Source organism: Pelobates fuscus, chromosome 5, assembly GCF_036172605.1.
Source record: "Pelobates fuscus isolate aPelFus1 chromosome 5, aPelFus1.pri, whole genome shotgun sequence".
NCBI lineage: Eukaryota > Metazoa > Chordata > Amphibia > Anura > Pelobatidae > Pelobates > Pelobates fuscus.
In genome coordinates this window covers 79333710-79910425 of record NC_086321.1, presented here as the reverse complement: position 1 = coordinate 79910425, position 576716 = coordinate 79333710, and the positions used below count along the sequence as shown (strand labels likewise).

Below are 576716 nucleotides of genomic sequence, written 5' to 3'. Positions count from 1 at the left end.
CACTTTTTTGATACTGTTGTCAATTTGAAGAAGCCTGTATTTTGCTCCTTCATTACGGTCATTTAGCAACATAGTATCAAGGTGCATTATCTGGCTATATGCACCTCAGGCTGACTTTCTAGGTCACTCTATTCCTAATTTATAGCAGTTTGGTGTATTATATATTTTTTATATACGGGATTTTTAATATCTTTCAATAAAACTTTATTATTTTTTGTTCACTCTATATAATACACGGTAGTGGGTGTATATAGTATTATTGCTCCAGAAGGGGTACTAGTGTTGAGGGGATTGGTTTCCCGCATTTCTGGGACCCTCGCTCCTCACCCTTTTTGCTTATTTGTTAATGCGATATATGTCAAAACTGTTGTGGCTACTAAAGCTTATTTTTTTTAATGCACAATAAAAATAAAGAATTTAAAACAAAAAAATAAAAATAAAGACATTGATCAAATCAGAAACAAAAAAAAATACAAAATATGGGGAAAAAGGCGTTTTAAAAAAAGGATAAAAGATGTGAAAAGAAGAACTCTAACTAACTCTGCCACACACTCAATGTATGATAAACATGTTGTTATTGCAACTTCCCTTCTCAACAGCACACCTAATATTATATAATGTTCAGCTGCTTCTGTAGTTGTCATTTGAATGTGACTTTGAAAGCGTATGTGCCCCAGTTGTTTTGAATGCAGGTGGCAGATCTTTGAGTTTTGTTTAAATGATTGCTACCTCGTTACATTTGTTCTATTTGCTGGCTTATCCATTAGGTACTGCTAGTTATTTATCAATTTGTCATACCTACTGTGTGTGAGAAAATAATTTATATTTACTTTGAAACTTATAGTTCGGACTGTGTGTGAAATACTGCAAGATAAGGGATACTGTGTACTATCTAAACCTTTTCATTCCCCCAATATTTCTAAAGAAGATAAATGGATAAATGAAAAATGTTATGCTTGACTGACAGCAAACTATTCACACATTTGCTGCTTAACATAACTATACGAGGTTGATATACACCCTGTGTTTAAAATAAATGTAATCCTAATATGTTTTTCAAACAAAATTTGCCTGGTGGTCTCTGGGTTTCAGTGTCTGATAGTGTTAATTTCTGCTCAGCTGAATCATTAGACTAACAGCCTTGTCCATTGCAAGGACATCACATACGTGGTTTGCACATAAACATCTTTGTTTTCTCCTAGAAGACACTGATCCTACTCCCTCCTATTCTAAGAGGTTTCCAGATAGTAATGTCCCCTAGATAAGTTGTGGATCAATGATTTTTAAATGCCTGCACCATGTTGTTTGCACAAGCTATTAATGCTATAAGTTAATAGTTGTCAATATTTGATTGATAATTAATCATACTCCAAATTATTGAATGTTACTATAAAACCTTTGTTCTGTTTAATAAATTCCCTTGTATGTCTATCAGCAAACCCCTTCAGCCAATTACCTGAATCCAGCGCCGATGTCCCTCGGGTCCTGGGTCAGGCTCCGCCCATGCTCCTGGCCATGCTCGCATTAGGATTTCCCCACAGGAGAGCATTATTCAATGCTTTCATATGGGGAAAATCTGATGCTGGAGGTCCTCATGCACAGCGTCAGATAACGGACCGATGAGGGCAGACCTGGTAGACAGCCAATGAGGGCAGACCTAGAGCTGCAATGTAAACATTGCAGTTTCTCTGGAACTGCAATGCTTTACATTGCAGCACTAGGTGCAATAGGGACACTGCACCCAGACCACTACAGTGTCCCCTTAAAGTTGTAGAGCTTACATAGTAAAAAGTGCCTGAAGACCACATGAAACAAAACTTTCTTTATTTCTATGCAATATTCCACTTGTAGAAAAATAAAATATGAGTAACTGTTGAACATCACAGGTTTATAAATTCTCCCACATGAAACATTTCAAGTATTTACTAGTGTTGTAGACTTTTCCCTTTTTCTTTGCTTCCTGAATTTTTTTTCTTCTACCTATGCTGACTGTTAACTGAATGAACATAGTGGCAATTTAATCCTGTAGATGTCCAGCCTTGTGGAAACTGCTGGAACAGACTTTTTGATTTTCTGTGTGCACAGAGAAACCCCCACAACCCTAGATAATTAGCAAACATATTAAAAAGTGCTGCTAGCTATGTTCGATCTAGAACATATACTGTATATTCAAAATAGAACAATTACTATGTATTACCTGTAAATGCAAAAATATGCATAATGTGCCTAAACACAAAAATACATCCCTTCCAATGTTGCAAGAATTGTGTCAAAACACAGTTCGCATTACTGACTTTAACAAGAGTGCAAAACAACAATTAAAGGGGCCCTATAGACACCAAAACAATTTTAGCTTGATGAAGCAATGTTGGTGTATATATCATAACCCTGCAGTCTAACTGCTTAATTCTCTGTCATTTAGAACTTAAATCACTTTGTTTATATAGCCTTAGTCACACCTTCCTACTTGTAACTTGCACAGCCCTCCTAAACACTTCCTATAAAGAGGGAACTAATGCTTAAACGTTATCTCTTTTATTGCACAGTTTGCTTAATGTTGAATTTCTTATCTCCTGCACTGCTATTAGTATTGTAGACACTGCAGAAGACTCCCGTGAGTGATAACATTTACAGAGCAGGAGATACAAATTTCTAAAGCAAGTTAACATCTGATTGAAAATAAAAAATCCATGCTAATTGTATGAGTCACAGACAGGGAAGGTGTGTTTAAGGTTGCATAAGCAGAAACAAAAGTGATTTAACTCCTAAATGGCAAATAATTGAGCAGTGAGACTCAGGAGTTATGATCTATACACTAAAACTGCTTAATTAAGTTAAAGAGACATTATAGTCACCAGAACAACTACAGCTTAATGTAATTGTTCAGGTGTGTATAGTATGTCCCTGTAGTCTTTTTGCTGTAAACACTGCCTTCTCAGAGAAAATGCAGTGTTTGTATTGCTCCCTAGGGACACCTCCTGTGGCCACTCCTCAAATGGCCACTGGAGGTGCTTTTTGGGGCAGTGACACTGACATTCAGTGACAGATTGAACTTTCCCCATAGTGATGCACTGATTCAATACATCTCTTTGAGGAGATGCCTATTGTCCAAGCCGGCATTTGACCCTGCCCTTGTCCTACGTCCTTGACAATCTTTTCCAACAGGGAAAGCATTGGATTGGATGAGATCATTAATTCTGATAATGTCAGCAAAGGAGGTGGATCGCCGGCAGTCTGGAAATAAGGTAATTGTATTACCTGTTAAGGAGGGCAAGGGAGGGGGGAGGGATAAGCCATCTAAACAGGTAAGGAATATGTGTTTGTGTTCCTGACACTGTAGTGTTCCTTTAAAGTTGTTTTAGTGCCGATAGTATCCCTTTAAATACCTATGAACATACATACGTGTTCACTTCTCTGCATCATAACTAAGGGAACAAATTGTTTAACCCCTGCCCAACCATGGGCATACCAGGCACATCCAACAAAAAATGGTCATTAACGACCTCGGACGTACATGGTACGTGCGTGGCAAAAATGACCCTTGTGCTCACCTGGACCGGTGATTTGTGGCGATCCCAGTCAGTGGGGGGAAAGCCTGAGACCCCAACAGTCCCCTGCAGTAGCTCCTGCCACAGTGGCCCTCCTGTGTCACATGGCCGCAATAGGAGTCTATGGAGTTCCCAGCAGGGGGACTGTCTGAGCTGTCAGGCTGTCCCCCAGGCAGCTAAAAGTAATAGAAAAAATAAAAATAAAAATAATCAAATTAATATATTATACATATATTATATATGTATAATATATTATAAAATAATGAAAGCATTTTATAATATATTATACATATATAATGCATATATATGATTTCATTATAAGTGTACTTTGAGATATATACAAATATATCTCAAAATACACTTACAATGTAATCATATATATGTATTGTATATGTATAATATATTCAAAAAGGTTTTAATTATTTTATAATATATAATACATATATAGGAAATAAAAGTGTGTGTGTGTGTATATATATATCTATATACACACACACACACGTATTATATACACACGTATTATATACAATAAGATGAGTTATGGTAATGGTGGTGTGCCGGAACTGACGTTCGGGTAGGCCTGTAAAAGAGGGCCAACCATGATGAATGGCTTAATAAAGGTAGCGGTGGGTGGGCTGAACCAGGAAGTCTTAGCCCAGAGGAAGGGGAGGTCTGTGTATTTATAGGCCAGGTAACTCCTCCCACAACTACAGGCTTCACCTAACGGCTAATTCTACATATTTATTTAACTATTAACTAAATAATTATTTGATTTGATTAATTGTAATTTGAGGGACCTGCCTGACAACCCAGGCAGACAGTCCAGAGAATTTAATTGGCAATCCCTATATTTAACTCTGTAACTTTCCAAAACCTTTACGTGGCGGGAATTGTTATAATTTGGAGACTTTGCTAAACAAAAATATGAGTGTTTTCAAAAGTAAAACATATCACAACTATTATATCACCAGTAAAAGGACATTTTTTGTTTTAAAAAAATGCAAAAAACAAATAAAAATGCTAACTTTGGCCAGTGTTTGTGACTAAATGGCTACTACACAAAGAATAAGGAATTTAATTAAGAAAATCACTATTGCATACTACAGTGGCGTACACATGACCCATGGGGTCCCGGTGCGAAAATTGATCCGTGGGCCCCCCCGTGTTTACTCTGCGCTGGCCGGGGCCACAACACATGGCGGCGGGCACCTGGTCACAGGGGTCGCAGGGGTGCGACCCCTGCGACTGCAGTATGTACGCCAGTGCATGCAGATACACACACACTTAAAGGAACAACACCAGACACCCAGATCACATCAGCTTAATGAAGTGGTCTGGGTGCCAGGTCCCTCTAGTTTTAACCCTGCAGCTGAAAATATAGCAGTTTCAGAGAAACTGCTATGTTTCACTGAGGGTTAATCCGGCCTTTAGTGGCTGTCTCACTGACAGCCGCTAGAGGCGCTTATGCGATTCTCACTGTGAAAATCACAGTGAGAAGACACTGGATGTCCATAGGAAAGCATTGAGTAATGCTTTCCTATGGGCGGTTTGAATGCGTGCGTGGCTCTTGACGCGCATGCACATTCGGAGCTAGGAGGCGGATCGGGGCGGAGGGATCCCCAGCGCCGAGGGAGTAAGGTGCTGGAGAAAGGTAAGTGCAAGAATTAATTAGACACAAAATCCATGCCAAATCATGTAGATAAGAATGAAGTGCAACAAAGAAAAGTTTGGTGGGTTTTAGAGCTACCTACCCCCACCACATATACCTTTCACTATTCGGTGGATTTATTATTTATTCTTTTACCAGAGACCACAGATTTGTTTAGTTTTTTATTGTAGGACCTGACTATTACTACCAGTGTAAAGGGTCCCCACACTGGCTAAAATACTTTTTATACGTTTCTTTGTTGCACTTCATTCTTATCTACATGATTTGGTATGGATTTCGTGTCTAATTAATTCTTGCACAAACTCCTCATGTATATTACAAATAGTGAGGTTCCACTCGTATGTGATACGATATTGATATGCACATGTCATATAACTAGATTTTAATATCTGTTTATATTCTGAATAAATAATCACTCTTATTTATACATGGTAAATCATATTTTTTTAGGAATGTTTGGTTTAACTTATTAACAATTGAAGATTATGCTAGCTTTAGTGTATTTATAATCTTAATTTTAGTAATGACAGGAGGCAAGTATTTTGCATTAAACTCTCTTTACTTACTCACACAGCAGTAAAGAAAAGTGAAACATTAACCAATCAAAATGCAATAGGAAGCATAGTATTCACAGTGATAAGGCTCCTCCTCCTTTTTCGAAAGCGACATCATGAATAAAGTTCCACAGAGTCCAAAGTCCAGTAACATGCACCAATGGGCGACTTTCCAATAACGAAATTTGAACAGGTGAAGTTACAAAGGTGTCCATCCTGAGAATGAGCTGTAAAGCCACGGATTTACACTGAAAGAGAATGTGAAATAGGTTAGGTACCGGTCTGGAAACTGGTTAAATTAATAGCAACAGCCCACGATTAGTTACAGGAATATCATATTATCGACTATAACGACTGATTAGCACACTCAGCACAAGTAAACCAAACCAAGTCTACTGACTATAAATATCCAGAGTGAGTATATACAAACAGAAACTGAAGCAATATAGAGACAGAGGTGACATCGGAGGTATATATACTTACTTGAGTCTTATCTCCCAAGGGAGGGATGGGCGGGAAAATATTCGCCTCCTGTCATTACTAAAATTAAGATTTAAGTACACTAAAGCTAGCATAATCTTCAATTTTACCACATGACAGGAGGCTTCCTATTTTGCATTTTTAACGCTGATGCAGGAGAGAGCTCGGGCGGATAGTGATGTCCCGAACGGTTCGCTGGCGAATAGTTCCTGGCGAACATAGCATGTTTGCGTTCGCCACGGACGGCGAACATATGCGATGTTCGGTTCGCCCCCTATTCATCATCATTGAGTAAACTTTGACCCTGTACCTCACAGTCAGCAGACCCATTCCAGCCAATCAGCAGCAGACCCTCCCTCCCAGACCCTCCCACCTCCTAGACAGCATACAATTTAGATTCATTCTGAAGCTGCATTCTTTTTTTTTTTTTTTTTTTTTTTTTTTTAGACAGAAGTGTGTTATATTTGAGCATGCTAGGCTGAACGTGCGTATATCATGGCTAGTTGCACTGAGGGTATGAGTATATAGCAGTACATTGTTGTGAAAGATGGCTGTCATGTTTAGGGTGTAGCTTGCATGTTATCAACTGTGTATTTATATCAGCAGCTCCACCACTAGTTAAATCAAGTGTGAGTCGCCCCATGAGATGAGACTAGTGAATAACATAATACATAAACGGTTAAGGTAAAGGCATGTAAGGAACTACGACAATAAACTCTTTAGGAGGTGAAATAATGACATGTTTAAACGCTTGCTACTTTACAATTAGTTAATGTGCAGAGAGCAGTTCATGTGATCAAAGGCATGGTGTGGAGGATCGGCTATAGTGGGACATGCTTGGCAGGCTGCTGTTTACTGCTTGTGCTCATCCGATCCCTTCTGGGCACCAGGTGCAGACCCTGTGAGTCCCTGATACCTGGAACAACAAAGGCAAGTCTCTGGCTGAGTGCCGGTTTCGCGGCTTGAGGTGGTGGAAGCTTGTTTTGTCGGGTGGTCGGATCTGTCCCAGTGGTGCTTGACGTCCGGTGCGGGATTGTGGTGGCGAGTGCTTGACGTGGGGCAGGCTCTGCATTTCTGTTTGTGCCTCCGGTCCCGTCTTCGACGCCTTTTGCGTTGGTGGATTTTAATGGGGGCTGCTTCGCTTATCTGTGGTGGAGCTTGTTGGGGCTGTGGTTGAGCTTGTTGGGGCTTCCTGCTTGTTATTTGCTTCCAAAATTGATTAAAGAGTCTGTCCAGCTTAGACTCAATATCCTGCCATGCTTTGCTGGTACCAGGAGGACACGCGGCTGCTGCCATATTGGGAGAGTCGCAGATGAGTATGTCAGCCTGGGCGGCTGTGCTCTGTGCATCCATTAGCTCCAGACAGCCTCTCAGGGGTGGACCGGGATAACCCCCACTGGTCCGAGGGGGGGGGTAACGGAGCTCCTGCCGGGAAGTAGCTGCTCCTGGGCATCCCAGGATCGGGAGATCGGCCGCATCTCCCACCCAGTGAGCACCAGGCCACACTTGCCACGCGAAGGTAACTAAGACTCTGTCGAGTTGCTGACCGCTATTAAGCATGTCGGGTCGGTCAGGTAGGAGCAACATTGCTGTTTCATCCCCTTCTGGGGTGAAATTCGCTTGTTGATAGCTGCTTAAAGTGAGATATTGAGGGAGCTCACACGAAGTGCTTCTTTCCTCCCTGACAGCTAGGCCCCGCCCCCCGGAAGCTGCCTTCTTAGTGAGAGGAAGGACAGTGTAGCTGCTGCTGATTTAATAGGGAAATCGATAGCTAGGCTAGTGTATTCAGTGTCCACTACAGTCCTGAAGGACTCATCTGATCTCTGCTGTAAGGACAGCCCTAAAAGCCCTTTTTAGGGATAGAACATCAGTCTTCTTTTTTTTTTTCCTGTGTAATCTAATTGCAGTTGCCTGCCTGCCAGCGTGTGTGTCAGGCTCACAGCGTATACTGTTCCCACTTGCCCAGTGCCACCACTCATATCTGGTGTCACATTAGCTTGCATTTAAAAAAAAAAAAAAATTTTTTGACTGTAATATAATAGCAGTCAGTTTCCTTCACACGTGTGCGTTTCAAGGCCTGCCAGGGCACAGCGTCACACCAGTGCAACACATATCTGGTGTAACAGTAGTGTACATTTAAAGAAAAAATACAGGGGGCTTGTTGTCACCTTTCGGGGACCCTTGGTGTTGTACGTGGCTGGGTGCAGGAAGAGACCTTCAATGACATCAGTGAGGACAAGGAACGGGACATGGCTAGCTTGGTATCCAACCTTGTGCAAATGGGGAGCTTGCGGTTGTGCAAATGGACTGTTTGCAGTTGTTTGCGGTGCGTTAAACGGGGAGTTTGGTCTGTCACTGTAAAGCGGGCGTAACCCTTACACTACCTGATTGATACAACATCATACCTGATGTTTTAAAGCACGTTATTCCAAACAATTTAGGAATGTTAGGTTATTTATGCCCTTTATGGATTAAAACCAGACTCTGCATCAACTATGTAATTTTCCATGGGAGTTTTGCCATGGACCCCCCTCCGGCATGCCACAGTCCAGGTGTTAGTACCCTTGAAACAACTTTTCCATCACTATTGTGGCCAGAAAGAGTCCCTGTGGGTTTTAAAATTCGCCTGCCTATTGAAGTCTATGGCGGTTCGCCCGGTTCACCCGTTCGCGAACATTTGCGGAAGTTCGCGTTCGCCGTTCGTGAACGGAAAATGTTATGTTTGCGACATCACTACGTGCGGAAACAAAACGTCTGAATGGTAGATTCTCGCGACCAGTCCGCGGAATGTAGGATATCTGCCAGTGAAGCTCCCGCCGAAAAAGCCTAAGTAGCTGCCGCCCTGCGAATGGAGTGGGCTCCAAAGACCTCTTCCACCCCTGTCAGTGATAGAATCCATCTTATCCACCTGGCGAGGGTAGTAACCGAGACTGGCACGTGTGATCTAACGTAAGACACTAAGAGCTGTCCCGAAGAGGAGACCCTGAGTGGAGATAGGACCTCCACATACCGATGTAGGGTAACAACCACGCAGAGCTGTGGATCAGAAGGGAAGAACGGGTAGAAGACCGACGTAGAGTCCGATTTTGTCCGACGTGAGACTCAAAAGGTAACTCCGATACCCGGCGGAACGAGACTAGGCAGAGCAGGAGCGTCAGTTTGGCTGAGAGCTGTCGGAGGGAGAGTCTGCCATTGTCCGGCCAGTCCCTCAAGAATCGTAGGACCACTTCGATGTCCCATAAGCTGGGGTATTTGGGTTTTGGGGGCCTCTGTAATCAAATGCCCCTCAGAAGTCTGCAGACCAGGGGGTCTTTCCCTACGGGGATCCCCATGACCGGGACGTGGGCCGCCGAAATCGTGGAGCGCACAACGTTTAGAGAGCGGTAATAACGAGCCGCGGAAAAAAGAAAGGAAAGAAAATTCAAGATGGCCGTTACAGGTGCAGTAAAGGGATAGATATTCCGTTCACTGCACCAAGAGGACCAGTAATTCCAAGCTGATAGGTAACATCGCCTGGTTCCTGGAGCCCATGAATCCCATATGAGATCTCTAGCTGCCTGCGATAACTCGCTGGTTTGCCAGGCACCCCTGAAAGAGTCCAAGCCACCAAGGTGAGATGGTCTTCCAGGATGAGAGGATGAGTTATCTCTGAGAGGAGTTGGGATCGTGCACCTCCCAAGCGGTTGATGTAGCGGACTGCAGAGACGTTGTCCATCCAGAGGAGGATGCAACAGTTCGACCTGTCTCTTGCCAGGCTGTGGATCGCGAACGACACCGCCAGGAGTTCCAGACAATTTATGTGAAGGTTGAGGTCTTGGGAACTCCAGGAGCCACCTGTCGACCTGCCTTTGCAAGTGGCACCCCAGGCCCAGAGGCTGGCGGCCGATTCCAGGACTGTGTCGGGTGTGCTCCCGAAGATGGCCCGGCCGTTCCATGCCTCCATGCTGTCCAACCACCATCTGAGTTCCTGTTTGACCTCCTCCGTTACCGGGATGGTTTGGTCGTAGGAAGGGTTTTGGCGAACAAAGGAAGACTTCAGGCGTTGCCTCGCCCCGGGAAGATTGCCTGGATGGAAGCGGATAATAGGCATACTATCCGCGCCAAGCTATGGAGTGGAATGGAGTGTCAGCAAATAACCCTGCGTAGTTCTTTTCTGATGGCCGTGATCTTTGAAGCTGGCAGTGGCAGAGTGCTGGACGTGGAGTCTATCTCGAAGCCCAAGAATTGTATGGTGGGTTGGAGATACCGCCGACTTCTGGTAGTTGACAACAAATCCTAGGGACATCAGGAATCGTATGGTATATCGTGTGTGTTGAGTCAGTCTGGACTTGTCTGAGCAAAACAGAAGCAGGTCGTCCAGGTAGATAATGCATCGAATGCCTTGTGTTCGTAGATGTGCAACTACTGGCTTCAGCAGCTTGGTGAAGCACCATGGGGCTGAGCTGAGGCCGAATGGAAGGCATGTGAACTGGTAGGCCGTGCCACTGAAACCTGAGGAATTGTCGGCAGGAGACGTGGACAGGTACTGACAAGTATGCATCCTTGAGGTCCAATCTTGTGAACCAGTCCCCGTCTTGAAGGAGGTCTCTTAGAAGGTGGATGCCTTCCATTTTGAAATGCCTGTACATTACGTATGCGTTGAGCCTCCTCAGATTTATGACGGGTCGGAAATCTCCTGATTTATTTTTCACCAGAAAAATATTGCTGAAGAAACCCCCTTTGTTTGGAGCGGATTCGATCGCTCCTTTCGTCAGGAGTTCTTGTAGTTCGCCGTCGATGAGTTGGCGAACCTCCGCAGAGCACTGTATAGGGTGCGGGGGGGTAGTCTGGCATGGGAGGCCCACAAAATCGATGATGTAGCCTTGCACCGTCTGGCGGATCCATGCGTTCGTGGAGATGGTGGTCCAGTTTTGAAAATATAGAGCGATACAACCTGCAGTACGTGGGGAAAATGGTACAGGAGTCAAAGGTCTGCTTACCTGTGGGGAAGCGTGCTCTGCCACGACCACATGGTCCTCTGCCTCGGTCGGCTCCTCTGGTATAGAAGAAGGGTTGTCTGAAGCCCACTTCCGGGTAGAAGGGCTGAGGTCTGTGGGAACAGGGGCCTGATGGCCAGAAGCGGCTGGCTGCACGGCCCCTATGGCGGCCAGCCCGTCCAGCCCCTGAAGACCCGTTTCATCGAAGACTGAGCTTTATTAAGGGATGTGAATATATTAACATGTTTGTTCAGTTCTTTCAGGAAAGCTTCCCCAAACAATTTGCCCTGTGCCAGCGGTCCTAACTCCTTGGTGCCCAATTCCACCAGCTTACCGTCAATGCGGAGCAATGCTGCTTTACGCCTCTCAGAGGAGAGGGCTACGCTGGTGTTACCAACGAAACAGAAGCACCTTTGTGCCCATTCCCTTATGTCATGCTGGTATCAAACTGGTCAGCCCGTGTAAAAGCTTTGTCCGCCAAATACAGGATGCGGGCAAATGGGCCAATGGAGTCCAGCAATTTGTCCTGGACTCCGTGGAATCCTTTTTCAACACCTCTTAGGGGGTCACGGCCACCCCGAGACATGAAGGTGGTCATGACCTGGTCAAATTCGGGAGTCTGAGCTACGTGGTCAGGGAGCAAAGGGTGAGGGCATTCGAAGTGTAGGCGGTTGCGCACCGTTTTGTCCAGCGGTTTGCGGAGCCACAGGTGCATAAATTTGGAGAGGTGTTCGGGGGGGGTCCAGTCCGCCGAGCGCGGATATCTGATATTTCGAGGGTCGAAGAGGCGTTGCCCAGTGGGGTCCAGGATGGTTTCCCCCTCTTCTTGGGCAGACGCGAGGTCATCTGGCAGTTAAATGTCATCCAGGAATGTGCCTCGTAAGAAACCGGTATGGGATCCGGCGTCGGAGCCCCACTCATCATCATGCGAATCGAAATCCGCGGCCTGCCACTCGTCCAGCACAGCCATGGAGTGCGAGTGTTCTTCCCCCTCATCCAAGGAGTAGCAGTGTTGTGGGGCGGGGGTAGGTGGGGTCAGCTTACGGCGTTTGGTTGGAGCCTTGCTTTTGCCCGGGATAACGTTCCTCTTTTCGCACTTCCAGTGGCGTTTGCTAGGTCGTGGGTCAGCCTGTGCCTGCGATTCTGAAGCTTCAGAATCATAGTCATGGTGTGGGGCTTTAGTGGATGACATGGTTAGATCGGCTGATGCCGTCAATACCAGGAAAGCGCTTTCTCCATAGATGCGGAGATGGTTTCAGTAATCATTGCCTGAAAATCTGCAGGGTTCTGGGGAGTTTCCATAGTGTTTTAGGAGCAGGACAGGTATAGATCAGAATATTGTTTGGCACAGGGTATACATTGGGCTAGGGGTCAGTCTGTGGTGTGGATCACAGTAAGTGATGGCACCAGTGGTACCTGTAGAACCCCAGCAGGATATAAGTATATATAAAATAAGAATGTAGGCACCCCAGCAGGGTGGGTATGTAAAATCCAAGTATGTGGTATAAGAATACCAGGTTCCCCAGCAGGGTAGATTGTGTTTTGCACTGGGCCTCACCCAGGTATGTATATGTATAGGAAGATGGCACAAAATCCACCTGAATAGAAAATTACAGGGTTTCACCTGATTATATACATATATAGGTGGCACAAAATCCACCTGAAAGCAGCAGTATTTAATGGACCTCACCCAGATATATATATATATATATATATATATATATATATATATATATATATAAAGGTGGCACAAAATCCACCTGGTATAAGTAAGAGTATAGTGGTCCACCACTGTATGGGACTGACAGCCGTTATAGTAGGTTAGATTGGCAAGAAACTAACCTGCTGACCCCTGCCTGGATGGTGAGCCTTGTATTTTGCGGTCGGCAGCCGGAATGATGGAGATCGCTGGTTTCCTAAGATGGCGGCCGTAAATCTCGCGAGACGCGAGATCCAATATGGCTGCCGGAGAGACGGGAAAGGGGTTTCCCGCCGTGCCGGCTGGTGATTGTGGCTAAGAGGTCGCGAGGAGAGCGGTTAGGGCGGAGGGTGAGCGTTACCCTCAAAATAAAACCAACGAGCCGATCTCGGGGAGAGGGAGATTGGAAAGTGCCGTGAAACAAAGGGGATAGATTTGAAGTAAAATCGGATAGATAATAATAAAATAAAATAAAGTAAATATAAATATAAATAAATATAGATCTGAAGGAAAAATACCAGCACACAAATAAAAGTCCCTGAGGGCAGGGAGGGAAAGCAGCAGGGAAGAATCCCTGAGAGGAGAAAGCACAAATGTAAAAAGGGGGACAGAAAGTCCTAGGAGACAGATAGGGAAAACCCTAGTAAATAAACATCCATAGATAAGGAGAAATCATATAAAGTAACACAAATCAATACAATTAAGGGAAGAGCCAAAAACTCTGACGTGTCTGCTGATGGAGCAGTAATGAAAGAGGGGGAGTAGCCTTATCACTGTGAATACTATGCTTCCTATTGCATTTTGATTGGTTAATGTTTCACTTTTCTTTACTGCTGTGTGAGTTATTAAAGAGAGTTGAATACAAAATAGGAAGTCTCCTGTCCTGTAGTAAAATTGGTAATTGAGTTGTTGGTTTTTATATGAAACCCTCTTCTTTTGTGTATCCTTTAACTTTTGATACATAGTTTTTAAGTTATCGCTGGATTGCAGATTGAGCATGGTGTTGTATTTTAGTTGGAGCGCTCACATAATAGTTTTAACAAATAGTGGCTATTACAAAAGACTGGACATACCCCATTTTGAATACCCTGGGTTGTCTACATTTGAAAATGATATGCCATTATGAGGTTAATTCACATTCCTGGGCTACCATATTGTCTCAAAAGGCAACATAGTCCCAGCAAACCAATCTGGCAAACTAAATTCAGCATGCCCTATATTGAGCCTGTATCTTTCTAAAACAACATAAAACCTGTACATGGGGGGTATTGTTATACTCGGGAGAGTTTGATGAACACAAATATGAGTGTTTTAAAAAGTAAAACTTATCACGACGATGTTATCACCAGTAAAAGTGCAGTTTTTGTTCTAAAAAAAATGCAAAAAACAAATAAAAACGCCAGTTTTGGCCAGTGTGTGTGACTAAGTGGCTACTACAAAAGAATGGAAATACCCCATTTTGAACACACTAGGTTATCTACATTTGAAAAGCTTATGCCATGATGAGGTTAATTCACATTCCTGGGCTACCATATGGTCTCATAAGGCAACATAGACCCAGCAAACCAATCTGGCAAACTGAATTGGGCAAGCCCTATAGTGACCCTGTAACTTTCCAAAACACAATAAAACCTGTACATGGGGGGTATTGTTTATACAGGAGACTTCGCTGAACACATATATGAGTGTGTAAAACAGTAAAACCTATCACAACGATGAAATCAGCAGTAAAAGTGCAGTTTTTGTGTAAAAAGAAAATGCAAAAAATAAATATGAACGCTAATTTTGGCAAGTGTTTGTGGTTAAGTGGCTATTACAAAAGACTGGACATGCCCAATTTTTAATACCCTGGGTTGTCTACTTTTTCAAATGGTATGTCATGGTGTAGCTAATTTTCATTTCTGGGCAGCCATACCATCTCAAAGGCAACATAGCCAGTATGGCAAATAGCAATTTGCAAAAACAGAAATTGGCAAATTTTATGTTTGACCCTGTAATTTTCCAAATCACAATAAAACCTCTACTTGAGGGGTACTGATGTACTCGTGAGATATTACTCTACACAAATATGAGTGTTTTAGAGCAGTAAAGTGCATTATACTGATAATATCATACTACTAAAAAAGACTGGACATGCCCCATTTGAATACTGTGGGTTGTCTTCTTTTACAAATGGTATGCCATGATGGGGTTAATTTTCATTCCTGGGCTGCTATACGCTCTCAAAGGCACCATAGGCCCAGCAAACCAATCTGGCAAATTTCAATGTCCAAACATGGAAAAGAGGAAAGCCCTACATTTGACCCCTGTAATTTTGCAAAAAAACATAAAACCTGTACATTGGGCATAATGTTGTACTCAGGAGATGTTGCTGAACACATATCGGGGTGTTCCCTGTCAGTAACACATAACAGGAACTGAGAATCCATGCCTAAAATGCAATGTGCATGGAAAGTGTTAAAATACCACCATTTGAAATACCCTAGGGTGTCTACTTTTCAAAAATATATGGTTTGATGGAAGTAAATTACATTGGCCAGCTGCAAATATGTCCCAAATAAGGTCTTTTAGCCCCCAGAGAACCCGACACACCTATACATGGGCGGTACCACTGTACTCAGCAGATGTTGCTGAACACATATTAGGGTGTTCTTTGGAAGTAACCCTTACAGTTCTCAGTACATGTATTCTAAAATTGCTATGTGTGACAAAAAGATCACCAATTATTTGGCATAGATTGGTGGTAAAATGGTTGCATGAAAAGAGTCAATATAAGATAAGTTTAATACATTAGGTTGTCTTCTTTTAAAATATATATACATGTGAAGGGCTATTCCTGACAGATATCAGTGTTAAAATGTAACTTTCTTTCATTTTGAACAAAAATTGTTTGGATATAGCAAAGTGCTGCTTGTACTTATTGCCCTATAACTTGCAAAAAGTTAGAAAAGTGTTTTTTTTATTTTTTTCATCATATTTAATAGTTTTTACAGTAATTATATGATATGATGAGATTCTTTAGAAAGACCATTTAATGATGAGAAAAAATGTATATAATATGTGTGGGTACAGTAAATGAGTAAGAGGAAAATTACACTTAAACACAAACACCGCATAAATGTACAAACAACCCTGGTTCTTAACGGTACAAAAATTGAAAAATGGTCTGGTCACTAAGGGGTTAAAATGTGAGTAGTTCTATAGGCTTGTTTACAAAGCCTTACTCAGACTATAGTTTATGGCTGTATCAAAATTAAGGTTGTAAAAAATATCCTAAAAATTCCATAAACATCTTCCCCCCAAAATCCAAACAATACCCATGAGTAGAAACATCATCCTCCCAGATCCATAAATACTAACGTCCAGGCCTAGTTGGCGTACAGAACATTATGCCCCTGCCTGACAAACATTTAATTTCTCATAATATTTGTGGTGATCAAAGTATTTCACTCTGTTAGTTTTATTTTGGGATTTCCCTCCCCCCTCAAAAAATGGGGGGGATACTTTAGAAAGCTGCATTCCTGACACTACGATCTCTCTGCCTTCCCCCTCCCTCATGCCCCCTCCTGCCCGGTAAATGAAGGGTTAAAACACTTTATTTACTTAACTTATCCCAGCACCGATGTCCCTCATCGCTGGGTGGAAGCTCCGTCCCCTCCTATGTTCCACGGCAAGCAGGTCTAATGCGCATGCAAGGCAAATGCCACATGCGCATTAGTCATCCCCTCAAGAAAGCATTGAATCAATGCTTTCCCATAGGGAAAGTCTGACGCTGGAGCTGGAACTGCAATGTTTAACATTGCAGCACTAGGTGCAAAAGGGACACCGCATCCAGACCACTTCAATGAGCTAAAGTGGTCTGGGTGCCTACAGTATCCCTTTAAATAATCTCTTTTGTTTTAATTCTAGCACATTTTAGAAATATCCTAATGAATCATATATTTATACAGTGCGGCTGCATGTAACTTTTCTCTCATAGATCTTGAGGAAGGTTTGTAATAGCGGAATTACTGTGCTGAACGAGAATAGGATTACTATCAAATAATAGCAATGTTCCATTGAAAGAATGATAACCGAATAATGAAAACTACTGCTAAAGTTCCAGAAGGAGAATATAAAATTATGTATATACACAGGTTTAATCACTGACTGAATATAAAATTGTATAATTGTTTTTGCTAACAGGAACTTAACTAAATTTAAAATGAAAAATAAAATAAAATGTTTTAATGTTTAACTATATTCATTGTCAGAGATATTTGTATTTAGCTTCTGAATCAATTTACTTGTTTTCCAGTACTTTCTATAAATACTATGACTGATTTTAAATAGTTTTTTTATGTTTGGAATACTATCTATTACACAGATATAATCGCTTTTGATTTAGGGAAGTGAATTGAAAAAATGCAAACGATGGGAAATCAATGCAAGTCATAGATCTCTGTGTGTCTTTGTTTATTCAAACACAGGAATGTCTTTTTCCACTTTGCTAATTAATTCATGATTATATCAGGGAAAGTATTGGATGTGTTTTAACATTTGCTTGGAATACAAGCTCGAGATGAGAGTAGGACAGTTCTGGGAAACAGAAATTCTATATATTTATATTGTACATTGCCTTCAGTTGGATTGTGTTTTTAATACTTTTTATGCAAGTTTTATAACTACTGTGTTTGTGTCAGCTTTTAGCAACTGTCATTAATAAATGAGTCTAGACACCTGGTAGCTGTCAGGAGGAATAATTGCCCTAGTCAATGTTCTTTGATCTTTTTGTGTATAAGTCGGTGTTTGCCTGGTATGATAGTGGTAAGTACTAGTATGAAAGAAAAAAAAATCTATGTATGTGTTTTTTTTTTAAATCAATAAATTAATTAATTCTGTCAAAGCTCATAATAGTTCAGCTAATCGAGTACCTTTAATGTCTAATTCTCTCTCAAGAAATGTAACTGGTAGCTCCATTCTTAAGTGTACTAGTCATTGTCAGGGCTACTGCAAGGACACATTTTTACAGATGCATCTGTGTGACACCACTTCCTCAGCCTTAGTTGTCAACCATTCCCCATCACAGTCTTTGTGCCTCTTCTGATATCTCTTTGTTAAGGTCTTACTTTAATTTCCAGGCCTATGTTCTATTGGATTCTTTCCCCCCTCTTCCAACAGTCTTTTCAATAGGGATAAAGAGTTGAAGAGAGATCGTTGTAGATTAATGTACTTATGTGAAAAAAGTTATTGACTGTAAGTAGTATGGTTTCAACTGAGTGGTAAGCACAATAGTTCAATAACAATTCTCAGCTTAGAGTAATACTTAGAAACATAGAAACATAGAATGTGACGGCAGATAAGAACCATTCGGCCCATCTAGTCTGCCCAGTTTTCTAAATACTTTCATTAGTCCCTGGCCTTATCTTATAGTTAGGATAGCCTTATGCCTATCCCACGCATGCTTAAACTCCTTTACTGTGTTAACCTCTACCACTTCAGCTGGAAGGCTATTCCATGCATCCACTACCCTCTCAGTAAAGTAATACTTCCTGATATTATTTTTAAACCTTTGTTCCTCTAATTTAAGACTATGTCCTCTTGTTGTGGTAGTTTTTCTTCGTTTAAATATAGTCTCCTCCTTTACTGTGTTGATTCCCTTTATGTATTTAAATGTTTCTATCATATCCCCCCTGTCTCGTCTTTCCTCCAAGCTATACATGTTAAGATCCTTTAACCTTTCCTGGTAAGTTTTATCCTGCAATCCATGAACCAGTTTAGTAGCCCTTCTTTGAACTCTCTCTAAGGTATCAATATCCTTCTGAAGATAGGGTCTCCAGTACTGTGTACAGTACTCCAAGTGAGGTCTCACCAGTGTTCTGTACAATGGCATGAGCACTTCCCTCTTTCTACTGCTAATACCTCTCCCTATACAACCCAGCATTCTGCTAGCATTTCCTGCTGCTCTATTACATTGTCTGCCTCAGCTGCATTGATCTCAATTTTTCCCTCTTCATTTTCCATCTCTCCTCAGAACCACCCGAACTTGCCAAACTTTTCGTAATCTATCAACAACTCTGTTCATTCCATCTTCTGAAATATCCTGATGAAATTGACTCCAACCAGAACTCTCCCTCCTCACTAATGCCCTTAAACACAAGTGGTCATTGCAGACATCTGCCATAACCTTAGTTCATCTTTTTCATAATTACCAAACGTTATTGTTCTAAACCAATACCTATGATTCCTAATCTTCTGCTTATTGAAGTAGACATTTATTAACCAAAATTAAAAAAAAAACTATTTAACACTACTTTAAAGAAATAGACAGGGTTATTCACTAATCTGAGAATTGATGGGAATTTAAAGTAAATTCAAAGATAATAACAGAGGCGGTATGCTATAAACACTTACTTACATAAGTGACATGTGACAATAATACATGCATGCTTGTTTATGCAAAAGGCAAATGCATATGGGAAATGCCAAAACAGACAAATGTAAAAAATGCCAATTTCAATATGCCAATATCTTAAAACAAATATTAGAAAATGTGTACTTCTCGGTACATACCATTGGGTAACATGTATAAAACAAAAACATTTAAACTAATGTGACTTATTAGGAAGGTAAGCCAAGAAATTAAAAATAAGAAACGGCATTAAAAGCATTTAAATCATATATATTCATAGGCATCCTATATAAAATATGAGGAAACCAATAATGCCTGTAAAAAGTGAAAAGTATTACAAAATTCAGTGGGTTCCCCAGTCCCCCACACAATCCTAAAATACCAAAAAACATGATGGCATATAGCCAAACATGTCTGAGTGGAATGCTATATGCTAAAACTCACCCTAATAGAAGTTTAAAATAACGGTATATGAACGAGAAACATAGGTCAGAGCCTACTCTAGACCTGTTGTGACCTGTGTAGAGTATATCATATTGAAGGCAACACTACCCCATCTCTGCACAATCTTCTTACTTTGGATGCAAATATGATCTTTGTTGAAGGTGTTGAAACTCATGTGGGATTCCACATGGAGGAGGAACTATAGGTATCTTTTCACCTTCTTGCTGTTGCCAAAAGTTGCCATGTCCAGAAGTGGAGTATCGCTATGTGACTCAAAGAAATTTCCATTCAACAGTTATTTTTCTATATTGTTGTAATAAATAGTTTTAGCATATGGATATTTTATGCTGTTCCAGAATGATACCCATATTTAGCACTTAGTGCATATCCACTATGAGACCATGTTTTCTGAGGCTCCTGTTCAAATGAGCAATGCCAACTGGCATTTGTTAATACTGAACACCATGTCAGCTATACTTCACTATTGTTTCTCTGTTTCACGTTGTCTCCTTGACCACGAGGAATGTCTCCTTACCGCCACAAACTATATACAGATCAGATCCGGTCTAGAGTAGGCTCTAACCCATGTGAGTGTACCATTCTATGACCACTTTGTGTGTTTACATTTTAAGCATCTCTGAGGAAAATAATGAGCAAGACGAGCCTTACAAAAATGTTGCAAAGAATAACTGTACATTATTCACATATCTTCCCTTCCAATGTCACTTAGTAAACATCTTTGATCCTAACTTTTAACATCAAAAAGAATTTTAGAAATAGGTTTCCTTGTTGATGTGGTTTGATCAATTATTTTTTTCAAAGTACATCTATAATTTATATGTTATGTAACATATCTTCGTTTTTTATTTTCAATTTCTTTTTGTAACACCTAATAAATAGACTGTTACCCTTTGTCGTTTTCTTTCTGTTTCTTTGCAAATTATGGGTATAGGGCTTAATTACTCCTCTTTAAACATTACGTAGTTACATAGTTATTTATCAGGTTAACGAAGATTAATATTTTAAACATCTTTTTTATGCTGTCAATTCAAAATAAATTTCAATTGTGCCCGGGGCCTGTTTTTTCATTAATCAGACATGGCTACAGGTGCATGCTTGATGGGGGTGCCTACTCTGCCTATTAAAAGTACCCTCTCTACCTTCTGCTCAGTTGTCTGCTGTTTAAGGACTCTCTGAGAGATCCTGATCTGTGCATTGCACACCCTGCTAACTGAACACAGAGATCTTCTGGAGGTGGAGGGGAGGACACAATTGGGGCAACTCAGAATGACAGGTACACACATTGCTGTCCACACTGTTACACACACATATTGCTACCCACACTGGCTACACACACACATACACGCACACACACACTACTACTACTACTACACGCAATGCTAAACATGTTGCCACTTATCAGCCAAAAATGACACAAAAAGGAAACAGAGGAGGCAGGGAATAGGATCACCACTTAGATACTATACCCCATATTCCGTATATATCAATTACTTACTCTATTTAATATGGCAACTCTTAGAATGTACTGAAATAGATTGTGTCTACAAGAGCAACCAATTCTAATTAATTATTCTTAGTTGTTATCTTATACTCATATAAGGAGTATTGGGAAGTGCTTGAGAATTCTCTGTGCCCACTAACACTTGGATCAACTTAATGGTCCCCCTTGGAAAACAGTTCTCTCTATGAAAACTAATTTTCATCTTAACCAGCTGCTTTTGGTTTAGACTAGATACACTGTAATGCTCTGATCTACATTTCTATTCACTTCTTCATAGAATGCAATTAATTTAGTTTGACAGTCTTTCATGAAACCATGCTAATTACTACTAATGATATTGTTGTTAGAAATTATTTCCATAATATTTTCCTTGAACCCTTGAATTTAGTTCCCAATCATAGATGTTAAGTTAACAGGTTGTAAAGATAAATATCCAAGCGCTACATCACTCACCTGCTACCCCAGCCTCCCCAAGTAAGCACCACATCAGTTGATCTGACAGCTTTGCCACTGTTTGTTACGCCAGATGCTTTAGCTCTTCCCCTTTATAATGTCATTAGACCATACCCATTTATGACATCATTACTTCATTGCAGACCCCCACTCACATTTTGGGGGAATTGTTGTCAAGAAAACACCTTCAGGCCTATAAATTCTTGAGCTTTCCATCTGTTCAGTGCCTTGTTGTGGTTTCCTTGAATCCCAATAGCACATTCCTTATTTTGAGAGGGAGGAAGGGATTAATCACTTACTCACTTAATCACTTACCTCTTTTCCAGCGCTGGGCTCCCTCCTGGAGACTCTCCTCCCTCTTCTTCCGTCATCGTCTGAATGCGCTTGTGTGGCAAGAGCCGCACGCGCATTTAGCCCAGCCATTCTAAAGTCCGGTAATGAGCTGCAATCCGTTGTTTCTAGGATTTTAGTGGACCAGAGCTTTCATCTCATCCTTTGAAGCATTATTGCATGTAAAAAATAAATAAAGTTTTTCTCTCTGGATATGAGCTTTTCATTTTTAGTATACCTCATCTAACTTTCATTCTGAAGCCCTGTTGGCTTATATTGTATAACTAAAGTTAAACTTTTTAGAGGGTTTGCCAGTACTCTAGCAGTGTTTGATGAGTCGTCTCCTTTGGGGAGAAGTCCGAGTCGCCAATGTTGGCTGAGTACTTGGCGGAGGGTTTATGATTTAACAAGTTGAGGAAAATGTGAAAATGCCTTCAATAGTGTTTTTTCCACAGTAGGCATAATCACAGCATTTATCATGGTCTGCAGATTGAGACTGTGATTCCTCCATTCATTAAAAGGGCAACAAAACCACTGATATACAGACTGCATGTCATAAGGCAGATATGGGCTCACCCCATGCCAGAAACTAAGGTTAGACTCAGTAGAGGCCACAATATAATAGTGAAGATTATATCCACTTTTGGCAGGGTGAGACCTGTGACAAGGGAAAGCCAGATTTAGGAATCACTTAGCAAGGTCTTACCTTGCAGCACATACATTTGTTTATATCCACAGGAACTATGTATACCAGTGTTAACACAGTATAAAGATTTGATGCCCCTTTGGAAACTTTTGGCAATGTGGAATAGGTAGTAGCCTTAAGAAGCACACTCAAGTACATGTAGGGCCCTACCCTATCTATCCCAGCATATTCCCTTCGAAGCACACAGTCGCACCTGCAGCCGTTGCTGTATCGAGCTTGGTAACAGCAAACCATGATCATGACCTGCACAAACTGCTAGATACAAACCAGTGTGTAAGTAGGTAGATCAGGAAGACAGCCCAAACTGAGGATTGGGGAATTAGCCTAAGGCTCCTTGGCACTCAGAGGAGGTGAGGGTTCTGGAGAAAATTGTGCCTCAGCGCCGGAACACGTTTAAACGTGGTAGACCTAGAAGGCATAAATGAGTTAGGACAGCCCAGAGAAGGCAGGGAACAGAGTCCCAATAACTACCCAGGACAAAAAGGAAGCACATTCATAACGATAGTAAGGAATAAGAATATGATGAGTGAAAAACAGCAATGAGAGAAACAGTAAAGGAACATAAAATTATAAATTAGTCACACAATAATCCTTTCAAGGCAGAAGATAGCAATACCCTGACCCGTGTCCTGTGTAGCAATGAAAGAGAAGATGTTTCACGTAGGGTTGAGGGTTATAGGGGGGTTTCCAAAAAAAGAAAAGATATGAGGGATGCTTTGTCCTATGGTCTTAAACAGACAAAATGCACCCCTTACCCTTTTTCTCCAATCCCTTATCTTAAAATAAAATATTTCAACCTTCTCCCGTTGTATATAAAGCATTAGGTAGATGCTGTATGAGCTAAAAAAAAAAAAAAAATACCGTATATACACGAGTATAAGTCGACCCGAATATAAGTCGAGACCCCTAATATTACCCCCGAAACTGGGAGAACTTATTGACTCGAGTATAAAACTAGGGTGGGAAATGCAGCAGCTACTGGTAAATTTCTAAATAAAATTAGATCCCCAAAAATTATATTAATTGAATATTTATTTACAGTGTGTGTATATAATGAATGCAGTGTGTGTGTGTGTATGAATGCAGTGTGTGTATAAATGCAGTGTGTATGTGTATATGAGTTCAGTATGTGTGTGTGTATGAGTGCAGTGTGTGTGTGTGTATGAGTGCAGTGTGTGTGTGTATGAGTGCAGTGTGTGTGTGTGTATGAGTGCAGTGTGTGTGTGTGTATGAGTGCAGTGTGTGTGTATGAGTGCAGTGTGTGTGTATGAGTGCAGTGTGTGTGTATGAGTACAGTGTGTGTGTGTATGAATGCAGTGTGTGTGTGTATGAGTGCAGTGTGTGTGTATGAGTGCAGTGTGTGTGTGTATGAGTGCAGTGTATGTATGAGTGCAGTGTGTGTGTATGAATGCAGTGTGTGTGTGTGTATGAGTGCAGTGTGTGTGTGTATGAGTGCAGTGTGTGTATGAGTGCAGTGTGTGTATGAGTGCAGTGTGTGTGTATGAATGCAGTGTGTGTGTGTATGAGTGCAGTGTGTGTGTATTAGTGCAGTGTGTATGAATGCAGTGTGTGTGTATGAATGCAGTGTGTGTGTATGAATGCAGTGTGTGTGTGTATGATTGCAGTGTGTGTGTATGAGTGCAGTGTGTGTATGTGTATGTGATGCAGAGCCTTGGTGGGCGGTGGGCATTTTTAGTATTTTCTTTATATTACTATTATTATTTTAATATATATTTTTTAATATTATTAATATTTTTATGTTATTTTGTATTATTAAAATGTTGATGTTATTTTTTTTCGTTCCTCCCTCCCTGCTTAATACCTGACCAGGGAGGGGGGGCTCTCATTCCCTGGTGGTCCAGTGGTGTGCACTGTGTAGGAGGGGGCTGTCAGGAAGCGTTTACTTACCTTTCCTGCAGCTCCTGTCAACTCCCTTCTCTCTCCTGCGTTCCGGTCAGCTCCCCTGTCAGCTCCACTGCCGTGCGGAGCGTTGCCATGGTGACCAGAGACTTGCAGTGGAGCTGACAGGGGAGCTGACCGGACCAGAGGAAAGAGAAGGGAGCTGACAGGAGCTGCAGGAAAGGTAAGTTACAGCTCGCTGCCAGCCCCCAACAGGACCGCCGGGCTTGTAATGAGCCCGGCGGTCCTGGTCTGTATTATGGCAATGTAAGTTGCCATAATACAGACACTCACTCGAGTATAAGACGAGTGGGGGGTTTTCAGCACAAAAAATGTGCCGAAAAACTTGTCTTATACTCGAGTATATACGGTAACTAAAAAGTTTCAATGCTCACGTGTCTGGGACCTGCTTAAAAATCTTATATTGCTTTTCATCAAACTAGAATAAAAATAAATAAAAATAAAAAATGCTAAAAAAAACAAGAACATAAAAATGTTGCACTCAAAACGTAAAACCAAAACCATTATGCAAAACAAATCTTATAACTAGAGAGTAAACAGGAAGTAGATTAGTCCTCCAAAAAAAATCATTTTTATTCCATCTTTAGTGGTACCGTGTTTATACCCTGTTTTTTTTTAGCACCATCACATCCTTGAGCACAATCCATGTTGAAATAAGGTCTGATTGTTGTCATGCTGTAAAATTGAGATTAGTCCTCTACCAATTGCATGCTCTTTCATGACAATTCCATTTCTCAATTTCTCGCACTGTCAATAATTCTAATCTATCCATTTATTGCTCTCAGCCCTTTATCTTGCCCTCCCACCTTGAGTGTCATCTGACCATTAATGGTGTATGATTTGTGAATGAGTTCATTTACCCAGTGCTTCATTAATAAGGTAACCAACAGAAAAAAATAACATTGTAAAAATTACATTTCAATTTTTCTGCTTTAAAATACCTAAAAATATCTAAAAAAAAAATAAATGTTTAATAACTTACCTCAAATATACCACAATAAAACTGAAATGAAAATAAACAAATTGTGGGAAAAAAATGGATATAATTTTCTGCTAAAACAAATAATGAGTTGACTGAGGTGAAGGCAATTAATTAGACTTGGAGATTTGTTTCAGATTAAACTGTAATTCAAAATTCTGATTTCAGAGCAGCTGCACAGCAGAAACTTTGGGCAACCAACTCACAAAAGTTAAATATACTTGTTTTAATTTGTGATTTTTGAGTGATCTTCTTGGCACCAGAAAAAAATGATGGAATTGAGGGGAGTAACCTGAACGTGGAGCCGGGCAGACATGTGTCCCTGCAGCTTCTTCACTAGACAGCACATTAAGCTGCATAGCAACAAGTGGAAGCTGTGACCTGACATATTTTGGCACCCAAACGACAGGGGACCATAAGACCTACCTGACAATACAACATATGTGGACCTACATATCGGCTCCACCAAAAATGGATCTTGTGGCCTACAAGCACGGATTGCATGTGGAAGACAGCCACTTTCCTTCTGCCACAATATGCTGTACACTCCTGATGCCCACTGACCCAATGCACACATCACCACTGGCCCTGGCTGTACTCTAAAGCCCAAGCTACAAAGACAAAGGCCCTAGCAAGATGTCGGATGTGCCCCAACTGTCAGTACCTACACTAACACAGTGGGAACGGTCACAATCTGGTGGAGCACTCATTACTGCAAATAGGAGCTGTTCCAACTATTTTGGGACTGACTGGAGCAATGCGACAGATGCCACCTAACCCTGACAGAGATGTGATGAGGGCTGAGGAGTGGAGATGGAGTGGGCAATTCCTGCATCCCTGTACCTCCTACTCATGCCAACTGCTGACCTGTGCCGAAGGCCACACAGAGAAAGCCTCTGCAGCATTGCTCACACTGCCGAAAGACTGACCACCGCAGGCGGTGGTAGTACATCTGGGCCTTCAGTAGCGCCTAAAATAAAGAAGACCCGGTCTTAAAGAGCTCCCAAGTCTGTGGAACACAGGTGCTGGCCTTCCATATGGCCCGGGGCTGGATGGCGGCCCACCTGCACCCGCGATTTACCATCCCCCCTTGGAAACCTCAGGTTCAAGGTGCCTCCATATCCAGTATAGGTATTGGTTGACTGTAGATTTTCCAGTCGGGGGAACCTGCTAGCTAACACCCGTAGCATGTGCTCCCCTACTAGTATCGGACACTATTTGACTCATCCAAGTTGACACTCATTATTATGCTTCTCACTTACCTATGCTTTTATTTTTAGTGTGTTCTTACTCTAATTTGATGCCCACTACATGAGTAACTGTACTGGCAGAGTGTGTCAGGACTTGGTGGTTTATCTGGCATAATTCTAAGCCAGAACTGCCACACCTCTTCTATGCATGTCAGTTGGTTCTAGCCATGCCTTAACAGTTATTCATGGCATAGGATTAACTAGTAATTATAAATGTATCTTAGTCTTTTCTTATCTAGACAAATGACCCTAGCCTTTACTTTGTACAGCTAGTTTTGTTTACGAGTAGCACTCTCATGTACCCAACCAGCATAAAAGTTTAACCAATGACATACATTTAGTCACATGTGCCTGCTTTAGATAATAATCTTTCTGACTTAACCATGATGCTGACTGCAATGAGAATGTATAATAATATACCTTTCAACATGGTTCCACAATGTATAGCATACCGATAACAAATGCTTATTCTGCCAATTTGCTAGACAAAGCAGTTTTACTTGTTTCCTTCACTTTCCCAAAATGTGTGCTGTTCTACCAAATGCCATGATATCATTTATGTTGAATTGTATCCATTAGCTTGTAACAGCTGTTGTGGCATTACAGGCCAGTATGTAACTCCAAGCACTGAAAAAACTAAAGACTGACAAAAAATAAATAAATAATGGAATGGAGAAGATACTATTTTGTTTTTGGTTGGGAACAAATAATCAGCTTAATTACCCATGATGGATAAGAGATCTTCCCAATTATGTGAGCTGTATCTAATATCCAATAAAGAGGTGACAAAAAAGATGATTAATGATTAAGCAAGAGCTGCTAAATGTTGAGTTTATTCACAGATCCGGTGGAGTGATCAATAGAGGGGAAAAAAAGAATGAGAAATAAAACAACTATACTTCAAGCAGGATTCATCTAGACACTTTGATTTTAATTTCTGTGGGAGACAGAGCCCTTGCTGTGTCCATGTTGAAGTGGGAGACAGCCAGGATAGGCTGGTCACATATCAAATCCCAGCAGTGTTGACTCAGCCCTTCATCCTTCTGAGGTAGATCAAATGAGTACCATTAAATTTGGTAGTAGTAACAACCCCTGGATGTTGGGCAAAAGTAACATCCCAGGATTTACCTGAAAACTAGAGTAATCAGAATATACCTTTCCTGGTTAAATACTCTAGTTCATAATTTGTTATTCTAGTGTGAGACTAGCTTTCTGCTGTATCTAGCTATGTAATATACATCCAATTCAACACAAAGGAGGCAATTGTTTTTATTCCATTCTTTTCATGCTGTCTCTTCCACTGCCACTTCAGTTCCATCTACCACAGCCAGTTTAAGCTTTATACCTTTTTGGTGCCCACCCCCCCAAAGCCACTAAGGGAGAGTGCAGCAGAAACACATTTTTGGGTTTTCTGAGACACACTTTAGTGAGTACTTAATGAATAGTTCCAAAGTAGTGTCCCCAACGTCTGGTGTTGGTGGTGAGAAATCCAGTGAAGACAATTCTGTTTCAAACACCACTGCATACATATCACTTTTACTTCTGGCCCAACAGCTACTAAAGTTTGAGTATATTAAGCAAGAAGAATTATTAGAGAAGAGTGTGGCGAGGACAGACACACCCCAGTATTTTCTCTGGCAGCTAGCGTGCATTCACCTCCTGCACTTTGCCTACCATCTCAAAGTGCATCTGTACCTGCTGTCGATTTATCTCCTCCAACTGAGACAATATAGTGTAACTGATTGAAGTGATCTGGATGCACTGTCCCAGTGCCCTTACCCTGCAAAGGTAATTATTGCAATTTTTAACAAACTGCAATAAATACCATTCAGGGTTAACTTCACCTCTAGTGGCTATTCCTGGGGATGTTCAGCGTCACGCAAAACCCTGTAGAAAAACATTGTATAATGCTTTCCAATGGGGAAATCCTAATGCGAGCGCGGCCATTGAGGAGTGACAGTGGACCTGAGCCAATGCAGAGGAACATCAGCGCTGGACCCAGGTAAGGGGCAGAAGGGGGTTTTAACCCCCTCTGCACCCCGAGGGGGAGGTGCGCTTGATGGAGGGGGAAGCTGTAGTGCCAGGAAAACAATTTTGTTTTCCTGGCACTAAAGTTTCCCTTTAATGTCTACTCAATGCGTCTCTTTCCCTAAATGTCTCTTCATTGCAATTCAGAGTTTAGTGAATAAACCTCTGAGGGAATGTAGCTGCATTCATGAGGGGGCAGCAAAATGGATTGTTGCTTAGGGCGGCAAGAACCCTGGACATGAAATGCCTTGAGGTTCAAGAAATCTACTATGTCTTTATAAAATGTGAAAACAATACAGAAAGTCAATAGACAACTACTCCATCTTCAATCCAGATTTCAATTAGTTTGGTTTCAGTTCAATCTCAGCCAAATAATCACTTTGCAATTATCATCATTAAATGTGCTAGTACGAGTTTTGATCTAATAAAAGCAATACTATGTGGCAAGTTTCACAGCCACTTCGATATAATATGACTTTCTGACATTAGTGAAATATTTTAAAGGACATTTAATGTAATGCATTTTTAAATGCTAGAGTTATGCCAAGTTCACAACAGAGCACTGCACATCTTTTACACTCATTGGGTATTTTATATTCATTAGAAACTTTTATTTTTATCTGTTTTCTCCTGTTCCCTCCCCTCTGAACTACACAAGTTCTCTCGTTTTCTGTGTCACTCCAATTCTAATACATTGATATCAACAATGAATGCATAACTTGGAAAAATATGAGAAATGGTTTATTTTCCATAATTAGACAAAGCTTTTTGCATATTATCTGAACAATGAATTCATTTTGCAGTACTCATAACAATGGAAATTCAGAAGAATATAACATCCTACATAGGTACACAATCGAGTGATTGTGAAGTTTAATTCATTTCTTCTCTTTATAAGTACATTTTTTTGGTAATTTAATTGCGGATATTACTGAGATGCACAATTTGTGTTTTTTACCTTTTCAAGGACACCACAAATCAGCAAAATAATATCCACAAATATGAATTTGATACATTGTGATCCTATCAAAAATACTACATTGTCAACATATCAATTTCAGGAAAGGATCATATTTTTTTAAACATCCTTAGAACATTTAAAAGTGTTTAAAAAATGCCAGACATCACATCAGGGAAACTAAATATAGCTTGACGTTTGTTTTTGCCGGGGTTCTTCAAGTTGGTTTAAGTGACATTGATATTCAATGTAGACCCCCTTTTCGTTAATGGCACTAATGCTGATAATAATGCAATATAACAATGCTTGTATACAGAATAACTACATAAGAGGAGTCAAACTGGCAGCAAAGCATCGTTATCCCACCAATTTTTCACTGGGAATATTCTTAATTACTATAGTTTCAAAGGGGTTTAATCATTAAATATTTTATTATTGTGATTTAAGAAGTGACTCACAAATGTACGTGCTGGATGTCACAGTTCTGAATTTGCCTGCATTGGAGATTATACACGTGTCACGTATTCATCCGCACATAAAAATATGTTTAATGGCATTTACTGTCCTGACAGGAAAAGCTGTGCTAAGCAACATTACCGTCATGACAGGAAAAGTTGTGCTGAGCAGCAATCATGCTCATGGAAACCTGGTAATTACTTTTGGGGTCAAAGGCTGGTCATGGCCAATCAAACCCACAGGAGGGTTTTGTGCTGAGCAGCAATCAAGCACATGTAAAGCTGGTAATTGCCTTTGGGGTCAAAAGCCGGGTTACAGCCAATCAGATCCACAGGAGGGGTATTTAAACCCAGATCTCCTCTTGTTCAGTGCCCTGTCGTGGTTTCATGCCTATGGTTTTCCGAGAGTGCGTTTCTGATCTTGATTTTCTGGTATTTGACTTTGGCTTTATTTTGACTTCCCTGATATCTGGTAACCTTGACTTTTGGCATACCCTCATCTTTGTGTCTGATTCTGTGTCCCTGACCTTGGCTAGTGTTTTGACTATTCCTGGAGACGTTAAGTCCGGCCATTCTAAGGTCCGGTTAACTAGTAATCCTGACAATACTGTATTGTATTATAATTTTATTTTTAACTGTTGTCACCTTAAATTGTATTTAAATGCTTAGTAATCCTTTCATACAAGGTTCTCAGGTGTAGTCACGGAACATAATTCATGATATCTGATGTAGCTGCAGTAAGATTTTTAAAGAATGCATTGCAAGTGAAGCACAAAGGACAAAGGGGATCAACAACAAAAAAAACTAATTGGTACTTATTTGAGAGTAGCGAGAAACATCACTTAGAGATTGCTTGGAATTGAAAAGGAAATTGCAACTGTTATGCCAAAATAGCCAGATTATAAAAATTGTCCAAGTCAGCTAGTTTCCAGGATGGTTATATGGGTCTAACATCTGTACTTCCCCTGTGAGTTCTCCATGTTCTTGATTTATGGAATAACTCAAATTGTGCATTTTTTCATGAAATATTTTCTAAAAATACTAACATTGCTTAAATAATGTTCTGCCTTATGCAGGGCTGGTGCAAAGATTTATGAATACACGCCCCCTTTGTGCATTTGCGGTAATAGCAGAGCGTGAGCCAATTTCACCAAGAAAGGAAGGGACACCGTTGACACTGACAGTCTCCCAGGGGATGAGCAGAGCAGCAATGAAAGAAGACTCACTGGCAGATATTTTGGGGGGAGCCTGGCACCTACTGGAGTTAAGGAATTCCCCAAACGTTAAAACCATATAGTGGCTTTCAACATTTGAGTGTTACTCATATGTTTATGTATCATATTAATATTTGTATATATTATAAACATAAAATATATACATATCAATATACGGTAATACATATGTTAATATACTTGTTCTTATTTTTTTGAAACTTGATGTTTTAAAGACACATGGACACAAAAACACAATTTACATTGACACGGACACAAACGCACACGTACCAACACACACTCATCACTGACACACATTAAAGCACACAAATGGACACACTCATGGACACACACTTATCATTGACACGCAGTCTGACACAAAAACACACCCTCATCATTGACACACAGTCTAATACATAAACAAGCACACAATCATTGACAAACAATCTGACACACAAGCACAGTGACGCACACAAACAGACACTGACACATACACTCATCACTGATACACAGTCTGACACACAAACACACACAGTCTCACACACAAACACACTGATATACACAAACATACACTCATCATTGACAAATAGTCTGACACACAAACACACACTCACTGACACACTTATGATACACACAGGCATGAACAAATTTACTGTCACACACACATTCACTCTGACTGACTTACAGTCATTAGGTAGAAACTGCCATGGTACTTTGATGAGTACTGCAGCTTGATACATCATTACAGCCATTCACAGTGCTAATGCTGCTGGATATGACATCATGTATCCCAGCAGCCTTAGCTCTGTGCACTGCGAGGAGCGACGGGCTGCTGGCGCTCCTCGCTCCTCCTACATCTCGCAGCAGCAAGATTTCTAAAAGCCAGCAGTAAGTGCCATCCCCAAGTCATATAGACCCACTGGGAAATCTTTCTGTGTCCTTGTGGGCTCAGAATGACCAGCGGGAGGAAGGAGCTGGGTGTTCCATCTTCCTGCAGGTCACCCGAACTTTGCACCCCCCCGGCCGCTGCGCCCTAAGGCGGCTGCCCGTGCCGCCTTATGGTAGCGCCGGCCCTGGCCTTATGTTCTTAGTGTAATTTATTCTCTCTGTATTTGCATTGTGTTGATATTGACAGAATTATAAAATAAACTATGATTTGAAAATTTAGGGTCAATATATCAAACCTGGAGATAAAAACAGTTCGTTATTTTTGCCAGGGGATTTGAGGCAATACTCTGACAAGCAATAGGGCCCACATGTGGTCCAGGAATGGGGGCTAGAGATACCCCTGCCAAGCAAATCGCATTAAACAGTTTTATGGAACATTTGTGTAGAGGAACTGGAGGAATGATATATGACAAGATGCAAAGTAGAGAAATTAACTATGAAGCTGTTTTATGCCATTTTTTAGATTATACACAAAAGAGCGATAGTGCAAGCGTGTTAATTTAGTGAAAAAATAAGAAATTAAGTGGGAGGTCCAAGGGTCAAAACAATTTATTTTAACTGTGTGTGGCTGAAAATTTCCAGAAACTGGTGCTTTACACTATCCTAATGCAAACCAAAAGAAAAATAGGGGATGCACCAATGATCACACTACGAGATCCAAGAATTATTGCTACAATATAAAAAATGTATTCCATCATGCAGAAAAACAAGGTCTTGTTATTGCTACCTCACTTTACGCGTTTCGTGATGCACAGAACACTTAATCTGAAGTGGAAAACAAGCTATGTGTATGCATATTTAAACCTACACATCAATCAAATGGAGGGATTTACTTGCACAGTTATAGTATAGCACTTAGGGCAATGTAGCTCTAACTTGGTGAGCGAGATTATTGAATAAGTATTATATGTTTAGCAGAATTAAAACATTTTTGCAAAAAGTTTTTTTTCCCAGATATATAGTGTTTTTTTACCATCACTTTTTACAAATTTACAATATTGTATCAGACTGTGAATTTGCATTTAAAGAGAAAACCCGAAACACTTATGGAGTTATTCACTAAAGTGAGAATTCTATGTGAATTGCAAATTCAAGGCCATTCACCTGGAAAGCACAATCTAGTGAGTTTTTGGGGCTTTCTGTTTATTTTTCTATAATAGAGTTTTTTTTTCATAATCTGACAGAGGCTCACCAGTTACTGCATACCACAAGGTGGATGTGTACACTGTAATTTCACTGGTAATGTCATGCACCAAATATGTACATAATCATGATACAAGAAGGAATTTAAAATTAGTTGAAGGAACACTATAGCGGAGAAATCGTTTTTTTGATCCCCGGTCCCCTCTCTCCATGGAGACTAAATGTAATTTCACTGGTCTCGCCGCAGCTGGTCCTACCTGGTCCCGCCTCCATAGTGGAGATCATAAATCTTAATGATCTCAGCCAATCTAATGCAATCAGCATCTCTTCATTGATTCAATGCATCTCTATGGGGAACGTTCAGTGCCTCCATGGAGACACTAAATGCCAATGTAGCACTGACACAGGAAGCACCTCTAGTGGCCGTCTGAGTGACTTCCACTAGAGGTGCAACTAGCCATCAATGTATACACTGCATTTTCTCTGAAAAGACATTGTTTACAGTGCTAAGGCTGCAGGGACATACTATACACACCAGAACCATTACCTTAAGCTGTGGTAGTTCATGTGACTACAGTGATCCTTTAACCCCTTAAGGACACATGACATGTGTGACATGTCATGGTTCCCTTTTATTCCAGAAGTTTGGTCCTTAAGGGGTTAAGGACAAGATAAGATTTCTTGTTTCACACAGCAAAGACATTTAAAAGGACCAGTTAAGCTGTGTTATGTAAAATCTGAATTGCTAAATGTCTTTTAATATAGAAATAACATATACTTTCTGCAGTGTGCGTTTGACCTTTGAGTGCATTGAAATATGCTCTGCGCCATCCCTTACTCTGGTACTAAAAGGTCTGAAAATGCAATGCCTTTTTTTCTGATAACTCTGCTTCTATTTTAAATAGAAGATCACAATGACATTACTAACAGCTTTAAAATACAAACTAGATTTTCTTGTCAGTTGATGGATCACACAAAGATAAGAACTCTTGCAGCTTCTTCCTAATGGTACAATTAGAAAAAAATTCATTCACTACATTTATATGAAATGGACATTTGCTGAATTATTGCATTAAAAAAGACACAAGAATGAAGAACTCACTCAATAAGCAGTCATATATTAAATGAGATGACCAAAAATGATATACATATATATTATTATACATATAAGCCAATTTGAATGATAGCATTCAAATGATGACTTTTGTAGTGTGAAAGTAAAAACTTACCTTTTAGAGATGTCGCAAACATAAAATTTTCCGTTCGCGAACGGCGAACGCGAATTTCCGCAAATGTTCGCGAACGGGCGAACCGGGCGAACCGGGCGAACCGGGCGAACCGCCATAGACTACAATTGGCAGGCGAATTTTAAAACCCCCAGGGACTCTTTCTGGCCACAATAGTGATGGAAAAGTTGTTTCAAGGGGACTAACACCTGGATTGTGGCATGCCGGAGGGGGATCCATGGCAAAACTCCCATGGAAAATTACATAGTTGATGTAGAGTCTGGTTTTAATCCATAAAGGGCATAAATCACCTAACAGTCCTAAATTGTTTGGAATAACATGCTTAAAAACACCAGGTATGATGTTGTATCGATCAGGTAGTGGAAGGGTTACGCCCGCTTCACAGTGACAGACCAAACTCCCCAATTAACGCACCACAAACAACCGCAAACAGTCCATTTGCACAACCGCAAACTCCCCATTTGCACAAGGTTGGATACCAAGCTAGCCATGTCCCGTTCCTTGTCCTCACTGATGTAATTTAAGGTCTCTTCCTCCACCCAGCCACGTACAACACCAAGGGTCCTAGAAATGTGACAACAAGCCCCCTGGTGACAACAAGTCCACCTCCTCAAAGCCACCTTCCTCCTCTTCTTCAGACTCCTCTCTCTGCGTTGCCTCTCTCTGCATTATTATAAGGTGTGATAAGTAGTACTATTCCTATCAGTCCCTGTTACGTCCCCTATCAGGGGACGTGTATATGGCATCGATTTTAGGAACCGGGAGATGGAAAAAGATGATGGTTGGTCCTCCTACTTCAAATTCGGGGCACTGCGCATGTAATCTAATGTGCCACCAGATAGGAGTGGTGTGTTAAGTAGTACTATTCTTATCAGTTTAATCCCTGTTACATCCCCCTCATCAGGCCTTTTTTAGTCGAATGTATCGCCCACTGTCAGTCCCTTCGGGATCCATCCCTCATTCATCTTAATAAAGGTGAGGTAATCTAGACTTTTTTGACCTAAGCGACTTCTCTTCTCAGTGACAATACCTCCTGCTGCACTGAAGGTCCTTTCTGACAGGACACTTGAAGCGGGGCAGGCCAGAAGTTCTATCGCTAATTGGGATACCTCAGGCCACAGGTCAAGCCTGCACACCCAGTAGTCAAGGGGTTCCTCAGAGTGTCGATATCTGCAGTTAAGGCAAGGTAGTCTGCTACCTGACGGTCGAGTCGTTCTCTGAGGGTGGACCCCGAAGGGCTGTGGCGATGCGGACGACTTAAAAAGCTCTGCATGTCCTCCATCAACAACACGTCTGTAAAGCGTCCTGTCCTTGCCGGCGTGGTCGTGGGAGGAGGAGGATTACTTTCACCTCTTCCCCTGTTAGATTTCCGTTGTGCTGTGACATCACCCTTATACACTGTGTAAAGCATACTTTTTAATTTATTTTGGAACTGCTGCATCCTTTCCGACTTGTTGTAATTTGGTAACATTTCAGCCACTTTCTGCTTATACCGGGGGTCTAGTAGCGTGGACACCCAGTACAGGTCGTTCTCCTTCAGCCTTTTTATACGAGGGTCCCTCAACAGGCACGACAGCATGAAAGACCCCATTTGCACAAGGTTGGATGCCGAGCTACTCATGTCCCATTCCTTGTCCTCAGTGATCTCACTGAAGGTATGTTCTTCCCCCCAGCCACGTACAACACCATGGGTACCAGATAGGTGACAACGAGCACCCTGGGATGCCTGTTGTGGTTGGTCTTCCTCCTCCTCCTCAAAGCCACATTCCTCCTCTGACTCCTCTTCCTCACAATCCTCTTCCAGCATTGCCGCAGGTCCAGCAAGCGATGCTGATAAGGCTGTTTCTGGTGGTGATGGTGACCACAACTCTTCCTCTTCCTCTTCATGCTCATCTACGGCCTGATCCAGCACTCTTCGCAGGGCACGCTCCAGGAAGAAACCAAATGGTATGATGTCGCTGATGCTGCCTTCGGTGCGACTGACTAGGTTTGTCACCTCCTCAAAAGGACGCATGAGCCTACAGGCATTGCGCATGAGCGTCCAGTAACGTGGCAAAAAATTCCCAGCTCCGCAGAGGCTGTCCTACCACCCCGGTCATACAAATAGTCGTTAGCATCTTTTTCTTGTTGGAGCAGGCGGTCGAACATTAGGAGTGTTGAATTCCAACGTGTCGGGCTGTCGCAAATCAAGAGCCTCACTGGCATGTTGTTTTGCCGCTGGATATCTGAAAAGTGCGCCATGGCCGTGTAGGAACGCCTGAAATGGCCACCTTCCTGGCCTGCTTCAGGACGTCCTGTAAGCCTGGGTACTTATGCACAAAGCGTTGTACGATCAGATTACACACATGTGCCATGCACGGCACGTGTCAACTTGCCCAAATTCAATGCCGCCAAAAAATTTCTTCCGTTGTCACAAACCACTTTGCCGATCTCCAGTTGGTGCGGAGTTAGCCACTGATCCACCTGTGCGTTCAGGGTGGACAGGAGTGCTGGTCCGGTGTGACTCTCTGCTTTCAGGCAAGTCAACCCCAAGCCGGTGTGACACTGCCGTATCCGGGATGTGAAATACTACCTAGGGAGCTGGGGGGGGTGCCGTTGATGTGGAGCAAGACGCAGCAGCAGAAGAGGACTCAGCCGAGGATGTTATGGAAGAGGATGGAGTAGGAGGAGTAGAGGAGGTGGCAGCAGGCCTGCCTGCAAGTCGTGGCGGTGTCACCAACTCCTCTGGAGAGCCACGCATTCCATGCTTGGCAGCCGTCAGCAGGTTTACCCAATGCGCAGTGTAGGTGATATACCTGCCCTGACCATGCTTTGCAGATCAGGTATCAGTGGTCAGATGGACCCTTGCCCCAACACTGTGTGCAGGACATGCCATTACTTCCTTTTGCACAATCGAGTACAGGTTGGGGATTGCCTTTTGTGCAAAGAAATTTCAGCTGGGTACCTTCCACTGCGGTGTCCCAATAGCTACAAATTTTTGGAACGCCTCAGACTCCACCAGCTTGTATGGTAAAAGCTGGCGGGCTAAGAGTTCAGACAATCTAGCTGTCAGATGCCGGGCAAGGGGGTGACTTTGTGACATTGGCTTCTTACGCTCAAACATGTCCTTGACAGACACCTGACTGTGGGCAGATGAGCAGGAACTGCTCAAGGCGAGAGACAGAGTGGCGGATGGTTAAGAGGGGGTAAGGAGGACAGCAGTGGTTGACGTGGCTGAAGATGCTGGACCAGGAGGAGGATGGCGGCTTTGAGTTTGTGTGCTGCTTGTACTCATGTGTTGATCCCATAGGCGTTTGTGATGTGTGATCATGTACCTTCGCAAAGCAGTTGTACCTAGGTGGGTTTTGGACTTCCCACGATTCAGTTTCTTTTGGCACAGGTTGCAAATGGCATCGCTGTTGTCAGAGGCAGACACACAAAAAAAATGCCACACTGCTGAGCTCTGCAATGACGGCATTCTGGTGGTGGCAACGGCATGCGTTGATTGGCGTGCTGTCTGGCTGACCCCGGGTACCGATGCATGCTGTCTGACTGTGCCACTAGCTCCTTGCGACGACCTCCCCCTGCTTCCAACTCGTCTCCTCCTCCTCTCTGTCTCCCCATCTGAACTTTCCCCCTGTTCTTCTTCTCTTCCAGCGGGCACCCATGTGACATCCACGGACGCATCGTCATCATCAACCGCTTCACTTGTATCTGACAACTCAGCAAAGGAAGCAGCAGCGGGTACAACATCATTATCATCACACCATAGGTCCATGTGTGTAATGCTGCCGACTGAGACATATCCCTGTTATCTACATCCTCTGGCAATAATGGTTGCGCATCACTCATTTCTTCCAACCGATGTGTAAATAACTCCTCTGACAGATCAAGTGAAGCGGCTGTGGTGCTAGTGTTGGTGGTGGCGGCAGGCGGGCGAGTGGTAACTTGAGAGGTGCCCGAAGCTAAGCTGGAGGAGGATGGTGCGTCAAGGTTCCGAGCGGAAGCTGTAGAAGATTGGGTGTCCTGTGTTAGCCAGTCAACTATGTCCTCAGAACTTTTCGAGTTCAGGGTACGTGGCCTCTGAACACTGGTCATTCTAGGGCAAAAGGGAATCACAGCACCACGACTACGAGGGCCCCTGCGGGGTGGCCTGCCTCTGCCTGTCATTTTTTTTTCGATTAGTGGTACTATGTGTGCAAGCTACTGTGACAACAGAAATGAGTGGCACTGTGCACTGGCAGAAGTTGGCAGAGTAGACACTGTAGGCCTGACACACACGCTTGCAGACAACTAACTGCTATTCAATCTATTACAGTTAAAATTGTATTTTTTTTTTTAAATGTACACTACTGTTACACCAGATATGAGTTGCACTCGTGTGACACTGTGCCCTGGCATGCCCTGAAATGCACACGTGTGAAGGAAACTGACTGCTATTATTTCACAGTCAAATTTCTAGTTTTTTTTTTTTTATGTACACTGTTACACCAGATATGAGTTGCACTGGTGTGACACTGTGCCCTGAATTGCACACGTGTGAAGGAAACTGACTGCTATTATATTACAGTCAAAGTTTGTTTTTTTTCAAATGCAAGCTATTGTGACACCAGATATGAGTGGTGGCACTGGGCAAGTGGGCACAGTATATGCTGTGAGCCTGACACACACGCTGGCAGGCAGGCAACTGCAATTAGATTACACAGGGAAAAAAAAGCAGACTGATGTTCTTTTTGGGGTGCTGTCCTTACAGCAGAGATCAGATGAGTCCTTCAGGACTGTAGTGGACACTGAATACACTAGCCTAGCTATCGATTTCCCTATTAAATCAGCAGCAGCTACACTGTCCCTCCTCTCACTAAGAATGCAACTTCTGAATGAATTTAAATGGATGCTGTCCAGGAGGTGGGAGGGTCTGGGAGGGAGGGTCTGCTGCTGATTGGCTGGAATGTGTCTGCTGACTGTGAGGTACAGGGTCAAAGTTTACTCAATGATGACGAATAGGGGGCGGACCGAATATCGCATATGTTCGCCCGCCGAGGCGAATGCGAACAAGCTATGTTCGCCAGGAACTATTCGCCAGCGAACTATTCGGGACATCTCTATTACCTATTATTTAATGATTACAAAATACAAAATATTGATGTTTTAGTTCACATAACAAACTTTCATCAGGATGCACTGTCCTAGAGAATGTAAGAAGAATTTCTGCATTTGCGCACAATGACCAAATACACTAAAATACAGTTCCATCATATAGTTTAAAATAAAGGTACTTAAACCTTTTATAGCAATCTTTTTCAATCTCTGACCAGCTAATGTAATTCTGACAGTGAAATAGTAGAGTCCATTAACTCCTTCCCTTTCCTTGACTGTAAGAATGCTATTACCCAGTGAAACCTCCTGTACTTTTTGAAACCAGGGGGCGAGCTTACATTTTCCATAAACTACACATTAATTATATCATTAACAGTGTCTTCTGGAAGATATTTTTTTTCCTTTACAGGCTGATAATCATAACTATAGTATACATGAGAGTATGGACTAATTTCATTCTGCAAAATGCATGGAAATAAAAATATGTAAACTCGATTTTGGTATTGATTGGGGTTAATAATGTTTTAAGGAAGTATTTCTTCTCATGACATTTATATTAATTTTTAACTTTGAACAAGCTACTGGATTTATCACTGGCACACCCGCACATTAGTATACAGTATATCTCTTGTAGTGTTGTGCAAAGAATACTAATTGCAGGAAAGACTTAATACAGCAAACCAGGGATGGTTTAGGACCCATTTAAATGGTTAAAATAATCCCTTTTCACACAAAGTTTTTTGAGTTATAAATACCTGGTTGGGTGCTATAACAATTGTCCTTTACCTTTTCTTTCAGAAAAGCATTTGATATGTTTAAAAATTACATGGAATCCAGTGCCAGGTGAGTCTGACATTATGCCCTGCACCTGTGGCCCAATCAATGTTCCCTTCCCTTCTGGTCTGGATCGAAATTCTTGCTAAAAGCTCTCCATAGCAAAACTCTGTAGTGCAGGGCCAGCTGATTACTCTTGGCCAATGAGCTGGGTCCTGCACTGACGGTCTTAACTCAGGAGAGCTAATTGAAGCCACTCAAATGAGTTTCCACCTCCAGCTCTCTAACAGGCAGCATGTGACGCCTGGGGGACTCCAACTTATATCAAAACATTAGAAAATTGTTTGATTACTCACATTGGGGCACTCCTAGCACCATAAGCTCTAAAGCACACAATTTTGAATGGCACTCACAATTATCATGACAAATCCAAAATATGTCAGGATATGCATAAACCAATTAAACAAGAGCATGACATGAATTGTAAACAAATTAGTTATTTCCTTTCCTTCTCTTTTCCTTTGTTGTCCTCTGAGAGTTGTCTAACAACCTTGAGAAAAACATAAAAAAAATACAATGTGCAAAGCATGTACAAAGCATCTGAATATCATATGGTATATTGGAATTAATATTGACAGAACACAAGAGAATTCAAAATGTGCTCAAGATATTTTGAGTCCACAAGACCTAGACTGATGCATTGCTGCTGCTGAAGCTGATAATAAGTAGTCTGTCTGCTCTCATCTGCTCCCAGGATGGAAAATGTTCTTACACGAGCATCATGCAAATGAGAACTCCTGCAAAGAAAGAATCTGACATCCCCATTTTTTTTTCTCCAAAAATTTCCATCTGCATTCTACATTTGAACAATAACCTTTTTTTTTTAGTTATTCAGCAGACAGAACAAGGAACACATGATTTAGGCACAGGTGGTCCAGTTGGATAGTTAACTATATCAGCCAACTTTGAAAAGTACAGAGGAGATTAGTTGAACTCTGTAGGTGTCCATATCTATTCCTTCCATAGTACTTGAAGAAACAATCATGTGAATGCTCTCACCTGTTCTCCTTTTGTCCAGAGTCGGATTTTATGCTGGGTTCTGCAGATAACTCCCAAACCCCATGTTAATGGGAAAAATAAGAATGGATGACACACAAACCTCTTTATGTTCCTTTATGGAATCTGTTTAACCTGGTTATTTCTTGGTCTGTGTTTCTGGCAGGACATGAGCCCCTTTTAATCAAAGAGTATTACTAAGGGTACCTGCGATTTAACACTTTCACAGAGAACCCCTGCTGTGCCAGGCTGCAACCAGAAACTCATAATAAAACATTGGGGGCCTTAGCAGATAAGGAACAAGTGCCTTTGAATAAAGAGTCAACGTGAGTAACCTGAATAAACTGGATTTTATAAATTGTTCATGTAGTCAGAAGAGTCTGACTTTGCTGAAAAAGCAAAGACTCACATATATAATTAAAGGGACACTGCACTGCCCAAATACAAAATAAATAAAAATCACTGTTTAGTAGATACACCCTAAAATAAAAACTTGCATGGAATTAATTATACTTTTTTTTCATTTGAGATAATTCTAAAAACTTCTAGCAGAAATTTCTCTTGTATGCAGCCTATACAATCCCTCCCCTTCTAACCCCGTCCAAACTTTCTATGGCTGTCTAATCACAGACTTACCACTGTATCTCAATGAGAAGTCTTTGCAAGGAAGGTGCTCTGGGCAAACTGCAGCCTCTTGAGTTCAGTGTAAATAAGCTAACCAAACCAGGAATTAACAGGACTTGTCGTCTGATTAAAAAGCCAGGGGAGATGTAACCAGCATAATTTATAAAAGTGGAAATTTCTATTGAAATCTGAACTAGTTCCAAAATGGAGTGTCCCTTTAAACTGGAAGTTCCCACTTGGTTTGCTGTAAGATTCCCAATGATATTTGCACTTGTGCATGGTCTGTGTTTTGTTTAAGTCACATTTTATTTCTAAAACTGATATTTTCATGTGTTTATTTTTTTTGGAATGTCTTTTAGCTTCATATAATGTAACTTTTTTGTCTTTTTGTTTTTAAAATATAACAGAGCAGGCTATAAATTCTACATTAAACAGAATGTACACAGAATGTACACTAAAGAAAGGTGAAACATCTCTCTCGTATAGGTAGTGAATAAAATATATTAACAAAGGTGAGAGCACACAAATTATATAAATACCACAATGTAGCAACACTGCGTGGAATCTATAAATAACAGAAAAAAGACCATAGCGTTATACAGTAAACATAATAAAGCGTATAAGTGCTTTTTGGTCCAACTCACATGATTCTGAGCCACTTAAAATAAGCTGGCTCAGACTGGGCGCTTAATTGGAGGACCCAGTGGATACAAGAAGTGGGTCTGGTGATTCTGTGTCCCTTCGTCTCACACCATGTACAAATCCAGGATGCAGGAAATAGGTGAAGGTAAAAAAAACTTTATTGGACAATTAACTATAAATAAAATAAGACCTCACTCAAAATACAAAGTCCACTTATTTTATTTATATTTACTTGTCCAATAAAGTTTTTTACCTTCACCTATTTCCTGCATCCTGGATTGTTGTTTTGTTACCTGTAGTGTCCCTTTAAATTAGATTTTGATGGTTAACCAAGGTGTCTATTTATAAATTGTCTTGGTGGTGGCAGCTTTTAATATTGGAGTTAAGTTTGTGTTAAGTGGGATTTATTTATCATTAGTTTCATTATTGTTAACCCTTTTACCCCTGAGCATGTTTACAGTAGTGTGAGTCCATGACAGCCTTGATGAACATTTGTTGTTATGTTCTATGATCTATTTGATAGTCTTTTGTAGTAGATGGATTTTTAAGCAACTGATTATTAGTAGTTTAATAGTATTAAACACAAGTAAAACACACTGTATGACATAAATATAATATACTTAAAAGTATTTTCTTTGGAACCATTTGCAAAACAGGCATCCGCAGAAATGTTTCCAGGAGAGTGGATAAATGTTTCCAGGAGAGTGGATAAATGTGTTCAGCATTAACCTATTGCTCACCTTTCTCTGTGGTTCAGCAAAATGATATCTTCACTGGTGCAGACCTAAGCATGGTGCTCTCTTGTGTTTCTTGCTTGGCTTAATGAAACAGAACGCTAGAAGTTGACATCATATTAGAGTGATCAGCGTCATTAAGCGCCATGAAAACTGTGGAAAAGAGAAAGTTATAGTTCTGATGCATTTTCTGCCATGGAAATAGAATTAAAATGATAAGGCATAACAATAAAACATTTAACATATACATTTAAAAGGCAATATAGGCAGGTAGCAGGCAAGTTGGACAGGCAAGTGGGGCAGAGAGGCAGTTAGTCAGTCACTAGTATACAAGGTTTGGGGGCTGCAGCCTCACACCATTATTTTTGAATGAAAATAGTAGGAGGTGACTGCAAACAGGTATTGCATTGGGCTTTTGCATAGGTTTGCAAATTAAGGGCTTATGGCCCATGATCTCCGTACTCTCCAAACCAAGCCTGAACAGTTGGGATATTTTGCAGTGGACTACAGTATTTAGGGTTGAACAGGTTGGCAGTCTACGATGAGTATGTCTGATGACATTGGAGGTCATCAGCAAGTGACTGTAGGAGGTGATGAGATAGCACATGCCATTTGTTATTGGGAGAAAAATAGTGATAGGAATATGCAGATCTCTGTGAATGCTCCTTCATGCTGTGCACATTTGTTGGGCAAAAAAAATAATTTGTTCGTTCTTGCCCTTAGGCCACAAATTGCCAGTCCTCCCTTGTCAGCTAGCCATCCCACTACCCCCAGGCAGTTGGATTAATCAAGAGACGAAACATTTAGTTTCTTTCTGCTTTGGAATATTTATCTTTTCTTGCTTAAATACCCTATCTTCTAATGGTCCACTGGCAGGGCCGGACATATAGCTGGCGGCTGGAGGGAGACCCGTGCTGTCTCTGCTCTGCTCTCCTGCCCACGCACACTACCTAATGAGGCCGGGGACGAAATATGATGTTGTATTCCAGCAGTGCGCAGGAAGGGGGGGGAGGCAGAGACAGCACAGCTCCCTATTCGCGCAGCCAGCCACCCCCCTGCATGACCACCCAGCATGCCGCCCACCTGCACAATCCACTGGCCAGTAGCCCACTGGATCCACAGGGAGCAAAAATATGTGAGTCAGTCTGTCAGTGTGAGTGTATGGGTCTGTCATAGTGTGTGTCTGTCTTGGTGAGTCTATGGGTGTGTCTGTCATGGTGTGTGTCAGTCATGGTGTGTGTGTCTGTGTCATGATGTGTGTCTGTGTCATGGTGTGTGTCAGTCATGGTGTGTGTGTGTGTCATGGTGTGTGTGTGTGTGTGTCTGTCATAGTGTGTGTGTCTGTCAAGGTGTGTGTCTGTCATGGTATGTGTGAGTATCATGGTGTGTGTGTGTGTGTGTGTGTGTGTGTCTGTCATGTTTTATGTGTATGTCTGTTTGTGTATTTAGGTTACCAGACCCCTTCCATTGGCAAGGGAATAGTGTTTTTACTCACCTTTTTTTTCCCACGCCGTGCTGGCCTCCCCTCGACTGGCCTCCCCTCAACTGGCCTCCCCTCGACTGGCCCTGCCTCTATGGCTGAAATCATCATCTCAGCCAATCCAATGTTTTGCCATAGGATTGGCTGCAAAATGCTAAACCAATCCGCATCTCCTCATAGAGAGGCATTGAATCAATGTATCTCTATGGGGATCATTCAGTGCCTCCATGCAGAGCATGAAGGCACTGAATGTAGGTGCTGCTCAATGTGCAGCACTGACACAGGCTATATACACCAGAACCACTACATTAAGCTGTGTGTGTGTGTCTTCTAGTGAGCTTGCTTGTTTGCGTGTGTGTGTGTGTGTGTGCCTGCTAGTGAGTGAGCTTGTATGTTTGTGTTCCTGCTAGTGAGTGATCTTGTGTGTGTGTGTGTGTGTTTGTGTGTGCCTGCTAGTGAGTGAGCTTGTGTGTGTGTGCCTGCTTGTGTGTGTGTGCCTGCTAGTGAGTGAGCTTGTGTGTGTACGTGTGTCATTGGTTATAGCTCTACTAATTTGTGCATACCGCTCATGAATTCTGTCAGATTGTTTTGGAACAGTTTGATAAAGCCTGAGGTTCTCCACTGCATATATAACCCGATCCCTCTAAAGCGAGGTTTTAGAAGCATATCATCATATCTGTTCCATTGTAGGTGTGGCATTGTGCCAAAAACTTGTTCGCAGGAAAAAGTAAAGGGTGGCTACAGAATATCTAGACCATGTTTATTGCAAACTTTTCTGTAGGGCTCTTGTGTGTGACAGTGAGCTTGTCTGTAGAATATGTGTAAAGGAGTCATTATCAGACTGGAGCAATTGGGATCGCGTCCACGAGAAATGGGATTATGTAAAAGTTGCACTGCTGAAGGCAACAGTAAATTTCATTAGGCTCGTCAGTAAAAGCAAAAAATTCAAGAAACCACTATGGTACTCCGTAGATGTGGCCAAAATAGTAAAAAACTAAAAGTTAGAATTTAGTAATTATAAAAAAAAACATAGTGAGGAAGATAGACAGATCTATAAGATTAGGCAGAAAGCAAGTTATAAGAGCTTCCAAATCACACACAGAAGAAAAAATAGCACAGTCAGTAAAAAAAGGGGACAAAACATTATTTAGATACATGAATGAGAAAAGGAAAGTAAAACAAGAATTAGTTAGATTATAAACAAAAGAAGGAAGGTATGTAGAAGAGGATAAAGGTCTAGCTGACTGCCTCAGTGAATATTTTTGTTCAGTATTTAAAGATGAAAATGAAGGAAAGGGGCCTCAGTTAGGAAAAAGGACAAATGAGTCATTTGTTACATGTGAGTTTACAGAGGAAGAGGTTCTATTTCAACTGTCAAAGTAAAGACAAATAAGTAAATAGGACCTGATGGAATACACCCAAAGTTATTAAAAGAGCTTAGTGGTGTACTAGCAAAACCATTAACAAAGTTATTTAACCAATCATTGCTAACAGGAGTAGTCCAAGAAGATTGGAAGTTAGCGAATGTTGTGCCCATTCACAAGAAAGGTAGTAGGGAGGAGTCGGGGAACTATAGGCTAATAAGCCTTACTTTAGTAGTGGGGAAAGTAATGGAAACCATGTTAAAGGACCACTATAGTGCCAGGAAAACATACTAATTTTCCTGGCACTATAGTGCCTTGAGGGTGCCCCTACCCTCAGAGCCCCCTCCCGCCGGGCTCTAGGGGGTGGAAGGGGTTAAATTTACCTCTTTTTCCAGCACCGGACGGGGAACTCTCCTCCTCCCCTCCTCCTCCTCTCCTCCTCCTTCTTGTTGTCATCGGCTGAATGCGCATGCGCGCATGAGCCACGCGCGCATTCAGCCAGTCCATAGGAAAGCATTCTCAATGCTTTCCTATGGATGCTGGCGTCTTCTCACTCTGAAAATCACAGTGAGAAGCGCGGAAGCGCCTCTAGCGGCTGTCAATGAGACAGCCACTAGAGGCTGGATTAACCCTATTATAAACATAGCAGTTTCTCTGAAACTGCTATGTTTATAGAAGAAAGGGTTAATCCCAGCTGGACCTGGCACCCAGACCACGTCATTAAACTGAAGTGGTCTGGGTGACTATAGTGGTCCTTTAAAGGATAGGATTGTTGAACATCTAAAATCACATGGATTTCAAGATCAGAGACAACATGGGTTTACTTCACGGAGATCATGTCAAACTAATCTTATTGATTTTTTTGATTGGGTAACTAAAATAATAGATCAAGGCGGTGCAGTAGATATTGCTTACCTAGATTTCAGTGAGGCTTTTGACACTGTTGCACATAGAAGGCTTATCAATAAACTGCAAACTTTAAGTTTGGATTCCAATATTGTTGAATGGGTAAGGCAGTGGCTGAGTGACAGGTAACAGAGGGTTGTAGTCAATGGAGTATATTCGAAGCATGGGCTTGTCACCAGTGGGGTACCTCAGGGATCTGTACTTGCACCCATTCTCTTAAATATTTTTATTAGTGATATTGCAGAAGGTCTTGATGGTAAGGTATGTATTTTTGCTGATGATACTAAGATTTGTAATAGGGTTGATGTTCCAGGAGGGATAAGCCAAATGGCAAATGATTTAGGTAAACTAGAAAAATGGTCAGAGTTGTGGCAACTGACATTTAATGTGGTTAAGTGCAAGATAATGCATCTTGGACGTAAAAACCCAAGGGCAGAGTACAGAATATTTGATAGAGTCCTAACCTCAACATATGAGGAAAGGGATTTAGGGGTAATTATTTCTGATGACTTAAAGATAGGCAGACAATGTAATAGAGCAGCAGGAAATGCTAGCAGAATGCTTGGTTGTGTAGGGAGAGGTATTAGCAGTAGAAAGAGGGAAGTGCTCATGCTATTGTACAGAACACTGTACTGGAGACTGTATCTCCAGAAGGATAGTGATACTTTAGAGAGAATTCAGAGAAGGGCTACTAAACTGGTTCATGAATTGCAATGAACTTAACATGTATATCTTGGTGGAAAGACAAGACAGGGGGCATATGATAAAAACATTTAAATACATAAAGGGAATCAACACAGTAAAGGAGGAGACTATATTTAAAAGAAGAAAAACTACCACAACAAGATGCAATAGTCTGAAATTAGAGGGGCAAAGGATTAAAATAATATTAGGAAGTATTACTTTACTGAGAGGGTAGTGGATGCGTGCAATAGCCTTCCAGCTGAGGTGGTACAGGTTAACACAGTAAAGGAGTTTAAGCATGTGTGGGATAGGCATGAGGCTATCCTAACTATAAGATAAGGCCAGGGACTAATTAAAGTATTTAGAAAATTGGGCAGATTAAATGGGTCAACTGGTTCTTATCTGCCGTCACATTCTATGTTTCTAAGTTTCTACGGGTCAGAGTTTGTCTGTACTACGTTTGTGTGTATACCAATAAGCTTGTCTCTATGTGTCAGTGCGATTGTCTGTCAGTGAGCCTATGTGTCTTCGTCTGTGAGCTTGTGTTTTTATGTCAATGAGCTTTTGTATATCAGTGAGATTGTTTGTCTATGAGGCTGTGTATCAATGAGCTTTTGTGTCAGTGAGATTGTCTGTGTCTGCATGTGAGTATGCTTACTGTATAATTAAATGTTTTACTCTGAAAGGAACAATATGTTATATTAGAAAAATAAATATATATTTATGTTGTATATATTTTTATCTATTATCATCTGGGGTTGCAAGACATAGCCTTACATATTACGTGTGACAATATATGGCGCAATGACTTATGGGGCTGGCATAGATTTTTTTCCAGGGCTGCTTTGCATCCCCAGTCCAACCCTGTCCACTGGGCCCTAAGTGACCTGCCTTGCATTCAAATTTCCATCTTTTATAGACTGCAATATACTTGTAATAGTCTAAAAAGTTATACAGTAAATTCTGCAGTTTTCAGAAGCAGGCTTCACAGACAAATGGAAATGTCACAATAAAATTAAAAACAAAATCATAACTTAGCATATAACCTACCAGTTATTTTGCGGTTAAAATAGATTTATTCCTATATAAACATTTTTACTAAAACATTTTATGTTAAATTTTTTTTTTTTTTTTTTTTTTTGGATATGAAGTTTTTTATTGTTTTCAACAAAAAAGTAAAATGGGGTACAGAAAGGAAAAAGGGTAGGGGATAACACGATCATGAGGTATAACAAGATCATGAAGTCAGACTTTTCCAACCAACAGTTTAGGTTGTAGCGATACAAATAATGTTGCAGACATTTATCAGATTGCGTCAGATGTTTCAATAAATCAAACGGTAACTCCTATCTTGCCTAATCTATCAGAAATCAGAAATACATTGTCTATCCTGTAGTTTGTGTGTGTTGGGGTTTGGGTTAAGCATGGTCGAGCAGTATGTTGTCTCTATGTCTCCTCTGAGAGGTTTGGTTTGTTGAACCATTTAGTCCTTGGGTCATATATTTATTTATTTAGTGTTGATTCATTATTATACTATGGTATATTACGGTAATTCAGAGGGAGTGTTGTTGGGTAAGCACAATGAAGTGCCATGGCATTCCTTCGGAGGGAAGTGTATTGCCCTGTGTCATGTTGTTCCTATGACTATTGAGTTCGGCTCTGATTGGGGGTGAGTTAATATTGTGATATTCTGTCTCAATTATGTGAGTGTTGGAACGTGTCATTTGTTATGTCAGGGGCAGAGTTTTCCCAGGTGTGTGAGCCAGGGTTGCCATAGCTGTTCTATGTATTTAGCCGAACTGTAGGTGTCTGCGGATAGCACTTCATATCTATAGTACTGGAAGATCTTGGTGGATAGCTCTTTGGGCGAGGGGCAGTGGGTAGTTTTCCAGTGTACAGCCATTAGGTTTCGTGCTGCCAGGATGATTATTGCTATTGCTTTTTTTGTCTCTTGTTTCCACGTATTTGGGAAAAGCAATAGTAGACCCTCCCGTGGGGTAAGATGTTGTGTGTTAGGTAGAATTGCATTTAAGATGGTTTGCACTTGTTTCCATAGTTGTTTGATTCCGTTGCAGTCCCACCACAGATGCATCATGGATCCTTTATGCGAACCGCATCTCCAACAATTGGGATTGGCTTCGGGAAATATTTGCTGTATTCTCTGTGGAGTGAGGTACCATCTGTAGATTAATTTTTTATGTGCTTCTACATGGGAGAAACAGGATGTGAGACCCTTAAGAGCATTGAGTGCCCGCCGCCAGTCTTCATCTGAAAGTCCCCTCAAGCCTTCCTTTTCCCATTGAGTTACATACTTGAAGGATCTGGGTGGTAAAGTGCTTAAAAGAGATCTATAACACAGCGACAGGGACTTAGGTTTAGTAGGTGCTGATTTACATCTCTCGATTAGAGAGGTGATATAAACCTCTCGTGGGTGCGTCGTTGGGTTGCGCAAGGTTACTTTGTCTTGGACAATACTTTTCAATTGGAGGTATGGAAAGATAAAAGAGTCTGGTAACTTATATTTCTTCTGTAGTTCTGGGAATGCCAGAATCGAAGTTTGAGTGCATACATCCTTAACATAAGTGATGCCCTGATCCGTCCAGCGAGTTAACGAAAGCCACGGTGAGATTTCTTTTATTGCATCCAACGGAGCATGAGCACTGTATTTCCCTTTTTCGACCTTTGTGGCTAAAACTTTATCCCATATTTTTAATGTTAGTGTCGTGGTTGGATATATTGTCAACTCTTTTTTTCGAAACATCTTCGGTGTCCACATTATGTTTTTTAGGGATGACATTGAAACTTTTTCTTTCTCCATATCCGCCCATTGATACGTAGATTGAGGGGCATGAAGGCGAATTGCAGATTCGAGGATAGCTGCTTCGTAGTAAGTAATTAATTTCGGTAGGCCAAGACCCCCTTCCGCCTGTGTAATCTGGAGTAAGGAGAGAGGTAGTCGAGGTTTCTTGTTATTCCATATAAATCTGTTTAAGGTAGTTTGAAGTGATTTGAAGAAACATGACGGGACCCGTAAATGCAACATTCGAAATATGTATAGGATTTTTGGTAATAGTACCATTTTTATCGTGTGAAGTCTTCCCAGCCAGGAAAGTTTGACTTGTTTCCACTTCTGGAAGTTATAGATACATGTGTGCCGTAGAGGACCATAGTTCAGGGATACTGTTGTTGTTGCATGGAGAGCCAACTTCACTCCCAGGTACGTGATATGCTTCTGTCTCCAATCAAATTGGAATGTATGACGTAATTGTTGAGTATATGGTGTTGGTATATGTATCGGTAAGGCTTGCGTCTTATTAGTGTTTAGTTTATAATATGATATCTGTCCATATTCTTGTAGCAGAGTCATAAGGCGTGGTAGGGATGTCTTAGGATTGCTTAGGGATAATAAAACATCATCTGCAAACATAGTCAATTTATATTCGGTGTTGTCGATGTGGATGCCTCTGATGATTGGGTCCTGTCTGATCTTTTCCGCTATTGGTTCTAGTGCTAATATGTATAAGAGGGGAGATAAGGGACATCCTTGGCGGGTTCCGTTGGTAAGAGCAAATGGTGATGAGATAAATCCCGATTGAGATACTTGGGCAGTGGGATGTTTATATAACGACATGATCCCCTGTATTAGTTCCGGTGGAAAGTTATATTTAGTTAATACCGAGGCCATGTATGTCCAATGAAGTCTATCAAAAGCCTTCTCGGCATCAAGGGCTAATAGAAGGCTTTCTGTTCTCTTCTCTTCTATGTGTGAAAGTATGTTTAGAAGCTTCCTAGTGTTGTCAGATCCCTGTCTACCTTTTATGAATCCTGATTGGTCGTTACTTATCAATTTCGGTAAGATTAGTGTTAGCCTGTTTGCTATCAATTTGGCATAGATTTTTGTATCACAATTCAGGAGAGATATGGGTCTGAAATTTGCGCATTGATTAGGGGACTTTCCCGGCTTTGATATTGTAGATATGTGCGCTTTCAGCATGTCTGTAGGCATGACACCTGTTTGGAAGCATTGATTAAACATGTTGGTCATGTGCGGTGCTAGGATGTCTTTAAATGTATGATAGTATAAGTTAGTGAATCCGTCTGGGCCTGGTGATTTTTGTTTTGGTAATTGGTTGATTATGTCTAAAAGTTCCTGGGTTTGGAATGGTTGTATCAGTGTGTGGCCTTCTGCTGTCGAGATGGTAGGTAAGCGAATATCCTGAAGGAAGGTATCAATATCTGTGAGACTGGGATGGTATGTATCTTTATCGTGAGCTAAGTTATATAGGTTACTGTAATATTTGCCGAATTCCTCCACTATATCTTGTGGATTAGTAAGTTTGCGATTTTCTTTGTTATATACAAACGCTATCTTAGATCTCGGTGTTCGGGCTTTCAATTGAGCTGCTAGAATTTTTCCTGCCCTATTAAACTCCTTAAAAAATTTATGTTGCATTTTTGTCAGTAGGTATGTGGTTTTAGCTAGTTCCATATCCCTAAGTTTTGTTTGTAGGTGGAGGATTTGTTTTGTGGTGGCGTGGGATGGTGATGTTTTATTCGTACGTGTTAAAGCTGTGAGTTCGGTGATTGTGTCCGTGTAGGCTTTCATGCGTTGCCGTTTGTTATGGCTGGCCTGCTTGAGAAGTTGGCCCCGGATGACCGCCTTATGGGCTTGCCACAGTGTACCAACTCCTATGTCTTCTGTATCATTAGTGGCAAAATAGTACTTTAGTTCATCCCTGATTTGGGTAACAAAGGTATGGTCTGTGAGTAGCTTGTCATCAAGACGCCAGGTCCTGTGTCCAGAAGTTGGATATTGTGTTTTAAATGAAATTGTGATTGGGGCATGGTCGGACCAAGTAATGTCGCCTATCTCTGCCTTAGTGACCTGTGATGCTTGTGTCAATGGGATGAGAAATCGATCAATTCTTGAATATGAATCATGTGCCAGGGAGTGATGTGTGTAATCTCTCTCGAGTGGGTGCAGGGTCCTCCATACATCTGTATAGCCGTGGTTAAGGAGGGTATTTTCTATAAGTTTTGTGGTTCGGTGTCTCCGGTGTGTCGTTTTTTGTGTTACTAGGGAGGCTGAAGTGGTATCTTGTATTGGATCTAGAAGAAAGTTGGTATCACCTCCAACTATAATTGAGCCGTATTTATGTGCATTGGCAAGGGTTAGGACATGGTCTAAAAATATATGTTGATTGTCATGCGGACCATAAAGGTTGACTAATGTATATTGTGCGTTGTTAATTATGCATTGTATGATGAGATATCTCCCTTTTTTGTCGCTTACTTTTTTGACTAATTGAAAAGAGACTTCGTTGCTTATAAGGATTGAAACTCCCCTCTTCTTTTTCTGGTAGGTATTATGATATCCTATCGGGAAATTGTTGGACATTAGCTTAGGTGTGTGCAGTTTTTGGAAATGGGTCTCTTGGAGAAACGCCACGTGTGCTTTGTGTTGTTTGGCTTCCTTGAGTACTAGACGTCTTTTCGTAGGGGAGTTGAGGCCTTTGGCGTTCAAAGAGAAGATGTTAAGCGCCATAACAGTGATATACATGAGTATCTATTCTGATAACCCATTGATTAAACTGAAGACTAACAAATTCAATAAAGGCGTTTCGTGGGGTAGCATTTAGGGATGCATCTTTAGTCTGATCTTTAGAGTCTGTATAGGGCGATAGGATCATGATTTGTTGCTTACATGTTGGTGGTAGATTGGGACAACGAACCAGGAAGGGTGGGGAACAAAAACTGGGGTAGAACTATATACAAAGGTATAGTCTCCAAGTTGAGACTGAGTTGTCATATAGACAATTGAGCAGTGAAGCTCGTATGTGGGGGAAGAGTCCTTTGTGGGTCCTCTGAGAGTGACTCACGTTATTTTGGTGTAAGATATAGTTATATCTTCTATTTTCACTGGTTTCCATTTTATGGCGTTTAAAAAACAGTGATTTTTATTTATTCATTATGGTTTTTTTTTTCTTTTTTTTTTTTTCGATACATTTTGGTATAAAATGTTTCCTCTTCTTTTTTTTTTTGTTTGTTTTTATGTATAAAAATTTTTCTTTTTTTTTATTTTTTTTATTATTTATTTTTTTTTTCTTTTTTTTTTATATATTTATAGTAATCTCTTAGTTCGCAAGGCGTGTCGCTCGCCGCATGGTAACGCAACGTAACAAGGCATATTATTGTGAGTGCCTATTTACTTCTTGCGCTATGCAAAGTGACTAGAGGGTTAGACATCTTGCTCAGCTGGATGTTAACGATCCGGGGATATTATTGACCGGGTATAATGTACAGGGGAACCATATCAGTGTGGCCATGTCCTTTCTCGACCATACGTTAAGGGAGAGAGAGGAGTGATGACTCCATGTAGGCAGTACAAAGAGTAGGGACTTGAATTGTTTACCACGGTTTAAGCTTAATTTTACAACCCCTTACAGGAGTTTATATGCCTGATACAGTGGTTAGTGTGGGTGTAACTTGTATAACATAACTAACATAACTAACAATCAAGATAATAAAACGAGGCTCCCCAGCCAAAGCGGGAGAGTAGTGTATAAGATAAGCTGTGTGGTAGATTATCAATTTACACATGTTCATCAAAGTATCTAGCTGTGCCCAGCATTGTAGGTATGCTGTTAATGTTGGGCCGGTTTTATGATGGGGAGAGTTGGAATCGAGGCCTCTATTTAGCTTAATAAAAATATTATGAGGTATGGTATGCAGATATGTTGCATATTTTGGTGTGGTAAGTTCCATGTCTGTGCAGAGGTTGGTGCACTGTGTTAGGATCAGGAGTAGACTAACATACGTCCCCTGGTCTTAAACCCCAAAACATTATAGTGCATATCAAATATTAACATCAAATATTAAACATTGAATAAACCATAGTTAGGATCGAGTTAACTGCACATTTAGTCCATTAGGTACTATGCAGCCCTTACAGGGCCCGTGGGTGGGATTCACTTATCTGTGGACGCTGGCTGCCAGTCATGGGTGATCGACTTCAGCGATGTCGGAGCTCTGTCAGCTAAAGCATCTCCGGTAGTTTTGTCTTCCACCTGGATGTTCCACGAAGCCAAGATTTTCTCTCCGGCCTCCGGGGTAAGCAAGTGGTGTTTAGCTCCGTTGCGTCGGACGATGATTCTAGCCGGAAAGCCCCATTTATATGGCAGGTCAGCGGCTCTTAAGGCTTTTAGTGATTCCTTGAAATGTTCTCCTGGATGCCAGGGTGTGGGCTGAGAGATCGGTAAATATTTGGATCTTGTTGTAGTTGTCCGGTAGTTGTGGTTGATGTCGTGAAGCTTGCATTATCTTCTCCTTGGTAGTGTAGTAATGCAGTCTGGCAATCGTGTCTCTCGGTATAGAGGTCGGGAGGTGTTTAGGCCTAGGGAGCCTGTGAATTCTGTCTAAGAGTGTTGCCTCTTCTGGAAGGTCTGGTATTAGTAGCTGAAACAGCTCTTTAGTATATGAACCCAGATCTTTAGGGTTAATGTTGTCCGGGATGCCTCTGATCCGGATATTGTTCCGGCGATCTCGGTCTTCATGATCTGCCATTTTAGTGATGATCGAATTTACCTTGGCATCTATGGCTTCATAGGCCGCGGACATGGTGTTGTGTGCGGAGATGATCTCCTCAGTTTTATTTTCTAGGTAATCCGTGCGTTCACCCAGTGCTTGTAGGTCTACTCGAATTTCCTTTGCTATTTTAGCAAAATCTGCAGTTAGTGCTGCTTGTAGATCTTTGAGCATTTTCTGAATAGAGGCATCTGTTGCCGGAATAACTTTGGTTGAAATCGAAGTGATATCACTCCTGTCGGAGCTAGAGGCTGGTGATAGAGGCCTTCTGGCGCCATCTTGTGAACGGCGTGGTGGGGACTGCATAGTCGCGATCTGCATAGAGGGTATCTTCGGTTTATTTTTTTTTTGTGCTGCGTTGTGCCATCTTAACGGAGAGCTTCCCCTGTGTAGGTAAGTGTTGTTTTTGGTGAGTATTTCTGTGCTATTCGCTGTATTTTGTGGACTCTTGCACGGAGCTGATCGCTCAGACGTCCGTCTCCATTAGCCGTCAGGCCACGCCCCTTTATGTTACATTTTGAAGGATTGGAGATGTATGAAACTTAGCTCTTCGGAACAAAACAGATAAAAAAAGAGCTTTTAGGAATTATTCCCAAATATCTATACCCAACTTTTAAAAAGATGGATTTTGTAAGTTTAACTTATTTTTATTATATACCTTTAGTGCATGAGTGTAGGTAAGCTTTATTGATAGTGTAGTTATTTATTTTTAGGGTTATTTCAATAATGCCAAAATGCATTTTTCTTTACAGTACTTGATGTTAATTGGCTCATCCTTTAGGGTCTACGGTCAAACAGCATTAATAATCAGTTTTTTCCAAGGTTTTTCTACATTTGCTCAGTTTTGCATTTTTTTTACAGTGACACTTAGTGAACCATGAGTATGGATCAGCTTCCTGCTGACATTTGGAACTAACCAAAATGATTATGTTTTAACTGTCCACATTCCAAAAGTTGTTTTAAATTTCAGAGGTTAGTACCTAAATCCACTTTATTCTAGCTTCCTTAAAATGAAACTATAATCACCTACACAATTTTAGCTTAATGAAGCAGCTTTTGTGTATAGATCATGTCCCTGCAGTCTCACTGCTCAATTCATTGCCATTTAGAAGTAAAATCACTTTGTTTATACAGCCCTAGTCACACCTCCCTGCATGCGACTTGCACAGTCTTCCTAAACACTTCCTGTAAAGAGTCATCTAATATTTACACTTCCTTCATTGAAAATTCTGTGTAATATAGAATGTATTATCTCCTGCTCTGTTAATAGCCTTCTAGACTCTGCAGGAGCCTCCTGTATGTAATTTATTTTTTTTTCAATTTGACAATTTTTATTGTTTTTCAAATATTTTCTCAAAAAAAAAACTCGGGGTACAGAAAAGAAAAGGGGTTGGGGTCAAGTTGGTGACATACCATGCCATGTCAATCATAAGTATTGTACAGTAACATTGTACAGTAATACATTAATACTACAATCATTACATGGGTACAGAAAGGAAAAGTGGTTGGGGTTAGAGTGTTGACATACCATGCCCTGTCAATCAGAAGTGTTGTACCTTAACATTATACATTAATATATTAATACAATATCATCACCATTCCGTGCCCCTTACAATCTCTTGCGGTGTTTTCTGATTGGTGTGGTGACTAGCTGCTATCTAGCTCTGTTCCTGTTGTTATGGTCTGTGCCCTTTTCTTTAAGGGTTCTCGTGGTTGTTGGGGTCGTCATCTACGTTAGTATTGCGCTATGTAGTGAGCGCTCCATGCTTCCCTCCTCCCTCTTCCCTCTTTAACTATCTGTCCCTCCTGTCTTTTAAGACCCACCTCGGTCCTTTGCCTTGTTTTTCCCCCTATACTCTTCCCATCTCTCGCTAGCTGGCCCTACGTGTTTTTTTAATCCGATATGTGTGTTTGCCATTTTTTCGTATTGCCAGTTTAGTGATATTTGCTGCAGGAGAGCTTCCCTGGTTGGAGGTATTGGTGACCTCCACGATCTGGCTATTAATGTCACCGCTGCTATCAGCAAGTGAAACAGCAGAGCCTCCTCAACTCTGGTCATTGCCTGTGGTAACATGAATAATATGCATTGTTGGATGGAAAGTTTCCATTGCCTGCCCATTAGATCCTTAGCTATTTCTTCTACCATTTCCCAGTAGTCCCCAATCTCCTTGCATGACCACCAGATGTGGCTCATTGTACCCTTTTCTGTCCCGCATCTCCAGCATACATTGGGAGTGTTCGGATAAATCCTAGCTAATTGTTCGGGTACCCTATACCATCTATATTGCAGTTTTCTGATAGTTTCTAGATGAGATGTGCATCGTGTGTTGCCTTTATGTATTGCAAACTCCCTTTGCCACTGTTCCTCATCTATGTCTTGCCCCAATTCTGTATGCCATGTCTTTTGGAATGTCATGTATGGGTCTGTCCTGTCGTCTATGAGCGTGTTATAGATCTTGGAGATCGTTTTTTTGGGAGGTTTACTAGAGAGGCATAAATGTTCTATGGATTGGTTAGTGGCTGACCCTTGGTGGTTTATTGGTATCCCTGTGAGTAAGGATTTCAGTTGCAAATATGAGAATAACGCATTGCTGGATATGCCGTATCTAGCTTGGAGGTCTGGGAAGTGCATTAGCTGGTCCCCCTGGTACATGTGGGCAATCGTAGAGCAACCCCTTTCTGACCATTTTTTTGCATCAAACGTCGGGATCCCTATTGCTAAGCATGAGATTGGGGCGTCCCCAGAGAGTATCCCCTCTGTCCCTTCCCTCTTCCTGTTTTCGTCCCAGAATTGCAGTGTTAGTTGGGTGGTTGCTAGTGGGAGTATGTGTCGGGGTCGGAGTTTTTGTGGTAGCCATAATAGTTCCTTGAGGGATGTACATTGTGTCCAGTATGATTCTATCTTTGTCCATTGTGGAGCCTCCCCTCCCGCCGTTGCTACTTTTATCGCTGACAGTTGGACCGCCCTATAATAGTCACGTACATTTGGCATGCCTAATCCCCCTTTTCTGAGTGGTATTTGTAGTGTTCTATTTGCTACCCTGGGTTTTTTGTTCGCCCACACAAATCTGGTTATCAGTCTCTGGAAGGAGGTTAGATACGCGAGTGGCAGTTTTATGGGGAGGGTTCTCAGAAGATATTGGAGTTTTGGGAGCAGCATCATTTATAGCGCTGTAATTCTTCCTACCCATGATATATATTTCCCTTCCCATGATCCCAGTGTGGCTGCTGTTTCCTTCAGAAGCTTGGTGTAATTGAGTTCTAGCAGTTTGTCGGTACTCGGTGGGATGCGTATGCCCAGGTATGTTAAGTGGTCCCCTCGCCAGTCAAATGGAAAGGCGCTTTTGAGTCTAGCTAGTGTTTCCTTTGGCAGCCCCATCCCCATCGCCTGCGTCTTTGTGACATTTAACTTGTAGTAGGAGTGTTTCCCATACTCCGTGATGGTAGCCATGAGGTTGGGAAGTGATATGTGGGGCTGTGTCAGGGTCAGAAGGACGTCATCCGCGAATAGACTCGCCTTGTATTCTTTATCTCCTATTGTTACCCCATGTATGGAGGAATGTTGTCTAATTGCTGCTGCTAGGGGTTCTAGGGCCATGACGTATAGGAGGGGCGACAGCGGGCAGCCTTGTCGGGAGCCGTTTGTGATTTTGAGAGGTTCCGAGACAAAACCTGCATTGATGACCCTCGCTGTTGGTGTGTGGTATAGAGCCTTGACCGCTGAGATGAATCCCTCTGGTACCCCGAACTTCCTAAGGACCTGCTCTAGGAACTCCCATCCCAGTCGGTCGAAGGCTTTTTCTGCGTCTAAAGACACTAGCACTCCTCCCACTCTTAGTTTTTGGATACTGTAAACAATGTTAAGTACTTTTCTTGTATTGTCGCCCCCTTGTCTATTCTTTATAAACCCTACTTGGTCTGTATGGATGATCTTTGTGAGCATTCCACTCAGTCGCCTTGCGTAGATCTTTGCATACAGCTTGGCGTCAGTGTTAAGCAGGGATATTGGGCGGAAGTTTTGATGGCATGTGGGTGGTTTGCCCGGTTTTGGAAGTGTAATGATGTGTGCAAGCAGGGATTCGGCCGGTAAATGTTGTGTTGCTGTAGCCTCGTTAAACGCTTTTGTCAGGTGAGGCGTTAGGATGGGGGCGAACTGCTTGTAGTAGCAGTTTGCGAAACCATCCAGGCCTGGTGCCTTACCCGATGGTAGTAGGTTGATAGCTTCTTCTACTTCCTTTGTAGTTATGCTAGCCGTGAGTATTTGTTGTTGTTGCAGTGTGAATGTTGGCAAGGGTATGGCTTGTAGGTAAGAACTAATCTCTTGAGGGGTGGGCTGATGTGTGGAGAGAGGCGTAGTATTTTGCAAATGTGTTACTTATATCTTTAGGTGCTGTTATTTTGTGTCCCTCTGACGATGTTAAGTAAGCTATTTTCTGTTGTGCTTGCTTCGTTTTGAGGAGGTTAGCTGTTAGTTTGCCTGCTTTATTTCCCTGAGAGTATTGGTTGGCTTTTAGTTTTTGCAGGTGTAGCCCTGTCCTTTCTATGGCTTTTGTGTGTATGGCCTAAGTTATCTCCATAATGCGCTTTTTTAGTTCCTGTGTGGGGGCTTGTTGGTTTTGGGTGTTAAGGTCCTGCAGCTCCCTTTGCCATAGCCTCATCTGTGCTTGCGCCAACCTTTTTAAATGTGATGCTCTTTTTATCAATAGGCCTCTGGCTACTGATTTATGTGCTTGCCACAGTGTGCTTTGGGATGTGTCTCCCGTATCGTTTTCTGTAAAGTAGTGAACGAGCTCTGTTTCTAATGTCTTCCTGAATTTGCTATCTGTAAGAAGCGACGCGTTTAGTCTCCATGGGCTTCTATGTGTGGAGTCGTATAAGTCTGTCAATGTCGCCACTACTGGCGCATGATCTGACCACGTTAATTGAGCTATAGAGCAGTCCCTGACTTGTTCCAGATGTTGGCCTGCAATCCATATGCCATCTATGCGTGAGTAGGCATTGTGTACAGTGGATAAAAATGTATACCCCCTTTCTCCCACATGTAATGCTCGCCACACGTCATAGTAATGGTTGTCTTGGAGCAGTTTTTGTATTGCCCTGCCTTGTCTCTTAAGCGGTTTCAGTCTGGCAGGTGTATGTGGTCCAGTGGTGTCTATCAAAGGGTCTAGTACATGGTTAAAGTCGCCACAAACCACCCCTATGCCTTGGCTTATAGACGACAGTTTTTTGAACACCTTGTGGAGGAAGTTTCTTTGTTCCTTGTTCGGGGCATAAACACTTGCAATGGAGTATACGACCCCATTAAATGTCCCCACCACCATAGCATATCTGCCCTCTGTGTCTACCTCCGAACATATTAGTGTGAACGCCACATACTTACTGATAAGTATTGATGCCCCTTTCGATTTATTTGAGTACGTGGCGTGGAATTGGTGGGGCTAATCTTGTCGGAATAGAGGTGAATGTGCATTGGCTTTGAAGTGGGTTTCTTGTAGGCACACTATGTCGGGTTTTAGTTTTTGCAAATCTTTTCGAAGCAGCCCACGCTTCGCTGGGTGATTAAGCCCTTTAGTATTATGAGAGTATATTTTCATGCGGGGTTGTACAGTCGGATTACGATTTGTGATGTGTTAGTGCTATCTGTTTTTGGGAGGGACACCTTTCCCAGCTTCATCGAACATGGTGTCCGCTCCCTGTGACGTTTGCAATGTATGGGGCTATTCCCATCTGGAGGTAGAGCTATTGGGGGTGTTGAGGTGTGAGGTGGTACCTGCAATGAATGTGTACATAGAAAAACATGGTGGTCTAACAGATGAACATAAACAAATAAAACTAAACATACTGCCATGGTAATGGCTCGGTGCCTAACTTTGGCACTGTGGGGTAGGAAGTATCTTTCTTCCATGCCTGTCCACAACGGTCTTACGGCCTGTATTGGGTGGATCATTGGTATTCGCACCTGTTATCTTAGACATTAAAATTACCTTTAGCATTAACATTAACAGTAGCATTAGGAGTCCCATGGTTGGGGAAATCAATTGTGTTGCCCCCAGGTCCCCGGTTTTACCTTGTTGGTTAGGAGTGTAACCGTAAAAACATGGTGATTCTACCGACCTTGGACCCCTTGGCGGGCACTTTTTCCCTTTAGAGTCCCAGTCTCAGTGTCTCTATGAGGTACCTGCCACAGTCTTAGGTTACGGGCTATGGCCCTATCTGTTTCTGGTGATCTTCTTCCACGTGGGAGGTAGCGTGGTCCGTCCTGTGGCTTGGGGTGGTGTCTTCGGCGGTGGTAGGCCCCAATCTTTCAATGCTTGAATACCCGCTTCAGGAGACGTGATGGCTGTCATCTTGCCTTCGTGCATAACCAGTAGTTTAACTGGGAATCCCCATCTATATGGCTTCTTATGTTGCCTCAGGCTCACTGTGATGCTTGCAAAGGATTTCCGTTTTTTCAGCGTTACTGCCGATATGTCAGCATAGATTGTAATCCCTTGGTAGGGTGATGGTAGGTTCGGGCGTTGTCTGTTTGCCCTCATGATATCTTCCTTTACATGGAAGTAGTGGAGTCTCACTAGGGTGTCTCTGGGCTCTTCAGATGTAAGGAATCTCGGTTTAGGGACTCTGTGGTACCTGTCTAGTAGGAGCATGTCTTGGTGCATGTCTGGGATAAGGAGTTTAAACAGCCCCTGTATGTATGCGTGCAGATCTGCTGTGCTGACCGTTTCTGCAATCCCTCTCAGGCGCAGGTTATTTCGTCTGGATCTATCTTCCATGTCTGCCAGCTTGTTCTCATAGGCCACCATTGTGTCTTGCATTTCGTTCATTTCAGCCCGCATGGCATTATATGCTTCAGCGTGGTCCGCCATCTTGTCTTCCAATGACGACGTGCGTGTGCCCAGATCATGTATTTCAGACTTGATTTCGTTAAGTGATGTGTGGAGGGTAAGTTGTAACTTTTGGTACATATCGTCCAGCATTTTTTGGATCATGCTTTGAGTTGCGGGCCCATCCTCTTTTGATTGTCCCTGCAGTACAGAGGTTTCATCTTGGGCGCCATCTTGGGACTCCTCCGGTCTCGCCGGCAATTTCCCCTGGGCATTCCGAGCGGCAAAAAAATCACTTTTGTCCCTCTTTTCAGTCTGCCTGCGACCCTTGGTCTGTGACATCGTCGTGGGTGCAGTTCCGCTAAATTTAGGCCGTGGTAGCACGGAGCTACACCAACATGCGACCGCTGCGCTTGAGCTCCAGGCCACGCCCCCTCCTGTATGTAATTTAAGTTCAATTTACTAAGCAGGAGATAATACAACTTTTACAATTTGAAGTCACAGCCAGGGGAGGTGCGTACGTGACCACCTGAAAGTTTACTTGCTTTATTATTTATTTACTTGCTTTATCCAATAATTATCTTTATCTATAGTAAAACCCAAAGAAAAATGGGAGTGAGCGCAGGACTTTTCTTTTTGTATTTGCAATTATCTTTATCTATCTATATTGCCAATCACAAAGGGTAAAAGATATATACAATTCAGAAATCACATATAAATATTTTGAATTATCTAGAGTTTGGAATTAATTACGCACAATTTACTTAAATATATAACACAAACATACTTCTTCCTGTTAGTATTGAACATATCGGTAAAATGTTTGCAGTCAGGAAACATTTGTAAACCTCTAATTCAACACATTTTCAAATGCTAATTGGAAGGTCGTCCAATCAATGAGCTGTTATTGACTGTGCTGGATATAAGTGTCCACCCTAGGTTAAGGCACAGAAATGATAGTTACAAATGGAATCAAAATTCTCAAGCAAATCAAAGTAAATATAAGAAGAGCATATACGTATATGGAATATCCTCAAAAATATTTCTAAACACCAGGGTATCATCCATCAACATAATGATATATTGTCTCCAAATGAAGGACATTTTGGTACTATTAATGTTCTGCTTAGTAGTGGACATGCAGTAAATAGTGACGAAAACATAGGTTAGCATCTAACGACATGTTTGTCTGATGTTTGCAACTAGAATTTTAAGAATACGTTTTGGAAAAATTTTTATGGATTCATGGAACAGATGTACAGCTCTTTGGTAGCAATGCATAATGCAGAGTATAAATGTAAAAAAACAACTGTGCACACCAATACCAAAACTTCATCTGAACTGTAATTATAGTAGAGAGAGCATCATGGGTTTGGTATTATTTCAGAATGAAAGTGACTAGAAGTTGGGCATTGCACCACGGCAATGCTATTTAAAGGAGATGGTGGGATGAGACACATGACTGGGCAGTTAACGCAAATGGGTACACGTTATTTAGAAAGGATAGGAAAAACAAGAAGCGTGGTTTGTATGTCAACCATGAGTTAAAGTCAAATCTTAGGCATGTGGAGAGTGACGAGGAAAATGTGGAAGCTTTATGGGTAGATATCTACTTGGGGCAAATGAAGGGAAATCCATTTTTGGTTGGGATATGTTAGAAACCACCTAATGTAAATATTAATGAGGAAGAATAGCTGTTAAAGCAAATTGGGAAAGCTGCAAATCGGGGTAACACGTTAATTATTGGAGATTTAAATTACCCGGACATAAATTGGGATAGAGTGACTAGTACTTCAGCAAGGGGAATCTGGTTTTTGAATGTGTTAAATTACACCTTCATGTCCCAACTGGTACAACCACCAACTAGAAAGGATGCTTGTCTGGATCTCGTTATAACAATCAATGTCGATCTTTTGACCAACATTCAAGTAGGGAAGCATTTGGGAAATAGTGATCAAAATATGGTAATTTTTTAAATAAACTCAAAAAAGCAAAAGCATGTGGGGTAGACTAAAATATATAATTTAAAAAAGCCAATTTCAATAAGATTAGGGCAGCTCTACAACATGTCGACTGGCATAAACTCCCTAATGAAAAAAACACTCAGGATAAATGGAAACTATTCAAACAAATATTAGAAAGATACATTTCTCAGTATGTACCATTGGGTAATAAATATAAAAGAAACAAATTGAAACCAATGTGGCTTAGTAGAGAAGTAAAACAAGAGATTAAAAATAAGAAAACGACATTTAAAGCAGTTAAATCGGACAAATCAGAGGCATCCTATATATGATATAAGGAAGTCAATAATGTTTGCAAAAAGGCAATTAAAGTGGCTAAACTAGAAAATGAGAAATTGATAGCCAAAGAATGCAAAACCAATCCTAAAATTGTTTTCAAGTACATTAATTCTAAAAAAAAACAAAAAATGAAAGTGTAGGTACACTGGAAACAGGGACGGGTCTGTGAAGACCAGCAAAAGGCAGATATTTTAAATAACTATTTTTCTTCAGTATATATTAATGAGGATCCTATGGCAAGAGATATGCAAATGATTGCTGCAAAAAAATTGCAGATAACTTGTGATTGGATAACTCAAGACAAAGTGTTACAGCTGTTAAAGAAAATTAATGTAAAAAAAGCTCCAGGGCCTGACGGTATTCACCCACGAGTACTTAAGGCGCTAAGTGGGGGAAATAAGTGAACCTCTGTATTTAATTTTTCAAAATTCTTTTGTTTCAGGTATTGTACCAGAGGATTGGAGGAAGGCAGATGTTGTTCCTATATTTAAAAAGGGTTCAAAATCCTTGCCTGGAAATTGTAGACCTGTGAGTTTAACTTCTGTGACTGGGAAAATATTTGAAGGGCTATTAAGGGATAAAACAAAAAGGAGCAACGAAAGAGCCGAGAGGAAGGTACACTTTAGAGAACGGGGGATAACCCCATATGTAACATGGCAAAAAAGGGACAGAAAGTGTACCTGCATATAATGAGTTGTTACTCAGATGTGTACAGATTCAGAGAAAAGTACGATAAACTATACAGAATATTATACTGTGAGACAGAGTCTACCACTGGTGGAGTCAGTTGCTCAGCAGATAAACGAAGAAAAACAAATACATTTTATTGATTGATATTAAAACCACAACGTGCTAGTGTACATAAGTGTTAACCAAAAATAGTGCTTGGACTAAAAACAAAATAGGTGTAATAAGTATAGGAAGAAAAACAAGTATCAGCCAGGACCTATATATCTATTGGCGTTCTTGGAACGGTCGTAGAAATATTAACAAGACTGGTAAGCAAACCCCAGGCCGCTTGGTAGATATGAGGGAGATCTCCAAAGCTAATTCGCGGCAGAAAAAAGCAGTGCATTAAATATTGGGGGTTGGGCCAGTCAGATAAGGAAGATTCACGTACTGAAATATAAATGTATAGGTGGCGAGAGAAAGAGAAGAGAGCACAGCTCCCCGTAAGAACGGAGAGATAGTGAAGGTCACAACTGTATTTTTTTTTTTTTTTAATTCTTTATTTTTGAGTGCAGAGTTAAATACATGTTTCAGCAATGTCACATGACATAAGAGAGATTAACAATATATATCACTTCGTGTAAGCATGGTATGCTGCACTTTTTTTTTTTTGGAACAGGAGTAATACGAAAATACAAACAGGCTTATTAACATTCAGAGTAATCATGTTTAGTCCTAGCTGGAAATGCATGTCTGTAATAATATAGGCTTGCTAGACATGTGGAAAGTAAATTAAAATAAATGAATGCACAGGCAAGAGATAAACATGTTGAGTGAAGTCATGCAAGGCAAATTTTGCTCAGTCATATCACATAAGTAGAGCAGGGCCGGATTAAGAGCCCAGTGGGCCTGGTGCTGATAATTATGATGGGCCTAATTACAAAATCTTATTGACCAAAAACACTAAAACAGTCCTACCTCCTAAGCGTCATGTATCTGATGGAGATGATGCTGTAGGGAAACTCATAGGATGCAACTATGAGAAAACACATACCCTTTGCTAATCTCATGCTTTCATCTTTCAAGTAAACACATACCCCCTAACAGCAGTGTCCAGTAAAGCAGGAAGTCTATGGATGCGGTAAAAGGGTGGGCTACTGACACAAATCTCATAACCAGAACGGCCGAAAGGGCGAACATACACAAAAAGGGGGAATGTCTGTGTCCCTATGTCTCCTAGTCCCTTAGTGTTTGTGTCCTCATGTCTCCCAGTGTCCCCATGTCACTAGGGGACATTGGGAGACATTGGGACATTGAGAGACATGGGGACACTGGGAGACATGGGGACACAGATACTAGGGAACACTGGGAGACCTAGGAAATCTGAGACTCTTGGGGACACTGGGTGACAGACACGAGGGGACACGGGGAGACATGGGGCACTGAGACACTGTGATATATAGGGGACACTGGAGACTTGATAAAAACCTGGGTACAGGTCAAAATGTTGCGGTGTCCAATAAACCTGCTTAAAGCTATCACAGTGAGTGCCTGAGATTTTTTTATTTTATACTAGGGGACACAGAGACACTACGGGCACAGAGACACTACAGGCACAGAGACACTATGGGCACTGAGAGACATGGGGCACTGAGACACTGATACATAGGGGACAATGATACATAGGGGACATTGGAGACTTGATAAAGACCTGGGTAAAGGTTGAAACGTTGCAGTGTCCAATAAACCTGCCTAAATCTATCACAGTGAGTGCCTGAGATTTTTTTCTTTTATACTAGGGGACACTGAGACACAAGGAGACATGGGGACACAGAGACATTGGGAGACTAGGGGACTTTGGGAGTCTAGGGAACACTGAGACACTAGGGACACTGGCACACTACAGACACTGAGAGACACCAGGGACACATGGGGATACTGAGATACTAGGGACACTGGCTGGGAGACATGGGGACACTGCCATGTCTCCTATGTCTCAAAGTCGCCCAGTGTCCCCATGTCTCCCTGTGTCTCCATGCCTCTCAGTGTCCCCATGTCGCCCAGTGTCCCCTAGTGTTTGTATCCCCATGCCTCCCAGTGTCTCCCAGTGTCCGCCCTCCCCCCCCCCCCAATTTTTGAGCTTGTGCTGCTATTTTTCGTTTTAGTGTGAGAATACAGTGCAGTACCAGCGCTGGCCAGTAGGTGGCACTGTGAATGGAGAAAGGCAGGAAGCTACAGCTTATCCCTGCCTCTCTCTCATGACTGAAACCGCAGGGGAGCAGCACAGAGGCAGCCTACAGAGCAGGTAAGTGAGGGATGGGGGGTAAAGTAGAAGGAGCAGCAAGGAGCAGGAGGGGTCAGCAAGAAGCAGGAGGGGTCAGCAAGGAGTAGAAAGGGTCTGCAAGAGGCAGGAGGGGTCAGCAAGGAATAGGAAGGGGCAGCAGGAAGGGGTAGGGACGGTCTGCAAGGAGCAGGAGGGGTCACCAAGGAGTAGGAAGGGTCTGCAAGGAGCAAGAGGGGTCAGCAAGGAGTAGGAAGAGACAGCAAGGAGTAGGAAGAGGCAGCAAGGAGCAGGAAGGGGCAGCAAGGAGTAGGAAGAGGCAGCAAGGAGTAGGAAGAGGGAACAGGAAGGTTCTGCAAGGAGCAGGAAGGGTCTGCAAGGAGCAAGAGGGGTCAGCAAGGAGTAGGGAGGTGCAGCATGGAGTAGGAAGAGGCAGCAAGGGGCAGGAGGGGTCAGCAAGGAGTAGTAAGGGTCTGCTAGGAGTAGGAAGGGGCAGCAAGGAGAAAGAAGGGGCAGAAAGGAGTAGGAAGGGTCTGTAAAAAGCAGGATGGGTCTGCAAGGAGCAGGAAGGGTCTGCAAGGAGCAGGAAGGGGCAGCAAGGAGCAGGAAGGGGCAGGAAGAATCAGAAGGGAAACTTTGGACCTTCTCATCTCCCCAGGTAAAAACAAACAATATCAGTGTTAATGTGTTCACTTTTATTTACTGAGTGTCAGGAAACACAGAGTGCCGCTGGGTAGGGGTGCCGCTGATTGGCTAGATGGGTCAGCTAGCACTCTAAGCCAATCAGTAGCTCCCCATTCATAAAAACGTAAAACATTTTTATGAATCGGGAACTAGCGATTGGCTTAGAGTGTCAGCTGACCACTCTAGCCAATCAGCGGCACCCATGCCCAACGTCAATCTGCACTTCCTGACACTCTGTTTCAGAAGTCGAATACCACTGAGTGACCTGGAGATCTGGAGCTGAAGGAAGCCTTTGGGGGTAAACCATTTGAGAGCGGTTTCACCCCTTCAAAGAAAGAGCACCCAGGGGCCTCCTTGCATCACAGCATTTTCATTTAGATAAAGTTGTTATGGTGACCAGAATGTTCCTGTAATTTGATGAAAGGAACACTATAGTGTCAGGAATACAAACATATATTCCTGACACCATAGTTGTGAAAACGCTATTCATTCTTGCTTTATGTGAAAATGACTATGCTCCTTTCCTTTCATGACACTGTCAAAAAGGGGCCAAGCATGGATGTCATTACAATTATGCCCCCCCCCCCCATACCGGAAAAATTCCTGCGGACGTCCATGCTCCATGTTCCCCAGTGTCCCAATGTCTCAGCGTCCCCATGTCTCGGAGCTGCTGTCTGGACTCTCTGTGCAGAGCTGCTCCCCCGCGGATCAGTGAGTAGAGAGAGGCAGTGAGGGAGATGCCGTAACTTCTTATCACTGCCTCTCTCCACACAAACAGCAACCCCTACTGGCCGGCGCTGGTATTGCAGAATAATCTATGTTTATACTGAGACAGACATTTGTATTGCCGGTATTACTGCAATACCGGCACCGGCTAGGCAGCCTCAAATACCTGAGAAATACTTCTGAGAAATACCTGGAAACCCTAAGAAATACATGAGAAATACCTGGCAACCCTAAGAGTAGTGTGTAAAAAAAAAAAAAAAAAAAAAAATTTTTTTTTTTTTTTTTTAAACCAATGGGCCTATTCCATGGGCCTGGGCCTGGAGCTGCAGCTCCATCAGCCCCTATGTTAATCCGACCCTGAAGTAGAGGTGTGAACCGCCCCCAGCAGAAGCATACAAATTCAAGCAGTGAGATATATACTCTGAGCATATGTTCAGCATATAGCTTGTCCCCAAGCTAGTGTTGTCCTACCCAAGCATGCCTGAAGTGCTGTGTAGGTCAGTCCCAGGGCGTCCCTTCACCCGATGCCCTCAATGGGCCAAGCACTGTCCATCAACTGGGAAGGATACCCTGGGCCTGTGAGCACAGACCAAGTTGTCATCGGAAACAGAGCTCCTTGCAGCATTTCCAGCTCTGCAGGAGAACCAACCCTGGCCCGTGTCTGCAGCTGCCTCTGTGTCACCTGGCGGTTCGTTAGACCCCGTTGCTTGCCTTGTCGCCACCCCGGGGCCCCCTTCGCTTTCAGCACTGAGGACTCCTGTTGGCGGCCTGGAGCCAGTTGGCAGCGCAGCTGGTTACTCCTCCTCGCACCTCTCCCCACGACAGTCCTCTTGGTAAGTCGTGGTCCAGGTGGATAAGAGCTCACTGTAGGACTCGGGCGAGATAGCCTCCTCCGCTTCCTCACCAGCGGTGTTGCACCGGGTCTTTGCCCAGCGGGTCTCAGTTTGGCTTCGTCTTGCAGTGGGAGTGGTAGGAGCGATGCTGTAGTCCCAGTCCTCTCCGTGCTTTGGTGGATCCGGTCAGGTAAGGCAAGAGTGTGGTAACCGCAGGCCACCCGGGACCAGAAATTCCGGCACAGTTCATCAAATCTGGCCTCAAAACGCTTCTCCCAGTCTAAGGCCTCTGGGGCCGTTGGTTGTAGCAGAGGCCCCAGCGCGGCAGCCATCTTTGATTTGCAACTTGGTTGCAGAAATAGCAGAAATCAGGCTGTCTACTGTAGGGCAGTGAACACCCCTAGAGGGGACCGGGATAACCCCCACCGGTCCAAAGGGGGGGGGGGAAGCAGGGCTTCGGTAGTTTCACAGTGGGATGCGCAGTCCCGAGCGGGAGATCGGCCGCCTCTCCCAGTCGACAGACCAGCCACCCAAGTAGGCCGCAGGACAAGATGGCAGGATAAGTATGCATAAACTATATTTTCAGGACCTTTGTTGTCCTCTTTAGTCAGGATGTCTGTTGTGCCTAATTCTGAGCCTTTTGCTGGTATAAACATGCAGATTTAGCTGAGTTAAAGTTGGCTCAGGCAGGAGCTCCTGGAAAGCATGTCTTGCCTGCTTGAGAGTCAGGCCCCGCCCCCGCACAACTGTATTTTTAACCACAGTGTAGCTGGAGTCTGTAGTTACTAATGGTCTGGTTTCCGTAATACAGTAGCTAATTTTGCAAATATAATGCCAGCAGTGGTGTTAGCAACTTAGTAACCGGAGCCTGTAAGCACTCAAGGTCTTGTGTTGTGTCATGAGGCAGTTATCTCTGCGTATATTGTAGCAGTGGCAACAGTTAGATTAACAATGTAACAGCTAAAGCCTGTAATCATAAGTGGTCTGATGTTGCGTAGTGGATCGGCTATCTCTAATAAAGCTTACTACTATGCAGAACACTAGCGATTATGCGATGAACAGAACAATATAATATAAAGTAGTGCTAAGACGTAAAGTAAGCTGTCCCCGTGCCTTCAAGGGCACCTAACTATCATCCCACTCAATTAAGATAAATTGACCGTAGAAAGACCGTTATTATAGCAAAAAGATAGTTGGTAAAGGAGCTAGGAATAGCTGTAATAGAGGATAGAGTAACGCTGAACAGAGATACCCTGTTGCTAACACTAGAGCTGTGCAAAGAACTGTGCCTTCGAGGGCACCTCAAACTAATCCCCCTGGTCAAGATACAAATTAAAATAATGAAAATAAGAGGTACATAAATTTGTCAATAACTAATTCTAATGTGCTCTATTGAAATCGATTAGCACACTGAAAGCCTCCAATGTTGAGAGGAAAATTCAAAATAGTTAAAGGTAAGTAGCGTTGTCGCAGATTCAAGTGCTTCGCTCTAAATCATAGGAGAAGTACTAAAGGACACCCTGACGCGCGCGTTTCGCCCGGCCTGGCTCGGTGACCGGGTAAGTAAAAAAAAAATCGGAGGGGGTACAATTACGCACGGCGGCGTTTAGAGCTGCTTAAAAAAGGACGTAATTGTACGCCCTCCGGTCTAAAGGGGTTAAAAGCAGACCGGAACTTCCCTGTGTTAGGTGAAGTATCCAGATAGGTCCCCAAAGACTTCCTCCTGTCTTCAACAAATATATACAAATAGAATAGGGGATAATCTGCTAAATACAGATAAAGTAAAAAAAACATAGCGTTTAACTGTGTGAGAGTAAGTGACAATATGTAAATTACAATTGGCCACTCACAAATTCTCAGATGTAAAACAGCCTTAAGTGAAATCTTTCCTTCAATATCCACTGTATTTTCTCATCCTCACACTCCCATCAGTAGGTTGGAATATGTAACTCAGGAGAAAAAAATTTAATTTACATATTGTCACTTACTCTCACACAGTTAAACGCTATGTTTTTTTTACTTTATCTGTATTTAGCAGATTATCCCCTATTTTATCCAGATGATTTAAATCAGAATTTGCTTCAAAAGGTGGTTTTAACAAATATTCTACAGCTTTGATACTTACAAAAGATTCGCATTTCTTTTAACATTTTTTTTTTTATGAAAAAATTAAAATAACATAATAATAAGGTATGGTAAGCAACCAGGGGTGTAAATATTTTTGGAGTGCATATTTGTATGGGGCTAAATCCTATTGCTTGTTTTAAAGGAAGTTTTTTTTTTTTTTAAATTAACATGTTTATCTATATTAAACAAGCATTTGTGGAATTCACAAGTGAAATATGTCCAAAGAAGTACAGCAAAGAACTGTGTGCTAAAGGCGCTGAAACAGTAATTAACTTGAATAAAGAGACGCTACAACACTCTACGCTGTCAATTGAGTTGGGTCGCAGTTGTGGTGGTATTTAAAATGTGCTGACAAACTGTGTTTTTCAAACCCCTTCTTCATATTTTGGATATGTTCCTGTATCCGTACTTGTAGCACCCTAGTGGTTCTCCCTACGTATCCTAAACCACATTTACAAATAATCAGATAAATAACTCTTTTAGAGTAACATGTAATTAGTTGTTTTATCTGAAAGTTATTATCTTTCATTAAATTTTTGGGGGTTGGAGAAGGAGGTAATGTGTCTTTTATTTGAGCCACTATTTTTGCAGGCACCACATACGTCACACCCATAAAAAACATTTTATTGGTTAAAAACTTTGGTTTTCCCTATTGGTTCTTTTATATGATTTCTTACCAAATTGTCCTTTAAGCTAGGTACTCCCCTGTATGTTAGCATAGGTTTAGCAGGTAAAATGTTATTTAAAAGGGCATCATTCTGTAAAATTTGCCAATATTTTTTTAAAATTCTTATAGCTTTGACAACTAAACTCGCATATAAAAGCGAGAATGTGTTCTTCTGTTGAACTTGTATGAGTCTTATATTGATATTGTAGTAGGGAATTACGATCTTTTAAAGTGACCTCGTGCCTTGCCTGATCTAGTAACTGAGTATTATATCCTTTCCGTTTAAAATCATTAATAATCTTACGTGATTGTATTCCAAAAATCTCATCGTCAGTACAGTTTATTTTAATTCTCATTAATTGTGCTTTGGGAGTATTAGTTAACCAAGGTGAGAAATGGGTTCACGCTGTGATCTTACTACTAAGCGATAGTCGGCCAATTTTTCATGCCCGTGTTCCTTTATAATATGAATTATTTGGAGAGTAGGTCACTTTGTAAAACTGCAGATTAAATTCTAAACAACAATTTAGCACTATCTACTTCAAAGATATATATGGCCGTGTCATTCACTATAGTGTGAATGATTACACATTCAATGTGATTTCAAAGTGGATTTCCAATACTTTTAGACAAAAATACTTGCATTGAAAACAAAACTATGAGAAACTAGTCCCCAAAAGGGGCTAGGGGGTGTGCTATGGAAACCTTAAATATGAGGGTAACTTGCAATATTAAAGGGAAACTCCAGTGCCAGGAAAACAATCTGTTTTCCTGGCACTGCAGGTACCCTCTCCCACCCACCTCCCATCCCAGGTAGCGGTGGTTTCGGGTCGGCGTCACTCCTCCCAGTAATTATGTCAGCCAGTGGGCGTGACTGATCCTGCCGGCTGAGGAAACCTAATGTGCATGCATTAGAGCTCTCCATAGGAAAGCATTTAAAATGTTTTTCAATGCTTTCCTATGGGGAATTGAGCGACGCTGGAGGTCCTCACACAGCATGAGGACGTCCAGCGATGCTCTAGAAAATCTTTGCTATGAAGCAAGAAGTGCCCTCTAGTGGCTGTCTAGTAGACATCCACTAGAGGTGGAGTTAACCCTGCAATGCAATTATTGCAGTTTATAAAAATCTGCAATAATTACAGTTGCAGGGTTAAGAGTAGTGGGAGTTTGCACCCAGACCACTCCAATGGGCAGAAGTGGTCTGGGTGCCTGGAGTGTCCCTTTAAGCAAAACTGAAGAAAACCCTTATTAAACATAGAAACACAGAAAGATCCTTCTGGAAAATATATACATTAAGGAATACTAAATAAAAGTCTTGTTAAAAAGCCAAAACAACTGAAACCCGAATAGAGGCGATGTAGACAATGTTGGTGCCTAAACGTGATACCAGTATAGACTAAATTAATTCCCCAAATCAATAGCTATTCTTGGAAAATAATCATAATAGACAAAAAAATGAAACAAAAATAGCAATGAAATTGTAATTCAAGTTTGCAATTCACAAGGGCATTCAACTAACCTAACTTCAAGGTTAATAAAAGCTATAAAATGGTCTCACTGAGTAATTAACAATTAAATCAGAGGTGGTCATGTGGACGTGGAGCGGACGCAGGACGTAGGCGTGCGTCGAGAGGAGGGGATCGTGATGGCGGTCTGAGGGCTGTGAGGCGCCGACATGCTGACACACCGATAGACCGATAAGCCGTCTGACGCTTCCCTGACTTACCAAGTCTCTTCTAAACCGAAATCTTCTAAGCTGAATTATCAAATTACTGAATCAACTTGCAGATCTGGGGTAAAACCGGAGCCTCTCCAGTCCTAGTGCCGGAACAGGTGTAATATCGCTACCTTTTGAAAATAATACTCTGATGGTTCTGGTGTTCTACTCGCATCCCTTGAAAACTACACAGATATTCTCCGAAATCCTCTGCAGCCGACAAGTCTACAAGTCGGCAACAGATTACCCGCTTATACAAGCTTGGAATAGCTGATGGTTAGACGCATGCTGGAAACTACAACTCCCAACACTGAAGGCTGAAATTCCATCCAAAAGATAAGAAACTTTTCTTTTTTGTTCCCTTTCCTTTCTCATCCCTGTTATTATCTGACTTGGCCAATTTTTGACCTATAGAACTTACAGAATTTACAGAACTGTGATTATTTTATTTATTATTTTAAAGAAAGAAAATCTAAATATATAAAAAAAAAGAAAGAGATAAAAAAAAGGGAAAAGGGAAAGAGAGGAGAAAGAAGAGAAAAAAAGGGAAGGAAGAAAAAAGAGAGAGGAGGAAAAAGAGGGAGAAAAAAAAAGGAGGGAATAAACAGAAGGAAAAGGAAAAAAGAAAAAAGACACTTGTAAATAATAATTAAAAAGAAGAAAGCGAGTAAAGAGAAAGCAGAAGGGGCGTAATATAGAAGGAAGCTGATGGCTCCCAAAAAAACAGTCCAAGATCCCAAACCTGCATCTAATCGAGATAAAGGAGAAGCACTTAGACGTATTTTTTTCTCCCCAATCTAAAGATCCAAAAGGGATTAAACCGCGATTATCATTAACAAATCAAAAGCTATCTACTATGGATATAAATAAAGACAACAAAGAAAAGTAAGATATTACCACTAAAGTTTTGAATGAAAGTCTACAATCTATCCTAGATGAAATAAAGAAAGACATTTAAAAAAACTCCACAGAAATGTGATGTGAAATCTCTAAACTAACTGAAACATTCCAAGTTATGGAAGACCGATTGAGGAATGCCGACTTTCAAATAGTATCATTGAACGAAGAAGTAAATACACTGACATCAAAGATCCACAACCTTGAAAACAAAATAGAAGATCTTGAAGATAGATCTCGTATGAAAAACCTTAGGTTTCGTAATTTTAATGATTCTAATAAGCAAGAAAATTTGCAACATATGCTACACGACTACTTTAAAGCTTTAGGTTAAAAATTGGATGGTAACAACGAGAAAATCAATAGATGTCACAGATTGTACAAACCATCAAATATAGCATCTGAAACTCCAAGAGATATAATCACCTGCTTTCACTCGTTTGAATTCAAAGAGCAAGTATTAAAAGCTAACAGAGAAAAATCTATAAAGGACGGTCCGTATGCAAACATCATAGCACTTCCAGACCTATCCTATAATATCAGAAATAAGAGAAGAATGTTCACACCTGAAATCAATATTTTAAAGCAACATAACATCAGATTCAGATGGAGCTTTCCTACGAAGATGATTATCCAAATAAATGGAAAAATAGAGACTTTCGATCAACCAGACAAGCTAAAGACATGGCTACAGAATAAATCACTAAACTAATTTCTAATAGGGACTTTCAAGGTTTTAGGAGGAGTTAGGTAGATTAAGAGGATGGAGAGAATCGAATTTAAAATTTTATATACCGATGTTTACTGTAAAATAACGTTCTTTTGAATACTTTTTTACAAGATGAATATTCTGAAATAGGCATAAATAGGAAAATTAAGTATGGTTGTGGGTATTTGTCAACACAAAATTAATAAGATTTAAAAGGCGATAATTTCACATGCACAGTTTCTCAATCAATATACTTGTTTACTAATTTTTGTTTACTCATATATATTTAAAGGAAATACAAGATGAAAATTTAGACACGCTTTCTGGCATAATAAAATGCTGAAAACGGTTGTGGATGCTCACTAACCTAAAGTTAGCATGATGTAAAGATGATAACTTCACATGCAAATTTTTTATTATTTACTATGTGTTCACAAATTTTATGTTCATTTAATTTTTTTTTACACTTATTTAAAGAAATAATGCAAGGTTGGTAAGAACACTAAAGTAAAAAGAAAGGAAAAAGGGCAATGTAGGTAGAATGAGGATTAACTTATATACCTATATATAAATATACACGATTTAAATAAAAAAAAATTGAAGTAGATGAATTAAAAAGACATAAATTATTTGTTAAACACTCCATAAGTGTTTTTTTATTTTTATTTTTACTTTATTTTATTTATTTATTTTTTTATTTTTATTTTTTTTACACTTATTTAAAGAAATAATACAAGGTTGGTAAGAACACTAAAGGAAAAAGAAAGGAAAAAGGGCAATGTAGGTAGAATGAGGATTAACTTATATACCTATATATAAATATACACGATTTAAATAAAAAGAAAAAAATTGATGTAGATGAATTAAAAAGACATAAATTATTTGTTAAACACTCCATAAGTGTTTTTTTATTTGTATTTTTACTTCATTTTATTTATTTATTTATTTATTTTTCTCTCATCCTCTGCCCCTCACCTACCATATACAAATACAAACTCCCAACTAAGCCTTCGGATGCTTGACCTTAATCCCCTCTTTCTGTGATGTATTCACAGATATCTCTGAATCTTCTAAGTTGGAAGATCAAGTGAACCCATGGCCATCAGCCTTGGGATCTAAATTGTTAAATGTTGTGGAAACGTCGATGTTTCATCAGAGGTTTTTTATGTTGTGATTTGTGTTGTTATTTGTATTGTTGCATTAATTGGGCTATGTTCAGTCTGAATAATATTATTTTTTTGTGTTTCAAACCAGTTGGTACTATCAAGCTACTATTTATCAAATCCCTGAAAGCTAATGTTGAAAATTATGTCTATAAATGTACAAGGTCTAAACACAAGGTGGAAAAAGCAAATGCTTTACGATTCCTTGGTCTCTAACCAAATACAAATAACCTTCCTCCAAGAAACGCACTGGTTGCGATCTGAGTCGCTAAAATGGGGGGGGCATAAATATAACCATATATATAATGCATCTCTCCTAAATAATAAAAAATCTGGAGTGGCAATTATATTTGATTCTAACCTAAAACCTGAGGTAAAATTAATAGATAGCGACCCCTGTGGCAGATTTATTATAATTATCTGCAAAATAGAAACCATAACTTACACATTGGTTAACATATATCTACCAAATATTAATCCTACCGCCCTGTTTTCAAAAATTATGAATAGATTAGAAAATAAAACTATAGGCACTTTGCTGATAGCAAGTGATTTTAACTGTGTTCTCGATCCAAAAATGACAAAAAAAACACATATTCAGTTAACGTCTGACAGCCAGTTATATAAACAATCTAAAATACTGTCTAACTTATGTGCCATGCATGGTTTATATAATGCCTGGCGGGTAACACATTCAGATTTACGGGACTTTACGCATCTGTCTAAAGTCCATAACTCGTATTCACGAATAGATTTATGTTTAGTAAAAGCCAACACATTGAAAGAAATTAATACAATTCAAATTAAAGATAACACTTGGTCTGACCACAGTTTTGTAATATTAGAAATGGGTAGGGTCTTGCAGAGATCTGTGGACTCCTGGAGAATGGACGACTCTCTCTTCAAATCTAAAATAAATCAAGATTCCATAATTAAACTCTCAAGGTTTTTTTGTCTTGAAAATTCCACTCCTGATATTTTAGACTCCACTTTATGGTCTACATATAAAGCGGTTATTAGAGGCTACCTCATTAAAATAGAAAAACAAACTAAAACTATGAGAAATAGAGACCTAGCAGATTTAAACATTCAGTACTTTAATGTGTCCAAAATGAATAAAGATTTCCCAACCATTCAATTAAGATCAACACTTTTAGAATTACAAAAACAAATTCATTTAAAGATAGAAGAAAAGATTAGAAGAACAATTAACAAATTGAGACTAAATACTTACCATCAAAGTAATAAAGCAAATAAGAACTTAACTAAGAGATTAAAAAAGCAAAACTCAAATAATAGGGTTAATAAATTGGTTGAGGATCAAATTATATATTCTTCCCCGGAAAAAATTGGACAATTATTCAATGAATATTATAGTAAATTATACAATCTGGATACATCTTCAGATAGCCAAGATATAAAAAAATATTTGGATAATACCGATATTCCAAAAATCAACAAACAAGATTTAGCTCAACTCAATTATGAGTTTACGATGAATGAGGTGGAAAGAGAGATCGATAGACTTGAACTAAATAAGACCCCTGGACCGGACGGATTTAGCTATTTCTTCTATAAAGTAATGAAAAAAGAAATGACTGCCCCTTTAACGGCTCTTTTTAATGAAATGGCGAAAAAAGCTAAAACGCCAAAGGAGTTGCTACAAGCCAATATCCTTCCAATACTAAAACCAAATAAAGAACCAACAGACGTTAAGAACTATAGACGTTAAAAACTTTAATTAATACAGATGTGAAAATATACGCAGCAATATTAACATGTAGATTAAAATCATTTGTGGAGAGAGTCGTTCATTCTGATCAGGTCAGTTTTTTGCCAGGTAGATCTTCTGATACCTGCACCAGAAGAATAGTGAACATTTTGGATGGTGCACTCCGTCGGGGGATTCCATTGCTGACCCTGTCATTAGATGCTGAAAAGGCTTTTGACAGGGTCAGTTGGGGCTTCCTCGACGAAGTATTGACTTCCTTTGGATTCATAGGTTGGATTCATGATGCCATTATGGCACTTTACTCCGAACCAATAGCTAGAACTGTAGGAGTAAATATTCAATCAAGCTGGTTTAATCTACATAATGGCACACGGCAGGGATGTATGTTCCCTATCCCCCCTTCTCTATATCTTAACTTTAGAACCCTTAGCAATTAACATTAGGGCTAATTTGAATATCAGGGGTTTTTTAACTAACAACTCAGAAGCAAAAATATCACTTTATGCCGATGATATATTATTAACACTTACTTCTCCAGAATCCTCCTTCCCCCAAGTCTTATCTGCTATAAAAAGTTACTCTAATGTATAATGTGTAATTACAAACTTAACATATCCAAATCAATTGCTGTAACCACTAATGTCGACATCCACAGTTTAAAAGACCTGCGAGATAACCACGATTTTGTATGGTCTAACAATGTTTTTAATTACCTGGGCATGATAATTTCAACTCAAGTTAACGATATTATGGAAATAAATCTATTGAATCTCCTGAAACATACAAATATAAAATTAAAAGAATGGCGCTTGACCGAATCCTCTTGGATCGGCAGGATCAACATAATTAACGCTTACATTATGCCCAAATGGTTGTATTTATTCAGGATGATTCCCCTTCAAATCCCAGATATCTGGTTAATCATGATACAATCCAGTTTTCAGAAATTCATCTGGAAAACGACAAGACCCAGAATAAGTTCTAAAGTTCTTTCTAGGAAACCCCAAAATGGAGGTTTAAATTACCCAAATATCAGAAATTGTTATTATGCTAACATCATTGGTCACATATATAAACTTCAGGTTGAATCGTTTAAAACAGACACATGGTACCAAATTGAATCCGAGGCGGTCGGAAAAGATAGATTAGAAAGGTATTTATGGCTTAAAAACAACAAAAAAACGACAGAATTTCTATGTAGTAAATCATTAATCCTGTCACAAATTATTGGTGCTTGGGAGATAATAAAAAAACAACAACAAATCTCCAATAAAATAATTAAGACATGCCATCTGATTGTTTTGGAAGATAGTATCGAGGATATTTCTTTAAATAACTGGTCCAAATTTCCTTGGACGATTGGGGACATCCTCCAGGATGACCAAATTTTACCTTTTGCTGATATTCAAGCTAAACTCTTTCTCCCTAACAAAGAACTCTTTTCTTATTTAAGAATTAAAAATTTCTTGAATAAGTTCTTACTAAATACGTCACCAAAAATTGATATTCTTATTCAAACCATCTTTAGATATACTAAGGTTAATACAATTCTCTCAAAAGCTACTAACTTGTTATCCATCCTTGATCAACAACCCTTAAAGGACCACTCTATTGCCAGGAAAACATACTCGTTTTCCTGGCACTAGAGTGCCCTGAGGGTGCCCCCACCCTCAGGGACCCCCTCCCGCCCGGCTCTGGAAAGGGGAAAGGGGTTAAATCTTACCTTTTTCCAGCGCTGGGCGGAGAGCTCTCCTCCTCCGATCCGCCTCTTCTCCTCCCCGTCGGCTGAATGCGCACGCGCGGCAAGAGCTGCGCGCGCATTCAGCCGGTCACATAGGAAAGCATTCATAATGCTTTCCTATGGACGCTGGCGTGCTCTCACTGTGAAAATCACAGTGAGAAGCACGCAAGCGCCTCTAGCGGCTGTCAATGAGACAGCCACTAGAGGACATAGGGGGAAGGCTTAACCCATTCATAAACATAGCAGTTTCTCTGAAACTGCTATGTTTATGAAAAAATGGGTTAACCCTAGAAGGACCTGGCACCCAGACCACCTCATTAAGCTGAAGTGGTCTGGGTGCCTAGAGTGGTCCTTTAAAGATACTTGATAAATGGAAAAATATCTTAAATATTGACATAACTGAGAAGGAATGGTGTTCGTCTCTTAAAGATACCCGTAAATATATTCATTGTCAGAACTTAGTTGAATGTCAATATAAGATTATGTATAAATGGTACCTGACTCCATATAAATTAAGTAAGATGTATCCAGGTCAAATTCCTCATTGCTGGCGTTGTGGTTATTTAGAGGGAACACTCGTTCATATATGGTGGCATTGTAGTTCAGCTAAATTTCTTTGGGAGTGGACCTTTGAAATACTTAAATGTTTATTTAATATTACAATTAAAAAAGGCCCGGATACAGCACTGTTACATTTAAATTGGAAACTTTCTTCCACTTCTTCTAAGTGCTCTGTAAACCATTGCTTTTTGGAGGTAAAGATATTAATAGCATGACAATGGAAGTTGCATCTTCCTTTCCAGAGGAGTCAGCTTGTTAATCAAATTTTATTCCAACTCCGAATGGAAAAAGATTTACCGGTCCCCTCCATACATCTTATAAATAAACAAGACCAATACATTAATTGGATTAGAATTTTGGAAAATAAATGAATTATTCCTTTTTATTTTTCTCTCTTTAGATTTCGATAGATAATTACATTATAGTGATATTTTTCTTTCTATGATGCTTAGACTGACCATAGCCCATACTTATTCTGACAGCAGTTCTACAAGAAAGAATGTATCTTTTTATTAAGATATCCTCAGCTGTTTAGTTGGAGAATTATCTTATACTTTAGACTAGAACAGTTGTAATAAATGTAAAATTATATGTTGTTATTGTCACACTTTTGTCTTGTATGTAAACTGCACTATTTTTTCATATGTACGATAAAATGAGAAGACGTTTTCAATAAAAAAAAAGATGAAACAACACAATTAAATAAAAAGACTGCTCTTCTGGCTGAAATACACAAAACGATGAAATAAAAATAAAATAATCCTAAATAAAAAAAAAAGTCGACGATAATAGATATTGTCTTGCATTAACTGTGTAGCAAAGTAGGCAAAACAATGACAATAGTATGAGGGAACTATATTTGACTTAGTATAAACATTGTTGCAATGATAGACCTATAATCATGAAGAACACAATATCTGATTTGTCTATATGCAAAGAGAGGAATCTAACCATCCCTTCACTTTCCCTTTAGCAGCAATCTGTGTGTCATCTATTCTGCCCAATTTTTTAAATACTTTCATTAGTCCCTGGACTTATCTTATAGTTGGGATAGCCTCATGCCTATTCCACGCATGCTTAAACTCTCTCACTGTGTTAACCTCTACCACTTCAACTGAAAGACTATTCCATGCATTTTCCTCTCAGTAAAGTAATACAAGCCTGATATTATTTTTAAACCTTTGCCAATTTAATTTAAGACTATGTCCTCTTGTTGTGTAGTTTTTCATCTTTTAAATATAGTCTCCTCCTTTACTGTGTTGATTCCCTTTCTTAAATGTTTCTATCATATTCCCCCTGTCTCTTCTTTCCTCCAAGCTATACATGATCCTTTAATCTTTCCTGGTTTCCATCTTGTGTATCCCCAGCTCAGTCACCTACAGCCATCCAGCGCAACCCCTCACCACTCCATCACTTGCATCCATCCTGCACATCCTCCCCAGATCCCAGTCATTTATAACCACCATGCTCACCTCTCTATATATCCCAATCTGTTACACCCAACCTGCATCCACCAGCTTCCTGTCACTTACATCGATCTATCATTTCAAGTATGCCCACAGTCACAGACAAGTTACTTATTCCCACCCAATGTATGAATTGTCTTGGACACTAAGAAAGTGAATTCAAACTAATTAAATTCCATTTAATCTATGCCTGAAAGAATCGAACTGTCTGGAAATTCCAGGAATAAGACTCCACAGGTGAATTCCAGATAGATTAACTCGTATGTGCCTAGATTAAAAAGGATTTGATTTGTTTAAACCAGCTGAAAAGAACTTGTTCAAGTCTAATCAGTATTCTGTACAGTGTGGCTTGGTATGCATTTGCAGAAAGAATGCTCAGTTAATCAAAGTACCGTATAAGAAAGCTCATGTAAAGGTTCACAAAACCTAGAAAACACATATGCTGCAAGAGGGGACTGAAAAAGATGTGTTAAAAAGGGAAATCAAGAATATGTTAGCATGATAAGCTTTTAGGCATGAAACACTGTCTTTAACCCCTTAAGGACCAAACTTCTGGAATAAAAAGGAATCATGACACGCATGTCATGTGTCCTTAAGGGGTTAAAGGGACACTATAGTCACCAGAACAACTAGAGCTTATTGAATTTGTTCTGGTGAGTAGAATCATTACCTTTAGGTTTTTTGCTGTAACCACTGTGTTTTCAGAGAAAATGCAGTGTTTACATTACAGCCTAGTGATAACTTCACTGGCCACTCCTCAGATGGCTGTTAGAGATCCTTCCTGGGTCATGGCTGCCTAAAACGCATTCAAGCATTCAGTGTCTCCTCCCTCTGCATGCAGACACTGAACTTTCCTCATAGAGATTCATCTCTTTGAGGAGATGCTGATTGGCCAGGGCTGTATTTGAATCATGCTGGCTCTACCCCTGATCTGCCTCTTTGTCAGTCTCAGCCAATCCTATAGGGATTGGATGAGGCTACCACTTTTGATGATGTCAGTAGACTGCTTGTTTTTTTGTTTTTTGTTGAGGCAAACAGCATGCAGATCTACAGCTTCAGGCTTGAATACAGTAAGATGTTGCTATATTTATGGAGGCATAAGGGGCCCTGGGGGGCTAGATGATGGTTATAACACTGTAGGGTCAGGAATACATGTTTGTGTTCCTGACCCTATAGTGATCCTTTAACCCCTTAAGGACCAAACTTCTGGAATAAAAGGGAATCGTGATATGTCACACATGCCATGTGTCCTTAAGGGGTTAAGCCAAATAAAAATTATAGAAGTATTTTCTTATTAAGCACTTTAGGCACAAGAGTCCTTATATTCAATTACATAACTTTTGTCAGTGGCACTGTGATGAAAGCTTCCATGCCAGATCCTTCTGGAGAGGCAATAAAGATTAGCCTCTTACCCACCGACTATGTGCCTGGTTTGAGTAGCCCCTAAAAAGGACCATTGTCCCTGTGGGTGAGAGGCCTCAAACACTTGTTGTATTACAACAGAATCCCTGTGCCCAGAGACCCTATGTCTGTTTTATATTGTGTTGTAAGGAGTGCCTATATGTTCCTCATATGATTTGGTCCAGCAGGGTGTTGTCCCATTAATCCAGGGACACTTCCAGACTAGTTCAAACTGACTTCTGTGTCACTCTTTTAAATTCCCCATGTGGTTCTCAGCCTTTGCTATTGTCTGTTCCAACCCTTCCTGGTAATTACAGTGCTCCATTCACACTGGTTGTAAGCTTTGTAGTGTGATCAGTTACTATCTCAAATCCATACTGCTATTGTGTACCATCGTAACCCTGTTGTATGTAAATGGGGCTGTGGGGGTATAAATAGATGAGCTGTTCTCAATAAAGGTTGTTGTTGTTGTTTTTAACCCTCACCAAGTGTTGTCTGGTGTTTGGGGAAAGGGCTATGATCACTACACTACTGAAGGCAAAACAATGATCATTGGTCCAGAGTGGAAAAGGCCCTCAGCGATTCCAGTCAAGCATAGGAGACTGGGTCTCTGATAGCGATGAGGAAGCAGACTTGGCGGAGGTACCCAGGCGGAGTATGAGACCTCTGTCACATGAACTTTAATGCACTTTAATGCATTTGGATTTAATACCCAGCACAGTGGGAGGGATGTATTCCGGAGGGTGCAAGTTTTTTTTTTTTTTCCAATTTTACATTTATTGAGGTTCACAGACATAATAGCTTGTCAGGCAGAAAAAAAACAATGTTTTACATTCCAACGTGTACAGTATACAGCAAAACGTATTACAGTTTGTGTTACAATTTACAATTGGATAAACAATAAAGATTGCTGTACCTTCAATTGTTTTCTGTACCTCATGTTATTTTGATACAACATGTATCCTTGATAATGTTAACCAACATTTACTATATACTGGTGAAGATAAACTGGTAGTAGAAATGGAAGGAGGGAGGGAGCAATGTCCACGACGGAATATGGATAGTTATTAGTTGATCATTAGTAGTAATGTGAGTCATCTCCTTGCCTGGGGGTTCCTCCAATTATCATGTAAGAGGCTGAGGCTCATGAGATCTAATTGGTTTGCAGGATTACAACAGTGTCCCAATTATATGCTCAGCGACCACGCTACTCTTGGGCATTTTTTCTCCGTGCCTTATCAGTTGTTACTTATTGTTAGGGTTTTATTACCCTTCCAGGTTACCTGTTTTGTACAAAACCTTGCAGTAACTCCCATGATTTTAGTGCCTTATATTTCACAGTTTTTTGCTTTATAATCATTAACTTGTATTCGCAGGATTAGATGACCTTATTTATTATGTCATATACTGAGGGACAGTTCTGTGTATCCCAGTATTTAGCCAATAAAGATTTAGAGGTTAGTAACATGTGGATTATCACTCTTCCTTTAGCTCTGGGAATTGTATGCACTAATGTGAACAGTGAGTAATTTTCAATAGATTTTGGTATCATTTGTCCAGTAGAGCTTTCAATTAATTCCCCCACCTCTTTCCATGCTTGTTGTACTGCTTCACACCACCATCAAATATGTCTCATATGTCCTCTCTCTTTATCATACCTCCAGCACCTGTCTGTGGTTGAACCTCTAAAATATAGCAGCCAGTATGGGACTAGGTACCCCTATAGTGTATCTTCCAGCTTTTTTCAAGGTGGAACATGTTGACATCCCCCTCACGGCATCCCAGATGAGTATTATCAAAGTGAATTATCTATCTAATCCTAGTTCTATTTCCCATGCTGACATACAAGTTAGGTTTCCATATTCTCCTTGCATTTTGAGTTCTTGATATCCTAGTGATGAAAGTTTCCTATTATGTTGAAAGCCTAAACATATCTTTTTTTTTTTTTTTTTTGACAGTGCTTGGGGTAAATTTTATTTCTCAATTTGTATATTTTGGGACTTCAGGAAGGATTGCATTTGTGTATAATAAAATAGCATTTTCATTATTTTATTGTGCATTTCTACTAGGGATGGAAGCCTTTTTTCTTACCATGTGTAAAGTGGTGGTATATATGTGTAATTCAGACAGACTCCACAGGCTTTATATGCTAAATCTGAGACTATATAAAACATGTACCTCTGATGGCGTTGTTAAACATAATGGTCTGGAGCCCTTCAACTGAGTGTTCTATGCATCCCATGTTTTGAGCATTAATCTGGAACCCAACACTATTTTGCTGACTTTAGTCCTCAGGTTTTCAGTATAACAGATTCAAACTTTGTGCAAAGGTTTTAGTAGTCTCAATGTGGACCCATTGGGGTGCTTTCTGGTCTTGATGGGCTTCCACCACCACCTCCAAAATGCTCACTTGTCTGTATGTTTTCATATCTGGAAACCACAATTCCCCTCTCAGTGCTGACTGACTGCTATAAATTTCTGACAGATACCCTGTTTTTTTCCAGTTCCATGCAAATTTTATTAGTTTTCGTTACAAGTGAGAGAGATATGTTTTAGGTATGTTGAATATGAAGTTAATGAATTGATATTTGAATTTAAATATAATCATCATTTTTATGGTTGACATTTAATCTACCCAGGAAATAAATTTAGAGGCTGGGCTATAGCATCAAGCACTTCTTATTCCATTATTGGGTCAGGCAAAACTTTTGTTGAAATACAATATGTAAAAGAGACACCTATTATAAGTGGAAAAAAGCACTTAGTGGGGGAAATAAATAAGCTGACAAATTACCCCTGTGCACTGGCAGTATGTAGATAAAGGACTCCTCCTGGTCCTCGATATAGAATGCACAAACACCAAAAAAGGTTATCTAGTATACAAAGGAATATAACAGAAAAAAACATAGGGCAACATTGTATGCAAATAGAGTGAACTAAAAGGTGATTATCAAAAATGTAAATTGTATAACGAAACTCTGCACTGTTATTCTTTCCTTTCCTTCCACATGTCCTGATGTTGATACAAAGACTTGTATTACGATATTGATATGCCTACAATCAATTTGGGTTTGTGAATTTCAATCACCTTTTATTTCACTCCATTTGCATACAATATTGCCCTTTGTTTTTCCGTTATATTCCTTTGTATTATAGATAAACTTTCTTGGGGTTTGCACAAAACGTTTGGTTGGTTGGGGGTCAGTATTGGCATTTTTACTTTTTCAAAGTATTTATTAATATCTCTGGTGGAGGGCTGATAGAGGTAGGTTATAAAGTTGCATGTAATATTCTGCAAAAACATTTCCAATGCCTTTGGATTTAACTACTTTCTGTCCTGGATGGGAAATGATATGTGAAATTTTTAGTTTTGCTTCTTTATTTTTCAGTTGCTGATTCAAGATTTCCCCTGCTCTATTTCCTTGTATGTAATATGCGGCTTTTTTCTATTTTCCCACTTTTTGCAATTTAGTTACTTCAATTTTGTTTCTCAAGGTCTTTAATTTGGGATGCTACTTCATCAGAAACTGATACTTGATTCTGTCTAGTATCTAGTTGCTTCTGTCTAGTTCATGTTTGTAGGTCCCTTGTCCATTTTTGTGGATAATGAATTTTGTGTGGTCCCTTCTGTATATAATTCTTTGCTCCCTTAAAATGGAACATTTTCCTTTGCTTTAGTGTGGCAGCCGGAAGATCTGAATGTATACTGATGTTCTTATATACGACAGGTGTGTCCTTTTTCACTCTGATACTTTTCAATATCAATTCCTTGATATGGAAATAGTGTACTCTAATGAGGACGTCTCTGGAAATATTATCTGCCAAGTGCTTGGGTTTTGTCACCATGTGTGCTCTGTCTAAAAGCAGCATGTCAGGTGCTATGTCTGGTGCTACTATACTAAAGAGGCATCTCAGAAAAGCTTGGATTGAAGCTTTATCTACTGTTCCAGGTATTCCATCAAGTCTCAGAGTGTTTCTCCTCGACCTACCTTCTAAATCTATTAGTTTACTTTCATATTGCTTTGAATATTGCACATTTAATTGGAGCGCTAATTGTTGTACCTTGTCTGCAATGTTATTATGGGTCTCTGCATACTACTTAAAACTGAAATCCAGGTGTGCTGTCCTATTTTCCAGATCTTGTATGTCTTTTGACAGATCTGATAAGGAGCTGTCAGGTTTTGGCATGATTTTGCTTGCCATGCTGTGGTGTTCAGTCTGAAAGGTTCAGGATTCGTCTTCACTAATATCAGTGAGGCCTCTTCATCTTTGGTGCAACCTACATCTTGGTCAACCTCCTTTTGACAATGCGGTTCTCTTGTGTCCTGGTATTCAGACTTGTCCAAATGTTTCTTGGTCAGCGTCTCTGCCATATTTGCTACCTGCTGTGATTCTGTGCCGTGCTGATTGAGTGTACCGATGTGGACTCAGGACCTTCAATCCTGAGCTCCTTCACACCACGTCTATTCTGTTCAGCTTCCGGTCACACCTCGGGTGCAAGGTGTTAATGCAATGGGTACAGGATTAATTCTGCATGTTTGGAATTATTGCTGCAGGTGCATGTGTAAAACAGTACACTGTGGAGATAGTAGCACATGGAATGGGGTTAATACAGGAGGTGTGGGCTTTATAATAATAATGTTTATAGAATACTACAAATTCATTCAAAGGTTTTGTGTCATGTGGCGATTCATGAAACAAGTTGGGATTTAGGGGTTGGACATAGAGCATGGTGTAGGGCTTTTAGAGGAATTTAAGTCAGTGGGCACAAGCCCCTAGTTTTTTTGCCACCTTTTTTGTCAAACACTTATATGCCATCAATTTCGTCAGAAACCTTATGAATACCTATGCATATGTAACGGATGTGCATATTTAAATTCCCTATTTTTAGTTTTAAAGTTGAGATGTGTCAATGGAAGAAAAGCAAAACATATGTCAAGGATAGGATTTTCAACATCAGGAAGAGTATGATTTGATACATTTTAACTAGCACTTAGTTGCATCTCCTCTTTCATCCAAGGTAGACTGCCTTTTGCCCCTTTCGCTTAACTCTGAATCTTTGAGGTTTATGACTCTTCTTAGCCTTTGGATGATTTTGAATAAAAGTAGTTGCTGAGGACCAGGGACTGCTCAGGATCACAGTGTAGTTTAAGATTTCATCAACTGTAGGATCTTCAGGTCTTCTGACCCTGAAAGGTATACTATAGTCCATAAGGTTTGTACATTGGCCCCCTGGGAATTATACTCTACTTGAGCTACACTATTTGAAACAAACTGTTACTTTGTTCCACGCTGTTATATTTTATTTTATTCATTATTTATATGTGTTGTCATTGGATCATTTGGCACAATAAGTGATGTTGCTATACAGACGTGTAGATAATTACATTTAAATCTAATTTGCCTATTATTAACCACAAATTAGTGGAATGTCAACTCTTTTTTTTCTAGTATTGCACTGCTTGAAGTTTGTGTTTATTTACTGGTAATGGTGTTTAAACAGTGGCTATTATTTTAGGCTGGCATTTTTAAATATGCTATAACTTATTAGTACCCTCTTTTTTAATGTATTTTTTTTTCATATGTATTGGCACATTTAATATGAGTGGCTGTTTAGTTGTTTACCCATTTTTTATTAGCTAAATACCCCTCATAGAATTATTAATTTTCAGACCACCAGATAACCAACAGTATTTCTTATGCTGATTGTAATCATTATTGACCTTTTCATGGTTTTTTATGTTTAAAGCACACCAATTCACTTATGCATGTCTTTAATTCCTCCAATAGTTCCATAATAGGATCTTCACAGTTTATGGAGGACAGTGGATGGATGGGCAGATATATGGGAAATATTCTTATTTGCATTACAGGGCAATGGTCTTCTTTTTTTTTTTTTTTAAAAATAGAATGTTATCCATCTATGATTTACAGTTGAAGGAGGTTGTTGAGTAAAGTTCTATCATTGGATGATAGTCACATTGATCCTTTCGATACACCATGCTTCATATATATATGACGTGCTAGGGCGCATTGATTAAACTGGCCGTGGGGCAGCAGACAAGGGTAAATCCAGCCCTGCAAACAAGAATAACAGTTGACGGGAATTACGTTCGCAGAATAGTGCAGTGTAGAGTTTATATAGAGTTCTGAAGGCATACATAACAATTTGCAGGTAAAACAGGATGTTGAAGTAGAACTATCACTACTGAGATATGAGCTAAGGACAATGATTGATTAGCGCCTTTATTTTAATAAAATTCTTAGCAGTTAGTTTAAATTTAAGCTTTTATTTATCTATTTAGTTATACATGCTAGCCTTGTCATTAAATTTGTGTAAACCCTTGCATTGCTGTGCACACGGCCACATTTCCATGTACAGTATTACAGCAACAATATACTAGGTTGCACAGCCTTTTTCTGCAGATGCTAGAGTGCTCATAAGCATGCCCTAGAGCATTTAGGGGTGATGAAGTTAGCCTGAACACAATGTGCTACAGAAGTCAGTATGGTTTTTTTTGTTTGTTTTATTTACCAATAGCATTATCTGGGTTGATGAAACAAATGACAGTTCCACTTTAAATTGAAATCTAAAGGATACAGGAAGCTTTTGTAAGGGCTGACAGGTGGGTGGTGAGGTAGGAGAAGGTTAGATTGGGAAGATAAGTCTGGCAGGGCCATTCATTATGGAATGTAAAGGGACAATCAGAGTGATGCACAGTGGGTTACTGTTATAAAGTTAAGTAATGCCGCATTCATGAACTACATATACAGTCATTTGTTTCCAAATGCCACAGAATTTAAAAATACACAGGATGTCAGGAGTGAAAAAGACTGTAAGCTTCAAAAATTGTACATAAGCAGATTTATGGTATAGAATCAAATGTAGTAACATTCACCTTACGGCAGACTGTCCAAGAAGTGTAAGCTCTCAAAAAGGGGAAAAATAAATAAATAAGATTTGTTTATTCTTTATTTTGCACATAAAGAAACACTATAGTGTAAGGGAATACTTAGCTTTAAACAGATGCAGCTTCACCAGTGGTATTCGACAGATTACCCCCTTTCTTATATAGCACAATACAGACAATATTTGGGAATAAAAAGGAAAAATAAACCAAACATAATAAAGTAAAGTATGTTACAACACAGATTGCACTCACAGTGTAATCTGCGCCTTGGGGTGCCTCCCCTGGTATAGGCTGGGGGGCTAACACTTATTTTGGCTTCTCCTACTGCGGATAGGATACATGATAAATCAGACGACCAGGACTTTCTCCAAGCTTCAAGTAGAAAACTACAAAACAATTTAAAAGATTTGTCCAACACATTTCCTCCACTTGTGTGGACTTCCTCAGGGTAGTAATAAACTGCAAATAACAATAAATAACACGATTGAAATGTAAAGCTGCCTAATATTCCCTTACCCCCAGTCCTTTGTTTTTTCTGGAAGCGAGAAGTTCATACAAGACAAAACCTTTTTAACATTCTCAGGGTTATTTACTAAAAATCTAGTTTTACAATCAGAATTTGCAAAACTAATCTGTTACAAATCAGGTGCATTCATAGTTACATAGTTACATAGCTGAAAAGAGACTTGCGTCCATCAAGTTCAGCCTTCCTCACATTTGTTTTTTGCTGTTGATCCAATATAAGGCAAAAAAAAACCAAACAGTTTGAAGCACTTCCAATTTTGCAACAAACTAGGGGAAAAAATCCTTCTTGACCCCAGAATAGCAGTCAGATTAATGCTTAGATCAATAAGCTATGACCCTACATTGAAAAATTATAGCCTTGCAAATTCTGTTTTTGCAAGTATTCATCTAGTTGCTGTTTGAACATCTGTATGGACTCTGATAAAACCACTTCTTCAGGCAGAGAATTTCACATTCTTATTGTTCTTACAGTAAAAAACCTTTCCTTTGCCTTAGACGAAATCTTCTTTCTTCCAGTCTAAACGCATGACCTCGTGTCCTATGTAAAGTCCGGTTTGTGAATAGATTTCCACACAATGGTTTGTATTGGCCCCGAATATATTTGTATAATGTTATCATATCCCCTCTCAGGCGACATTTTTCTAAACTAAAGAGGTTTAAATTTGTTAACCTTTCTTCAAAGCTGATATGTTCCATTCCTTTTATTAATTTTGAAGCCCGCCTCTGCACTTTTTCTAGTGCCATAATATGCTTCTTTAGAACAGGTGCCCAAAATTGCACAGCATATTCAAGATGTGGTCTAACCAGTGATTTATAAAGAGGCAAAATGATATTCTCATCCTGAGAATGAATGCCCTTTTTCGTGCATGACAATACCTTTCGGCCTGCTGATTTACATTGCACATTGTTGCATAGTTTGTTGTCTATAGCAATTCCCAAGTCCTTTTCATGTGTTGTTATCTCTAATTCACTTCCATTAAGGGTATATATTGCTTGTGCATTCTTTACGCCGAAGTGCATAACTTTGCCTTTTTCAATATTTAATTTTAGTTCCCCAGTCTATCTAAATCCCTCTGCAGCAAAATAATATCTTGCTCAGATTGTATTACTTTACAGAGTTTTGTGTCAGCTGGAAACACTGAAACATGACTTTCAATGCTTTTTTTCATTTATAAATATGTTAAATAGAAAGGGTCCCAGAACAGAACCCTGAGGGACACCACTTGCCACCTCTGTCTAGTATGAAAATTTACCATTAATGACAACTCTTTGTACTCTATTTCTAAGCCAATGTTCTACTCAAGAACAATAATTTCCATCTAAACCGATTTCTTTGAGTTTGAACACTAATCTATTGTGTGGAACTGTATCAAATGCCATGGCAAAATCCAAATAGATCACATCCACTGCAACACCCTGATCTATACTTCTACTTACTTCTTCATAGAATGCAATTAAGTTAGTTTGACATGACCTGTGCTTCATAAAACCATGCTGATAACCATGTTATTCTCAAGGAATTCTTGAATATTATCCCTTAATAACCTTTCAAATACTTTTCCAGTCACAGAAGTTAAGCTCACAGGTCTAGAATTTCCAGGCAAGGATTTGAACCCTTTTTGAATATAGGAACCACATCTGCCTTCCATCCTCCGGAACACTTTCTGAAAGAAAAGAATCTTGAGAGTTTAAATTATTTCTACACTTAATTCCTTAAGTACTTGTGGACGAATACTGTCAGGCCCTGGAGCTTTGTTTATAATAACTTTCTTTAGTTGCTGCAGCACCTTGTATTGAGTTAACCAATTACAATTTTTCTGCACGTTTTTAGCAGCAATCATTTGCACATCTATTGCCATGGATTCTTCCTTAATATATACGGAGGAGAAATAGTTATTTAAAATTTCTGCCTTTTCCTGGTCTTCATTAACACCCCCATCCCAGTTTTTAGTGTAACTACACTTTCATTTTTTTCATTTTTTTAGAATTTGTGTACTTAAAAATGCTTTGGGGTTGGTTTTGCTCTCTTTGGCTATCATTTTTTTCAATTTTGAAGTTTAGCGAATCTAATCGCCGTTTTGCATACATTATTGGCTTCCTTATATCTTATATAGGATGCCTCTGATTTGTTTGATTTAAATGCTTTAAATGCCCTTTTCTTATTTTCAATCTCTTGTTTTACTTCTCTACTAAGCCACATTGGTTTCAATTTGTTTATTTTATATGTATTACCCAATGGTACATACTGAGAAATGTACCTTTCTAATATCCTCAGTGTTCTTTTCACTAAAGAGTTTATGCCAGTCAATATATTGTAAAGCTGCCCTTAACTTATAGAAATTGGCCTTTTTAAAATGATATGTTTTAGTATACCCTATGTACTTTTGTTTTTTTGAGTTAATTTCAAAGGACACTATATTGTGATCACTATTTCCCAAGTGCTCACCTACTTGAATGTTAGTCAAAAGATCAACGTTGTTTGTTAGAACCAGGTCCAGACAAGCATCCTTTCTAGTTGGTGCTTGTACAAATTGTGACATGAAGGTGTCATTTAACAAGTTCAAAAACCTAATTCCCTTTGCTGAACTACTAGCCCCTCTGTCCCAATTTATGTCTGGGTAATTAAAATCTCCAATAATTAAAGTGTTACCCAGATTTGCAGCGTTCTCAATTTGCTCAAACAGCTGTTGTTCCTCATCAATATTAACATTAGGTGGTGTATAACATATCACAACCAATAGTTGATTTCCCTTCTTTTCCCCCAAGCAGATATTTACTTATAAAGCTTCCACATTTTCCTCATCACATTCCACTTGCTTAAGATGTGGCTTTAACTCATGGTTGACAGACAAACATACCCCACCACCTTTCCTGTTTTTTTCTGTCCTTCCTAAATAGTGTGTACCCATTTAAGTTAAGTACCCAGTCAAGTGTCTCATCCAACCATGTTTCAGTTATGCCTATTATGTCATATTGCTTAGTGAATGCTATTGCCTCTAGTTCCCCCAATTTGTTATTTAGGCTCCTTGCATTAGTAAGCATACATTTAATATTATCAAGAGTCATTTGTACTTTTTGTAAATTATCAACATCACACACATTCTCTGTTCTGAGCTTGCACATCCCTCCGCCATTCAGACTGTAAAGTCTAGGCATTGTTTTCAAGATTTACTAATATCTAGATATTGTAATATAGCCTCAAACTACCGTATATACTCGAGTATAAGCCGAGTTTTTCAGCACATTTTTTGTGCTGAAAAACCACAACTCGGCTTATACTCGAGTCAGTGTCTGTATTATGGCAATTTGCATTGCCATAATACAGACTGGGGCTGTGGGGGCTGCAGAGAGCATTACTTACCTCTCCTGCAGCTCCTGTCAGCTCTCTCCTCCTCCGCGCCGGTCCGTTCAGCACCTCGGTCAGCTCCCAGTGTAAATCTCGCGAGAGCTGCGGCTATCGCGAGATTTACACTGTGAGCTGACAGAAGAGCTGAACGGACGGCGCGGAGGGAGCTGACAGGAGCTGCAGGAGAGGTAAGTAACGCTCTCTGCAGCCCCCACAGCCCCCCCCCTACTGATCTGCCAATGCTGGACCACCAGGGAAGGAGAGCCCCCCTCCCTGCCATGTATCAAGCAGGGAGGGGGGAAAAAAAATGTTTAATCATAAAATATTAATAAGTAAAAAAATAATAATATTACAAATAAAATAAAATAATAAAAAATAACAATAAAAAATATTAAAATAAAAAATAATAATAATTAAATAAAATAAAATAATAACAAATAATACAATAAAATATTAAAATAATTAAAAATAATAATAATAAAATTGCCCACCCCCCACCAAGGCTCTGCAACACACACACACACACACACACACACACACACTGCACTCATATACACACACTGCACATATACTCATACACACACTGCACACATACACATACACTGCACACACACACTGCATTCATACACTGCACTCATACACACACGCTGGACTCATACACACACGCTGCACTCATTCACACACGCTGCACTCATACACACACACTGTATTCATTATATACACACACTGTAAATAAATATTCAATTAATATAATTTTTTTAGGATCTCATTTTATTTAGAAATTTACCAGTAGCTGCTGCATTTCCCACCCTAGTCTTATACTCGAGTCAATAAGTTTTTCCAGTTTTTTGGGGTAAAATTAGGGGCCTCGGCTTATATTCGGGTCGGCTTATACTCGAGTATATACGGTAGATTGAATATAGTCTGGATTTCAGCCTGTCCAGATGCAACCACATGGTTGAAATCCAGAAAAATCAGAGAGATCTGAAAGACTCATCCTTTGTTTCCTGCAGTTCTTTTGCCATTAATGACCTGCGCATGTGAGTGTCTTCCGTGCTGTCTCATATCAAAACAAAAAATTATGTATGAGCAACTCCAGAATGTATACATATTAACAAAAATGAATATATAATACAATTTAAAATAATTCCAAAAAAAGCCAGGTATTAGCAAAGTGAAAAATGGAAAATCACATGTTAAACACCCTCAACGCCATCGTATGTGTTTTATGCTGCATACAGGACTTATGCATAGCTATAAAAATGCTGTCTGCAGCACAAAATATATATCCACCATTAGCTTCTCTACACATATCATAGCTACAGGGGTGAATCATATATGAGGATCAGCTATCTGTCTCAGCCTACAGTACAGATTTACTTACATGAGACAAATACATCATGCAGAATAGTTAGTGCTGGAATATCCAGCAGAGCGAGCACTGAGACTTTAGCTCACAATCATCTGATTATATATCAGTGATGGTGGCTACAAAAGCCCCAAATTATCAGCTCTAGCAGCAGGTCGAAATACCTCGCTAGGTTTCTCATCACAAGCTATCCCATTTTTCAGCACTAACTAATAGAGGAATGCTTTCATTAATGAGAACCATCAAAAAGACACAAACTTGGCCTTCAATTAAAAAATAATAATAATAATAATTGGTGTTTGTAATATAGTGACACTGGCTCTATCCCAAAGGTTAGAAAATAAGGGGGCTCTGTAAGAATAGAAACCAGAAATCTCCCCCAACACGCAGGTATCTAAAAATTATCTAATTTGATGGTATCACCACATATATGTACGGTGCATTTCATTTACACAGTGCTTCAAAACATGCTAATGCTTTGTTATTGATGAGTCTGCTAAAATACAATAACAGCTGCACTGCCATTAACAAACAGGCAAGACACCGGTTAAATATTCAGGTCTGCCTGTTTATTTAACCTTCTGCAGTTCTTCTTCCCAGCCTATAACATAACAAAACATAAAATAAACAGATGCACTGAGAAACTGTATTTTCTTTTGAAGAAAATTCCAAAAGAACAAAACAGCAACAAAAAAATCCAGTTACATTACAAACCACAACAGAATAATTGAAAACACAACAGTTGTATGCAAATTGTAAAAAAAATATTTGCGTCTGACTTTATTACCAAGATGGCAGCACATGTGCCAAAGATATCAGTGATAGGAATATAAGTGAAGCACTTAATCACTTTGTTCACCTTTGACATGTAACCAAGGGAGTACGAAGAATAAGGTCTGCACACAACAGCCTGGCTGGCAGCCACACTAATCTATAAAAGGACACAAGAGTAAGGAAATGTAGATAACAGGGTGAGCATGATGTAAAAAAGCTTAGTGCGAAAAAACACACAAAGTAACATGTTATAGAAATAAAAATAAACTTTTGCAACAATAACAAAGCATTTACAAATTAACGTAATAATTGTTCGTTATTTATATAAATGAAAAAAAAAATCATAGTTAAAGCCTTGTATACATTTTTCGTTTGCCAAGAATTCTACGCGGCAGCAATGGTTTACTAGTGACTCTGACCAGAGACATCTGGATACATGGTGTCTGGGAAAAAGTCCAGAGAGTAAATTGGCCTACATTGCAGTCTTTATGCTATACTGGATTCACACTTGGTTTTTACAATAAGTGATTTTCTATTACAAAAAGAAATGCTAACATTGGACTTTTGGTGGCTCGAGTGTATTCCTTTTTTTGTTTGTTTGCTTTTCGTATAAAATTGATACCAAATGGCACTATAACATTTAGGTTGCATGATGCTTTAACAAGTAACACAAATACAAATAAATAAATACGTTGTTATTTATTAGAAGATTTTTTTTTTCTTTTCTTTTTTTAAATAGTGTAGTGTGCAGAATTATTTAAAAGATTGCTGTAAGCACTATGGCAGTCTCTGCTTATTTTTCATTATCCATGCTTACCTGATCATGATCTCAGTGGGCATAAGGCACAAATTAGTGAAACCTACAGGGTTATTAAATAAAGTAACAATTGTCGGGAATCGAAGGCAAGTTGAAAGTCAATTTCAAATTCAAGGCCAAAATAACCAATCTGGAGCACAGTTGACTTTTTCATTTATTTATTTTAATTCAGCTTATTTAACACCTTATAACTGAAAATCGCTGTTAATTCTTGGAATATTCTCACTTTAGAGCAGGGGTTCTCAACCTTGTCCTCAGGACCCCCTACCAGTCTAGGGTTTAGGGATTACCTGGGTGTGTCTAAGGTGTTTAGAAAAAGAAAAAGAAAAACACCTTTGAGTCTAAGCTGTTTTTTTTCCCTTTTTCTAAACACCTTAGACACACCCAGGTAATCCCCAAATCCTGGACTGGTAGGGGGTCCTGAGGACTGGGTTGAGAACCCCTGCTTTAGAGAATAGAGAATAGTTCCCTAAGACTAGCTGCGTCAGCAATTAAAGGCATTAATATGATGAATAGGGTGGATATATCCACCCTATATCAATATAAAACCAATATAAACCATTTGCCTGGTTTGTTTGTTTGTTTCAAGCTGTACTATTTAACCTTTTCTTTTCTAGTATTTTTACTAGATAATTTCACATTTAATACCAAAAAGCAAAGCTGCTAAATCTTCTATATTTTGGCTATTTTGGTCCAAAGTTTGAAAATTTAAATTATTTTTTTTTTCAATAGTTCCTGGTTTAGTAAATCACCCTGAAGAACTTTATTAGAGATGTGTTAACCAAACAATGATTTTTAATAATGTTACCACTGACCTACAGCAGATTATAAGTCAATATAGAAAAGTTGGAAGAAAATCCAATACTAACAAATCATATAAAAAAAATTAAGTCGACTATTTTTGGCCAAATAAAATTAATCTCTCTGCAGCTTTAGTCCTGAGATCATATTCTCAATGACTGCAATCCTTTCTATAAAATGTAATTATAAAATGTTCAATGCAGATTTGAAATTTGAAATAAAACAGATGTCATATTTCATTTTCATGTGAATTTCATTGCTCAGCAAAACATTTGCAAATCCTTACCTGGGAGATTAATGGTATGACAGTTTATTACAGAGAGCACTTCATATTCTACAGAAAATGCAATTTTAGTTGCTTTGGTTGTCATGATGCCCTGCGGAATGTATTGTACGTACCTTGAAGTAATTCTTCTTTTTCTTGTAATGATTTTGTCACAAGTGTACTCATTGCCTGAATTATGAGAAACATTTATCAGTGCATCAGAATATGTTTCATACAGTAAGAGACATTTGGGGGGTATGTTTGGCAAATGGCGAGTTATAGTAAGTTGATTCGCTATAAAACTAATTTTAGTTAGTTAACCAGGCTAGCGGTATTCCCGAGCGTGACTCGGGGTTAATTTTCGCTGCCAGAAGCGGTAACCCCGAGTCACGCTCGGGGTAGATAACAGAGCTGGCAGCGGAGTCTCCTTACCTTCTCCTTGCGATCCAGCGATGTCCCCGCGCTGTGATTGCCGGTGAGAGCCCCGGCGGATGCCTCCATCTGACTTCCTGGTTCCGTCTCTGTGAGCCGCAGAGGCTCATGGGGGCGGAACTGGGCGGGTAATTCAAATGTTTCAAGCATAAAAGTGACACACACACATAAAGTTAGGTGATACAGTGAAATCCTGTCAGATTACATTGTATCACCTCGGATTTGACACAGTATCACCTCAGATTTGAAATTTGATCATCCTACACTGCCCTGCCTGCCCTTTTTGCTGTAATTTCTGCCCATAAAATAAATTTTTTACCATGGCATCAAAGCATCACTTTAGCATCTCCAAAGCGGGTTTGGATCAGATGAGTGACAGCGCCAGCGACACAGAGCCCCTCGCAGAATTGAGCGACTGCGATAGCGATTCGTGGCAAGATTCGTCATCCGACTCTGACAGTGACCAGAGAAGTGGCGACAGCGACGATTCTGCACCCGAGCTCAGTGATGTGCGCACTTGGTGCCTTATTGATTGCGGTATGGATGAGGTACCGCCGCCAAGATTTCCGTTTACTGGATCACCTGGGATGAAGGCTAATGCACGCAGATAGATTCACAGCTATGCTATTTTAGCCGAAATTGTGTGATTTGAATAGAAATTGCTACAATTAATAGTTAATGGATAAGCCTATGAGTTGCAAAATTTAAGCCAAAACAGTTGAGTTGGATAAATCTCAAACTCAACTGAACATGAATTTTATTTCAACCTAATCAATTAAAAGGGACACTATAGTCACCAGAACAACTACAGCTTAATGTAGTTTTTCTGGTGAGTATAATAGCTCCCTTTAGGCATTTTCATGTAAACACTGCCTTTTTCATAGAAAAGGCAGTGTTTACATTGCCCCTAGGGACACCTCCAAGTGGCCACTCCTTAGATGGCCACTGGAGGTGCTTCCTGGCTCAGGGCTGCACAGTAAGCAGCCCTGCCGTTCAGCGTCCCCAAGCTCTGCAACTCTGCAAAGAGACGCTGAATTTTACTTATAGAGATGCATTGATTCAATGCATCTCTATGACGAGGTCCTGATTGGCCAAAACAGCACTTGGCCCCACCCCATGCATTTGGCCCCACTCCATGCCGATTTTAGCCAATCCAATGTTTTCCCTATGGGAAAGCAATGGATTGGCTAAATATCTGCCATTTTGATGATGGCAGAGATGGCAGACCCGTGCGGCCCTGGAAATAAGGTGAGTTTTAAACTTTTATAGTGGGGTGTTTAGGGGGGGCAAGCCACCTTAATAGTGGGTTTAGCACTATATGGTCAGGAATACATGTTTGTGTTCCTGACCCTATAGTGATCCTTTATCTAAATTCTGCAAATGTGTTGTAAACTTTAAAACTTACTGTTTAGTGAATTAATTCCAAGACCTTGAAAACCCAGACCCCTAGAGCACTTTGTTTTGCTGAGGTCATTTATGTGTGAAGAGTGTGTCCTTTATTTTACAAAAAGTAGTACAGCAGTGTTACAAATCGCTATTTGTAACTGGCCCTTTAAATGAGAAATTGCCCTGCTTCCCTGGATTGTGGAGAAGCATGTTTGCCAGCCTCCTGCCTCATGACTATGGCCCCTGGAAGATTGTGCCCCTGAAAACTTATTAACATTTATTGGGTGTGTATGGCCCTTTAAGAACCGTCTGGGGACATATTGTGACTTCGCTGAACAATGTCCCTTTAAGACTATGTCCCCAGACCTGTAAAATAACTTGCCCCTGGCTTTCTCCCACTTGGTTCAGTAAATAGGGCTTACTGAACCAAGTACCACACAGGCGGACCACCCAGAAGCTAAAGTGTGCAGGCAATTTACCTCCCAGGCTGTGAGGTTACTGCAGGTTAATTGCCGAGCGCTGGGTGGCCGCCATTCGGCAGCCGAACACGTGGCGGCGGCCATTTTAGTCATTCGAATGCGGTCAGCGGTGTATGCTAAAGATTCTGTGGAACCAAAATCGGCTACACATTTTGCCGAACACCGCTGACCCTTACCTTCTCCCATACTGAACTTGCAGCTCCAGAGACTAAGTCCCGTTCGAAATGGTCGTTTTTTCGGCATGAAATTGACCGGCCGCACAGCCCAAATCTATGGAACTGTTTTGGGCAGGAAATTGTGCTTGCGGTCGGTCATAAAGTACTTCCAGCTAACTTTTGATCCACTGGAGGGATTTGGCTGATTTTTGGAAGTGTTTATGTTTGATGTATGCTGAGTCTGAATATGCAACTTTTATTGAAATTGAATGTATGGTTTTAAAGTTACAGTGTGTGTGTAAAAATTGTATTTTTATTGTATGTAATAATTGGTTTAACTGTTTATCTGAGGGGAGGGAACCTGTGGGCTGTACTATGCTGTTATTGGTTAATTTCATCCTCCCCCTGGGAGTGTCCTGTGTGTACCTTATCCTAATAAAAAGCAGGCTGGGTGTTCCAGTCCTCAGACCTCTTCTGACCCTCAATACGTAGCCTTGTCTCGTTATTGGAGGGAACTGCTATATCACACTGGGGATTGCTATGCGCTGCATATTCCCCTGAGCTCTTAATCACTTAGCTCTTTTAAGAGCTTGTTCCGGATACGCTCTCCAGGAGGAGAGATCTTCCCCACACGTTCCTGAATGCTGAAGGTTCATTCCAGGGTGGACGGAAGACGGCGCGGCTCCAGTTAAGCTACGGCGGTTGTGGAGCCTGCGGTGGTTGTGGTGTCGTCTGCAGTGCTTGGAGTCCTCTGAGAGCGCTAGGAGCATCCATCAACGGAGGGTACTCGGTCGGAGTACACGGAGCTCCGTTACAAGCAGAAATTGGCACTTTTATAAATTAACCTGGTTACATCCCCCTCTGACTGTTAATCAGACAACCGGCCCTGTTACTTCCTGGTTAATTTGCTCAGTGGAACTAAACTCAAATGGCAGCAATAGCTCAGAGCACTTGCCTTGTAAAGACTTATCATTGACCTACATTGGGAAGTCTGTAATTCAACACTAACATAAAGTCTTGGCTGGTTTAGAAGAGGAGGGATAGCAAAATAGCAGACAAGAGACCTGCATATTTTACAAGCTCTTTTCAGGTATACCCCCAATGAGAAAATGCATAATTAAATGAATACATGTTTTCATTGGGAGCATATCTAGTTGAATGTCCGTACATACAAATTAAATATTTAAGAAACCACCTTTTTAACTGAGGACTATTTGGTGTGAGCAGAATGCATGACTGTGACTATAATTTAGCATGGTCATTGGTGGAATTCAGAAGAGCAGCATGGGCTTTGCGCCTTAAAAAGCATTTTAATGGATCTAACAATGACCTGTCACATGTATGTTTAATTACATCATTGGATGTTTAGTGGAAAAGTTGTAGAATGTTTCCCCACAATAGAGATGAATTTTGGAACATGCACTGATTAATTAATTTCTCGTAGTGACCTTCCTCCTGATTCCTGACACTGGCATAAAAATATGAAAAAAAGAGAGAAAAGCATACAGGAACAATCGAGGTTCATTTACTGATAATTTTATTATATTGTGAAAATAAAACATTTTGTAATAAAAATTATGATTACAGACTATTACACTAAAGGTCCCTTTTTGCAGGTTTTTACTTGAGTTTAGCACTTTTAGTCCCTTAACGTCAACCAGGAACTGCTTGCACCATGCCCAACCAGATCCTGACTCCAACTTACCTGCAAATGTACATTTGTGTATGTTTAATAATATCTAATGCACTGCGAAAAGGATGTTTTGCTCTAACTTTCCATTGACTTCTAACAGGGGCATTTGTTAGGTTCCAAAAGTATGAGAAGCTTCAGTCCAAAAAAAAAAAAAACCTTTTAACATGCTCAAACCTATCTTCATCCCCTCAGATGGTGTTGCCTCTTAACAACTACTAATCCCTAATATGCAGACACACAATCATATACACACACAAACAGGTACATTCTAATACTGAATATGTTTACATGCCTCCACCAACACACTGACATCTATGCATCGCCCATTAACAAAGCAGCATACAAATACCCCCTTTGTGGTACTTTTCAAGCAAAGATAACTTACACATCACTTACCATTCATAAAAACTCCCACATATTAGGTCTATAACACACACCAGCCACACATTATTCAGTCTCCACCCTCATCCCCAGGCACACCATTACAAGAGTGGCACCTAGGACCCGCAGAGCAACTCTGTATCACATACAGTTTAACACAACAAAATGCCCCCAAACCATTAACCTCAATTGATGAGGGTGATCTTATTTCAGCTTATGTGGGCATAAGACAAATACGTGAAAACAACAGATGCTGTGCTATTACGTTAAGGGATATCTAGCAAATGTAGGAATATGAATTAGCACAGTTAGGTATGTACAATATGCATGCCCCAGATTTCCCTGTGTGAGGAAAGTAGCATTCAGAGGCTCTATCAATGACCAGGTTCATTCTGGTATTACTGAAGGATCTCACATGGATACACATTTGTGTCACTTAAAGGGACAAAACAACTTTAGCTTAATGAAGCAGTTTTGGTGTATAGATCATGCCCACTGTTCGATTCTGTGCCATACAAAATGTCAGACTTCAAGTGGTAAACAGAACACAAATTAATGGCTGAATGATTGGATACTCCCTCCTTAGCCCGGTACTTTGAGGGATCTCAGTCCTTTAACACCAAATCCAGGTATTCAGCTCTGTAATCTCTCTGTAACAAAATCTATATTTGGACTCAAAATCAGTACCAGGACAGTGGATCAAAAGGACAAAATAAAAGTAAATTAAAGGCATGGATAAAATTAGGCAGCCTTATTGAAATAGAGAGGAAAAGCTGGGCCAAAGGAAATTCATATTTCATGAAGAGGGGCCCGAACATTTGCTTTTGCATATTTCCCCACCAAGATAAGGACCAACAATGTCTGAAGGATTACTCACCTACAGGCCGCATATCACTTTGCTCCAATAGGCTATAAATAGCAAAGACACCAGGTAATATTTTACTGGCAGACAGATAAAATAAATTACAAAGGTAGTATTTCTTTTAGTCAGAAAAAGGTGACCGCTATGGCTAGAAATCAGTAACCTGTGACCTTTTCAGACCATTAATCTCATTATATTCTGGGCTGCTCATATAAAGATTTCAGCTTCTTCTAAAGAGTAAAATCGTGTATCACTCTGCTACCCACCATGCAATCCCACACTCCAGATGACAAGCTTCACCCTGCTAGTAGCAATCACAGCTTCTCTCACGTGGAACAATAAAAGAGAATAGGGGAGCACAAGGGTGTATTTAGTGCACTCACATCAAAGGCTAAATTTTATGCCCTGTTCCCTTGTATAAGACCATACCCACAGCATCAATTAGAGACACATTATCTGACAGAAAATAAAACATTATGAAAATTGATTATCTTTGTTAAAGCCTGTTTTTCACTATATTAATAAATATGTTTTATTTATATTTATAATATTTTTATTTTAATAAAACATTTTTTTAATATAGTTTATTTTTTAAAAGGACACTCTAAGCACCAAAACCACTGCCTGCTAATGGAGTGTGTGACGAAGTGCCCTTCGCCACTTTGTCCTGGAGAGGCCTGCTTGCCTGCCTGCCTCCTCCCCTGCGACTATGGTCCCGGGGAGATTGTACCCTCTTAAATCAGCATTTGGGCATATTGTATTTGATTATGCTGTGTATGGCCCTTTAAGAATCGTCGGTGGGCACATTGTGACTTTGGAGAACAATGCCCCTTTAAGACTATGGCCCCTGGAAGAGATTGCCTGTTAAAGACTGTTTTAGCAGATTGGATTTTAAAAGACTCTTGCTGCCCCTTTAAATTGTATTGGAGCAGTTCTGCAGCTTTAAATTGGCACTTCAGATGCAGCCGAAGTGCCGAATTAGTCGAAGTGGCTGCCATTCGACAAATGAACATCTTTGTTAATTCGAACGAGGTCAGCGGTATGTGTAGCCAAATCCATGGAACTGAAATCGGCTACACATTTCAACGAACACCGCTGACCCTTACCTTCTCCTGCACTGAGTTTTCAGCCACAGAGACGCACGTTCGAATGGGTCATTTTTTTCAGTGGGAAATTGACCGACCGCACAGCCCAAATCTATGGAACTATTTGGGGCGGGAAAATGTGCCTGCGGTCGGTCACAAAGGACTTCCGACTAACTTTTGAACTAATGGAAGGATTTGCATGATTTTTGAGTATGTTCATATTTCAAGTATGCTGATTAATATTATTAACATTTTTTATGAAGATTGGATGTGTGGTTTTAAAGTTATAGTACATGTATGAAAACAGTATTTTTCCTGCTTGTGATAATTATGTTAACCTATTGTGTATCATAATTATATTACAGGCAGAGGGCAGGATTTTGTGCATAATTGCTGGTAATGTTTTCTGTAATGTACATGTGTTAATGGTTGTTCTGGAAAACCCTGTGGGTGGTCCTATGCATGGAAACCTGCATAAAAGAAGGCCCTTTGGTGCCAAGTAAAAGAGAGATCCTGTTTGACCCTCAATACGTAGCCTTGTCTCGTTATTGGAGGGAGATGCTATAATCACACTGGGGATTGCTATGCTCTGCATACTTCCCTGAGCTTGAATCACTTAGCTCTTTTAAGAGCTTGTTCCTGATATGCTCTCCTGGAGGAGAGGTGTTCCCCACACGGTCCTGGAGGACAGAAGCTGATCCAGGGTGGACGGAAGACGGCGAGGCTCCAGTTAAGCTACGAAGGTTGTGGAGTCTGCGGTGTTTGTGGTGTCCAGTGCGGTGCTTGTGGTCCTCAGCGCAAGCTAGGAAGCGTCCCTTAATGGAAGGTTCCGTTACAGAGTGGTTTTGCACAGCATGATCCCACCAAATGCTGCAAATTCTTCTCTTAAAAAAGCATCGATGTCAGTGTTTCTCTGTAAACACTGCAAGTCAATTACTGCAAGTCATGAGCACTATGTGAAGCATTTAATTGGGCCAGACATCATCTGAATGGATGATCTCAGAAGAGGAGGCGACTACCTGGCATTGAATTACTGGTTTGTTAAATGGCAGCTTTTTGTACTATAGACACACAGACCACTTCAGCTGATTCATTGTCCCTATTGCCCTTAGTCCTAAACTGTAAAACATTGCCGTTTTAGAGAAACTGCAAAGCTTACATTGCCCCACTAAGTCAGTGTTTAGTGGCATTCTAACAGACAGCCACTAGAGGCACTCTTGGGATTTTACTGGACTTTAGATTGCCTAACTGACACTGGACATCCTCGCGCTTTTCACTGCAGCATCAGTGAAAACTCCATAGGAAAACACTGATTCAACGCCTTACTATGGGGGGGGGGGGAGCTAAAGTGCTCACAGCACTTGCATGCGTATTAGGCCTCCCTGTCAGATGATGTCATAGGAGGTGGAGTGCTGACCCAGTGCTGAGGGAGATCGACGCTGGAATCAGATAAGTGAATTAACCCTTTATTGTTCAGGGTGGCCACGAGGGAGGGTAGAGGCAGAGAGAACTATAGTATTAGGAATACCGGTTTGTATCCCTAACACTATAGTATCCCTTTTAAAATAAATACATTTATTATTTAACATTAGAATTGTATTTTATATTTGTGTCTATTTGGGAAATAGAAATGCATGTCCTTTAAGACTACTTATTCAATAATCATTTGCTTTAAAAAAAAAATCTCTATGTGAGCAGTGCACACCCTAATATCACACACCATATATTTGGTAGCTATAAGATTGTCCATCACTGAAATGCAATTGAACAACTGTGCGAAAATAAAGTATAGGTACAAGCCAGAAATAATAAAAAATAATGAGAATTAAATGTGCTGACTGTGCCTTTTCAAAAAGCTAATGTTAAAATGTGTGTGTGTGTGCGTGGTGTGTGTGTGTGTGTGTGTGTGTGTGTGTGATTTTATTGTAAAGTATTCTTTTCTGCATTACAAAGGAGGTTCTTTTTAAGTGAAAGGTTGACACAAGGAGTTATTGACTGGAACAATCTGTTACTATTGACCTTCTGTTAAAGGATTAGCATAAGGTGGCCAAATAAATGTAACACAAGCTACATTGCCAAGACATGATGTGCACACTACTAGGCAGAAAGCACTTTGGGAAGCACTTTGAGTTTTGCTCTGTGAAATCCCGTGTAAGCTATGTCTTTGTCACACAGTCATTACCAGAACCAGCTAATAAACCTGTAGCCAATAGAAGAAACTGTCACTGTGAAATCTCTTGATGCAACATGCATTTCTATTTGTCCACCCCCTGCTGTTTCTACGTGAAGACTGTTGGAAGCAAATGCAAGAGAACTGCATTAGACATTAGCCATCATGTAGCAAAATACATCATCTTTCAGCCTGTGGTTTTAACTTGTCCATCATTTTAGTGACCTCCAGAAAAACCACACTTGCATTCTATGTGCTGAATGTAAGCACTGCATTTACATTAAAACCACATGCACTAATTCCCTCTGTACTTTAACCTGATGCACTCCACTGTCAATGCATATAGAAAGCATGATTTATTTAAAAAAAATAAATAAATAAAAAATAGGGCTTTAAGCAATAAATGATATATGTAACAAGGCAAAACATATGCTACTTTGAGGCAAAGTGCTAAATAACTAGCAATCACCATAGAAACCAATAGACTGTCTCACAACATTTAGCCCTACAGTAGAGGCTGTTTTACACTGATACAGCTCATATACTAAGCCTGCTTTATGTTAAAATTGTATTTAAGATAAAAGCAATGTGAATTGGAACATACACAGAGCAGAGAAATGAGACCTCTACTGATAAATTCTGCTGTCATGCAATGGGGGGATGGGAGTGAGTTTTCACACACCTCCCTCCCAGATCCTAAAATGACTCAGACATTCATGTGTGTTGGATGTGCCAGGCCAGTGTACAAAGGATATGTTATACACAGTATCTGCATTGCGCTGCATTAAGCTTCAGTTGAGCCTCACCAAATCATTGCAAGCACACACAGGGAGCTACTTAATACTCTCCAATCATAAGCACTGTCTGCTTAGCAATGAACACTAATGCCACTGCTATTTCCAATAAACACATTGCTAGATAGGTGGTACAGCTGGTCTGCTGGCTGGTGCAATGCTGATTTGGAAATATACAGCAGTGACACAGGGACATTTTCTTTTGTTGAAACTTATCTTTTTTTCATTAAGGCTCAGGTTTATCATAGTCGGAAAATATTTTTTTTAAGTTGATAGTTTTTGTTATTTTTTGGGGGGGGGGGTTTGTTTGTTTAGTTTTTTTGTTTGTTTGTTTTTACATTTAAGCATGCAAGTTTAGACAGTTGTACCCTCAATCCATGTTTAACCCCTTAAGGACCAAACTTCTGGAATAAAAGGGAATCATGACATGTCACACATTTCATGTGTCCTTAAGGGGTTATACATGTTCTTATTTTACATTTAGTCTAGTAAACTTTTAGTTTGTTTTAATTCTTCTAAGCAATAGCATTGACTTTGCATGAACAAAGCATTTTACAATATAGGTCAGTAAAGTCCTCTCTGCATGGCTGTCTATAAGGAAGTTAGTGGGAAAACATTGACAGCCAGCATGCCTAGATTCAGGTTAATTTCACTGAAGACAACCAAGGACAAAATATATTATTATTCATTATCCTCTTTTATCTTCTTCTTTTTATCTTAATTAGAAAGGTTAAATATAGGCACACCCCCCTACAGACATTTCATCTTATACAGCATATATATATAAAACATATATGTATATCTCTGATAAATAAATATATATATATATATATATATATATATATATATATATATATATATATATATATATATATGTGTGTGTGTGTGTAGATATATATATATATATATGTATATATATATATAATATTCTATTCATACTAGTATGTGTGTGTATATATATATATGTGTGTGTGTGTGTGTGTAGATATATATATATATATATATATATATATATAATATTCTATTCATACTAGTATGTGTGTGTATATATATATATATATATATATATATATATATATATATATATATATCATATCATGCATGCCTCTATATTGTAAAGTATATATATATATATATATATTGCATTATATATTTATATATATATTATTCGTCAAGGACTGAGCTCAATGTCACCAGGTATTTAGTAGAGGAGGGCAGACGTTGCTTGGTGCCAGCAGATGGCAGCAGAGAGAGGCAGACGCAGAGCCCTGTGTCTGGGCTCACACATCAGCTGCAGAGGAGAGAGGCTGAGCTCCTGAAGGGCATCAGATGAGAGCAGGAGAGGTGTAGGCAAGGAGCTCGCTGAGCCCAGTCTGCTTCTCTGCATTGTCCCCCCCTAAAAAAAAAAAAAATCCGCTGACCTTCCTGAGCATGGAAAGCAAACTGAACTCATCATCTAACAGCAGGGACGACGGCAATAACGTATTCCAGGGGAAAGCTGAGAAAAGTCTGACTGCCAGCAGTTCCAGTGTGAAGGAGCATGGAAACTCTGTGTGCTTTAAAACGGATGGCGAGGACCCTGTGGTGGGCTTCGAAGATGCAGAGGGGCCCAACAGGCAGTATGGGTTCATGCAGAGGCAGTTCAGCTCCTTGCTGCAGCCAGGAGTCAATAAATTCTCTCTTCGAATGTTTGGCAGCCAAAAGGCAGTGGAGAAGGAACAGGAAAGGGTTAAAACTGCAGGAGTGTGGATCATACATCCTTATAGTGATTTCAGGTAAACAGTTAATCTACTGTAAATCTAGCCTGGGTAATCCCAGCTCAAAACGGTTTTCCTGTGTGTGGCAGATGCTACAAGTAGTGGCCAATCACCCTGTAACTGCATTATTGTCAAGCTGTTGGTTTGATCATGCATTGTGTGTTGTGAGTGTGTGTCAGTGTGTGTGTGTGTGATTGGGGCATGTGGACACTAGTTTTCCAATGGACAGTGATGTAAAGAAGCAGTGAGAAATATGCACAAGTGGGAAAACTTTTTAACCTAGTTTTGTAAGGCATGCACAAAAATGATTTGGAATAATCAATTGATGTATTTGTATCAGTATTTTTCCTGAAGATGTTAATATTCTGTTTGTGTGTGCAGAAGGAATGCAATTTGGTTTGCAAGTATACATTTCTGTTGTTTTGTTTTTTTGTATTATTTTATTAGCAACAGACAATGTCAATTACACACGTGTGTCTCCATAATGGGGTGTCATGTGTTTCTGTAATGTACACATGGGTCCCAACACCATGCCTTTTTTTTTGTCACTTTTAGAAATGACCCATATCTGCAGTGAGAGAGAGAGGGAGAGAGAGAGAGATTTATAGACTGTAATAATGACCTTGAGAGTAGACAGTGCCTTTTAGAAGATTCACACTATAATTCAATGGAAATCATTTCTTCAATTTCAGCAGTACATAGATGAGACATAGAAAAATAATAAACGTAATGATAAAAATATATGTATATAGCTAATAGAGTAAATAGCCATCCATTGCTTTGTAAACGCCTGATTTCAGTGATTTTCATGTGTATTACTGCAGTGACTATCTGAATAAATGCAGGAATGCATAAAGGTCAAATACATGGGTCCAACGTGTATTTCACACTTAGGTATATTTCCCAGTACATGCAGGTGTCTGTATAACAGGGTTACAGCTCTGTGACTAGGAAGAGATCATAGCTCTGCATTCCATTTTTTATCTGCAAATGCACATCACATCACATTTCATTTCTTTTTTTTTTTTTATTCAAAATGGCCTGAACTGAGAGCTGAATTATATATTGCCATCATTGCAATCTAATAGCATTGGCAGGTACAAGGCACCGAAAATGTGATTGACTTTTACTTATTTATTTATTTTGCATGCAGAATGGCAACCCCTCATGTCAATGCATACAGTTGTAGTGTAAAGTGGGGACTGTGCAGCTGTCCATGGTCCTGGAAACAGCAGCTTGTAGATTCAGGCAGCCTGCATACTGGAGCAGTTATTTCAAAGGATGCTGGCATGAGGATAGCTAAATGGATTTACCCTTTCCTTCCCGGAGTCGTCTGCAATGTACCGTTCTCCTTCTCGACTTTCTACCAGTAAACAGTTAACTAAGCAGTGACTTTTTTTTTACCAGCATAAAAATGATATTGTACAATTTGCACATACACACATACAATAAGTACTATAATGTATGGCTATGTTTCAAATGATTCTTTCACTTCGAATACTGCCATTGGTGTTATAAATATTTGTATTTAATAATTTTATATGGGTGTGTATTTGAATGGGTACGTATAAAATATGTATGCTTAAAATTCAATTATGTTACATACTTTTATGGCATATCACTAGACGGCACCTTATGTGCTCTAAATATACTGTAAAATATATTACTTTATATTCTTCATAGCTACATTAAAAATGGTGTCAAGCAATAGTCGCTGATAGAAAGTATTATTAGTGAGCTAGAGCAGTGGTTTATTCACTAAACTGTTGTGACAGGTTCACAACAAAATTGTAATATACAGGCCGAATAGCCAATCTTGAACAAAATCTCCAGGTTAGTTAAATATTCACATCTGCTATTTTAGTTTAAATTCAGTAATTCAATTATCAACTCACAGTTTACAGTATAATCCCACTGATATGTCAAGATGTCCCCACAAAAGATCACATAATAGGGCAAAAGGGTGCATATGCCCTCCCTTTGGGAATAAAGTTGCCACTGAGTAACACAGATTATGCCTTGTCCAATGGAAACATATATGTGGATACCCTTGATGGTAGACAGCTCTGGTCTAAAGACCATGTATTGATAACACCCCAGGAAGTCAGAGTTTATACATGATATTGCACAATTCCATCTAAAAGTTTAACTCCTGTTTCATTGACACAGCTGTACGTAAATGTATCCCTATGTTGTGTTTAAAGACTTCCAAAATGTTTAACCTTCACTCTCTGAATCTGAAGGATCATTTCACCTGTTCTCCAGAATTGAGTTTTTACACTCTCTCTTCTAACATTGATATGATTCACCCAATTAAAGGCTTGAGACACACTTTGCCACTTTCAAGCATGGAACAACACATATTCAAGGAGGGATTGAAGTAAAAATTGCAGATTTTAGAAAAGAAAAAAAAATGTTTCCAAAGTGGCAAAAAGTTGCAATTCAAAAAATAGATTAGTAAAAAGAAAAAAAAACCTTGTTGTGTAACAAACCTATTAAATGTGTTGTGCTTTAAATTTTCATATGGCCCTCTTTCACTACTGGTCTATTCTTTAAGTCATATAATTCTTTAACTTTAAGTATAATAATTAACATTTATCAATCTTATCTGCCTTGAGTTATCTCATTTCACGTCTATCCAATTACATATATTGTTAAATTCTTCCAATATACTTCCATTACTATCTTAATATTATGTTCACATTTCCTGCCTTGTACAGTATATCTGAGCATATTATTAGACTTGTACATGCAGTCTCAAACAAATTTCAAATAGGCTGAATTTTGGGCGATCGTCCTAAATTCCGAACTCCAAAATTCTATATGGAGGAATCACGCAACAAAGAAAATGACAATGTACAAAACTGTTTTCTTTGATTATAATTCAGATTTCCATCCATGTCACACAAAAAAAAAAGATGATTGTTGTAAAGTAAATATGATGGTTGGGGACAGCCATTAAATGTTGTCTTCTTCACAGATCAAGTGACCATTAAAGGGAAAAAAAAAGATGGTCATTAAAAAAAAGTCTTTAACTATATATTATATATTTAATAAATAAAAAATATATAAATATATATTTTTCTTACTGCTCCTTCTCATTTTTATCACTGTGTTACTTCTTGCTTGATCTGTCAACCAAATAGTGAGAACATGTGCCTTTCTTTGTACTGCACAGTAGATACATAACATTTATATTTTGTAGTACACAGGCTGGCCTATTTTTGTGCCCTTTAGATTTGTCTGAAACATTTTCCAGAAATGCTTGCATGGACAAATCCTGCATCGCCTATCCATTTATTTATTTAATAAAGTCGTTTTAGACTAACCATATTTTTTCCACCATGTACAAGTTTGCATATTATCTAGTAATTCATGTCCTAAAGTCAAACATGTCATCCTCATTCTTGGATTACTGGTAAATAATCCCATCCCTCTATTCATCCATTGCATAAATAGTTTAACATAAAACTATTCACACAGCATATAATGAAGCCAATTTTTCTACTAGTATTAATGAAAGTTGCTCCCACACCCTCAAACATTAACACCTACTTTAAGATGCATGAATTTCACTTAAAGGGACAGTATAGGTACTATAGGCGACTTTTGGTCACCTAAATGACTCTGGACGTCCTCTTGCGATGCATGAAGACATTAAGCGTCAACTAAAACCCAATAGGAAAGCATTGATAAGATGCCTTCCTATGGGGTTGTCCTAATGAGATTGCGGCACTTGCCGCGCATGCGCATTAGGTCCCTTGACATCAGCCGACTTTGGAGGAGGAGTGAAGGCAGAGCATTGGCGTGTGAGCAAGGGGAGCATTGCAATCTTTTTATTCTTAGTCTATAGCTTCCCTCTAATTCATGGGTCTGCAGGCCATTGTGCACATGATCTATATTCACTCTTGCCATCTGCTGATTATGCCACCACCCTGCCCCCAGTGTTACAGTTATCTTCATCTGTAGATTACCATCTTTAACACAATATTTTTCACCCTCAAGGCAACACATTTTTTCATCAACCACACATGCAGACAGTGATTGTGCTGATGTTGATTTACCTTTGCTCCAATTTTCATACAATGTTGTATTTAGGTCCCTTTTACTGTTGCCATAATTATCATTTAATTTAATTAATTTCCCTGTCTGCAGATCCTTGTAAACCCTCTCCCTACAAACAAGAAAACAAGAGCACTTATATAACTACACAATATAGCAAACCTCACATGCTAGGTTTTACACTCCTGCCAGTTGTATATTTAGTGCTGAAAAAATATGTAAGCTGTATTGTAATTGGAATTAATATACATGCAGAGCAGTTGGATGTCATTGGAATTATTCAGGATTAAGGACAGTTTTAGAATTCTGTTCTCCTTCAAAGCAATTTGGGGTGAACTGTGTAACTGCAGGAATCTTACGAGAACAACATCTAGATAAATTAACCAAACAAAGCAATAAGAAAGTTTCTGTTTAGTAACAACATTATTAAAAATAGAAGCAAATTTTCTGCATCAAGTTTTTGACTGCCCTGTTTTGATAGTATGGGTTTTAATTAGTCACACTAAGATTCAGATTTTAATTGGCTTTCTCTTACAGATCTGTGATTAGAGTATCTAACTTTAGTCAATCAAAGAGCAGCAGGGAGTCCAACATCACAGTATGTACAAGATAGTCAATCACAATTCTGCAATACAGAAAATAACAGGTTAAAACTTCAGCCCATAAGACTGACATTAGGCTGAAAATCTGATGTTGGGGTAGGAGCCTGGTTCTCTGCATTAAAGTAATGTTATCATGGCCAAACCCAATTATATTTTTATGTCCTCCACACTATCCTAGTCTTTTGTTTGTCCCCCCCCCTATTGTGTTTAATATCACTGTTGGTCCCACTTTTCACTTCTACTTTATTGAAGGTTTCTGGCCCTTTTTTGAATGTGCTGCCATATTCTTGGTATTGACAGTGACCAACTGTCTTTTGCTCTCATTAGCTTATACTGTCCACGCATGACCAGCAGCAGGAATGAAGGCCATACTGTCCTGGTGCAATATTTGGGGAATACAGAGATGGACATGATGGTCAGCTGAGCAGCATGGGAATATTGAGCTAGACAAAGGAAGTGGAGCTTGCCTCAAGTGTAGAAAAAAAAGACAGAAGACAAAGTAGCCCCTACTTTGTCTTTTGTATTTTACATGTAGATGATCGAAAAATCAAAAAATTAAGACTAGATTTGGAGAAAGAGGTAAAAGAAGAATGGTTTTAAGAAGGAGCTCAGTCACTCAAATACACATTCATTTTGCTAATCAAAAAGGAGTTACATCAAGTGGACATTTGAGTCCATATGCGGACTTTCATCCTTATGAATGTCCACATATGGACTAAAACATCGATATGATGTAACCTTTGCTTGATAAATAAAATGTAGGTGTATTTAAGAATCCCACTGAGTGTGTTCCTTTGTGGCAAATTATACTATTGGCTGGAGGTGCACTTTGGCAAAGACGCTGGAAACTTGAGTACAGGGCAATTGATGTTTATATATTTTGGTACAATAATAAATATTATTGTTATTATATTTATTAATATATACGATATACATCAAATAAATCTGACATTGTTGAGTAAGTCCAAAATGAGCCAAATGTTTTTAATTTAATGAGATTTGTTTTCTTTTTTATGTGTGGTGTACTTTTTGGGTTTAATTAAGGATAACGATTTTTAGAATTTATATACATACCGTTGCGAGTAATTTTGTGAGCATCCACTTTTTATATACAAATAATACAGATTTATATTATACATCAGTGTTAAGAAATCTGACCGTGGTACATTCAAGGTAATCCTGATATTATTATTTTTTTAATTATTATATTGGCAAACACAAAGCAACAGAATAAAATGTATGTATAAAGTACAATGTCATTCATACACGGCCCCCAGGGGTTGTTTCTAATATAGTTACCTCTGCACAGCACAGTACTCCCAAAACTATGGATTTTCAAGGTTGATGGACAATGAATGACCTTGCAAAGCCCATTGTGTTTGCCTGTTGCTAATAATTGCATCAGGATAGGTAGAGAAACTAAATCTAATAACATTTAGAGAGAAGGCTTTAAAAGTAACACAGACAATGCATTCAGTGGACCACTATTCTTTACATGCATATTTCAGCATTTGATGGTTTATAAATGTACTATACGTATCCAGTCAAAGGCTAGTATAGTTAGAAGTCCATGAACAGCTGTAGGTCTCTTGATTGCTTAACCCCTTAAGGACACATGTCATGTGTGACATGTCATGATTCCCTTTTATTCCAGAAGTTTGGTCCTTAAGGGGTTAAAGATATTCGTTATGTACCAGGTAGTCCTTATGGTTTAACAGTTAATCTCAGGATTTAATGGCAGTCTCAGGACACCCGTTCCTCAGAGTCACACTGGACTTACTAAGCCACAATGCACATGCAATTGAAAAGGAACAAGCTCTAACCCACTTCACCCAATCCTTAATTAAAACTTACAATTAAGTCTGAAAATGTAACATCAAATTAATTCAAATTGGTCATAAACCTATATTAAGATAGAAATGTTAGAGGTCACTATGGGTAATGTACAGCTTTGTCTTTAAGAAAGCCCCTCAGAGACAAACACAACACACATAGCTATGTTACTTCTGGAGCTGTTGTGCCGCATGTTTACAGGCATTTACCAGCTTCATTTGTGGAAGGTTTTATTTCATGACCGGAATATCAGTGACAGTAAGCAAACACGATTCTACTTGCACTTTGTGTGGCTATCTCCTATATGGTGAATATCCTGCTGAGGACTCACTCAATATCAGACATCGTAATTGACATTCACCACGTGTCACTGCCACGCAATGAGTTACATCAGACCTGTTGTTTATACTTTACTGGTTTTAATAACGTTTTAAACTTTTCTTATTTTACATCAATATATAAAAATCTAATTATGCTTCAAAACGTCATGTTTCAAGTCAGCTGCTGTCAGCATATTGTTAATATTTGTTTCAGAATATAGAGTATGGTGCACCAATGGTGCAATGTTTTTGATATTCACATACACGTACACAACCTGGTTTTAAAGAAACACTCCGAGCACCATAACCACCCTGGCCTGCTGTAGTTTTTATAGTTTTCAGGTGTCATCCCACAGTAAGTCGGCAAATCATTTGAAAATTTAACTGGGTCTCCCTGTGTGCCCATAGCTTCAGCCTGTTCTGAGCCTGGCCTTGCTTCACTATGCAGATTTAACTAGATTTTCTTAACAGAGAAGATAACAAGCACAGGGCTATGCATGTAAACATTGCTAAAATGGTTTGACTACCTGGCTGTAGTGGTTATGGACTGCTTCTTTAAAGGAAGCGACAAATGGGTGGGTAAAAGGTGTGCAGTTTCTAGTTATTTGTCATTACTGACTTAGTCTCTGACTTTTCCCTTCCCACCTCTCCTTTTACCTGCACTTATTTTCTTGTGTAAGACATTCTTCCATTGATTTATGCAACAATTTTTTTCAGATTTCTTAACTTTCAGATAAATCACAAATGTTGAAGAATGTTTCATTCGTGAAATATGGGACCAGGTTCTCACAAATTATTATTATTATTATTATTATTATTATTATTATTATTATTATTATTATTATTATTATTATGTATTCACATCCAGAGTACTGTGTCATCTGCAGATCAATATTAAGTAAAAATTGTATTTATCACAAATTTGTATTAACTAATGAAGGCGGTATCAGTTTAGAATGAAGCTTTAGTTTAGATGAATGATGAACAGTGCATAGCAATATGAAACTGGTATATTCGGGTTTCCGTATTGTTGTGGCCTGTTTTATGTGACATTATTCCACTGCAAATATTGTGTTCTTGAATTATTTTGATCTTTGTAATGTAAAATGAACTATAACAAGCATCGGGAGAACGAGATCTAAGCTTTAGATACTCTGATCTAAGCTTCCCTGCAGCACCTGTAAAGTTGCTACACTACTAGTGAATGAGAATGAATAATGTTAAAGCAAGGCAGTGATATGAATAAATTATAGTATCTTATTTTATTACGATATCATCAGATAACACATACCAAGGTAGATGGAGATCGTGACCCAGAAAGTTCAAAATATCAATCTAACAATAGAATTTTAGACAGCCTGTAAGAACTGTGTGTAGAATTAGGACGATACATGTTAAGGTCTACCCGGATCTTATTGGTTCACATTCTGGAATGGATCTTTTAAAGAGGTTAAACAGTAATTTAGTCCAAAGAAATTTGTATTAATAATTTTTTTTTAAATAATTTATTATCCTCAATACGGAAAAGGCAAATTCATGGTATATGCTGACTATTATACCTGATTGTGTGATAGAAAAAAGATGCCCTGCCTGAGCATACTAATTAGATTACTGCTTCTTTCCTAGGCTCTAACAATTTGCAGAAGTTATTCTTTAATATAGAAATGTTAGCACATATATTACCTTCCCAGAATTTATCATACCCCTATTTGATGCATTTCTGTGGGGAATTATCTACCTCATTGGCATCCCTTGAAGCTTTGTCAAAGTTACCAACTCATATCATTAAAGTTTGGCAACATTTTGGACTGGATACTGTGCATCTTCATTTCTTTATTTAGTATATACTGATTGAGAAATTATCGTCCCTGGGTGATAGACCCTGTATAATATCAGTAGAACATTGGGGGTAGTTATGTTTGTTTCTCTTGATTCAGAAAAAGCCTTTGGCCATGTTAAATGATACTATTTTTTTTGAAACACCTTACACTACTTCAAGACCATTTGGCCTTTTTGCTACAGTCAATATCATCTATGTTATTATGATATCCTCAGTTCACAGATGCCATTGTTGTGTCAGGACAAGTGACTCTGCTGCCTATAACAGATTTTCCCAACCAGTCCTCAAAGCAGACCAACATCAACATTTTTTCTATTACTTTAGAATAGAATTTGGAAATGTCCACATTTTGCACTATTTGTGTACCTTGAAGATTAAGAGCTCCTCTATAACCTTGTAACTAAAAATATGCTCTATACTGTTCTTATAAACAGCAGTGTTAGATATTAACAGCCGAAAATTATCGACAAGTTTCCAACCTTAAAGGGACACTATAGTGTCAGGAGAAAAATACCTTTTCCTGACACTATAGTGCTGGTGTAGTTTTTTTAGACAATGAGCCCCACTCTGATCGCCCTGAAAAGGTCAATTTACTTACCTTTTCTTGAAAAAAAAATGTGCACGTCACAATAAATCAACATAGCAAATACAATGGGGAAAAGTATCAAAGTTGATCCTGATGAAAGTCCCTGTTAGGGACTGAAAGGTCAATCTCTCAGAACGGAATATTATGTTTATTCAATAAAGGACAATTAATATATTCAAAACCATGAGTGCAGGCATAGTATTTATTTTCCTGTATAACGAACTTCCCTTTTGGACTGGTACCCAGCACTTTACTATTTGTTTAGCCTGAGTGCAAGGATTGATGTATATGTATATGCCTAATGCTAAAATTATATAGCTTAAGTAAAATTTAAAAAAATCTAATGATCAGGATCATCATGAATGCATTTTTCCTTCAATAACTGCTAAAATCTTGGCAACATAATGATGATCTGCTGGTTGAACTGCGGAAAAATGTTCATGTCAAATATACTACCTAGTCAGAGAAATGCCAAGACGACTTGGATCCATTATTTGATTTTCCATACATGCAAATCTTTCTAACCATTATTACCCATAGTTGACATTCCTCTCGTGCACTGCATGCTTGAAGTGGTCCCTCTGGTAACGTGGATAAAAACATACAGACTGCTCATCTTCAGCTACTTAGCCGTGTGTCTTCCAAGAAAGATTATGACATGGAATATACTAAATGAATGAGTAATTGGTCTGTCTGTTCCACTATGATAATCTCCTGCATTATCACTGGTTTCCAGATCTGGACGTAGGGCTTTATCAGGGTCTATAACTGGATCCTGCAAGCTGTGTTTCATATTCTATTTGTAGAATAGTTTGTTTTCATAGTATTGTGTGAAGAATCCTTTTAAGATAAAGACATGACGGGACAAATAGTTAAGCCTGAAAAATAAATGTTAATTAGAAAAGCTGTGTATAATTCAGATGGCTTATTTTGCAGTGTTATCATTTTCTATTGCATTTTACTGTAAATGGAAAGATGGTATTTTTCCCAAATGTGTGGCCTACATTTTGAAAAATAATTTGTCTACTCACGTAAACTCATTACAATTCACTATGCAGTGAGTGAAACCTCAATTATCCCAAAGGAATGAATGTTGCTTGTTATTTGTTAATTATAAATAAGTTATAGTATTAAATATAGCAGTTGTGTTTCAGCTAAGGGACAGAAAGAATTCTGGACATGCTTTTATGGGCCTACATGCCACTTTGCTCAAAGCTCACTCTAGATCTTCATTTGTGATTGTTGTGCATATGTGGTCAGTCCACCTCACCTAGAACCATGTATCTTCATCTTCTGTCCATTGAAAGCAAGTAAAAACACAATTTAAATCCTTAAGCATTAAAAAAAAGATATCTTACTGACCTGTTCTACATTTCAGTAATGAATCTCAGAATTAACAAGATACATCTAGTTTTCACACTATATATGTTGCCTCTAGGCAAATGGAAACAAGAGAGGTTTATTTCTTAACTCCAAATTGCTGTGAATTAAAATCTGAATGGCAAAATTAAGGCTAATATAGTACATTCTGTATAACATATATTTTGACATCTAATTGGTATCACATTGCATACTGAATTTTCTTGTGATATTATTCTTCTCAATAATTACTGATTTATTTAACATATAATTGCTAAAATAAGACCCTGCTTTTTACAATCTACTAGTTTGTTTACTGGGTCCTTGGTGGTCTAGTAGCTGAAATAGGAGATATTTAGCAATTGCACTCGTTGTTTATTTCATCCAAGGGCATACCTGAATTATGAAAGTGCAGAGTTAGTACACTATGACATTCAATGTAGTGGCATAGCAAGGAGGGGGTGGGGGGGGCAGTCCGCCCTGAGCTGCACTTTTTGGGGGGCAGCAAGGTGCCTTCTCTCACCTGGCTCTGCTTGCCAGGTCTCCTCCGTGCAGTGCAGAGAGAGAGGGGAAGAGCCAGGCCAGGAGGATAGGAAGTGAGGTCATTTCCTGTGCTCTCCTATCCTGCGGAGTAATGAGGAATAGCAGCCTGGCATAAACACAAGGTATGCTCTTCCCTGCACAGATCCCCTCTCCCCCCTCCCTGCCCTGCACACATCCCCTCTACCCCTTCCTCCCCTGCACATGTTCCCCTGCCTCCCCGATTGCCCCCCTCCCTGTACAGATCCCTTCTCACCTGCCAGATCCCCACTGTCCCCCCTTCCCTGCACACATCCCCTTTCCCCCTCCCCTGCACACATCCCCTCTAGCCCTCCCTCCCTTGCAGTCCGTCATATGATTCAGAAAGAGTAAAGGGTAAGCATTGCTTACTGTATTCCATTGAGACCTCTTGTACTGAATTCAACTTCTTAAACATACACCTTTTTTTGACAAATAAGTGTCACGACAGTGACCCCTTCACACAGCGTGAAACCCACAGGAAGACGTACACCGGACCTTAGAGTGGCCGGACTAGCGTCTGAGAATAGTTAAAGGAATAGCCAGAGGTCAAGGGATTACGGAAGACGGGCACACGATTATCCAAGCCAAGTAACGGGAAACCAGAAAACAGAATAGTTGGAGAGATAGCCAAGGGTCAAATACCAAGAAGGACAAGCAGTAATAAATAGCACTAGGGGACTTTAAACAAGAACCACACTAGGGCGTCTGACAAGTGTCACGATAGCCCATTTATAGTGTGGGTTTTTTTACTTTAACTTTGAAGCCACGCCCCCAAACGGTCCGGGAGCGTGGCCACGTTTGAATTTTGGCGGCACTTTCTTTCTGACGTCGGCACGCATGCGCCGCGTCATAAAGGTGGGCGTGTTCCGAGCAGCCGGCGTCAGAAGGACTGAGCCGCCTCCCGGAAGTATGGGAGGAGGACGCCACGCTGCGCGGGACCGGCGGGGAAAGGTAAGCGCTTGTTACAGTACCCCCCCTCGAGAACCACCCACAGGGCGGGCAGAACCAGATCCACGAGAACGTCGCCTCTCAAATAGACGAACCAGGCGAGGGGCGTGAACATCAGAGGCATCCACCCACGAACGTTCCTCAGGACCGTACCATTTCCAATCAAGGAGATATTGCAATTTACCCCGAGAAATCCGGGAATCCAATATAGACTTAACTTTGTATTCATCATGATCTTCCACGAGTGCGGCAGGAGGAGTAGAGATATTCTGAGTGTAACAATTACATATTAAAGGTTTGAGGAGGGAAACATGAAAAGCGTTAGGAATCTTCATAGTATTCGGCAATCTCAGGCTATAACAGACTGGATTGATACGTTTGAGTATTTGGAACGGACCTATGAAACGGAGAGCGAATTTCATCGAGGGTACCTTTAACTTTATGTTGCGAGTACTCAGCCATACCCTGTCACCTGCTACGAATGTAGGAGCAGCTCTGCATCGTCTATCCGCATTATCCTTTTGAATCTGAGCCTTTTGAGTTAAGATATGTTTAACCCCTAACCAAGTTTCTTTCATATTGTTAAGAGTGCTGTCAACACTAGGCACTCCTGTAGATGAAAAAGAACTCTGCAAAGTTGTAGGATTAAAACCATAATTAATAAAAAAAGGGACTATGTTGAGTGGATTCGTGCATCAGATTATTATGGGCGAATTCAGCCCATGGAAGCAGTTCCACCCAATCGTCTTGGTGCTCAGAAGTGAAACAACGGATGTATTGTTCCAGGCATTGATTCATCCTTTCCGTAACCCCATTAGATTGGGGATGGTAGGAAGAAGAAAGGTTAAGGATAATGCCTAATTGGTCACAAAATGCCCTCCAGAACCGTGAAATGAATTGTGGCCCCCTGTCAGAAGTAGTATCTTGAGGTATGCCATGTAAACGTACTACCTCTTTTATAAATAAAGAGGCCAGTTCAGAAGAAGAAGGCAATTTGATTAGTGGGATGAGATGAGTCATCTTAGAGAATCTGTCGATTATAGTCAATATAACCCTATGATTCTTGGAGGGAGGTAGGTTCACTACAAAATCCATGGCAATAGTCGACCAGGGTTTATCGGGAATGGACAATGGCAAGAGGAGGCCCAAAGGACGACCTTTGGATGATTTTGTGGAGGCCCTACAAGCAAGAACGAACTCGCGAACGTCCTTCTTGTATGAAGGCCACCAAAATTGTTCTTTGAGCAAAGACTCAGTTTTGTGAATGCCCGGATGCCCTGCCAATTTGGAGTTGTGTACAAGGAATAAGACCTTTTTTTCTATAAGCCAAGGGTATGTATAATTTCCCCCTGGGAACAGTTAGTGAGGTATGATCCTGAAACCTTGATAATTCTTCCATTAACCCCGAAGAGATTTTGGCATGGACGGTGTCGATTATGTGATTGGATGGGATTATGGAAGAAAAATTAGTTACTGGAGGCGATTAATGTTCATGTTGACGGGATAAGGCGTTGGCCTTAGTGTTCTTTGACCCTGGTCTGTAAGTTACAATGTAATTGAATCGTGTTAAAAATAAAGACCATCGAATCTGCCTGTCTGACATTCTTTTGGTTTCTCCAAAATACGAAAGGTTTTTGTGATCCGTAAGGATGGTAATAGGAATGGTTGACCCTTCTAACAGATGGCACCACTCCTTGAGAGCTGAGATAATAGCCAATAATTCCCTGTCCCCAATGTCGCATTTCTTTTCTGTCTCAGTTAATTTCTTTTAAAAAAAATCCACAGGGATGCAATGGTTGATCATCAGGTGGACGTTGAGATAGCACCGGTCCAATACCGGTTTCTGATGCATCCACCTCTAATATAAAAGGACGTGAGGGATTGGGATGTCTCAATACCGGCGCTGAAGAAAAAGCCATTTTTAATCTCTCAAAAGCTTCCTTGGCCTCGAGATTCCATTCCATGGAATTCCGTCCTTTTTTGGTCATGGCAGTGATAGGGGCAGTGATAGAGGAGAATCCCTTAATAAATTTTCTATAATAATTGGCAAATCCCAGGAAACGTTGGATGGCTTTGAGTCCAACGGGCAGGGGCCAATTTAGGAAAGCTTCTAGTTTTTTCTTATCCATTTGAAATCCAGACCCTGAAATTATATAGCCCAGGAAATGCACAGTGTCCTTATCAAATATACATTTCTCTAACTTACAGTAAAGCCCGTTTTCTAAGAGTTTAGAAAGAACCAGCCTAACATGAGTATGGTAGTCTTTAATATTCTTGGAGTAGATTAGAATATCGTCTAAGTAGACAATAACAAACATCTGTAAATATTACCTTAAAACATCATTAATGAAGTCTTGAAAGACTGCTGGGGCATTACATAACGCGAAGGGCATGACCCGATACTCGTAGTGACCATAGCGAGTATTAAAAGCAGTCTTCCAGGTGCGGGAGTTTTCCGGCCGGTTGGGACAGGTTGAACGAGAATGACCCTTTTGGCCACAATATAGGCATAGTCCCTCCCTACGACGGTATTGTCTTTCATTCTCAGACAAACACGTAACTCCCAGTTGCATAGGTTCTGGGGGAGCGACTGCTGTTGTCTCGGATGAAGGGTAAGTCAATGCCAGGCGTTCTGGCACCCATCTAGGTCTGTCTCTGGTATTCTGTCTTTGTCGGAGGCGCTCATCAATTTGGGAAAGATAGGTGATCAGTTCCTCCAGCACATTGGGTAAGTCCCTAGTGGCAACTTCCTCTAGAAGTTTATCAGAAAGCCCATTCATGAATACGTCAACAAACGCTTGTTCATTCCATCTAACCTCGGCCGCATGTGTACGGAATTCTAGAGCGTAATCAACAAGAGAACGAGACCCCTGTCTCATACGTAACAAGGTCTTGGCAGCATTAGTCCTCCTCCCTGGGGAATCAAAAGTCCTCCTAAAAGCTGCGACAAATTCTACATAGTTAAGCACTATCGGGTTGTCGATCTCCCATAGAGGATTCACCCAAACTAACGCCCTATCAATTAATAAGGTGATGATGTAACCTATTTTTGCTTTATCCGTAGGGTATGCTCTCGGATGAAGCTCAAAATAGATACTAACTTGGTTCAAAAAACCCCGGCAACCTTTAGGATCACCCCCGTAACGGAAAGAGGAGGTTGCATGATTGGGAGTACCCATAGCAACCATTTCCCTAGGTTGTTCCTGAGGTCTGAGTACTGGGATTTGCTCCTCCGGTTGGAGATAGGCAGTACGTGCTAGCAAAGCTTGTACCGCAATAGCGAACTGGTCCATGCGATGGTCCAGTTCTTCAAACCGGTCATCAGATACCGGCCCAAGAGGGTTAACACCTGCAGGTCCATGGCCCTAGTGTAATGTCACAACAGCCCTGAGCTGCACTTTTTGGGGGGCAGCAAGGTGCCTTCTCTCACCTGGCTCTGCTTGCCAGGTCTCCTCCGTGCAGTGCAGAGAGAGAGGGGAAGAGCCAGGCCAGGAGGATAGGAAGTGAGGTCATTTCCTGTGCTCTCCTATCCTGCGGAGTAATGAGGAATAGCAGCCTGGCATAAACACAAGGTATGCTCTTCCCTGCACAGATCCCCTCTCCCCCCTCCCTGCCCTGCACACATCCCCTCTACCCCTTCCTCCCCTGCACATGTTCCCCTGCCTCCCCGATTGCCCCCCTCCCTGTACAGATCCCTTCTCACCTGCCAGATCCCCACTGTCCCCCCTTCCCTGCACACATCCCCTTTCCCCCTCCCCTGCACACATCCCCTCTAGCCCTCCCTCCCTTGCAGTCCGTCATATGATTCAGAAAGAGTAAAGGGTAAGCATTGCTTACTGTATTCCATTGAGACCTCTTGTACTGAATTCAACTTCTTAAACATACACCTTTTTTTGACAAATAAGTGTCACGACAGTGACCCCTTCACACAGCGTGAAACCCACAGGAAGATGTATACCTGACCTTAGAGTGGCTGGACTAGCCTCTGAGAATAGTTAAAGGAATAGCCAGAGGTCAAGGGATTACGGAAGACGGGCACACGATTATCCAAGCCAAGTAACGGGAAACCAGAAAACAGAATAGTCGGAGAGATAGCCAAGGGTCAAATACCAAGAAGGACAAGCAGAAATAAATAGCACTAGGGGACTTTAAACAAGAACCACACTAGGGCATCTGACAAGTGTCACGATAGCCCATTTATAGTGTGGGTTCTTTGACTTTAACTTTGAAGCCACGTCCCCAAAAGGTCCGGGAGCGTGGCCACATTTGAATTTTGGCGGCACTTTCTTTCTGACGTCGGCGCGCATGCGCCGCGTCATAAAGGTGGGCGTGTTCCGAGCGGCCGGCGTCAGAAGGACTGAGCCGCCTCCCGGAAGTATGGGAGGAGGACGCCGCACTGCGCGGGACCGGCGGGGAAAGGTAAGCGCTTGTTACAATAAGAATCAGACTGTGAAAGTAGAAAAGTATTTACAAATGTATCCATCATTGTATCCTACTTTACACACCTCTGTCACAGTGTTCTCAGCATTGAAAAAAAGAAATTCCCTGAATTTGGAAACCCTGATACCAAGGAAGAGATCTATAGTGCAATGCTATTATACACGTGGAGAGAGATTATTGGCTTTTCTCTTATTGAATACATACTTACAATCGAGGTATGTATGAAGGATTGACAAGGAAGGACATATAATTTTACTGACAGGGAGTATCAAGGATCTTCTGTAGCTAAAACAGAGGACTCTGTAGCTTCAATCGATTCTTTTTTTTTTTTGGAGTGTGTATTTGCAATTAGTTAGATCTTACAATGACAGGATAAAAAAGGAGACATAATAATCTGCTTCTTATGTAGTGTCCCGTCAATGATGTCCTGTGGTATTGTCTGGTGGGTTATCATTGCTAGCTGTAAGCATCTACAATCTATAACCTCTGTGGCCAAGAGTCTAGCTCTCTCTGCAACATAATGTAGGAGAGAGGGACCTGGTCAATAAAAAAAAAAATAAAAAAAAAACAGCATCAGAATTTAACAGTGTTTCAACATATACAATAATAATATACAATAATAATAATAATAATAATAAAGTATTTTACCAGGAAAGGTTATTCAGATTGCTCTGGTTTTCAAGTACATCCTGGGGATGTTACCTTAGCCCCACATCCACAACCATGTAGATAGTCTTTCAGTGGATGGTAAGTGTAATGAGTATACTGGATATTTAAAAAAGACAACAGTATGTTAGATGGTTAGAGCAATGGTATTGTCACTGCCTTAATAGAAATCCTGTTCAAAGCAACTTACCATTCATTAAATATTGTAAAGTGCTATGAAATCTGTTAGCGCTATATTAATGGCAATAATAATAATAATAATTAAATATGATTAACTTGTAGAAATGGCATGTGCAAATCTGATGACCATTGTCCTTTACCTGCAATACTGGAAAAAAATCAAGGTGGCCCTAAAGTGAACATTGCACGTTTAGAATCCGAAATATTACTAATAAGACTACAATAGTTATTGCTATCAGTTAATTTAGAGAGGAAAGGGAGCAGAGGGGGGAATTGCACAGTTTAAGAGAAAATAACTGAACGAGAAAAATATCTCATGCTCAGCTACTTTACCAGCTTTGCGATTTTGTATGCATAAATTAACAATCCCAAAAATAAAAACAGCTGATGTCAGACAGCAATAAACAATACTCTAGATATTAATCTAGATCTTACTATTATTACTTGACTTTACTCATTTTTTTCTTAATATGTTATTAATGTAAGACCTCTTTTCAATTTGCAAGTTGTCCAGATTATACCCCATACACCATTCAGAGACAATGAAAATACTATATGCATATAGCCACTTAACGAAGGGTTTCTTAAGATAGATGTGCACTGTAGATCGTTCCTTCTGCTGATTCTTTCATTCAGTGAATTAATTCATTGTTCCAAAGAGTTGCAGGTTAATTAACTTCTTTGTAATCTGCAACACTACACAGCAAAATGACGTGATAATTATCAAAGGAGAAAGGGGAGAGGTGCCAATGAGCAGCTACGAGAATGACTTAAAATAGAAATATGCTGGCTTTGATATATCAGAACTGACTAATACCCATCAGAGAGGTTCAGGCAGAATTAAAATCCAGTGTATAATATAACAGCATGTGGACACAACATTCTGATGCAACTGTGTGATCCCCAAATGTGATTGTAGCAGTCGTTATATATTGTAAATTATCAACTATTTATGTATTTTAGAACTATGATTGCTTGTAGGTGTTGTAGTGCATGAAAATCTCTTTTTTTACTCAGTGGGTGGGCACCTTACTGTTTTTTGCTGACTGTTTTTCATATTCTCTACTGATCTTATAACCCTCAAGCAACACAGTTAACAGTAATTAATCAATGGTATTTCATAATTAAAATCCGTGTTTATAATAAAAACAAGTGCCTCAGAGGAAGGTTGAAGAACAAAAAGTGTTCTCGAGGGATATTAGGTAGATTTACTAACTGGCGTTAATAACCACACTGCTGATTAATTCAGATACACTTTTTAAGTCCATGTTTAAAGATCTTTGATCTGAGATCTCTGATGCTAGGGAAATAGAAGGTATAAATCTGCCAATAAAAGCTGCAAAAGGTGATACTTCTTCACAGTTTGCAGATATAGGCCTCAATTTTATATTTTTTTTATAAGCTTTCCAAATGATTCAATATGTTTAAATCAACTTTCAAATGATTTAGTTATTAAAAACAAAATCCCATAGATTTTAATGGTAAGTTCTGTAGATAAAGCATTTGAAAGTTTCTACGCAAATTTTAAATCAAGGTGATAATTACTAAAAAAAATATATATTTTTAAAAGGCATGGTCTGTGAGACCTTAGCATTCCATAAGAGAAACCTGGTTGGCTGTTTGAAAATTGTCTTTTCTAATAAAACAAATACAATACAAATTATAATAATAAAAAAACTACATGGGGTCCTTTAGGACTCCCAACAAATATAGGAGAGGTTTGGCAAGTGGCTTCTCCTCTTTTACTGCACCATGTGCTGTGAGGTTGGTTATTTTAAATTTTGTTTTCAACATATAATTGATTTTATTTGACTTTTTTTGAGCCAAAAAAAGATGTTCAATCAAGACTTTTATTTATTTATTTACTATGGAAGAGGGAAAAAAGAAACATTGCATAATTCAAAGGAGAGTCAGAAAAGGTGCGTATTTAGAGAAAAACTGATTAGTAAGCATTATCATGTTTTAAAACTAAAGGTTGAGGGGGAAAAAAACTCCCAAAATCAAAAACTAGAACCTAAACTAGAAACAGATACTATCCACTGCTGACACCTCACCATCTCAGTATATAAATATGTTGGCTTGCTGGAACCCATTAGCTCTGTACCCATTAAAAGAGTTTTATTGGAGGTATGATGGGGATGGATTAATGGACAGATGTATATAGACAGACAAATGGACAGAATGATAGGAAGTTCATAGATGAATAAATAAGTATATTGCAAATGAGCAACATTTCCATTATAAGATATTGAATGACATTCCAAGATAGTACACTTATTTAATGCAGGTATTAATGTACATTATTTTTTAATGTTAAAAATGTCACCAATAAAATCTATATTGCTAAGCTATTACTTATTCATGTTAATGTTCTAAGTTAGGAACCTGATAAGAAGTATTCAATGTTAAAGGGAAGCCTTAACATCAAAACAGAATTTAGACAAACAGCCAAATACTCTGTAGCATTTCCTTAGTTTCCTCCCTGCTCAAGTCTCAAACAAGAGTGCTATTTCAGAGAGATCGTATTCCAGGGGTGCCCAAAAGAGAGATCCCCAGATGTTTTAAAACTACATCTGCCATGATGCTTTCTCTTTCATTAAAGGCATTCTAAAGGCATGCAAAGCATGCATCTACAACTTCCGGGGATCTACCTTTTGGGCATCCCTGTCCTGTACCAATGGCATATTCGTAGAGCAGTTTGGAGCTAACATTATGGCAGGCATCCTCGATACAAGGAATACAGGAACCCCAGATGATCATTTTAGGCATGTTAGGTTCTTTTCATTAAGGTAAAGTGGATACCCTAACCAAGGTCAGCAAGGAGTTCTCATCTGGAATGCCATTAGCTTTAAATATAATTTCCTATAGTGCTAAATTTACCCTTGGCATTGTTCTTCATGTCAATCTCAATTTCTATCGACGTATTTAAAAATTACTAGCTTTAAATACAGCGATGTTAAAGCATGGCATTTCTTTATTGAACACTGCATTGTGGTGGCTTTGTGACTGATTTGCAAATTTAAAGCCAAAGCAGCAAAGATTTTTTTTAAATCTCTAATTGGCTTCTAACCATTCTACAATAAATTCCACAAGCTTCTTAATCTGTTTTATTTTCCTCTCAGAACATTCTCAAATTAGTACCATGGTACTCTATAGTTGAGTTGTGTTGCATTAAGAACTACATTTAGCCCAAAGAAATACATTGGAGAATAACAGCTTTTTTTCTTAATTGTATTATTTGTCATAAATCTTATATGTTTGATATATTTTTTCCCTCATGCAAAAATATAATATGTCAGAAAATAAACCCTTCATACCGCACTATATTAAAAATGGTAAATGTAAGTAACTATGCAATTGTATTTTTTGATTTGCTGAAGACATCATGATCACGTTAAATCTTATAAGTTAGAATGTCAGGTGAGATGAAACGGCATTACACTGTATGAACCTAGATTACATGGATATTTTATATTTAGAAGATAAATCATTTGGAGAATAAGGAGATTAACAATTGTAATGCAAAATGCATGCTATTTAAGGAGGATGAACGTGATGCAAAGTGGAATAAATGATCCTCGTAATTCCACAGGTCAATTGCATTTCTAATATCATGACTGTTAAAAAGATGTATATACAATATTTATAATTTTAAACTGTATCACTTTGTTTAACTTATTGAGTAGATTGTGCATATATAAAACTATTTAGTAGAGAAGCCATAAGTAACATTTAGACTTCGAAATTATACTCTGAAATTTAATTGTTAATGCATGTTTCACATACTTGATGGAGTGTTAACATATGTCTAGAAACAACTGGTTTTCATATTTGTTATCCATATTTTCGCCATATACTGATGATCTGGGGTCAAGATAAGGCTTAGAGAAAACATTTTGTAATCGGTCAATGGGTGTTCGGTTGAATTCCCAAACTCTGAGATGAAATACTCATACTTTTATATATACTTGATTCACGAAACATGTTTTTTTTTAATTTGTAATATTGAATTCGGCCCATAGAGCCAAAAAAATAAATAATGATGGGGCGGGGCCTAACCACTGAGCTGCAGGGTAGAGCTGCTCCTGCTCTTTCAGGCAAATACTGCGTATTAATAGGTATTAACAGCCTCCAAGTGACTTATGTGGGCCACCAACTGAGAGGTGACACCATGGGGTACACACGGACACCAAACAAGCTGCATACTCTGCAGGACTCATCAGAGCGACAGTTACGGCCTACAAGTAACGGCAACAAATTTAAATAAGAGCCCTCGTTCCCCCCACCTATGAATTTGTCGGGGTTATCCTGGTCCCAGGAGGACACCTCCATGCTGTGGGACAGCATCCCTGTCGAAACTGGCTAACCCCCAAATGGCGGCAACCGACACTGGGCCATCTGACACAGCAATAGGGTTGGACACGCTGGCACGGCTGAATGCCATATTCGCAGTCTTCTGGAAGAAAATGAAACTTAGGGAGCCGCAAGCACTTGCATACCCCAACAGAGAATCACTCACTCTTGGCACTGCACACACGCTACCGTCCCAGAGGCACATATCACTGCATAAAGCGAGCCAGAAAATGGTGCCGTAGACAACTTCTACCTACAGCGTGCAAATCGGCACATCTGCACCCAGCAGCAGCTACCAACACAAGAATATGCCGACTAAGCCAAGCCATCCATCACGGCCTGATACGAGGTCTCAGAAGAACCTGCATTCCTTCCTGCAATGTTACCTTGTACCTATAAGGAGCATCCAGCAAACCACTACGGGCAGGACCGACACCAGTAGCTTTATGGCAAACCTCCATGTGAGTGAGCCGCCAGACCTGACAATCAGGCTCTCATGACCAGGCTCTATATTGCCCAAATAGCGTATTGGCTGACCTCGGCACTGAGCTGTGGACACTATTTCAGGCACAGAACTCCCCACAGGACTTCCACTGCTACTGCTAGTTGTAGAGGAAAGACATTTCTTGTCTATCTGTTTCTATCCCCTCTCTAACTACCAACCTGCCTTAAACCCCAGATGCCTTAACCTATACAGGGATGGGCCTACCTGATCACCTTAGCCTTGTATTCTCATACCTCTTAAGCTCAAATATGTTTTATTAATCTCTCTCAGTATGTTTAACTTGGTCAAAATAACATAAAATTGTGCAGATTCTTTTTCTCATGCCATACTATCTCTTCTTGTATACATGCTTGCTTGTATGTCATGGGAATGTGAGTTCACTTATTACACATAATCTCAAAGCGCAACATACTACTCTACTGAGTCAATGGCAGTCATGTTGTTTATTTTTGTGCACTCCAAAAATAAAGAATAATAAAAAAATAAAAAAAAATGATCACTGGTGGTTGATAGCCAGAGGAAAAGGTGATTGAGGAAAAGGAGGAGGAAAAAATCTATATTTATATACTTATAAATATATCAAATATAAATATACATTCTGTTTTACTGCTCCTCCTGTTCTTCCCTCTATTGGTTACTTTCTCTCATTTGACTTTTTAACTTTGAACCAAGTGGTGGCGAAATGCTCCTATCTGTTTACTGCTATATGTGTGTGTGTGTGTGTGTGTGTGTGTGTGTGTGTGTGTGTAAATTCTGAAGAGAAGGGGTGCACACTCAGGACTTAAATAAGCATACTCATGGTTTAATGAAAAAAACATAGAAATTACATCTGCAAATAAATTGACGTTTCGACTCTAAATGAGTCTTTCTCAAAATGTTTTTTTATATATCGTTCAATGCCTTGGTGCTGCAGCCACATAGGAACATATATATAATACTTGAAGTATTATATATAATAACATTTTTGGGCCCTTTGTTACTAAATTTATTTCTGAATCAAGTTTTTGGTACCGAAATTACACTCAGCCAAACAGCCATATTGCTGAAATTCATCTGCCCCTAAAAAATATTCTATTTTCAGGAAATATGGTTAGGTTGAATCAAATCTATTCACTGTACACAAGTCTAGTCAGGATAGCCAACTCAGTCAAAATGTAGAGCCTCAAAATTGGAATGGTAGACTGAGACATTCTCCTTTTTAAACAGTACCTCCACTCAGTAACCTTTTTGTTATTGAGGATTTGAAAATCTCAAGTTGTTTTGCATTTAATAGCTATATGTATTTTTAGAGCTCAGTAAAATCTAAATTCTACTACTCGGTTCTTCTAATAATTATATGAAATAACTAAAATAAACAATAGGAGTAATACAAACAAAAGGGGAAATGGAGGTTGCGCCAAGAAATTGAAAACCAGTGTATAAATGAAGATAACAGAAGTATAAAAACCAAAAGCTAAAAAAACAGAATAGATATATGATCAATAATAATAAACTATCCAGTATAGAGTCCCAATAACAACTTGCCAGAAGATATAGCCTCAGTTCTGTCAGGGGAATTCTTCTATAAAGTGCCAGATCAAGATATTCTAAGAAGCCGTATATAAAAACAGGGAGACAAAAAGGACTAATAGTGCAATATATCCCAGAAGTAGACCGTATCAATAAAATAAGTCTTATATAGTCCTAATCACGTTTTTAGAGCTTAAAGCCAGCTCTCGTATGAATTGCGTAAGGTGGTTTAATCCCCACTTATAGGATATGTGAGGGGATGTTGATAGGCAGATGTTTCCTCAATATGAAGACCATAAAAGGTTAAAAGAAACAACAATAGTGCTCACAGTATAAACAAATTCAGGAGTATAAATTAATGATAGGTTACTCACTTTAGATTGAGTAGGAAAACTGCTCAATTTTTAAAGGCGTGAGTGGTATAATCCCCACCTAGGATTCTTTCATGGAGAAATCCTCTTTAGAACAGTAAAAATAGATGCCAGGTAGAAAATAAAAAAATTAAATAGTAACAAATAAAAAAGTAATATGACACAGTTTTTATTAAATAAACAATAAATAGGTACAATTAAATACTTTAAAGTATATGAAGAATGAACTATATCTTCCTTGTAAATCAATTACATGATCATCAGGATTTTAGTAAAATAAGCACACATATACTTTAATTGTACTTTATGATATCTAAGCCTTAGCATGGTTTAGATTTGGACTGTGCATAGCAGAAAATATCAGGTTGGTCAAATCACATTGTACAGAAAAAAAAAATCAGTAATCTGATCGTCATCTTGTTTGAATACCATCCATGCAGAACATTCAGGGAAGCAATTTGGACAACTCAGAAGGGCGGGAAAAGGGACAATCATTGTACTGCAAAATATGTACTGTAATGTACCTTGACATATGAATTGTCCTTCAGACACTGGTTATAGGTGTTTTTTTTTTTTATTGGGGGGGTAGTAATAATACAAAATAAACAAGAAAGAAAACCTTGCTCCACTTGACTTAACATTCAGTTTTTAGACCTAAATACTATCTTCCCTGCTTTTCAACCTTAACATATCTAAAAAAAAAAAAACACTCTCCCAAGAATATCTTTTTGTAGGCCCAATCTTCAAACTCTCCTCAAAAGTTGTGTTTCCCTCTCATCTAGCCATATATATATATATATTTGACCCAAGATTACTATTTAAATATTGATATATAAATTGGGATGCACATTCATGTATGAATGCTTCTGGGTAAATTAGTGTTTTATTAAAATAATTGCAAAGCATCCAAATTATGTGTAAAATGTAGAAATGTAGATATTTATAAAATGCCAAACTTTATCCAGAACCACATCGGATGTATCATTTCAGGAACAGATTCAGGAATATGAATTTGCCTGCATTTAAAAATAAATAATGTGTCTGACATTTGCAAAGAAAAAGGGCTTGTGCCCGAATCGTTTGCCTGTCTTATGTCCTTCAAATAAATGCTTGGTAGCACATTGGTGCACACTACAACTGGAACGCACACCTCATTCTTTCTATGTTTATTTGATTTACACTGCTGGAACTACAGTGGGGGGAGCTGCAGCTCAGGAGAAACTGTTTGTATTTTCAATGTTTTGGGTATTGCAATTACCTGTGCCTCTACTCCTGCAATTACCTGTGCCTCTACTCATTTTCTCTTAATAATGTGTCTGTCAAGGCAAGTTGCTAGCAATTGTTTTTAGTAAATAAAAAAAATGGGGTGTGGAAAACTTGAATTTACTAATAACAGTGAGAGTGCTAGAAGTATCAACTTCCATTTTCCAATGGACTGCTGCAAGAGCAGAATAATGAAATATGATAATTAGTTAAGTAAGCAATATATAACAGACCAATATGTTTATGTTGTAGATAAGATGTACTAGACTTTTAGAACACTCGTCACTCGTCACATTTTTTAAGATTTTTATTTGTACAAAGTATCATTTGTATGGAAAGAAAAGCAGCCATAGCTGGTGTCTGCATTAATTAGTGAATTCTAGCGAAATTATTGTTCCAGATATATGGTAAGTGTCCTGTTACTGCTATCTGCTAAATGCATTTCCCTTATTTACGTATCGTAGGTTGGGATGGTAGCATTGACATACATTAAACCATGCAGAATAAAGTATAAATTATATATCATCACTAAGATGTCTAATAATAGAATGGTATAATAGACACTTTTAACATAACATGTTTTGGTTGTTCTATCGTTTTCAACAGCGAAACATATCTTAAGAGCTAATTCAGATTTTCTGGGGGGATTTCCCCTTACCTACCTCCCCCCCCCCCCCACCCCCCTAATGGGACTCCCAAGATTATATCGTATACAGAGTATATAGTATATAGACATATACATTAAAAAAACACATTCTATTTCTAGATAAACAGCCATTCTAGAGAGTAAATACTCAAATATATATTGGATTTCCTGATATCTGTCATCCTTGCAATATTGTATTCTCTACCATCAGATGAGTTTAATACTTGCAATATATACTGGATTTTTCTCCACTATATTTACTGCTAACCAATATTGCTCTTTCCAACCTTTGTTTTTCATTTATTACAGTTCCTATATCTTTTCGAGAAATATACACTTAGCTGACAATCCACCATTAGGGTATTAGCAAATGCATGCCGTTAGCACCATGCTCTCATGTTCCATGATTCCTACTATCTTCATTTAAATTTACTTGAATTTCCTTATGTGGAAATTAAATATATTTTTAGAAAATGATTATGTTTTGGGAACTTTTCTTGAATTTACACCAACCATGTTTTCAACAAAACATTGTTGTAAAAGGAAAACACATATGTATGTCTAGTCATTAAAACAGGGATACTTGCAGTAATCTGCAAGATAGTGACATGATTGGAAGCTTGTTAGTAATTGGTTGCTATTAGTATCTCCAAGCTGTTGTTAATAATTGCAGATATTTAGTGACAACGGTTGAATATTATTCTATAGATACTACATTAAGAGAATTTACTGCACCACTCGGCGTTTTGCCCCACCTAGACTCCAACTCCTCCGCATCACAAACAAATGGAGCTCACTAGGCACCTCCGGGGAACTCTTAGTATGATTAGGTAATGTCTATAGTTTTCAAACCATTGAGTTTTATAGTATTTAAAAGCATCTTTTAAATGACATTTATTGATGTTTAAAGCTTGCACATGTCTTGATTAAAACAGAAATAGGTTTGCACAAACCATGTATCTGTTTCATGTGAATTTGCATGAAAAATATTCTGGACACCTTCTGGAAGAATGCATTAATACCCGTTGATGTAGTTTAGACTTCAGTGTGTAAGTAAAAGGTACCGGTAAATCTTGATCTTAAAACCATTTTGTAGCTTTTGTTCATAGAAGTTAGCAAATTATTTTAATTCACACATGTACTGCATAAAATATATATTTTTATATTTTACATCTTAAACTATTAATTAATTATTCTACATATAACAATGTTTTTTTTTATAAATATTATATAAAAAAAATAAATCAAATATGCGTTTCCATAACAATATAGTGCATAACTCTGTTATTAAATGTTCATCTATCATAAAAGTAGGGAGATGAACATTTGATCTTGTGTGTATTAGGCCAGTCCATGAATTTCAGAATTAGTGCTGCAGAGGTGGACCTGAGGAACTATTTTGCTGTGATCCTATAATTTTATTTAAAGAATAAGCCTCTCCTTAACTCTCTAATGGTGATATTGAACTTTCCAGTTCTGGAAAACACAAAAGCTATACTGATGTAACACATGCTGGAGGGAGGATAAAATAAGATGTGTCATTGCTAAGAATTATGACTTTGGCTTTTTTTGTGATGCTACAAGGGACATGAGTCTTAATTGGTGCACTGATTGGGTTGGGCTCTTTGTAAATATCCCATAAGAAGTTCAGGGGGATTACAAGGTCAGTAGATGATGATCATGGATGGGACAACGCTGGAGACCCAAGTAATCCTGACAACAGCATGAGAGCACAAAAGTTATGGCATACCCATGGGGAGTATGGTACCACAATGGAGATAAAATCAAGATGGTGTATTGATGCTCCAAACATAGTACCATGTGTAAAGATCTCTCTTGACTTGTCTGAACTGTAGGAAAGAAGATGTTGTTAGATGTTTGGAGGTGATTGGTCATGCAGAAATAAATAAAACCAAACAGATATTAAATGTAAAAATTCAGACAAACAGTATCCCAGCATAAACAAAAAGATTACTGTATACTGTAGAAAATACAGCATATGTAGATTAACAATTAGTATTATATTACAGTTGTATACATTCAGGCTCAAGTAATTATGATTCTTTTTAAGTTTTTTATTTAGTGTTATAAATCATGTTACAAGTAATAGAATAGAAAGATTAAAAAAAGTACATGTCTATTCATGAAATACACAATAGAAGGGAAAAGGGCGCTATATGTATATCCACCTATATATGCTATATCCACCTACATATGCCTCCAATTTACCCTATTGGAGACAGGTGTAGCAGCAGGAAATGGTAATTGAATGTCCATATTTGGTCATTGCAGGAAATATGGACATTCAATTACCATTTCCTGCTGCTACACCTGTCTCCAATATGGTAAACTGGAGGCATATATAGGTGGGTCAGCATATGGGAGGATATACTGCACTTGAAAAAGACCCTGGAGGGGCGAAACGCGTTGTACTAGCTGCTGTGTCAGCAATTTCTGCTTTTATTATTTTATACCAAATAAATGTTTATTTTAACACTTCACCTTACCTGGTTCCTGAGTTCCTGCTAAGAAAAACTTATTGCAAACATCTAAGAGGAGGATCAGATCCAATGTATCCCTTGGTGGATGAAATACCTTTACAGTCCAGAGCCTAACTTATGTGGCTCTGGAAAGTGTGAGTGAACCTTTTTTATTTTCCACATATTGTGAATAGGTTTCAACAGTATACACTATGTTGTTTTCTGGTATATATTATATATAGGGTCCACAGTTACTGTGTGTTGCTGAAAATAGGACCTATACAAGATTTTAAAGGTAAAATATTCCACTGTTTGTGCGCTTTCACCTTTTTTTCTGTTCACATATCTATTCATGCAATATCAAACATGCACTGTACAAAAATATTATCACACAATATATATGTATAGCAGAAATAGTGAAAATATTAGTGCAAGTTTAGGGCAGGTAACAGAAAAATATTAAAAAAAAAAAAAGGTATACAAATATAATACAGGTAATAGATAAACTATCTGACAGAATGGCTGGAGGAGAGAGGAAGGAGAAAGAATTGAAAGCTAAGTGTTCCCGTGTTGAGATGATTTAGTATTGCAGAGACTTAGAGGACCAGGTCAGTGAGTTGCAGGTCCCAAATGGAATGGAATTTATTTGAAGTGTCATTTATCAAGGCCATTATGTTTTTTTTTTTTTTTTTATAGTAATGTTTTAAGTAGTTCTGTTTATCAGATTAAACAATAGGAATCCAGGATGACAAGATCTATTCCGTACTAGACTTTCTGATTGCTAGAAATTGTAGTACGGCTAAACCATTTTAACCGAGATTGCAAAATTTTTTACACACCCGAAGTTTCGCTATATGTTCATTCAGCAGAATTTTGGTACTGAAAACCTGATTGGGAAATTAATCAAACTAACAAAAAAGGGCAATACAATGGGCCAATTAGTGTAGTGCAAAATACATGCATAATATAGAATATAATAAATACGATATATATATATATATATATATATATATATATATATATATTGCAGTACAATGATAGGAGCATCTTTCCACAATCTTGTTCATAGATAAGTGAGAAAAAGTAACCAGTAGAGTAAAAAAAAAACTATATTTATATATATCACATATGTGTATAAATATATTTGTGGTCAGGGCAATATTTGCCATGATGGTAAAATAACACATGATACTTATATAATATAACAATAGATAGTGACACCAGTCAGTTGTGGTGTGCCGGAAGCGACAAGGCAGTGGGCCTGTAATAAAGAGGGCAAAAAGGAAGTGTACCATACAAGATTTTATTCATACTTTACAACAACAATTATTTGGTCAAGTCACAAAAAGCCTATTGTAACTCATTGACGGGGTTTGGAATGTGTAAGGTGTAGGCAGAAGATTTCCAGCATCCCATTCTTTTGATTATGTGAGCTGGAATATGGTTGGAGGAAGCGGATGATGCTGCCCTATGCGGAAGGAATGGCCTGAGTAATGAATAGCGTTTAGGCCCAGTCTGGTCAAGAGCAAATGGACATAGTGCATGAATTTGGCAGTGGTAAGCATGAAACTGTGTAGCTCTAACAGTCGTTGATGTGGCTGTTTTTTTAAAGGTATTGAAGTATGCATCCAACACCTTGACAGAACACCATTTGTTGGAGGTAGGGAAAGGGGGTATGTCAATAGTGTGCCCCCTTTGGCTGATTTTGGAATGGCAAAGAGACAGTATGTTTGTGTCTGTTGGATTCCCTTTAGCAGTGTTTTTATCTGGTAGGATGAAACAAAACCGGTTTTGTTGGAGTGTCGTAATAACGTGGTGTTGTATGCCCGTTAAATATAATTTGATGGTGTTAAATGATAACTTTAAGTCAAAGTGGCAAAAGGAAGTGAACCCCACCAAGGTCTCCAAAGCAAAAATGTCCAGAACCCAAAACTCCGCCACATACCTGGTAAAAACGTGAAAAGCCCTGTCGTAGGTTTTCCTGGAGCTGACTGAAAGTGCCATATGGGAAAGAGTCCTAGCAGCAAAGTCAATTCAGGAGCATGGCCTGGAAAGGAGGGGTGGGGGTAGCCATACTGGAAGCGGTGGGAAGAGTCTGAAGGAAAGCCTGAAAACAAAAATGAGACAAGTGGTCAGCAGCAACATTCGTGATCCCGGGACGTGAACACAAGTGAGGAAAAAGTGTCTGGTGGCCACCATCCATGTGAGTCTCCGAAGAACCTCATGAAGACTAAGGAGAAGGACCGGCCTTTGTTGACGATGTGGCAAGTGGCATGGTTGTCTGAAAAGCACCTGACGGAGTGACCCATCCAGTCAGTCCCCCAGGCAATAGCAGCGGACACAATGGGGTACAGTTCAAACAAGGCTGATGTAGTAGAGAAACTAGGCAGGGAACTAGCCTCCCTATTGAAGTTAGAATTCGTGGGAGGGAATGAGTGAATTGAGACTGGGGACCGTGGAGGAATGTGGTGCCGACAAGTCAACGATCAATCTGTGTTTAAGTGATTTCTTACCCGTGAAAATTCCAATGGGGTTTGTGACAGATCCATCTGTATAGACTTATATTGCTGGTTCATCTGTTTGCCTTGATTTCGTTGGATTTCCTGTCCGTATGCCCCTGTTCATGTGTTTCCCCAAATACCGATTGAAACTACCGAACGGACGGCCACCCAGGAGAGGAGTGTGCTGCTAGTTATCCTATTGGCCTCAATTAGAACATTGCGGTTAACCGCAGACACCTCTCCATTCCATTCGTATGGGTGGTCGTCGTTCGTATGCCGACCACGAGGCGGCGGCCATTTTGGGACACAAGGAGAATCAGCGGTGTTTGGTGCAAATCCTATGGAACTAAAAACGGATACTTTACCTGCCGAACACCGCTGGAAGCTGCCGCCCGCCTTCTATTTCGTCGAGGCATGCGAACACCGGTCAGTTCGGGAGTTTCTATCATTCGTATGGACTTTACCCAGGTAGCCGTCCCATGGAGTCATTCGTATACCGAAGGACTTATGAAAGACTTTGACTCCATGGCGATTGAACTAGGTACATCGGATCTGAGCGCTATTCGGTAGAAATATGCACTCAGATCCAGGCTATCTACGTTACACGAACCATATGCATTCGGTATTGCTGAATTTATGTATTTTATTGTATTTTTCTTATTATGTTTTAAAATGGCGTTTGTCTCTATCCTGGGAGATAACTAGGTTTCTTCCTAATTATCTCCGAGATAGAGAAGAACGATTTATGGGTAAAATGGGAAGGGCTTATATTGAAGCCACTGCGATTGGCTACTGTCCAATATGTTGTACAGTCTTCCACAAGGTCCCCTAGGGGAGTGTCCACCTTGTGGAGACCCGCATAAATACCGGGCAGGTAGCCCCTATTAAACACATTCCTGTTTGACCTTCAAGACGGAGTTTGGTCTCGTTTGTGGAGGGATTTATTATTGGGACAGTACTTTTCGTTATTTCTAGCTGTGGAAGGATTTCGACTGAATTGCTGATCGGGAGTTGCCGCGTTTGTATGCTCCGTTCGGGAGTTAATCGGCTGGATTAAAACTGCATTTCTGGAGAAAGGGGATTATTCACTAAACGGCGGCTTCATTCCCCTGGCGGTGAGTGTCATAACAGGGTTGGTCCTCCTTGAAGAAAAAGTGTGGGAACCAAAAGGCCCTAACACAAAACCCTGTTCCACCTCATATTTGATCAAATCATCCATCAAGTCCGGGCATGCCATCGCCGTGCGCAAATTACCGCATTCCAGTGCACCGGCGGGCACATGTGGATGATGCCTGTGTGAAACCGTCCGGACAACCTGGTGGTGAGAAATTCAACCAAATGTCGTGAAGGGTGATGGCGGAGCAAATTAGTTAATAACGTGACATTGATGCAAGTGAGGTAAAGTTTGGGAAACAGTTTATTGGGGCACATGGTCCTGCCGTGGTCCTGGAAACAGTGAGCACACATGTGCAGCAAGCGTCTATGACGATCTCTATGACGATCAGGAGCGAGACCAGGTTGACATCCCTGCCCTCCAGGATGTACTTTTTTAGAGCAGCGGGGACCATATGCGAAGGGTTAATGTTACCAGGGGTCTGAGAAGACACAATGCGGTTACCCGGTGAGGCTGATGGGCCCCCACCCACCGGAGCAGTGGGCCCCGCAGGCAACCCAGAGAAACAGACCACTTCCAACTTCTCCTATTGGTCACTGACAAGTCCAATAGAAGACATCAGTGATGTGAGCATGGCACAAATATCCAGCAACTGGGAACCGCTAGTCCCTTCCCCAGCCTCCGAGTTGTCGGTAACCATGTTCAGAAGCCTGAAGAGTTCTGCCTTCCTAGCCATATCCGGGAATGGGGGATCTGCTTAGCTCAGATGAGAGACGCGTGGCAGTCCACGACCTCAGGGAAGCTGGACTTGCCGCCTCCGTTCCCAGGACAGGGGCGCCGGACCTAACCGGGGTGCAAGGAAGGAATAGTTCTATATTCTGTATTAGATAGGTACGTAAGTGCATATGTGGGCCAGATTGGGGACCCAAGCACAAGAAACCTACCCCAATCCTAGAAGTGAGGGGGGGAACACAGTGGGATGCAGCCACGTATGGTAGACCCTCAGGTTGTGTGTACACCTAAAGAAACATGAGACGTTAAACGAACAGAAGAAAAGGACCCAGCCACTCAACAGAACCCAATTACTAAAGTAAAACTGACAAATATGAGGGATTCGCCAGACAAATAACAATCCCCAGACAAAATGTCATGAGATGCCCCTGTGGGTAGAATACCAAAATACTTGAGATGTGGCCCCAACATGACAGATTTACCAGCAAGAAAATTATAAATGCAAACAGACAGGTATAGTTGCAACACCATCAAATGAAAGCCCCACCCCAGCCAGCAGGCGTCACTGGAGCACCCCAACAACAGCCGGCCTGGGAAATTTCAAGCACAACCATACAACCATACACCCAGACCCCGCAAGATCACGGTTCGTGTGTATGTACACAAATGTAGAAATATATATTTTTTTTAAATAGAAAAAATTAAAAGACAGTGTGAGTGCAAACATGCTTACCCACTATGCAGTGCATTGTGGTGACATGCACTATTCGGTGTGTGACTATAACTAAACAACACATGTAAATATACAGGTGTGGCTCATAGGCACAGGGGGTTTAATTCCTAAATTACTAATTAAAGCACCATATACAGCCTGGGATAATGGCAGCATTTCTCCCAATCTCGGTTTATAATGCAGTAGCTTGACTTTTGGGACAATTATCAGTGAAGAAATAATAATAATATATCCGTGGGTTCACTCAGAACATATAACAATCCAGACAGGATAGGCACCATGGAGAAAAATGCGCCAACGGCCCCTACCAGGAGGCGGGCATTCGCAGTTATGAGTTGGACACGTGGACGGCCCCCACCGCGTGCGAGCGACTGCACAAACAGGGGACCTGACCGCGGGAACAGCTGAAGTAAAAGCGGAGGGAAGGGAGCAGGCATTTGTGTGTGTGAGAAACGCGTGCGCCAAGCCCCCACAAGCGAACCAGGACAGAAACATGGAAAAGGCAGGAAATCACACGGGCTCACACCACGATGATGCCACTTGAGTGCGCCCCACTCATGGTAACGAAGAGGAGTCATCCTGGCACCAGTAAGACGAGCCAGAAGGAGGAAGCAGAGGACTAGGATAGGCAGGCAAGCGGTGAGGTATGGGTGTATGCGGAGGAACACCGGAGCCAGGAACCTGGTAAGAGGTAGCGAGAAGCAAGTGGACCGTAACTAGCAAGTAACTCACCAAACCAACAATGGTAGTGTCGGAGAGGATTGGTAGCCCTTAAATAGGAGAACCAAGCCCCTCCCACAACTACAGGCCTAGCCTTAAATATATCATAGATTATTTTTCTGCTTCTACTTTTTAACACTCTGTTGGTGTGAAGGATAATAGGACTTCCCTGACATTGGTTACTTAATCAGTGAATAAAATCAACATTTAGTGGCTATCCCCATCAATTATTGTTTATTCCCTTCGATAATCTGTTGTTGTTTTTTTGCTTTATGGGCACAATACAGGATTACAAATCAAAATGAACATACTCAGAATTGCATAGCTTGTTTGATTTGCTTTTTGGCAAATTGCAATTCGGACAAAAATGGATATTCAAGTCTACTCCATAGTTTATTAGTTGCACTCCTAGTAGTTAGGGTACCCAAAACCATTTTTGGCACATCCACCATATGTCGGAATACATTCCTGTTTCTCCAAAGTGTTCAAATCTGTTTTTTCTCTGTGGTTTGATCATGGTAACCTACTTTTGATAACTGTTTTGTATCCCATTCCTTTTTAATTAACTCATACACAAAAAAATAAAAAATATCACATACATTTCAACTTTTTGAGAGGTGGAAAAATCAGAAATTATCATTTTTGCAGTTCAACCACTGAATACTTTTCTTGCATTATACAAAAAAAATAAACTGATACATACCTAAGGTAAGTGTTATTTTTGCTAATACAGTGCAAGCAGAAACAGTAGGCTGACCACAAAACCTAAAAGTTACAATCTGCAAGCTATTAGACCACTGTAATACAGAGATAAAAATACCATCTTAAAATATGTAATTTGTTACTGTGCCACTTTAATGCACCATTTTTGGAGACAATCGTGCAGCAGATTGTGCAGGTATTGATGTGGGTGCAGGATTTTAATGCAGTTGAGTGAAAAGCTGATACAGCATGGATTGGGGTTAATACAGCAGGTGTGGAGTTTATTATTATAAGTTCATGTTCTACCCTGAATTCAAGGATTTGGCATCATAATGTGAATTAAAGCAACATTAGCATATCTCCCTACTTCGGCATCCTGCGAATCGGGACGCCAGTGGGAGGGAGGTAAGGTTGGCAGGCCAGTAAAGCAATTGTGTCACTAGCTATGCACCCCAAAGTAGCGGACCTGCACAAAAAGGGGGCAGGTCCAACAGAGTTAATGGCAGGTCAGGCTGGCATGAATATACGCCAGGCTAAATGTCCATCATGCAAGTCGTCTAACTGAGGGCAGACCCTGCATTGAGCACAGTTTCAGCTCCCTGCAGGGTCCTAGTGCCCTAATTATAGCAAGAGAGCATCTATTGATGCACTCGTGCTATGAATGTTGGGGAAGGTTCCCTGGTGTCCCTAAAAGTGTGGCACCAGGAAACAAATGCCGGAAGGTAGGAGAGGACTCGAAAATCAGGACTGTCCTGCTAAATTCGAGAATTAGGAAATTGGGAGGCATGTATTAGGGATTACAGTTGGACTTATGGGGTGGTATTCTGCTGTGTTTAGGAGGGGCTTAGATAAATATATAGTAGAAAGGGCCATACAGTTTACCATTGTGCTGTAGCCCCTGGTCTTTGTGCCATCTAGCAAATGTTTGGAGACCTCACTAATGTGTTAGGACTTAAGCAGTGTGGGCCAGCATGCAAACAATAGGTATCCCCACAACATTATGCTCCAAACATAGAAACATAGAATGTGACGGCAGATAAGAACCATTCGGCCCATCTAGTCTGTCCAATTTTCTAAATACTTTCATTAGTCCCAGGCCTTATCTTATAGTTAGGATATCCTTATGCCTAGCCCATGCATGCTTAAACTCCTTTACTGTGTTAACCTCTACCACTTCAGCTGGAAGGCTATTCCATGCATCCACTACTCTTTCAGTAAAGTAATACTTCCTGATATTATGTTTAACCCCTTAAGGACCAAACGTCTGGAATAAAAGGGAATCATGACATGTCACACATGTCATGTGTCCTTAAGGGGTTAAACCTTTGCCCCTCTAATTTAAGACTATGTCCTCTTGTTTCACCTCGCACACGTAGACTCAAGTCCAACTGATTATGTGACTTCTAAAGGCAGAATAGATTTTATAGCAATGGGAATAAATACATATGTAACTAACACATGACTATATCTAATTGTTAAAGGAACACTGTAGGCATGATAAGAACTTCATCTTATTGAAGTTGTTTTAGTGCCACAAATATGTCCCCACTTGGCATGTCTTTCAATTTTATCTAGTTCTCTTGTTTGAGGGCTTCAAAGTGAGGCATCTAGTCTTTCCTCCAAGCCCTTTGAATCAGATAACTGGAAATCATAGTCATACCTTGATGCCTTTATGCATAGGGTTTGGATGAGAATGCTGGTGTTTGTGTGAGGTTTTTTTCAGATTTTCTTTCCATATGGCAAAACCCACCTTACCCTCAATAGTGGTATCCATTTCTCCCTGCTATGCCCAAAAGAAAAGGCATAATTCTGATAAATGTATTTCAGTGATAGTTTGCAGGGCCCCAGATAGTGTGGAGGATTCCTGCAAACTATCTCACTGCAGTAAGCTTCCAGCTACCTCCTTTATGAGTGAGGCCTTGCAGTGGAACCTGGTGTTGAGTCACCTTCTGCACATTATCCCCATTCACCTCCACCACCCAGTCTGTGAGCCTCAAAGCCTCTGCTCCGCCAAATCCTTCTTCTTGATGTTACTGTGATTTGACTTGTAGATTGTGGTGTGAGCCACACATGTGCATAGGGTTTACAATGCTTCTAAATGAGAAGCATTGGATTGGACCAATGTCACCAGACACGTTGATGTGAAAAGTGGTGAAGCTGAAACCTGCAAGGGGACTACAGACAGCGCTGGAAAACAGATAAGTAAATGTTTCATTTTATTAAATTAGATTTTGCAAAACATATGTACAAAAATAAATTATAACAAAGGTTTATTAAAATAAATTAAGTTACAGTAAACATTTGATGTGCCTTTAAAGTTTGTTGTGTAAACCAAATGGTTAAATCCCAGTTAAATCCATACTATTTAAATGTTTTGATACAACAAAATGTGTTAATGTCCAATGTAGGTGAATACTTATACAATGCACAGTAATAACGAGAACATATTACTATACTGAAAAAAAATTCCATGCTTTGTCTCACTGAGAATATGGTAATTGAAGAATTAGGGATGCACATTGTTGGTTCCTATCATCCCGTTAGAGATTAAGAATTCCCAGAGGAAACAAAGATGACTGCACACATTAGCCTTTCAGTGGTATTTGAAATAGTTTATACAAACCAGTAAAGACTTTTTTTTTATAGCCACAGTAATGCTTAGTTTAAATTACTTTTTTTATGTCACTGGGGAACAATATGTCTTTGACTACAACCACAGCTAAAGACACTGTAGTAAATTATAAGATAGGGTCTCCATGAATATAATTTAGCAAAGTGCAGTTAAAATTTTTCTCTCAATGGCACAGATCTCTCTATCTCACTTGCTGAATTCTGTAGTTTCTTGTTAATAGACAGTAAGCAATTCTCAAGTTTAAGTTCTGCAATATAAAGAGACCTTCAACAAAGATATTTTCTCCAGCTTTAATTGTTCATATATAATAAAGAAGGCGAGTAAAGTAGACAGAGAGACCATAACTGCCTCATGCATTTACACAAGACTGAATGTGATATATAGGTTTGGAAACACTGAGTAATTATTTAGGTTTACTTATTATCATTTCTCTATTTCTACAGTGGAATAAAGGACCAAATAATAATGGTTTTCTTTTCTGAATATGGTTACAATTGCTTGTTAGCTAAAGCACACAATAATTAAGCCAATTACACCTAAAGGGATACACTAATCACCGAAGCATCAAAACAACATTAACTTAAAGGAGCACTATAGTGCCAGGAAAACAAATGTGTTTTCCTAGCACTATGTAGTTCTTAGGTCCCCCACTCTCATGGTCCCCTTCAGCCACTTAAAACCCCTTCAGCCACTTACCTTTCTCCAGCGCTGGACTCCCTCAGGTGACCTCTCCTCCCTCTGCCGACGTCAGCGCCAAAAGCACATGCGCGGCAAGAGCTGCGCGCGCATTCAAACTGCCCATAGGAAAGCTCAATGAGAATCGCGAGAATTACTCAATGAGAATCGCGGAAGCGGCCTCTAGTGGCTGTCAGTGAGACAGCCACTAGAGACTGGATTAAGCCTCAGTGTAAACATAGTAGTGTCTCTGAAACTGTTTTCAGCTGCAGGGATAAGAGGGATAACTAGATGGACCTGGCACCCAGACCACTTCATTGAGCTGAAGTGGTCTGGGTGCCTATAGTGGTCTGTGATGGCACGCTGGCACTCCGACTGAGTACCTCCGCCAATCGATGCACCTAGTGCTCGCTGAGGACTCGAAGCACTCTGCTCTGGGGAGTAAGTGATTATAGCATTCCCCAGAGTGTAGTTATCCCTTCCCCCAAACATGAGCCAAGGCTTCAAGATGATCTTTGTCAGGATCGGGACAGGGATCCAACACGCAGAGTACAAAGAGTGGAAAGGTACGTATACCGGGCCTTAGAATGGCCGGACTAACGTACCGAGAGTAAAGAATAGTCAGAGACAAGCCGAGGTCGAGGGAACGAGAAGACAGATAAGCGAGAGACAAGCCGGGTCAAAGGATAACAGAGAAACAGGGTAGTACAACGAGCCGAGTCAAAACCAAAAGAGCAAACTAGAATACCAGAGCACTGAGTGACTAGACAAGCTAGAACCACGACAGGGCAATGAGCTGAAGTAAGGAGTAAGCTTAAATACCCTGGCTCTGGATGGAAATCACGCCTCTGACAAGTACCGATTGGATATCGGACACTTGAGTGACAGATTGCTCGTGTTAGCGTCATGACGTCACGTATTGAGCGTTCTGTTAGAAAAGGACGTGGATTCCTCGCGGCCGGTGTTTAAGTGACTGGATGAACCGCGAGGAACGGAGGAAACAGCTCGCCTGGACGGATACACCATCAAGTCTCTACCTCCCTTAGAGGTAGAGGCCTCAGGTACCCTGACAGTACCCCCCCTCTCAGATACGCCCACCGGGCGGAATGAACCGGGGCGAGATGGGAAGCGAAGGTGAAATGCTCTGCGAAGGCGAGAAGCATGGACGTCCTCCTGAGGTACCCAACTCCTCTCCTCAGGACCATATCCCTTCCAGTTGACCAGATATTGCAATTTTCCCCTTGAAATTCTGGAGTCAATGATGGAGTTGACCTCGTACTCCTCCCGACCCTCCACCTGAACAGGACGAGGCGAGGAGACCTTAGAGGAGAATTTGTTGCAAATGAGGGGTTTCAACAAGGAGACATGAAAAGAGTTAGGAATGCGTAAGGCAGGTGGCAGAGCAAGGCGATACGCAACCGGATTGATACGAGTGAGAACCCTGTAAGGGCCTATGTAACGAGGAGCAAATTTCATGGACGGAACTTTTAGGCGAATATTCTTAGTACTCAACCATACCCTATCCCCAGGAACAAAAACAGGAGCCGCTCTTCTATGTTTGTCAGCGTGTTTCTTGAACAGCGAGGAACTATGTAATAGAATTTGTCGAGTCTGGTCCCATAATTTCTTCAGGTTGGCGACATGATCATCAACCGACGGTATCCCCTGAGAAGATGAAACCGAAGGAAAAATCGAAGGATGAAAGCCATAGTTCATGAAGAAAGGGCTAGAGCGAGTTGAATCGCAAACAAGGTTATTGTGTGCGAACTCCGCCCAAGGAATCAGACCGACCCAATCGTCCTGGTGTTCGGAAACAAAGCAACGCAGATACTGTTCGATCTTTTGATTAGTACGTTCAGCAGCTCCGTTAGACTGAGGGTGATAGGCAGAGGAAAAGTTCAATTTGATGCCCATTTGAGAACAAAAGGATCTCCAGAAACGTGAGACAAATTGAGAACCTCTATCAGAAACAATCTCTGAAGGGATCCCATGTAGACGAAAAACTTCTCTCGCAAAAATCTCCGCCAATTCAGGAGAAGTCGGAAGTTTAGGTAGTGGCACGAAATGGGCCATCTTGGTAAATCTATCCACTACCGTGAGGATAACAGTCTGTCTTTTGGAAGCAGGCAAATCAACGATAAAGTCAATGGACAAACAGGACCAAGGTTTCTCAGGAATGTCCAAGGGGTGTAACAGGCCACATGGGGATGCATGAGATAGTTTAGTCTTGGCACAAGTCTTACAAGCTGCAACGAACTCCTCAATATCCTTACGAAGAGAAGGCCACCAGAAATCCTTGGATATCAGAGAGTACGTCTTGCGAATACCAGGATGACCAGCTATTTTACTTTCATGAAAACATTGTAAGAGCTCCAGTTGAAGTTCAGGGGGAACAAAGTTTCTTCCCTCAGGAGTGTTTCCGGGAGCTAGATGTTGTGATTTCAAGATCTGGTCAAGTAGCGGGGAATGAATTTTGAGACTGGTATTAGCAATAATATTGCATTTGGGTACAATGGAAGACAAAAGTGGTTCAACTGAAGCAGAGGGTTCATATTGGCGAGATAGCGCATCGGCTTTAGAATTCTTTGACCCAGGTCTGTAAGTCAGAACGTAATTGAAATGGGTAAGAAACAACGACCAACGAGCCTGCCTGGAGGATAGACGCTTGGCCTCTCCGATATAGGACAAGTTTTTGTGGTCTGTCAGGATGGTAACAGGATGTAATGTACCTTCCAATAAATGTCTCCATTCTTTCAAAGCCTTGATAACCGCTAGTAATTCTCTGTCACCAATGTCATACCTGCTTTCAGTACCGGTCAATTTTTTAGAGAAAAATCCACATGGATGTAATGGTTTATCAACACCCAGCCTTTGAGATAGAACAGCACCTAAACCAGTCTCTGATGCGTCTACCTCGAGCAAAAATGGCAGAGAAGTGTCAGGGTGAACTAAAATTGGAGCGGAAGCGAAAAGCTCCTTGAGAGTCTTGAACGCAAGGAGAGCTTCAGTAGTCCAATTCTTAGTGTCAGCCCCCTGTTTGGTCATGTTAGTGATGGGTGCAATAATGGAAGAATAGCCCTTAATAAAGCGCCTATAATAATTGGAAAAACCAATAAATCTCTGTATGGCTTTAAGACCTGTGGGTAAAGGCCACTCTAGAATGGATTGGAGCTTATCCGGATCCATCTTAAATCCCTCCCCAGAGATCACATAGCCGAGAAAGGTTACCTGGGTTTGATCAAAGCTACATTTCTCCAACTTGCAGTACAAGCCATGCTGGAGAAGCTTGTGCAAAACCCTCCTGACTTGTTTGTGATGAATCTCAATGTCACTAGAATGAATGAGTATATCATCTAGGTATACAATGACGCACTCTTGCTGAAATTCCCTAAGAACCTCATTAATCAGATCTTGGAATACTGCTGGCGCATTGCATAACCCAAAAGGCATGACAGTATATTCATAGTGGCCATATCGAGTATTGAATGCCGTCATCCACTCATGTCCCTGCTGGATTCTCACCAAGTTATATGCCCCTCTGAGGTCTAACTTGGTGAAAATTGTAGAGCCCTTCAAACGATCGAAGAGTTCGGTGATCAAGGGAATCGGGTAGGCATTTTTAATGGTTATCTTATTCAAGCCTCGATAATCAATACAAGGTCTCAAAGAACCATCTTTCTTTTTAACAAAAAAAAATCCAGCCCCGGCAGGAGAGGAGGACCTCCTGATGAATCCCTTGTCTAAATTTTCGTGAATATATTCCTCTAGGACTGAGTTCTCCTTTATAGATAATGGGTATACATGACCTCTGGGAGGCATGGTACCAGGGAGTAGGTTAATTTTGCAATCAAAGGACCTGTGTGGGGGTAAGGTATCGGCTTTCTTTTTGTCAAATACTGCCTTTAAATCTAGATACTGAGACGGAATTTGTGTCTCTGTAGGATTGTCAGAGGTATTCGATGTATTAGTTAATCCAAGAGGTAAGACCTTCCGCAAGCATTTTTCTTGACAATTCTCTCCCCACGAAACTATCTCCCCTGATTCCCAATTAATAATAGGGTTGTGTCTCCTCAGCCAGGAGTACCCCAGAACTATGGGAATAGACGGAGAAGAAATGAGCATCAAGGATATATCCTCTTTATGCAGGATGCCAACAGTCAAGTTAATCGGTATGGTTTCATGAAAAATAACAGGCTCAAGTAACGGTCTACCATCGATGGCCTCAACAGCCAGAGGTGTCTCTTTTAACTGGGATGGAATAGCATGCTTGGCAGCAAAACCCTGATCTATAAAGCTCTCAGCAGCTCCAGAATCGATTAGTGCCATAGTCTTAACTACTCCCTTCTCCCACTTTAAAGAAACGGGTAACACAAGCCTGAGCTCCTTGTAGTTGTGAATAGAGGACAAAGTAGAAACACCCAAGGCCTGTCCTCTAGAGGAACTTAGGTGCGAGCGTTTCCCGAACGATTGGGACAATTTAGGCGTAAATGACCCCTGACTCCACAATACATACATAAACCCTCCCTTCTCCTGTACTGTCTCTCCCTTTCAGTGAGATGAGTACTGCCTATCTGCATAGGTTCAGGAATACGTAAGTCTTCGAACTCAGAGATTTGAAAGGTAGGTGCTAGTTTAAAGGAGGGTCTACGGGTCCTATCTCGAGTGTTCTGCCTCTCTCTTAAGCGTTCATCAATACGAGATATAAAAGAAATTAAATCCTCCAAATTTTCAGGGAGTTCTCTAGTAGCGACCTCGTCAAGAATTACATCTGATAACCCATTCAGAAACACATCTATATAAGCCTGTTCGTTCCACTTAACTTCTGCCGCCAAGGATCTGAACTCTAGTGCATAATCCACAAGTGTTCGATTGTCCTGTTTAAGGCGCAACATTAATCTAGCTGCATTGACCTTTCTGCCAGGAGGGTCAAAAGTTCTTCTAAACGCAGCTACAAAGGCATTATAATTATAGACGAGTGGATTATCATTCTCCCATAAAGGATTGGCCCATCTCAAAGCTTTTTCAATGAGCAGAGTAATAATAAATCCAACCTTTGCTCTATCTGTAGGATAAGAGCGGGGTTGTAGTTCGAAATGGATGCTAATCTGGTTTAGAAAGCCACGACACTTCTCCGGTGACCCGCCATAACGTACTGGTGGGGTAATACGGGAAGAAGCACCTACAGTGGCTACCTCTAGACCTGAGACTGCAGGAGAGATAGAAGGAGTACGTGTCTCCTCAGGTGGATTACTAGCACGAGACAAAAGTGCCTGTAGTGCCAAAGCCATCTGATCCATCCTATGTTCCATGGCGTCAAACCTGGGATCCGAAGAACCAAGCTGACTGTTTGTACCTGCAGGATCCATTGGCCCTGTCGTAATGTCAGGATCGGGACAGGGATCCAACACGCAGAGTACAAAGAGTGGAAAGGTACGTATACCGGGCCTTAGAATGGCCGGACTAACGTACCGAGAGTAAAGAATAGTCAGAGACAAGCCGAGGTCGAGGGAACGAGAAGACAGATAAGCGAGAGACAAGCCGGGTCAAAGGATAACAGAGAAACAGGGTAGTACAACGAGCCGAGTCAAAACCAAAAGAGCAAACTAGAATACCAGAGCACTGAGTGACTAGACAAGCTAGAACCACGACAGGGCAATGAGCTGAAGTAAGGAGTAAGCTTAAATACCCTGGCTCTGGATGGAAATCACGCCTCTGACAAGTACCGATTGGATATCGGACACTTGAGTGACAGATTGCTCGTGTTAGCGTCATGACGTCACGTATTGAGCGTTCTGTTAGAAAAGGACGTGGATTCCTCGCGGCCGGTGTTTAAGTGACTGGATGAACCGCGAGGAACGGAGGAAACAGCTCGCCTGGACGGATACACCATCAAGTCTCTACCTCCCTTAGAGGTAGAGGCCTCAGGTACCCTGACAATCTTATTTTAATGACCACACACTGGCTTTTATGCAAGTCCCCATGCAAGGGGACATCCCACAGATTAGGACACAGTACAACCAATCCTTTACAGGCAAACCGTAAAACACACCCAGCACAAACATACAATCCCTCCCCTCTGCCTGTGATATAATTACTGAACACAATGGGTTAATGTAATTTATCACAGGCAGGAAAAGTACACTTTATGCAACATATTAATAACTTCCAAAATATACATGCCACAAACATAAAATTACATATTCAAACTCAGCACACTTTAATTATAAACATAAATTCAGCCAATTCCCTCCAGGGGTTAAAAAGTTAGCTGGAGGTCCCTTTATGACCGACCGCAAGCACATTTTCATGCCCTAAAGAGTTCCATAGATTTGGGCTGTGCGGTTGGTCTATTTCAGGCTGAAAAAAGCGTTCGAATCTTCGATTGGGACTTAGTCTCTGCGGCTGCAAAATCGCTGTGGGAGAAGGTAAGGCTCAGCGGTGTTCGCAGAACTGTGTAGCCGATTTCAGTTCCATGGATTTACTAGCACGCACCGCTGACCACGTTCGACTAAATTAAAATGGGCGCCGCCACGTGTTCGGTTTTCGAATGGCGGCTACTTCGACTACTTCGACTGCATCCGAAGTGCCAATTTAAAAGTACAAATTCTTTCTCTGGGAGTTAAAGGGCCAGCAGCAGCACAACAAAAATCCATTGTGCCCAAATCTAGTATTTAAAGGGCCATATCTTTCCGGGACCATAATCACTTGGCAAGAGACTGGCAAGCAGTCCTCTCGAGGCACAAGTGGCGAGGTTAATTCATCACACATCTTCCCTTTGGGGGGAAGACTAAACAGGTACCTGACCTTCTGTCGGTCAGTACCTAGGTTAGTCGGGCAGCTAACCCACAAAGAAAAATCAGCAGAGTACCCGCCCCACAATAAACGGTACTGGCCTGTAGGTCCCAGGTTGTAGCGGGACAGTTCAGCATCCTCGGTCTCCCTGGTGCAGCTAAGCAAACAGCTGGGGCTACTTGGGGGGCAGAGGCCAGTGGTGCTCTGCCCTGATGCCAGCTTTTCCACTGGGATAACCTGCAGGGTCTCAGGCTCTGAACAAGGGACAAGGGTAGGGCAGAGGCCAGCGGTACTCTGCCCAGGTGCCAGCTCTTCCACTGGGAGGGGGTCAGTGGGTATCGCAGGCTCATCCACTGCCCCCAGGACCCGGTCGGAATGTAGCTGGGGAGGGGAGGCTTGCTTACCTCTTCCTTCTGGCATCCCTGCGGGGAAGGTTGGGGATCTGGACCACCCGTCCAGCTTCTCCATAGGACTGGCACAGAGACCGCGGTCCCATCTGCGTCAGTGTGGTTAGGGTTGTTCTAACCCTCACCCGGTATCTCCGGCTGCGGTGGGAGAGGGAGGCCAGCTGCCCCCACTCCCCAGGACGCTGGTTGCTGTAAGGTGGAGGGATCTACCATCACCTCCTCCTGGAACTCAGGCCGCCACTGGGGAGGGAGATCAGTTGTCTCCTCTCCCTGTATAGTATACTGCCGCTGGGGACCTGGGCCGACTGCCCAGCATCCCTGTAGGGCCAGCAGAGAGACCTCGGTCCCATCTCCGCTGCCCATCTGTGTGTGTCCCCAGGACAAGTCTATGAGGTCGCCCACCTCTGGTACCTCCGGCTGCTGTTGGAGAGGGAGGCCGGTTGCCTCCCTTCCCAGGACCCTGCTTGCTGTACGGTGGAGGGATCTACCATCACCTTCTCCCGGAACTCAGGCCACCGCTGGTGAGAAAGACCGGTTGTCTCTTCTCCCTTGACAACACACTGCCGCTGGGGGGTCAGACCGGCTGTCTCGACTCCCAGTGATGATGGTTGCTGCAGGGACGAGGGACCAACAATATCCTCTCCCTAGGATGTTGGTTGCTGCAGGGACGAGGGACTGACAGTCTCCTCTCCCTGGGATGCTGGCTGCCGCTGGGGAGACAGACTGGTTGACCACAGCCCCAATCTCCGCAATCGGAGCTCACATTCCCATGCCGCTCGATTTTCCGCATCCAACTTGCGCAGGGTAGCCAGACTCGTCTCTGTCGAAGGATTTGGGCCATATCTGGTTAACCGCCTCTTGACCTCCTCCCTCTAAGCGTCGCCCTCAAAGCGATAGGTCATGTTTGCTGTGAACAGGGGCACTGTACGAATACTAGCGTTGCCCTCAAATTGTAATTTCAAACGTTACCGGTGCCTCTGCGCTTCTTCTCCTTGCACTAGGACGCCATCCCACCGCTGCCACCAAAAGTGACGGAACGCTGGCACTCCGACTGATTACCTCCACCAATCGATGCGCCTAGTGCTCGCTGCGCATTCCAAGCTCTCCAACCGACACCATCAGCACTGCAGACCCCACTTCCAGCGATACAGCTGCGCCGGGGTCTCGCCGTCTCCACCCACCCTGGATCCACGACCAGGATCCAGCTCCCAGTGGGTAAACCTCTCCTAAATCCAGAGAGCGTAGCAGGAACAAATCAAGCTATTGGGGAGTAAGTGATTATAGCAATCCCCAGAGTGTAGGTATCCCTTCCCCCAAACATGAGCCAAGGCTTCAAGAAAGGTTCAAGATGATCTTATTTTAATGACCACACACTGGCTTTTATGCAAGTCCCCATGCAAGGGGACATCCCACAGGGTGGGACACAGTACAACCAATCCTTTACAGGCAAACCGTAAAACACACCCAGCACAAACATACAATCCCTCCCCTCTGCCTGTGATATAATTACTGAACACAATGGGTTAATGTAATTTATCACAGGCAGGAAACACTTTATGCAACATATTAATAACTTCCAAAATATACATGCCACAAACATAAAAATCACATATTCGAACTCAGCACACTTCAATTATATACAGTCAAAATTCAGCCAATTCCCTGAAGGGGTTAAAAAGTTAGCTGAAGGTCCATTTATGACCGACCGCAAGCACATATTCATGCCCAAAACAGTTCCATAGATTTCAGGCTGAAAAAATGACTAAGCGTTCGAATCTTCGATCGGGACTTAGTCTCTGCGGCTGCAAATCACTGTGGGAGAAGGTAAGGCTCGGCGGTGTTCGCGGAACTGTGTAGCCGATTTCAGTTCCATGGATTTACTAGCACACACCGCTGACCGCGTTCGACTAAATTAAAATGGCCGCCGCCACATGTTCGGTTTTCGAATGGCGGCCACTTCGACTACTTCGGCATTTCGACTGCATCCGAAGTGCCAATTTAAAAGTATAAATCCTTTCTCTGGGAGTTAAAGGGCCAGCAGCAGCACAACAAAAATCCATTGTGCCCAAATCTGGTATTTAAAGGGCCATATCTTTCCGAGACCATAATCACTTGGCAAGAGGCTGGCAAGCAGTCCTCTCCAGGCACAATTGGCAGGGTTAATTTCGCCACATGGTCCTTTAATATAACAGTTTTGGTTTATAGATCATGTCCTTGTAGTCTCACTGCTCAATGCTCTGCCATTAAGGAGTTAAATTACTTTGTTTATGGAGACATAGTCACTAGAGATGTCCCGAACAGTTCGCCGGGAACTGTTCGCCGGCGAACATAGCTTGTGGTGCTTAGACAGTCCCTTTAGAATTTCGAGGAAAATGAAATTCACAATGCTAACGTTACCTAAACATGTATATGTTAACTCTCATTCAGCAGATGTGACCTTTTCAGACACTTAACCCACATTACTTCTTATGTATCTTTTTACCCCCCTTTCTTCAAGCCTCCTTTTTAACCCTCTTACCTTTCTTTTGTCCTCCACATACATACACAGTGACATGCATGCATACGTAAATATGCATTCATAAAGGCACTTACATACAAACATGGACACTCACATACACACATACACATAATCACATACACATAATCGCACACAGTTGCAACATAAATAATTACATGATTATACACAGTCATTCACACGTATATATACCTAGACACACAGTTGCATACATGCACACAGATGCACAAAGTCACATACACATAGTCAAACAAACATACAAAGTCACAAGCACACAGTCAAATGCACATGCACACATACACACACCAGAGTCAGATAGGCAAAGTCATACAGTAGTTAGGTGCACACAGTCAGACACATGCACCGTGTAACATACAGTTATACATTCAAACACACAGAGACACATGCACACAGTTACAAAAATAAATTATTATAACAAAGGTTTATTAAAATAAATAAAATACGTTACAGTAAACATTTGTTGTTCCTTTAAAGTTTGTTGTGTAAATCCATAATATTTTACCACACACAGTCAATGACACATAGTTCCACACATCGTTGCAGGCAGAAAAGTTATAGGCACACACAGTCAGACACCACACATATAATCATGGGCACACATTCACAAACATAGTCATAGTCGCTGTTATAAGGACACACAATCTTACACAATTACGGACACTCACATACTCAAACACAGTCACAGCCACAAACAGTTACTGCCACACACATCTACAGTCACACACACAGTTACAGCCACACACACAGTCACACACAGTTACAGGTACACACACACACACAGTTACAGGCACACATACACACATTTACAGACACACACACACAGCTACTGTCACACACATACATAGTTACAGTCACACAGTCACCAAAACTGCCTCCTGGGTCCTACATTTGGGTGGTTGGGTTGGGGGTGGGGGCAGGGCCAGTGCAAGGATTTTTGGGTACATAGGCGAAGATGCATTTTTCCGCCTCCCCCCAAAAATAGCATCTTCACCTATGTGCCTCTTAACCAGCCCCTCTTCCCTCCCCGTCCATTAGTGGTCCCCTCCCTTCCCTGTCCCTAAGTGTCTCTCTCCCCTCCTCTCTCTTTTCCCTGTCCCTTGGTGTCTCCCTCCCCTCCCTCTCTGTCCCTTGGTGCACTCCCAACCCCGTTAGTGGTAACACGCCCCTTCTTGGTCTGCCTCCTACCTATCTTGTAGCGTTGCCGAGCGGAGCAGATCCCCTACAGGCACTTCAATTTTCTGTACCCGGCCGGACTGACAGGAAGTGCTCTCTCAGTGAGCACCTCCTGTCAGTCTGGCCGGGTACAGGAAACAGAAGCTCCAGTACCGTGCTCCACCCCGCCACGCTACACTCAGTGGTGTATACACACTGACAGTCACACACACTCAATGACAAACACACAGACGTCACTAACAGACACAGACTCACGGATCTGACACACACTCATTCATTGACAGACACACACACACACTGACAGCCACACACTGATTGACCAGGGGTCCAGTGTGGCTCTAATCTCTCTGCTCCCTCATGGGCTGTCTACTGTCTACTGATGCCGGGAGTCAGAATGACGTCATATTCCGTCTCCCGCGGCATCAGCAAACAGCGCGTGAGGGAGCAGAGCAGAGAGATCACCGCTACCTCGCCACCTCTGATTATACCACAGCCACCCTGGTGGGTCCAGAAGGTGGCCTGGCAGGAGGGAGTGCTTCCCTCCTGCTGGTCACTGAAATCTTGCGCCCCCAGAGCCGCCTTATGGGCGCGCTGGCCCTGGGTGGGGGAGAAATGTAGGCTGGAGCACTTTCCCTCATGTCTAGTGTATTTGCTATCAGGGTTAGTTACTAGAGTGAGAATTGTCAGGAATCCACAGTGAATTCAAAGTGAATTTCAAAGTCCACAATAGCCTAACTGGAAGCATAGCTGATTTGGAGAACTTTTCACGTTCAACTATTTTGGCCTTAAATTTGAAATATGCTGTGAATTCGGTTTAAATTCTCAACAATTATTACTTTAGTAAATAACCATGTTTGTCTTTCATTTTACCTCTTTACTAGAATTAACTTCAATATAGTTCTAACATGCTTTTATAAATTATTTTCAGTTATAAATAAAAAGGATGCCAAAAAAAATCCAATGTCTAGAACGCTGTAAACCTAATATCCAAACACACTCAAATGTTTGACAGCTAATGAGCATATTAGGAAGATATATTTCCCTCTTTTTTTTTCAACTTTTTTTGCCTTCAACTAGAAATCAGGTGACGATTTTGTGACCTCTTGCACACATTGTTAGTCATTATGATAAATATGCAGCTGCCTTAAGACACTAGAAATGATCTATCCCTGCGTAATATCACCTGGTGCAATCCATCATTGCATAAGCTCTCTACAAGAAATACATCTCTGCCTATGTTCTATGTTCACCATCTCCTAAAGAAAAGTCCTATCTTGGCTTCTGTTATGATTATTTTTAAGACATTCCCTACTGAGTAGACTTTATACTGTACTAGTGTTTAATTTTATATATGAAATTATCTTTAAATTCATTGGCCTGTCAACGCAAAGAACAACTGAATATATCAACTATTATTGCCTCAAGAGGACTGAATCTTTGCAGAATAAATCAGTTGAGGACTAAAACTATACTAGTCTTCATTATGTGATTTGTATTCGAGTTTTCTTGTGTGCGTTACTAATTTGGAAGATTGATAATTGTTTTATGATCTATTGCACATTTTTTTTCAAAAGGCACAATTTAACTGGGAAATAAAAAAATAACAAATTGATAGCTTGAGGCCTAATTCCGTGATGATTGTTCCTTCCAGAAACATGCTAAGCAGGATAAGATTGAAACACTTTTTCTTCTCTTTTAATATTAAAACATACTTCTACTAAATCATCATTACATTGCACAATGATTTTTACCTGAATCAAATAAGTATTCACATTAAGGTTATAGTAAATTGAAGACCCAGTGATTAGTCCTACATCCCTGCAATGCATTGGACCCATAGCTTCAAACCACAACCTCAGCTCAGTTAACTTGCAGGATTCATGTCATTTTCTTTATTTTTTAGAACCTGTGTTTTAATCAAATACCAAACTGAGTCAGTCAGTATTATCTAATGCAGGGGTTCCCAATTAATTTTTCCAGTGGAACCCTTTGACATAGTATATCAACATCGTGGACCACTCCCTCCCCCTCCCCCCAGGCAGAACACCAATTGGGAAACGCTGATCTAATAAATATTTTGAATTTTCTGATGTATAAATGTAGCAGAGTCAGGTAACTACTTCCTTACTGAAGATATAATTGATTGAACAACTTCACCTTTTCAACTTAGTTATATGCGTTTGTTAAGTTTGAGAAGTGTAATTTGCTGAGTTACATAGTTACATAGGTACATAGTTACATAGCTGAAAAGAGACTTGCGTCCATCAAGTTCAGCCTTCCTCACATTTGTTTTTTGCTGTTGAACCAAAAGAAGGCAAAAAACCCAGTTTGAAGCACAATTTTGCAACAAGCTAGGAAAAAAAATCCTTCTTGACCCCAGAATGGCAGTCAGATTTATCCTTGGATCAAGCAGTTATTACCCTACATTGAAAGATTATATCCTTGAATATTCTGTTTTTGCAAGTATGCATCTAGTAGCTGTTTGAACATCTGTATGAACTCTGATAAAACCACTTCTTCAGGCAGAGAATTCCACACCCTTATTGTTCTTACAGTAAAAAAGTCTAAATGCATGACCTTGTGTCCTATGTAAAGTCCGGTTTGTGAATAGATTTCCACACAATGGTTTGTATTGGCCCCGAATATATTTGTATAATGTTATCATATCCCCTCTCAGGCGACGTTTTTCTAAACTAAATAGGTTTAAATTTGTTAACCTTTCCTATAATTATTATAATTTAGGTCGAGTTAGACAAATGCAATGTATCAAAACCCTTTCAATAAGAATCAGGGATATCTGCTGGTCTACAAATAGGATGGCACCAAGCGTGGATGGAAACATACATTGGCAAGACCATTTGAGATGGATAAAAGTAATACACTGATGCTGAGCTATACTGAAAATGTACTTTTTCACCCTGCCAGGTAGAATTATGTGTGTATTCCTCATTCTCAGTTCCCCTACTAGAGGCCTTGGAGTCTCTTAGCTGTGCCTAAAACTGCACTCTGCTGGACAGAGATCTCACATGTCCCATCTGGATACTGTTGAAGCCATTCTCCCAATCTAGAGGGGGAGGGGGTTACAGCCCCTATCACTCCTATCACAATTGGGACTACTACTGCCTTCACTTTACATATCCTTTATAGCTCCTTTTTCCGTCCTTGGTATTTTATACTTTCTCATGTTCCTTCTACCTGATGTTATGGTCGCTTGGTATTGCCACATCTATCACTCGTGCACAGCGTCATACATACCGTGGTCGCAGGGGTTGCAGCTGCGACCGGGCCCGCCACTCCAGGGGGCCTGGCCGCCCTGTGGACCAGTGTGACCAGGTATCTGCCGCCATCATCTTCTGCGGCCCCGGCCCACGCGGCAAACCGCCGTGGCTGCCCTCCAAGGGGTCCATCAGGTGGCCCATGCTGTCAGGGCCACCTGATGGATGTGGATTGTCTAGGGGCCCGGTCAGTGCTGGGCACTTTAACAGCGTGACCGGGCCCCCTGTGATGACATCACAAGCTGGGAGGAAGTGACTGCACGTCACTCCTTCCAGCTAACACATACAGACCGCGCGGGAGGAAGCAGAGGGAGCCACCACTGGACCCCAGTCACCCTCCTGCACCTAAAAGGTAAGAAACAGGAGGGTGACTTAAACATTTTGTGTGTGTGTGTTTGTATGTATGTGTGTCTGTCTGTCTGTATGTGTGTCTGTATGTGTGTGCCTGTCTGTCTGTATGTATGTATGTGTGCCTGTGTGTGTGTGTCTGCCTGTTTGTATGTATGTCTTTGTATGTATGTGTGTGTGCCTGTCTGTGTATGTATGTGTGTCTGTCTGTCTGTGTGTCTGCCTGTATGTGTGTGCTTGTCTGTTTGTATGTATGTATGTGCGTCTTGTGTGTGTGTGTCTGTCTGTATGAATGTGTGTGTGCCTGCCTGTTTGTATGTATGTCTTTGTATATATGTGTGTGTGTGCCTGTCTGTGTATGTATGTGTCTCTCTTTCTGTCTGTGTGTCTGCCTGTATGTGTGTGCTTGTCTGTTTGTATGTATGTATGTATGTGCATCTTGTGTGTGTGTGTCTGTCTGTATAAATGTGTGTGTGTCTGCCTGTTTGTATGTATGTCTTTGTATGTATGTATGTATGTATGTGTGTGTGTGCCTGTCTGTGTATGTATGTGTGTCTGTCTGTATGTGTGTGTGCTTGTGTGTTTGTATGTATGTATGTGCGTCTTGTGTGTGTCTGTCTGTATGTGTGTATGTCTGTCTTTCTGTCTGTGTGTCTGCCTGTATGTGTGTGCTTGTCTGTTTGTATGTATGTATGTGCATCTTGTGTGTGTGTCTGTCTGTATGTATGTGTGTGTGTCTGCCTGTTTGTATGTATGTCTTTGTATGTATGTATGTATGTATGTATGTGTGTGTGCCTGTCTGTGTATGTATGTGTGTCTGTCTGTATGTGTGTGTGCTTGTGTGTTTGTATGTATGTATGTGCATCTTGTGTGTGTCTGTCTGTATGTGTGTATGTCTGTGTGTGTGTGTGTGTGTGTCTGCCTGTGTGTATGTGTGCCTGTCTGTTTTTTATGTATGTGTCTTTGTATGTATGTGTGTCGTGTGTGTGTGTGTGTCTGTATGTGTCTGCCTGTGTGTATGTGTGCCTGTCTGTTTTTTATGTATGCGTGTCGTGTGTGTGTGTGTCTGTATGTGTCTGCCTGTGTGTATGTGTGCCTGTCTGTTTTTAAGTATGTGTCTTTGTATGTATGTGTGTCTTGTGTGTGTGTGTCTGTATGTGTGTGTGTCTGTGTGTGTGTGTCTGTATGTATGTGTGCCTGTCTGTATGTGTGTGTGTGTCTGTATGTGTGCCTGTCTGTTTGTATGTATGTGTCTGTGTGCCTGTATGTGTCTGTGTGTATATATGTGTGCCTGTCTGTTTGTTTCTATGTATGTGTCTATGTGTGTGTGTGGAGGGAGGGGCATGGGTCATTTTCGCACTGGGGCCCCATGGTTTGTGTGTACGCCACTGCTTCTGCAGTATTTTATTCCTTGTCTTCCAGCACAATATAGGGTGGTTTGGACAGTACTAGCTTGTCTGTCTGGATTTGGAAGTCCCACATATTCTTATACCTGTTCATTCTAAATCACTCTTTGTGGTACTTCCTATCTGGACTGGTCCAACAGTGGCAAGACCCACTCCGCTCAACTGATGCTCTTACATAGGCCAAATGTCCTGAGATTACTTTACGCATTACAAGTACATGTAATAATATCTTTCACAGCACAGAAACGTTGTTGCTGGTGTCCCAGAAGCAGTACACAAGGAAACTAATCTAGGATGGGGCATAGACTATTGTGACATATCTGGGGCTGTTGAGAAGTGCACTTCCATGCAGACTTCCTCCACTACAAATTCATACTGTCTTATTTAATCTGTGGAAAAAAAATATTCCTGCTACTTATTAATTTATACAAGTTTCTTTTTGCCTTCCTATTGACAGCACATAACCAGTTCCTTTCATTTGGCACTTTCCCACCTTTAGTACACTGACTTCCACAATTTCCCCATGTGGGTATGCATATGTAACAGCTCACTATCCTCTGTTGCATTCTGTCTGAGATTGTTCCAAAAGTGTTTATTCTCAAAATGAATAATTTAACATTACTCTTTCTCAAACTGAAAATGTGTTTACAGACTGTGTCTGGTCCTGCTAATTGTAATACTAAGGCTACATAGCCACTTCACTCATTCTCCAAAGTAGGTTACTATATTAATTGCTTAGTTGTTTTTGTTTTCTCATGATACTTAATGGACATTTGTTTGTTTTTACTTTCTTGCCTTTGAACTGTTACAGAACTCTGTAGGATGCTGACATGCTGACTTCATTGTAAGCATGCAGGCATCTGAGCAGAGTGATGTTCCTATACTCACTAGCGAGTGATAACAGTGTCAGATAGGGATTCACTATAGCAACTGCATCATATAGATTGTTGTTGCTGTGGGAGGACCCTTCTACACTCCTTGTCACTTAATTCTTCAACACATGAGTCAGAGCAAAGTCACCTGGCCCCTGTCTGAGCTTTGGCCCTAAGCAGCCACCTATGTTTGCTTTTGGGTAATCCATCTCTTATAGTGGTTATGGAATGTGCAATTATTTTGTTCCTGCACTCTCACCTTTTGATAGTATGTCATATTCTTTGCATATTCCTTAAGGTGTGCAGGGCATCTGGCAGTGCAGATAATGGTTTGCTGATCCAAGAGGTAGAGCAACAGAGCTACACTTTTGTTAATGTATTATGAAAACGGCATACTTTTAAATGGAGAGAGTATGGGGATAGGGTCCCTGCTGCTTAATCATATAATATGCTGTAGTGTTTATGTTGCATACTTTCAGCAATTTCAAATGGACCTAGAGAGACACTTTCATTTCTAAGGGTATGAGTTGGGGGTATGACCAGAGGCGGGACTGTTCTGAGTAGTTTTAAGTGACTTACTAATAACAATTTAGGCTACTAAAACTTAATATAGAACAAGAACAATGTATCATACGCTGACATATTTCTAAACTCATTTATTGTAGTTTAAAGACTCATTATTATTGCTGTGGAGTTATGATATACATTCTGACACACACACTATATATCAACCTCCTAGAAAAGACATTAGGAGAGAAAAGAAGGACAGATGGATTTGGACCTGAAATAAGGACTGTCCCTCATACATAGGGACACTTGGAATGTATATTTAAACGCCCCTCCTTCCCATATTATGACATAATTCACTGTAATTGATCTTTAGAGGTTATTCTCCATATTATTAATTCTTGACAATATTACAACAGTACAAAGCATTACTGCAAAATAGGCATCTAGTTTTGTTATGGCGGTTTTAAACTTAATGGTAGAGATTTATCAAGGCGAGACTGGTGTTATTTCTTTTGCAAAGTGCTACATTTTGAGAGACATACTATTGGTTTCCATAGTGATTCCTCTTTATTATGATCACTGCCCCAGGATAGCACCCGTTTTGCCTTCGTAAATCTCCCTCCACATTGATAATCTCAAGGTCACTTACTGTATGGGTACAATTCTGCTTTATCTAAAATTACAACTCAACACATTCATTCATTACACGATCAGTCTGAATAAAGAAAAAAATCTGCCTTGATTGCTAACATTTAAATTACCCGTGTACGATGTGTTTTATTTTCTCATGAGTCACCGGTATTTTTCACTATTTATTGATGCATTTCCAAGCACAATTCAATTCGCTTGTCACACACTGTGATTTTTTTAATAGTAGAATAACTGTCATTCTGTTCTGCAGTCTGAATGACTCACATTTCTATTGTTTATTCTAGCCTAGATTTCTCACATGGTTAAAATTTTGTCTCAAGTGAGAAAATCCTTAATCCTATGTCAAAGCCTGAAAACCCTCTGCTTCCTAAATCAGTCACGCGGAATGACATATTATGAGATTAAAGGAGGTTTTCACACTCAAGATTATACCTATTTAATAAAATAACAAAACAGGCCTATTTTTTTTCATCATATGAATTAAGCTGTTATACGTCATGATACAATATATATATTAGCACCAGTTTTAACTGGTGTTCAATAATACATACTAAACATTCCATTTTTAAGAATGTTGATATTTTTCAGGAAGGGATGTCTAACTTCATATGTGGACGTCTGTATTTTGTTTTAAATGTGAATAATTATTTTCAATTATACCAGCCTATAAAGGGTACTGTTCAATGTTGTCAGATATTTCCTGATTCTGACTCTCTCAATAAGAGATATGGATAAATATTTAAACCAACACTATAGGATCAGGAATACAAAGCTATATTTCTAACTCTATATTGTCCCTGTCCCTTAACCCCTTAAGGACCAAACTTCTGGAATAAAAGGGAATCATGACATGTCATACATGTCATGTGTCCTTAAGGGGTTAAGAGGTCCCCTCAACTCTGACCATGAAATGGTTAAAAAAGTTTTTTTTTACCTCTTTCCAGCACATAGGCTCCCTCGGTGCTGGCTAAGTCTCCTCCCCCAGGGATGTCATGGCAATGGGGTCACATAATCTGAATAGATCACGCTTGCCAGGCGCAATAATGCTTGCCCATAAGAGAGCATCAAATAAATGCTTTCTTATGGGGAATTTAAAGATGTTAAACACCCTCATGCAAAGCATGAGGAGGTCCAACATCATTGAACGTAGTAAAACTCCATTAGGGACCCATAAGCGCCTTTAGTGGTTGTTTGGAAAACAGAAGTTTGGGAAAAACTGCAATATTGTACATTGCAGGGTTACACAGACAGGAGCAGTGCACCCAGATCCCTTCAATGAGATGAAGTGGTCTGTGTTTCTGTAGTGTCCCTTTAAGTGTCAAGTGTGTAAGCAGCATACAAATTTACATACAAAATACAGGAACAGTTCTAAACATCAGATTTGTTTTAAGGAATAGCAACTAAAGAATGTGCTCTTATAGTCTATTCAAAAAGCAAAACAATGGACTAGTTCTGGAACACTCACTTAGCCTACGTTTACTTTGTATTCTAATATTCAGCTTAATATTAGAATCTATTGGAGATTTGTGAAATTATTTAGGAGCCTAGTCGGGGTCTGGGCATTTCTATACAGATAAAAATCGGTTGGGTATAGGGTAATTATGTTGTATAGATGGGATAAAGAATCTGATGGAGCATTTGGAATGCATGGGACAGTTGTATTAGTGTTTTAAGATGGTGTTTTTAACACTATAGTGTTAGGGATATATGTTTGTGTTCCTGGCCCTATAATCTTTTTTTTTTAATTGTGATTACGATCTGACTATAGATTGTTTGCTTAAAATACAGGTGATAAAGATCTGATGAAGCAATGGGTAACATTTTACCATCTGCATCATTATGTAAAGCTATTGAGCTGATAGGATATGACATCAAACATTGAGCTGATAGGATATGACATCGAACAAAAAAATGGAATTTACTCTTCGCCGTAGCAATTAAAGAGAAAATCAAATCATGTCCATCTGTACAACTATAGCGTAATATTATTAACCATTTAGTTGCCATAAAAATGGTTGCAGTAACTAGGGACATCTCTGTGGACTACTTAAAGAGACACTCCTCAGCCTAAACTAACTATGTAACTATGTAAACAAACACAAATTACATAAAATTCCTGTTTAGTAGATATATTATCAATGAAAATACTTATGCATTTAATTATGCAATTTTTCATTGGGAGTAAATTTCAAAAAAACTTGCAAAAGTTTCAGATCTCTAGTCTGAAACCTTTGCAAGCCCTGCCTTTCTGATCCCGCCATGACTTTCTGTGGCTGCCCAATCATAGACTACACAATGCAGCTCAATGAGAGGGTTTTGCAAGGCAGAAGCACAGGTCAATTGCTGCCTCTTTAATTTAGCTCCACTGAGCTAACCAAAGCAGGAAATAACAGAACCTGTTGTATGATTGAAAACCAGGGAGGGTAAAAATGTTTAATTAGGAACGTTTTGAAAAAAAAATGGGACACACATAAACACTTCAGCAGGTGGAGTTTTAGGGGTCTCGATTGGTTCCTTAAAATGAAATGTCAAGGCCGTTTCCATTGACTTCTGCTATTTGCTTTTGCTTTTGTAGATGACAGTTTGAAATTTGTTTTTGCACATCTGTGTTTCTGTGAATTATCCTTTTTTACATTTCTAGTAGTCTTTAAATAATATATTGCATATCAACTGTACAACTCACTAAACACTATGGATGCTAAATTTTAAATGCAATCAGAATCCGATTTTCTTAGGTTACTCAAATCACTTTATACTGCATGCACAAGAAAATACATTTTTCTTAATTATAATTGCCACTTCATATTTCACTGAAAGCATTTTAATTAGATATTCGGATTACCCAAATGAGAAGACATCCCTTCATCTTAGAAGAGGTTCTCTCTAATCAGGAGCCCCAGGCTCTTCTAAACCCAATCAGTGATTCCCTAAATGTTATATGTTTAATTTCTTTTTAAACATTCCTCTAAAACTGTACTTTTTATTTCGTTTTTTTTTATTAAAAGTAAGCAACTATTTACTATCTGTCTAGAACAGTTTTACTTAGCTAAAATATCAACTAGTTCTACCAAGAATGAGCACCTGCTTGCCAATACATTACTGAATGGAGATTAGTACCGCTGGTCCTCAGCAATTGACATTCGGTGTTCCTTTCAGAACCAATTTTGTCTGTTCTTCTTCTTGGTATGGCTAATACATTAAATGTGGAGGTTGAATGTTTTCCTGTTGCTGTCCACAGTTAGTCATGGACGTGTGACCTGATTGCAATTTGACACTCTTTAGTTTTGGATTGGCAGCTATGAGTTTATACGGAATGCAGTTACCCCTCTGTCAACAGCTTTTAGCACACTACTGCATTCGTAGTTGCATTTTTTATTGAATTTTTTATGGGGTCATTCAATTCACCTTACGCATCTAATAATGACAGCATGGTCCACGGTATTACAGGTTGCATAGACCTTTTGTAGACTTATTATGTCACTCCACCATTTTATCAGGGCTGTATCGGGGGAATATAATAATTTGAAGCAAGAAAATACACGTCATTGCAGGAGGTTTTGAAAAGGGAAATGAAAAAAACAACAACAAGTAATAAAGTAGGATCTCAATTCCTTTAATGCACATATTTTATCTGCTCATGAAATTGCAATATATGAAGAGAAGAAAGAATAGAATGTTCTTAGCAAACTCACTTCAAATAATAACGATCAATTCACTTGGTTTAAAATGTGTCATATATAGGCACACTCAATAACATACTGTGGCGGCCACCCAGGTAGGAACAAGGGTTTCGCCACCATAGATCTTCTTTTCCCCCTAGTGTGAGTGCTGCTGTAGTAATCCCAAGCAGAGTTTCCCAATAGCAATAATCCAAAGAAGGTATAGCTTTCCCCCACAGACATTAGTTGAGACTGAATGCTGGGGGTGAATTGGTTTATTGGAAGTCACGAATGGCCTTTTATGCAACAGCCCCTGCAGAGGGTTTTCAAAGCAGCATTACCGGTAATTCCTCCCATGGTTTTCTCTGTACCTGAAAAAGAACTACTTTAAAAACAAACATCCAAATTACATCATCTCTCAGGTACAGAACATATACAATTATTACACCCTAAAACACACACAACACAATCAGGTACTCACTCAAGTCCTATATTTCCTGATAACCTGGATCTGAGCGCCCAACATATCAAAATAGCACGCAGATTCCACGAACGCAGCTGAAGCGCCACCAGGGTAAAGTTCTGACTGACCACACACGAGGCTCCTGCCCAGAATAATTCCATGAAATTGGTATGAGCCATCAATCTCTTTAGGAAGTACGAAAACATACAAAACACTGAACTTAAAGGTCCATTCGTACACTGGTTTTGTGCCCCTCGTTCAGGAGTAAGCTCCCACCGAACTGTGTTCGGTTCGTATGTATATAACCAAACACAGGTGGAAGGTGGAAGTTCAGCAGTGTTTGTGCAGTCGAGTGTCTGATTTTAGTTCCATGCACTCGACAACCAATCACCACCGCCTGTGTTCGCTGCTCAAGATGGCCACTGCCACGTGTTCGTACATATGAATGACAACCACCCAGCCGACCACTTAGAACGTTGCAGTTACAATTGTTAACGAGGGATTGACAGGGGTTATAGAGGTTAACAAGCAGCACACACAGCATACGGGTGGTCTGGTAGTTCGTGGGTTGGTTCGGTGTTTAGATTAAATAAACCTAGACTTTTGGAGAATGGGAGAAAAAAGTTTTAAGAATCCAGGGACAGGATGGTCTGTCAAACATACATACTTTCACAATTTCACTTTATAAGGTCAACAATTACATCTTTACAAAACAAACGAAAAAAAACAAAAACAAAATCTGTATAATTTCATATATAATCTGCAAGATGGCTGACAAAAAGAGGATGCTTTTAAAGTTTGTAAATTATTGGTATCCGTTTTTTCGAATCACATGTCACTAAACAAAAAGATACACTAAACACTTGCAACTGAAGATGCATTTAATTTGTCATATTAATTTGCTGCATTCACCAAGAAACAATGTATGTAAATGTTTAAGATTCTTCACTTCTCAGTTTTTGATTGAATGTGAAGATGACTCATTATAATGCATTCATGTAAAATACCGTTGCTGCCTTTGTGATCATGGAAATGTAATGAGGAGGCACATGGTGAAATTTCTTAACTATTTATTTTACATTTTCCTTCTTTTCCCTTTTTTTTTTTTTTGCAGGTTTTACTGGGACCTGATAATGCTCATCATGATGGTTGGAAACCTTGTCATCATACCAGTCGGAATAACTTTCTTCACAGAACAAACAACAACGCCATGGATTATCTTTAATGTCGCATCTGACACAGTATTTTTATTTGACTTATTCATGAATTTTAGAACTGGTATTGTCATTGAAGACAATTCTGAGATAATACTAGATCCAAAAGTCATAAAAATGAATTATTTGAAGAGCTGGTTTGTAGTTGATTTTATCTCCTCAATTCCAGTGGATTATATCTTTCTCATTGTAGAGAAAGGAATGGATTCAGAAGTCTACAAGACCGCTCGAGCACTCCGCATCGTGAGATTTACAAAAATACTCAGTTTACTGCGCCTCCTAAGACTTTCCAGATTAATTAGATACATTCATCAGTGGGAAGAGGTAAGATTACTACTTTATTTTATATCTTATTTAGACACTGGGTTTATTTTTAAAGCACAAATGTGTGACACAACTCTAAATGTGGAACCATCAAAAAACCAATGATGTGATCAGTAGAAGGTTATTCTACTTTTACAACTCTACTTTTTAGATATAACTCCCATGGAACTGGCTTCTTTAGATACATGTTATGTAATTGTTCAAGAAAACATACTTTATATTTATCTATTTAAATTGAGTATAGGTATAAAAAAATAAGAGATTACCCATATTATTCAGTGTTGTACCTGTGAGCTACTAACTAGAAAAGGCTTTAAAATAAAACAGTTAATAACAAAATATAAAAATAATATAGGCTGTGCAGTTAAGATGTTAGACTCAATAGTTCATGGTTTATTAAATGCCAATCCATCATTAATGACATATAGCATTGTAAGTGTGAAATCGGTAATGCACATAGTTTTTGTATATTTTATATCTGGCTGAAGTGTAATCCTTTCTTAATTTAAGTAGAATAGTTGGGTACAATAGTGAACCTTTTTTTTTTGCATTTAGGATATTGCTGTTCTTTAAACATTTGAAAAAAACATCTTCTAGAATACTGTTATTGTTATACGCTCTAATACACATAATAATTTATAAAGAGTATAATCCTTCCTATAAGAAATGCAACTGCAAACGGCAAACTGAGGTTCAACTGATGGGAGGCAGACACATTGTAATCTGATCTATATTTATCAAAACGGTGCTAAAGTTAAACATCCTTACCACCAATTTTCTTTGAATGAAAGATAATTAGTTTTGGACAATAGCACTCTTTGATGAATTTAAAACCGTCTGTATCTTGACAACTTGCCTCATTACAAAAACATCTCCTTAAGGGTAAACGGATATGGGACTATCTGATAACAGTAGAATGCTTACAGTAATACAATTGTCATTCCACTGAAAGCAAGCAAAAGAAATGGATAACCTGAGTCAGAACACACAGGCATTTCTAGTGACATAAAGAAGGTTTCATTATAGTTAAAACACACACACATATATATTATGATTCTACTAATCATACCTACACAGTTAACAAAAAGGTAAAAAGTATTTTAAACTAGATTAGATGAGGTAAAATGAGGCATTGCATAATCAAAAATCAAATTCTTCTTGAAAATTAATTTTGGTTTAATATCTGTGAACATATGTGTGTGGGTATCCATGATACCTCATCACTTCCTCTACTTCTAGTGTAAGGAAGATGTCAGTCCTAGGAAAAAAGGTTCAGGGGGGGGAAGGGTCAGGAAAATATGAAAACAAAACAAGCAAAAACGTTCTTGACTTAGAAACGAGTTATCAGGACCTGGATCTTGGCATTAATGCAACATGTTCTTGTGTAGATATCTCTGAGATATATGTATAGTATATAACGATTACCGTATATACTCGAGTATAAGCCGAGTTTTTCAGCACATTTTTTGTGCTGAAAAACCCCAACTCGGCTTATACTCGAGTCAATTGTCTGTATTATGGCAATTTGCATTGCCATAATACAGACTGGGGCTGTGGGGGCTGCAGAGAGCGTTACTTACCTTTCCTGCAGCTCCTGTCAGCTCTCTCCTCCTCTGCGCCGTCCGTTCAGCTCTTCTGTAAGCTCACAGTGTAAGTCTCGCGAGAGCCGCGGCTCTCGCGAGATTTACACTGGGAGCTGACCGAGGTGCTGAACGGACCGGCGGAGGAGGAGAGAGCTGACAGGAGCTGCAGGAAAGGTAAGTAACATCTCTCTGCAGCCCCCACAGCCCCCTCCTACACAGTGCCCATCCACTAGACCACCAGGGAAGGAGAGCCCCCCTCCCTGGCCAGCTAGCAAGCAGGGAGGGGGGATGAAAAAATTTATATATAGCAATAATAATAAAAAAAATACAAATAATAAAATAAAAATAATAATTAAATAAAAAATTATAATAAAATAAAAAAATAATAATAATAAAAAAATGTAATGAAACAAAAAAAATATTAAAATAATAATTAAAAAATAAAAATGCCCACCCCCCACCAAGGCTCTGTATCACACTCTGCATTACACACACACACATACACACACTGCATTCATACACACACACACTGCACTCATACACACACACACTGCACTCATACACACACACTGCACTCATACACACACACACTGCATTCATACACACACACTGCACTCATACACACACACTGCACTCATACACACACACTGCACTCATACACACAGCATTCTCATACACACACACTGCACTCATACACACTGCATTCATACACACACACTGCATTCATGCACACACACTGCACTCATACACACACACACTGCATTCATACACACACACTGCACTCATACACACACACTGCACTCATACACACAGCATTCTCATACACACACTGCACTCATACACACAGCATTCATACACACACACAGCATTCATACACACACACAGCATTCATACACACACACTGCACTCATACACACACTGCACTCATACACACACTGCACTCATACACAGCATTCTCATACACACACACTGCACTCATACACACAGCATTCTCATACACACACACTGCATTCATATACACACACTGCATTCATATACACACACTGCATTCATATACACACTGCACTCATACACACACTGCATTCTCATACACACACACTGCATTCTCATACACACACTGCATTCATTATATACACACACTGTAAATAAATATTCAATTAATATAATTTTTTAAGGATCTAATTTTATTTAGAAATTTACCAGCAGCTGCTGCATTTCCCACCCTAGTCTTATACTCGAGTCAATAAGTTTTCCCAGTTTTTTGGGGTAAAATTAGGGGCCTCGGCTTATATTCGGGTCGGCTTATACTCGAGTATATATGGTATCAATCGCCTTTTGGCCATTTGCTGCTAACTAGTACCATTTTATATACAGTTTTGAAAAAAGAAACACAATTTCTACACAAATCTCCCATTTATTGAACATGTTTATTGTTTAATTTTTATTATTTTGTTTCTAGTTCTTTGTTTTATTGAGAGGTAAATGCACAAACTGTACATGCCAACCAGATTTCTAATGTTTTCAAGAATATTTATATGTGTGTTGTAGATGCAGTGTGTGTAGAAATTTTTATGTTTTCAAGAAATAAATATGTGGGGGCACTGCTTCTTCTGTTTTAATTCTGAAAGGAATAATTCCTGTGGCCTGGAAGAGGGGATATTATACCCCCTGGTGGTCTAGCGACTTTGTGCATCCAGCACACGCTATCTTCTGTTTCCGGCAGCTTCTTTCTCCAACTCTTGTGAGCTGGTATGCCACGCGGAACATTGCCATAGTAACCTGCCGCAATGCTTTGGTGGTTGGAGCCTCGCAGGACTTGGAAAGAGGAGCTGCTGGAAACAGAGGATAGTGTGTGCTAGGCCTCAGCCACTCCCTCTTCAATATACAAGCTACTGGCATCCCCCCTCCCCTGCTAGTGTGCTCCACTGGTTATCAGCAATAACAGTATCATCGTAAACAACACCAATTATTGCCTAAATGCCAAATATTGGCCAACTTATCATTTCAACTGATAATCATTCGATCCCTAATGTATAGTTCACAATTCAAACATAATGGTATTTTCACATTTTGTTCTTAGCAAGTATACAATGCAGTATTTAATGAATTGCAAAAATCATTTATTTTCCTGTACACATAACAATATGAAGGTGACAATCTGAGTAACTTTATATACACTATTTAGAACTGATCCTTTGTTACATCTCAATAAATGTAAGTGAGATACAGTGCCTGATGTTTGCTTCAGAGTTTGTAATGATACAAGAAGCTACAGTGCAGCATTATCCAAAGGATTTGTTGTAAGCTAGTTTGTACAGTACATACAAATGAATGTGATCTGAATATCAATTACCTGCAGTGTGTCCACTGAGGCTTGAGGCAAATGGAGTATGATTTGGTTTTTATTAATAGAACTGTGCATTTTGATTTAATTCATTTACTTTAAGGAATTGTATGATTTTAGAACTTTAATAAAAATTAAAATAAATACTATATACACAGAGAACATCATAACATATAGCACCAGGAGGGGAATATGGTAGGTGCATTTTTTGGTAAATAAAGTTCTAATGTAAATGCATGGATGCAATTGTCATTAAAAGGAACATGTTGGGGGGCAGAGCCAGCTCTCGGCATGAACGGTCGCACACTCACTGCTCTCCGACGACCGCAGCCCAAAACGGCCCAAAATCGACCGCAAAAGATACTCCACCAGACAACAGAGAGCCTGCTAAAACTCCACCATAGATGGGGAGAAAAACTAAAAAAAACGCGCCTGGATCGTCTGTGGTTCACGGCCGATATAGGCGACTTACTGAGGAGGCCTCATGGTGCGGCGGCACCTAACATGGTGGCCGACTATGAAGATTATTCTGAGAGCTCGGATGACACATCCCTTCACTGCCCTGAGACGCTGGGCTAAAAGGGACCTCCCAAACCTAAGCAACAGCCGATGGGTTCTCCAGTTACCACGAAGATACTTACCTCTCTTTTGACCGACCTACGCCAGTCGCTCTCCACGGAGATCTCCCAGGTAAGGGAGGATGTTAAGGGGTTCACTGATCGCCTCTCAGCAGTGGCGCAATCCACTCAGGCACAGACAGCACAAATAACAGAGCAACAGAATCAGGTCAAAGACCTCTCCTCAGCTCACATTACACTTACCCACCAACTAGCAGCTATGGAAGACAAAAGGAGGTGGAAGCATATTAAAATCAGAGGCCTTTCAGACGCAATATCCCCGGCCGAGCTTCCCCATCTTTTAAGACGGCTCTTCACAGCCTTCCTGTCCCCCAAACAAGCTAAAGGGGTGCAGCTGGATGGCATGTTCCGCCTGCCCAAGCCACCACAACTCACAAGCTCAGCAACAAGTGACCTTCTGGGCAAATTTCAAAATGGGCAAGACAAAGCTGCTTTAATTGGTACCATCAAAGGGAAGAATCCATACCGCTTTGAAGACATGGACTTAACGTTTTACTCTGATCTCTCGTGCACAACCTTGCAATGGCGTAAATCTCTCCGACCACTTACAGCGGCATTGACGGCTAAGGGAGTGAAGTATCGCTGGAGACCATCACACATACTCCTCATCCAACACCAAAACAAGGAATATAAAACGACGGACGTCGCGGAGATGGACACTGTCTTGACAGATATGGGAATCCTACCCTCTTCGACCACTACTGCTTGGGATCCAGCCAAGATTATCCCATTTGTTCCAGCATCCAGGGGAACACCTGGAGTGAAGATCACCTGAACCGGGACTTTTGTGTTGTTTATATATTGCTTTCTGTTCTTTTGTTCCCCCTCTTATCTACGCTACCGTAACATAAATGGTGATTACAGGGCATAGGCCCCTATGGTTGTATAACCCAGAGCTTCCTGCACACACATAGCAGGATTGCTATACGGCGGCTATTTACCGCCGAACCGGGCAGATCCCAGACTAGTTACATAGTTACATAGTTAGATAGCTGAAAAGAGACTTGCGTCCATCAAGTTCAGCCTTCCTCACACCTGTTTTTTGCTGTTGATCCAAAAGGGAAAAAAAACAAAAAAAACAAAAAAAAAACCCAGTTTGAAGCACAATTTTGCAACAAGCTAGGACAAAAAATTCTTGACCCCAGAATGGCAGTCAGATTTATCCTTGAATCAAGCAGTTATTACCCTACATTGAAATATTATATCCTTGAATATTCTGTCTTTGCAAGTATGCATCTAGTAGCTGTTTGAACATCTGTATGGACTCTGATAAAACCACTTCTTCAGGCAGAGAATTCCACATCCTGATTGTTCTTACAGTAAAAATACCTTTCCTTTGCCTTAGACGAAATCTTCTTTCTTCCAGTCTAAACGCATGGCCTCGTGTCCTATGTAAAGTCCGGTTTGTGAATAGATTTCCACACAATGGTTTGTATTGGCCCCGAATATATTTGTATAATGTTATCATATCCCCTCTCAGGCGACGTTTTTCTAAACTAAATAGGTTTAAATTTGTTAACCTTTCTTCATAGCTGATATGTTCCATTCCTTTTATTAATTTTATAGCTCGCCTCTGCACTTTTTCTAGTGCCATGATATCCTTCTTTAGAACAGGTGCCCAAAATTGCACAGCATATTCAATATGTGGTCTTACCAGTGATTTATAGAGAGGCAAAAGGATATTCTCGTCCCGAGAATGAATGCCCTTTTTCATGCATGACAATACCTTACTGGCCTTGGCCACTGCTGATTGACATTGCACATTGTTGCATAGTTTGTTGTCTATAACAATTCCCAAGTCCTTTTCGTGTGTTGTTATCCCTAATTCGCTTCCATTAAGGGTATACGTTGCTTGTGTATTCTTTACGCCGAAGTGCATAACTTTGCATTTTTCAACATTAAATTTCATCTGCCATTTGAGTGCCCAGTCCTCCAGTCTATCTAAATCCTTCTGCAGCAAAGTAATATCTTGCTCACATTGTATTATTTTACAAAGTTTTGTGTCATCTGCAAACACTGAAACATGACTTTCAATGCTGTCTTCAAGATCATTTATAAAAATGTTAAATAGAAGGGGTCCCAGAACAGACCCCTGAGGGACACCACTTGCCACCTCTGTCCAGCTTGAAAATTTACCATTAACGACAACTCTTTGTATTCTGTTTTTAAGCCAATGTTCTACCCAAGAACAAGCATTTTCATCGAGACCGATTTCCTTGAGTTTGAACACTAATCTTTTGTGTGGAACTGTATCAAATGCCTTGGCAAAATCCAAATAGATCACATCCACTGCAACACCCTGATCTATACTTCTACTTACTTCTTCGTAGAACGCAATCAAGTTAGTTTGACATGACCTGTGCTTCATAAAACCGTGCTGATTTTTGCTGATAACCATATTCTTCTCAAGGAATTCTTGAATATTATCCCTTAATAACCTTTCAAATATTTTACCAGCCACAGAAGTTAAGCTCACAGGTCTATAATTTCCAGGCAAGGATTTTGAACCCTTTTTGAATATAGGAACCACATCTGCCTTCCTCCAATCCTCCGGAACACTTCCTGAAAGAAAAGAATCTTGAAAGATTAAAAACAGAGGTTCACTTATTTCTACACTTAGTTCCTTAAGTACACGTGGATGGATACCGTCAGGCCCTGGAGCTTTGTTTATATTAACTTTCTTTAGTTGCTGCAGCACATTGTCTTGAGTTAACCAATTACAATTATTCTGCAAGTTTTTAGTAGCAATCATTTGCACATCTATTGCCATGGGTTCTTCTTTAATATATACGGAGGAGAAATAGTTATTTAGAATTCCTGCCTTTTCTTGGTCTTCTTTAGTTGGCTCCTTTAACTACCAAACCTCCCCCCCCCCCAGCTCCACCCCAACTACTTCACAACGTGGTCACTAACTAGGAGCTGCACAAATACCTCATCAGGTTACGCGTCAGCATCCTCCATTAACCCCTCTCACATACGACAACCTAGGCTATGCACAGCCCTCACCTTTCACACTGCCTACAAATGGAGTTTCCAAATGCCCCACAACAAAAGCGTATCGACATGCTCCCTTAGAGAGCAGGGTCCCAACTCAACCTTGAAGCATGCGACATATAAGCGCACACCTTGCCCTCAATTACAGGCTTATTCCGGGCCACAAGCACATACGCCAAAACTAACCCTACGGCCAGAACGGAAACTGCTCTTTTTCTACAATGCCTTCTGTTGTTAAATTCCGTAAATTCTCTTCTATATATATATTTTTTTTTTTACAATTGTGCCGTCACTCAAAATGCCATGCTATTGTTATACTCTATTGTTAATAAGCTTGCAATAGCTGTTGTGGCTATTCAAGCATGATGTTAATGCGTGCACAACAAAAATGAAGAATTAAAAAAAAAAAAAAGGAACATGTTGGATAGTGACAATAAACATTCCTGTTAAAAACAAACATCAATATTTTTTTTTTTTTTTTTAAAGATACTGCTATACCATAGCCTACCCAAGGAGCATAGGGTTTCATTTTGCTTGGTGAATCTCAATGGACCCATAAAAAGTTACGTATTGATATTATGTGTTAAATATTGTATCATTTTTATTTTATTACATTTTGACATTCTCTCTTTGCTTATCTCCATCTTTTACTTATTCTAGTGTTACTCTGCACCACACATGTGACAGAAAAGCAATTACTATTTTGTAGGGATATACTAGCAACTACAGAATGACTTTCTTTCCTTACTTATTTCAGCAGGAATCAAAGTTTGAAAAAGCTCCACGTCAATTTTTTCCTCTCAGTTACTTGCATGTTCATTGGTTGAATAAGCATTGCTCCCAAATTAAGAGCATTCAAATATGGCTGCAACCATGGAGCAAAGATAAGCCACAAGATGTCTTTAAAAGAGGTGTTTATTTGTGTTCATTATAAAATTGTTACAACAAGCTGCTCTCAGATGGTGTATGGGGATCCATCTTGATGTCTACATGCATTCTTTAGAGTTTCTCTTTGCTACTGCAAAATAATTGGAGTCCCGGGGGCTCTGATTATTTTGCACTAGTGATACATACATTGTCCTTGTAAAAAGGTTATTTTACACAAAAAAGTATTAGCAATGGACAAAGCAGACTATTAATGTTTTGAAATCTACCTCACAAGACATAGGATCCGGCTATAATTATGAACAAGTAAAATTAATGTATGACAATTTTACTCGTTTTTGAAATTTTAAATACTTATAAAAATGATGACATGTTTTCTTCCAAAAGTTGTTTCCACCAATGTACGGTTGCTGTTGCAATACAAATACACACAGAGTGTAATACAAAATGGATGATATAGACCGCCCGTAACGTCTTTTAATTTACTGACATATACTCTGTGTTACATGAATTCTTTCCAGTGTGAAATTCACTTACGCATATACCAGCAACTACTTTGGTTTTGGTGGCGATCCAGAAACAAAACAAGCATTTTACATATGGAATAATTAGAATAATGAATTGTCTGGAAACAATGAGTGTTGTATCTCTAGGCAAATCAACTACCAATTAAAGGCAAGTGATTATCTTTTAAGAGTTAGACAGAAAATGACTATAGCTCTCGTGAGTATTACTTTCCCTGTAAGCCATTAAATCATTGACTAGTGGGTTTTTTGTGCCAGTTTACCCTTGGGGCTCAGAATATGGTATTTGTTTATCCACAACGTTGTTAATATATAGCAAGATGTAAACCGAGCAACGTGATTTGCATGATACCAAGATCTGTATGTGTGTCAGTCCTCAGATGTAATTATCTGTTTTTTGTTTTTTTTTAATAAAGTAGTAGTGGTGGCACCCTACAAATTATAACAGCAGACTTTACATTTTTCAGGGCTTATGATTACTCAGGATGATTACTCATCTTTTAACTGACATTCACATATACTGAGATGATGTGCTGGGAGAGTAAATTAAGTAAATTCTCAATTATACTTTAGTGTGTAAAAGTCTTAAGGTAGGTTTTAGATTTTGAAAAAAGATATTTAACAAATGCTATATGTGCTCATTTGCATGTTCTGCATGGCATTGTGGGAGAGTTGTGGGAAAAATATTACTAATATATACTTTAGATCTGCTGTCTGCATCTGCAGATTTTTTTTCTAAAAAACACCTTGGGTTATATAGGTGATTCAGAGTTTAATAATTCAAGTTCTATTTTTTATTTCATAAATTAAAATATAATATTTCACTCAAATAAATAATTACTATTTCATATGTATTAAGAATATTTAAATGTTAGAAATTCAGTCAAGTGACTCGTATGAGAAAACCAAAAAAAAAAACCTACTGCAAGCTAAGCAGATATGCAAAACCAAACCACTATATTAAAGTATATCTAATATATTTATAATTTATCAAATCTGCCAGGTGGAAACATTTATGAGATACACAAGAAATGACCCAGTATGACCTTGATATTTATAATTCCAGACTGGAATTTCCATATAGTGTGTGTATATCTATAACAAACTACTGGAATCGCTAATTACTTTCCTTGGGGAATAGATAATTGCCCAAAGAAGCATTCATTTATTTTTTTTATATTTCATTTACTTTTGAAGTTTTAAAATAACTATGCAATATATGATTCTGTTGAGTCAAGCTTTTTGAAGAAATAAAAATAATCTCAAAATATTGCCATACACTACATGTGTATTATATATATTTTTTTATATTCACACAGATGCTACCAAATTTTAGAAACATAGAAACATAGAAAATGTCGGCAGATAAGCACCGTTCGGCCCATCTAGTCTGCCCAAAATTTTAATTACTTGAATATACAAAAATATATTTTCATGGAAATGTTTTAGTCAACTGTTTGAGTTTTTAAATGTAATTTAAATTTTAAATTGAGTTTTAAATGGATTATTGGGAATCTTGACATTTAATCTGACAAGTAAATAACCTTTAGAGAAGTAGAGAAATATTTATTTCTCTCGATAACGTCATACAGTAGTGCTAAGTTGATGTTGTTTTGGTTAATTATTCCGTTTTGCTTATGTGTTGTATATAACATTCTGCAATTTTGTATGAGACTGAATGCACTGTATTTTTTATGTTTTTGATAAATGCCATATATTATATTATGTTATATTTGACTGCACTATTACTGCCATGTTTTGGAAAGGCATTTAACCTATGACTATGGTAAAATGGACTATTAAATTATTTCATATTCTGTACATACATATAGTATATTGCCAAGCCAACTGTATTTGTTTCTGTCAGTATTTTTGTTGACAGAACTGTGGCCAGAAGTGGTTTAGATAGACCCCTAATTTTGTCCTGAAGGGCTCAATTTAATGGATGGAGAGGGGTTACTTTGTTTGGGATGAAACACCTTCAAATTCTATATCTGAATGTGGAGTTATTAATCCAGCAAGCAGATCATCCTACTAAATTACTGAATATCATATAGTGGTGTCTTCCTGTGAACTGATTCAATTAACTTCTATTGTGAAGCCATAACAGCATCTCTTGTATTTTTCATCTACACTATATTTCATGCCACAACACCTAGCACCTACAAGCCTCATACAAATGTAGAGTGGGTTCTCTGTACATAAACTGTACAACCCAAAAGGCGGATTCCTGTAGGTGGTCCAGCAAGAGAGGTGTCAATGATGGCAAAAGAGACAGACTTGTTTTTAAAAAGAGTGGATCAAAAGAGGGGGAGTGTCTGCCTGGCATTAGTCATCTCCAGTCAGGGTTGTCCATGAGTGCTTCTGAAGTACTGTGCCCATGGACGCTATGCCTATAGTATACTTTGTGCAGTGTGGGCATGCCTGCTATGCTTGCTGATTAAATATCCCTGATGTTCCCCAAGAGAAGAATCTAAGGATGGCAGCACAACAGAAATTCTGGACTATCCTGCCAGACCTATTGGGAGTTGTGCCCAAATCCAATGATCATTTGATGAATGTACAGTGGGCAAATACTCAACTAAAATTGGCAATTGTAGATATAAAGTATTGGCACCTGCTCTGACAAATGCACGCTTTTACTTCAGCATGCAGATTGTAAATTCAGAAGCTGACATAAGCCACATGAAATATCATATATTGCATGGTGTAATGTCTCACTGTGCAATGGAAAATGTGCAACCATTATCTATCCAATAAAATAAAAGGAAGATCATGTATATTCAAATTATATAAAGCATGTATTTTTGAAAAAGAGATTTTGGATATATTATAATAAATTGAATGTCTCCAGAACCTCAAAGTACCATTTTGCACTAATAAATGATTGGAATTTCTGTATTTGTAATATTGCACATTTTTAAAAGGAGGGTTACAGCTATGACTAGAGCTAAGGATAATTCCAAGACTGGTGTTTGGCTGCTGAAGACTTTAGTCAACCACTAGAGGCGCCTCTGCAGAAAAAGCCAAGTGTAAGTCGGCTATTTCAATCAGATGGTCTCATAGGGGCCATGTGGTTTGCACAGTGTGACAGATTGCAGTGCATGTGCACTCGCTTCACACTGCTTTCCTGTGGTAAAGCACTGGATTAGTCAAAATCATCAAGACTGATGATATCAGCCAAGGAGACAAGGCCTGCTGTGGAGAGAGTGGCATGGTGTGTGATTAAACGTAAGATATCTTTTTAATGTGTGTGTGTATTATTATTATTATTATTGCTTTTGTTGTTGTTGTTGTTGTTGTTGTAGTTAGACCTGTGATTGCATAAACAAATCCTAAATAACAAAGTAAAATTCCAGCAGTGTATTCAGAACATATTTAGCAAGTTTCCCACTGTGCCCAATCAAAATGACCACCCATCAAATTACACATTTAACATTTTTACTCACTCTTAAATTGATTCATTTTTACTAACCATATTTTGAAGCCAGTGGAGACATCAAGCAGAGATGAGCCCAAATACACATTACAATCTAACAGAGAGTCCAAATAAACACAACAAATACTCCGCCAGTTTAGAATCATGTGTAGGTGTGTTGATTGCACACATGCAATGTGCCCGTTATGGCACGAGACCTACCACCGTCTCCAATGCTACGGGAGGGATAATTCATCATGAATGCTTGTTTGTGTCGTAATTGACATTTTCAGCATGGTGCAAAAATGTTATATATTTACTCTTTGAAAGGTGTTTTTTTTCTTTCTTTCAATGTGTTCTTTATTTGGGGATGGGTTTTATGTTCTGCAATAAGGCACTGTTTGTATCATGTCACATGATGCCACAGTCAAAATGTAAATTAGAGCATTCTGTATGTAAAGGCAAGCATTCACCTAATAGACAATAAATAAATATAATTTTCAATGATCTGTGCCATGAAGCTCAACTTTTTTAGTACCTTTACATTACAGTGATAAAATGCACACATTGTGATAACTGTAAAGATTACCCTTTAAATTGTATTATTATTGTATCTCAATCCTATAACAGAATTCAGATATATTGATCATAAATAAAAACTGCAATTTTAATATATACGATTTTCAATTAACCTACCTGACCTGATCACCCCATTATCTGGCCAGCTTACGGCTATGGAAGAGAGCAAGAAATAATATTGATCTCTCTCATGGCATCTCCACATTATATCCACTTGTCTTGTTGGAGTCTTTTAGTTGGGCGCAGATCACACACATCCTACGCTCCACAATACTCACAGTAATCTGGTAATCTAGGGATGTGACTATTTTTTAAATATTGTGCTACCCCAAAAGGAAATAAAGAGACCACTCTATATACTCTATCACCCAAATTGCCACTCCAGGCCCAAGCCCCCCTTACATGAAAGCTTGGGAGGCAACCCTACATATACAGCTTACTACTCGGGACCAGAAATGTTTTTGCAAAAAGGTTATCACTTCCTCAGCTAGCATACACAGACAGGAGGCTTAGTACAAGGTGATATCTTGATGGTATGGAATGCCTTTCTTCCACCACTCAGTCCACCCATCAGTTAGTGAGAGTTGCTGGTGCTGTTCTTCAGAAGAAGGGACTTTGGAGTACATTTGGTGGTACTGCTCTACAATTAGACCCTTTTGGTAACAAACCATCAGTTTTATATAAAGATTGATCCGCACTACTCAGTCAATCATACACTCACAAACACTATTGGGAAAGCTGAGGACTTTAACAAAGCCCCTAAACAAACTCTCTTTGGTTTCTTTTAGGCACCACTAGCACACTAAATCCACTACTCTGGGAACAGAGGGAATAATGGGTACAAAAAGTAGAAGATCCGTGTTCTATGAAGGAGATACACTAGTCTGGGGAAGAGACACAAATATCCACATCTGGTGCCTTTGGATAGACTATTTTCAGGCAACCACTAGGGATGCCAGGAGTACATGAGAATGAGTACAGATATAAAGGATACTGTCAACAATCTGGGAAAGTATAACACAGACAAGCACACAGAGACGTGTTGTAGTTTAGAATAAGATACCATTGTTATATTGAATTTACTTTTGTTTATCTTTCTATACTTTTGTTTAATTGTGCTATCTTTATTGCTATACAGTATCAAGTGAGGAGGTTTTCAGGGGAAACTAGAGGTGTACTTTGACCTTCCAGCCGCATCCAACTCATCCAAATCTAATCATCACATTGTAAATATTACGCATATCTACCACCAGACAGCTGATGAGTATCTTTTCCCATATAAGCTATATATCACACATCTCAGAATATACTTCACTAAACACCCAGGCACCCAAAAACCGTATACACATAGTATTGGGTACTTTGTCACTAGTTTCGTCCGTTGTTAGCTGACAGACAGGTATTGGGTATTTCACCCCATGCATGTGACCTTTTTTAAAGCTCAATGAGTCTAGTATTATGACTTATGCATTCTAACCCTTTGATTCAAACCCTGTGTAACCCTGTTGGACATTGGATACATTCTGTGAGAAGATATTCTTAAAATGTGCGCCGATGATTGCCCTGCATTTTGACTCTGTATTTTGTCGATTTGTTCTAACACCCTTAAGTCACTATAAATACTCAAATACCATCCTTACTGATATTTGTAAGGGAACTGCTCCTGCAGGGTTTATTCACTAAACAATTATTTGTGGGTGAATTGAAATTTGAATTACATACAGTACATTGTGTGACATCCATTACAGTCTCTTTTTTATGTTGATGAAAGAGTTCTGGATACGATGCCATGTCTAGAACACCGACTAAGGGGCATTTCGAGGGACGTGGAAGTGAACACCTCCTCTCACTAGACCATCAGGTCTGCATTACCTCCTCTATGTACCAAAGAAAAGACAAGGAGGGAAGATGATTTTGATTTCCTTTACCTTTATGGCCTAATTAAAAGGGAAGATAATATTTAAAAGTAAATTAACTCCTGGTTTCCATTATCAGATTTTCTACTGCTTTTGATATAACAGAATAAAACACATACACAATGTAGAATACAAATACTATATATTTATATTGTTTGAAAGCATGAGGTCTTCACCATTGTGAGTAGTAACAAAGTATTTTAAAAAAGCATGATTTTGCAAAAAAACAAATATTTACAGGTGGAAGTGATAATCAAGGTGATCTCTTGAAATTATCTGATTTTCACCTTTAGAGAAAATTGGAAGTTCCATTAATAACAATAAAGAATAACATTGTGTTACATTCTACTGGATAAAGGCAGGCGTAGTACTCTGTAAGTCATATACAGAGCGATATAGACAAGTAGAGTCAAAGTTACTTTTAATGGCTAACTGAGTATAGTGCAAACCTTCAAGATCACTTAGGTCTCATTTTCAGGCATGTTTTACAATTGAACCTGAAGTGTCTCTAAATTGCTTCAATGAAACACAAGATAAGATCTCATCAGTAAATCAGTGCACCGCTACATCAATAAATGTGCAGGCATTTGGAACAGTCATTCCACATAAATTGACTGATGGCACACAAAGGGACTTTGTACATCAACGTTTCCTACTGCACATCAAACTGTGATTAATGACAAAGTCTGTACATTTACTAATGTGATACTGGCTACTTTAACTGTTCTTGCAATGTATATATAATATACCAATGAGTAAATTACATATTTCGGCCAAAGTAGGGAATATAAAGATTTACATTTAACTGAAAAATTATGTTTACTCATATATTCATTAAAATAAAATTTAAATAAATATTGATATTGTGTACCAAAAACATACAATGACAGACTCGGACAATCCAACATGGACAGTAGATGATCCAATTTCATTCTTCTGTTGTGTTCTTGACCTGAATGATACCATTAAATATTTACGGAGGTGTTATTGGCTGAAGCATATGTTGCACAAATGAAGTAATCAAAAAAGAACCTATTAATTTGGAAATTATTATTTTGGAGTTATTGTAAACAATAATTTTTGCTTTTGTGGTTTGTGTTTTTTCAGTTTGATGAGTGTTTCATGTGTAGAAACTGTCTGATCATACTCTTGACTTGTTTGCATGTAAGGCTGATTGCTGGCATGCAGAGATCAACAACATACGCGTTATCAAGGTTATTAGCTAAGTGTTGTTTATCAGATTCTCCTTTTGGTTTGTAATACTGTAAAATAAGGCTGTTTAATGCAATTAAATAGAGTAATGGTGTTGGGCTGGGGTGATAGTTGTAAAGCAGTAATATAATAGTTTATAATAAACAGCATAAAACCAAGAAAATATAAAATATAAACTAGAGCATTCAGTAACATTAGCCTACACTTGTGTTTAAATGTAAATATTGTCATTTGAATGTTATCTACCCTGAAAGGGACAGTCTAAGCACCATAGCCACTAAATATAAACTGTAGTGAATATGGTGCTAGTAGGCTGTGGGTACCATCGCCCAGTACTGGGTCAAACATACTTGCTGAAGTGGTAGCCCCAGACACAGTGGACAGGCTGCACAGTTTCTCCGTGTGGTTGTAACACAGGCAGCACTAGCTCAGTGCCAACAGTGACATCATAAATAGGTTTATACAGCCGTGACTGCTCCTGTTGTACTATAACTCCAGTCATGCTCAATGAGATTCTGGCTGAGGCTATTGGGAGCTAAAATATGCATCTGATGCAAGGACATAGTGAGGTAACCACTTGCTATAACCAGTTATACTCAATGAGATTCTGGCTGAGGTTATGAATTCCTAACACTATTATGTCTCCTCACTGTTTAGACTCAATCCCAACCCACCCAAAAAAAAAAATTTAAAAAAAAAAAGCTAAAATTGTATTCACATTGAGTAAAAAAGTTAAGAAAGAAAATTATTTTTTTGTTGTCATTCTGAAAACACTGAAAAGTGTGTTTATTTTTAGTGTACATCTTGCGTCATTATTTAAATAATATATCAGCATATTATTTTGATTATCTACTTAAAGGGACACTATAGTCACCTGAACAAGTTTATCTTAATGAAGCAGTTTTGGTTTATAGAACATGCCCCTGCAGCCTTACTGCTCAAACCTCTGCCATTTAGGAGTTAAAACCTTTTGTTTATGAACCCTAGTCACACCTCCCTGCATGTGACTTGCACAGCCTTCCATAAACACTTCCTGTAAAGAGAGCCCTATTTAGGCTTTCTTTATTGCAAGTTCTGTTTAATTGAAGATTATGCTAGCGCTAGTGTACTTATAATCTTAATTTTAATAATGACAGGAGGCGAGTATTTTGCTTTACTCTCTTTACTAAAACTCCATAGCAGTAAAGAAAGTGAATAAACGTTTTAACCAATCAAAATGCAAATAGGGAGTATATTATTTCAGTCAACAGGCTCCTCCCCCTCTTTCGGAAGCGAACATCGGAACAGGGAAGAAAATAGTCATAAAGTCTGTAACGAACATCCGTAATGGAATCCAACGGGAATGATGAACTTCTTGGGTTGATTAGGAAGAAAAAACAGGCACCAACCGGAGAACTTCCGATGCTTGGTCTTTATATGATGAGAAATATCGTTATGGTCATGCCGTAGATGTTCCAACTTCTTTCACACTTAAACTGAAAAGAGAATATGAGAAAGGTTAGGCACCGGTCTTGAAACTGTTTGTAGTCATGACAGTGATCCATCGGATTACATTGCAATAATTTAATTTGTATATTCAGTGTATAGACTACTGGTAGTTAAATAGGCTAATGACAACAGTGACTACCTTATGAACATAAGATTCAAGGAGTATGAAGAAAACAGAAGAATGAAGAAATGTAGAGAAGTATGATTAGAGTATGAATAGAGTAGTTCCCCTCCTCCCGGGTGGGAAGGGTGGGAAAATACTCGCCTCCTGTCATTATTAAAATTAAGATTATAAGTACACTAGCGCTAGCATAATCTTCAATTTTATCACATGACAGGAGGCTTCATATTTTGCATTTTTAACGCTGTAGAATCAGAGACATGGCAGCACTGGAATTCGGACGGAAATAGAAGGTGCGGAATGTCGATTCCCTGGACCAATCAGCGGAGCGTAGGATATCTGTTAAGGAGGCACCCGCCATGAAGGCTGAGGATGCTGCTGCTCCGCGTACTGAGTGGGCTCCGAATGTAGTGTCCACACCGGCTAGCGATAGTAACCATCGAACCCATCTTGCTAGGGTGGTGGAAGTGATGGGGACATGTGGTCTGACGTATGATACTAGGAGTTGACCTGATGGTGTAGACCGAAGAGGTAGGGTGGTTTCCACGTACTGTTGTAGTGTGGAGACAACGCAGAGTTGCGGTTCTGTAGGGAAGAAAGGATAAAACACAGATGTGGAGTCCGTCTTAGTGCGACGAGATATCCGGAATGTAACTCCTTCTGGAGAGATTGAAAAAGCGTCTATGTCCAGTGCTCGTATGTCTGACACTCTGCGGAAGGAGACCAGGCAGAGCAAGACTGTGAGTTTTGCTGATAATTGACGGAGGGAGAGTCTGTCGTTAGTTGGCCAGTCTTTCAGGAATCGGAGGATTACGTCGACGTCCCAGAATTGAGAGTATTTGGGCCCTGGGGGACGTTGTAATCGAATGCCTCTCAGGAGTCGGCATACAAGTGGTTCTTTGCCAACTGGAATCCCTTGTATGGGGACGTGGGCTGCTGAAATAGCTGAGCGAATTACATTAAGTGATCTGTAAGAACGTCCTAATGAGAAAAGGTGAGATAGGAAGTTCAAAATGGCTGAAACAGGGGCCGTAAATGGATCGAAGTTCCGTTCCAGACACCAAGTGGACCAGGAATTCCAGGCGGATAGATAGCATCTTCTGGTTCCGGGTGCCCATGAGTCCCATAGCAGTTCTTTAGCAGCCTGCGATAGTTCGCCGACTTGCCAGGAGCCCCTGAAAGCGTCCAAACCACCAGATGGAGATGGTTGTCTAGGATTAGTGGATGAGGGTTGCCTTTTGGATCTGATAGAATGTATTGATGATGAGGTAGTAGAAGGGGGTCGTGGCATGATAGAGCTAGGAGATCTGGGAACCATGGTTGTCCCCTCCATAGTGGAGTGATGAGTACTAGTGAGGTTTGCTGATTCTTCAGATAGTGTATGGTCCTCGCTATCATGGCGAAGGGAGGGAAGGCGTAGGCTCCTGTGATCGGCCAAGGTTGTAGGAATGCATCCACTGCTGCGCTCTCCGGGTCCGGGAGCCAGCTGAAGTATAATTTCGTTTGTCTGTTGTTGCGGGACGCAAACAGGTCCAAGTGGATTGGACCTAGGCGTTCCGCAATGCAGCTGAAGATTTGTGGATCTAGTTTCCAGTCGCTGGTGTCCCGCCAGTGGCGTGAGAACCAGTCCGCCGTGAGGTTTGTCTCTCCTGGGAGGTATTCCGCCGTGAGGGAGATGTTGCGGGGTAGGCAAAAGTCGAAAATTTCTTTTGTTATTTCTGATAGGAGACGTGAGCGGGCTCCTCCTAGGCGGTTGATGTAACGGACTGCGGAAATGTTGTCCATCCGGAGTAGGATGCAACAGTCCGACTTGTCCTTTGCTAGGCTTCGGATCGCGAAAGACCCGGCTAGGAGTTCTAGGCAGTTTATATGTAAGTTGAGGTCTTGGGATGTCCAAGCACCTCCTGTCGATATATTTTCGCTCGTCGCTCCCCATCCCCAGAGGCTGGCGTCTGATTCTAATATCATGTCGGGAGCTTTCCCGAAGATGGCTCGGCCGTTCCATGCTTCCATGCTGTCCAGCCACCATCTGAGTTCGTCTCTGACTTCCTCTGTCATCGGGACCGGCTGATCGTATGAGGGGTTTTCCCTGAGAAAGGAAGCTTTGAGGCGTTGCATTGCCCTGTAGTGAAGTGGACCTGGAAATATAGCTTGAATGGAGGCCGAGAGAAGCCCTACGATGCGTGCGAGGGTGCGAAGTGGAATGGTGTGGGAGCGGATGGCCCTGCGTAATTCCTTGCGAATGGCTGAGATTTTTGCCGTCGGTAGCCGTAGAGTGCTGGAGGTGGAATCTATCTCGAATCCCAGAAATTGAACTGTTTGTGATGGGGAGATAGCTGATTTTTGAAAGTTCACTGTGAAGCCCAGGGATGATAGGAGGTCCGTGGTGTAGCGTGTGTGTTGTATCAGTCTGAATCTGTCTGAGCAGAACAGAAGGAGGTCGTCCAGGTATATAATGCAACGAATGCCTTGAGCTCGAAGATGTGCAACCACGGGTTTCAGCAGTTTGGTGAAACACCAAGGGGCCGAACTGAGGCCGAAGGGGAGGCACGTGAATTGCCAGGGACGGCCTTGCCAATGGAAACGAAGGTATTGTCTGCAGGAGTGATGGACGGGTACTGATAGATACGCGTCCTTGAGATCCAGTCTCGTGAACCAATCCTTGTCTTGTAGGAGGTCTCTTAACAGATGTATGCCTTCCATCTTGAAATGGTTGTAAGTGACGTATTGGTTGAGTTGTCGTAGGTTTATGACTGGTCGTAGATCGCCCGTTTTCTTCTTGACTAAGAAGATGTTGCTGAAGAAACCTCGAGGTTCGGACGCGGGTTCTATCGCGCCTTTTGAGTATAGGGTTTGTAGTTCTTCGTTGATGAGAGATTTGTCTGTTCTTGAGCAGTTGATGGGACGTGGTATTTCCGTCTGTCGGGGTTGGTCTACGAAGTCTATGACGTAGCCTCGTACTGTCTGTAGGATCCATGCGTCCGCGGATATTGAAGTCCATTCCTGGAAGAAAAGAGATATGCGACCTGCTGTATGCATTGGAAGGGAAACATGAGTGAGTTGGTTGCTTACCTGCGGAGAAACGTGCTCTGCCTCGAGTGCGTGGTCCGCGACCTCTGTCTGCGCCTCGTGTGTAGGAAGATGGTCGGTATCCCATCTCTGGGTAAAAGGGCTGTGGTCTTGTAGCTCTGGGGCCTGAGGGCCAGAAGCGGCTGGCAGCACGGCCCCTTTGGCGGCCAGCCCGTCCAAAAACACCCCTAGAGGGGTTTTGTCTAAAGACTCTTCTCATTGATGATTGAGCCTTGTTCAGGGATGTGTATACGTTAACATGTCTGCTTAATTCTTTGAGAAATTGTTCTCCGAAAAGCTTGCCCTGTGCCATAGGACCTAACTCCTTGGTGCCCAACTCCACCAATTTTCCGTCAATGCGGAGAAGTGCTGCTTTGCGTCGCTCAGATGATAAGGCGACATTGGCATTACCCACAAAACAAAAGCACCTTTGTGCCCATTCCCGCACGTCATGCGCCCATTCGCGCACCATAGTAGGGTCAAATTGATCGGCTTTTGCTAGAGCATCATCAGCCAAGTACATAATTCTGGATAGTGGTCCCACCGAGTCCAGAAGTTTATCTTGAACCCCTCTAAACCCTTTTTCCACGCCTTTTCGTGGGTCACGGCCACCTCGTGACATAAAAGTTGTCATCACTTGGTCAAATTCTGGCGTGTCCGCCACGTGGTCGGGTAGAAAAAGCCTTGAGCATTCTGACCTCAAACGGTTGCGGACCGTTTTGTCCATGGGCTTTCGTAGCCAGAGGTGCATAAACCTCGCTAGGTGGTCAGGAGGTGTCCAATCGCTTGAGCGAGGGTGTCTAATTTTTCTTGGGTCAAAAAGTTTTTGTCCCAGTGGGTCAAGGATGGTGTCTTCATCCTCTTGCGGGTTATCCGCATTATCTTGGTCTTGGGGTTCTCCCATGAATGTGTGTTGCGGAAAAAATTATTGGGATCCGGAGTCTGAACCCCAACCACCTTCATTAGAGTCTGAGTCGTCCGCTTGCCATTCATCTAAAATGGCCATGGGTTTAGTTTGGGACTGTTCTTCATCCGAAGAGTAGTCGTGTTGGGGATTCGTGATGGTGGCAGAAATGGGTTTAGCGCGTTTAGCGGGGTTTTTACTTTTATGTGAGTGGTCTTTTTCGCCTTTCCACTGGCGTTTGCCCGTGAGAGTTTCAGGGCTTTTGTGAGATTCTTGTGCATCAGAATCGGAGTCATGGCGGGATGGGTGGGCTTTAGATGGTTTCCTCTTGTCGGAGCCAGAGGCCATCATTTTGGAGAGGACTTTCTCCATTGAGGCAGAAACGGCCTCGTTCACCATATTTTGGAGATCTGTGGTTTGAGAGGTCTCCATGGTGTCTGGGTATATGATTGGCACAGGGCGTGGTAGAGGTCAGTCTGCTGTATTTTAGTCGATATAGACTGTAGTAATATCGCTATGCAATACCCCAGCAGGGTGCAATAACGTAAATTTTGTATAGTAGTACAATCGGGACCCCAGCAGGGTTATTAGAATAAATAATAATAATAAAACCGAGTACCCCAGCAGGGTCTAGCCGGTATAGTAACTGGTCAAATGTAAGCCAGATAACCCCAGCTGGGTTGTAATAAAAATGATACCCCAGCAGGGTATGAGTAGTGGTATGTTGGAGATTAAGCTCCAGCAGGATAGTAATCCGATTTATATAATCACCCCAGCAGGGTGTATAATGTCCAATGTAACCACTAGGCCCCAGCAGGGCAAATAGACCACTTGTTGGGATTTTTAAATGTATTCTGGGCCTCACCCAGTATGACAGAGGTGGCCACAAAGCGACCTCCTTAGCAGCACAATATATAGGGCAGCACCCCAGTCAGGCACAGGTTAATACCTGATGTGCCTTTAAACAGCTTGAGTGACTGACCTCTTGTAGCAGACTGTAGAAAGGCTTGCAGTGTCCGTTGAACTTGCCGTTCTGAGGTTTCGCGGCAATTTGCTGCGGTCCTAAAATGGCGGCCGTAATCTCGCGAGACGCGGGATTAAAAATGGCCGCCGCGAGAAGGAAAACCGCGGCTGAAATAGGGCCGCGGAAAACGCGGCGGAGAATAGCCTCCGAGCGGCGGCAAGGTGGGGAAAAAAGAAGGATGCAGGGAAAAAACCCGAGCAGAAAGGAGAGAGGTAAACTACCACTAGGGTGAAGTAACCCCGGTGGTACTAAACATTAGGATAGATAGTAGGATAAAAACGGTTTAGAGACTACAGAAAATAGCAGAATTATATAGATAATAAAAGTTAGATAATAAAATAGTATATCATGAGGAAAAAGGTAAATAAAACATTCACATGAGGTAAAATAGGGAAGAGCCAAAAACTCTGACCTGTCTGCGATGGAGCAGTAAAGAAAGAGGGGGAGGAGCCTGTTGACTGAAATAATATACTCCCTATTTGCATTTTGATTGGTTAAAACGTTTATTCACTTTCTTTACTGCTATGGAGTTTTAGTAAAGAGAGTAAAGCAAAATATGAAGCCTCCTGTCATGTGATAAAATTAAGATTGTCTTATCCCCTGCTATGTTAATAGCTTGCTAGACCCTACAAGAGCATCCTGTATGTGATTAAAGTTCAATTTAGAGATTGATATACAATTATCTAATGTAAATTACATCTGTTTGAAAGTGAAACCAGTTTTTTTTTTTTCATGCAGGCTCTGTCAATCATAGCCAGGGGAGGTGTGGCTAGGGCTCCATAAACAGAAACAAAGTGATGTAACTCCTAAATGACAGTGAATTGAGCCGTGAAATTGCAGGGGAATGATCTATACACTAAAACGGCTTTATTTAGTTAAAATAATTTAGGTGCCTATAGTGTTCCTATAATTTTAAAAAGACAGATATATTTAAGTGGATGTACTATAGAATATGTGTGAAATAATTATTTTGATTGTGTTGGAATTTCACTGAAATTCCAACCAGTCAAGAGATATACTGAAACAAATTAGGGAGTACTTTGTCTCTGTATATTTCCTACACCCGACACTTCCAGACATTGGGTGAAGCTAACACCGTCTAGAAGTGTCAGTCCCGTTGAAGTGCCAGAACCTAAGGAGGACTTGCCAAGAGAAGATGGCTGTGCCATCAAGAAATGGTATTCAAGTAAGTAAAACTCTTTACCTGCCCCCCTGCCATCGGACCCTCAGCGGCGATGTCACTGTTGGGGGTCATTGCAATTGCTGCAAAGTCTCCAGGCTGTGAAATAAATCTCTTGTCATCTACTTTTTATTATTGAGTTAACTTTCAAGAGGCTATACTAAGGTACTAAGATCGGAAAACGTCTGCATTTACACACTTTGTGATGCATTATCTAGCAAACAATTTTTTATTTTATTTCCTCAGATTTGTTTTTAAATTAATGATGAAAATTTCAAAATGGCAGTAAATGGAGTGTGTGTAACACAGTCTTCAATTTTCAAACAGAAAAAGAAAAAAAAACATTCTGGAACAATGCAAAAAAGTCACAATTCGTAATAAGAAAAAAAACAAAAAAGGAGCGCTTGTAGTATAGCATTGTAAATCAAATTATATTCTCTTACTGTGAGCATAGTATATCAATGATATATTGAATGGTGAAACATAGTGAAACTTCAAGTCATTACAGTGAGCCTCGGCATTATAGTTATTGATTGTAGCGGGTATGTGGTCTCAGTGTTGGAGTTCGTTTCAAGCACTAAGGTAGTGTGAAATGTATATTTTATTAGTGATTAGCAGTTTGTAGACAAATTGTCAGTTCTCTGAAAGTGAAGCTTCTATAGAAGCGTTAACTAAAATGAGAAGAGTATAAATCACACTTCTATAGAACCTCTTTGTGTGGGCAGCATAATTAGGCTATAGTGCTCTGGGCATAATCCAATCGATGCTTGTAAAGTGTCATACATGATATTGTTTCAACAAAGCCACACATGTACATGTGCCCCAGTGAACCTGTAGGCATAGCACAATGCGGGATCAACAAACTTTTATTATAAGCTCTGGCTGGGCCAGGAGAGACTGGCATACAGTGAAAAAAATATTAATTTTGCAGAATTCCAAGAAACTATGAACAAAAAGGTATAATTAGCAAAGAAAAATATACGTGCTATTCTTGGGAAAAGTGTTAAATAAGGAGTAATCACCATGGAAACCAATAGACTCTCTCTCAACATTTAGCACTTTTGCAATAACACCTTATTTGTCCTGATAAATATCCCCAAAAATGTTCAAGTGTATCTTCATTCTAGCAGCAAACAATTCTTTCAAAAAACCATTAAAGTCCAATTAGGTCTGCTTTTGCAGTGAAGTGGAAGGTATTATTCTATGCATTTATGCACTTTAATTATTTTTTAATGTTTTAATATTTTGGAAGAATTATTTCTGGAACTACATGTACCGGTATATAGAGGAATACATTATTCCCATTGTTGTGATTTACCTATCATCAAAAACAAGCTATTATTTTTCACAAGTAATCATTATATATTTTTTTGCAATATAATAGACATTATCGAATTAATTAATTAATACCTATTGCAAGACTTCACAACAGGCACACTCAGGTTTTTTCTTTTAGCTGAGGTTTCATATGAATTCATGGTTTACATATATGCTGTATTTACTCAAATGCGCACAATTGTTGGCAAAATAAAGTCTCCAAAATTTGAATGCACATTAGATTCGATTCATTAGACACTGTGCACCTTAAATTGTCATTTCATAATAGGATTCTGTAGGAGTGATTGACCTCGTATTTATTTATCTAAATACCTTATTCTATGTTTTCCTTGATTGATTAGTTTTTTGCCTTTTGCGACCACCTATTTTTATTAGACTTAATTAAAAGTTAAGTTGTATCCTTACCTAATACTACCAAGTGTCAGGACTAATGAGGCATTATAACTGTAAGCAGAGCAGGCTGTCTGGGCCTACATCTCAAGGTTGCTGCCATGACGGGGCCAGCTGCTCCACAGGCCTCACTGCAGTCTCCCTCCCATGTGTATGCACTTCTATATGCATTTGATCTTCTGTGTGAGCAATTCTGGGCGACAATACAAGACCGCATACCTCTCGTGTGCAGAGCCACAGCTTCACAGTTCGCAACTAATGGCCAACGCCACGTGGTGTCCCTCGCAGAGCATCACTGAAGAGAAGGTACGAGCAGACACCGCAGCTGGCCCATAATATTTGACAAGCTTTCAAGTATATATTGCAAAGGTAGAGAGGATATGCACACACTATCTGGGGAGCAGAGGCGGCTCTAGACTTTATGAGGCCTTAGGCGAAACGCAAACATGAGGCCCCACTAACAAAAAAGTGTCACATATACACATTGATGCACTGTCTACCTGTGTATGTGCCTGAGAGTGTGTCTGACAGAGTATCCTTGTGTGTGTGAATGTATGTCTCTGTGAGCATGTTTGCGTTTTTGTCTGAGACCCTATGTGTATGGGGTAGCTGCTTGAAGTGTGTTGTGTGTATGGGGGGGGTGATGGTGAGAGGCAGGTGATGTGAGAGGCGGGTGATGGTGAAAGGGGGGTGATGGTGTGGGGGTGATGGTGAGAGGGAGCGGGGGGTGATGGTGAGAGGGAGCGGGGGGTGTGATGGTGAGAGGGAGCGGGGGGTGTGATGGTGAGAGGGAGCAGGGGGTGTGATGGTGAGAGGGAGCGGGTGGTGTGAAGGTGAGAGGGAGCGGGGGGTGTGATGGTGAGAGGGAGCGGGGGGTGTGATGGTGAGAGGGAGCGGGGAGTGATGGTGAGAGGGAGCGGGGAGTGATGGTGAGAGGGAGCGGGGAGTGATGGTGAGAGGGAGCGGAGGGTTGATGGTGAGAGGGTGCGGAGGGTGATGGTAATGTGACAGGGAGCGGGGGTGATGGTAATGTGAGAGTGAGGGGGGTAATGTAAGAGTGAGGGGGGTAATGTGAGAGTGAGAGGGGGTAATGTGAGAGTGAGAGGGGGTAATGTGAGAGTGAGAGGGGGTAATGTGAGAGTGAGGGGGTAATGTGAGAGTGAGGGGGCATAATGTGAGAGTGGGGGGGCATAATGTGAGAGTGGGGGGGGTAATGTGAGAGTGGGGGGGGTAATGTGAGAGTGGGGGGGTAATGTGAGAGTGGGGGGGTAATGTGAGAGTGGGGGGGTAATGTGAGAGTGGGGGGGTAATGTGAGAGTGGGGGGGGGGTAATGTGAGAGTAGGGGGCTAATGTGAGAGTAGGGGGCTAATGTGAGAGTAGGGGGCTAATGTGAGAGTAGGGGCTAATGTGAGAGTAGGGGGCTAATGTGAGAGTAGGGGGCTAATGTGAGAGTTGGGGGGCTAATGTGAGAGTAAGGTGGCAAATGTGAGAGTGAGGGGGTAATGTGAGAGTGAGGGGGTAATGTGAGAGTGAGAGGGGGTAATGTGAGAGTGAAAGGGGGGTGGTGGGGGGTGGTGGTGATGATGAGGGTGGTGGGGGGGTGGTGGGGCTGAGGGTGGTGGGGGGTGAAGCTGAGGGTGGTGGGGGTGAGGCTGAGGGTGGTGGGGGTGAAGCTGAGGGTGGTGGGGGTGAAGCTGAGGGTGGTGGGGGTGAAGCTGAGGGTGGTGGGGGTGAAGCTGACGGTGGTGGGGGTGATGGTGGTGGGGGGTGAGGCTGAGAGTGGTGGGGGTGATGGTGAGGGTGGGGAGGGATGATGGTGGTGGGGGGTGAGGCTGAGGGTGGTGGGGGGTGATGGTGAGAGTGGTGGGGGGTGATGGTGAGGAGGGGTGATGGTGGGGGGGTGAGGCTGAGGGTGGTGGGCGGTGAGGCTGAGGGTGGTGGGGGGTGATGGTGGTGGGGGTGAGGCTGAGGGTGGTGGGGGTGATGGTGAGGGTGGGGAGGGGTGATGGTGGTGGGGGTGCGGCTGAGGGTGGTGGGGGGTGATGGTGAGTGTGGGGAGGGGTGATGGTGGTGGGGGGTGAGGCTGAGGGTGGTGGGGGGTGATGGTGAGAGTGGTGGGGGTGATGGTGAGGGTGGGGAGGGGTGATGGTGGGGGGGTGAGGCTGAGGGTGGTGGGGGGTTATGGTGGTGGGGGTGAGGCTGAGGGTGGTGGGAGGTGAAGCTGAGGGTGGTGGGGGGTGATGGTGGTGGGGGGTGATGGTGGGGGTGGTGATGGTGAGGGTGGGGAGGGGTGATGGTGGTAGGGGGTGAGGCTGAGGGTGGTGGGGGGTTATGGTGGTGGGGGTGAGTCTGAGGGTGGTGGGAGGTGAAGCTGAGGGTGGTGGGGGTGAAGCTGAGGGTGGTGGGGGGTGAAGCTGAGGGTGGTGGGGGGTGAAGCTGAGGGTGGTGGGGGGTGATGGTGAGGGTGGGGAGGGGTGATGGTGGTAGGGGGTGAGGCTGAGGGTGGTGGGGGGTGATGGTGGTGGGGGTGAGGCTGAGGGTCGTGGGGGGTGATGGTGGGGAGGGGTGATGGTGGTGGGGGTGAGGCTGAGGGTCGTGGGGGGTGATGGTGGGGAGGGGTGATGGTGGTGAGGCTGAGGGTGGTGGGTGATGGTGAGGGTGGTGATGGTGGTTGAGGCTGAGGGTGGTGGGGGTGAGGGTGGTGGGGGGTTATGGTGGTGGGGGGTGAGGCTGAGGGTGGTGATGGTGGTGGGGGGTGAGGGTGAGGGTGGTGGGGATGGGGAGGGAGAGCCTACCTTTCCCTGGTGGTCCAGTGGGTTCCCTGGTGGTCCGGTGGCCACTGCTTCCGGTCTGCAGCTCCGCATAGCTGCAGACCATGTAATCTCGCGAGATTTCAGAGCGTTGCCGTGGTAACCCGCGGCAACGCTCTGATTGGCCAAATCTCGCGAGTCACATGGTCTGCAGCTCTGCACACTGCGGAGCTGCAGACCAGTGTCTGCGATGGTGGCCGGGCAGCAAGGAGGGGCCTCGCACCCGGCGGCATACCGGGCAAGCCGCCGGGCCCCCTCCTGGTGTCAGGTCCTCGGTCACTGACCGAGGACCTGACACACTCTGCCAACAGGCGGTTTAGGCGGCCGCGAGGCCCCCTATCAGCCAGACACGCAGGGCCACAAACCCAGGAAAGCTTCAATAGAACAATGTAGAACAGGACACACCTGGTAGTTTTTTCAGTAGGCAGCTTTATTATAATGTGCAGATCAAAAAAATTTTGGGGCTCCTTGGAGCCTTTGTCAATTCTCCCCAAGCACGGGCTATGCAGTCGGAAGGCCTTATCTAAGAGGTGCTGGATGCCGGACACAGGTGACTGCACAAACAAACTACAGCAGCCAGCCGTGGTTGGCCTATAGGTACAGGCTTTATCTGATGGGGCACACCACTCAACCTAACTGGACTTCAGTTTAGTTCTACTGGCAGCTGAGGGCTGAGCTGGATATAGACTATCCCTACAGCATGATATATTTTGTTCCTTGTTCCTATCCAGATTTCCTCTACTCAGCCAGTTTCAAGCAAGTATGCCATAACCTAAGATTATGCCTTCTAGAGGTACCATGTTAAATAGCCAAGTTCATCTACACCTAATATGTTACTTTACTTTAAAATACTGCAATTCCTTTACATGCCTATGTATCAACAACTTGCACTGCAACAATAAATGAAAAAATGAATAGGGAAAGCTACTTTTTTCCCAATCAGAGTAACTTGAAATTCTGAAACTTGAAAGTCTCCTTTCTGAAGATTCCCATATATTCAAACATATACAAATGCTGAAATAAAGCAGAAATCCACATGATCCACACAAACAGGATCCAGAGAACCAGGTGTAGACTGAACATTTACGTCTGATCTGTGTGATGACTTATCGTGAGGACATCTTGAGGCCAAGATACAATGGGTCAGGGTATCTTGGCCTCTGCAAACTTGCCGGCCTTCTTGATGCATTGAAAAACAACCTGCAAGAAATAACAAATCGTGTCTAAAGGAAGGGAATATGGGCCTGCTGCTCTCATTAGCTTGCACAGAGACGCTTTTCCTCCAAGGCTCTGTTCTCACATGAGTCATTAGATCCTTCCCATTGTATCTCCTTAGAGGATTTCCTTTAGATGAACCAGATGATTTCTTTCCCATAGACCTATCATAATAGGGAGGTCCAAGCTCTCTTTTGTTGAAATTAGGACAAGAAAAAATATCACTTTTATAGTGTTATAGTGTATAGTGTGACTGTTTTTTAAACCAGATGTGTCTAATCCATATCTGTACTCCTAATAATAAAAAGCTTAAGAATAAAATCAACTGACTTGCAAGGTTACAAAATAAATAAGCTCAATGACTCCACCATTAACAGATAGATGGGAATATGCTGTGACTTTTTTCCCACCTTTTTATGTCATGTTCTGTCCTCTCTACCCAGGTATATTGCATTGCTGATGCTTTTCCTAATATCAATAAAACCACAGCCAGAAACAAGCGTATGCTACACAGACAATGAAATTGCAATACTGCTTAGCTAATAGAGGAGCGTGCAACAAAGTTCGCCAACAACCCCTCCCAAAAATCACCTGGGGGCACCACCCATCCCCTAAGAAGCCTGGTGAAATATACTACTAATCTTTCTTTTTTACACAGCTGGTTTGAGAAAACCTGTTCCTGATAAAAAATAAATAAAACAAACAAACAACTAATATCCACCCTCTACCAACTCTATAGACACTGGGCTAAAGAGCCACATATCCCCATATACATATCAGCCATCCAATCCCTCACCAGAAGTGCCTTTTTTAGGGATAGGCAACATTCTGCACCCCAGATGTTGTGGACTAAATCTCCCTTGAAGCTTTGTCAGCATTGTAGCTGTAAGAGCATTATAGGCGACGTAGTCCAAGATATCTGGAGTGCCGAAGGTTGCCTATCACTGGCAACGCATGCTGTTGCCACCACCAGAACGCCGTCATTGCAGAGCTCAGCAGTGTGGCATTTTTTTGTGTGTCTGCCTCTGACAACAGCGATGCCATTTGCAACCTGTGCCAAAGGAAACTGAGTCGTGGGAAGTCCAACACCCACCTAGGTACAACTGCTTTGCGTAGGCACATGATCGCACATCACAAACGCCTATGGGATCAACACATGAGTACAAGCAGCACACAAACTCAAAGCCGCCATCCTCCTCCTGGTCCAGCATCTTCAGCCATGTCAACCACTGCTGTCCTCCTTGCCCCCTCTCAACCATCCGCCACTCCGTCTCTCGCCTTGAGCAGTTCCCGCTCATCTGCCCACAGTCAGGTGTCTGTCAAGGACATGTTTGAGTGTAAGAAGCCAATGTCACAAAGTCACCCCCTTGCCCAACGTCTGACAGCTGGCTTGTCTGAACTCTTAGCCCGCCAGCTTTTACCATACAAGCTGGTGGAGTCTGAGGCGTTCAAAAAATTTGTAGCACAAAACACCGCAGTGGAAGGTACCCGGACGAAATTTCTTTGCACAAAAGGCAATCCCCAACCAGTACTTTATTGTGCAAAAGGAAGTAATGGCATGTCTGCCACACAGTGTTGGGGCAAGGGTCCATCTGACCACTGATACCTGGTCTGCAAAGCATGGTCAGGGCAGGTATATCACCTACACTGCGCATTGGGTACATCTGCTGACGGCTGCCAAGCATGGAATGCGTGGCTCTGCAGGAGAGTTGGTGACACCGCCACGACTTGCAGGCAGGCCTGCTGCCACCTCCTCTACTCCTCCTACTCCATCCTCTTCCATAACCTCCTCGGCTGAGTCCTCTTCTGCTGCTGCGTCTTGCTCCACATCAACGGCACCCCCCCAGCTCCCCAGGTACTATTCCACATCCTGGATACGGCAGTGTCACGCCGTCTTGGGGTTGACTTGCCTGAAAGCAGAGAGTCACACCGGACCAGCACTCCTGTCCACCCTGAACGCACAGGTGGATCAGTGGCTGACTCCGCACCAACTGGAGATCGGCAAAGTGGTTTGTGACAATGGAAGAAATTTGTTGGCGGCATTGAATTTGGGCAAGTTGACACATGTGCCGTGCATGGCACATGTGTGTAATCTGATCGTACAACGCTTTGTGCTTAAGTACCCAGGCTTACAGGACGTCCTGAAGCAGGCAGGAAGGTGTGTGGCCATTTCAGGCGTTCCTACACGGCCATGGCGCACATTTCAGATATCCAGCGGCGAAACAACATTCCAGCGAGGCGCTTGATTTGCGACAGCCCGACACGTTGGAATTCAACACTCCTAATGTTCGACCGCCTGCTCCAACAAGAAAAAGCCGTTAACCTTGTATTTGTATGACCGGGGTGCTAGGACAGCCTCTGCGGAGCTGGGAATTTTTTTGCCAAGTTACTGGACGCTCATGCCTGTAGGCTCATGCGTCCTTTTGAGGAGGTGACAAACCTAGTCAGTCGCACCGAAGGCACCATCGGCGACATCATACCATTTGTTTTCTTCCTGGAGCGTGCCCTGCGAAGAGTGCTGGATCAGGCCGTAGATGAGCGTGAAGAGGAAGAGGAAGAGGAAGAGTTGTGGTCACCATCACCACCAGAAAAGCCTTATCAGCATCGCTTGCTGGACCTGCGACAATGCTGGAAGAGGGTTGTGAGGAAGAGGAGTCAGAGGAGGAATGTGGCTTTGAGGAGGAGGGGGAAGACCAACCACAACAGGCATCCCAGGGTGCTCGTTGTCACCTATCTGTTACCCATGGTGTTGTACGTGGCTGGGGGGAAGAACATACCTCCAGTGAGATCACTGAGTACGAGGAAAGGGACATGAGTAGCTCGGCATCCAACCTTGTATAAATGGGGTCTTTCATGCTGTCGTGCCTGTTGAAGGACCCTCGTATAAAAAAGCTGAAGGAGAACGACCTGTACTGGGTGTCCACGCTACTAGACCCCCGGTATAAGCAGAAAGTGCCTGAAATGTTACCAAATTACCGCAAGTCGGAAAGTATGCAGCAGTTCCAAAAGTATGCTTTACACAGCGTACAAGGGTGATGTCACAGCACAACGGGAATCTAACAGGGGAAGAGGTGAAAGTAATCCTCCTCCTCCCACGACCACGCCGGCAAGGACAGGACACTTTACAGACGTGTTGTTGATGGAGGACATGCGTAGCTTTTTAAGTCCTACACATCGCCTCAGCCTTTCGGGGTCCACCCTCAGAGAACGACTCGACCGACAGGTAGCAGACTACCTCACCTTAACTGCAGATATCGACACTCTGAGGAGCGATGAACCCCTTGACTACTGGGTGTGCAGGCTTGACCTGTGGCCTGAGCTATCCCAATTTGCGATAGAACTTCTGGCCTGCCCCGCTTCAAGTGTCCTGTCAGAAAGGACCTTCAGTGCAGCAGGAGGTATTGTCACTGAGAAGAGAAGTCGCCTAGGTCAAAAAAGTCTAGATTACCTCACCTTTATTAAGATGAATGAGGGATGGATCCTGAAGGGACTGACAGTGGGCAATACATTCAAGTAAAAAAGGCCTGATGAGGTGGACTACTTAACACACCACTCCTATCTGGTGGCACATTAGATTACAAGCGCAGTGCCCCAAATTTGAAGTAGGAGGACCAACTGATAAGAATAGTACTACTTAACACACCTAATAATAACGCAGAGAGAGGCAACTCAGAGAGAGGAGTCTGAAGAAGAGGAGTCAGAGGAGGAAGGTGGCTTTGAGGAGGTGGAAGACCAAACACAGCAGGCGTCCCAAGGGGCTTGTTGTCACCTTTCGGGGAGCCTTGGTGTTGTACGTGGCTGGGTGGAGGAGGAGACCTTCAATGACATCAGTGAGGACAAGGAACGGGACATGGCTAGCTTGGTATCCAACCTTGTGCAAATGGGGAGTTTGCGGTTGTGCAAATGGACTGTTTGCGGTTGTTTGCGGTGCGTTAAACGTGGAGTTTGGTCTGTCACTGTGAAGCGGGCGTAACCCTTACACTACCTGATCGATATAACATCATACCTGATGTTTTAAAGCACGTTATTCCAAACAATTTATGGATTAACTTATGGATAAATTTATGGATAAACTTTATGGATTAAAACCAGACTCTGGATCAACTATGTAATTTCCCATGGGAGTTTTGCCATGGATCCCCCTCCGGCATTCCACAGTCCAGGTGTTAGTCCCCTTGAAACAACGTTTCCATCACTATTGTGGCCAGAAAGAGTCCCTGTGGGTTTTAAAATTCGCCTGCCCATTGAAGTCTATGGCGGTTCGCCCGTTTCGCCCGTTCGCGAACATTTGCGGAAATTCGCGTTCGCCGTTTGCGAATGGAAAATGTTATGTTCGCGACATCACTACTGGTCTATGCTTTCAATGTGGAAGTTCCAGATCCACTCCTCTAGACACCAGGGAAGTCACCTTCATACAGCAAAATAAAAAGAAGAAAAATAAAAAATAAGTTTGTATCTGTTGTGGTGTATGTGCATACACCTGTTTGAGTATATGGCTGGTGGAGCCCTACAAATGATTTTGTAAATTGGACCACAGTATTGGATGGCATCCCTGTCTGCAAATTATTAACACCTATTCTAACAGGGTTATACAGTAAAGGGAGAATTCAAGGTACATTTGAATTGTAAGGGCAGAGTAGTCGAACTGAAAGCATAGCTGACTTGGAGATTTTTTTCAGTTTGGCTATTTTGACCTTAAATTTGAATTCTCACTTTAGAGAATAACCCTGTAAGAACAAGTGTTTATAACTTGCAAACAGGTATGCTATCCAAAACTGCGGCATGTAAAATAATTTTGCACAAAGAGCTGGATTAGTCGGGTATATGCCATAGTAATTAAAGTAAATCGGTCTATTTTTAGACTCAATCCATTAGGTTTCAACACTAATGCTGTGCACCGCTTAAAGGGTTATTCAAACAGGAGCTCTGCCTGCAAGTGAGAAGATTTCTACGTCTGTTGCAAAAAAATGACTTTAGGCAGCCTGGAACAGATTTTAGGACTGCCAATGTCTAGGGGTGCAACTAGGCCCCTGCACACAACAAGCAATAACTCAGCATGTGCGGTGTTTCAAGCAGATCACTGCACATACATACTTCCACCACCATGACCACTTCAAATCATCAAAGTGGTCATGGTGGTTGGAGCAACCCTTTAAGAATTCTAACACAATTCAAAAAAGCTTCCTAAATTGATTAAATCAAAAATATAATCTTTAGGATCAATATACACACACACACATATATATGTATTGTATTCAGGTTACATAATTTTTTTAAAAAGTGGATTTACATCCTTTGTCAATTCCAACATTTAGGGAGCTGTGGCGGACTGGCGGTGTGACCGAGGGGGAATTCTAGATGCAAAAGAATCTCCTGCACCATTCATCAATGTCTGTTTTTAGATTCTAGTTTTAATATATCTCCTAGTTACATAGTAAACTAGGTTGAAAAAAACCTCAAGTATATCAAGTTCAATCTCCATGAGGATTTCTTTGAGCTCTATTTGGGGGATGTGGTGCCATTTCTCAACAGGATTGCCCAAAATTATATGCTCCCAATCAAGGTGGCAATTTGTTCCCCATATCTCTCTCACTGCCTTTAGACTTCAGCATAGTGCAATATGCCTTAGAAGGCCTTTTTAGACAACTGTTACATTTATATTTTGACTTTCTTATCACTTAGTCAACGAGGGGAAATAATGGCTTATTGTGTTGGATGTAAAATTATGTCATATTGTGTATTATGCTCATGTTTGTAAGATTAATTGTACATTGCTTTGTGTTCATTTTATTAAACTACCATCTCCTTTTTAAAATCCTTTGTTTATATCCTAAAATTAACACTAAAACATTATTTATATATAAAAAAAAACATAGTACATTCAAGAATTTTGAAATACTTTTAGCTAAAATTCAATAGGTTTCAGTCTTACAAAACATATAAAAAGCATACAAAACCAGCGATTCCTGGGTTCTCCTGTTGTCATTCTAATGTTCCATATCATGTTAGGTTCATATTCTATGAGAGATAGGAAGGCTGCTCACATTGCACAATGATTGAAGCAATACATTGCTGTTGTGGAGATTGTTGTTAGAAACATTACCTAACACTCTAATAGGAGAAAAAGAACAGATCACAAAATACGTTATCTTCCTGACCTAAAAATGTAGGCTATACGGATATTTTTAGCATGTCAATACCCCTTAAAGTTAAAGCTTAGAGTTTATAGGACAGTTGATCACTTTGAAGCTGAACCAGCTATTAATAGAGACTTCTTTTCCTTGCTAAGCTACATCTTTAGCTTAATAATAGATATATTTATATATTTGATTTTTTTTATTTAGCTCAACTTTCTCAAGAGCGAAACAAATGTGGCTAATCTTAGTAACATAATTTCTCAGTTTCTTGAAACAACCTTTCACTCAAAGAGATATCACAAACACAATACCCATTTACTCTTCTTGCACAAGTGATGGTACATGGAGGTCACCTATCTCTGTCTCTGTCTTTTAATAGTGACATGTAGCTTCAGGAATTTCAAACATCACTGTAGCTGTAAGTCACTCCATCAGGGGAAAATATTCAGTGGACTTGATAAGACTTCATAGAATGTTGAATTACTGTAGGAAGAAATGCGTTGGCCCATTAATTTTTTATTGTTTTATATTCAAATGTAAATAAATATACTTTTTTGCCTTACCATCGGACTGCTGGAACACCTTTTCTGAAGCAGAGCCAATGAGAGCCTCGCTAAAAGCAGAAGACAGAGGTTTAGGTGTGCTATCTGTATTATTTTTCCAAAGATCGGTAGATGCACCTTTATATAATGATATATGTCTACCATCTCAGAGTGCAATAATTTATTAGCGCCAAATTGGGCAGTTTTGCTGTACTACACTATGTTATGCATATTTTTTTCTATAGATCTCAGCTGCACTCCTACTAGTTTTGTGTGCTCTACAGTTCTTTTACAGCTTTCTAGACATGCATGGTACCTCCATAACTCCATTCATAAACATGCATGGAGCTATCAGTACACTACAAGCTGTTAATCAGGTTGTAAAAGTACAAAAGAAGGGCTGTCAAGCCCAATGCACAAAATGCTGGCAACCTTAGTTTGAGTATCTGGCTAGAGGAGAGGGCAGAGCTGATGGTGGGTGAGCTGGGGGGGTGGCGGGCTTTTCTCTTTTCTGGACTATTATATTTTCCTTCATCTGTGCTTTTGTAACTGTCTCTTGCACTTGTTCATTGGAAAGGTGAAGTAATCACAAATGATACAATGAAAATGTATATAGAGCAACAAAAAATTATCCAACGGGTAAACATGTTTTTAGAATTGGAATTTTTTTTTACTCCTTTTATGCAATGACCATTCTACTTCTTTCCTAAATGATGAATGAAGGATATTTATCCTTTGACCAAAATGAACGTATTACTCTATGTGTTGAATTAATTATCTAAAATCGAGCAGTTTCGGTAAATTTTAAAATGAAAAAAAAAATCCCAAGCAAGCACAGCCTTTTTTTTTTATTTATCGTTTTGTTAACATTTTCAAATAAAGTAGGGGGTACAGAAAGGAAAAAAAAGGGGGTGGGGGAGCAGTGTGGTCCACATCATTGGTGACAGACAATCAGTATGCAAGTACAAACATTTTAGCATCCACATAGTTTGAGTTACAGTGCATAAGCATTTGACATTTGACCCATCAACCATGGCCTCCACCCAGGTGGGTAAGAAGGTAAGAGGTTCTGTTTGTTGCATGAACAGGTATGTAGTTATCAGACTCCACTTACTCAGCCAGGAGAAGCTCAGGTGAATTTGCATTACTGGTTAGTAACATAGTTTATCTCGGTTATACTGATCTTCAGTTGCGCCAAAGCTACCAAGCCTCCGCAGCAGCTCGTGATGAAGGAAAAATGTTGCTGAAGCAAGTTTCATAAATTTGTTGGGTGTCTAAGTCTTGCAGGATCGCCTTCATAGACGGGCCTTAGTAGATTTCAAGGCTCTTGCAATTGCACGTTGAGCTGTTAACAATATATGAAATATCAATTTCAGTTTAGGTTTTGGGATCTTGCAAGGTATGCTCAGCAAGAGCCAAGAGAGTGGTTCAAATGGTACAGTTATATCGGTGGTATGATTAATCAACTGGTGGACTGAATCCAAAATTTTGATATTTTGCTGCAGTTCCACCAGATATGGAGCGTTGTGCCTTCTTCTGCCCCACATCTCCAACACAAAGGAGAGGAGTGGGGAAAAATGTTGTGTATTCAAGTTGGTACCATATATCACCTATACAGCACTTTTCTCTGTTGTTCTATTAAGGTTGCTGATTTAGTCAGTTTCCTAGGGGAAACGATAATATCTTCCCACTGTGCACGGGACAAACTGCATAGAAGGTCCTGAGACCATTGTTTAGCTGGGGAAAAGTCTGCAAAGTGTTTGTGAGTCTGTAGGAGCCACCTGGAGAACGGCTTACATCGGGGAGGGAGCAAACCATTGATACCAATTTGTTCCCATAATGTGATCCTTTTCTGGATGTCATCTTGGGCAGGTACCCTTGCACTGTATTTGTGCAGGAACGACTATAGTTGTGTGTAGGAAAATTGTGAGGTGGGGGCAGTTTATAGTTATTTCTAAGGGTCGCAAACTCCATCAGTTTGCCTAGTTTGCAAAGGTGGTACAAATGTGTGGCACCCATTTCCCTCCACGGTGTGGCATGGAACATAGGTATACAATAGGTTATTGCTTGCAGCACAGCCTTTTTCTGATGCCAAATGAGATCATTTGGTTGATCTCAGTTGCAATGACACCTGCACTCTATCAGACACTTCTCACCATAGCAACTCTATGAGGTGTCTCACTGCTTTGTCAATGTAAATTGCCAAATCACATTGATAGTTTTATTGTGTTGGAGAGGTCTCCAATTCATATTGATGCTTAGTAGCAATTTTCCAGTAATATGGGACTAAGCCGTAGACTTACCTTTAAGTATCTGTGCATTTCAATAAATATAATCTATATACTATCATACAGTAATTTTATTTTGATAGAAAACATTCCTTAAACACTGTTTGATGTATAATAACAGCTTCTTAAAATAACATTGAATTGTCCTGCAAACACTGGCATTTCTTATCTCTTTCATAAAAAAACATATGCATCCATGGATTTTTTTTTTTTTTTTTTAAGAAGAATCTAATTGTATATAATAATTAAATTGTAATAGAAAACATTTCCTGAACAATGCTTAATTACACCATTTACACTATTGATGTATTCAGTAAATAATGTCATCCTTTATTTTTGCCTTTCAAAAAATGAAGCATGATTGGTTTTTCATTGATGCCAGTTGCCCGTTCAAGACAGGAACAATTTGATATTTCTTTGTAATTCCTTGAGCACAACATGTATATTGTGTTAATGCATTTACTAATATTTCAGCATCAATTATTTGCATCTACAAGTGTGGCACAGTTGGGTGCTCACAGCAGAACCTCTGTATCGCCACCAACACTTGGTGAAGAGACATTGATTTCTGAATGTCATCACTGTAGTACAACTTCTTTACTAAAGAGAATATAGAGTATAAATGCACAACACAGTTTTAATTGGAATCAGTTCTAAAAAGAGCAATCATTTAGAAATTACAAATGATAAATACTTTTTTTTACATTTTCTAGTAAAAATGTGTATACATTTATATACAGACAGATTATTTTTATTGTATATTGTAGAAAAATCCAATTTAAATATACTTCTAAATTTGCCTTGTTTTTATTTAAAACACACACACACACACACACACACACACACACATACGTGAATTTACTGCCATTTTTATAGAACCAGTTTAAAATGACCAATAATTTGTGACATGGAATGTTATCCAGCAACCATTATAATTCTTTAGACTGTGACCATGAAAGAATGCATATGGCCAGCAACAAAAGTCATATAGGCTGTTATACCAAGCCTGTTTAGTTGTTCTTTTGTTTTGTTTTTTAATTAACCTGTATTCCATCTGCATCAAGGTTCGATGTGCTGTAACAAGTGGTTATTTGTGTTTGTAACAAGTGGTTATTTCAGTTACTGTCACCTTCCTACAAGATTGAACTAGTCTGGCTGTTCTGCTGTGTCCTCTCATTAACAAGGTATATTCACCAAGAGAACTACCACTCATTAGTTAGTTTTAACTTTTCCACCATTTGTTGTAAATTCTCTAAAATATTCTATTCTTTTTGGTCTGAATTGTAATTAAATTGTATTAAGGTCGATCAGATGATTGGTCAAATTCCTATGATGAAATTAACCAGAATCGTGAAACAACCAAAACATGCAATGGCCGAGCATGCTCGTTTTAATTTGCCATTCTGATTCGGCCTGTGGCACCAAACAAAGAGATGATTTGTGGGAAAAAAAGATGATTAACCCCTTAAGGACTGAGCCAAATGTACACGTTGTGAACAGAACAAAACGTAAACAAAACCTGGCATTTGCGCTATATGTCTGTCCAACCGTAATTCACCTCTTTCATATTAAATGCACCCCCCTTATTATATATCATTTTATTCAGGGGAAACAGGGCTTTCATTTAATATCAAATATTTAGCTATGAAAAATAATTTAATATGAAAAAATGGGAGAAAATAAGAAATGTTGTTATTTTTTTAGTTCTACATGACATTTTAACTGTCAATGTCATAATACTGTTTGCTTTTACTGCAATAAAATACACATATTTGTATTCAGCAAAGTCTCACGTGTAAAACAGTACCCCCTATGTACAGGTTTTATGGTGTTTTGGGAAGTTACAGAGTCAAATATAGCACATTACATTTTAAATTGAAATTCGCCAGATTGGTTACGTTGCCTTTGAGACTGTATAGTAGCCCATGAATTAAATTTACACCCATAATGGCATACCATTTGCAATAGTAGACAACCCAATGTATTGCAAATGGGGTATGTTCAGTCTTTTTTAGTAGCCATTTGGTCACAAACACTGGCCAAAGTTAGCGTTAGTATTTGTTTGTGTGTGAAAAATGCAAAAAACGCCAATTTTGGCCAGTGTTTGTGACTAAGTGCCTACTAAAAAAGACTGGACATACCCCATTTGCAATACCTTGGGTTGTCTACTATTGCAAATGGTATGCCATCATAGGGGTAATTTTCATTCTTAGGCTACCATAGGGTCACAAAGGCAACGTAAGCAATCTGGCGAATTTTTATGTGAAAAAAAAAAATGAAACACAAGCCTTATATTTGACGCTGTAACTTTTGAAAACACCATAAAACCTGTACATGAGGGGTACTGTTGTACTCGGGAGACTTTGCTGAACACGAATATTTGTGTTTCAAAACAGTAAAATGTATCACAGCAAAATATCGTCCGTGTAAGTGCTGTTTGTGCGTGAAAAATGCAAAAAACATTTTCCTGTTTTGAAACACTAACATTTGTGTTCAGCCTCCTGAGTAAAACAGTACCCCCCATGTACAGGTTTTATGGTGTCTTGGAAAGTTATAGGGTTAAATATAGTGCTAGCAAATTAAATTCCCTATACTTTCGGCATGGGTTGTCAGGCAGGTCCCGCTAATTGTAATTAATTAAGATACCTAATTATGTAAATATATTACATAAATATATGTGTAGAATTAATATATGTATATATATAAACGTATGTGTATATATATATATATATATATATATATATAATTTTTTTAAATATTTTTATTTATATATATATATATAGGTATATATATATATATATAGTAATATATACGTATATATTTATGTATATAGATATATATATATTATTTTGTTCTACGTGTATTTTGATATAAATATATATATATATATATATATATATATATATATATATTAATATCACAATACAGTTAGAACGAAATAACACACATCTATATATTTTTTTAATTATTTATTTTTTAATTATTTTTTTAATTTTATTTTTTAACATATTTACATATTTTTTATATTATATATAAATATATATATAACAATAATTATATATATATTTAATCAGTATCAGTCTATGTGCAATTTGATATTAATATATATATATATAATTATGCCCGGCGGCATTTAGAGCCGCTTAAAATAGGGCGCAATAGTACGCCCTCCGGTCTTAAAGGGTTAATGGCTAGAAGACAGTCATTAAATGTTGAGTTTATTCAAGATCAAGTGAGAAGTGATCAATAGAGGGAAAAGGGAGGAGCTGTACAAAAATCCATATTTATATATTATATATTTAATATATACATATATATATATATACAATAAATACACAAGATCCAGCGCACTCTCCTATCTACTAAACAGCAACTTCAATGTTGACAGATTTTATTAGTTTGTAAAAGTTTTTTTTAAAAACACCTAATCTAGGCAAAAAAAATGGGGATTTAGTTACATTATATGATCATACATTGCATAAGCCTGCCACAACGTCAATGTACCCCATCTTTGGCAGGTCCTACTCTCACAGTCTAATGTCTGCTCTTATGAGATTAACCACTTACTTGGGAAAAAATTCCATCTGAGGCTCTCTGCAGTACAAGGCTAAATAGGGACCTGAGATGAGGCACCTGTAACAGGGAGGGGTGCAGAACCAAGGAGTTGGCTAGACTCCCAAATATATATAGGAAACATGGGGGGATGGTTGCACTCACCTAAACATGCTTAAATGGGGTGCTGCTGGGGGCCATATTATACAATAAATACACAAGATCCAGCGCACTCTCCTATCTACTAAACAGCAACTTCAATGTTGACAGATTTTATTAGTTTGTAAAAGTTTTTTTTAAAAACACCTAATCTAGGCAAAAAAAATGGGGATTTAGTTACATTATATGATCATACATTGCATAAGCCTGCCACAACGTCAATGTACCCCATCTTTGGCAGGTCCTACTCTCACAGTCTAATGTCTGCTCTTATGAGATTAACCACTTACTTGGGAAAAAATTCCATCTGAGGCTCTCTGCAGTACAAGGCTAAATAGGGACCTGAGATGAGGCACCTGTAACAGGGAGGGGTGCAGAACCAAGGAGTTGGCTAGACTCCCAAATATATATAGGAAACATGGGGGGATGGTTGCACTCACCTAAACATGCTTAAATGGGGTGCTGCTGGGGGCCATATTATACAATAAATACACAAGATCCAGCGCACTCTCCTATCTACTAAACAGCAACTTCAATGTTGACAGATTTTATTAGTTTGTAAAAGTTTTTTTTAAAAACACCTAATCTAGGCAAAAAAAATGGGGATTTAGTTACATTATATGATCATACATTGCATAAGCCTGCCACAACGTCAATGTACCCCATCTTTGGCAGGTCCTACTCTCACAGTCTAATGTCTGCTCTTATGAGATTAACCACTTACTTGGGAAAAAATTCCATCTGAGGCTCTCTGCAGTACAAGGCTAAATAGGGACCTGAGATGAGGCACCTGTAACAGGGAGGGGTGCAGAACCAAGGAGTTGGCTAGACTCCCAAATATATATAGGAAACATGGGGGGATGGTTGCACTCACCTAAACATGCTTAAATGGGGTGCTGCTGGGGGCCATATTATACAATAAATACACAAGATCCAGCGCACTCTCCTATCTACTAAACAGCAACTTCAATGTTGACAGATTTTATTAGTTTGTAAAAGTTTTTTTTAAAAACACCTAATCTAGGCAAAAAAAATGGGGATTTAGTTACATTATATGATCATACATTGCATAAGCAATATATATATATTTTATTTTTTTACTTTAAAAGAAATCCTCTCTCTATTAATCTTTTGAATATCTCCTCTCTATTAATCTTTTGAATTTTGAATAGGATAGCTACTGGTGAGACATATTATTGGGAGACATCATGATAAATCACATGAGTGACAAGTGAGTGGTTCTTGCATATCTGTGCTTAAAGGGAAACTATAGTGCCAATAAAACAAACTTGTTTTCCTGCCACTATAGCTTCCCCTTATGTCAAGGCCCCTTACCGCAGCCTGAAGGGGTTAATAGCCCTTTCAGTCACTTACCTGGGTCCAGCGCCGATGTCCCTCAGCGATGATTTAATTCTTTCCTGTGGGGAAAATCTGATGCTGGAGGTCCTCATGCAGAGCGCGAGGACGTCCAGCGTCAGATAACGGACCAAAAGTCAGTTTGGGTTCCGGAAGTCCCTCTAGTGGCTATCTTGTAGACAGCCAATAGAGGAGAAATTAACCCTCTAGTGGCTAGGCTAAGGGACAGGGTTTGGCCTCCTTTAATCTTAAAACAGAACTAGAACATGCATGTCCTGGTCTGTCTTACAGTGGTTCAGTTCTTTTTCCCTTGATGGTAAATTATGGAGAGAGAATCAAACAGGTAGTCCTTCAGCCACCTCCTGCCATACCAGTAATGGTAGAATGACTGAGGGTGTCAGCTGCAAAAACAAATTTGAGACTAGGGGCCCTGCACTACGTAATGTCAGTTGTACTGTGCATTATGTTTTTTAAAATATGAGCGTTTCACAAAAAACTAGAACTGCAGTCGTTCAGGAGAGCCGTAAATGGTGCCAACCAAATCGGGGCCAGCACTACCCCAATTTACAACAAAAAATCCAAAAGAAGTTTGGGCACACAAAGACTCAACTTCAGCCAGTTTTACTGGAACAAAGTGTACAAAGCAATGTTTCGACCTCTCAAGAAAATCGTTGTCATGCCTTTCTTGACAAAGACCTAAGAGGTAGAAACGTTGCTCTTTTCACTACCTCTTTTGGATTTTCTGTTTAAAATATGATGTGAATATTTATTAAAAACATGAACTGTCAGGGCCATATACACATATGTAATTATGTTTATGTGCATGTTTATTTAAAACCACATGTACGTCTGTGTATGTGTTATTGGTCCACATTTTGTATTGCAATTGTTGTTTATTTACAGCAACAATCATTTTTATTTCCCATTTGTTGTCCGACACTACAGAAAAGCAGGGTGAAGGTGAATGTGGTTCAGTAAAAGCAACATAAAATGTCTGTGAGTGCTCAATTCATGTTTTCAAAAGGCTATGTCAGTTCATTTCTTAACAGGTCAGTGAACATTTTCCATCTTTAGAACAACTTTCTTAAGAAAAATAAAAAATTCACACGATGGGAGGTGTAGTTTCATATCCAGCTCATGAACACCCAGTACATCTGAGTATACTGATATTGTCATTGTTTTTATATATACAAAGATAAACACAATTTACATGCGATATTATTACTGTTACTGCAACCACCACAATTTTAACAATTAACACTAAGATTAAGACTTCAGATTAGAAAAATTGGCTCTTTACATGGAAGGTAGTTTTCTATGTGCTTGCAAGACTGAAAGTTTAGATAATAAATGTACCAGAAGCAGGGCCGGCCCGTCCATAGACCGTTGTGGAGCCACGGCTCAAGGCGGCACACTGACAGGGTCTGTCATCATCTAGCACAGGAGTTCCCAACCCGTGGTGGTGGTGCAGCTGTGCAGCACGGGTTAAGAACCTGTGTGAAGGTCCATCGGATGGTCCATGCCCTTAGGGCCACCCAATGGACATATGCAATAAGGGGCTCCGGTTGTGCGCTGTGGCGCTTAACAGCGCGACTGGGCCCTACTATACACAGGGAGAGCTGGAAGGAAGTGACAGCCTCTCACTTCCTCTTAGCTCACACACCGACACCGAGCTGCGCAGGAGAAAGGAGCTGGGTGGATGGGGCTGGACCAGGAGAGCAGGTCCCCATCTCCCACCAGCCACAGCCAGCAGAAGGTAAGAAACTGCTGGGTGGCTTAAATTCTAATGCGTGTTTGTATGTGTGTATCTGTGTATCTTGTATGTGTAGTGTGTATATCTGTTTGTTTATGTGTAATGTGTGTGTATGTGTAGTGTGTTTATCTATATGTTTGTATGTGTGTGTTTTGGATGTGTCAATGACCTTATTAACACACTGAAGATTAGTATTAAAAAAATTAGTATGAAAAAAAGCATTTCATCCTTGGACTCAGACAGCACAATGTCTTGGACTGGCCCTGACTGGAAGTAGTTTTTTATGTGTATATACCTGTACTGCCCAGGTTACATAGGTATATAGCAATAATTTTATGTGCCGCTATCTGCAATTTATAGATCCATGTCATATAGGCTCTTGCAGATGCGTTGAATTCATCCATAATGATATTTGGTCGTGAAGTGAGCTTCTAAAACTAGTGATACATGTTTTGGGTTTTTTACAATCTTTATTTAGGTAACTTTGAGATAAACAACAAAAAGGAACAATGGACAAACACACAATAATTAAGAAATGAGAAAGCAAATAATAAAACATATTATTACACCCTTTTCTCATGGGTCTACTTCCTCAGTTACATGGATGTGTAGCTGGGACAGGTTCTGCTTTGAGTCCTAGAAATCATTAGGTACAGATAAATAAAAAATTTCAATACATATAGTCAATGTGTGTTTTGGCACAAAATCTCTTAATCTCAATTGTCTCACCCATGTAAATTTTGACATAAGGACACTTAAGTAATAATCATTATTATGTAGGACAAGGAAGAAGAAGAAAAAAAGAAAACAATAAAGGAAGAGAAGTAAAATAGAGAAAAAAGAAGAGATGGAAATGCCAATCTCAACCACAATGATAGTTTCAGACTTTGGGCTTATTATGAATCCCCTATAGAAGCCTCCGACTCAGATACTCTCACTACATAGTTTAGCCACTTGTGACAGGTCTCACGATACTTAGCAGAAAGATCCAATATAGCAGCAGTAAGCTCTTCCATGGATCTAATTTCGTAAACACATGCAAGACATTGCTTGAATGTCAATGCTGTGTCTCCAACGGGCAGGGATCAGGTACTTGGCTGCAGTCAAGAGATGCTTGGATTTAGTAGTTTTATGTTTAGAAATGTCAGCCTAGAATTATGAAGAAGTATATCCACCAGTGTAAATTAAACTCTTTCCTCAGCAACCTGGATGAAGACATAATAAACCTGTTTCCAAAAGTGTGTCCCCTCACCGACCATGCTGCCTCTCTACTGCTTGCCACCCCAAGACAGTGGCCACGGTGACCTTATAACAAATCTGGCCCTCAGGACCAATTGTCTGATTGACAGATTGGGGGAATGTTTTATGCTATAAATTACTCTCATATGAATCAGAAATCAATGTGCTACCTGGATCAAAGGATGAAATGCTGCCCGCTCCCATCTCCCCTCCCCCCCCATTCCCAACAAAACTACACTAAGCAAAAAACGTCCACACCCATTGTGTTGTACAGTGTGTGTAGTGAATGCAGTGTCTGTGTAGTGGATACAGAGTTTATATTTGTGTAGTTGATGCAGTGTCTGTGGATTGCATGCAGTGTGTGTAGTGAATGCATTGTGTGTCTGTATAGTGGATGCAGCGTGTGTGTGTTTTGTAATGGGTGCAGTGTGTGGATAGTGGATGCAGAGCATGTGTGTATAACGTGGATACAGAGTGTGTGTATAGTGGATGCAATATGGCAATATGTGTGTGTGTGTGTATAGTGGATGCAGTGTGTGTGTGCATAGTGGATCTAGTGTGTATTTATATAGTGGATGCAGAGTGTGTGTATAGTGGATGCAATAGCCAGCACAGTCTGCAGCTCTGCTGGGTGTGAGCTGCAGACTGTGTGGTGTCTTGCGGTGTCAGAGCGTTGCCATGGTAACCCGCAGCAACGCTCTAATTGGCCAGAGATTGCGAGATACAGACTGTGCTGGCTCTCTGCCTTTCAAGGCAGATTGGAGGGGCCTCGCACTCGGCGGCATACTGGGCAAGTCACCGGGCCCCCTCCTGGTGTCAGGTCCTCTGTGAGGCGAGGTGAGGTGCAAGGCTTTTTGGTTACAATTTTGTGCCAATCAACTTTTTAATACACTTTTTTATTTGGAATTTTTAACCTGGCTTTCTTTCATCTTCGTGTGACTCCAAGTATATCCAAGGTGCCTGCACTTCACTTGTGAGTACTTTTTTATGTTTACTGCATATTTTATTCTGCTGAGAGCACTATTGGCTGTCTTTTATATATCCCTTTCCCATCCCTCTGGAGGACTCCCATCACATATCCTTTAAAGCGGGGATTATACCGCTGAACGCCCTTCACACCAGAGCTATAGCTCTTTTAAATGTGAGTTGATTGCACATATTTGTTTATTTGACCCATATTGGCTTTTATATACTGCACCATTGGGTCTCCTCATTTTTGTCTTGCATATAAACGGGACGGTTGGACCACTAGGGACATTGAGGACTCTACACCCAAAAACAGGCACCTTATAAATTTACTTACTTCTGAGTGAGACCTCAATATTATCGGATTTTACCTTCAGCTACTCCATCAGAACTTTAGTCCCACCATATCAGTAAGGCCAACAACGTTATATTGCCCCACCTATTCAGACGAACTATTGTACCTTTTAACTATTGACGCAGCCCTTTTCCTGTATTTCTTTGTGTTACATGTTCTCTCCTCAGAGAGTTTGAGGGTTACCTTCTATTGGGCCACTGCCTACCTTACTTCAATTTTATTAGCGCTGACCCTTTTCTTATTTTTCCTTCTTGTTTGACGACTGAATTTCACCTACTGTGCTGAGGATTCTATTTATTCTCATAGTAATCAGCCATTTTAAGGTGGGCATATTTATTTTACAATATGTGCACTGATTACATAACCACTTAAGTGGTGGACTGAACTGCTTTATCAATGTATATATCAGGAAGTCATGCATCTATATCCCTGTGAATCCCAGCTCATCCTTCCTTAGTTGATGCAATTGCTCCATGTAACAGCAGGCATCTAATTCCCCTAAGACAAGGCACTTGCACTGAATGAAGTCTTGACTACAGCATCTTAAGTACAAGGATCAAAAGCTTAATATCAAATGCTATTGAACTATATAACGTTTACGTTGACATTGTCTATACGTTAACAAAGCCCACATACAAACTATTTTAATTGGCAATGTTCTATTCATTTATGTATAGTAACATACTTTCTGAGTGTAGCATTGCAATGGAACCTAATATATACCCATAGTAAACAGTATTTATAACTCTTTATTGTGTACAATAAAGTCAGCAACCCTCATTAAATCAGCAAGTGGGAGTATATATTGAGGATGTCTTCTTAATCCAAAATATTTTTTTTCTAAAACAAGTTTATTAATTGTTGCCCTGACATTCTTCAAGTTTCTAAGGATAAACTTTATTGTGTGACATTCTCTTAAGTCATTATAATAATAATCAACAAGTTTTTAGACAACTAATGTATTTTCATAATTTCAAATGGCCAGTTTCCCTTTTAATTTCAAGGGGATTACGATTAAAGAAAATACCTTTAGTAAAATTCGGAAGCTGTATTTTCCGAAGAAGGTTAATTACTGTAATGTGTTTATCTAGCTCCCTAACAATAATTCCCTCAGTCACATGGCAATATCGCTTTAAAAATAGGCCAGCTTAAACAAATCTCTTTACTTGGCTTGTAAAAATAACCGTTGTGGTTGTATGCAACTGTCTAATAAAAAAAAAAAAGAAAAATCACGTCTCCATGAGAAATTAATTACATAACACAGCAAAGTGCATTAAGTAACCTTTTAAGAGATATAACAATATAGATATGTATTATGAAAAGAGTAAATCTTTTAAAATGAAACAAAAGGTGCATCATACTTTGCTCTCTAGTCCTAGACTACATAATAAAGGACAATAGTTAACAAGACAACACCAAGCTGATAATTAAAATAATTCACTCGCTAGTATACATATGGTGGAACAGGTTATACGTTAGACCAGGATTTAGAAAACCTTTTTTTTCTTTCTTGTCTTCTGTCCCCTAATGTCTCTTCTTTTCCTCTTTCATCTTCCTTCTCACTTCAATACTCCTGGCCCCGACTTTCTCTTTTATCCTCCTGGACATTCGTGGGGGGTTGGGGAGTTGGGGGGTTGGGGGGTTCTCTACTGATCCTCGCACTGTGGAGGGAGCCTGGAGGATCCTTGGATGGTGATCGGGAGGGGGGGGGGGGGGGGCTGATGGCTGGGGGAGGTGCTGCCTACGAGTAAAATTTCATACCCTGCGGAGGATAATAAACTTTCTCACACTAAACAGAATACACCGAACACACTATAGAAATCCTAGTTAATAAGTTAGTTTTGGATCCGTATTTAATTTATTCTTCATTTGAAAGGACAGTATGTATGTATGAATTGTACACATGATAAATCCTGCGGTACTGTATATTCCGTAGTTACGTCTAGGACAGCTTTGTGAAGATTAATATATGTACGTTTGTGCTATTTATAATATAATAACAACTAGTATTTATATAGCCCCTTTTTCCCACGGGGGGACTCAAAGCGCTTTAATTAACCCAATCAGCAGCTGAGTAGTAATACATGTTGTTATTACCCAAATGGTAATAATTTTATTGACATCAGAAGGATAGAGGGCTTAGTTGACCCTGCCAAAATTTGAACCTATGATCTTGCATTTTTGAACAGGCTTTGTAGTCAGGGAATTTACCAACTGAGCTACCTTATGTGTATTTCTTAAAGGTGTAAATATGTTACAGTTTCTTGAACCAAGTGATAACTAGTTGTTCTACACTACCGATACTCTACAATAAAAAACTTATAAAAAAAAAACCTTTTGGTGCTCCAGATGTTGTGAACCACATATCCCATAATGTTTTTAGAGAGGACAAGGATAAGGAACAGACTTTTACCCGATTTTAAAGGGACACTATAGTCACCAGAACAACTACAGCTTATTGAATTTGTTCTGGTGAGTAGAATCCTTCTCTTCAGGCTGTCTTTTCAGAGAAAATGCAGTGTTTACATTACAACCTAGTGATAACTCCCTGGCCACTCCTTAGATGACTGTTAGAGCTGCTTCCTATCTCAGTCTTGCCTATTGTGCATCACAACATATCAGTATCTCCACCCTCTGCATGCAGACACTGAACTTTCCTCATAGAGACGCATTGATTCAATTCATCTCCAAGAGGAGATGCTGATTGGCCAGGGATATGTTTGCCTGGCTCTGCCCCTGATCTGCCTCCGTGACAGTCTCAGCTAATCCTATGGGGAATCATTGTGATTGGCTCAGACCACCACTTCTGATGATGTCAGCAGACATGGGCAGTTTACAGGCAAACAGGGGCAGAGCCAGCAACTTCAGACTTAAATACGAGTCTGATTTTACTATATTAAGGATGGAAAGAGGGGGCCAGGGGAGCTTGATGGTGGTTTTACCACTATAGGGTCAGAAAAAAATGTTTGTGTTCCTGACTAGTGATGTCCCGAACAGTTTGCCAGGAACCGTTCGCCGGCGAACATAGCGTGTTCGCGGTCGCGAACACGCGCGATGTTCGGTCCGCCCCCTATTCGACATCATTGAGTAAACTTTGACCCTGTACCTCACAGTCAGCAGACACATTTCAGCCAATCAGCAGCAGACCCTCCCTCCCAGACCCTCACACCTCCATGACGAATAGGGGCGGACCGAACAGCGCTATGTTCGCCAGCGAACGGTTCCCGGCGAACTGTTTGGGACATCACTATTCCTGACCCTATAGTGCTCATTTAATATTTGTTATTATATTTGTTTTTTATTTGTTTTATATTGGTAAATAAACCCTTTAAAAACTGTCCATCCTTTAAAGCATCCTGGTTTTCCTGGTTCCAAAGAAGGGTGTGTCACCCTCAAATATGACACCAAGCTTGAAGTTTTGAGCCCATTATATAATAAGCTCTTAACCAGGTGAGCAAATTTTCATCACTTTGTTGTTTTCCACCTGAAAATACTGATTGCACCCAGATTTCTCTTCTGTCTTTTTTATATTTTATTGGTGATGTGGATGGTAGAACATATGATGCGACTGTCCCAAAACCTTCTGGAGTACTTCTAGGAGTACTTAGCATAGCATAAGGAATTTCTATTAAATGCATGTAGTGCATTTCTGGAGAATTGTCCTCACTAACTTGGTTGAAAGAAAAGGTTAATGCTGTCACCTATTTAAGGCATGAAAGCTACAATTTTTTGAGTCTATATCTATAAAAGGTTCTATTACATGTTGTATACACATATAATACCAACCAACTATTTATGTATTAACAATAGTTCACTATATTGTGTTTTATTTTATTCTATTTCATGTATATGGAATCTAACTCCCTGTATCTATAAGGGGTAAATTTGTCAAAGTGCTGCACTATCACTTATAAGTTTTAGGTGGTAAGTTCCATATTTTTGGTTGATTATGTTTGTGGATTTGTTTGGGAGATCCACCGAGCGTCACACAGCTGCTACACTTATTTATACCTGAGGAAGACCTATTGCATTAGGTCGAAACGCGTTGTGCTTTATTTTTATTATTTTCTTTAATAAAAGTATTTACATTTTATTTATGTGATGATCCTGGTTCCTGATTTATATACAAAGAAGACCTCTGATGGTTTTCAAGGGACCTACACTCCAATACCTGCACCAGATTGATAAATCTGCTTTAACAGTTTAGAGCCAACTCAGAAAGGCTCTAAATATTGTGAGTTTTCCAAGTTTTCTTATATTGTATTTATTCTGAAATATATTACCCTATGATGGTCTTTTATACTTACAGAACCTAGGGATCTTATTTTATACCAAGGATATCATTCATTGTGTGCGCAACCACCATCCTCTTTTGTTTTACACTTATTTACTAATTATATTACCATTAAGCACCTTATCAGCACACTATATTTGTATTTTTGTACTACATATCCCATAATGTTTTTAGAGCCTTAATTCTGGCAAAGCATTAGAGGAGATGTGGCCCACAACATATGGGGTGCCAAAGGTGGCCAACAACTACATTACTTAGTTGACCAATATCTAGACAGGAAAATTGAGAAGATGTCTATTTATATTCCTATATTTGGAGAAATATGTGAAGCTAAAACTATAATAAATAATATGAAAAATATATGACTTATAATAACAAATGTATGTATATGTAATTTTATAAAATATACTATATTTATATTTGTCATACTTCCCAACATTTTGAAGTATATAATGTGTATGAAAGAGGGGTGGCAGATTGGGGGTGGCACATTGGGGGCAGATTGGTGATGTGGATGGTAGAACATATGATGCGACTGTCCCAAAACCTTCTGGAGTACTTCTAGGAGTACTTAGCATAGCATAAGGAATTTTTATTAAATGCATGTAGTGCATTTCTGGAGAATTATCTTTCGCATACCCAGAGGTGTTACACCAGAGTTTCCATTTAGGTCGATAAAACTAAGGTTTTAAAATGTTGACTGGTACTCAAGCTGTGATATAAATACAGAGGTGGTAGTTGGATCTGCCATGAGGGTTTCATTAAATGGACATTATATTCACCAAAACAACTTCATCTTAATGAAGTAGCTTTAGTGTATTGATCGTGCCTCTGAAGTTCCACAGCTCAATTTTCTGCCATTAAGGAGTTAAATCACTTTTGTCTGTCCAAGCAGCCCTAGCCACACCTCCCCTGGCTGTAACTCGCACAGCCTAATCGAAACAAAAATGCCTAGCCAATCAGCATCACCTCATAGAGATGCATTGAATCAATGCACAACTATGGGGAACGTTCAGCGCCTCCATACAGGGCATGGAGACACTGAACATTCCTGACCCTATAGCAAGCATGTCAAACTCGGCCCACAAGGACCATCTTTGCGGGCTGGCGAGCCGCGAGTACATGCTGGTGTTATAGCAGAGTAGGCACCTGCTTTCCCCACATTGCAGGTGCCTACTCTGCTAACACTTACCCGGCCGAGGAGGAGGGCCAGCAAGGGAGCTCAGTGTTCCTGCTCCTCACTGCTCCCTCGCGCGCGCCGTCTGTAGTGAAGCCCGGGGCGCCGGAATATGACGTCATATTCCGGCACCCGGCATCACTAAACCACGCGAGGGAGCAGTGGGGAGCAGGAAGGACCCCAGGGAGATGCTCCAAATGGTAGGGAGCAATTAAAAAAGTATGTGTGTTTGTGTGTCAGTGAGTATGTATGTGTGTGTGTGTGTGTGTGTGTGAGTCTGTCTGTCAGTGTGTGTGTGTGTGTGTGTGTGTGTGTGTCTGTCAGTGAGTATGTGTGTGTCTGTCAGTGAGTATGTGTGTATGTATGTATGTCTGTCTGTCTGTCAGTGAGTGTGTGTCTGTGTGTCTGTCAGTGAGTATGTGTGTCTGTCAGTGAGTATGTGTGTGTGTCAGTGAGTATGTGTGTGTGTCTGTGATTATGTGTGTGTCTGTCTGTCTGTCAGTAAGTGTTTGTCTGTGTGTGTCTGTCTTCCTGTCAGTGTTTGTCTGTGTGTGTGTGTCTTTCAGTGAGAATGTGTGTCTGTCTGTGAGTATATGTGTGTCTGTCTGTTAGTTAGTGTGTGTGTGTGTGTCTGTCAGTGAGTATGTGTGTGTGTCTGTTAGTGTGTCTGTATGTGTGTGTCTGTCAGTGTGTATGTGTGTGTGTCTGTCAGTGTGTGTGTGTGTGTGAGTTTCAGCGGGAGGATCAGATTTGGCACAGGGTGGTAGAGGGGGTGCTGTGGTTTAGTAGAGGGGTGGGGAGACTGGGATTTAGTAGAGGGGGGTGCTGTTTTTTTTTTTATTCTGTACTTTTTAAAATAAACCTACCTAAATGAAAATTTTATGGATTTTTTTTTTGCGGCCCACATAAACTTAAACCTTGTTTATGTGGCCCGTGACAGACTGAGTTTGACATGCTTGCCATTTAGGTGGCTTGCCCCCCCCCCCCTTAACCGGTCTGCCGATCCTGGCCCCGCCAAGATTCGCCTCCTTGATGACATCAGCAAAATTTCCCATTTTTAGCCAATCCAATGCTCTCCCACAGGGAAAGCATTGGAGTGGCTGAAATCGGCAAGGAGGCGGGATTGGGGCCGACCCAAACGCCATTTTGCCTGAAGGCAATGAATATTCTCACGAGAGAATACAGTAAGCTGTAGTTGTCCTGATGACTATAGTGTCCCTTTAACAAAGGTTAGACAGGAACAGTCATGCCCCTCACCATCCCATGAACAAAAGGAAAAATAAAAACAGAATAAAGAAGTTCATTTTGCCTACCTGCTTCTGCTAGTACTATTCACAAACACTTTGATTCCTTGATTTGGAATTATTTCATTGATGTTTCATTTGTTGTTATTTCTAGTAAGAGACATATTTGATTTGCAGTGTGCATTGTGCTTTAGAAATTGCAGAATTACTTCCTTTGTATACATTTTTAATGTACATATCATTTTTGGATACATCCCCTCATTTGAACTTAAAATTACTCTTGCTTCCATTTTTCATCAATACAAGATAGTCATTAAAAAAGTAAGTTCTCTCACTTTTATTTCTGGTTCAGAAGAACTACATATTTTTGCCTTGTACAAGTTTAATAATGATTACTGTAACCAAAAGATTGTAATATACATTTTGCTAGCATTATTTTAACCCCTTAAGGACCGCGGACGTACCTCATACGTCTGCGGTTAATTTGAGCACTTCCAGCCGCTCTATGGGTATTGCACGAAGCCTCAATGTCGTGGCATCGTACAATACCCCCCCTTACTGCCAGGCACCCGAGTGATCGCTCCCCCACGTGGAGCCCAGCAGTGTAGAGCAGACCTTTGGAAGCCATCAGGCAGGCTTCTGATGCTCTGTCTCGAGCGGTCTAGGCACTCAGTTAAAGTAAAAAAATAAATAAATAAATAAATTAATTAATTAATTAAATGAATGAATGAATGATTTTGTTTTTTTTAAATTAACCCCTACTCTCCCTCCCTCTCCCTTCCCATGTACTTAATGATCGCCGCCGTTAAAAAAAAAGAAATATATATATATATATATATATATATATATATATATATATATATATATTATATATAACATCATACTAAGTGTATTTTTTATATATTAATATAAAAACACACTTAGAGTGAAATTACACACACATATATATATAATATATATAATAACTATACATATTATATATATATATATATATATATATATATATATATATATATATATATATATATATATATATAATATAAAAAATAAATAATAATTAATTAAAAATAAATGAAAACTGCAAAAAAATAATAATTAAAAAAAAAATATATATATATATATGTAATTTTATTCCAAGTGTATTTTGATATAGATATATATAATATATATATATATATATATATATATATATATATATATATATTTATATCAAAATACACTTAGCATGAAATGATATATACATCTATATATATATTCCCTTAACGACCGTGGACGTACTAGGTATCTCCGACAAAAAATGGTAGCAAATAGGCCTCCTGGACTTACCTGGACGATCTGTGGCAATCACGGTCGGGGAGGACTGCCGGGGATCCCAGCAGTCCCCCTGCAGCAGCCCTGGCCACCCTGGCCCTCCAGGGCCATGTGATCACCATGATCACATCGCCGCAATAGGACTCTAGGAGCTGCCAGCAGGGGGACTGTCTGAGCTGTCAGGCAGTCCCCCAGGCTGCTAAAAAAAATAATAATAAATATATTATACATATGTTATTTATGTATAATATATTATAAAATAATTAAAGCATTTTATAATATATTATACAATGCATATATATATGATTTCATAATAAGTGTACTTTGAGATATATACACATATATCTCAAAACACACTTATAATGAAATCATATATATATGCCTTATATATGTATAATATATTATAAAATGCTTTAATTATAATATATAGGAAATAAAAGTGTGTGTGTGTGTATATATATATGCACATACACACACATACATATTATATACACACATATTATATATATATATATATAATAAACAATACACAAGATCCAGCGCACTCTCCTATCTACTAAACAGCAACTTCAATGTTGACAGATTTTATTAGTTTTTAAAAGTTTTTTTTAAAAACACCTAATCTAGGCAAAAAAAATAATGGGGATTTAGTTACATTATATGATCATACATTGCATAAGCCTGCCACAACGTCAATGTACCCCATCTTTGGCAGGTCCTACTCTCACAGTCTAATGTCTGCTCTTATGAGATTAACCCACTTACTTGGGGAAAAATTCCATCTGAGGCTCTCTGCAGTACAAGGCTAAATAGGGACCTGAGATGGGGCACCTGTAACAGGGAGGGGTGCAAAACCAAGGAGTTGGCTAGATTCCCAAATATATATATCCCCCCATGTTTCCTATATATATATATATATACACACATATATATATATATATATATGTGAAACATGGGGGATGGTTGCACTCACCTGAACATGCTTAAATGAGGACATTTTTTTTTTTTATAAAAAACAAATAAAATTGCTAAGTTTGGTCAGCGTTTGTGACTAAGTGGCTACTACAAAAGACCAGACATACTCATTTTGAATACCCTGGGTTGTCTACTTTTTCAAATGGTATGTCATGGTGGGGTTCATTTTAATTTCTGGGCTGCCATACCATCTCCAAGGCAACAAAGCCAAGCTGGCAAATAGCAACTTACAAAAACAGAAATTGGCAAATCTTATGTTTGACCCTGCAACTTTCCAAATCACCATAAAACCTGTACTCAAGGAGTACTGTTGTACTCGTGAGACATTACTCTACACAAATATGAGTGTTTAGAGCAGTTAAATGTATTATACTGATATCATCAGTGAAATGGCAGTTTATGTGTGAAAAATGAAAAAAACACTAATATAAATGCTAATTTTGGCCAGGGTTTGATACTAAGTGGCTACTAGAAAAGTCTGGACATACCCCTTTTTGATTACCGTGGGTTGTCTACTTTTACAAATGGTATGCCATGATGGGGTTTATTTTCATTCCTGGGCTGCTATATGGTCTCAAAGGCAACATAGGCCCAGCAAAGTAATCTGGCAAATTTCAATGTGCAAACATGGAAAAGGGGAACAAAAACCCATAAAACCTGTACATTGGGGGCACTGTTGTACTCAGGAGATGTTGCTTAACACATATTGGGGTGTTCTTTGTCAGTAACACATAACAGGAACTGAGAATCCATGCCTAAAGTAACACAGAAAGTAACTCAGAAAGAGAATGATAACACAGAAAAAAAAAATACTACCCAAACGTTTGACAAAGACTGGTGGTAGAATTAGTGCATGGAAAGTGTTAAAATACCACCATTTGAAATACCCTAGGGTGTCTATGTTTCAAAAATATATGTTTTGATGGGGGTAAATTACATTGTCCGGCTTAAAAAATGTCCCTAATAGGACATCTGTGCATGATGACCAGCTGTGAAAATTCCAAGTTGGAAAACTAGAATGCACACTCTCACAATAAGGTATTTTAGCCCCGATAGAACCAGACACACCTATTCATGGGTGGTATCACTGTACTCAGGAGATGTTGCTGAACACATATTGGGGTGTTCTTTGGCAGTAATCCTTCAAGTTGTCAATACATGTATTCTTAAATTGCTATGTGTGTCGAAATAAATCACCAATTATTATTTTTTTTAAATTTGGTATGTATTGGTGGTAAAATGGTTGCATGAAAAGAAAATGAAAAGAGTCAAAATACCCCAAGTTTAACACCTTAGGTTGTCTTGTTTTAAAACATATATACATGTGAAGGGTTATTCAGGGATTCCTGACAATTCCTGAAATTTCACACAATTAAATAGCCCCACGACCGTCCACGGTAAAGACGACGTCGACATGTGGGTGACGTCACACAAAAGACGCACACATACGTTTTGGGGTCGAGGGCTAGGTACAGCCAATCGGATCTGCAAGTGGGTTATTTAACCCCTTAAGGACCAAACTTCTGGAATAAAATGGAATCATGACGTGTCAGACATGTCATGTGTCCTTAGGGGGTTAAACTCACTTATTTTTCACCATTTCCCTGTCGTGGTTTCCCTTAGATGGTTATCCGAGAGTATGTTCCTGATCGTGTTTTTCTGTTTTTTTTGACTTCCCTGATTTCTGGTACCCTTGACTTATGGCTTTTCCTTATCACTGTGTCTTGTTCTGTGTCCCTGACCCCGGCTAGTTTTCTGACTATTCTCGGGTATGTTAAGTCCAGCCATTCTAAGGTCTGGTAAGACATTACCCTTTGTTCTAGGGTGTGATACTTTTCTTCGTGCTGGATCAATATAATCCAGACACCTGCACATAGATAGAACTAATGAACACTGATATATACAGTGATACTAGGATAATTAAGCTATGTGAAACCTTATATTTTAGCACTGTTAACATTACTGTCACTTCTTTTAACACTGACAATTCACCCCGTTAAAACGTTTTACCAATTATCCTGGGAAAGTCAAATCGACTGTGAAAATATAGTGCATGGGGTAAAAAGGAGCTGACTTTGCTGTGTGAATATTTTAAGTACTTCACATCATTATGTGAAGCAAAGTAGAAAGAAAGAGAACATACCAGTACAATCCTGGAGAGATAACCTTTTACTCAGCTAAAGTACTGTAAGTTTTTCACAAGCCAAAGCTTGACATCCAGCCTTCATAATCAATAAGAGTGATAACAAGGCATTCCCGCAACTGCACAGGTCAGGAATGAAATCCAAGTCACTAAACTAATCTTATAACTAGTAATTTCAGAGTCTTGGAGGTGTTGAGGGAAAAAAGACTTCACATTCTAATGAATATGTTTTCTGGCCAAATCTTTCATTTCATATTATTAACTATAATATTATTACATATAATTATTCATAAATCTAGCACACAAAAAAAAGATTAATATGCAAGAACATGTATTTTTTACATATGTTGTTTGCGTTTTTATATATAGAATTTATATAACCTTTTTCTACTAATTGGACTTATATCTGTATATATAAGTACAATTAGCAGAACAGGGTTATATAAACAACTGTAACTCCTTTTTTGCCCTGCTCCTGGCAACAAGCCGTAGTTAGCAGCAGTTACACCTTCTTCTGTCGCTGACAGGGACCCTGAACCTCCGCTATGGTTGGAAGATCGGGACATCTTGTTCTGACGCAGTGCCTCCACTCAGTGCAGCTTCTATTTATGGGAACCCACCCCACTGAGTAGATGAGTACCCTCCACTTAATAATACCTCAGAAACATGAAATAAATACAGACATGGAAATACAGCCTGTATTGTGGTTATAGAGATACACATACCACAGCAGAAATAACAATGCAGTTCCTGGCTAATGCTGAGTGATGATAAAGTCCCTGATATAGGAATGATACAGTCACAAGAGTCTTTAGCAGCAGGAATGCAGACAACAAACTTCCCTTAATAACGTCAATAACTACATCTGAACAGTTAAACTCATAGGTACCTGCAGGCAAATTATGTGCACAACGTTGGGGCCCTTAGGTGTAGGTAGCACTACCTAGATAAAATTATGAGGGAGAATCCAGAAACCGCACCGCTGGCGCACGGGCCTGAGGAGCCACCAATTCCCCAACCCCGAGGACAAAAAAAAAACAGACCTGTGGCAGAAAGTTTAACAACTGACACAAAACCTCGAAGGAGATGGGCTGACGCAATTCCAGGCGATGATTTTTCTTCCAACCCTTCAAGGCGCGCAACGCAAGTGTCAGGGATCTTACCTGGAGTGGGAGTCCGGCAGGCAGAGTTAAGGCACCCTTTGTAATTCGGCACAGACCGAGGGGACTCAGGACAGAAATCCCCAAGGCTGTGACACAGTGCACTGGGGCTGAAATAACCAGTGCTTCCTGGAACGCAGTACAGACAAGGGAAATCAGGAAGAGTAGTCGGTAACAGAATCAGAAGTCAGGGCTGGCGGCAATCAGGCGAAAACAGTAGACGAGCAGGGGATCAAAACCAGGAGTCAGATGAACAGCAGTGAAACCAAACGGAACAGGAAACACAATCTGACAACGAGAACCAGACTTGCGGGGTTTAAATAGGAAGACTCAGACAATAATCAGGGAACCAGGAACAGGTGTGCAAATCCCAGGCAAACAGGCTCAGACTACAGGATACCAAGAACATGTAGAAACAGTCAAAGATGCGTGGAGCCCAATGTAAGGATACTGACTGGGATGCAGGAAACTTAGGTTCAATCCCAGCCAGACCCAAATACACAATATTGTGTAAAGCACAATGGTGATCCTGACAGCAAGATGCCTTCATATCATCCTGCCAACCAAATCACCGAAACAAAAAGAAAAGGGTGGCCAAGTATCACTCTGCTACCGCAGCGGACTTACCTGCTGCACACAAGGCCTCCAGGAGAGCTAGCGTGTTACCCAATCTCCCTGCCTCTGATGATAGATCTTCGACCGACCCCACACTGCACCACCAACGCCAAACCGACACTGAGACAGAGAGTTGGCTATCATGTTCAAGGTGCCAGGAACGTGACGCGCCACAATCCACACATTACGCTGCAGACACAGCAAGACTAACCACCTAAGCAGCACCAATACTGGTGGAGAAGCAGACATGGAGCAATTGATCATATGCAACACACTCAAGTTGTCCGTGTGAACAACCACCTTCTGATTGGCAAACTCACCACCCCACAGCTCAACTGACACCACAATGGGAAAAACTCAAATTACCCATGAGATCACTGTCACGCCAGCCCCGAGGCCAACGCTCTGCACACCAACGTCTGGAAGTATGCCCCGAAGCCCACAGACCCCGAGGCATCTGTAAACAACTCCAAGTCCACATTGGAAATTGCAGACTGCAACCAGCAGGACTGCCCATTGTATGTCTCCAGGAAGGAACCCCAAGTCTGGAGAACCTTCCAGAGGCACCCAGTGGTACGAATAAAATGAAATGGTTGGGCCACCCCGACCGTTGCTAGTGACAACCTGCGAGAAAATGCCCTGCCCATGGCCAGAACACTTAACAAAATTAAGGTGCCCCAACAAAACCTGCACTTGACAGACCCGCCACCTGGGAGACCACCCATTCCAGAAAAGAAGCGAACATTTCGAAATACGAACAGGAAATGGCGCAACCCATGGGCAAACACATGTCAAAGAAATGCAAACCTTGGAAATGACACCCCAACAAGTGTAAACAGTCCGGGTGCACCGGAATGAGGCAAAATGCTGCTTTGATGTCCGACTTAGCCAACTGGGCCCCTGCACCGGCATTCCGAACCAACTCAAGCGCCCTATCAAAGGAGGCATACCGAACCCTAGACACCTTCTTACCAATCCCATCATTCACCGACCCGCAAATTGGGAAATGGAAGGCCATCAAAAGGGCCCTCCATATGTCTCAGGCGAACCTCAAGCTTGTCCTCCAAAATTATCTCCTTCCCCACCACCGACTGCAAATTACCCGCAAAGGTCGGCAAGGCCGAAGACACAAAGGGGATCCAAAACCCTACTGAAAACCAGTCCAACAAAACTGCCACGAGCCATGGGCGCATCTTTTCCACGCTCACCTGCGTCCTCAGACCGAGATACATTATCCTTACCTCTTCTTAAAACCCCTCAAGGTCGGGTGAGCCCCACCACAGTGCGAGCACTCATGTCGAAATCTACAGGATCCATACCACCGACAATGGCTCTCATTAAAGAGCCAGCATACTCCCTTTCGTGGTCCTGCCGACGCTCCAGCGTGTGCCGGCGGCTCCCTGACAGGGGGCCGGGCAACAAGGGGTCATCAACAGCAGCCATAGGCTACCGTCCTGCACCCCAAAATCCATAGACGGACTCACCGTCATTTTCTGGCGAAACTGCTGATCATAGCGAAACCAGCACTGGCCCCCATAACTTTTATAGGCCCCCCTTATTAAATCCAAATATCCAAATAACGACGGCACCTTCTCTGGACACCGACGCGAGAGAATATCCGCGTACGCGCAAAAGCCTTGGAGCCAATTCCCAAAGGTACGCGGAAGCTGCTTACCTCTATCACCTTCTGCCATCTCCCCTCGCCGCGGTCTGTACACCGACTCGCAGTCCAGGGAGTACCAGGGAGAGGAGATCCACAAACTCACCTTTTAGAATTTTGTCCCTGACGTCCAAAGGAATGTGCATTCCCCTGGGGGACATTTCAAATCCCGGCAGGCACGGGCATACTGCACCCGCAGCGGCTGCATGACTTACGGAAGTAAGCGTGCCCAAAGATGAGGGTACTGTGGGAGAAAGGGAGCCCCCGCTGTGAAGCCTATCCACGACAGCCCTCAGCAAGCTAACCACCTCCCTCTGCCCCTGAGACCCCTGCACACTACTCTGAGCACCCTCTCCTACCCCTGTCTCCATTTGTCTCCTGTACCCGGACGGACTAACAGGAAGTGAACACTGAGTGTTCACTTCCTTTTAGTCCGGCCGGGTACAGGAAACAAAAGCTCCCTGTACCCGCGGACAGTACAGAGCTCGGCCACGCTACAACATAGGTAGGGGAGGGTGGGGGGAATAAAGGGAGGGGGGGAGGAGAAATAAATGGAGAGAGGGGGGAGGAGAAATAAATGGAGAGGGGGGGAGAAATAAATGGAGAGGGAAGGGGGGAGAAATAAATGGACAGGGAGGGGGGAGAAATAAATGGACAGGGAGGGGGGGAGAAATAAATGGACAGGGAGGGGGGGAATAAATGGACAGGGAGGGGGGGAATAAATGGAGAGGGAGGGGGGAGGAGAAATAAATGGAGAGAGAGGGGGGAGGAGAAATAAATGGAGGGGGGGGAGAAATAAATGGACAGGGAGGAGGGGAATAAATGGACAGGGAGGGGGGGAATAAGTGGACAGGGAGGGGGGGGAATAAATGGGCAGGGAGGGGGGGGATAAGTGGACAGGGAGGGGGGATAAATGGACAGGGAGGGTGGGGGAATAAATGGACAGGCAGGGTGGGGGAATAAATTGAAAGGGGGGAAAATAAATTGACAAGGTGGGGGGGAAGTAATTGACAGGGAGTGGAATTGACGGGGTTAGGAGGGGGAATGAGAGTGGGGAGGGGAGAAGAGAGTGACAAGGGAGGGGGAGAAGAGAGGGACACGCAGGGGAGAAGAGAGTGACAAGGGAGGGGGGAGAAGAGAGGGACAAGAGGGGGGAGAAGAGAGGGACAAGGGGGGAGAAGAGAGGGACAAGGGGGTGAGAAGAGAGTGACGAGGGGGGGAGAGAAGAGAGTGACGAGGGAGGGAGAGGGGGAGAAGAGAGTGACAAGGTAGGAGGGAGAGATTGACATCCATCACACACACACAATGCACCCCTTGCACACAGAAAAACACACAATGCATTACACACACAGACACACACACACAAGCAATTCAACCCTTACATACAATGCATCCCTTACACACACAGAAACACACAATGCATTCCTTACACACACTCAATGCACCTCTTACACACACTCAATGCACCCCTTACAGACGCACACACTGCATCCCGTACATACACAGAAACACACATTGCAGCCCTTACACATACAAACACAGATTCACACAATGCATTCCTTACACACATATCAGGACATCCCCTACTCCTGTGAACAAACTATTTGGTGGAACATGAAGGTGGACCCTGGGGCCCAGACCATGAGCTGTGTAAAGGGCCTTTAAAAAAATGGAGCTGCTTTCCGTTCTCCCAGAACACAAACAGCCTCCATAGAGCATGTTGTACACCAGACGAGTGGAGCCAGACTGCAGCTAGAGCCCATCACCATCCTCATCTGATTGTAAGTAGGCAATCTAGTATATTATTCGTGACACTAATCTCTAATTTACCTCACATTAAAGGGACACTTTAGTCCCCAGAACCACTGCAGCTTAATGTAGTGGTTCTGGTGTCTATAGCCTGTCCCTGCAGGCCTTTTAATGTAAACACGGCGGCACTGCAGCACTTGCGTTAGTTAACATGGGGCATTGTGATGTCATATGGGCGGGGGGGGCGGCAAACTTTACTTTTGCCTAGGGCGGCAAAAATCCTTGCACCGGCCCTGGTCGCCCCCTACTGGCATGGTGCCCTGTGCGGCCGCACAGCTCGCACACCCCTAAGGCCGGCCCTGGTAACACACGTTCTTTGTGCAGACTCAGGGAACATGGCTTTTCCCCTGTCATCTTCTTCCTGCCACTCTAGCCCTTCTTCCTCACATGGCAGGGGAAAAGGGCAAAGTTAAAAATCTCAAAACTTAAAGCAAAACAGCAAAATATAGCAGTCTGTTACACAACTATAAAATGTTTTAGTGATATCAAAAGTGGTAAACATTTCTATTCATTGTTTTTGTAATTAACATTTTTTTTTTTAAAGTTTGATCAACATATACAACTAGATTAATAAACAAAAAGAGACCTTTACAAATCATGTTTGGTTAACACTTGGCAAAAAAAAGTAGCAAAACACTATTCCAAAAGTATAAAATAAAATTTAGTTTTGAGAGTCCAATAATCCATGTGGCAGTTTGGCCTGTCTAAATATCATCTATGCAAAATATTCAGGGGAACGATTTGGACGAGCCAAAAAGGCACACAAATGAGCCAATCAGTGTACAGCAAAATATATACATGATATAAATATTATGTATATATTTTGATATTACGGATAGCCTCCGCAGGAGGCTCCAGCATTTCTTGATGCACTGGGACTTACCACACCACCACTGAATTCCTCCGGACTGACTGACATATGACCTACCAAGACTAGTCCCTTTTGTACATGGTGGGGACGTGACTCCTATGAACCAGCTTGGCAATCTTCACTCAGGAATTGTTATGTTATGATATGTTCAGTTTTATTTTATGTTATTTGTTTCTAGTTGCTTAACCCCTTAAGGACCGCTGACGGTTCAGGACCGTCAGCGGCAAAACGTGCGTTTGGACCGCTGACGGTCCTGAACCGTCATAACGGTTTTGGGCAACTTACCTGATCGCCGTCGGTCCCACGGCGGCGATCAGCTCTCCTCCCGGTCCAGGGGGACTGCCTGTCTGCCCGGGCAGTCCCCCCTCGGCAGATCAGGACCCCACGGCCATGTGATCACTCGATCACATGACCGCAATAGGGGTCTTTGTATCTGCCTGCAGGGGGACTGTCTGTGCTGACAGGCAGTCTCCCTGCAAGTAAAAAATCAAAAAAAGAAAGTGTAAAAAAAAAGAAATCAGTGAAAAAAAATAATAATATGTGTATATATATATATGATATATATACATGTATTATATCTATATATACCTATATATAATATATGTATATATATAATATAATGTCACACTAAGTGTATTTTTATATTTATATATACGTATATTAATATAAAAATACACTTATATTTAAATTACACACGAATATATACAATATATATAATTACTATATATATGGTATATATAGATTATTATAAAATACAAATAATATGTTAATAAAAATAAATAACAAAAAATAAAAATAATTTTTAATAATTAAAAAAAAATTATATATATATTCAATTTTATTCTAACAGTATTTTGATATTGATATATATATATATTTATATCAAAATACACTTAGAATGTAATGATATATATATCTATGTATAAATAAATAAATAAAAATAATACGAAATATACATATGTCCACATACAAAATTACATTAATAATTTCATAAATATACACGTAGACGTCAAATATATAAATATGTATATATATTAAAATTCTACGTGCATATTTATGTAATATTTTTACCTAATTAAGTAATTTTAATGATTGCAATTTGAGGGACCTGCCTGCCAACCCAGGCCAAAAGTCCAGATAATTTAATTTGCTAGCACTGTGCTTAACCCTGTAACTTTCTATGACACCCTAAATCCTGTACATGGGGGTACTGTTTTACTCGGGAGACTTCGCTGAACACAAATATTAGTGTTTCAAAACAGTAAAACATATCACAGCGATGATATTGTCAGTGAAAGTGAAGTTTTTTGCATTTTTCACACACAAACAGCTCTTTCACTGAGGATATTATTGCTGTGATATATTTTACTGTTCTGATACACTAATATTTGTGTTCAGCGAAGTCTCCTGAGTATAACAGTACCCCACATGTAGAGGTTTTATAGTGTTTGTGAAAGTTACAGGGTCAAATATAAGGCTTGATTTTACTTTTTTTTTTTTTATTGAAATTTGTCAGATTGGTTAGGTTGCCTTTGAGAGCGTATGGTAGCCAAGGAATGAGAATTAGCCCCATGATGGCATACCATTTGCAAAAGAAGACAACCCAAGGTATTGCAAATGGGGTATGTTCAGCCTTTTTTAGTAGCCACTTAGTCACAAACACCGGCCAAAGTTAGCGTTTTTTGCATTTTTAACACACAAACAAATATAAATGCTAACTTTGGCCAGTGTTTGTGACTAGGTGGCTACTAAAAAAGACTGGACATACCCCATTTTAAATACCCTGGGTTGTCTACTTTAAAAAATATGTACATGTTAGGTGTGTTTCGGGGATTTATGACAGATAACGGTGTAACAATGTCACTATTGATACATTTAAATTATATATATATTGAAACAGCAATTTCCTACTTGTATTTATAGGCCTATAACTTGCAAAAAAAAGCAATAAAGCATGTAAACACTGGGTGTTTTTAAACTCGGGACAAAATTTTGAATCTATTTAGCAGTTTTTTTCATTAGCTTTTGTAGATAAGTAAAAGATTTTTCAAGTAAAAGTCCAAAAACATGTTTTTTTTTGTTTTTTTCACCATATTTTATTATTTTTTTTAAATACAATATATGACATAATATAAATACTGGTATGTAAAGAAAGCCCTTCTTGTCGTGAAAAAAACAATATATAACTTGTATGGGAACCGTAAATGAGAGAGCGGAAAATTACAGCTAAACACAAACACCACAAAAGTGTTAAAACTGCTCTGGTCCTTAACGTACAAACATCGCAAAAACAGGCCGGTCCTGAAGGGGTTAATCTCATGCTCTACAATGGGCCACATACAGCTCTAACTGCCATTATCTGGCTTAGTTTCTCTCCCCCGCTACCCCATGGTTAGGGGTATTTATTCCCCTTGATGTACAGAGGGATATCTCCCACACATACTGTAACTGAAATCACAGATTTCTATGTGTACCCCTTATGCTCCTGTATATTGGAGGCTAAAAGGCAGTCCAGCTTGCCTGGTTATACTTAAGGGTAATTCAGAAACTATCATATTCATTATAACATACGATAATTCTGATATAGCAATCTCAAATGTGTCTTGACCCTTCCCTTGAAGATAGTAGTGACCCACAATATTTCGTTGCTCTTTTTTATAAATGTGTATATACATGCATACATGTATGTATGTGTGAAAAGGTGTATGTGTACATATATATATATATCTTTAATGCCAAAATACCAGAGTATTGCAGTATGCAATGATACCTTTTTTATTGGACTAATATAATATTTCAGAGACAAGCTTCTGAGAGTTTACCTCTCAAAAGCTTGTCTTTGAAATGTTATGTTAGTCCAATAAAAAAGGTATCATTGCATACTGCAATACTCTGGTATTTTGGCTACTGGACTAATACGGCTAATCCAATCTACGCTATACAAATATATATATTTTTTTATATTTAATTTTATTCAGGGGACTGCACTCATCTGAACAAGCATATATGGGGTGGCGCTGGGGCCAATTCACAAAATACTCAAGATCCTGCCCACTTGCTCATCCACTAATCTGAACTAAACTGATCATACACTGTAGCTTGTTATTTTTGCCTCGATTAGGTGTTTTTAAAAATAGCAAAAAGAAAAGTTAATAAAATCTGTGAGCTTTTTGCTGTTGCTGTTTTGTGGATGAGCGAGTGCGCTGGATCTTGTGTATTGATATTTGATTATTTCACTGTATTACTGCTTCTCCTGCCCTCCCTCTTCTGGCGATTGTCACTTGATCTGTGAATAAAATCAACATGTAGTTGCTGTCCCCTCGCCCTGATTCATCTTTCTTCCCATCAATCTTGAGTAATTTTGTTTTGTACCATGGTCGGAACGTTCGAATTACAAATTAAATGAACATGCTTGTCCATTGTATGAAATGAGTGTTCAAAGAATTCAGATGACCCACCAAATGATCTAAATTCGAACAAACTGCAATTCGGCCAAGAAACTAATGCACAAGTCTAATATCTACATACCATAGTATAGAATAGTCCAGTCAGAGCAACTCTTTGCAAAATATGCAGGTATGTGCAGTGTGTCTGTGTATTTGCAGAAGCTGGAGGAATGGAGGAACTATTTTACATTTAGGTTTTTTTATATAAAAGAAGTTAATTAGTAACTCTTAACAAAATAGTGTTAATTCAGTTAAAATGTAAATCTGTTTTTTTTTCAGAAATAAGTTTACACATAGAAATAAAATTTGTAACAAAACATTTGCCCTGTTACATCAGGAAAAAATGGAAAATTGTAAAAAAGGCAGAAAGAGGTTAATTAAATGTTTGTACATATTTCATGGACTGCGAACTGAAGGAAGTGAAATGTTTTGGCACACTTAAGCACATTTATGAAAATGAATTAAATAAAGCTCGACCGCCAGGTTATAATTGATGCTACAATGGGAAAGAAATGTGGAAATCAGTGGAATGAAAGGCTATAAATAATTCACACGGAAAAAGCAAAATATTTATTGCCTTTTTTAACTAAACATTTTTATTCTGGAAAACAAAATATAACAATGTTTTGGTACACAGACCTCATAACCAGGTGATTGGGACTCTGGCTACATTGTTAGGGAGAGTACACACGGGACAAGGGAATGTTTCACATCTGGTCCAATAACAGTACAGAAAGATAGAGATCAAAGAACATTTAATGAACCCAGATTCTTTAAGGACTGGAGATTGGGGACAACCTGGTCAGTAAATAGTTGTTTTACTCTCATCCACAAAACACTAGGGGATCTGGAAATTGGGTCAAGGCATCACACATTGCACATCTCTTCTCTACCTATTACCCCTCTCCCTTATCACATAGTAGCAGGTGGATCCTTATCACATAGTAGCAGGTGGATCCTTTCTAGTCCTTAATGAACCCAGATTCTTTAAGGACTGGAGATTGGGGACAACCTGGTCAGTAAATAGTTGTTTTACTCTCATCCACAAAACACTAGGGGATCTGGAAATTGGGTCAAGGCATCACACATTGCACATCTCTTCTCTACCTATTACCCCTCTCCCTTATCACATAGTAGCAGGTGGATCCTTTCATATACCCATGTATTTTTTACTTTTCCACTGCTAAGATAAAACAAAATTGTCAGGGCTGATGGGTAAAAACAAAAGATGAGTAGTTTGTTCCCCATTTTCCTTTTTTTTTACTATTAACTGCCACATATCATCAGACAAGACAATGGTCATATTTCTCGCATGGTAACTATGCTTTTAAGAAGATTTGGCTATTAGTTCCTTACTTGAGTAAAACTGCAATAAAAAGCAATCTGTCACAAGCAGAGACGGATTATTCATTAGGTAACCAGGGTGGCTGCCGAGGGCCTGGAGCTCTGGCTCTGAGCAGGCCCTCCTTGCGCTGACAGGGAGATAAAAAGATTAATGATCTGTAATTTAAAAAAAAAATATTATATTGATTTTGGGAGAAAATGTAGCTTTTTTTTTGGATGACCAAACAGTTATGTTAGGTCAGTTTCTGCTGTTATCTGACCAACTGCCCCAGGATTCTAATGGTGGGCTCAATATTTTTTAATGAAGGATGTCGCGAAAGAGTGTGTTAAGAGAATAAGTTCTTAAGTGAAAAAGTCACAAAAGATTTTGGAAAACCATATTTGGCTCAGTCCGCAAGGAGAGAAAAAACGTATTTTTCCCATTAATCTTTTAAAAGATTTATGTGCAGAATTCTTTGGCTTATTTAGTGATTCATTCCCAAAGTATTTGTCATAGATTGTAGTGTATATTTGCTTTTTAGATCAATTTATAAATTTATGAAATGTTTCAGAAACAATGCATCTTATATGGCCACCTGTTCTGTCTAAATTTCAGCTCAACATTCGTGTCTCTTGTAGTTTGGTTTAAAAATAAATTGTAATAATCAATGCCATAAATGCTGCTCGTGGAGAAAAACAATTATGACAAAAAATACATTCATTTTGAAAGGTATTGCTCAAGGCAAACTCTAATGCTAGACACATGACAACCAATATTAATTGGTTATAAAAATGTAGATTAATTTCCAATCCATTTATATGTTAAATTCCCCATATAAAACAAAATGAATGAACAGGTGAACATTAAGAGGGTTATTCACTAAGGTAATAATTCAAAATGAATTGAATGTGAATTTCCAATTTAAGGCCAAAATAGCCAAACTGAAAGCATATCAGGGGGTGGGGCCGGGCCGCCGGGCCGACTGGCAGCAATGAGCTTTAGCTCCAGACCCGAGCACATGAAAAAGGCACTAAAAGTGTGGGCTGAATACCCCACAGTTGACATCTCTGCAGTACTGGCGAAGAGCATAACTCCAGCATCAGAAAGACACCTGATAGCCACCAACAGCAAACTGGAAGGTGGGTGCTGAGATCCCCTGCCTACTCATGACTAGAAGGCAATTGAGCAGGGCCGGTGGCATGAGAGAGCCCTAAACACCAACGCGGCTGGTGCCTGCCGGCGGTGCGGCCCCACTCCCCCCCCCCATGTTCGGCAGGGGTAATCCTGACCTCATGGCGGGGACCCTCATGGCGACGGGAGTTCATGTGGTTCCTGCCTCTGAGTGCCCACAGAGCCATGGAGAGTCCTGCTTGCAGGCTGAGGCCTGCCTGGGGGAGACGGATGGAGACTCGGCGGGCTGAGGGACATATTGCTGCTGTGCCATAGACGGTCCTTGCCTGACTATTATGAAGTCCTGTGCTGCTATAATTCTTATTTAATTATTCTCTCATAAATGTAATGTTTTGTAGATCTAAAGCCGGAGGTTTATACCCCCATCATATCACCCTATGTTAAGAAACAGCTTTCTTATAGTTTAACTTTTCTTTGCTTATTTTATAGATGTGTTTGTAATCTTGAGCATATAGATTTTGTGGGCCCTATCTTAGGGACATCAGTTGCCGCTTACCTGAGGGCACGAATTAAAGCCTTGCAACATACTAACCTGTTTAAACGTGTAGAGAGGCAGCTATACAGCAACCAATTAAGCCCCTAAACTCCCATTATTCAATTATTACATGATATGTTTTGAAAGTCTGCTTACTTAAACACGAGCCAACATGTCATTTTAATATCTAAAAGCGAAGGATTCGTATTAAGGCTTACTTTTATTTAATTTCTTTTCCACGTTATTTTTATTTTATGAGTTTGATGAGGCTTAGCCAGGGCAGAACCAAACGTGTGATATGTTACTGACCTTCATGCCAGGGCCTTATCAGGCGCTGTTAAAAATACATCTTGTATTAAAAATACATCATGTAAAAACCTGCCCCAACAACCGCACCGGAGAAATGGGCTAGATAAAAGACGTTAATTGCCCCTATACGGTTATAGCAGCTGGGACACAGCGTTTAAACGCGGCCTCCCCAAGTTCGATTCAAGTTAAGAAACATAAATCCTCGTAAAGTTAATGCATGTTTAATATACAAGACAACAGCATTTTATATAGGGAGCCCGATTATATAACCTTTACCAGTACTGCACAATTAGCAACAGTATATATCAGACCATGTATTATAATTTAATTACGTTATTTAAATGAGCATTTATATGTTTACATGCTTACATGTTAATATATTTTATTTGGCTATAAATATGCAAGATAAACAGATAAGAATCAGGTCAGGCAGCAAGGACTTAATGATATGTTATCATTTAATGCCAAATGATAACTAGATACTGTAAAGTTTGAACAATGCCTTCATAAGAAAGACGACAAAAACACGTTTAAATGTGATAATCTATTAAACACTGTAGAACAATAGACAAGATAGATGAGCCTCTGCGCAGGCAACAATTTGAATATCCATGCATGCAATGAAAACCAGGCCTCTGCGCAGGCACTTACCCACTTTAACATTAATACGTGGAATATGTTATGAAACAAATAAACATATTTAAACAAACTGAAAGCATATCTAACTTTTAGAAAGTTTCCAATTCTGCCATTTTTATCTTGAAATCGAAATTCACTTTGAATTCACCTTGAATTCTCATTTAGTGAATAACTGTGCTACTATTTCATGCAGACATACTAAATAGTGGATATTTTTACACTAGAAATTAGTTTTGAATATACTGTGCCCACCACTAATATTGGCATGCTTGGATAATATGAGCAAAGAAGACTGTGAAAAAAATCTTTGCTCTCGTGGATATTAAACAATTACAAACACAATACAGGTTTATAAAAAATATATATTTGTGACAAATATGTCTGTGGCACAAATATTGACACTGCTATGATATTTTTTTTAGTACCCCTGGGTGACAAGGAACAGGAAATTGTTCAACCATGACTTCCTGTTTTGCACGGCTATAAATAAGAGTTAACACATAGGCCAAATTCCCTTAGTCATTCATCACAATGGATAAGACCAAGGAATATAGCTGTGAAGTGCGGCAAAAAGTTGTTGAACTTCATAAAATGGGAAGTGGCTATAATAAAATGGCAAAAGCTATTTAAATGGAGATATTATAAATCAACCTGGAACAGGATGTGTTTCTATACCGTCTCAACACTCTGTGAAAAGGATGGTTTAAGTGGCTCACAGCTGAAGTTAGTTCCGTCTTGGGATCAAAAAGTCTCCAAAACTACAATCTAAAGTCACCTACATCACCACAAGTTGTTTGGAAGGATTTCAAGAAAAAAAAAACCTTACTCTCATCCAAAAACAAGCTTAATACACTACTGGAACTTCAAATGGGATCACATTTTATGTTCAGCTGGGATCAGGTTTTTGTGGGTTTGACACACACAGGTGTATCCATATTTAAAAGTATCTTATTCCCACGGTTACATATGGTGGTGGCTTATTAATGTTTGGTGCAGTTTTTCTGCCAGACCTGGACATACTGTTAGTATACATGGCATCATGGACTTTATCAAATATCAACAGATAGTAAATGAACACTTGACTGACTCTGCCAGAAAGCCTAAAGGATCACTATAGGGTCAGGAACACAAACATGTATTCCTGACCCTATAGTGTTAAAACCACCATCTAGGCCCCCCAGGGCCCCTCATGCCTCCATAAATATAGCAAAATCTTACTGTATTCAAGCCTGAAGCTGTAACTCTGCATGCTGTTTGTCTCAGAAAAACAAGCAGTTTGCACACATCATCAGAAGTGGTAGCCTGATCCAATTACAGTGCTTCTCCATAGGATTGGCTGAGACTGACATAAAGGCAGATCAGGGGCAGAGCCAGCATGATTTAAACACAGCCCTGGCCAATCATCATCTCCTCATAGAGATGAATTGAACCAATGAATCTCTATGAGGAGAGTTCAGTGTCTGCATGCAGAGGGAAGAGATACTGAATGTTTGGATGCATTTTAGGCAGCCATGACCCAGGAAGCATCTCTAACAGCTTTCTGAGGAGTGGCCAGTGGAGTTATCACTAGGCTGTAATGTAAACACTGCATTTTCTCTGAAAATATAGTGTTTACAGCAAAAAGTCTGAAGGTAATGATTCTACTCACCGGAACAAAGTCAATGAGCTGTAGTTGTTCTGGTGGCTATAATGTCCCTTTAAAATGGGCCCTGGTTGGAACTTCCAGCAGGACAATGATCCAAAACATACATCGAAATTAATACAAAAGTGGTTTACTGACCACAAAATAAAGGTTCTTACATAGCCATGCCAGTCCCCTAACTTGAACCCCTGAAGAGGAGAGTCCATCAGCATTGACCTCGGAATTTGAGGGATCTAGAGAGATTCTGTATGGAGGAATGTTATCTGATCCCTTGCCATGTATTCTCCAACCTCATCAGGCATTATAGGAGAAGACTCGGAGATGTAATCTTGGCAAAGGGAGGTAGCACAAACTATTGGCTAAAAGGCTGCTAATCTTGTGGCGACACAGGCACTGTTGTACTCACCTGCATACCGAAAAATAAAGAATTAAAAAAAAAAAATAAAAGGCTGCTAATCATTGTGCCACACATATATTTCACAAATATTTTTTTTCAATAAACCTGTGTTTGCAATTGTTTGATATTCACGAGAGCAGTGTTTTGTGTATTTATGATCAAAAGGTTAAATAATAAAAACACAATTTTACAGATTTCTTTGCTCATATTTACCAAGGGTGCCAATATTAGTGGAGGACACTGTAAATGTAAGTTTAGCCTCTGGTCTATTTGACAGAAATGTTGTTTTTATTCTACAGACACTTAAATATAATGTGGATATACTTTATAAGGAACACGGAAGATGTTTGTTGGGCATAGTATTCTAAAACTCATAAATTAGAAATTGATATTGTACTTGTTGAGCAGAATACGTTTTGATACTGGAGATTTGGTTGATGTCATTAAGAGGAACTGTCACTTCGCTGGATTTTTTAATACTATGTTTTCTTTTCCACTCCCTATATTTAACAAATATGCATTTAAGAGGCGTGAAAAATAAAATGAAATGTAGAAACCTCTTTATTATGCAATGGAGGTCTACCATCAGAAGACTATCAGAATAAGATCATATAAATTTGTATTGTGACCACTTACTACCCTTTATGCAGTATTGCTTTCTCTACCCTTTTTGATTTTTCTTTTTGTGCAAAATAAAATAACATTTTAAGTTAAGAAAAATCAGCCACTCCCCACTTACAAGGCCCATTAAAACAAAAATAATCTGTAGTTGCTATATATCTCATGAAGAGGGAACTTATCAACACTGTGGATTTAGACTTCACTTCTAGGAGTTCTCCATGTAATGATACAAGTAAGCTAAAACTATCTGGAGAGCAGAGCAGGGACCTTAAAAATGGCTAGCTATTTGAGTTATTGTCAGTACTCCGTAAACTCTTACGATCTTTCTATTTTTAAATGTATATAATACATTTCAAAGTTATGTTACGCAAACATCTGGAAATCACCGGGTAATACATCTGTACTCCTTTTGATCACTTATGACCATAACCTCTGGATATTTTGTGGGCTATATGATCATCCAATCTTGCAGGAAGTATTGTTTTCTCATTCTTATGTAATGTTTTTAGTCCTCACATATTAATATAGTGAGGTGAGTGAAGGTCCCAGACAAGTTTCAATTATGTCACTCTAAACAACTTCACCCTTCTAAAATGCACTTTGAAAACTTGCCAACCATGACCTGGCTGTCCTCTTGTCAGATCAATTTGTACGCTAGTCTGATCCACGATCCCCATGCCACCTACTCATAGGCTATATTTATAACATTCTACCCACCTACACATTGATAAATTATACATAGCTTTCATTTCTCTTAGTCATTGGGATTGGCAAAACGTCCCCTCCTTGTTTAAGGGCGAATAATATGTCAGGATCATTATTGTCAAATATTTGAGGAATTTCCTAGACTCAGATGAGTTCAAATCAATGCATTACTGGTTAATCACAGTGCTAAAAGCAAGTAGCATGAATGCCCTTGATATTATTCTTTTTATTAAATAACATTATATACGTTTATATAAGGAGTGATTTATAATGCATTTATAAAGCCAGAAAGGTTTTATATCTATAAATATTAGCAGCTATAATTAAACTGTCTCATTCTCACAGTGTAGAATATTTGATATTAATTTAAATATAACACCAGAATATGGTGTTAAATAATTCTAGTATGTTATAAATAATGTTTTCAAACTTTTCAAAAAGGAATGTCAACCAAAACATATTGTTTTAGTGTATTGTTGTGGTGTTGTTTTGTGGTAAGTCATGTCCTTTATTAAGGGGGGGTGGATATTAACTAAATTCTGAGAATTCAATTAATTCAAAGTGAGTTTCAAATGTAAGGGCAGAGTAGCTGAATTGAAAGCATTGATGGTTCCAGTTCGGAGTCATGATTCCAGTTCGGGTATTTTGACCTTAAATTTGAAATTCACGTTGAATTCACCTTGAATTCTCACTTTAGTGAAGAACCCTGTACATATTCAGATACTGTGTTTTTAATTGGCAGATTGGCTATTTTCACGTAGATTATGATTGAATACTATATTATTGGAATTGTTCTAAAATATAATTATTTATAGTAATTCATCGTATTTTAAACATTATTTATCAAAAAGGTACAGACAATACAAGGAAAAAAACAGGTGCTAAAACTCCAAAAAATATAAACCAGTGCCGCTTAAAACCACCTAAGTGTATTGTTATGTCATACACTGTGCATAAAGACAAAGTGAAAGGAAAAAAGGTGATAGCGCAAACTTTCAGTTATATTTTTTTACCTTTTTGTTAAGTATTCACAAATGGCTCCTATTTTCAGTAATAGCATTTAACTGTGTACCCTGCAGTGAATATAAAACATACCATAGAGTATACTGTCGTAACAAAATAGAATTTAGTGAGAAAAAATGGCACACTCACAATTTTCAGAGCCAAATAAGTTAGGCTCTGAACTATTGAAGCATTACATCCACTTATTGGGATAGCAGGGTCTGGTTGTTCCTCCCAGGTTAGAAGTATTTTCAGGAACTCAGGAACCAGGTGTAGGTTGTTAAAAAAGGAATTTATTACATCAAATATAAAATAATAAAGTAAAATAAATAGCACAATGCGTTTCAACCATATATGGTCTTCCTCAGGTACATTTTTATTCAGGTATTATGTCTTACCTCTGGCTTGCACACCTATATTCACCCCCCTGCCAGGTATAGAGACAGGTGTGACTACTGCCTCTGTAAATTAATGCCCAAATATGGCCATGGTCGGAAGTAATCAGCCACCATTAAGATGGTGATACTTCTGTTTTTTGCGTTATTCTAAATTGCCACCTTCAATGTGGCTAAAATGTTTCCTGTCGAAGGTATTCCAAAAAGGAGAGGAGTCTGTTCCCGCTATTAAAATTGGTCCTTCTGGGTTATCAAGATGGCGCTGTGTCCACTTCCGGTGACGCTCTTCTGTTCAGTTCTGTTTTCGGAGATACGGCAATCATACCATCTTTTCCTCTGCTTAGTCCAGCAAGCTCCGCCCACTTCCTAAAATAATTCATGGTATTTCAAACATTATTTATCAAAGACCCAAATAATATGCCACAGTCTTACACAGTTAAAATACATGTGTATGCACCTATTTATATATGAGTCAATTATCATATTTTTAATGAACACATGCAATTTTGTGATGAGTTTCAGAGGCCTGGTGCTCCCTACTACTGGAGAAACCTCAGAATTATATTCTGCTAAATCCCCTGAAGTATGCATGCTTCAGTCGGGTGTGTGGGAAGTTGTAGGGTTTAATGTATAGAACACCAGCAATTGTGATGGGCCAATTAGCTAGACCTGTCTACTTTCAGGTGGAATATCTGGCTACAAATTTAAAGTATCACTTAATTTGCATAATATTTGTAAGAATACACCTTGAGGTTATGTCACATGGGGTATATTGTGTTTTTCATGAGCCTATTCAAGCATACATTTCTGTCAAAAAATGTAGTGTGATTTGTTTTTTGTTTTTTTTTCTGCATTATGATGTTAAATTTATACAAATGGCATTTAGAATAAGCAGGTGAAACAAAAACATTAATTTAAACAACAACATAATTGCTCCCATAAGGGTTAAAGTATATATCAACAGAAAATCCAGAACTTGATTTTAAGCTACAGTATGTACTTCAGTATTGTATGAGATGCATTCAATTTGGCATTGCGTATGGGTGTACAGCTTATATAAGTCCATCTGTATGCTACCTTTAATCCTATATAGTTTTATAAATACATAATAAGTTGTACCATTAGAATCTGAAAAATAGGATATTCCTTCATCCTCTCTATTAGTAATTTGCTGACCTTGTGTGACTGAAACAAAAATGTGTGCTTTTTTTACATTTATACAAGATTCTATTTAATGAAGACTTATTTAAAATCATCTGAAAGCCTTCTATTGGCTGGTTTATTTGCAGATTATTGTATTATAGTATTATTTAAAACAGCTGCAAGAACATTTTGATTTTTGTGACCTGAAGAATAACCTAACACCATGACCTTCAGGATTTTGCTTTTATAAATCCCAACTGATCTTCATAGATAACTGGTGGAGTATGTTTGATATAAAATCTCTCGATACAGACGCAGATAATGCATGCAATTATCAGCTTTGTGGAATATGTCATGATATAATACATTGCTCGATTCAGTTTGTGTAAAATGCTTGGAAATGTACATTAGAAAAGTGTTGAAATTAAGGGGCAACAATCACTTTTGTCATCATTGCTACTGGTGCCTTTTACTAAATATACAGATATAATATTAATATAATTAATGTATGATATTAAATACAGAAATGAGGCACAAAATATTTTTGTATTTTGGTTTGTAAATGCTAACTTGATGTCCATTTTTTATACAAAAGTAATATGTAACCGTAACTTGGAATGTATAAATAGCTCATTAATTTGAGACAACATCAATATTGTTCCTAGATACACTGATCAGCCACAAAATTTAAACCACTGACAGTTGAAGTGAATAATATTGATCATGTTTCTACAATGGCACCAGTCAAGGGGTGAGAAATATTAGGCAGCAAGTTAATAGTCAGTTCTGGAATTTCAGGAAGCAGGAAAGATGGACAAGCAGAAAGATCTGAGTGACTTTGACAAGTTCCAAATAGTAACGACTAGGTGATTTGGTGAGAGCATCCTCGAAATGGCAATCCTTGTGAGGCATTTTGATTATGCAGTGGTTAGTACCTACCAATAGTGTTTAACTGGCCTCAGGATCTTGGATGCCGAGGCTCATTAATACACATAGGGAGTGAAGGCTAGCCTGTCTGGTCTGTAAATTATATTGCTGAAAAACCTAATGCTGTTGGTGATAGAAAGGTGTCAGAACGCACAGTTTGTTGCAAATGGGGTTGTCAGAGTCAGAATGCCCATGATGACCTTTGTCCACCTCCAAAAGCACCTTCAGACAGAAGCATCAGAACTGGACCATAAGGCAATTTAAGAAGGTTGCCCGATCTGATGAATCACATTTTCTTTTAGATCAGTTGTATCAGGTGCATATGTGTAGAGATGTCAGCAGGATGCACTATGGGGAAAAAGGCAGTGTTGTGCACTGAACAATGATCTGCTGGGAAACCTTGGGTCCTGGCATTCATATAGATCTTACTTTGACACATACCACCTACCTAGAGATTGTTGCAGACCACATGCACACCTTCGTGGCAATAGTGTTCCCTGATGGCAGTGGCCTCCTTCAGCAGGATAATGCGGCCCTTTAAGTAAGCTATGAAGTGTTATCACCTTCCACTCCCTCATTGGCTGCTAAAATACAGTCACAATTACATTGAGTTACAGCAGGTGCCTGTGTGTCGTAAGGGATGCTATGTGCGTACCATTTGCAAGTCTCTCTGCTTGCATATCTGTTAGTTATAAACCAGCACTGAAGTAAGCTTGGCTTTTGATCCTAGGAAAAATGGTTAGGCAGTAAGTATCAGCGTGGGGGTCATATTTTATTCACAGATACCAGTATTCTAAGCTGTTGGGGCTATAGTGCTTACTTGTTTGGACTCTGTGTACACATAACTAGAAATTGGAAACATTCTGCTTTTCATAGGACTTTGCCCAAGTATCATTTTATTTTCTTGGATATCTGGGGCTTAGCGATTTTCATGTCACTTAAATGTGTCTTATAAAAGCATTATATTTCAAATTTAAGAGTTATATTGGGTTATATCTCTAGATGGCCCTGCATTCTGTATCCCATCCCTCAGCATATTCATTCTTCACGTGACAATGTCAGTGAACATTTAAAGATATTATATATGAAGCTCTTTCATATTACAGACTCCTATGCTCTCCTGAAGATCTGAGTCTATCCGATGTTCATACTTGCTCCTCTGACTTTCAACTTTAAGAGAGCTGCACTGTTCCTTTGAAACTCTATTAGGCTATCACCAAGTTGATTCAATGTGTATTATTGGTGTTCCTGTGTGTGTGCAATGTCAGTAAGTGTGTCCTTGTATGTGTTGAAACACATTGGCAATCCTGTGTACATGCAATATTAGTAAGTATATAATATGTTGGTGTTTCTGTGTGCACAATACAGTATGTGTGTATATCATTATATCAGGATTAGGTCAGAAACCCACATAAAGTGCAATTGTAAAGTGCAATTCACATGATGTTCAGCCAGCCTTAAGACTAACAATTTTTTTTTAAAAGACTTAACCCTCAAAATGTTTGTTCAATTCACATGATGCCCACCTTGGTTTATGAGTTGGCTAATCCATACTTGCTAACTTGTAGACATATGTGATCGGGATAAGAGTGGAATGACCTTGTGGGTTCCACTGGCACAAATTTCATCATGGGCTGTGTACAAATTGGGTGGGCCCACCTTGAAAGAGGGCACCCACATATATGAGTGAATGCACGCCAGGCTAACTGACAACCTCCCAGACAGATTGAGCAGTCTCTTTCTGCTTCCACTTGTGTGAGTTAATTTTTCAAATTATTTTCAAGTAATTAAATACATTAACATTTTTATACCTAGCAGTAATTGATTTTCATTAATGAGTTATCAGTGCAGGACAACTCTTGATTGCATTTGTATTATTATTATTATTATTATTATTATAATTATAGAGGCTTTTAACTCTGATTTGTCTTTTTTCACTTACCCTTTATTGTTATTAATTATTAGGCTTATTGTAAAGATCCTAGCAATGCTGAATGTTCTTTGAGTTTATGTTTCTAGAGTTATATCCACCGATAATACAATTGAAGCATCATGTTCTTGATCAAGGTGTTCTGAAAGGAACACTATAGTTCCAGGAAAACAAACTTTTTCCTGACACTATAGCTCCCCCTCTCATGTGCTCTGATGTCAGCCGGCGGGGGAGACCTAACGTGCATGTGCGGTAATGGCCATGCTGTCATTAGGATTTACCCCATAGAAAAGCATTACACGATACTTTCCTATGGGGTTTTGGGTGGTCCTGGACATCCCCATGCATAGCTTGAGAACGTCCAGCATCAATGCGACACCTAAAAAAGTCGTCTAACAGCCTGGAAGTCCCTTTCTGGGAGAGAGACACTAGAGGCGAAGTTAATTCTGAAAGGTAATTATTGCAATTTCTTAAAAACTGCAATAATTACCTTTGCGGGGTTAAGGGACCTGGGACAGTGCACCCAAATTACTTCAATGAACTGAAGTGGTTTGGGTGCCTATAGTGTCCTTTTAAATTGGAGTCATCTTGTTTAAACTTTGATCAAACATCTCCAAAGGCATGTTTTTGTTCAGTTCCCTTCAGTGGTTTATATCGGTGGAGAAGCTCCAATTTAAAAGAGTTGCTAAACTAGTCAACATAGTAGACCTCCTAGCAGGTTTATGCCTATGTATATTCAAGCTAGTTTGAAAGCTAATAACTGTGACTATTCTACAGAGCTAGGTTTACCTTTCAAGGGTTTTAAACTTTAGAAATTGCACAATTTAACAATTTATATGCAACTGAACAGATTTGCTATTTTAAGCTCTTATTTCATATTCTGCTTAAAATGATTAAAGCGTGTATATAGAAAGACATAACATGTGCTTTTATAATAAATGTCAGCTTAAGGGTTATTGTATATTGTGTTTACTGACTTAATGCATAGTTGTAGTGAATTAAGAAACAGTTTGTAAAATTTAGGCCAAAATAGTTGATTTGGAAAATTTAAGAAATTAACATTAATTTAAATGTAGGGATTTGGTTGGACATATTTGCGTGATCAAATGTTTAGGTATTTGTGTTTTAAAAATGATACATGTAAATTTAATTCAAATATATGGATGGATGAGTGCAATGTAGAGCCCCTGTGGAAAGATATTTATTAGAACATCGGCTTAAAATGACCACAGGGGAATATTTCACTACGAAGTTATGCAAATGTTTCATTGTATGAATTCCAAGTCTAGTGTTATTTACTTTTATCCACATTTTTATAAAATATTTATAACTACAAATTTTAAAATACTACACTGACATAGTGTGACAATAGAAATATGACTTGCATCTCTGTCACTTATTTACTTTTTGACAATGTATAGTATGAAATACAAAAAAAATAATCAAACTTAAATAACTAGATGTTTTGGCACAATTTAGTGATAACATTGTAACATGAAAGGTGTCCTGAGGTAAACATCCTTTGAAGGTATTCATTCTGTAAAAATATACATCTACGCGCTTCAGACTGTTTTTTTTGCCTTCTTTTGGATCAACAGCAAAAGCATATGTGAGGAAGGCTGAACTTGATGGACGCAAGTCTCTTTTCAGCTATGTAACTATGTAACTATGTAACTATGTAATATGTATCAATTTTAGATGACTGATGTTTAAATTTATAGTCTCAGCATATTATTTTATTTTTTTGCAAATCTTCAGCTTTAAAAACTCTATCAGTCACTTAAAATAGTAATTATGTGTTGGTGTGCTTTTTGAGAAGGCATTGAAACAGTAGCATTACAAAACATCCAAAATGTAAAAACAGCATCAGTCATAAATGATCACATCGCAGCTCACATAAACATCAAACATTAAGGGCTTAAAGTGGAACTATCACTATCTGTTAACTTTGCCTAATTTGCAAAGACCCCTAACGGTAACATAACTACTGGTGATCTAGTGGTTGTTTGGGGGCAGTGAAAGGTGAGACCTGACCTGTCCCTTACAGGTGCTGCCATCTTCTTATGAACTGTCCTCTTCTGCATGTGCAAGAGAACAACATTGAGGTCTATGGAGGATCCCACCAAAGCACAGGATCCTCCATAGACACAGTTAACATCTCTGCAGCTGTCACTGGTGACTGGTGGTCACTGGTGACAGCTTGGAGATTAACACTTTAAGACACCAGTAGCTCCACCTAGTGTCTGAAAGTGCATAGCATAGGAAATACGCTGAGACAAAGTAGTCCCTACTTTGTCTCATTATATCTTTTGTACTGGGTTGGAATTTCAGTGAAATTCTATCACAGTTAGTATGAGTATTTCATAAAGATTTTACTCATTTTGTGGGGGGAGTTTGACAGTGCCACTTTAATGGCTAAACTTAGCCTAAAACACGTAAGGCACATTGTTCTGATATATTATCCTATGTCTTCGTTGTTCATAGTTTTTAAAATAACAATGGTATGAAATACTAATTGTAAATTTTTGTGGATTTTTATGAATCAGTTGAGTGCATCTCTTCGTTTTTGTTTTTTTTTTCTAGGAGGTAGCATAGTGCAAATTAACAACATCCAAGATATTAAGAGAGCTTTCTTATTACTGTGTGTGTACATTACTTCATAATGTACAACTTTATGCCTATTGTTTAGTTTTTCGGGGCAGATTAGCCAAAGTATTCCCATTATTTATTTACATGAGAATTTAAGAATTACCTTTAAAGCAATTTAATGTATAAGGATGAAATACAGTGAAGAAATTACTTCCAAAATCCAAAAACAGGCACAGCACACACCTTAAAAAAAGGATCAATGCTAAGGTGCCTCACAAACCAGAGAGACTACCAATCCCTTGATGAAACTAGTTGTATCCAACTTGACAAAGGCTCATGTAGGAGCTGCCATTTTGTTCCAATAAAGTCTGCTTATTGGATATATTATGTGTGTTCCTGGACATCCAATTTCTTCATTTGAAATCTAGTAAAGAGAGAGACCTAATATAAAGTATTATAAGCTTAATAATATTGGCATATATGAAGCCAGGATGGCATATTTAAAGCCATGAGCTGGCATGGAGATATGCCAATGATGCAGTTGCATGACTGCAATTAAAATGAATATACTTTTCAATCAAGAATTATAGAAATATTTTTTTTCCTCAGTGAAAAATAAATAATTAAACTAATATCCTCTCATATGAATAGTAAAACACAGATAGAGAGAGTGTGTCAGATTGCTCAAATGAAAATGGGGGGTAACCCCTACTGAATAACAATTACAGAAAGAAAGTACAGGTACATCTGTGGGATACATAGATTCCAAGTAGTATACCCACAGAGTACTAGTACATTAGTAGCAATCCATATTAGAAATAAAATGTAACTTTTAATTAACAAGTTTAAAACCAAAGTGGCACAATCACTATATATCCTCTATAATATCCTCTCATAGTTTGCTATCTTAAAATCAAATACCAAATAATCCCCTGGTCAAAAAAACAGGTACACTTTAACAATTTTTGTAGTTTGCCAATATGTATATATGTACAAATGTATGTGTGTATAATATATATACACAGTTTGTAGTCTGTATAATATATATATAGAAGGCGTATGCCTGAAGTTGTGGGAGGGATTTTAACCCTATTTAAACCCAGCAAACCCCTTACTCACCTGTCTTCGACGATTTCGGAAATTCCCTCCCACCACACCCTCTTTTTATATCATTATACCTGGGTGGGCCCTCTTTTTGCCGGCCTAACCTCACGTCGGTTTCGGCACACCTCAACCGACTCTTTTATATTAAAACTACACACAGGTTAATGTGCGCCCCTTCCATAATCCCGTACACAAATATATAATAACCATATGATGTATGTACACTGGGAAAGCTGATTGGAATGTCAACAATGAGAAACAGCACAGCCCTTTACTGCCCTTTATTACGCAAGTGCAGTAAACCTATGAAACAAATATATAAATTATAGAGCTGTCCCTGTAATCTGAGGCATAGGTTTGAATTTACTATTAAACAAGGCCATTTGGTGCTCAGGTCACATATATTCCAGTTGATTTTCCAAAGTTCCACATTTATGGTATACTGGACAGGTGTAGGTTCATAGGTAGGTTTAAAGGTGGAAATATTGTGAAATATGAAAGGCTGCATACCAACTTTAATGATAGTTTAAATACGTATAAAAACATAGTTTTTTTTGTTTGTTTGTTTTATTGGGAGTTTGAGAAATGTTTATGCCATCTATGAATACGTCCTAAGAGAGATGGGACAAAATACTTAAGATATTTGGAGACATGCTTTTAGATTTATTTTAGAAATTGTGAATTTGTTTCAAAATTATGTCATGGATGCTTTGGCTTTGCTCTCAGTGTGTTTATGGGGATAAAAAAAAAGAGGTTTTTTTTTGTGGTTCTGGTTCATTAGGTAAATCCAATAATGTCAGCAGGATATAGTCATTTTAGCTCTATTGTTCCCTGAAACACAACAGTCTTGCACTATCTCCACTTTAGGCTTGTGCAGAGCAAGAAAATTTGGTTCAACAAAACCACTTTTTCCAAATTTGAACATTTTTAAGGACGCTTAAATTTCAGATATGTCCATTTGGCTTAGCAGAATTTCAGTACCAAAAAACCCAACTTGGAAATTAATCAGATGAACCAACAGGTCTCAAAAATGGTATGATATATATGGTCTTTTTTGGTTCCTTTTACTCACTTAATCTTATATACTCATGTTACTTTACCCACTTAAATATATATATATATATATATATATATATATATATATCTCATAATATTGTAAAGTGCTACGGAATTTGTTGGCGCTATTTAAATGGCAATAATAATAATAATAATAATAATAATATATATATATATATATATATATTTATAGATAGATAGATAGACAGATCATTAAGTGGGTAACGTAACATGAGTATATAAGATTAAGTGAGTAAAAGGAACAAAAAAAATAAAAAAAACAGGAAGAGCAGTAAACTATTTATTCAAGGTGTGTCCGGAAAGTATCCAGCCATGTAATATGAAAATTATTAAGAAGAAGATGCACAACACAAGAAACATTGTACATAGGACAATTGTACATCAGTCCCCTTCAAAGTAGGCACCTTGGGACCTCACACAGTTCTCCCAACGTCTCTTTCACTGATCAAGACACTCTGCAATATCCCTTGTTGAAATCACCATCAGCTGCCTCGTCGTAGTTACCTGAATCTCATCAACAGTTTGAAATCTCTTCCCTTTCAAAGGTGATTTTTAGCTTTGGGAAAAGCCAAAATTTGCAGTGTGACACGTTTTTCAACAGATTCGCGACCATCTTTGAAGCATGCACATTCCAGTACATTCTCCTTGGCTGCTAGGTTACATTGATGTAATTCTCGCTATATTTAACAATGGCTGGAATTCTTCCGAACAGATCTCGTATATAATATATAAATATGAGTTTTTTGTTCAGTGACACCCTCAATTGCTAACTTCTCACTTGACCTTTGACTAAAAATAGCATTTAGTAGCAGTCCCCTAACTGTCAGACACCTTTTTTTCTCATCAATCATCTCTTTTTTTGGAGCCATGGGTGGAATTTTCAAATCCTGAATCAAAATGAAGATGTCCTGCCATTGTGCAGCTGATTTGGCTCGTGACTTTGGTAAATTTTTCATAACAGTGTGCGAATTTGACCGATCCCCTGGTCTTCCCAAATTCAGATGAATTTCAATTCAGACTGAAACAAATCTCCAGTTTACACCCTAAAGCCTCAAAACAAAAATACAGCAAGTTCCAGGCATACAATTCAACTTGTTGGGGTCATGTTACTGTGTACAGCTACTGTCTCTTGTGAATTGTAAACCCCTCTGACTATTGGATGCATTATTTTGTTCTCTGCTGGAATAAGATGTGAGGTTCTCAATATATGTCACATTGAGTCTGTGCACCTATAATTGTGTACAGTGGACAAATTTGGTTCTACTGGACCATTTTTCCGAAAATGAAATTTAGTTTAGGACCTATGACACTAATTCATGATATGGCTCATCCAAATTTCATCCATGTAAAATATTCTGGAAAATGATTCAGACGAACAAAAAGGGTTTGAAAATAGGCCAATCAGTGTATTGCAAAAGTGTATACATAATATTAATGTTTATGTATATATTTCAAAATATACTGATAGGCGCATTTCATCCCTGATTTGAAAATGAATCAAATGAGCCAACAAGGGCACGAAAATGATCAAATCAGTGTACTGCAAAATATATGCATACTATATTATGTATAATATATTATACATACTAGATTTATTATGTATATAATTTATAGTACAATAATAGGAGCATTTTCTCACCATTTGTATTACAGATCAAGTTAGAAAAAGAAATGAATAGAGGGCAAAAAAAAATTTGAGCAGTGAAAAAAATTATATATATATATATATATATATATATATATATATATATTGTATTTTAATCAGTGGAGGCTCATCCATAGGGTCACTTGAAACAACGCCCCACCAGTTTTTAAGTTTAAAAAAAAAAGTATTTGCAATAGTTTAGACTCCTTACAATATGGAGAATCATTGAAATCATGGCACCTTAATCACTTCAGTGAGCTGTAGTGTTTTGGGTGTTTGGCGTATTCCTTTAAGGAACGTGCAGTATGTCTTTTGGCCTACCTGTTTGCATAGTACATGCAGCAACACATGTAGTTATAAGTTACTACTTAATGTTCTGTTTTCTATGTTCTGACTTTATATGGAGAGTTCTTTTCACAGGGTGGGCTCAAAGTGGGAGACGTCTTTGATTTCTAAAGCTTCATCCTCTCTGGCACTTACAGGTGCAGTTCTTATTGTAAGAGAAGAAAGTTGAAAGTAGTTAAATTTATTACAGCAAACCACTACAGCCAAAAAAAAAAAAAAAAGGATTCAGGATGACGAATTTTGGCCATATGGCTGTCCCCTAACCATCACTCATCTTTCTTTCCCAGCAATCATCTCTTTTTTGGTGGCAACGGCAGAATTCTGAATCACAAATCAAAATAAACATGCTCGTCCATTGATTTGGTTACATTTTCGTTTGGAGTTACATTGACTACATAGACATTATTGTATATATGTCTACCTTGCAGTCCATGCGCAAAATCAGCAGTGTAATATATATAGGACAATATTGCAATAACTAATGTGGGTTATATAGTTTGTTGCCAGTATTAGTTTTGCTCTTGTGGATGTCTTTATATACTTATATTTTTTTCAGTCAATCCCTACACTCTGTATATAGGAGAAGCTTTCACTCTAGTTATCACTTTGCTTTAATTACTAACATAATATGAAATGGGTAGTAACATATAATTTGCTCTACTTGTTAACCATCTCATTGGCACAACAAGAACATACAATTAGGAACATGCTATTTAAACATTTATCTTACATTACAATCAAGACACATTTTATACTGGCTTAAATTTTTCTGCTTTGTTGCCTCGTATAATAGTACAATTTTGATCAATATAGTTCCTTTATCCTAAGTAATATGTTTTTTTTTTTTGTGTTTTGTTATTTTTATTCCTATTTCTTCAATGGAGTAGTTTTATATAATAAATAATTTTAAAATAGTTTTCTCAGATTGATTATTTTTTTTAGTTGAACTAATGAATAGATCCTATCAGTACTCATTATTGTAGGCTCCTTATGACAGAATTGCGTGCTGTGAATTCCTTTGTTTGTCAAAGCAGAAAATGGTTTCACAAAAAAAGGGAATGCACATGCACCTTCGTTTAACTATAAGCACTACAATTGTCTGTAGTATTTATGGTGTTTCAATTTTTCTTTTTTTACTTTAATGCCAAAACCATTTGCCACTAAAAGCACATTTTAGTGTTACCTCTGTAATAATCTATACCTATCAAATTCTTTGTCACATCTCTGCAACTAAGAATATTCAAGTGCAAGGTACAAAGACATTTGTCAACAGTGGACAGAACATAAATTCTTGAAAAAAACAAAAACATAAAGATGAAAGATGAAATAAATTGACATTACATGTGCTGATTTTATGGTATAGGAATTGCTGTGTTGGTATGTTTAGCCAGTAAGCCAGTAAGGTATATGTGAAATTAATGCTTGACATTTAAATGTCACACAAGCTATGCTTTTGACGCTGTGATGCTTTTGAATTGGATCTGAAAATATATGATTATTTTGCTTTATAATAGATTACTGGACAATGTAATTGTGAGTGCTTTTGTTCCGATCAGTAAGAAAGTAATGTATTCCTATACTTGTTAAACTGCCGATAAAGCAAATTATGTTTTCTTTAGTTGTTTACTCTCTGTGATTTCTTTGTGATACATTCCCGTTAGCACTGATGCAGAAAGCAGCATTACAAATATAAACAGGTTTTATCTGTTAAAGAAATGCAAAGTGTGCATGGGTAATTTGAAAATAGTGTGGAACATACTGACGAAGGAGGTATAAAGAGACAAGTTCTTTCACTTATGTCTTTTCCGGCATTGATCAGAAAGAAGAAAATGCAAACTGAAGAATTTTCATCTTCCTTCTTGACTCCAAAAAAAAAAAAATTATATTTGTATTTATTCAATAGAAACTCTCTACACACAGACATCTATACTTATATAAAGTGACCCCTCTGGTGTAGCTCAAAAAACAAAAATCCAGCACTCGGTAACTTCAGGTGCAATGTGTATTTTGTTTAGACATTCCAAATGACAGGCAACGTTTTGACACAATGTGTGTCTTTATCAGTCTGACATGACCCTAGTGTAGGTGGTCCCCATCCTCTTGGCAGGTTGGACCACCCAGTATGGGTATCAACAGTGATGAAACTCTCCCTCTAAGCCAACCCTTTTGCATTTTCATACCTTCCAAAGTAGGTAACTTTAGTATAAATGCTAAACACCACATTTCACATAACGCTCTGATCTATACCTCTTTAGAGAATTGTGATTTTAATATAATGTGTTATGTGTAGGTATGAACCTGAGCTTTATGTACCTAAACTTTTTAGCTAATTTTAACTAATTTAATGAAACACAGTCTTCTCTTTGTATCAGCCAACTACATATGTTATAAATGTTGTTTTCTGAAACTAATTCCTAGATCCCAAACGTATGCCTTCTATTTAGCAGCAATAACCAATTTGTTAATTTCAGATTTCCATAAATCACTTTTCACTTTTGTACTCTGATGTTTCTCTTGCTCTCTTTGGCTATCACTTTTTAATTTTCTAGTTGTATCTATCTAACTACTCTTTCATAAGGTTTGATGGCATTTCTGTACGTTTATATGATGCTGTTAATCTCAAATAGTTTTTTTTTGTGTGTGTTTTTATTTCTTTGCATATCCTTGACTAACTCAGAGTGGTTTTAACATGTTTATTTAATACCTGTTTACTGATTATATGCAGTGTTCCACTTTATTCCACTTATTCTTTGTGGGGAAAATGAGATGCATAAAATGCCATTAGCCTGCAGACATTGACCTTAGTAAAATCTAGTGTTTTGAAAAACTCCATACCAATTAGGTTATTTGCATTTCTCTCAAATGACATTGTTATTACAAGTTCCAGAATGGCCTCTTTTCTTGTTGGTGCCTGTAGTAACTAAAACATGAAAATCATATGCTTAAATTGTTATGTGGTTATTTCTACCTACCTAAATGTGTGTTTTCTATTTGCGATATATTATGATCCTCCTAATTTTAATAAATTTAGGGGTTTCTCACAAATCCCTAGACTAAAAGATTTGTTTTGCATTTCATCCGAATTTGACATGATTGGGTGATCGGTCAAATTCGCAAAAGTGCGGCTGTATCCTGAACCAAATGAAACACGCATTGGCTAAAAATGTTTGTTTTGATGCATGATTCTGAATTCCACCCATGGTACAAAAAAGGAAGTAATTAATGGGATAAAAAAGATGATTGATGGCTAGGGGACATTCACTAAATGTTGATTTTATTCAAAAATCAAGTAACAAGTGACAAATAGAGGGGAAAAGGAGTAGTAAAAATAAATTCAGTCATGGGAAAAAGAAAGCACACCCACTTTAAATTCTAATAATCTGCTTGTTATTAAGTTTCAAAATTAGCTGATTTCAAGCTCAGATGCCGTTTAAAAATGTATTTAACAAAAATAAAGCCAAAAGTGTAAAAACTTAGTACACCCTTACTGCTTCCATAGGAATTAAGAGGCTAAGTAGCAGACAGGTGCTGCTAATCAAACACCCTTGATTAACTGAGCATCAGCAAGTGTGACCATCTCTAGAAAAGCTGAGGTTTAGCAGTTTGTTGGTCTGGTGCATTCATGTTTGTGTTAAGATAATGCCACAAAGACATCAGAAATGATCTTAGAGAAACAATTGTTGCTGCCCATCAAAGTGGGAGGGGATATACGGACATTTCCAAACAATTCAAAGTCCATCATTCTACAGTGATAAAAATCATGCAAAAGTGGAAAACATTCAAGACAGTTGCCAATCTTCCTTGGAGTGGATGTCCCAGTAAATTCACCCCAAGGCCAGGCCGTGCAATGCTCAGAGAAATGGCAAAAATCCCAGGAGTTACATTTTAGACTCTACAGCAGGGGTTCCCAATTAATTTTTCCTGTGGAACCCTTTAACATTGTGGAACTCCCGCAAACAAATTTGCGCCTTAACACAAACCTTTCAGTGTAATTTTTTCTTTTTTTTCACAAATTTAGTTTTTGGGTATATATACAATTATTTCTACAGATAGTAAACAAATTGTAGTACTCAAGAGCAGGTGAGCTTTTGTGTGTAGAGTTGGTGTTTGTAAGTAATGTTTGCATTTGCGTGTAGGGGTGTGATTGGATGTAATTTTGGCTTTTAAATGCATTATTGGTGTTTGAGTGAAGGGTGTGTTTGTATATATTTTTTTTAGTTTGAATTCAGGGGTGTTTTTGTATGTAATGTTTGTGTTTGCAGGGGTGTGTTTTCATGTTGTGTTGGTGTTTGATTGCTGGGATGTATGCACACACACTGCCACATACATACTTACACAGATATAAATACACATTGACACAGAGATACACACAAACACACTTCACATATACACACATTCATAAACACACAGACACAAAGATACACACTGACAAATGAACTGATTCACATTGACACACATGTTCTTGACACACATATACACATGCATATACACACACTCAAATACACACAGTGACACATGCATGCCATAACACACAGATACACAGATGCGCACACACACTGAAAGATACACACACTGACACAGATAAGACACAGTGAGATACACACACTGACACATACACACTGACACATACACACTGACACACAGATACACACTGGCACACACACAGGCACACAGATACACACACTGGAACATACACACACACACACTGACACACAGATACATGCACACCTACACACAGATACACTGAAAGATACACACACTGACACTCAGATACATGCAGTGACCCACAGATACACACATTGGCACATACACACAGATACACACACTCAGACACACACAGTGAAACATAAACAAACAATTATCAATGAGTTCCCAAACGAATTAGGGGGCTCAGTGAGAGGGAGCACAGTAGGAAAGGAGAAAAGGTGATGAAAGGAAAAGTAGCAATGAGGGAAAAACCCTACCTTTATTAATACTAGTTTAAAACCAGGGGAAAAAAGGTTACCAGTGTGTTTGTACACTAGGGGAGGAGAAATACCAAAATAGCTGGTATAATACCGGGATATATCCCTAAACAGGCCCGGACTGGCCATCGGGCACACCGAACAAATGCCCGGTAAGCCGCGATGGCCGTGGGGCCGAGGCCGGCAGGGGAGATCACAGGATCTCCCCTGCTAGCCCCTGCAGGGCCAGCGCTCCCCGAGCGCCGGCCCTGCTGTGTGTCTCCATGGGCTGGTGGGGAGATCAAAGATCTCCCTCACCGGCCCACAGGCACTGACAGGCGGGCGCTTGCTGGGGTGTGAGGGAGGGAGGAGAGAGGATGCTGGCTAGAGCTCCGCCGGGTCCTCTCGCGAGGTCTGAGCGTTGCCGCGGTTACCGCAGCAACGCTCAGATCTCGCGAGAGTGAACTCTAGCCTGCAGGCTAGAGTTCACTCTCACCACTGGACCACCAGGGAAGGCAGCATGGTCCCCCTCCCAGGCTGAATGGCTCCCCCTCTCCCCCCCAGGATAAAGGTAAGAAGGGAGGCGGGGATATAACTTTTTTTTTTAAAATTATTAATACAAAAATATATATTTTAATTTAAATACAAAATACATTCACACACACACAACCCCCAGACACACACAGCACCCCCAGACACACACAGCACCCAGACGCACAGTGCACCCCCAGACACATACAGACGCACTCAGCACCCCCAGACGCACACAGCACCCAGACACACACAGCACCCCCAGACACACACATCACACTCAGACACACACAGCACCCCCAGAAACGCACACAGAACCCAGACACACACAGCAACCCCAGACACACACAGCACCCCAGACACACACAGCACCCTCAGACACACACAGCACCCCCAGACACGCACAAGCAACCCCAGACACACACAGCACCCCCAGACACACACAGCACCCTCAGACACACACAGCACCCCCAGACATGCACACAGCACCCAGACACACACAGCACCCAGACACACACAGCACCCAGACACACACAGTACCCCCAGACACACACCGCACGTAGACACACACAGCACCCTCAGACACACACAGCACCCTCAGACGCACACAGCACCCCCAGACACGCACAAAGCACCCATACACACACATCACCCAGACACACACAGCACCCCCAGACACACACAGCACCCTCAGACACACATAGCACCCCCAGACACGCACACAGCACCCCCAGACACACACAGCAGCCAGACGCACACAGCACCCAGACACACACAACACCCCCAGACACACACAACACCCACAGCACCCCCAGACACACACAGCACCCTCAGACACACACAGCACCCAAATACACACAGCACCCAAACGCACACTGCACCCAGATGCACACAGCACCCCCAGACACACCCATCACCCTCAGACACCCCCAGCACCCAGACACACACAGCACCCAGACACACACAGAACCCCCAGACACACACAGAACCCCCAGACACACACAGCACCCAGACACACACACAACCCCCAGACACACACGGCACCCAGACACACACACAACCCCCAGAAACACACAGCACCCAGACACACACAGCACCCAGACATGCACACAGCACCCCCAGACGCACACAGCACCCAGACACACACAGCACCCAGACGCACACACAGCACCCAGACGCACACAGCACCCAGATGCACACACAGCACCCAGATGCACACAGCACCCAGACACACACAGCACCCCCAGACACACACAACACCCTCAGACACACACAGCACCCAAACACACACAGCACCCAAATGCACCCAGCACCCAGATGCACCCACAGCACCCACATCACCCACAGACACACACAGCACCCTCAGACACACACAGCACCCAAACACACACAGCACCCAAACACACACAGCACCCAGATGCACCTAGCACCCCCAGACGCACCCATCACCCTCAGACACACCCAGCACCCTCAGACGCACCCAGCACCCAGACACACACAGCACCCAGACACACACAGCACCCCCAGACACACACACAACCCCCAGACACACACACACAATCCACACACACACACACAACCCACAGACACACACAACCCCCAGACACACACAGCACCCCCACACACACAACCCACAGACACACACACAACCCACAGACACACACAGCACCCAAACACACACAGCACCCAAACACACCCAGCACCCAGATGCACCTAGCACCCCCAGATGCACCCATCACCCTCAGACACACCCAGCACCCTCAGACGCACCCAGCACCCTCAGACACACCCAGCACCCTCAGACGCACCCAGCACCCAGACACACACAGCACCCAGACACACACAGCACCCCCAGACACACACACAACCCCCAGACACAAACACAATCCACACACACACACAACCCACAGACACACACAACCCCCAGACACACACAGCACCCCCACACACACACACAACCCACAGACACACACACAACCCACAGACACACACAGCACCCAAACACACACAGCACCCAAACACACACAGCACCCAGATGCACCTAGCACCCCCAGACGCACCCATCACCCTCAGACACACCCAGCACCCTCAGACGCACCCAGCCCCCAGACACACACAGCACCCAGACACACACAGCACCCCCAGACACACACACAACCCCCAGACACACACACAACCCCCCCCCCACACACACAACCCACAGACACACACAACCCCCAGACACACACAGCAACCCCAGACACACACACAACCCCCAGACACACACACAACCCACAGACACACACAACCCCCAGACACACACAGCACCCAGACACACACAGCACCCAGACACAGACAGCACCCCCAGATGCACACAGCACCCCCAGACGCACACAGCACCCCCAGACACACACAGCACCCAGACACACACAGCACCCAGACGCACACACAGCACCCAGATGCACACACAGCACCCAGACGCACACAGCACCCAGGCACACACAGCACCCAGACGCACACAGCACCCAGGCGCACACAGCACCCAGACGCACACAGCCCACCCAGACACACACAGCACCCCCAGACACACACAGCACCCTCAGACACACACAGCACTCAAACACACACAGCACCCAAATGCACAAAGCACCCAGGCACACCCACAGCACCCCCAGACACACACAGCACCCTCAGACACACACAGCACCCAAACACACACAGCACCCAAACACACACAGCACCCAGATGCACCCAGCACCCCCAGACGCACCCAGGACCCTCAGACGCACCCAGCACCCTCAGACACACACATCACCCAGACACACACAGCACCCAGACACACACAGCACCCCCAGACACACACAGAATACCCAGACACACTCACAACCCCCAGACACACACACAACCCCCAGACACACACAGCACCCAGACACACACAGCACCCAGACACAGACAGCACCCCCAGATGCACACATCACCCCCAGACGCACACAGCACCCAGACACACACAGCACCCAGACGCACACACAGCACCCAGACGCACACAGCACCCAGACGCACACAGCACTCAGACGCACACACAGCACCCCCAGACACACACAGCACCCTCAGACACACACAGCAGCCAGACACACACAGCACCCCCAGACACACACACATCCCCCAGACACACACAGCACCTAGACACACACACAACCCCCAGACACACACACAACCCACAGACACACACAACCCCCAGACGCACACAGCACCCACAGACACACACAGCACCCCCAGACACACACAGTGCACCCTCCCACATATATATATATATATATATATATATATATATATATATATATATATATATATATATAAAATGACCCTCAGTGAGTTAACAAAGAAAATTAGAAACCTAGAATGTGACGGCAGATAAAAACACACTCACACACAGCACCCCTCTTACATACACACACACTGCGCCCCTCACACATACAATACATCCAAATATATATATATATATATATATATATACACACACACACACACACACACTACAGCACCCCTCACACTGCACCACTACACACATTACGCTCCAGATAATCGCTAGATCCCTTACCCTATATGCACTCTTAATCCTCTATACACACACAATCTCCTATACACACTCTGGGTCCTTTACACACTAGAACTCCTACACACACACACACACACACTGCATTCCTTGTCAGCAAACACATACACCATTCTCTAAACACACCCTCTCTAAAACCCCTACACACACTACGTCACCTATACACACACACTGCATTCCTTGTCAGCAAACACATACAAGATTCTCTAAACACACACTCTCTACAACCCCTACACACACTACGTCACCTATACACACACACACACACTACAGCCCGTATACACACACTCGCTACATCCCCTATAACACTATGCCCTCTATACACACACTCTCTACAGCCCCTAGCCACACATATTACACCACAAACACAAATTAAATTGACCTATTTACACAATACCACACCAAACTGTACACACACGCAATCCCTCAAGCAGGCTCCAAACACATGCACCATACACAATTTAAAAGCAAACACAGCGCAAACATGTTATTAAATTTGCTTGCGCTTGCGCAAAACAAATTCAGGGCCTTTTTCTAATGCCAGAGCTCTTCAGCGCGGCTCTGCGCATTGAACCAACATGCTCACTTTGAGAGGGGGCATGCTTGTCATTAGTGATGACAAGACACACCCTCTCTGGCCCCGACCCCTTAGGGGGCCGCTCTGATTGAAAAATGCCCGGGCTACCTAAAGTGCAATGTGAGTGCTAAGAGCTAGAAAGCCTGAAGTGCGTTTCGGCGTGCTTACACGCCGTCATCAGGGGCACAGTGAAACATACACACTGGCACACACAGAGGGACATACAAGCACACACTGCTACATACACACACCTATACATACACTGACACTCAGATACACACTGGCGCATACACTCAAATACACACTAACACAGGTACAGACAGTGATTTCCACACAGATACACAGTGACACAAACACTGACACACAGATTTCACACAGATACACACACTGCCAGATACACACACACACACTGTCAAATACACACACGTTATTTTTTATATTTGCAGTCACCATACCTGTTGTCTGCAGGAGGGTGACTTGCTGGCTGAGGCTGGTGTGTGTGGGTGGAGCGGACTCATTTGTAGTCTACTGCTATTGCCTACTAAATGACATCTGGATTTTTACCAATACAGAAAGTGTTACAAGTCATATTTATGTGTCATTACCACCTCTAATATGAGGTTTATCTCTTAGGTGGTTTTGCTGGGCAAGATTGACAAGTACACCTGAAATGTCAAAATAGATTTGTTCATTTCAGGTATACATGTTTCACAATGCATTTACTTTAGAAGCTGAGCAAGCTTAAATTAACTGCAAGGAAATGATCAATGCAGCTAAACAGGTGTTTTGCTAAAATAAAATTTATTACAAGCACTGCTACTTTTTCTACATGTTAATACACCCTCTGGGAACCACTTAAAAAATCACTAGACTTACTGTTTATTACAACTGCACCACACAGGCACTTTTGGGCTGCTGCCTCTCTCCCTCTAGCTCAGCGTTTCCCCATATGAAGCTGGGAGGAAATGACAGTCCGTCACTTCCTCCCAGCATCTCATATTACTGGGATCCAGTCGCGCAATTAATCAGCCTTGGCGCTGACTTGGTCCCCCGGCAGCAATGCCACCCGATGGGCATATCACTGCAGAACCCCAATTTTGTTCTCGCAGAACCCTTGGGAACACCAATTGGGAAACACTGCTCTACAGGCTTCAGTTTGCATGTTAAATGTTAAAGTTCATGACAGTACATTTAGAAAAAGACTGAACAAGTTTGGTTTGTTTGGAATTACTGCCAAGAGAAAGTCTCTTCTCTTAAAATAACATGGCTGCATGGCTTAGGTTTGCAAAGTTACCTACAATCACAGGACGAGGCTCTGTGTTGAGGGTGAAGTGAACTAATTTTAATGGAACCACAACTGGCCTTTTATGACAGTCCCCATGCAAGGGGTACTCCCTCCTGGACCTGAGAGTAAACCACAGTAGACACAAACACACAATCATATTGGGTCTCAGATCCAGGACACTCCCATATAAACTAGGTCAATCCCTCCTCTGTACCTGGAATATAATTGAGTCAAGCACTGTATTAACTCAATTATCTCCAGACACAAAAAACACACATTTTTACAAAACCCCCAAAATACCCTCAAAACACACAACCCCCCACCCCACAAAAGTTACATCCCCTGATAGCCCCAATCTGGGTGACCAACATATCCTAAAATCACCTAGATCGGTTCAGGCGTTCAGGAATTTCCTTGAAGTCAAAGTTTGACCGACCACACGCATGGTCCCATGCCCAAAACAGTTACATAGAATCGCGGCTAAGTGCCGCTGGGGGACCGACCGGGAACAGCAAAGTCTTCATGCAGAAAATAGTTCCAGGGCATTCGGTGCTAAGTCCATCTGAAGTCTATTAGCGTTTTTGGTCCATGCGAACGGCACCAGGGAGCTAACGTTCGGTTCCATGCGCACAAATGGGAAGTGCCGAACCAGGGGAAATAAAATATGGGTCTTTACAGTTGCTGACCTGGCCCATAGTCTTTTGGCAGGAGGCAGGCCCCTCCAAAAGCCCGTGGCGAGGTTCTGTTTGCCACAATGTCATGTGGACAGATGATACCAAAGTGGAGATGTTTGGCAATAATGCACAGCTTGTTTGGGGAAAATCAAACACAATATAAGAGCACAAACACCTCATATCAATTGTTAAGCACTGTGGTGAAGGGTTGATGATTTGGGCTTGTTTTGCAGCCACAGAACCTGGGTACCTTGCAGTCATTGAGTCCACTATGAATTCCTATGTATACCTCTGTACTCTAAAGTTTTTTTTATCACCTAACCAACATATAAACAGAATTCAGACTCCCCTAATTTTTTTTTTATTTTTGGAATAAGTTTTATTGCCGCAAACAAGATTACAAATTCCTAAAATGTATGTATTATCCCTCTACTCTCATGTGAAAGAGCCTTTTCATACGTACATCAGATTAAATTCAGTGTCATCATATATGGTTTTAATTATCATAACACTTTCTTCTTTGTTGCTTGGAAATGAGTTGCAATAGGGCACAGACTATACATAAGCTATTATACACAGGAAAAAAAAAACATCACGAGACTGTCAGCAATATGGTTTAGTGCAGTGACACTATATATTGCATGAACGTTATTAGCCAAGAGAGTTTTTGTATCTCAAGTATCCACTTTTTAACTCTTCAAATTTTGGTTGGAACTTGTGCTGAAATATTAAATAATGCTGAATGTAGAATATCAAGTATGAAGACAGAGTCAGAAGGTACATTTTAACAACTTACCTTTTAGTTAAAATTGAATCAATTGAAAGAAAATCTATATATTTTTTCTTTTAATGAACATGTTTGAACATGTGTAATTTAGTGGTACTATACCACGTGTCGCAGTTTGCCAGATTGCAGTGGTTAATTTAAATAAATCCTTTAATCTGTGAGCTCGCTGGAGGTGACAGTCCCTTGCTTGAACCTTGTAATATTACTAATGTTACTTGCTGACGTGTAATGAAATGGAGGTTGCAAAGAAAAAGGAGAAATTAAAAATGCTTGATAATTTTCTGTAGTTGCCTTAGTAAAATGTAAATGATTGATATATTTCTCCTAGAGTTTAGAAATGGTAAATACATTTTAACCCCTTCATGTTACATGAGGGGGTGGGGGGGGGTTAATTTATAAGGTGTCTTACAGTTTTGAAAATCCTGTTTTTAAGATGCCGCAAAATCGGCTTGTGCAGGGTGAAAATGTTTTATTCGTCTGAAACACTTCATCAGCAGGAATTATTTAATTCGAACAAGGGATATATATATATATTTTTTTTTTTTAAAAGAGTGGATTATCTATTCACTGTTTCCTTTCAATCTTTTGAAAAGTCTATTGTTTTCAAATTAAATTATTAATACTGCTGCAGTTCCCACTTTTTTAAAATACTGTACATTGTAGTGTTTTTTTTTCCTTCGTGTCGGAGTCTTGCAGTGCCTGCTGCCTCCACACATGCAGTTGAATCTGATTATAAGGCTGGTGTTTTTTCCTACACTGAAATATGGTCAATATCACTACAGGCTGAAGGTGTGGGAAAGTTTTGTTCTTCCCAGGATAAAAAGCAAGAGAGGGCTGTCAACTGGCCTTGCCCACTCACTTTTCGCATCTTCAGAGGTAAGTGGCACTGCAAGACTCAGTGAGGCAAGGTAAAATCACAATGAAAGACATTTGAAAAAAGGAGTCATTTAACTACATTTTTTTTAATACTTTCTTCTTTAGGTTGGTGAACCAGGGGATGACCACTAGCACCACTACCAACACCACATTTTAGAAAAAAAAAATTCTACAGAAAATTCAAAATACTGCCACACTCAACACTAGCACTAATGCTAATAAAACTGCAACACTAGCCTGTACACTAGCACTAATGCTAAGTGAAATGTTAATTGTGCTGGTATAGGTGATATTGATGGTATAGGTGGTATTGATGGTGGTGGTATTAGTGGTAGTGGAGGTGATGGTGTCATTGACAGTGGGTTAGCTACATGAGCCAGGAGCTGCAGCTGATGTCTCATCTGCTTCGATTAGACAAGATGCTTCTACAACAGATGCATATGGTCTGGGTGAGGGTGGACAAGATGCAGCAAAAGACCATTTCACACTCTTCTTTTCTAGTTCCTCTAGCTCATTATTCTTATAGTTGAGTCGCTTCCGGACCAGAGGTTAAAGTGCTATGTATGCAGTAGAGTATGAAACAGAATTATCATCAACCCGATTCATCACCACCACCACCATATTAATACAAATACCAGTATATATAATTCAAGTCCTTTGCAATAAGAAACACATTTCGCCATTCTCCCAGCTTCCTCAGTCTTGTTGATTTGACTCTTATGGTTTCCTCTTTTTAAATACCACTCTTGTTCACAGCTGTTTGCTGTTGGCTCAGATGACTTTCCGAGAGGCGTTGCATTTCAAGCCTCAGTTCAACTATGGATTTGCTTCCTCTTCGTTGTAACATCATTTCCGTTTCTCGTGGAGGCGTGTGGATTTGCGTTCCACCTTGCGTTCCGCAAACCCTGCGTCTTTCACCATTATAAATCCATTTTGTCATTGTGTTTCATATATACGGAATAAGCATATCAATAGAATTCATTAGAGTTACTAATGTTATGAAGAATGGAATCAAAAGAGCCTGACTTTGGGGGGCGGGGCTTGGCTGCCATGTCTAGCGGTCGCACTAAGTACGGGCTCCAGAACACAGGATCGGAGGGAACACAAGACTCGTCCAAGTACTGTCACCCGCTGACCCGCACAGTGTTGATCTCTGGAGAGGCTGAGGAGTTGTTAGGCTCTCCACCGAAAGCTGGCTCCGTCTGTAGTGCCTGCAAATTGACCTTTTTGCCTCGCAGCCTAGTGCTGGTCAAGCCGTGTTTGGCAGCCGACATCTTCGGCAAAACCCTGCGGGTGGCTTGGTAGCTAAGCCTCGTGTCCTCCCCCTTGGTCTGGTGGGGATCATCCCGGTCTGTACTACCACAGCGACTAGCAGTTTGTGTCACTTACCTCACTTGATTACTGACAGCAGTTCCTGGCACCTCTCACTCACACCGAGCCTCACCAAGATGGCAGTACTTCCACACTCAAGCCTTACGAAACAACATGAAAGAGCTCTTCATGACAACATAGAAAGATTTCACAATGGCTCGATTAACACTTGAGGCACTTCTGGGCAGAGCTGGAAAACCAAATGACATTGAAGCAACTGCCTCAGGCAGGAGAGTGGATGTGTGACAGCCAGGAGGTGAGCGGAACTCCTTCGGGCTTAACCTCCTATGTCAACTCTAACTCTACTCCTGTTAGCCCACCTGGGCCAAAGGCCATCAAGGGCTCGACTCCAAAGGACCAACCGCGCAAACAGAAGGACACCCGCAGCTGGCAGCACAAACCCATCCAGGCCTTCAATGCTCCCCACTGTGGGAAGGACTGGGACACTCAAAATCTCCCCTCTGCGGCTCGAAGGTGCCGACCTCCATCAAGGCCTGGGGCTGGACGGATGCTCCAAGTTGCTCCCACCATGTTCCTACCTTCAATGGTCCCCTCCTGACTCCTGCACCTGCCCAGGGCCGGCCTTAGGGGTGTGCGAGCTGTGCGGCCGCACAGGGCGCCATGGAGCAGGGGGCGCCGTGCGGCCGCACAGGGATTTAAAAAAAAAAAAAAAAATAATATATATTTTTTTTTTTTTAAATTTGCAGCGGGGGCGGAGCTTACCGTGCGGCGGGGGCGGAGCTAAAAGCGCCGGAAAACTGCTGCAGGGGAAGCAGGAAGGAGTCCCTGCTTCCCCACCAAACAGTCACCAGGAGCTGCACTGCCTCCACAGGTAACTGTGGGATTGTCAGGTGAGTGTGACTCTCTGCCTGTGTGTATTATTGTCTGTGTGTGTGTGTGTATGACTGTCTGCCTCTGTGTGTCTGTGTGTATTACTGTCTGTGTGTGTGTGTATGACTCTCTGCCTGTGTGTATTACTGTCTGTGTGTATGACTGTCTGCCTCTGTGTGTCTGTGTGTATGACTGTCTGCCTGTGTGTGTGTATTACTGTCTGTGTGTGTGACTGTCTACCTCTGTGTGTCTGTGTGTATGACTGTCTGCCTCTGTGTGTGTGTGTGTGTGTATGACTGTCTGCCTGTGTGTGTGTATTACTGTCTGTGTGTATGACTGTCTGTGTGTGTGTATGACTGTCTGCCTGTGTGTGTGTATTACTGTCTGTGTGTGTGTATGATTGTCTGCCTGTGTGTATTACTGCCTCTGTGTGTCTGACTGTCTGCCTCTGTGTGTGTATTACTGCCTCTGTGTGTGTGATTGTGTGTATGACTGCTTCTGTGTGTATGACTGCTTCTGTGTGTATGACTGCTTCTGTGTGTATGGCTGCTTCTGTGTGTATGGCTGTCTGCCACTGTGTGTATGGCTGTCTGCCTCTGTGTGTCTGTGTGTATGACTGTCTGCCTGTGTGTGTCTGTGTGTATGACTGTCTGCGTGTGTGTCTGTGTGTATGACTGTCTGCGTGTGTGTGTGTGTGTGTGTGTGTCTGTGTGTATTACTGTCTGCCTCTGTGTGTGTCTGTGTGTATGACTGTGTGTGTCTGTGTGTATTACTGTCTGCCTCTGTGTGTGTCTGTGTGTATTACTGTCTGTGTCTGTGTGTATGACTGACTGTCTGCCTGTGTGTGTCTGTGTGTGTTTGTGAGACTGTCTGCCTTTGTGTGTCTGTGTGTGTGTGTATGACTGTCTGCCTGTGTGTGTGTGTGGATGTCTTCCTGTGTGTGTGTGTATGGCCGTCTGACTCTGTGTGTGTGTGTGTGTGTCACATACAACCAATACACGCATATCACACACTGTTAATACACCCATTACAAATATCACACATAGCATACATATCACACACAGTCATCACACCTACTATCACATACACAGACAACACAAACATTAGAGCATACATGGATGACGGGGGGGGGGCGCTGTGAAGATTTTTCGCAAAGGGCGTCTAAATGCCTAAGGCCGGCCCTGCACCTGCCCCAATTGACTTACCTGGCTGCACATCTTTTTTGCCCTCACTGGGAATTGGCTGAACTGGTGGAAGGCTTGCCGTCAGAGCTAAGCTTCTAGTTGATGTTGGCTGCTGACGTTTAGATCTTAACATTACTTACGTAGCTTGATGTTACTGTTCCTTCATTCTTTGCATTTTAACCCTGATTAGTACGAAGGAAGAGTGCTGTCACTAGTCTCAGTGGTTTTATCTGCAACTGTCCTAACCTGTTTACAAGCATTTCATATTAATTTATATTCACCATCTCCTGTACTTTCTGTATGGATGCAGTCGTTTTTTATTCTCAGACATGTTGTCCCACCTAAATATTATTTTGTAAAAAAATAAAATAAGTGTGATTCTCCTGATATGCCTTGTAAAATGCTTACAACTGTTTCTCAATTTAAATAATCTGGCGTATGTGTCAAAATAACTCGGATTGTTAACTTTGCACACAAAAATAAAGAATGTTAAAAAAAAAAAAAAAGAGCCTGATTTTGCATGACAGCAAATGTCATCTTCCGTACCTGGTCAAACAAATCTCCATACGTTAAGAAATCACTCTATGTTATATATGTAATATCAGTTAAATTGGTTCATTATTTTTGCCCACCTTGTGTGTGTATATATATATATATATATATATATATATATATATATATATATATATATATAAAAAGAGTTGTGGTGGGGGAAAAAAGTGTGCATAAAAACCCCTTCCACCTGAAGTAAGTGAATAGTTAATACATTGCTAAACACAAATACACACACCAGTCAAGCCATAAGACTTTCTTTTCCTACAGAAATCACACTCTAACAGTGCTCGCACTCCTGCAAGAGCTAAGGATACATATAGTGCAGTAGTTAAAGTGAGATTTCTGTGGGAAAAGCAAGTCTTATGGCTTGACTGGTGTGTGTATTTGTGTTTAGCAATGTATTAACTATATATATATATATATATATATATATATATATATATATATATATATATATATATATATATATATATATATATATATATATATATATATATATATATAAAACACACCATACTCTGAAAACTTACATTTTTAAACAGTATTGCTCTTTGTATTCTGTAACTTTAAAAGGTGGATTGAAAGCTATGATAATGCATGAGATATGGTGTACTCAGTAAATGAAGACAAATCCATTTATTTTGAAGCACTTTAATTTATCTGTCCTATTTATGTAAACATTAGGATTTTTTTGATTTTTTTTGCATAATATATCAGAACATTTTATTAATAGATATACTGTATATATTGTATAGCAAGTAAAATGCATTTTAAGGATTATCAGTTTGTTTCTTTGGGGTTTTTTTTGTGCTGCTTACTAAAAGAAAACTGTCATAAAATAAGCAACTATAACATGCAGTTTAACATTCTATCAAGACATTATTCTAACAGTATTGCTAACAAGTGCATAAATTGGGAGAAAAAAAACTATTTAAAAATAGTATTATATATACATATACATATAATTTATCATGATTATGTCTGCTCAGGAGGGTTCAAAACAATGATTACTCGTAATAATTTCATCAATATTCTTTAAACAATCAACAATTTTCAGCTTAGGAACACTTTTCCTTCATTACCATCTCTAGACATATTATAGGTTTCTATTTTCTTCAATCATATTAATGAAATGCATTGTGTTTCTCCAATAGTTGTTGTCTTTGTATGTGTCTTTAATGACTGAGGAAGTTTTATTTGACAAAGAAATAGGGCTACTGGTTGGCAACTCGAAACCGGATTGCCCTCCAAATAGACCTTATATCCTTATGATACAGAAAGGCTTGTACTGCAGATACCCACTGTGGGGAGTCTTTTCATGCAGTGAGCCAAAAACAAAAACTCTTTAATAGTCCCACTTAGGGAAAAGAAAACATAAACTGTGTTATATGTACAAGTGTAAGTTTAAAAGTAAGGACCTAGTGGGGTAAGGATCATAGCTGCGCCTGGCTTTACTGTAATGAACACATAAATTAAGGAGATATCAGTGTGGCTTGAAACATATACCGAATTCTCCACTAGAATAATGTTATCAAAAATACCAAGGGTACATAGTATGCAGTAACAGTTGCTAAAACATCCGGTTATAATATGTATCAACTAGTAGAAGCTACAATGTATGCACCCAGAATTCCAAAATGCAAGTACAATAGTACCTAATACATGTTTAAGTGTATTCCAGATTAGATATCCCTTATTGTGTGAAAGAAATGGATACAATTGTGGGGAGTATAAACCTGGAAATAGCTTGAAGGCTGTAAACTGCAATGCAGTATAGAAATATACCTTTGAGCGCTATAAACTTATATCCAGTGCATAAAACAAATTTTCCAGTAGTATCCAGTGCATTTTAAGTATATTCTGAGTACATATCACTTTTTATGTGAGGATACCTGGAGATAGCTAGAGAGCTGTTAGGTTACAATGCAGTTCAAAAATGGAGATATACCTTTAAATGCCATAAGTATATATCCAGTGCACGAGACAAGTCTTGATTTATAAGGCAAAAGGTATAAAGAGACCCATATTAAATCATAAAGAAAGGCATAGTAATGAAATATGTAACCATATGTACAAAGATGCCTAAACAGCTAAATGAGATTTGGGGGTAGGAATCCCTAGCATCTTGTGCATATCATATACATATATACTTAAGTGGTCTTTAAACAGTGCTCAGGATCATAGAGATGTCACAGCCCCAAAATTGTCCAAACGAAAAGATAAATTTAAAATAGGATGAACCCGCTCATAGAGAGCTGCTCAACGCGCGTTTCGGCGATACACGTCGCCTTTGTCAAGAGCCGACGTGTATCGCCTCTTGACAAAGGCTCTTGACAAAGGCGACGTGTATCGCCGAAACGCGCGTTGAGCAGCTCTCTATGAGCGGGTTCATCCTATTTTAAATTTATCTTTTCGTTTGGACAATTTTGGGGCTGTGACATCTCTATGATCCTGAGCACTGTTTAAAGACCACTTAAGTATATATGTATATGATATGCACAAGATGCTAGGGATTCCTACCCCCAAATCTCATTTAGCTGTTTAGGCATCTTTGTACATATGGTTACATATTTCATTACTATGCCTTTCTTTATGATTTAATATGGGTCTCTTTATACCTTTTGCCTTATAAATCAAGACTTGTCTCGTGCACTGGATATATACTTATGGCATTTAAAGGTATATCTCCATTTTTGAACTGCATTGTAACCTAACAGCTCTCTAGCTATCTCCAGGTATCCTCACATAAAAAGTGATATGTACTCAGAATATACTTAAAATGCACTGGATACTACTGGAAAATTTGTTTTATGCACTGGATATAAGTTTATAGCGCTCAAAGGTATATTTCTATACTGCATTGCAGTTTACAGCCTTCAAGCTATTTCCAGGTTTATACTCCCCACAATTGTATCCATTTCTTTCACACAATAAGGGATATCTAATCTGGAATACACTTAAACATGTATTAGGTACTATTGTACTTGCATTTTGGAATTCTGGGTGCATACATTGTAGCTTCTACTAGTTGATACATATTATAACCGGATGTTTTAGCAACTGTTACTGCATACTATGTACCCTTGGTATTTTTGATAACATTATTCTAGTGGAGAATTCGGTATATGTTTCAAGCCACACTGATATCTCCTTAATTTATGTGTTCATTACAGTAAAGCCAGGCGCAGCTATGATCCTTACCCCACTAGGTCCTTACTTTTAAACTTACACTTGTACATATAACACAGTTTATGTTTTCTTTTCCCTAAGTGGGACTATTAAAGAGTTTTTGTTTTTGGCTCACTGCATGAAAAGACTCCCCACAGTGGGTATCTGCAGTACAAGCCTTTCTGTATCATAAGGATATAAGGTCTATTTGGAGGGCAATCCGGTTTCGAGTTGCCAACCAGTAGCCCTATTTCTTTCTATATATTTCCAGGGGTCAAGCCCCACTATATCCTATAACCACCACAACACTGGCGGAGGGATTTTATCCATCTCCTTCCAGTGCTTGTTCTTTACCCAAGTTTTATTTGACTATCACAAAAATCTTGCAGCTTCCATTGTGTAGAAAACGGTGTTGTGCTTGTTTGCATGTTTCTACCCCTAGCAAATAGTGGTTTCTGCAACAAATCACATTCTATGTCTGTCCAAGTATGGCTTTATATATGAGACTATATTTTGGAACAGGGAATGTATTTAGTCACATGATTATTTATATTTAGTTATGTCATATGTTCACATTCTATCTACAAAAATCCTAACACATTAAAGCTGCTGCTAGTGGCTGGAGACTTTCCGGTCTATGGAGAGATTTGTCAGCTTAATGCTTTACTGATTTAAATCTACATAGAGGTTATGTGAGTCTTGGCAATAAGCTGAACTTGTAACCTTCCTTAATGAAATGCATTCTGATGTTTAGCTCACAGTGACCATTGTGCGTTCATTTTGAAATAAACTGGGATTCATCCGAATTTTGGGCAATCAGTGGGTCATCTGAATTCCATAACTTTAAATTGCCGTATTGACGTATCATCAGGGCCGGTGCAAGGATTTTTGTTAACACAGGCAAAGATGCATTTTGCTGCCCCAAAAATTTTTATTAAACCCTCCTTTTGCCCATTTTACCCATCCTTTTGTCCATTTTGTGCATTTTGCCGCCTTTTTGTTTCTCTTTTACCTTTTTTTGCATATTGTATCCTTATTATGTGCTTCTCATTCTTTTAATGTTTTCAGTCTTTACCTCTTTTGTGGCTTCTTAACCCCTCTGTGTATTTTATCCCCTTTCTGAATGTTTTTCCCCCTTTAATACACCTATCTTTCTCCACCCTCTTATTTTCATATTCCTCTCTGTAGCGTGGATTTATATATACATATAGTGCAGATTGGGATAGCCGTATTAGTCCAATAGACAAGATGCCAAAATACCAGAGTATTGCAGTATGCAATGATACCTATTTTATTGGACTAACATAATATTTCCCCCCCTCTAACATCAGTTGTTTTAAGTGCTAAACTCTATCAGATTGATCAGTGTTGCTTCAGACCTGAGGAAGAGAGGAAAACTCTCGAAAGCTTGTCTTTGAAATATTATGTTAGTCCAATAAAAAAGGTATCATTGCATACTGCAATACTCTGGTATTTTGCATCGTATATATATATATATATATATATATATATATATATATATATATATAAATATCTATACATATATATAGATATAAAATACACAAAATACACAATCCAGTGCACTCGCTTATTATATATATATATATATATATATATATATATACACCCTGTTCCAAATTATTATGCAAATTATATTTTTCTAATTTACCTAAATAATTGATGTAAATAATGTTGTGGATCCAAATAATGATCTTTGTTATATTCAGAGGAAGCCCAAATTATTATTACAAGTGCACTTGGCAGCTGATTAACCGTCTGGGCTCCGAGCTAACCCTTCTGGGTCCAGATGAACTGGATTTGTCTGATCCCGGGTTTCACTGCACCAAATTATTGTGGATCCAAATGTTGATCTTTGTTATATTCAGAGTAAGCCCAAATTATTATTACAAGTGCACTTGGAGAAGCGAGAATTAGACACCAGACACCTGTTGGAATTCAAAATAAGCCTCTGCCGTTTTATTCATCAGCTGGGTTTTCATACATTAAAAAGTAAGTGCTTACGTGCAAATACTCTTAGAACAGTAACAGGAAGGGAGTATAGATAACATAGGGATGAACATCATGTACACATAACAAATAAGTTCCAAGGTAAGAAAGAACACAAAGATTAGAGAAGAGACATCTCAGGTGGGGGCTCTCTGCTCCCGGAACTTGACATTAGTGATGTACCGAACGGTTCGCAGGCGAATAGTTCCTGGCGAACATAGCGTGTTCGCATTCGCCACGGCGGGCGAACACATGCACGGTTCGATCCGCCCCCTATTCGTCATCATTGAGTAAACTTTGACCCTGTACCTCACAGTCAGCAGACACATTCCAGCCAATCAGCAGCACACCCTCCCTAGCAGACCCTCCCACCTCCTGGACAGCATCCATTTTAGATTAATTTGGAAGCTGCATACATATTTTTTTTATTTTTTTGTAATAATTTTTTTATTTTTATTTTAAATTCTTTATTTTTGTAGTGCATGGAGGTATAACAAATGAGCATGTGGTACCCCAACGGCATTCCTCATGCTTTTCAAGTAACAATTGTAACAATAGGGTATATGTTAATACCCTAGTCTGCGCGGAGCCCTCCATGGGTGAAGATGGATTAATTTTTTTTTTGCGCTCTGGTTTTTTATTTTATTTTTAAGTTCGACGGGTATGATGGCTTTTTATTTGCCCTTTTTTGGGGCTGAAAAATGAAGATTTTAGAAAAAAGAAGACGTTGAATAGTAAGTTGAATTTTACTTTTACGTTTTAATTTTATTCCCCCCTCACTATTTTTTAGGGTGAGGGGGGTAGGTAGGGGCTTTTTTATTTGGGTGTATGACTAGGGGCTTGGGGACCCCTAGTCACCTTTGATGGAGGAGGGGGGGATTTTCATTTAGGGCACCCACCCGCCGCTCAGGGGTGGGGGCCGGGGGGGACAGTAGGTCCCCCCCCTTATTGTTGTTTAGGGCCCCCACCCGCAGCTCAGGGGTGGGGGCCGGGGGGAGGACAGTAGGTCCCCCCCTCTTATTGTAACTTAGGACCCCCACCCGCCACTCAGGGGTGGGGGGGAGGACAGTAGGTCCCCCCCCATTATTCTTTTATACAGACCCATGTTACTCTGTAAATAGAGGGGAGCCATGTTACTCTGTATATAGAGAGGAGCCATGTTTACACTGTATATAGAGGGAGCCATGTTACTCTGTATATAGAGAGGAGCCATGTTTACACTGTATATAGAGGGGAGCCATGGTACTCTGTATATAGAGGGAGCCATGTTATTCTGCATATATAGGGAGCCATGTTTACACGGTATATAGAGGGAAGCCATGTTATTCTGTATATAGAGAGGAGCCATGTTTACACTTTATATAGAGGGAGCCATGTTATTCTGTATATAGAGGGAGCCATGTTTACACGGTATATAGAGGGAAGCCATGTTACTCTGTATATAGAGGGAGCCATGTTACTCTGTATATAGAGGCAGTGGCGTACTAAGGGGGGGCGGTGGGGGCGGTCCGCCCCGGGTACCACTCACTAGGGGGGGTGCCCGGGGCGAAATTTCGCAGGGGCGGCGAAATGCCACCCTGTGTCTTGTGTAAAGGGACCGGCCGCTAATAAGACTATCTACCCGAGTTTCCCATCCAGCAGCAGCAGGGTCCTCTGTTCTCGCGATCCGCGAGAGCGTTGCCGTGGGTTGCCATAGCAACGCTCTCGCGGATCGCGAGAACGTTGCAATAGCAACGCTCTCGCGGATCGCGAGAACAGAGGACTCTGCTGCTGCTGGATGGGAAACTCGGGTAGATAGTCTTATTAACGAGCATGGAGAATAGTGGGCCCCTCTAAACTGCCCAGTGATGCTGTGCCACCGGACCACCAGTCGAGGAGGACGGGAGGGACAGGTAAGTGGCAGCACTTATTCCACACAACATACACACTGCATCTGCATACACTCTGTAACGGATCCACTGGCACCCCGACTGGGTACCTCCGTTGAAAGATGCTCCTAGCGCTTCCAGAGGACTCCAAGCACTCCACCAGACACCATAAGCACCGCAGGCTGCAGCTATCTCCCTTCAGAACGAAGCAGGAACAAGCTCTTACAAGAGCTCAGTGATTATAGCAAGGGAATATGCCTAGCATAGCAATCCCTTGTAGCAGATTCCCCCAATAAGAGACAGGACTCAAGTTGAGGGTAAAAATAGAACTCTCTGGCTGCTAGCTTGCAGCCCTTTTTATTAGGTGCTCCCATGAAGGGGAGGGAAACACACAGTAACATACATTAACCAATCACACAATAGTTACATCCCACACATAGCCCTCCCCTCTACCTGTAAACTAATTATCTGTACACACAGGAAAATACAATTATCCTATGTAGGGAAAATACAGTTTTTACACAACATTCATAACTCCCAAAATATACATCACATTCGCATAAAAATACATATACACAATCAATCCATTCGGGGGAACAACATACTCAAAAATCATATGAATTGGACCAGGGGTTCAAAAGTGAGTACAAATGTGCATTTGACCTTCTGGAAGCATGGTTTTTAGAAGCTCAAACTAGTTCCCCAGAATCCTCTATCCTGGAGACAATGGAGAAGCTGATTTAATTATATCCAGGGACAAACACAGCCTCCATTAAGCACATGTTACCAGCAACCACCAAAAGACATAAAAATACATAACTCCTGTTATACTAAACAGAACCCCCACATTCAACCCATCCCCAGATGGCTTGGATCTGAGCGCTCAACATATCCAAACAGCGTTTAGATGCCACAAACACAGTTCAAACGCCATGGGGTTTAAGTTTCGTATGGGCTGATGAGAGGGCCCATAATCCTGGGGCAGCCCAATAACCCACAGTATGCCCAAATGCCGTGCATAAAGGGCCAAATCGCCCAGGGACCGTAGTCACAGGGTAAGAGGCGGGCAAGCAGCCCCCTCCAAACCACAGTGGCGAAGTGGCTTTCGCTACATATCTTCCCATTCGGGGGTAGACTAACCAGGTACCTGACCTTCTGCCGGTCAGTACCTAGATTAGTCGGGCAGCCCACCCATAAAACAAAATTAGCAGAGTAGCCCACCCACAAAACAAATTTAGCAGTGTAGCCCCCCCACAATAAAGAATTCACAGAATGGCCCACCCACGGTACATAGTTCACAGAGGGTCTAACCCACAAAACAAATTTAGCAGTGTAGCCCCCCCACAATAAAGAATTCACAGAATAGCCCCCCAACAATAAGTCATACTGGCCTGTAGGTCCCAAGTTGTGGGGTGAAACTGTGGCACCCTCGGCCTTGCTGGGCAAATGGCTGTGAGTACTTGGGGGCCAGATGCCCGATGTGCTCTGCTCCGGGGTCAGAGCTGGGGTAGTCTCAGGGTAAGGAAAAAAGGAAGGACAGAGGCCAGTGGCGCTCTGCCCAGTTGCCAGCTCTTCCGCTGAGGCAGCCTGTAGAAAGTCAGGCTCAGGGGAAGGAAACAAGGGAGGACAGAGGCCAGCTCGCTCTGCCCAGTTGCCAGCTCTTCTGCTGGGGGGTCAGGGAACAAAGGAGTTGACTGGGGAGGAGAAATATCACTTACCTCCCCCTGGTACTCCGGCTGCTGCTGGGGGGGGAGGTTGATGCTCTCCACTTTCTGTAACTCCAGCTCTAGTTGGGGATCTGGGCCGGTTGCCCAGCATCCCTGTAGGGCCGGTGGAGAGATCTCGGTCCCATCTCCACCTGCCTGCAGGGGGTCCTCCCAGGACAAGTCTATGAGGTCCTCTACCTCGGGTACCTCTGGTTGCTGTTGGGGAGGGAGACCGGTTGTCTCTTCCTCCAATAACACATTCTGCCACTGGGGAGTGAGACCGACTGTCTCCCCTCCCTGTAAAACATACTGCCGCTGGGGATCTGGGCCGGGTGCCCAGCATCCCTGTAGGGCCGGTAGAGAGACCTCGGTCCCATCTCCACCGGCCACCTCGGTTTCTTCCTCGTCCCACTCTACCTGTGGCTGGAGTTTCTCCCAACGTGCCCACTGGCCTTCCCTCAACGCCCTGTGTTGTAGGTTCCGGGTCACCATGTCCCACACGAACCGCACGTATTTCTCCTCTGGATTGGGTCCGTAAAACTTCAGGCGCAACCCTACCATCGTGCCAAACTCTAGTACGGAGTAGCTATACGCCATGCTTGCTGTAGCCACTGCTGGTTCCATTATGTTGCTGAAGATAGGGACGCTGCACAACTCCACACGTTACCGGTGTCTCTGAGCTGCTTCTCCTCAAACTAGGACGCCATCCCACCGCTTGCCACCAATGTAACGGATCCACTGGCACCCCGACTGGGTACCTCCGTTGAAAGATGCTCCTAGCGCTTCCAGAGGACTCCAAGCACTCCACCAGACACCATAAGCACCGCAGGCTGCAGCTATCTCCCTTCAGAACGAAGCAGGAACAAGCTCTTACAAGAGCTCAGTGATTATAGCAAGGGAATATGCCTAGCATAGCAATCCCTTGTAGCAGATTCCCCCAATAAGAGACAGGACTCAAGTTGAGGGTAAAAATAGAACTCTCTGGCTGCTAGCTTGCAGCCCTTTTTATTAGGTGCTCCCATGAAGGGGAGGGAAACACACAGTAACATACATTAACCAATCACACAATAGTTACATCCCACACATAGCCCTCCCCTCTACCTGTAAACTAATTATCTGTACACACAGGAAAATACAATTATCCTATGTAGGGAAAATACAGTTTTTACACAACATTCATAACTCCCAAAATATACATCACATTCGCATAAAAATACATATACACAATCAATCCATTCGGGGGAACAACATACTCAAAAATCATATGAATTGGACCAGGGGTTCAAAAGTTAGTACAAATGTGCATTTGACCTTCTGGAAGCATGGTTTTTAGAAGCTCAAACTAGTTCCCCAGAATCCTCTATCCTGGAGACAATGGAGAAGCTGATTTAATTATATCCAGGGACAAACACAGCCTCCATTAAGCACATGTTACCAGCAACCACCAAAAGACATAAAAATACATAACTCCTGTTATACTAAACAGAACCCCCACATTCAACCCCTCCCCAGATGGCTTGGATCTGAGCGCTCAACATATCCAAACAGCGTTTAGATGCCACAAACACAGTTCAAACGCCATGGGGTTTAAGTTTCGTATGGGCTGATGAGAGGGCCCATAATCCTGGGGCAGCCCAATAACCCACAGTATGCCCAAATACCGTGCATAAAGGGCCAAATCGCCCAGGGACCGTAGTCACAGGGTAAGAGGCGGGCAAGCAGCCCCCTCCAAACCACAGTGGCGAAGTGGCTTTCGCTACACACTCTACACACACACACTCTACACACACTGCATACACTCTACACACACTGCATACACTCTACACACACTCTACATACACTGCATACACACTCTATACACACTGCATACACACTGCATACACTCTACACACACTGCATACACACTGCACACACACTGCATACACTGTACACACACTACACACACTATACACACACTGCATACACTCTACACACACTATACACATTCTACACACACTATACACACTCTACATACACTGCATACACTGCACACACACTGCAAACACTGCACACACTGCATACACACTACATACATTATACACACACTACATACACTCTACACACACTATACACACTCTACAGACACTGCATACACTCTACACACACTGCAAACACTGCACACACACTATGCACACACTGTACACACACTGTACACACTATACACACACTGTACACACTATGCACACACTGCATACACTATGCACACACTCTACACACACACACTACACACACTGAGTACATACTGCACATAATATACACAGACTACACACACTGCACACACTATACACACTGCACACACTATACACACACTGCACACACTATACACACACTGCATACACACTATACACACTATACACACACTGTACACACTATGCACACACTGCATACACTATGCACACACTATACACACACACTACACACACTGCATACACACTGCACACAATATACACACACTACACACACTGCACACACTATACACACTGCACACACTATACACACATTGCACACACTACATGCACTACACACACTGCATACACACTATACACACACACTATACACACACTGCATACACTATGCACACACTATACACACACACACACTATACACACACTGCATACACTATGCACACACTGTACACTCTATACACACTGCACACACTATACACACACTGCATACACTTCATACACTATACACACACTGCATACACATACATTTTAAAGTTGGGGAGGGGGGTGCCAAATAAAGGATCTGCCCCGGGTGCCAAATGCTCCAGGTACGCCCCTGTATAGAGGGGAGCCATGTTACTCTGTATATAGAGAGGAGCCATGTTTACACAGTATATAGAGGGAGCCATGTTACTCTGTATATAGAGAAGAGCCATGTTTACACTGTATATAGAGGGGAGCCATGTTACTCTGTATATAGAGGGAGCCATGTTAGTCTGTATATAGAGGGAGCCATGTTTACACGGTATATAGAGGGAAGCCATGTTACTCTGAATATAGAGGGAGCCATGTTACTCTGTATATAGAGGGGAGCCATGTTACTCTGTATATAGAGAGGAGCCATGTTTACACTGTATATAGAGTGAGCCATGTTACTCTGTATATAGAGAGGAGCCATGTTTACACTGTATGTAGAGGGGAGCCATGTTACTCTGTATATAGATGGAGCCATGTTATTCTGTATATAGAGGGAGCCATGTTTACACAGTATATAGAGGGAAGCCATTTTACTTTGTATATAGAGGGAGCCATGTTACTCTGTATATAGAGGGGGGCCATGTTACTCTGTATATAGAGAGGAGCCATGTTTACACTTTATATAGCGGGAGCCATGTTACTCTGTATATAGAGAGGAGCCATGTTTACACTGTATATAGAGGGGAGCCATGTTACTCTGTATATAGAGGGAGACATGTTATTCTGTATATAGAGGGATCCATGTTTACACGGTATATAGAGGGAAGCCATGTTACTCTGTATATAGAGAGGAGCCATGTTTACACTGTATATAGAGGGAGCCATGTTACTCTGTATATAGAGGGAGCCATATAACTCTGTATATAGAGAGGAGCCATGTTACTCTGTATATAGAGGGATCCATGTTACTCTGTATATAGAGGGAGCCATGTTTACACGGTATATAGAGGGAAGCCATGTTACTCTGTATATAGAGGGAGCCATGTTACTCTGTATATAGAGGGGAGCCATGTTACTCTGTATATAGAGAGGAGCCATGTTTACACGGTATATAGAGGGAGCCATGTTACTCTGTATATAGAGAGGAGCCATGTTTACACTGTATATAGAGGGAGCCATGTTACTCTGTATATAGAGGGTGCTATATTACTCTGCATATAGAGAGGAGCCATGTTACTCTGTATATAGAGGGAGCCATGTTATTCTGTATATAGAGGGAGCCATGTTACTCTGTATATAGAGGGGAGCCATGTTACTCTGTATATAGAGAGGAGCCATGTTTACACTGTATATAGAGGGAGCCATGTTACTCTGTATATAGAGAGGAGCCATGTTTACACTGTATATAGAGGGAGCCATGTTACTCTGTATATAGAGGAGCCATGTTTACACTGTATATAGAGAGGAGCCATATTACTCTGTATATAGAGATGATCCATGTTACTCTGTATATAGAGGGAGCCATGTTATTCTGTATATAGAGGGAGCCATGTTTACACGGTATATAGAGGAAAGCCATGTTACTCTGTATATAGAGGGAGCCATGTTACTGTGTATATAGAGGGAAGCCATGTTACTCTGTATATAGAGGGAAGTCATGTTACTCTGTATATAGAGAGGAGCCATGTTTACACTGTATATAGAGGGGATCCATGTTACTCTGTATATAGAGCGAGCCATGTTATTCTGTATATAGAGGAAGCCATGTTTACACGGTATATAGAGGGAAGCCATGTTACTCTGTATATAGAGGGAGCCATGTTATTCTGTATATAGAGGGAACCATGTTTACACGGTATATAGAGGGAAGCCATGTTACTCTGTATATAGAGAGGAGCCATGTTTACACTGTGTATAGAGGGAGCCATGTTACTCTGTATATAGAGAGGAGCCATGTTTACACTGTATATAGAGGGAGCCATGTTACTCTGTATATAGAGGGAGCCATGTTATTCTGTATATAGAGGAAGCCATGTTTACACGGTATATAGAGGGAAGCCATGTTACTCTGTATATAGAGGGAGCCATGTTATTCTGTAAATAGAGGGAGCCATGTTTACATGGTATATAGAGGGAAGCCATGTTACTCTGTATATAGAGAGGAGCCATGTTTACACTGGATATAGAGGGAGCCATGTTACTCTGTATATAGAGAGGAGCCATGTTTACACTGTATATAGAGGGAGCCATGTTATTCTGTATATAGAGGGAGCCATGTTTACACGGTATATAGAGGGAAGCCATGTTACTCTGTATATAGAGAGGAGCCATGTTTACACTGTATATAGAGGGAGCCATGTTACTCTGTATATAGAGGGAGCCATGTTACTCTGTATATAGAGAGGAGCCATGTTTATACTGTATATAGAGGGAGCCATGTTACTCTGTATATAGAGGGGAGCCATGTAACACTGTATATAGAGGGAGCCATGTTTACTCTGTATATAGAGGGAGCCATGTACTATCTGAGGTGGTTAACTATGATTGCCCCTGGCATGTTTGTTAGTCTGGCCTGCATGGTTGTCTGGCACATACAAACACAGATACACACACCTTGACACACAGATACATACATACACACACAGATGCACACTGTGTGTCAAGGTCTGTGTATCTGTGTATCTGTGTGTCAAGGTGTGTGTATCTGTGTGCCACTATGTGCCAGTGTGTGCGTGTGTGTATCTGTGTATCAGATACATACACACACACACACATAGATACACACTGACACACAGATACACACACTGGCACATACAAACACAGATACACACACCTTGATACACAGACACACACCAGCACATGCAAAAAAAAAAGGTTTATGCAACGGAGCAAAATATTATTTTTTTTTTTTGGGGGGGATGTTGATGGGGTGGGGTGGTTCCACAATGTTGATACTATGTCAAAGGGTTCCACAGGAAAAAATTATTGAAAAAAGTAATGAATCTTGTTGTAGCTAAACGCTCAGATGGTGCTAACTAGGCAACATTGTAGCAAACAGATACTGCAATTTGTCCATTACAGAAACAGGTGGTCCTCATTTTATGACCTATCTGTTTTACGATTGCTTGCACTTATGACCAGCTCTTTAGTGTGGGGGTAAGTGCAAGCCATCATGGGAATTAGAGGGATTCCCTGCTCTGCTGTGTTCATCCATGTTTGGGAACGTTTCTCGAACATAGACAAACGCACCAGAGCAGGGAATCCCTCTAATCTATGTTTGAGGAAATTTCCCCTGAACATAGATTCAAGGGATTCCCTGCTCTTCTGCATTCTAAATTTCCCCGAACATTGATTAGAGGAATTCCCTCCTCTGGTGCATTCGTCCCCAAACATAAACAAGCACACCAGAGCATGGAATCCCTCAACTCCTCCCTTACCGACCAATAGTGATGTCGCGAACACAAATTTTTCGGTTCGCGAATGGCGAACGCGAACTTCCGCAAATGTTCGCGAACCGGCGAACCGGGCGAACCGCCATAGACTTCAATGGGCAGGCGAATTTTAAAACCCACATGGACTCTTTCTGGCCACAATAGTGATGGAAAAGTTGTTTAAAGGGGACTAACACCTGGACTGTGGCATGTGGCATCCATGGCAAAACTCCCATGGAAAATTACACAGTTGATGCAGAGTTTGGTTTTAATCCATAAAGGGCATAAATCACCTAACATTCCTAAATCACAATGGATATGGATTGACACCTGACATATGACATATTGACACCTTGACATATGGATTGACACCTGTCTTCAGAGACCCTGATACACACTGACACAGAGCAGAATAGGGACTGTTCCCCCTACATAGGGTCACTTGGCAGATATGGATTGACACCTGTCCTCAGGGACCCTGATACACACTGACACAGAGCAGAATAGGGACTGTTCCCCCTACATAGGGTCACTTGGCAGATGTGTATTGACACCTGTCCTCAGAGACCCTGATACACACTGACACAGAGCAGAATAGGGACTGTTCCTCCTACATAGGGTCATTTGGCAGATATGGATTGACACCTGTCCTCAGGGACCCTGATACACACTGACACAGAGCAGAATAGGGACTGTTCCCCCTACATAGGGTCACTTGGCAGATATGTATTGACACCTGTCCTCAGGGACCCTGATACACACTGACACAGAACAGAATAGGGAATATTCACTAAATGCCAAACATTGTTATACAGGGGAATATTCAGTAAATAAGGATAGGGGGGAGGGACCTACTGTCCTCCCGCCCGCCCGCACCCGTGAGCGGTGGGTGGGGGCCATAATAATAATGAGGGGGGAACCTACTGTATGATGTTGTATCGATCAGGTAGTGTAAGGGTTACGCCCGCTTCACAGTGACAGACCAAACTCCCCGTTTAACGCACCACAAACAACCGCAAACAGTCCATTTGCACAACCGCAAACTCCTCATTTGCACAAGGTTGGCTACCAAGCCAGCCATGTCCCGTTCCTTGTCCTCACTGATGTCATTGAAGGTCTCTTCCTCCACCCAGCCACGTTAAACACCAAGGGTCCCCGAAAGGTGACAACAAGCCCCCTGGGACACCTGCTGTGTTTGGTCTTCCACCTCCTCAAAGCCACCTCCCTCCTCTGACTCCTCTTCTTCAGACTCCTCTCTCTGCGTTGCCTCTCTCTGTGTTACTATAAGGTGTGTTAAGTAGTACTATTCTTATCAGTTTAATACCTGTTACAAGTAGAGGACTATTTCCTTGTTTCGCCAAACCCCTTCAAAGATGGAAAAAGCGGTATGAGTGGAAGAAACGAGGAAATGTGGTCAGGTGGTGGTGCCAGCCCCACCGAGGGCTTGTACCCAGGTATGCTAATAAACTGAAAAAAGAAAAAAATCTCCCAAGAAGGAGATCTAAAACTGGCATAGGAAAAGGTAAGACAACTATAATAAAGTGATACCTACAAATCCTAGTGAGCATTGGTGTATAATAGAGGGAGAAAGGGAAAGCAGAGTAATGCTTCCTAATACCGTGGTTAGTACCCTTTGTTAAAGTAAATTGAGTAATGGACAAAAGTCTTTATTGTATCATTTATAAATAACAAAGGGATACTATACTCATTCCCCTATAGTGGCTAATTGTGTAATACTGGTAATACTATTACCTATTATATAATATTGCCAGGGGCAAGGAAATTCCCTCTAAATAGATGGGTATAAGCAGAGAGTATGGAGACCGGAGTGATGCTGTCATAAAAAGTGTCAATAAGGTGATATAAAGTTAAATGTATCACAGGCGCACAGCCACCCTTTCTCTTAGCTAGTTTCCAGTAGTGATGTCACAAACATAACATTTTCGATTCGCGAACAGTGAACGTGAACTTCCGCAAATAGTCGCGAACGGGCGAACCGGGCGAACTACCATAGACTTCAATGGGCAGGCGATTTTTAAAACCCACAGGGACTCTTTCTGGCCACAATAGTGATGGGAAAGTTGTTTCAAGGGGACTAACACCTGGACTGTGGCATGCCGGAGGGGGATCCATGGCAAAACTCCCATGGAAAATTACTTAGTTGATGCAGAGTCTGGTTTTAATCCATAAAGGGCATAAATCACCTAACATTCCTAAATTGTTTGGAATAACGTGCTTTAAAACATCAGGCATGATGTTGTATCGATCAGGTAGTGTAAGGGTTACGCCCGCTTCACAGTGACAGACCAAACTCCCCATTTAACACACCGCAAACAACCGCAAACAGTCCATTTGCACAACCGCAAACTCCCCATTTGCACATATTTTAGTGCAAACTAGTCTAACTACTAATATAGTTGAAACATGCTACTTTTATTCATGCCAGACAACCATGCAGGCCAGACTAACAAACATGCCTGGGCCAATCATAGTTAACCACCTCAGATAGTAACATGGCTCCCTCTATATACAGAGTAAACATGGCTCCATCTATATACAGAGTAACATGGCTCCCTCTATATACAGTGTAACATGGCTCCCCTCTATATACAGAGTAACATGGCTCCCCTCTATATACAGTGTAAACATGGCTCCTCTCTATATACAGAGTAACATGGCTCCCTCTATATACAGTGTAAACATGGCTCCTCTCTATATACAGAGTAACATGAGCCTGAGCGGCTGGTGGGGGTCCTAAGTTACAATAAGAGGGGGGGGACCTACTGTCCTCCCCCCAGCCCCCACCCCTGACTGACGGGTGGGGGCCCTAAACAACAATAAGGGGGGGGACCTACTGTACCCCTCGGCCCCCACCCCTGAGCGGCGGGTGGGGGCCCTAAATGAAAATCCCCCCCTCCCCCATCAAAGGTGACTAGGGGTCCCCAAGCCCCTAGTGACACACCCAAATAAAAAAGCCCCTACCTACCCCCCTCACCCTAAAAAATAGTGAGGGGGGAATAAAATTACTACCCTGTAAAGTAAAATTCAACTTACTATTCAACGTCTTCTTTTTTCTAAAATCTTCATTTTTCAGCCCCAAAAAAGGCCAAATAAAAAGCCATCATACCCGTCGAACTTAAAAATAAAATAAAAAAACCTGAGCGCAAAAAAAAAAATTAATCCATCTTCACCCATGAAGGGCTCCGTGCAGACTAGGGTATTAACATATACCCTATTGTTACAATTGTTACTTGAAAAGCATGAGGAATGCCGTTGGGTGTCAGGGTACCTGCGGTCTCTACCTCCGAAAGAGGTAGAGACTTAGCTGTTCCTCCATCCAGACGGCCTGATGGCTCCCTTTCCCACGGTCTATCCGGTCATGCAAGGCCGGCCGCGAGGGAGTGACTGCCTTTTACAGCATCTAGGCAGGAAGTTGTCATCAGGACACTCCTCCGGAACGACCTGTCACTCAATTGCTGCAGGACCAATCAGGACGCCTCGGAGGCGTGGTTACTGCTCTGAACAGGGTATTTAACAGAGCTTCTTTCATTAGCTCATTGCCCTGTCGTGGTTCTAGCTTGTTCTAGTCACTCAGTGCTTGTGTATTCTATTATCCCTTTTGGTTTTGACCCGGCTTGTTTACCTTACTCTGCTTATCTCTGTTACCCTTGATTCGGCTTGTCTCTCGCTTACCTGTCTTCTGTTACCCTCGACCTCGGCTTGTGTTTGACCATTCTATACTGTACTACTTACGTTAGTCCGGCCATTCTAAGGTCCGGTATACGTATCTGGCTACTGTTTGTACTCTGCGTGTTGGATCCCTGTCCCGATCCTGACATTGGGGTACCACATGCTCATTTATTATACCTCCATGCACTACAAAAATAAAGCATTTAAAATAAATAAATTAATAAATTAAAAAAAAATGCAAATAAAAATGTATGCAGCTTCCAAATGAATCTAAAATGGATGCTGTCCAGGAGGTGTGAGGGTCTGCTAGGGAGGGTGTGCTGCTGATTGGCTGGAATGTGTCTGCTGACCGTGAGGCACAGGGTCAAAGTTTACTCAATGATCACGGGACGTGTATATGGCATCGATTTTAGGAACCGGGAGATGGAAAAAGATGCTTGGTCGGTCCTCCTACTTCAAATTTGGGGCACTGCGCGTGCAATCTAATGTGCCACCAGATAGGAGTGGTGTGTTAAGTAGTACTATTCCTATCAGTTTAATCCCTGTTATGTGCCTTTTTTTGGTTTGGTTTTTGAAGCCACAGTGCAGCACAAGAGGCCCGAAAAATTAGGCATGTACACATGCCTGGAAAATTAGGTATTGTTGCAGCCGCTGCTGTAGCCTCGGGCAGAAAAATTGATGATTGTTTCCCAGGCAGAAAGTGCCCTAAAACATTGCGGCTTGAAACCTAGTTGGTGGCGGATAAGTCACGCAAGTCAACCGGCATTCAGAGCTAAAATACAGCAGCGTGTTTAGCCCAAGGCAGCTCATCTCATCATGCCTTTTTTAATCGAATGTATCGCCCAGTGTCAGTCCCTTCGGGATCCATCCCTCATTCATCTTAATAAAGGTGAGGTAATCTAGACTTTTTTGACCTAGGCGACTTCTCTTCTCAGTGACAATACCTCCTGCTGCACTGATGGTCCTTTCTGACAGGACACTTGAAGCGGGACAGGCCAGAAGTTCTATCGCAAATTGGGATAGCTCAGGCCACAGGTCAAGCCTGCACACCCAGTAGTCAAGGGGTTCATCGCTCCTCAGAGTGTCGATATCTGCAGTTAAGGCGAGGTAGTCTGCTACCTGTTGGTCGAGTTGTTCTCTGAGGGTGTATCCTGAAGGGCTGTGGCGATGCATAGGACTTAAAAAGCTCTGCATGTCCTCCATCAACAACACGTCTGTAAAGCGTCCTGTCCTTGCCGGCGTGGTCGTGGGAGGAGGAGGATTACTTTCACCTCTTCCCCTGTTAGATTCCCGTTGTGCTGTGACATCACCCTTATAAGCTGTGTAAAGCATACTTTTTCATTTATTTTGCAAATGCTGCATCCTTTCCGACTTTGTAATATGGTAAAATTTCAGCCACTTTCTGCTTATACCAGGGGTCTAGTAGCGTGGACACCCAGTACAGGTCGTTTTACTTCAGCCTTTTTATACGAGGGTCCCTCAACACGCACGACAGCATGAAAGATCCCATTTTCACAAGATTGGATGCCGAGCTACTCATTTCCCGTTCCTCCTCCTCAGTGATCTCAATGAAGGTATGTTTTTCCCCCCAGCCACGTACAACACCACGGGTACCAGATAGGTGACAACGAGCACCCTGGGATGCCTGTTGTGGTTGGCCTTCCTCCTCCTCCTCAAAGCCACATTCCTCCTCTGAATCCTCTTCCTCACAATCCTCTTCCAGCGTTGCCGCAGGTCCAGCAAGCGATGCTGATAAGGCTGCTTCTGGTGGTGATGGTGACCACAACTCTTCCTCTTCACGCTCATCTACGGCCTGATCCAGCACTCTTCGCATGGCAGGCTCCAGGAAGAAAACAAATCGTATGATGTCGCTGATGGTGCCTTCGGTGCGACTGACTAGGTTTGTCACCTCCTCAAAAGGATACATGAGCCTACAGGCATTGCGCATGAGCGTCCAGTAACGTGGCAAAAAAATTCCCAGCTCCCCAGAGGCTGTCCTAGCACCCCGGTCATACAAATATTCATTAAAGGCTTTTTCTTGTTGGAGCAGGCGGTCGAACATTAGGAGTGTTGAATTCCAACGTGTCGGGCTGTCGCAAATCAAGCGCCTCACTGGCATGTTGTTTCGCTGCTGGATATCGGAAAAGTGTGCCATGGCCATGTAGGAACGCCTGAAATGGCCACACACCCTACTGGCCTGCTTCAGGACGTCCTGTAAGCCTGTGTACTTATGCACAAAGCGTTGTACGATCAGACATGCATGGCATATGTGTCAACTTTCCCAACTTCAATGCCGCCAACAAATTTGTTCCATTGTCACAAACCACTTTTCCGATCTCCAGTTGCTGCGGAGTCAGCCACTTTTCCACCTGTGCATTCAGGGCGGACAGGAGTGCTTGTCCGGTGTGACTCTCTGCTTTCAAGCAAGTCAAACCCAAGACGGCGTGACACTGCCGTATCCGGGATGTGGAATAGTACCTGGGGAGCTGGGGGGGTGCCGTTGATGTGGAGCAAGACGCAGCAGCAGAAGAGGACTCAGCCGAGGAGGTTATGGAAGAGGATGGAGTAGGAGGAGTAGAGGAGGTGGCAGCAGGCCTGCCTGCAAGTCGTGGCGGTGTCACCAACTCCTCTGCAGAGTCACGCATTCCATGCTTGGCAGCCGTCAGCAGGTTTACCCAATGCGCAGTGTAGGTGATATACCTGCCCTGACCATGCTTTGCAGACCAGGTATCAGTGGTCAGATGGACCCTTGCCCCAACACTGTGAACCAGACATGCCATTACTTCCTTTTGCACAATCGAGTACAGGTTGGGGATTGCCTTTTGTGCAAAGAAATTTTGTCCGGGTAACTTCCACTGCGGTATCCCAATAGCCACACATTTTTTGAAAGCCTCAGACTCCACCAGCTTGTATGGTAAAAGCTGGCGGGCTAATAGTTCAGACAAGCCAGCTGTCAGACGCTGGGCAAGGGGGTGACTTTCTGACATTGGCTTCTTACGCTCAAACATGTCCTTGACAGACACCTGACTGTGGGCAGATGAGCGGGAAGTGCTCAAGGCAAGAGACGGAGTGGCGGATGGTTGAGAGGGGGCAAGGAGGACAGCAGTGGTTGACGTAGCTGAAGATGCTAGACCAGGAGGAGGATGGCAGCTTTAAGTTTGTGTGCTGCTTGTACTTATGTGTTGATCCCATAGGCGTTTGTGATGTGCGATCATGTGCCTACGCAAAGCAGTTGTACCTAGGTGGGTGTTAGACTTCCCACAACACAGTTTCTTTTGGCACAGGTTGCAAATGGCATCGCTGTTGTCAGAGGCAGACACACACAAAACATGCCACACTGCTGAGCTCTGCAATGACGGCATTCTGGTGGTGGACACAGCATGTGTTGATTGGCGTGCTGTCGGGCTGACCCCGGGTGCCGATGCATGCTGTCTGACTGTGCCACTAGCTCCTTGCGACGACCTCCCCCTTCTCCCAACTCGTCTCCTCCTCCTCTCTGTCTCCCCATCTGAACTTTCAGCCTGTTCTTCTTCTTGCCGAGCGGGCACCCACGTGACATCCATGGACGCATCGTCATCATCAACCGCTTCACTTGTATCTGACAACTCAGCAAAGGAAGCAGCAGTGGGTACAACATCATCATCATCACACCGGACGTCCATGTGTGTAATGCTGCCTGACTGAGACATATCCCTGTTATCTACATCCTCTGGCAATAATGGTTGCGCATCACTCATTTCTTCAAACAGATGTGTAAATAACTCCTCTGACAGATAAAGTGAAGCGGCTGTGGTGCTAGTGTTGGTGGTGGCGGCAGGCGGGTGAGTGTATCTTGAGAGGTGCCCGAAGCTAAGCTGGAGGAGGATGGTGCATCAAGGTTCCGAGCGGAAGCTGTAGAAGATTGGGTGTCCTGTGTTAGCCAGTCAACTATGTCCTCAGAACTTTTCAAGTTCAGGGTACGTGGCCTCTGAAAACTGGGCATTATTCTAGGGCAAAAGGGAATCACAGCACCACGACCACGACGGCCCCTGCTGGGTGGCCTGCCTCTGCCTGTCATTTTTTTTGGATTAGTGGTACTATGCGTGCATGCTACTGTGAGACCAGATATGGGTGGCACTGTGCAGTGGCAGAGGTTGGCAGAGTACACGCTGTAGGCCTGACACACCTGCTTGAAGTCAACTAACTGCTATTCAATCTATAACAGTGAAAAAAGTTTTTGGTTTTTTAAATGCACGCTATTGTGACACCAGATATGAGTGGCACTTTGCACTGGCAGAGGTTGGCAGAGTACACGCTGTAGGCCTGACACACCCGCTTGAAGACAACTAACTGCTATTCAATCTATTTCAGGTAAAAAAAGGTTTTGGGTTTTTAAATGCACGCTATTGTGACACCAGATATGAGTGGCACTTTGCACTGGCAGAGGTTGGCAGAGTACACGCTGTAGGCCTGACACCCGCTTAAAGACAACTAACTGCTATTCAATCTATAACAGTGAAAACAGTTTTTGGGTTTTTAAATGCACGCTATTGTGACACCAGATAAGAGTGGCACTGTGCACTGGCAGAGGTTGGCAGAGTACACGCTGTAGGCCTGACACCCGCTTGCACACAACTAACTGCTATTCAATCTATAACAGTGAAAAAAGGTTTTGGGTTTTTAAATGCAATCTATTGCGACACCAGATAAGAGTGGCACTGTGCACTGGCAGAGGTTGGTAGAGTACACGCTGTAGGCCTGACACACACTTATGAAGGACACTGACTGCTATTATATTACAGTCAAAAACTTTTTTGTTTTTAAATGCAAGCTATTGTGACACCAGATATGAGTGGCACTGTGCACTGGCAAAGGTTGGCAGAGTACACGCTGTAGGCCTGACACCCGCTTGAAGGACACTGACTGCTGTTAGATTATAGTCAAAAACTTTTTTGTTTTTAAATGCACGCTATTGTGACACCAGATATGAGTGGCACTGTGCACTGGCAGAGGTTGGCAGAGTACACGCTGTAGGCCTGACACCCGCTTGAAGGACACTGACTGCTATTATATTACAGTCAAAAACTTTTTTTGTTTTTAAATGCACGCTATTGTGACACCAGATATGAGTGGCAATGTGCACTGGCAGAGGTTGGCAGAGTACACGCTGTAGGCCTGACATCCGCTTGAAGGACACTGACTGCTATTAGATTATAGTCAAAAACGTTTTTTTGTTTTTTAAATGCAAGCTATTGTGACACCAGATATGAGTGGCACTGTGCACTGGCAGAGGTTGGCAGAGTACACGCTGTAGGCCTGACACACACTTGTGAAGGACACTGACTGCTATTATATTACAGTCAAAAACTTTTTTTGTTTTTAAATGCAAGCTATTGTGACACCAGATATGAGTGGCACTGTGCACTGGCAAAGGTTGGTAGAGTACACGCTGTAGGCCTGACACCCGCTTGAAGGACACTGACTGCTGTTAGATTATAGTCAAAAACTTTTTTGTTTTTAAATGCACGCTATTGTGACACCAGATATGAGTGGCACTGTGCACTAGCAGAGGTTGGCAGAGAAGACGCTGTAGGCCTGACACACCCGCTTGAAGACAACTAACTGCTATTCAATCTATAACAGTGAAAAAAAAATTTGGTTTTTAAATGCACGCTATTGTGACACCAGATAAGAGTGGCACTGTGCACTGGCAGAGGTTGGAAGAGTACACGCTGTAGGCCTGACACACACTTATGAAGGACATTGACTGCTCTTATATTACAGTCAAAAAAGTTTTTGGGTTTTTAAATGCATGCTATTGTGACACCAGATAAGAGTGGCAATGTGCACTGGCAGAGGTTGGCAGAGTAGACGCTGTAGGCCTGACACACCCGCTTGAAGACAACTATCGGCTATTCAATCTATAACAGTGAAAAAAGTTTTTGGGTTTTTAAATGCACACTATTGTTGTCAGGATCGGGACAGGGATACAACACGCAGAGTACAAACAGGTACAGGATACGTATACCGGACCTTAGAATGGCCGGACTAACGTACGGAGAATATAGAGAATAGTCAAAGACAAGCCGAGGTCGAGGGAACGAGAAGACAGGTAAACGAGGAACAAGCCAGGTCAAGGGTAACCGAGATAAACAGAGTAAGTCAAACAAGCCGGGTCAGAACCAAAGGGATAACAGAAATACAAGAGCACTGTGTGACTAGGCAGACTAGAACCACGACAGGGCAATGAGCAAATGGGAGAAGCAAGTTTAAATACCCTGGCTCGGAAGGATAGACACGCCTCCGACGAGTCCTGATTAGTCTCTGAAGGATTGAGTGACAGGTCGTTCCAGGTTGGCGTCATGACGTCAGTTTCCGGATGTCATGCTAGAAAAGGAAGTGAGTCCCTCGCGGCCGGCGTTTACGTGACCGGATGGACCGCGAGGAACAGAGGAAACAGCCCGTCCGGACGGATGGACGTCTAAGTCTCTACCTCTCTCGGAGGTAGAGACTTCAGGTACCCTGACAGTACCCCCCCTCTCAGATACGCCCACCGGGCGGAAGGAACCGGGACGAGATGGGAAGCAGGAGTGAAACGCCCTGCGGAGACGAGGAGCATGAACATCCTCCTGAGGTACCCAACTCCTCTCCTCAGGACCATATCCCTTCCAATCGACCAGATATTGTACTCTCCCCCGGGAGATTCGAGAATCGATAATAGAGTTAACCTCATACTCCTCCTGACCCTCCACCTGAACAGAGCGAGGAGAGGATGATGTGGAGGAAAATCTGTTACAGACTAGTGGTTTCAACAATGAAACATGAAATGAGTTAGGGATGCGTAAGGCAGTTGGAAGAGCTAGACGATACGCAACTGGGTTAATGCGAGTTAGCACCCTGTAAGGTCCAATATAACGAGGAGCGAACTTCATGGAAGGCACTTTTAAACTAATGTTTCTAGTACTTAACCATACTCTATCGCCTGGAACAAACACCGGAGCCGCCCTTCTACGTTTATCAGCGTGTTTCTTAACCAGCATAGAATTGTGCAGAAGAATCTGTCGAGTCTGATCCCACAACTTCCTCAAATTGGCAACATGAACATCAACCGACGGCACCCCCTGGGAAGAAGAAGCCGAAGGGAGAATAGATGGATGAAACCCATAATTCATGAAGAAGGGGCTTGAACGAGTAGAATCACAAACGAGATTGTTGTGTGCAAACTCCGCCCAAGGAATCAAACCAACCCAATCGTCCTGGTGTTCGGAAACAAAACAACGTAAATATTGTTCAATCTTTTGGTTGGTGCGTTCAGCAGCTCCGTTAGACTGAGGATGATAGGCAGAAGAGAAATTCAATTTGATACCCAGTTGAGAGCAGAAGGACCTCCAAAAGCGGGAAACAAATTGGGGACCTCTGTCAGATACAATTTGGGAGGGTATCCCATGTAATCGAAAAATCTCCCTTGCGAATATCTCCGCCAATTCGGGAGAAGACGGGAGTTTAGGCAGAGGAACGAAGTGAGCCATCTTGGTGAATCTGTCAACCACGGTGAGGATAACAGTCTGTTTTTTAGAGATAGGCAAATCGACAATAAAGTCCATAGCCAAACAGGACCATGGCTTCTCTGGAACCTCTAAGGGGTGCAGAAATCCACAGGGAAGGGTATGAGGTTGCTTGGTCTTAGTACAAACCTCACATGCACCGATGAAATCTTTAATATCCTTCCGTAAATCAGGCCACCAGAACTCCTTAGAGATCAAAGCACATGTCTTGCGAATACCAGGATGTCCAGCCACCTTGCTGTTGTGGAAACATTGCAACAGTTCCAGTTGTAGAGCAGGAGGAACGAAACGTCGACCTTCAGGAGTCTGTTTAGGAGCTAGATGTTGCAGTTTAATGATCTCGGCAAGTAACGGAGAGTGAATCCTGAGATTCGTGTTGGCGATAATATTGCATTTTGAAACTATAGAGGAAAGAACCGGTTCAGATATAGTAGAAGGTTCATATTGACGAGACAAAGCATCGGCTTTGGAGTTCTTAGAACCAGGTCTATAAGTAAGCACATAATTGAAGTGGGTCAGGAATAAGGACCAACGAGCTTGTCTGGCGGACAGTCGCTTAGCTTCCCCAATATAAGACAAGTTCTTGTGATCCGTTAAAATAGTAACAGGATGTAAGGTCCCCTCCAATAAATGTCTCCACTCCTTTAAGGCCATAATGACCGCTAAGAGTTCCCTGTCGCCAATGTCATATCTACTTTCAGGGCCAGACAGTTTCTTAGAAAAAAAACCACAAGGGTGTAGTGGTTTATCCACCCCTAACCTTTGCGACAGAACAGCACCTACGCCTGTCTCAGAGGCATCGACCTCGAGTAGGAACGGCAGAGTCGTATCAGGATGGACTAGAATTGGAGCAGAAGCAAAAAGATCCTTGAGAGTCTTGAAAGCAGCGAGAGCTTCATTAGACCAAGTCTTAGTGTCAGCCCCCTGTCTGGTCATATTGGTAATAGGTGCAATAATAGAAGAGTATCCCTTAATGAAGCGCCTATAATAATTGGAGAAACCAATAAACCTCTGAATAGCCTTGAGTCCCTTAGGCAAAGGCCACTCTAAAATGGACTGGAGTTTGTCAGGATCCATCTTAAAGCCTTCCCCAGAAATCACGTATCCAAGAAAGTCTATCTGAGACTGGTCAAAGCTACATTTCTCCAATTTACAGTATAAGCCATGTTGCAGGAGTTTGTGTAATACCTTTCTGACCTGTCTGTGGTGGGTCTCAACCTCTCTAGAGTGTATCAGTATGTCATCCAGGTATACAATAACACAATCATGTTGAAATTCCCTAAGAACCTCATTAATCAAATCCTGAAATACTGCAGGTGCGTTACAAAGACCAAAAGGCATGACCGTGTATTCATAATGCCCATAACGGGTATTGAACGCTGTCATCCACTCGTGTCCTTGCTGGATTCTCACCAAGTTATATGCCCCTCTGAGGTCCAACTTGGTGAAAATTTTAGAGCCTTTCAGACGATCAAACAGCTCGGTAATCAAGGGAATCGGATAGGCATTTCTGATGGTTATCTTATTCAAACCTCGGTAATCAATGCAAGGTCTTAGTGAACCATCCTTCTTTTTAACAAAAAAAAAAAAACAGCCCGGCAGGAGAAGATCTCCTAATGAATCCCTTGTCTAGATTCTCCCGAATATACTCCTCTAGAACTGAATTCTCCTTAGTGGATAGGGGGTATACATTGCCCCTCGGAGGTATGGTACCAGGTAGTAAGTTAATTTTACAATCAAAGGTCCTGTGTGGAGGTAGAGTATCAGCATTCTTTTTGTCGAATACTGCTTTTAAGTCTAGGTACAGAGGCGGTATCTGTGTCTCTGTAGACTGGGTAGAACTACCTGGTGTGTTAATTACACCCAATGGAGAAACCCTCCGTACACAATTCTCCTGGCAACCCTGGCCCCATGAGAGTATCTCCCCTAACTCCCAATCAATAACAGGGTTATGTCTTTTTAACCATGGGTAACCCAGGACTATGGGAACAGAAGGGGATGAAATAAGCATAAGCGATAAGTTTTCCTCGTGTAAGATACCAACAGTTAAGCTAACTGGGATGGTCTCACGAGAGATAACAGGCTCAAGTAAAGGTCTACCATCTATGGCCTCAACGGCCAAGGGTGTATCCCTTAACTGGTATGGGATAGTGTGTTTAGTAGCAAAGGCTTGATCGATAAAATTTTCAGCAGCACCGGAATCTATCAAAGCCATGGTCCTTAGTACTCCCCTTTCCCAAGTTAAAGAAACTGGTAGCAGAAGCCTGTGATCTTTATAATTATGCGTAGAGGACAAAATAGAAACACCCAAGGCCTGTCCTCTAGAGAAACTTAGGTGCAAGCGTTTCCCGAACGATTAGGACAATTCAGGCGTAGGTGACCTCTGACTCCACAATACATGCATAATCCCTCCCTTCTCCTGTACTGCCTCTCCTCCTCTGAGAGGCGAGTATTGCCTATCTGCATAGGTTCAGGACATAGTGAGGTAGTGGAATCAGGACTTTGAAATGCAGGAGCTAATTTAAATGAAGGTCTAAGGTTCCTCTCTCGAGTGTTCTGTCTCTCTCTTAAACGCTCATCAATACGAGAAATGAATGAAATTAAATCCTCCAAATTTTCAGGAAGCTCTTTAGTAGCAACCTCGTCGAGGATTACATCTGATAGCCCATTCAAAAATACATCTATATATGCCTGCTCGTTCCACTTAACTTCTGCCGCCAAAGACCTGAACTCTAGTGCATAATCCACAAGAGTTCGGTTCTCTTGTCTCAGGCGCAACAGTAATCTAGCTGCATTGACCTTTCTACCAGGAGGGTCAAAAGTTCTTCTAAATGCAGCTACAAAGGCATTATAATTATATACCAAAGGGTTATCATTCTCCCATAATGGGTTGGCCCATCTCAGAGCTTTCTCAATGAGTAAGGTGATAATAAATCCAACCTTCGCCCTATCTGTAGGATAGGAGCGAGGTTGCAATTCAAAGTGGATACTGATCTGGTTAAGGAAACCACGACACTTCTCAGGTGAGCCACCATAACGTACTGGTGGTGTAATACGGGAAGAGGCACCTACAGTGGCTACCTCTAGGCCTGAGCTCACAGGAGAAATAGAAGTAGTACGCGTCTCCTCTGGCGGGTTATTAGCACGAGACAATAACGCCTGTAGTGCTAGCGCCATCTGATCCATTCTGTGCTCCATGGCTTCGAACCTAGGATCAGAAGGACCAAGCTGACTGTTTGTACTTGCAGGATCCATTGGCCCTGTCGTAATGTCAGGATTGGGACAGGGATCCAACACGCAGAGTACAAACAGGTACAGGATACGTATACCGGACCTTAGAATGGCCGGACTAACGTACGGAGAATATAGAGAATAGTCAAAGACAAGCCGAGGTCGAGGGAACGAGAAGACAGGTAAACGAGGAACAAGCCGGGTCAAGGGTAACAGAGATAAACAGAGTAAGTCAAACAAGCCGGGTCAGAACCAAAGGGATAACAGAAATACAAGAGCACTGTGTGACTGGGCAGACTAGAACCACGACAGGGCAATGAGCAAATGGGAGAAGCAAGTTTAAATACCCTGGCTCGGAAGGATAGACACGCCTCCGATGAGTCCTGATTAGTCTCTGAAGGATTAAGTGACAGGTCGTTCCGGGTTGGCGTCATGACGTCGGTTTCCGGATGTCATGCTAGAAAAGGAAGTGAGTCCCTCGCGGCCGGCGTTTACGTGACCGGATGGACCGCGAGGAACAGAGGAAACAGCCCGTCCGGACGGATGGACGTTTAAGTCTCTACCTCTCTCGGAGGTAGAGACTTCAGGTACCCTGACAATTGTGACATGAGATATGAGTGGCACTGTGCACTGGCAGAGGTTGGCAGAGTACACACTGTAGGCCTGACACCCGCTTGCAGACAACTAACTGCTATAACAGTGAAAAAAGGTTTTGGGTTTTTAAATGCAATCTATTGCGACACCAGATAAGAGTGGCACTGTGCACTGGCAGAGGTTGGTAGAGTACACGCTGTAGGCCTGACACACACTTATGAAGGACACTGACTGCTATTAGATTACAGTCAAAAAGTTTTTTTGTTTTTTAAATGCAAGCTATTGTGACACCAGATATGAGTGGCACTGTGCACTGGCAGAGGTTGGCAGAGTACACGCTGTAGGCCTGACACACACTTGTGAAGGACCCTGACTGCTATTAAATTACAGTCAAAAACTTTTTTTGTTTTTAAATGCAAGCTATTGTGACACCAGATATCAGTGGCACTGTGCACTGGCAAAGGTTGACAGAGTACACGCTGTAGGCCTGACACCCGCTTGAAGGACACTGACTGCTATTAGATTGTAGTCAAAAACTTTTTTTGTTTTTAAATGCACGCTATTGTGACATCAGATATGAGTGGCACTGTGTACTGGCAGAGGTTGGCAGAGAAGACGCTGTAGGCCTGACACACCCGCTTGAAGACAACTAACTGCTATTCAATCTATAACAGTGAAAAAACTTTTTTTTTTTTTAAATGCAAGCTATTGTGACACCAGATATGAGTGGTGGCACTGGGCAAGTGAGCACAGTATCCACTGTGAGCCTGACACAGAAGCTGGCTGGCAGGCAACTGCAATTAGATTACACAGGAAAAAAAAGCAGACTGATGTTCTAGCCCTAAAAAGGGCTTTTTGGGGTGCTGTCCTTACAGCAGAGATCAGATGAGTCCTTCAGTACTGTAGTGGACTCTGAATACACTAGCCTAGCTATCCATTTCCCTATCAAATCAGCAGCAGCTACACTTTCCCTCCTCTCACTAAGAATGCAGCTTCAGAATGAATCTAAAATGGATGCTGTACACGAGGTGGGAGGGTCTGGAAGGGAGGGGCTGCTGCTGATTGGCTGGAATGTGTCTGCTGACTGTGAGGCACAGGGTCAAAGATTACTCAATGATGACGAATAGGGGACGGATCGAACCGCGCATATGTTCGCCCACTGTGGCGAACGCGAACACGCTATGTTCACCGGGAACTATTTGCCAGTGAACCGTTCGGTACATCACTACCGACCAATTCGTTCTTCGACCGGGTCGTAAGAAGTGAACACGGCCGGTAAGTGAGGAGTACCGATGTAAAAAAGCGAAATTAGGATAACAATTAAACTATCCTTTGGTTGCTTTAAAAGTGGTAGCTATTGACTCAGTACCCCCACTGACTCTAAGGGGTGATTGTTCTTGCCTTCTTCTCAGAGAGAGACATTTTAGATTAAAACTTTGAATATTCTAGCTCCTTATGAGATCAATGAGAATGCAACATTTCCATCTTTCCTGGGACCATGATTATTAAAGGGGGTATACAGTTTAGTTCTAATCATTTTATTTTTAAAAAATATTGTAGTCTGCTTTTAACTCCATTATTCTGTAATGATGTACAGTTTTTTGTTGTTAGTTTTTTAGGGTTCAATAAACAAAGATATTATACTTTTATAATTGAATAATGAGCTATCTAGGTATTAAAAATAAAGGTACATTACTTTCTAGAATGCAAATAATTTTTTTAAGCGTTTGCTTTTTTCTATTTTTTTCTACAAAATAACATGAAGGAGGTGCGCAATAGACTTTAATTGTATTATGCATATAAGTGATTTTTTGCCATTTACCCTGAGCATCAGAATTTCACAACTGTCTCAGATCCAGAGACAGCAAAAATCTTGGACCCCTGAAATTGTTTTCTTTATTGACCTGCTTCTGGTTACAACACATAAAGTGTCCATAATGTACAGGCTATTGTAGGCCATTTATGCCCACACATGAATCCTTCAGGGCATGGACAACCTGTCAATCTGGTGAACATGAGTGGTGGCATACACCTTTAGGGTCTTGCAAGCCACCATTAAAGCTAATGGTAGCTCTTGCATGCCACTACTCTTATCCCAACTCTATAAATTCCTGTCCAATATTAGGAGGAATGCATGTACACTGCTTTTGGCATTAAATTGGCTAATGACTGATTATCGACACTCTGAGGTTTCTTTCTTATTTATGAGCCGAGAAGAGCTTTTCCATTATTTAATAGAAAATAAAAGCAAAGATAGTTGCTAGGTATCTATTTCTCTACATGGGGAGGGTTGTATTTATTTTTGAATATCTTGTAAACCATAGAAGAATATAACCCAGCTATTTTTTATATTAAAATAGCTTCCAAACAATTTGTATCAAAGGTAATTAAGACGTAATAAAATATGAACAAATTCTGAGTTATACTGAGTTTCTGTATGCAATATTTCTTTCTAGAGGTACAGATCATGTAAGGTGTCTGTCTCAGGCTCCTCTCTACGCAATAAATGTAATACATTCCTATGGTTGTTATTCATACAGAAGCATGGTAGTGTATAACATTGATAATCTTGTTATAATGGCACCAGTCAAGGAGTGTGTTAAATTAAGCAGCAAGTGAACAGTCAATTCTTGAATCTTAGGTCAAATAATGATAGATAGACAACTAGGTCAGAGTATCTCCAAAATGGCAAGTCTTGTGGTGTCTTTCCGGCATACAGTAGTTAGTACCTACCAAAAGTGGTGCAAGAAAGGACTACCAGTGAACTGGCATCAGGGTCATCTGCACCCAATGCTCATTAATGCACATGGGGAGCTAGGCTTGCCCTTCTGGTCTGATCACACAGATGAGCTATTATAGCTCATATTGCCAAAACACTTAATGCTGACCAAGATTGAAAGGTGTCAGAATATAGTGGTTTGCTGTGTATGGAGATGCATGGCCGCAGATCAGTCAGGGTCAATGGAGACAGGAGTATCAGAACTGGACCATAGAGCAATGGACAAAGTTTGTCTGGTCTGTTAAATCAAATTTTTTTTAGATCAAGTGAATGGCCATGTGTGCGTCATTAACTCGGAACGAGATTGGCAGCAGGATGCACTATAGGAAGAAAGCAGGCTGGCAGATGAAGTGTTATGCTCTGGGCAATATTCTACTTGGAAATCTTAACATTCAAGTGGATGTTACTTTGACATGTACCACCTACTTATAGATTGTTGCAGACTACACCCTTTAATGGCAACGTTGTTCCCTCATGGCGGTGGTCTCATTTAGCAGGATAATGCACCCTGCCACACTGCAAAACATTTTCAGGAATGGTTTAAGAAACATGAGTAATGGTTCAAGGTGGCCTCTAAATTCCCCATATCTCCATGCGATTGTGCATCTGTGGTATGTGCTGGAAAAACAAACACACACTGCCAGACACCAGGGCCGGCCTTAGGGGTGTGCGAGCTGTGCGACCGCACAGGGCGCCATGGAGTAGGGGGTGCCGTGCGGCCGCACAGCTGTCCGGGATTGAAAATGCTTTTTTTTTTAAAAAGTCATGTCTCGGCGGAGCTTCATGTGCGGCGGGGCAGAGCTTCCGTGTGGCAGTGCGGAGCTAAGTGCCGCAACCAGCCCTTGTGTGACTGTGTGTGTGTGTGTGTCTGTGTGTATGACTGTCTGCCTGTGTTTGTGTGTGTGTGTGTGTGACTGTCTGCCTGTGTGTGTTTGTGTGGCTCTCTGCCTGTGTGTGTGTGTGTGACTGTCTGCCTCTGTGTGTGTGGATGTCTTCCTGTGTGTGTGGATGGCCGCCTGCCTCTGTGTGTGTGTGCGTGTGGCTGTCTGCCTGCATGTATGTGTGTGGCTGCCTGCGTGGGTGTGTGTGGGTTTCGGCCTGTGTGTGTGTGGCTGTCTGCCTGTGTGTATGTATGTGGCTGCCTGTGTGTGTGGCTGTCTGCCTGTGTGTGTGTGACGGTCTGCGTGTGTATGACTGTATGTGTGGCTGTGTGTGTGTGTGTGTGTGCCTGTAATTGTGTGTGAGTGTGTTTATCTACCTGTATGTGTGTTACTGCCTTTACCTATGTGTTTCTGTTTGATCCTGTGTATGTGACTATCTGCCTGCAACTATGTGCATGTGGTGGATATGACAGTGTATATGTATAACTGTGTGAATGTGTGCACATAACTCTGCAAAAATATACACCTGCATTCACACACAGGCCAAAATGCATGTTTTTATCTGAATTAAATAACCATCACACACAGCCAATAAACCCAGCACAAATATCACATACAACTAATACACACATATCACACACTGTTAATACACCCAATTCAAATATCACACACAGCCATCACATAGCATACATATCACACACAGTCATCACCTACACAGACAACACAAACATTACATAATACATGGATGACGGGGGGGAGGGCACTGTGAAGATTTTTCACACAGGGCGCCCAAAGGCCTAAGGCCGGCCCTGCCAGACACAATACATTTACTCCATGTACAACCTCTAAAACTTCAACTCCCAGAAACATACCGATTATCAGACATACACACTCATTCTCAAACACATGCACACTGCCAGACACATATATACACACACATACATACATACAAGGTGATGGCTCCTAGGGGTGTGGTGGCAGCAGTGGCTGGTGTAGGTTTACTGCACTCCTTGTATTTCCTGTATGCTGGGAGGAAGTGCTCTGACTTCCAGCCCTGCTGCAGAATGATGGAGGCTCGAGATGCTCCCAAATAAGGGATATCTCCAATGCAGTCCATGTGGGAAGATATTTCTATCTCCCCAGCAAGAACCTTGCCTGAATAATGCCTGTATCCCTCCCCTCCATGATGCCTCTGATCATGGACCTGTGATATGTAAGCGCCGCCTAGCTAAATTCCAATTGCATTTTGTACCACAACACCTGGAGAGCTGTTATTATCTGTACCAGAATATACAGAAACAATATAACAAGCGCTCAACTGTTAAGGAGTAATTTGTGAATGACGCAGTTATGAAAGTGCAGAGTGCTAAATGATCAAAAAGTGACCTACGTTCCCTACAGGTTATCAAATACCATAAAGCAAATAAACCCATAACACACCAAAAAATATTGCACAAAGGATGTTTATACACATGATGAGATGAAGGGGATCTCCTTGAAGAAGGCATAGTCCCGAAACATTGGGGTGATGTGGTCTCCAGCTCGGGTCAGTATATATACACTGCTCAAAAAATATAGGGAACACAAAAATAACACATCCTAGATCTGAATGAATTAAATATTCTTCTGAAATACTTTGTTCTTTACATAGTTGAATGTGCTAACAAAATCACACACACAAAAAAAAAAATGGAAATCAAATTTTTCAACCCATGTATGTCTGGATTTGAAATCACACTCAAAATGAAAGTGGAAAAAAACACTCCAGGCTGATCCAACTTTGATGTAATGTCCTTAAAACAAGTCAAAATGAGGCTCAGTAGTGTGTGTGGCCTCCACGTGCCTTTATGACCTCCCTACAATGTCTATGCATGCTCCTGATGAGGTGGCAGATGGTCTCCTGAGGGATCTCCTCCCAGACCTGGACTAAAGCATCTGCCAACTCCTGGACAGCCTGTGGTGCAACGTGACGTTCGTGGATGGAGCGAGACATGATGTGCTCAATTGGATTCAGGTCTGAGGAACTGGCGGGCCAGTCCATAGCACCAATGCCTTCGTCTTGCAGGAACTGCTGACACACTCCAGCCACATGAGGTCTAGCATTGTCTAGCATGTCCAGGGCCAACCGCACCAGCATACGGTCTCACAAGGGGTCTGAGGATCTTATCTCGGTACCCAATGGCAGTCAGGCTACCTCTAGCAAGCACATAGAGGGCTGTGTGGCCCCCCAAGGAAATGCCACCCCACACCATTACTGACCCACTGCCAAACCGGTCATGCTGGAGGATGTTGCAGGCAGCAGAACATTCTACACGGCGTCTCCAGACTCTGTCACGTCTGTCACATGTGCTCAGTGTGAACCTGCTTTCATCTGTGAAGAGCACAGGGCGCCAGTGGCAAACCTGCCAATCTTGGTGTTCTCTGGCAAATGCCAAATGTCCTGCACCTGTGGGCGTCAGGCCCTCTATCACCCTCATGGAGTCTGTTTCTGACCTTTTGATCATACACATGCACATTTGTGGCCTGCTGGAGGTCATTTTGCAGGGCTCTGGCAGTGCTCCTCCTGTTCCTCCTTGCACAAAGGTGGAGGTAACGGTCATGCTGCTGGGTTGTTGCCCTCTTACGGCCTCCTCCACGTCTCCTGATGTACTGGCCTGTCTCCTAGTAGCGCCTCCATGCTCTGGACACTATGCTGAAAGACACAGCAAACCTTCTTGCCACAGCTCTCATTGATATGCCATCCTGGATGAGCTGCACTACCTGAGCCACTTGTGTGGGTTGTAAACTCCGTCTCATGCTACCACTAGAGTGAAAGCACCACCAGCATTCAAAAGTGACCAAAACATCAGCCAGGAAGCATAGGAACTGAGAAGTGGTCTGTGGTCACCACCTGCAGAACCACTTCTTTATTGGGGGTGTCTTGCTAATTGCCTATAATGTCCACCTGTTGTCTATCCCATTTGCACAACAGCATGTGAGATTGATTGTCACTCAGTGTTGCTTCCTAAGTGGACAGTTTGATTTCACATTGACTTGGAGTTACATTGTATTTTTTAAGTGTTCCCTTAATTTTTTTGAGCAGTGTATATATACATTGAGCACTTTATTTGCCCAGTTTATATGGTTATTTGTAAGGTGAATTCTCTGCATGTTTGTACTTTACTATCTGTTTGTGTTTACTAATGCATTATGTGAATAAAAATCTTTTTGGTGTGATATGGGTTTGTTTGTTTTTATACTATCTATACCGGAAAAAGTAGCATGCTGACCAACAACATGGCAAACTGTATTAAATGGAGGATGCATTGTTGCCTTATTTAGCATATTGAGAAACATTGGTGGGACAATAGTGAAACAATCTAGCTCTATGACTGCAGAAATGGGGAGGTTCTAAGTTAATTAGAGAAAGATCCAATCAGTTGGGTGAGACCTGACCTACGTGGCTGGAGGTCTTTCAAACTAGGCAGAGCTAAACACTCAATCAACCATTTCACCCTGTTCATAAAGTTATACCACAGCAGCAATCAGCTATCATATCAGGATCCTCAGTGAAAAATCTGGAGATGGGTTTACCAGTTGATAGCTTATCGCTTTCTCTGTCTGCCTATCACAACAGTTAGTTTCTGATTTATGAAAAGCTTTAGTTAAATTATCATTCATCCATTTAAAAAAGACTACTGGGATCAAAATGCAATTTGTCAACAATATTTTTTTTTCTGCTGCTAATTTGCATACAAATAGGATAGTAACTAGTAACATGAGTAACTGGTCTTGAAGCACATTTAGTGATGATTTGCATTCTATATCATCTGTATTTTTCACAATGAACTATCATTTGATAAAGAATTCTTTAGTCTCTTGAAGGTTCTTTATTTTTAATAACATTGACATTGGCTCTATTTTAGTAAGATATGGTTAATGATTCATCGTAACTCACTCCAAGTAACTAAAAAGAAAGCACTTGGACAACTTTAATGGCTTTAACTTATGGGTTGTAGGTATGGTCCAATATTCGCAATGGTCAACATGTTTATACAAGGGAATGGTTAAAATAAATTAGCATTTAAATATCTGAATACTTAATTTGCATCTAAATATTTTTGTATGGGATTTCCCTTGCGACCATGTGTCCAATAATACACCAGAAGAATCACTCACAAATGTGTCTGTTGGTTTTAAAGGGCTGATGCAGGTCAGCATGCAGTTGAAACATGCTACTGATACTTGTATCAATGGGCGTTCCTGCCGTTTCACTTTTTGTGCACATACCACATTGCTCAAAAACATGCAATGGAGAGGACCTCATTAAGACCACGGGTGACTGTAGGACCTGTGAGCTGCTATTCTGTTCAACACAGCCATAATACTTGTTTCTAAATAACATAGTCTTTCATACTCTCAACACACAAATTCACAGAATATTTTACTCTGTACAGCATGTACCACATTATTCACAGACAGATATCAGAATAAAGACTCAAATAACCATATTGTGTCAGATTCAAGCCAGATCTTTGTACAGAGCAAGTTATCTATACTTTTAACAATAAACAACTTCAAATGACTGGATAATGTGAGTCAGTTGCAAATCTGTTACTTTGACACAAACTTGCAATAAATGAATTACTAACTTTTTTTCTAAAATCACACAACTTAAAATAAGCCTTTGTATTGTCAATCTAAAATATGCATGTATCGTATCTTCTAAAGCCAATAATATTTTTTTTTTTATTATTGACAATTTAATTGAATTAATCTAAGGCATACTTTAGACACAGTGACACTTCAGATGAAACTGTAGATTATTTAAAGGAACACAGAAACACCTATAAAGCTGGATGGTGGGAGATTTATAATAACAAATAAAAACAACTGCAGTTAGGGAAACAGACGATGAACAGGGGCAAAAAATAAGATCCTCTAGAAGAAGCTCTTGCCAGAAGGAACTCTTGGTAAGATATAAGAATATATAGCAGGAAAAGTCCTTATATGACTCACTGGAGGGTTGTGAGTGCACTCTTTCCTTAATTTCTCTTATATCTAAAAGAAAATCATACTTTTGAAAGAAAAATGTAGGCATTGGTAAAGGAATTACCAAAAGTTACATTATTTGTTCATTATCATTCTATATATTACTCATATACTGCTTTCACACTAATTGTATTATTTTAGACTTTTATCAGTTAGTATTAAACTTGTGCATTTAGTTTCAAACAAATTGTAATTTTTCTGAATTTTGGATGATTCGTAGGTCGTCCAAATCCCCTAACTCGGAAACTCTATATGGACGAATAATGAAACAAATGAAATGGACAATTGAAGAGCAGTTTTGTTTCATGATTTGGAGTTATTGGTACCAAAAAAAAAAAAATGATTGATAGGAAAAAAGATGATTGATGGTATAGACATTAGATGTTGATTTTATTCACAGATCAAGCGAGAATGGATAAACAGAGGGGAAAAAAGGAGTAGACATGCATGGCAGAAAAATTTGTCTTGGCTGAACCGTTTTTTTCTAAAAATAAAATTTTGTGTGGGTTCTTTGACTCTCGCTGATATGCTGGTTTCGCTCATCCAAATATCATCCATAAAAATGATTTGGGAAAACAATTTGGACAAACAAAAAAGAGTAAAAATTGGGCCAGTGTACTCCAAAAATGTATACATATTTATATTATGTAGTACATTAATTGACCCATTTTTGTGCCCTTTTGGTTCATCTGAATATTTTTTTTTCCAAAATGACAGCATGGACAAAATTTGCCCAAACCAAAACGTAACAAGGACAAACCAAGAACTCACCGAATCAAACTTTTTGGGAGCCAAATCACCTTAGCCAAAACCTAATTATTTGCCATGCACAAATATAGTTACTATATATAAACCATGGGCTTCACAGTGTAAGAGCTATATAGTAAGGTTTATTGGTTTATATAGGATACAACAGAAAATAAATGGGATTAGCTACCTGTTGAGGGGACGGGGCTTATTGTAATTTTGGCACCCATTTTAAAGCATTGATACAGATTGTTAATGTTCATTATGCATTACTAAGGTAGAGCAGGACTAAGCATCTAATTTATTTTCTTTTGTATACTGTATGCACCAATAAACTATATAGCACCTACACGGTGAAGACCATGGATTATATATTAAATCTACTGTGAGGACCGCAGATCCCTCTTTCACAGTGCTCCTAGTAGGGTGCTGGGAATCCAGGACTAGTCACTACCCAGAGTGCCACATCACCTTGTTCATTGCAAGTATAGTTTGTGTCTGTTTTCTACAAATAATTCCATGTTTTCCTCTCATGTGATAACTAATATGTTATGGGTGACTTTAATCTTCCTAATGTGAACTGGAAAACCAAAATAGCTAGCTGTGCCAGGAGCACACATTTTCTAAACACCTACTGGGATTGTCTCTTAAACAAGTCGTTGAGGATCCAACTCGTAAGGAGGCCATACTATATTTAATGTTAACAAATGGAGATTTTGTATCAGACATTACTGTAGGTGAAAGTTTAGGACCCAGTGATCATCAGTGACTGAGTCACACCACACAAAAGCAAAAGTTTTAGACTTTAAAAAAAAACAGACTTTGGGGGGGCGTAGCTTTCCATCAAGCTGAATGGCTGCTTTTTGAAAGAGATGACACAGGGAATAAACTGTCCATATAAAGCACTTAACTGCCCCTAATACTATATAAAAACAACATAAAATCATATATAAACTACTTGCCAATATGCATAAAGCAAAAATGGATAAAGCATCCACACCTGCACAATCGGATGGAAAATCATCATATATTAACTCCACAGGAGGCTCTAAGGCCCAGTCACCAGTTCAACTGTCAACTGCCAGATTATTTAAACCATCAGGAAAATTTGCTGGTACATCTATAAAAAACATGAATGAAAAAATGGAGATAGAAATAACATCAAGAAAACAATCCGAAAATGTTATTAGAAAATCTACAGAAAAACGTTTATCACCTAATTTACCTGAAAGCAGACCTATAACACCTCAGGTAATGTCCATTGAAATCCCTCCCTCCATCAGCTATCCACCTCCGTCACTCAAAACACTCTCTGGCCCACCGCCATCGGAGTTTCAGATTTGGGAACTCCTCCAATCAATACATCAGAACATGAAGGTGGATCTGAGGCAGGAACTCGCCATATGAATGAAAACATTGCAAATGTATCCATTCGTTCTGAGCAAATAGAGGCCGAATTAATGGCAGAGGCGAATGTGCTCACCGAATTCGGTCTATGGAGTGGCAATTAAAAGCTGCGAATTGTAAAATCGCAGACTTAGAAGACCGAAGTCGCAGGAACAACCTACGAATTTGGGGTATTCCGGATACAATCCAACCAAATGAAATAAAAGACTACTTAAAAGGTATAATTTGGTCAGTCAAAAGTTTATTTAAGTTTATTTAACAATCGACAGGATTCATAAGCTTCCTAAGACCAATACTGCACCCAAGAATGCCCCCAACGATGTAATGGCAAAATTGAAACTCAGAAACTCTAACTTGCCAAAGGAATTTCAGCATATTAAGATATTTCAAGACTTTTCCCCACACACAATGCAAAAAAGAAAGGAATTTCCAGATCAAACTATGGGATTACGCAAGAGAAATATAAAGTATTGTTGGTGCTTTCCTGTCAAGGTCCTTTTTAGAATAGACGGCAATAACTATACAATTACATCCCCAGATGAAGGAATGGATTTAATAAATTCACTAGAGTCAGCTGATTCATCCACTTCAACTACAAATACACCAACAACACCACAATCACCAAGAAAAATGAGGCTTAAGGAGTTATTGAAACAATAAAGATTTATGGTTTTTAATTTTAGATACTATTTAGTAATAGTAATTAGTTTTATGGATACAATTACATATAACAGACTTTTTTAATAGACTTTTCTACCTAAATGTACCTAAATGTAGACAAGGTTCATATTTTCATATTTCATTTTTAAGCAGAATATTTATCTTATTTTATAATACATAGCTATCCACATAAGTTATTATTAAAATATATACATTTTTTATTTTGGCAAATGTGTACGTTTGGAGGTTACTTCTCCGAATTAATTTCATAGAGATTGTTAAATTATTTTCTTTTTCTGCAAATTTGCAATTCGATGTATGCTAGCTTACATTTGCTAAACTTTAAAGGTGAATGTCAAAACATAATTTTTCATAATTGCAAATTTCCTTTAAGTAGTCAAAATAATTGTTACATTTCTAGTTACTTTTATGGACAACTACAAATATGAATTCCTTTTTTTTTGTGAATTGTTATATTCTCTTAATAAGTTATATTCCTGTACAAATATATTAACTTGTTCACTTTCCATGATTTTAAGAATTTTTTATTATAAGTTAAGAGGATATGTACATGTTATATATTATATGTTTATTATGATTGATTTACGTTTATCAGCATAATATGATTTATAATTTTAATAGTATAGGGCTTTTTTTTTCTCCTTTTCATTTTCCTCCTTCTCCGCCTCTTTTTTTCCTCCTCCGCCTCTTTTTTTCCTCCTCTCTTCTACCCCTCCTCCCTCCTGCCCTCACCCTACACCCCTCCCCCCATTTTTAATGGTATATTTTCATTATTCCCTGTGTCTCTACTCTTTCTCCCCCTAATAGACCTGTATATTAACAAAGAAGGGGGCATTTTTAATTCCCCTTTTAAGGCTTTTTGTCTTGTAAATATTATGATATATTGTCTTGGTCAGGTAGGTCATATGATATTCTCTTTTATTATTGGATCTTCTATATTTTTTTGTACACTGTTGTGTGTTTGGGTCTCCTCACAATTTTTTTTTTCCTGTTTGCTCTTTTAGGAATGATGTTGCAATTTTTTTTTCATTTAATGTGAGGGGATTGCGAAGATTATTATTTAGAGAGACTAAACGTTCTAAGTCAGATGTCCTGTTTATACAGGAAACACACTGCAAAAGCTTTACTCCAATTTTTTTTCATAAAGATGTTGCTTGCCACACTGATGAGATGTTTTCTGACCATGATGGCAGGTATATAATTTGGAAGGGTACTTTAAATAGTGTGGATTATACCTTGGCAAACGTATACTTTCCTAACTCTCGGCAATTAATATTTTTGAAAAAAATTGTTAATAAAGTATTGAAAAATGTCAAGGGCAGGTTGGTTATAGGGGGGTGATACAAATTTTGTGTTGGATATGGATATAGTTAGAGAAGCTACTAGCGTCATTGAAAATTGAACAACTGGCTAATTTGTGTTAAAAAATATTTTTCTCACAAGGCTTATTTGACTGTTGGTTCATTCAACATGAAGGAGAGAGAGACTACACCTATCATTCGACCACTTATAATATGTATTCGCGTATACGTATTCTTGATTAGTGAGAACACAATACCTTCAGTCGTCAGGTCTGACATTTTAGATATTAATTGGTCTGATCACGATCCAGTGGTGATGTATCTAGATTAATCTTTTCAGTCAAATCCAAACAGGTTGTCTTAGTGACTACCTGGTTACTGAGCTAGAGAAGGAGACACTTGCTGAGTCTACTCTAAATAACTATTTTAGTGATAATTTGACTCCAAATTTGCTAATTACTTCAATAGGGAATGCCCACAAAGCTGTTCTGCGAGGTCATTTTATACAGCGGACTTCGCATTTAAAAATAATTAGATCTAAAACTTTAAAAGAATTGGAAAAATAATTATATAATTTAAATCTGGCAAATAAATTTGACCCTTCTTCATCACTTGCTGCCATGATTTCTGACATTAAAAATAAAATTAATGTTCTTCAGTTGGAGTACACAGCCCTGATGTTCAAGAGACTAAAACATTTTTTTATGCTAACGGCAATAGGGCCTCATCTTTGTTGGCTTCTAAGTTGCGACATAGGCTGTCCCATGCTAGAATCAAACATCTAATTGGTGATGATGGCGTAAAAGTTACCCACCCTGTTAAAATTAGTAACATGTTCGCCACTTACTATAAAAAGTTATTTAATTTGACTAATGACCCTACTACTGTACAGCCTACATCTGAAAAAATATGCTTGTTTCTTGACAGGGCCCATTGAAATAAATTTCAGCTGATAAATTGAACACTCTAAAGTCTCTTGTTTCCCAAAATGAAATTTTGGACGCCATTAAGGTGATTCCTGCCAGTAAGGCTCCGGGACGTGACGCTTTCACAATGTCATATTATAAGTCTTTCTCGGGTATCCTTACTCCTCATTTGACTCAACTATTTAACCATTATTGGAATTCAGGAGAGATGCAGAGGGAAGCCCTTAGTACTCAAATTATTACTTTGCCCAAACTCAGTAAAGCGCCGAACGCTTGTCCAAATTTTCGCCTCATTTCCTTGATTAATAATGACACAAAAATGTATTCCAAAGTATTGGCTACTAGACTTGCTCAAATTCTCCCATTGCTAATTAATAATGACCAAGTGGGGTTGTTGTGAATCGTCAGGCCCCGGATAGTTTTATCAATTTGATTCAACACAATAAATTGAATCGCACACTTTCTCTGCTCCTTTCTTTGGATGCGGAGAAGGTATTCAATAGAATTCATTGGGAGATCTTGTCGAGATTTAGTATACCTGATCCTTTCATCAGGGCTGTGTTTTCTCTGTACAGTCATTTAACTGCAAGAGTATCGGCGGCTGGATTTGTATCTGATGATTTTGTGTTGTCTAATGGGACTAGACAGGGGTGCCTGTTGTTGCCACTTCAATTTGTGTTGGCAATGGAGCCCCTGGCAGAATTGATGTGTCAGTGTACTGATATCGAGGGCATTGCAGTAGGAGATAAAGAACACAAAATAGGCCTATTTGCAGATGACATCATGCTTTCTTTGAAAAATTATTTGACCTCCATTGATCCGCTGATGTCTATGTTGCAAGAATTTAATTTTATAAACTAAACTCTAACAAAACTCAAGCTCTGTCTTATTTCTTCTGTGACATGACTTAGATATTTTGAAAGAACGGTTTGACTTTGACTGGAGAGATATATATCCTATTTGGGGATTAAGTTATGCAAAAACCTGTCAAAGATGCATACTTATAACCTGGCTAAGGTCTGGCCCAAGATTAGGGCTGGCCTAGAAAGGTGGTGTGGCCTCGAAATTTCTTGACTAGGCAGGATCAATTCGGTTAAAATGTCTCTCCTTCCCAAGCTATTATATTTCATTAGAGCTATCCCCCTTACTATGCCTTTATCTTTTTTTTAGAAAGGTCTATTCTGGCCTGTTGACATTTATTTGGAATAAAAAGCCATGTAGAATCAAAATACTCGTTCAACAAAAGCTCATAGGGTGTGGGGGTATGGGTTTGCCAAACTTTGTCCATTACTATCACGCAACAAATGCGTCAATGGCACTTAAGTTCAACCTGGATCGTGATCGCCCCCTGTGGCTCGAGATGGAGGCAGCTAGGATGACTCCTCACTCTATTAAATATATTTTATGGCTGCCCCCTTCTCAAAAACTGCGGATGGTCGATATGTACCCAGGGCTGCCATCAGGGCATGGCAACCCATCAGGTGGCCCACGCATTTAGGGCCATCCAATGTACCCTATTATCTTCAGAGGCTCGGTCAGCGCTGTAATAGCGCAACCGGGCCCCTTTAAAAAAATAAATGCAGCCGGAAAGCAAGTGCTGCTGGGAGGGAGTGACGTCCGGTCACTTCCTCCCTGTTTACTCCGCGCGGGAAGGAGGAGAGAAAGGCCGCGAGGAGAGGCAGCCGACGCACATCATCCCCAGCCACCCTCCTGCAACGAAATGGTAAGGAAGAGAGGAGGGTGGCTGAAAATGAGGTGTGTGTATGTATGCCATTGTATGTATGCCAGTGTGCCAGTGTATGTATGTATGCCAGTGTATGTATGTATGCCAATGTATGTATGCCAGTGTATGTATGTATGCCAGTGTGCCAGTGTATGTATGTATGCCAGTGTATGTATGACAGTGTATGCATGTATGCCAGTGTATGTATGCATGTATGCCAGTGTATGTATGTATGCCAGTGTGCCAGTATATGTATGCCAGTGTGCCAGTGTATGTATGCCAGTGTATGTATGCCAGTGTGCCAGTGTATGTATGTATGCCAGTATATGTATGTATGCCAGTGTGCCAGTGTATGTATGTATGCCAGTGTATGTATGTATGCCAGTGTATGTATGCCAGTGTGCCAATGTATTATGCCAGTGTATGTATGTATACCAGTGTATGTGTGTATGTATGCCAGTGTATGTATGCATGCCAGTGTGCCAGTGTATGTATGCCAGTTTATGTATGCCAGTGTATGTATGCCAGTGTGCCAGTGTATGTATGCCAGTGTATGTATGTATGTATGCCAGTGTATGTATGCCAGTGTATGTATGTATGCCAGTGTATGTATGTATGCCAGTGTATGTATGCCAGTGTGCCAGTGTATGTATGCCAGTGTATGTATGTATGCCAGTGTATGTATGCATGCCAGTGTATGTATGTGTGTATGCCAGTGTATATATGTGTGTATGCCAGTGTATGCCAGTGTATGTATGTATGTATGCAAGTATATGTGTGTATGTATGTATGCCAGTGTGTGTATGTATGTATGCCAGTGTATGTGTGTATGCCTGTGTATGTATGCCTGTGTATGTATGTATGCCAGTGTGTATGCCAGTGTGTGTATGCCACTGTGTGTGTATGCCACTGTGTGTGTATGCCACTGTGTGTGTATGCCACTGTGTGTGTGTATGTATGCCACTGTGTGTGTGTATGTATGTATGTATATATCAGTATGCAGTATGTGTATGTATATGTATGTTTGTCAGTATGTATGTCTGCATGTATATGTGTGTGTCAGTATCTCCCTATGCATGTGTGTATGTCTGTTTCAGTATTTGTATATGTTAGTGTGCGTGTATTCCTGTGGGCGGGATTTGGATGCAGGCCCTGTGGGCGGGCTTGAAGGGGGGCCCAGACCTTGAGCTGTGTTAGGGGCCCCAAAATTTCTGATGGCGGCCATGTATGTACCCATCCACCAAAGTGACTGTTAAATCATGGGATATCCTATATAAGAATATTCATCCTTCTGCTATCTGGTCCAGTACCCTTATCAGTGTTGCAACCCTCATTACCTGAGCTGGATGTGGATTATTGGTCTTCACAATCAATCACGTACATTATTATTGTTATTGAAAAATGTATTAATATAAATATTTGAAAAGAAAAACAGACTTTTCTAAAATTAGAATATGTGTAAAAGAGTCATTATCAGACTGGAGCAGTTTAAATGAACTCCAAGAGAAATGGGATTATTTAAAAGTTACACTGCTAAAGGCAACAGAAAAATGCACTTGGCATGCCAGTAAAAACAAAAAAAAATGAGAATCCACTGTAGTACTCTGCAGATGTGGCCAAATAGTAAAAACAAAAAAGTTAGCATTTAGTAATTATAAAAAAAAAACAGACTTAGGAAGATATACATATCTATAAGATCTTCCAAATCACACACAGAAGAGAAAATAGCACAGTCAGTAAAAAAAGTGGACAACGCATTTTTTAGATACACAAATGTGAAAAGGAAAGTAAAACAAGGATTAGTTAAAAACAAAAGAAGGAAGGTATGTAGAAGAGGATAAAGGTCTAGCTGACTGCCTCAATGAATATTGTTGTTCAGTATTTACAGATGAAAAAAAAGGGAATGGACCTCAGTTAGGAAAAAAGGACAAATTAGTTATTTGTTACATGTGAGTTCACAGAGAAAGAGGTTATATTTCAACTGTCAAAAGTAAAGACAAATACGTCAATGGGACCTGATGGAATACACCCAAAGTTATTAAAAGAGCTTAGTGGTGTACTAGCAAAACCATTAACAGATTTATTTAACCAATCATTGTTAACAGGAGTAGTCCCAGAAGATTAGAAGTTAGCAAATGTTGTGCCTATTTACAAGAAAGGTAGTAGGGAGGAGTCGGGCAACTATAGGCCAGTAAGCCTTACTTCAGTAGTGGGGGAAGTAATGGAAACCATGTTAAAAGATGGGATTGTTGAACATCTAAAATCACATGGATTTCAAGATCAGAGACAACAGGGAGATCATGTCAAACTAATCTTATTGATTTTTTTAAATTGGGTAACAAAAATAATATATCAGGGTGGTGCAGTAGACATTCCTTACCTAGATTTCAGTAAGGCTTTTGACACTGTTGCACACAGGGCCGGTGCAAGGATTTCTGCTGCCTCCTCATGTCACTCACTCACATACACTCACTCACTGACAGGCACACACACATACACACACAGACACTCACTGACATGCATACACTCACTCACTGACAGACACACACACATACAGACACTATGACAGACACACACACACACTGACAGTCAAGCACTCACACACTCACTGACACACACACACACACACACACACATACTGGCTACATACACTCACTCACTGACAGACACACACACACAGGCAGACACTCACTGACAGACACACACACACACACACACTCAATGACAGTCAAACACTCAAACACTCACCTCCCTGGGGTCCAGTGTGGGGCAGCTCCTCACTCCTCCCACCCGCTGTTTAGTATGCTGGGCCGGAATGACGTCATATTCTGGCTCCCGGCATCACAGGAGGCATGCGAGGTAGGAGTGAGAGGCTGCAAGAAAAGCCTCCCTCGCCGCCTGCCTTCTCCGTCCCCCTCTCCTCAGGTAAACGGCATTTGATGGCAGAGCAGGCACCTGCCATTAGGGTATGCATGTGCCTGCTCTGCCTTATCGCAGCACAGCCACCTTCTGGCCCCCCTGTGACAGGGCTCCTCTCGACGCCTTTGGATATGTTGAGGATCGGCCTGGCACTGGGGGCAGCTCAAGAGCCACTGGCACAGCGCTGCAGGGGGAGCACACCAGGAAATATCCCGGTGTTCGCGTAATGGTTGCGCCGGCCCTGGTTGCACAAGAAGGCTTATCAATAAACTGCAATCTTTAATTTTGGAATCCAATATTTTTGAATGGGTAAGGCAGTGGCTGAGTGACAGGCAACAGAGGGTTGTAGTCAATGGACTGTATTCGAAACATGGTCTTGTCACCAGTGGGGTACCTGTTCTTGGACCCATTCTCTTTAATATTTTTATTAGTGATATTGTAGAAGGTCTTGATGGTAAGGTATGTCTTTTTGCTGATGATACTAAGATATGTAACAGAGTTGATGTTCCAGCAGGGATAAGCCAAATGGCAAATGATTTAGGCAAACTAGAAAAATGGTCAGAGTTGTGGCAGCTGACATTTAATGTGGATAAGTGCAAGATAATGCATCTTGGACGTAAAAACCCAAGGGCAGAGTACAGAATATTTGATAGAGTCCTAACCTCAACATCTGAGGAAAGGGATTTATGGGTGCTTATTTCTGATAACTTAAAGGTAGGCAGACAATGTAATAGAGCAGCAGGAAATGCTAGCAGAATGCTTGGTTGTATAGGGAGAGGTATTAGCAGTAGAAAGAGGCTCATGCCATTGTACAGGACACTGGTGAGACCTCACTTGGAGTATTGTATTCAGTACCGGAGACCGTATCTCCTGAAGGATATTGATATTTTATAGAGAGTTCAGAGAAGGCCTACTAAACTGGTTGATGGATTGCTGGATAAAACTTACAAGGAAAGGTTATGCATGGAATAGCCTTCCAGCTGACATGGTAGAGGTTAACACAGAGTTTAAGCATGCATGGGATAGGCATAAGGCTATCCTAGCTATAAGATAAGACCAGGGACTAATGAAAGTATTTATAAAATTGGGCAGACTAGATGGGACGAACGGTTCTTATCTGCCATCACTGTCTATGTTTCTATGTAAACCTGCACATTACCACATTGACATGTTCTACATGAAACCAATATTCATTTATAGTTTACCTAAAAGGTACATTGTATTCCACCATATATATTTAGTAGAAAGCTTTTTTTTCTTCTCAGAAACTCAGCCAGACTCCTGCGTGCTTATTCCAGTAATCATAAAGCTTTATTGATCTGAGAGTCACAGCAGCAGGTCTGTTTCTTAATCCATAAATTAGTAGAAGGAACTCTAAAATCTGTAGCTTGCCTTGTGGCAGAAAACAAAGCACCTTGACCTAGATTTATTAAACTGAAAAATTCTTTGGAGCAGAAAATTATAGGTCTTCTCAAAGAGATATGAAGATTCATTGAACATATAGGCCATTGTTGTATCGTTCGTCTTTGTGCATTTATCATGAAGAAATAACAGAGGAGCACAATAAAAAGATGCACATACTTATACGGTATAGTATTTGAAGCTGTAGGTTTGCAGCAAATTCTATTGGAACACATAGCAAGGAAATGTATCAAAGTTGTGTATCAATTTCTCACAGAGCTAGACATATACATGTTTTGATACAAACAGTCTTAAAGCTACTCTGTCACTTTAAACAAATGATACAGTGTTTTAAAAAAACGATTTCTATTATCTTTAAGTTTAATTATTTGTTAATTTAAAGGGAAAATTTGATCATTTTTAATATTTAAAATAAAAAATATTTTTTTTTGTGTGTTTTTTTTGTTTTAAATATTTTTATTGATTCACAATATATACGCGGGTGTCAAGTAGTAACTATTAATGCAGTTAGTCGCCTACACAGAGGCGCGCGTTTTGTGGTTATAAGTAGCATGAGACATGCATATTGCGGTTTTGTCTGTATAACATGTGGTTTCCTGCGCAGAGGCATATGGATTAATGTAAGCAAGTATTCAGATATTAGTTACGCCTAAGCTTTGCGAAACTAAACATCGTAATCAAAAGTATGTCATAATAGGCCAGTATAAGAAAGGAGCGATTGACAACTCTTATGCATTTTAGGTCATTACACTATTAAGCGCTCCAGTGTTTTTCTGGTTACTTTTAAACAAACGGACATGAGGTCTAATATATAGTGCTGTTAACCTGTTGAGAAGGCACACTTGTCCAATACCCTACATATCGCCCTTAACCCCTTAAGGACCAAACTTCTGGAATAAAATGGAATCATGACATGTCACACATGTCATGTGTCCTTAAGGGGTTAAAGCAAACATAACGTCTGAAAACGTAGGGCATAAGATCGTGAGGGCGGAAATTTATTTTCTATATCAGGATGCGTATCTTAGGGCCGTGTCTAGTATGTAAGCCATAAAGGCCTATAGTATGCTTGAGCTCATTCCTAGTGTGCGCGGCATGCTGTGGGAGCGTGGCGTTGAGTGATCTGGTCATTTATGAAAATCCTTAGGTTAACAGTTGTGGATACAGTAATAATGACGAGTAGCTACATGTATAATGTGCATCCTGTCAATTAACAGTAGACTTTAGCCAATAATCTTCGTCCACCAACATCAAATGTCCCTCATTTATAAAGAAAATAATTGCTATACTCTTACACCGTTAGTACAAATATTGGTCAACTTAATCTGACTCATTTGTAGGATAGTAGCCCTACAGGCTGGCAAATATAAACAAATATAACCTAAACTGTTTAAAACAAGTAAACAGACTGTGAACAGTAGAAAAAACAAAAAACTTTACAGTCCTGTAATAAAAGAATGGTGAGATTTTGATTTTCAGTCTTGCTCGCTGGAGCATAGTAGCGCATCTTCTATAATTCACTATGAAGAGTCTCTTTACATAGATCTGTTTCCACAGTGCAAAGCTTGTCAGCAAGATTGTCTACGTCTTGGGTAATAAGTGAAAAAATCTCATCTTTGGGCTCCTCTGCCACACGTTCACACGGGTTAGCTCAGACAGAGGCTGGCAGGTAAAAATGCTAAAACCACAAGTTAAGGTCCCCGAGGCATAGTCCAGGTCTGTCAGTGTTAAAAACGGTGAGTCCCTTCTCTGGAGGCGGTTTATCAGCTCCGCTGGGGGGGGAACCCTCATTCCACGGTATGTAGCTTCTCGGGTGGTCTTGTGTGCTTCGAGCTGGTTGCTCACTGCTCGGGTCCCCCAGCGTCCCATACATGGCAGACCCCCTCAGTTCCATCCAGGGCTTGCCCCCGCTGTGCATCAGAGAGTCTTTCGGCGTTGTGGGCACTCAGGGTCGGGAGCAGGCCGGCGGCCTCCCACCCCTGAAAAGTCCGCGGGCCCCCCGTCCCCTGCACCTCCCCAACCCCTACTGACCTCTGCTGGAGCTCCAGTCCTTTGTCGCCTCGCCCTCCTCCGGCCACATGCTCGGCGCCGGTGTGCGCCTCTCCAGCCACCGGTCCGCCAGGGGTCAGCACTCCCCAGCGCCGCAGGGCTCGCAGAGTTGGGGGCGTCTGCCCCTGGACCACCACCAAATCCTGGGGCCCAGACCGGCTCCTTGCCAGGCAGGTTTCTGCTCCGAGTGGTCCCTCCATGGGATCCGGCATCCTGGGGGTCCAGGTGACCCAGCGTGGCTCACAGCCGCGTGTGTGTATGCGCCATCTTGGTACTCCGTTGGGGAGGGGCCCTGCGCCACGCGGGCCTTCGCCCCCAGCCTTTGAAGGTCTGACTCATGGGCCGGGATTACCCCCACCGGCCGAGGGGGGAAAGCGGGGCCGGCGTTCTTCCCTCTCCCTCCGTTGCCTTACGAGCTCCGCCGTCTCCACGTGTGTGTATGCCTTGTGCCGGTCAGTCGAGGTTCGCAATTGCAGTGTGTGGAGCGGCTGCTTGTTCACCTTTTGGCTCTTCTTATATGCTGCCCCGGCTCCCGGTGCTCCGAAAGGGTATTATTACATATAGCTGTTTTGGGCTATTTCAGCTTTTTCCAAGCTTTTGTGCCGTTCAGTGTTGGAGCCAGAGCGGATGGCTGCCGCTCTGCTCGGCGGCCCGGCCCCGCCCCCAATTAAATGTTTTTTTTTTTTTTTTTTTTTTTTTTTATTTCTTTTCTTTTTATTGTATAAAAGTTTTAACAATTGCATGTGAGGTACCCCAAAGGCAATCCTCCAGCACATTGAAACAGCCAGACACAACGATATATGTTAAAACACGACAAATTAAACAAGCAAAAAAAAAAAAAAAAAAAAAAAATTTATAACCAAAAAAAAAAAACACACCATGACCCATGACTATTGAAGGCATACATATGCTGGCAATATATTGCCATATAGACACTATGTAGAATTAAACACCGAAGGTTTCCACAAAGAAAGTACCGTGTTCCATTGAAAACCATCATACACATATGTATATTGCAATCGCGCTACATTTGTCCACTGCCAACCGCTATTTGATGGAATTCGCACCAAGAATTTCCATGGTATAGCTGTTATATTAATAAACATAAAAAAAAAAAAAAAAAAAGAAATAATAATAATTTAGACTACAAATATATTGCGTTCTCTGAGACTCGATATGGGGGAAGCACAATCCGTTATCATATATTCTGTTTATTTGTCCAGGGTGACCATAGTTTGGCCACATCTCTAGTACCAAAAAAGGGGTTTGATTCCATCCTGTACTGATAATCTATTTGCTCCATAATATTATGCCATATTAATGGGATAGAGGATTTCCAAGCCCTAGCTATACATATTTTAATGGCAAAAAATATATGGGTCAAAAGATATTTTTGATATTTATCTTGCGAAGGGAAACCAATATTAAAGAGAAAGAGTTGAGGGCTAATTTCTTTTATCTCCCTAAAAATAGAATTAATAAAGCCAAGCATTTGAATTTTTATATTATTAAGACCCCGACACTCCCACCATATGTGATATATAGTACCCTCCTCGTTTCCACATCTCCAACAGTTCCTAGAATATACAGATGATATTTTATATAATCTAGCCGGTACCATGTACCACCTATATATTATCTTTAAGTGTGTTTCATAGAGAGAGACGCTATGTATACAACGCTTAACTAGGAGTGTAGCATTGGTCCATTCCAAAAGTGGAAAGGATTCCCCAATATCTTGTTCCCATTTAACAAAAGAGGTAGCATGAGAATCTTGTTCCATTGATTCTAGCAATTTAGTAAATCTAGAGATCCCTCCCTTCTTTTTATATAATACAATAAGGGGATTAACATTGTGGTCCTTAAGTATGGATTAAAAAATATTTTAAATGTTTTTGTTTTTTTAAATAACTGTATGTAATATCATAAGTGCATTATTTTATGCTTACAAAATGTCAGTAACTCCTTTAAGTAGAACTCCGTGTGGGACCTTTAAAGCAGCACTCTAAGCACCATAGCAATCGCAGCATATTGTAATGGCTATGGTGGGAGATGTCTTGGGGTGCAGTTATAAAAAATTTAGACTTCCCATTAATCTACAGTCTTGCTAATCTGCTATCACAAAGTAGGTGAAGACATTTAACTTCTGCATCATCCATTGAAACTGTACCACATTGCAGTTCCACTCAGTTCCACTTACAGTCTCTACAGTTATTCAATAAGCTGTTACAAATAACTGTAGAGCCTGTAAAACATAGCAGGTGCTTTTATAGCATGTGTACACCATGTGTTCACAAACAAATTAAGTACCAGTACGTGTAGGGGAAATGTAGCTTCCTCATGTGAGTTATTAGAGAAAGGCTCATGTAGGATGTTTGAAGAGCTATAGGCAGAGTAATGCAAGGAGACAGGGAGGACCACGGGGAATTGTGGTTATTTAAGTATCCCTTATAGCAATGAACTTGGTTAATTAATGTAATACTGTAATTTATTTTTAATTAAATCGACAAAATAGTTGTTGAAAATAAATATAATTATTTCTGTTCTGCAATGGAGGGTTATAGTTTGCAGTTTGTATTACATATCAGGGCAATTTATCTTGACCTATAGATTTTGTAGTGAATACACGTAAACCTCACATTGTACATGAATACACTGCTATTCTCTTGCGTTTTTGGAATTTTCATTATTTTTGTTACAGCTTTTTTGTGTTATATTTTCTCTTAACTTTTTTGCATTCTCAACTTCTATGCACCACATTTACAATGGAACAGAATATGAAAATCATTACAGACTCATTCATCCTCAAATATCAGTTTAATAGTTAGCAGTCGGTCTAATCAATTATTAACAAAGCACATTATACATTGCTTCTTATTCATTTATCAGTCAGTTATATGTGCAGGAAGATTCTGCAAGGCAAGGTAATAAAATAAACAGGCAGAATAAAACTGAGGTGACAGTCTAATAATACTGTAATTAAACAAACTGAAAAACACATTAAACCAACAGCAACTATTGATATCACAAAACAAATCAAACTATACATGGGTGTTTTCTTTGATTATACTAGTTATTTTTAATATTTTTTATTGATAAACACCAAATGGTTTATGTACAAATCTATCTGGCTTATTGAGCAACATGGGGCTTTTTTTTTTTTTTTTTTTTGCATTTTGGGATTCTTCATAGCTGTTTTGATTAATTTTATATTTTCTGCAAAACATGTTCCCAAAATATTGGCAATGGGGACATTTTTCACCTTACTGAGTCCAGGGAGCATGTACAATGAGTTTTCCTTTATTGCTAGTGATTTGCATATTTAACTTAATAATAATTAATAGTCTTTTTGCACACTTTGTTTAAAAAAAACAAACACGAGCTTCTTTTTAACTCCTTAAGAACCAAACTTCTGGAATAAAAGGGAACCATGACATGTCACACATGTCATGTGTCCTTAAGGGGTTAAATGGTTTTGTGAGTTATCGCTACATGTGCAAATCTAACAGGATTTAAAAATATACCACTTTTTTCATATTTTGGTTTTACTAAGAATTTCCCCCATGTCTACTTATGGCTTTGACTGAGAAGAGGTTGGAATTATAGCCTAAAAAATAAATAATAATATAAAAAAAATAATAAATAAATTAGTACATAGTATAAAAAGTTAAAATGCTCTTTCCAACCCCGAAGATCCTCGCAACCAAGAATACTCCTCAGCAACAATTAGTGAAAACTTAATATGGGGGGTATAAACATGTTATAGTGGAAGAATACACATTAGATGTATAAGTGACATTTATTTAAATATTGCTGTAAAGATATGTATCCTGAATATTACATTAAATAATGTTAGAAAACAGGAGAAAAACTGACAGCGTGAAATAATACCTCTATTGGTCACTTCTCACTTGATCTTAGCCATCAAATATCTTTTTTTTCCTTTCAACTATCTGTTTTTGTTTTGTCTTTTCACTCCACGGGTGAAATTCATGAAATCGAATGAACTTGCTCACCCATTATGTAATTCGTTTGGTTCATGATCTGGCTACATTTCAGCTCAGAGTTCAGAAATTGAGATGAACACCTGATTGTCCAAGTCCTGAGTTTGTAATAAAAACTATCTCTAAGTCTAGTATAAAATGACCGAAAACAAATAGATGAGGTGTTAAAAGCACAGAGAAACGGCACTGTGGATGACAAGTAGCATTCAGTAATATCTATGAAAAGCGGCTTAGAGTAAAATGTGTAAAGAGTTTTTCATCACTACTGTTTTCTTCTTAAACACAATTTTTGATGGTACAATAAAACTTCTTGTATTTGCACATGTGCACCATTTAATATCAAATGGTAGGCCACAAAAAAAAATTACAGTAAAACTACACATTTAAGAGTGGCCTTTTATTGTGGCCAGCCTAAGGCACACCTGTGCAATAATCTTGCTGTCTAATCAGCATCTTGATATTTCACACCTGTGAGATGCATGGATTATCTCGGCAAAGGAGTAGTGCTCACTAACACAGAGTTAGACAGATTTGTGAACAATATTTTAGAGAAATAGGCCATTTGTGTACATAGAAAAAGTCTTAGATCTTTGAGTTCAGCTCATGAAAAACGGGGGCAAAAGCAAAAGTTTTGGCTTTTATAATTTTGTTCAGTTTATAAAAATATATATTGTACATCAGGTTTCAAGTTGCTTTAACTTGTATTATTTTTATGTGAAATCAAAGTAGGTCAGATTGTACCAACTATTCACAAAAATAAGTTGTTTTTAGTAAATATTTTGAACGTCTGAAAATTCATAAGTACAATAAAAGAAATGGAATAAAAAAGATAATAAGAAAGCACTCACTGCTTGTCTAAACCAGTTTTGGATCTAGGTCAGTGCTGTGTTTTGCGGTAGTGTAATCTGTTTTATCAATGCCTGTGAATAGAAACTATATTATAGTTTGTGTTGCATTTACATAGCTTTTACTAGTTAAGTGATAGTTTTATTTCATCAAAAACAACATACATGCCAACAATCCAGAATATAGTCGTATCTTCCAGATTTTGTGCCCCTGTCCCACCATAACAAGTTCTTCTGTCTGGTTACCTGGGGAGGGCGGGGGGGGGGGGGGGGGGGGATGGTTGATAAACTGAATTCAATAACCACAGCTCTTGGAGGAGTAATGGATAATCATAATCTAAGAAGTCTGTCTGTTTGCTATTTTGTTTTCTATTATGTTTCTAACCACATTCTAGTAATAATGTTCAAGTGGATTTTGGTATTTTAAAACATATTTTGAGAGACCTCTCCCGTAGAAAGTGCTTTTAAAAAATCTTAGTGGTATATCGCATATATAAATATTACTATAGTCATATTTATTTCATGGTTTGAAAATGAGGTATTTTCTAATTGATTTTAATTCTCTGGGTCATTTAAAAAGGTAATCATCCTTATATCTCTGCAGCTTGTGTTTTTTTCTTTTCTGATTAATGGCATTGTCTTATTTTTCTAGGGTTTCATGTATTTATTTGCGTTAATTTCAGCAATTTCTGCTTTGGATACGTTCTTAGTTGTTCCTTAATATCATCTACCTCTTGTTATATTTCCTTCAAAGTCTATTGTTGTGCTATTCAGTGATTTCAGAAAATAAAGAGAACATTTAATGGCACTATTTTAATATGATGTTTCACTTTTATTGGCCAAAAGCAGAGGGTTTCTGTATTTTGAGGTTTCTTGGTAATATTTTGGAATGTATACCTTACTAGACATTCACAATATCCCACAATCATATTTTTTCTCTGAATGAATATTAAGATAGGGTTTTGCTATCTTACAACATGTACTCAATGTACACTTTTGAATGGCTTACAAAATAAATAATTTAACATAAATTAATAAATGCATTTCTAATGTTGAAATTTTCCATTAAATAACAAATATCATAGAGAGAGCTAGTGTTATACAAGTATTGTATAATGTGTTGAATATTTTTGTTTTTGTCAGCTAATGTTTTATTGAGGCATGTAGCAAAGAAACTTTGCAATACAAAGGTGACATTATCAGATATTGAAATGAAAAAGATACGCAAGCATTACAAATCAGAAACTGAGCTATGGTTATACAAAGAAACCGTTTTTCCTGGTTACTTAATGTTATCTAGTATGTCTCATTTTAAATGAAAGTAAAGAAAAGGAACATGTAGCTAAGGGTGGTAAAACAAATATGCAAAAAAAGAGTATTGTGTAACTAAATCTCGAACTGACAGTACCAGTAAAAAAAAAAATCACGACTTAATATACATCAATATAACGCTCAGTAACTTAAAATATGATAAACTGCAGCAATATTAATAATATCAAGCATAACACATTGAGTAGGAAGGCTATGCCATCAGGACAGACAGAGTCAGCCTATTCCATTACTGCGAAAGACTTCCACGCCAGACGTACAGATTGGCCAAACTTGCTCCCTTAATGTCATCCCTTAAGTCTATTCCTTCAGCTCTATGAGAACCTTGGCACAGTGTCCACCAACTCTTTCAACAAAGTCAAGGTCCTGGGTAAGACCCTGTTGCGGGGAATTCTCCTGGGTGCATGAACAGTGACCACAGTGAGTTCCCTACTGGGATCTTGGCCCAGAATGTGAGGAATAGAATGCAGCATCGCTAAGGGTGGATTGATTAGTTGGTGAGGAAGATTGTAATACTCTTGCCTGAATATGGAGCCAGAATTGTGCACATAGATTGTCGAATGCAATACAGAAGGTCTCTCCCATCTCTGTACCGAATGAATGTGTGGAGGCGTGAGATCTGCCGCCATCTTAAGGCCAGACATTCAGTAAACTGCTGCCAGACATATATGATGTGCCAAGGATATAAGTGAATATTTCGTACTGTATTGGTGGGGACTGGGATAACTCCCACCAGTCCAAAGGAAGGGGGATAAGGGACTCGCCTCCTGTCCAGCTAGTGGAATTCTGGCAAGGTGGTCAGCTGCTACTCCCAGTCAAGTCCACACTAGGCTACACTTAAACAAAATTGGACCTCCACTGCAGTGGTTAACAAAAGTGTTCGACAGGTGCATGGCGACTCCCAGACAATGCTAGGAATCAGCAGATGATGGTTACACAGCTTTATTTTCGCTTTTGCGGGGGTTAGGGTTAGTTAAATGAAGATCCCACATTCCATGCGTCTGCCAGGCATGGTAATTGAGCCCCGTCCCCTGTGTTGAATATTTTATTATTATGTTTACATTATGCTTTTCCATTGCTGTGTGTGTGTTGGCTATTAGGAGACACGTCTGCGTTTACATAATTAAGAGGCAAACTGTGTTATTTATTGTAGCTGGTGACAGTGATTAGTCTGTTTATACACACCTAAAACTTTGTATTTATGTTGACATATTTCTAATAACCGCAAGAGAAATTTTGTCTACAGCTTTGCAATAAGATAATACTTTAATGAATTTCATAGTTAGAGTTACGCTTTCTAAATGAAGGCAATTTATACCAAGTATAACAAACATGGACGTACAGCCATATATACACTAACATCTAGAGATACTTTGCAATGCTGTGTTTAATTATAAAAAATGTGATTTAAAGAATACATTTGACACTGCATTTTAACTGTACCTTTACACTGACAGGCTTTCACATTAAATTGATTTTCTTTCTCCTGGACATTTCTTTGTCCATTGACATATTGTAAATTCTATGACTATTTTGATGCTCTCAGTTCATCAGGATGCCAGTTAAAACACATTTTATTTCAATGTGTCAGTTTTTCTCATCATATATTCTCATTATCTGTTCCATGTGTTTGTGCTAGTTTTAATTAAAAACAGCATCGGATCACCCGTGTAAAGATAGTGCCAAATTCCCCATAAGCAAGACATGTTACTTTGCTTCAACACATTTTTTGGTTTAGTGTTACTGTGTGAAAATTCAGTGATGCTGTGTACTTCAGCCATTGTTGTCCTACCTTTCTTTCTTTTTAAGAAATGGGGATAGACAGATATTGGTGTTTTAATAAACACAGAAGATTTATATCCTGTATTATACAGTATATGTGGAAAATATAAAAGTAAGTAGATGAGTGTTGCCGTCCATGAGAACTTGCCAAATTTACAGTGGAGGCTCTGGAACTGATTTTCAAGTGAACTTTTCCTTTGTAGTGTGGGTGCGTAGTACTCAACTTTATCTGGAACAGTTGTGTCCACATCAACTTTGGGTCCATGGACATCCTTTTTGGTGCTTACCTTCTTTGCTTGGAAAATGCAGGTATTGAATGTTTAGTTCATTAGAGTTTGGTCAAGCATTGATATTGTCCAACATGGGGATATGCAGACAGATACACAGACAGTCAGAGATGGATGGATGAATGGATAGAAGTATCTATATTATTATTATTATTATTATTATATTATTTATACACTTCACTCAGTCGTGGAGCACCTAAAAATTGCTGTTGAGCTGTGTTTCTGTAGCAGCAATCGATAAATGCTATACTTTAGAGACATAACTCAATAGTTTAGAAAATAAACAAGAAAGACAACACGGGGGCCTTAAATAAACGTGTATAAAATTTAGATTAAAAAATTAAGTCAAACATTGTAATGAGTGATTATTTTAGTTTTTTTTTTTTTTCATTTGCAAGCCCATCAGTCGATCGCTGCACAATTCACTCGGTAGAAATAATGAATACCTCATTATATACAATTATCATTGTCTCATTAAATATTTCAAAATAAAGTATTAGCAAGCTGATTTATGTCTACTTTTTGTATTAATATCTTACTATTCTGTTGAAATTCTGGCTCTAGGAGAGAGAAGATTAAAACCAAATGGGAAAAAAAATGCACAACAAAGGTGATATAATTATTTTCAAATATTACAAGTATCACTTAAATCGTATTTAGAGTCTGATGAATCAACAGACAACTTAGACTTTGCCATAAGTCCCACTACAACGAGCAGGGCCTAGTGTAGAAAGCAATACAGTTCTCTGCATATTGCTCATTAATGATAGACTTGGCACAAAGTGTCATTTCAAATGTAAACCTGGAAATTGTATGTTTTGGAGATCCCTCCTCTACTTCCCATGAAGCCAGTAAGAGGTGAGAAGTGATAAAATGGATTATATGTATCCAGAAAGGAGAGACCATTCAAGTAATCAGAATACCGCCATTTTCTGGGTAATACACTAAAGTTAGAAAATAAAAAATGTACGTTTTTTCTTTGGAGATTCTGTTAGTCACAGAATGGGAGCTGTATAAACAGAGTGATTTAATCCTAAACAGCAGAGATTTGAGTTGTTAGACTGCAGGGGAATAATGTATGTACAAAAATAGCTTCATTAAGCTAAAGTTGTTTTTGTGCTTAGAGTGTCCCGTTAATTTCTTGAAATCCATTTTTTTTTCATTCTGTATAAACAAAGGGATTTAATCCTAAACAGCAGAGAATTGAGTCGTTAGACTGCAGGGACATTCATTAAGATAACGTTGTTGTTATGCTTGGAGTGTTATTTTAATTTCTCCAAATTCACATTTTTTTCTTTTGTTATTGTGTAAAAAAGAAGATACAGATATGTGTTCTCTAAAGGGTTACTCCAACCACCATGCCCACTTCAGTGATTTGATGGGGATATGAGTCACTCTGTGCAGCATTTCAGCTTGAAAACTGAATGAAACTATTTAAATTGGCACTTGTTTCATGGTACTTTGGCAGTTTGGAACACTGTCCTGGACTGCCTGATGTCAATTCTGTGCATATTTTGTTTGCATCACTCTATGGTTGGTGTGCACAACATTGACGGCAGAGGTGCGTAGCTCGCTCTCCACACCCTCCTTCCCCTTCCTTCATTTGTCAGCCTTCTCTGTTTCCCTGCTTTCCCGCGCTTCTTTTTCCATTTTTTTTTTAATTTCCATACCCTGTCCACCCCAGCAAACTGGTTCAATCACAGGTTTATCTACTGACGTTAGATAGAAGAGGGAGGTCAGCACCAGCAGCTTTGCCGTGCGCTGGATTACAGGTAAATTGTGAGATCTTTATTCAGCATTTACACAAGGGGAGGATGAACCTTTTAGAAGTGCCCAATAGAGCAATTAACGGGACATTATAGTCACCTGAACAATTTTAGCTTAATGAAGCAGTTTTGGTGTATAGAACATGCCCGTGCAGCCTCACTGCTCAATCCTCTGCCATTTAGGAGTTAAATCCCTTTGTTTATGAACCCTTGTCACACCTCCCTGCATGTGACTTGCACAGCTTTCCATAAACACTTCCTGTAAAGAGAGCCCTATTTAGGCTTTCTTTATTGCAAGTTCTGTGTAATTAAGATTTTCTTATCCCCTGCTATGTTAATAGCCTGCTAGACCCTGCAAGAGCCTCCTGTATGTGATTAAAGTTTAATTTAGAGATAGAGATACAATTATTTAAGGTAAATTACATATGTTTGAAAGTGAAACCAGTTTTTTTTTCATGCAGGATCTGTCAATCATAGCCAGGGGAGGTGTGGCGAGGGCTGCATAAACAGAAACAAAGTGATTTAACTCCTAAATGACAGTGAATTGAGCAGTGAAATTGCAGGGGAATGATCTATACACTAAAACTGCTTTATTTAGCTAAAGTAATTTAGGTGACTATAGTGCTTAAAAGCAGAGCATGTTTAAGAATGGCCACAGTAACCCTTTAATTGATTCCTGTAACAAGCCTGAATGAATGGAACATTTTATATTTGGCCACAGTATATTTTCCACACTTAGTACTTAATACAGGATACAGTTTGATGCTGAAATTAGGATGAGCTGCTTTAGAGTAGTCCTGCTCACATACTTCAGCCTCTGTCAACCATTTTGGGAAGTGAGTCACTTCATGGACAGTCAACTTAGTTGGTGCCATTAAAAGGGTTCTCTGAAACAAAGCAAACATTGTGATAATTCACATTTAACCCCTTAACGCCGTTATGGCGTACCATGCCGTCACGCATTAAATGGGCTTTAAAGCCGTTGCGACGGCATGGTACGCCGTAACGGCTTAAGCCCCCAAGAAGAGAGGTGTACTTACCTCCGCCGCGATCCTCTTCTGGGGGGCTGCCTGAGAGCCCAGGCAGTCCCCTTCCGGCAAATGAGGCCCCCGGGGGCCATGTGATCGCTCTCAAAGAGCGATCACATGGCCTCCTATAGCTGGCTGTGGATCTGCCAGCAGGGGGACTGTCTGAAATATCAGACAGTCCCCCTGCTGGTAGGAGGTGTAAAAAAAATAAATTAGACATGTGTAAAAATAAAATAAATATATTTATATATATATATAATATGTATATATATTATATATATATATAATATATATACATATTATATATATGTAACGTCATACAAAGTGTATTTTAATATTAATATAAGTACATATATTAATATTAAAATACACTTAGAATGATGTTACATATATATATATATTATATATGTATATATATTATATATATAATAGATGTACATATATATATTATGTATAAATACGTATAATTAAAATAATAAATAAATAAAATAATAAAATAAATAAATAAAATATTGAAACAAAATTTAATATAAATTATATATGCATATGTAATTTCATTCTAACTGTATTTTGTTATTAATATATATATATCGGTAACAAAATACACTTAGAATGACATTCTATATATATCTATCTATATATAAAATACAAAAAAACGCAAATATATATATATAGATAAATACATATAATTACATAAAAGATTACATTAGTATACGCGTAGAATTTAAAATACCTATAAATGCATATATATTAAAATTCTACGTGTATATTTAAATAATCTTTTAACGTAATTATGTGATTTGATTAATTAAAATTTGATTGACATGCCTGACAACACAGGGAGAAAGTGCAGAGAATTTAATTCGCAAGCACTATATTTGACCCTGTAACTCTCCAAGACACCATAAAACCTGTACATAGGGGGTACTGTTTTACTCGGGAGACTTCGCTGAACTCAAATATTAGTGTTTCAAACTGGTAAATTGTATTACAACGATGATATTTTAAGTAAAAGTGACGTTTTTCGCATTTTTTACAAGCGAACGGCACTTTTATGGTCTATATTATTGTTGTAATATGTTTTACTGTTTTAAAACACTAATATTTGTGTTTAGTGAAGTCTCCCGAGAATAACAGTACCCCCCATGTACAGGTTTTATGGTGTTTTGGAAAGCTAGAGAGTCACATATAAGGCTTGCATTTCATTTTTTTCACATTGAAATTTGCCAGATTGGTTATGTTGCCTTTGAGAGCGTATGGTAGCCCAGGAATGAGAATTACCCCCATGATGGCATACCATTTGCAAAAGTAGACAACCCGAGGTATTGCAAGTGGGGTATGTCCAGTCTTTCTTAGTAGCCACTTAGTCACAAACACTGGCCAAATATTCGTTTTTTGCTTTTTTCACACAAAAACAAATATGAACGCTAACTGTGGCCAGTGTTTGTGACTAAGTGGCTACTAAAAAAGACTAAACATACCCCACTTTCAATACCTTGGCTTGTCTACTTTTTCAAATGCTATGCCATTATGGGGGTAATGCTCATTCCTGGCTACCACACCGTCTCAAAGGTAACATTACTAATCTGAAAAATGTCAATTTGAAAATGGAATGTTCTATATTTGACCCTGTAACTTTCCAAAACAACATAAAACCTGTTAATGGGGGGTACTGTTGTACTCGTGAGACATTGCTGATTACAAATCTGTGCATTTTTTTGCAGTAAAACCTAACAGTGTTATGACATTCACAGTTAAAATGTCAGACGGAAATGCACATTTTAAATAAAATCTAATTTTCTCACATTTTTTTTAATTTTATTCATAATAAATTATGTTCCATATATGAATAGTTAATGATAGATTAAAGCCCTGTTTCTCCTGAACAAAATGATATATAATAAGTGTGGGTGCATATAATTTGAAAGAGGGGAACTACGGGTGAACAGACATATAGCGCAAATTCCAGTTTTTGTTTACGTTTTGTTTTGATCAGAACGTGCACTATTGACTCCGTCCTGAAGGGGTTAAAGGAGGCTCGTGCATTTTTTGTTTATTTGTTTTAAATACTATATCTCTGTGCATACTTAGGCGTTTTAAAAAAACAAAAACATATTTAACTTCTCTTTTGAAGTCAAATATCACAGTTAAAGGTAATGAGGATTCTTTCTACATACTATTTATTTATTTATTATTTATTTATTAAAAATTCTTAAGAAACGCAGTCTTATTACCCATAGGGTCTCGATGCGCATACCAGCAATCAAAAACAAGCAAAACAATATCCAGCACACAACAGCATTATAATCACATGCAGGGCCGCCACCAGAAATTTTGGGGCCCCTGACAAAGCACAAAGTCTGGGCCCGCCCCCCCCCCCCCCCTCCCTCCCTGCCCTCAATGAATGCAGTATGTGTTTTAGTGTAGTGGATGAAGAGTGTGTGTTAGTGCAGTGGATACAGTGTGTATGTTAGTGCAGTGAATGCAGTGTGTGTTAGTGCAGTGAATGCAGTGTGTGTTAGTGCAGTGAATGCAGTGTGTGTGTCAGTGTAGTGAATGCAGTGTGTGTCAGTGTAGTGAATGCAGTGTGTGTCAGTGTAGTGAATGCAGTGTGTGTGTCAGTGTAGTGAATGCAGTGTGTGTGTGTCAGTGTAGTGAATGCAGTGTGTGTGTCAGTGCAGTGGATGCAGTGTGTGTCAGTGCAGTGGATGCAGTGTGTGTGTGTTAGTGCGTGTCAGTGCAGTGGATGCAGTGTGTGTGTGTCAGTGTAGTGTGTGTCAGTGTAGTGAATTCAGTGTGTGTCAGTGTAGTGAATGCAGTGTGTGTGTCAGTGTAGTGAATGCAGTGTGTGTGTCAGTGTAGTGAATGCAGTGTGTGTGTCAGTGTAGTGAATGCAGTGTGAATGCAGTGTGTGTGTGAGTGCAGTGTGTTAGTGCAGTGAGTGTCAGTGCAGTGAATGCAGTGTGTGTGTCAGTGTAATGAATGCAGTGTGTGTGTCAGTGTAATGAATGCAATGTGTGTATGTGTTTAGTAGTGTATGCATGTAAATGTAGTAATAGTAATTTAAATGTATTTTTGTTATTCCCCCCCTCCCTGTTTCTTACCTGGTTCAGGGAGGGGGGGAAGATCCTTTGATCCCTGGTGGTCCGGTCAGGTGGAATTGCGGGCCCCCCGGCTCCCTATACTTGCAGAGGGGGCCCAGCGGCCTGCAGGAGGACTTTACAGCATTTCCTGCTCTCACTCCCGCGAGATGTGGTGTGCGCGCCGCGCGGAGCGTTGCCATGGCAACGCTCTAACGGCCGCACGTCTCGCGGGAGTTAGAGCGAGGGAAATGCTGGAAAGTGCTTCTGCAGGCCGCTGGGCCCCCTCTGCAAGTATAGGGAGCCGGGGGGCCCGCGGCTGCACATATATATAGCGATGATCGCTATATATATGTGCAGAAAGTAATTGTGGGGCCCTGGACTGCCAAAGCAGTCCGGGCCCCCCAGGACCGCCGGGCCCGTGACAACCGTCACGGTTGTCACCCCCTGATGGCGGCCCTGATCACATGCATTTGAACCAGGTTAAAAATGTCATGTCATCCCGTATGCCTGAGCAAATAAAACTGTTTTTAAGCTCCGGCGGAACTTCAATAGATCATTCTCAAGTCTTAATGTCAGAGGCAGGGAGTTCCAAAATTGCGCTCCCTGAACATCACTCGTCCTCCCTCCCTTTTTCTTTTTAAAATTTGGAATCTTCAATAAGGCTAAATCAGCCGATCTCAAGGATCGACTGGGAGCATAGCGTGTGAATTTATCCTTCAGATAGTCTGGTCCCATACCGTGGATTGCCTTATATACCAAACAACCTACTAGAGGATTTCAGTTAGAAGGGTTCAGTTAAAATTAGTTTAATAATTAAATTAATATATGATACATTTCATCTGAATACTTCATATTATTATATGCCAAATAATCACTTTATACAATATGTTTTGTACAGGAAAAATATTTTATTCTGGGCAACAAGGAATTCTTCCGATGCAGCTGTTAAACCAGCTGCTAAATTACTACATAAATCAATGATCTAGTATAATTCTTGCCACCTGTTGTTATGAGCTTGGCTACATCAAACTGACCTCCTTGCCTGTGAAATATGTGTAAATATCTCTGAGATTTGGTTTCATTTCTTAGAAAATGACATTTTGTGTGCTTCAGTTACCTATTATTCATTTGATAACGGAACAAATCTTAGTTAGAATCTAAGAAACAACACTTGATTTATTTTATACTCTTTTGGTTCAACAAACTGTATTCTTGCAGTACTCTTTAATGAGGATTACTTGCGAATACAACATAGTTGGATATTTATATATTCATTTATTAACAGATGTTTTGGATAATTCAAATTAAGATTGTAGTCGGCATTGTTAGGTATAGGCTAACAGAGCTGAAACTTGACTGTATTATAGAAAAGACCAAAATTCTTTCTAGTTGGTCGAATTTTGATAACGTCCTGAGTCTCTTGGGGTACCTCCTGCTGCCAGATTAGCTCTGTGCGCTGATATAGACAAATTGACTGACTAAATGTTTTACTGATAACCGAGCTTCCTATTGGTTAGCTGCTGCTGAGGATCGACTTAGGGAAAAGAAGTAGAGTTTATATAATTAAAACTCTGGTATGTGTGTGGCCACAGTGCAGCTAGCTGAAAATGAGGATTATGATACAGGAGCAAGGCTGTCATGTGTCCTGGCTTCTCTTCATATATCTGGATAGGAGCACAGCAAGCTTGAACTAATGCTGTGTAATCAGAACTGGTTCTAAAGCAGAAGGGTTCAGAGACAAGATATAATGTAGATCTATTTTTAACATTATTTACATTATTAACTTCTTAAGTTCCGCGGACGTACTAGGTAAGTCCGACAAAATGGGCCTTAAGGACCCCGGATGTACCTAGAACATCCACGGTATTCCTTAGTACCTAACCGATCGCCGCCATTCCCCCGTCGGTGATCAGTGTTTTTTCTGGTCTGGGGGGACTGCCTGACAGCCCAGACAGTCGCTCTGAAAGAGCTGTCACATTGCCGCATAGGCGTCCATAGTGCTGGCTGCAGGGGGACTGCCTGAACTAACAGGGAGTCTACCTGCATCTGTAAAATAAAAAATATATATATATATTAGTAAATATAAAAAAAATATATATGTATGGGGCGGGGCCTGACAGCAAAAATGGCCAGTCGCACATGTTAAGAGTTCCTTCAACAACGGACAAACGTGTGAGGCTACCGACTGACATAGTGGCATTAATGGCAAATGGAGATCGGAACCACACGCAGAAAAGCATTCTGAACACTCCAATACAAGTCCGACACCAATACGCCACAGAAAATCTCAAACCGACCATGAGGCCTAACTCAGAGCAGAGCCTGAGGACTGGGGGAGAAGGCCGATCCCCCGTCACGGGACTCGCTGCTAAGCAGAAGCCCACCGCAGCCCTGCTACCCCCCCCCCCATGGACCGGCGGGGGTCATCCCGGTCCTCGCTGGGGATGGTTACCCCCATGCCCATACCGGCACAAGCGGCGAAATCAGCAACCACACAAAGCTTGCAAGACTCAGCCAAGATAGCGGCGCAGCCTAAGCCTAAGCACCCACGCATCGCACCACCCAAGCACACAAGGGACTTCATAGACCTGCTGCGCACCCATCTCTGGGCAAAGCTCAAAGCCCGGAGACAATCTTACCAGCTGGTGATGAGAGAGGTGGCGGCGTGGATCCGCCTGACCACCCGGCACACTATGGTGTCCCCCTCACAACTCCAGAGCAACCTCCAAACTAAGTAGGGGCCGAATCTCCATCCAGCGGGAAATGGTGCCGGGTCCCTCAAATGATGAAACTTACGATCCCGTGCCACTGAAGAAGACCCGGCCAATCCCTCACTCAGCAGTCCCGGAAGCCCGCAATCAGCACAGCACAAACCCCCACATTGATCACCACAAAGCCCAACGCGATGCAGATAGCGATACAGATGCAAAGCCAAAGGCAGCAACCCTCGAAGCACTGGTACGCAGGGGAGACAGACACCCGTACACCTGCAGCCTCCCACTACAGGGCATAGGCTGAACAGCCAACAGGACTGCTCGCAACATGCAAAGAGCACAGGCGGTAGCCACAACGAATGGAGCCCCATGAACACCAAGAGGCAAGATCAGGGAGGTTTGTTTCGCTGGACCCATTCAAATAACTTGACTTGGGATTAGCAGCGGGACAATTGTGGTAAGAGTGGGCATTTGAGTGACCCACAAATGCGGGACTCTGTCTAATATTGCCGATGACACAGTCTGAAAAGCTTACTCACCACTGTGTATCCAACCAGGACCCTGCTACATAATCTACACCCAGCCTGATTACCACGGGCATAGGCTAAGGACAGTATTCAACCGGTCCAAGACTGTACCCAGACTAATCACTTATAATCTGTTATTCAGCTTACTGTTATTGCCTTGATAATTACGTAGTTTCAGTTTTATTTTTATTCTAACCACACGAGTATTCTGATGTTCAAGCTTAATTTTATAAACAGTGCAGGGAATCAGATATATAATGCACGCTACTAGTTGACATTCCCTGTTACCAAACGCATAATTTTCTACTTGTCATAAACCGCAACTTGGATACATGCCAGCCTGAGCTGACCTCACACACCCAGGGACACCCTGTCTCTGATTAGTCAAGGTCCACATACACCTAGACTCAGAGCACCCGTTGCAGTTACATATTGCTTGTATTTAATTATATAATTTTGCTTAACTTAATTTTTAAGCTTGCACTCAACGCTGCAGTCAGCGCACCAGTTGAATGTATTGTTTAACTTTAATCTTATGATCTGATCTAACTTAAATGTCAGCTATCACAGCACTCTCAAGCTTGTAACCCGAGTTAAATTACACTGCCATAGCATAACAACCTTGCTTTTCGTAATAATATTTTTAAAAAATTTGCCGTTATCTCAAAGCCACATATGTGACCTTCTGTGTTATTGCTATACTTATAAATGCTGTTGTGGCAACATAAGATGTTCTGTTATTCCATGCACGCAGAAAATAAAGAATAATATTGCTACATATATTCCATAACGTGGGATTGCACCAAGGCATCAAGACTACATATTTGAGACAGGGTGTGTGCCAAGCTACATAGTTGTATGTATATATGTGTATAAATATATTTATGTTGATTTATGTTGATTTGGCTGAAAGAGCACCGTGGCACTTATACTGCAAATGTGAGAGTTTTTTGCATTTCTAACACACAAACAAATATAAATGCTAACTTTGGCCAGTGTTTGTGACTAAGTGACTACTAAAAAGACTGGACATACCCCATATTTAATACTCTGGGTTCTCTACTTTAAAAAAATATGTACATGTGAGGTGTGATTCAGAGACTTATGACAAACAGTGTTACAATGTCACGATTGATAAATATTCTAAATTTATATTTTGAAACAGCAATGTCCCACTTGTACTTATAGCCCTATAACTTGCAACAAAAAGGGCATGCTAACATTGGGTATTTCTAAACTCAGGACAAAATTTTAAAACTATTTGGCACAGGTGTTTTTTGGCGGTTGTAGATGTGTAACAGATTTTGTGGGTGAAAGTTAGAAAAAGTGTTTTTTTAAAAATGTTTACATCATATTTTATAATTGTTTTTATAGTACATTATATGATATGATGAAAATAATGGTATCTTTAGAAAGACCATTTAATGGCAAAAAAACAGTATATAATATGTGTGGGTACAGTAAGTTAGTAAGAGGAAAATTACAGCTTTAACACAAACACCGCAGAAATGTAAAAACAGCCCTCGTCCTTAACGTTAAGAAAATTGAAAAACGGTCTGGTCGCTAGGGGGTTAAAATCCTTTAATTTGCCTTTGCTACCAGAAAAAAATGTAAAAAAGATATTTATGTCTTAATAGCAAATATAGATTACTATACACACAAAATATATAAAAATGTCATAAGTCACAAAACAACATATAAAGTATCAAATAGATAATGAGCAATATTATTTACGGGAAAGTTATATACTATATTACACAGCATAAGCTGAAAAGTTGATTACTTCATCCATATCTCACTATAGTCATAGTTTTGATCCTTTTTTGTCCACAGCTATATTAACATAACTGTAACACGGCATTGCACTCTCTGCATCAGAGGTGCTTAAAAGGAAGATCACCAGATGTTGCGGAACTATACTTCCCATTATGCTTTGTATGTCCTTAGAATGCTTTTAGAATGACAAAGCATCATAGAAGCTGTAGTTTTAAAACATCTGGGGATCTACCTTTTGGGCACCACTTTGTTTAATTGCTCAACAGCCCTCTGAAACAAAGGTTATATATAGATATATATTTGTCATTATTTCATGTAGCCACGTATTGTAAAATAAATGTTTCATATTTTATTTTAAATTGTTTCATTCCATTATTAGTAGTATAACTATTTTAATAATAGTTATTATTTTAAGTTGCAATTCTCATTAGGGGGGGATATCATGTTATCAATGTATTATTTTACATCAAAATCAAACATAGAAGGTTTACCGGTTATTGCATCCTCCAAAACTGAAAGCGAAGCATAAACGTAGTGAACTTATATTTATTTTATTATAACTGCCCTACATGGCTTTGCATTCCAAATGTGAGTGACACTATTCTGTGATTTGTCTTTAACAGATTTTCCACATGACCTACGACCTGGCTAGTGCTGTTGTCAGAATTTTTAATCTCATTGGAATGATGTTGCTGCTTTGTCACTGGGATGGTTGTCTCCAATTTCTTGTTCCATTACTTCAGGAATTTCCCCAAGACTGCTGGGTCTCCTTGAATAATATGGTGGTAAGTGCAGGCAATTTGTACCAGACTTGTGCACAAATCACCTGCGACAAAGAAATCAAATTCCTATTAATCTGCGTCCAAACTAATTGATCTGTCATGTACATCCCTGACAGATCAATTTGCTTGGTCGTAGATTAACAGGAAGTTGATTTTTTTGTCGCAGGTGAAAAGGATTTGTACACAAGTTTGCATTTTACCATGAAGATATAGACATGTAAATTCATTATGAAAATATGGATTAAGCAAATGATTACAAGCGCATCTTACATAAATGTAAGCATTTTAAAATCAAGAAAAAAAAATCTAGACACACGTTTCGATGTTTAATCCCTTCACTGTTTAGCAAACCATTTTTTTTCTTGTTTTTAACCCCTTAAGGACCAAACTTCTGGAATAAAAGGGAATCACGACGTGTCTCACACGTCATGTGTCCTTAAGGGGTTAAAAGAGAAGCAAGAACTGTGTTTATATTTTGGAAGAATATGGTATATCTCTTACCTTACAGTTCATGTATCCCTCTAGAGCAGGCTTCCCCAAACTCCAGCCCTCCAAATATTGCTGAACTACAACTCCCATGATTCTATGAATGAAATAGGCTGAGAATCATGGGAGTTGTAGTTCAGCAACATCTGGAGGGCTGGAGTTTGGGGAAGCCTGCTATAGTGTTTAATTCCAGTCTGACATGTAGCTGTTTGGTTACCTTCACAACTAAAATACTATATTGCCACACAGAATGCATAAAAGAGATTTTGACCCTACGGACTTCATTCAAGTCGTAGAGGGCTATTCACTAAAGTGAGAATTCTAGGTGATATCAAAGTGGAGTTCAAATTTAAAGTCAAAATATCCAAATTGGAATACTTATTCTATGCACTCAGTTCAGCTACTCTGGCCTTAAATTTGAAATTCACTTTGAATTCTTACTTTAGTAAATAATACAGTACATACAATATATACAATATACAATAGTTAAATTAGGTTTCCCTATTTTTTGGTATGGCAAAACCGGGAACTTGGTGTTTTTTAGACAAACTATAGAAAAATAACTATTATAATATACATAATGGTATAGCAGATAATTATTTACACAGAACCCACTGGTTAAAAACACTTGCAGTGTGGTAAGTACTATTCAGTGTTACATGTATAGGTTTGGTCAGGTCAGAGGAATTTAATACTTAGAACATGAGGATTTAGTAATTAGCCTGGCAGTTTTGATGGGACCCACTGATATAAGTTGCAGGTGCCATTGGACTTTTCCTGCCCATGCTAGCTACACATGTAGTTCCCATGACGAAATAGTGGGAGACAGTGGATCTCTGCATGTGTGTCAATCTGTGTGTTGTGGATCTCTGCATGTATGTCAGTGTGTGGATCTCTGCATTTGTGTCAATCTGTATGTTGGATGTGTGCATGTGTACCAGTGTGTTGGTCTGTGCATGTATGTCAGTGTTTGAGGATCTATGTGTGCATTAGTGAGAATCCATGTGTGGTGTGTATAGATGTGCAACTGTTTGTTTGTATCTCTTGAAGTGGATCTGTGTGTATGTGTGAATCTTTGAGTGGTGGTGTTTATGTGTTTCTGTGTTTGACAATCTGTATTTGTGCATGACAATGTATGTCTACATGCAAACTCCAATATTACACACAAACACACCACTGTATTCACATACAAATACTATACACAAACAACCTACTGCATTCACATTCCTAAACTACTTGCAAACACATGCCTACATTCGAACATTAACACTAGAAAAAACACACCCTTTTATTCAACACTACACACAAACCCAGCCCACTCCTATATTCAAACATTAAGATGACACATAAGCACACACCCCTGCATTCAACGCCAACACTGTACAAAAACACACAGTTGCATGCAAACACTTACACTACAAACACCCCCCCACATTTAAATTCTGACACTACCTGCAAACATACCCCTGAATTAAAAAAAACAAAATGATACACAAACTTTAACATTATACACAAATATACAAGACAGAATATTATAATTTCAGACATGTAGCTTTTTATGCGCAAAGGAAAATTCAATTCCCATGTTTCATTTACTATCCTTTCTTGTTTCATACTGGTCTAAAATTCGATAATATATATTTTTTTCCATGAAGAGTGAATACATGTCTCAAACAGACCTTATCCTGCTACACAGATGCACACATTATGGAAGCCATGTTTTGTTTTGTTTTTTAATGCCACTTAATCATATTTATGTCATGCTGCCACCTTCTGACTATATCTGGAATAAATCACTGACAAACATGGATTTCTACGTTTTGAATGTGTTCTGCAATTGATTGATCCAACCTAGTTTAGTGAAGCTAAAACTGAATATATTCAGAAATAACAAATCACTGTAGTTTATATTCCCTGTAATGCATCCTCTACCACAGCAATTGCTTGTCCCTGGTGATTTTCCTTAAAAAGAAAACAATTACCTTCATTCATGGTATTCCACTGAGTTGAACTAGCTGAATAAAAGCTACATATCTTATCTCAAAATACATGTGGCATGGGTAAAACACCCTTAAAAGGAGATGTCTGGAACTCGCAGATTTGTACACAATGACAGAATAGCATAGGGTAGCTTTTTACAAAAACATGACACATACACACAGAATGGAAACTGATAACTGGCTCCTTGTGGATACATAAAATAGCTGACACTCCACTCTGACACCTAAAATGTTTGCTGATTCGTATTCCAATATTTTAAAAGTGATGTCTCTTGATCTGATGTCTACTTGTAGTTGAGTCACACAATTTCAGCTATTTTAACAATAAGAATCCTCTTTCGGTGGATTCTGAAAGATAAAATATTTACCAGGTGTTGAAATAGTTATTTATTTACTTATTTATTTATATAGGAGTTCTGTGTTCCTAACTTGGAATTGACTACAAAATTGCCACATTTTGAACAAAATAGCGGAGCTGCATTACAGAAATCGTTCAGTTTCAGTTGTTTTGATGCTTTCCACTCCTTTTCATATATATAGTTTTGCTTTGAGACATGGTCGATAAAGTATGTTCGGCAGAGCGTTAGTGTTCTGGATTATGGCCGTTTTCGTACGGAGCTCTCAAGCCATGCGACCTCTCCGTTCAGAGTCTAGGACACGCCCCCTTCAGTGGCTTCTTAAAGGACTGGGGGCTAAGGGAGAGTTTGATGGGATGGGGTTTCAAATTCCAAAGGAATGAGGCAGCCCTTGAAAAATTTGGCAGGAGAGGTTTGGCAGTGTGGGAGCAAGAAGGTGGCTGAAGAACGTAATTTGCAGAGCTATTTAATGAAAGGGAGTATATTTGTAGAGTAAAGAGGGAATGGAGTGAGAAGTGGAATTATTGAGGGCTTGTACGTTAGCGTTAGCAGTTTGAATTGGATCCAGAAGGGTACATGAAGCCAGTATAATAATTGGCAAAAGGGTGAGGTGTGGGAGTAATGGTCAGTCAGAAAGATGAGCCTGGCTGCAGCATTCATTACAGACTGAAGAAAGGAAGGTGATGAGTAGTGAGTTGCAATAGTCAAGTCAGTAAATGAGTGCATGAACAAGTGCCTTCATTTTATCTTGAGTTAGCAAAGAACAAATGTGGGCAATATTTTTAAGGTGGAGGTTACAGGAATTGGAGTCAGACTGGATGTGAGGAGAAAAGTAGAACCCAATTTAAAAGTAACACCAAGGCAGTGAACTTGAGGGGTTTGGGTAATAGGTGTCGTATTGACTTGCAGGGAGATTGACATAGAAAGGCTTTTTGAGAACTAGCCCATCCCTCAAAAAGTGGTACATGCAAAACACTATTTGAAATGATCTATGAATGAGTTATTTGAATCATATTGTTTGCAGTATAGTCTCCAAACAATCAATGTTTTATTTGTTGCAATAACGTCTTGTTAAATCAATTTGATTCATATTATTTCCTAAAATAAATAATCTTAGTGCATAATTACAGTAGCAGAATTTTTTAAGCTTAACAAATGCTCAATAAAGTATCGTTATCACAATCATGTGTGGATTGCTGACTCACTATTCTGAATGCATGTAGATGCAGTAGAAAATATTATGAAAATATCCCGCTGAGTTTCCCTTTACAATACATCTATCACATTGCAAGGGCAATGAATGTTAAATGAAAATAAACTGGGCGATTTCAGAGAAAGCTATTGTGAATAAATAGCAACCTGGGAAATAAAAAAAAAAAATGAGATGACCTTGAGACCCTGATGATGAACTAATCGTCCAGGATTTCCGTGCGTCACATTCAAGTCTCCTCTATCCTCCTGCTGATCATGCTACACTTGTGCCATTTATTGGTGGTGGTGTCAAGATTATTTGAAAAGATTGATGTTCTGCTGAATCGTCAACATTCATGCGCACATGCACCTTTTTGAAATGCTCAGTTGATTGTTATATGATGTGTCTTTAGAATTTCAATGCATTTCTCAGTAATTGTGGGGCCCTATTATGGTTTTGACATTTTATAAATTTTCCACCCACGCACAAGTCTATAAAACATCCTTGCATATGTTATCTGGTGATTGACATGGCTTTCGCATACAGTATATACAAAACTTGTAACACGAATTCTACAGATAAAGTAAAATATACGTACCTAGGGTGATGACATATGACAATATCTCTCACTCCAGGGATACATCCATAAAGAACTCCAGAACTCATTTAAGGGTTAACAATCCTGTATCCACTCCAAAGTTGTGAATCCCTGGATCTTGTAACATTGGTTAGGTGACCTCACACAACGTCATTCTCAGTGGTCCATTAAGTGACATAATAATTGCAAGAGCAAATAAAGAAGTAAAACATAAATTATATAAATATTACATTTAAAAAAAATATGAAACACGCATTTAATCTGTCTGGCACAGACTTTTTATGGAACCTCTGGCAGAATAAATAAATAAGTTTTTTTTTTCATAAATAAATGACAGAACAGTACAACACAGTAGCAATTAACAGCTGTAGCACATAAGACAATCAGAATACCAACATAATGTACAATCATATACGTCCGGTGTAAAAACAAACAACATTGACATAGTTGGTAATTGGAAATGTACTGAACCATATTACAAATTTACTGTATGTATTTTGGCAATACCTAGGGAGGTAAGAAAGTAGGGGAAATCAATAAAGATAGATAATATAGAATATGAGGAGAGAGGGTCAGTACAGAAGAGAATGCTCCTGGAGGAAGTCTCGCACCCAGGCAGACTATCTCCATTATAAATTCATATTGTGTTCATACAGCACAGCCCTTCCCCTCGCCAAACACTCATACTTTTCCTCTCTCATTAGTTCATGCAACTGCATTCCCAGGTATCTCTTAGACATCTTTAACGCTCTTCTTCGCCCTGCTGTGGCCACCCCCCAAACTAACCTTACAGCCGATAGCTTTGCATGCTACTTTACCGACAAGATTGAACAGCTAAGGAAATAATTTTCCCCACCTTACCATTCTCTTTCTCAATTACACGTTAATCATGCCTTTCCTACCCTTCAGACTTTCTCCCCGGCTACTTAACAAGAGGTGGCTGCGCTTCTCTTTTCCTCTTGCCCCACCACTTGCCAGCTTGATCCTGTCCCATCTCACTTTATAAGATATCTCTCCCCCTGACTTCAGCTGCTCTCTCTCTTCTGGCGTTGTCCCTATCGACCTTACACATGCCACTGTAGTACATATCCTGAAAAAAACATCTCTTGACCCGTCCTCCCCCTCTAACTATAGTCCCATATCCCTGTTCCCTTTTTCCACAAAGCTTCTGGAAAGACTTGTCTTTACCCATATGTCTCACTTCCTCAATTCCTACTCTCTTCTTGACCCTCTTCAATCTGGCTTCCGCCGTCTCCACTCTACTGAGACTGCTCTTATCAAAGTTACTACCGACCTTATCGCAGCTAAATGCAAATGCCTTTACTTATAGAGCTGTTGTTTCCAGCTTTTTATTTAATAAACCTACTATTTTATACATCATCACCTGTGGAGTACATCCTTCATACAGCCCTCATCATCCTTTCCGATTCCAGCCTATATACTTGCCCAGTGCCACCACTCATATCTGGTGTCACAATAGCTTGCATTTAAAAACCAAAAAATTTTTTTCACTGTAATGGATTAATTAGCAGTTAGTTGTCTGCAAGCGTATGTGTGTCAGGCCAACAGCGTGTACTCTGCCAGTGTGCACAGTGCCACTCATATCTGGTGGCACAATAGCGTGCATTTAAAAACCCACAAACTTTTTTTTCACTGTAATAGATTGAATAGCAGTTAGTTGTCTGCAAGCGTCTGTGTGTCAGGCTCACAGTGGATACTGTGCCCACTTGCCCAGTGCCACCACTCATATCTGGGGTCACAATAGCGGGCATTTAAAAACAAAAAAACGTTTTTCACTGTTATAGATTGAATAGCAGTTAGTTGTCTGCAAGCATCTGTGTGTCAGGCCAACAGCATGTACTCTGCCAACCTCTGCCAGTGCACAGTGCCACTCATATCTGGTGTCACAATAGTGTGCATTTAAAAACAAAAAACTTTTTTCACTGTTATAGATTGAATAGCAGTTACTTGTCTTCAAGCGGGTGTGTCAGGCCAACAGAGTGTACTCTGCCAACCTCTGCCAGTGCACATTGCCACTCATATCTGGTCTCACAGTAGCTTGCACGCATAGTACCACTAATCCAAAAAAAATGACAGGCAGAGGCAGGCCACCCCGCAGGGGCCATCGTGGTCGTGGTGCTGTGATTCCCTTTTTCCCTAGAATAATGCCCAGTGTTCAGAGGCCACGTACCCTGAACTTGAAAAGTTCTGAGGACATAGTTGACTGGCTAACACAGGACACCCAATCTTCTACAGCTTCCGCTCGGAACCTTGACGCACCATCCTCCTCCAGCTTAGCATCATGCACCTCTCAAGATACCACTCACTCGCCTGACGCCACCACCAACACTAGCAACTCAGCCGCTTTACTTGGTATGTCAGAGGAATTATTCACACATCCGTTTGAAGAAATGAGTGATGCGCAACCATTATTGCCAGAGGATGTAGATAACAGGGATATGTCTCAGGCAGGCAGCATTACACACATGGACGTACGGTGTGGTGATGATGATGTTGTACCCGCTGCTGCTTCCTTTGCTGAGTTGTCAGATACAAGTGAAGCGGTTGATGATGACGATGCGTCCATGGATGTCACGTGGGTGCCCGCTCGGCAAGAAGAAGAACAGGGCGGAAGTTCAGATGGGGAGACAGAGAGGAGGAGGAGGAGACGAGTTGGAAGCAGGGGGAGGTCGTCGCAAGGAGCTAGTGGCACCGTCAGACAGCATGCATCGCACCCGGGGTCAGCCAGACAGCACGCCAATCAACGCATGCTGTGTCCACCACCAGAATGCCGTCATTGCAGAGCTCAGCAGTGTGGAATTTTTTTTGTGTGTCTGCCTCTGACAACAGCGATGCCATTTGCAACCTGTGCCATAAGAAACTGAGTCGTGGGAAGTCCAACACCCACCTAGGTACAACTGCTTTGCGTAGCCACATGATCGCACATCACAAATGCCTATGGGATCAACACATAAGTACAAGCAGCACACAAACTCAAAGCTGCCATCCTCCTCCTGGTCCAGCATATTCAGCCACGTCAACCACTGCTGTCTTCCTTGCCCCCTCTCAACCATCCGCCACTCCGTCTCTCGCCGTGAGCAGTTCACGCTCATCTGACCACAGTCAGGGGTCTGTCAAGGACATGTTTGAGCGTAAGAAGCCAATGTCAGAAAGTCACCCGCCTTGAATGCGTGACTCTGCAGAGGAGTTGGTGACACCCCCACGACTTGCAGGCAGGCCTGCTGCCACCTCCTAAACTCCTCCTACTCCATTCTCTTCCATAACCTCCTTGGCTGAGTCCTCTTCTGCTGCTGTGTCTTGCTCCACATCAACGACACCCCCCCAGCTCCCCAGGTACTATTCCACATCCCGGATACGGCAGTGTCACGCCGTCTTGGGTTTGACTTGCTTGAAAGCAGAGAGTCACACGGGACAAGCACTCCTGTCCGCCCTGAACGCACAGGTGGAAAAGTGGCTCACTCCGCAGCAACTGGATATCGGCAAAGTGGTTTGTGACAACGGAACAAATTTGTTGGCGGCATTGAAGTTGGGCAAGTTGACACATGTGCCGTGCATGGCACATGTGTGTAATCTGATCGTACAACACTTTGTGCATAAGTACACAGGCTTACAGGACATCCTGAAGCAGGCCAGGAAGGTGTGTGGCCATTTCAGGTGTTCCTACATGGCCATGGCGCACTTTGCAGATATCCAGTGGCGAAACAACATGCCAGGGAGGCGCTTGATTTGCGACAGCCCGACACGTTGGAATTCAACACTCCTAATGTTCGACCGCCTGCTCCAACAAGAAAAAGCCGTTAATGAATATTTGTATGACTGGGGTGCTACGACAGCCTCTGGGGAGCTGGGAATTTTTTTGCCACGTTACTGGACGCTCATGCGCAATGCCTGTAGGCTCATGTGTCCTTTTGAGGAGGTGACAAACCTAGTCAGTCGCACCGAAGGCACCATCAGCGACATCATACCATTTGTTTTCTTCCTGGAGCGTGCCCTGCGAAGAGTGCTGGATCAGGCCATAGATGAGCGTGAAGAGGAAGAGGAAGAGTTGTGGTCACCATCACCACCAGAAACAGCCTTATCTGCATCGCTTGCTGGACCTGCGGCAACGCTGGAAGAGGATTGTGAGGAAGAGGAGTCAGAGGAGGAATGTGGCTTTGAGGAGGAGGAGGAAGACCAACCACAACAAGCATCCCAGGGTGCTCGTTGTCACCTATCTGGTACCCGTGGTGTTGTACGTGGCTGGGGGGAAGAACATACCTTCATTGAGATCACTGAGGAGGAGGAACGGGAAATGAGTAGCTCGGCATCCAACCTTGTGCAAATGGGGTCTTTCATGCTGTCGTGCCTGTTGAGGGACCCTCGTATAAAAAGGCTGAAGTAGAACGACCTGTACTGGGTGTCCACGCTACTAGACCCCCGGTATAAGCATAAAGTGGCTGAAATGTTACCAAATTACAACAAGTCGGAAAGGATGCAGCATTTGCAAAATAAATTAAAAAGTATTCTTTACACAGCGTATAAGGGTGATGTCACAGCACAACGGGAATCTAACAGGGGAAGAGGTGAAAATAATCCTCCTCCTCCCACGACCACGCCGGCAAGGACACGACGCTTTAACCCCTTAAGGACACATGACGGAACTATTCCGTCATGATTCCCTTTTATCCCAGAAGTTGTGTCCTTAAGGGGTTAAAGACGTGTTGTTGATGGAGGACATGTGAAGCTTTTTAAGTCCTACGCATCACCACAGCCCTTTGCTATCCACCCTCAGAGAACGACTCGACCGACAGGTAGCAGACTACCTCGCCTTAACTGCCGATATCGACACTTTGAGGAGCGATGAACCCCTTGACTACTGGGTGTGCAGGTTTGACCTGTGGCCTGAGCTATCCCAATTTGCGATAGAACTTCTGGCCTGCCCCGCTTCAAGTGTCCTGTCAGAAAGGACCTTCAGTGCAGCAGGAGGTATTTTCACTGAGAAGAGAAGTCGGCTAGGTCAAAAAAGTCTAGATTACCTCACCTTTATTAAGATGAATGAGGGATGGATCTCGAAGGGACTGACAGTGGGCGATACATTTGACTAAAAAAGGCCTGATGAGATGGGCTGCCTTGGGCTAAAAATGGTGACCCTATGTAGGAGGAACAGCCCATATTCTGCTCGGTGTCTGTGTGTATCAGGGTCCCTGAGGACAGGTGTCAATCCATATCTGCCAAGTGACCCTATGTAGGGGGAACAGTCCCTATTCTGCTCTGTGTCAGTGTGTATCAGGGTCTCTGAGGACAGGTGTCAATCCATATGTCAAGGTGTCAATATGTCATATGTCAGGTGTCAATCCATATCCATTGTGATTTAGGAATGTTAGGTGATTTATGCCCTTTATGGATTTAAAGCAGACTCTGCATCAACTGTGTAATTTTCCATGGGAGTTTTGCCATGGATCCCCCTCCGGCATGCCACAGTCCAGGTGTTAGTCCCCTTGAAACAACTTTTCCATCACTACTGTGGCCAGAAAGAGTCCCTGTGGGTTTTAAAATTCGCCTGCCCATTGAAGTCAATGGCGGTTCGCCCGGTTCACCGGTTCGCGAACGTTTGAGGAAGTTCGCGTTCGCCGTTCGCGAACCGTAAATTTTATGTTCGCGACATCACTAATCGTCTAATGCATAATTAGATCTTGAAGCAGGGGGATGGTCGTGGCCAGTAGTGAAGCAGTAGGTAGGGACCTTCTGAAAACCTGAAATTGGAAATGAGATAACCGGTCAGCTGCAGTGTTAAAAATGCCTGGGAAATGGTAGCATATCAGGTAAAACTGATGACAGGCTGCCAGCCACGTCAGTTTCCTAATAAACCTCATTATCATTAATGAGGATGAGCGGCCTTTGTTGATGATGTGGCAAATTGCCAAGTTGTCTGAAAAACACTGTACTAGTCTTCCTGCCCATAAATGGCCCCATGTCACTGCTGCTGCTACTATTGGATATACCTCAAACAGTGCTGAGTTCTTGTAGAACCCCTCTATGTGCTGCACTTCCTTTGGCCAACTACCCTAAAGCCATTCGTTGACGAATATGGCCGCAAAACCAGTGGATGCCTTAGGTTGTCTTCTTTTAAAAATATATATACACGTGCAGGGTTATTCAGGGATTCTTGACAAATATTAGTGTTACAATGTACCTTGCGTTAATTTTGAAAAAAAAAATTGTTTGGAAATAGAAAGTGCTACTTATACTTATTGCCCTATAACTTTCCTTAAAAAAAAAGCTAAGAACATGTTAACAATGGGTATTTCTAAACTCAGGACAAAATTTAGAAACAATTTAGCATGGATGTTTTTTGGCGATTGTAGATGCGTAACAGATTTTGGTGGTCAAAGTTTGAAAAAGTGTTTTTCTTTTATTTATTTCATTATATTTTATAATTTTTTATAGTAAATTATATGATATGATGAACATAATGGTATCTTTAGAAAGACCATTTAATGGCGAGAGAAACGGTATATAATATGTCTGGGTACAGTAAGTGAGTAAGAGGAAGATTACGGCTAAACACAAACACTGCAGAAATGCAAAAACAGCCTTGATCCCAAACGGTAAGAAAATTGAAAAGTGGTCTGGTCACTAAGAGGGTAAGAAGGGACAGCCTGTCTTTCCCCTCCTTGGTATTGGTTCTTAGTCAATTACTTGATATTGTAACTGTATTACTCTGTGTCTTGCCTTTATGAAATATACAGGTACGGGCAACTCAACTTAATTTGTTTGATTCGGAGACTTATACTAATAGACCCATTACTGCACCTGAAAACTTTGTTGTCCCTTTAAGCCTATAAATTACACCTATGGCACACACTCAAATTATGCCCCTGCGTCCCCCTCCAAACATCTGACTCCCATTGTTTATTTAACTTTTAACCCCTTAAGGACTGGACTTTTTTTGCGATGTTGTACATTTGCGACCAGGCATCTTTTTACACTTTTGTGGTGTTTGTGTTTAGCTGTAATTTTCCGCTCTCTCATTTACTGTTCCTATACAAATTATATATTGTTTTTTTCAGGACAAAAGGGGCTTTCTTTACATACCATTATTTATATAATCTCATGTAATTTAATTTTTAAAAAATGAAAAAATATGATAAAAAATTGAAAAAAATACATGTTGTTTGACTTTTATGTGAAAAATCTTTTATTCATCTACAAAGGCGAATGAAAAAAACTGCTAAATAGATTCAAAATGTTGTCCTGAGTTTAAAAATACCCAGTGTTTACATGCTTTTTGCTATTTTTTTGCATGTTATAGGGCTATAAGTACAAGTAGGATATTGCGGTTTCAAAACATACATTTTTAAAATGTATCAATAGTGACATTGTAACACTATTATCTGTCATAAATCGCTGAATAACACCCCACATGTACATATTTTTTTTAAAGTAGACAACCCAGGGTATTCAATATGGGGTATGTCCAGACTTTTTTAGTAGCCACTTAGTCGCAAACACTGGCCAAAGTTAGCGTTCATATTTGTTTGTGTGTGAAAAAAGTAAAAAACTAAATTGAACGCTAATTTTGGCCAGTGTTTCGGACCAAGTGGTTACTAAAAAAGACTGGACATACCCCATTTGCAATACCTTGGGTTGTCTTCTTTCGCAAATGGTATGCCATCATGGGGGTAATTCTCATTCCTGGGCTACCATACGCTCTCAAAGGCAACATAACCAACCTGGCCATTTTCAATGTAAAAATATTTGACCCATATATTTGACCCTGTAACTTTCAAAAACGCTATAAAACCTGTACATGGGGGGTACTGTTATACTCAGGAGACTTTGCTGAACACAAATATTAGTGTTTCAAAACTGGAAAATGTATCACAACAATTATATCATCAGTAAACGTGCTGTTTATGTGTGAAAATTGCAAAAAAAGTCAATTTCACTGACAATATCATCGCTGTGATATGTTTTACTGTTTTGAATCACTAATATTTGTGTTCAGCAAAGTCTCCCGAGTAAAACAGTACCCCCCATGTACAGGTTTTAGGGTGTCGTAGAACGTTACAGGGTAAAATACAGTGCTAGCAAATTAAATTCTCTGGACTTTCGGCCTGGGTTGGCAGGCAGGTCCCTTAAATTGCAATCAATAAAATAACTTAATTATGTAAAAATATTACATAAATACGCACGTAGAATTTAAATATATGTGCATATTTATATATTTGAAGTCTACGTGTATATTTATATAATTATTTATGTAATTTTGTATATGGACTAATGAATAGTTCGTATTCTTTTTATTTATTTATATATACATAGATATATATACAATTTCATTCTAAGTGTATTTTGATATAAATATATATATATTAATATCAAAATACAGTTAGAATAACATTTCGTATAGATATATAATTTTTTTTCAATTTTTATTATTATTTTTAATTTTTTTAATTTAATTTAAATTATTTATTATTTGTATTTTATAATATATATATATACAATATATATAGTTATTATATATATTATATATATACGTGTGTAAATTAATTATAAGTGTATTTTTATATTAATATATGTACATATTAATATAAAAATACACTTAGCATGACATTATATATATGATATATAAACATATATTATATAGGTATAATATATGTCTATATATCATATATATACACATATATAATAATATTTTTTTTTTATTAACTTTCACTTTAAATTTTTTTATGATTTTACACTGGCAGGGAGACTGCCTGTCAGCACAGACAGTCCCCCTGCAGGCAGAGACTGGGACACCTATTGTGACCATGTGGTCGCCCTGTTGGGCGATCACATGGCCCCAGGGGTCCTAATCCGCCATGGGGAGACTGTCTGGGCTGCAGGCAGTCTCCCCACACCGGGAGCAACGCCGATCGCCGCCGGGGGAACGACGGCGATCGGGTAAGTACATTTTAAATTTAGGACGGTTCAGGACCGTCGTCGGTCGGCAAGGGAAAAATGCCGATGACGGTCCTGAACCGTCTTGCGTCCTTAAGGGGTTAAAATTAAAACTATATGTAAAACAATGCAATGTGTGTGTGTACGGTGTGTACTGGTTGTATGTGATGTGGTGTGCTCAGTGGTAAACACTTCAAGTGGCACTCATGGCAGGTGGCATACCTCAGATACAACAGTTGCAAGTCCAAAATTAGGAAGGTACTTGTGCATTCAGTTTCAAACAAATTGCAATTTGTCTAAATTATGATCGGCAAGTCGTCCAAATTTCCTAACACCGAACAACCATATAACCAAATCATGACATACCAGATAATTAATATTATGTTCATTCCGTGATGCAAAAAAAAACAAAGATGATTCATGGTTAGGGAATGGCTTTTAAATAAAACAAAAGAAATCAAGAAAGTAATCAAATAAATAAACAATAAAGAAATAAAGCAGAATGGTAAAATAGCGTTCTGTTTGGTCAGATTTTATTCCGTTGACAAAATTTGCTTTGACATAAATGCATCTTATATTTTTTATTGAAAGCTGGGGTTGGTGTTTACATTTCACATTTCACAATCCCCAATTCCATATTACCTAGAAGATGCCAGTGTTTCTTAACATAGTTGATCATTTCTATTCTGCAGGTGCTCTATTCTAATTTTATTCTAATAGCAAAGGAATATGACCGAGGTTCAGCTTTTTCTTGTATGAGTTATAATCATTTGGAACTGTATTAGCTGTATTGTATTTTTTCTCCTAATAGCAATTCAGTTTGTGCAGCCAACACGAACATACTGGTTGCTTGTGATTTACCTGTAGGACTGAGAGCTTTGGAGAGGAAAGGCAATCACAGCTACCATGTACTGACGCTACATGAGAATAATGCAGAGGACAATCTTAACCACTGAGTTACCTTTTTCTTCCGCTCAGTATGGATCAATTCCTGCCATTTCTGCTATGATGAATTGAGGCAGATTTGGATCTGAAGACTGGATCCTACTAAGAACTAAATATAAGTGTACCTAGAAAAGTGGCTACTGAGTGTTTTAACATTTGCACATGTTTAACTTGATGTTCTCTCCTGAAAAAACTTGAATATACATTTTACCTTCTGAAACATTGCGCAAACTAAAAATAAATAAATCTTACTTATATCAAGATGAAACTTGAAGCAATGCAAAATTTAGGAATAACAGTTAACATTGTGTAGAATGAAGGTTCTAAATAAAATTCTGAGACGGTCTACTAAAATTTTTAGATTCAATTTCAGGCTACTGGTACATAATATATTGATTGATGATTACTATCCATTCTCTAAAAGGAATGATATCTATTTTTTTTTCTTTTTTATTTATAAAATATTTTACCAGGAAGGATACATTGAGATTTCTCTCATTTTCAAGTATGCCCTGGGTGGATCTGTCATCAAAAATTATATTGAGTAATCTATATTCTTAGTTCAAAACAAATTAGTATATATATTGAGCAAGTTGTTGACTATTGGACACGTAAATGTAAAAAATACGGAAACAAATAAGAAATATGAAACACATTTCAAAGAACACTGGCTATATCATTCCTACAAGGCTTCCAGTTAAACTCAGCTGCAAACTTTGAAAGTGTAATTGCTCAGATAAAAAGTAGGTCACCATCAGCATCATGCTGCCTTTTATGTCAACACTGTTTTCAGCGTGATAATTTCCTTCCAATATGTTCTTATTGTACTGCTTGTAGTTGCTAGTTTATACTTTGGTAAGTGGTAAAAAGTATTAGTCAAATGAAATATAAAATATAAAGAGAAATGCTTTTAGTGTGATATAGTAATTTCAAATCTTGATGTACAACTGTAAAGGCTCACCTTGGCATTCTGTATTACCCAACTAGCCCTCAGGCTTTATATATGAAAATACAGTTCAAGAAAAAAAAAAAACATTGCCCATAGCCACTTCCGGTGAAAAGGTTTGTAGGGGGTTAGCAGTCAGTAACAAAGCCAGAAAAAATGAGAAGAAAAGATGAACACTCTTAAATCTCAAAAGAAAAGGAAACAAATTACAAGATGACCGTCACTCATACTAAATTGGTGAGGTATACCCCCATTCAAGGCCTAAACAAAATTAGTATAATATGCAAAGAAAACAGAGTTCCTAATGCTATCCCAGGAGTACTGAGTCAGGTAAAGAAGAGGAGAAAAAAAATAATATATTTCTATGTATACTAATAATACGAAACATGCAATAAATGAAATAAGTAAGGAAAAATGAGTATAGGTGAGTATATAAACACTGAATAACCATATAATATTGGATGATAATGCAAATGTTAAGCAGAACAATTATTTCAAAAATATGATAAGATTTACAGTGGTAAATCTACTAGACAATTATTTGATTGTGGTAACAAAACCTGGAACACACACTAACATATACAGGCCAATGTATTGGCAATATCCTATAGATTGTGTTTATTCACCATCACTATGTGCAAACAATGTCTCAATATTGGATGATGTTGCAAATAGCAGAACAGAATAGAAATAAAAATTTAACCGCTGGTATACGGAGGTCTCTGCTATTTATAAAGCTGGAGTCCCTTCAAGAAATGCAGTAATATTGCAGTACCTCCAAACCAAGCTCACAATAAAGTTATGGGTACAAATTAATCCTCCTGGATAGTTCAGTCTTCGGACCACTATATCAGGTCCTACATATATTACTATACCGCCAATCTATGATAAAACATAAGACAGAGCCATAGTGCTCGTCATTTATTTAATTACCAAAAATAATTATTTCATTAACAAAAATTTTGCCAAAAGATATAGGCAATATATATGTAATATATAAGCAAAAGTTCCTGAGCGAACGTTCCTCCTCGTTGGCATTTGCTGGCATCACCTCTACTCCCTCACTTGGATTACGATATACACAGTCTAATGCGTTTCATCATTTGTTTTATCACGTCATCAGAGGCTCACATCTTTCTCACTCCTGATTTACCAAGGTTATACACCCTTCATAGAATACTCATTATATGTAATGATTTCTGTTATGTCTAACATTTAAAAAACAGTTACTTTTCATTGCTATGCAATACTATTAAAAAAGGTGCATAGGATAAATTCTAAACCAATTAAACCAAAAACATAATTTAGTCATTGTACAAATATATAAATAAGGTAAGTCAATCAATTGCAATAAAAAATTAATAGCAAAATAACAATAATAAATTAATGAGGATTACTCAACATATAGCTAATACAAAACAATATATAAGACTAAAGTTCAATATAATAAAAGGAAAAATAATTAGATTTGTATGGAATCCAGAATTTTTCCATTTTTTTTCAAACTTGTGGAGTGGAAATCAAAAACTATAAGTGAAAACTTAAAAAGTATTACTTCAAGTACCTAAAACTATTAATTAAGAGACCTAAAACTGATAATAATACTGATACATTACATCTTATGCAAAACATTATAAACACACTCAATGCTAAATTAAATTAAAACAAAAATAAAAATCCTATATAAAACGGTAAAAAAATAGTCAGAAAATATATGCCCACTGGTTACAACATATATACAATGGCACAAATAAAAATCTAAAATAAAAACTGTTAAGATAAAAACAGTAAAATGCTTGTATAGTACAAATCCAAAAATATTGTACAGATATAAAAAAGCACTCAATAAGGAAAAAAAAACACATGAGAAAATACAAAACCTAAAATAGTTTTATTAAAAGTCTACATTCAGACCTTTATGTTCAATGGTGTGTAACTGAAATATTCATTGTATCCAAATCACCCCCTCTCCAATGGACATTCACTTTTTCTATCCCTATAAATCATTCCAGATTTCTCGAATGAAATAGGTCAAAATGTTTCAATAAATTGTGGCTGGGGAGCTCTCTCATTGTTTCCAATGTGTTCCCTAAATATCATTTTAAAAGGTCTTTTAGTTCTACCAATATATTGTTTATAAATTGAGCATCTTAGAAAATATATAATTCTTACAGATTTGCAATCCAAATGGGTTTTGAGTTAAAATGTCTCCTGTGTTCATACAATGGAGAATTACTTTATAACATGTTTTTGTGTTGTATTGTTTATATAGCCCTGACACTTACCACATTTCCAGAATCCAGTTTCATCAGCTTTAGTTTTACCTTTTTTACATTACTTTAATGTGGGTGCTAGAATTGACTTAAAGTTATTAGCTTTTGAATAAATGATCCTTGGTTTGTCACCCAGTACCCTTTCAAAGACTGGATCTCCTTGAGGATGTTCCAGTACTTGTACAGAATATTCTGTATCTTGTAAGCTTGACTGCTGAATTTCATCACAAATGCTGGACATTTCGTAAAAGTTTCAGAAGTTCTTGTTTTTGTTTCCATTGTTGATTGTCTTCCAAAGCTTGGGTAAGTGCTTGATCTAATAATTATTTAGCATACCTCTTCGGCAAAAATTGGTTCTTGGTTCTTCATTTCTTACATTTGAATTTTACCTACTTCCAATTCTGAGCAATTCTGCTTAATCCTTCTGAACTCACTGTAGGAGATGTTGTTCAGCCAAGGTTTTTTTTTGTAATAACTATGTGCCAAAATAAAGTATATTGCAATCCATGGATTTTCTAAAGGTCTTTGTATGTAAAGTTCCTTCTGTAACGTAAATTTCAAGATCTAAAAATGAAATTCTTTTGTGAGATTGATTACAAGTACATTTTAAATTGTTGTGGTTATAATTTAAAGATTATTTAAAATATTCCAATGATAAAAGATCTCCACTCAAAATAAAAAAATAAAAAAATAAAAAAATAAAAAAATAAATAAAATAAAAATAACACAGGCAGACTGGCCTACCAGGGTACTAGGAAGTTTCCTGGTTGACAGCTGGAACTGACTGACACTAATGCAAGTTATGTCTTTCTTTTTTTTTCCTTTTCCTTTTTATATTTTCTTGTTTTTAAAGATTTCTTGATGCAATGCACAGAGCTAAGGTTGCCCGTGTACATAATGTATGAGACAGTAATACAGTATATTGCTTTTGAATGTGGTATCTGTTTTTAGGAGTGTGTCAGGGGGGCCTGGCCATTGTAGTTGTAAATGGCCATCTATAATCAGAATAGAAATCTACTTTATTTGATGAAAACATGCAACAGCATATACTCAATATTTTAATTTCATTACTTCATTTGCTAAACCTTGCGTCACTATAGTGTAACGTATTCCTCCTCACCTTGCAGTATTTGCGCCCAGCGGCCGTGCATCTGTATAACTGACTCCTGCAACATGTTGATGGATTCTGGCTGCTGCTGCGGATCCATGCCAAATTATAGCCCCACATCCGCCCATGTTGATAATGACATCGGTGTGCATGTGATGTCACACTGGAGACACAAGCTCACGTTCTAGGGTCATAGGCCGATTTCGGCCAATCAAATTTGTTAAGGGCTTATTTAAATGCAATTTAACTTTTCCTCATTGCCCTGTCGTGGTTTCCCTAGTGGTTGTCCGAGATTGTATTTCTGAGCGTTTATTTCTGGTTGTTGACTTTGACTTTGTTTGACTTCCCTGTATTCTGGTTTACCTGACTATTGGCTTTTCATCATCGTTGTGTCTCATTCTGTGTCCCCGACCTCAGCAAGTATTCTGACTATTCTCTGGTACATTAAGTCCGGCCATTCTAAGGCCCAGTAAGACATTACCTGTTAGTCATAGGTGTGATACAGTTTCACGTGCTGGATCAACTTGTAATCCTGACATATAGTGACTCAATGCATTATAAGACTGGTATAGAAATTCATCCATAGACAGCAGATCGCATCAATTTCCCACCTTCGAGTACCTACTTGCATGCCTCAGCCTCTCTGTACACTCCTCTAGCTCCCTTCAACCTTCAGTAATAGGCCACTCAACAGTTGGCACCTATTACATCAGCTCTTTCCATACATAAATGTTTCCGAGTGCTCTCCTCTAAGGAGAATTGATTTATTGGAGACACACATGTGTCATGATGTGATAGTAAGGAAATACCCAAGCTTTTATATGCCAAGTTGGATCGAGTTGGATTGCATATGTTGCCCTGTGGAAACACTCTTTGCTTTGCTTATAGAGATAGTTGGCTAAGGGTGTTTCAAGGCCCAATTGTCCCATACTTTATGTCTCCAACCACTCCTTGGTACTTTACAATATTAATAAGGGAACTTTAACAACACATGAGGCAAACTATTACAATAGGCTGATGAGGACCCTGCTCAAACAATCTATCTATCTATCTATCTATCTATCTATCTATCTATCTACCTAACTATCTATTCAGCCCACAAACATAATAAAAGGTTATTTAGATTTTTCTGCAGTCATCTCTCACCGTTGCCCCACCCTGCCCCTGTGATACTGTCAGTAAAAACAGTCTTGCTTACTCTTTGGTTGATTTGCTGCATACCTGGCAATTATTGCAAATGCATATCAAATGTGTGGTGCTCTCATAGGTAAGATTAGACTAATGTATCCCTATGGCAGCATTGTTCATATTCAGTTAATTAGGAAGACATTTTGGTTGTCAGCTTGATGACTAGGGTGCATACTTACATCAGTTCATAAACCAGCCTCCCGATGCATCCAGTAAGACCAACAAATAGTTGTATCTTGTCCTATAAAGACAGGTGATTCAGTTGAGGATACATAATTATGCCCTCCTTTGAAAACCAGATATTTTCATTATATTTTGATGCTATTTTAGGTACTATGTGAATGGAATATGGGTAATATGTTTGTAGTGATAGCCCATCAGTGAGAAGCTTAGTTGAATTCAAATCCAATATAAGCCACCATTAGTTGAAAGGTTTTGAGAAGATGTTGATGTAACGGATCACCTGGCACCCCGACTGGGTACCTGCACCAAATGACCGATTCGTAGCTGGAACAGTGGGTAAAACCTCAGCACTCTGGCCCTCAGTCACCGTGGCTTGACTGGGGCCCTGTAACCGCTCCTTCCTGGAGTCGAATGGGGAGTTAGCTCTGACACCTCCAGGCACTGGACGACACTCAGTCCTGGGAACTCTAGAACCGAATGGGGAATTAGCTCTAGTCCTTACAAGGACTTTCGCTGTTGAATCTCCTGCAAGTTGGAACAGCAGACACAGGAGCAAATCTTCTTTCCCTCCAATAACAGATTGACACACAGTTTTGGAGTGTAAGCAGGAATAGGATTTTAATGGGGCACACTGACCTTTTATACAAGTTTCCCAACAAGGTTGACACCCAGGTGGATCTTGTGGGGCACAGGACACAAAACATGCAAGCTAATAAAAACAGTGTACAAATGAATAACACTCCCTACCCAATCAGTACACAATCCCTACCCTCTGCCTGTGATACATTTAAAGTAGATAATACAATAACTCAATTATCCACAGGCAGAAAAAAACACAATTTCCACAAAGTACAGAAAACATCCCAAAACATAAAATAAATATTACACCCCCTGATAGCCCTGATCTGGGTGAACAACATATCCAAAAATCACCCAGATCAGAGCAGGGGTTCAGGAAATTCCTGGAAGTCTCTTTTGGCTGACCGCACGCATGATTTCATGCCCAAAACAGTTCCAGAGAATCAGGGCTTGCGGCTGGTCTAGTGCGGTAGTTTGCAAACGAACAAACAAACGAACAAACTACCGAACGGAGTCAATAGTCTGGAGCTTGTTACCTTCATCCAGATGAATGATCTCACTGAACAGTGCCATTCTAAGCTGAATAGAAACGAACGCAGGCGATGATGGAAGTCCAGCAGTGTTCGGGAGTTTCTGTATCCGATTTCAGTTCCATGAGATTCATGCCCAAACACTGCTGCCTGCGTTAATGCGAACAAGATGGCCGCCACCTTGTGGTTGTTCATAGGAATTGCGGCCGCCCAGATGAGCAATTAGAACACTGCGGTAAGAAACGTTCCAAGTTGTTAATAGGTGTTAACAAGCTCCAGGGTGGTCTCTGTTCGAGCGGTTGCTCGGTAAACGAACCATATAGTCCCAACAGAGCCTGTTTAAAGTATATTAACCAGTTATGATGCAGGGGCCATAGTCACAGGGTAAAAGGCTGGCAAGTAGTCCCCTCCAAGAACTCGTGGCAAACTCACTTAAAAAGGGGAGTTTGTCACAGTTGATATTCTCTTCCATAGCATTAAACTGTCACATTAACCATTGGGTTTCTATCCTCTCTCACAAAAGTTTCAAACAAGTACAGTTAAATCTGGCTTTGTTTGAATGAATTCTAAACCTTATGCGTGTTACAGATTTAGGGGATGAAAGCCTGGCACAGGTTGATGTCGCTTTAGGCAGAAACAGATGGGACAGGAAATCAAATTTAATATAACTGAAATTCATTTCATTTTTCCTGAATATTTTTTTATTTATTTACCTTAAACACGTGTACTTTATTGGTCATAAGAATATAATGTTGCATTCTACCAATATATATAATGGATGGTATCTTTGTGGGCTTTGTGGATCTGTTTCTCATTATACTGTTCTATATGCAAAGTATATTTGTAGGATTAGAATAATAAAGACATACTTTATATAGTAATCATAGCAAAGTAATTTACCCTACCTATCAGCGAGGAGATACAAGAAGGATAAACTATATACAGAACAGCTACATTATAATGGGCATCTCTACTTCTTGTCTCTGTTATTTTCTGCATGTCCATTACTTGTCAAATATGTGTAGAATAGAAACTAAGTGATAAATAAATACCAATAGTTCCAAGTGGAGTGCTCAATAAATAGTTTTTTACACTTACCCCTAAGAATTATAAACAGCAAACAGTACCTGTAAAAAGTGAAAGAGATATAGTGTATTACAGTAATATGGAATAATTAAGGAATTTCCGCAAGATGGGTACACTCACATGGGCAAGAGCCAGTTAAGTATAGGCTCAAATTGCATTGTGTGCTTAGGTAACAAAGAAACCTCTTCTTTCTTGCAATATGGGTACCCTCATATGATATGGAATGAGGGAAGGAGACAGAAGCAGAAAGGCTTCTAGTGCAATAAATCCAAATTTCCGTTGTATATAACAGCTTTCTCAATCAGTAATTTCCAGGCTGTATCTTAAACTTTAAAATCCACTGCCTGTTTCCTGATTGGCCGCCACATTCGTGATTCCACCATGTGGTCAAATTGGTTCTCATGTACCTTTTTTATCATTATGATGTAGTTATTGGTGATTATTGCTACTTGGCTTAAATGTTGTAACTGGTGAATAAATTATTTAATACCTTTCACTAACAAACACATTTTGTTTAAAAAATATCAAGGGTTATTTCTCACATATACTTATATATAATGCACTATACCGGCCTTTTCAAATGGCTTTTGGCAAGGTATATGTGGACTAACTGTTGTGTCAGCCCTCCGTCCTTCCTACCCCCATGATTGTTAGAATGTTCATAAAAACTCTAATTAGAACTTACAAACTGCATGGGAGAGGTTTGCCCCCAAATATTACCAATATGGTTGGGAAAGTTTAACTTTCAGGGTCCTGTCCTGCTGTCCCAAACTGTCCCCAAAAACGTGTAGCACAAGGGCATAATTAAACATGCTCAAATTATACTCCAAGCATGAGGACCCTGCAGAGAGCAGTGAAACAGTGCTCTCTTCATGGTCTGTCCTCGGTAGACAGGTCTGCTCGATTGGCAATTAGCTTGGAATGCATTCAAACCAGTCTTGGACAGTGCCAGTGGGTAAAAGGTCTGCCCCATTTATTTCCACCCACTGTGTCTCATTTATCGATGTTGGGGGCATTTGGAGAAGAGGAAACTGCCAGTTTAATTCCGTTGTTTAGGGACAGAATGAAGACCTAGTTAAAATATATGTTTCTCTACACTCTGAAATATTATTCTAATGTGGAGAAGAAGGTGATTGGGTTTTTATGGGCCATATATGGGTATTTCTTGAAGTCAGAAATTAAGGTAAAACATAAACATGCATAAATAATTTTGGAAGTGAGGAAGTAAAGTATTATAACTTTTATGGGGGCTTTAAATAATGTAGAAATGTTCCTTCCTGTTTGTTATCCTTTAAGAATGCTTCACCATTTCCAAACGATAACATAGTACTAATAATCCACTGGATTCACCCCGGTTTCTTCTCTTATTATTTACAAGACATTAACACTTCCCATTTTGTAATGCTGACATTTGTAGTGGATAAAAGAACGGTACATTTAATTGCACAAGAACATATTTTTTTCTGTTATACTAAAAACCCCAGAGAGGTATGCACCAATTATTACTTTAATGTGAATGTCAACAAACAGTAGGTGTCAAACACTATTGTACAAAATACAGTTTTGTCATTATATATCAATTGATGTGTTTATTTTGTTTCAATACTTTAACTTTTGCAGCAGTTAAAATCAAAGTATTCAGCAGCGCAACTTGTTCCAAATAGAATTGATTTTGAACAACGGAGGCTGTGGTATTAGAACCATTTTTTTGCAGATCAATGTAAAGCATTATAATGACAAAATCATAAAATTCACTTCACCTTATAGAATCTTACCAATAGATGAGGAAACTTTGTTTATAGTGACTTTTAGTTTTTAGTTTAGTATAGACAGCATAGTTTGTGGGGGGGAATAATAATTTGGCATCATTTAATTTGGCAACAGTATCATATCTGATTATGCACTTGCAATGTATCACATTGATTACTGTAAATTACCAGAAACAATACTGATTCTCTACAGTCCATGATCAATGCTGCTGCCAGTCTAATTTTGTATCTCCCGTCGCTCCTATTTCATGTTACCACTTGGTCAATCGTCACATTGGCTTCTTGTACTTTATAGCAACGAATTCAAAATATGAACTCTTACTTACAAAACTTCCATCATGTCTACCCACAACACTACATTTATTAATTAATTCATAAGTACACCACATCTTGGTCACTCCTCTCTTCCAGTGACCTTCTCCAGTCTGCTGCTTGTACCTGTACTCCTAACTAGTGCTTTTAGGACTTCTTATGAGAAGCTCCATTTCTGTGAAACAGTGTGTTTTCTCTCATCAAACACTCTTCTAGCCTTCAATCCTTTTTACGATGAGTGCCCAAAAGGTAGATCCCCAGATGTTATGGAACAACAACTCTCATGATACTTTGCATGGCTTTAGAATGACAAATTGGGCACATGTGTCACTTCTCCCACACCATAAGAAACCACAGCGGAATACAATTGGGTAGCAAAGTTTTTACTTGCTTAAAAACAATAAAAAAATAGAGAGCACAACGCGTTTCAACCGTAACAGGTCTTCCTCAGGTGGTTTCTTAGATTATGCACCTGAGGAAGACCTGTTACGGTTGAAACGCGTTGTGCTCTCTATTTTTTATTGTTTTTAAGCAAGTAAAAACTTTTCTACCCAATTCTATTCCACTGTGGTTTCTTATGGTGTGGGAGAAGTGCCTTATTACCAGATACCAGTGGAGACAGCCTGAATAAGCTTATTATTCACAAGCTTCTATAGTTAGAGCCTGCTTTCTAAGGCTCTACAGATCGTGAGTGGCCCATTACCTCCGATTTATTTTACCTTCAAAGTGTTACAGTATTAAGAGCCAAGCGCGCATTCAAACAGCCCATAGGAAAGCATTCCTCAATGCTTTCCTATGGACATCCAGCGTCTTCTCACTGTGATTTTCACAGTGAGAATTGCGGAAGCGCCTCTAGCGGCTGTCAGTGAGACAGCCACTAGAGGCTGTATTAAGCATCAGTGTAAACATAGCAGTTTCTCTGAAACTGCTATGTTTTCAGCTGCAGGGTTAAAACTAGAGGGACCTGGCACCAAGACCACTTCATTGAGCTGAAGTGGTCTAGGTGCCTATAGTGGTCCTTTAAACATTATTCTACATACCGTACAGACACAAGCAAAGGTAACTTTAAGACTGATTCAATCATACATATTGCTAGAGATTGCACCATTATTTATGTATAACCCCCTCTATCTTTCATATTCATGAATCTAAAAATAAATATATATGTCTATTAATATAGGACATAACCCTATATTCAGATTCAGGCACAATAGGTGCATTTGAAATAATTTTACGTTAAAGCTTACTTGTCCCAGTTGTTGGCAAGTCCAAGTGTAGTGGAGCAATTGAGGACAGTTTTGATTTGAATGAATGTGTCATGATCAATGAAGAGTAAAACTCTACATGCTAGGCTTTTTTAAAGCAATTGCAGAAGATTTGTGAGGCATTGTGAAACGTCCTTTGATGTCTTTTGTTGTTTTTATATTACTGTAAATCAAAACACATCCCTGAGATATCTGAGAATGAAGTTTATTCACTAAGCAGTTAATTGTAGTGAATTGTAAACCAAATTAAAATATTTACACCATAGGCATTGCTAGGAGAGGCTTGGGGGGATTGATGTGGGTCTCTTTAGTCATGGATGTGGGTCTCTTTAGTCATGGATCTCTACAATTGGTGGAGGGGCAAGAGAGTATTAGTAAACAAAAATAAGTCCAGCGTTCAGACTCCCACTACTCCTGGGCAGCAGCAATGACTATAATACACATCAGCCCCAATACATACAATAAAAAGCAAAGAAAAGAGTTACTTGTGCACTATCCCAAATCTCTATGCATATTTAAAGAACTGGAGGTTTTTAGTATCACTCCAGTGATTTAAATATGCATAGGGATTTCGGATAGTGCACAAGTAACTCTATTCTTTGTTTTTTATTGTATGTATTGGGGCTGATGTGTGCTATGGTAGTTGAGCTGCCGGGAGTAGCGGGAGTCTGAGCGCAGGACTTATTTTTATGTATTGTATTCACTATTGATCATCTAGACATTACAATGTTACAATATTGCCACCCACCCTATGAATTCCCTATTAAGGGTTAATAAGTATGTAGGTTTAAAAGTATGTAGTATGTAGGGGTTTAGAAAAATACTTCTCTCTGTCTAATTATAGATATATTTGCCTGAAGCTCAAGGAAGCAATGAGAAATGCTAGTGTAGGACCCACCTAAAAGGTTTTACTTGACGTGGCAGGTGGGCTTGCATCAAATGGCCATCGGAGTTACTAAATAACCTTCATTTATTTAAATATGCACAGGGATTTGGGATAGTGTAACTATTTTATAAGAGGGTATTCGTGTTTTATTTTTCATTTCACAACAGTAAACTGGTTTTCAAACTAGCCACTTATTAAAAAGAGAAGGTTCACTAGTATAGAGCTCTCACAGGCTGCTTAATGGGACTGCCACAAGGGGCTACTGGAGAACAGAACTTTTCTGTATACTGCCCTGTTAGATAGTGCGGTTGGATTGAGATCCTGGAGAGCATCAGCAGCGCACTCTTCATAGGTAGAGAAGAAGGGATATGTCATGGAATATTGCACCTCTTTATTAGAGCAGGAGTCATCAAGTTTTCCTTGAGCTGAAGTTTTTTTCTGGACCCTAACAATGACCCTGATTTATACAAAGCTTCCAACTTGGAAATCAGGTGCACTGAAGATTTTTTGTCAGTTTAGCTATTTTGAACTGACATTTGTAATACGATTTTTCAATTCATCATTATTCACTGTTTAGTGAAAAAACTGAAATTAGATTGCAGTATGCACCTTTCTAAAACATTTTCTTGATGGATCGCCATGGAAGCTGGGAGGAGGCAGAGGAGTCAGGGGGATATAGCTCCAAATATTGATCTTTGTTATATTCAGAGGAAGCCCAAATTATTATTTCCAGTGCACTTGGAGAAGCGTGAATTAGACACCAGACGTGTGTTGGTTATCAAAATAAGCCTCTGTCCTTTATTTTTCAGTTGTGTTTTTATACATTAAAAAGTAAGTGCTTACGTGAAAATACTCATAGGACAGTAGTAGTAAGGGAGTGAAAGGGTGAAAGGAGTACAGATAAGACATAGGGATGAACATCATGTACATAAAACAAATAAGTTCAGAGAAAGAGAAAGAACAGACTGATTGGGAAGAGACAGCTCAAGTGGGGGCTATCTGCTCCCGGAACTAGACATAGATGGCCTTAAGTGTTGTTTTAAGCAACAAGCAATTCCTGAGTTCAAGTTAGCCAATTTTAATATAGGCTATCTAATATGACACCTATAAGCTGTAACCTTGGAATCAAAGTAAATTCTATCACAATAAGCACCACCAAGAGAACTTTGGTGTGAAAAGGTTTATAAATGGGAAGAAAGCACTGGGACCTCCAGATACTATAATGACTTAATTTAGATGAATGTGTTATGGTGGCCAGGGTATCCCTTTAAATCAAATTTGTGGCTGCTAATTTTAAATGGATCTCAATTTGTTTGACAAGAGTTACAAAATTGTAACCAATCAGCAGAGAAAATATTATGCTGGCAAGACATGGTTACAATGTCAGAGGTCTTTTGGGTGTCATTTGAGATTTGAGTGACTTAGGGTTGGGGGTTGTTAGTGACCATATCAGGAAATTCAGTTGAATTTGTTTAAAATTTCTGTTGTTTTTCAATAAGTTGAAATAGCAAACTTACTGGAGATTTGATGACTTTTGATTCTGACCTCTCTTTTACTACCCATGTCCAATCGATAGCCAAATCCTGTTGCTTCCAACTCAAGAACATAGCGCGCATCCGCCATATCTAACGCCGGATGCAGCGAAGGTACCGGTTCATGCTGTTGTTCTCTCTCACCTTGACTATTGCAATCCCCTTCTCACCGGTATTACGTTCCCAGCTTGCACCACTGCAATCTATAATGAATGCCGCAGCGAGGCTTATTTTCCTGTCCGGTCGCACCTCCCACGCCTCCACGCTCTGTCAGTCCCTGCATTGGCTTCCAGCTAGATATAGGGCCCAATTCAAAATTCTGGCGCTTGCTTACAAATCCCTACATAATGCTGCTCCAACATACCTATCCTCCCTCATACACAAGTATGTCCCGTCGAGACCCCTGCGCTCAGCCCAAGACCTACGCCTATTCTCTGCCCGGATCCCCACCTCTGATGCTCGCCTTCAAGACTTCTCCAGGGCTGCACCTCTTCTGTGGAACTCCCTTCCCTCCTCAATCAGACTTTCACCCAGCCTCCACTCCTTCAAAAAATCTCTGAAAACTCACTTCTTCATTAAAGCATATCAATTACACTGTCAGCAGGTTTCTCATCCCCCACCCCATGACTCCTTTCCTGCAACTGTCAAAAATGACATACCAAGCACTCAATAAACCCTTCTCTAACAAACTATTTAATTCCCCTACTTTAACCCTTTGTGTCATTATACCCCACTCCCTCTAGCATGTAAGCTCATTGAGCAGGGCCCTCAACCCCCTCTGTTCCTGTACATCCAGTTGTCTGATCTCAATTATGTGTCTGTTAGTCCACCCATTGTACAGCGCTACGGAATTTGTTGGCGCTATATAAATAATAAAATAATAATAATAATAATAATAATAATGGATAGTCGTACTGCAGATTTAGATGGAATTACAAAATTTGGCTTATGTGAATATCCAAATAGCTTTCACAAAACAAACTTTTTGATGATACTAATGCATCTGGACAATTCTATTTTGTGATATGTGTATTAATGCTTGCAGCCACAAGAGCTCCTATGTATACCAGTTTATAAAGGGTTTTATTCACTAAACAGCAAGTAGGGATGAGTTGATTTATGTCAAATTAGTTAGAAAAATCATCCACTTAGGGTAAATGTGCAGGTTAAAGGACCACTATAGTGCCAGGAAAACATACTCGTTTTCCTGGCACTATAGTGCCCTGGGGGTGCCCCCACCCTCAGGGTCCCCCTCCCGCCCGGCTCTGGAAAGGGGAAAAGGGGTAAAACTTACCTTTTTCCAGCGCTGGGCGGGGAGCTCTCTGCCTCTGATCCTCCTCCGTTCCGCCCTGTCGGCTGAATGCGCATGCGCGGCAAGAGCTGCGCGCGCATTCAGCCGGTCGCATAGGAAAGCATTTACAATGCTTTCCTATGGACGCTTGCGTGCTCTCACTGTGATTTTCACAGTGAGAATCACGCAAGCGCCTCTAGCGGCTGTCAGTGAGACAGCCACTAGAGGATTTGGGGGAAGGCTTAACCAATTTATAAACATAGCAGTTTCTATGAAACTGCTATGTTTATAAAAAAAAATGGGTTAACCCTAGCTGGACCTGGCACCCAGACCACTTCATTAAGCTGAAGTGGTCTGGGTGCCTAGAGTGGTCCTTTAAGTATCACTTCCCAACACTTGCTCTTTATTGAAGACATTTAACGCATTTCCTTACTGATAAAATGTATTCCAAATATTTGATTTCATGCTAAAGTTCACTGGTTCAATGGCAATGCTTTTAACACTATATTTCTTCCAAGTTATTTTATCAATGTGCATTTTAATTTAGTATTTTATGGTAGCATTTTAAGATTTTCTCTTCTTGGATAGAGCTCAAGCAGAAAAAAAACAAAATATCATCGAACATCACATGGCAGAGTCAGACTTTGTTGTGGCCGTGGGAGTGCCTCTGGTGGTTGTCAGGAAGACAGCCACAAGAGGTACAGTATGTTTAGCTAAAGTGTCACTGCTTCCAGACCACTACAGTCCACCCATTGCACATCACTGCAGAATTTGATAAATAATAATAATAATAATAATAATAATAGTTGTATAATAATAATAGTAAAAGTGGTGTGGGTCCCTTTAGTGGCTCTTTAAAGTAATATTAATGTTTAATAGCTTGGCACTTCATAAATAATATTAGAAGCAATAACAGTAAAAATAATAATATATCCGGTGTCTGTCTTAGTTACTATAAAGTATGAATCATTTGCTTCCTGTTTTTACATTCTGTGCTAATTAGTAACTGAGACAAACGCATAAGTATTTTCTATTTTCTGGCTTAAAAGGGGGTAGTGAACTTACAAGCAAGTTAAATCAATGCATTTCGTCGACACTCATACAGTACGGTTTATTTCCCAGCAGTCTTTTCTCATCCCTTAACAGCCCTTGTTCCCCACTTTAGAATCTCTGCACATTTTTACAATAGAAGAAACTCTTCTGAATCATTATCTCGATACAAAAGATCTGATTCTGTCCTTTCAATGCATACAATACCATTAAGAAGTAACTGATGATATTGCATATTTTCAATGCTGCTAATTAAAATGTATTTTTCTCAATGAAATAAAATGTGCGTCACTTGTCATTTACTGGATGTGACAGGGTTAAAAAGATTTTTTTTAAGAAAGAAAAAATATCATTAGCCAAATGCAAGCATTAACTCTTTGCTAAACATACTATCCCATCAATGGACTATTCATTTCAAGTTACATTTATTATAAATAATTTTTTTAGTTTTCTTTTCATAGTGGATATATAATCCTACTATACTTACCAATAAATCTATTAACATACTCATATTTAGTTTTGATTAAGACTGTAATTTTCTACGTAAAACTTTTGTTCAAGACGGATTGATTGACTTATACAATTTAGGTTAAATTGTGACGTACTGTGGAAAATCATTACATCTTGTTTTTAGTAGACTTTTTCCTAATTCTTCTGACAACATGGAGAATGGCTCATGAAATTCACATATGCCTTTCACTTGTGTTTGTAGCGGGTGTAACACACAATAATATATAAATATCTAAGCGAAACCTGCTCTGGCTCAGACATGCTGCAACCATGTGAAGTTAAGAAGAGACGATCATACTGACAGCATATTGTCAGTCTGTGACTTTGACCCTGATGTTGTTTAGCAGCTGCATCAGGAACGTGAAAAGAGACTGCATCTACTGCACTTTGTGGGCTTTTTAAAATTATCCCACTTCCCATCTCTTTCACCCGTACAGGCTGGAATGAGAAGTAATCAGGAACATTATGGACTTAGTCAACAACTTAACAGTTGGTATATACAAACCTGCATTTTCCCACATCCTAGACCAGGTGATGTGAGCCACACTAAATCCTCCATAAGATTCAAATAGACTATTTAGTTATTATCTTCCTTCATCGAATAAGATACTCCCCCAAGCTAATATTAGTTGCTCTAGGCACCCAAAAGACATTGTGTACCTTCCATGTCATCCCTTTTAAATACTCTCTCTTTCAAAGTTGGGAGGGTCAATTGTGTCCTAAACCCTGTAGATAAGTAGGCTCACAAGATCACTCAATTGAGGGTCTTTACCTGTCCTCTAAATATAATCCATGCTTACTTTTTTTCTTTTTTCTTTTCCTTTTAACCAGAAGTCTCTCCATCTGATATTGATATTATTCTTGGTGCATTTGCAATTGATATAGTCAAGAATCTCTTCTCATAAACATTTTTTTTTACAATAAAACAGGAAGTGAAACCAATCTGTCAAATAACTTGTCAAAAATGTCGGATGACACCATCCACCAAGGTCTCAAGCCCAGCTGGATTAAACTTCTGCTTCCACTTCATGTTTTGGAAGGTTGGGAGGAAGTGAAATCATTACTAGGCAGATAGAACAAAGATTGTGTTCATGGCTAACTGAAAGAACAATTCATAGTTATCAAAGTCCATGTATAAAGGACAGACACAGATTTTGTGTTTTGCCATATGCAACTAAATATTGGAAAGGGATGGAAAAGCAACCTTAGTTGTATGAATATTGACTGTTGGGATTGTTCACGAACCAATGCATAGTAGCAAATAAATGTGCATCTTCAAAATTATATGGAATTCTACACATTCCAACTGCTCTTCCAACCATAACTTGAACCATTGGGTTATAGCAGTCACAGCTGGGCCAAATTAACCTCAGTTTTGCCTTTTCTGAATTTAATTCAAATTTTCTAATCTTATGCATGTCGATTGTTTAACTGCAAAAAATATAAAATGTAAAATAAGAGTTTAAATAAGAGAAACATGTAGTAAATACCAAATGTAACTACCTTATTAATTCACAAGCCTCTTAGGGTTTGTTTGTTTTTTCTTTTCAAGTTAAACTGGATGCAACTCGTATAATTTAAGGATAATAAATACATATTTTTTTTTATATTTAACATAAACAAGTGTAAATGCATGGAATAGCTTTCCAACAAGAAGTGCTGGAAGAAAAATAACTAATATTGGGATAGACTCAGAACTGCCCTGAGCAGGAAACAAAGTCAAGTGTGAAGGCTGTGATTATAGATGGGAAATGGGCAGGCTAGATGGGTCAAATGGCTTTTCTCATCTGTCAAATTCTATGATCCCATTTCTTTTGATTGACTAAGACACAAGACTCAACTATGTTTGGGACTAGTTATACCACAGTTCCATCCATGCAAGGACATATCCCGAGGTGCAAAGCATAATATGGGATGATGTCAGGCGTATACACGTGAATGATTTAAATTAGAGTAAACATTTCTGAGTTTGTTACTGGTTTGTAGTGGGTATGTCCTAGACATGAACTGTCAGACTGTAGTGGGGATTCCAATTCCATTTTATGTCCGTGAATTTAATTGCTCACAATTGCTATTAGTGTCCTTTCTATGTAGACATTTTCTTTTTTGGTATGGTAAAGTACAGTCTGTTTAAAATGGAAGAAGAGATTTATTTATAAATAAATACTCTAAATAAGTGATGTAAGTGATTATGGTCTAATATATTGCGGATGACCTTTTATACAGAAAAAATGAAAATATCAATATGTATGCTAACTGGACATGTTTTTGTTTTCCAGATAAAGTCTTTTTTGTAACTAATGTGCATTATTAAAAAACGTAATCCAATTATTATTTATGTAAGATATTAAATACATACATAAACATACATAAACATATATATATATATAAGGTATAAATATATCCTTCCACCATGTTTTGATCATTTACAGTTCATTGCTTCTAATAGACTTTCTTACTGAAGGCTGAATGATTATTCACATTGGTAAAATTGGAAATGTGATATAATTAAATAATAGCCTTTTTCAGATTTCCTACTGTTGGATTTCACTAATAAACAATTGATACTGACTTGATGGTACTCAGTCATCCATTGGCCCTTTAGAGGTGGGTCCATAGGGGCACTTTTCGAAGCAACTCCCTAGTTTTGTTTGTTAAACACATTTTGTGTTTGTAATGACCAGTTCTGCAGTTTCTGCCGCAAACCCACCTACAGAAGCTAAAGATAATGCTGAAAGCCTGAGCAAATATATGAATATATGTGTCAAGATTTTAAAGTTTTTAAAAATAAATTAAATAGCCCATTCTCATATATAGAATCCTCAGATATTGTCAATCTGCTTATCTGAATATCTGAAGTCACCAATTGGCTTTGCACTAGAGCCATCAGGTCATTGAAATCCAAAAATATGTGTATGTTCATAGTCCTATATTCTAGGGTTATTGTTTGGTGAAAGTATCAAGGGATGGAGACAAATTTCTTTGAAGTAGGTGTTGTTTCCAAAATATGTGGTATTTATAGGTTTATAATGTTGTCAGTCAAGGTTTAAGTACCTGGGGATAAATAGGCAGAGCTCTACATGTAAGGTGGTAGAGTCTAATTTTGGTAGTACCAAATACCCTGAATTTTGTCAAACTATTTAGGAGCAGTTTAACAAAAAGTGGTACTCTCGCTCTCCCCAGCGCACAGAGATGGACCCTTTCTTGGCTGCATCGATAATTTCATGTTATGAGTGCCAATTCCATCCAAACCAGATGGCAGTAATAGGTTGAGATATCTGGACAGATTAGTCCAGCACTCTCAGACAATTGGCTGCAATGATTACATTGCTTGAAGTTTCTCTTTAGTTTTTGTAATAATAATAGGGCCCAGGAGATGCTAAGTCTCTGGAATCTCTACCATGCCACAATAATGAGGCCCAGTGGATGCCCAGTCTCCTGGACCCTTAATTAGCTCATATTAAATGGGCCAAGGAGCTAGCCCTTCTCTTGGTCCAATATATCACAAAAGCGTTCACCATCTCCAGGTGGCTAGGTGTCCCCCAAGCCCCTAGCCACCCTCCAAAATATATTAATACTTACCATCAGAAGTCTTATTTCTTTAATCTGTTTTATTTGCATGATATAGTGAAGTAACTGTTTAAATGAAAAAAGAATCAAAAAGCACACAAAAAAATCAATACCTTAATGCCGAAAAATGATCCACGTGAGCCACCCTCTGCACATACTGAGCATTTGAGGTAGGAAAGTCTTTATAAAGGCCTACTCACACAGTATATGCGCAGCCACAGCACGGATTCTATCTATCTATCTATCTATCTATCTATCTATCTATTATCTATTTTATTGTAAATCTCCTGTCTTATATGTACCAGGTGTTTACATCTACCACCTGGATTCTTGTTTTGTCAGGTGCTTTAATTAGTATATTTTTTTCATTGACTGAATTATTATTTTGACATCTCCAGCGAACTTCTTTTGAACAAAATCTATATGGCTTCCCATCATGAAGCAGTTATGTACAATACTGCTAAAGCTGTGCACATCTGCAGTCTAGCTCTTACCGGGAACTCGCTGGAGTGGTAATGCCTACAAATAACCGGTTTTAAAAGCAGTCTTTTCATTCATTTATAATGTGTGTTTTGCAGTATGTTACATTACCCTTCCTGTAATTGCTGCTTTACAGTAATGCTAATTTTTTTTTTCCGTTTCAGTAACTTTGTGCAATTATTAATCTCCTTTTCAATGTTATTATAAAGGACTTATTGCAATGTCAAATTAACAAAATATTTTAAAAATGGACATTCTAGAACATTATACACTGTGTAACTGATCGCCTATACTCCGACTGAGTATATCCGTTGAAGTCTCCTAGGTCCCATAGTGAAGCAGTGATTATAACTCTGAGTTACCCCAAACATCAGCCTAGACTTGATGAAGGGTACAAATTAACTCCTTTATTATTGCCAAGTTGCCTGCTTATATACACAACCCCCACATAATACAATGCTATCCCCTCCCAAAGATCTCTGTGCTTGGGAGATAATTGCATTAAAGACTGGTAAGCTAATTATCTCCCAGGAACACAGAGGCAAACATTAAAATATGAAACATAAAAATACCCAAACATTTCATAAAAATATATAATAACCCCACAAAAAATACATCCACAAAAAGCCCTGATCTGAGCACCCAAGTTCTCCAAATATCTGTCAGATCCATGCAGTGTAGGGGTAACACCACCATCTTAAAGTTCTGACTGGCTGCATATGCAGTCTTATGCCCAAAACAGTTCCAAGGCGTTCAGTGCTTTGGTCGGTCAACTTTCGGGAGCTCCTGCGGCCGCAATACGGGGTGCTCCTCCTGGGTCTTGGGTAGCATTTGTTCCCTTTAGTCTCAGGCACCTTCCCTCCAAAAAACGCTCTCATGGCAAGTTGCAAAGCCATTCAAAACCCCGGACCAAGTTGTCCAGGAGCCGCATGGTCACCTCATGCCGAAAACAGTTCCAAAACATTTGCGGCTAAGTCCCGCTGAGGTGACTGGGAACCCACAAAGTCCTCATGTCGAATTGAGTTCCTTAACAATTGTGGCTAAGTACCATTGAGGACAATATGTGTGTTTCTTCATGTGAACGGCCGTCAGGGAGCTAGTGTTTGGTTCCATTCGAATGAAGGGAAAGTGCCAAACAAAGGGCACCCAGGGAAAGCTGCTAAAGTGGATAGGGAGATTTAACTCCCAAACAGCCTTGGGCAGGAGGCTAGCTAGCAGGCTCCTCCAGGAGATCATGGCATCGGCACATTTGCCACCCACTGCAGTAGACAAAGGGAAAGTGATAGTTATGATTCTTTGTATTCTGTGAAAAGTATGGATATGGCACTACTATATGTAATGGTAGATTGTGAGATAAATGCATACACACAAAACAATTCCTGGACACAAAGTGAAGACCTTGACCTGCTTGACTGCTACTACAACAGCAAACCCAATGAGAGGGGCTACATGAAACGTATGTGGGAACTATAGATGAATAAGAGACCCTCTTGTTCACTAACACCGAAACAGCTAATTACACTTTCAACATTTGAGTATTGTGAAGAGGAAGCTAGTGTCACAACTGGAATTAGATGGACTACACAAAAGATTAATCATAAGACATGAAGATGAAAAACTTCAACATCTATACCAACAGAGGGTTGTCAATCTACATATGTGCCCCTGGGTGGCATAACAACAGATACAAGAGAGATGATCATTGGAAAGCTAGCAGTCCTTTACCACCAGATCACTGATAAACAGTATGCTAGCAGTGGTAAGGAAGGCAACAATGAGATCTACAATCTCAACAAACATAGAGATCAACAAGCTCATATATGCCAGAGCATTCGTGGTCCTCCAACAGCTTGACTACAAGGTCAAACTGAAAGTGAAAATACACTTAACAAAATTATAAACACAACACTTTTGTTTTTGCCCCCATTTTTAATGAGCTGAACTCAAAGATCTAAGACTTTTTCTATGTACACAAAAGGCCTATTTCTCTCAAATATTGTTCACAAATAAATCTAAATCTGTGTTAATGAGCACTTCTCCTTTGCCAAGATAATCCATCCAACTCACAGGTGTGGCATATCAGGATGCTGATTAGACAGCATGATTATTGCACAGGTGTGCCTTAGGCTGGCCACAATAAAATGCCACTCTAAAATGTGCAGCTTTATAACAGAGCTTAATGCCACAGATGTCCCAAGTTTTGAGGGAGCATGAAATTGGCATGCTGACTGTAGGAATGTCCACCAGAGCTGTTGCACGTAAATTGAATGTTCATTTCCCTACTATAAGCTGTCTCCAAAGGCGTTTCAGAGAATTTGGCAGTACATTAAACTGGCCTCACAACCGCAGACCACATGTAACCACACCAGCCCAGGACCTCCACATCCCATGCCCATGCACATCCCTAATGGAGTCAGCAACAAGAAGAAACCTGAATGTACAAACCTAAGTTACAGCAAATAGACTTCCCGTGTACTGGTCTTCAGAGTGTCAGGACTAGCGATGGACAAAAATCCACCAAAGTCAAGGACAGGAGAGATATGGATAAATGATTAAACTAGCCAACATACAGCTAGAAACATATAAACAGTCAATATCAGATACCAGAAAAACGATACACAAGGAACCGCTTGAGATACTAGAACCACAACAGGCAACATGGAATGGGAGAGGTAAGTATATACAGTATAAGCAGTACACTTAATTTCTATAGGCACATATCATAGTGAAATTCCTTATGATTTATGTGTGTCATGGGTTCCCAAGGCTCATTGATGCACGTGGGGAGCGAAGGCTAGCCTGTCTGGTCTGATCAAACAGAAAAGCTGTTTCAGCTCAAATTGCTGAAAAACATGCTGGTTATGATAGAAAGGTATCAGAACACACAGTGCATAACACTTTGCTGCATATGGATTTGCATGGCCACAAACAGCTCAAAGTGTCATGATTACCCTGTCCACCTCCGAAAGCGCCTTCAACAGGGACATGAGCTTCAGAATTGGACCATGGAGCAAAAGAAGAAGGTTGTACAATCTGATGAATCACAATTTTCTTTTAGATCAGGCAGATGAACAGTTGCATGTGCATCATATATCTTGGGAAGAGATAAGAGCAGAATGCACTTTGGGATTAAAGTAGTCTGGTGAACTGGTTCCTCTGGGACACCTTGGTTCCAGGCATTCATGTGAATGTTACTTTGACATGTATCACCTACCTAAAGATTGTTGCAGACCACGTACAGCCCTTCATGGCAATGATGGCACTGGCTTCTTTCAACACCACGCCACACTGCAAAAAAATGTTCAGGAATGGTTTAAGGGACATGACAAAGAGTTCAGGGTGTTGCTTTGGCCTCCAAATCCCCCAGATCTCAATCAAATTGAGCATCTGTGGGATGTGCTGGAACAACAAATCCAATCCATGGAGAAAGGGTCTGCTGCTAATGGATTGTTGCCAGATACCACAGGATATGTTTAGAGGTATTGTGGAGTTCATACCTTAAAGCATCAGAGCTGTGTTGGCAGCACGATGGGGGCCTACACAATATTAGGCACGTAGGTGGGGACGACACACTTTGCAAGGTACAGGTGGACTTTATCAGAAACCTTGGCCTACCCGGCTGACTGTATGCTTTATGTTATGTTGCTATAAATTTTCATTTTTTCATTTTTGTGTCATGATTGAGGCATATACATCTTGAGACACTCATACTTTTGCTGCCACTTGACAAAATCTCTACAGTTCTTGTGTGATTAGCTACTGTTGTGCTAATAGCTAAACTCGGTAGATTATGTTTACAGCTGTGCCTAGCCTGAACAAATTTACTATTTCACATGAATAGTCAGTCGGGGTGGCTGACCCATTTTCTCTACTTATCTTCCCTCCTCTAAAAACTTGTGTATTTCTTAAAATGTCTGACAGAGCGCACTACTTTCTACACTTTTTCTACCAGATTAGACATATTGTTTGTGCATATTATAATACAAAACTGTGCTGTCTAACTGAATGCCATGGCTGTCTTTCATGTTATTATTTTTCTTGGAAGTGCTGTTGTGGCCTACCAAGCTTTTTGTTACCACAATATAAATAAAGAATTATACAAATATATTAGGCAGGTAGTTTAATGTTGTGGCTGATCAGAGTATGTATATGGTCTTGAGCAGTCGTATCCAGTGTTGTCAAGATACCAAAATCCTAACTCATTAAGAATGTAGAGAATTAAGTTTATATTGTAAATTCACATCAAGGTACAAAAAAAGAAATTATGAATATAGATATCACAAATGTAATATACAGTACACAAAGAAGAAAAGAAAAAGTTGAATAAAAAGGGGAAAGGGATACGGTTAATTGTATTTAATTTGTAATAAGAGGTTTTTGGGTCACTTTCTTAGAGCACTGCATACGTATTTACTTCTACACCAAGGACCGCCATCAGAAATTTTAGGGCCCCTAACACAGCTCACAGTCTGGGCCCCCAGGGGCCCACCTCCAAGCCTGCCCCCAGGACCCACCTCCAAATCCCACCCCCTAGGGCATGCCTCCAAATCTCACCCACAGGATTACACACACAGACACAAACACACGCACTGATACAAAAGGACACAGATACACACACACACACAAAGATACACACATACTGAAACAGTATGTATGCCTATATGTGTGTATTTCTGACACACACATGCTGAAACAGACATAAACACATATACAGACACACAAACTTGCATAGTGACACACAGACATACACTAACATCCATACAGACACACACACACACACACACTCAAAGGGACACAAACACACGCATACAAACACACACACATAGATACAAACACAGACATACTTACAGACACATACAAACATACAGACACATACATACTGAACTATATACACATACATACAGACACATTTATATACATACATATACCTACTGACATACATATACCATACAGACACATACTGACATACATACATACAGAAATCCTGCCAGACATACAGACAGACATACTGACATGCATACACACATACATACATACATACATACATACTGACATACATATATATATATATATATATATATATATATATATATGCATACATACATACTGACAGATATACTGACATCCATACAGACATCCATATATAGATACTGACATACATACATACTGACATACATACAGACATACAGACAGACATACATGCATACACACAGACATACATACATACATACATACATACATATACACATAATGACATACATGTGTGCTGACATACATACATACATACATCTGACATATATACAGACATACATACATACTGACATACATATATTATAAATATATAATGAACTAGACAATCCTCAAGTCATGTGTTCAAATAAATAGAGGACAAAGGTATGGCATGTGCACTTCCCTGGTTCCTATATGTCTAGTCAGTGGCTCCTCAAGCTTTCAGGCCCTAACAAATCTGCTTGCCCACACTGACCTACAACCCAATCAAGAAACATGAGGGGTAGTCTTATATAAAGTTACAAGAGGAAGTTGTTAAATAACAAATAATGATAACATTGTTAATACCTACGCTTGTGCTTTAGAAGAAGTGGGGAACACATTTGATTGCAAGGTCCTTAATAAAGCATATCAAATGCAACAATAAAACATTCCACCTTATTTATGTGTTAAATACTACAGTATATTAAAATAAGTTGACTTTTCAATAAATAACACTCTCCAACCTTAAAAGGAATGCTTCCATCCTTATGGCATATGTAACACAAAGAAAATGTCAAACTTTTGGTCACCTAGCAGACGCTGGACGTACTCACTCGAGGATGTCCACGAGGATGGCCAACGTTACCCAAAATCCCATTTGAAAGAATTGTATAATGCTTTCCTAAGAAGGAAGTCTTAATGTGAGTGCAGCCATTGCTGCGTATGTGCATTAGGGCTCATTGGGTGACAAAGAACATTGGCACCGGACTCAGCTAAGTGACAGAAGGGATTTTTAAACCCTTCTTCACCACGGGGAGGGAGAGGGGCACTATAGGAATTATAGAGCCACATACGCAGCAATGGCTGAACTCACATTAAGACGTTAAGACTTCCTTCTTAGGAAAGCATTATACAATTCTTTCCTATGGGATTTTACTTTGTTGATTTGATCCTTTTAACTGTTCAAAGAAATGCAGAGTTCACCCAATTGATGACTTTTCATACATATTAAAGAAATGTCAAGTTTCTCATTGACCTTCTCTCTTCACGCGTTAAGTCTTCACTCACAACCTGATGATCCTTTTCCATACTCCTATTTACCTTATATCATCCCTGCTTGGTTTTAAAATCCCAATCCCACAGTCCTTCGCTAGCTGCAAATATATTAGATGAGATGCAATGTTTCTCTCCTTGCTTGCAATGATGTTATATTATACAGTGCTACTCCACTTATATAAAATATAAATTATACCATAATTATATATTTAAGCATTGAGATTTAGAATATTATCGTGTTAGTTGGGTATATAGTTTTAGAATTATTATTATTTTTAAATGTTTGTAAAATCCAGGTTTATATAAATTTGCATATATTGATGTAACAATTAATTAGTTAAGCAGTGCATAAGTGTGCACTTTCTAGTGGTATAAGAGATAACTTATACTTGTAGTGGAGCGCTAAAGTAAAATAACATATGCGGGTAACTTACCCCACATGTACAAACAGATATATCAGGGGATGTATCCAGTAAAGAAAAAGACACAATCCTTAGTGCAGATGGTAATTTTGAGTTACAAAGTAAAGTAGATGGTAAATCACTCACATGTAGTGGAGCCTATATAAATTGGCTCAGTAAGATCTACAGTTATGCTCTTAGGGCAGCATCACACCTCTTCTTCAATGTGTGATATCCTCCCAAAAGACAGAGGGACAGAGCCGCCAATGTGTAAAATCACCAATTTAAAATTGATCAAATCTAAAGGTAGGTATTGAGCTCACCTTTTTCAGAGCCTAAGTCATTTGAGGTATGCCGATATACTGCCACTATAAATGGGATGACACTTTCCCCAATGAAGGTTCCTCAGGCTATACAGGACTCTTAAAATACTATAATGTCATTTATTAACAAAAATATTAAAACAGTAGTAATAAAAACAATATAATAAAATAAAATAATAGTAAAATAGTCCTTGTAGCCAAAACATGTTTCACTCTTCCTGAGCTTTTTCAGTTAGCTGTCATAAGGCATAAGTGTATAAGTGTGGTATACATAAACTGCTACACTGATACCATCCTCTAAACAAAGATACTGAGATGCATAATCCCAGGAGTCTGATCATGATGTAGAACTTGTACCCAACTGTAAATCATCTAGCTTGAAGGTCAACTTGAGTCTGTGGTTGTCTTTCCGCAATGCTGTGTTCAAGGCAGCTGTTTATTGATTTAGCATCTCAATTCCCCAGTCAGTCACTTATGTCTTATCATCCTAAGAGACTTGCATCCATAATATTTATTCTCCCCTTCATTTGCTAAATAGCAATCTCTTAAATAAATTTCATTTAGAATGAGCTGTTCATTTCTCCTTGTAGCAATTTTGCATCATTATTGAATAGTTTTAATTTCTTATGAAAATTTTCCAGGTAAATCTTATTTCTCGGTCCTACCTTTGTGACAGCCGTTAATGAGGAAATTACTTATTTGCAAAAAATACATTTTATTTCTATGTTTCTAAAACAAAAATACAAAATATTTCATCAAATTTCATCAAAGAAGATCAGAATTTCATTAATGGAACATCCCCTGTGAGATTGTTATGGAAAAGGTATTCTAGACCTTCTTTAAATGCAGTAAGTCATGTTTACCTTTACTATTAGTGTTAGTGTTAATAACATTAAATGGTTACACCAAGTACCATGGACCGTGTACCATGAACCTTTTAGTGTTTTGACGTGGTTATGGTGCCTGGAGTCTGCATGTTCAGTGTTTCTCTATGAAACACTGCACATACGAAGATTAACTCCTCTGCTTCCACAAGTGTAACTCCACCTCTGGCAGCATCATTGTGGTATTATCAACCACCCCGGAACTAGAGTTCCAGGCTGACAAATGTCAATTCTGTGCATATGCCTATGTAGAGAATTGAAGTTATTGGCTGAGAGTAGTCAGCTGATGCTCTCAGCCAATGAATGTCCAGCAGGTTTGGCATCTCTGAAGAAACACTGGATACACGTCAAAGCCAAACAAAGAGGAGATTTGGTTCCCAACAGGACCAGGGGAGAGAGCAAACCACTGCAAATGGTTTGCCCTTGTACCAGAAAACAGTGCCATGGTACTCCTAGCATCATAACCACTACAGTTTGCTGTAATGGATGTAATACTGAAGGTCACTCTTTCAGCTCAAATGTCACACATATTTAATTTTCATCTTGTATAGTTATATAAATAACTGAATAATTATTGATAATTTGTTTTCTTTTATTTGTATACTTTTTGTTTTAGTGTATAGGACGAATATGTGTCTGGTGTCAATGCTGTTTGTATATAAATGTCATCTTGTATTAAATGCCTTTATATGGTTGTTATATTAATATAAATGATTCATTTTTGTAGACTTCTGAACCTCACAGTTGCACAATCAGTCCAAGATTTAATCAGCAAAGGGAAATCAAAATTAACTGGTAATTAGAACGAGGATTTGGTAAATTGCTTTCTGTATAATTATTGAAGTCTTTTTGATTAATACTCTATCTTGAACATCATATGTACAGAGTAAAAGCATTACAACTTCAAATACAGTGACATACATCCCCCCCAGTGTATTGATGACGCCAAGAAAACATGGCCTGATTTCAGAAAACATCAGAACATGCTGCCAAAGGAACAGGTGGTATAGGTTGAATTTCACAGTTACTGATTACAACCATGGTTAAAGAAAGGTTTTTAGAAAATACAAATATAAAAATAATTACAAATGGAGACATTTGGACATTGGCAAATTTTTATGTTGGGCACTAAAAAAAATTCATTATTAAAATACTTTGCACCCCAGGTCCATTCTATTGTTCAGTAGCAGGAAAGGCTTCACATATGGTCCATGCAGTATAGAAGAAAACATGACGAGTCCTTGAGATGCATTAAATGAGCGCTGACCTCGCCTCTCCCCCCCAAAAAATAATAATAATTAAATAAAGCTATTTAATCATCTATAATTACATGCAGCACCTGTCTCACTGCTGCTGCTGCTGTTCGGCCCCTGGCTGAGTTCCTCGTTGATGATGATCACATCTAACTTAATGCTTTGTCATGGAGAAGCACTTTCTCAGAAAAGGCCATGTTTACATTTGAGAGACTGCAGGGACAGGCTCTTTGCACCAGATCCACTATATTAAGCTGTAGTAGTTTGGGTGCTTAGAACGTCCCTTTAACAGATGGAATAATACAATTAAGAATTAAGCTTTTAAATAAGGAGACAAGTAGTAAAACAAGATGATGAGCTTGAATGCACATTACTGTACTTCAAGATTAATAGATACCTGGTATCTGAGTAGCTGGAATGAATCTTATCACAGTTACCACTACATGGACCAATATTTGTCTATGCAGTTATAACAAACTAGTATTCTGTTTCAAAATGGAATGACCCAATCAGTTAAAAGAACACTCTAGACCCCTAAAGCACTTTAGCTTGCTAAAAAGCTTTCTGTGTGAAAAGTGTTCCCTCTTTTTTTCATTATGCAGACAGTGCAGATTTCTATAGAAATCAACAATTTTATTAATTACCGTGGTTACGCCGCCTTGGCTTTCAAATTGACAACAGGTCCTGTTACTCTGGGTTTGGTTATCACAGTGGAGCTAAACTCAAGAGGTAACAATTGCTCACAGCACCTGCCTTGCAAAGACTTCTCATTGAGCTGCTTTAGGAAGTTGATGATTGGACAGGCAGGAAAAGTCTTGGCGGGGTTAGGAGGTTAGGACTTGCAAAGGCTACAGACAAGAGAACTGCAAGTTTTACAGACTGGTTATCCCCAATGATAAAAATGCATACATGTTTTCATTTGGGATATATCTACTAAACAGAGATTGTATTTATTTTGTATTTGAGCAGCGGAGTGTTCTTTTAACTCTTGAAGGGATATAAAGAGTTTCCAGTATTAAATAAGTACAACAAAGAGAGCCTATACTGAAATAAGATCTTCAGATAATTGGTTGAATGTCCTTAAGGAGTTAAATAATTCATGAATGTTGAGGTTCCACATGTACTCCATAGACCTCTGAACGTGTCCTGTGGTACCTGGCAAGAAGACATGTATGTATGTGTCTGTATGTGTGCCATTGTGGGTGTCTGCATGTGTGTATCTGCATGTGTGTCAGTGTGTGCATATGTGTGTCTGTTTGTGTGCTAGTGTGTTTGTGTCTGTGTGGCTGTATATCTGCATATGTGTTAGTGTGTATACCTGTATGTCTGTGGATCTGTATGTGTGTCATTGTGTATATCTGTGTGTGTATTTGTTTGTGAAAGTATATCAGTGCCTGTGTGGCGGTGTATGTGTACATGTGCATACATCTCAGCATTCAAATGCCAACAATACACACAAACACACCCCTGCATAAAAAACAGCACTACACACAAATGCAGGTCTGCATTTAAACACCAACACTGCATACAAATACTCCACTACATTTAAACACAAATATTACATAAAAACATACAACTGAATTCAAATGTTAACACTTCATACAAATAAACCCCTACATATACACACACACACACACACACACACATACTCCATACAAAAACATGCTTACATTCAAACACACAAACACTGCTTAGTGCTAAATACAACCCTGGGAAAATGTTAGATCCCTGGCTGGCAGAGCATTGTAGGAATTGTACAACAGATGTTGTTCTACCTTTTGGCCACCCTTAAGAATGAGAGGGGGGGGGGGAATCCTTGCATCAATGCCCTCTCTACATTATATCTGCAACTGGGTAGGCCTTATTACTGAATTGTGTTTCCATTCCCTACACAGCCATACACAAGACTATCTCCACATTTATCTATGAACCTCACATTTATGCATATAAAATTAATGTTCTCAAGCAGGCTGAGACACTCTCTGAGAAAGCAAGAGTTACATACATCCCTGCTCATTCTATTTGCAATGGTGCAAAAGGAATGCTTCCTTTGGGTGACTAGATATAAAATGTAGCCCTGTGCAATGGGCAAAAACAAAGAATTGAAATGCCATACAGTAAGTACCATAAGTAATTACATCATATTAATAGAATTCCATCATAGATCATGATCATATACTACTGATTCTATACCCCACTTGCATAAAAGTTTCTTGAATTTCATAGTATATATCGTTTATGACTTTTTTTAAACACACTGACACACATGCAGATACACAGACATGCAGACACACACAATGACACACATACAGACGTTTCTATATAATAGTATTATTATTTTTTTGTGTGGATAATTTCTGGATAAATGAACACTGCTACCATCCTATAAGGTGTTCATTCTTAATTTAGAACTCTGCTGCTTTTAGAAAACAAAACGTAGAACATGACTCACCCATAATCAGTACCAATATGAAACTCTGTAATCATATATTATATAATAAAAGGTAATAGAACAATTTAAAAGTGAAGTGTACAAAGTAGATGTAAACAATCTTAGGATAGTGCTCCATTGCAAAAATAATTGTACTATTTTGAAGAATTAAAGGTGTTATAAAACAAGCAAAATTACTACTTGTTTACCATCTGGCAGGCTTTATATAGCGAAAGCATGAGGCAGCATCATGTTTTAAATTATCACTGAAATAAGAGAAGAAGAGTCTAAGTGAGGTACAGAGTTGATATTACAGTTTTAACATTGTATTTTAAAGAGGACTGATCCTATTTTACCTCCTTAAGATACATTCTAGAAACTGTCAATGTTTTGTGTGATTTCTTTGAGCAGTTAAATAATTATGGAAATAATCAAAGTTGTCCCTTGTGTTACCAATTCTGTATTGAATACATTTTTTTTTACTTTTAAACAATGTTGAGATCAATATTTATATTTGACCCAGACATTTGCAACAGGTCCTTTAAGTCCAGAAAGTTGCGAGGTGGGCTTCCATGGGTCAATCGGATTGAGATCTGGGGAATTTGGAGTCCAAGGCAACACCTTGAATTCTTTGTCATGTTTTGAAACCATTCCTGAACAATATTTGCAGGGTGACAGGGTGCATTATCTTTCTAAAAGAAGCCTCTGCCATTCGGGAACACCATTGCAATGAAGGGGTACATGTGGTCAGCAACAATCTCTAGATAAGTGATATATGTCAAAGTAGAGGGTGCCAGGGCCAGAGAAAGATTAAGATTCCACAGCTTCCTCCATTTATTCTTTACATAGGAATAGTTAATTGGTCCAAGCAAATTTATGGTTCTGGACCCCTGCGAAACCCTTGGGCAGTAGGTGGCCACCTAGGATTATGGTTAATCCTGCTCTGGTCAAGGCACTCCTTGCACCATAATAACTACAGAGCATTTGATTTTCAGCCAACCATGTAATGTGATTTAAGAGGAGAAAGAACACAATGCAGTCCTACAGCTCACAGAAACCACCAAATAAGCCTCAACATTACATCTGATTTTAGTCTCTCAAATAGTACAAGCGTTAATGTGTCAGTAAATTTTATATGCGATCTAGGTGGGGAAAGTATAAAAAGCCAAGGGGTCCAGAATTTTAAAAGCAGTTCTTCCCGTCTAGCATGGGAGGCATTCATTTTAATGCAATATCTAGTTGCCAAGCATATCTGCACTGATTTCTATTTTAATTTAAAATAATTATATGGGATTCTTAGTTCTATCATTTTAACCCACATGGCTATGGTCAGAATAAAACAACACTGCTGCAACTCTTATTATCTAATTGTACTTTATAATTGGCGTGCTGTGCAAAATTGCAGAACAGTTGCCCCGTATAAATTAAATGCAGGTGTCTTTAAAATTAGGAATCACTTTTATTTCATGGGATAAGACAAAATCCCAGTGTGCGTTTCAAACATTCAAGGTTCCTGTAATCCGCAAAATGTACATTATCTGATAGTTCAGCTTTACGCATATCAAAATAATTTTGCTAATCCTTCAGTTACATATTTATCCAACGGCCATGAAAATCTCTAATACCATTAAAATATTAAAGAGATTTTATTCTTCCCATGGCACACCAAAGAGTTTTCAGAAATTCCCATAAGTTTATATTTATTTGTAGAACTTACATTTTACAATCAATCTGTTCTAATTTTAGCTAATTATAAATGACACACCGAGCATGCATGATATGCCTACACAGTGTCATTTTTATTCTGCTTGGGGATCATAGTTGAGATGTATATACTCTAAAGTGCTGTTTATCTTTGTCTGAAAGACACTCAAGACTGTTTAAATCAAATTGAGGAACAAATCTCACAATGACAGGCCCAGAAGGAGATAGAGGGATCAGGGATTTCTTTCCTTAACTATTTCAGTGCTACACCACTATAAAAAGGTTCTGAGATGGAATGCTAACTCTAAAAATTATCTCTATTAATAAGCAACAGCAAAATAAAAAAGTGAAGCTGTCGTGCTCAACAAGATTTAATGTGATTTTAAATAGCATTACATTTCATTTATACATTTTGCTAGCAAAATTATATATAAATATATAGATTTCTTTTTTTTAGATAAAAATAACCCTCCACTCACATGTCAATCATGTCATTCATAGCCATTTTGATTGACAAGGTATTAGCAAGATACAGGACGAGCCTTCATCTTTGAGAATTGCTGGTAGCAGGGCAAATCAGAAGGCAGGTGAGGGCAGAAGTTGGAAGGGAACTGACAGTAGATGTTACACTGGTGTACTTACTGAAAACCATTCTGCAAAGAAGCAGTCATTGGATACAAGACAGGGATAGGATGCTTGGAATGTATAACTCACTATATATAATTCAGTATATGATTAATCTTTAGGATATAGCCTTTGCTTAAAGAAGTACAAACAAGAAGAGTGAACCCTACATATACTGCTAATATCAGACAAATTGACAAGCTGACTGATCGGGCCCAGCTGTTTTTTTATAGATTTCCAAGTAAAAGGTCATATATTAACCCATCGTTTTCTCCATAGACACTGCATTGAACTTGTCTTGTCGCATAATGTGTTCTGTTCCTTACTTCAGCATGAAATGATGGACATTTTGATATTAAATGGCATCCAAAGATTACACAGAAAATAGACAACTTTACTAATTAATCATAATATTATGCTAATTTACAAGTACATTTCCTTAGTCCTCTGCAAATATATAGTTAATACTCTAGACAAGAGAATTATATTTAAAATACAATGATTTGCACTCCTTTAATGGGAATCTGTGCCATTAGAAAGAAGTGCACACGTGTGTTCACTCAGTGTAGACCATAATTATGTAAATAAAACCTTTCCCTTCGAAGTCATTATGGCTGAAGCCTAGCAAAGAAAGCATATGCTAATTAGCTTCTTAGCAAGTTTGACTTATGATTTATTATTAGGAAGTCGCCATGGCAATACATTTATATTAGAACACCGTATGTTGTATATTAAAACCAATGTTCCATTACCGTGTCGACAGCAATCAATCCTTGGCATCTCTTCTATTATTGGTTTACAATTTACATGAATTAACTGAATACAATTAGACGCCCCTGTTTTAGGAAATATCTTTAACTATAGATGAAGTTTAGAATTTCCTAAGCTGATACATATTCAGAGGTATTTCTGGTAAAACTTGAATGGCACTACTTTCGCAACCAAATGTACAATCTGTCTGCAACTGATTTGCACTGTATTGAATAGGTTGAATAGGCAAAATATAAAAAAGATAGCCAACTTCCTGTATAGTTGTATACCTGACTCCTCATCTAACATGTGCAGCTACGTAAAGTCCAAAAAACAAACCAGGGAACTTAAATGTCTTAAATAAAAACAGGGGCCCGATGAAAGTTGTCCTACATTTTCAAGCCCATATCCAAACAGGTTAAAGGAACACTATAGTCACCTAAATTACTTTAGCTAAATAAAGCAGTTTTAGTGTATAGATCATTCCCCTGCAATTTCGCTGCTCAATTCACTGTCATTTAGGAGTTAAATCACTTTGTTTCTGTTTATGCAGGCCTAGCCACACCTCCCCTGGCTATGATTGACAGAGCCTGCATGAAAAAAAAAACTGGTTTCACTTTCAAACAGATGTAATTTACCTTAAATAATTGTATCTCAATCTCTAAATTGAACTTTAATCACATACAGGAGGCTCTTGCAGGGTCTAGCAAGCTATTAACATAGCAGGGGATAAGAAATTCTTAATTAAACAGAACTTGCAATAAAGAAAGCCTAAATAGGGCTCTCTTTGCAGGAAGTGTTTATGGAAGGCTGTGCAAGTCACATGCAGGTAGGTATGACTAGGGTTCATAAACAAAGGGATTTAACTCCTAAATGGCAGAGGATTGAGCAGTGAGGCTGCAGGGGCATGTTCTATACACCAAAACTGCTTAATTAAGCTAAAGTTGTTCAGGTGACTATAGTGTCTGTAGCGGAGGGCAGGTATTAAAGACCACAATCTCCGCTGGTTCCACGAGTACATCCACAGTCAGCGCTGAAGGGTAAGACAAATCCCCAAATCCTCCCAATAACCGGACGAAACACAGTCTGGGAGTCAACTAACTCGTTTTATTCACAGCTGGCATATTTATACAGTTCCCCATGCAAGGGGTTTCCAGACAGTAAATCCAGGGGATTTCTCCCATCATACATTGTAACTTTCCCAACAGGCTGTGCTGCACGAGAAGGATACACCCACTAAAATGGACGATTAAGTGGATTATCCCCTCGTGCAGCAGAACTGACAATCTATATTAAAATACGGTTTTCACATTTTATTCGGTAGATTTAAATGACCGAACGTTCGGCAGGTAGCTGGGGTCTGAGCGCACCTTTCGTGAGAATACCGCTCAGATCCCGGCGGAATTGACCGAACGCCGCACAAATATAACTTTACATAGAAGTTCCCCTCAATCTGTCGAACATATCCAGGGGAACGATTCTACCGAAAAACCGGGCTCCCGAATGGCTTGGAAGTGCAGCGGTGCTCGCATCATCGAGTAGCCGTTTTTGGTTCCAGGCACTCGACGACCAAGCACCGCTGCCAAATAGACGAATCCAAGATGGCCGACCGCCGCATGGTCGGTAGTCGAACGACGGCCACCCAGAATAGTCTATAATTACCGATTGCAACATTGTTGCAATCGGTTAACAATTGCCACACGACCCTAAGTGTGTGGTCTATCAGGGGAGCCCTTATTCGTTCGGCGAACGGCTTAAGTCACCGCTGTTCGTCGAACGAAGTCTTTGTATGCTGGTAGCTTACGGCTGCCAGCATGCGAATCGCCCTAACATAACACATACACAGCAAATATACATGGCACATAATACAGCCTCCAGACAACCTTCCCAGATTATAGTTCCACAGTGGCTAGGTTTGCCACAATGCTCCCCCAAAATCAAGCCGGCATACACAGTCTGATCCCAACGGATCGGCTTGGGGAGGTCCGGGAAAATACTCACAGATCACTTTTCAAGTTCAGTTTGTCTAGATAACCCGTCGGCGTTACCGTTTTGCTTCCCTGGGCGATAGTGTATCGTAAAGTCAAAGGGCTGCAGCGCCAAACTCCAGCGCAGCAGCCGGCCGTTGTCTCCTGCTACACGGTTAAGCCACACCAACGGGTTGTGATCTGTGAGTAGGGAGAAAGGTTGTCCGTACAAATAGGGCTGTAATTTCTTAAGGGCCCACACCACGGCCAGGCACTCCTTCTCAATGGCGGCGTAGCTTACTTCGCGTGGTAATAGCTTTCGGCTCAAGTATGCTACGGGGTGTTCTCCGCCATCAGGTCCAACTTGGCTCAGCACTGCCCCCAATCCAAACATTGAAGCGTCTGTGTGGACAAGAAATCGTTTAGTTGGATCAGGAGCATTCAGTACTGGAGCATTGATTAGTGCCGTTTTTAGTTGTTGGAAGGCCTGGTCACACTCTGGGGCCCAGATAACCTGTCGAGGAAGATTTTTACGGGTCAAGTCAGTCAGGGGTTTGGCCAGGGCGCTATAATTGGGTACAAACTTCCTATAGTACCCGGCGGTACCTAGAAATGCTAACACCTGGGTTTTCGTTCTAGGGGTTGGCCATTTAGCTACCGCTTCTACTTTAGCAGGTTCGGGTTTCTGTCGCCCGCTTCCCACCCTGTGGCCCAAGTACTGCACCTCTGCCATCCCTATATGGCATTTACTGGGTTTCAGCGTCAATCCTGCCTCTCCAATGCGATCGAGTATGGCCCCTATGTGTTGTAGATGTTCGGCCCAGGTCTGACTGAATATAGCTATATCGTCTAAATAGGCACAGGCGTATTCCTGGAATCCATCCAGTAGCCGATCTACCATCCGCTGGAAGGTTGCCGGAGCGTTTTTCATCCCGAATGGCATGACCCTAAATTGATACAAGCCAAACGGGGTGACAAACGCCGACTTAGGGATGGCATCCTCGGCTAGTGGAATCTGCCAGTATCCTTTGCATAGATCTATGGTAGTGAGATACTGACCCCGTGCCATCTTATCCAGCAGCTCGTCTATCCGGGGCATCGGGTAGGCATCAGACACCGTTTTGTCATTTAGCCTCCGGTAGTCGACACAGAAACGTGTCGTGCCGTCCTTTTTGGGTACCAACACTACCGGCGATGCCCAGGGGCTATCTGAATGCTCGATCACCCCTAGCTGTAACATTTCCGCTATTTCCTTTTCCATGTGAGCCCTGACGGCTTCAGGAACGCGGTACGGAGTCTGCCGCATGGGTAGCTGTCCTGGGGTTTCAACTCGGTGGGTGGCCAGCTGAGTGTACCCTGGTAAATTGGAGAAGGTAGCTCCTTTCGCTACGATCAACTCTTGTACCTGGGCACGCTCCTGTGGGCTTAGCCGCTCCCCCAGCTGAACCCCCTTGGAGGGCTCGGTCTGCTCCTCCGGTTCCAATAGGTCGGGTAGGGGTAAATTCTCCTGATCCTCCGAGGCTGAGGCGCATATCGCCGCCACGTCCTCTATCCTCTCATGGTAGGGTTTGAGCATGTTCACATGGAGCATGCGTCTCTTCCCTACCCCTGAGCAGGGGCCAATCACGTAGGTGGTGTCACACTTCTGTTCCACCACCTGGTATGGGCCTTGCCAGATGGCCTGCAGCTTGTCTGTGCGGACAGGTTTTAAAATCAAAACCTTCTGTCCCACCTGAAAGCTGCGGTCCCTGGCTCCCTTATCGTACCAACGGCGCTGGCGTTGCTGGGCCGCCTGAAGGTTGGTGCGCACCTCCTGAGTCAGCGCCTCCAGACGGTCCCTGAACTCCAGCACGTAGGATACGATAGGGGTTCCATCTGGGCTACTCTCTCCCTCCCAATGCTCTCTAATGAGATCTAATGGTCCCCGCACCCTCCTCCCGAATAACAATTCAAACGGGGAAAATCCGGTGGACTCTTGGGGTACCTCTCTATAGGCGAAAAGTAAATGGGGTAGAAAACGTTCCCAGTCTCGGTGTGCCTCCCCAAACGTACGGAGCATTTGCTTTAACGTACCATTAAATCTTTCGCATAAACCATTGGACTGGGGATGGTATGCGGAATTTATTATGGGCTTAATGCCACATATTTTCCATAGTTGCTGAGTGACCTCGGCGGTGAATTGGGTGCCCCTATCAGATATTATTTCTTGGGGAAACCCTACCCGGGAGAATATTTTCATCAATGCCTCGGCTACTGTCTCGGCATGGATATTTGAGATAGCTACGGCCTCGGGGTATCGGGTGGCATAGTCCACTACCGTCAAGATATACTTTTTACCGGAGGGACTGGGTTTGGATAGTGGCCCCACTATGTCTACGGCCACTCTACTGAACGGTTCGGAAATGATCGGGAGGGGACATAATTTCGCTTTGTGGCGGTCACCTCTTTTGCCTACTCGCTGACATATATCACAGGACGTGCAGTAGTGTCTCACATCTTTAGAAATCCCTGGCCAGAAAAATGCATGTGTCAATCTATATCGGGTGCGAGTCACCCCTAGATGTCCGGATAAGGGTATATCGTGCGCAATCTTAAGTAGCTCGGGCCGGTACTTTTGGGGAACCACTAACTGTTTGGTAGACACTGTGGCGGACCCCCCCACTCCTCGTTCTGCAATGCGATATAGTAGCCCTTTTTCCCACGTATACCGCTCCCCCTCTGTCCCCGCTTGGTCATTGCGTACCCTGTCCCTATACACCTGTAATGTGGGATCTGCTTTTACCTCGGCTTCAAACTTAGCTGGGGTATCCCAGGACATACGTATCGGGTGAGGGTCTTGGTCTCTTACCTGAGCCTCAGAGTGTGTAGGTGGAGCCGTGGTGCGGGCTTGTTGCCGGGTGGTGACTGGTTGTGCCTCTTGGTAGGGAGCTTGGGGAACAAAAGCAGAGGTCATCTGTCCTAGGTCATTCCCCAGTACCACATCCGCAGGTAGGTTTTGCATGAGACCTACTTCTACAACTCCCTCCCCCACACCCCAATTCAAATGTACTTTAGCAGTGGGCAAACGGTACACTGCTCCCCCTGCTACCCTCACGGCCACTGATCCCCCAGTGTGAGCGGTCCCGGAAACTAGGTGGGGTGCAATCAAAGTGAGGGTGGCTCCGGAATCGCGAAGCCCCTGTAACTCTTTCCCCTCCAGCGTTACCAGCTGCCGATGATGTTGTCTGTTGTCAGTAGCTCTGACCGACATCACCTCATGTAATACTCCTAGTGGTTCCTCCGGTTGTACACTCCACAGTTCTTGGGCCGCTGGTTCCCGCTGATAATAGTGGGCTGCAGCCCTTGGGGCTGGGTTTGGTCGGGCTTGGTTCCAGGTGGGTCTGCCCCGGTTTTGGGTGCATTCCCGGGCTATATGCCCCCACTGTTTGCAAGAGTGGCACTGGATATTGGCACGGCCGTTGTACCGGGAAGCCGGTGGTACATTCCCTGGGGCCGTGCGAAAAGGGGTTGTAGTGGGACTTGGGGTAATGGGAGTGCTGGGTGACCCCGTGGGTCGTGGGTAGCCCTTGGAGAGGGTTACCTGATGTCTCCTTGCGTCAAAATGCTGGTCGGCCAATTGTGCCGCCTCGGTTAGGGTGAGAGGTTTCCTGTCTCTTACCCATTCTTGGGTCATTGGAGCTAGTCCATCAAAAAATTGCTCCAGCAGTAGTAACTGCCGCAATCCTTCCATGGTCGTGGCTTGGCTCGCTTGTATCCACCCTTTGGATGCTTGGTCTAACTTGTGTGCCCACTCGGCATGTGAGTCTTTCTCTGGTTTCTTTAGGTCTCTAAATTTTCGCCGGTAGGCTTCTGGGGTGATGGCGTACCGGTCTAGTATCGCTCGTTTTACTTTCTCATAGTCCTTGCTGTCCTCGCTGGGTACAGCGCGGTATGCATCGGCTGCCCGCCCTGCTAGTCTGCTTGCCAGCAGGGGGACCCATGTGGGTCGTGCCAAGTCATGTAAATCACACAGCCTCTCAAAATCTTGTAAAAACACATCGATTTCCTCCTTCTCCTCGCAAAATACTTTAAATGCTTGATAAGGAACTTTGGGTGGTACCTGGCTGTGTGATGACTCGGTCGTGGTCCCGGTCCGAGGGGTTGCATACTGTGGGCTGTGTGCCATCACGTACTCCTGCACATTCGCCATTACTAGGTTCATCATGTCCGCTGATATAGGCTGTGGTAAAAATGCCAGCCTGGTCCTCATTTCTCTCTCATAGAGCGTTTCTTCCATGACTACTGGGGGTGTAACGCTGCGGGCTTGGTCTCCCTCCATTAGCTCGGCAATTAGTACAGCCTTAGGTTTGCTGCTGGCTACTTTACCCCTGGCTTCCAGTAGATCTTTTAGTGTCTGTTTCTTTAATTTAGAATAATCCGTCTCCATTCACTTCGGTAGTCGGTTCTTTCGTTGGGTTCTGCTTGCCATTCCCTTTTCCTCCTTCAGCAGTTACGATTTGCACGAATTGCGCTCTTTCGGCTGTAAGGTCGGATCCCACCGCTGCCACCAATTGTAGCGGAGGGCAGGTATTAAAGACCACAATCTCCGCTGGTTCCACGAGTACATCCACAGTCAGCGCTGAAGGGTAAGACAAATCCCCAAATCCTCCCAATAACCGGACGAAACACAGTCTGGGAGTCAACTAACTCGTTTTATTCACAGCTGGCATATTTATACAGTTCCCCATGCAAGGGGTTTCCAGACAGTAAATCCAGGGGATTTCTCCCATCATACATTGTAACTTTCCCAACAGGCTGTGCTGCACGAGAAGGATACACCCACTAAAATGGACGATTAAGTGGATTATCCCCTCGTGCAGCAGAACTGACAATCTATATTAAAATACGGTTTTCACATTTTATTCGGTAGATTTAAATGACCGAACGTTCGGCAGGTAGCTGGGGTCTGAGCGCACCTTTCGTGAGAATACCGCTCAGATCCCGGCGGAATTGACCGAACGCCGCACAAATATAACTTTACATAGAAGTTCCCCTCAATCTGTCGAACATATCCAGGGGAACGATTCTACCGAAAAACCGGGCTCCCGAATGGCTTGGAAGTGCAGCGGTGCTCGCATCATCGAGTAGCCGTTTTTGGTTCCAGGCACTCGACGACCAAGCACCGCTGCCAAATAGACGAATCCAAGATGGCCGACCGCCGCATGGTCGGTAGTCGAACGACGGCCACCCAGAATAGTCTATAATTACCGATTGCAACATTGTTGCAATCGGTTAACAATTGCCACACGACCCTAAGTGTGTGGTCTATCAGGGGAGCCCTTATTCGTTCGGCGAACGGCTTAAGTCACCGCTGTTCGTCGAACGAAGTCTTTGTATGCTGGTAGCTTACGGCTGCCAGCATGCGAATCGCCCTAACATAACACATACACAGCAAATATACATGGCACATAATACAGCCTCCAGACAACCTTCCCAGATTATAGTTCCACAGTGGCTAGGTTTGCCACAGTGTCCCTTTAATATTATCATTAGCTGGGAGCTAGGAATATGTCCTGTTCTTTCCCCATACCTTGGCTCGTGGGCTGAGGGTAAATTTAACATGTAACCTACAAGTTAAAAAGGTGTATGTACCGCTGTGTGAAGATTAGATTTTTTTTCTGTTGATTGAATGGAAGGTGAAATATTTCACTAAAGTTATGTGAGTAATGGATCAATAAACTATTATTAACAATTTCTTTATTAAGAATAATTACTTTGCGAAATGTTGCAAATTCTGTATTTTTTGTTTTTACTGTTCAGAAAAGTTGCAGTGAATGACTTCTGTGACGAGACCAACCTCGCCACATTGCATTGGAGGAGCCTGGTTGCCCGCCTGCTGCCTTTGGATTATGGACCGGCAGCTAAAGGGTTAATTTTACTGTGCAGAAGGATTTATTTCTCCCTTTCTGCACAGCCGTTCGGTAGATTCGGATTTTAACCCAGATAGCCATGCCATGGAGCATATTAGTGTAATTAAAGACTTTTGCTCCATGGCAATTAAACTGTATTTGTGTGGTCTGAGTGCCATTCACCTAATAATGTGCACTTAGACCTGAGCTATCTGGGGATATGTTACATGTCTGTGTTTTACGTATAAAATGTGTCTTTATGTGTTTTAAAGTGATAGTCTGTCTTTGTGTCCCCACGTGTGTAATGGAGTTTTGCCTTTGTCCTGGGAGATAATTGAATTACTTCTCCAGGGCAGAGGGGAGGAAACCAGGATGCATTGTGGGGATGTTTTACTGCTGTATGTCTGTAATTGGTACTTGTCTGTCCGTTACTACAGTCTTCCATCTGGTCCCCTAGGGGAGTGTCCACCAGGTGGGAGACCTGCATAAATACAGGGGCAGGTAGCCCTCAATAAACAGACCACTGCTTGACCCTCAACACAGAGCCTTGTCTCGTTCTTGGGGGGATTCACTGTATGCTGATAGGGACTGACTGCCAGTAGTGTAAGCCGCTTGGGAGCTTTTCCTGTTCGTCTGCTAGCAGCTATTCGTGAGGTTCCAGTTCGGGAGTTTGGAGTGCTACCTTATTCCCTTGTATGCAGTTCGGGAGTTTGGTGCATTCACTTATATCCAATTCGTGAGTTTTGATTCTACAGTAGCTGTGCCTGTCTTTGAAAAGGGGATTATCGCCTAAACGGATTTTAACCCCTTGTCTGCTGAAACGGTCCGTTACAATTGGTGGCAAGCGGCGGGATCGTTCCTACAGCCAGAAGGACAGCTACAGGAGACACCATTGCTTTGGATTTTATAATTTGAGGGCAACGCATGTCTGAGTACAGCGACCCTGACAACACCAGGATGGAACCAGCAGTGGAGCACGAGGAGGGTGTCATGGATGACCGAGATGCAGTCCGCAAAGGCATCTGGTACCAGTCACTGGGTATGGTGGAGTACCAGCGGGGCAAGAGACTCCCCAAGGAAGACCAGCGATTGCAGAAGCGACTAGCCCTGCAGATGCCCTTTCTGGGAGAGCAGCCCCTGGAGGAATGGGTAAAGGAATTGGAGCTCCGGGTATGGCAGGAGATGTGGCTGGAGGATGCCTACCAGGCGCTCTGGTGGTATGGGGCACAGTACCTGCCCTGGACAGCCGAGCATGACAAGCCAGAGGGAGAGGAGTTTGATGGTCCTGGCTTGTTATGGCAGTCTTTTTCAGAGCTCGAATTTGGGAGCCCTACACAAGCCCGGTTCAGTGATCTCTTTGAGTTGAGGGAGAGCAGGTATGACTGGGACGACACTCACAAAATTGAGCAAGACCTGGTCCACCTGGTGACCCGGGAGATGGAGCTAGAACAGGGCTACCAGCAGCTGTTCCAATACTATGAGAAGGCTCAGCAGGAGAGCAGCAGGACAGACCCAGAGCCAGACCCATTCAGAGGGGACGAGATGGTAAAGTTTTACTGGGAAGAACCCCAGGTGGCCGGTGGAGATGGGACCAAGGTCTCTCCACCGGTCCTGCAGGGAATTGGGAGCCCAGTCTCCATTCCCCAGTGGCAGTGTAAAGTGCAGGGAGAGGAGAGCAGTGTCCTCCCTCCCCAGCGGCAGGCTGAGTTACAGGGGGCAGAGGTAGTTGTTCCTGCCCCCCAGCAGCAGAGTGATATGCCGGGAAGGTAGTGTGAAGTGCAAGGAGAGGAGAGCAGCGTCCTCCCTCCCCAGCGGTAGGCTGAGTTACAGGGGGCAGAGGTAGTTGTTCCTGCCCCCAAGCAGCAGAGTGATATGCCGGGAAGGCAGTGGGAAGTCCAGGGAGAGGAGAGCAGTGTCCTCCCTCCCCAGCGGCAGCGTGATTTTTTGGGAATTGGGAGCCCAGTCTCCATTCCCCAGCGGCAGAGTATCCAGCAGGGAATAGAGAGCCCAGTCTCCTTTCCCCAGCAGCAGGACTCTGTATTGGGAGGAGAGACAGTCGGCTCCCTCCGCAAAGACTGGAAGTATGTATGGGAGAGGAGCTTGTTACCACCTCTCCCCAGCAGCGGATCATTAATGGGCAGGGAATAGAGAGCTCAGTCTCCATTCCCCAGTGGCAGAGTGTTCTATCGGGAGAGGAGCTTGTTACCCCCTCTCCCCAGCGACAGCTTAATGTACCAGGGGGAGACTGTATGCCCCACAGCTATGCAGATGGGACCGTGGTCTCTGCACTTACCACACAGGGGGTAGGGACGGTCGGTCCTACCCCCCCACAACAGGGCTGGTTAGCCAAAGGGGAGAAAGTCGGTCTCCCCCTTCCGCAGCAGAGCTATGCACCTAAGGGGGAGACAGTCAGTCTCCAGCAACCAGGCTCCAACCAGACTACTCCGGTGGTAGTACTGGCATCAGGACAGAGTACCGCTGGTCTCTGCCCACTCAGCAACCCACCAAGGCAGCCTACCAGTCCCCCACACAGCCGTGGTGAGGCACCTGGACATGGACAAGTTTCTCCTCTACCCAGGTGTAGTAACCATTTATTGTGGGTGGGCTGTACTGTTTTTTCTGCTTTGTGGGTGGGCTGCTGGACTAACAAGGGCACTGACTGGCAGGAGGTCAGGTACCCTGTTAGTCTGTTTGGAAAGGGGGAGAGATGTGACGAGACCAACCTCGCCACATTGCATTGGAGGAGCCTGGTTGCCCATCTGCTGCCTTTGGATTGTGGACCGGCAGCTAAAGGGTTAATTTTACTGTGCAGAAGGATTTATTTCTCCCTTTCTGCACAGCCGTTCGGTAGATTCTATCTACCGAACAAACAGCCTGTTTGCAACCTCCCCAGAGCCGTGGGAAGCTGGCCGGTGCTGTTAATTGGCCACCCAGAAGCTGGAGTGTGCTGCCAATTTACCTCCCTGAAGCTGCGGTTAACTGCAGCTTAATTGCTTGTTACTGGGTGGCCGCTGTTACACCGGTGTTCTGGAGCTCCCCAGGCAGCCAGTGCTTTTCTGCCCAGCTTTCATGCACCAAAATCGGACACTTTTACGTGCAGGCACCGCTGAACCTCCAGCCCCTGGTTCTAATTCGTATGGATTTGGTTAATGCATGGAAATTCAGTATTTTATGTTGGAAGAATGTTTTAACCCAGATAGCCATGCCATGGAGCATATTAGTGTAATTAAAGACTTTGGCTCCATGGCAATTAAACTGTATTCGTGTGGTCTGAGTACCATTCACCTAATAATGTGCACTCAGACCTGAGCTATCTGGGGATATGTTACATGTCTGTGTTTTACGTATAAAATGTGTCTTTATTTATTTTAAAGTGATAGTCTGTCTTTGTGTCCCCACGTGTGTAATGGAGTTTTGCCTTTGTCTTGGGAGATAATTGAATTACTTCTCCAGGGCAGAGGGTAGGAAACCAGGATGCATTGTGAGGATGTTGTACTGCTGTATGTCTGTAATTGGTACTTGTCTGTCCGTTATTACAGTCTTCCATCTGGTCCCCTAGGGGAGTGTCCACCTGGTGGGAGACCTGCATAAATACAGGGGAAGGTAGCCCTCAATAAACAGACCACTGCTTGACCCTCAACACGGAGCCTTGTCTCGTTCTTGGGGGGATTCACTGTATGCTGATAGGGACTGACTGCCAGTAGTGTAAGCCGCTTGGGAGCTTTTCCTCTTCGTCTGCTAGCAGCTATTCGTGAGGTTCCAGTTCGGGAGTTTGGAGTGCTACCTTATTCCCTTGTATGCAGTTCGGGAATTTGGTGCATTCACTTATATCCAATTCGTTAGTTTTGGTGATTCTACAGTAGCTGTGCCTGTCTTTGAAAAGGGGATTATCGCCAAAATCGGATTTTAACCCCTTGTCTGCTGAAACGGTCCGTTACAACTTCCTTATACTTCAACTTTCAATAGCTATTTTTGACCGGTCCTGCTGATGACAGAGAGCTGTTTCTGAACATTATGTACAGTTCAATAATGTTTGCCAGGTCATGGCATTGGCATATGTCCCCAAAATCAATACAGTTTGCAAGGCTACTATTAACACCATTACACAGCTAAATTCTCTAGCAACACAATTTTACAATTTCAAAGTAACATAAAACGTCTCGGACACAGTGTAATTAGTAAATTAAGGCATTTAATTATCAAAAAGCAAATTCTCATGAATTGATATCCTTTTCACAAAACTTAAGTCAACATTACAAAGTTGGAATATTACATTGAGCATTTTTCCATCTTGGGTATTGTAGGCAAATATTTACAATTTGGCATTAGCCAAATTTCTGTTTATTTACATTTCAATAAGCCATTAATGCATCCCTCGCCATTTAGTTATTTGAATATCTCCAAACATTTAAGTAAACCTTCTAGCCATCTCCCACTGAGCCTGGACAACTGCTTGCTTTAGTTGGTTTATGTTCCCTACAGAGTTAAAACATGGGACTAAAGGGCAGTCAGGATTTATGAGGTAAATGTGTTGGGACTAAAGGGGTTAAAGTGATTTTTTTAGATCATCCGCCTTCCTGTTTATTAGATTGTTTGTATTTACAGGGTTTTAAGTAGTGAAGCTTGAAGTTTTAAATGTCACAATTTATTTATTCAATGTGAACTCTAGCATTACAAAATATATTGCTTGGTTTCCAGTGTAGTTGTGAAAGAATTAGATTGATTAAGAGCTGTCTGTCAGTAATTTGTAGGTTTTATTGTAGTGCTGTTTATGCCTAATTGGATTTCTATTATTAAATCCTTTTTCCATTAGGTTATGTAAAGAATTTTAATTCTAACAGTTTAATATGAAAGTTCCAATAGTAGTTAATGGAGGAATCCACTGTGTTATCTATCATCTCACAGGTTATAGTGAAAGGGTATAAAGGCAGACTGTAATGTTGCAGTGGCGTATTTTGGTTTTGTGCTGCTCTAAGCATGAGAAAACACAGGCAGCCCCATCTAAATTTATCTTTCTGTTTAAAATCAACACGTTCTTTGCCTGACAGACACACATCCTCACTGATGCATACACTGACATACACTCACTGACAGCTAAACAGTTATTGGTACACACACTGTGTAACTAACAGAGACTTTCACTGAGACACACATACTTATTCACAAACATATACACATTCACAGACATACACACACACTCACTCACAGTTACACACACTCACTGACAGACACACACATACACACTCACTGACAAGACACATGCACACTTACTGGCAAACACACACACACACACATGCACTTACAGAAATGCATATACCTGTCATGCCTTAACTATGGTATCCTCTTACTTCCTGGTTCCACTGAGCCTAGCCACACCCCTTTATGACACGGTCTGCCTATTTAATCTGACTGCACCAGCTGATCAGGGCTGGATTATTGAACTACGTTCCTTACTCACAACCCGGCTACAAACTTCATGGTGAAAGCCTCTGCTACCAGACCGGACTGAAAGACTCTGCAAAGTTCCCTTCACCTCTCCTCATCCACGACTAAGGATTAAACACTCTTCATACGCCTCTGAGGAGATCTCGGGAACCAGTGTTCTATGTGCCGGAAGCTAAGTAAAACCAATGTGATAAGAGTTGCATCTAAAAGCTGTTATTACCTGTCTCCAAAAGTCCTTCGGTAAAAACAATCCCGTTACAGCTAACTTCAATTCATACTTCATATCAGTTATCTGCATCTGTCTTGCTTCAGTTAAAGTATGGAACAGCTATTGTAATTACTTATCACCTAAACCGTTAACTCTACTAAGAGACTCTTTATTGATTCAGTGTCTGCAATTTACTACCGTTTACTCCTTAAAGCTACAGTGCCTGTAACTGTGGACTTCAGTTATAATTTACTACTTAAAGCTTCAGTACCTGTAAATTGGAATTAAAGTCTTTTCCTTTTACTTTCGTTAATAAAAATTCAACTATACGAAATCTGCAGTTGTGTTCCTTCATAACAAATGTTTAAACGTGACAGAATAATCCAGCCATTGTAATGGATCCAGCAGATTTCGATTCTACTATAACTACGCTGAATCAAAGAGTTGATACACTAACCCAAGGTGTGCAAGACCTGCAAGTCACTAACGAGAGACTTCTCACTTATGTCAGAGAATTACAAACTCGTACTCCTCATACTACTCTGCTCTCGGCTAGCGATCCTGCTGTATGTAACCCTGAAAAATTCTATGGTGATCGTTCCAAATATAAGGAGTTTTTTTTTTCCTGCAAACTATTGATTGCTTTAAAACCTAGAGCTTATCCCACAGAAAGATCTAAGGTTTTTTCAGTTATTTCCTTTCTAAGAGGTGAACCTATGTTCTGGGCCCATACCTTTTTGGACAATGATGACCCCATCTTAGGCTCACTGGATGAATTTTTTGAAGCCATGTCTCTTCTCTATGAAGATCCTAACAAACAAGCTACAGCTGATTTAACAATCAGAACACTACAGCAAAGAAATAGACCCGTTGAAGATTATATTGCTGAATTCAAAAGATGGGCTGTTGAAACGCAATGGAATGACATCACATTGCGCAATCAATTTCGAATTGGGTTATCTGAAGCTGTAAAAGACGAACTATCTAGAACAGAACTCCCTACTACTTTGAACGCTCTAATTCACTTATCAATCAGCATTGACAGAAGATTAAGAGAAAGAAAGGCAGAAAAAGCCCTTTTTCATTCTAAAGACCGAAAACCTTTTACTCCCTCAAAAGCTCCAGCAAAAACTTCTTTACCAAGTGAACCCATGGAATTAGGGGTAATAAGAAGTCCTCTCACTCCTGCAGAAAAGAACCGAAGACGTCAATTAAACCTATGTATGTATTGTGCCTCTCAAGATCATCTGGTCTCTGATTGTCCCTTACTAAAACGGACAAAGGCCGGTCGACAAGCCTATACCTCTGCGATCTTCAGTGCACCCCCCTCAACATCGACCACTCCGTTCACACCTGTATCCCTTGTAATACAGTGGGATAAGGTGAGAATTGTGACTGAAGCTCTCATCGATTCTGGTGCACATGGAGTATTCATCGATTCAACCTTTGTAACAAAGAATAAAATTCCTTGTGTTCAAAAAGCCATTTCTGTTCCTGTTAAAGTGATTGACGGCTCCTTTATCTCCTCGGGACCGATTCTTCATGAAACCATCCCTCTAAAGGTAACCACCAATCATATTCATACTGAATTTCTAGTATTTGATGTTATTCCATCACCTCTCTATCCCGTTATAATAGGGATCAATTGGTTAAGGAACCACAACCCTCAAATTTCATGGTCTCCTTTCTCTATCACCTTTAACTCACATTATTGTAAAGAAACATGTTTACAGCAAATTCCTATTTTTCAAATCTCCAAAGAACCAACCATACCTTCTTGTTATTCAGACTTCTCAGATGTCTTCAGTAAAAAAGAAGCTGAAACGCTCCCGCCTCATCGTTCCTACGATTGTCCTATAGACCTCATACCTGGTGCCCCAGTACCTTTTGGGCACATCTACCCTCTCTCTGAGGCTGAATTACAAATTCTCAAAGAATATCTAGATGAAAACCTACGGAAAGGGTTCATTAGACCCTCTAGTTCACCTGCTGCCTCAAGTATGTTTTTCGTAAGAAACAAAGACCAGACTATACGTCCTATCATTGATTACAGAGCCTTAAACAAAATAACAGTTAAAAATCGTTATCCTCTTCCCCTCATAAATGAACTGGTTGAACGATTGAAAACTGCTACCATCTACACTAAGCTTGACCTTCGCGGGGCATATAATCTCATCAGGATAAAGGCTAATGATGAATGGAAAACTGCTTTCCGAACAAGATATGGCCTCTTCGAATATCTGGTGATGCCTTTTGGCCTCTGCAACGCCCCTGCAACTTTTCAACATTTCATAAATGATATCTTTAGAGACCTATTGGACGTCTGTGTCATCATTTATTTAGATGATATTCTCATATACTCCAACACTCCTGAGGAACATAGAAAACATGTCAGATGGGTATTATCAAGACTCAGAACTCACAAATTATTCGCTAAACCCGAAAAATGTGTTTTTCACGTCAAAGAAATAACCTTCTTAGGTTATGTCATCTCCCCTCATTCAATAGGTATGGATAATTCAAAAGTCGATTGTATCATCAACTGGCCTGTTCCCTCTACAGTAAAAGAATTACAGCGATTTCTAGGGTTCGCCAACTTCTACAGAAAATTTATTAAAAACTACTCTGAAATAGCTCACCCACTCAATCAACTTAACAGTAAAAAACATCCCTTCAATTGGAACGAGAAGGCTCAAACTGCCTTCACTGAATTAAAGAGAAAATTTACAACAGCTCCTATTCTTCAACTTCCAAATCCTTCATATCTTTATGTCCTTGAAACGGATGCTTCGGAAATTGCAATTGGAGCTGTCCTTTCTCAACACAAAACTCCTCAAGAACCTCTTCATCCTGTTGCCTTCTTCTCACGATCATTATCTCCTGCCGAAAAGAATTATCCTACAGGAGAAAAAGAATTATTAAGTATCAAAGTGGCTTTAGAAACCTGGAGACACCTTCTTGAAGGTGCTCAGAACTCTTTAATCATATATACTGACCATAAAAATCTCGAATATCTTCACTCCAATAAAACACTGTCTGCTCGACAAGTGAGATGGAATCTCTTTTTTTCCCGGTTCAACTTCCAAATCGTCTTTAGACCTGGGTCTAGAAACAAAAAGGCTGATGCCCTTTCCAGGATCCATAAAGACACTCAAATTGAACCTCCTTCGCCTAAAGTCATTGGAATCTTATCTTCTCTTATTGATGACATTAAAGATCTCAGTGAAGATGCTCTCGAACTTCCTAAATCAATTCAATTATCCAAGAAAAACGGTCTTTACTACTTCAAAGACCGGATTTACGTACCTCCCTCTTTCAGAATTAAAGTACTCGAATTTATTCATGATTCTCCTCTGGCAGGTCATCCAGGTATAAAAAAGACCCTTGAATTGTCTAAAAGATACTATTGGTGGCCTCGTCAAGACCAAACTATTGAATCTTATGTCAAATCTTGTTCTGTATGCCAAAGATCAAAACATGCCCATCATCAACCATTTGGTCAATTATTGAATTTACCAATTCCTGAACGACCTTGGCAATCCATTTCTATGGATTTTCTGGTAGAATTACCTCCTTCTCATCATCATACCACCATTTTAGTGGTGGTAGACCGCTTCACGAAAATGTCTCATTTCATTCCTTTAAAGAAGTTACCCACATCCTCTGAACTTTCGAAAATATTTCTTGATAACATAGTCAAACTTCACGGACTGCCAGACGAAATCATTTCAGACCGAGGAACTCAGTTTACCTCCAAATTTTGGAATGCATTATGTGCCACTCTTCATATCCAACGTAAACTATCATCTGCATATCATCCTCAAACAGATGGACAAAGTGAAAGAGTCAACCAATGCTTAGAACAATATCTACGATGTTATTGCTCTCACTTACAAGACGATTGGATAACTTGGTTACCTATGGCAGAATTTGCATACAACAACTCTTTTCATACCAGCAGTAAAATGACTCCATTTTTATCCAATTATGGATTTCATCCTTCTTCATTTCCTGCTCAGACAGTTTCTTCATCTAATCTCTCCGATTCGAATCAAATCTCTCATATGTCCTCTTTATTCAAGAAATTGCATGAGAATCTAGAATTGGCCTCCTCCAATCAAAAGAAGTTTTTTGATACAAAAAGACAACCTTCACCTTCTTATAAAATTGGTGATCTTGTCTGGCTTTCCTCAAAGAACATCTCTACAAATCGTCCATCAAAGAAGTTAAGTTCTCTTTTCCTTGGTCCTTTTCCAATAATATCGGTTATCAACCGTAATGTTGTTAAATTGAAACTTCCACCAACTTTAAAGCTACATCCTGTTTTTCATGTGTCCTTGTTGAAGCCTCATCATCCTGACCCTTTCCAAAGAAATGTCACTACTTCTCCTGATCCCATATTGGTCCAGGGTGAAGAAGAATACGAAATTCAAAGTATACTGGATTCAAGGATCCATCGTGGCTCCTTACAATACCTCATCAGATGGAAAGGATATGGAATTGATGAAGATACATGGGAAAACTCCTCTGTCGTTCATGCTGACAAATTGGTTTCCAATTTTCACAAGCGTTACCCTTCTAAACCAAGTCAATAGCACCCAGAGGTTGCTCATTAAAGAGGGGGTACTGTCATGCCTTAACTATGGTATCCTCTTACTTCCTGGTTCCACGGAGCCTAGCCACACCCCTTTATGACACGGTCTGCCTATTTAATCTGACTGCACCAGCTGATCAGGGCTGGATTATTGAACTACGTTCCTTACTCACAACCCGGCTACAAACTTCATGGTGAAAGCCTCTGCTACCAGACCGGACTGAAAGACTCTGCAAAGTTCCCTTCACCTCTCCTCATCCACGACTAAGGATTAAACACTCTTCATACGCCTCTGAGGAGATCTCGGGAACCAGTGTTCTATGTGCCGGAAGCTAAGTAAAACCAATGTGATAAGAGTTGCATCTAAAAGCTGTTATTACCTGTCTCCAAAAGTCCTTCGGTAAAAACAATCCCGTTACAGCTAACTTCAATTCATACTTCATATCAGTTATCTGCATCTGTCTTGCTTCAGTTAAAGTATGGAACAGCTATTGTAATTACTTATCACCTAAACCGTTAACTCTACTAAGAGACTCTTTATTGATTCAGTGTCTGCAATTTACTACCGTTTACTCCTTAAAGCTACAGTGCCTGTAACTGTGGACTTCAGTTATAATTTACTACTTAAAGCTTCAGTACCTGTAAATTGGAATTAAAGTCTTTTCCTTTTACTTTCGTTAATAAAAATTCAACTATACGAAATCTGCAGTTGTGTTCCTTCATAACAAATGTTTAAACGTGACAATACCCTTACTGACAGTTACACACCCACTCAATGTCAGACAAACACCCAATCAGAGTAAGACACAAATGCTGAGAGACACACATGTACTCACTGACAGACACACACTGAAAGCCACACATACACACTCACTGACAGACACATATACACTCAGAGTCAGACACACACTCTCAATGAAAGACAGACACTCTCTGTGCGTTTGACACACACACTTATAGACACACATACACACACTGACAGACATGCACTCTAAGTGACAGACACACACACTGACACACATACACGCACTGACAGACACACATACGCACTCACTGACAAACTCACATACTCACATACTCAGTGAACAATACACACACTTTTGACAAACACACATACATACTCACTAACAGATACACACTCTTTCTGTGGGGTCAAGTGGGAATCCTTACACTGCCAGTTGGGAAGTCAATGGAGGCGGAGTGGGAGTCCTGATCTTTCTGCTCAACTCCCTTGTTCGCGCTTAGTGATGCCTGGGCCAAAGTGACATCATATTCCGGCTCCGGCATCACTTCAAAATGAGCAGATACTAGCCGCAAGGGGGGCTCTAAGTGGCCAGCTCTTGGGCCTCCCAGGATAAGAGGCTGACAAGGCATCTGCTGGGGCATTTGGGGGGCAGCTTTTTTACCACCCCCTGAAAATGCCAACCAAGGCAAATGCCTTGTCAGCCTTAAACTAAATACAGTGCTGCCCTTTGTGCCCTTTCTAAAGTTTAAGTCATGATGCAGTCAAGGAAGTGGGGGAGATTTATCAAAATGTTATGTTCTGAAACGTGGTGCAAGAGACCTAGACCACTTCAGCTCATTGATGTTGTCTGGGTGAAAACTCCCATCACCCTTAACCCTACAGTTGTAATTATTGCAGTTTTTATAAACTGTAATAATTACCTCTGATGGTTAACTCCTCCTCTAGTGGCTGTCTACTAGACAGCCACTAAAGGGACTTCTGGAATTGAAATAGACTTTTGGTCAGTTATCTCACGCTGTACGTCTTCACGCTCTGCATAAGGACCTCCAGCGTCAGATTTTTCCCATAGAAAAGCATTGAATAATGCTTTCCTATGGGGAGATCCTAATGAGAGTGCAGCCATAGTCGCGCATGTGCATTAGGTCTTCCCCGCCGACGTCCAGGTGTGGGCAGAGCTGAGCCAGCACCGAGGGAAATCGGCACTAAATCCAGGTAAGTGACTGATGGGGTTATTAACCCCTTCAGCGCCGCAGGGGGGGGGCCTTGACAAAGGGGGAAGCTATAGTGCCAGGCAAACTAATTTTTTTCCTGGCACTATAGTTTCCCTTTAAAAGGGAGGTGTTACCAAAGGAATGTGCTTGTACCATTGGTTTATATTGTGATTTCCCAACTTTTAGTGCTTAGCACCATTTTTTTTAACGCATCACTTTGATAAATCTACCCCACTTTTTTTTATTAATGCAGTCATTATTTATATTATAATTATCGTTGACTTATTGTTATCTTATGGTATATATAAGTGTGGCAAACGCAACCTCGCCACGTGTTCTTGGAGGGGCCTGTTTGTCAGCCTCCTGCCTCAGGACTATGGGCCATGCACAAAGGCTCATAAAATACCTTGTTCGTGCCTTCTTGGCTATTCTGTTCGGTAGTTTGCATTCCCCTCCTATTTTAACATTGTCCCGTTCGACTACAGAACAACCGCACGAACCAGGGACCACCCGGGAGCTTGTTAACACCTATTAACAGCTTGGAACGTTTCTCACCGCAGTGTTCTAATTTTTCATCTGGGTGGCCACAAATCCCATAGACAACCATGAGGTTATGGGCATCTTGTTCGCATGAATGCAGGCAGCGGTGTTTGGGCATGACTCTCATGGAACTAAAATCGGACACAGAAACTCCCTAAACACCGCTGGATTTCCATCATCACCTGCGCTCGGTACTATTCAAGTTAGGCACTGTTTAGTGGGATCGTTCATCTGGATGAGGGGAACAAGCTCCAGGGAAAGACTATTGACTATGTTCGGTAGTTTATTCGTTTAAACTACCGAACTTGACCGACTGCAAGCCCTGATTCTCTGGAACTATTTTGGGCATGGGACCATGCGTGCGGTCGGTCAAATAAATTACTTCCAGGAAATTCCTGAACCTCTGAACTGATCTAGGTGATTTTTGGATATGTTGGTCATCCAGATCAGGGCTATGAGTAACTTTTGTGGGGTTTTACGTGGTTTTGGGGTACTTTTGGGGTGTTTGGGCAAGTGTGCTTTTCTGTACTTGGGGACAATTGGATTAGAGTAGTACAGTTCCTGATCCACTTATCTCCCAGGCACAGAGGAGGGATTATCCATTTATGTATGGGAGTGTCATGCATTTGAACACCGTTGTCATTGGTCTGTGACTTTATACTGTAGTTCCCCACAAGGTCCAAGTGGGAGTACCCCTTTCAAGGGGACTTGCATAAAAGGCCAGTGTGGCTACCAATAAATCAGTTCCTGCTTACCTTCAACATAGTCTCATCTCATGTGTGGGGGAAACGGCTGTATCTACTGTAGGGATTGCTATATCACTATACTCCATTGGGATTATAATCACTAGCTCTTATAAGAGCTGTTCCTGATATACTCTCTGGAGTAGGAGAGGTTCACCCACTGGAAGATGGATCCTGGTCTTGGGTCCAGAGAGGGTGGAGGATGGCAAGTTCCCAGCCAAGCTGTAATGCTGGACATGGAGACTATGGTGCTGATGGTGTCTGGTGGAGTGCTTGGAGTCCATGGTGAGCACTAGGAGCATCGATTGGCGGAGGCACCCGGTCGGGGTGTCAGGTGATCCGTCACAATAATAATGTAATATAATATTATTATTATCATTTTTATTATTTATAAAGCTCCCCCAAATTCTGCACAGCTATACAATGGGTGTTATAATCAAATGTTGCCCATCCATCCAATCAGCAGGTGCAGATTGCATTGCTTGTATTGATAGCAATGACTTTCTAAAAGCCATTGGTTGCATCAAACTCTACATCCCTGAGAGCAATGTGTCTGACTTCCCAACAATGGCAAGTTGCTTAGTATTCCTTTCTTGTCTTGGAAAATGATCTTTCTGTATTTACTCAAAATGCTCTATCACTGTGTCTCAAACACAAAATACCTTCTAAATTTTTTGTGTTTACATACTAAATATGATTTTAAAAAGCAAATTGTACAACTTACTCTAAATTACATTACTTCTGTACCTATTCTTAATCATGCACTTGCATTCTAATTGTTTAACTTTGATTTTAAAGACAATGAAGGAATGTCATGCCCCTTGAGCCAAATGCAATTGATGTACAAGCATGAGCAGAGCTGGGAAAAGCTTCTAATCAGTTTAATTCAGTTTGATAAGCAAACTTTGACAGGATCTTCAAGGTCATTTTTGTAGCTCAGGTGGAGTGTGTGTGTGTATTTATTGATATATATATAGTTTGTAGATCAACTGTATACATATTTTACTAGTTTTAAAAATACATATTTATATTGTTGTTTTTTTGTTTTTTTTCTATTTCAGAATGACTCCTGGGGAAAACAGTATTCGTATGCACTCTTTAAAGCCATGAGCCATATGCTGTGCATTGGTTATGGGGCCCGAGCTCCGGTCAGCATGTCCGATTTATGGATAACAATGTTGAGCATGATTGTGGGAGCTACATGTTATGCCATGTTTGTTGGCCATGCGACAGCCTTAATCCAGTCCTTAGATTCTTCACGTCGTCAATATCAAGAAAAGGTGAGTTCTACAGTATTGTTCTTGTATCTTGGATATTTATCTAAAAAAAAATAGACTAGTCAGTGATTTTTAACCTAGGACTGTATAATTGTATGTATGCTACTATATAAATCATTTTAAAAAATGTGATTACTAATAAAATCTGGAAACATTAGGGAGCTGGCAAATGATGGCACACAAAATCATGTTAATGATGATGGGTAATGTAATTGAAATGTGCATGTATATATGTGGATATATAGATAGATAGATAGATAGATAGACATACATACAAACTAAAATTAATAAAAAAAGTTGTAAAATTGGTATATCTATACACATTACCAGTCAAGTTTCGAAAAAGGCAATACTAACCCATCAGAGCATTGTGATTGAGTGATTTTCAAACTCACTTACTATGCAGTCTTTGTACAAGCTTTTCCCACATTAAATGCTCAGAGTCATTTATGGGATCACTTGGATTGTTGATTTTATGCTTCATGGTTTTTAATTTTTTCTTGTATTTTGTAAATTGTGTGTGTGGGGGGAAGGGGAGCAGAGGGTTAAACTGACGTCATATTATTATGTTTTTTTTTATTTGGTCTCCTTAAGGCCATTATAACAAGTTGAAGAAAGAAAAGTTAAAATGATGAATATAAAAATCATCTTTACAGGATTAAAAAAATAAATATATATATATATATATATATATATATATATATATATATATATATATATATATATATATATATATATCCATATTTATGGTGCTCATTTTATTAGTCTAAATAACAGGCAACTCTTACTTCCTGTCCCCTGGGTTACTAAGGTGTCCAACATAATTGCCCCCTCACTATTATTAAGTGCCCCCCTCACTATTATTAGTGTTAGAGGGATAAGTAGAGACATATTTGAGTGGGTGGCTTGGGACTTGGAAACCTTAGCCACCCAGGGGACAGGAAGCAAGAGTTGGCTGCTATTTAGACTAATAAAATGAGCACCATAAATATGATAATGATGATGACATCTAGAGCCCAGGACCTACTTGAAAACATATTAAAGCTAAATGTATCAACCCTGATTAAATAATTTATTATAAATATGTAGATAAACAATGACAAAAATATTATCTGTGAACCTAAACTAATCCTATTGACTAAACTCCAAATTGTAGTCAATTCTAAACTCCTGTGTGGCAGCATATAGCTAAAAAAAATAGTTAACTACAGTTAAATTGAAGAATTTTAAATTTTGTCTAAATGTTGTCATTCAGATTGCAGTTCACTACAGTTTAGAATTTATGGAATAACCCTGTAAATTCTGAATGCACCTGATGCCAGAAGCAAATTAACTCCATGCATTGTTGGGTTTATAGTATGGAAAAGCATGCTATCTTTGGATGTTGATTGCGACTTTCTGGTGTCTGATGCAATTGAAGCTAATCAAGTTAATGTTGTGGCCGTTGATGTTAAATTAGAGCTCTATCTTCCTTGCAGTTAATGTTAAAGACATGACGGTCAATGCAATGTGACATTTATTACTGAAGCTCAAGTACAACATCCAATCCATTGCACTTTTGCTGTTTGACTTACACATTTCTCACCGATAACCTATTATCATTGGTTTGGAATTTCACCGATTTAGTCCTTCGCCTCCTCCTGCTTGCTTCTTTATTTTTGCATTAAGCTCGATGCAGACAGTATGTTCTAAAAAGCAGATTTCATTATTTTTAGAGTGGCATGCTGCGTTTTTCTTTTAACAAAAGCAAGATGAAGCTGAATTCATGAATGGCTTAGAACACGAACCTTCACCAAATTTAATGAGTTTTTATTCTGTCGAAGAAATGATGTTTAGAACAAACATCAAAGGGAGACCTAGATAAACTTATTAAGTACACTTTGTAAAAACTTTGAGGATCTCCTTCAGTCATAATGCTCTCCTTTTTTTTATTGAATACATTATATATGTATACACAAAAAGCAAATAATATAAACATGACTTATGTTTTTAATTTTTTTTTTATATAAATTCTTTATTGCTTTACTTTTGATATGCACATATAAAAACCAAACAATACACACAATCATAGCACATCACTTTGCCTACCATATATGTACGTTTGGTATTGTATATACAAATAGTCTGTTGTCCATTAGTCTAAATTAAATGGCCCTTGTTATCATAAAACTTTTAAACTACAGTCTGTCATTCAGACCTTCAGACCTTAGATCCGGACATATTTTGAACCGCAAAGTAAAATCTAAGTAGACTTCAAGACAACAAAATTTAAATATAAATAACAATAAGCATCTCTGCCAGAGGACCCACAATAGGTATTTCCCTTTCCCCCTCTAATTACCTCCATCCATTCTGTCTCCTCAGAAAGAAAGACTAAGGAAATAAAGATAAGAAAGAAAAAATTAAAACCCTCATACAAGCAAACACGTTCTTCCTATAATTTAGCAATTTTACAGCTCTATTCAAGTCCCTGTTACCTCTATTTCCTCTATTCTCTTAATCCACTTGTTCCAATCCTCTCGACTTTAAGACCTTCTTTAAATTTATTAGATATTCCCGACTCTATTTTAAGATGGAATACCACTTGATTTTTTTTTGTAAAGTCACTTTTTATTGTAAGTAAAGGACAAATAAAACAAGCAGACATGGCAGTCGTGTGGCGTAGCAGTGGGACACGCAGTTCTCCGTTTGTTTTATGTCTATAACATATGATTTGGATTCACAGATCCACTTTAGTTAGGTGTACATTAGCATGTAGATTGAGTGTGGTCTTATTGCTCCATATGATCTGGAGAACCTTATTTACCAGTTTGCCTGTATGTAGTTAGCGAGGCGTCAAGATTCAACATTAACACTTGTGAACAACGGGACGTAGAGGTCCCTTCAACAATTAGTGAGTGTAATCATAGTGGGTCTGTCTTAGTATTATTATTATTCATTTTGTTTTTATTATTATTATTTTTTTATTTTTTTATTTTTAGAATTTTTTATTTTATCTTTGCATGGCAGTTTTGCCATTCATGTTTGCCTAGGTCTATGTGGTCTACTAGGGGTTATTGTATGTGTGGGGTGTTCTGCTGTGTGGTGTGTCTCCCCCTCATCTTGGTTGCATGTGTGTTCATGGTTTGTGTTGGCTAGTGTCTTTTTCCTCCCGTGTGTCAGGGGGGTTAACCCCCGGTGTTTGCTTCTGCTGACCTTAGGTTAGGCTCCTCACTTGAGGTTTAATGTGGGGTCTTGTTTCCACCTGGGTTCGCTGTTCCCTCTCCAGTTCCTCCCAATTCTGTCGACACCAGGTATCTATGTGTCTGTCAGGGCAGTTGTCTGGTGTGATCTATTCTGGGGGGTTGTTGGGCGTCTTGTCTGCTGTCCGGTGGGGACCTCGGTGTTGTATTTGTGTGACTGGCCCCGTGATTTGAGGCGTGGCTGTATTAATGTGTTTTGTGTTTATGCGTGTGCTGTAGCGGTTGTGGGATGAATCTCTGTGTGGGAGTGTGGTACCACTTGCTTTTTAACCATTAGTCAAGTGGGGGTTAATAAATATCTCTGAAATCTTGCTATATCTAATTTAGCTGCCACCAAAATCTGAATAATTATATTTCTTATCTCTAGTAGCCAGTCTTGGAGATCTATATGCAGAAGACATACCTCTGGTTTATATCTTAGTTTAAATTTACATATTGTCTCAATTTTACTACATATATTCCTCCAAAATGATTGAATTTGATCACATCGCTACCAGATATGCATAAAATCGCCCTTATGTACATCCCTTCTCCAGCATCTTTCCGAACTTTAAGAGAACATCCTCGTAATCCTAGTCGGCACTGAATACCATTGATTAACCACCTTCAAATGCGTCTCACCAAATGTAAACAATGAATTGCTCTTTGAACCTTTCTAAGGGATCTTAACCAACTAGCTTGTGAAATTTCCATAAATAAATCTCTTTCCCAAATCTTAATTGTGGCAAATGGAGCCACAGGTTTACACTCTCTTAATAAATTTACACATTTTGATGTCATGTTTTTCATATCAGCTTGTTCTAGCAGGGCTTCTAATTTCTTATGGTTATTAGAGTTATTTAGAGATAGATGTATTTTCAAATATTCCTTTAGTCTTAAATATGTAAAAAAAAAAAAACTCCTTATTAGATTAATTGTTTTCTCTGCACAATGATTCAAAAGACTTTATTTCTCTGTTATTAAACAGATCACTAATTTTGGTTATTCCTGAATCTAACCAATTTTTCAAATATAAATCAGGTATGTTAATACATACATTTGTTAAAGCTCTATTAATCAATATTTTATTGCTTATATTTAGACTTTTTCTGACTCTACCCAAATAAATTGCAGATCACGGATTATTAATGATCCTTTTGGCTTTGTTTTCTCTCTTTTTTTGTACACCCAAAAAATCGCACCTAATTCCTGTATATCTGTTAACAATAGCATACCATATTTCTTTTTGCATATAATCTCTTTGTGTAGCAATAGCTTGCGTTATTAAACTAGCCCAATGGTATTGTTCTATTTCTGGAATTCCTAGTCCATCTTGAGACGTTTTTAAAGCCAACATTCTCATTTGTATTCAGGGGTGTTTCCCTTGCCAAAAAAATGTATTAATAGATGATTGTATCATTTCAAGCCAAATTGGTGGAGCCCTTAAGGCTATCATCAAACAATAGGACCATTTTGGCAGCAAATCAGTTTTTATGATATTTATTCTTCCCCACCATGAAAAGCCTAATGGTTTCCACTCTTTCAGTTGTTTATTCGTTTGAGTTAATAATGGTAGAAAGTTTGTTTCTACTATATTCATGGGGTCTGTACTGATCTTAATACCCAACTAATTAATATATTGACCTGCCCATATAAATCCATATTTATAACTCAAAAGTTGTTTAATGTCCATGGATATGTTACTTGAAAGGGCCACTGAGTTTTCCAAATTTAGCTTATAACCAGAACAAAGAGAAAACTTTCTTATCTCCTTTATCAATTCTTCCATAGATTTACAGGGGTCTTGTTGTGTAACAATAGTATCATCTGCATATAAATTGATCTTAATATTTCCCTCTCTTTTCTCAAAACCTCCTATATTCTGGTTATAACAAATAGAAGCTGCTAAAGGCTTTAGTGATAGAAGAAATAAAAGAGGGGATAGGGGACACCCCTGTCTCACTCCATTTGCTAACTTGAACCATGTTGAATTGAAACCATGCTCCACCACTCTGGCCAAGGGAATGTAATAAAGTATCATGATTTTATGTATTATCTCATCTTGCAGTCCAAAAGCAAAGAGTGTTTCTTTCATGTAGGTCCAGCTGACCCTGTCAAAGGCCTTTTCGGCATCTAACAACAGGGTCAACAAGGGCCTCTGATCTTTTTTGACCACTTCCAAAATGTCTATCATCCTCCTTATATTATTCACTGAAAATTGTCTGGGGACAAAACCCACTTGATCTAAATGTATCAATATAGGTATTACATTTTTGAGTGTGTCCGCTAAGATCAATAAATAGATTTTAATATCTACATTTAATAAAGAAATCAGACAATAGCTCAATTCCTTTTCTTGGTCGTTATCTTGTTTAGGGATAGGAATTTTATGGGCTTGGATCATTTCATCTGGAATCTTATTAACCCCTTAAGGACACATGACATGTGTGATATGTCATGATTCCCTTTTATTCCAGAAGTTTGGTCCTTAAGGGGTTAAACTTTATACATGTGCAATTAGTTTCTTTCCAAAGGTACATTCGGATGAATTGTGTGCAATTTGGACATGCGGATGCTTAATAGCCTATGTGCCGAAGTTCAGTAGTTTGGAAGTGCCGAACCGAACCAAATGCCATTGGTCCGAATTGCGGAATTTCTGAAACAAACCAAATTTTTTTGCCCATGCACATCCCTATTAAACTTACCAAAATCATTAAAAGCCTTAGTAATATCCTTTATGATATTATCTTTCATCAATTTATAAAATAGATTATTATAACCATCTGGACCAGGAGTTTTGTTTTTCTTCATTTTATCCATGGCTAATTCAACTTCTTTATCAGTAAAGGATTGATTTAATTCTAGTAGTTGTTCCTGGGAGATCTTAGGTAAATTAAGATTTTCAAAATATATTTTATTTGCTTTTTGTGGACCTGGTTCTGGAAGATTATACAATGATTTATAACATTTTTTAAAGACTTCCCCAATCTTATTGGGTTTCATCACCAATTTATCGCCATCTTCAATTTTTTAAATAAATCTCTAAGCTTTTTCTTTTTTTTAACTTGTTAGTCATCCATATGGTGGCTTTGTTGCCTTGGTAATACCATTTCCTTTTAACCCCTTAAGGACCAAACTTCTGGAATAAAAGGGAATTATGACATGTCACACATGTCATGTGTCCTTAAGGGGTTAAGGAATTCCAATGCTCTATTAGCATTGATCATTAATAAATCATTTTTTCAGTAGCTATTATTTTCGCTGTGGTAACACCAGAGGGGTTCAATTGATTATGGTTAATTAGGACATCCAATTCAATATATAATTCTGAAAGATGTTTTATTTTCTTTTTTCTTTTTATCTTTTGTCCCCATTTCTATTAGATATTCTCTAATCACACTTTTGTAGGCACACCAAATAATTGGTATGCCTACATCAGTGTCTCTATTTTCCTGAAAATACAGATCTGACATTGTCTTCAGAAACTCTAAATTACTCTTTTTTGTAAGAATTTGATTGTTTAATCTCCATTGATTTATTTGTTTTTCATTGGAATCTAGGATATCTAAAACTATTCCATTATGATCTGAACAAGGGATAGTTATTATAAACACCTGTTTAATTCTATTGGTCAGATTAATATCACTCAATATAAAATCAATTCTTGAATATGCCAGATGTTTTTTTTTTTTTTAAAAGCAGGTAAAATCGATTTATTTTGGGTGAAACAACCACCAGAGATCTAGTAGGGCATGGTTTCTGTTTAATTCTCTCAACCTTTTGGCATTATTTTGAATATTTCTGTTGATCTTTGAACCTCTAGTGTTTTTGCAGTCATACGTCGGGGCCATAACACAATTAAAAACCCCCATCATTATTACAGTTCCTTGTATAAACTTTTCTATTTCTTTAAAAATATTTTTTATAAATTTAATTTGAGATTGATTAGGAGCAAAAATATTGACAATAGTATGTATTACTTCTCCTACAAGAATTATATATCTTTCCTCCGGATCACATTTTTAAAATAAAATATTCACTGCTAAGTCACTCAAAAACAACATGGCCACTCCTCTTTTCCTTTTATCTTTTAAAGAAGCCTTATCCTAAGATGATCGTCTACCCTCCAATGTGTCTCTTGTAGACACATATTTAAACTTTTTCTTTTTTAAGAAAATTAAATAAAGTATATCTTTTTGGGGCGAGTTGATACCTTGAGCATTTAACAAGAATATTCAAATTTATGTCGATTAAGAACATAATTGAAAACCCTTTCTCTTTTTTACTGGCCCCTGGCAGAGACACTTTAACAATATCCACACAATAAAACAAACACATACAACCCTACATTATAGGAGTATAAATTCCCCATTATAGCAGAAAAACTTCCCCTCCTATGTTCAGCCATTAGAAAAAAACAAAAACCTTTTGGAGCAGCGCAATCTCACGTGTTCCAGCTGGTTAGGATTGAGCGGACTATTTGAAATCAGAGAGGGGAGAAGAGAGGCAGAGGACAGAAAGAGAAGAGAGAGAAATAATATAGATAAATATATATATTCTGGTGCAAATGACAGTTCTTATATTTCACCCTTGTAATTTTTCCTATTTGATTTATCTTAAGACTTTCCTTATCTGAGTGATTTTCGTGGTTTTTTTTTTGTGTGGGTTAATCTTATTTAAGTGTATTATAATTTCATCCATAATCTCTCTTATCCTTATATTCTTTACCCCTATATTTCACTTCAAAGTACTCAAGGTGTATTCTATCAAATTCTTTAATACATTCTTCTTACATTCAAAGTTGAATTATTTGCTTATTGACACATTACACAGTGAATATCCTAACTAAATCCCACATTCACTTTTATTAGTACTCTATTTACATATACACATATTACCTACTAGTACTTTATCACGCTTACCTCACTAGTATTGAATTGTCATTCCCATTTCCCACCTTTTCCTCTCTTCCTCTCCCTCCCTCCCCTCCCCGTAGAAAACCTTTCGTGATTATCATCTTAATATTTTCCAATTTCCAATGTGATGTGTCCCATTACTAAACCGTTCAACTACCCAATATTTACCCAATATATTTTCGTTTTGTGCCATAACATACTGTGTACCATAATAATCCAATATTTTACACGGAGCAAAATATTAATTATCCCTAATACCTTCCCCTATTCCTTTCTTTCTCTTTTTCCCCTCCCCCCCCCTCTTTCCTGTTATTCCAAACATTTATTATTCAATCAGGTAGACTGTTTAAGATCCAACATATCCTCTTATCTAACATAAATAAGAATACTCTAGCAGGGGGTTATTGGAATAATTATAGCTCATATTAATATGAACTTTTATACATTTCTTATCACTTCTTTATTTTTTGTGACTTGAATCTTTAATAGGGGAAGGAGGGGAAGAAGAGGAGAGGAATTCTTTTTTATTTTTTTCCCTTTTCCTTTCCTTCTTCCTCTCATATCTTCTCATATCTTCTCCTCTTTCTTCTATCTGTCCTCTTCCTTTGTCTTCTGTTTATGCTTCCACTTGCAACGGCTGGGACATGGTGGAATCTTTCTAAAAAAATAACCTCTTTATTAGGGGTTAGACCCAGAAAAGTAAAAAAAATGGTGTTAAATAATTTTCCAGATTGGTTTGAACCAAATGTTCTGGGATTCCTCTAATCCTTATATTACAGCATCTGGCTCTGTCCTCCATGTCAGCTGTTTTTGCTTCTAGATCTTCCATCTTTCTTTCTAGATATTTAATTCGATACTTTTGTGTATTTAATTGAAAGGTAATATTCTCCATAAGTTCTTCATATAGTTTGAGTCTATCTCCTAGCTTAATTAGGTAATTTCTCAATTCCATAATATTTCTATCCAGTTCTTCTTTAAATTTCATAAACTGGGAGTCTAAGGCAGCTTTTAAAAGGTCTGGTGTAATATTTAGTGTTTCAGACCATGAGTAATCTGTCTTTTGTATTATCAATGTCTTTTCAAGGGTTAGGATTTAAATGGAATCCACAGAGATCCTATTTCTTCCTGCTATATCTGCTTGTAAGGGAGAAAAATTTGTCAGGCTTTTTTTCTGTTTTCTTTTCTTTTTTCTTTCTGGGACCAGCCTTAGGGTCTTTTTTGGTAGCCATTTCTCAATTTCTTTCCTTATTCTTTCCTTTTTATTACTCTTTATTCACTTTAATATAGCAGATGAGTATTTTAAGAAAGTCTTTTTCCCAATATTAGTTTTAGCCAGGCAGTTTTCACCAGGGAGAAAGTTAATTCAAGGATTTTTATTCAAGGAAACTCTACTCCTCTTAGAAACTCAAGCAGAGGGGCAACTCAGAAAAAGCCAAATAAAATATTAAATATCCATTTTATAAACACTTCAATAATCTTCGCCTAGAATCTCCTTGACATTTTAATACACAATGACTTTGTAACTCACATGTATCATGGAGTTACCTGCCACACATCTTCATCCATGTTTAAGCGTCCATGTGTAGCTGCAAGTGTCACAGCAATTATCTGTTGTACTTTTTTATCTTTGTCTGTTCCCTCTCCGTCCTTATTATATAAGCGGCATCCATTTACTTCTATCCGCCACGGGCCTCTATTTGCCCAACTCCGTGTCCGTGTCTGTTCGTCTCCTTCACAGGATCACCTGCGAGACACCTGCGAGACACAAGCCAGTGCGTGCTTACGTCATCGCTTGCCCACCCCACCATGTTTTTAACATGTAGTTTACATGAACTGAACAGAACAAAAAAATATGACAAATAAAGGATTTGTTCATTAGAATTCAGTCTAAGAGAGGTAGATGAGACATAAATAAAAGAAAGTTTAACTATACAGTTTATGTAGCAATTGCATTTTTTTCTCTTCTCTCAATTCAGGAAATCAAGATATTGTATCAGTTTTATGGCTGAAGAGAAACTTACATTTGAGTACAGTTGGTGGAGGGATTGGGATTACCACAGATAGCAAAATATAATGAGATTAAATTTACTTAAAATGTTTATGGAGACATTAAATGTCTGCATATGTGAGCCGTACACAAAAAAAAAGCTTAAACTCATCTATAGTATAAAATAAGGGATATAGGGGTAGAAGGCAATGTAATAAAGCAAGAGGAAAAGGCTGCCCAGTTCTTGAGTGCAATGGAAGAATATTTAGTAGACTTATGCATTCGGCTGACTTGCAATAAGTGTGAATTTAGGCCATCTGGTGGGTTGTCCAAATTTTGTAACTCCATAGTGCCACATGGACGTATAATGAACAAACAACTTGTGTAATGGGTGAGCAGGTTCATCTCATTCATGATTCGGAGTTCCATTAGATGATTGATGGGACAAAGATTATTGATGGCTGGGGACAACCACTAAATGTTAATGTTATTCACTAATCAAGTGGTAAGTGACCAGTAATGGATAAAAAAAAAAAAACAGGCCGTAAAAATATACATATTTATATATTATGTATTTAATAAAAAATATATTATATACACATAAAGATATGTTTACTGCTTCTTCACTTTTTCCATCTATTGGTTACTTTTTCTCACTTGATCTGTGAACCAAATGGCTGGAAAATGTGCTGCAAAATATATAAATAATACTTATATTATCTATATATTTTGAAGGGCACTAATTGTCCCATTTGCACTACTTTTGGTTCATCCAAATTATTCCCAAAATATTTTGAATTTTAAAAATAACTGGACAGGAAATGTAAGCATATATACACTTTTTAGAAGGGTCAGAGAAAAGCAGGATATATCAGTGGTAATGCAGAAACGTTATAAGAAGAAATTTGCACAATTTAAGATGATTAATGCAATATGAGCACCATCACTACTGTAAGACCACTATATACAGTGTAGGTGCTATGTTTCAAAGTGAATTTGGGTGGTATTCTATTTTTTTTAAAGCATTTTTTAGTAGCTTGACAAAAGCAGGGCTCATGTACCAACCCTGCATTATCCATAGGAAGTAATGAAGGGGAGAGTGTCAGTCTCCCCTAATGAGGGCGCTAATCACTAAAGTAAAAGCAAAAATGGAAAGTGTAAAAAATACAAATTTATTATACAATTAATGTAAAAAATCGTAAAAATCGAGCAGTGCAATTCCAAGACCAATTTGTTAAACACCAACTGCTAGCACACAAGAAAAAGGATGATGGAACGTTTCCAAATAGCCCTAGGTCGCGACTTTAAGGGCTAGATATACTTGCGGCTTTCTAGTGGTAGAATAAACGGTCTCTGGACTGCTTTAAAGTACAAAGGTACAGGCTCAACGCGTTTCGTCCCGCGTCTTTCGGGACTTCCTCAGGAGCTGCGGATGCTGTTATTTCTTTCTCCGGTCTCTCTTTTAAGTCCTCAGGAATCTTCTGCCTTCGCGCCAAAAAACGCCGTCGCGCATGCGCATAACGACACAAGGTTCCGTTCAGCTACGGGTACCCTCAAGGACCAGTAGCTTTCAGGAAGTCTGTCGGTGCGCATGCGTGGCCGATTTTGAGCGCACAAAAACTTTATTGGCACTGAGTACTGGACACTATGTAACAAACTTAGAGTTACTAGAGATCCAGAACTCATCACATATGTGCCTTAATTTTTACATTCAGGGAAACCTAGAGATTACCGCAAATATAGCAAAGAAGGAGGATACTAAAAATAAATAAAGATAAAAAATGGATAATAAATATTACCTAAAAAGGTTATTTTAATCTAAAATGTTGGATGTGTATTACATTTATGGTAATCTTCACAACCTAAACATGATGACCTATACATATCAACCAGATCTAAGGGATGAATCAGATGAATAGGGTAAAGCGAGTTCATTCTAATAGCCTCTTATTAAATATACAAATAATAAACGTACAATTAATTCAATTTTAACCTGATGTACTGATATTACTGAAAAACGTTTCTATCATAGTGTAAATACAGAAAAGATTTATGGACTAGATGGTCAGAACGATAACATTTGTCAAATTTTAAACACATTTTAAACAAATTTTGAACAAATTTTGAGCAAATCAGCAAGAGTCATAAATAAGTAAAGATGAAGATGGGGATACAAATAAAATTAAATTAAATAAAAATGTATATAGATATGGATTTAGATATAAATAAAAAAATGTAAATATAAATGGAGATACTAATGAAAAAATATATTATAATAAATAAAAATAAAAATAAATATATAAATGAAAATAAAAAATAAAAAATAAATAAAATATAAAAAAATAAAAAAATAGATAAAAAAAAAAAAAAAAAATATATAAATATAAAAATAAAAATAAAAATAAAGATAAAAATAAAAATAAAAATAGAAATAAGTGTGGTCACATAAATGCAAGAATATCTAGGTCCGTATTTAGACCTAGAGGGTTAGAAGACTTCATTTTGTAGATCCACTCTGTTTCTTTTCTGACCAAGGTTTTGGTGGTATCTCCGCCTCTCCAGTGTGGAACAACCAGATCAATACCTATACATATGAAATTGTTCAAAGAGAAGACAGAACAGGCATTACAATGTCGAGGTACACTGTGTTTTTCACTTTTCTTTCTTATGCCATTTAAGTGCTCTAGGAGTCTTTCATGTAATTTGCGGATGGTTCGACCTATATATTGCATTCCGCATACACATTCTAAAAGATAGACAACGTTTCTGCTACTACAGGTTATAAAATGTTTTATTGCAAAATTCTCGTTCGTAACTGTGCTTTTAAAAGTTAATGTAGTTCTTTTCTGAAATTTACATGTGCTACAATTTCCACATCTGTGAAACCCAATGGGTCTTTTTTTAAAGAAGGTCTCTTTTTCATTTTTCAACGTAACTTTAGGTAACAGACTAGGGGCTAGAATCGTTTTTAAGCTATCGGTTTTTTTGTATACGATCTTTGGCTTCTTGGGTAGTAGTTTTTGGAGATGAGTATCCTGCAAAAGAATCGGCCAATGCTTTCTAAAAACTTTATCTATTCTATTTGCTTTATTATTATATTTAGTAATAAATGCCATGTCAAAGAAGTTTTTTTTCTTTTTGAATACTAGTTTTTGATTTCACCTTCAAAAACTCTTCTCTTTTTTTATACTTAACTTCCTTTTGACTTTTCTCAAGTAGTTCTGTGGGATAATTTCTATCCAGAAATCTTTTATTCAAAACTAGAACTTGGCTGTCAAAATCTTGCTGGTTTGTGCAATTTTTATAAAGCCTAGTTTGTTGACTCTTTGGAATATTGCGGAGCCATATTGGATTGTGACAGCTAGAAAATTCAATCAGACTATTACAATCTGTGGGTTTGAAAAAAGTTTTACTACAAATTTTTCCATTCTCTATAAAGAAAGTTAGATCCAAAAAGTTGATCTGTGCCTCTCCCATTTCTTGGGTAAAATTCAGCCCATAGTTATTTGCGTTTACATAAACCATAAAATTGTTAAACTCATTAATACCCCCCTTCCAAATGATAAAGACATCGTCTATGTACCTCCTCCAGAGCACCAGGTTTGCCCCAAACGGATTGTTGTTCCAAATACATCGTTCCTCCCAATTTGCTACGAAGATGTTCGCGTAGCTTGGGGCAAACCTGGTGCCCATGGCAGTGCCACAGATCTGCAAATAGTGAGTCCCCTCAAACCAAAAAGAGTTCCTATATAAAATGAAATTAATACACTGCAGGATGAATTCACTTTGTTTTTTCGACATTTTATCATCATTGTCTAGCACCTCTTTTACAGCGGCTAAACCTTTGGTATGATCGATAACTGTGTATAATGAGGTGACGTCAATGGTCACCCATGAGTAGTCGTCTTTCCATTCCATCCCTTCTAGTTCTCTAATCATTTGGGTTGAGTCTTTAACAAAGGAAGCTGCCAAAATTACATATTTCTGTAAATAGATATCCACATATTCAGAGATGTTACTTGTGAGGGAATCTATACCGCTAATGATGGGCCTTCCAGGGGGATCCTTTAAGGATTTGTGGATCTTTGGCAATTGGTAGAAAATTGCCAGTTTGGGGAACTCAATATAGAGATAATCAAATTCTATCTTCGTAATTACTTCATGTTTCAATGCCTTAGATAATATGGTATACAATTCTGATTTGAAGATATTACTTGGGTTTTCTTTTAAGATTTTATAAGTTTTTGTATCGCTCAAAATTCTGTCTGATTCTTTTAAATAATCCTCTCTATCCATAATCACGATACCCCCGCCCTTATCGGCCTGTTTAATAACGATATCTAGTTTCTCCTTTAGACCGTTTATTGCTTTTTTCTCATTTGGTGATAAATTTTCTTTGCCTTTTTTATTTTTAAATTCTTCAAAGTCATTTAACACCATGCTGCAAAAAACTGGGATAAAATCCCCTTTATCCCAGTTTGGAAAAAACTTTGATTTTGTTTTCAAATTAGAGTTCATTATCACAGGTTCATTTTCCATATTTTCTATGGATATATTCTCTGGATCGGTTATACTAAGATTAGGTCTTATACTGTCCTCACCTTTCTTTTGAAAAAAATGTTTTATTGTTAACTTTCTAAAAAATCTCTGTATATCCATGAATAATTCAAAATGATTAGGGTTTTTTTGAGGGGCAAATTTTAAACCTTTCCCTAATAATCTGGTTTCTTCCTTCGTTAGCTTGTGTTTTGAGAGATTAAATATTCCTATTTCTCTCTCATTTGGAACCTCTTTTGTTAACACAGTGTTTCGCCCTCCTCTCGTTCCCCTATTTTTGTTCTTTGTTCCATTATTCGTCTTCTTTTTATCGGAGTTGGTGACTCCAGGGGTTCGAATCTGTTTTTGTGGGCCCATGAATCTAGATATTTGGGGGGTTGTCTCATCTGGCTTGATTTTATTGGGCTTTTTTGCATAGTTCTCTTCCCTAAAAAAACTTTATTGTTTATGGATCTATTGTTACTATGTTCCACTTTTCTCCAAGTGGTATTATAGGAGTTGTCAGACTTAAAAGTGTTCTGCTCACCAGATCTCTTTTCTTTATAATTTCTATCATAGTTTTGTCTTCTTTGGTTATTAATATAGTTGTCATGTTTGGGTCTTCTGTCTAGAATGCGATCGTTGGATCTAATCTGTTGGGACCTTTTAGATTGAAAGTGGGATAAATTACGATTTTTGTTCCAATCAAAGTAAGTTCCTTTTTCAAAATCCTCCTTATCTCTTTTCAACTTATTGTCTTTTCTAAAAATGATCGATTCCTCTAATTTTTCTATCTTAGTTTTTAGTTGTAAGTTATATTCTCTCACTGACTCTTCACTAATTTCTTTATTGATGTCGGCCTCTAATGTGCATATTTCTTTTTCGGTTTCAGCTAGAGCTTTTGATTGATGTTCTATAAGTAGCTCTATTAGCTGAAAAGAACATTTTTCTAAGATTTCATTCCATCTAGACATGAATCTTTTATCCTCATGTCCATATGCAGGGGGTTTGTTTATTCTCAGTCCCCTGGGAATAATCCCCATCTTTAGATATTGCTGGAAATATTTTACTTCCCACCACTTTCTAACTTCTTTTTCGGCTAATCTTTCCAATTTATTAAAGAGGAAAGTGTTGTTAAGCTGTGGATTCACATTTTTACCAAAGAATATGTTATCAGCTTTTTTATTTCTGGCTTCTCGCATAGAGGAGGTCATCAATCTGCAATAGGCCATAGTTTAAGGTGATATATATTTAGTATGATTGGCGGGACAAACAGAGAATATGCAACAGAGCCCCCAGAATCCAATCTTTGGCTCTAAATTCGACAGGAGGAAGAAATGATAAATAAAAAATCTATATAAACTAGAAAAGACCATAAAATGGAACAATAGTGGATAGGTAATGGTATAGACCTAGATCTGGATCTAAGGAGTGTTTTGTATACAAATATGAAAATAGAGAAAAGATCCAGACTCTAGGCTTTAAAAAGATGCTACAGTAGAAAAGCTGCCACTCATAATAGGCACACCCCAGAGAAGCCTATAAACAAATAGGAAGTAAAGAAGGGGAGAGTGTCAGTCTCCCCTAATGAGGGCGCTAATCACTAAAGTAAAAGCAAAAATGGAAAGTGTAAAAAATACAAATTTATTATACAATTAATGTAAAAAATCGTAAAAATCGAGCAGTGCAATTCCAAGACCAATTTGTTAAACACCAACTGCTAGCACACAAGAAAAAGGATGATGGAACGTTTCCAAATAGCCCTAGGTCGCGACTTTAAGGGCTAGATATACTTGCGGCTTTCTAGTGGTAGAATAAACGGTCTCTGGACTGCTTTAAAGTACAAAGGTACAGGCTCAACGCGTTTCGTCCCGCGTCTTTCGGGACTTCCTCAGGAGCTGCGGATGCTGTTATTTCTTTCTCCGGTCTCTCTTTTAAGTCCTCAGGAATCTTCTGCCTTCGCGCCAAAAAACGCCGTCGCGCATGCGCATAACGACACAAGGTTCCGTTCAGCTACGGGTACCCTCAAGGACCAGTAGCTTTCAGGAAGTCTGTCGGTGCGCATGCGTGGACGATTTTGAGCGCACAAAAACTTTATTGGCACTGAGTACTGGACACTATGTAACAAACTTAGAGTTACTAGAGATCCAGAACTCATCACATATGTGCCTTAATTTTTACATTCAGGGAAACCTAGAGATTACCGCAAATATAGCAAAGAAGGAGGATACTAAAAATAAATAAAGATAAAAAATGGATAATAAATATTACCTAAAAAGGTTATTTTAATCTAAAATGTTGGATGTGTATTACATTTATGGTAATCTTCACAACCTAAACATGATGACCTATACATATCAACCAGATCTAAGGGATGAATCAGATGAATAGGGTAAAGCGAGTTCATTCTAATAGCCTCTTATTAAATATACAAATAATAAACGTACAATTAATTCAATTTTAACCTGATGTACTGATATTACTGAAAAACGTTTCTATCATAGTGTAAATACAGAAAAGATTTATGGACTAGATGGTCAGAACGATAACATTTGTCAAATTTTAAACACATTTGAAAAAGAGACCTTCTTTAAAAAAAGACCCATTGGGTTTCACAGATGTGGAAATTGTAGCACATGTAAATTTCAGAAAAGAACTACATTAACTTTTAAAAGCACAGTTACGAACGAGAATTTTGCAATAAAACATTTTATAACCTGTAGTAGCAGAAACTTTGTCTATCTTTTAGAATGTGTATGCGGAATGCAATATATAGGTCGAACCATCCGCAAATTACATGAAAGACTCCTAGAGCACTTAAATGGCATAAGAAAGAAAAGTGAAAAACACAGTGTACCTCGACATTGTAATGCCTGTTCTGTCTTCTCTTTGAACAATTTCATATGTATAGGTATTGATCTGGTTGTTCCACACTGGAGAGGCGGAGATACCAACAAAACCTTGGTCAGAAAAGAAACAGAGTGGATCTACAAAATGAAGTCTTCTACCCCTCTAGGTCTAAATACGGACCTAGATATTCTTGCATTTATGTGACCACACTTATTTCTATTTTTATTTTTATTTTTATCTTTATTTTTATTTTTATTTTTATATTTATATATATTTTTTTTTATTTATTTTTTTTTTTTCATTTTTTTTATCTAATTTTTTATTTTTATTTTTTTTATATTTTATTTTTTTTTTATTTTTTATTTTCATTTATATATTTATTTTTATTTTTATTTATTATAATATATTTTTTCATTAGTATCTCCATTTATATTTACATTTTTTTATTTATATCTAAATCCATATCTATATACATTTTTATTTAATTTAATTTTATTTGTATCCCCATCTTCATCTTTACTTATTTATGACTCTTGCTGATTTGCTCAAAATTTGTTCAAAATTTGTTTAAAATGTGTTTAAAATTTGACAAATGTTATCGTTCTGACCATCTAGTCCATAAATCTTTTCTGTATTTACACTATTATAGAAACGTTTTTCAGTAATATCAGTACATCAGGTTAAAATTGAATTAATTGTACGTTTATTATTTGTATATTTAATAAGAGGCTATTAGAATGAACTCGCTTTACCCTATTCATCTGATTCATCCCTTAGATCTGGTTGATATGTATAGGTCATCATGTTTAGGTTGTGAAGATTACCATAAATGTAATACACATCCAACATTTTAGATTAAAATAACCTTTTAAGGTAATATTTATTATCCATTTTTTATCTTTATTTATTTTTAGTATCCTCCTTCTTTGCTATATTTGCGGTAATCTCTAGGTTTCCCTGAATGTAAAAATTAAGGCACATATGTGATGAGTTCTGGATCTCTAGTAACTCTAAGTTTGTTACATAGTGTCCAGTACTCAGTGCCAATAAAGTTTTTGTGCGCTCAAAATCGGCCACGCATGCGCACCGACAGACTTCCTGAAAGCTACTGGTCCTTGAGGGTACCCGTAGCTGAACGGAACCTTGTGTCGTTATGCGCATGCGCGACGGCGTTTTTTGGCGCGAAGGCAGAAGATTCCTGAGGACTTAAAAGAGAGACCGGAGAAAGAAATAACAGCATCCGCAGCTCCTGAGGAAGTCCCGAAAGACGCGGGACGAAACGCGTTGAGCCTGTACCTTTGTACTTTAAAGCAGTCCAGAGACCGTTTATTCTACCACTAGAAAGCTGCAAGTATATCTAGCCCTTAAAGTCGCGACCTAGGGCTATTTGGAAACGTTCCATCATCCTTTTTCTTGTGTGCTAGCAGTTGGTGTTTAACAAATTGGTCTTGGAATTGCACTGCTCGATTTTTACGATTTTTTACATTAATTGTATAATAAATTTGTATTTTTTACACTTTCCATTTTTGCTTTTACTTTAGTGATTAGCGCCCTCATTAGGGGAGACTGACACTCTCCCCTTCTTTACTTCCTATTTGTTTATAGGCTTCTCTGGGGTGTGCCTATTATGAGTGGCAGCTTTTCTACTGTAGCATCTTTTTAAAGCCTAGAGTCTGGATCTTTTCTCTATTTTCATATCTGCATTATCCATAAAAAGCCTCTAAACTTGAATAGTAATGATACGTTGTGAGCCCAGGAGGTGGATAGTAACCCTGTCAAAGCTGTCCAAGTTTAGATGGTCAATAAAGAATTTAACTTCTGCATTACCCAAGCTGCATCAGATGCGATAGAATATAGTCAGAGTTTCTGTCAAACTACTGGAAATGCAATTTGACACAAACCAGAGGGATGTCACCCAAAGGCTCTTTGCTATTTTGAAACCTGCTAAACAAGATCTTGGGTTTAATTGTAGACAACTGTCTGAGTTACAACATCAATGAGTGACTACACATGCCTGTAAGGTTAGTTATACAATAAAAGCCTGAAGGGACTGATTATACTCACAAGAAAAAATACAATAAGCTGTAGTTGTTCTGGTGACTATAGTGTCCCTTTAATCCTGTTGTGGATTAGTAGTGATTCACATCATTAAAATATAATATTGCTTCTTAATAACAACATATGAAATAAACTGCAACATATTTTAAGTATAAAGAAGATATAATGCTAGTTGTATATATTTACATACATACAATAACATTATACAAATATACATAAATAGATTTTTTGGTAACATATTCATTAACAGAACTGTACAAAGAGAAAGAATGTATCAATTGAATTGAATGATTTAATTAAACAAAAAATGTTTTTAAGCTATATAAAACATTAACAAGATGCATTGAGATTCAGGATGTAATGGCATAATGTTACATGTTTGATATTAGAAAATACTGTAAGAGTTAAAAATCTGGTTTTATCGTTATAGAATAGTTAAAATTTTTTATAAAATATTCCATCCACTTTGACCCAATTTGCTAAACAGACCTTGAAGTATTATAAAGTGGCAAAATAAATGTTATCTGATCATGGTAAATCCAAAGAATTATAGATTGTAGTGAAAAATCAATGCAGCTATATTTTACTAGCGGATGGTAAGAGAATGAAGACTAGCAATGACACTCTGGTGTGTACTTCAAAACAAATGACATTGACAAATAAAATGACTCTGTGTTCAAACTTGTTTAAGGAAAATAAAATGCGACACTTGGTGCTCTTGGGTTGCAGTACATCTGCTACTGGGCTACTTTGCTCTCTCTAATTAGGTTATATGAACTTAATGATGACAAAAATTTTAAATATTGATTTTCCATTTGACGTGAAGGCACATTGCTCAAAGCATAGCCTCAAATCTGCCGAAAGCAATGCTATTCTCTGCCATAAATCTCTTTTAAGATTTATGTAGTTACTGCAAAAGATTCTTACTGACACAGTTTACAAGTTAAAAAGAAAATTCCAATGTTATTTTTCGCAGCTATAAGTTTACAATGACATTGAAAATTCTATATTGTATCTTATGTAGAAAAAAACTGATAGATCTTGATTACATTTTACACATATCTAATATATCTTTAAGGCATATTAACATCATTCTGATATAACATTAAAGATTTTTCACCATTGTGATGTAGCCTTTGTGGCGAACGTAATCTCGCCACGGGCTCCTGGAGGAGCCTACTTGCCAGCCTCCTTCCTCAGGACTATGGGCCCTGTCAGATATACTGTAAAATAAATTTTAGAGGGCTCTGTTCGTGGGATTCCATTGTATTGTTCGGAAACCGAATAACTGCACAAACCAGAGACAAACCAGGTGCTTGTTAAGCCCAATTAACACTTTGTAGCAATTTCCACCGCATTGTTCTAATTGTTCGTCTGGGTGGCCGCAGTTCATAAAAACGACCACGAGGTGGCAGCCATCTTGTTCCCATGAACGCAGGCAGCGGTGTTTGGGCTTTGAGCTCATGAAATTAAATTTGAACACTGAAACTCCCGGAGAACCTCTGGATTTCCATAATCGCTTGCGTTCAGTTCTATACAACCTGGAGGGGACTGTTCGGTGGAATCATTCCCATGAATGAGGTGAACAAACTACGCGCTGTACTTACATGCTATGTTCGGTATTTTATGCACTTTTATACTCCTGAAAGAGAATGACCATTAGCACTGATTTCATGGAACGGTTTTGGGCATAGGACAATGTGTGCGGTTGGTCAAATAATTGACTTCCATGGAAAAACCGGACCACTGAACCGATGTGGATGATTTTTGGATATGTTGGTCACCCAGATCGGGGCTATACAAGAATGTATTTTTTTTTGTGAGGTTTCTATGGATTTTGGGGGTACTTTTGGGATGTTTGTAAATTTTATGTTTTTTGTACCTGAGAGATACTTTAATTATATGTTTGCTTTTCAGATTATCTCTCAGGCACAAAGGATCATGGGAGGGATTTGCCTGTATTCTTGTATTGGAAACCCCTTGCATGGGCTGTTGCGTAAAAGGCTGTGTGTGGCCCTGAATAAAACAGATTACTTCCCAGGATTAAGCCTCAGCTCATGTGTGGAGGGGATTGCTGTACAGCTCTTTGGATTACTATACCTGCTATAATCTGGAGGAGAGGTTTTCACACTGGGAACTGGATCCAGGTGTTGGTCCAGGGTGGGAAGTGACATCGAGACCTCAGCCAAGCTGCGGCGGCTAAGGGGACTATAGTGCTTATGCTGTTTGGCGCGGTGCTTATAGTACTGGGTGATACTAGGAAGCACGATTAGCGGAGGTACCCAGTCGGGGTGCCAGCCGGTCTTCCACATGTATGTGGCGAATGTAGCCTCGCCACAGGCTCCTTGAGGAGTCTGCTTGCCAGCCTCTTGCCCCACGACTATGGGCCCTGCAAAAAGAAATGCAAAATACATTCAGGAAACCAGCAGATCCACGAACTAAAGACCACCTGGGAGCTTGTTAAACATTATTGTCACCTTGTAACGATTCTGCTAGCAGTGTTCCAAGTATTCGTCTGGGCGGCCATCTTGTTCCCATAACGCAGTCAGAGGTGTTTGGTCGTCGAGTGCATGGAACTAAAATCAGACACTCGACCTCGCGAACACCGCTGAATGTCCATCCCGCCTGAGTTCAGTACTTTACATCCTGGAAGAGCACTGTTCGGTGGAATCATTAGTCTGAATGAAGTGAACAAGCTCCACGTTATACTAATGGATTAGGTTCGGTATTTTGGTTGCATGCAACTCCCGAACGGGACTGGCCACAACCACTGAATTCATGGAACTGTTTGGTCATAAGACCATATGTGCGGACCCAGTGGTGATTCGGCTGTGTTCGTGGGATGAGAGTGGTTTTTGGATATGTTGGGCGCTCAGATTCAGGCTATCCAGGGATGTAAAGACTGTGGGGGTTCTTATGTGGGAAATATGTATTTTTATGCTTATGGTACTCATCAACAACTAGGAAGCGCGATTAGCGGAGGTACCCAGTCAGGGTGCCAGGCGGCCCGCCACAGCCTTATAGCACATTAAACATTGTGTACTCATATTTTCTAGCAGAAGTAACCAAAAAAGTTTATGCACATGCCAGTTTGATACTATTAAAGGTACACATCGCCGAGGATTTGAGTGGGAAAAAAATACATTTTGCTTTACCTCCCAGGTAATTTAAGCAAGGGGTGGCTTAACAATTGCAGAATAAACTTGGCAAGTATTGTAAAATAACTTTGTTCTAACCAAATTGCATGCTATGTGATATGCTAATGGCCAATGGCTTACTTAAATGCATGCAACATACCTCATATTCCAGACATTCTAATACAAAGCAGAAGGCTTAAAATTACTTCTACCACGTCAAAGAGTACTAATGTAAAATGTGTTGAAACATTGTGTCTAATCCTTGACAACTAGATACATTATATTGAAGCAAATATGTAAGAATGCAAATGGCGATGAGAAATGGTGATTTTCAGCGTGTAAAGGGTGCGAAGAGGTGTAGGACTGCAGTTGTGTTTTATATTTATGTAAGTATAAACTGTCAAGCTTTTTCTTCAAAATCAAACATGCAATCAAAACAGATAAAATGTTTTGAAGATGGAAGTGTGATTTTTACCTGCAAACTCCTGAGGTTTTTGATGCCCTCATTTTGACACGCTTCAGATGAAAAAAAATCAGGGTTTCTTCTGTCAACTGATTTAGAACTATTTTATTTTTATATTTTTCCAATGAAATATATAAGGAATAGAGAAACTTGAATTGATATTTTCTAAATAAAATGTAAAAAGTAAAAAAAATCATATATTTTATTGAGCCTATCATTGTGCTAATCCGAGAAGTAAAATAGAAAGGTGAACCTACTCTTAAAAGAAAAGAGAATAATTGCAATAATGTGCACATGGTCACATAGTTACATAGTTACATACTTACATAGCTGAAAAGAGACTTGCGTCCATCAAGTTCAGCCTTCCTCACATATGTTTTTGCTGTTGATCCAAAAGAAGGCAAAACACCCAGTCTGAAGCGCTTCCAATTTTGCAACAAACTAGGAAAAAATTCCTTCTTCACCCCAAAATAGCAGTCAGATGTCTTCTTGGATCAAGCCGCCATTACCCCACGAATTAGAAATTATATCCTGTATGTTATGTTTTTGCAAGTATTTATCCAATTGCAGTTTAAACATCTGTATAGACTCTGACAAAACCACCTCTTCAGGCAAAGAATTCCATATCATTATTGCTCTTACTGTAAACAGAAAATTTTCTTTTCCTTAGATGAAATCTCCTTTCTTCAAGCCTAAATGTGTGACCTTGTGTCTTATGTATAGCCCTGTTTATGAATAGATTTCCAGATAATGGTTTGTACTGGCCCCGAATATATTTGTATAATGTTCTCATATCCCCTCTCAGGCGCCGTTTTTCCAAACTAAAGAGATTTAAATTTCTTACCCTTTCTTCATAACTAAAATGCTCCATTCCTTTTATCAATTTTGTAGCTCGTCTCTGCACTTTTTCTAGTGCCATGATATCTTTCTTTAGAACAGGTGTCCAAAATTGCACAGCATATTCAAGGTGTGGTCTTACCAGCGATTTATAAAGAGGCAAAATTATATTTTCATCTCGAGAATTTATGCCCCTATTTATACATGCCAAAACCTTACTGACCTTAGCAACGGCAAAAGTTACCATATTGTGGTCACTATTTCCCAAATGCTCCCCTACTTTAATATTGGTTAAAAGATCAACATTATTTGTTATAACGAGATCCAGACAAGCATCCTTTCTAGTTGGTGCTTGTACCAGTTGTGACATAAAGGTGTCATTTAACACATTCAAAAACCGGATTCCCTTTGCTGAAGTACTAGTCCCTCTATCCCAATTTATGTCCGGGTAATTAAAATCTCCAATAATTAACGTGTTACCCCGATTTGCAGCTTTCCCAATTTGCTCTTACAGCAGTTCTTCCTCATTAAAATTTACATTTGGTGCTTTATAACATATCCCAACCAATAATGTATTTTCCTTTGTTTGATCCAAGCAGATATCCACCCATAAAGCTTCCACATTTTCCTCGTCACACTCCACATGCCAAAGATTTGACTTTAACTCATGGCTGGCATGCAAACATACCCCACCACCCTTCTTGTTTTTCCTATCCTTCCTAAATAACGTGTACCCATTTAAGTTAACTGCCCAGTCATGTGTCTCATCAAATATCAAATATGCGTAATGTCTGTTAAATGTCTAATTTCAAACTCATGGGTTTATACAATTGGTAACACATTTGTAGTTACAGTACCTTCCTGTATCAATTATTGCCATCAATTTTAAGAGAGGTTTTCCACAAGATCTTTGCAGATTACTATGGCAATTTAATTCACAAGAGTCTCACTGAGGTTGGGCAAGGATATTGGGTGATTGGCCTGGAATTTAGTCAGTATTCCAAATTATCCCAAAGGTGTTTAACCCCTTAAGGACACATGACATGTGTGACATTTCATGATTTCCTTTTATTCCAGAAGTTTGGTCCTTAACCCCTTAAGGACCAAACTTCTGGAATAAAAGGGAATCATGACATGTCACACATGTCATGTGTCCTTAAGGGGTTAAGGGGTTAAGGAAACACTATAGGGTATGGAACACAAACACGTATTCCTGACCCTATAGTGTTATAAACACCTTCTAGCCCTCCTGGTCCTCCCTTGTCCACCTAACTATAGTAAAATCTTACCTTTATTCCAGTCAGCTGCTGGTGGCTCTAATCTGCCTCCTTAGCTGACATCAGAAGTGATAGAAAAGCATTGGATTTGCTGAGAATGCCAAGAAGGCAGATCAGGGGCAGAGCCAGCACATGCCAAACACAGACCTGGCCAATCAGCATTTCCATTGAATCAATGCATCTCCATGAGGAAAGTTCTTACATTGTGCAGCACTCCCCAGGAAACACCTCTAGTAGCCATATGAGGGGAGTCCCTAGACTGTAATGTAAACACTGCCTTTTCTCAGAAAACATAGTGTTTGCTGCAAAAAGTCTGAAGGGACTGATTATATACTCACCAGAACAAATACAATAAGCTGTAGTTCTCCTGCATTAAACATCACAGTTGGCACTGTTTAGTGACCAATACCTTTATATCCCACATGGTGGTTTTAGAATTGAATGTGGTTATTTGATCACGTCACACAGCTTCCAACTAACAGTTCTTATACTGGCATGCTTCCAGAATCACTTTGGAACAGTTTGTTCATTAAAGTCTACTAGATTACTAACATGTCTCTTGAGCTACCCTTAGCCATCTGCATACCATTATTAATAAGCATGCAATATCTAAGGAGAATGTCCCTTAAAATGTAATTAGCAGTATAACATATGTTAATCTGTCTGGATTTAGTTTCCAATTCTACTAACCAAAAGATTTGTGCACAGTGAGAAAAACATTTATGGCCTACTAACTTCTTCCACAAATGAACACTTTTTGTGATGGTTGAATTTCAGACTTATGGCAATTCAGCTTGGCCGGATTTTGTTAATGGAGATATGTTTCTCTAGTATATAATATATAAATATTTTTGGCTGCTCCTCTTTTAATCCATCTATTGGTCCCTGCTCACTTGATCTGCTAATAAAATCAATATTTAGTGACTGTTCCTTAGCCATCAACCAACTTTTTCCCCATCAATCAACTTTTTTCCCATCAATCATTTCTTTTTATTGCACTTTTTATAGCACATGGGCAGAATTCAGTATCACAAATCAAAAAGAACATACTCAGCCATTGCACATTCTGTTTGGTTAGTTATTCGACTGTATTTCAGCTCAGAGTTTGCAAATTCAATTAATCACCTGATCGAGAGAAAAAACGGGTCGCAAGAGTATTCTGAGAACGGACAGCAGCTGAAATAGCCTGCCCTTCGGTGGGTCCCCGCTCAGAACTCAAGCTGGTTTTAGCTCATCTTGTGCCATTACAGAGAGAACATATCTGAAGCATATCAGACTGGTCCCACCCATACGGGCAGTCCACATCCGAAATGCCAGCAAGTTCTCTCTGCACGAGAGATACAGCAACCCCAGACGATCGTTTCAACCTTGTTAGGCATCATCAGTGAGGCATAGCTGATATCTCTCTAGGCACCGTGAGCAAGGGGTCCACGTCTGGGTTACCCTTTAAACTTATGGAGAGAAAAAACGGGTCGCAAGAGTATTCTGAGAACGGACAGCAGCTGAAATAGCCTGCCCTTCGGTGGGTCCCCGCTCAGAACTCAAGCTGGTTTTAGCTCATCTTGTGCCATTACAGAGAGAACATATCTGAAGCATATCAGACTGGTCCCACCCATACGGGCAGTCCACATCCGAAATGCCAGCAAGTTCTCTCTGCACGAGAGATACAGCAACCCCAGACGATCGTTTCAACCTTGTTAGGCATCATCAGTGAGGCATAGCTGATATCTCTCTAGGCACCGTGAGCAAGGGGTCCACGTCTGGGTTACCCTTTAAACTTATGGAGAGAAAAAACGGGTCGCAAGAGTATTCTGAGAACGGACAGCAGCTGAAATAGCCTGCCCTTCGGTGGGTCCCCGCTCAGAACTCAAGCTGGTTTTAGCTCATCTTGTGCCATTACAGAGAGAACATATCTGAAGCATATCAGACTGGTCCCACCCATACGGGCAGTCCACATCCGAAATGCCAGCAAGTTCTCTCTGCACGAGAGATACAGCAACCCCAGACGATCGTTTCAACCTTGTTAGGCATCATCAGTGAGGCATAGCTGATATCTCTCTAGGCACCGTGAGCAAGGGGTCCACGTCTGGGTTACCCTTTAAACTTATGGAGAGAAAAAACGGGTCGCAAGAGTATTCTGAGAACGGACAGCAGCTGAAATAGCCTGCCCTTCGGTGGGTCCCCGCTCAGAACTCAAGCTGGTTTTAGCTCATCTTGTGCCATTACAGAGAGAACATATCTGAAGCATATCAGACTGGTCCCACCCATACGGGCAGTCCACATCCGAAATGCCAGCAAGTTCTCTCTGCACGAGAGATACAGCAACCCCAGACGATCGTTTCAACCTTGTTAGGCATCATCAGTGAGGCATAGCTGATATCTCTCTAGGCACCGTGAGCAAGGGGTCCACGTCTGGGTTACCCTTTAAACTTATGGAGAGAAAAAACGGGTCGCAAGAGTATTCTGAGAACGGACAGCAGCTGAAATAGCCTGCCCTTCGGTGGGTCCCCGCTCAGAACTCAAGCTGGTTTTAGCTCATCTTGTGCCATTACAGAGAGAACATATCTGAAGCATATCAGACTGGTCCCACCCATACGGGCAGTCCACATCCGAAATGCCAGCAAGTTCTCTCTGCACGAGAGATACAGCAACCCCAGACGATCGTTTCAACCTTGTTAGGCATCATCAGTGAGGCATAGCTGATATCTCTCTAGGCACCGTGAGCAAGGGGTCCACGTCTGGGTTACCCTTTAAACTTATGGAGAGAAAAAACGGGTCGCAAGAGTATTCTGAGAACGGACAGCAGCTGAAATAGCCTGCCCTTCGGTGGGTCCCCGCTCAGAACTCAAGCTGGTTTTAGCTCATCTTGTGCCATTACAGAGAGAACATATCTGAAGCATATCAGACTGGTCCCACCCATACGGGCAGTCCACATCCGAAATGCCAGCAAGTTCTCTCTGCACGAGAGATACAGCAACCCCAGACGATCGTTTCAACCTTGTTAGGCATCATCAGTGAGGCATAGCTGATATCTCTCTAGGCACCGTGAGCAAGGGGTCCACGTCTGGGTTACCCTTTAAACTTATGGAGAGAAAAAACGGGTCGCAAGAGTATTCTGAGAACGGACAGCAGCTGAAATAGCCTGCCCTTCGGTGGGTCCCCGCTCAGAACTCAAGCTGGTTTTAGCTCATCTTGTGCCATTACAGAGAGAACATATCTGAAGCATATCAGACTGGTCCCACCCATACGGGCAGTCCACATCCGAAATGCCAGCAAGTTCTCTCTGCACGAGAGATACAGCAACCCCAGACGATCGTTTCAACCTTGTTAGGCATCATCAGTGAGGCATAGCTGATATCTCTCTAGGCACCGTGAGCAAGGGGTCCACGTCTGGGTTACCCTTTAAACTTATGGAGAGAAAAAACGGGTCGCAAGAGTATTCTGAGAACGGACAGCAGCTGAAATAGCCTGCCCTTCGGTGGGTCCCCGCTCAGAACTCAAGCTGGTTTTAGCTCATCTTGTGCCATTACAGAGAGAACATATCTGAAGCATATCAGACTGGTCCCACCCATACGGGCAGTCCACATCCGAAATGCCAGCAAGTTCTCTCTGCACGAGAGATACAGCAACCCCAGACGATCGTTTCAACCTTGTTAGGCATCATCAGTGAGGCATAGCTGATATCTCTCTAGGCACCGTGAGCAAGGGGTCCACGTCTGGGTTACCCTTTAAACTTATGGAGAGAAAAAACGGGTCGCAAGAGTATTCTGAGAACGGACAGCAGCTGAAATAGCCTGCCCTTCGGTGGGTCCCCGCTCAGAACTCAAGCTGGTTTTAGCTCATCTTGTGCCATTACAGAGAGAACATATCTGAAGCATATCAGACTGGTCCCACCCATACGGGCAGTCCACATCCGAAATGCCAGCAAGTTCTCTCTGCACGAGAGATACAGCAACCCCAGACGATCGTTTCAACCTTGTTAGGCATCATCAGTGAGGCATAGCTGATATCTCTCTAGGCACCGTGAGCAAGGGGTCCACGTCTGGGTTACCCTTTAAACTTATGGAGAGAAAAAACGGGTCGCAAGAGTATTCTGAGAACGGACAGCAGCTGAAATAGCCTGCCCTTCGGTGGGTCCCCGCTCAGAACTCAAGCTGGTTTTAGCTCATCTTGTGCCATTACAGAGAGAACATATCTGAAGCATATCAGACTGGTCCCACCCATACGGGCAGTCCACATCCGAAATGCCAGCAAGTTCTCTCTGCACGAGAGATACAGCAACCCCAGACGATCGTTTCAACCTTGTTAGGCATCATCAGTGAGGCATAGCTGATATCTCTCTAGGCACCGTGAGCAAGGGGTCCACGTCTGGGTTACCCTTTAAACTTATGGAGAGAAAAAACGGGTCGCAAGAGTATTCTGAGAACGGACAGCAGCTGAAATAGCCTGCCCTTCGGTGGGTCCCCGCTCAGAACTCAAGCTGGTTTTAGCTCATCTTGTGCCATTACAGAGAGAACATATCTGAAGCATATCAGACTGGTCCCACCCATACGGGCAGTCCACATCCGAAATGCCAGCAAGTTCTCTCTGCACGAGAGATACAGCAACCCCAGACGATCGTTTCAACCTTGTTAGGCATCATCAGTGAGGCATAGCTGATATCTCTCTAGGCACCGTGAGCAAGGGGTCCACGTCTGGGTTACCCTTTAAACTTATGGAGAGAAAAAACGGGTCGCAAGAGTATTCTGAGAACGGACAGCAGCTGAAATAGCCTGCCCTTCGGTGGGTCCCCGCTCAGAACTCAAGCTGGTTTTAGCTCATCTTGTGCCATTACAGAGAGAACATATCTGAAGCATATCAGACTGGTCCCACCCATACGGGCAGTCCACATCCGAAATGCCAGCAAGTTTTCTCTGCACGAGAGATACAGCAACCCCAGACGATCGTTTCAACCTTGTTAGGCATCATCAGTGAGGCATAGCTGATATCTCTCTAGGCACCGTGAGCAAGGGGTCCACGTCTGGGTTACCCTTTAAACTTATGGAGAGAAAAAACGGGTCGCAAGAGTATTCTGAGAACGGACAGCAGCTGAAATAGCCTGCCCTTCGGTGGGTCCCCGCTCAGAACTCAAGCTGGTTTTAGCTCATCTTGTGCCATTACAGAGAGAACATATCTGAAGCATATCAGACTGGTCCCACCCATACGGGCAGTCCACATCCGAAATGCCAGCAAGTTCTCTCTGCACGAGAGATACAGCAACCCCAGACGATCGTTTCAACCTTGTTAGGCATCATCAGTGAGGCATAGCTGATATCTCTCTAGGCACCGTGAGCAAGGGGTCCACGTCTGGGTTACCCTTTAAACTTATGGAGAGAAAAAACGGGTCGCAAGAGTATTCTGAGAACGGACAGCAGCTGAAATAGCCTGCCCTTCGGTGGGTCCCCGCTCAGAACTCAAGCTGGTTTTAGCTCATCTTGTGCCATTACAGAGAGAACATATCTGAAGCATATCAGACTGGTCCCACCCATACGGGCAGTCCACATCCGAAATGCCAGCAAGTTCTCTCTGCACGAGAGATACAGCAACCCCAGACGATCGTTTCAACCTTGTTAGGCATCATCAGTGAGGCATAGCTGATATCTCTCTAGGCACCGTGAGCAAGGGGTCCACGTCTGGGTTACCCTTTAAACTTATGGAGAGAAAAAACGGGTCGCAAGAGTATTCTGAGAACGGACAGCAGCTGAAATAGCCTGCCCTTCGGTGGGTCCCCGCTCAGAACTCAAGCTGGTTTTAGCTCATCTTGTGCCATTACAGAGAGAACATATCTGAAGCATATCAGACTGGTCCCACCCATACGGGCAGTCCACATCCGAAATGCCAGCAAGTTCTCTCTGCACGAGAGATACAGCAACCCCAGACGATCGTTTCAACCTTGTTAGGCATCATCAGTGAGGCATAGCTGATATCTCTCTAGGCACCGTGAGCAAGGGGTCCACGTCTGGGTTACCCTTTAAACTTATGGAGAGAAAAAACGGGTCGCAAGAGTATTCTGAGAACGGACAGCAGCTGAAATAGCCTGCCCTTCGGTGGGTCCCCGCTCAGAACTCAAGCTGGTTTTAGCTCATCTTGTGCCATTACAGAGAGAACATATCTGAAGCATATCAGACTGGTCCCACCCATACGGGCAGTCCACATCCGAAATGCCAGCAAGTTCTCTCTGCACGAGAGATACAGCAACCCCAGACGATCGTTTCAACCTTGTTAGGCATCATCAGTGAGGCATAGCTGATATCTCTCTAGGCACCGTGAGCAAGGGGTCCACGTCTGGGTTACCCTTTAAACTTATGGAGAGAAAAAACGGGTCGCAAGAGTATTCTGAGAACGGACAGCAGCTGAAATAGCCTGCCCTTCGGTGGGTCCCCGCTCAGAACTCAAGCTGGTTTTAGCTCATCTTGTGCCATTACAGAGAGAACATATCTGAAGCATATCAGACTGGTCCCACCCATACGGGCAGTCCACATCCGAAATGCCAGCAAGTTCTCTCTGCACGAGAGATACAGCAACCCCAGACGATCGTTTCAACCTTGTTAGGCATCATCAGTGAGGCATAGCTGATATCTCTCTAGGCACCGTGAGCAAGGGGTCCACGTCTGGGTTACCCTTTAAACTTATGGAGAGAAAAAACGGGTCGCAAGAGTATTCTGAGAACGGACAGCAGCTGAAATAGCCTGCCCTTCGGTGGGTCCCCGCTCAGAACTCAAGCTGGTTTTAGCTCATCTTGTGCCATTACAGAGAGAACATATCTGAAGCATATCAGACTGGTCCCACCCATACGGGCAGTCCACATCCGAAATGCCAGCAAGTTCTCTCTGCACGAGAGATACAGCAACCCCAGACGATCGTTTCAACCTTGTTAGGCATCATCAGTGAGGCATAGCTGATATCTCTCTAGGCACCGTGAGCAAGGGGTCCACGTCTGGGTTACCCTTTAAACTTATGGAGAGAAAAAACGGGTCGCAAGAGTATTCTGAGAACGGACAGCAGCTGAAATAGCCTGCCCTTCGGTGGGTCCCCGCTCAGAACTCAAGCTGGTTTTAGCTCATCTTGTGCCATTACAGAGAGAACATATCTGAAGCATATCAGACTGGTCCCACCCATACGGGCAGTCCACATCCGAAATGCCAGCAAGTTCTCTCTGCACGAGAGATACAGCAACCCCAGACGATCGTTTCAACCTTGTTAGGCATCATCAGTGAGGCATAGCTGATATCTCTCTAGGCACCGTGAGCAAGGGGTCCACGTCTGGGTTACCCTTTAAACTTATGGAGAGAAAAAACGGGTCGCAAGAGTATTCTGAGAACGGACAGCAGCTGAAATAGCCTGCCCTTCGGTGGGTCCCCGCTCAGAACTCAAGCTGGTTTTAGCTCATCTTGTGCCATTACAGAGAGAACATATCTGAAGCATATCAGACTGGTCCCACCCATACGGGCAGTCCACATCCGAAATGCCAGCAAGTTCTCTCTGCACGAGAGATACAGCAACCCCAGACGATCGTTTCAACCTTGTTAGGCATCATCAGTGAGGCATAGCTGATATCTCTCTAGGCACCGTGAGCAAGGGGTCCACGTCTGGGTTACCCTTTAAACTTATGGAGAGAAAAAACGGGTCGCAAGAGTATTCTGAGAACGGACAGCAGCTGAAATAGCCTGCCCTTCGGTGGGTCCCCGCTCAGAACTCAAGCTGGTTTTAGCTCATCTTGTGCCATTACAGAGAGAACATATCTGAAGCATATCAGACTGGTCCCACCCATACGGGCAGTCCACATCCGAAATGCCAGCAAGTTCTCTCTGCACGAGAGATACAGCAACCCCAGACGATCGTTTCAACCTTGTTAGGCATCATCAGTGAGGCATAGCTGATATCTCTCTAGGCACCGTGAGCAAGGGGTCCACGTCTGGGTTACCCTTTAAACTTATGGAGAGAAAAAACGGGTCGCAAGAGTATTCTGAGAACGGACAGCAGCTGAAATAGCCTGCCCTTCGGTGGGTCCCCGCTCAGAACTCAAGCTGGTTTTAGCTCATCTTGTGCCATTACAGAGAGAACATATCTGAAGCATATCAGACTGGTCCCACCCATACGGGCAGTCCACATCCGAAATGCCAGCAAGTTTTCTCTGCACGAGAGATACAGCAACCCCAGACGATCGTTTCAACCTTGTTAGGCATCATCAGTGAGGCATAGCTGATATCTCTCTAGGCACCGTGAGCAAGGGGTCCACGTCTGGGTTACCCTTTAAACTTATGGAGAGAAAAAACGGGTCGCAAGAGTATTCTGAGAACGGACAGCAGCTGAAATAGCCTGCCCTTCGGTGGGTCCCCGCTCAGAACTCAAGCTGGTTTTAGCTCATCTTGTGCCATTACAGAGAGAACATATCTGAAGCATATCAGACTGGTCCCACCCATACGGGCAGTCCACATCCGAAATGCCAGCAAGTTCTCTCTGCACGAGAGATACAGCAACCCCAGACGATCGTTTCAACCTTGTTAGGCATCATCAGTGAGGCATAGCTGATATCTCTCTAGGCACCGTGAGCAAGGGGTCCACGTCTGGGTTACCCTTTAAACTTATGGAGAGAAAAAACGGGTCGCAAGAGTATTCTGAGAACGGACAGCAGCTGAAATAGCCTGCCCTTCGGTGGGTCCCCGCTCAGAACTCAAGCTGGTTTTAGCTCATCTTGTGCCATTACAGAGAGAACATATCACCTGATCGACCCAACATATCACCTGATCGACCCAAATTCAGACGAATTGCAGTTCGTAACAAAACAAAATCTCCATGTCTTCTAACCACCTACCTTTATTAGCAGACAACAAAAAATATTGCCTTTTGCTGACTGTTCTTAAACACTGCTTAATGATCTGGTTTTAATGCCATAAATGATGCAAAATATATTGAAATTAGGATGTATTTGGCCTAGCCATCTTTAGGATATATTTATATATGTTCTTCAATCAATTTTTCAAAAAATACAGGAATACACTATTTATATATTTACTGACCAATCCACTGCTACTAAATTGATTACTGTCCATTACCAAGATATGTGTCATCTTTGGAACGTGATGGGGATGACAAAATCCAATTATCTCGCCACATTGACTAAACACTGTTTTTTTCTTGCTTTGTTAATTCTCTAGTAATGGAAGAATTGGAATATTATATGGGCAAACCATAAATAGAACACTTTAAAACAAAATTGCTATCCACTTTACTATATTTGTATTTCTGCATTTCACTTTAAAACTATATATAACCTAGAAACACAAGCAACAAACAGTGGAGCTGGAAGAATAATGCAATGTGTTTTTATAAAAAAAAAAGAAGAAAAAAAAAAGATTCATTGTCAGCATATTACTGTTGCAGGTGAATGCCCAGAATAGCTACAGAAATTACATCTCTTTTCTAAGTGAAGTCTGTTTTTTTCTTAGCAACATATAGGTCAGAACATACAGACAACATGAGATTAGTAGCATAGGTTTGTAATACGTAGGAATTTACATTAAACATTTCGTACATTTCTGTTTGGGCTGCTGATTCAATAGAAAGCAAATCAAAATGCATAAAAAAGCATCTGCACATTATTAAAGTATATATTTAATATTAGAGAGGCAGCCTAAGCACCATAAACAGCAAATACTGTTGTAAGTCATATCGTGTTTTTAACCTGTGAGCTCCATTCCCCAGTTAACCAAAATCAAGGCACCAGTGGCTAGAGCATGGGTACATCCAGCAACAGTTAGTCGCCTAGCAAACAGGAAGTGTCTGTAGTGTAGTGCCTGAAGGCAGTTTTAACCCTGCAATCTAATAATTTCAGTTTCTCAGACGTTAGCCTTAAGCCCCGCTTAGGTCTTCCATGGACTCTTCCCTTTTTAGCCACTGTTTTATATTCCTTGTATTTCTTTGCATTGAGATATTCATACATTTTAGCACACATTTCATTATAATTGTAAAAAAAATAGATTTCTTAAGAGTGGCCAATTAAATGTGTTGTTTTCCTTCAAATATCTAGCAATCAATACTTCTGTTGCGACAAAAAAAGTGTGTGATGAATAATACAGCGCTCTTAGTAACAGGGGATCGATTAATAAATGAATCGAGTAGGGCTAATTCTGGGTTTCATTCTAATAATAACCTTACATCAGTTCCAAACCCTGAAATATCATGTCCCATATTTTTTTGAAACCCTATACAACTCCACCAAATATGCATAAAATTGCCCACCTCCAACAAATGTCTAAAGTACCAAGTACCAACAATTTAATAATTTAAATTGAATTTCCACAATGTTCAGACAGTGTACTGTATATATCTATCTGTACGTCTTGTTGCATAAAGCCATTAAGATTATACAATTACAAAGTTTAGCTCCCTGGCCTACTTCTCTGTGTTTCTATTAGGTTCATTTTTTTTTTCCATTTTTTTTTTTTGTTTAATGATTTCACAGCGTTTTGTTATTACTTTTTTATGCTCTTTGTAGTGAATATACTCTCTAATTTTAAGGCTAGCTCCTTATCTTCTTTAAACAGATTCTTGTTCAAAAAACATCTTACTCTTAAATAATTAAAGCTCCATTTATTAGATAATTGTAGTCTCTTACCAATAGTTCAAAACATCTTAGTTTTAAGCCTTCCAACAAATGCTTTCTGATATTAATTCCCACTAATTTTCATTTTGTTTTAAATTTAGGTCAGAAATATACTGTTCTAGTATATATAAATCCACAAAATCCAAACCTTTGTTCGTTAAACCCAGTTTATTCTTGATTTTATTCCAGATTGGTATAATATTATCCAAAACAACATTTTGACCTTTATGCTCTCAGAACTATGCGTTAGCTCAGTACCCCCACATTAATGTGTAAAGGCAATTAGATCCAATAGCGGAGTATTCAATTTTACACCAATGCTTAGATAGTGTGCTCTCTGTTGGTAATAGATATGTTTAATTATACTTACCTGATAATAATGATTTATTAAAGGGATTCCCAATCCTCCTTGTTTGACCTTCTGAGAAAGAATGTTATCATTAATGGAGCGTTTTTGCCTGTGCCAAACATATTTTGACAGACTGGATTGAAGTAAATATAACCATGAACCTGGAATTTTTAATTGAAGTTGATTGAATAAGTATTGTGTTTTAGGGATAATATGGGACCTGATTACATTTACTCTAACTGTTCATTATAATTTAAGATTTACCATTCTCTTAATATCTGATTGGTCTCTTTTAACAGGGACAGGAAATTCATCTCTGAGATTTACTTTTATTTTTTTAAATCTGGTCCCAGTCAAACTTATTTTTTGAGGGGGAATTTTCAAATTCAGCTTAATAGATATATTTATATAGAAAAATACTTTTTTTTTCTCAGTTTAATTTATAATTTGACATTTCAGAGTAGTCTTGTTTAGTCTTCACTTATTCATGTAAGGATGGATCTGTAATAATAATCAGGACATCATCAGCATATAGCCTGAATTTAAGTTCTCTCTGCTCAACTAGATGTCCATTTATATTTACATTAGATCATATCATGATTGCTAAAATTTCCATTGTTATATTATATAGAATTGGAGAAAGGGGGCAGCCTTGTCTGGCCCCATTGAGCAGAGAGAACCAATTGTCTCTTAGGTTTTGTCCTACTGTTCTTTCAAGAGGATTAGAATCCACACTTTTTTATGTTCAGATATACTTTGCTTTAGTCACAAGTTCTAAAAAAAAAAAAAAAAAAAAGAACAGGCACTGACTGGCCTGATTTCATGTCCATATCTTTTTTCATTAATGAAAATTCGTACAAACTGAATTACCATATATTTGAAATGTTTCACCATGCACAAGTCTACTAACGATAACAAATTTCTTGTTCTCTTACTACTGTAGCTAAAAAAGTGGTTTCAAGTCATTACACACTTGAAAAATTCCCACTGCCACTATACAAGTGGGAGGATACAAGCAATACAGGTAGTCAAGGGATTAGGCAATTCCGTCTGGGACATGATTGGAGCGTGGGATCAGGTGATTAGGTACCTCCTGCCCATTGCCTAATTACCTCTATCTGACAACTAAGAAGTGCGGGTATGACAAAGAAAAGCAATAACAACACTGAACGTTGTGTGTGAAAATAGAGAAAATGATTATGCCAAGTCCTCCTAACTAATAGGTAGCCCAGAGAATAATGGCACTAGTTAAAAGGTTCCGTTTTAAAGTGGGTCCTGATAATTGCAAATATTTTTCTTGGTTTCCATTACACCTCTATTGTTATGGGTCCTAAAAATCCACGCTAGATTTTTCTTTTACTTTTCATCATACTTTGCAGCTTGCTCAGTTACCCAAGTCAGAGGTTTTCAGTTGGACTTGAACAACCAACTAGTCAAAAATCTATATGGAAGAATTAAGTTACAAACAAAATTAATAAATTGAAAATATGAAGAAAGTCATCATCCCTTATATTATTTGCAGTTAGCAGTTAGTGTGAACTATAAACAATAAAAAAAAAAAAATAACATGCAAAAGAGCATACAAAAACTCATATTCTTCATTACCTTGACTGGGTACTGGACTTGAATGTATTATTATAAGATGAAAGAAGCATCAGGATGTATCCCTATTCTTAACCCATTCATTTTGAGTTGGGGGTTATATACTGCTAGTGTTCCTCGCACACCCTATTACCCAGGGAAATAAGCAGGGAGACCTAAAATATTCCTTACATTATCTACAATGTATGGGTGGATTTTTTTTTTCCATTATCTCTCCTTTCCACTCTGCTTGCAAAGAGAGAGAAATTACTCATACATGATATGTATTATTATAGAATATACCAATTGTTCTCCAAATCCCTGACCCATATATGTGGCCTTATATTTCCAACCAAATATTTTAAATACAGGCTCTCAATGTACACTACCAGGATGTTCACAGACTACAGAAAAATTTGGAGGAGAAACTTAATGGCTAATGGGATGGTTTAAAGAATTCAGTAGCGTTAATCAATTTTCTTTATAGTACAGATATTGGTGTACCTCGAGTATTAGATAGATTTAGAAATGTTTTATAGGAATATGCATTCCTCAAAATTTCCAAATTTCTCCAAAATGGAAAATTCCTTTACATTTTTCATGAGCTGAACTCAAAGAGCTAAGACTTTTTATATGTACACAAAAGTTCTATTTCTGGTCTTTGGACTCCCCCGGGCCCCTCCAATACAGTAAAACTGCACATTATAGAGTGGCCTTTTATTGTGGCCAGCCCATGGCACACATGTGCAATAATCATGCTGTCTAATCAGCATCTTGATATGCCACACCTGTGGGGTGGATGGATTATCTCGGCAAAGGAGAAGAGCTCACTAACACAGATTTAGACAGATTTGTGAACAATATTTGAGAGAAATAGGCCTTTTGAGTACATCGAAAAAGTCATAAATCTTTGAGTTTAGCTCATGAAAAATGGGGGCAAAAACAAAAGTGTTGTGTTTATAACCTTGTTCAGTGTATATGTCATACCTACATTATGTGACAAAATGGTATGCCTGCTTTTATGTAAATATTTCAGACTCTATCTAAAACATGGCATGACTGGAAATGCTATATAATGTCTAAACATGTTATCCTCCCAAAAATATCTGTAAAAGATGAACAAACAAGTGAAAAGGTAGAAATATATAAAATTTCATATGTTACATGTTATGTATATTATTCTTGAATGGCAATATTTAAATTAAATGTATATATTATTCTCCATTTATATACCAGATATGGATTATATGAAATGAGTTTCTGATGGACTTAAAACAGTTAATATTTTTTATTCTCTCTTTGTAAAACTTCTACGGTATGAACAATTTTGAACTAAGTTATGAGTCTGTTAGTTTTGTACAGAAACAAACTTATCAGAGATTTTAAAATCCCCTAAGAGGGTCTTAAAAGGAAGCAGTCATTGATTTGAGTTTTGCGAACAGTAAATGATTATGGCTACAGGTATTTTGGAACACTGCAGTAGACCCTTATAATCTGTTTTGCTTAGGCTCAGCAGCCCCAGAGATCATTGAAACCACTGACACAAAACAAGTGAAAACAAGCCAGCCAAAAATACAAGATACACCAGACAATAAGCCACTGGAACATGTTAATAGGAGAATCATGCAAGGCAATCTGCTAAACCAAAATATAAAAAGATTTCTACTGTTAAATAAGCTTTTATAAATCAACAATCTGAATGTTTGACAAACACTTTTAAGTAATCACAACACTTTAAAGTATTACTCCAATCACCATGACTACTTCTTCTTTTTGGAGTGGTTAAGGTGATAGGAGTCTATATATGCAGTGTTTTAGCTTGAATTGCTGCACCCCCAGCACATGTGACATTGGCAACCCAGAACTCTGCTCCGAGCTGTCTATTGTCCGTTCGGTGCATAAAATACGTCTGTCTTCATTGCACACTGCATGTTGCCGACAGACGTTACAGTACAGCTTGCAAGGGAGAAGCTCTTGTCCACCCTTCTTCCTTCCCACACTGAGGGAAATTCTATCAGCATTTTTTTTTTACTCCCGCCCTCCTTCCATCTCTTTAACTTCCGCCTTCTTACTGCTGAGCCCAGAGCCAGTGAAATGGTCCAATCAAATGCTTCTCAGTGAGAAGCCTTTGATTGGACATTAGCGCAGCTTCCATAAAGTAAGACTGGGGTGTTTCAACCATTGCCAGGGAGCTTCACCACGTGCGTTGTTAAGGTAAGTAAACTTTATTTTAAAAGACTGTTCGACCATTGTTCTCGGAGGACTGATACAATAATGCCAATAGGCAACTTCAAAGCTCACAGAATGTAATAGTTTTAAAAAAGACACCTGACTTAGTCAAACATTATAGGGATTAAGTTAGAGTACATGATCATACATTGCAAAGGCCTGCCACAAATCCAATACAGACCATTATTTATATATATATATATATATTTATATTATTATATTATATACATAAACATATTTGTATACATACTCGTGTATACTTTACCTAAATAGAAAAATAGAATATATCCATTCTGAGAATTACTGTTAATAATTATCTATATATCGAATTGAAATCCTACAAAAAAAAGACACAATGCATCTGATATATTGTTTATTATAATTTTGTTTTAAAATTATACAGGTCCTTTTATGTTTAGATTTTTTTTTTTTTAAGAACTAAAATCTTGATTACATTATAGTAGATATAGTCCTCAGACAATCTCTGGTCTTCTTTTGGTGAAGTTATTAATTCTGATGACCGTTCACAGCAATTGCTGTGATTTGCCAATCCAGTGCAGAAGTGTACTGAATCCAATGCTTCTCTATGGGAAGAATTAGCTACATTCAGTGTCATTATGCTGTGCAATAACATTTTTTGAAATGAATTATGAAAGTTACTGAAGTGCATTATTAACACATCCAGGGCAAATCTTACAAAAAAAAAACATTCTGGGGGGCCGAGCCTGGCAGCCATGATGGCGAAACGTGTCTTTTTGGAGCTCAAACACTGCTGAGCTTATTCTTGCCATTTACAGACCAAAATTGTGCTGCTAACAGTCTTGCTCAACAGTGGTCTGCTGCTAAATCGAGAGGAGCTTGCTGATATACGGCACGCTTAAATCTTTTGAGATAAACCACAGTTTGATTACGAGGCCTAGCATGGAAGGTGGCTTGGTGATCGGGATAGGCGGCCAATCCACTCTGATCGGCAGCTGTCCTGATGCCCTGCAATCCACCCATTTGGACCAGAGGGGGATATTTCAGTCCCCGCTGGGAAAATCAACTTACCTGCTTCTGCTAAGCCGCAGACCGCAGGATGTGCCTATGATGGCCATTGCTATCCAATTTCCACAGCCACGGGAATAGTCTGAGATCCAGCATCGGAGGGAGCACTTTGAGGCTCATTTTGACCAAACCTGCCAAGCGTGCAACATCGATCTCCCTCCCATGCTTTGCCTGCTACACCGCAGAATGGGGTGGAAGCTGCAATACACCAATCAAGCACTGGGCCAGGGGTCCATTCAGAGGAAAAAACACCCCGCTGCATGAGTAATCGGAAGGCTCCTAGAAAGCCAGAGCGCCTTAAGGCCCAGTCTCACGCCAAGCGGGAGGGAGAGCCACCTGATGTGCACCACCGGTTCCCCTTTAGTCTCAGGGAGGTGAAAACTCCCTGTATTTAATGGCACTCCTGTTTTTTACCTGCATGTATCCTGGCTATTCTTGCGGGACTGTGTGGAAGCGAGAGGCAACCTCATGGCTGGTTCAAATTCTGACTGCCTACTGAGGCCTATTTGCGGTAGTGGCTGAGGCCAATTACAACTACCATCCTAATGTATGAAACAGGGCCTTTTGTTTTATATATTTTTTTCTGATCTGACAAGTACCCAGTGGTTTCACTGTTTATTTTATGCATATGATGGTCTAGCCTGTTTTAGTATCCTTATGTTTTCTTATCTATATTGCATTGGCACATTAAGAGTCTTCTGTGAGTCATTCTAGTGATTCAATGCCTACTCTTGATTAACCATTACCATGTCTAGTAATCCTCTAGTGATTGAATGTCTTATTCTTCTTGAGCACCTAGACATGCTTACCTAACGTTATATTATAAAAATGTGCGATGTAGCAATTGCAATAGCATGGCAATAACGTAGCGCTACTATATGTATATGACCTCAATCTATGTGTATTTCTATGTCAATCTCTATTCCTGTATTGCTGTTGTGGCTTTACAGATTGCCTCTGTATTCTCAAGCACAACAAAAATAAAGAATGAAAAAAAAAAAACATTCTGAGACACAACAGCTCTGAATGATCATGTTTTCACAATTTCCCCAGAATTATATGCTAAATATGGAAATAAACCACAGACTGCATTGACATAACAAGAATGCAACTGCATTGACATAACAAGAATCATTTGTAACCGAGGACAGTTGCCATAGATATCACATGTTAAAGTATAAGAGCTAACAAATATTTAGTGGCATGTTTCTCCCCCATGACTTTACGGAAGACACTGTTTATTGCAGATCATTGGCCTCTGATTCTGTCTTGTAATTTTAAATCTGTTTTTCCAATATTTGGCGGCACACACAGATATCATATCATATAAAGAAAAATTCCTTTAAACTTGGAATTAAGAGTCTTATATTGAATCCTTGTGAAAGGTCTGCAGAAAGTGTATTAGTGCAGGTCAAGCTAACAGCATGTTGAGAGCATCCACTGTTAAAGTGCAGTGACCGTGAATTACCACAGGCTCTATTCTTTTCTTGCTACAAGACCTCATATAGAGTATTTTGCTTGAATCATCTACCTATTCATATGCAAGTTAAAAGCCTATTTTGGAACCCAACAGTGTAGAGAAAATGAAAACTAAAAATAATTCCTTCAAACAAAACGGAGAATATGCAACAGTCCCAGGATGCCGAGCAGCAACATGCACAATTTTGCATGCAATTACAGACACTCTAGCTTTTTTACTGGCTTTCTATGGTTTCTGTTAACAATATTTCAGTGGGCAACATTGGGAGGTATGAAAAGAAGCAGAGGGGTAGGATCATCATGGGGACACTGCTGACAAAACTAGGGAACATAAAAGGGATATGTCATCCCATGGTACATGAAAATCAGGATCATAGGCAGCCCTCTAATGCAGCCAAGTAGGGCTGTCCATTCACACAGTACAGCTGAGGTGGTCTGAAATGGGAGAGATTACCTGAAAAGGTCTAGCTCTTCCAATGTTATGTCTGGTTGGGAACATTAAGGCGAAATAATCTGAGATAATGAGCATCAGGACCCAGCTCATGACAGTTGGCACATATATAACAGCCAGCTGATATACGCAGTCTTTGGAATATTTGTATGGGTGAAGGGTGTTAAAGATATTGCGAAAAAAGTTGAGAGATTCATCAGTAAGACTGATAAGCACAAGTGCAGATAAAAGATCCAGAAGTTCCCAGGCACCAAGAGGTTGGCTGATGGCCTGTCACAGGGAGCCCAACAGGTGGCAATGCAGAGTAAGCACCTGCTTTCCCCAGATGCAGGTGCCTGCTCTGTAGCAATATACCGGACCGGGCTGGGCTGAGGACAGAGTCAGGCAGTGGCGAGGGAGTGCTGTCTGAGCTGATGATCTTCCTGCTCCTTCGCGAGCCCTCTGTGGTGATCCTGGGAGCTGGAATTTGATGTAATTCCAGCCATGCATCACTAAACAGTGTGAGGGAGGAGAAAGAAGAGCATCGAAAACACTGGACCCCAGGGAGAGGAGAAGGTAGGAGAAACAAGCAATACAATGAATTTGTGAGTGTGTGCACGACTGTGTTAGTGTGTATGTGTCTGAAAGTGTGTGTTAATAAGGGTGTCTATCAGTAAGTGTGTGTGTCTGTCAGTAAGTTTGTCTGTTAGTGTGTGCCTGTGTGTCAGTAAGTGTGTCTGTCAGTGTGTATATGTGTGTGTGTGATTGTATGTGTCTAAACTTGAATCACAGTATATAGGAGACATGGGAAATCAAAAGGGGCTGTGTAGATACTGACAAGTAATATTAAAGTACAGAAGGAACTGTATGTTAGAGGCGCTTAAGTGTGTCAAATGTGTCAAATGAAGAACTGCTTCAACACTCTTGTGGGGATCCCTCTCACCCACCTTAAATATGAAAACCAGAAAAAAAAGGAACAAAGGCCACAAGGCAATTCACCTATAGGAGTGGAGCATATAGTGATAACTTGGACACCTACCCTATACAGGGATCGTCTGGTCCTATCTTTACAATGTTATCACATAAATTCCGACATATACATAAAAAGGGGGAAAGAACATAAAAATATATAATAGTGTAAATCTGTGTGGTTGATCTTCTCCGTGAAATAGTTAAATAAATTGTCAACTCACATGTTACAGAGCCTAGGATAGGATAGGCTCAAATCTATTCTGCTTTAGTGCCATCTGGTGGCACTTTCCCCTTTAAGGATATTGGTAGCTTTTCTCAAAATAGGGAGACAAAAAAAATGGTACAGTAGGAGATAATCTGGTGTAATATTTTTGAAATAGAGGTGAGTATATTGTAGCTTTAAATGAGTGCCCACCTTATTCAGAGCCCAAGTACCTGGCCCTGGGTATAACAGCTTGGGTGTCTATAAAGAGGACACCACCCTTATTGGAGCAGGTTGATGAGGACCAGGAACGGACTTCAGTAAAAAGTTAAATGTATTCTATCAAATAACAGCAGTATAAAATACAAATAAATAAATAAAAGAGTGTCCAATAAGATTCCTCTTTATCCGAGACGCGTTTCACCCTTCTTGAGGGCTTACTCAATCAGCAATATTAAGTGCCCTTATGGTAAAAAAAGTTCTATAAGCCCTCCTTTGGGACTTGTAGTAGTTAAAACATAACTTTTAATAAATATATGCGTGATAAAAATTAAATACTTTAAACAGAAAGAAAAAAGGGAAAATACATTTATACACAAATGATAAATAAAATCAGGTAGAGACCCAATTCTTAAACGGTGAAAGCCTGGCAGTCTATCTGACTTTTAACCCAAAATCAATCAGACTCTACAAAGAGGACCATCTACTCTGACGGCATTAATAAATGAGCATGGATAACATGGACATACTCCGGAGAGGATATCTCCATATACTTGTCTTTGTAAACTGGCACTTTACAATAAATGTTACACTATATTTTCTGAGAGATATATATGCATACGAGCATATAATTTTTTTGGGGGGGGGGGGGTGGATCTTGTGTGAGTTCTCGCACTTTTTTTCCCCAGGACTTGACCCCTGGATAAGGTATAACTGTGCCTTTAACTTACTTAGAATTAGAACTCTGTGTATGCAGTTACTGAAAGACAGTCGTCACAATCTTACACTGAGGCCAACTCACTACTGACAGAGATCAATATGGCCGTCACTTTGTGATACTACTGGGAATGTGGATGATGTGATTATGCACAAGCCATTCCCTATGTTCATTAAAGTGTCAGATTTATTTAAGTGCAAGTAGAGTGATGAAAATGTTACAGGGTGAGGCTTGCTTTCGAAGTGGCGTCAGTCAATTTGAAATTAATAGATTTTTTTCAATGTTCTTCTAAAATGCTTGATATTACACTTTTTACCTCTGACCAGATGATATTCTAGCTATTTAAATTTATCCAGAAATACATTTAATGGAGTACTATAAGTACCATAATCACATCAGCTCACAGCAGGGGTGATGGTGCTCTTTGGTTTTAGGTGCATTGATCCACTTGAGTTATATCACACCACTGTAGAAGCTCTCCCTGGCACCCAAAGAATTCACTTCCTCATTATCTGGCCAAAGTCACCCATTCCTTTATGATGACATTAGGCAGAGGGTACTAGGCTGACCCATGGCACTTGAAGTCTATCATTGCCTTCCAATTAGACCAGGCTTTAAATACCAGGTAGATCCCCAGTTTGTGTCAAACCTTTTCAAAACAGGTTGGCAGACAATAGAGATAAGGCACTTGAAGACTCATTGCATTATAAACACAATAAAGTGCTGCTATGGTGAGCTGATTATGCTCCTTATAGTGTCCTTTTAGCTAAGTTATTTTGCCAAATTTCAGCAGTATGTAACATAGTGTCAGGGTTGGTGCTTACATTAAGCCAATTAGGCAGTGTCCTAGGGCGCTGGTGCTCATGAGCTGCCCTTCGTGTGCCGGTGGTTGTATTGGCATCAGACAGATGTCTCCAGGCAACCGTCACTGTCTTGCTCTAACTTGGCAGAGTAAGTACCTGCAAATGCAGGTGCCTCCTCTGCCCAAATATATCACTTACAGGGCATATCTTACTTCCTGAAAAGCTCAATCATGTGCCCTTTAGTATGCAGACAGTTGTGAGTTATCTACTAAGCAACCTAAAGATCAAAATGAAAAATGAAGCCCTTTTCTATTTAGTAGATAGCTCCCTTATCTTTAAATTTGGCAATGACGCATAATGATACTAAATTAGGGAGTTATCTGACATTGTGATATCAAACCATGGGAGAGAGCATTCCGGGGGTTTGGTTTGTATGATGTCCCACCATGGTCCGGACATTAGGTGGCGGCAACATTTTCTTTGTCTTGGGTGGCAAAAATACTTGCTTCATCTCGGTATAGTGTCCTGCAGATAAACAATGGAATGCATTTTGTGGTCTTTTTTACTAAGCTTTCTATTTAGAGCTGAATGGTATGAAATAGTTAAGTTGAAGCACAAACTCACACCCTAAGTCAGAAATAAGCCAGAGTACTCAGCCACATACTACTTGCTCTGCTAGGACTATTATTATACTATTGACATGTGATAAAGTCAGGGCCAGTGTGTCCTATAGGCCAACTAAGAGGCCACCTAGGGCGCTGCTTAAAGGGGGGCACGGGCCGGAGCTTTACTGCACTGCTCGTTTGGCCGCCCCTCTACGTTTAAAAAATTCTACAAATCATGCCGCCGGCCATGTTACCGGGTGCTAGGGACACTCACATGTCTGCTGACTAGCGCCTGGTGTAACACTGGTCCAACGGCATCCACTTCAGCATGCTCAGCCAGTCCCTCCAGAAGGACTCCCATTGCCGTGAGGGTGCCTAAATTTTTCACTCCCGCCCCTTGCCCTGTACATGGGGACAAGTGGGCGGGAACATAGCAGATGCGGGGCTGACACACAGTGAAGGCGGCCAGGCGCAGGGAAACGGCCAGGAACACATGACAAGCAGTCAAATATTTAGAAAGGTAAGTGGGTCAATGGGGAATGTTTATTTGTGAAGAATTTGTATATGTCAGTCTGTATGGGTCAGTGTTTGTCTATATGGGTCAGTGTGTGTCTGTATGGGTCAGTGTGTGTCTGTATGGGTCAGTGTGTGTCTGTATGGGTCAGTGTGTGTCTGTATGGGTCAATGTTTGTCTGTATGGGTCAGTGTTTGTCTGTGTGGGTCAGTGTGTGTCTTTGTGAGTTAGTGTGTGCCTGTATGGGTCAGTGTTTGTCTGTATGTGTCTGCACGGGTCAGTGTGTGTCTGTATGTGTCAGTGTTTGTCTGTGTGGGTCAGTGTGTGTCTTTGTGGGTTAGTGTGTGCCTGTATGGGTCAGTGTTTGTCTGTATGTGTCTGCACGGGTCAGTGTGTGTCTGTATGTGTGTGCATGGGTCAGTGTGTGTCGGCATGAGTCAGCATGTGTCTGCAGTATGGGTCAGTGTGTGTCTGCAGTATGGGTCAGCTTGTGTCTGCGTGTATCAGTGTATGTGTCTGCATGTATCAGTGTGTGTCAGTGCATGTGTCTGCATAAGCCAGTATGTGTGTCTGCATAAGACAGTGTGTGTCTGCATGGGTCAGTGTGTGTGCACATCAGTCTGCATTCATCAGTCTGTGTGCATCAGTCTGCATGGATCAATGTGTGCATCAGTCTGTGTGTTTCAGTGCATGTGCGTCAGTCTGCTTGGGTGAGTGGGTGGAGCGAATGGGGCAGCAACATTTTTTTTTACTAGGGCGGCAAAAATCCTTGCAAGGCCCTGCATAAAGTGATTCCCCCTCTATAGTTGTTCTTCAAATTGAATTAAGAAATAAATCAGAGGATTTCAGCTCAGCATCTTGATGAACTGTGTTAAAAAATAAAACAAAAATAAAGCAAAAAGATGAAGAGAGAGCAGTGGTGAAATAACTACAGCAAAAACACTTGATAATATATTATTATTATCAAGTGTTCTTGCATAGCAAGACCACTTAATGTTATCTCATATATATATTATTATTATTATTATTATTATTATTATTATTATAGCCAAATTTACCACCCTAACTCCTCCCACAGTTTTTACACTACATAGACAGAAATCTACTGAAACGTGCGGATTGTTCCCGATCGGATTGCTATTACTTTGTGGAACGTTTCGCCGAATGGTTCACGGTATATCGTCGTTCTTGTGGCAAAATTGGTCCCACAGGAATGAATGGCAAAATGTTCAAAACTAGAGTGGGAGCTGGCAAAAGCTGAAAAATCAGGACATGATTTCTAAACTGCCACCACTCCCTCATTTTCAAGCCCACCTACACAAATCTTATATCAAAGCGTTCAGCTATCCCTGCTGCCACTAAACATGTCCACGGCTAAGCCATAGTCCTGATGTTTTCACAATATGACCATTTGTTTGCAAATCACGCCGTCCATTGACATTCATTGCAACTCCACTATAGCCAGCTCAAATTTGAAGGGCAATTTCTAAACTGCGACTGTGCCTTCATTTTTAATACTTCAGAGACATACTATGCATCAAAATGTAGGTCTGGGTCTTGTGATTCTCACAATATAAAGCTCTTCAATGTAGGATGTACACAAATCTTATATCAAAATGTTCAGCTATCCCTGCTGCCACTAGAAATGTCCACTGCTAAGCCATAGTCCTGATAGTTTTCACAAAATGACAATTTGTTTGCAACTCACTTCCCACTTCCTTAAACTAAACTTGACCAAAACTGAAATTCTGGTCTTTCCTCCCTCAAGTGTTGTTACTTCTGTGTCTGTCTCCCTCCAAGTCAATGGTGCTACCATTAGCTCCACCACGCAGGCTCGCTGCCTAGGTTTTCTCTTTGACTCCGACCTCTCCTTCAAGCCTCATGTTCAATCTATCGCCAAATCCTGTCATTTCCATCTTTCCGCCCCTACTTAACGCCAGATGCGACTAAGGTGTTGGTCCATTCCACTGTCCTTTCTCACCTTGACTACTGTAATCCGCTTCTCAGTGCTCCCAACTTGCGCCGTTACAGTCCATAATGAATGCGGCAGCGAGGCTCATCTTCCTGTCCGCCCGCATATCCCATGCCTCACCCTTCTGTCAGTCCCTACATTGGCTTCCTATAAAATATAGAGCTCAATTTAAAATTCTGGTTCTTGCTTTCAAATCTCTACATAATGCTGCTCCCACCTATCTATCCTCCCTTATACACAAGTATGTCCCGTCTAGGCCCTTACGATCGACTGAAGACTTACGTCTATCTTCTGTCCGTACTCCCACCTCTGATGCTCGCCTTCAAGATTTCTTGAGGGCTGCACCGTTCCTGTGGAACTCGCTTCCCTCCTCCGTTAGATGCTCGCCCAGTCTCCACTCCTTCAGAAGATCGTTAAAAACCCACTTCTTCATAAAAGCGTATCAATTAAACTGTTAATAGCTCCCAACTGATTCCTCTTCTGCAACTGTCACTAGTCTAATACTATCCTTACCTTTTTGTGTCATTTTACCCCACTCCCTCTAGCATGTAAGCTCATTGAGCAGGGCCCTCAACCCCTCTGTTCCTGTGTGTCCAACTTGTCTGGTTACAACTACATGTCTGTTCGTCCACCCATTGTAAAGCGCTGCGCTATATAAATAAATAATAACAGTTACTCCGCCCACTCCAGTTGTAGACTACTGGTGGAGGCAAGAACACTTCACACAATTTCCCCAGAAATTGTAGCTTTTTTAGTTTTAATTCACTTTGCTAATGTGTACAAAATACCAACGTGCAGGAAAATGCAGCAAAAATATACGACCTTTCACAAATCTAGGTTACAATATTTGTTTATGAACGGAGCAATACTATGTAGCATTGAACTTTTTATTTTAGCCTAAGAGTTTAAGAGCATGAGGCAGCCTGCAATGTAGAGTTTTCTGACAGTGATTACATAGTAGCATGCAGCTATCCATGTGAGATAATATAGGTGTTTCAATCATTTCACAGCGTGAGTGATAGGTTCTCAATATTTTGGGGTGACAACCTGAATCTGATTCACTGCGCCCTGCACATTTGTTCTCTCCTGTTCGTGCGGCTTCACGTAAATTGCCTTGTGTCAACTTTGATAAGACACACTATTCATTTTATTTCTGTTTGTTGCTCCTATACTTGATATTCATAGAAAATAAGGTGCATTTAGATTACATCTATCGGATAATAAATATTTTAAAGCAGAAACAGTTTGTCAGTTTTAAAATGCAGAACAGAAGGTATTTATTTTATGAAGTTTTTTAACTGTGCAGAGTTTAAATTATGTGACATTGTATACTTATTGGAAAAATCAACCAATGTGAAAAAATAACTGGATTATTAGTTTAAGAAAAATTAATGCTTCAAATTAAGTTCCATTAATATGAAGGAGAACTACCAGCAAAGTTAGAAAAAATATGGGAAACTCATGAAACATGTCTATTTTTTACTTTTATTACTCTACTGATTTCCTTTCCTGCAAACTGGGATATGCCCTACATTCAAGGGAGTGCTGGCAAGAGGGTAGTGGGCTGCAGTCTCAAGCCATTCTTTTGAAAATTTAAATAGTGAGAGATGTGTTAGGACTTGTTGTGCAGGTCTGTACTGGTCCATTGGAATATTTCCAAGTGGACTGTTGTATCGGAGACTAACCAAGCTGCCAGATTGATGTCTCTGGAGGTGTGTGCCAGTGACCACAGGGTGAGATGAGACAGTGATCAAGAAATTCATAACACACTCTGGTTGTCATTAGTGTGAAACAGAGCGTGCATCTGTTGAGCATTCAAAGATCTTGTGACTGCTTCTTCATACTGTGCAGATCATACTGATAGAGGTTGAAAAGATATATGACACAACTTGACGGCCTTCACCTGCTAAATCTCTATTAGGGTTTTACATTAAAGTCACAATTGTCGGGAGATCAAGTGAATTCAAGGTCAATTTCAAATTAAATGTTGAAGCCGAACTGGTAAAATTCCTAACTAAGCTATGTTTTAATTTTGGCTACTCAGGCTTTAAATATGAAATTAGCTCTGAATTTGCCTTGTATTCTCACTTTAATAAATAACTCTGGCTGTTAATTTCACATTTTAAACAAGAATAAGCCAAACTGGTAGTATAGCTGACAAGTTGGCTATTTTGGGCTTAGATAGGAAATTAATTTTAAGTTCCAGACAATTCTCACCGTAGTAAATTACCCTGTATACATTGTATGCATTGTATGCTGTCTGTCAGTGCCCCCATCTGTATGGAAGTTATGTGCAAAATTATATTTTTTTCAAAGACTTTATTTTAAAGAATCTAATTACAGAATAAAATATACATCACATAAAACGACAAGTATATAGCCTTCAAAATGTTTTACATTGCAGTGTTGATATTACAGGGCCACTCTACCAAGACCACTGGGTGACTTTCGTGGTCCTTTAAACCTTTAAATAAACCAGAACCAATAGAGGGAAACCAATAAATATAGGTGTGAAGAAGGAGAAAAAGTACAAAGGAGAAAGGGAGAAGGGGCTGGAAAATTAGTACATTAGATGATTCCTATTATCTCCACCAGTGGCCTTTCATTCTAATACAGAGACAACCCCTATAATGTGTACATATATAGTTAAACATTTGCTTGAGGGTTATAGTATGCAATACTATACTAATAGTATACTAATATTTCCCGTATTTGCTTGTCTGAAATAAAATAAAAGTTCTTCTCATACCCAGCTATAATTAACCTCACCAAGTAGTGCAGTCCACCCATTCAAATGAATCTCACAAGCGACTAATGTTAATGTCCACTGTCCACATCAATAACACTCATGGTAGGGTGTGATTCTCATTGGTGTATGTGCATAGTAATCTCATTACTTAAGCCCTCTTCTTAAAATATTACTTTTTGTTGATTTGGAATTTTGAAGAATGTAGTTAAATAGAACATATTGGAAATGTTCTCGGAACAAGTAATATAATTAATGATATATAGTAATTGGAATATGTCATACCAATGGTATTGCACATTACTTCTAAACAAGAAAATAAGAATTTCCTTTTTATAAGTAGGATAATGCAAAATCGTAATTTCTTTTCTTCCTGTTTTACAGTACAAACAAGTAGAGCAATACATGTCGTTTCACAAACTGCCTTCTGACATGAGACAGAAGATACACGATTATTATGAGCACAGATATCAAGGAAAAATATTTGATGAAGACAATATTCTAAGTGAACTCAATGATCCACTGAGAGAGGTAAGATACATCAACTAATATATTTACTTCAATGTCAACTTTGTTATGTAGCTTGCAACCAGAAATTCATTGCAAGACATTATATACAGTGAGGGAAAAAAGCATTTCTTAATGACTTGGAGATGATCTGCAAAGAGGAGTGGGACAAAATCCCTTCTGAGATGTGTGCAAACCTGGTGGCCAACTACAAGAAATGTCTGACCTCTGTGATTGCCAACAAAGGTTTTGCCACCAAGTACTAAGTCAAATGGGTCAAATTCTTATTTCACTTATTGACATGCAAATCGATGTATAACTTTTTTGACATGCGTTTTTTGGATTATTATTTTTTTTTGTTATTCTGTCTCTCACTGTTAAAATACACCTACCATTAAAATTATAGACTGATCATTTCTTTGTCAGTGGGCAAACGTTCAAAATCAGCAGGGGGTCAAATACTTTTTCCCCTCACTGTAATCCCTGCAGTGCGATATAGTCTTACGTGCCACTTAACACTGCATGAAATGTATGGAGCACATGAACACATAATTATTACAAGATCTCAAATAGTACACATGCTGCTAACTAAACAGACACGTATGACATTTATATGGTCATTGGCAAGTGTATTCAATTAAAAAACATTTGAAATGGAGATACTTCCTGCTTTCATGCCTAAATAATGCACTCTCTAGTCAATTAACTTGATACTAAAAAGTCACTCAAAAAGTCACTTACAAATTAATTTTTTTTCTTTTGCAACAGCAAGTGTTTTTAAAAGGACTTTGAATTTTTTTAAAAAATAACCCTGCATTTCAGTTGCTAGGTGATCCCCATTTGCAAACTGTTAGGTAACCAACATGCATACCTGTGTGCCCTACAACCAATCAGAAACTAGAGTAAAGGGGGCAAAAGGGAGGATATCAACTATGTAATACAGCCCACCATGTTTTAGCCTGTTAATAGTTGCTGTCTGAGATGATAGTTGTACATAACATGGGTTGCTTTTCACTCCAAAACTGCCAATCTAAGTCTTGTTGGTCTAATACAACACTACATAGACTCCTGGGCTGCAACAATAGATTCATGGAAACATATCTAGCAGCATTGTAAAGTGAGATGAGTTTGTAGTATAGATTCATAAAGCAGGACATACCTGGATTCACTAGCTACTACTCACACATGAAATTAAACTAAAACAAAAAGCCATTCACAAGTAAATTGAAACAATTTTGTTTTTTTCCATGCATTTGATTCCTCTTAGGAAAAGAAATAGGAGGTTTGCATGTGTGCAAATCCTAGTATATGCCATCATGCAAAACAAATACAAGAAACATACCCTGATTTCAAACTCCCAAACACAAATGACCAGAAACATACCCTGCTTTCAAACTCCTAAACACAATTATCAAGAAACATGCCATGCTATCAAACTCCTAAACACCAGTAACAACAAACATACCCTGCTTTTAAACTCCCAAACACAAATAACCAGAAACATACTGTGCTTTTAAACTCCCAAACACAAACTACCAGAAACATGCCCTGCTTTCAAACTCCTAAACACGAGTAACAAGAAACTTACCCTGCTTTCAAACTCCCAAACACAAATAACAAGAAACAACCCTAATTTAAAACCCCCAAACACAAATAAAAAGAAACATACCCTGCTTTCAAACTCCCAAACACAAATAACCAGAAAATAGCCTGCTTTCAAACTCCCAAACACAAATAACAAGAAACAACCCTAATTTAAAACCCCCAAACACAAATAAAAAGAAACATACCCTGCTTTCAAACTCCCAAACACAAATAACAAGAAACAACCCTAATTTAAAACCCCCAAACACAAATAAAAAGAAACATACCCTGCTTTCAAACTCCCAAACACAAATAAACAGAAACTTACTCTACTTTCAAACTCCTAAACACAAATAAAAAGAAACATACCCTGCTTTCAAACTCCTAAACACAAATAAACAGAAACTTACCCTGCTTGCAAACCCCCAAACACAATTAACCAGAAACATAACATGCTTTCAAACTCCCAAACGCAAACAACAAGACACATACCCTACTTTCAAACTCTCAAACACAAATAACAAGAAACATACCCTGCTTTCAAACTCACAAACACAAATAACAAGAAACATACCGTGCTTGCAAACTCCCAAACACAAATAACCAGAAACATACCGTATATACTCGCGTATAAGCCGAGTTTTTCAGCACATATTTTGTGCTGAAAAATACCAACTCGGCTTATACTTGAGTCAATAGTCGGTATTATGGCAATTTGCATTGCCATAATACAGACTGGGGGCTGTGGGGGCTGTCAGAGCTGTAACTTACCTCTCCTGCAGCTCCTGTCAGCTCTCTCCTCCTCCGCGCCATCCGTTCAGCACCTCGGTCAGCTCCCAGTGTAAGTCTCGCGAGAACCGCGGCTCTCGCGAGACTTACAGTGGGAGCTGACAGAAGAGCTGAACGGACGGCGCGGAGGAGGAGGGAGCTGACAGGAGCTGCAGGAGAGGTAAGTCACAGCTCCCTGCCAGCCCCCCTCTCCCCCCCACTGAACTGCCAATGCCACTGGACCACCAGGGAGTAAGAGCCAAAAAAAAGGGGGGACAAAAAAAAATAATAATAATAAAAAACAAAATAATAATATTAAAAAATAAAATAATAATTAATAAAATAATTAATAATAATATAACAATCAAAATGCCCACCCCCACCAACACATACACAAACACACACTGCATCACACACACACTTCATTCATATACACACACTGCACTCATACACACACTGCACTCACACACTGCATTCATACACACACTGCACTCATACACACACACACTGCACTCATACACACACACACTGCACTCATACACACTGCATTCATACACACACACACTGCACTCACACACACACACACTGCACTCACACACACACACTGCACTCATACACACACACTGCACCCACAATATACACACACTGCACTCACACACACACACACTGCACTCATACACACACACTGCACTCATACATACACACTGCACTCATACACACACACTGCACTCACACTGCACTCATACACACACACAACACTCATATACACACACACTGCACTCATACACACACACACTGCACTCATACACACACACACACTGCACTCATACACACACTGCACTCATACACACTGCACTCATACGCACTGCACTCATACACGCACACACAATGCACTCATACACACACACTGCACTCATACACACACACTGCACTCACACTGCACTCATACACACACACACACACTGCACTCATACACACACACACTGCACTCATACACACACACACTGCACTCATACACACACACTGCACTCACACTGCACTCATACACACACACTGCACTCATACAAACTGCACTCATACGCACACTGCATTCATACACACACACTGCATTCATACGCACACACTGCATTCATACGCACACACTGCATTCATTATATACACACACTGTAAATAAATATTCAATTAATATAATTTTTTTAGGATCTAATTTTATTTAGAAATTTACCAGTAGCTGCTGCATTTCCCACCCTAGTCTTATACTCGAGTCAATACGTTTTCCCAATTTTTTGGGGTAAAATTAGGGGCCTCGGCTTATATTCGGGTCGGCTTATACTCGAGTATATACGGTACTCTGCTTTCAAACTCCCAAACACAAACTTGCAGAAACGTACCTTGCTTTCAAACTCCTAAACACCAGTAACAAAAAACATACCCTGCTTTCAAACTCCCAAACACAAATAACCAGAAACATACCCGACTTTCAAACTCCCAAACACAAATCACCAGAAACATAACCTACTTTCAAACTCCCATACACAGATAACCAGAAAAACATACCCTGCTTTCAAATTCAAAAACACAAATAACCGGAAACATACCCTGCTTTCAAAGTCACAAATACAAATAACAAGAAACTTACCCTGCTTTCAAACCCGCAAACACAAATAACCAGAAGCAAAGCCTGCTTTCAAACTCCCAAAAACAAATAACCAGAAGAAATACACCCTGCTTTCAAACATCCAACCACAAATATAGTATTAGAAGGGAGAAGCACTACACATTTAAATCAATCCACCTCTACGGTAGCCACAAACAGCCACAGGTCTACAAAGAAATCCTGGGAAGTACTCAAACTCCCAGGGGTTAAATTGAGTAAGTAGATGCAATTAAAAGACTCTTGATTATGTAGGAAAATCTTGTGGCTATAATTAGTTATAATCTAGAGATAGAAAAAAATAAATAAAAATCAACTGAAGTAAATTCCAGCAATACCCACAGTACTAAGGTAGATTCTGTGGTTTATACAGGAAAAGTCATGATGATAACTCCAAACCCAATACTGGTGCTGAGTGGGTTAAGGTTAACCATAAAGAAGCCCTAGGTACTAGTAGTTCACAATTTATTGGTTTACGTATTACTTCGTATAGAACGTTTATGTAAACTCAATTTTAGATGTAGGAGTAAAACAAAATACCCAAACATAAATCAACGGGAAATAGTCCTAGTGCGGCTATATTTAGTTGCACAGCTGGTAGAGATAGAAAAAGATCAACTGAAATAAATTGCGAGCCAGTAGCTCCCTCCTTGTAATAAACTGAACGAACAAACAAACGAACACCAACATTCTGCTGAATTAATGAATAGACAAAATTCCTGTCAGAATTCCGGACACTAGCGAATGCCCACGTGTTTAACTGGACATGCGCAGTTATTTCATAGTGCTATCTAGTGTGGGCCGGTGATGTGTTCCACAGGGCCTTCATCTGCCCACACAAAGTTGGCGGCACCCAGGACATGGGTTCAGTTTAGGGGCATTTGGGGATGACTAAGGGGACAATTAGATGTAGTAAAAAACAAACAAAACGGATGTGGCCATGACAGTGCCGCTTTAAATGAAAGCAAAAAAACCAGGATGATTTGTTCTATCGGGAGCAGAGCTATGTCTTCAATGTCCCTTTAATGTTTCAGCAAGAAAATTTAATGTTAAAAATACAGAACTGGTTTTAATCAGTCATGACTGTTAAGATCACGAATAGTGTTTTAAGTAAAGCAATTTTGATCAGCTAATTTGACAACTTTTAAATAAAATGTGCATTGTGGAAAGAAGTAAGAACACGGAGTTATAGCAATTACTTTACTTCTAATAACATGCAAAAATCCAGAAAATATATTTGGTTGGAAAATGGAAGAATAGATTGCCTTCTCAGAGTGTACTTTGCAACACTCCGTATGCTCCAGGTGCGTACCTCTAACCTTGGAGACACACTAGCAATCTAAAAGTAGATATAAGTCTGACATTGCTTTTTGTAAATTCTACCCATTGCAACAAAAGAGTTACCGTTGTTTTATCTATCATGTCATCTGGATGCCTTAAAAAGCTGGTTCTGTCTCTAATAATATGTCATGCATTTTTTATTTAATTGATATCCACCCACAAAAGCCCAGTAGCAGTAATGCCATTTCATTCACAGATATAATACAACCTATAAGGTAGAGTGAAGTAATTTGATTTATGATAAACAGTACAACATGTTTGTATTCTTCATTGCTTAATTGCTTCCATGTAACATTATAGGTATTAATAGTACCACTGAAACTCTGATCTCTTTTTCCTTCTACTATAACAAATAAATGCCCCATGGAATCTGTTGGCGCTATGTAAATGGCAATAATAATAATAATATAGGTTTCATTCTGTCCAACTCCATTCAGTTTACCCCTCTTTGCATTTATAAATTAGAGTTCAATAATATTACTTGCCTCTTTTCCAGTACCAGGACGCCTGGATAGTCTTGGATATTAACATATTTTTTGTATAAAGGAATAATTTAGTGACAGGAATACAAACATGTTTAACTGTCACTATAGCTGTAATATAATTATGTAGCCTCTCATCCCCCCTATTTCTAATGTAAAAGGTAAGTTTACTTCCCTTTATTCCAGCCCACCGCTGCTGGCTCCACCCTCGATCTGCCTCCTTGACTGAAATGATCAAAATGATGATCTCAGCCAATCCAATGCTTCGACGTCTCCATGCAGAGTGTTGAGACGCTAAACATCAGTGCTGCACATTGAGCATCACTGACCCAGGAAGCACTTCTAGTAGTCGTCTGAGTGACAGCCACTGGAGGCTGTCCCTAGGCAGTAATGTAAACACTGACTTTTCTCTGAAAAGGCAGTCTATACATTAAAATACCTGCGGGGACATGCGGTAGACACAGAAATAACCACATTAAGCTGTAGTTGTTCTGGTGACTTTAGAGTCCCTTTAGCATTTTTTTAAGTGTATTGTTATACCTTTAGTTTTTTGCTAAATTAAAAAAAATCTATAAAAAATATAAATCTTTTGATACCAAATATCTCTAGAACGTCTCCTTTAAGCTTGTCTGATTTTTTCATTGTACACTGAGCATATAATATCCAGCGGAAAATTCTTGGCACACAAGCACAGAATCAATTATTTCAATCATTCCTTGTGAGCCATTTGTTTTCCTATCTCTTTCCTACTCTGTCTTATTTTTAGCATTAGGGTAATACCTCCCTTTAATCAAGGAAGAAAGCAGAATATACTGTAAGACGTGAACATATTTATTTCTCTCATCCATAAAACAATTCAATATTTTACATTAAAGAAACACTGTAACAGTGGAAAGCAATCTCTTCAGTGAAGAGAACTGATTGACTAATGAATTCAGCTCTGGGTGGGAAGCTCCAACATATGTTCAATTATCTATCATACATCATGTTTGGAGAGTGGAGAGAAAGAAAAAAATATATAGAAGACGGGTTTGTGGCATTTCTTCAAAGCATGATTCCTGTCATCGGTTTCTTTCATTCCGGCTTTGAAGATGCAAAAACTGTTTTATTCACTATATATTTGACATTATAACAATGCAATGATCTAATGTTTGGTGTAGATTAACAGAATGCATGCAATTTTTATACACCATTCCGAATTAATTTAAATTATTTCCCTATACGTAGAAGAAATATATAAAAAATAAAAAAGTAAAGTTAACTTTTTGTATATTCCCACTAACATTATAATTTAATAACAGATAACAGATCTAATAGCTGATTTAAAATGCACTATAATGATAATAACTAGTATTTAAATAGCACCTTTCCCTCAGTGGGATTCAAAGGGCTTTTAATTGTACAGTCTCAGAATTAACCAAATCGGCAGCTGAATAGTAATAGATGTTATTATTACCCTTGGCGCTTGGTACTTATTTTATTGACCTTGGAAGGATGAAGGACTGAGTTGACCCTACTGGGATTTGAACAAGTGATGTGACCTTGCATTTTTGAACAGGCTTTGTAGTCAGGGAATTCACCAACTGAGATACCTCCCTTAGCCTCTTTAGAAGGGGTTAAAACATACCTTATTTCCAGCGCCATGCCAGTCATCTGGCCCTGGCTCCGCCCCCGATCCACCTCCTTGGTGACATCATCAGAAGTTACGATTTTTTTTGCAAATCTAATGCTTTCCCTAGGGGAAAGCATTGGATTGGCTGAAATCAGAAAGGAGGAGGGATGGGGCAAGGCCAAATATAGTTTTAGCCAATTAGCACCTCCTCATAGAGATGCATTATTATTATTATTATTATTATTATTATTATTGCTATTTATATAGCACCAACAGATTCTGTAGCGCTTTGCAATATTATGAGAGGGGGATTTAACTATAAATAGGACAATTACAAGACAACTTACAGGAACGATAGGTTGAAGAGGACCCTGCTCAATGAGCTTACATTCTATAGGAGGTGGGGTGTAAAACACAATTGGACAATAGGAAACAATATTAATCAATGCATCTCTATGAGAAAATGTCAGCATGGAGACTCTGAATGTCTGTGCTGCCTACTATGCAGCACTGCCCCAGGAAGCATCTCCAGTGGCCATCTGAGGAGTGGCCACTGCAGGTATCCCTAGGGGGCAATGTAAACACTGCCTTTTCTCTGAAAAGGCTGTGTTTACATCAAAATGCCTGCAGGGAATGATCTTGCTCACCAGAAAAACTACATTAAGCTGTAGCTGTTCTGGTGACTATAGTGTTCCTTTAAAGGAAATCTGTAATTTTACTTGAAATTGGAAACTGGAAACTGGACACTACTGAATAAAAAATGAAAATCACCTATTACACATATAAAAAAGGGTTACAACAACCATCATAACCACTACATCTCGCTATAGTGGTGTTGATGACAAAAGTACCCTAGTGCTATTACTAGTTTGCCCTCTTACCTAGTCCTGCGAGGCACCAATTCTCTGATGAAGGCAGATTTTCAATGAGGTTTACGATGAGGCTGTATGTCGATCCTGCTGCTCATTCATTGGCTAAGAGTGTCAATGTAGAGAACTGACATTAACCAGTCTGGAATGTTTGTTTCGGGCTGAATAATGAGAAGTGTGGACTTCTACAATTAAAGGGATTCTATAGTGCTAGGAATACAAACCTGTATTCCAACACTATAGTGCCATTTGGTACCACCATCCCTCTAACCCCACCCCCAGTTTATAAAGAGTTCACAAAAACTTTAGTCACTCACCCGATTCCAGTGCTGATCTCCCTTGGTTCTGGTTCAGTACTTCGCCTCCTCTGACGTCATCCAACATCATCCAATGACCTAATGCTCATGCACATTGAATTAATGCCTTTCTTTAGGGATTTTACTGTCACTGGATGTCCTCATGCAGAGTGTGTGGACATCCAGCGTCAGTTAGGTGACCTAGAGTCTAGTAAACCCCGGTAGTGGCTGTCTGGTAGATAGCCAGTAGAGGCTGTCTCAGCACTGTTAAATAAATGTTGCAGTTTCTCAAAAACTGCAATGTTTTACATTGCAGGATTAAGAGGATAGGGACACCCAGGCTACTTCAATGAGCTGAAACCGTCTAGGTGCCTACAGTGTCCTTCTAGATTTATTTTTCTGATCTCTTAGGCACATATTTATTAACTATACATGGTCAAATAAATATAATTTTAAAACTACTGGGAAGTGACAGTTCTTCTTTAGTGGCATACTGCTGGCAATGGAATGGAGAATTCTTTAAATATATTTTTTGAATAAAATCACACAGGATTTAATTTAAAAGATACATATATTTGGTAATTTTATTTAAGCCTAAATTATTCCATCATCACCGTAAAATCATATTTCTTATTCTAGTTTGAGACGTTTAATATTTTTAGACATGTTACAGCATAACCTTTTCTTATAGTCCAGTTCAGTCTTGTCAAGTCTAGGCAGGAAGATAATTGCATAATAACTCAACTTGAAGCTGATCAATTGAAAACATAACAAAATTGAGACAGCATTCATTTAATCAATATCCCTAGGTTTTGTCATCTGTCCCAGTGTTTAACCCCTTAATGTCTGACATGTCATGATTCCCTTTTATTCCAGAAGTTTGGTCCTTAAGGGGTTAATTCATTGTAATATTTCGGTATCATGCTGGCAATGAGTTTTCCTATTATATATTTTATTTTAAAAATGCATATTCTTTTAAAATAAAATGAATAAGTGCAAGAACCTCACAGTTGTCTGATCTCTTGGTATTTATATGTGCCAACTTGGAAAAATGATAAAAGATGTAATATATCTGAGTAAATATTTTCAGAACTCAATATATTTAAATTTATTTCTATATTTAACTCTTTTGCTACTAGCAGATTTTTCTAAAAAAACAAAACAAAATAGTGTAACATGGAGTACATAGCACATAAATATAAGACACTATTATAATTTTGTGAATAAATTGCTGTTCAGAGATAAATATCCACAAACACTGAAATTATGTAAATGTAAGCAATTTCACATTTTGATTTATTTAGTGACTTCAGAAACATAAGGGGATAACATTTGAAGAAATTATATGGTATCCCTTTTCCTGCTATATATAGCAGAGAATCTGAAATAATAAGTAAATATACCGATAATTTTTATTACAGAGTGGGTGGGATAAAAAAAGTAAAATTCAGCCTAAATGTACCCATATATTTTAACTTTTATAAAAGGAACACTGTAGGCACTTTAAAAACTTAATCTTATTGAAGTTGTTATAGTGCCTTCAGTGCTGGTCACCCAGACATACCCCCTAAAGCTTTTTTAAATAATTAGAAGGCTTGGAAGTTCGGCTTCAAGCCAAGCCTCCAAGCCCTCTTGGTATGAGATCCGGGAATGTTGAATGTTACTTCCTGGCTCTCATAATGTAAAATACCATCACATCACACACGAATGCGCAGTGCCATCATGTTCAGCCATAGAGTATTATTGAATACAATGATTCTCTATGGAGGAATCATAGGAACACCACAGCGAGAGTCATTAATGCGTAGCATTGAGTTGGCCTGTCATTCTAAATGCATGCCTCCAGGATGATGTAACTTGAGGTGAGGTCGCGGCAGCACAGAGGGAAACTTGGTGCTAGGAAAAAGATGAGTTTAATTTATATTTGTTTGTTTTTTTATTTTTACACAAAAACAAGGGGCATCAGGGCTGTAGAGTTAAGAATCCAGATATGTATTTCTAACGCTACAGAGTTTCCCACACAGAGAAGCATTCCCTCCAAATTTGCAGCATTAGACGTGAACTCACAGCAAAACCCCTGTACTGTGCTGTATAATTAACTTTAAATGTGGAGCATAAGAGTAGCACTGTCGCAAATTAAGTAATTAGAAGTGTTATTTCTCTCTCAGTTTTACAAGGCCTTACAATGAAATTGTGTCAGAACCCAAGGCTTTGTAGAACACCTTGCATATTACCAACGTGGATAACCCCTACCTCTACCAAGGCTACCAAAATTTGTTGACAGGAAAATATTGTTGTGCTGCAGTGTTTGGTCTTCCTTGGACACCCTCCAATGGGCAACTTCTATAGACTAGGTGCAATCGGTTTCTCTGATACTGTTATTATTAACAGATATAGAACATTCTGCAATGCTGTATAATAGGTGTAGAACCAATTCAAGGACATTCTACGTTACAAGCAAGGTTAGGTGAAGAGAGAAAAAAAGGATGTGAAGATAGTCCTGCTCACATGCACCTAGTATGTAGAAGCAAAGGAAGAGGTGGATTTTATACTTATCTGTATGTACATATGGTACAATGCAATATAAACACTACTATAGATAGTAATTGTAGTGAAATATATACACAAATACTTAGCTTAAATGTTATAATGCAGCCTCCCAAGATCGTTACCCAAAGAAGACGACCTTTTCATATATAGATAACCACAAACAATACAAAAACTTCGGGATACGGCTGAGAATGATTCTAAAAGGAACATAGAAAAATATACAAAATAGTGAAGTACAATTAACACATCTTATGCGCTATATATGAATGCACTCACAGAATTATATAGAATATATCACTCATAGGGTGCCTCCCCCGATAGATATGGGGGGCTGGTGGTCCCTTTGCTCCTCGTAAGACTCCTTAATAATGCTCAGGACTTCAAATGGGCAATGGTAGGAAAAGATGCTTTTATTGATAAAAGGTGAATAATCACTATCAATAAAATATAATAAAATTAAATGAAAACGGTATGGTCCCTCGTTCTGTAAAGAACTTCCTCAGGGACCGCATGTAGAAGTAAAATCAATGTACAATCATAACATGTAGAAAACACATCCTATTCCCCCATCCCCTAGTCCTCTTTAAATAGGGCTACTCCCTATGTCCATTGGTGGTTCCGTAGGTGGTACCCGGTGTCCGTCGCTTGATTGGTCATGTAGGTAGGTAATTCAGCTGTTTCACATTCTCCTCGCATTGCTGGTAATCAAATTTGGCGCGTTCGGCTAACCGGAACCGGAAGTATAGGTCATATCGCACTTCCGCGTTCCATATGCATTCCACGTGCGTTCCACCCACGGTTAATATGCGTTCCACCTTCGTTCTATTTCAACCTTATTATGCAATCATAAAATTCAACAAAGAGCAGTATATTCTATCTACTGAAAGGAAAAATTGTGTTAGTAACTTCATTATCTGCACATTTTATCTATAATTCAACTCATAACAAGTCACCATCTTTTAGTTATGATCAAACAGTGATACAAAATATTTAAAGAGTGAAATATGTGCAATAAAACACATTTTTATGACATATATAATTCAATCTCCCAAACATATCTCATATTAATTTAAAGTGTAATATACACAATAGAAATATATATTGTATATTGTATATAAATATTCATTGATTATTAATGTGATTTGTGTCAAAGAACTAAAATAAGAATAAATATGTAATGTTCCTATGGATAATCTCCAATATTAAATGGAGTTACACATATATCTAGCATCCTAAATAATTATAATGTGGGCATATTTTAACCTGTTCTTTCCATTAATGGATACATATAAAATTAATATTGTGTTAAGATATCTAAAGAAACCAAGTGTTTCCAAATTATAAAAAATCTCTATATCCAAATGCAATTGAATTCCCAAATACCAAGGAAATCCAACTACTACACATACTCAATATAACAAATACACTAACTATGTATAATTGTTGCATGTGAATAGAAGAAACTATATTAAAATGAAATAACAATAACCCCAAAAATATAAATAAATATAAATGTGTTAAAGACAAATAATTATATAAATCTTAATCCAGAAAACATACTAAATAAATCCCTATGTTGAGGCCTTGTGGCTCTAGGGTACTCAACCTATGTATCCAAAAGGTTTCCCTCTGAGATAATTTTTGGACCCTATCACCTCCTCGCCAGAATGGAAAAACTCTTTCAATACCCATAAACTTAAATTCCTTAAAAGTAAATAATGGACAGTTGGAACAGTGAGCCGGAACTGAATGGGTTGTAAGTTTTTTCCTAATATTATTTAAGTGTTCGAGTATTCTGACTTTCAGAATCCTTTTTTTTGGACCATACCGTTTTCATTTAATTTTATTATATTTTATTGATGGTGATTATTCACCTTTTATCAATAAAAGCATATTTTCATACCATTGCCCATTTGAAGTCCTGAGCATTATTAAGGAGTCTTACGAGGAGCTAAGGGACCACCAGCCCCCCATATCTATCGGGGGAGGCACCCTATGAGCGATATATTCTACATAATCCTGTGAGTGCATTCATATATAGCGCATAAGATGTGTTAATTGTACTTCACTATTTTGTATATTTTTCTATGTTCCTTTTAGAATCATTCTCAGCCCTATCCCGAAGTTTTTGTACTGTATGTACATACTATTCTACAGTTATATTATTACTGTTTTGAGCAGTGGCAGCTGGTGAAGTTTTAAGATGGTGGAGCACCAGCCTCCACCCACTGAGTTTGACTAGATCCTATCTCTTTGGAAACCAAACCTCCTGCTATAAATGAACTATTAACCCCTTAAGGACGCATGACGGAAATTTTCCGTCATTGCAGCACTCCCCTTAAGGACGCTGGACGGAAAATTTCCGTCCAAAATGAAAATTAACCCCTGATTGCCACAATCGCGGCAATCGTGGGGTTAATCTTCCTGTAGTGTGTCTCCCTATCGGAGGCACACTACCATGGGCTGTTTCACTGATTCAGCCCATGTGATCGCTCTGACCGGGAGTCAGAGTGATCACACGTGCTGCAGTGAAACCCAATCTGTTTCCCTGCAGCTCCGTGTGAGCTGTGAACAGCAGAGAGACAGATCGGTGCTGATCTTTCTCTCTGGCTGTAAAAAAAAAAGTTAGTTACAAAATCCCACCCCCCCTCACCTCTTTCAAATACAATTTAACCCCTTCCCTGCCCTTTGATCACTGCCTGCAGTGATCAAAATACAGATCACAGTATTTCACTGTGATCTGATTTTTTTCTTTTAACCCCTGAGGGTTAACTTTTATTTTTTTTAATCCTCAGGGGTTAAATGTATTTAATTAATTTGTTTAAATATTTTAAAATATTTATTTATTTAGCTAAGGTGGGTAGAAGTTAGTGGGGAATTTGGGAATTTAAGGTTAGGCTAGTTAGGGGTTAAAAGTTAAAAAAAAACAATAAAAAGTTAAAAAAACTTTTCAAAAGTTTAAACAAAGTTTTAAAATAGTAAAATAAGTTGTCAAAAGCTAAATAAAACTTTTTAAAAGTTAAAAAAAACTTTTAAAAAGTTAAAAAAATGTTTAAAAAAGGGGGAAAATGCGTATTACCGCTACACTTGGTACAGGCTAGCGAAAAAATGATACCGCGGTAATGTTTCAAATATGCCTTTTGAAACACCCTGGGGTGTCTTCTTTAGGAAATGGTATGCCTTTGTGAAGTAAATGGAAAACACAACCTATTAAAAAAATTCCAAAGTGGGGCATGGACCCAGCGTAAAAATTCTACCTTGAATGGCTGTGTCTCAAATGTGCCCCTTCAACGTTGTCATATACCTGGTAAAGGTACATACGGGGGTATTGCTGTACTCAGATGACATAGCGGAGCAACATATGATGTATTATATTGCTGTAACACATATAAGGTTTGCAAAATATATTTTACAAACTCATTGAGTATGTCAAAAAGGCATATAAAAAGCATATTACCACTACACTTGGTATAAGCTAGCGGAAAAATCATTTCACGCTAAGGGTTAAAATACATCTTTTGAAATACCCTAGGGTGTCTTCTTTAAGAAATGGTATGCCTTTTTGGGGTAGCTGGAATAATTAACCTACAAACAAACCTCCAAAGTGGGGTATGGACACAGCGTAAAAATGTAAAGTTTGAAAAAACTTAAATGGCTGTGTCTCAAATGTGCCCCTTCAATGTCCGCATATACCTGGCAAAGGTACATATGGGGATATTGCTGTGCTCAGACGACATAGCTGAGCAAGATAGGAAGTATTATATAGCCGTAGCACACATAAGGTTTGCAAAATATACAGTACAAACTCATTGTGTGTGTAAAAAAGGCAGTAAAAAATGCTTATTACCACTACACTTGGTACAAGCTAGCGGAAAAATGATTTCACGCTAAGGTTCAAAATACATCTTTTGAAATACCCTAGGGTGTCTTCTTTAAGAAATGGTATGCCTTTATGGGGTAGCTGGAATAATTAACCTACAAACAAACCTCCAAAGTGGGGTATGGACACAGCGTAAAAATGTAAAGTTTGAAAAAACTTAAATGGCTGTGTCTCAAATGTGCCCTTTCAATGTCCGCATATACATGGCAAAGGTACATATGGGGGTATTGCTGTGCTCAGATGACACAGCTGAGCAAGATAGGAAGTATTATATAGCTGTAGCACACATATCGTTTGTAAAATAAACAGTACAAACTCACGGTGTGTGTCAAAAAAGCAGAAAAAATGCTTATTACCACTACACTTGGTACAAGCTATCAGAAAAATGATCCCCCACTAAGGTTCAAAATATGCCTTTTGAAATACCCTGGGATGTCTTCTTTAAGAAATAGTATGCTTTTATGGGATAGTTGGAATATATAGCCTGCTAAAAAACTTCAAAGTGGGGTAACAACACAGCGTAAAAATTCAAAGTTTGACAAAACCTGCAATGGCTGTGTCTGAAATGTGCCCCTTCAACGTCCCCATATAACTGGCAAAGGTACATACGGGGGTATTGCTGTACTTAGACAACATAGCTGAGCAACATATAAAGTATTATAAAGCCATAGCACACATAAGGTTTGCAAAATATACAGTACAAACTCACTGTGTGTCAAAAAGGCAGAAAAAAAATGCTTTTTACCACTGCACTTGATACAAGCTAACGGAAAAATTATCCCACGCTAAGGTTCAAAATTTGCCATTTGAAATACCCTTGGGCGTCTTCTTTAAGAAATAGTATGCCTTTTTGGTGTAATTGGATAAAGCAGCCTGCTAACATATTTAAAAATAGAATACGGACCCATTAAAACTCTCCATGTAAATTCACACTTAAAAACCTGAACTTATCACATCTCTTTCACAGCACTGTAACTTCACAAAATAGTGTCTGGGTCATACATTGGGCATATTGTTTTACTCAGAAGAGGTAACTGAGCATACTTAGGGGGAATTTATGACAGTGGCACTTATCAAATGTAAGAAATACCCAGCGAAAATGCAACATGTATGTAAAAAAAAATATTATTTTTTTCTCACCACAAAATTTGAAATAAATTGGTGAAAACATGGTGGCAAGTTAAGGTATAATATATCCCTAATAACATACCCTGGAGTGTCTGCTTTCTCAAATGGAAGGCCTTTATGGGGTTATTTGAACAGTCAGATGGCTATAATGCCACAAATTCAGACATATGACCATCTATGAAAATTCCAACTATAGAAACTGAAATAGCATGGTCTCCTATATGGCACTGTAGCTTCACAGAATAGGGGCAAAGGTATACAATGGGGGTATCGTTGTACTCAGCAGATGTAGCTGAACACAATATGGGGTTCTGTACAGGGATAGCACACACTAGATTTACGAAATACACATTACAAAAACCTTGTTAAATGTGAATATGCCAAAATAGAGAAAAAACACAATTTTACTCCAATATTTAGCAGAGATTGGTGGTGAAATGGCTACGCAAAAAGTGTCAAACTAACCCTAGGTAAATAGCCTGTGATGTCTACTTTATATAAATATATACTTTTGTGTGGCAATTTTGTTTCCTGTAATGGGTATTAAACTTCCAAGACAAACATACCAACTTCTAAAATTGTTTCACATTGAAATTTTATTTTAGACCTTGTAGTTTGTGACCTGTAACTTTCAAAATAAACTGAAATCCTACACATATTATGAACTTGGTAAATCAAGACACATAAATAAATTGATTTTGAATTACTTTTCCTAAGCTGTACATATTATGCACACATTATTATTGCCAAAACGTGGGGAAAAAAGCGTTTGTTTTTTTTTTTTACATTATTTTGCATTGTTTTTTGTAATAAATGAGAATTTATACATGTATAGGTCACATCAAATTAAAGCCCTTTTTGTTGTCTAAAAAACAGTATATCATATGTGTTGGTACAATAAATGAGAGAGATGCAAATTGCAGTTGAACACAAAAAGCAAAAATTGCAAAAATTGCTTGTGTCCTTAAGGGTATGTCCAGCTTCTGAAGCTGTGTCCTTAAGGGGTTAAAATACTTGTCAAAATAATAATAATAAAAATAAACATTAAGTTATTGGTTTAACCCCTCGAGTCACAGATACATGATCTGTACACAGAAATCTAAGTGGCACACCCCTGGCACTAAAAGAGATAAAACATATAATAGCAAAAGCAATTTGTTTATTTGTATGTGGTAGTTAAAATTCCTATGTGTTTCACTGTATTTACTACCAACTTAATGCAAACAAAATTGAGCTGGATGTACCCCTGCTATTTTCAAATGGATTTTAATATAAATGCTTTATCATTATCCAAAGAATTAAAACAAAAAGCAGAAAAAAGTTTTGAAGGAATTTATAAAAAAATGTGGTAGATCAATACTTATAAGTATAGTAATTCCAGTTTTACTAAACAAGAATTGAAGAATCACTGCTCATATTCTCTTGAGTGACTCAGCAAACAATACATCATAAAGCTTAATTGAATGGTGACATTTTACTTATGTATAATACATATTAAAATGACTATTGCACATTAGTTCTGCATGTGTTTTGGCTTATAGAGCCAAGACATAACCATGGCTTGGCATATTTTGCAACCAGAAACAAGAAATGGGTACTCGGTAACCACAAAACAAAATCCATAAAGCCTTATTGCATCTTTTGGCAAACACAGCAAACATTTATCTAGTGTTTTCCGTAATGGAGAATATCTCAGAGTCTATTATTAATGCATAATGCATTTCCGTTGGGAATATAAAGTTATTATACGACCATTTAAATGTAGTCTATTTCTCTAAGTTCTAAATGATACAAACAAAACACTGTAGCCTTTTGCTATTTTTGATACTCTATTTAAGGAAATTGTGGTACAGGTTAAATAATAGGGAACATATTTAATATACTTAAAGTGAAAGGGTTACTCCAAAAAAAAAAAAAAAACAGTGTTGTAATAAAAAAGTTTGTTTGGTGCAAGTAACTCCTCTTTCAAAAATAAAACAAAGACATAAAGTAATAAACTTAAGTTTGATCTCTTGGCGAGGGAAAGTTTTCCCTGTAGCCCAGTCCTCTTGCTATGATGTCATTTCCCCTTACTTCAGGGAAAAGGATGTTATTGAGGCAGGGTTGAGGAAGGATATCAATTTGCATGAAAGTAGGAGCCATTTTGCCATTGGTTGTCCATCATGAGCATGTTATGTATGCTGTTGACAGATGTTTTTATTCATAGAATTCATATTAGTCAGTTGCTAAGAATGTAGAAAAAGGTGGAGTTATACCACCCGCAGCAAAATGAATTATTTCTGTCTGTAACGCTGCACAGAGAGACTTCAAGCATCATGACCACTTTAAGCCACTGAATCGGAGTTCAGTGGAGCATTTATGATTAGAGTTAGGCTCATAGTTACCAGTAAAATTTGAAAATAGAGTCAGTATAAGGATTGGGATATTATTTCATGTAGATTAGATACACAGCATAAGGGGCTAGTTTTATGGTCGAAGTGTGTACCAAGAAAGCAACAGAAATGTCCATGTTGTAGGTAATTCTGCAATGGTCAAAGTCGGAGGAAATCTCCTCATTTTATTTTAAATTATTGACGAATAAGCATTCATTTAGAAGACTATTGAAAACATATTAAAATACTTCATATATACTTAAAATAATTAAGCAGGAAAATGCAGTTCCTGCCAATTCCATGTTCTGGGTTTATTTTTTTATTTTTGTTTAAAACAGCTGAAAATGTTAAAGGAGTGCAAGCTTTGCGATTCTAATGCCAGGGCATATTGTATGTTCTAGCTGTTTTTTCAAATGCATTCATCAGTTTCAGTGCTCTTGAAAGAGTCCAATAATTGGCAACGACATGCTTGTAGTTTGTATCACTTTGATGATAGCAGCAGTCAAATCATTGAAATATTTATCCATTTGGTAATATTCCTCAGGTGTGCAAATCTAAGGCTATTTCATGATTAGATGGTTAGGTTATCTAGTAAAACAAAACGCGTAATGTATTTTGTACAGCATAGTCAAATATTTGTCATTATCAGATGTTTTAGCATAAGTATGGGTTTGAACTACAATTACATATGGTATTATACTGTTTTATTAATAGTGACATTGAAGTAATATTACAAGCACTGCAGTGCCTTGGCTTAATAATTAAAGATGAATTACCCAATGAAGATACCCGAGCCTGGAGGAGCCTCTTTAATTCGCTCTTCCAAGATTCCAGCATTTCTGTGGAATTTAATGGAATGACCTCCAAATATAGCAATATTCTGTGCTCACTCTTCTTTGAGTGCTGTGTGATTTTCGTTTAATTATTATAACATATCCTTTTAACATTTGACTGAATAATCATTGTGTGGCATTGCAATAACAAATCACATATTATTTAATAGTTTAATTAATACGACCCATTTTATAGCTAGATCATTTTCATCTTAGCTATTAAGAGGCTCTCTAAGCGGGTTTTGACACAATTTGTTTTATATATAATGGAGGTAGGTATATGTTTTATGATGCAAGAAACCCATTCATTAGCCATTGTGGAAATTATGCAAACGTATTGTTTATTGTTTATTTGCCTTTCTAAACACTTCTTGTAAAGCGAGTCTAATTTAAACTACTTACTGATTACTTTAAACTACTTACTTTATTGCACATTTTGTTTAATTTATAATTTCTTATTCCCTGCTCTGTTTATAACCTGCTAGACCATATATGTGGTTAAAGTTTCATTAACAGAGCAGGACATAAAAACTTCTAACAAAGGTTAACATCTCATTGAAAATTAAAAAAAAAAATTTGCATGCCGACTGTGTGAGTCAAAGCCAGGAGAGGTGTGGCTAGGGCTGCATGGACAAAGACAAAAGTGATTTAACCCCTAATGGCAGAGAACTGAGCAGTGAGACTGCAGGGGTATGATCTATACACCCAAACTGCTTTATTAAGCTAAAGTTGTTTTGATACCTATAGTATCACTCTAAGTCCAGTCCCACTGAAAAGTGAAATCTCTTGGCAAAGAAACCTATCAAGTGTCCAGGAATGTTTATTTGTAAGGTTGCCTTTCATGTAAATAGAATCACTGCACATAACAAGAGACATTGTGGTAAAGGAATAAATAACAAAACTGCTGTAATGAATTATTAATTTTCACACTTAGCTATGCTTAATGAGTAATTGTATGCTTCAGGGGCTTATGGATAGCTGCTTTTCATCATAAATATTGAGTTCAAGGACAGAGATATACCAGCCAATGTTTTTATTTTTTTAACGATGTGTTGGTATTTTTACATTAATTAATATCATTTTAATAGAATCAATGACATAGTGATCAAGCTGTGGATTTGCAGAAGTAATGTGACTAAGAAAAAATGTGCTATTTTGAAATGTACATATTGTCAGTGGTTTTAAGAGAATATAAAATATGCGTGTTAGTCAATCAGTGAACTGCCTTAACTGGTTAATGCACCAGTTGTTGAATCTGTTCAGTCTTCATGGTCTCAGGTCCAAATCCATATAGGATCTCCTCAGTCTTTCATCCTTCTGATGTTGATAATTGAGTATGATATGTTTAGGTAATAACTATGCTCTAGGCCTAGGACAACCTTTGTCACTCCAGATGTTGTGGACTACATCTCCCTTGATGCTTTGCTAGTGTTATGACTGTAATAGTATTGTGCGAGATATAGTCCACAACATTTGGAGTGCTAAAGGGTGCCTACCCTTAATCTAGGACATTTTAAATGCGAGAAAATCTTAAAAAATATGCTTCTTTTTATTATTTATTATTATTTTTTTTCAAATGATGTTTTGAATCACCATAATATCAATATTTGTCCCTTTTCTCACGTTGAAATTATTTTGTGAAAATGGGGCTTTATTGATGCAAATTATGAAGGGATTTCCATAATGGTATAATGACCTAGTCTTTGGACAAGTTAAAGGATTTTATGATTTGATGCTATGTTTACCTATTTTACACTGAATTAAACCCTTGACACCAACACATTTTTAACCTATTATCCTTCAATTTTAGGAGATAGTAAACTTCAACTGTCGGAAACTTGTTGCTACAATGCCTCTGTTTGCTAATGCAGACCCCAACTTTGTCACAGCTATGCTGAGCAAACTGAGGTTTGAGGTTTTCCAGCCCGGAGATTATATTATCCGTGAAGGAGCAGTTGGAAAGAAGATGTACTTTATTCAGCATGGTGTTGCTGGTGTCATAACTAAATCCAGCAGAGAAATGAAGTTAACTGATGGCTCATATTTTGGAGGTCAGTATGAAGGCATTTTAACTGTTCTTTTTTAGAGAGGACACATTTCACATACAAGCCATTGCAAGGTAAGTCTAGGATTATAAGAACTAGCAGACTTTAGGAAGTAATATGTCCATGTTGCACCTGTTCACAAATTACCCATCTGCTACTGGAATACGAGAAAGGCACTATTGTTTCTGCTGAAATAAAATATTACCTTTGAGCAAATTAGATGCTGTTAATAGAGCCTCTCTAGAGTCTCTAAAATTCATATTCACATTTGTATAGATATTAATTGAAGTTAAACCTAATAGATACCTAGAGAACTGTTCGTCCAGAAGTTAACATTATTCCTTTATTAAAGACCACATACAGTTACTCATGTTTTGATAAAACATATTCATTAAACACTTGTCACGGTATTTGATCACTGGCTTCCTTATTACGATGTCCCATGCCATTCATTGCATTTCCAAGCAGCAGACATTATGCGAGGAACTAAACCATTGCCTATTATTTGATACATGCCCACTGTCCTCTGCTTGTCTGGACTGAGTCCAGACTCACCTGTACATTTATTCACGTCTTTTGGGGTTATCATCAAAATGTCTAGTCATGTGCAGGTGACGTGCTTTTTATGGTTTCATAGTCAATTATATAATTTCCAAATACCATAGTGGAACTTAAAAATAAGCAGAGGTGTCAACTTTAATTTATTTTATATATTTATTTGCCAAGGACACATGTGATATGTTTGAGACCTCAATGTCTTTTTAGATACCGGTAGTTTATGGATAAAATAACAGTTCTTATTTTAGAAATGAGATTTCACATATTATTTTTACTGTTCAAATAAACAGTAATCAGCATTCAAATGCCGGTGAAATTATTGCCGAAGTTTTCTTATCATTTCTTGTTTTTGCAGAGATTTGTCTTCTGACAAAAGGTCGTCGAACTGCAAGTGTCAGAGCTGAGACATATTGCCGTCTGTATTCCTTGTCTGTGGAGAATTTTAATGAAGTACTGGAAGAATACCCAATGATGAGAAGAGCATTCGAAACTGTGGCCATTGACAGATTAGACAGGATAGGTATTATTTTCTTACACATATTTAAGTGTAATGTTCAGAGAGTATATTGTGAGATTTGTGTGTAATGTACATTTAGCTATTTTCAAATTGGATTACTGAACACCAGAACAGGTTTTTATCTCACTGAAGTCATTAAGTTTTGCATGTGCATGATGGATATGTTTTAAGTCTCTGCAAGGGCATCATTTTACCTAAATATTCTTAACAGTAAGCATCTGGGGTAATAAAAAATGAAAAAATGAAACAGGTCAAAATGTGAAAATAACTTGTGGTGGTACCATGTCAACATAATTGTGCTATTTAATTTGCGTATGGCACCCCATATGTAAACATTCTTTTAAAGGAACATTCACCTTGGAAGGTACAGGTAATATCCTGATGATTATCTTCTGTCATTAAAGACTGCTAAATCACAGTTAATAATAATATGCATTTTTTTCTTTACAGTTTGTTTTGTAATGAAACACGTTATTAGCTATATCAAACAGCTAAACTTTTATTTTTTTCAACTGCCCAGTAAAGTATTGGCCACATATATTTAACACATCAGAACTTCAATTTTGCTGAAATTTTATATATACACTGCCTTTGATATTGAGTTCATTTTAATAAGTAGACTATTTCTTAGGTTAAAACATTTTGTATAAGTTTACCATCAGTAAAATATTAATACATAACATTGATATGACATTGATAGATATCATTGAAACATTGTGTATATATAACATTGATATGTTGTTAGATAGGTTAGATATGTTGATATCTAACACTATATTGTTAGACAATATTGAAACAATTCTGATAGTCTAGATATTAATTCTATAATTCTTTAGCAAATGGGTTCAGCACCTAACATATATGGTAGGAAAAACTACATGAGTGTCAATAAATATATGGTTGCCTGTCACGTAAATAGTATTAGAAAGAATTGTATGAGGTTGCACACCACTACAATTAACAGCCAAACACACAAAACTTTTATAAAAAGCAAAACAAATTGTATTCATCCAAATTTTCAAGTAGCATAGTCAAATTAAGTTCCAAACTGCCTATATACACAATCCATCAAATTAATTACTAAGTTCATGTAAAACAAAAATAATACAATGGTATATATCCAAATGTGTTTTTTATATAACAGTTAATAACCCCCAAATGCAATAATTCATGTAAGAAAATTAACAAGGGGTGAGGGGTCCTTTAAAGTTTGGCTTATTACTTAACAAAACTATATCTCTCATTATGATGCAACTGCATACAAGAGGACCGAAATAATGTTTACAGAAGAATTTAAATTGGCTCAAGTGCTGTGGTTCCCAAACCAGTCCTCATGGCCCACCAACAGTCCAGGATTTATGTATGTTATTCCAACGGAGGAACTAAGAAAACCTGGACTGGTGGTGTAATGTACATTTTGCTATTTTTTAAGGACTGGTTTGGGAAATGCTGCTCTAGTGGAATAAATGTAAATAAATAAATTCTTCATCATCAGATTACCCGGACTGGGAAACAGGAAATGAGTGTTTAACATCTATGTATACATTTGAGGTCTGCACACTCAGAAACATAGTCCCTCCACAATTAGCCTTAGCCACATGTGACTGTATCCAAACATAGGCCTCAATTAAATTTTTGGGATATGTTTTTTTAGATTATCAAATTTTAGAAAAACTATTCAAATGGCCTTTAATGGTGACGTCTGTAAATAAATCATCATCAATCAAATCAGATTGTGGTTATTTGAAAAGTTTATCTGAAAAATAAAATTGAGTCCATAGTGAGATAATTGTCTAAATAGTCAAACAGTTGTGACATGATGATGAAGAGCTCAAGAGTAACCTAATGCCACAACACATTATTCTGATCGAACAAACCGTTGAAATAACAGCAATTTAACACCTCCAAACAAGAGTATTATCATTTATGCAGCAAATCACATCATCAGTAAAGTTAATAATTCATCAGTACAAAATAAATGCCCCCCACCCCCCAAAAAAAGAAAAAGTAAATTTACAGTATAAATTAACTTACATAAAAAAATATTTTTAAAAAATACAAATAAATCTATGAATAGGTAAACCACAATAAAGAAATAAAAAAGCAAACCTAAAAAAAAATACAAATTGAAACGTATATAAACAGCCTCAGAAGGACAAAAAATAATAACAAATGCATGGGTCCAATAAGCTATAATAACATATCTTACAAAGGAAAACCGCTCAAGTGGCTAAAGAAGAGAAAATAAGCAATATAGTGTAATGTATTATTAGCCAGTGCTATAACAGTTCTCAAAAATAATCAACTCACAATCTTCATTTGTACTCTATATGGATAATGCATCTATGGGTGAAATAGGACACACAAGCTGAATGCTATGGAGCCTGCCTAGGGGGGAAATAGTTGTTGATGTTGTTGTTTTATATATAAATACAAATTCAATATTTGACAAGTAGTACCATTACTCAACTCATGTTTGATTACATGAAGGTTAAATATTCCCCAATTCTGGTTGTATACATAATTCCACAAATACATAAAAATCATTAGTATACTTTTTTCAGACTGTGCCAGTTTATGAGCAAAACTATTGCTGTGTTTCCCGAATTAAAAGTATTCTGATAAAGAAATTATACATTTCTTGAAATTGATGGAGAACCTTGCTTTACTTTGTTTGCACCAATGTTTTTTTAGGTACCATAGAAATGCATAGTTTATATGTGTCCACTCTACATAAATGTAGTTTGCAGCACAAGGTTTAGCAAACAGTGTTTGTTGGCGGATACAATATTCTTGAAAAACAAAACAAAGTATACTCTCAGGAAAGAACTGAAGAACAGTAGTCATGACACTGATAAAGAACACAATGGTGCTTGGAATATATACTACAAAAAATGGACATACATTGAGTAATATTGCAACCTAATGAGCGTGATCTCTCACGACATTAAGGTCAGAAAATCGGAAAGATAGGTTTGATGTTGCCCTGGAGAGATGAAAACCAACTTTTCCATACTTTAGAACCATAGGCTCAGGGGTAGATTACTTCCGTAAGAGAGGTATGAGCTGATTAGCTATGTTAAGGATCTGGGTTGCCATAGATTAAAATTTGAAGGTAATTTTTATGTAAAAGCAAATGAGACATTTATGCATTCTAATGTGGCCCAAACATATGTTAATATCTACTCAAATATGCTAGAAGAACATGTTCTATACAAATATTTGATGAACATGTCATATATATAATATCATGTTACTTATATATTTGCTAGGGTGGTGAAAGCCAGATGGTGTCCTTCATATTTAAATACAGGAACTGCTATTACATGGGCTGTCTTTTCCATTACAATGTAATGGTAAAGGATTGCGTGAAACACATAGGGACATTGGAGGCTCATTATTTTGTTATCTTTTCTACATTGTCTAACATCACACTGTGTACATTTTATGCCCATCCTTATACAGTCAAAAAAGTGTTGCAGATCATTTTCCATGTATTTCTGTTTTTCTACTTATTTTTTGTGGTGTGTACTTATTTACACTGGATGACAGAGAGCCCTGAAAGAGGAGGGTGGGTGAACAAAATATAAAATTTAACAAGCTGTTATCTCTCACAAACTATCTCCATATCTGCTTGCTATACACTGAAAGGAATGTTGATGAAAATTGTGTTTCCAAGTTATCGACCATGAATCAATTTGGATTTGAAGTGGCTTTATGGATTAATCACTTAAATGTTATAGGGGGTATGAATGAGGATTATAAACATATATACATATGATATTGTTTAGATGCAATATCATTCCAGAATTTAAGTGTATACCCTGGTGTCTTACAGTGCTTTTCTGTCTCCTGGTCCAGGTACAACTGGCAATAACTATAATAAACATTCTCAATTGAGTTCCTGAAATGGACTGCTTTGCTCATTGTATCTACTTGTAGAGTAACGACTAATTAAATTTTTGTATCTTTTTAATGCATATATTTTGTGTTTTTATAGTTTATTTTATTCATTTGGGATAGTGCTGCACTTTACAAATTTTTTGAGTAGTGAAGAGTATTCTATTGACTTTGTTTTTTAATTATCTATTTGCCTTATTTAAGCCGATTTTATTGTTGTTTAAATACACTTTGCAGTACATATCAAACAATATAGTTTTGTTTAGCTTTCATAACTGTATTACAGAATACATTTTTCTATTTTCATAGTATGTCTACATTAATTTATTGGTGTTTAACCTCATACCTCATATTGTTTGATACAATTTAATTCTACATATTATTTCCAAAATAAGTTAAGCAGGTTAAAACAAATATGTAAATAGAAAACCCTGTTTGTATCACCCAAATCTATTGTAGGGGCTAGATTATTACTGTTTCATACAATTATTGATATATCTGGTAATGTTTTAAAATGTACGAGTAGTGAACTTTGATGCTTGATTCCATGCATGCTGCAAGTGCTTCTGCTGCTGAATCTACCTAAAATATATTACTGCTACTAGATTGCTGCTGCTAACAAATCTGCCATACTTGTTTTGCTGCAATTCTGTAGTATTTTATAGGTAGACTGAGAGTGCTTAACTGAGGTTTCCTTATGTTTTTGTTTCTTTTTGCACTTTTATATATATTTTTTTCAATCAACGTAATATGAAATCCATCATTTTTCAATGCATATAACACATTTTCACTGATTTCTAATTTATTATAAATTCTAAATTGGGTCTATAACATCAAGTCTGAATTCATTGTTTTTCATAAAACATCATCTGTATTCACAAGAGAAAGTCACATGTTTCTATTCCAAAAGAACAATTGTGTTTAAAATCCATTTAATATTTCTATAAATGGAGCACATATTTAAAAACAACTTTTGAAATACAAAAAAAAACAAAAAAAAACAAATTATATATAAGCTTTAACTCACTATTTACCTAACAGTGAATTGAAGCAAATAGGCTAACTAGGAAATGTAATAACCAAACCACTTAAATTGGATGGAGATGTTTTACCAAGAGTTATTCACTAAACAGGAAATTGTAGAGAATAGAAAAGGGGATTTAAAATGTTAGGCTAAAATAGCTAATCTGAAATAAATTCATGTAATTTTTATTTTAATAATTTGTTTTTTGTTATTTAAAATGAACATTTCCCTTTTTAATTCAACACAATTCCCATTTTAGAGGCTGTTTTTGTCTACATTTACAATATTGCACGGTGGTTGGTGCGATATTAATGTCAATAATAATATTACGTTCTGAACTCTCTGCACCTTATTGTTTAGTGAATAGAATAATATTGTATTACATAAAATCTCAAATTAACTGCCTATTTCTTTATTTCTCAAATGTGGTACACTTATTATTTAATAAATAATCTGTACATTATTTGCATTGGTGATAATTTATATTCACTTTCATGGGGTGTATTAAATTTAGAGCACATTTACTGTAAACAATATTGGCCTCAAATTAATATTTTTTGGATAAGCTTTTCAAATTATTTAATATTTATGGAAAGCTTTTAAAATGTTTTTTTTTTCAAAATTCTAAGTTAGCAAAAATGTACCATATATAACAAATATCAATATATTAAAATTATCAAAATATTAAATTATATATGTCTTTTTTTAAATATTAAATCATTTAAAAAGTTTATTCAAAAATATAATATCATTTGACAAGCTTATCCAAAAATATTAAATTGAGGCCTATGCAATTAAAACACAATTACAGCTGACACAATATTACATTCCCAACATTTTCACATAATTCAAACTCCAAGTGATTTCCTGCAACCATGCCATTGAAGGGTGGACTGCTGAAATAAATGTTTCTCTGAGGATTTTATTTTATCCAATTTCATATAAAATGTATAAAAGTAAAAAATATTTGATATAATATAGAAGACAGGTTTCTCGTAGCAAAGTTAGGGTTTAATCTTTTTACTGAACAATAATTGTCCCATAAACCATAGTTATGGCATGTCTATTCAGTAAGCTGAATAAACCTTTCTTGTTTTTTTCTTCCAGTTTACTTTTCCGTATACCCCTTGTATATAAATAATTATACTCCCCTCCTTGCCACTTAAATTTATTTATATTTTTTATATTTTCTTTCTCGTACCGGATCTTAAATACTGGGTGCAGCCATTTTTTTCTCCACTGTCCCCGATGTTTGCAAAGTCCCTTCTGTGGGACTGATTGTACTGATGGATTTTGGGTAGCTTTAATTGATAACTGAAACAGAACCTTGCTTTAAGCTCTGCCCATTGTCAATTTTTGTCAACTTAACTGCTATAAATGAGGAAAAGTAGACCATACTTTTTTATGTATTTAATGAAAACTGGAGCACTCAGGATATAAATAAAAATAGATTTAGACAAAGAGAACCATATAGAAACAGATTAGATGAGGTTTATTTTTGTTGAGAAAGCAACTTAAATATGTTAATATATTTAACCCATAGTCTTTTCAAATGTGCTGTGGCAGAGACTTGTTTTTGCCAATTTAAACTTCGTATTAATAATTTTGGATAAACTTTTCACATTTTTTTTTATATTTGGGTAAGTTGGATATATTTTTTAAATGTTTTTTTCTAATTTAATTTTAATATAGCAAAAATATAGTATATATGGAAATATATATTTAAAAAATGTTTACTGTCTATCAATATTTCATATACAAAAGTTTTAAATTGAGACCTTATTTCACTGAAATCATGAAATTAGCCATTTCCCTACAATTTGGGAGTTTCTAGAGAATAAATGCATTTTCCTGGAATGCAACGCATGCACATTTATTTATATCTGGAAATTTTGAGCTGATATGGGGTATACCACATTTTTTCTACATTGGCAAGGAGGGGCTAATTCTGGTCACACTATTGAACAGTATTGGTTCTAAACCCAACAAATCCATTTTTATCTGGTACAACGGACCAACACCAAAGTGATCTAAGTCATCCCATTTTTAAAGTGAATCAAAGACTGCTCCCCGCTCCACCTGGAGATTAGTGTGCTACCATTTGCAGTTCACTAATTGCCCAGTTAATTCTATGTATGTAAGGTTTTTGTGTCCCCTTGGCACCAAATGCTCCACAAGTTCAAAGTTTTCACCTCCCCACTCATGCCATTAAATATATATATATATATTTAAAATAAAATAAAAAAAACACCTAGACATTTGTTAAAATAAAAAAAACTTTTACTTTACTAACATCTCCCAGAAAATACTAAATAAATTTGAGCGAAGGCAATCTGCACATGCTCATATTTATAGCAAATATTTATTGGGAATTGGATATTTTAGAAAGCATTTTCTATAAATAATTGATATGAATATTCACCACTTGTTCTTTACAGAGGAGATACTTGTATTTCAGCTAATATCAGATGCTGGCATGAACAGTATTCATTTCACCTTCATGAAATATTATCATTTATCATACACCACGGCCTCTCCCTGTGAGATACTATTGCTTGCTGGTAGTCTTTACTATTCATCCATCCCACGCATAAAGAAGTTACATGTATTATTTTTCATCTAAATAGTTTATGATTTTACGTAGGATAAAAAGTAGTACAAACAACTAGGAATGTAAGTATCATCTGCATATATATATATTTTTATAATGCTGCTTTTTGTATTCCACATTATGTCTTAAAATGCATTGAAAACTACAACCTATGTTTTACAATGTAACAAAACATTGACTCATTTAGATGGTGTGTAATTAAACGAACATTAGAAGAGACAAGATTCCAAGACATTTGTTCTAACATGGCTTCCAGGTTAAAGGTTCACAGCTAAATAAAAAAATAAAAAAACTTTATTACTCCAAAATCGTCAGCAAGTATTTGTGTAAAACGCATCGTGTAACTGTGGCATTTTCAAAAGTGACATTTTCAAAAATGACTTTCAAGATTTAGGCAAAAATTTCAGAGCTGGAATGAAATCTCCAATTCGCTGTTTGTGATTTTTTTTTCCACTTACATACTACAGCCTAAATTTGGAAAAACAGGTCTCCTGTTCATTTCTTTGGTTAAATGAAAGAAACTCTCAGAAACTAAAATATACATAATTAACTTGTACTAAATTGTTTCAAGTTTAGGTTAATTAATATAGATAATTTATGTATCAGTGGTAGCACATATCGCTTGGCAGTTGATAAAATACAGTTCCCTATAATAGTCTACCAACTACTGACACATTCCCTGTCTTTTTTCATGCTGGAACCTGTAGTTTGAGAATAGCTGGAGAACTGCCTAATGCTTATTAGTGTTAGTTAAGGCTCCTTGACAAATATGATTGTACAGTTTTTAGAAAAATGGCCAACTTGACTACTTACTAAAGACCAGTTGGTTTTAATGTCACCTACTGTTACTAAATACTGTCCAACTTTTCCTAAATGATTACTCCAAATATCATGACCGCTTCAGTAATTTTAAGTGGGCATGGTGACTGGAGTTTGTATGTGCAGTGTTTCTCTGTTATCAGCTTCTGGTTTATGCAGCTTTGTAGAAGCTATACGCATGTCACCCAGCAGGAGAGGAGCCTTGAAGCCTGTTACCGGGTAACCGAGCTAGGACACTCCTAGCGTCATAAGCACTACAGAATGGTGTAGTAGTTGTGATTCTTGGAGTAACCCTTAAATGCTGCTAACTAGAGTTTAAAGATTTAAATATAGTAAAGTAAAATGTGTGATTATTAAACTTTGGTTTGCAACTAACTACCCTACTGGATTAGATGTCCAAGTTTGACATTTCAGACCGTATGCTTTTTATATCCTGACCTACACAACCATACAGTAAAACAACCCCAGGTAAAGTTTTCTTTCCAAATTTGCTAATTTGGTCTGAATTTCGCAAGTCATTAGTCCGCTTAACAAACATGATACTGATCAAAACTATCTTTGTGAGCTTTTAGTGAATAATTTATTTGGTCATACAGTATATGCCCTGAGAAAAAATATAAATAAAACAACAGAAAAGGACTTATGAATATAAATATAATATAAAAATATAGTACAGCCTTTATGTACTTTAAACCGAGTGTGATTGATATGAGGAGAATCAAGAATAATTTCATTGTTTACCTATATCAAAGTGTTACCCTAACTTCTAATTAATTCTCTTATAAACAATAAATACATCTTAACATTTTTTTTTTATTCAAGACAAAGTCAGATGTATAATTGGGTCAAACCCTTCTATGTTTTATTATTAGTGAATAGTTCCCCTCTGTAATGACACATCTAACTAGGAAAGTTTCTACTTCCATTCATAAGGACTAATACTACTACTTTTAGACCAAACAGAAAGTTTCAACTTGGCCAAAGTATATTGGCTTTATGTTTGTAGTATATTTGTGAACTATATCTGTTTCACAAAGAACCCCCTGACTGTAATAATATTAATACATATATTGACAACAAAATGTAAGCAATTTAAGCAATAAAAGAGCATTAAAAATGCACATAGGTTGCCTATGCCTGTTCTTTACTGTGTGCAACAACACCAACAGAATAACTACAAAATGTTTAAGGTAAAGAAAAAATATACTATTAAAATGAAACTAATTTTATATATGTATACAAATTATCTGTAGTCAATTTACTTAATTCATTCATCAATATAAAATAGCACATGAAAAATCAAAATTCAAAACTTCGATTGTGCAAGTCTAAAAGATCACCATGCAATTAAAATCTTAAGCTTAAATCTGAAATGTTTGCAAATTACACATCAATAAACTTTTTTTTGGTCAATAATTGAATTTATTTAAATGTGGTAAAACCAAAAAGGCATGCATGTATAAAGTACCACTAACTAAACTTTCCAGGATTGCATGAAGTATATACACTATATCTCCCTTTTCTAACAAATTAAGCTTTTGGCCTTTAAGATCATTGTTGATTATATTTCAAAACAATTTGTATATTACATATGATTGTAACAGTGTGATATCCTAGCATTAGCAAAACCCAAAAGAATTTGTGAAAGTTAATTAGGAGAATATACCACACTTGTGTAGTGTGGTATCCAACTCTGGCAAAGTTCCTGGCTAGATGATTTTGATGATTGAGATTATTGTGTGTATTTTGATTGGCTCACAAGAGCTTACAGATGAAAAATAATGTTTACTATAACCAATGTTTTGTTATAAAGTGCAACTACCCTAATATTGCATTGTGTAGCTTTTTTCCAACTTAAATTGCAGGAAACAGTTGAAACAAAGTTTACCTAATACATTTTTCAATGCTATGAAGTGCTACACAAAATGCGTTGTCGAGAAAAAATATATATCTTGTACTATTTTTTTTTATAACGATGGGAAATGTTCTGAAGGTTGGAAGACATCACAAAACGTCATATATTACAGATTTTATAATGTGATAAAAAAATAAATATTCATTGCAGCAACTTCCATTCATCTGATAAAAAAAACAAGATTTATAGTGACTGTTTCAAATATCCCAATTATTATGATAGCCTTAGGATTCCATTTAATCATTTAAAAAATATTTCCATAACTTCAATATGAATATCGTTATATCCTGTGGCCTAGAAAATTAGATTTTAGAAAAATCTATAACGATAGACAATATTCATATATAGAAAGAACACTGGAAAATTCATAATAATTAACACATTTTATAATATAATTAGATAGGTTAGGAAGTAGAAATACATTTTCTGTTTTTCCAATTTATTTTTCTGTTTTTGTGAAACCTCAGATTTACATTAATAGTGAAAATATAACTATTACATACTCCTGACAATAGAATACATTATTAAACTTTAATAATTTCTGTAACTTTTTATTTTTATTGCAATTTATATTCAGGCTTCAGAGAGGACCTGGAAAAGAAATTCAGGTTTGTTTTTGTCTTCCTCAGCAATAGCCCAAAGCATTAGTTTATTTTGTTATCGCTTTTATTACATAAACGCTATTTGAATCTTCTATTAGCATTATGCTTTTTACCATTAGATGAAATGTTCTATGTAGAAAAAAAATGGCAACCACGATTGACTTTTTTCTTTAAAGTGGAATGCTCAATAGGCAGAATCAAGATGAATGTAAATAGATATTAGAATAGAAGCATGGAATTGTATAAGTGTGTCTAGACACGGTTCTGTTGTATGTTGGTGATATACTGTAAACATTTTCATTGGTAACCACCGCTTTTTCCCATTTTGTCCTGTGAAGTGTCACCTTTTCTTTACAGTAGCCACCGTCCACATTCACGCTCCAACTCTCAATGTGCTTCTTCTGTTGAACATTTTGAATTAAGTACAAATTATTATGTATCTTGTATATGTTTAGTGCTACATTTTTTGAAACATCTAGTAATTACCACTGTTTTCTTCACTGTTTCTCTGCATGAAAGGTTTCTAACTGATGCACTAAAGAGTTTTTTAAGGGTATATTATTACTGCAACACACATGATAAAGGAACTTCGTTATGGGTGAAGAAAAGCTAGATTACCATAAAAAATTATCAATATTATGTGAATGAATATCAGCTATGGTCCAGTACACAGCTCATGAGGAAAAAAGCTGTCAGAATAATTTGATCTTGATAACAGTAAAATGCCCAATGACTCAAAATACTTCTGTTTAGCCAAAGACTGGAATATCTGAGACATAAGTTCATTTTTCAATACTGTTTTCCAACAGTAGAATTTCATGCATACACCATTTAGGTTTGACATTTGAGATTCTATCTCCACTTTCTGCAAACAAATTGATTGGTTCTCCAAATCAAAGGATATACCATTAGATGAAAAGTTTAAACGTAAAAACTGTGATTGATATTCTATACAACTGACAGGGTATTTACCAACGTGTGACCTGACAAATTAAAAGTAAATTCAAAGTGAATGAATATTTTTCCATCCTATTTTGATTGAAGGGTCAACCAGGTTACACAAATGCATACACTGATGAAATTCTGTAATCCCAGAAACATATGGTATACACTAGGAGAACATTACCCTTTAGATTTATTTTCAATACAATTTTCAAGAATAAGCAAACAAAAAAGAAAAATGCAATAGCGTTGAAGAGTGGGAAAGCAAAAGAAGAAAGAGTTCAAGAACAGAAGTAAAATAGTGTGCCACAGTATGAATTGAATTTGCTATGCCAAAATAGCTACATTGGAAAATTCACAGAGAAAACAATAACTATCCCTTACTGAGATAGTGAGTGATATACTAAAGTGCCTGAATAAAAGCAGCTCAACACAAAAAGTGGAATACCTTAATCCACAATAAAGTGCAAAATATAAGAATAAAAAGGTATAAACAATATACCAGCAAGTGGAGCGCTATAATGAATATTAATATAAATAATGAGGGGGTATACTCACCCCTCCAACATAGTGATACAATGTGTCCAAATGTACATACAAAGTAAAACAACAAAAAGAGAGAATATAGTGCAGATGGTTTACAAAAATAAAAAATGAATAATAGTAGCAATTGGTTGAAACCACTCACGTGGGTTGGAGCCTATAAGCTATTGGCTCCGTAAGTGACTCCTTTTTGCTCTTGAGGCAGCAACACACCCCTTTATCCCAAACGATGTTCTCCCGAAGATATGGAACAAGCAGAGAGAGAGAGAACCTCATAGGTGGTATTGTACAGATAGTGTATACAAAATAGTGAGATAGTAATTGTTATGCTCACCTTAGACAGAGCCTTGAATTCCTGGCTCTGAGGTTTGTTGGCAATATGCTAATTTATTGGGATAGCATTCCCCACATAGTGTTCCTGGAGGCTAGAAAGGACTATATGGACTGATATAAAAAAAATAACGATTTATTGTAGAGATAAAAAATAATAAAAACAATATTAAGACTTCTCAAAAGCAGATAAGCTAAAAGGTAGAAAGTCCAAGTATAAAAGTCCAAAACTCCAGCTAAACGCGTTTCACTCTTGTATGAGCTTCCTCAGTAGCTGTGTGGGGAATGCTATCCCAATAAATTAGCATATTGCCAACAAACCTCAGAGCCAGGAATTCAAGGCTCTGTCTAAGGTGAGCATAACAATTACTATCTCACTATTTTGTATACACTATCTGTACAATACCACCTATGAGGTTCTCTCTCTCTGCTTGTTCCATATCTTCGGGAGAACATCGTTTGGGATGAAGGGGTGTGTTGCTGCCTCAAGAGCAAAAAGGAGTCACTTACGGAGCCAATAGCTTATAGGCTCCAACCCACGTGAGTGGTTTCAACCAATTGCTACTATTATTCATTTTTTATTTTTGTAAACCATCTGCACTATATTCTCTCTTTTTGTTGTTTTACTTTGTATGTGCATTTGGACACATTGTATCACTATGTTGGAGGGGTGAGTATACCCCCTCATTATTTATATTAATATTCATTATAGCGCTCCACTTGCTGGTACATTGGAAAATTCATCTATGTTTTCAATTGTGGGCATAAGATTTAAAATTCACTTTGAATTTACCTTCAATACCGAGCAATACACACTTTAACAAAAAACCCTGCATGTCCCAAGTAATGACTTCATTCTTACATTTCAGTGTAGTGGTTAAACTATTTACATTTCAAAAGACATTCCCTTATGTGAGAGATGTGAAAGGAGAAGAGAGCTTTCTTTTTAATGAAAGCTTAGTTCCCCTGTTATGGTAAATGACATAGTAGGGGAAATTGACTATGTATGAAGACAAGGGAACAGTGTGCCCATTACAAAAAACTCAAAGTATAGTTCAGGATGTGAATCCAAACTAATATGGGTGATATGAGTGAGTAAAAAGAGAAGCATCCATGGGTCCTTGGACCCCAGTGTTCAATAAGCCCAATTTATAGTAATAATATGAATTCAAAATATAGAATGTGTCTTATGTATTCTGGTCAAACATTATCCAGCAAATTCCTGGTCAAGTATTTGTCATCCCCACTCATCACCCTACAATGGATGTAGGGAATGAAGAAAGATGTAGCATTATGATTGACTTTTAGTTTAACAGTGGTCACGGGAACACATGTATTTATTTGGTTCTATACACAATTTCATTAGTCATTTCTTTAGTTGTGGACACCAGCATCTCCGAATGTTGAATCAATTCCCTTAACATAAAAACCTGTTCAGCAATTTAGTTGACTACAATTTAGAGTTTTAGGAACCAATACATCAAAGCCAAAAAAAGCCAGGTTGACTATTTTCTGGTTTATACTTCACTAAAACACCGACTTGAGAATTGCATTTTTTTAGACTAAAAAAATGAAAATTCAAAATGTAAAACAAAGTTGTATACCCTTGTCATTAATATTTCCTGATTAAGTTAATACATCCATGATTGCCACTTTGTCAATAAAGATGTTTCTTGGTTCTATGCCCCTGTACCATGAGAGCTGGTTTTAGAACTATACAGAACCAAATATTTTTCACTTATACTTGACCATAGGGTCTATGTTGCCCGGTAGATGTAATCTATCATCTTTAGACTTCAGAGGGCATAAACAATACAAGTTAAAGCATGGTGGTATTTAGATGAATGCATTACTTTCATTTTTAAATTTTTATGAAAAAGTCACATTAACTGCATTGGATTTTCATTCATATTCAGACTTAGTCAAAATATATAAGCTAACACAGGGATAACTGTACCTTGTGTAAGGTGGATTTGGTCATTATATGGTAAAAGGCTCAGCTTGAAACAGTTTCCACCTACCACATCTTGCTCTGATGGTGAGTGGTGTGTGATGGACTAGAAACAGTTTCCACCTACCACATCTTGCTCTGATGGTGAGTGGTGTGTGATGGACTAGAATAGGGTTAGGTAACCTTCGACATTCCAGATGTTGTTGACTACATCTCCGATAATGCTTTTACATCCACAATGCTGGCAAAGCATCAAGGGAGATGTGATCCACAACATCATGAGTGCCGATGGTTTCCTTCTCATGAAATAGAATATGGCAGCAGATGACCACAGAGGTAGAGCTAGCTCGCCTTCCATTCCAAGATTCCATCAAGCAATCATACTGGAACATTATTAGCACTAAACTGCATGGATGACAAACATTAATATTTGAGGGAAGAAGAGTGGTTTGCTTATGTTGCCGAATCTGGCCTTGTTTAGATACAAGTGCCATTGATAGATGATTATATGCACAGGGTTATTCATTGAAGTGAGAATTCAGAGCAAATTTAAAGTGAAGTAAATTTGCTCAGATTTAGGAGGCAAAGTGCATTAGTATAGAATTAAGAGACTTCGAAGAGTCAGCATTGCATGCAGAAAAATAAAAATGACCGATTTCTCTTCAATGCCTATCTGATGTAAAAATATACCCCGAGGAATGATATATTAAATCAAAGAATTGCATGTTGTATATTGTGTGTATAGTTTTCATTAAAAGCATGTAAAGGTCTCCAAATCAAAGCGCCCAAATTATGTACATTGCTTGTTTCCTGACTTTTATTTTAGGTTTTTATATATTGTCATTTTCTCTACATTTTTAAACATTATAAAGTACACTCTAAATATATATATTCTGCCGTTTATATACAAATTAAAACTTTAATTTACTTAAAGTTCACACTTGGGCAGGGCAACATGCCATCTGGGTCCAAATGTTGCATGCTCAACCATTAATGAACACAATATTCATACAGTTTCTGCACACATGAAACTAACAACAACTAAATAACATGTATGTATTTAAAAGCAATTTCACCAGGCATAGAAATTGTATTATCTACCCAGTTTAAACCTATCACATTTTCTTGTCAGTTGCACTTTTGTATTGGAAAGTGGTTTATACATCTAACCTGACCTTGTAGTGCAGAGTTAATCAATAGGCTATCTTTATTGTGTAATGCCATTTACAATATGTTAGAGAATGCACCCACATCTACCTCCTAATATGATTTTTTTTTTAATGTAAGAATGGGCTATGTTTAGATTAGAATAAGCTGGGTTCAGTGCAAAGAGAGTAAAAAAGAGCAAACACATTACAACACACATTATGTCTATATATACTTGTTTAGTGCATTTTCTTCCCTGTCTTGACTGAATTCTTGTTAAAGATACACTCTAAGCACCACAACCACTGCAGCTCAGAGTAGTGATTATCTTCAAAGAAGCTGTGAGCTCTATTGCACATCTTTTTTTGGCAAATCAAAACCGGGGTTACCCTGAACCTCCCACATCCCACTCTCTCTCCATCCATATTGGTTATACAGAATTTGTACCTGGATGGCAGTGATTGGCTGAGAGTGCAAGCAGTTTTAAGAAAAAGTGGGATGGTGTCCATAGCCTCTTATAATCATTGAACTGTAGTGTTTTTTTTTTTTTTGTTAGTTTGTTTGTTTTTTACTCTGAATAATTCTTTAATGTAAGCAGATTGAAACCTGTCTCCAGTTTTGTTCATCAATGGGGTGCCTTGTCAAAAGAACCATTGGGTGGAGTACTGCCCTGTGCAGGGGAATGGCGTTGTTCAATAGCAAAACTCTGAGAGCTCCATGTGTTATTGTCATCTTCTGTAAATATAAATTAAGGAACTTATATTTCACACATATATAGTACTCTCCTGTTCGAACAGGCATCTGTGGGGAGAGAGCTCATAGGCCATTTTTACAGCTTAAGCCTTTATATGATTATTTAGTAGTAATAACTTTTTTTATTTATATATATATATATAAAATGACTCAGGACGAATGGTTTGTAAATACCCAAATGTCATTTAAATTAAAAAAGGAAAACATATTTTCTCCGTTATTGAAAATCTCATAAACAAGTTAGAACTATTTTATGTTCACAATGTGCTGTCACAGTATTCTTAATTAATTTATAAAAACGGAAGAGTACAAGCGCTTATATGAGTGGATAATTTTCTTATACCCTTATGTACACCAGATTTAAGTAAGCTGCTATTACAGCGTGGTTATCTTTCTATCAGAAACTGTAGAGAAAAGGAGTTTTCGGTGCAGCACTTTAATAAACTGTAATGGATATAGAAGTATTGTTATAAACAAAGCTTAAAAAGGTATACCTTTAGGAGTAATAGTTACTTTTAAGAGGTATCAACAATTCTGTGTGTACCTTGAAAATAAAACACAAATATACACAACATAGTGCAACCCATATAGTGAAATAGAAGTGTGAAGGTAGATGTGAAAAATACTAACTCACACTTTTCTGAGCTAAAGCCCTAGCTCAGGTATATGCGTCTTAGGGTCCGTTAAGGCGACCCTCACCCTACTTTAGGTCCAAACGTCTCCTGGGATTATATCCTAGATGGCTGGTATAGGAGGAAAGTATATAGTGTAGTACAGTTTGTGCTGTAAGTAGATAATATAAAATAGCAAGTGTGTACTCACAAACCCAGAGCCAGTAAATAGGCTCTCTTCAATTAGCGTATGTGGTTAAGGACCACAATCCTTCTTTGTTAAAGCAGGTAAAAAATTGGTGCCGTATGTGTTAAAAAGTATATTTTATTACTAAAAAAGGTATATTAAAACAACAATATGAAACCTAAAATAACACTTATTCGGCTATTGTCCAATAGAAAAGTCTGTGTGCTCACTGTTCCTCCAGGACGCGTTTCGCCAATAGGCTTCCTCAGTTGGAAAAATTCTGTGTGAGATCTAGGGACTCCTTCCTGCTTTAAATATCCTTGTTGATTGAAGAATCTCTGTGTATTGGCTTGAATTTTCGTGGGCTATCTCAAAGGTAACAGAGATGCCCTGCGTTTCAATCCTCCTATTAGTCTATTCACTTCCGCGTTGTGTGCCAATACGTCACTTCCGGTTTTGTCACATTCAGTGTTATGCGTTCCACAGTGCTTTCCAACATCTATAAGTCTATTGCTGTGTTGAATAATGGATTTCTCAAGGCACACAATGCGGAGGATACATGAATAATATGTTAAGAGTCATATAATACTATATAACAATTTGGTGCAATTAATACATTCAAAAATAATGGTGATATTCACATAATTTCCCTAGATCTCACACAGAATTTTTCCAGCTGAGGAAGCCTATTGTCAAAATGCGTCCTGGAGGAACAGTGAGCACAGAGACTTTTCTATTTGACTATAGCCGAATAAGTGTTATTTTAGGTTTCATATTGTTGTTTTAATATACCTTTTTTTAGTAATAAAATATACTTTTTAACACTTACGGCACCAATTTTTTACCTGCTTTATCAAAGAAGGATTGTGGTCCTTAACCACTTACGCTAATTGAAGAGAGCCTGCTTAATTCATTTATAGATTAGTGTCAGATGCGCTATAAATTACTTATATGCTAGCATATGATTGAATTTAATTCCCTCTGTTTATGTTTTGACCACATTCCTAGTGTATCATTTTATATTTCATGTGATTACTTTTACTGATACATGTACCATTTTATATTACTCAATTTCTATAAAACCTCTATAAGACAAGTCTGCTTTATAATTTATGAATTAATATGAAAGATATATTCATAACCTGAATATATTCTAAAATGTTATTTAGTAGTCAACTCTTCATGTTTTCTTGAAAAGCAAACATGCTAAAAATATTTTTCACCAACAGGGAAGAAGAACTCAATTCTTCAGCAAAGATTTCAAAAGGACCTCAACACAGGAGTATTCAACAATCAAGAGAGCGAGATTCTGAAGCAGATAGTGAAACAAGATCGGGAGATGGTGGAAGGAATTCCCTCAGTTAGCTACCAACAAATTCCAGCTCTTAATTCTAGCACCAACTCATCATTAAGAATGAGGACCCAATCTCCACCTGTTTATACGGCAAATAGCCTGTCTCATGGAAACCTGCAATCTCCAACACCAAGTCCACAGACACCACAACAGGTTGCTGTTTTTTCACCTTCATCTTTTACGGCAGCAGCCTGTAGTCCTTCTGTACAAAGTCCACTGGCAGGTCGGACATTTAATTACAGTTCTCCAACTGCTTCACAACTTTCATTGTTGCAGCAACAGCAACAGGCACCTGGATCAACACAGAGTAATGAAGTACACAAGAGCGCTCAAACACTTCAAAACTCTAACCTATCAAGAGAAGTGAGGCCTCTTTCTGCCTCACAGCCTTCATTGCCCCATGAGATTTCTACTTTAGTGGCTAGACCACATCCAACAGTAGGAGAATCTTTGGCATCTCTCCCACAACCCACGTCAAATGTACAAGCTACCGGAACTCAATCTGGAAATCGGAGCAATGTCCCTCCAAGCGTGACCCTATTTCGCCAGATGTCCTCAGGAGCTCTACCTCCAGCAAGAGCTGGAACACCAACACAACCACAACCAACTCTAGCACCCAGTAAGGATTCCTCTACACCAACCACAGACACAGACACAGATAAACCACGATATGCTTCAAATTTATGATGCCTATTACGTGTACATACTGCCAGCACTGTAATAAACTGAAACTATCCCAAAAACGATTTTAACTTATAGATTCATAGTATCTAAAATGAAGAAATATTTTAGATGGTTTTACCATGCATAAAGAATGTAAAAATATCTAAAAAAAAAAAATACTATACAAACTGTTTAGCACTAAAACTTCCATGAATATAAATTCATACACATAAGCTTGTCTTCCTTTATTTTAAACATTAAAGAACATTTTTGTAATTTTTTTTTCTTTGAATACACATTTATGGTTAATGTTTACTTACTAGTTTTTTGTTTTGTTTTTTCAAATTACTAGGGTAAGAAGGGAGTCACAGTTACAAGTCTATGTTGACTGCGATTTGAATTTTCAGCAGTTTCATGCTAATAATGTGAGATTTTGTTTTTTTTCACCTTGTAAATTTCAACGTTAATGGAAATAAGATCATGTTATAAATATTCTAGTCTATCTAGTATATCTCTTCATTCACTTGTTAAACATCATTGTATATGTTTGTGCTTGTATTTTTATTTTAAATCTTACCATGAATTCACTTAGATTGAGATCATGTTCGTTGTTAGTTTTGCCATACATTTTGAAATTGATGCGAGTGCTAATGATTACATATTTTAGAGGAAAAATATGTTAATGCAAGAGTAAAAATAAGCTGTCTTCTGTGTGCACAGTTATCATTGCAATATAAACCAAATGTGTTCAATGCTTCCATTTCATTTTACAACCGTATATTTTGCCATATATTCCTTTTTCATATTACAGGAAAAAAAAAAGAAATATAAATAATTCTGTAGCATACAAAAGTCATTCGTCCTTTTTAGAACATGATAAAGCCACTATTGTCCACAAAACTAATGGTATTCAAACTGCTACGTACTTCATTTTCATTAGTGCTGCTGTTTGTGTGTCATAATTTTCATTTTCCCCCTAGTATTTATTGTTTTATTTGTGTGTAACATAAAGGATCGGTATATCCTAAGGCATGTAGTGTAAAGTTTAGCCAATAGATATGAAATTTATTAAATGTACTTTTACAAATGGGGGAGGGGCACTGAGGAGAGAAAGCAGTGTGATATCAAACTGTTTTGTGAACGCCAAATTCATCTTTAGACCTTAACCTAGTCTTGTGATTTAGACAATTTCTTCACTGAGAACGTTCGTTAGTAATCATTCGTGCCTAAAACGTTAAGCTAAATATTTATTCAATTTAATCATCATGACAACATTTGTACTAAACCTCACTATAAATATATACATTTCTGAAATGCAAGCCTTGGTGATTAGATCACCTTAACATAGACCTTTATTTTATTGCTGTAAATAATACGCTGTTTGAGAAAAGCAGATGAAGAAAGTTTGCTCTATTAAAGAATACTTTGCGACCAAGTGAAATGTTACAGTGCGAGATTGTACAAAGACACTTGTATGCCTTTTGGTAAAAGCAGATATGAACATATTTTCTTTAGAAGTCTTTAATATTGTGAATGAAAAGAAAAATATATATAAACAAGCCATGGTCAATAACTGGTATTGAAAAGTGTAACTAACTACATAGGTACTATCTACAATAACGTTGTTTGTAATGAGTTTCAGAATGGATCAGCCACGTAGATGCAATTTGGACTTATCTTGTAACATGGAGCAGTCAAAGTGTGGCCCTGTTACTCTTGATGGATCACATGTCTCATAATACTCTGCCTTAGCCATATTCTAGCAGAGAATGATGGGATATGAAGCTTAACAAACACTTTAGTTCTACATGCCTGTCTTAGACATGATGAGAAATTAAAAATATACTTGTACCAAAGGAAAAAAAAAGCAAAAAATGTAATATTTTATTTTAAATATTATATTGGGATATTCAAGGAGAGACTGTGCAAAATTTAAAAAAACACACACACACATGCACACCCATATGTTTGTATTAAAGAAAAACACTGTTGAAGCTAAGCATTAAGGGATTTCTAAATAAAGATTACACAGGTATCATATCATTAAATTATTACATAAAAGATCTTTGGGTTACTCCTCAAACACCATAGCATGTAAAGTATTTTTTATATCTTGGTTGTATACCCTTTTAATAGCTTACCTAGCATAACCACATATTCTAATATATATTAAAATATTAAATTACATGACAGAGATACCCAAAATATTGTTAGGTCTAGCACTGTGATGAATAACATTGGAACTATTTAATGTCATAATGGAAAATGAAATCCACGCATCTCTGCAGTGCCGAGGTGAGCTTCTCTAGCATATGGTGCTTTGATCTTTTTTATTTCATCGGGTTTCAGTAATTCTAGCAGAGGTCAATGCCTTATTTATAAAAAAATATATATTATTATCAAAACTAAGGCTTTCAAAGAAATTATTATCTTTAAAAGGCTAATAATTTCATTGCAATTGTGATTAGGATTTTTCTATTGAGATAAAAATAGCAGAAATGTGAGGTACATCACAGTATCTACATTTTATTTCTAAATTAGACGAGAAAAGACAATTTCTGCAATCAGCAACAAACTATTAATTTCTTACCAATGGCACTAGTTTTTTCACCCGTTATTTATTCTCTCTGCCAGCATGGCACATGCTCTTCTCCAGTTAAACGTGTAAGCTACATAAGATAAAATTACATTTTCCAATTTATAACATTAGAAAAATATACCGTAAATTTGACCTGTTGTACAAATGACATCTACTAAAACTAGTCAAGTTGAATTTCTGGCAACATTGTTTTTATGCCAAAATGGAATTTAATAGCCAGAAAAAAATATCTTCCTGCTTTAGCAAAACTGTTCATTTGGAGAACATAAAACTGTTTATTTTTGTGAAAGAGAACCTATATGCTTTTGCACATAGGACTGGTTTCCATCCAGAAGGGCAAACCAGTACCATGAGATGTATCTCCTTCTCACAAGAGATACATCAATCTTAGATGGTCATTTCAACCTAAATGAATGCCCCTATGCCTTTCTGTACTGTGTGTGGTGGGGGTGGAGGGTAATTTTTACTAATCCGAAGAATGACCCCAATGCCTTCCTCCAACTCCCTAGGTCATTGGGAGGAAGGGTAGTACTAGTGATAATCTAGTGGGTTTCATTGCTTAATATTGTAATGATACTTGGGCCTAAAATACCGTCACATGATCAAAATATCCATTGGGTAAGTCTGTACCATATCGATCTGGCTATATTTAGAAGAAATAACACTCTACCTAATATAGGAAAAAGGAAGCCCAATCCATAGGCACCAAGTTACGCTCACTCTCCAAGTGACTAGATATTCCTGAGTGACTGAAGACTCCAAGCCCCTAGTTATACCACCCCAAAATGTAATCTACCCTCTATCTCTTTTTTTTTTTTTTTTTTTTTAGCAACAGGCTTTTTTTGTGCCCAGTCATTTATAATGATTATATGTATTGTATTTTTATTATCTTTTATAGTATTTAGTCAATTATTATTTTCATTCATAGTTGTTTATAGTGTTGTGATATTGTTTTTAACAGCCAATTTATTTTGGTAAAAGAAAAAAACTTAAAATCTTCACTCAATATCACAACTAAGCATTACATTATTTTACATGGTTTTATATTTTTATATAGTAGGTGGTAGATAGAAAATATTGTACTTTTGGGGGCTGAGGAGAGTGAGTAAGGAGGGTGGTAGGTGAATCAGGGGGTTGCTAGTGTCTTGGAGACCCATATTGAGGGGTTATCACTTGGAAATAGGGCAGGGGTTCCCAACCCAGTCCTCAAGTACCCCTATACCAGGCCAGGAATTAGGGATTACCGTGTTGTGTCTAACATGTTTTTTTTTGTTCTAAAAAACACCTTAGACACAACTGGGTAATCCCTAAATCCTGGACTGTTAGAGGGTACTTGAGGACTGGGTTTGGAACCACTGAACTAGTGGAAAGAACATTCCCTGATCATATATTTAGCAGAATGTTATGGGTGTTTGTGTGTTTGTTTTGCTTTTTTAATAGACCTAAAGGATTGGGCTTACTTTGGCCCACATATCACTGGGTATGTAACTTACTAGCTCACAGATCAGAAAGCGGAAGAAGGGGTAGGGGCCATTTTTAGGTATTTCTCTGTTCTAAACAATAAGAACAAAATCTACCTCTACTAGGGGAAAGTAAGTGATACAATAAAGTGCCTAAATTAAAAAGCAATTCTACACACAGTGGAATACCCTTTTTCCAAAATAAATCTTAGATATACAGGAAACTTATGGTATACTATATATACTAATTAGTGGAGTGCTGTAAAATGAGGATAGTGCACGGGTTAAACTTACCCCATCAATTCAGTGCGACAACAAACTTGAAAATGAAAATGATACGTATGGAAAAGAAAAAAATATCAAGTTTATAGTGCAGATGGTCTTGGATAATAATCGGTGATGGGTAAATAAAATAGAACCACTCACATAGTCTGGAGCCTATATGTTATTGGCTCTGTAAGGTAAACCTTTTTGCTCTTAGGGCAGCAACACACCACTTAATCACTGATGTTCCATCCGGGAGAAATACAAAAAGAGGGAGAAAGAAGCGACCAAATGTGCGGTACTTTATAGAATATAGGTAATACAACTAAGGTAGGTATAGCGCTCACCTTTTTAAGAGCCTTAAATTCCTGGCTCTGAGGGTGGTAAGCAAATGACTTGAATTGGAATAACTTTGAATTTTTTAGGTTACAAATTAAAACACATATAGTATAAAAATAAATATAAAGTAAAATTTGACTCTATTTTGGATTTTTACTTTATATTTATATAAAGACTCTATTATGGACTTTTACTTTAGATTTATTTTTATACTATATTTGTTTTGATTTGTAACCTAATAAATGCTAACATTAGCTGTCTATCCTCTCAATCAGATATAAATGACCATAGTACAATAGTATTATTAGACCAAGAAGGAAACCATTGGAGGTTGGAGGAAATGGGCAGAAAGGTAAAAAAATTACTTTTAAAAAAAACTTTAATTTTTTTTTTCAAGTTAAAGGATATTAGTAAACAAACCCTACATTGTACCTAACAAGTGCCTGTAGTGGCCCTTTAAAATGTGTGCAATTGTTATTAATAGTTTTTAATTCTAGGAATTATTTTTTCTTTAATTGAAGAATTACATTTCTTAACTGTGAATTGACATTTTAGTAAATAGGAAATACTTTCAAAAAATGTTAGGTATGTATTAGAACCTTATAAAAAAAACAAAAATGAAAAAAATAACCAACAGGACACAGGTTTAAACCGTTACTAATTTCTTTAAGTGAACCTTTTAGTGGTTGCTTACTTGAATGATGTTAGGCCAAATTAAACTATAGAATGTCTCTAATTTTATGTAAAATAGTTTTGTGTATAACTCAAGAACACTTTACTTTACTTTTCCATATTGTACTTCGATAAAGTAAAAAATAATGTTAACAATACAATATATGAGGTCAGCATCAAAAAAGTTTTTGAGAAGTCTTACACACATAAATAAAATATTAACTGATTTAAACTTGCAGAACATATCACATTATGAAAACATATGTTTTAGCTGATAAAATAAACTGTGTTAAAAGTTGTTGAAATGTTTAAAAATGTTTTCATAATCTGTTATGTTCATTTTGGTTTGAAATTGTACAATTATGTTAATATACTACTAATTTCCAAAGTAAGATGCTACTTTGGAGTGGCTTAAATGGGAAGTGTCACTTATTTTGAATTTACTGAAAACAAAACTATTGAAAATAACCTATAGGTTGGGCTGATTTTTTTCTAGAGATGTTCCATTTTCTTTTTAAAAGTTATACTAAAGATTTAGCAAATGACTACATAATCCGATTCAGACAATGCAAATGCAGGACAGACATTGCAAGTGAGGAGGAGAAATATAAACATTGTCTTATTTCTCCTTTTTTCCCGGATGCTTTCTGTATGCTGACTGCCAAGTGACCAAGTGGAAAGCATAGAGTTTGTAGCAATGACTGAGAGGAGGCTAAAATGGAGTCACCCATTTGCAAGATGAACAATTATTTATATATACATTTAATTATTTTTTTTTTTTTTAAACAAACCAACTTTGCTTAATATAGGGATACTTAAACATTATATGACAAATTCTCAGAAGCGTTTGTCCATTTACATTTTATGAACATATTGATTAAGTAGCCACTTGAAATTAAATAGTATCAAGATAGTTGGAGCTACCAATTATGATTGCATATGCATATGATTTTTTTATATTTTAGCTATATATGTTTAATTCTTGCAAGAAATACCTGATTAAAATAATTAAATTATATTTTTCAAGCAAGCACAAGTATAATTAAGTAAAAAAATATTTAATAAAAAAAACTACAAATATATCTACAAATATATTTACTATGTATGAACATGGCAATATTTCAGTTTCCCTACTGTTTGTTCAAATATTCTAGATACTAAAACAAAAGTATAAAGGGTGAGTAGTGCAAAACTAACCCTAATACGTGGAGAAAATTGTGAGAATGGATAATAAGATAAATTGGATAGGTATGAGATCTCAACTATTATAAACCGCCCCCCATATTACTAGATCTCCTGGTACGTTTAGGGCTTAGTACCTAAAATAAAGTATGACTGATATCCTGATGGATATTGATTTGTCATAGACAATTATTGATCTTTCACTACCTGCAAATAAAATGATATATAGAAAGTTGCACCATTATAATATAAAAAGTTTTTATCAAAACCAAAAATCTTACAAAAAATAGCACAGTCCATTAAAATGCATAGGTTCCATTTAGCAAGTACAATAAGTTAAATGGTTACTCCAACCAAAAACTAGTGTTTTCATAAACCAGTTGATTTTGGTTGGAGCCTTGGTCTGCCTCCTAACAAACAAACAAACAAATAAATAAATAAATAAATAAAAGTTACCTACTTTCCATCGCAGAGGACAAGTTCTTCCCTCAGCCCAATCCTTCTTCATTGACATCACTCACCCTCGTACGAGCGGGAGGGAGATCCGGGAGGACGGACTGAGGGGATGATAGGGGCAGGACAGAGAGGGGCTTTACTGCCATTGGCTGTTTGTCTAATGCCAATTTTGCAAAAAATTGATATTTGCCAGAGCTTGCTAATGACTCCCAATCACACTGCTGTGGAGGTGGATCAGAGGGGTTAATTTCAATATATACAGTGTTTCTTACTGAAATGCAACATATACAAACTCCAGGCACCATGACCATTTTAAATTAATGAAGTGTCATGGTACTTAGTTTTAACCTTAATATAAGAATCTCGCAGTATCTAGAAAATCTAAGGATACACAGCAGAGTTGCAAAAGTGTTCTGCAGTATTACTGTATTGAAAACTATTTTTAACTCTACAATTTTGGTCTAAATATTATTAAGGCAGTTATTACAAAAAATACATGGTTAAATGATATCAGGAATATGATTTACATAATCATTACTGGATGCTTACGTAATTATCAACACATGTATACCATAAAAACGTAATAAACAAGATCATGCACAGTTAGATTTAGAACATATCGTTGTAAATTTGTATGTTACTGAGGTATATTTACAGGGACACTATAGTCATCAAAACAACTTTAGCTTAATTGAACAGTTTTGGTGTTTAGATCATGCCCCTGAAGTCTCACTGCTCAATTATCTGTAATTTAGGAGTTAAATCACTTTTTTATGTGTTATATGTTTATGCACCCTAGTCACACCTCCTTGTATGTGACTTACATAGCCTTCCTAATAACTTCCTGTAAAGTGATATCTAATGTTTACACTTCCTTTATTGCACAGTCTGTTTAATGTAGAATTTCCTATTTCCTGCACTGTTAGTAGCTTGCTAGACCTTGCAGGAGTCTCCAGTGTGGGATTAAAGTTCAATTCACAGAGCAAGAGATAAAAATTTAAGCAAGTTAACATCTGATTGAAAATTAAACTATTTTGCTTTTCATGCAGGCTGTGAGAGTCACAGCCAGGGGAGGTGTGGCCAGGGGAGGTGTGGCATAGACAGAAACAAAAATGATTTAACTCCTAAATGGCAGAGAATTGAGCCATGAGACTTTAAAGGCATGATCTATATAGCCAAACTTCTTCACAAAGTTAAAGTTGTTTTGGTGACTATAGTGCCCCTTTAAGTATCATGATAATTGCATATAATCAGACTTAATTTGTATTTTGTCTTTTTCATATTTTGACATCTACAGATATTTTTTATTGCAAAAGTGTAAAAACTAATGCCATCTGTAAGAATAAATGTCTATAATATATTCGTGTGAAAAACAGGCACATATAATTACATACATTTGCAATTGGCTTGCATTCATTTAAACACAAACTTACACTTTTGATTAAAATTGCCATTTATTTTGTTTATTTTATGTGCATTACCAAATGAAAGCTATATGTAGAAAGTTCCAATTAATATTTATATCACCTCTGACAATAGCACCAATATGTGAAATATGCATTTCAAATGCATTAAAACCCACGAGGACAAACACAGTCAATATACAATCAATATATACATGTGTTAACTAAAACGTATTAAAAGTTTTTAAGTTTTCAGTCATATTTTGTTTTCTGAAACTTAATAAGGTCACAAATTAGAAACTGTGTTTCTTTCTGGACCCCTATAATATTGTCTTCAGAGAAAATGTAGCTTGTGGGGATGTTTTTGGAATGAGTCAAATTTAATATCAGGTTTATTTATGAAAGTGAGAACTCACTTTAGTAAATAAATATGCAAGTATATATACTTTTTTTTTTTTTTTACAATTTACACTTATTAACCAGACAACTTAAGCTATTAAGCTGCATGGTTTGTTTAATGTAAATATTTCACATAAAAAAAAAATAATGGTAACTCAATATAAAGGAGGATCTGCTCCTGTCTAAAATTTAAGCTTCTAAGGAACAATTTATCTTCATAATTGGTCATTATCCTAAACTCTATGGTGAATGACGAGGAGGTTAAACCATGTCAGAGTAAGGTCTCTAAAAAGCATAGATTTTGGGCAATATAAGCTACCACTGGTACTTAACAAGTTAACAGTCTTCTCAGTGTTAGAAGGTATTTCATTTAATGGGATATACTGTACTATATTATTTTCATTTTTAGATATCGGAGATCTGGACCAAAACAGAGCCAAAGTTACAAAATAAATATCTCTGTACATATGAAATTGATATATGTAAAAAAACAAAAACAAATGACATTTAACTCTTTTAGGGCCAGAGTTAAAAAACAAAGAGTTGTAAATTAATAACAGATTACCCTGATGATCCTACAAGATATATACAGTAGAAATAAGCAATGCAATGCTATATGTCTCTGTTTATATTTCTAATTATAAATATATAAATGACTACACAGACACATGTATACACAGAAACACACCAGTACAAATCTTTATAGATGAATGTATATATGACTTAGGTTATTTGGTTCACATTCCTGTAATATAAAAGTCTTTTGAAGACAAACTGATCTATCTATCCCTCTGTATGTATGTACATATAGAATTTCACATCTGTACAGGATGAAATGTGTTTTGTAAAGACTGGATCTTAATGCTGCTGGGAAAAAAATGAACTAAATGATAAACTGATTCTTACAGTTACTGTGTGATCAGGGAGGATTTTATTTTTTCTTTTGTCTTTGCTCAAAGCCATAAATGCATACAAAATATTAATAAAAAAATAACATAAAACACATTTACAAACAGTGTTTTTTTTTTCTTTCTACAATTTTAAACCGTAAATCGTTAATTTATCACGAGCAAACAAGTTCTATGGTTTTGTGTTATTTAATTGTGGAGTAATTGATAAATACGATACACATCCAGATACGGTATAGATTATGAACTTGCAATCAAGAATGGTGCCATAATTATACACAGCTACCAGGTGGTGGAGAATGAGTCATTATTGTATATATTGGACAAAGCAATGGGGTAAATATAACATTAACTGGATTAAGAAAAGGAATGACTAATTCAAAGTGCACAAGGTAGGTACAGCTATGTAATCACCAATGAAACTGGAGTATGAAATCCCCCAATTTATATCAAGATTGATGGAAAATGTTAGACGGGAAATTCAATATTTTGACAAATCCACAGCTGGTTATTTAGAGGTGAGTAGCAAAACATCACAACTGGTAGGGACTTGGCGATTTTGCATTGTGTTTGAATATGAAATTAAGGTATGCTTCTTACTGAGATGGTGTTGTTTTTGGAGGTGGACATCATGGATAAAAGCTGGAGATTCTGCACCCATTCAAGTATGCAGCCTCAGTTAAATCATGATTTTGTGGCATAGAAATCTGGAGATGTTGATTTGGGAGCTTTGTGCTATAGGTATGGTGTATCCTTGGAGTTCTATGCAATTTGCATACATTTTTAGGAACAAATAGGATGTGGCATACTAGAAAGAACAGTGTAACGTCTTGTTCTCTCAATAGCCCTAACCCCCAATACATTTCTGTATTTATCTAAAACCTTGTGGGTCTTTTCAGCCCTTGTCTTGTGTATCCTTTCGCTCCACACATCCTTTGTGTTTTATCTAATTTCCTCTTACACATTTGTGTCTTACGACATTCTACTACTAACTTTAGTGCATGTCCACCCTCCAACTCCCTCATGAGCCTTGTCATACTCCCATCCACTAGGACTATAGCATGGCTCAGTGGAATTGCAGCAGAGACTATGCATGTTCCTCCTTTAGTGGAGGTCTATATCTACAAGCTGCCACATATGAGTGGATAGAGTGGTGGGAAATGACATTAACTAGTTCACTTGAAACATCATTAAGATATAAATAAATAAAGAATGCCCGCACACCTTCCTCTGTTACCCCACAAACCTTTCTACAAACAGCAAATGTCCATTATTAAGTGGGGGCACCCACACGACAACCAATCGTGACTGTCGTCTTAGGAGGGCTGCTTCCCTCATACACCCATTAGTACACCATTGTCCCTTGAAATTTGGGAGGATTTGCAATATCATAGCAGTTTCCTGTTTGTTTCTCTATGTATAGTCTCATGATGCAAGTCAGGATGAACATTTTGCTGAGCTAGATTAGGAGGAATTGTATCTGTTGGGGAAAGGGAAGGATTTGCTCAGTGGCCTGTAAGTTTAAAGAACAGAAATGATGTCCAGCCCTCACTATACATTATCATCTCTTTCTTTGCAACCCATTAGCAGCAACATTTTAAATGAAAAGTTGCTGCTAATTGGATATATTTTCTTTTCACTGGATTTTCTTACTGAAACTGTTATTTAGGTGTCTTCCCTAATTCACAGTTTGGAAGTTTAAAGAGGGAGTCAAACATTAGACTGGGATGGTTAAAGGAAATATTAGAACGTCAATGCCACAGTTTTTGTGCCCTATAATTTGGTTCCATTTCAGGAGGCCATTTCAATACAACAACATTCCGCTCCTCTCCTGGATCCAAAATGCATGTCACAAAGTATAATGGCATATGACCACTTTGATTAAATATTATTCATGAATTGGTTAGTAGTTATTCCAAATGAATATAATTTTTTAATTCTTTATTTTTTCATTTTGACAAAATCAGCAACATATCATTGGCATAGCGACTTGTGCAAAAGTCTGATGCGGGGCAATACACATTGACACATTGAAAACATATGAAGCCCTTGAACATTGTGCAGGTACACAGGTGGTCACAATTTTGCTGTTCGTCAAGGGATTTTCATATATCTTATACATTTTTAAGATTGTTAGATATGTTTCCAAGTATGCAGTGATAACTCCACAATGCAATAACCAAATACATTGGGTGATTGGAGTACCTACTTTGACTAGGCAGGGCGAACAGGTACTATAGATATAGATCCCCAGCCCAGTATATGCGTTGGATGTCTAATGCCGTCGATCAGCCCGTAGATAGCAAGAGGCCGATCCACAGGGAGGAAAGAAAGAGAGAAGAAGAAGTAAGAAGTAAGAAGTAAGTGAAAGACGATAGGGCCGTTTTGGGCTCCTCGTACTGAGGCGATGTTCATCAGGTGGGCGTCATGCGGGGAGGGGGGAAGCAGCAACCCCGGGCAGCGTCACTCGTTGGCCGTGGTCTTTGTGTAGCTCAGTTGGTCTCTGGGGCGGGTCAGTCATATCAACCCCGACCCAAGGTACTGTTGTCCCAGGGTTCCCATATTTTGTAGAATGTTTTAGTTGATCCTTTTACTCTAGCCGTCAGCTTGTCCATTAAATGGATCTCTCTAATTCTCGCTATGACTTCTGTTACCCTTGGCGTGTCTTGTTGCAGCCAAGAGGCTGCTGCTGCTTTTCTAGCTGCTAGGGTGAGTTTGTGGATACGTTTTTGTTCCAACCTGGTCCAACCCTCAACGGATCGATTAAGCAGGTATACCCAGGGGTCTAGTTCTTGGGTCCTAAAGAGCACCCGCCGCAGCAGATTTTTTGCAAATTATTTTTGGAAACTCCCACTACATGTGTAATTAGGTGCCCCTCATACCACAGCCCCTCCAGCATACATCAGTAGTGGTTTTGGGCATTCTGAATATTTTCACAGGAGTTGTATACCATCGGAACATTGTTTTAAAGGATTGCTCCTTGAGGGTCACACATACAGAGGTGGTGTTGCTCGCTTCCCAAATCTCCTGCCATTCGATACCCTACAGTACCTCATCTGGGTCTTGTTCCCATTAGTCTGCATATGTCAGTCCCCATTTTCCGAGCAGAGGTGGGCGTACAGCACCATTATCATTCCCTTGGGCAGTGTTTCCGCCAGGCAGTAACGGTCGAAGAACGTCTTCTGCTGCAGCGCCGACCTTTTAATATGGGGTTGTTTCGCGAAGTCCTTTAATTGGATGTATCGAAAGAAATCAGCAGGCGTTAAGTGCCTTCCCTGTGCGATGTCCTCAAAGCTAATGAGCTCAGTGCCTTGGTATAGTTGGCATATTCTTTGAATGCCTGTCTGTTCAAGGTTTCTGAAATCCCTGGGGGCCATACCCAGGGGGAAGGCCCTGTTGCATAGGTAGGGCATAAGGGGGGAAGGTGAAGAGGCTAGTTTAAGGAATACATTTTTTATTTGCTAACAACTTATATAAAAATTGATACTCAAAATGAACCTGTTGTGACTTTTTAAACCCGGTCAGTATATTAAAACATTAATAAAACAAATTAGATACATAGAATGTTTAATATTTTTCACTTTCCTTAATGAAACATCAAAAACATATGTCAAACCGCACTGTACTTAATATAATTGTACTTGAAAATGTATGTGGAAATGTATTTGTGCCAAAATGTATATGCTAGGTTGGCCATGTTGTCACACTGCTGACCCAAGGAATATGGCAAAAGTGAGAGGAATACCAGTAATGAGGGGTTTATAGTTGTGTGGGTCATAAAGCAAAGGCAAATGACAGACATAGGGCTCATTTACAATCTTGTTGGTAAGTCGCAAGTGTCTCTATAAAGAACGGCCAATAGCTTACAGCGGCTACAAATTACCACCAGATTCACAACCTTGTTGCTGGTCTATACAAAGTAGCAACACTACTTGCAAAATATGTATGGTACTCCTTATTGGTACACAGTCTCCATAAAATTCTAGAGATTTTTTTCCATGTGTTTTTATTACAACTATATTAATCGGTTTATTTTATGAAAATGTTTCTTTAAACTCTTCTTCTGAAATTCTATCTGTATATTAATATATTTATATTAGTTTTAAATAGTAAACACCAATTTATTAGTCATATATACAATGAAAGTTGAAAAGATTTTAAAAGCACATTGACAATGAATATACTGTAGCAAATAAGTCGCCACTAGCATTTAAATAAAAGTATGTATTTTATTTTAAAAGTAAACAGCTTGTAAGATTATGGATAAAGTTGAAGATGATTATAATTATTATAAATGTAAACTTCACTGCCAATTTACAGTAGTCGGGTAATGTAATGTGTAATCACCTAATTAACATGGAGCTGCAAGCAGACAAGGGTTATTTTAATTTTAAAGACATTTTATATGACTAAATATAGAGTGTTAAAATTATTCAAAGCAAATGTATTTTGGTGATAAACATAACCCCAAACACGTGGAGTGCTTTAATGTATAAACTTACCCTTCTGCTTGTAATGTATATGTCTCCACGTGAAACGTGAAAAAGAAGTAAAAAAACAAATAAACAATAGTGTAATACTGTATAAAATGCATGGATGTTAAATCATAGATTGCCATATGTATAGCTCACTTTTTTCGACTCACTGTTGAGTCTTATAGTGCCTGATTTTTACAGTGCTTTGCAGGATGCTATTTCAATCTGAAAAGAATCCTTGTATATTTCTTACAGCCCTAAATTCTTATCTTCATGGCTGCTATCATTCAGTCCTGGTACTTCTTAAATGTTTCAGTTTTTCTGTTTTCACGTACTAAAAAAACAAGTATGCACTAAGAGTAAATGCATGAAAAAGCATATATTAAGAAATGTTGATTTGAAACTTTTTTTTATTAAGTGATAGATTATGGTGGGGTTTACATAGGCATGTTAATCAAGTCTTAACATACCAATGCTATATTCAATCATAAAAAATATAAAATTGCTGTAGAAGGAGGGGGATTGGGATCCAATGTACAAAATACATATTGTAGACAAAAGTACATATCAGTCCAGTGACTAAATAAGACATATTTTTTTGTTATTAAACACTTAATGGTCCATAAACAAAACAAAGAATGTCATCATATGTGCAGGTGCTCACAGATATACGAGGTAATGATTCAAACTTTGCATCGGTCGTTGTCTAGCCTAGGTTACATTTTAGATGCATAACTGGTTTGGGTAAAACCAAGGCTCTATTTCCTCTGTGGTAAGTGCTTTACTGATTTTAAGGTAATGATAAATAGACAAACAATTCTGAAAGTTGCTTTATAAACTAAAGTAAAAAAAGAGCAAAAATCTGAAAAATCCTACAAAAATAATAAAACTGTATGTATGCATAAAACAGTCCAGGTGTGCACAGAGCCCTGATAATTACATTATGGGGCACCTGAAATGTAATTTTATAACCAACAGAAGGCTAATATTATGCAATATTCTCTCTTTACTAATCCTCAGCAGCAGATACATAAATTGAACAAAACAAACTTTAATGACACGAAAAGAATGGACAATAAAGTTATAGTCACAGTTATCATAAACGGACAATCAGTGCATAGCCAAGTCTATAAAGTCTAACCTAGTCAGTGGAACCTGTTCTTTCTCTGCTGCTCCTCAGAAAAGTATTACAATGTACGCATATTCATTTATTTATTAATTTTATTAGCTTTTATAATTTGTATAGATATTTATTTAAAGGAACACTATAGTCACCTAAATTACTTTAGCTAAATAAAGCAGTTTTAGTGTATAGATCATTCCCCTGCAATTTCACTGCTCAATTCACTGTCATTTAGGAGTTAAATCACTTTGTTTCTGTTTATGCAGCCCTAGCCACACCTCCCCTGGCTATGATTGACAGAGCCTGCATGAAAAAACAAAACTGGTTTCACTTTCAAACAGATGTAATTTACCTTAAATAATTGTATCTCAATCTCTAAATTGAACTTTAATCACATACAGGAGGCTCTTGCAGGGTCTAGCAAGCTATTAACATAGCAGGGGATAAACACATCTTAATTAAACAGAACTTGCAATAAAGAAAGCCTAAATATGGCTCTCTTTACAGGAAGTGTGTATGGAAGGCTGTGCAAGTCACATGCAGGGAGGTGTGACTAGGGTTCATAAACAAAGGGATTTAACTCCTAAATGGCAGAGGATTGAGCAGTGAGGCTGCAGGGGCATGTTCTATACAGCAAAACTGCTTCAGTAAGCTAAAGTTGTTCAGGTGACTATAGTGTCCCTTTAATTCCTATGTTTTCTCTTACTGATGCATGTTAATTAAATAAAGTATTTTGCTTTTGGCACACAATGTTTATGCCTATTGAAACATTCCAACACTTTGGATTTTGCCTTATTTTCCTGTTGTATTTATGTTTGTTGCCTTCACCCTGCAGATTCCACTTGGTTTTGCAGTGTTTTCATGGCGTTTTTCATTGGAGCTTCTCCATCCCAACTACTTTTTAGTCCTTCTCGGTGCCTGTGACATCACACGTTGGCTCCTTTTCATCCCATGTTCATGCTGCTGACAGGATCTTCTCTCAGCTGTGCTGGACAGCTGTTGCTTCCTTGAGCCCTCTGAATTTGAGATTTTCTGACAGGATTTTCAATACTGACTTTTGCTAGTTTTACTCCCCACAATATGTACATATAGTTGTTCTCTTCTTTTGTCCTCTACATAAGTATTGTATTAATTTGATATGAGATTTGTTTTCACAAAAAGTTTTTCTTTTATGTGTCTGTGTTTTTTTTCTTGTTAATCTTATTTTATGATGACCCCTACATCCCAGTAAGGGAAGCGTGGTGAAGTGGCTTTTTAACCTAAAATTACCCACTGATTGTGAATTTCTTAGTGAGGACATTTTATTAGACGAGTCTCTTAAGAAGACTGTATCAATGCTATTATCTACTCCCTCTAACACATTTTGATCAGCAGCGAAATCGGAAAGGCATCTGGCTAGAGGACTAGGGAAATCTGGGAAGGACACCCAGAAACATTGCTTTCATTGTCCTATGCCCTAAAATAAATGACATAAAAGTCATTTCAGAACCAAGGACCTAGAAAATTCTGATAAAATGCATTATCCAAACAATGAAGATAGGTGAGACTCTAAAACGCATCACAGTATTTTCATGTTACTTTAGCTTTAAGCATTTTTTCTTTGTGCTGTTTTGAATACTCCGTGCTACATTTTTTCTTTTTCTTTTTGTCTTTTATTTCATTTATACTCCATGTCACATTTTCTACATTGTCAATTGTATACCATGGGATTGATCAGTATGTGGTTATATATACACACTTGTTTCATTCACTTCTTCTGCTTGATTAAGGCACTGTGGAGCCAAAACGTTGCTTGTTTTGTGCAGCGACTTACCCTGAAATAAATCTACACCATCATTATCACAGAGTGCAGCCTATGTCTTTAATTTTTCTGTTTCTGGTACTGGTCAGAGACGTATGTTTACATGGAGCACCTCTGTGGTGGATGGCCGACTCATAGGGCAGAACATGAGCACAGAGATTATTGTTTTTGAAAACTTACTGATGTGTCCTTCCGAAAATGGACAATATATCAGCAGTCCAGTACGTAACTTGCTTGGATGGCACAAAATCAGAGCAGCCTGGCAGAACTTGCCAAAGATTTTTGGCATTTCTGTCTATATCGGGATATAATGTTATGGGCAGAATATCTTCCAGGTCCATCCAGTACAATCACTGATTTGAATTTAAAGATTCCTTCATGATTACAGTGATTGGAAACTAGATTACTCGATATTTCAAAAGATAAATCATGTTTGGGCTCCCTTTCAAGTAGACTTTATTGCTTCTCTACTAAATTGCCGGTAACATCCTCTTTTCAGGCGGTGTCCACAACCAGGAGCACTTTGTCTTGAAGCGTTTTTTACAAACAGCCTTCGGAAACCAATTATGCATTTCCATAATTTGTAGTGATTTCACAACTTCTTTTGTATAAATTGACTCTAGCGTCGATCACTCTGTTTCGGCCTGCAATCCTGTTTACAGATCTGCCCAGGTTACTTGCATCCTTCCATCAAATTCTTCTGGATCCGTAGAGAGATTACCATCCTCTAATTTTAGCAAATCATCTCCCTTTGATGATCTGGTTAATTTCAGGAATTCAGAAACACAACTGGAGAGTTTTTGGTTGCTTGGAACAGGATATTGGGCATGTTGTTCTTGTCATTAAAGTTTGTTTAGTTATTTGTATTTCTTTGCTGCAGAGGATTAGTAAAGAAACACTATTTCATAATACTCGCCACCTGTCTTTAATCTAGCCTCACTAAGACTAAGAAAATATAGAAATTGGAAGCTGCAAAGACAGAAAGGTTTTTTTTCACCAAGTACCATTGATTAATGTTTTTATAATCTTGCAAGTCTGATTCTTAAAACAGTTCTGTCACCTTTGAGGGTCTTTGCATATCCCCATTTAGGGTGAAGGACCCTGCACGATTCCCGGAGCCTCAATAGACCATATCTCATGATGAGTAAGATAATGCCTGATTAACACAGCCATTGCTAGTGCTACATCTCAGATTTTATCACTTTTACCATAAGAAAAAGTAGTCAAACATTGTCTCATGATAGTGTTTGTTTGTATCATAATATCAATGAAATTCCAATGCAGTAAATATGAGTATTTCATAAATACTTTATCTTTATGAAATAGTCATACATATATTTTTAGTGACAAAGCAACTTTAGGTAGGTGTGATGAAAGTTAAGTATCTGGTTTATATTGTTTTAACCCCTTCCCGACCACGGACGTATCAGGTACGTCCAACAAAAAATGGTGCTTTAACAAGTTGTAAGGTATATGTAGGAGCCTAGAAATAAATTGCAAAAGTCATGATATCCTGCCAACTATTATCGTGATGTCTTTTTGTTCTGTCCAAAAACTCTAAATCTTCCTCTAAGAAAGATCCCGGATGTAAAGAATTTATAATACTACTGCTAAGGCTATTGAGATTCAGATTTTCTATATCAAACAACATTATTAACTAGTTATTTATTTATTTCGCAGTTCTATTATATGGATAAATTAGACTCAGAGTGGCTTAGCGTAAGACGATGTTTTGTGTTAAAGTAGCAGAGCAGGAATGGATAGAGTTATGGGAATTACTGTTGCTTAATATAGAATTTCTATTTTTATCCTGTCTTCTAACCAATGTTGCCGTCACATTGATTATGCATGAACTTAGCCACATGCTGCAGCATTTTTTATGTTCTCTGTTGAATCTTTAAATATTATTTTATATTTTATAGTCCAAAGTGGCTGTGGTTATATTACAAATATTCACTCTATAGACACTCATATAGTGTATGTGCATACACACACGCACGCACACACACACACGCACACACACAGAGTTGCACTGAAATAATGTTATTTACATACATAGCATGCATCATATAGAAAAATATATTAGTTAAATTGTAAAGAGCATTGACTATGGTTTGCTGTGTTTAGTAGACTGAAAGGTTTGTTCACAAAACACTGAATAGTAGTAAAATGTATGCTATACTGCTAAATTTAGGCTAAAATAGACTAGCTTTTACTGTAGTTGAATTGGATAGATGTCCAAATTAGGTATTTTAGCTTTGGGGTCTGGCTTACAATGCACTGCAATTCAATGTTCTTGTATGCATCTGCAGGTTTAGTGGTATGATTTTTTTTAGCTTGAAAAGAGCATTTTTGAAAATTGGACAGTGAGACATGGACAAGATTAAAAATAGGCATTCCTTTGGTACTCTATCGGCAGGTGGGTTGGCACTTTTAACACCAGAGTGACTAGGTACCTCCTGGTCAATATTCCAATTGCAGTGTTAACTGCAAATGCTCCAGGACACGGATAACCTACTTCTGTAGTTACAGCAAATTTAAATGCCTGCAACCAGTAGTGGAACTACCTGACCAGCAGCACCAAGTCCTGCTCGCTCAAGGGGCTGATTGGGTGGCGGATTAGAGCCACCTGATGGTCAATGCTGAACAGAGGTCCAGCCCTTTAAGAGTGCAGCTGGGCCCCTGTAGTATCGGTAGCCTGGAAGAAGTGAGAGGCTTCAATACATAGAGCACCTCACAGGAGGAAAGAAGGTGGCGGCAGCACCACAGTAGCAGGGGCAAAAGAAGCAAGAAGTGAGCTGCTGCAGACCTGTCAGTGTATGTATATCTGTGTCAGGGTGTGTATATGTGTCAAGGTATGTGCATGTTTCAGTATGTGTATCTCTCTGCCAGTATGTGTTTGTGTCTGTGTGTATCTATATGTGTGTATGTCAGTGTGTTTATATGTATGTATCTGTATGTATATCTGTGTAAGTATCTATATATGTGGCAGTGTATGTGTGTATATGCATACATCCAAGCAATCAAATACCAACACAACATGCAAACACACTCCCTTATTAAAACCCCCAAATTATATACAAACACACCTCACTCAAACACAAATAATACACACAAATGTACATCCACATGTACATCCAAACACTCCCCTGCATTAAAACACAAACATTTTATATACCTTACCCACTCATTCAAACACCAACGCTACACACAAAAGCTCACCTGCATTTAAATGCCAACACTATATGCAAACACATCCCTGCATTCCAACGCAAATACAAGTACACCACTGCTTTTTAATGGCAACAGTACATACAAATACATGCATTTCATGGAATGACTTGTCTTTACCTGTGTGTCTCACTTCCTCAATTCCAACTCTCTCCTTGACCCTCTTCAATCTGGCTTCCGCCCTCTTCACTTTACTGAGACTGCTACGACCTAATCGCAGCTAAATCCAAAGGCCACTACTCCATACAAATTTTTCTTGCCCTCTCTGCTGCCTTTGACGCCGTTGATCATGCTCTCTTTCTTCAAACTCTTCAATCATTTGGTCTCTGTGACTCTGTCCTCTCATGATTTTCCTCTTATCTCTCCCAACACTCATTCAGTGTCTCCTTTTTTAATGATACCTCCTCCCCTTGTCCTTTCTCGGTTGGAGTCCCCCAAGGCTCTGTCTTTGGTCCCCATCAATTTTTTCTTTATACTGCCTCTCTTGGAAAACTTATTACCACCTGTATGCTGATGACACCCAGCTATATCTCTCCTCCTCAGACCTCTCCCCTGCCGTCCTGCAACGTGTCACTGCTTGACTTTCTTCCATCTCTGACTGGATGTCCTCCCGCTTTCTGAAATTTAATCTCTCTAAAACTGAGATCCTTGTCTTTCCTCCTCCTTATACTGATCCTCATCTTTCACTCTCTCTTTAACTTAGTGGTATCCACATAAGTCCATCCTTGCAAGTGTGCTGTCTTGGCGTCATACTTGATTCTGGCCTCACCTTTGAGCCTCACATCCAGTATGTTACAAAATCCTGTAGATTCCATCTTGAAAACATAGCCCCCATCTGCCCCTTTCTTATGCAGGATGCTACCAAGGAGCTTGTCCATGCTCTAGTAATTTCCCACATGGATTATTGTAACCCTCTCCTAATTGGTCTTCCCAAAAGCCATATTACCCCGTTACAGTCTGTAATGAATGCTGGCGCCAGACTGATTTTCCTCTCTAGTCGGTCCTCTCACACCTCACTCCTCTGTCAGTCCTTACATTGGCTTCCTGTATCCTATAGAAATCAATTCAAAGTGCTAACCCATACCTATAAAGCACTTAACAGTTCTAGCCCCTCTTATATCTCTCCACAGATCCATAGGTATGCCCCTTCTTAGTCTCTCCACTCTGCCCGTGTCCTTCTTCTGTCCGTTGCTAGCATGGTTGCAGGACTTCTCGCGGGTGGCTCCCTTCCTATGGAATAGCCTGCCTACCGCCATTAGACTCTTACACCTTTTAAGAAAATCCATCTCTTTAGGAAAGCTTATGGCCTCCCAGAGCAACCTCTACCTTACATACCTGTCTCTTGCTCTCTCCTAAAGGGCAGCACTCTACTCTCTCCTCCTTATTTGATTGCTATTTCCTGTCCTAATGTGTTTTATACCCAACCTCCTATAAACTGTAAGCTCGTTTGAGCAGGGTTCTCTTCAACCTATCGTTCCTATAAGTTTTCTTGTAATGATCTTTTTTATAGTTAAATCCCCCCTCTCATAATATTATAAAGCTCTGCTGAATCTACTTGCGTTATATAAATCGCAATGATAATAATGGAATGGGAGGTAGTATCAGGAGAGAGGAAAGCCCACTGGGCCACCCACCATATTATTGATGCTCAGGACTCTGCCAGGTGTGGACTCAGAAAATCAAGAATTCCAGGATTACCGAGTGTGCGACAGATCATTCAAGTAAAAGAAGAGGGATTTAAAAAGACATTCAGGCTGGTGTTACTAAAGTGAGCTCTTCTAGAAGTGACTGAAAAACATTCAGCTAATGTTGGTGCTCCAGAAGTTTTCTATGGAAAGGTTGTTCTAATGAAAACTGTACATGTTGCAGTTAATTTGAATGCAAACAATTTCAACCATGATTTGCTGCCAGGTTTGCTTAATGTTTGGCTTTGTCTTACTGAAGAATTGAATTTTTTTTTTTTAAATAAATATGTAAGGTAACCATAAATAAATTAGTAGTCCACACAATAATGACAGACACGTCATATTTTTTATTTCTGTACAATGTGGTGTTCATTTTGCAGAGGTGCATAACAAACATTATAAAACTTATAACAAACAAAGTAGAACACTTACATTTTGAATATTTTTTTAGTCAGTCATTTATAGCTTGACTGCCCCTTTTAAAAAACAACAATTTACCATCCAAATTTATCCAAAAATGGATGAGGTTTTCCCTCTTAACCTAAAGCAATACCACGACAAACAGAGAAATAACATGAATGAAAATGAATAAAACGGGAATTATCCTGCCCAGATACTTCCAAAGGCTGCCCAGAGCTTCCTAACCTGCCCCACACAGCCCTCAGATACAGCCTGAACCTCGGAGTTTAACCCCTTAAGGACACATGACATGTGTGAAATGTCATGATTCCCTTTTATTTCAGAAGTTTGGTCCTTAAGGGGTTAATCCCCACCTTGCCACCATTCAGAGGTTTCCACAGGTGTTTTTGATTCATTTGAAAGGATATTTACTAAAGTGAGAATTCAGGCTGAACTTAAAATTTAAAGTCAAAATAGCCAAACTAGAAAAATCCTCTAAGTCAACTATGCTATCAGTTAGGTTAGTCTGGCTTTAAATTTGGAATGTACTTGTAATTCTCACATTAGTGAATAACTCTGTTATGTTTGTTTTATGTTTTAAAGGGACACTCCACTGCCCAAATAAAACAAATAAAAATCACTGCTTACTAGATATAGCCCCAATAAAAAAAATGTATGCATTTTATTATGCATTTTGTAATTGAGGGTATTTAAAAAAAAAGCTTGCAAAAGCCTCAAATCTATTGTCTAAATCCTTTGCAAGCCCTCCGTATCTGAACCCGGATAGCCTTTCCAGCAGCAACTCTGCTGTTTACACAGATTTCTCGGCTAATTCATTATTTTGTGGCTAGTATGTGCTGGCAAATGTCTTAAATTTGCTTGAGTTATATTGGGGGCATTATCATAAATTATAGTCTCTTGAATGCTGTTCTTTGCGAAAACAGCTTTTAACTTGTCAATCACAGCAGCAGATGTTGTGCTGTGTAGCTTTTCCAGCTCCAAATATCTGCTATAATAATCAAATGTTACAAGATAATCCTCATTCTTCCAAGTGAACAGATCATTATCATTTTTGTCAGGTCGGGTCAAGAATGTAAGTTATACCTCTGTCTGATCTCCTTTTCTCTGATATCCCATTCTTGTTTAAAAAGGTCAAGTGTATTGGATGGTAATCCAAGCACAATTTTAGGCATTTTAAGATGTAAGCAGAGAGCTTACAATATCATGTTCTGGCCTGGAATGGGAAAAAATATTGAGTAGATTGCAAGTGCTCCATCGCCCGTCTAACACCAAATAACCCATGGTCAGTCATAACATTCTTGATATACCATGGCAAATAGTTGCTAATAATCTATTCATGTTTCTTTGTTGTATCAATATTTTACTTGTTCCATATTGATTGTTAATTTTATTATAAAAAATTTAAATCTTTCAATAAAAAAGTGAGTGACATGGTGAGTGACATGAATGCATGACAGCATCTGTAAACAGAGGCTTGTATGAACAATGATCTTTTAACCTTTGAAGATTTCCCCATGCAGGTATAAAAGCTTATCATGATGGTTCCAGAAGTCTGACACACTCAGAGGATATTGTTTTCTTTATTCAGGTAAACGTCATTGTACAACTGTATACTGTGTGCACTTGAATGTCAGCTAGTGACTTTCAGTTAGTGACTTTCTGGACAGTGTCCATAACAAGAATGTCCTTGACTGGCCAATGTATAATGCCAAGTTGTACTTCTGGAGCTGCAGCATCATCCTCTGTAGCCTTTGTGGACTTGATGCCAGGGGTTTACATATTATGGAAAATAACCTTTTTTGAGGTCACCCTGTTATCCTCCTTAGTGTTCAAGTAGGCAAAACTTTACTGCAGTTGAGGAATTCTGTTGTTGGTGTCTCATATGAAATAAAACACAAAAGAAACCACCAATAGTTTAATTGAGTATATACAATGTCTTAGGTAAAATTAGGATAAAATACACCCATAAGGAGAGAGTGTTTTTTCACTTGAAAAAGCCTATGTTTTAAAAAAAAAAAAAACATTGTGATTATATGGAAGGACATTTTTTAATCTGTTTTTATTTTGTGTGGTATATTACATTGTTTTTACCGTCAAAATGTTATGTTTATTTTTTATGTATTTTTTATCCAGCATTTTTTTTTATTAACCTAAAGGAACCTCCCCATCTACCTAGACATATCCCTGGTGGGGATAATACCACAGAGGCTGATCTCATTGAGCAAAAGGTGCTCTTGAAATTGAGAGTAGCTTATATATATTTTTTTATAAATATGCTATTGCTTAAAACAATGAGCACTATATCTCATTTTATTCCTTTCATATGTCATTTACATTGTGAACATCAAAAGAGGACAGCTGCAGATTTATCCTTGAGCGGTTATAGTACCACTGCAAGCTCTCTCCTTGTGAGTGTGTAGCGGTACTTACCCTTTCCAGGGGCCGGCCGGGGTCCTCTGTTCAAGCCGCGCACGGTCCTGCTGCTGCACGAGCCGCACACGGCTCATCCGAAGGCAGGAACAGGAAGGCGGGCAGTGACCGCGAGAAGCGGTCACGTGTCCCGCCTGACTCTAAGAGCGCGCCGCGGGTCTCGGGCGCGCTCTTAAAGGGACAGTGGGAGCCTAAATTGGAAAAGGCCTCCCATTGGTCCCTGTCATGCCACACTCCCCATACACTTACCTTTTGGGGGTGTGGATATGACAGGGGCCAATCAAAATAGATTTTTAGCTATTTAAACTTACCTTTTTCCCCTGGTTCCTTGCCCTATCGTGGTTTCTGTTTCAGTTCCCTTTAGCGCTTGTTGTGTTCAGTTGTGTTACTTCGTACTTGACCTTGGCTTTGTTTTCTGACTACATTATCTCTTTATCCTTATCTGTTTTGTTTGCCGGCTTGCTGTTTACTGTGTACCAGACCCCGGCTAGTCCTAGTTTACGTTGTCTCTTTGTGCCCTTGACCTCGGATCGTTCCTGACTCTGTACTTCTCCTATATACGTCGAGTCCGGCCACTCTAAGGTCCGGTAGACGTATCTTCCCTCTGTGTTGTCTTCTGTTTAGCTGAATCCTGCGTGTTGGGGTGTATTTTCGTTACAGAGTGTATTTTATCTTATTTTTACCTAAGACATTGTATATACTTGATTACACTATTAGTGGTTTATTTTGTTTTTATTTCATATTAGACACCAACAACAGAATTCCTGCACTAAAGTTTTGTCTACTTGAACACTAAGGAAGATAACAGATTGACCTCCAAAAAAGCACTTTCAAAAGGTTCTTATCTCCAAAAAATACATTTTTTTGCTGGGACTCTTTAAAATTGTTATATCTCAATATTTTATATACATTATTGTGTATATATACCTGTATATGATTATCTAGTATTTCTTATTTGTTGCAGTCTGTTTTTTTCTGTATTTTGTCCTTGTTCCTCTTGGGTTATTAGTGTATCCAGACCTTATTCTGCTGTCTTTGGAGTTAGCATTGTATCTCCTCTTCTTTTTTTCCTGGTTTACGTATTATCGATTCAAGTGGTTTCAACAATTACTTGACTGCCATAATTGTACTGATGGTAGCACTTGCAACCAAATAAAGAGTTCTTTCTCATTTTGCACTTAGTTGATTTCACATTCAGTGAGTGACTTTGATGCATACGTGATGTCTTCCATCTTGCAGTAGCACTGCCCCAAGTCCACACTTGGAGTCATCAATCTGTAGCCTGAGCTCTTTGTAAAGATGAAAGTAGGACTAATCCTGGACCTGTTTCATATATGAGAAGTTATTTAATTTTTTTTAAAAGCCTTGACATGCTGGGCTTCCCAAATAAACTCACATGATTCCTTCAGGAGCTAGAGCAACAGTACATTGATATGAAATTTTGAGAGGTAATTAATCATGCCTAGCACCATCTCAAGTTCTCCCTTAACTTTAGATGGCTCCATCTCCCTCACAGCAGCATTTTGGCAGGGTCTGACTTTATTTCCTCAGTAGTCATGGGGAGTCAAAAATAACTCACTTTGGTAGCACAGATTAGAATAAATTAGAATGTTGTTGACTATGGCTGTAAACCCATTTAAACCTTCATAGGTCTCATTGATATTTCTCTTGAACTCATATTGGGGACGGAAATCAGTACAAAATGTGAGAAGTTGGAACCGATAGGTAATCAAGTAATCCGTTTTAAGGATTCCTCAGTTAGTTTAATAGCCCAATAAACTGATCTAGCATCTATAACAATAAAGTATTGGGCACCAGCTAGCTTGCATGTTATGTCTTCTAAGTTAGGCAATGGGTAAAGAGGCTGTTTTATGGACTTGCTAAGGCCTCTCTCGGGTGTAGATACAGCTGTAGTTTTCCTGTGTGTGATTTTTCAGCTACAACCATGGAGTTAAACCATTCCGTTGGCTCTGTGACCTTGTATGATGACATCTTGCCTCACCGTGCGTTCAAGTTTTTGAATCTATTTATTATGCAGTATTATTTATGAACTGAATTAATTTTGAGTTAATCGTAGCTGTATTCGCCACAAGACAATGATGTGGCTGTGAAGGCCAGGGGTTAGACAGGTCACTGAGCACTGGGCACTGTGAAAATACTTCGCAAAACTACTTGAGCAAAATAAAGAGTGAAGAAGGAGGTCGAAACTTTGAATCGACATCTGGCCCTGTGCGATCTTAATCATTCTCTGAATTGAATACTTAAACTACATTTTAATTTGTGTTTGAAATGACCTTATCAAAACTATCAGGACAAGCAATACATGGCTCAGCAATGTTGTACACCTCAAATAGTCACGAGGTTAAATGGGGCTCTGCTTTGGCCTTTAACACAATGTTTATATTTCCAGGCTTCATTTGTTACAAATTGCAAAAATGCACGTATTGGAACAAAAGAAAAGACACATCTGGGCCAGTACACTATATACTATCAATCTCTAAGCAACAGCAAGGCAAGCAAAACTAAGATCAGAAATAGTACTTAATCTCCAGAGAACACAATATTCCAAAGATAGTTGCAAAGCCAGGAAATATAACCTTTTTTTCTGCTAAATGGGCAGTTTATGAGACATTTTCTTCAATTCTTCTGTACCCTGGAATTGGTTATATTTCGCTGTGCTTGGTTACAATGTTGTTAATCAAAGTCAACTTAATTTCACAATGTCCTCTTCCAATTTTTCAATATACAACATCTATAATTCATCCATTCAAAAATATAAAATATTTAAATATTTCTTACATTTTCATTTCAATATCTTTTTCCAACTCTGACTGGATTTAACACCAGCTGTAATTTCAGCAGCCGAACCAAATAAACAGACTTGCTTTTTAAAATAAGACCGCCAATAAATATGTTTTGTAAGCACATTTATTGGCTTTTTAAATGACTGACCCTTTGACAGTCAATACTAATCCCATATTAGTATAAATGAAGTTTAAAACCTCCCATATTCCCCAACCCTCCATGCCACGAGTATATTATATATGTTTAAAGCAACTGGGCAGCAATATTTCAAACTATGGAGCAACAACATTAAAACCACTAACAGATGAAGTGAATGGCATTGATTATATCGTTACAATGGCACCTGTCAGATGGTGGGATTTATTAGGCAGCAAGTGAACAGTCAGTCCTTAAATTTAATTTTTTAGAAGCAGGAAAAACAGCAAGTGAAAAGATGTGATCAACTTTGACAATGGCCAAATAGTGATGGCTAGACAACTGGGTCAAAACATCTCCAAAATTAAAAGTCTTGTAGGGCGTTCCCATTATGCTTTGGTTAGTACCTAAAACTGGTGCAAGGAAGGACAACCAGTAAACTGTCATCAGATTCATGGGTACCCAAGGCTCATTGATGCACGTGGGGAATGAAGGTTAGGTCGTCTGGTCCGATCACTACTGTAGCTCAAATTGCTGAAATACTTAATGCTGGCCACAATAGAAAGGTATTGGAACACACAGAGCATAATTTGCTGATTAGGCCCATGATGACCTCTGTCCACCGCTAAAAGCACCTTCAATGGAATTGTGAATATCAGAACTGGTCCATGAAACAATGGAAAAAGGTTGCTGTTCTGATGAATCACATTTTCACATTTTTTTTCTGGACGGACAGGTGCGTGTGTCGTTTAACTGGGGAATGAATCTAGCAAGATTTACTATAGGAAGAAGGTAGGCTCGCGGAGGCAGTTTTATGCTCTGTGCATTTTCTGCTGGGAAACCTTGGGTCCTAACATTCATGTGGATGTTACACATATCAGCTACCAAGAGATTGTTGCAGACCACATACACCCCTTCACAGCAATGGTGTTCCCTGATGCAGTAGTCTCTTTCAGGAGGATAATGCACCATGCCACACTTCAAAAACTGTTCAGGAATAGTTTGAGGAACATGGCAAAGAGTTCAAGGTGTTGCCTTGGCCTCCAAATTTACTATATCTCAATCTGATTGAGCATGTGTGGGATGTACTGGAATAACAAATTTAATCCACAGAGACCCGACCTCTCAACTTGCTGGACTTAAAGGATCTGCTGCTAATGCTTTGGTGCCAAATACCACAGGACACATTCAAAGGGCTTGTGGAGTCCATGCCTTGACACAGTAAAGCTATTTTGACAGCATGAGGAGGGCCTACATGATATTAGGGAGGTGGTTTTAATGTTGTGGGTGATCAGTGTATGTACTGAAATCCAGCTTGATACCACAATATGCCACGTATCATTCCATGCTCTCACTTTTATGGTTACTATATGTTCAAAAATGAGTTAAGATTATTTGATTAGGCATTAAATCTTCTGTTATGAAGATGCAATCTGCAACATCAGATATGATTCGTGCTTGTGAGGTCTTTTATTGAGACAACTCTCCAGTGACTTATATGTAGGAACGTATTAATCTACAGAAGTTCTGGTTGGTCTACTATACTTCAGGCATAGACATTTATCTACAGCTGACCTCTAATGTTCTATGCCTGTCCTGGAAACTATATAATGGAACATTATACAAGGGAATTATGAACCGTATCAGAAATTAATTGAAATAATAATGCCCTTGAAGATGATTTCTTGAATGCACTTTGAAAACATTTGAATGATATACTGGCCCACTGGGATGTGCAATACAATCTGGTAGGTTTAACATCTCCAAGTCAATGCATTTATTATCTAATTCTCCTATGCCTGATGTGCAATTGTTTTTACTGCCTTAAAAGCTTTACAATGCTCTCTCTGCAATGCAGAAACATTATTTGTATACATGTTGCGATCACCAAGACTATAGATTTACAACTATCAAAAAAAATTAGGACAAGCTTACAAATTTATTTTGACAATTTAAGTGTGGTTGAAAGTTTTAAATCTATTTTGAACTTCTAGTTATTGGTTTTCCCTTTTGTTTAATTATTTACATTTGCTTTTCATTGACAAAGGTGCCTATAGCAGATTAAGTAAAGGAAATAGGATTTACATTTTTACATTAATTGCTAACACATCAGCAGAAAATCGTTTATCCAACCTAATGTGCAATAACAAGATAAAATAGGAGATTTTCTACATGCTTAAAAAATGAAATGGATAGTTAGCTAATTTTTTGTCCTATGCTAGTATTCTGTATGTGTAAAACCTTACATCACACTGCATGTAAATTCTGACATTAAATGTTGAGTTAAAAATGATGTGAAATTTTGTACCAGGAGATGGTACAAAATGACACATAACTTGTTAGGCCAACATTGAATTACACATAATTTACACATAATTCCATGCCAACATAGTACCATAGCACAATGCAGTACAATACAGTAACATAGTATACTGATTGAACTTGATAGACTCCTTAAAATCCCTGAAATGCGAAGAGATGGGGGCTGACTTGTTTCACCTTTTTGTTATTGTTATCGTATCCCTATTACATTTCTCAGTGCCACTGTCCACAGAGCTATCCATTTTTTATATTTTCCCAATATAAGTTTGATATATTCTAATAGTTTTAGCAGCTACCAGAAAGACCATTCTAATTATTCTTCTTTATATTGACTTTTATCTGGTAAGCCAACCCTGGCACTATACCAAACCAATCCGAGTTCATTTAGTCAAACTAGACTGTGTTAAGGTCTCCCTGTACAAGGTGCACAAACTTTTTCAATTGTTTAAATATTGAGAGACCTACATTCACTCTCTGGACACACATAACAAAGCTCTTGTTTTCCAAACATTTTAGTCGCTGGAAATAAACCTGAAATTTAATTTCAGTCCAACAGGGAATTTCTGTAGTATTCCATCGTCTCGCAATGCATATTTTCATGACCATTACAGTTTGAAGTAAAAGCATTTGAAGAGATGTATTTATTCTAGGGAAGTCTACATGAAAGAGAAAACTCTGTATAGTTAGAGTGAATGGTGAGCCCTGCAGTTTTCCTATTACACGTTCTGTTTTTTTTTTTAAGTGCAGATAGTTTTGTACAATTTCACCATAAATGTTTATGGGAACCGATATCTGAATTGCATCTCCAACAAATATTTTGAGTTTTATGTATGTTATTTTAGAATTTAGCAATTGTATTAGGTCCATGTACCATCTATATATAATCTTAATAAAATTCTCATGAAGCGTTATATTATGTACTGTATCTTTTGTTAATTTAAACATTTTTGCCCATTCTTCCTCCGGGAACACATTCCCTATTTCCTCTTACTATTTAATAATATTTAATAATATTGTTATAAAAGACTCTTTTTCCATATTGATAAAGCCGTATTGGCGAAACGCGTATGTGGAATTTTATTGTGTATTTTATTATATTAAAGATTATTTGGTCACTTTTTTTACTGGTACCATCTATCTTTTTAATACACTGAGCACTGTTTTATACCTGTTTGTTACCTGGCATCATTTTGGACCCCAAGCAATCCCTAGGTGGGGATAATACCACCAGCGTTATCATCAAGGAGCAGTTGGTCTGCTCCATTCTTGTGAGTATTATTTTTATTTCTATTTTATCCGTGGATTTTACCCAGTGAGCACTATTTGTTGTCTCCTTTTTTTTTATATATTTGACCACTGACGGAGGAACCTCCCATATATCCCATAAGCGGGGATTGTACCGCTGCACGCCTTTCATACTAGAGCGAGTTACAGCTCCTCCACATGTGAGTTCTATACCAGCTTTTAGACTGTTGTATCTCTTTATCAGACGTATTGCACTATTTTTTTTTCCTCTCTATTTTTTCCCTATATCTGAGTGAATCCCTAAGAAGGAGGAGAAAGAGGATATCCGCTCCGGACCAACATCTATAGACCCTACGTCCCCTATTGGACCTGTTCCAGATAAGACTTTCTTTCCTTTTTTTACTTGGACTATTTATACACTGACGTTTTGTGGCGCAGCCCTTCCCCCTATCTTACATTTATTAGTATCTCCAACAAAACACATACACACACCGTCCGCTAAACACATACACACACCGTCCGCTAAACACATACACACACCGTCTGCTAAACACATACACACACCGTCCGCTAAACACATACACACACCATCCGCTAAATACATACACACACTGTCCGCTAAATACATACACACACACGCCGTTCACTAAATACACACTCACCATCCGCTAAATACAAAAACACACAGTCCGCAAAATACACACACAGTCCGCTGAGTACACATACAGACAGACTGCTGAATACACACACATACTGCATTGGGTGCAGTGTATCTGTTTGTGTGTAAGGGTGTGGAGTGGTGTGTGTGTGTGGGGGTGCTGTGTGTGTGGGTGGGTACGGTTGCTGTGTGTAGGGGTATGGGTGCTGTGTGGGGGTACGGGTGCTGTGGGGGGTAGGGGCACTGTAGGAGTAAGGGGTGCTGTAGGGAAAAGGGGTGCTGTGGGTGGTAGGGGTGCTTTGGGGGTAAGGGGTGCTGCAGGAGGTAGGGGTGCTGTGGTTGGTAGGGGTGCTGTGGGGGTAAGGGGTGCTGTGGGTGGTAGGGGTGCTGTGGGTGGTAGGGGTGCTGTGGGTGTAAGGGGTGCTGTGAGTGGTAGGGGTGCTGTGTGTGTGGGTGGGTACGGTTGCTGTGTGTAGGGGTACGGGTGCTGTGTGGGGGTACGGGTGCTGTGGGGGGTAGGGGCACTGTAGGAGTAAGGGGTGCTGTAGGGAAAAGGGGTGCTGTGGGTGGTAGGGGTGCTTTGGGGGTAAGGGGTGCTGCAGGAGGTAGGGGTGCTGTGGTTGGTAGGGGTGCTGTGGGGGTAAGGGGTGCTGTGGGTGGTAGGGGTGCTGTGGGTGGTAGGGGTGCTGTGGGTGTAAGGGGTGCTGTGAGTGGTAGGGTGCTGTGGGTGGTAGGGGTGGTAGGGGTAAGGGGTGCTGTGGGGGTAAGGGGTGCTGTGGGTGGTAGGGGTGCTGTGGGGGAAAGGGGTGCTGTGGGTGGTAGGGGTGCTGTGGGTGGAAGGGGTAAAAATACAAAACAAAAGATATATTAGTACTGTATCCCCCCCTCCCTTCCTCTTACCTTTGGTGAAGGAGGGGGGGGGGACACAGCCATCCCTGGTGGTCCGGTGGTAAGTTTGTTTCTGGCAGCTATGAAGCAGCTCCCCTGTCCTCCTGCGCGATGCTGTGTGGAGCGTTGCCATGGTAACGTGCGGCAACGCTCCACACAGCATCTCGCGGGAGGACAGGGGAGCTGCTTCCTAGAGCCTCCCTGCCTCCCGACCCGGAAGCAGAGTAGGCGCCTGCCGTTTCGGGCAGCCAGGTGCCTACTCTGCAGGCAGCCGGCGGCCCCCTTTCCCGGCGACCTATGGCCGCGTGCCAACAGAGCGGGCCCGGCGTGCCACCTGTGGCACGCGTGCCATAGGTTCGCCATCACTGTTCTATAACTATTCTATTTAGAATTTTAAGGTTTTTAGAGGCTAAGGTTTCAAGCCAGGTCAGCCAAATTGGCTCAATATGCATGTATGACTGTATTTCGATTACTGTCCAAGTAGCTTGATCTATTTTTTTATATTTCTGAGCTGTGAAATGTGTAATCATAATGGCATCATGTATCATAAAAACATCTGGAAATTATGTTCCCCCATCCATTAAATTTCGAGAGATTTTTGTGTGAAGTTCTAGGTTTTTTATGTCCCCATTAGTGATGTCCCGAACAGTTTGCCGGGAACCGTTCGCTGGCGAACAAAGCTTGTTCGTGGCGAATGCGGCGGGTGAATATATGCAATGGTCGGTCCGCCCCCTATTCGTCATGGAGGTGGGAGGGTCTGGGAGGGAGGGTCTGCTGCTGATTGGCTGGAATGTGTCTGCTGACTGTGAGGTACAGGGTCAAAGTTTACTCAATGATGACGAATAGGGGGCGGACCGACCATCGCATATGTTCGCCAGCCGCGTTCGCCACGAACAAGCTATGTTCGCCAGCGAACGGTTCCCGGCGAACTGTTCGGGACATCACTAGTCCCCATACAAATTGTAAAAATGTGTTGTGAAATTCCCATAAGATCTTTCTGGGTACACACAAAGGTACTGAGCGCATTAGATATTCAAGCTTAGAAATCAGTGTGACAAACTCCCCTTTTTAAGGGAGTTTGCCATGAGTTTTTGAGGGGCCTGCTTGCCAGCCTCCTACCTTGGGACTATGGGCCCTGTGATAACCCATGTTCAAAAGTACTGTTTCTGCCCCTTGGACTTTTAACTGGAACAGATTCAAACATGTGGCGGCAGCCATCTTAAATTGTCCAGCAGTGTTTTGTCATCGAGTGTATAAAACTGTTTCGGGCGGGGTGTGGCCTGGACACCGACGGGAGCAGTCGCATGTAAACGTAGCTCTGCGCCAACAGGCCTAAATTGAGCAATTGCCACACAAAAGAACGTCAGAAAACAAGTACCACATCCACAATGTCTCACCCCAAGACCAAGAGACAAACTGAAAAGGCGGAAAAGACGCAGTTTTTCGCCCCAAAGCAGAACGCGCAACGAGAGTCCTCTCAGCCGGCGGGCAATCAAGATGGCGCTGACGACATCACCGAAGCAGCTTACGGTGCGCCCAACGATCAGGGGCCTCTGACCCAGGCAATAATGCAAAGCATGCTGGATGGGATGTCGATCAAAATAATGAACAGTGTACAAACCTCCATAGGTGATCTGCGCAAAGAACTCATGGATCTCGGCTCCAGAACCTCTAGAATTGAGGAGAAAATGGCCGACGCTGAGGAAGCGCATAACGAAATAGCAGACCGGTTGCAGCAATTGGCAGAGTGCCTCACAACGCAGGAGGTAAAATTGGCAGATATAGAAGACCGAAGCCGCTGTAACAACCTGCGGCTAAGGAGGGTGGCAGAATCTGTGGGCATAAACAACCTGGCTTCACATGTCACGGCCTACCTCAAAGCAATAGTGCCAGACATCCCACAGGACATGCTCCTCTTTGACCGCATCCACAGGACGGCGAGACCTAAATTCCTGCCCCAAGATGCTCCCAGGGACATATTGCTGCGTATGCACTACTATCACTCCAAAGAGGCTATTCTGAAGAGCAGCAGAACACGTAAGGACTACCGCAGCATCATGCTGTTCACGGATGTCTGCGCATACACCCTTCAAAAGAGGAGAGAATTCCAGGACATAACTGCAGCGTTAAGGGAACACACATATTATACCGCTGGGGATACCCAGTTAAGCTGCTGGTGCAGAAAGCAGGAAAGACCACGATGATAGCAACCCCAGAGGAAGGTGCCGAGGCACTGAGAGAATAGGGCATAGAAAGAGGACCCCAGAACAACCGGTCAAAAGAGCCGAGAAGGTTGACACCGGATTGGAAACGAGCGAAACGCACATAGACTGTATAACCATGGTGCCTTAGAGGGCCTAACACCACGGACTTTGCCGAGCCGCAAGTATCATTACTACGTTAATGTTTATGACACTGTAATATTGATTACCCATGGATGTGCCCATACCTAGTTAATTCCCTTATTGAATGTACTACAGGCAGGGTGGGTAAAGCACCAGTGAGCAGACATGATGGGTGGAGATGTAAGGGATAACCCTGTGTATTGACGGGATTGGGATCCCTAAGAGGTAACCACAGGAACCACGACACCTAATCTAATGGTCAACCAAGTTTTTCTTAAATATTTATAAAAAAAAATGTCTTTACTTAAATATGCATACTGCCATGGACAGACAGGCCGGCGCGTAGCGCATCTACCACCTCCCCCCCCCCCCACCCAGGCATAGAAGTGATACGCTTCTACCCCCAAGGCACTTGGAGGAAGTGCCGAGCCATAAACAGGGCATGGTTCAACCTTGTAAATACGTTCTTTGTTGTTTGGTTATGTTTTTAGGTTGCAATGCTCAGTGGGATGTGGCCAATTACCCGCACCGCTGGGGACTGGGATTGGGACCGAGTGGGTGGTATCAGTTCTAACAATCACAATAGAGCACAGGTTATCATCCAAAGAGGCATGACACTACGTACCACTTACTACCAGGGCACCTGTGGGAAGTCGCTACAGACCCTAGGGGTAGGCCCGCTCCGCTTGTTGGCACTGGGAGGAGCGAGCCATCCCGTAACAAACATACACTCTCAATACACAGCCCAACCCTTCCTGTCTGACCCGCCATGAAAATATACACACATAATGTGAGGGGATTGAATATCCCAACTAAGAGACACTTATTACACAGAGAGCTCAAACAGCACGGCACAGACGCGGTGTGCCTGCAGAGACTCACTTCCGCACCAATGACCACCCAAAAATTATGGAACTGGAATATCCACACCAATTCCACTTTACCTCCCCGACTAAAGCTAAAGGTACCTCTATCCTGATAAGTAGACACGTCTCCTTCTCACTAAAATCACAACACGTAGATCAGATGGGCAGATATGTAGTGATAGTGGGAACGATCAATGACATAGAGTACACCATAGCAAGTATATACGCGCCCAATCAGAACCAGAGAAACTTCCTATTTCAAATCCTGGCGCCTATACAACAAGGTATCACACTAATTTGCGGTGACTTCAACCACATTCTTGACCCGACCATGGACACGACCCTGAGATGATCTAGTGGTAGATACAAAACCCTCAGACGCCAGAGCAGGGCCCTCCAGACCCTACTACACACGAACCACTACTACAATACATGGAGAATTACACACCCCTCAGAGAAAGCATACATGCATTTTTCGCCCGTCCACAACTCATACTCTAGAATAGATGGATTTCTCCTCCAGGGCTCACACCTCAACCAAATCCTAAACTGTAACATAGAACATATTACATGGTCAGATCATGCGCCAGTACTACTGGAAATGAAAGACCTATATAACTTCAAACACCGTAGCCCATGGAGAAGCAATGATTCTCTCCTTCTCAATCCGCAATTCGTGGCTGACCTGACCACACAAATGAAACAGTACTTCGTGGAAAATGAGACACCTGATGTCTCATCTACAATGGTTTGGATGGCCCATAAGCCAGTAGTCCGGGGACTGCTGATACGTCAGGCCTCATACCTCCGAAAACAGTCACAAAAACTAACACTTGAACTACAAAAAGAACTCTATGACATAAATCTGGAGAACCAGCTCTCCCCCACTGATGACAGACCCTGGCGCATAATTCAAATTACTAGGAGTCTGCACACACAAGCCCTAGAACGCACAGAACACAACCTGAAATGCTTGAAAATACACCAAAATGCCCAGGGCGACAAAGCTAGCAAACTACTAGCGCACAGACTTAAGACACGACAAGCCTCGCAAAAGATCACTTACCTCACCTCACACACAGGCCTGAAACTCACCACTCCAAAAGCCATTAGCGGCGAGTTTGCACAATATTATGCCAAATTGTACAATTTGCGACAGGACCCCACAACCCCACAACCTATAGAGAGAGACATACAGATGTATCTGAGAGACACACACTTGCCCCGACTCACTGCCCAACAACAGTTGGAACTCACAAAACCACTATGTGAAGAGAAAATAAGAAATTTAATTAGCCTACCATCGCGCAAGGCCCCGGGACCTGATGGGTTAGATAACACTTACTATAAGAAGTTTAACGCTACCCTGGCACCATACTTAGTCAAAGCCTACACACAGGCCACTGCACACAGAACTCTGCCCCCTGAGATGTTAACTGTGCACATTGTTACACTGCCTAAACCAGGGAAGCCACCCACAACCCCACAGAACTTCAGGCCCATATCCCTACTGAACACTGACGCTAAAATCCTGGCCAAAACCTACGCACTCCGGCTGGGGTCAATACTGCCGACAATTATCCACAGCGACCGAGTAGGCTCCGTCAAGGGGAGGCAGGGGTCAGATAATACTAGGAAAGTGCTAAATATTTTACATTATCTCCGTAAACAGAAACAAGGGGGGCTGTTGGTCTCCTTAGATGCAGAGAAGGCCTTTGATTGCCTAAATTGGCAATTCCTGTGTGCGGTGTTGCACAGGTTCGATATCCTAGAGGGGTTTGTTTCGGTAGTGGAAGCCCTATATAGCTCCCCAAGGGCCCAGGTGCTCAAATCAGGGTTCCTCTCAGAGCCACTAAAAATATCGAACGGCACCAGACAGGGGTGCCCCTTGTCACCCCTGTTATATGTTCTAGCCCTAGAACCGTTAGCGGTGAAAATAAGGAATAACCCGAACATACACGGCGTCAGGATCAATGGACGGGAATATACTACCAACCTATTTGCAGGTGACGTCCTGTTGACGCTTACCCAACCCCAGATCTCCCTCCCCAACCTATTAAAAGAGATAAGCACATGTGGCACCCACTCATATTACAAACTCAACATTACAAAAACACAGGTCATGGGGGTGGGTATCCCGACAAGCACACTGGAACTGTTACGGAGATCATTCACACTAGATTGGAGGCAGGATCATTTAATTTTCTGTGGAATCAACATTACAAAAAATCTGACAAACCTCATAGCTGCGAACTACGACCCACTGCTGAAAACTATAGCAAACACATTGAAGGGGTGGGAGGGCAAGTTGCTTTCATGGCTGGGCAGGATGGCCGCAGTTAAAATGGTAGTGCTGCCGAAATTCCAATATTTAATAAGAACACTACAAAAATGTACCTAGATAACCAAAAATGTACCTAGATAACCTACAAAAGCTCTGACGCGTTTGACGAGTTTCGACTATTAGAGTCTTTTTCAAACTGCACTTAGTCGAAACATGTCAGTGCTGCTACCTATGTTTTTTTACTCCTTTGCACTTTATATCCCTGTTTTATTTTCTATGTCATTAAATTTATAAAATATCCCCCTTTCCTGACGTTATTTTATCTGCTGTATCCTTGCACCAGTGGACATATCCGGAGGAGTGGTGGAGTGGAGACAATAAGAAAGGGTTTTGTTTGAGAACCTGAATAGTCAGAGCCTACAATATGTGGCTCTGCAATGTGTGAGTGGAAAAATTATATTTATTCCTGACAATATATGGTCAAACAGTATTATGCTATGTACTTACTTTTCACTTAGGTGGAATCCAAATGATGACCAAGTGTTAATAAGTATATTATTTTATTTTCACTATTAATGTGCCCCTCTATCTTTATTTGTATTTGTGTTTTTATAAGTGGTTTTTAAGTGGTTTTTAAACACTGGTGAGTCGCACTTGTATTTCTGACACCATTTTAACACCTCGTGTGATTTGCACTTTATTGTGTAAAGCTTGTTTTTACGATTTTAATGTTGAGGTTGATTAGTGTAGTATGTGAAATTAATGCAAGCAAGCTCACTCCGCAAGTCAACTTACTTTACCCTCTCAATCTAAATAACTAATAATAAAGATAAACTTCTTTGGTGCACATAGAAAGTAGACTTAGGACTTAGAGACATGTGTCAGTATCTAAACACTGGGTGAAAAAAAAACTTCAAAAGATATTTGTGATGGAATCATGTACGAAATGTTTGAATCAATGATCTTGACATTTTTCCTTTACTATAAACACAGAAGTTGTATTATAATTCTGTTGCCTAACGTAAAAGTTGTTTCAAGGCCAAAATGTAGCGTGATGACTTGCTTTAAATAGAAACTGCTGAGAGTCATGGAAAAAATAAATATGATCAAAATAGACCCTACAACAACCAGTAGATAAAAAAAAAATGAGATAATTGGAAAACATGTTGTCAGCAATAAGTAATGTCTGCAACCTTTCAGAGTATTGCAAAGTGTGCATATGTTTTCTGCATACAATGTAGAAAATTGAGCTAATAATGATAGTGTGTATTTTTGATAACAAAATCATGCATTATTAAAAGCGTAGATATAAATAATAGTGGTGTATGTTCTGGTATATTTTGTAAAAAATCAAGGTTAGTGGCTTTAATTGCCTCATATTACCCTCTTTTACCTTTATCTCATTAATTCCATGGCAATGAGGTTAATATTCTGCATATCTGCAAATGATATGTATGTGTATTGATTTTTTTATATTTCAGTTACAATTCTGAAACATTCAATATCATCTGACAACAAACATGAACCATTTGAGCCTTTGGAACAGCCATCCTCTAATATAAAGAAAAACAACACACCTTAGCAAAGACAAAGAAAGTCTTCAATGATGGGTTTTGTCTGATCAGTAAATTTTTAAACATTTTTTAACAGAGCTTCTACTTGGACTTTAAAATCATGTCATACCATGCTGATTTTGCTAGTTTAAAGGGACACTCCAGGCACCCAGACCACTCCTGCCCATTTGAGTGGTCTGGGTGCCAACTCCCACTACCCTTAACCCTGCAAGCGTAATTAGTGCAGTTTTTCATAAACTGCACTAATTGCCTAACAGGGTTAAGTCCTCCTCTAGTGGCTGTCTATGAGACAGCCACTAGAGGAGCTTCCGGGTTCTTAAAACACTTTTAGTGTTTTAAGAGATGCTGGACATCCTCACGCAATGCATGAGGACCTCCAGCGTCGCCGGAATCCCCATAGGAAAGCACCTTTCCAAGATCCATCACAGGTTAAGTGTGCTGGTGCTTTGCTGGAAACTTACGCAGCATGTATCTTTGTGCTCTACCTGCAAGTGGCTAATCTGCAACTTATTGAAATCTTTGTGAGATGTTAATTGAAGTCAGCCTTTAAAAATTAGCAATAAGGTTAGTAGCCTATTCAAGCAACTGGCTGTTGTTAATAGTGAAAGTTTATGGCAGGTTTTTACCGAAATGACTGGAAACAAACCCTAAATGTGTTTGTTGGGGGATTTTTTTTGTCCACATATAAGCATGGGCAAATCTCAATTTAGTGTGATTCCTGAAACATGAAGATAGAATTATTTGATTATTTTTTTTGCGTTTACTATACATTCTTTCTGCTACAATTATATCATGTATGTACAAATGCATAAACAGTGGCTACATTTCTTTTACAGGAGAATATTAATCCCCAGATCCTTTGTCAATTATAGACTAATAACATAAGTTGTCTTGGTTGCTGGGTGTCCGTAGTCTGTAATATCTTAAATCTGGAAGAGTATATATATATATATTTATATATATATATATATATATATATATATATATATACGGAGCATCCTCTAGTCATGCTTACCTTGAAACCTGACTGTCCTGAATACAGAATATGATGCATCCTGTTTTCTCAAGTCTCCTTTTCCCTGCCTGTGCGCACATCGAGCCAAACATTGATTATGAACCTATCCATGATCTGTTCTGTTTATTGGTTTCCCTGAAGAATTATTTATTTATTTATTAAATATTTTACCAGGATATCACAAAAACAAATGTATTATGACCCAAACCTCAATGCCAAGACTATGTATGACCTTGACATCTTGACAGGCCGAGGTGAAAGATAACAGAGATCAGTAGTCGAATATATAGCCATAGACAAAAAAAATAAAAATATATATATATATATATATATATATATATATATATATATATATTGATAGAATATAATGCACTCCTGTATATCAAGAAAACATGACAAGGGAAACACTGGTCTGTGGCATGGAATTATATATTGACAGAAATGAGGTAGACACAGTGCAAGCTCGGTGGCTGCAAACACTAATAATTGGGATACCCTCAAATAGAGTAAACGGAGAAAACCACAAGATAAAATACAGGATGCAAAAAATATGAAAAAGAACAAAGCCCACAATTAATAGAATATGTAATATTGTTCTAAAATATATATTGCCTTATTGTTCTTAAGAGTACCAAAAATGTCATTATGATGAGAGAGTTCTGCTTAGGGTTGACAATTCTGGTAGCAGTCTGATATTCCCAACAGGTCAGCAGGTGAACTAAGACAACATTCGAGACAAACAAGGCCTCTGATAGTGCAGAGTATTTTCAGAAAATACTGTATTATAATGAAAAAAAATGGAAATACAATCAGAAGTGAAGAGCTACCAACTAGCTCACATTCAACAGCATATGACAACATGGAGGAGTAGACCTTGGCTGAGTAAATTCTGCTTTTAGTGGTTCTTCTCTATTGACTATTTACAATGGGAGTAACCAGGATACTCCTGGCACCATAATTACTACAGTGGGCTGTAGGGGTTATGGTTCTTGGAAAATTCCTTTAACGTTGAAAAGAGTTGTTTTAACATGATAAATTAATCAATTAATATTGCACTAAACATAAAATTTATCCTGAGTGCCGATATTTGTTGTCCTGAATGTTTGGACTACAAGAATTGCTTTATATATGTGTGTATTAATTACAAGCACTTTATTTTTTATATCCTCACTCAAGATTCTGTGGTGGAATCTCAGTAAAAATAAATTTACTAGGACAAGATTGCCACATGGTATGTGCACTTGCATATGTTGATGTACCAGTTAAGTCAGTTACACGTAGCTAAGATACAATCAGTAGTGTAAGGAGCATAAGTAGGAATACAGGATATACGAGTATTTCCCCTCCTCCATTGTGCTGGGCAAGCCATGTGGTCAAACAGGATTTTAGTCTCTATTCGGTTGATTAGATAAGAGTATGTGTAGGTTGAACTGATTATGGGAAGAGCTACATGCCTACATAAGGGACCTACACTGTATGATCAGGACTCAGACTTTGCTGTTTTTTGGTGACATTAGTCCCTCTGAGTCCCGATCGGTGAATCGAATAAAGAATCTCTTCCTTCCTGAAGAAACCTGTGTCCATCTCTCTGTGCTTGGCTTCCGTCAGTTTCTCCGGTATCATTTGGTGCATTGGGCCGGGAAGCTCATCGTTCAACGGTAGCTGAGAAGCAGAGGCGTGAGAAGGTCTATCTTTGCCCACGTTCTCTACGGCTGCACCCCTGAACTTCTGCGTGGACCTCCTTTCGTCTCGGCGCCACTGGTCTGTTGTCCAGGAGATCATCGGCCTCTACGTAGTAAGTGCTGGGGTGCCCCCGTCGATGAGTGTGAACCCAGGTTCAGGAACGAGGAGGTAAGACGACCGCTGTTTTATACGGCGGACCCACTAGGGGTATTGGATACCGATTGTGCGGTAGGCCCATAAGGGGTTATTTGGAATCTGCCCCCTCCAGTGGAAGGAAGGAGCGAAGGCGCACCGCTCAATTAAACGCCCTTTAGTAAGCCCGTTTAATTTTGGTTTGGAGTCAGGCGGGGTTCTGGTGTAAATAGCCCTAGCCGGACACCGGTGTCTTGTCTAGACTAGCGTTCTAGGGTGTATATTTTGTTCGCTAGGTCGGAGGGACCGGGAGACTAAGCGGCGTCTGTGTAAATTCGGTCCGCTAGATCTCAACCTATCTGGGCTAAGTGGGAAGGCGTGTAAATTTGGAACCCACTAGATTTTTGATAGAGTAAATAGACTAAAAGGGTGCTGTTGTAAATTCCGCCCTCTAGTTCGCTATATGTGGTGCTTGGGCAGTGTGGCTAACCAAAACGTATGTAGATAGTTTTAGGTAGTCCATCAAGGTACTGGCCAATAGATTAGTTGGGAATTGTAAATGTGTTAAAGATTGTTGTAGTAGCGTGTATATCTTGCTAGATAGCGTGAGCTCTGCCGTCTAGCGAGAGTGTGAATAGTGTGTAACTGTATTATAGCGCACGGTACCATAACCATGTATAATTACTGATACTGTAAATAAGTACTAATAATTGTCGTCTATGTTGCATGTTTTAACACCATAACCACTACTAATTGTACTGTGACTTTAAATTGTACTTTAACCTATGCTAACTGTACTGTAACTACTGTTTGTAAAGACGATGTTACTGGGGTATGTTATAGACGGGTAATTCAAATATAGGGAATTATAGCGTGGGTGACCGTATAGTTTCGCCAAAGGGCACAGTATTAGTTACTTAGTGACTGGTGTAACAGCTGTGTGTGTACGGGAATTCCCTGAGTGTTTTGTTGTGTGCGTTTCACTTAGTAACTGTACCACGTGGTGCTGTTGCCGAGGGAACGGGTGGGACCGTTGGTAGAGTGTTTGTATAGTTTCTGTTGGAAACGACGCTCCATTGTAGGATGTATGATAAAGAATTTTAAAAAGGGATATACAGTATGTGATTTGGGGGTAAAGATGTCTCCAGCACGCTTGATTACATTGTGTAGTAGGGAATGGCCTACTTTGGTTGCCGCATGGCCGCCACGTGGCAGTTTGGATCCTAATCTGGTACAGCGTGTACACGTGGCTGTATCAGGTAGGCCTGAACTTTACGGCCAGTTTCCATATATTGATTGTTGGAGGCAGGCCGTAAAAGACTCGCCTCCTGAGTCTGAGATCCCTATGCCGCCCCCTTACTCCTCCTCCACCGGAAGAGGAGGTGCTGCTGGAAACGCTTCTCCCCTTGCCCCGTTGTCCCCACCTACTTCCTCCTCTAGCTCAGAGCCCAGCCGTCTTGTTTTAAACCCTCCCCTCTCAGTACCTACCTCTGTCAACTCCACCTACCCAGATTTGGCACCATTTCTAGTTCCTGGTCAGGCTCCTCCTAGCCCGGCCCGGAATATTTTACTCACCGACCTCCCCCTCAGTAAAGCGTCCCCATCCCCTTGTATTACTACCCCTCGACCGGAACCCCTAACTGACGTTCCTAAACGAAGCCCCATACTAACCCGACAATTGACCGGTACCCTACAACCCCGACATTATCAAATGCCACTTCGACTGACACCTGGCCCGACACACATTAACGGTGACGGCCAGATACAATATGCTGATCCAGTATTCGTTTATGTTCCCTTCACAACTACTGATCTATTTAATTGGAAGACCCATAACTCCTCATACACCGAAAAGCCTCAAGCCATGACGGATTTGTTTACCTCCATAGTCCAGACACAAAATCCCACTTGGGCTGATTGCCAGCAACTGCTTATGACATTGTTTAATAACGAGGAAAGGACAAGGATAAACCAAGCGGCAATTAAAGCGCTGGAAGAAGTGGCCCGTACACAAAATCAGGCCAATCCGGCAGCATGGGCCGCAGCACATTATCCAAACACTGATCCGGAATGGAATATCAATGGCGCAGATATGGCCCATTTAAAAGCATACAGGGACGCTATTATTGCTGGCATGAAAGCTGGAGGAAAGAAGGCGATTAACATGTCTAAGACAGCTGAGGTATTGCAGAAATGTGATGAATCGCCCAGTGTCTTTTATGACCGATTATTGGAGGCATACCGCTTGTATACCCCCTTTAATCCGGAGGCCCCTGAGAATTCCCGGATGGTTAACTCTGCCTTTGTCAGCCAAGCCTACGGAGATATAAAGCGCAAGCTACAAAAGTTAGAAGGGTTTGTAGGGATGTCCATAACCCAACTAATGGAGGTAGCGAATAAAGTGTACATGAACAGGGAAACAGAGACAAAGAAAGAGGAAGAGCGCAAGATGCGTAGAAAGGCAGATATGCTAGCGGTAGCAATCGCAGGCGTAGATAGAAGGGAAAAGGAAGTATATAGGGGAACAGATATAGGCGATAGTAAGTGGAATGGGGAACCCCTGAGTAGAAATCAGTGCGCATACTGTAGGGAAGAAGGGCATTGGAGAAGTGAGTGTCCGCGAAGGGAACAGTATGAGAGAGACAGACCTAGGGCAGGATATGGTAATTATAGAGGCAGAGCGAGAGGTAGAGGAGGTCCTGGAGGGAATAATGGTAGCAATAGAGGAAGTGTTAGAGAAGACAGGTATTATCCAGCAGCGCAGAGATCCCGCGATAGAGAAGATAGGGACTTTGTAGGATTGGCTGACACGGTCATGGATGACTATTGATACCGACCGGGCTCCATCCCCATTGGCCGAGCGGAGCCTATGGTCGATGTATCAATATGGGGAAAAAGGAGTGCGTTCATGATCGATACTGGTGCTGAACATTCGGTGGTGACTGACCTAGTTGCTCCTCCATCCGGAAGAACTATCACCGTAATAGGAGCAACTGGAAGGAGTGCTGCTAAACCGGTTCTTAAAAGTCGACTCTGTACATTGGGAGGCCACGTAGTAAAACATCAATTCCTTTATATGCCTGAATGTCCAGTCCAACTGTTAGGACGTGATTTGTTGTCAAAACTACAAGCGCAGATAACGTTTCTACCAAATGGAACAATATCTTTAAAGTTCAATGGACCTTCAGGTATAATGACAATATCTGTACCAAAGGAAGAAGAGTGGCGACTTTATACAGCGTTGACTAGCCAAAACCCTAAGAGTGATGAATCCTTGTTTAATATACCAGGAGTGTGGGCAGAGAACAACCCACCAGGACTTGCTCGCAATATCCCACCAATTTGAATCGAACTGAAACTTGGGGTCTATCCAGTGAGCTTAAGGCAATATCATATCCCACAAAAGACCAAGAAGAGTATACAATCGTATTTGGATAAGTTCATAAGGTATGGTATCCTAAAATTCTGTACTTCCCCCTGGAACACCCCATTGTTGCCTGTTTAAAAGCCTGGTGCAGATGAGTATCGCCCTGTGCAGGACTTGAGAGCAGTCAATGATGCGGTCGTAAGTATACACCCAGTTGTGCGCAATCCATATAACCTGCTTGCTTTAATTCAGGGCGGGGCTACCTATTTCACTGTCTTAGATCTCAAAGATGCCTTCTTTTGCCTTCGAATTGCTGCAGAAAGCCAGTGTATCTTCGCATTCCAATGGGAAAATGCTGTAACGGGCTTGAAACGCCAGATGACTTGGACAAGACTGCCCCAAGGGTTTAAAAATTCACCCACCCTATTTGGATCAGCTTTAAGTCAAGACTTACTGGATTTCAAGTCCATCCCAGGAGAGTGTGTTCTATTGCAATATGTAGATGATTTGTTGATAGCGGCAGTTACAAGAGAAATATGTCAGCAAGCAACACATGATCTACTACACATTCTGGAAGAGATAGTATGGAAGAACCTCTCAGAAAACATTTCTACATACCAAGATTGTCCAACTTGACTCAAGCCATTGTACGAAGATGTGTAATATGTGCTAAGAATAACGCAAAGCAAGGACCAGTGAAACCACCGGGAGTCCAGTATATGGGGGGACTCCCTATGTCCGATCTTCAAATAGACTATACGGTAATGCCTAAATCCGGCGGACATCGCTACCTACTAGTAGTTGTGTGTTCCTATTCAGGCTGGGTAGAAGCATGTCCTACTCGTACAGAGAAAGCAGGAGAAGTTGTGCGATTCCTGTTGCGAGAAATAATACCCCGATATGGACTACCATGTTCTATAGGATCGGATAATGGTCCAGCCTTTGTTCACCAGTGCCTACAACAACTGACTCATATGCTTGGTATTAAGTGGAAGCTTCATACGGCATATAGACCTCAGAGTTCTGGGAAAGTGGAAAGGATGAACAGAACTATTAAGAACCAATTGGCAAAGATGTGTCAATAAACTCAACTTAAGTGGAATGTTCTTTTGCCTATAGCTCTGTTACGTATTCGTAGTACACCTAGCAGAAGGATGGGTCTCTCACCTTTTGAAATCATGTATGGGCGTCCACCTCCCGTACTTGGTAACTTAAGGGGGGATTTGAGTCAGTTGGGAGAAGGAATTACCCGGCAGCAGGTTGTAGAGTTGGGTAAAACTATGGAGGAGGTACAGAAATGGGTACGAGATAGATTACCTGTGAATATTTATCCCCCTGTTCATAGCTATCATCCAGGAGATCAAGTGTGGATTAAAGAGTGGAACAGTATACCGTTAGGGCCTAAGTGGAGGGGTCCTTATGTTGTTCTTTTGTCTACCCCTACAGCAATAAAGGTGGCTGAAGTGACTCCGTGGATTCATCACTGCAGGGTTAAACCAGCAGCAGTAGATTCTTGGCAAGCTACACCAGATCCAGAGAATCCCTGCAAGATCCGGTTAAAGCGCATGACTCAGTCGGAGTAACGAGGAGATATTGGGATTACAAGTGTGTTTAAAGAGATCAGTAAGTGAGTGTTTTGTCGGCCATAATTGTCAGGATCGGGACAGGGATCCAACACGCAGAGTACAAACAGGTACAGGGTACGTATACCGGACCTTAGAATGGCCGGACTAACGTAAGAGTAGTAAAGAATGGTCTAGAGACAAGCCGAGGTCGAGGGAACGAGAGAGCAGGTAAACGAGAGACAAGCCGAGTCAAAGGGTAATAGAGGTAAACGAGGTAGAACAGACAAGCCGGGTCAAAACCAAAGAAACTAACAGCATACAAGAGCACTGAGTGACTAGACAAGCTAGAACCACGACAGGGCAATGAACAAACGTAGAAAGGCCTCTTTTATACCCTGATCTAAACAGGTAATCACGCCCCCGACGAATCCTCATTCGTGCTTGGGACTTGATTGACAGATCGGGTTGGGTTGTCGTCATGACGTCGGCTACTGAACGCCGCGTCATAAAAGGAAGTGGATCCCTTGCGGCCGGCGTGTAAACGACCGAGGGAACCGCGAGGAACGAGTGATTCAACCCTTTTGCGAGGAAGAACATCCAAGTGTCTCACCTCCATAGAGGTAGAGACGGCAGGTACCCTGACAATAATAGCCAGACCACTCACCCACGTGACATAGCCAGGGTGTCTCGAAGGGACCTCTGTGAAGGGAAGAGAGGACCTGCAGAACTCCATTCCTTGCAGCCCTTACACACTGGAAGCTGAGGTGCCATCGCACGGACGAAGACTGAGGATGAAGACGTCGAAAGAAGTGCTCTTGATAATGTGTATTTTTATGTTTTTTATTATTCAGGAAGGTAGAGGTACCGACACACCTAGCTGTGAGGTTTGCATTAAGACTACTATAACAGGTAATCATATTTCCCAGACCCTAATTTGGCATTCACAATATGAATGTAAAGGATATGTATCAAGGTGTAGATACTTAGGTATAGAGTTGTCAGGGTACCTGAGGTCTCTACCTCCGAGAGAGGCAGAGACTTAGACGTCTATCCATCCGGACGGGCTGTTTCCTCTGTTCCTCGCAGTCCTCCCGGTCACGTAAACGCCGGCCGCGAGGGAGTCACTTCCTTTTGTAGCAGGACGTCCGGAAACCGACGTCATGACGCCAGCCCGGAGCGACCTGTCACTCAATCCTTTAGAGACTAATCAGATCTCGTCGGAGGCGTGTCTCTCCCTCCGAGCCAGGGTACTTAAACTTGCTTCTCCCATTTGCTCATTGCCCTGTCGTGGTTCTAGCCTGTCTAGTCACACAGTGCTCTGGTATTTTCTGTTATCCCTTTGGTTCCGACCCGGCTTGTTTGACTTACTCTGTTTACCTCCGTTATCCTTGACCCGGCTTGTTCCTCGCTTACCTGTCCTCTCGTTCCCTCGACCTCGGCTTGTCTCTGACCATTCTCTATACTCTCCGTACGTTAGTCCGGCCATTCTAAGGTCCGGTATACGTATCCTGTACCTGTTTGTACTCTGCGTGTTGGATCCCTGTCCCGATCCTGACATTACGACAGGGCCAATGGATCCTGCAAGTACAAACAATCAGCTTGGTCCTTCTGATCCTAGGTTCGAAGCCATGGAGCACAGAATGGATCAGATGGCGCTAGCACTACAGGCGTTATTGTCTCGTGCTTATAACCCGCCAGAGGAGACACGTACTACTTCTATTTCTCCTGTGAGCTCAGGCTTAGAGGTAGCCACTGTAGGTGCCTCTTCCCGTATTACACCACCAGTACGTTATGGTGGCTCACCTGAGAAGTGTCGTGGTTTCCTTAACCAGATCAGTATCCACTTTGAATTACAACCTCGCTCCTATCCTACAGATAGGGCAAAGGTTGGATTTATAATCACCTTACTCATTGAGAAAGCTCTGACATGGGCCAACCCACTATGGGAGAACGATAACCCGTTAGTATATAACTATAATGCCTTTGTAGCTGCCTTTAGAAGAACTTTTGACCCTCCTCGTAGAAAGGTCAATGCAGCCAGATTACTGTTGCGCCTGAGACAGGAGAACCGAACTCTCGTGGATTATGCACTAGAGTTCAGGTCTCTGGCGTCAGAAGTTAAGTGGAATGAGCAGGCTTATATAGATGTATTTTTGAACGGGCTATCAGACGTAATCCTTGATGAGGTTGCCACTAGAGAACTCCCTGAAAATTTGGAGGATTTAATTTCATTCATTTCTCGTATTGATGAGCGTTTAAGAGAGAGACAAAACACTCGAGAGAGGAACCTTAGACCTTCCTTTAAATTAGCTCCCGCATTTCAAAGTCCTGATTCCACTACCTCACTGTTTCCTGAACCTATGCAGATAGGCAATACTCGCCTCTCAGAAGAAGAGAGACAGTACAGGAGAAGAGAGGGATTATGCATGTATTGTGGAGTCAGAGGTCACTTACGCCTGAATTGTCCTAATCGTTCGGGAAACGCTCGCACCTAAGTTTCTCTAGAGGACATGCCTTGGGTGTTTCTATTTTGTCCTCTACTCATAATTATAAAGATCACAGGCTTCTGCTACCAGTTTCTTTAACTTGGGAGAAGGGAGTACTAAAGACTATGGCTTTGATAGATTCCGGAACTGCTGAGAATTTTATCGACCAAGCCTTTGCTACTAAACACACTGTTCCATCCCAGTTAAGGGATACACCCTTGGCCGTTGAGGCCATAGATGGTAGACCTTTACTTGAGCCTGTTATCTCCCGTGAGACTATACCCGTTAACTTAACTGTTGGTATCTTACACGAGGAGAACTTATCACTTATGCTCATTTCGTCCCCTTCGGTCCCCATAGTCCTGGGGTACCCATGGTTGAAAAGACATAACCCTATTATCGATTGGGAGTTAGGGGAGATACTCTCATGGGGTCAGGGCTGCCAGGAGAAGTGTTTACGCAGGGTTTCCCCATTGGCTGTAATAAACACACCGGGTAGTTCCACTCAGTCTACAGAGGGACAGATACCGTTCATCTACCAGGACTTAAAAGCAGTATTCGACAAGAAGAATGCCGATACCTTACCTCCACACAGGTCATTTGATTGTAAAATTAAGCTTTTACCTGGTACTATGCCTCCGAGGGGCAATGTATATCCTCTATCCACTCAAGAGAACTCAGTTCTAGAGGAATATATTCTTGAGAATCTAGAAAAAGGATTCATTAGGAGATCCTCTTCCCCCGCCGGGGCTGGTTTTTTTTTCGTTAAAAAGAAGGATGGCACTTTGAGACCTTGTATTGATTACCGCGGGTTGAATAAGATAACCATCAGAAATGCCTATCCCATTCCTTTGATTACCGAGCTGTTTGATCGTTTAAAGGGCTCTAAAATTTTCACCAAGTTAGATCTCAGAGGGGCGTATAACTTGGTGAGAATCCAGGATGGACACGAGTGGATGACGGCGTTCAATACCCGTTATGGTCACTATGAATACATGGTTATGCCATTTGGTATTTGTAATGCTCCGGCAGTCTTTCAGGATTTGATTAATGAAGTTCTTAGGGAGTTTCAACATGATTGTGTCATTGTATACCTGGATGACATACTTATACACTCTAGGGAGATTGAGACCCACCACAGACAAGTCAGAAAGGTATTGCTCAAACTTCTGCAACATGGCCTATACTGTAAATTGGAGAAATGCAGTTTTGACCAGGCTCAGATAGACTTTCTTGGGTACGTGATTTCTGGGGAAGGCTTTAAGATGGATCCTGACAAACTCCAATCTATTTTAGATTGGCCATTGCCTAAGGGACTCAAGGCTATTCAGAGGTTTATTGGTTTCTCTAATTATTATAGGCGCTTTATTAAGGGATACTCTTCTATTATTGCGCCTATTACCAATATGACCAAACAAGGGGCTAATACTAAGACCTGGTCTACTGAGGCTCTTGTTGCTTTCAAGACGCTCAAGGAACTTTTTGCCTCTGCCCCAATTTTGGTTCACCTGATACGACTCTGCCGTTCCTACTCGAGGTTGATGCCTCTGAGACGGGAGTAGGGGCTGTTCTGTCACAAAGGTTAGGGGTGGACAAACCGTTACACCCTTGTGGGTTTTTCTCTAAGAAACTATCTGGTCCTGAAAGCAGATATGACATCGGTGACAGGGAACTGTTAGCGGTCATTATGGCTCTTAAGGAGTGGAGGCATTTATTAGAGGGGACCTTACATCCTGTTACTATTCTAACGGATCACAAGAACTTGTCCTATATTGGGGAGGCTAAACGCCTATCAGCCAGGCAGGCTCGTTGGTCCTTATTCCTGACTCACTTCAATTATGTGCTTACTTATAGACCTGGTTATAAGAACTCCAAAGCCGATGCTTTATCTCGCCAATATGAACCGTCCACTATAGTTGAGCCAGTTCTTTCCTCGATAGTTCCTAAATGTAAGATCATCGCTAACACGAATCTCAGGATTCATTCTCCGTTGCTTGCCGAGATCATGGAGTTACAACATCTGGCTCCTAAACAGACTCCTGGGGATAGACACTTCGTTCCTCCTGCTCTCCAACTGGAAGTGTTGCGGTGTTTCCACAACAGCAAGGTAGCTGGGCATCCTGGCATTCGCAAGACGTATGCTTTAATCTCCAAAGATTTCTGGTGGCCTGCTTTGCGTAAGGATATTAAAGATTTCATCGATACTTGTGAGGTCTGTACTAAGACTAAGCAACCTCATACACTTCCATGTGGATTTCTGCATCCCTTAGAGGTTCCAGAGAAACCATGGTCCTGTTTAGCTATGGACTTCATTGTCGATTTGCCTATCTCTAAAAGACAGACTGTCATCCTCACCGTGGTTGACAGATTCACCAAGATGGCTCACTTCGTCCCTCTGCCTAAACTCCCGTCTTCACCCGAATTGGCAGAGATATTCGCAAGGGAGATTTTTCGTTTACATGGGATACCCTCCCAAATTGTATCTGACAGAGTTTCCCAATTTGTTTCCCGTTTTTGGAGGTCCTTCTGCTCTCAACTGGGTATCAAATTGAATTTCTCTTCTGCCTATCATCCTCAGTCTAACGGAGCTGCTGAACGCACCAACCAAAAAATTGAACAATATTTACGTTGTTTTGTTTCTGAACACCAGGACGATTGGGTTGGTTTGATTCCTTGGGCGGAGTTTGCACACAACAATCTCGTTTGTGATTCTACTCATTCAAGCCCCTTCTTCATGAATTATGGCTTTCATCCATCTATTCTTCCCTCGGCCTCCCCTTCCCAAGGGATACCGTCGGTTGATGTTCATGTTGCCAATTTGAGGAAGTTGTGGGATCAGACTCGACAAATTCTTCTGCACAATTCTATGCTGGTTAAGAAACACGCCGATAAACGTAGAAGGGCGGCTCCGGTGTTTGTTCCAGGTGATAGAGTATGGTTGAGTACAAGAAACATCCGTCTAAAAGTACCTTCCATGAAATTCGCTCCTCGTTATATTGGACCTTACAGGGTGCTGACTCGGATTAACCCTGTTGCGTATCGTCTAGCTCTTCCTACTGCCTTACGCATCCCTAACTCATTTCATGTTTCATTGCTGAAACCACTAGTCTGCAACCGATTTTCCTCCACGACGTCCTCTCCTCGCTCTGTTCAGGTGGAGGGTCAGGAGGAGTATGAGGTCAACTCTATTATCGATTCTCGAATCTCCCGGGGGAGAGTACAATATCTGGTCGATTGGAAGGGATATGGTCCTGAGGAGAGGAGTTGGGTACCTCAAGAGGATGTTCATGCTCCTCGTCTCCGCAGGGCGTTTCACTCCCGCTTCCCATCTCGTCCCGGTTCCTTCCGCCCGGTGGGCGTATCTGAGAGGGGGGGTACTGTCAGGGTACCTGAGGTCTCTACCTCCGAGAGAGGCAGAGACTTAGACGTCTATCCATCCGGACGGGCTGTTTCCTCTGTTCCTCGCAGTCCTCCCGGTCACGTAAACGCCGGCCGCGAGGGAGTCACTTCCTTTTGTAGCAGGACGTCCGGAAACCGACATCATGACGCCAGCCCGGAACGACCTGTCACTCAATCCTTTAGAGACTAATCAGATCTCGTCGGAGGCGTGTCTCTCCCTCCGAGCCAGGGTATTTAAACTTGCTTCTCCCATTTGCTCATTGCCCTGTCGTGGTTCTAGCCTGTCTAGTCACACAGTGCTCTGGTATTTTCTGTTATCCCTTTGGTTCCGACCCGGCTTGTTTGACTTACTCTGTTTACCTCCGTTATCCTTGACCCGGCTTGTTCCTCGCTTACCTGTCCTCTCGTTCCCTCGACCTCGGCTTGTCTCTGACCATTCTCTATACTCTCCGTACGTTAGTCCGGCCATTCTAAGGTCCGGTATACGTATCCTGTACCTGTTTGTACTCTGCGTGTTGGATCCCTGTCCCGATCCTGACAAGAGTATAGTGTATGCCATTTAGGAGTAGGCGAACCTAAGTGCTTCAATCCAGAGTATCAACCCCGTACAATTTGGTTGACCCTCCGGAATGGAGACTCACAGGGGACCCTAATAATAAGATAATAATAAGATATATGGGACGGGTTTGGATCCTGGGACAATACTATTTATAGGGATAGAGACCGATACCGTAGCATCCCAAACTCATCAGGTTTTCCATTCTTTTTATGAAGAGATGAGTGTAGAAAATAAGATCCCCCATAATGCTAAGAACCTGTTTATTGATCTAGCCGAGAGTATTGCTGGTAGTCTTAATGTGACCAACTGCTAAGTGTGTGGAGGTACTAATATGGGAGACCAATGGCCCTGGGAAGCAAAGGAGGTAATGTATTCTGGTTCTGAGACAATTGAACAAATAATATCTTCTCAAGCCGATTATCAAATGAGTTTTAGAGGTAAATCTGAGTGGCGATTAAAGACCTCCATCATAGGTTATGTTTGCATAGCAAGAAAAGGAATAATGTTTAACACATCTGTAGGAGAACTAACTTGTCTAGGGCAAAAAGCTTATGATGATACTACAAAGAATACAACCTGGTGGTCGGCTTCAAATGTCTCAGAACCACCTAACCCGTTTGCAAGTTATGCCAATTTAAAGGACGTGTGGTTTGATCTATCTATCACATCTAGTTGGAAAGCCCCAGCAAATTTGTACTGGATCTGTGGTAAGAAGGCCTATTCGGAGTTACCACAGGACTGGGAAGGGGCATGTGTGTTAGGTATGCTCAAACCATCCTTCTTCTTGTTGCCTATTGAAACAGGAAAGACTTTGGTAGTTAAAGTATATGATGTGAATCATAGGAAGAAAAGGGGACCCCTAGAGATAGGTACCTGGGAAGATAATGAATGGCCTCCCCAGCGTATCATAAATTATTATGGGCCAGCCACTTGGGCAGAAGATGGTACTTTCGGATATAGAACCCCAATATATATGCTCAACCGCATTATAAGGTTACAGGCAGTGGTTGAGATAATTACCAATGAGACATCACAAGCGCTCAATCTCCTAGCGAAACATAATACTAGGATGAACAGCCGTTTACCAAAATAGATTAGCCTTGGATTACCTATTGGCAGTAGAGGGAGGTGTATGTGGGAAGTTTAACCTAAGCAATTGTTGTCTTCAAATAGATGATGAAGGGCAAGCAATAGCTGAGCTTACTAGCCATATGGTTAAACTAGCGCATGTGCCTACCCAGGTATGGAAAGGGTATAATCCAAGTAGTTGGTTTGGTAATTGGTATGAGCAGTTTGGAGGACTTAAGGCATTGGTAGGTGGAGTCATGCTAATTTTGATGCTGTGCCTTCTCCTACCATGTCTGATTCCTTTGGTAGTTAGGTCTGTGCAGAGCATTATAGAGAATATAGCAGAGAGAAAGGCTGCTGCACAGATAATGGCTATATATAGGTATGAGGCTCTAAATCAGGGAGAACTAGTACAGGAAGAGGAATGCTGAGGGATTCATGTCATTAGTCGCAAAGTCTGGTCTGGTTCATAGCAACCTGAGGTGTAAGCAAACTATGGTTAAGTGATGCATCTGGAATTGTGAAATATCAGAAGCATCAAAGGGGGGAATGTGGTGGAATCTCAGTAAAAATAAATTTACTAGGACAAGATTGCCACATGGTATGTGCATTTGCATATGTTGATGTACCAGTTAAGTCAGTTACACGTAGCAAAGATACAATCAGTAGTGTAAGGAGCATAAGTAGGAATACAGGATATAAGAGTATTTCCCCTCCTCCATTGTGCTAGGCAAGCCATGTGGTCAAACAGGATTTTAGTCTCTATTCGGTTGATTAGATAAGAGTATGTGTAGGTTGAACTGATTATGGGAGGAGCTACATGCCTACAAAAGGGACCTACACTGTATGATCAGGACTCAGACTTTGCTGTTTTTTGGTGACATTAGTCCCTCTGAGTCCCGATCGGTGAATCGAATAAAGAATCTCTTCCTTCCTGAAGAAACCTGTGTCCATGTCTCTGTGCTTGGCTTCCGTCAGTTTCTCCGGTATCAATTCCATAGAAAAGAGCTTTTGAAATTAGAACATTTTAAATGTTTCTTTCTTCTTTAATGTATGTAGCTGAATCTGTCATTGTTTTTCCTACCTTACAGAGAATAGTTACAGAGTTGAGTGGACACCTGGATCCACGTGTACTTAAGGAACTAAGTGTAGAAATAAGTGAACCTCTGTTTTTAATCTTTCAAGATTCTTTTCTTTCAGGAAGTGTTCCGGAGGATTGGAGGAAGGCAGATGTGGTTCCTATATTCAAAAAGGGTTCAAAATCCTTGCCTGGAAATTATAGACCTGTGAGCTTAACTTCTGTGGCTGGTAAAATATTTGAAAGGTTATTAAGGGATAATATTCAAGAATTCCTTGAGAAGAATATGGTTATCAGCAAAAATCAGCACGGTTTTATGAAGCACAGGTCATGTCAAACTAACTTGATTGCGTTCTACGAAGAAGTAAGTAGAAGTATAGATCAGGGTGTTGCAGTGGATGTGATCTATTTGGATTTTGCCAAGGCATTTGATACAGTTCCACACAAAAGATTAGTGTTCAAACTCAAGGAAATCGGTCTCGATGAAAATGCTTGTTCTTGGGTAGAACATTGGCTTAAAAACAGAATACAAAGAGTTGTCGTTAATGGTAAATTTTCAAGCTGGACAGAGGTGGCAAGTGGTGTCCCTCAGGGGTCTGTTCTGGGACCCCTTCTATTTAACATTTTTATAAATGATCTTGAAGACAGCATTGAAAGTCATGTTTCAGTGTTTGCAGATGACACAAAACTTTGTAAAATAATACAATGTGAGCAAGATATTACTTTGCTGCAGAAGGATTTAGATAGACTGGAGGACTGGGCACTCAAATGGCATATGTATAAGTATTATTACCTCTCATTTTAGACACAGGGAGTGGTGTGTGTATTTGGCACTTGTTGCTCTTAATACCTTATTTTATTACTTTGACTCTAGGGTGTTGGGGAACACCTTTTTCCACTCCAGTACTGTGTTTTGATTACTGTGTAAGCGCCATCTACTTCTCTTTTTTACTCAAATGGCAGATGAAATTTAATGTTGAAAAATGCAAAGTTATGCACTTCGGCGTAAAGAATACACAAGCAATGTATACCCTTAATGGAAGCAAATTAGGGATAACAACACACGAAAAGGACTTGGGAATTGTTATAGACAACAAACTATGCAACAATGTGCAATGTCAATCAGCAGTGGCCAAGGCCAGTAAGGTATTGTCATGCATGAAAAAGGGCATTCATTCTCGGGACGAGAATATCATTTTGCCTCTCTATAAATCACTGGTAAGACCACATATTGAATATGCTGTGCAATTTTGGGCACCTGTTCTAAAGAAGGATATCATGGCACTAGAAAAAGTGCAGAGGCGGGCTACAAAATTAATAAAAGGAATGGAACATATCAGCTATGAAGAAAGGTTAACAAATTTAAACCTATTTAGTTTAGAAAAACGTCGCCTGAGAGGGGATATGATAACATTATACAAATATATTCGGGGCCAATACAAACCATTGTGTGGAAATCTATTCACAAACCGGACTTTACATAGGACACGAGGCCATGCGTTTAGACTGGAAGAAAGAAGATTTCGTCTAAGGCAAAGGAAAGGTTTTTTTACTGTAAGAACAATCAGGATGTGGAATTCTCTCCCTGAAGAAGTGGTTTTATCAGAGTCCATACAGATGTTCAAACAGCTACTAGATGCATACTTGCAAAGACAGAATATTCAAGGATATAATCTTTCAATGTAGGGTAATAACTGCTTGATTCAAGGATAAATCTGACTGCCATTCTGGGGTCAATAAGGATTTTTTTGTCCTAGCTTGTTGCAAAATTGTGCTTCAAACTGGGGTTTTTTTTTTTTGTTTTTTTTGTTTTTTTTCTCTTTTGGATCAACAGCAAAAAACAGGTGTGAGGAAGGCTGAACTTGATGGACGCAAGTCTCTTTTCAGCTATCTAACTATGTAACTATGTAACTATGTTCCGGTTCGCCGAGTTTGTCCGAACTTCATCAAAAGTTCGAGTTCGGACTCGAACTTGACCCAAACTTGATCCCAAACCCCATTGAAGTCAATGGGGACCCGAACTTTTGGACACTAAAATGCCTCTAAAAAAGTCCTGGAAAGGGCTAGAGGGCTGCAAAAGGAAGTAAAATCGGACAAGTGCCCTGCAAACAAATGTGGATAGGGAAATCACTTAAAATAACATAAAGTACATAAAAATTAAAAATAGCACTAGATGGAATCTTTGATTTAGCTTTGGAAGAACATAAATCAAAATCTAAAGCATGGCAGTCAGGAGGATCACCAGAATTATCCATTTGAGAGAGGGTTGGAGTGCACGGTATTCTCTTTCATTGTTCAAACTGAGCTCAACTCCTGATGCATGGAGAAAAGGCATTCACAAGCCTCTGCTTTTGTGTACATAGTTTATACTAAGTGACCCATAGGTTGAGGAGGCGGTGACCGTGGCGGTGTAGGTGGAAGTGGCGGTGGAGGAGTAGGAGGTAGCCAACACTGTTTTATTTGTTTGTTTGTTTTTTCCGTTTTTTTAATTGGGGTAGCCCTCAAAATATTGGGACATATAAAAAAGGAAACATTTGTGGCCTGCGGTGCATTTCTTGCAGTCCAATAACACCATCAGGTTTTTAAAACTGTCCGTCTCCCCCAGACGGAATGAAAGCATTTCAAAGGCCAGGAATATTGAAATGCTGGCATTCAGGGCAAGGGATTGCAGGTGGGTAGGGGGGTACTTCCTCTTTCTCTCCAGTGTTTGGGAGATGGACAGCTGAACGCTTTCATGGGACAGTGTGGAGATGAGTGGGGACGGTGGCGGACGTGGTGCAGTTGCTGCCACATCCTCTGTTTGCGGGGTGGCAGGTGCCACTGTCACTCCAGAGGTGGAGGAAGAGGCCGAGACAGCAGCAGAAGAGAAAGCAGGAGGAGCCTGTGACCTTTCTTGGTTTTTGAGGTGCTTACTCTACTGCAGCTTGTGCTTTGCATGTAGATGCCTGGTCATGCAGATTGTGCTCAGGTTTAGCACGTTTATGCCTCGCTTCCGGCTCTGATTGCACAGCGTGCAAACCACTAGTGTCTTGTTGTCAGCACATTGTCTGAAGAACTGCCACGACAGGGAATTCCCTGAAGCTGGCTTTGGTGTACTCGGTCCCTCGGTGCGGTGGGCAGTAGCAGGCGTACTGTCTAGGGGATGGCCACTCCACTTTTGCACCCTTCTCTAGGAGGAGGAGGTGGATGTGGAGTAGGAGGTTGACGAGGCGGTGACCGTGGCGGTGTAGGTGAAAGCGGCGGTGGAGGCGGAGGAGGTAGCCAACACTGTTTTTTATTTACGACAAAAAAAGGGAATGAATGGAGTGGGGTGACCACTCACAAAATGTGAGTGGGGCCCACTCTCATTCAGAGGAAACCTCCTAAAGATAGAGTTCTATATTGTTTGGGAGATGGACAGCTGAACGCTTCCATGGGACAGTGTGGAGATGCCGGATAATTGTGTACCTGGCGTATGCTGGTGCAGGAACCCATCCTCCGAGCCACTTGTGAATGACTGGCCTGATAACTGTGAAAATTAACCCTCTTCCTCCCCCTCTTCCTCCTGTGCCACATGCTCTTCCATCATAGCCAAAAGCGTTTTTTGAAGAAGACATAGAAGCCGGATAGTAAGGCTGAGAACGGTGTCATTGGCACTGGTCATGTTGGTGGAGTACTCGAAACAGCGCAACATGGCACACAGGTCTCGCATGGAGGCCCACTCATTGGGGGTGAAGTAGTGCTGTTTCGCAGAGCGACTGACCTGCGTGTGCTGCAGCTTAAACTCCACTATCGCCTGCTGCTGCTCGCACAGTCTCTGCAGCATGTGCAAGGTGGAGTTTCACCTTGTGGGCACATCACATATGAGGCGGTTGAGGATTCAGTGACCGTGGCGTCGAAGACGCATTTGGATGTCTGCCCTATCAACTTTCGATGTTACTTTCTGCGCCTACCGTGGTGACCATGGGAAACGGGGAATCAGGGTTCGATCTTGGAGAGGGAGCCTCAGAAACGGCTACCACATCCAAGGAAGGCAGGAGACGCACAAATTACCCACTCCTGACGCAGGGAGGTAGTGACGATAAATAACAATACAGGGCTCTTTCCAGGCACTGTAATTGGAAAGAGTCCACATGAAATCCTTTAATGAGGATCTATTGGAGGGCAAGTCTGGTGCAGAGCGACTGACCCATGCTTGCTGCAGCTGAAACTCCGCTATCGCCTGCTGCTGCTTGCAACGTCTCTCCGGCATGTGCAAGGTGGAGTTCCACCTTGTGGGCACGTTGCATATGAGGCAGTGAGCAGGAAGGACGAAGTTACGCTGCAGCGCAGACAGGCGAGCAGCAGCAGGGTGAGAATGCCGAAAGCACGCAAAGCCGCTACAGTGAAAATGCGAATGGCTAATTAAATCAGTTTTGGTTTCTTTGATCACTCTATCTGTTACTTGGATAACTGTGGTAATTCTAGAGCTAATACATGCCGACGAGCGCTAGGGGACAGCCGCTCCGCTTTTGCACCCTGCTCCCTCTTATGCTGTGCTGCTGCCTCTGTGCGATCACCGCCTCTTCCTCCAAACTGC

At 39.8% G+C, this 576716-nt stretch overlaps 1 protein-coding gene across 1 annotated transcript; it reads left to right on the top strand.

The window, feature by feature from the left end:
* The first annotated feature begins 109894 nt into the window (after positions 1-109894).
* Positions 109895-516052, top strand: HCN1 (hyperpolarization activated cyclic nucleotide gated potassium channel 1). Its single transcript, XM_063456876.1, has 8 exons — positions 109895-110356; positions 171878-172301; positions 349203-349364; positions 421482-421700; positions 473875-474021; positions 495177-495417; positions 496325-496489; positions 515050-516052. Exons 1-8 carry the CDS (start codon positions 110013-110015, stop codon positions 515859-515861), a joined length of 2514 nt encoding a protein of 837 aa, XP_063312946.1. The 5' UTR covers positions 109895-110012; the 3' UTR covers positions 515862-516052.
* The last annotated feature ends 60664 nt before the right edge of the window (positions 516053-576716 follow it).

Coding starts and splice junctions, on each gene's coding strand:
- HCN1 (XM_063456876.1), top strand. CDS start 110,013: ATGGAAAGCAAACTGAACTCATCATCTAACAGCAGGGACGACGGCAAT. Junction 172,302..349,202: donor ACATTCATCAGTGGGAAGAG/GTAAGATTACTA, acceptor TGTCTTTAACAG/ATTTTCCACATGACCTACGA. Junction 495,418..496,324: donor TGATGGCTCATATTTTGGAG/GTCAGTATGAAG, acceptor TTGTTTTTGCAG/AGATTTGTCTTCTGACAAAA.